Here is a 573,555-nt window from a genome sequence, read left to right on the forward strand (position 1 = left end):
GGAGAACGCAAAATGTTGGCAGCAGCAAAACATCTGTTAAGGCAGCCTTGTCGAAGGACCAGAGGAGAACATCAGGTGGCCAATGTCACCCAACTCTGCTCCTTCTCATCCCTTCCAGCAGCATCCACTCTGGAGCTCCGCTCCTGAGCTCTTGCTACCAGCTGACCCTGGCCTTGTCATCTCCTTCTGCCGGAGCGTGTTGGACACAAACACGAATCCTCCTGATTTGCAGTTCACTGCTGCCATTTGATTTTGAGAATCTTCTGCAGACACTGGAGGGGGGAAATAGAAAACTGAACATGAGCGAGAACTGCTACGCCTGTGCTGCCAGTTACTGGCAAATTAAGAGGCAAGCAAAAACACTCATGTAATTTTCATGTATTATACTCATCATCAAGCCCCTGTACCGGCTTTGCAAATCTGGGTCGCCATCATCGACAAAGCCAACTTCGCATCCCTCTCCGTCCTTCTGCACCATGTCATGTCCAGCCTGCTCGTCTCCACCTCATGGCTATTGAATAGTCGGTGTGAAATCACAGAATCACTAGGTTGGAAAGGACCTTCAAGATCATCAAGTCCAACCATTAATCCAGCGCCAACATGTCCCCTAAACCATGTCTTGAAGCGCCAAATCCACTCGTTTTTTGAACACCCCCAGCGATGGTGACTCCACCACCTCCCTGGGCAGCCTGTTCCAATGCCTGACAACCCTCTCAGTGAAGAAATGTTTCCTAATATCCAATCTAAACCTCCCCTGGTGCAACTTGAGGCCAATTCCTCTCATCCTATCGCTGGTTACTTGGGAGAAGAGACCAGCGCCCTCGTCGCCACAACCCCCTTTCAGGTAGTTGTAGAGAGCAATGGTTCATGGTTTCAGTCTAGACCATAGCAAATGGACATTTGCATCCACAGCGAGCAGTAATTGCCCCGTACCGGGCCGTTAGCGGGAGAGCACATACAGAATCAAACCACGCACCAATTCTGAGCCGCAGCTGCCATGCAGGGACACAACTGCCACGATCATGCCCCAACTCTCTGCGACATGGAGAGCGCTTTGTAGCTTCAAGGTCTGTAGATCAGCCACTGCTCACCACTGAATTCACCCTGCCCTCAACATAAGCGCATACAAATTGCGAAATAACATTCAACCCTGACGGGGTTTCCCTCCTGCAGCGCGGACCACGGTTGAGACAACAACCTTCACAAACATCCCGATGGGCTTCAAAAATGACAGTCAATGCACGTAGCTCATGAGGAACTTTCCTCCATTGGTGCTACGTGGGGGACGAGAGTCTCCCTATAGACCAAGGACAACCAAAGTAAGACACTTAAGTTCTAGATCTATCATTTGTATTATTAAAACAGCTTCGTGACAGTCTGCTGGCCAGCTGGATACGGTGAATCTCCTGTGCTGAATTCTTCTTCGGATTCTGATTTATAAACTATTGTGACAATCTTAAAAATGCTGGGATCAACAGGAAAGCCATTTAAACTGAAGAGCACTACTTGAGGAACGCAAAAGGACTGGATTAGAAGCGAAGAGGGGGAAATTACCGAGGCGGAAGAAAGTGCTACAAAATGCAAAAGCAGCAATGGATCACCACATCCAAACCCAGGAACAGAGGAGGCTGAGTCACAGCAGCTATATTTGATATAAATCCAGAAGAATCATTCCTAAAATATGTTAACAAAATATACTAAGAAGGAGAAAAAGGAAATTCCATCTTGACTATAGAGAGAAAGACCTCATCTCAGAGAGTTTAACGCAGTAGGAAAAGCTGCGGGGTCACTAGCATCCAAAGCTAATGAAACACTGGTGTAGCTGAAGAGGATCTTTGTTAAACAAAATCCTGGAAGTACAAAAGAGCCACATAGAAACACAACTCTATTTCCAATCTTCCAATCCAGTATAACACTTGCTTTCACTAGGGGGGTGGGCGGTAGCATCCTGGTTTGTTTTTTTTTAAGGCTGTTCAGTTTTTGGTTTTGTTTTGTTTTTTTCCAAAAAACCAAGTAAGGCTTCAGACTTATGAATGAACTCTGGTGTTTTACCTTCCCAGGTGTAAGGAGACCAAGGAAGTATGAGCAGCCCAGGAAAGGTTTGAGAAATTTCAATATTCCCAAAAAGACGGGGCTCACAGCTGCTTCAGCAGCCTCTGCCCCATGGGGGTGGCAAAGGAGAGGCTGCCGTGAAACAGCCCACGACCTCAGGTGATCTCCTACAAACCTCTTTCAGTGCATGTTCTCCATATACATCACACTTCGTATCCTGCACGGCTTTGGCAAGCTCACTCAATTATCTGGCTGTTAATTACAGCACTCCGAATAAAGTTAAGCTACGCAGCTTTCTTGACATCAGACTCTTTGCAATTACACATCTTACTCTGCTTCCCAAGAGAGGGCTGCAGGTTGTGCTGCAGCCAGGGTGGGTTCAGCTCCCTCCTGACCAGCTGAGGTGATTTTGAGGTGATTTGGTTAATGAGGTGATCCATGAGCTGGTCCATGCTCTATATATCCTACGTACATTCCTGACATAGTTTGGAGACTTCACATGGGTCTAATTTCCTGACAGATCTGTCACCAATCAGTCTGAAGAAACCAACTACCAGAGGGTTCAAGTCAGTCCAAAGCTTCTCCGTGTAGTTCAGGTGTTGGGGCTAGTTTAATTATGTCATGAATCCTTTATTGGGCAAAATACATGCAATAAACCAAGAGCACAGATCTCTGTGAAGCACATGGACTACTCTACCTGGAAGCACAGGCCTGATAGAGACATTACTGGATGAAGTCCCACAGTCTGGTTGAGAGAAAGCCAGGCTTGATGCATTGAGTGAGCTCTTCAAGCCTCTAAAATCCTGTTAAATCTGTTCAGTGGGGAGGCCAAGGAAAGCCTCCCCGCAAGCGAAGCAAGGGAACGCAACTGCCTGCGCCCCGACAGCAAACCCACGCTCACCGCCAGCGACTGTCAGGGCTTGTTCCACTCCCTAAGTTGCAGACAAGCTGAAGATGAATCCTTATGGATCTGTGGACTTTCAGAAGAAAGGATCATTTTTCCAGCTCCAGTCTTCTGTACCTTTCAGCCGGATGGATCAGCAGGACTGTGCCAAGAGCAGGTATTTCACCCACAGATACTACAAAGACATTTACAGGCTTGGATTCAGTAGGAGGACAAGAAGTGCTAGTTTTTCACTCAGCGTTGCCTTGAAATACATCACGTCCCATAACCAGCGTGGCTTTTAATCTGTCTCCCAAAATAAAACTACCCCATGGAGAGTAACGAAGTTACTTTAATTTTCAAAGCAGATCTCAGTAATTTCTTTTGAGGAGTTTTGCTATAAGCTTATGAAGGTTTCTAATTTGGTTCCAATGCTGTGAACAATAACTTTTTACTTGTTAATGTGTGCATTTGCACTGCTTATTAAATGAGGCATGAGCAGCAAAGTAAATCACACTTATTTGAGTCTGCATCAGCAGAGTGCTCTCCATTCCAGCGCTGGTGCGCCGCAGCAGCTGTCACACACAAACCACCTACCGGCTTTACTGGAGAGAGCAGTCGAGCATAAACCAAGGCAGCTCATCACCCTATAGGCACTGGTACCCCGGCTGTATCACAGCGGAGGAGATACAGCCAAGGAGCAACGGTAGCAGCCAAGCAGGTGTCTACAGGCAGCTCTTCTAGGCCATCAGGGCAGCATGACAAAACCAAACGGTGAAGGAGGAGGACGAGGAGGGGAGCGGCCACCAAAGGACAACTGGAGGTGGACAACAGCCTCTCCTACAGAATGAGAAACAACACGTGGGGCAAAGACAGGCTGCAAAGGGCTTATGTGTGAAAAGATTGAGGCGGGCAGGCAGTAGAGGGATCTAAACAGAGCGATGCCTTGGTCAATGGACAAGCAAGGAAATCATTTCTCCGGTCCAAAGGGTAGATAGCACCTTACACAGTCCTGTCCCAGTCTATCACCATGACGGAGCACCACCGTAGGCCTGTTAGCTAGCAGATCTGAAACTGAGTAATTTGGAACAAAACACAAACATCACAATTTCCTCCCCACTGGCACAAACACATCCTGCAAGCTCTGTCCATTTGAAAGGAGAAGTGTCACCTCCCTCGCGCAGGCTTTGAACTAGCAGACATGACAAATGGCATTACCTGCCACCGTCCTATTTACAGAGGAGTTGGTCAGCTGAAGGTAATAACATGCACATTATCATCCGAATGGCCTTGCTATAAAATCTACAGTCAGGCATCTCCTTCTGAGATAAAAGTTCCATTTCTATCAGAAAAGATACAGAAAAAGGAAGATTTATGGTTAAAATACCGAATTATGTCCTAAGGGCTTAAGTTTAGTTCCCAGAGGTACCTCTGATTCTGACACAGGGAAGCTTTTTTAAAAGAGAGATTAAGAGCACATGGAACAGCACCAGGTGCCAGAGCAATTCCTTATGGACGCACCCGAATGAGCTGCCAACAGACCTGGAGCTCCACAGAGTCCCAGCCAAGGCCCTGCTGGGTTTCATACCAGCGCTATTAACGGATGCTTCAAGGCTTATAGCTGGCAAACATCCTGTAAAGACCTCCCTCACCTCCTCAAATGGCATATGACCAGTTTGGAAATAAAAAAAGGGATACTATGGAAGAGTCCTTAGAGTGACCTCTCTTCAAGGGCAATGGACTTCCTCCGAGGGTAAACACAATTATAGGAACGATAACTAAACTGTCTTGGCCAAGGAGGTCAAACAAGAAGGGCTGGAGTTTTCCAGGTGGACAGGATTTCTCCCAACCCCGCACATTCCTGGAGAATCCCAAGATTTAGAAAGCGGTCGACGGCTCATCAAGCAATGAAACCATCTCTGTGGACCACCTCTGGCGTCTCCCACTGCACTGACACGATCAGCATCACCAGGAGGGCGCACACAGCACCTCTCCTTTACCGCACCCGGAATATGAACTGGCAACGGTAACCCTTAAGCAACAAGGAGACAAAATTATTCATCTTTTAAACTGGGAAGAAAATAACCCCCTTTTCCACTCCTTCCTTTAGGAGCCTCAGCAGCTGTGGCTGCACCCGGACAGCCAGGGACACAGCAGCGCAATATTAGTCATTGTTTTACCTGCAACCTGTGGGAGCCCAGGCGAAGCAGACGGGTGACGGAGAAGACTCGGCAGAACGAGCTCACTCTCTCCTGCGGCAAACAGAGAGACCTGGGGCAGCCGTGGAGGCACCAGCGGCTCCTGCTGGGCTCAGATGCGTCTGTCAGCTCATGGGAGCTAGTGCAGGTGACAAGGGGGCAAACCTTGTCCCTGTACCCCATCTTCTATATCTTTCTACCAGAGAATGCCTTGTCCAACCCACAGCTCCTTAACTTGCCTCCAGGAAAGAGAGAGCCTGCAAAAGGGGTTGCACAGGCAGCTGCGGGAACCTTGCTTAGCCCCGTCCCAGCACAATCACTCTGGACCACTGACTCGCTGTCCCTGTCTCCTCCATCCTGAAACTGTGCCCATTAGAAAATGTCTAGACGACTCCTGCGTTTGGGGAGCCTGGGGGGAGATGTGTTTCACATCGTTTTTCAGGAAACACCTCCACTTTCCCTTCGTTCAGGTGAAAATATGAATCCTTTATAGGCTGAGACTGTGCTGGAAGAAAAGATACAGCAGCAAATAAAATGGAGCAGGGCTCCCAGCAGCTACCGCCTGAGCTGCAGGGCAGGAGGTAAGTTCAGAGAGCAGAAACTGAGAGCACGAGATACAAATAATGTGTCTTTACTGTTTTCTGTTTAACACAGGTAAATTCCATAGTAGTGGAATGAGGTTTGGGACGGGGGAATCACTGCAGAGCGTGGCCCTAATTCTCCTGCACAAGCGAAGGGGCTGCGCTGGCAGCAGCGGTAGCTCTGACTCCGTTTCAACTTGAACTCTCAAACTCTTCGCTTTGGTCCCGGTCTGCTCTTTCAAAGGTTACACAGGATGCAGGCAGGCAGCCTGGCATTACGGAAGCATTACTCAAACTCATGCTCAAGGGTTTTTTTTCAGGCAGCCAAATGAATTGTCCACCGTCATTCAGCAGGAGCTCTGGTAGAACCCAGAGGAGCTTGTAACAAGGGCTGAAGCTGCTCAAAAATGGTATCCCAAGCCAAATCCATACGGGAGTAGGGCACGGTTACTCCTTATTAAAAATGAAGTGGTAATTGCAATGATCTCCGTGAGCGCAGCATCAAGTGCTTGCTGCTCCTCCCATCCAGCACCAGCCAGGCAGAGGTTCTGGAGAACATGGAAATCACACGCTTTACTAGGCCAACATGAAGCAAAGGGGTTAAGCATCCTTGATGATGCACTGAGAGCTTGATGAAGAACCATGCCTGCTTGTGATGAATGCCACAACAGGGAAAACAGGAATACCTAGAATCACATCATGGTTTGGGTGGGAAGGGAGCTTTCAAGGCCATCTAGTCCAACCTCCTGCCATGAGCAGGGACATCCCCAACTCGAGCAGATTGCTCACAGCCCCATCCAGCCTGACCTGGGATGTTCCCAGGGATGGGGCATCGACCACCTCTCTGGGCAACCTGGGACAGGGTTTCACCTGTGAAACCTCACTGTGAAAAATTTCTTCCTTAGATCTAGTCTAAATCTCCCCTCTTTTAGTTTAAAACCATTACCCCTTGTCCTATGGCAACAGGCCTTGCTAGAAAGTCTGTCCCCATCTTTCCTCTAAGCCCCTTTCAGTCCTGGCAGCTGCAATAAGGTCTCCCTGGCGCCTTCTTTGCTCCAGGCTGAGAAGAGCCTTCTTCTGTCTGCTGCGACTGGGAAGACGTCTATCCTTGCGCTTAAGCGCTGTTAGTATAGACACAGGGATGCCACAGTGGCACGCATGGCAGTATATATACTAAACTACTCTGTGATCCTAGGATTTTATGATCTCCTTCTTTGCCAAGCAAGGAGACGTGCCCTTCAGAATCGGTACCACCTTCTGCTGCGGTTCTCCACAAGGGTTTCTGCCGAATTAGAGCTGCTTTTAGAAAGTTGCTCACAACATTTGTTGCTCCGTGAGCAATAGGAAGCCTTGTTCAGAGGTCAGCCAACAAGTATTACTGATCGCTGCTTACAGCACCCAAAACTCCACTCAACACTACACAATACAGATAAAAATAGCAATGAACTTTGTTCCCAGAAGAAAGAACGAACAGACATTGCGCAGCAAGGAGCGACAGCCCTAAGGCTAGTTTGTGCCCCATAAAGCTGACGGGATCTAAGGAGTGACCCTGGTGCCGAGAGCTGAAACAACTTACAGCTGGCGAAGGGCTCCACAGCAAGCCGCTCCGAGGAGGGGAGAAGCAACGGAGCTGGGACGGCGCCTGTCTCTAGACGGAAAGTTGCAGACAGGCGCAGAGCTGCTCTGCTTACGCTCAAACCACTGAAAGCCGCACGAATGTCGCCGGTGCGGTGCCTGCGCCAACCGCGGCATTTGCTCCCAGGACCACGCTAAAGGCGTCGGCGAGCTTTTTGGTCTGAGCATGGACGGCGCACGCTCACCTCGGCTTGGGGATGGCATAGCCCTATGCGCTGGAAAAACACGTGTTTTGGGGAATGACTGAGTGCACGGGGCTCCTATCTCACGGTGCCTCTCCTTGCAACCCGTCATCTGAAGAGGGACGCTGAAGGAAGCAGCAACTGGAACTTGAGTAAGATTAGAAAACACAACCTGGCATGGCGGTTTTGCCCTTCGAGAAGGACCTTTCTGCCAGCCTCTGTAATAGAAGCGCATCCTAAGGAAGAATTTGAAAGCCTTAAGAGCCAAGGCTTCACAAAGTCCTTTCAGAGGAGGATCGCGGTGCCCGGAAAGCTGCAGGAAAAGCAATTTAAAGGTCACTTCTTACCAAGCATGAGAGATGATAAAACTCACCAACCTCATCTATAGAGTGGAATAGGTGATGTGAACAGAAGCACAATCAGATAAGTAGGGAATTATTTAAAAAAAAATGAAGTATTCCACAGCTTTGGATTTGTGCTCCTGACAAGGAGTCTTAATTCATACCAAGGTAGCTTCAGAACAGCACATCAGCACTTGGCCCTCCCCACTAACTGGTTTCCTTAGATCTGCTGAGCTGTTTGGGCTGAATGAGCAATTAGAGTATAAGAAAACAGATGGCTCTATTTGGCAACTTCTTTAAAAGTGTCATTTTGAGACTAGTCAGGTCATATCACAACTAAATTACTCCAGATTAACTGCTTTCAGGCAACCCCTAATAAAGAGATGAAACTATTCGGGCAGCAATCTCTAAGATTGCCAAACGGACTGCACCCATTCAACTATCATCGTATTTTATATTAACAGCAGAGATGATTATTCCTCATTAATAGGATCACAGAAACATAGACTGGTTTGAGTTGGAAGGGACCTTTTAAAGATATTTAATCATTGCAGAAAAGACGCAAGTATTTTTATCTGAGTGTGTCCATTTCTTCTTCCTTTTTTATTCAAAATCCCAAAGCTTTTCCACATACGGGTAAAGATTCCTCTTCTAAAACTCCTTTGGGGCTGAAGAGAGAGGCTACTGAACAGAAGCACTGCACAGCAAGCCCGGCTGAAGACTGAAGAAAGATACGGATCACATTCTCGCATATAAAAATGTAATTGCTAGTATAAATCCAATCTGTAACCCAAGAGCCAAGGTGCCCGTCCACCAGACGTGAACACACGCGTTCAACATCGCACTTGATAGAAGTTCTGGGGGGTGAATTCTCGCTGTCTCCATCTCCACCCGGCTTGCTGAGAAGCTATCGACAGGAGCTTAGTGAATAATTCTGCTGGGATCAGAAAATCACAGGATAATTTGGGTTGGAAGGGACCTCCAGTGGGGATTTTCTCCAACCTCCAGCTCCAAGCAGGGACAACTTCAAAGCTCTGTTGGGTTGCTCGTGGGCTATCCAGCCAGAGTTTTAGCATCTCTGAGGACAGAGTCTCTAGTGCACAATATTAATACAACGGTTATACAATTAATTCTCGTTCTCTTCATGGTCATCTTGGTTCAGAGAAGAAAAACAAGAACAAAACACATACTAAATTAAGCTAATATAATCTGAAGACAAATTCAGCTAAGAGCATCATTCTTGAGTTCCCAGTTTCAGAAATCAGCTATAATTTAAGAAAGGACTTGGGGTTGTCACGACTTTGTTGGAATTTACTCTGCCTGATCTCTATTACGTAAAATGTCCACGTTACATCCAAGGCATCGTCTTGGGCAGTATAACGTTTCTTTGTGCTTCATCGAGATGTCAGTTCAGGACAGCTTCAAAGTGATCCCCCTGCAGTGCGGCAGCCCCCACCCAGGCTGCAAAACCCCCCTACTTCAGAACTATTAGACAGCGGTTTGAGCTAAATAAATAGTTGATGTTTTCCAGGATGAAACCAGTTCTGATGACAAGTAAACAGCGTACTTTTCAACCGCTGCCGACATATGATTTCAATGTCCAATTTTAACTCAACAAGTACGATCTGAGTTTCCAGCAACACAAAACACACGAAGGAATTTTAAGCTGGTATTTTTATGCTCAGTAGTCGCCCATTTTATACAAACTACCAGAAAAATAGACAACACTGCCCAAATCCATCTTTCATTTACTCGTCTGAAGAACGGGACTGTAAGTCTGTGACTAATTTCCAACCCAAAGCTACTATTTACAATTCAGATGAGAGTCTGGCAAACATACATTTTTCAAAAAGCATGAATCCTACTTTTGCATTTCAGTTTAATCATAGATAGAACCAGCTGGGGGAGAGTTCATTAATTTTTTCCGCAAGACAGTAACTTCATTCTATGCAATTAACATTTTAAAAACACTATTATAGGCTACATGTGTAAATGAAGTCTGCAGTTTAGCGATGCCGCCTCAGCGAATGCTTCCTACCTAACCCATTACCACCAGGTAAGTTCTTGCAACTTGTTTCATGCAGAACTGCAATAAAATTGGTTTCTTTAACCCGAATTTAACTATTCATAATTAGGTTTTAGGTGCAAAACGAATTAAAGATGAAAACTGCCTAAACCAATCTTGTAATTTCAAGCCAAAATTTAAAAATTTTAAACCAAAAATGTAATTTCAAGAACATATTTATGCCTTTTTCACTATCCCACCTGTCCAAGGCTAGAGTTTGCTAGGTCCCTATACCAGAAGCATGTCTTGCAGGGTCGTTACCAAGAAATTCCAGGGGGGTTCTAGTTATTAACAGAGTCCAGCAGAAAAAAAATCTGATCGGACAGTTCACTTTCTTGAAGGTTATTTGAAACACAGGTGAAAAGGTTGGGAGGTATTCTAGGGAAGGGATTTAACAGTTCTGGGGAAAAGGGAGCCCCCAAAGACATTCTACTAATTTTTTAGTATTTTTTTAAATATATACCTGTGCTATTTAAATAGCTAGACACCTAGCTAGCATCATTTTTAAAAACTGATCCTTCATATGTTCTAATTTCATCGGTAGCTTTGAGTCAGTAGATTAGTCTTAACATTGCCAATGGACCATCACTTACCGGGGCTTGTGCAAACATGATACTTAAGGGAGAATAATGTTTCGCCTTCACATTTTGCAATTTTCTACCACTTTAAAAAAGACGACTCAGGCACTTACAAACAGCTGTAGACCACCCAAATTACTGAATCTTTTCCAAGTTCAATAATAGCAAGGATAGATATATTTCTGGTTTTGGTATATCTGGTGCTCCGTACCAGCATTATCTCTTTGTATAACCAGTCTGAGTGAAAGACCTCTTTCCCCAAGATAATTCTATTAATAATAGTTTAAAAAAATTAAAAATTAACACTGTTAAGAGTTACTGAAGGCATTATGACATCCCACAGATCAGCATTTTATCGGCAGTAAGAGACTTCACTGGCCTAAAGCAAAAAAGTTAGTACAGCACCGCTCACCTACCAGCACCAGTGAGATCCGGCACCGCGTTTTCCTTAGTTATTCTCATCACTGTCACCCCAAAAATGAGGAATTTTCAGGCTAAGTCAGAACACACAGTTCAGTGGTTTAAGTTACTTGAAATTTTCCTTTTCTTTCCCCAAGTTTCCCCAGATTTCTTTCACTATTTCCTCTCTAGCCAAGAGAGCAAACGGAAATCTGCTCCACATCCATATGAGATAATAGTCCAATACAAGTGGAAACCATTTCCTTATACCAGAAGAAAACAACTACCAACAAGACAAATAGGTGGAATTGCTCATTTCTAAGTATTTCCGGATGAGTAGGAAAAGGAAAAAAGAATGTTCTGACTCTCCTTGAAGTGTGTCTGAAAGAGCTCACTTCTATGTCCCAGAATCAAACAAACGACCACTAGAAGCCACGTGTGCTGCTCCCAACTTGGGAATGTTGTACACCCCCTGTTTTTTCTCTGGATTTCTCATATATTTTTCTATAGCAAGAACTGTCTTTAACATGAGGACTCGGAGGACTGAGGTTGCTGTCAGTCATCTGTAAATTCTGCTAACAAAGAGCATTTCAGATCTTCACGGCCAATGATGAAAGCTTATCTGGGACAGGAAAAATTGCAATTGAAGCTGTTTCCAAGGAATTTCTGCTTGGAGTGACATGGTGACATTTTTATGACATAACTTGTCTTGCTATATCTTAAATATCTGCTTGATTACCCTCATTTCAGAGCCATCTCATGAGGAGATTTCCGATCTCCACAATTTTATGCTTGTGCACATGGGCTTTTGGGGTGTGAAGCGGTATAAAATGACTCCATTTTAAAATAGGCCATTTCAAAACTACATTTTAATTTTTTAATTTTTTTCTTTTTCATGTTTCTGAAACCCATGACTCCTGACACATGGCTGAGTTTCCATCTGCTAAGCCCTGCCTACGGGATCTGGTATATCCGAGGCGATCATCACAGCCGGGAAAGGCCACCTGCAGAACTTACATGTACAGATCATTTCCCGGGCTGTTTCACTTCTAAGCATGCTGGCTCTGCCTTTGTTCTCTGTTTTTCATCTTTCCAAAGGTCTGACCACTCATTGTCTCATAGAGTGACGTGGGGGAAAGACTAACCAGCATGTGGACTTCATGATGGACAACACGACGACAAGAAGACCAGCTCTCCCATGCACTGGTCTTCAAAGCATTAGAGAGTTTGTCTATTTTCTGGTGTCTCTACATAAGAAGATCCTGCAGCACATAAAAACAGTCTTTCTTCTTCAATGCCGTAAATTGGTTATTGGAAAAGGAACTGCTCAAGCTCTGGCGATATCCAACTGGTTGACAAAGGAGGAGGTAAATGGTGTCAACTGTCACAGCAGAGTTCAGAGAAGTAATTTCTCAGTTACGTAAGCATTTTTTCTTGAAATAGGTATTTGTGTGGAATTTAAGAATTGAGGCTACTTTCATCTAATGTCCAAAACAACATAAATAACAAGACTGGATTTGAAAATACCAGCAGTTGTGGTCACTAAGTACCAGCAGTCACAACGTCATGGAAACCAATGTTTTCAACTACAAATGAGCACAGTGACATGGAAATTTGATGCATTTGTTTACAGGAGGATTTTTAAATAAGGATAGTAGTATACAAAAGCTTTAAGTCAAAAGGTGAGACAACTGAAGACAATAGACTCTGCCTGTCATCTACCTGAAGACATGCAACAGAACCTCCGATGGAAGAAGAGGACAGCAGGGAGGAGAAGGCTCATCAGAAAACAAGATTATGGGAAGCAAATGCATCAAAATCCAAACCAAGAGCAGCATAAACAGACAAAATACCACAAACAACCTAGAAAGTGCATATACCAATTACAAATCTACTCCATGTGTATTATTTTTCAAGTAGAGAAAGATTAGGCATCTCCAGAGAGCTACTAGAGAAATACAAGATGGAAGAAAAAGTAAATATATACTAAAATCAATAAACCCAAAGACTGTTCACTTAGCAGTTCAGGAAAAGCTTAGAATAACCTGTCCACAATGTTTTTAAAATACGCTATCATATTCAAATCGCTCATTACATAACAGCAGAAGACTTGTACTTGTCTCTAATAAGTGTATTAAGGACTATCATGGAATTACCTAATGTCTTCCTTTACATGAAGCAAACTGGTTGTAATGACGCGTTGCCCTACCACACTCAGATAAACAGACACAGCACGGGAAGCAAAAGAACTCGGACAAAATCCTTCAACTGCGGCTATAGAGTAATGACTAAAGAGTCCATAACTGGGGGGAACACGACAACCTCAAAAAGCTATTAATAAAAGCCCTAGCAAGACACTATTAAAAAACAAAAGTTACAGGATAAGAGGAAAAGGGACTGTCATGGATTAGAGAGCAGCTAAGCTATAGGAAACAGCCTAATATTAAACACTGGATTTTCAGGCTCCCAAAAGGGTAACAGCAAGGTGCTCCAAGACCCTTTGCAAGGACCGGCAGCATTTTGTGTACAGCGCTAAAACTGGAGGAGAGAAAGAGATGAGGTAATGTTGGCAGAGATGAAATTATTCATAATAGTCAAAATTAAGGTGGGAGATTCAGAGAGCCCTGATGGAAGTGCAGCCAGTAAAACCATCTGCTGAGAGACGCAAAGTAGCGTGTGTGTATACTGAACAAAACAATATAACCCACTCATATATAATGAGGACTTCAGCTATGCAGGAATGACCTGGGTAGCAGCATCTCCCAAAATCTCTGCAAACCAAGCACGCTAGTGTATGCACAACACTGCTGCTCGACTAGACACCCGAATGTCCAGGGTGCTCCTAAAGGTGGATATTTTGGGGCAGTCGGGGCAGGACAGTGATGTGCATGGCAGGGAAAACTCCCTGAACGAGTGTGTCTCACTGCCCTTCCACCCCTTGCACCTCTGAGTGCAAGCTGCTTTCAAGGTCAGCCCCTCAAACACAGCGGCAATAATCCTCCTATAAATATAAAGGGCTCAATTATATTTTTTTAATAATTTCACAAAAGGTTTGTCAAAATATGAAGATACTAAGCAACGGTGAGAAGAACCGCACAAAGAACATGGAAGACAGCACAAAGAACCCAAATGTCACCGAGCAGAGAAGCTGTGTAACATGTAACCCCCGAAGCACCCACGTTTCCCCTTCCCTTCTCCCCTCCCGCTGCTTCTTTTCCACTTCAAGTGGCTGATGAGATGAATTGGATGATAGGAAAAATTTACCCAAGCAGAGAAACAAAGGTTTGCATCTGTTTAAATTCAAGAGGAAAATACCACGCATAAAAGCAGTATCTTAAAAAAAGACAATATGAGAAATGAAATTAAATGCCACTATTTACCCCACCATATACCACAAGGAGCAAGGGATAAGAGAACTAAGCAAAATTCAATTGCAATTTACTCCAAGTTTGCAAAACTCACTCCTAAACACTGTGGGCAAAAGCTTAGCGTGATTCAAGAAGAGATTTGAAGTTTAAGATGAACTTATATACATGCACATGTTTTAAGGGTGAAAAATTTAAAGTATCGGGACTTATAAACATCAAATAAAATGTACGAAAAGGACCTCCTAGAAGCAGGTTACTCCAAAATCGCTCGTGATGGGGCTTCTTAAATCTTTCATTGAATGCTGCAATTTTTGTATCCACGGAAGAAAAATCAAATCACAGAATCACAGAATCACTAAGGTTGGAAAGGAACTTCAAGATCATGAAGTCCAACCATTACTCCAGCACCACCACGTCCCCTAAACCATGTCCTGAAGCGCCACATCCACACGTTTTTTGAACACTTCCAGAGATGGCGACTCCACCACCTCCCTGGGCAGCTTGTTCCAGTGCTTGACCACCCTCTCGGTAAAGAAATTTTTCCTAATATCCAACCTAAATTGCCCCTGGTGCAACTTGAGGCCATTTCCTCTTGTCTTATCGCTGGTTACTTGGGAGAAGAGACCAACCCCCACCTCACCACAACCCCCTTTCAGGTAGTTGTTGAGAGCGATGAGGTCTCCCCTCAGCCTCCTCTTCTCCAGACTGAACACCCCCAGTTCCCTCAGCCGCTCCTCATCAGACTTGTGCTCCAGACCCCTCCCCATCTCCGTTGCCCCTCTCTGGACACGCTCCAGCACCTCAACATCCTTCTTGTCGTGAGGGGCCCAATGAAGGACCGACTTAAAAAATGCATTCAATGCCGCACTTAATTTTCTCAGAAATTAACAGCTTTTCGGCATTAAATCCATCACGGCATGAAACCTGTCATAGCCTTGAAGAGCTTGGGGAGGAACGGCGGGGAGGAAGGGGACCTCTATGAGCAGGTTTGCCCCTTCAGATGTTAGTGCCTGGTTAGTCTGGGCAGCACCCTAGCCCTAACCACGAAAAGGCACATTTTTTCCCCTATAATCCTTCTTTCCTGAAGACACAAAGTCTGAAAGTTTTCATCGCCGTGCCTTCAGCACGAGACGACAACTCCCCGAGCTGCCACCATATTCAACTTTGGGAGACAGGAAAAAACGGCCACGCACAACGACCCAAGCGCGTGACGGCATCCCAGACCGAGCACTCCCAAGTACGAACACGGCAGGCGAGGTGCTGTGCTTCGTCGTTTCGGTCAGGTTGCATTACCGGCAAAAAAACACGAGAGGACCGCGGCATCTGAGGCGCAGATTCGGTTCCCATAAACCCGCCTGTAGCTCCGCTCCAGCAAAACACAACCGATTCCTCCAGCCGTGAGACCCCCCTTCTCAGATGCATCACCTTTACATTTTCATTCTCCCTGCTTTAAATTTATCATTCTGCAAAAATATTTGTGTCCATTCTGAGGCTGACACTCATTGGCAGCGATACAAAACCCAGATCATAAACCTGGCATTCGGGTTTTCTTGTTTAAAACCACACCTATTTCACAGGTGGGATTGAAAAAAAATTTAAAAAAAGATGGACACAAAAGATGACAACGATAATGAGAACCGAAGGCTCAGCTACGTGTCTGGCTTTCAAAGGAAAAAGCAGAATCAAAGCAGCAGAAAGGAAGAGGAAGTCTTTAAAAAATATATATAAGCAGAGGCAGAGCCACAAGGCATCCTGCAGCGCTCGCCTTGCGTCGGCGGCGAGCTCTGGAGCGGGGGGATGATAACAAGAACAACATATGTGTACGGATCATTTTTTCCCCTCATTTTACCAACAGAGATATACCTACCATAAACTGATTTTCGTTTTCTCCTTGATGAGGAGAAAAGCGTGGATTTTGCTCTTGTCCACACTACTCAGACTGTTGCCCATCGACATCCCTTGGTGAGATATTAAAGGCAGCACGTCAGAACAGTTTCTCTAAACAATATTTGACTGATAACCTCCTGTGCTCAAGCAATTCTGGGTGTTTTTTCTTTTTTAAATCAACATTAGCACCAGCCGATTCCTACACAGCATTCAGCTGGGATCCTGCAGACACAAAACCCTCGTACAAAAAAAGTGATTTTTTTTCCGCAATAAATTATTTTAAGGTAGCAAAAGGAATTTTTTTTTCCCTTAAAGCAAGTTGTATTTCTGTTTGAGGAGAAAAATTTAATACACTTTTCCTCTTGTGTAGAAAATATTCCGATAGCACTAGAGAGACCCATATTCTGCTGATGCACTTTCAGCGTACGAACAACACTCAGAAAAATGAATTTTTAAAAACATAAAAGACAGTAAAATATCTACATTAACGGTTTCAAATACCTACACCCGCTCTGGGATCCCCAGGGATAAACCCAACAAATTCATCCACTTGTTAATTAGCTCTCGTTGCCTGCCGCATGTAGAAAGGAACAGCCTTCCTGCCACCGCGACAATAATCTGCAGGCAGGACGCGTTTTATCGTCGTATCAGCCGCAGCCACCGCCAGCTCTGACACCAGCTGAGCGGTTTGGCAGAGTGCCCCAAATCACTGCCGGCTAAAAGCACTTTAAACCGTCCTGCCGGAGCTTGACGTGACAAATAAAACAATGATTCATAACTGAGTTGGAGCAAGTCGCTCTGGAGGGCAACGAGCCGGCTTGCTGCCGAGGAGAGCTCGCTGCTCCTTCACGCCGGCGGCCAGGGAAAGGGAGCCCGAGGATGCTCCGGTGACGTGCCAGTGTTATCAATCCGGCCGGGGAGACCGATAAATGGAGGGGAGGCATCAAAGGAAGCAAGTGGTGGTAAATAAGCTGCAGTGGTTTCCCTATACGACATCATTACACTCAATTACTTTCTGTAGTCTGTAAGCTTTTTGCCTATAATCCTTTTTAAATCAACAAGAGAATTGGCTACCGATTCTGAAATCCCATGTTATTTGAATATTAAATGCAAAATATTTAGTAACCCAAAACCAAGTCTACCAGAGCAACCAAAGCTATCAGCTTATAAATCCCCATCAAAAACTTCAATGACTGACAAAAATAATCCTCAAGCAGGACCTGTGAAACAACCCTCAAGTCCATCGACAGAACATTTCATCTTTAACTTGTGATGAATAGCAAATTTTTCAGTTCTTTACCAGGCCTTTTTGCTGAAGAAATACCTTCCGAACCTGATCTGCCCATAGACAAGGCAACAGCAGCTTTGCAAAGGTAGAGTGCTGCCATGATCGTTTCCAAATCGCCTATTTTGAAGTCCTTTCAGGAACAAGGCTGCAGCTGACACTATGGTAATAGATCTGTCTGGTACGGCTTTTGGAGGATAGCGCACTGAAGTTATTTTGATGATGAGCTTTCCTTCCTTCAGCAAGATCTAAGGCTTCTCAGTGCCCCCTTTAAGAAAAAAGAAACAGGATACTGGCCACCCGAAACAGGTTCAAAGTCAACGTACAATTCCTGGATAGATTATTTGATCTACAATACTTGGTTTAGGTTCTTATAAAAAAGACTAATTTTAGTTAAATATGTATATCCGGTAGTAGCCACCGATGTAGGCAAGACTCGTAGGGTACCGCTTATCTTCCCTAACAATGTCCATTTAAATTTTTGGCCATGTTAGTGGTCCAGATGTCCTCCATCATCAACTGGAAGAAACTTCAAAGGCAAATTCACCCCATTTTCACAGAACTGCCTGTAGCAGGCGGGATGATCATTTCCTGCAGATGCCTGTGTATCCCCTTAAACTATGAGAAGAGTCTTGACAAAAAAGCAGGTTCTTCATTTTTAGGTGGCTAAAACAGTAAGAAATTAAATCCCCCTAAACTGCCCTAGCCCTCAGACCGAGGCACCTTTCACAAAATGAATGGTGTTTTTAGAGAGAAAGGGAAACCTGGACAGAAACATTGCTGATAAGGCCCCACATATATAGCGAAGAAAATGGAAGCGCGGTTAGTGATGTACAGCCCCGTTATGCTTTTTGAACTTGCAATCTTGACACTAATCTGTCTGTTATTTTTAACTAGAAATTACACACTCAGCTGTACACAAGACATAAACCACAATGTTTCTCCTTGTCCCCAGCTGTGACATCCAGAGAGACTGACAGACAGGCAAAAGGCCCGCACTGCAGCACCAAGACGGCCTCAAGTTTTTTGGTTTTCTCCCATTTACATTTTTACTACGTCTAACTGCAGCCTTTAAACTTCTAATTCACCTATTTACATTTCTTCCTCTCAGAGCAGCATCTCATTTGTTTGCAGATTCATGCCAGCCATGGGTCTCGGTGTGGGGATGAGTATGGCCAGCACCTTCACGCATCCAAACCATACTTCCTCGGGGAGGTTGGCAAGCTGGGAAAAGCTTTTCACATCTGCAAGAGAATGCATCGGCTGATTTGGTTGAAGTGGAGACCACTACTTCCACACCTTAACATAAAAAACGGAAAATAAAAATACGTAAGGAGCCCACTTCCAAAATGAGGGAGAACGTTAGGCAAAAAGAATTTGTGACAACATTCTTGCGGCAGCTTTTGCTGCTCTACCAATTTGCTTTCAGTTTTCCCAACATTTTGGTACCTGATCTCCTCTTCATTACGTAACTAGACCACATTCAAGGGTAAATAGCATCCTAATGATCTCTCATTAGCTAAACTTCCCAGCAGAACACTTCCAAAGAAAAAAAGGTCAAAACCTGCTATCAGTACAAGGAAAATTTCAAAGAACTGGGAAACCAGCTAAGTTGTTAGCTTTTCCTACTCAAAATCTGTAGTTTGTAAGGATCCACTCCCCTGCTGAAAAGCTGGACAACGTGGACCCAAGGAAAGGCTGTTGCCTTAAGTAAGCCATAAAAGAAGTGTAAAAGGTTAAGAGCAGCTGGCAGCTGTTGTGTAATGTCTTGTGACTGAATACAGCATTTCATATGGAAAAAACCCATATTTTAAATGACAAGCATTTAGTCCATACACCACGAGGACCACCAGTCAGAACTCACCACATCTTGTTTCATCGACTCTGCTCCAAAGGGGCACAGACCGTCTGTTCCCAAATTGTATGCTCTGTCCCAAATCGAACACGGGATTTCACCCATTGAGCAATGGTAGATTCAGAGGCTTTGGGGACTATTATATGGGATGAAAAGGAGAAAGAGGGAACCCTCAGCCCTGAATTAACACATGGGAAAAAGCAAATAAAATCTTTTGAACACCGACGTCTAGACAGTGTCAACGTCTTTGTCTTTGGGAAGAGGGATTAGGACAGAAATCTGGCTGTGCCATCTCTTGTTTGATGCGAAAGCTAGAAGACATTTTGGGCTAAAGGCCTGGCCCTGTTCCAGAGACTACTTTATTATAAAGGAATTGAAGAAAGGGAGGTCTGTAAGACAGGAGAGTAAGAGTTCTGCCCAGCAGTCACAGCAATTAAGCAAGCTGTCTTCATGAAGAGGAAAAAAAACATTGGAATAGAACCCAAAGGCCCAAAAGAGCAAGAGAAAGTAATTTTGGAGAGTAGGTCAAGACTCCAGAGGGGACTGCCTTTCCAGTTTGAGACTTAATGCTAGAGACGTGCTTTGAAAAGCTGACCAGCGAGATTCTGCTGATACCACGGATGACCCCATAATGTCTGCATGCTCAAGCACAAAGTCAAGAATTAAAAGTGAATGTTGAAAACCATACAAGTTAGAATCAAAACCGGCAGAACTAAAAGGTGTCTTCTCCTTCTTTCTCTCCCTTTATATTTTAAAATAATACATTTTTTAAAAAAAGCAGCTAAATGTTTTGTATACCTGGTGTTATTAGGTAATTCAACACCTCAATTTGAAAACAGCAGTCTAAGCACAGCTCTCTGGAAGAAGGACAGAGTGGACTTTATATAAAGTTTTCAAGAAAGAAGGACTCTCCTCCTGTATTTGAATCGATTCCACTGTAGCTTGAACTTGGTTTTACTAGGCATCAGTACAATCCCACTCCCTTCATTACCACACTATCTGAGCAGGTAATAGCCTTAAAATTGAAGGAAGGACTGCTTATACTCGTTGGAGTTGAAATAGCTAGTAAGAGTCTCCAAAATAAAATCCCTGCTATGAGAGTGCTGGGTAAAAGTGGTCTAATCGAATCCCAAGTCATATAAGAAACTTCAAAGATTCACTTCAAAGTGCTACTGCAGCAAACAAAGGTAGTTGAGCCAATTTAATGCTTCTCATACTGGAAAGAACCACTTCCTTCAAGTGGGGAAGGAAAACAAATGATGGCAAGTCAAAGACCGAAACACTTGTGGGAGCTATGAATAAGCATCCTCAGGCTGCGGCTGTAAAGAGATGATGGGCTCACGCTTCCCTGGCTGTATCAGCACACGGTACGATGCCCTGCGCACCGGCAGTCCCAACGCGCCGGACTTATTTCTAAGGATGTGCTGAGTGAGAGTGAAAAACAAAATAGACTCTCAAAGGCTTTCATTCTTACCCAAAAATCTGTCCGCCAAACAAGGCAGACGCCGACAACTCACTGCCCCAAGGACTCGGATGCGTTCAGGGAAGGTGGAAGGGCACACAGCTCTTTCAAGCAAATGGAAATGTTTTTACCTGTCAGAACCTGAGCTCGGGCCCGAAGCATTTTGCTGCTTCTCCAGGCAGGAGTATCAACAGCAACTGCACCGGATCAAGGAGCCGCATTCTTTACTCTGCTTCAAGCACTAACGATGTTATCAGCTGCAGCAGGAGAAACAAACTTGGGAGCCTAAGCAGACTGACAGATAAGGGAGAGAAGAACCAGCTCTTAAATATCTCCGCGCTCCTAAAGGTACTTGTCATTTTAGATCTGTCGGTGTTGCCATTAGGAGCCAAGTTTTGCTAAAAATGCAGTTTAAAGGCAGTTTCCATTTCCCTGAATATGCAGAGGACATTTACAGTTCAATACTCCAAAGTCCTCCACAGCTACCATCAGCTCAAGGTTCATAGTTGGATTCCCAGATGTCTCATTTTTTTATATTTACCCATTCAATTCATGCATAGGATTTCTTTTAGGGTATAAGCACGCTACCATTTTTTTCCAAATGGTTTTAATGCCAATAAATAAGTAAATAAACCCCAACCAAAAATGAAAGCAAGGCAGAGAGAGTTCCCCTCTCTCTAGGTTGTCTAAAACCTGTTACAACAGCTTCCTAATCCTGCCTCCAGTCCTCCCTAATCCCTTCACCAGTCTAATTAAACCCATTAAACACAATTCTGGAAATTCCATTTCCACTACCCTTTCCTGAAGGCAACTGGACAAATTGCCAAGCGGCAGGTCTCAGTTTGGGGCTTTGCAGGAAAGGAAAAGAGTAAATACCTTATGTAGCACATGTGTTTTAAGGTTTCTTGGAGAGTGTATTTTGAAGAGATATAACACTCTTGAAATAACATGCAACTACCCCAACTCCTAACTCTCATAATCTTACCTCATCACTTAAAATATTATTTTACCTTTTCCCTAGAGAAAAAAGCTTGAGGTATATGATGAATTGATTCAATGACACAAAAAACCCCCCAAAGAAAATAGAAAACAAGGAGCTCCTTCAACATTGTTTTCCCATGGAGTTGTTTCTCACGTCCATTGACTTTGGTCAAGTGGAAACTCAAAACAACGCTTCTTCCATGACTGAGCACTTATCAGATCACTGAAGATTTTCTGGCACCTTGTGTGGCTTTAAGTCTAACCCTTGATTCTAAATGAACCTAAAACTAAACTCCCTGCAGAATTTCTCTGCCTTCCCTACCACCTAGCTCTGTAATATACTTGAAGAAATTAGGTTAGCAACATTCACAAGACTCATGAAATAAAAGCATCTTCCTGCCAAGACTCGATCCTAGGACCTCCTCGCTGTTCTGCCCACGTCTTTCTCCCTGTCCTGCCTGCACAGTCCTTTTCTGACTTAGCGCATTCCCCCGTCCCTGTTAAGGACTGCCTTTTCCCCAAACTCTAATAAATGAGCCCAAATTCCTAGTTCACCTCTTCTACTCTAGAGAAGGAATTTCCCAGGAAAGGGGAAATTTCCCCTAAACAGTCGCCGTAGCAGATCACATGCCTTGTCTTACACTAATAATCATGAGCAAACTTAATACTTGAAGCAGAAGCATATGCTTTAAACTCTTTCCAAAAACCAAATATTGCAGAGATGACAAATTATCATTAATGTCTAACTGAGCAGGCAAGGAGAAATCATTTTTATTATAAAACTCAGCCTGCCTCACGAAAAATAAGCCTTCAGCTATTACTAATTTTCTTTTGCCACTATTTGATAGCAGAAAAGGAAGGAACCATTAGAAATTGTTTATATTATGAAAGAAAAAGCCAGAGCAAGAGGGAACAATGATGACTATGAACGAGAAGATGATACTCAGCATGCAACTGCTCGCAAAAAACCTTCAGGAACAAAGGCTAATTTGGTGGTGAAGCACCACATGCACTTGCCAGCACTAACACAGGTAGGTACTTGGGCAGGCGACGCTTTTTCTTTCAATTGTAGCATCCTCTTCTGAAAATGCTTCTTTTTGCATCCACTTCTGAGCAAACACAAAAATCCCCCTCAAGCACAAGTGGCAAGCTGTAACACCGGCTCTCATCGTGAGCCTCGCTGAGAGGTGCAAACGGTCGTCCTGCTGCAGAGGACACAGCAATGCAGAGCTGCTGGGGACCCGCGTGCATCGTCCATCTTCTCATATGATCTCCATAAAGATCCTGGAAACCCTTGATGTAGTATGGGGCGCCCAAAATTTAACACTTGGTTAAATGTTCAGCATTTTAATGATTTGTGCAGCTGTGTGATTTTTCAGTTATAACTTGTCAAAAAAAATCAAAAAAAAAAGAAGAACAATCCTAATTCGTCACATAACAAATAATACAACTTTCTAACCCCAACCCTCTATTGGACCAGGCAGAGTGATAATCACAATTCTTTGCAATGGTTCTCTATTTTCATTTACATTTCCATTCATAAATGGATTCAAGCAAGGACTCTGAACAAGAGGAAGACGATAAAAAAAACCCCCACCAAACCCATTCTAGGATCGTCTTACAACTTTGCTAAAATGCCAGAAATCAAGAGGTCCCTTTCCACCTTCACTTGTCAAAGCTCGGTTATTTAAAAAGAGAAGGGAATTTTCTATAGGGTTGGAAAAAGGCAGCACCTTGGCAGCAAAGTGTGGGCATGGGGCCAAAGGCAGCACGTGGCCATGTTTTGAACGGTATGCCATAGGTTTAGGAGCCGAGCACGAGGGTGCCTGGAGAGAGATGCCAGCTCTCACTGTGTCCTAAGCCCAGCAGAAGCCAGAAGGGTCTCTCCAGCAGCGACCCGTGACACCTTCTAAGGAAGCCACCATTAACATCTACCTGCAGAGAAGGTCTCCAGTTGCTGTTGGGTTTCTACCGACATCATTAATGGTGAGAGCAGGGTAAAGCATATGCTATCATGCTTTCAAAGCTGCCAAACTTTGAACTGGCCTACAGAGAACGGAAGACAACTTCACAGCACAAACATCTTTTAAAATACAAATTACAATAAAAGACATCAGTACATCATTACACACATATAAAATATTCAGGAAACCAAAGGCTGCTTTTTATTAAGCCAAGGAGCTTCAGATATATTCCATCATTCTCCCTCATCTAAAGACTCAAAATCTTCTGGATCAGCTGGATACTGGCATGCTTAAAAAACATTTCTCTAGTGGGTCACCGCCAGCAACATCACACGTGCCCACAGCCAACTGTTATAACACATATTATGATAGAAAGGAAATGAAGGCGGTGTTGGAGGTACCACACCAGGCAACTGTTGGCTCTTTAATCACAAGCATTAGCAAGTTTGGAAAGAAACCCAGTCCAACATTCTTTTTATAGAGTAGTTAATGTGATAATATCTAAGACAGAAGGAAACTCTATACGGACAGAGGAAAATCTTAATTCACAAACCAGAGGCAATTATTAAAATTATACCAGTGCTATCCTCTTTTTATGTAGTCAAACATAATTATGGAAGTTCTATTTTTAAAAAAGCAAATCAAACTTAGCCTACAATTTGCATTTCAATTAATTTTCAGAGTTCTGTGTGGAGAATAGGTGGCTAGAATTGGGTACCACAGAAACTACCATATACTGAAATACATTCATAAATGTTATAATGTAAGAATTCCAAGGGAAAAAACAAGGCAATGCTGCAAGGTCTGGATTTTTTTTCCTATTAGCCTGTATGAAACGGGTGAAGAAGAAGCGGAAAACAAAAAGTGTGAGTGCTACCTGCAATGCAGTTTACAAAACTTCCATTACATTCACGTGTTGCTGAAGTACCGCACAACGGGCAAATCCAAGGCTCTTGAAAATACGTCCTTTCTGATGTAAGCCCACAGCTTACAACAAATCCTCTGGATATCGTTACTGCAAATCTATCACCACCAACTTATCACATGTTAAAAAGAACAATTCTTTATTAAAATATATGTAAAGTTCTGGCCAATACTCTACAACTTTATTGCTTATAATTGTACTGGACTCTTGCTCTTCAAGCCCAATCACTGTATTCACACTAAATTCTAATTATACAACCTAGCGTGACCGGGCTGGCCCTGGCTGGACGCCGAGTGCCCCCCGAAGCCGCTCTGTTGCTCCCCTCCTCAGCTGGGCAGGAGAGAGAAAATACAAAGAAGACTCGAGGGTCGAGATAAGGACAGAGGGAGATCCCTCACCAGTTACCGCCACGGGCAAAACAGACCCAACTTGGGGAAATTAATTTAATTTATTATGAATCAAATCAGAGTAGGGTAATGAGAAATAAAGCCAAATGTTAAGCCACCTTCCCCCCACCTCTCCCTCCTTCCCGGGCTCAACTTCATTCCCGATTTCTCTCCCTCCTCCCCCCGAGCGGCACAGGGGGACGGGGAATGGGGGTTGTGGTCATTTCATCACACCTGGTCTCTGCCGCTCCTTCCTCTTCCCTCACACTCCTCACACTGCCCTGCTCCAGGGTGGAGTCCCTGCCGTGGCAGACAGTCCTCCACAGACTTCTCCAACGTGAGTCCTTCCCACGGGCTGCAGTTCTTCACCAGCTGCTCCAGCCCAGGCCCCCCACGGGTGCCGTCCTTCAGGAACAGGCTGCTCCAGCCCGGGCCCCCCACGGGTGTCGTCCTTCAGGAACAGGCTGCTCCAGCCTGGGTCCCCCCACGGGTGCCGTCCTTCAGGAACAGGCTGCTCCAGCCCGGGCCCCCCACGGGTGCCGTCCTTCAGGAACAGGCTGCTCCAGCCTGGCCCCGCGGGGTCCCAGGTCCTGCCAGCAAACCTGCTCCAGCCGGGGCTCCTCTCTCTCCCCACGGGGCCACAGGCCCTGCCAGGAGCCGGCCCCAGCACAGGCTGCCCACGGGGTCACGGCCTCCTTCGGGCATCCCCCTGCTCCGGCGTGGGGCCCTCCCCGGGTGCGGGTGCAGATCTGCTCCCCCGTGGAGCTCCATGGACGCAGGGGCACAGCCGGCCTCCCCGGGGGCTGCCGGGGACCCTCTGCTCTGGCGCCTGGAGCCCTCCTGCCCCTCCTGCTCTGGGCTGGGGGCTGCGGGGCTGCTCCTCTCACACGGTCTTGCTCCTCTCTCCGGCTGCAGTTGCTGTCACCATTTTTTCCCCTTCTTCGCCCCGTTGCCCGGAGGCGCTGCCCCCGTCGCCCATGGGCTCGGCCTTGGCCAGCGGCGGGTCCGTCTCGGCACCAGCTGGCACTGACGCTGTCGGACATGGCGGAAGCTTCTGGCAGCTGCTCACAGAAGCCGCCCTGCAGCCCCCGCTACCAAACCCTGGCCACCCAAAGCCAACACACAGCGATACAGACCCTTTAACAGGCTTAGGCAAAACTCACAGGCCCACAAAGGGCTAAATCAAAAGCTGGCTCACACCAACTCCATTCTTCGTGCAGTCAACCAAGACTAATTAATGCTTTTAATGTCAGTGTACTCTTTTTGGCACTATATATCAGAAAACGCAGCTTTTACGAGTTAACGAAAGAATCTGTGAAAGGTGCAGCTTATTAACCAAACTCACAAATTCAAATGCACTTAATCAGAAACAGGTATATTGAGCAGCATTGTACTCGACGAGCAGAATTGTCTGCAGGCTGGAGGCAGAGAACATTCATTTATCAATACAAACAAGGCTGGCACACAAGGAAGAGGTGGTAAATTATATATCTGAAAGAAAGGCCACTGCTTCAGGCATGGCTTTTGTGAGAGCAGGAACGTGGAGCAAACACTTCAGGAAGGCACTACAGAAAGGCGTAAGGAACATGCTTGATGGTTCCCCACCATCTCATCTCATCTCATCGATCCTCAAGTAGATCTCCTACCGTCACCCACTTGGCAAGGCCCTTCCACAGCTTCTCCGTAACGTGCTGCACACGTTTCGACGCATCATTTGGAGAGTTCTCGTTAGGGTTTTGTCTCTTCCCCTTGTCAGGAAACACAGATCGCCATTTCTGAGTTGCTTCTGAAATCCATTTTGCTCTCCGTGCAGCAGCCAACGAGTCTGCTGGACATCAGTCTGGTCTCTAAGAGAAGCAGCTATCACAGGGCTACAAAAAGATACCCACACGGTAAACCTCAGTCCAAAAAGAATCACAGAATCACTAAGGTTGGAAAGGACCTTCAAGATCATGAAGTCCAACCATTAATCCAGCGCCACCATGTTCCCTAAACCACGTCTTGAAGCGCCACATCCACACGTTTTTTGAACACTTCCAGAGATGGTGACTCCACCACCTCCCTGGGCAGCCTGTGCCAATGCCTGACCACACTCTCAATAAAGAAATTTTTCCTAATATCTAAAGAAGTCAAGGCCAGAAAGCTTTCAAGATACACACATATTTTTTTAATGAGAGATGTAGATAGGACTCACCTCCCAGGCTCAGAGAAAGAGACCCTAACGGTGTCTTTCTGGCTGAGTAGACAGATGAAAAGTATTTTGGTGCACTCTCCACACACCTCAGGGCAATAGCCATAGCATACTTTAATATGCATGTAAACTCACAGATCAAAAGTAGAAAGTCAGTCCAGAACATCTTGAAAAGTCTGGTGTCAGAGATCTTCTTTGCTGCTTATGTCCATAAATCTTATTAAAATCTCCTTTTGTTTTTAAATCAGTATTTGACAGTCTATTTTTTTTCCTTGTTATGGGAAATGTCATCTTCCTAACGATGCCTCACTCCTTATTCCTCTAACAATTACTGTATATCAGCAGTATTGAGCCATAAAGAATCATGAAGCCGCTTTGTCAATAAAATAATTCCTCTACGCCCCAAACTAATCATCGCGGGATGTTCAGGCTGACGTTCCTATCCTGACGCTCGATGACAACACACCCCTGTGGCACAGCATCCATCACGCACCACAGACAGGCAAAGGACACCGCAGGTTTCATCTGGAGAGCCAGATGGATACGGCCAAGTGACACAGCCCAGCCTGGGGACCTGCAGTCGCGGTCCATGTCTGCGTGATTAGCCGGTGAGTCTGACCACCACGAAATACTGAGGCAAAAACATTAAAAGAGGATTTTTTTTTTAAGGGAGTAGACCTGACTAAGAGAAGCATTTGCATGAATGCTACTTGGGATGAAATGCTGGGTCATTAATCTTTATAAATTCATCATCTTATGCGGGGAGGAAGTTTCCCTACCGATACGTTACAGCGTATTTAGGTACATCACGGAGGGGTTTTCTTTTCACTGATACATCCAGCATTGCAGTAGTGTTCACAAAGGAATAAAAAACTTCTCAGGAAGTGAAAAATCCCATGAAGCAAGGATAGGCAAAGTAATTACAGATCCCAAAGCCTTCCAAACCCTGTAATATTTGTGACTGGCATGGGAGAGAGGGAAGAAAGGGAATCCAACACCTTGTGGGACATGGAACTGTCTCCGCTGAGGTACATTTAAGAGAGCCGTGCTGCTCCATGACTCTCAGACTGTGTGTAAGGATGAAGGAGATACAGCTTCAGAGAAAGAAGAGTACCTGCGTTCTCCACTGTGGACCAAGAGTGTCCACATTCCTGTTGCTTCCAATATGTGGCAAGAGGTGGCTGGGCAAAACCGAAAGCAGCAAGAGCAGAAGAAACACATTGGAGAGTTCTGCCTCTCCAGGCAGCTGTCCCCACTTGCTGTAAGAGCAACCTTAGGAAATGCCCAAGCATGTCACACGCTCAGCCCAGATTCAGCGATGTGGTATGGTGGAAAACACTGGTCCTCTGACCTGCCCTCATAACCGAACCGATGCACCCCGCAGACAACGGCAAGCTTTTTCTTCCCTCAAGCCCACCGTCTGAACCAGAAAACCAGCAACCTCAAGCTAAGAGTCTCAGCCGTTCTTTCGCCAGCTACTAGCTTCAGCTCTTAAAACGCAAGACTGCAATATCTCCAAATTAAAGAGCTCTGAAGCAACAGGCAATATTCTTGAGGCCCATTTTATGTTCCATCTACTGACACACTACTGCAGTGTAGATACAGTCACACCAAGTTGTGCAGATGAGCAACTGGTTTCAGTTGGGACAGAGTTAGTTGTCTTCCTAATAGCTGGTATAGTGCCGTGTTTTGGACTTAGTATGAGAATAATGTTGATAATGTAGTTGCCGTCTGGGGCTACACCACAACAGCTCCAAACTCAAAAGCATGTTCATAGACACAGCTGTGTCATGGAGCACACGGAAATAAACGCACTAAGAACCCACAACATACCCAGACTAGATAGAAGGTTACATTTTAAAATATTGTTAATGCTCTAATATGATGTATTTCCCTCCTCTAAACATGACCAAAGGAAAGAAGGGAACATGAACCACTCTCCTTCATATCACCATCATTAGACTCCACCAGGAACAAGGGACAGGCATCTCCTTTCACTCTTAAATAATCATATGATGTTTCCAGAATCCTGGAACCTACATAGAAACATAGAATCACAGAAGGGTTTGGGTTGGAAGGGACCTTTGAAGATCATCTAGTCCAACCCTCTGCCATGAGCAGGGACATCTTCAACTAGACCAGGTTGCCCAAAGCCCTGTCCAGCCTCACCTTGAACACTTCCAATGATGGAGCATCCACAACTTCTCTGAGCAACCTGTGCCAGTGTCTTGCCACCCTCATCACAAAAAATTTCTTCCTTATGTCCAACCTAAACCCACCCTCTTTCAGTTTAAAACCGTCACCCCTTGTCCCATTGCAACAGGCCCTGATAAAAAGTCTGTCCCCATCTTTCTTATCAGCCCCTCTCAGTCCTGGCAGCTGCAGGAAGGTCTCCCCGGAGCCTTCTCTGCTCCAGGCTGAGCCCCCCAGCTCTCCCAGCCTGTCCTCCCAGCAGAGCTGTTCCAGCCCTCGGAGCATTGCTGGGGCCTCCTCTGGTCCCGCTCCAGCAGGTCCATGTCTGTCCTGTACTGGAGACCCCACAGCTGGATGCAGTACATAACTTGGCTTGACGGAAATCACCTTCCATATCATATGTTCTCTGAAAGGAAATTTTTTCTCCAAAACAGAGCTGGCAATTCAAGAAAAGTTAGGATCTGAGAAGAAGGGATTTTCTCATGCAGTAGAAAAGAAAGCCACTGAGTGAGGTAGTCGTGCTTCAACAGCAGAGAAGTGTCCATCACCTGCTGGCAAGATGCTTCACTTCATCTCTGGATTTGGTGCATTTCCCAGCCCAATGAAGACCACCAAATGGACCCACCAAACTGGCATAAATGGTTAGGAGACTAAAGATCAGAAATTTTCCGTATGAGTCCAGAAGTGTTGAGGTGAATGGAGCAAATATATAAAGTCCAGGCCCAGTTAACCACATACCAAATTCCACTCACACACTGTATAAAAACCAGCCTAATGTAAAAGCACATTTAAAAATATTTACATCAGACCTAGCCATTACACAGATAAGAGAGGTATTTTTAGATACACGTGGATTTTACACACACACACACACACACACACACACACACACACACACACACAGTGATTAACTATTTAATTGCTGGAATTCCACTTCGGATTTGGGGGAGTGGGGTACTTCTCGAGCAGGAAATAACCTAACCTAAGTAAACTAAGTCAAGAGGTTGGGCACACACATATTCAAGAGTTTAACTCAGTTTCTTCCACCTTTTGACTTCTGAACACTGTTTACCATCATGAGTCTAAAAAGAGGAGGTTCAATCCCAGATAAAGACACCTGAACAGTAAATGTCCGAAGGGCAGTCACAGCCTGGAGAGCAACTCCAATCAGCTTGAAGAGGACAGCCAGTAGCTAGTCAGCCAAACCTCCCCAGGCTCCATCAATTCCAGGGACCAGGCTGGGAGCTCAGGCACCCAGCACACACAAAAAGCTGAAACTTAAGTTTCTTAATCCGGAGCTGAATTGGAGGTCAATAGTATGAGGTTTAACAAGGCTGAGTTCCGGGTCCAGCAGAAAAGGGCCTGGGGGTGCTGGTTGACAGCGGCTGAACATGAGCCAGCAGTGTGCCCAGGTGGCCAAGAAGGCCAACAGCATCCTGGCCTGTATCAGCACTAGTGTGGCCAGCAGGAGCAGGGCAGGGATCGTGCCCCTGCACCCTGCACTGGTGAGGCCGCACCTCGAATCCTGTGTTCAGTGTTGGGCCCCTCTCAACAAGGAGGACGTTGAGGTGCTGGAGTGTGTCCAGAGAAGGGCAACGGAACTGGGGAGGGGTCTGGAGCACAAGTCTGATGAGGAGCGGCTGAGGGAGCTGGGGGTGTTCAGTCTGGAGAAGAGGAGGTTGAGGGGAGCCCTCATCGCGCTCTACAACTACTTGAGAGGAAATTGTGGTGAGGTGGGTGTTGGTCTCTTCTCCCAAGTAACTAGTGAAAGAATGGGAGGAAACAGCCTCAAGTTGCGTCAGGGGAGGTTTAGATTGGATATTAGGAAAAAATTCTTTACGGAGAGAGTGGTCAAGCACTGGAACAGGCTGCCCAGGGAGGTGGTGGAGTCACCATCCCTGGAGACATTCAAAAAACATGTAGATGTGGCACTTCAGGACATGGTTTAGTGGGCATGGTGGTGTTGGGTTGACGGTTGGACTTGATGTTCTTAAAGGTCTTTTCCAACCTTAATGATTCTGTGATTCTGTGACCAGGAGCCCCTGAGACCAGAAGCTCTCTTTCTAATGCAAAGCCAACACTTAGGCAACAGTATCCTCATTTGAAAAAATATCTTGTCTTCCAGATCTTCCATCAATGCCAGTCCCACTTCTCCAGTCTGAGCAGCTCAGTCCTCACCCCTGTCTTCTCCCTACCTCGCAACCCATCAAATGCACACCCTTGGTTTGCCTCTCTTCCTTCTGCAGCTCTGGACCTCTGCTTCTCAGGCCCAGAAAAAGCAGCATAGCCCCAACTGTGTCTCCTACTGTTGCTTCAACTTGGAGATAAAGGGATGAGCAGTGTGCAGAAAAAGGGGACAGGAACAGCATCAAAGTCTCTTTTTTTTCCTTTACCCTTTTTTCTAGCATGATACAAAAATGGGAAGAGGGAGATGGAAAGGGGAATATTGTTGCTGCTTTAAGACTGGCACAAGCAAGGACGAAGCAAGGCTTTTTCTGAAATGCTTGGCACTTTCTGTCCCATCCCAGCTAAGACAGTTTGAGTTTCTGAGGGTGGGATGAGGAAGGAACAACAGCCTGGTTTTGTCCGTACCCAAAAAGCAGGCATCTACTCAGACCAGTTTTTTCCCAAACCAGGGCTGGAGGCTTCCGAGGGCTAAAATATTGGGAGGATAAGGGTCACAGCATGCCTAAATGTTCCATCCCGGTGCAGTGCAGCGGGTCCAAGAGCAGAGAGCACCCATCAGCGCTGTTGTTGGATGTCTGCATCTGGTTTTCAGCAAATCTGACTTGAATGGGAGCAGAACACTCAGTGGGTATCCTGGCAGCAAACTAAGCAAGCAGCAAAACATAAAAAAGGGGGGGGGGGAAGAGTCAACCCTGTTTTTTCCACACTTTTGCACAACAATAGCTGGATTGGGTCAGACTGACACTTCAGCTGTCCCGGTGTCTTCCCTGCAGCGACAAGCAAGTGTGAATACCTAGGGGAAAATTTAAGCACAGGGCAGGCATACAGTGACATTTGCCCAGCATATTTCCAGCCCGTAACCACGTGCAGCACAGGGATTTCCAGAAGCGGAACGTTCGTATTTAATAGCTAGCTGCATATCATGCTATACCATTATCGTAACATATTTGATTTTCTTATCTATAAATGCCTAGAGAGCTTCACCTGTTCAGGTCTCATAACGCTAGGCACCATAATAAATACGCACAAAAATAAATAATTAAGATGGAACCCGCCCCAACCAGTTTACAGACCACATTACACTGCAAAGTTTATATTTTTAAAAAAAATGTTTCTAGCTGTCTTTTATGAAAGGCTGCAACATAAACTGTTAGAAAATAATTTGCGTGTCTACAGGCAAATGACAGAAATTTATACCGGGAATCACGCCTTTGCCAACCCACTGATTTTGACCAAGGTAGCGAACACAAGCACTACTTTTTGCCTTCTTTTTAATATAAAACAAAAATAAATTATCTACTAAGAAGATATTAAGACTAATAAACACTAAAAAACCCGTAACTCTCACAGTTCTTTATAGGAGCGGCACATACCTACTGTGTGCTCTACTCTAGCCTGCTGATTACCTTAGGTTTACTAACTTTATAAATCAACACAACAAAATATGCTAGACATACAGCGTTGCTGGAGTTTCAGCTTACGCATTTCTTGACCCAGAAATTACTTGCTTAGTTTAAAATGTAATGTGATTACATTAAATGAGTTAATTTAATATGAGCAAGGGTCCAACCCACACCAAACACCAACGCTCTTTAATCAACACTTGCAAGCTCCGTGGCAGCCAAAGCTTTTCCGTCTGTGGAGGGAGTATGGAAAAAGGTGTTTGAAGGAGTATCTAAACTCAAGCGCTACAGTTGAAGGGCACACATAAAACATGAACCGATACCTCTTGGATACGAGCTTCCTTCGGATGGAGTTAATCCGGAGAGGAGTTTGCCTACGGCTGCAGGGTCTTCACAGCATTCCACAGCTCTGCGGCAGCAACCACCAGAGAGAAAGAGAAAGACCCGTGAGGCTCTGCGGGCAAACCTGTCGGGCAGAAAATACGGCTCTTTCTAGCGAAGAGCGGTCTTTCTCTCCACTGGAGCAAAAGGAAGAACAGGTACATGTAAGAACTGCAGTCAAAAAAAGGAGGAGCCATGGAGATGCGGGGCAAGAGGAGGAGAGGGAAGGGATACGGGAACTGGCTACAAGACCGGCAGGTGCAAAAAAGACAGCGTGATGTGAACGGTCTGCCACTCACGTTCCCTACCCGCGGTCGTTAAACAAAGAGATATGCATACTTACTGCACCTCTCTCACAAATAAATATTTCCATTTGCCTTTCCCCAAAAATACCAAGGATACATTTTTCCATCACCATAGGTATAGGGAGAAAGATAAGAGAAGTTCAGCATTTGCATCTTCAAATCAAGACATGCAATGTTTCCGCAGCTGTACGCTCCAGCGCAATGACTTTGGGTCGAATGCTCACACGACGCGTCTTGCACAAAGTCTACACCAACGGTGTTTTGCCTACGCTCTGCTGAAGAATTGCGTAGAGACTAGAAAAAAGCAGCATCAGGAGCGGATAAAATCAGAACTAGGGTTCTTCTCAGCTTTCAAAAGGGAGAAAACAAAGTTCAAGTTTTCATTTAAATACTTGTTAACCAGCTATTTGTCAGGATTTGAGACTAAATAGGCGAAAAAAAGTTTTACACGTTACTCCTACACCCTCCCTTCCCAGCTGACACAAAAGCTCAGAGAACTGAAAACAAAATACCTCAAAATAAAGTACAGCACACAAAAAAAGCTCTCAAGCAGCTCCACATGCTTTATGCATTATGCAGAGGAACAGAAAACCTACTGTTCACAAACCAGGACCAGTGCTCCTTCTAACAGTTGTTTATTTTAATCAACCCAGTACCAAAAGGTTTACATTAAATATTTTTTCATTGCTTCTAACCACTGATCCGGTATTAGTTTACATTCACTCAAAAAACACTCTCAGGGAGAAAAAAGGACACAGAACACGCCAAATCCAGTAAAACAGCTGAGAGTTTTTTTGGGAGTGCTGATCCATCCCACCTTTCCCAGCAAGAGGCCCTTCAAGCCCAGCAAAGGAAACAGCATGAAATCAGAAATGAACAGGGGGGGGAAAAAACCAAACCCAACAAAAAAAGATAAATCTTAATTTTTACTGAAGTTCCCGGAACCACCAGCTGCAGGAAACCACCGCCACACCATCTGACATAGCATGCTTGGAGGGAAGTCAAAAACCACCCTGCTGATGCTCAACTGTCCAGATAATCCCAACGCCGTTGCTACCAAGAGCGCAAGCGCGTCCACAGAAACAGCTCAGTGAAATTTCCACCTGTTATACGAGTGCTTCACTTCTGTATTTCCACCTTACAATATGCACATTCATTGCTTGGAAGTTAATCCCATTTTTAGGCTTTTTGACTCGCCTTTACAGCCACCCAGTTCAAAGACCTAACGACTCTAAAATATATAAGCAAACATCTCTAGAAGAGAAGGGAAGGCATAAGTGAATTCCAGCAGAAATGACTACTTGACAAATCTCATCACATCAAGCTCTGCAGTGGCAAATCAGTCTCTCTTTGAGCACATTCTGTTCTCAAAGTAGCCTCAGTGCTTCAGGAGGTACCAAATATAACACAGCCCCGTTTTAACTTCCTTCCAGGAATACACACAGTCATTTATCAAGAAGACGTGGGCTGCAGTTTCAGTTCCAACAGCTTCAGTAACATTTTGTAAAATTAAACAAATGACTCCTTTTGTGGCAAGAAAGAAGCAGAAAATCATCTGGGTCCAAGCAAATGGGGGAGAAAACCACCTCCCCCAAGTCTTCCTCCACCCTTCAGCAGTTTTGCGAAAAGCACGCCTTGCCAGCTACAGGCTCAGCATCAACCACGGGGATCTGCGATCCTTCTTTCCACTGCTTTTACACCTCGAATCTTGATGCCTTTGCCATTACTATTTCGTTTAGCAGAGCGGATTTGAGAGCTAAATTTGCTTCAAGTCCAAGTTTTGGAATGTTTTTACATCTTTACACTTGTACAGCCAAGGAAGCAATAAGCTCTGCTTAGCAAATACTAAAGGTTCCCCATACATGTCCAACACCGTTGCATGTGCTGAATACATGAGGGTTTCCAGGCACCACCTCAGTTTAGCAGGAGGACAATTTTGCAGCAACTTTTAATGCCAGGGGATTATCAGAAAAATCACCTGTTTGTTCATCTCTAGCTGCTAAAGAGACAGAATGAATTACTGTACCCACCTCCCATTAACCTTGTCGGTGGGATCTTTCTTTAGCTGCAACAGCAACTTCTTGTATTGTGCTGCCACACAGACGCTCAGCAGAATCACCCTTTGGGGGTTTTTTTTCGTCCCTTTTCTGGTTTTTCTTGACCAGATGTCAAAACAATTAGGTTCATAATAACTGGATGCTGCTAGTGCAGAGAGAAGCTGTGATGAGTTGCACAGAGATGGAAGTTATCCAGTTGCCTACACACACATCACTGCCCTCAGTCACCGTTCAAAAACCAGTCATAAATGGTCAGAATTTCAGAGAAACCATTCAGATGAGTACGAACACAAAAGAAATCTAGTTTCACATAGGTATTTCTGAACTTCATCGCATGAGAAGGCGCACAACATAATGGAAGTTGTGTCACTGTGCTCTCTTGCTTTGTGTCCCCACCTCCTACCCCTCTTCAGCTGGAGTCCTGGACCGTCACATTCTCTAACCACAGCGATGCCATGCACACGCAAAATTTAGATGTATTTGCAGAAATGCAGTCAGCCCCAGTCAAGGCCTTTGAGTAGAAGTACGAAGACATTCATTAGAGAATGAGAAAAACAAAATTAATATTAAAGAGGGGAAACATGACATGCGAGGAGGTATTCATTTGGAAAACATAAGGAAATAGCACAACATTGGGAAGTTCTGCCAGCACAACCACGTTCATCAAGAGTGTGATCTGGGATTAACCGCACGATGCCACCAAAGCCACCCCGTCCAGCAGGCTGGTGCAGGTCTACCAGCAAAGCTTGCTCCTCTGAAACCAGCCGGAGAGGAGCAGCAGAGCTGGAGAAACCTTGGCCTCTTGCAGAAAGCTGAATAAATCTGCAGAAGTCACTTCCATGCGGCACAGGGGCAGGTAGAAAGGGAAGAGAAAAGCTTGCCTCTCTGTAGGTCAACAGCCCCCCCCGAAAAAAAGGCAAGCAAAGGGAATAAACTCATTTCAGTACTGAAGACTATCAGGCATACAATGAATCTAGGGTGGACATCTAAATTGTAACATGGCATTTTTAGTTACCAATCTAAAAACATGGAGCAGTATGTTAAAAATCCTTTGGTACACACCTGAAGAAACTATGTGCCACTCCCTGAAGAGCTAGCTGGAGCTTTCATGTGAAGCATCTAGAAATCAAAAGGAGCAGTGATCCAGCACACAAGTCCCTTTCAAGTAAATATTATCACTGTTTCCTTGGGGAAGAGCATTAGGGAAGGAAAAGAGGGTTCTCCTCTTCAGCATTAATATCCTTCTTTTCCTGGTTGTCTCTAAGTCTAAACCAGGTTCATCTCTCCACCTACTAAAAGAACCAAGAAAGAAAAGGGAGTGGGGAGCAAAGACTTCAAGAATACAGAAAAACAACACCGCCTTCCCCAAGAGGTGCAGGTTGCCTGTTCCCACTCCTGCCACCCGGGCGGTCTCTTGCAGGCTCAGTTTCAGAGCTGACGGAGGTATCGCCATCACCACGTCGCACCAAATGCTGATCTCACGCCGGCAAGCTCAGGCAAGGCAAACGCCGAGGGAAAGCTGGAATCCAGCTCCTTTAGCAAAGGTAGAGCTCCAGCTCCCCCAGTTATTGAGCTGACAATGTTACCATGGGTAGGACTGCCTGAAAAAATGACATGTTTTTTTCCTGAAATGAAATATGGAAAGAAATATTCACTAACTAGAAAATACCTTCATGGTTGGTAAGTGTTATTGCTCTTTTTATTTATTTTAAAGTTATGATCTGGATATTAGAGAGTCTGGAAGAGATGCTGGAACCATCCTCATCCACTCACCCACCAGGCACCCCCCTCTATGGGCAGGGGCACTGCAAGCCACAAACAGCTGAGATGTACGAAGAAGGTACTTGGATGCCTTACCGAGTTTGGGAGATGCTTGTTTCTTGGTGGTGAGGGGTTTTTCCAGCTTGGGTTTTTTAGAGATACAGGATGAGCAAAGAAACCTAACAGGGTTCTTGCAGCCTACTCCATAATGAAGCCCTCCATCCCCTTCCACTTTCTTCTTGGTGTGAAAAAGTTTAAATCCCTTAACATTTCCTTATAAGATTACTACAGCTACTTAGTAAGAAAACTTGTTCCCTAATATCTTCATCAACTACATGTGGTATTTCAAGCAGCGAAACAATCTATTTAATTTTAATTCTGTCCTCCTCTCCTATGACCAAAATTTAGTTTGCTGCTTTTGTTTTAGTACCTACACCGTTATGATGATCTTACTACAATTATTCTTCTGTAATTCCCCTTTTTTATCCATTACTTTTGTTCTTCTTTCTACAAAACTGGACTTCAGTGGTAGGAACTGAGTACAAGGATTATAAAATAGATTAAGAATTAATTAGAATGTGGTGATTAAAAAACCTGCCGTGGTAGATTGCAGATTGTTACGATAAAATAGTGTTAGCATAATTCATTTATATATACTTATCAAATGAAGATAAAAGCATTCACTACGTGTCTGACACGCTGGAAAGTAAAAATACAGCATTATCTGCTGAGAAAATAACTTTATTCTGTTGGGCAGGACTGCAAAACTTTCCTCATAAGCCAATTTTCCATCTCAAAACCTTCCATACTGCTTGAGTCCCTCGAATTGCATGGCCATTCATCAGGACATTCACTGAGACTGGGGTTGTTGAAGGAAGAGAAAAACATTAGGAGCTAAAATCCAACTGGACAAGGTCTGATGATGCTTGTCTGGAGCCAGGTACCTTCCTTTAAATTCTATTCCACAACATTTTGTGTTTAACCCTCCGAGTACCCACGCCCAGCAAAATGGAAAGCGATCTTCTGGGCTCTAAGAATTAAAATTAAATTGACTGAGATTAGAGAGTAAACGTCCCTTGGGATGTCAGCAGGGAGGGCTGACACTGAGCTTGCGTAGCCTCGTACATCAGGCCTGTCCTTATATCAAACACGTTTCAAATTCCAGCAGGAAAAATTCTTCAAAAGTAGGTGTTGACATTATTTACCTCCTGTTTTCATCAATTTTTCAAAACCGGTACTTCAAGTATTGATTCTGGATTAGTTACTCTCACATGTGCAATTCATGTATTGTAAGACACGTAGAGGTTTCTAAGTCACAGATAACTTTCCAGTCAAAAGAAAACAATTTAATTACCTAAAATTAGTGTTAACTGAAGGAAATTATTTACTGCACTACTGACAATACTCAACCTTCGGAAAGAGTCAGTATTAAAAAATTATATGCAGCCATCGTCTTAAAAATAAAAATAAACCTTTCAGTGATAGCAGCCTCAGTTTGACCTTTACCTCTATTTATAAAAAATAGAATCTAAGAAAAACAATCTAACACAAGCCTTCAGAGCATTACAAAAGAGGGATTAACGACATCATTACAGATAATCTTTTGGGACGTTAGGAAAAGCACTGACTATTTCAGTCTGAAAGTTAATTCAAACATCTTTACTCACACAGTGAATATAATAAAGGACTATAACTTAAAGGCAATAATAAAGGGTGTAGTATTGAGTTGGGAGCAAGGAGATACCGTAGGGAGGATAGCGGAGACATTTGTCAAGAGCCTAACGAATTTAGTATCTAAATTAAGGAAGAATAGGGCAAAATGTTAATGAATATACGCAGATTATCCAGAACGGAGCCGTGTTCAGTTCTTCTCAGGGCACATTAAAAAAAAACAAAACAAAACAAACAAAAAAAAAACCAAACACCAAACTCTGAGAAACCACAGGTATTAGCAAAAAAAAAAAAAAATCAGATGAGATCCACCTGGAGAAACTGGAAGCAAAAACATCTGTGAAAATACCTAGCAGGAAATAAAGGCATGGAAAGAAATAACTCTGGAAGGGAGAAAACATGGCAGGAAACCGCAGGGACATTACTGCTGGAAGCACCTTCCCGTCTTTCTTTGCCTCAAAAATTGTCAGTTGCCTTCGTACCAACACGACTGCTACGGAGCTGTACAGCCAACCAGACTAGTGATCTGATCTGGGTTAAAAATAACCGTTTTTTGCTATTCACTGATCTGGTTCACCATATGGCTTCTCAGATAGTTGTACCAGCACAGTTAGGGGAGCCCAGCAATGGGAACAGGCAGCAGGGGAGGAGTGAAACTCCCCAAAAAAATACTCATCCCAAGTAAGAAAATACAAGACGCAGCCAACAGAATTTGCACCAAACAAAAAGGACAGAAACTCACCCCTGGTCTCCCCAAATGCCGTAGCGCGTTGGTGGTGCTCAGGAGATGAAGGCTACCAGGACTGCTTGCATCTCCTGAGCTTGCTCCTGCCAGGAGCTGGGCAAGCAAAGACCCATCCCTGACACTTACTGTGTCCAGCTGGTGGAAGCAGGTTGGGAATCACCAGCAATGACTTTGGCTGGTCTGGAAGGGAGAGAATTTTTGAAGGAAGAGGGTGAAAAGGGACTGGAAGCAGCAAGCACAGGAGCATACACGCCCGCTTCACTAGCAACGTCACGCACGTTCATGAAAACTCAACGTCGGGACACACAATGACTCAACATCTCAAGGCGTGCAACGAGTTTCTGAAATTAAAGGGTTCTTTAAACTCAAGAGTATTAAATATCACTCAGATGCATTTTTTTTTTTTTTTACATACAGGATGTAAGTGTGAACTAGAGATGTAAGAAAAGTGCGGAAGTCATTAAAACTGGCAAAGTTGGGCATCATCCTTCCTCCAGGAACATCCTGTTGTCTCGGCTTGCAAGAAAGACAAGTGACTAACGTCGGTATTCATCTGCTGAGTATCCTCCCCAGCCACACCTCCCTTTTACATCATTTCTTCCACTGTATTGTTAGTATTACTTTCCTGCTTGAAGGATGCCGCATCAAGGCTAGAAGGGCAGAGCAAGATTAGGAAAAGCAGCAAATCCCATCTCCATTTTTACTCACTCACTAGTTACTGATTGAAAAAAAACCCAAAAGTCTAATCCACTGGAAAACTGGAGGGGTTGCTTTTAGAGCCAAAGATTGGTAAAAGGACAACTGCTGCTGAAATATCAGTAGTGTTTTGCCTGGGCAGCTCAGCTGCCTGTTGCTGTTGAGCTCTGGATTTCAGTGCCGGAGAGGATTCAGGTGCAGAGCTGGGAGCCGACACAGCGGTAGGATGGGTGGATTCAAGATATTCAAGTCAGATTCAAGATATTTAAGAACTCACATCAGCAGATAAGAGAGACTTAAACAAACAAAGGGAGATCTGTTTTGCATTTATATTTACATCTATTTCAAAAAGACTAATTCTTATAAGGCCAGTCTTTCAAACATGCCAGTTTACAAAGAAATGCTGCTATATACATCTGTTACATTTTGTAATCCAGAATACATACTGGAGACAAACGCACTCATTCTTCATTTTCACTTTATTATGTTTAGAATAGAAAATGGCATTATGCTCTAGTCTAGTTTATTAACCTACTCAAATTTATACAGTCCACCTTTGAAGGAAGTTTTTTCTTAGATCTCCAAACTCTATCAGAATAATTAGGCTCAATACATTGCCTAGTAGAAGAGTTTGGGGAGGCAGGTGCTACCATCAATAGAAGATAGAGGACTAAATTAAGGGCTAATTAAATAAGATGGGTACACAGAAGGCCCCAGGACCAGACAAGATACATCTGGGGATGCTGAGGAAGGTGGCCTTTCAATGCCAAATTTGAAGGATGATGGCAATCACACCCCGATTGCCTCTGGCAGAGGGATGCCCAGCTCTGCATATGAGGAGAGCACAGTAGGTGGCACTTACCTTTGACTTTAGCAAGGTTTTCCATATGATCTCCCACCATTGTACCATTTCCACATGATCTCCCACCATTATATCCCTGTAATCCACCCATTCCCTTCATAGCTCCCTAGTTTGGCTACAAGGTGCATGGAGAATTGGCTGGGCTGTCAGACTGAAAAGGAGGTTGTGCATAGCTCCAAGTCCAGTTGGTGGCCGGTTGCATGTGGCACCCCTCAGGGCTGATTATGGGACCAAGACTTTTTAACAGCTTTCTCAACAACTTTGTAGACAGTCTAGAAAATATTTTTAGCAAGTTCACAAAGCATATCACATTAAGGGGAGTGGCTGATAAACTAGAGGAGCCATTGATATTTGGAGCGATCTTGTAACGCTGGAGAAATGGGCTAACAGGAAACTCATGGAGGTTCAGCAAAGGCAATTGCAGAGTCCCTCACCTGGGATAGAGTAATCCTACTCAAGGGCATGCAGTGGAGAGCAGCTCTGCAGAAAAGGACTGGGCTCCTGGCAAACAAGCACTGGCCTGTGAGTCGGCTTACCCTTGCAACAGAGGTGGCCAACCACAACCTGGCTTTTACTGGCATGGGAAGTTATTACTCCCCATGGTTTGGTATTTCTGAAGCTTCATCTGAAATACTAGCTCTTGGAACCAGCAGCACAAGACAGAGTCCAGTGGATGGCTATGGAGATCGTCGGGTGGCCAAAGGAGGAAAGGCTGCAGGAGGTGGGTTTTTTCAGCTTGGAGAAGAGGAGGCCTTGGGGGTTTCTCCTTGGTGCCTGCAATACCTACAGAGAAGATGGAGCCAGAGTTCTAGAGGTGCACGGTGAGGCAACAGGGACAAGTGGCAGCAAGGAGAATTCCAGCTGGGTATAAGTTCATATTGGAGATTTAGCAGCAGTGGAAGGGGTGCCTAGAGAGGAGGTGCAATCTCCATCTTTGGAATCTCCTGATCTAGCAACCCGATCTAGTAACAGATGTCCCTGCCCACAGCAGGGGGGTTGGACTAAATGATCTTTGAAGGTCCTTTCCAACCCAAACCATTCTATGACTGGGTTTTAGAATCTGGTTTTCATTGATGCTCCTTTAACATGCCCAAAGGACCTCGGATGATTTTTCCCAGTGGGGGCTTGTCTCTTGGGAGAAAAGCAGATGTTTCCAGCAGACATGTTTTCCAAAATAAGACATTTATTTGTCAAGTGGAATATTGTTTAGGGACAGTGAGATAAAACAACAGAACAACGCCTGAACACATCTCTCTCACCACTTGTGATGGTTTTATCCATCCTTTGTCCTCTCCTGTAAAGCCAACTAATGGCTTGTAGTCAACTCCAAAACAAAATTACAGGTTAAGAGCAGACCTTGATCCCTTCACAAAGTTTTGCTAATATAGCTACACAAGGCAAAGGTGTGATCTTTTCTCCGCTGTCTTCATGACAACAAAAACATGACAACAAAATCAATTTGCAAATTGGTGTATTGACAAAGAGACTTCTTGCTGTAGTTATTTCCATTTGAAAAAACTGCTAAGCTACATTGATGAAATCATTGTTTTACTAGCGTAAGCTACATCTTCATCAAATGATTCTGCTAGCAATGCTTTTGCTAGAAACCACAACCAGTTCTGCTGTCCCATATGCCTTGGGAGAAGCAGTTCTGGTCAAAAATGTGATTCACAAAAGAGATTTTTTTTTTTTTTTTTTTTTTACATATCCATGAAGTTTCCTAACGCAACAATTGACTATTTACCAAATCTTTTGTCTTCCCATTGTACCTAAAGCATACACATGTTGACATATCTGAGCAGCATCCCTTGTGCTGAACTACACTTCATCAAGTAATTAATCGAGCCATTCATACAGACTAGGTAGAAATAAAAATAATTTTAAGGTGGGCAATTGCTTTTCCATACAGATGCTTCCAAAGTTCACCACAATTTTTCAAGGACTTTAATTATTTATCTTTTCAATAACAAACTCACTTTTAAATAAGCTTAAAAGCAATTAAAAACTAGGTAAGTCAACATTTCTTTCACTTGGGTCTGTTAAGCACTTGTTTAAAGTGGTCCCAATCTCTCCTTCCTTTGGAAGTCATTAGCAACTTCTGCCACTGTAAATTCATTTTTCTTCACTCGATTCCCTTTGCCACACAAAGAAACACAGATACTACAGTAGCAATGCCAGTGAAAAAGCTAGGCAAAATTTACATATCCGACGGTTCCTAAAGAGATCATAGGAATGCACATACAAATATTTCACCACCTTGAATGCTGCAGATGGATAAAAAAATTCTTGATAACATCAGAGAAAAATAAAAAGCTTTCATCCAGCCCTGTAACAGCGTTTGCAAAGGGCTTTAATCATCTACTCTTCCACTACTGGCCAATCCCAGGAAAGACCATGCCTAAGAGCACTCTAATCCTTACCCCACACATTTTGTTTCTTGCAATCAGGTCAGGTCACTAAGCAGGCCAGAAATTATCCGTTATTAATTATTTAGTAACTTGAGAGTGTGGAGTTTCCCCACTTTCAGTAATGCCATTTCCAAAGTTTCTAGTATGTCACGGTACTCTTGAACTTCACGTCAACTCTAATAAATACGTGTACTCATTCAAAATTACTCCAGGTTGCTCTCAGCAACGCTGCCATGCCAACATCTCCATTCCAGTTGTCCTCCTCTGCCTACCCTAAACTCGCTCTCTATCTTCCATCTGCTCCTCTGGTTTTTGCCATGCTGAATCCTAATTTGAAGATTACTTTTCCTTGCACAAAACCCCCAGACTTTCCAAACAACTCCTAAAAATGCATCTTTTACCCACTCTCCTTTACACAATAGCCAGAGTTTCCACTCGCACATTTTCTTTTCATGACATTACCTTCTGCCATTTAAAATGCAACTTCCCTGGGAAAGGGCTATGTTGGATTTTGCGCAAAGCGCACACTGAAATTAAGCAACATGTGACAGATTTATTTTTTTTCTTTCCACTGACTACGGTGAGAAACATTCCAAAGCAATAGCATGCAATGGCCAGCACCAAAGCTTACCATCATCTGCTCAACCTCCCTTGATGTACCCCCTCTCAGAGAAGCTACAATTCATCTTCAAACAGACCTGAAAATGTGCCTGGAGAACATATACCGAGCCAAGCCTCTTACTCTGCCCATAGCTATCTAATTAAGACACCTACATAGCCTCATCTTCACAGTACCTGACCACAAAAAAAAAAAAAAAAATCTGAAGTACTTTTCTTTATAACATTTCTGCAAGAGAGAACGGTAGCAATGCTCCTCTTGTAGAAATAAGAAATAAACCATATTACATAGACTGCAGCCTAATCCCTCAAAGATATTTAGGAGCTTAACTCCCACTGAACCAATGAAGTTAAATTCTTAAATTCCTTTGCAGATCTGGGCAAGGGAGAAGTTTTCTCCTTCAGCTGGGTATTTCACATTCAATTTTTGTTGTATGTTCTGGAGAACGTCCAAATGTGCCAAAGCCTCCATACCTGCCACAACGTCCAAACCTTCGCTTCCAAAATTTCTTCGCTCCCGCTGTTATCGCGGCAGTTTCAGTTCATGCTGTTTGGTAGGGGTGAAAGGTTCAGCCATTTTATGCTTTCAGCCATCATAACATAACTCCATTTTATTCCATGCACTGCAATGAGAGTTTTGCCTTTAGTTTGGCAACTTTTTATACCATGTAATAACAATTAACTCCCTTTGGCATAATTTATATGAATCATTGATTTAATACAGATAGCTAGGAGAAAAAAAAAAGACCTATTAAGTCATCTAAATGACCCTACCATCAGGGCTGGATTGTTCCCGGCAGCACGTTTTCCGTGCTTGTTTTAAATGTGCTTGCCACAGCATAAGTACAAAAACTGTCTGCAAAACAGAGACATGTTTCACTAACATATGCTTTAAGTCAACACGGTGTTGGAAATCTTCAATTTCTGACTAAATGTTGCATTGCACTTTTATTCCTCCAAATAGATGTTAACGTTTCTTGAGGGAGTGAAAAAGGGCTGTTTGTATTTCGCTGTGCAGCAAAAAAGCATAGCAAATACTTCCCTGATGATTTTCAAGCTGAATTCAAGGCTTGCAGGTCCAACAAACTAGAACTTGGAATACACTGGTGCCCACCTCTGAGAAGATACGGATGCACTGCAAGAGGATGTCCAGTTCTAGAAGTTCAAATAACACAGGCACGCAACAGATTTTCAGGGTGGCTTTTGGTGGTTTGGGGTTTTTTTTTATCTTTATAAGAAGAGAAGGTGAGACTTTCTTCATTGAAGTCCAAGAGGCAAGGCCAGAACAATACTGGAACTATTCCTGGCAGATGTGCCTTCTAATCTAAATCTTTATGATGGGGAATCCCATGTTTCCTCAGGCAATAGTTCAGGGTTTGGGGTTGCTTCTCCTCCCCCGCCATGCCTAACCTAAATCAAACCTGTGTGTGTTGCCTCTTACCACGATACACCTCTGAGAAGCATGCACCGTCCTCCCTGTAACCTCCCCTTTGGGACGATGGAGATAACGGCAGTAATTCACCTTCTCCAGACTGAGCAGACCCAGCGCATCACCTTTTCTAACATCATGCGCTCCAGCTCGCAACCACCTCGGAGGCTCCTCTGGCATTTCACTGCCCTTCTTGTGCCAGGGTGCCTCTTGCACGGGATTATTCCACCCCAGGTGAAGGACTCCTCTGCTGAGCTTCATGGGTTTCCATCAGTCCTGATCTCCACCTTGTTAAAGTCCTTCTGATTGGGAAGCCCTGCCCATGCCCACAATAAGCATTACACCCGGTTCCGCTCCATCTATTTATTCATAAAAGATGCATCCTATCCCACCTACCAGGCTGTTGAGAAAGATATTAAAACATGTTGGTCCCACTGTTAATCCTCGGGGAGGGCATACATAACCAGCCCTCAACTTACATGAAACCACTGACCTTTGCAACCAGTTTTCCACCCACCTCGTAGTCCACCACACCCCAGTATGGCTACGAGAATGTGGAAAACCTTGTTAAGACTACGTAAATGACATTCACTGCGCTCTCATCATCCACAGAGCCAGTCATCCCCCCACCAGGGGCAATCGAGGAACTGCCACGAGTACTATGGCAAGAAGGGAGGTGTTTGTAACAAGTGCCTCTGCACGAACACAAATTAAATGTGCTCCGTGCCGTATTTGAAGTTAGCAATGCTGGCAGAGCATCGCTGGTTTGCTTTTGCTGGCACAGCTTAGAAAGCTGCAACCTGAGGGGAAAGAGAGAGGGATCTGTCGAAGAAGTGATAAAACAAAGCTAAGCAAAATCATTTCATAGTCCACTTCAAGAGCTCCCCTACATGTGCTTCCTTGACCTACTAAAAGCCTACTGCAATAAAAAGCCAACCATACAAATGTACCAGTCCCTCCCATGGAAGCCATTACCTAGCACATAAAAAGTGAAAAATAAAGATCAGTGTTTCCAGAAAAAAAAAAAAATTGAAATGCCATGAACTTGCAAGAATTAAAAGTCTTTAATTTCACTGTATAGCTCACAACACATGCTCCAAGCAGACTTAATGTCCCTTCAGTCCAGAGGGAAAGGCTTTTTGGCTTCCGCATTTTCTATTAACCTCTGCTGTTCTGGCACCGTAGTATCTTCTGTGGTTTATCTTTGGGTTTAATTCAGACAAATACAAAGAACATCTTAATACAGCAATTTAAGTGGGAGAATTTCATGCACAAAACTGCCACTGTTTTGGCGGACCGTTGGTCCGTCAAAGCGGATTCCTGAAAAAAAACCCACAATACAGAAAGTTAAACCTAATGCCCTTTACACTCTGTTGTAGAAGATTGCATCCAGTGCACTGAGATGTTCAACAACCGGGAAAGAAAGTGATGTTCCTGATGCAGAGGAATATAAACAGTCGAGTGAGAACAACCACTTGGATGGAGATATAAAGGAAGTATAGGAAAGGTAAAGTCAACAGGAAAACAGAAGCCCTAGGGATCATGCAATTGCCTGTTAAAGCAAGAAAAGGCCTCGTGAAAAGTATATTAAAAAATATCAGAAGCCAGAAAAATATTAACGTCATTGTTTCATGAAAAAGGACAAATGAGGCACAGCCCTTGCCAGATGTCAAGCACCCTCCGTTTTTAGTTTATAAAGGAACAATGAGATTTTGTATTAATCCTGATGTATTTCTCAGATCACTATGAATAACAATGTATAAAAAGAACAGTCCCGTTTGCGTTGGGTGTCGGTGCATAAATACACACATCCACACATGTGTAAAACAACATCCCTGGTGTCATCTTCAGGTAACAATTCAAAGAGAGGCCCCATAACCAAGGGAAACTACTGGCACAAACCACGGGTGACAGCCTCCATCCTGACTGAACTCTTCACACAGCAGCTTCACGACAAACATCGCTGGGTCAAAAAACGGCATCACTTTATAAAAATTTAAAGTGTCTGCATTCTTATCGACTGCATAGGGACGGTAAATTGCAAGCTATTCTGAGACCCTGAAACTCAGGCTCTCCTGACTTTGCGAGGTCCAAGTGGTACTCACGAAGAGATTGTTTGCCCCTCAGCTAGTGGAAGGAAAATGATCCCATGCAATAACACCAGAAGCGACAGGATGAGAGGAAACAGCCTCAAGTTGCACCAGGGGAGGTTTAGATTGGATATCAGGAAAAATTTCTTCACCAAAAAGGTTATCAAGCACTGGAACAGGCTGCCCAGGGAAGTGGAGTCCCCATCCCTGGAGGGATTTAAAAGATGTGTAGACGTGGTGCTTAGGGACATGGTTTAGTGGTGGAGTCGGCAGTGTTGGGTTTATGGTTGGACTCAATGATCTTAAAGGTCTTTTCCAACCTAAGTGGCTCTGTGATTTAACATGCAAAAGATCTGCTTGTGGCCTTGAGAGCTGAAGTCTCAAAGTAGCACAAGTTTGGAATAGCAACTGTTTTTCCTTCTTTCTCTGCACCAGCAATGTCTCCTGCTCTTGAAACCTTTGGTGCCTTGAGCTTCAGACAGTTTCTGCCTGCCAAAGGGTGCCTGTGATCGGAAGTTGCCACAGCATCCCATGCTGAGCCTTTGGTTCCTTCTTGATGCAAGGATACAAATGCAAAAGACCACGTAAACGCAACAGTATCACAAGCAACATTTGTGGTAGCATATGTCATGAAGGAGAGGGAGCCAGATTCCACAACTTGCATTTACCCCTTTTCTTTTTTGTTGGGATCTTTTTTCCATAGCAGAAAGACACCAGTCTTTCTTCAGCTGTTTTGAGTTCAGCTCTAACCATAAGCAATGTTTTGTGTTTCTACCAATTCAAGTTGAGCTATAAGACTCTGAAAGCTCAAGGCAACCATTCTAATATTTGGACAGGATTAAAAAAAAAAAAAAAAAAGCTTCTGAGTCAGGAAAACCATGCTCCCTTTCTCCATATAAAGGCTTCCAGGTGAAGAGTGGTGATTTTGCAGGATCTTGAGAACCACCATGGGAGGAGCACAAGATGAAAAACTAGAGTTATTCTCGTACTAAGTGGTATGTTAGGAGGACACCAGAGACCAAGTGAAAAATCCTCACTTGGATTTTCCTAGCCTGAGGAGCCATGTGAAGGAAGGACCACCATAATGAGACCTGCGATAGCTGAATTACCATCAAGATGATGAGTTATTTGGAATAAACCACCACAGAGCAACATAATCAGTATCAATCTCTTTTCACAGCCAGAGACAACACGGTCCCTGTACCACCCTGAGTCTTTAGACATGGAGAGAACAGAATATAGAAAGAAGAAAAATGTTAGTGGCTTAGGACAACAAATCCTAGGTAACATTGAATATTGCAGCAGCAAGGCCATAAGAAATTAGACACAATGCAGTCCTGCACTAGATAATGGGAAGAAAATATTAATGACCCCAAAATTTTGACTGCAAGCCCAGAACAGCATGAACAAAGAGCAACACACAGACAGAAAGTGTCCCTGAATATCGGTGATTTGTAAGCATCACCACCTGCCCACCTGTTCATCATCCTCCAAAGTGCTTCTGTTGGACATGCACGGTTACCCAACCATGGACAAACATCTCGTACAGCTTTGCATGTCAGCATCTACCCGCTGCCCTCCTTGGCATCCTCAGATCATTACCACCACCAGACTGACAGCTCCTTGGATGTCAAATTCTGCTGTATGTTATCAAATTGCTTTTATTTCATCGTTAATATGATGATCACCATGTGCCCTGCTGCAGGTTTTTCTTTCTTTCTTAAAAGAAAACAAGAAGCAAAAGGTCGCAGTTCATTACGGTCACTAACCTGTTTACACAGTTGGTGACCCTGAGAGAAAGAAATAGTTGGTCTCCTGAATATAAATCATTGCCTTTGCCATGATCATGACCATTGCCATGTCATGATGTGCAAGAATTAGCTCTAGAAAGGGTCTGTTATATAAATTTTAACACTGAAAAAAAAGGATCCCTAAAAACCTCTCTACTCAGCTACAAAAAGGAAGAAGACACAGAGGGAAAACTTGTATGAGTAACAGGAGAGATGTTTAGTGCTACAGATAATGCATCAAAATTTATCCTCCAACCATTTACACAACCCAAAAATGAGTAATTATGTGCCAGGAGATATCATCTCCTCCACAAATCAAGTCAGTGAAACTACAGACTAAAAATGGTTTTTAAAAAAGTCAATTTATTAGAGATTACTGTGCAGACAGACATATGAGTGCTCTTGTGTACTTGCTGCATTAACAACCTCTCAAAAGCCACAGGAAAAGAAAAATCAATACTGTATATTTTTTCTCACATCAATTTATCTACTGCTGAAAAAAATAACCAGCTTCTGCGTACATTATGCACACCATATTCAAGGTTTCCTTCAAGCAGGGAAAATAAAACAAGCTTTTGCTGGTTTTAACCAACTAAATCCTGCCTTGCCAAACTCAGATTTTGCTTTTGATAAAACCTAAAATAAAACTTTAAAAGTTTTAAGGGCTGCTCTGATTGAGCAGTCTCGGGCAACTTGGCAGTGGTACACAGAGCCTTTTGTTACTGATCCCGGGGTACTGGCACAAATCCGGAGCCCATTAGCAGTGAACTGTCCACTAAATGTTTCATGATTCTGGATTTCAGACATTTCCCAGGACAGGCTCTATCATTAGAGATCTTAGAACTGCCACGACAGTTGCTAAATAAAGTATATCATCCAAAGCAGCCTAAACAGCACTCACAGATTCCCCACCCAGGAACAACAAAAAACTAAAAATATATATATACCAAAAGTATGGGGTTTTTTCCCTCCAACTATAAAACACAGAATTTCACTGTATAAAGTCTTTTGGACTGGTCCTTTCACAGGATTCAAAATAAATCCCACGATGGCATTTCCGGTTGAGCAGACTAATCTTACTTCCTTCATTTTCTTTTTCCAGACCATCAGTTTACTTCTGCCTGCCGGGAGCTCCCCGCAGACTGCGGGAGGACATCTTAAACAGCTCTTTGCAGTCATAGCATTTTACCACCACGTTACAAAAACCTTAAGGGCCCTTAAAACATTTCTGCACACCTGCCAGATCCCAAACAGGGGCAGATTCTCCAAAACTAGTGCCACAGCTTTTATTCCCCTGGTCAGTTATGATTAGGACATTAGGAAGCATTTCCCTTCACCTTCCACCTGGGGACTGGAAAAAGGGAAACATTGCACCCATTTTTAAAAAGGGGAGCAAGGAGCAATCTGGGAACTACCAACCCGTCAGCCTCACCTCTGTGCATGGGAAGATCACGGAGCAGATCTCCTAGAAGCTACGCTGAGGCACATGGAGGGCAGGGAGGTGATTCAAGACAGCCAGCGTGGCTTCACCAAGGGCAAGTCCTGCCTGACCAATCTAGTGGCCTTCTAGGATGGAGTGACCACCTCAGTGGACAAGGGAAGAGCTACCAGTGTCATCTATCTGGACTTGTGTAAGGCCTTTGACACAGCCCCCATAACATCCTTCTCTCTACGTTGCAGAGAGATGGATTTGATGGGTGGACTGTTGGGTGGCTGAGGAATTGGCTGCATGGTCGCACCCAGAGGGTAGTGGTGAACGCCTCAATGTCCAGATGGAGATCGGTGACGAGTGGTGTCCCTCAGGGGTCTGTACTGGGACCAGCGCTCTTTAATACCTTCATCAGTGACAGAGACAGTGGGATCAAGGGCACCCTCAGCAAGTTTGCGGATGACACCAAGCTGAGTGGTGTGGTTGACACGCCTGAGGGATGGGATGCCATCCAGAGGGACCTGGACAAGCTCGAGGAATGCGCCCTTGTGAACCTCATGAGGTTCAACAAGGCCAAGGGCAGGGTCCTGCACCTGGGTCAGAGCAACCCCTGGTATGAGCACAGGCTGGGGGTGAAGGGATGGAGAGCAGCCCCATGGAGAAGGACTTGCGGGTCCCGGTGGGTGAAAAGCTGGACAGGAGCCAGCAATGTGCACTCACAGCCCAGAAGCCAACCGTGTCCTGGGCTGCCCGCAAAGCCACGTGGCCAGCAGGGTGAGGGAGGGGGTTCTGCCCCTCTGCCCCGCTCTGGGGAGACCCCCCTGCAGTGCTGCGTCCAGCTCTGGAGCCCTCGGCACAGGAGAGACATGGACCTGCTGGAGCGGGGCCAGAGGAGGCCCCAGCGATGCTCCGAGGGCTGGAACAGCTCTGCTGGGAGGACAGGCTGGGAGAGCTGGGGGGGCTCAGCCTGGAGCAGAGAAGGCTCCGGGGAGACCTTCCTGCAGCTGCCAGGGCTGAGAGGGGCTGAGGAGAAAGATGGGGACAGGCTTTTTAGCAGAGCCTGTAGCAACAGGACAAGGGGTAACGGTTTTAAACTAAAAGAGGGCAGATTTAGACTAGATCTAAGGAAGAGATTTTTAACACTGAGGGGTGGTGAAACCCTGGCTGAGGTGGTCCATGCCCCATCCCTGGAAACCTCCCAGGTCAGGCTGGACGGGGCTCGGAGCAACCTGCTGTAGTTGGGGATGTCCCTGCTCATGGCAGGGGGTTGGACTAGATGGCCTTGAAAGGTCCCTTCCTACCCGAAGATTCTATGATTCTATGATTTATTTACCAAGAGGGTGGTCAAACACTGGAACAGGCTCTGCTAGACTTCACCAACATCTCTTCTTCGCTCAACGACCATGGTTGACATCCAGGTGCTGTCTGATACTCCTCTCCCAGTAACACTTGCTCACTCACCTGGATCACATTCAACTTGCACAGCCAGTGGGACTAATCCTGCCCAAAGCCAGGCTCGTTAAGTCAAAGGCTTTGTGCAACAGGAGGTATAAGTCGCGCCTCAAATAGGTTTCCCCCACTGCCACCTCACTTTCACGATTGGTTTAAGCTGATCTAGGCTCCAAATAACACGGCCAAAAACATTTCCCAAGTAGTAGTGATCCACAAATGGTCACGCTAGCACAAGAAGAGGTGGGAACAGAGCAGCGGAAGACATCTCTTTCTGGTGGGAGCCTACCTAGTGATACAGGACAGGCCGCTCTGTGAGCCAGGGAACTACTGAAACCTGTTTTTCCCATCATTTTTGTTCTCTGCTCTCATAGCTGTATCACAGCTCACCCACCAGTGAGGCAACCAGTTCTCCTCCACCTCTTTTGCTCCCCTACTTTGCAAGACCCCCTCTGCCTCCCATGCCCCATTGCCAGGGCCCACAGTCAGGCGATCAAAATGAAATCACTGCTGAGCTCAAAAGTCTGCCCTTCCCCAAATGTCACCAGCCACCAAACATCAAAACCTGGCGGAAAACTTATTTTTAATCAAAATTTGGTTGGAGTTGGCTCGTGCACTCAAAATCTGTGAGGAAGCAGCAGACTAACAGATGACACTGCTGCACAAACCTCATTTCTTTAGGAAGCCAGGCTAAAAATGGAACCAGCGATCACCACCATCATCTATGTTTAGACCCAATATTCTAAACAATTCCTTCCTTTGCAGTTCGTTCTTCCTCCCCCCCCGAAACTATCTTTGGCAGAAGAATTAAACAGCTGCCATCGAAAGCAGGAATTGAGTGAAAAGATGAAGAAATGCAGTGCTGGTAGCAAAGGAGACACACCAGCTGGATGCCTTCCAGGTCACTGCAGCCCATCAGTCTCCTGAAGAGGACAACCCAGCAGATCTCAGCGGCACAGTTTGCTTTTTTCCCATATATGCAAAAACACTAACTCCTATACAGGTCATCGTTTCACGCTATAAGCTATACAAATTTTTAAAAACGTTTGCCAATCAGATTAATAGGTTCAAAAAAAAAGAAAAAAGCATACAGAAAGACTTTTCATGGGGAAAGCATTCCACTTGAGATTTCACTTGTCTTCCTGTGCCAAATTGGCAAGAAAACTGTATAATTACAGTGCTTTTGCAAACAAAATTAATTTATTGCAAGTCTGTACATAGTCGCCCCTACATACATGTATTTTACAGAGAATGGAGAGAAAGGACAGGATGTCGTAGTTTTATTCCACCCCACAGTTAAACCACTCTCCCAAAAAAGGAGTATTTTTAAATAATATCACTGCATGGTGCCACAGACCATATTCCTCTCTTCCATTCTGAAAGACAGACAAACTTCACAGCTGTCTGCTTTGGGGACACTGACAGCCGAGCCACGGAGAGCACGGAAAGCCATCCCTCAGCTCTGTGCTCCCATGTGGGGACCGGGACTGGCATCAAAACACGATATGCACTCGGTTAGGATCTAGAGGAAGGGCTACTATGTATGTCATTAAGCATAAAATTTTGTGTTCTAAAGTATTTGATGAGGAGGCCCAAGCTCAAGATATATTTTAGTCTGAAAAATGATACAACCAAACAGCGATAGGACGAGAGGAAATGGCCTCAAGTTGCACCAGGGGAAGTTTAAACTGGATATGAGGAAAAATTTCTTTACTGAGAGAGTGGTCAAGTATTGGAACAGGCTGCCCAGGGAGGTGGTGGAGTCACCATCACTGGAGGTGTTCAAAAAACGTGTAGACATGGTACTTTGGGACATGGTTTAGTGGGCTTGCGGGTGTTGGGTTGACGGTTGGACTTGATGATCTTAGAGGTCTTTTCCAACCTTAATGATTCTGTGATTCTATGAAATACATGTATCACAAAAATCAATTATCCAAAAAAGCCATGTTGTTGTATACTAAAGATTTCCTTCCCTTTGTTATACCAGCATACCAGTTTCATTAAGATATGCAACCAGCTTCCAAGAATCCTCTGTTGTTTTCACAAATGTTCATTCTGTGTATCCTCATTTTCAGTTGTTTTCCCTGTCATATTCAATACATCTCATGTTCATAAATTATAGACTTGCCTGATTTTCCTAACATTACCTGAGTCTACAGTAATGCAGGAACCTAACAGAGGCGGGAGAGGTCCAAGTACCGGATGTTGAGGCTTTTTTTAAGATACTAAGGACACATGCTGGGACTTTTTTAAGATGCTAACAGGCTAAGGCACCTACCTCCCCACAGGCTGAGCTGGCCACCTTCCTTTCCCTTAGTCTCCCTCCAAAATTTAACCCCTAGCAACTTACAGTTGAGGTGCTGCAGAGATGAAGATCCACGTGTGTGGTCCCCGGACCTGCTGGCACAGGATCATACCTCACAGCGTACGCTCCAAAATTGTGCTGAATAATTTTAGTACATCAGACCATACAGACCCCCTATTTCCCAGCGACACGAGACACGTCCCCATTCGCTCAAGAGTCACAATCCAGATTTTTTTTTGGAAACGAGAGGAGATCCATCCGTAACACCATGATCATTGAAGAAATTACTGGCGCAGTGACTTTTTTAGCTGGCAGAAACGCAGATACACTTCTTATAAGTGAATTCCTTCCAAATTCTCATATTAATTTTATTATTGTCTAGGACACGGTAATGCTACCAACACAACCATAATTTAGAGCAACAAACGTCAAAAACGTTCCCTTTCTTTCTTCAGGCATATGATAAGCTTGTTAGCTGCACCGCAATTAAAACACGCGTGTGGAGTTAAACACGTTTGCGACAAAGCCACGCAGCAGAAGCTTCATAGCTGCCACGCTGATGAGCTTCTATCCAATTATTCATGTTCTTTTCCCAGCGCTAAGAGGCTTTGTTTGAATTGTTTCGGGGGTTTTTAAGTCATCTTATATGTACTTCCCTGGTGGCTCTCTTAGGAGGGGGAAAAAACCTATCTTTAAGAGGATTTTAAATTATTTTAATCTGAAAAGCGCAATAAACATTTCCCACTATACAGGAAGAACAATCTGTTGTTGTTCGTACATTAATCCTGGCAAGCACTTGAAGGGCAGAAGCACAATGGGGTGAAATTGTTACAGATAGCCTCGGGGTTATTCCAATACTTGAACAACCAGAATAACGAGGTGGAATTAAAAACGGAGGCCAAAGTGGAAGAAACATGCCTTGCGATAAGACCACAGCGCTTAAAAAGAGGAACATAAAACTACTGAAGAAGACACAGTTGTAGGAATTAAAAATGAGCCTTGTGGAAGTGTAAGAAATATTTGCTAGCCCAGACAGAAAACCATCCATCCTTTTCCACTCCAAAAAAATAATAATCAGCAGGCAAATTATCTTTCTTCCATTTGGACAAGGAAAATTTCACAAGGTTACTGTAGAGAACAACCCAGGACTGGCAAGATGGAAGAGAGGACAGATAATCTAATAGGCCTTTTCTATCTAACTTTTATGATTCTTATGAAAAATGACCTGAATAAGTGAAGTTATTTGCCCTTGTCCTCTTTGTTCATATTGAATTTAGTCATAAGGGAAATCCTGCCAAGGATAGTATGTTTTACTCAATTTACTATCCTTTGTGATTGCTCTGTAAATTATTAGATATGTGATGGAAAAGGTTATGGGGTTTTGGGGTGGGCTTTTTTTGCAATAGAAAAAGAAGGAACACCTCAAATTCTCCCAGAAAAAATTAAGACAACAGGAACTGATGAAATTTTCTGTAGAGAATGCTTACCTCTTAGTCCATGTTCAGAGGATTACATTAAATCCAAATGCGATAGAATTTAAAAAAAAAAAATAATAATAATTGAGTATTGACCAAACAGACTCTTAAAACATTTCAGTTCCAATTAGGTCACAAATACCACTGGAGTCAGACGCCCCATCCATCTATCTGGTGCACAGACTCTGTAATTGCGAGGGGCTGAGGCTTCGCTGCGAAGGCGCGGTATTTTATTAGCCTGCTCCTTTTGGACTCTCGCTGTTCATCACAGGGTTAAGGCTGCTCCCGTTATTACAGCAAAACCGCAAGAAATAAGAACCTGCTCTCTCAGGGTTTGCATTTGTGGTAGCTGACTGAAAGCACACCTATCCTTACCTCGCGCCGCGGACTTCTTCCACGAAATACAGGGCTAGTCCCAACCTCTGCGCGGACAAAACGCGGGTCCCGCCTAGTCCAGGCTGAGAATCATAAATAACGGGCAGGGAATTACAGTAAAACCCAGGTGCAGCCGGTCACAAGCACCACCGATCGATTCTTTTAGACTCGAACACGCTGAGGTTGTTTTTCTAAAGCTGTAAAGGCGAACCACAATTATGCAGGATCCGTTAAGTCTCGGGAACGCGTTCCCTGCACACCCCGCCACACGTGCAAGCGGTGCCCTAAGATTCCAGCAAGTTTTTGACATTTCCCTCTTACCGTTCAATCCCTACCCCAAAACAAGAGACTGGGAACGAGCAGCTGCACGCTATTGTCATAAGCGGTGTCAAAAATGCCGAGCAAATGAGTAACACATGTCTGTGAAGCAGAGCCTTTTCCTGGGCTGACCTCGGAGGCTGAACGGCTGCCCCTTTCCTGACAAAAGGATTGCAAAGCGGAAAAACATCCCGCTACGCAATCGCACGGGTAAGACGCCGCGTCCCTTTCGGCATAAAGAATGAACATCGTGTGTCAGAGAGAAGATCGGCGCCAACTGCGGTAAGCACAGCTCAGCTCCTTAAATACTCCCATTTCTCAGAAGGTTCCTTAAAAGCTGAATGGGCTCCCACGGAGCAGGTCTCCGTTACCTCACAGACAGGCATTTCATATTTTAATTTTTTTTTTTTATGAGGGATTTGCTAAATCACTGCTGCTACAGAATCCCCCACGGAACAGTTCAGGCTGTTCGAGGAACGAATACTGGGAGACAAAGTCAGAGCAGAAGCCCTGACCCACCCACAGGTTTCCCGAGGCTGGATTTTTGTTGTCATCAAAAAGATGGACATGCTCCTCTCCAGCTGTGTCAGACATTAGCATCAAAAGGCCTAGAAATTATACATGCTATTCCTTAACCTCTTTCACAGCAAGTTCCTCTGGACCCTTTACTTTGGACTAAATTATACACACTTACAAAAACTAACTGTCTAAGACACATTCCAATTACAAGTCTAATTATACTTTTCTAACTGTTGCCTGACCGACTCAGTCCGAAATCAAACCACGCTTTTTTCTTTTATTCCATATTAAATTGGGCTAAAGGCTTTCTGGAGTTCTGTAAAGCTCAGAAGAAGATAAATGTAAGCATCTGAAGACTCAGCAGATGAAAGGCCAAGTCAGCACAGAGGAGCTTTCCAAGCGTACATCAGAAGGACCTGTCGAGATTTAACGAATCCTAGACGCCGCTACCCTCCCTAAGGGGATGCAGGAGGGAAAAGGGCGAAAGCACGTACCTTTCTCCCCTCTCCTCTTCATCCTCCTGCATCTGTGCTTCCTCTCTTTGGTCATGATATTTGGTTTGGTGGAAAGCACCGGTTGCTGCCTGCCTTCTCCCTGGAAAGAGGAGCCCGCACAGGTTCCTCACTCATCTCGGAACCGCTCTCATTTCCTCCCCTTCTTTCCCAACCCTCCTATAGATGCCAGCTTCGGACCTCATCCCGATTCCCACCCACTATTCATCTAGCATCAGGCTCTGCCCTGTCACTCCACCCCGGTCAGTGCAAGCCAAAGCTCCTTCCCTGCCGTTCTCCTGCCTGAAAGACAGCTCCTGCGAAGTCTCCACTTGTTTCAAACCTGCCAGAAGTAGTTTTCTCTCCTTTACTGGGACTTCCTCAAAAAGGAGAGAGCGAGCACCCTGTGAACTTTTCTTTAGGAGTAACAATGGGCTCACCATTGCTTTGTGTCTTTACATGAATAGTAAGCGTTTCCAAAAAAGCGTCTCCATTCCAAGCTTTGGGAGAGTTTTTCAGCCAGTTTCCAGTTACAACCACATTATTACATCCATCACTCCTGATCTTGGGTCCTGTAATCCAAGTCAGCTATTTTACATTTCTGGGGGGCTGTTTTGGAGACTCTGAACATACCTATAAAAAACTTGCAACTACAGATTAAGTCAACCATTACAATCAAAGATACAAGCGTAAATGGCTTTAAAACAAGTTGGACCACTGTGCTCAAAGAACAGTAATCAATGGCTCAACATACAGTTGGCGGACAGGAGCTGATACTTGGGCTAATGTTGTCCAAAAACTTCATCACATACTTGAACACCACCACCCTTCCTTCATCAGATTTGTAGACGTGACCAGTAGAGCTTAAACCAAAAGAGATCCTGAGAAATTTGAGGACTGAGCCAAGAGAAATCTCGAAGTTCAACAAGGAGAAGCATGAAGCTGCATACCTCCAGCAGAATAACCGTTAAATGAGGACAGGCTGGGAACATACCAGCTCAGTAGCAACCCTGCTGAAGGGGTTGTGTTTCAGCAGATACCATGATGAACGTGTACCAGCCATGTGCACTCAACTCTAATAAAGCAAACTCCACACTGAGCTACATTAGGAGGAATGTAGCTAGCAGGTGAAGAGAAATCCCTATTGCCCCCGACTTGGCACTTGTGAGGTGAGGTGCCTTGGTGAGGCAGCACTTGGCAGGTGGTGGACACCCTTGTCCAGGAAAGACATTAAACAAACCAGCAAAACCCAGCCGAGAGCTACCAAGATGATCAGGGCATATAGCACAGGATTTATGAAAACAAGTTGAGGAAGCCGGGCTTGTTTCATCTGGCCAAGAGGATGCTAAGGACAATCTAACCGCAGCCTGCAGCTACCTAAAGGACAGACACAAAGATGACAGATACAAAGATGACAGAGCAACAGCACTGTGAGGTGACCTCTGCAGTAGCCTCTTCCCAGGCACCCCAGAGCATCGTGCCCAACATGCTCAGGATCAGTCTTGAGTATCAGATTAAGTCCAGGAAGGAAAGAATCCCCTTCCCTTTTCCTCTGCTGCGTGAGCTGTGCTCAAGTGAACCTTCAGCAATGCCCCATCAAAGCAAACTCAGCAATTAATACCCTCTTCTCTCCCATCATTTACTTTTGACAGAGTTTAGCCCATAAGGACTGAAAGCGTGTATTTAGCTCACTACTCTGAATTTGCGCCATCTAATTTACTCATAATTAGCACAGATGACCTAATATTCCTTTCTGACCTTAATTTCCACAAAACCCATCAAATTAATTCTTCTTTTGGACGGGTACACAGACTACAAAAGCTCGAGTCATTACGATTCCTATCCGGTTCCACGCTGGTGTAAATGAGAGAATCGAACCCTTAAATTCCCGAAGAACTTGTAAGCAGCGTTGCATTAATGGAGCTCCTGGAACAACCACGTCTCTGTGAAGAAGAATGTCAACCACTTGTACGGCAGCCTTTGAAGTACCTCTCCACAGAGGAAACAAGCCATCAGCCTAGACAAATTCACCAGCTGGGTTTTGATGGTTAGATGGAGCACATGACAAACAGATCTGTACGCTGCATTTCAAACAGACACCGAAATTGTTTTCTGCTCCACAGCTCATACTCCTAGAAATCGCTGGTGTCAATAAAGCGGAACGGCACCCGACTATTTTGCCTTCTGCGGTTGCTGTTATTGCTGCTGCGTAAGAAAAATATTCACCTTCTGACAAAGCGTGGGGCTTTTACGCAGCCTTGTATTCTTGACCTCAGTCCCACTGCTGTCCTGCTCAGCTCTCCACTCACATGGCTTGTTATAAAAACCTTAAAAGTGGGTACATACACATTTGGGGATGCAAAACATTTACTGCAAAATCCAAGTGCAAAGAGAGCACACACAGATCTGAGAAGAAAAAAAAAGCCTCTTTCATTCGCGTGAGCTTGATGTTTATCTTCTACGCCTAAAAAGCTGAGACAGGTTCACACTTTTATCACAGAATCACTAGGTTGGAAAGGACCTTCAAGATCATCAAGTCCAACCATTAATCCAGCACCACCATGTCCCCTAAACCATGTCCTGAAGCGCCACATCCACACGTTTTTTGAACACTTCCAGAGATGGCGACTCCACCACCTCCCTGGGCAGCCTGTTCCAATGCCTGACCACTCTCTCGGTGAAGAAATTTTTCCTAATATCCAATCTAAACCTCCCCTGGCGCAACTTGAGGCCATTTCCTCTTGTCCTATCGCTAGTTAGGATTGTTTATTTTACAAGTTATGTACCCTTTAATTTTCTAAAACAAAAGTCCAAAAGCATTGAAGATATTTTTAGTGGGCATGGTGGTGTTGGGTTGATGGTTGGACTTGATGATCTTAAAGGTCTTTTCCAACCTTAAAGATTCTGTGATTCTGTGATCATCTACCTAATGTATGAGGGAGAAAAGGCTCATCCTACAGGTCCCGAGGATCTCAAACAGTCAGGTATCTGTGCCAGGTCCTGATTCTGCCTACCTACAGGATCTTCCTACACAAGCCCCAGGACAGCACTCCTCACCGGTAGCTATCGTCACACACCTGTGTGCATTGTTCAAAATTACAGTGGATGAAGTAGCGAGCAGGGGGACACCGATGGGTTCAGGGGCTGAACCGTCACACGATGCAGCCCAGATCTTCCCTTGCCAGCGGGGATGAGGCAGGGCAGAAAAGAGATAGGACCACACGAACACTTGGAAAATCTAGCCTACAGCGACCAGAAACCATCCTGTCAATTCAAACCTGCTGTTAACGTTGCAGTTTGTTTTGAAAGGGTTGTTTTTCTCAGGAACCCATCAAATGGAAAGTAGCTCTCTTAATGTAAACACTTGTGCATCCCACACGGTATTAAACTGAATTCAAGTTTCCACGGGAAGCTTGACATTGGTTACTAGCACACATTATCACTGAAAAGTACCATTCTCTGTTTCCTACGTAATAAAAAATTAAACAAAGACTCTCAAATTACTAATTAGATGTCATTGTTTAACTAAGTGTGCACAGAAACAGTGGCCAAAATAAAGGAGTTCTAATTTTAAAGAAAAGACGACAATTTACAACTAATATTTGAAGGATTCTACCAAGCAGGGAGTACAAACTTCTTTTAGGAAAACAGAAGCACAAAGAAATAGGCCAAGGTAGGCTGATTTTAAACCAAGGTAATGGCTTTAAACTAAAAGAGGGGAGATTTCAACTAGATCTAAGGAAGAAATTTTTGACACTGAGGGTGGTGAAACCCTAGCTCAGGCTGCCCAGAGAGGTGGTGGATGCCCCATCCCTGGAAACACCCCAGGTCAGGCTGGACGGGGCTCTGAGCAACCTGCTTGAGTTGGGGATGTCCCTGCTCATGGCAGGGGGTTGGACTAGATGGCCTTGAAAGGTCCCTTCCCACCCAAACCCGTCTATGGAAAAAAAAAAAAACAAACCCACACAACAACAAGTTTACAATCAAATGTTTTAAATCAGCAATCTGGAATCTTTGACTTAAAGACAATTAAAAACCAGTGATAAAATCAACTTGATTCAAATTAATCTATCACCTTAGTAAAGAAGTGCACTTCCAGCTTCACAGGCAATACTCCTCATCCCAGCTTTCCCCCACAAAGCTTTTACTGTTTCTTTGTACCTACGTGACTCCTTTGCATACTGGGAAGGCTCTGAGGTGCAACGGGTGAAATGGAGCCATGCATCTGATCGCACTGCATCAGTTGTCTCACGCTGGCACAGGCTATTTTCAAGGATATAACAAATTTTATTGTTTTCTTTAACCAAAAACCAAGAAGATTCCATAAAAACTGAAAATTCAGCAGCATTCGCCCAAGGAAGTTCCTGCACGTGACAAACCACCCGCTTCGTTAAGGCACAAGCATTGCATTTATGCCCAAGAATGACACAATCTACAGGTATAAAATAAACCCACGGGTACAGCAAATCAAGCCTAAAAGTTACAGGAATTTTGGTCTTATTTTCTAACACTTGTTCACGTTAAAGTCAGCACCTCAACGTGATGGAAACAGCCCGTTGTCCTGGCCGGTACCTCCTCCGCCGGGAGAGATGCCGTGGTCCTCCCGAAGCCCCAGCGTGCGTTTCCCTAACAGCCCTTGTTACGCTCTCACGCGAGCTATTTGTACGTCGTGACAGGCACAACTCTTGCTTCCCGTGTCCTGCAGCCATCTCACATGTGCAGGCTGTTTTTTTAGAAAAAAACCCATCATTTTCTTAAATTAAGGGGAAAACTAATCTCTCTCCAGAAAAAAATGAAGGTGCATTTGAATCTGAAGGAAAGATGAAGAGGACGACAGAACAGCAGGCTTTGCTATACAGAACACATCTATAAAAGTAGGTAAAGGAAGACAGGCAAAAAATAATCACTTCCTCTCCCAGCAGCCAAGACTCCAAGATCCCCTTTGCCAAATAAATAGGAAATTTTAAGAGAAATTGAATATTTAAAATGCATTATGGCTACTGCAGCCCTGTCTCATATAAAATACAATAAACCTAAAAATAGAAGCAGTCAAGCTTCCCTGACAAGGTTATTACTTAAGTGTTTGCAAGAGTCGTTTTTCATCCTTGATGTATTTCGCTAGGAAGAGGAATAACTTCTAATCTGCCCGCAAGAGCAGCATCACTCACGACCGCAGCCCGGAGAGGGGATGCAGAGGGAGGTCTGCGGCTGCAGCAAACCTTGAGGAGTTTTGTGAATCCTGCCCGTGCTGGCAGGACGGGAAAATGGGCCACATGGGGTGGAAGAGAGGAGGTATTCCAGGGAGACTTCTTGCTTTTGTCCCCCACAATTCCATCCTCTCGTATCTTAGGCTTACGGCCTCACCCTTATTCAGAAATTTCAAATATCAAGCTGCGCATGCATAGGCAAACCCAGGATGGAGGAGAGCTCAGCCTAAGGATCCTATCACCGCATTCGTTACCGTCTAAGAACATACTGAAATACAGCCAGAGGTGGGGTTAAAGCAACACAGATCCATTTTCAGGGCGGATGGCAGCTTCCTACTGTCTAGCACTTCCCCGTTTGTCCTGATAGAACTAAGCATGGAAAGAACACCACAGTTTTAGCAGCTTCTTTAAAATTCTTCGTATTTCAATGCAAGACAACTGATTAGGCAAGTAAAAAGGAGGATATGTATGGCCTAAATGCATCAAATACTGAGTAGTCTCACAACCCAAGTGATTATAGAAGGAAACCAATGTAAGGAAGGCAAAAACCATTTGAAATAGGCCGGTAAATGCGAAAATTCAACTCTACCACCCTTCCCCACCAGGAATGCAGTCACACACAGACTGTGTCTATATGCAGAAATACAGCAGGAAAAATTAAACAGGGCGTAACAACAACAAACAGAATGAAAAAATAGTCCATTTAGATCCTCCTCCCACTATCGAACTCCTTTGATGGTGATTGTTGGCGTTAACGTAAATCTGAAGTAGAAAAAGCCAGAAGATACAAGACGTAGCTTCCCTGCCACCTCTTAAATTTGCAGATACTTACAACATACTCGAGGACTTCAGCGTAGTATAAAAATCAGTTCTTTTTTCAGTTCTCACCATTACTTTTAAGTGGCACCAATGCCAGAACCCAGAGCTCCAAGGCCTTTTCTTCCGTACCTTCGACCCCTGCGAAGGTTTTATCTAAGAAGCCTAAAAACAGCCTTGCAAGGGAAATATCAATTGTTCCATTTCAGGGATATGAAAAACAAATATCCAGACAAGCTACAAGTCTTGTTTGAAGTCATAGAAGGAGGCAGCTTTGGTGTCATGCACAGTCCACGCCTAGGTCCTTGCTTTTCTCTTTCACAGAATCACAGAATCACTAAGGTTGGAAAGGACCTTCAAGATCATCAAGTCCAACCATTAATCCAGCGCCACCATGTCCCCTAAACCATGTCCTGAAGCGCCACATCCACACGTTTTTTGAACACTTCCAGAGATGGTGACTCCACCACCTCCCTGGGCAGCCTGTGCCAATGCTTAACCACCCTCTCGGTAAAGAAATTTTTCCTAATATCCAATCTAAACCTCCCCTGGTGCAACTTGAGGCCATTTCCTCTTGTCTTATCGCTGGTTACTTGGGAGAAGAGACCAACACCCACCTCACCACAACCCCCTCTCAGGTAGTTGTAGAGAGCGATAAGGTCTCTCCTCAGCCTCCTCTTCTCCAGACTGAACAACCCCAGTTCCCTCAGCCGCTCCTCATAACACTTGTGCTCCAGACCCCTCACCAGCTCCGTTGCCCTTCTCTGGACACGCTCCAGCACCTCAACATCCTTCGTGTAGTGAGGGGCCCAAAACTGAACACAGGATTTGGGGTGCAGCCTCACCAGTGCCGAGTACAGGGGCACGATCCCTGCCCGGCTCCTGCTGGCCACACTAGTGCTGGTACAGGCCAGGACGCTGTTGGCCTTCTTGGCCACCTGGGCACACTGCTGGCTCATGTTCAGCTGGCTGTCGACTAGCACCCCCAGGTCCCTTTTCCGCCGGGCTGCTCTCCAGCTGCTCCTGCCCAAGCCTGGAGTGCTGTCTGGGGTTGTTGTGACCCAAGTGCAGGACCCGGCACTTGGCCTTATTAAACCTCATACAGTTGACCTCTGCCTGTCCAGATCCCTCTGCAGAGCCCTCCTACCCTCCAGCAGATCAACACTCCCACCCAACTTGGTGTCATCTGCAAACTTGCTGAGGGAGCACTCGATCCCCTCATCCACATCATCTATAAAGATATTGAACAAGACCGGCCCCAGAACCGAGCCCTGGGGAACACCGCTTGTGACCGGCCGCCAGCCAGATTTAACGCCGTTCATCACAACTCTCTGGGCTTGGCCATCCAGCCAGTTCCTCACCCAGCGAAGAGTAAACCTGTCTAAGCCACGAGCCGCCAGTTTCTCCAGGAGAATGCTGTGGGAGATGCTGTGAAAGGCTTTACTAAAGTCCAGGTAGACAACATCCACAGCCTTCCCCTCATCCACTAGGCGGGTCACCTGGTCATAGAAGGAGATCAGGTTGGTCAAGCAGGACCTGCCTTTCATCAGGCAGGTCATGCTGGCTGGGCCTGATCAACCCATGCTGCCTGGGCCTGATCCCTTGGCTGTCCTGCAGATGCCCTGTGAGCAGTCTCAAGACCAACCACTCCATGATCTTCCCCGGTACAGAGGTCAGGATGACAGGCCTGTAGTTCCCAGGATCCTCCTTCCGGCCTTTCTTGTAGATGGGTGTCACATTGGCAAGCCTCCAGTCTTCTGGGACCTCCCCTGGTAACCAGGACTGCTGATAAATGATGGAGAGTGGCTTGGCAAGCTCCTCCACCAGCTCCCTCGGTACTCTCGGGTGGATCCCATCAGGCACCATAGACTTGTGGGTGTCCAGGTGGCTTAACAGGTCCTTAACTGCTTCCTCCTGGATTATGGGTGGGTTATTGTGCTCTCCATCCCCATCTTCCAGCTCAGGGGGCTGAATACCCTGCGGGTACCTGGTCTGGCTATTAAAGACTGGGGCAAAGAAGGCATTAAGTACCTCAGCCTTGTCCTCGTCCTTGGAGACAATGTTCCCCGCCATATCCAGTAAGGGATGGAGATTCTCTTTGCCTCTCTTTTTGTTGTTAATGTATTTGTAGAAGCATTTTTTATTATCCTTTACAACTGTGGCCAGATTGAGCTCTAGCTGGGCTTTTGCCTTTCTAATTTTGTCCCTGCTTGACCTAATGAGATCCTTGTACTCTTTCCCTTGTCTTGATGGAGACTCTCATCATCTTAAATATAAAAAAATACCTTAGCAGACTGCAAAAGAGTTCATCTCTAGGAGAGGAAAAATATTATTTTGCCTCCAACGGTATTTTTTTCTATTTCTGTCAATGGAAATACCCTATTGAACAAGAGAATTTTCCGCAATGAAAGGGTCTGCAAGCTCTCCGGATTCTTCTTCTTAATTTTTAACCAGTATTATTCAGGACAAACTTCCCAAGCAGAGCTTGTAAATGATTGGAAAGTAGCAAATAAGCACAGGGGTTAGCCCAAAAGTTTCTGCAATGTTTTCAGACAGACCTGTTTAAGGAGAGAGGAGAAGGAAAATGAAGAATCTATTACTGTGGCTGAATAAGCACTGAAAATGTGATGGTTTTGTTTTTTTCCAGTGCCATACATAACTCTACTCTCTAGTGCTGAGTAAAACTGGTTAAGTCCACTTCAGATTTTCAGCGCTCTGCAGGCTACAGCAGTTACATCCATAATTCATGTCGTTGACACATCTACCTGCTGCTTGGGAAAGATGAGCAGAGAGAGACATGACATAGGGAAGAGTTTTTTCCGTCTTTTACTCTTGTTTCCACCCTCCCAAAAGGGAGGGGGGGAAAGAAGAGGCTGAAGAAGCAGAATAGTGATTAATCCCAGAAGTTTCCAGCAAAAAAGAATTAAAATGGATTGATGTGATGGGGGTGACAAGAAATGCGTGGCCAAAGCGGCTGAAAGGCAGAGGTAGGTCTCTCGACTAAAGCATCATTCCCTGCACCCCACGAGGCTGGCAACTGTCCACACCCACATGTGCACCCTCACAAAAAGCAAGTCTTGCACGTAATTTTGAAAAGCTAAAGATAGTATTTTACCTTCGCAGTTATCGGCCTGCAACCGCAAGGAAACATATACAGCTTTCGAAACTTAAAACAACAGTGAAAATTGTTTAGACACTTCAAAACCCTGTGCTACTGAACCTGAACAACTTCTTAAATAAGTCTGATAAATGGGGAAAGTTGACTATAGGAAAGAAAAGTGCTTAATTAACACTATACTGAAACAAGTAGGCTACGTTTTCTTAACGAAGCAATTACTATTGCTATTAGTAAATGATAACTAGCTGGGGGTCATGTCATGGAACGCTCCAGTATGGGCAGCATCATGCACTTAGTTTGTATGCAATTAAGACCATTTCATTGTCTCATCAGGTTCCCTGCGACACCCAATTAAGTAATAATGCGAGGAAAGTGCTCCTAATTAATGAGGAAAATTCTCTGCAAGCTAGACACAGGTGAGTATATCTCAAGTAGAGCCTGAAATAGTGGAATAGATCATTTAATCTTTATTTTAAAAAAAACACTCATATTTGTATCTAATTAACTCAGTAGCAGGATTCTTTTTGATTTCTTCCACGAGGCTTCCATTTCTTCGCAATATTCAACAATCAAGTGGTTTATAAAAGATCAAAATTAAAACTGACACTTGGAGTGAAAGAGTGGTTGCAAACGATCACAATTTGCACATCATTATTCCTGGTTTTTCACACATCGGTTTAAATAATCTTCTTGCAACGTGTTTTTCAAAAACAGCCTCCTATATCGGTATTGAATGAGGACACCCGTATTTATTTCTAAGCAGTTGTTTTTCAGTGTATTTTAAAACATTATCTCAACCAGCTAAAATAGCGTCAACAACGTGAGACCCTATTACGTCTCCGTTGTCTCTGACCCATATAGTTACAGGATCGCCAACGTGTGATGGACAGTAAAGAGCCAACTGAAGTGAAGTTGGCCCATCTTTCAGATCCAAGCAGATCTGGAGCCAGAAGAGAGACTGGTACCTGGTCAGGGGCTTAAGCCCAGTTTCTTTCAACAGCTGTGCATTTTTCTTGCTGCTTTGATCGCAGACATTTGCTACTCCCATACTACAAAAGAATACTTCCAAACAGCAAAACATAAGCAATAGTAATGCTCACCTCCTGGGATGGTATTTTCCACTATTAATTTCTGTTTTCCTTTGTATGCTATCTACTCAATACAAAGTTTTCTTTGAAACACGGACAAAGTTTTCATTTGTGAAACTTCTACCCAAACCATATATATCCCATATAAATTGCAGGCATGGATGTTATTTTTCTAAGAAGCAAAAAGATCTTTTTAATGTCTGATCCTATATATATATATATATATATATGTGCACATATATATGTCTATGTAAGTCTAAGGCCATCCCCAAAAGATGGCACGTGCATGTATTTGTGTATATACAAACAGTTAAATTCAAAAGACAGATTTGAACCGGTTAAAGGCAGATTATAGATACTATGTGAAACACTCGCATAAAACTGTTCCTTTTATACACAGCTATGCTATTTTGGTTGAGCTAAATGAAACCCCATCATAGTTAGTGATGTTAGATTAGTCAGTGCAACATTTTTAACGTTCTGTGATCCCTGTCAAGGACAATGTCATACAGAGGCTGTAGCAAAAAAGATGATACTAGAAAAAGTCAGAATATCATCCTAAATCTCTTTCTGATGCGCTTCGGTAAGCGGAACGGCAAAATTTAGCTGCAAAGAATGACATTTCCATCAAGCATAGTAGTTTTGTACCCAAGTTTCTCCAACTAAATAAAGTAAGCGCGTGTCTTTCAATGCATTAAACGCATAGGAATATTCTTCCTAACTGTACATAAAATTGTGTATCCGTAATGAGCAGCTGGTATGGACAACTTCAGTAAAGGTTATCTTCCACTTTCCATTGCTTTCTTATTGCAACCTGAATAAATTTTAACTGTTCAACCTACACTTTTCTACCTTTGGCATCCGACTTGTATTTTGCAGGACTTCAGTCCTGAGAAGCTGGAACTGGTCAGCTTCTTCTGAGACTAGGCAGGTCCAGGCCTTATCTGAGTATTCTGTATTCAAAATTTGGTTACAGGAGTTGGCCAAAAGGTGAAGCAACGTTAACAGACATTGAAGACATGGGTTTAACTATGGTCGTAAAAATCAGCCCTACCTGCCCAAATTGTAGACTTCTGAAAACTGCGGCTTTTACAGGTTAATTTGCACAATTAAACATTGACTATTTCATCGTCCTACCCTTTACGTATGCCAGCATCAGGTACCCTACTCCAACCCCACAGGCTCAGCAGATGTGGTCTTTGCAACTCCCCATCATTATGTTCTTTGGTACCCAGAAGTCAGGGCTTTTCCAATCTCAGCATCCTCCAACGTCAAATAAAATAATAAGAAACATCAAATAGCATGGGTCCCTTCTAATGGTTACTTTGCACGTATAGTATCAACCTTACACTATTTATGTTAGAGCTGTGTTTCCTTTTTAAAGTCCTAATGATCAACACAGTTCCATATTATATTATTTTATTTTATACCAGTTCATTAAAGCTTGGCATGAATATACATTTATGACTGCAAAGCCACACAACAAAAAGAGAAATTCCAGAACTGATAGTATATGATTCTTTAGAACTGGTATTTCACATTCACTGTTTTTTGGCTGGGACACCTATCTTAATCTGTTCAGGAACCAAATTAGCCTTAACAGTGAATAAAGCCGCTGTCTGCAGGACTGTTGCCCTCTCAGATGAAGAAGTTGGATGGCACATAGCCCAGACAACAAGACACTGCAGGAACAAGTATGGTCTTGCCACCGAGCATTACAGCAAACGCTGCCCCAAGGAACCGGTCTTCCCTAGTGTCTACCATAGAGATTCCCCAAGATGCTCAACTGAAAACCCTTCCTAGTTGATTACCTAACTGTGTAATCTTCATTTTTTGGGCGCTCTAGGCCAAATCTGCAAGTTAGATGCTGAGACCAGACAATCGCATCTGTGGTCAACAGGGCTTTGTATTGAATATATGAAGTGCCATGAAGATGCAAAGATTCTCTGAAAACACACGGGCACCTCAAGAAAGAAGTGTGACATTCATGAGCGTATATTTTTCTGACAAATACTTAACTACCCTCTTTGGATCTCAACTCCTTCGCTGCAAAACGGGGACCCATAATTAATTTATTAGACTCCTGCCTGTGAAGCAGCCTGATTGCACACTCAAAACTGAACCTACTGTACAAAGAAAGGATTTTTCACATATATTTCCAGCACAGGTGGCCCACTCTTTGCATGTAGTCGTGCTCAGCTGCACAAGAACAACCCATGTACCATGAACCCAATAATCTGTTTCCAAACAGATGGAGAGCCTAGTTAATCTGGTGCAAGCACAGCCTTTATCAGCTTCCACATGCAAGCCCAGCTTAGCGTAGCGTGCCAGGCACCACAGATCTATTATTCCAGCTCCTCACTCCACCTTTGCACTGCCACAACAAAACGTGACTTTTTTTTTAACTATTTTTATTTAAACTTCACCATCGCGGTGTGTTTATGGCACACCAAGAAATAGGCATGTCTCAGCCGTGCAAAAAGTACATGGCTAAAATGCCTCTGAGGAAATGTAAGTCTGAGCACCGCTGTGTCCGTAAGCTCCCCTGCTCATTTCCAGCCTCATCCTTCCTCCCTGAGAACTCCGGCACTGCTGGTTGCCACTGCTGCAGGTAACACTGAAACACTGGCAAATTCTAAATTTCTCCCCCTGTACTGAGAATCAGGTACGGAAGCCAACTCCTAAATCCCTACTTTAGGGGCAAATGTGGCAGGAATTGTAAGGAAAGTTATTAGCAGGAGACAGGGGAAGGGCAGGGAGGGAGGCACATGAAAATTTGCACTTGCCCTTCTTCCCAGGCTCTTCAAGCACAGCCACCTTCCCTTGCCAATCAGCCTTACACCTCTTCAGCCCTTTTTTCCCCAGACAGCAAAAGAGACCAGCTGTCTAGAAACTCAAACCTTTACAGCACAATAAAGATATTTGATTTTTTTTTAAAAAACAAAAAATTTTAAAACTAACTATCCAGGCTACACTCGCCTGTCCAAAGTCTTCTACAGCAGATCCCTATGGGGAAATGTTGATAAAGAGGACAGAGCTGTCAACCTGTACTTTCATAACCTCCCACCCCAGTTTCTTTCATCACGTAGGTTCTTCCCCAAGCCCTAAATCTCTTACCTCTGCTGCTCATTTTCAGCCCTTAAAAGTTTTGGTACAAAAGAGCCACTTTTTTTTTTCTTTCATCAATCACGTCCCACTGTTCAGAAAACAGGTTAAAAACCATTAGTCTTGCTTATGTTACCCAAACGCTTGCTAGGATCTCATTTTTCCTATAATTTATTTAGCACTGAATCCCTTGACAATACATCTAAAGTATTCTTAGATCACTTCAAACATCACTCAAACCAGCAGTTTTGATTGCGAGGCAGAACTGGCAGAAACAGGTTTTAAATGCAGACAAAGACTGATCAGTGCATGTGGCATATTTTCTGAAAACCGCTATGAATAGCGTCCGACTGGTACTTCGGTGAAGCCCGGCTTCAATGACCACAACAGATCATCTGGAGACATCCAGATACTACAATACATCACCTGGAGCCAGGGGATTTAAACAGTCTTTGTCTTGCTGCTCACATGCCTTCCCGTATTCTTGCTGCACCATTTTAGCCGGTGCTAACGTGCACTTCAAACTCCATTTTATAAGTTTTCTAAATTATTTTCCAAAGGCACAGCAGTCAGAGGTAAATGCTCAGGAGGAGATCACTTTGGGGAGGAAAAAAGTTTACAGATGGTTTCTAATTAGCAATTATACAGGTAGCTGCATTTCATAAATCCCTCCCTCAACTGATCCTAAATTGAGTTCACCAGCCACCACCCATTGCCCCGTGAGCATCATCAAATTTCAAAACAATAATAGGGCTCTCTTTACAGCTCTTAAGAGTTTCCCTATTATAAATATAATCCTTTTACCCTTAACTCAGCTATCCAATTCCATTCCCAGAGTCACCACGTGCTCTACAAAATTTTTAGGGCTTGTCTTCAGCTCACCGTTAATTTGAGCTATAACCTCAAACCGCCCTTACCATCCTCTACAGAAATTTTTAACTAGAACGAGGTAGTCATTTTAATGCAAAGGTTGGCCCGTTAAGTAAAAACTAACATTTCCATTAGCAAGCTCCATCACCCCCTAACACAATCTCCATAACACGGCCACAGGTTAACTGCGCCTGGTGCCTTTCCGCAATTCTTGCTGCCGGGGAAGAAAAGGTGTGTTCGTAGTTTCATCAATTCAAAGGCCACGAAGAGAGCAGAGCTTCACTGAAACTCCCCTCCTGCCTACCCCATGCCATTAAATATCACCCACAAACTGAACCTAATACTTGACAAGAACATACCCTCCGTTGGCCTATACAGTTTTACAAGAAAAGCGATCAAATAGGGGATTTCTAGAAATGGAAAGTGCGCTTCTTCCTCTGATCATTCATTACAACAGGCGCTCCACCTCCCTAATAAAGCCACGCCTCGCTTCAAGTCTGAACTGTCCGATTTCCTCTTTAAAACGCTGATTTTAGGTACGCCTTCCTCGGATGCAGAGGAGGACACGCAGTGCCTGGAATTTTCCCTCTGTGATGCTACTGCAGTCAAGCGCTCTCTCTGATAAGCTAAACAGACTTAGCTCTAGGTTTCTCTGCGCCGTATTTTTTCTAGTCCTCAGACTATTTTTGCGTTTCTTCTGTTCCCCGACAACTTACTCAAGAGCTATTCAAGGCGTTGAAATGGAAATCGTACACAATCTTCCCATAAGAAAGTGAGGAGTACCAAATACAGACCTGAGGCTTATTCTCTTCTAAATATTTCCCTGCTCATAAACCTAAAATAAAAATGCATTTGCCTTTTTTGCTACAGCATCAACCCTCGTGTTTACACTAACTTGCTTTGCCCAACACTGACCTTTTAATACCTTTCGGTATTATTACGTGTAATACAACGCTCTCCTTCCTTCGCCAGGCATGGCTGACAACTCTTACTCCAGCAGCATTGCTTTGCATCTATTTTATTCTCCTTTTTCAATACAGCTCAAATCAAAGGTACCAAGTAATCAGAACGACCTCATATGATGATATCTGCCCTTGACGAGCACTTCTAAGTAGGGAGCTCAACGGTCTCCATGTGGCACCGTCCCTCCAGCCTGGGCAGTCGGAGACCAGGAGACTCCACCAAGGTGTCCATCTGCTCCCCTGTTTAATGGGTTATCTGCCCCTGTTTAATGACTTACTGTTCTGCCCCTCCGTACGACATGGCATTCCCTAACAGTACTGGTGACACTACTTCAAGAGCACTCAAAAATACTGTTGGGTCCACAGCTAGTTCAATGAAACCCTTCTAAAACTGTATCGGTTGGCCACGATAACCTGTCAACGGCCATGGTTTGAAACCCAACTGCTGTTCTTAACGTGATTAATATCATCTTTATTTGATAACATACTGACAATTTTCTTAATCAGAATGTCACTTGGTACTAAAAGGCCTCAGAAGTCACAGTTTGCTGGGACACAATTTGAAGAACGGCTTCATTTGCTGAGATGTCCCCAGAGGTTTTAGCAGAGCACCAGGCACCGCAGGACGAGGGTTACTCCTCAGTGCTGCTGCTGCTCTCCTTCAAGCTACTTAATTTGAAAACAGTAATTTAAGCACAGTCAACCTGATTTAATTTCCTAGTGAAGAAAGAAACTGGCGGCCTATTTAGGCATTATTAACTTAATATTAACTTGATATTAACCTGACAGTAACTTGCAAAGTAGATCTGCTCTAACAAGACTGAGTTCAAGTCTTTAAGCACTCCTTTATTATTTGAGGTTTGGCTGTCTCTCAACATTCTTACAAGAAGACATTTTTAAGAGGTGTTCATTGCATGCCTATGTATAAAAGGCAGAATCTCCAATAGGTAAGTTGAAAGCAATAACCTTTGAAAAACAGATTTTCACAACTTTCCTGAGCTATGGCTTTTAAGAGACATAAGTTTTGCGAAACTAAAGAACTTGATGTGAAAATCCACATAAAAACCCAATGATGTCTTTAACCTTTAATGATGGGTTCGCAACCATTCTGTGCACTTTTGCAAAGACCAACTAGTTACCTAGTGACCATCTGCCAGCTCAAAACTCAAAACTAATCGCCCAGCACTACCGAAGGCGCTGGTCCAGCACCACCCAGTATGAAGAGTACCCATCAGAGAACCTGCCAGCAAAATCCACCACATCAGGAGTCGTGCAAGTCCAAACACATATCATTATTTCTATGAGAATAAAATCACAGCAGTTTGAGTCCTCAAATTACACCGTTATTAAGACAAACATCCTATTTAAACAACTTCTGTCTGATAAATAGCTTTTATTTACTGTTGCATCCAACTTCTGCAAAAAGCTTCAAACCAGATGATAATTTCCTTCAAGCAGCAGTTGCTATGAAATTGCAGTACGGACCTCCATCTTATCTGCCCCTTTGTGTTCTGCTAAAAGGATCTCCCCCAAAAAAGAGAACTTACAATGTACTAATCAGGTGTCATTGTAGCACACATTAATACAGGTTTATTTTACTGTACTGATTCTCCTATCAAATGTGAAAAATATAGTAAAAATACAGTGCATTCAAGACTTCCAAAGAGAAAAAGAGAATTAGAGCATTCCCTGCAAATTTCAGTTCATCCTTTGCTAAACTAAAAAGTAATATGCTTTTAGTCCAAGAACGTGTGACTCTGTGCTATATCCTTCACTGACGACTCTATACACGACACTTCAAACACCTGCAGTTTCAGAGAATAAGAATGTATTGCACTATCGTTGCCTTCAAGTCACCCAGAGAAAAATCAGCGTTAAGATAAAAATCAGCCACTTCTGGTCAGATACATTAGAGACAGTGCAATCATTCTGAAAACAGAGTAAGTTAAAGGAAACTTAGAATTAGAGGTAAATTTTAGAAGGACTCAAACTGTAGCAAGGGTATGAAAATGAAGATTACAGCACACAGTCTCTCCTGCTGTGGCAGCAAACATGCTTACAGCAGAGATATTTTAGTGTCCATTGTCCCAGATTATCTGAAATTTATATTTGAATACAGTCTTTTCATTTTCCTCTTCGTTTTAGTAAGCAAGCATAAAATTCTGAGGTTTTGTTATTAACGTATATGATAGGCACGCTGTCAAACAGAAATAAATTATACCCGCTAAAAACTTCTATGAGGCGAATGATGAAGAGGCAGCATTTCTAATGGTTAAGCTCCATTTTCCAGGCATTCTCGAAAACAGACCTGGTTTTAAAAATAAGGTAGCTGCATGGTTTTTTTCCTTCTGAAATCCGGGGGATACAGTTATCTTCAAAAAACTATTTTTAAAAGCTTCCAGCTATGTAACTTCCCTGGCCTATCTGATAACATTTTGCCTTCGTTTCCTAGCTTTAATTGTTTTTGTTTCTTCACTCTTGTATGTTGCCTATAAATACAGAAATGAACCAAATCAGGAAGAAATCGTCAGGGTTAATTACACATAAGTAACACAGAAATCTCAAGTGCTATTTGTGGCAGAGGTGGATTTTTATCCCCTCTCTAAGTGTGAGATAGTCAATAAAACAAACACAAAAGGTGAAGCCAGGACTTATCTCCCCACTGATTCAGATGCTTTTTGGAGATGTTTAGTATATAGTATCTGAATCCTCTACACAGAGTCTCTGTTTTCCCAGATGCTGCCCAATTTTTGTTGTTTCTTACTGTACTCAGGCCACTTGAAATGGATGTAAAATGCCTGGGGTTTTTATAATCTCTCACGCTACTGATTATTCTTACCGTTAGCACTCTGGCAGGAAGCGTGGCTCCCAGAAAGCTGCTCCAATTAAAACAGATTTCCGCTCTCAGTACCAGGAATAGACTCTGGATACTCCCCAATAATCTTACAATGGATACTCCCTTTAAATTACTTCCACATAAAAAGATTTGCAGAGACTAGCGATCTCCAAAAATCATCCGTGTTTCATCATGAGAACACATCTAAGTAAATTTAATCTCAGGGGTTTTTTCGCTCCCTCTTTACTAAATTGCAAGATCCCTGAGAGTACAACAAGATCGAGCCAGCTCCTGGGGTCTACCTTCTTCAGCCAGCAAAAAACAACACTGTATTGCTATAACTTTAAAAAAAAAAAAAACACAACAGGAGTTGTCCTGCTAGAAGTCCCAGAAGATGCCAGGCATTATCCCCGAGCTTGTTCTTCCCCTTCCAATTTATGCTTTGCAAGGTTTTTCTTGGTTATTTGCAAGTTTTTCCCGTAGGTTACTTGCAAGGTTTTCTTGTAGGTTATCTTCCTGCCAGCTCAGTGCGTTGAATCAGCTCACCACGCAGTCAGACAAGCATCACGGACAGTGTAGCAAGGTGGCCCGTCCCCTCACCTCAAACACATCATAAAAGTACACCCTGAGGATGCTGTTTCCGTTCCTGAAGCCAGATTTAAGGTCACTTAAGTCAATAAACTCATGGTGTTTCCAGAAGATGCAATCTCACCTTTCCTGCCTTCTCCTTGGCCATGTTTTCCCGAGTACGAGTTCACACCAGGTGGAAACGTAACTGGGCAGCTCCAAGCAGAATCACAGAATCATTAAGGTTGGAAAAGACCTCTAAGATCAAGTCCAACCACCAACCCAACACCACCATGCCCACTAAACCGTGTCCCAAAGAGCCACACGGTTTTTGAACACCCTCAGTGATGGTGACTCCACCATCTCCCTGGGCAGCCTGTTCCAATGCTTGACCACTCCTTCAGTAAAGAATTTTTTCCTCATATCCAATCTAGACGTATTGGTATGTTGGTCCCATCGGTATCTCATGAAACGATGCCTTTGGCACAAGGTGTGTTAGGGAGCGCGGCAGGAGGGAAGGCAGAACTACATCTTTCACAGCACCAAGGACTTGCACCCGCCTAACCGAGTGACAAAACCAGGCTCTCGGCCCAGCTGATGCACATTTCACAGACGGGAAACTGGGGTAAATGACACTTCTCTGCCTCTAAACGCACCGTTATGTTAACTATGTTTGTGAGTGAGTGATTCGGATGGTCTGAGAAGGAAGTCACAAAAGTACTTTGGGGGTTTTTAGCACATACTCTAAATGCTATTTCATAGAAATACTACCTCCTGATACGTGCCTCAGAAGAGCCGTTACAGCATGTATATTTTACATCAGCAGACAGGCAACAGCCTTAGTTCAGAGAGGGTATGTGCTGTATCAAGGGAAGAAGCTAAAATTACTGCAAGACACCTACACAAAACTTTCTCCCTTCAAAGAATATGATCCAGATTTCTGGATTCGGGTGCCAGTGCTTCAGGAATTTGCAGCCACGAAATACAATCATAATTCTTATTCTGTTGAGACATAGATGCAGACGGCAGCAAAGGGTCCCTCTGTCTTGGAGTTTATTTTGCACTGCAGTATCAGTATCAGCCTCCCCTCTGTGCCTGGGAAGATCATGGAGCAGATCTCCTAGAAGCTCTGCTGAGGCACATGGAGGACAGCAAGCTGATTCGAGACAGCCAGCATGGCTTCACCAAGGGCAAGTCCTGCCTGACCAACCTAGTGGCCTTCTAGGATGGAGTGACCACCTCAGTGGACAAGGGAAGACCTACCGATGTTGTCTATCTGGACTTGTGTAAGGCCTGTGACATGGTCCCCCACAACATCCTTCTCTCTACGTTGCAGAGAGATGGATTTGATGGAATCATCAAATTGGGTGGATGAGGAATTGGTTGGATGGTCACATCCAGAGGCTAGTAATCAATGGCTCAATGTCCAGATGGAGACTGGTGACGAGTGGTGTCCCTCAGGGGTCTGTACTGGGACCAGCGCTCTTTAATACCTTCACCAGTGACAGAGACAGTGGGATCGAGGGCCCTCAGCAAGTTTGCGGATGACACCAAGCTGAGTGGTGTGGTTGACACGCCTGAGGGATGGGATGCCATCCAGAGGGACCTGGACAAGCTCGAGGAATGCGCCCTTGTGAACCTCATGAGGTTCAACAAGGCCAAGGGCAGGGTCCTGCACCGGGGTCGGGGCAACCCCCGGTGTCAGCACAGGCTGGGGGGTGAAGGGATGGAGAACAGCCCCATGGAGAAGGATTCGGGGGTCCTGGTGGGTGAAAAGCTGGACAGGAGCCGGCAACGTGCACTCACAGCCCAGAAGCCAACCGTGTCCTGGGCTGCCCCCAAAGCCGCGTGGCCAGCGGGGCGAGGGAGGGGATTCTGCCCCTCTGCCCCGCTCTGGGGAGACCCCCCTGCAGTGCTGCGTCCAGCTCTGGAGCCCTCGGCACAGGAGAGACATGGACCTGCTGGAGTGGGGCCAGAGGAGGCCTCCAGCAACGCTCCTCTGCTGGGAGGACAGGCTGGGAGAGCTGGTGGGGCTCAGCCTGGAGCAGAGAAGGCTCCGGGGAGACCTTCCTGCAGCTGCCAGGGCTGAGAGGGGCTGAGGAGAAAGATGGGGACAGACTTTTTAGCAGGGCCTGTAGTGACAGGACAAGGGGTAACGGTTTTAAACTAAAAGAGGGCAGATTTAGACTAGATCTAAGGAAGAAATTTTTGACACTGAGGGTGGTGAAACTCTGGCCCAGGTTGCCCAGAGAGGTGGTCGATGCCCCATCCCTGGAAACCTCCCAGGTCAGGCTGGACGGGGCTCTGAGCAACCTGCTCGAGTTGGGGATGTCCCTGCTCATGGCAGGGGGTTGGACTAGGTGGCCTTGAAAGGTCCCTTCCAACCCCAACTATTCTATGATCTGAGAGTTTGGGGTTGTACCTTTTATTATCACCAAGATTGTTTTAGCATCGACAGGAATTTACAGTTAGCCCTTCAGGTAACGGTTACTGAGAATATGGCCGCTAGTAAGAAAATGAGTATCTTATGTCCTCTGAGTGGTACTGATTTACATTTTTCTTCCTATGGATGTACCATAACCAGAAGTAACAGTAATGGGCATCATTCAAACTTTCTAGATGAGTGACCTCACTCCAGAACAGCCCACGCTTCTACAGACCCACAGGTCCGACACCTGCAAAAGTTCACATTTATTAACTCTGACAGTGAAACAGTTTTGGAACTTGTCAAGCACAGAAAATGTGTGTTGCTATGTTGTTTCTTAAGATTTTCCAATTTTATTTTCTTTTTAAATCAGTACAAGTTATGAACTTTCAAGACAAAGATCACCTGCTTCTAGAACTTAACTGAGTCAAGTCCTTCTGGGACCTTGAAAGGTCCCTTCCAAAACAAAATTCTATGATTCTATGATTGATTCATCTGACTCTATTTTCTCCTCTCTCAGGAGAGCCCATGCTTCTGGCACCCTGCCAGCATCTCAGGAGGGCAGGCAGAACCCAAAAGCCAAAGAATAAGAGCAATTCTTTTCCCCAATGTTCTTCTCATTGTCTTTTAGTTAATATAAGCACACATACAAAACAAGAAACATGAAATAATAATAAAAAGGTAAAATCATAGGAAGGTCGGGTAAAAGCTAAAACCACTGAGAAAACACACTGAAAAACCACTGAAAACCACATATGGCTTTCTCCAGTTGCCACCGTACAAGAAAACTCCGTGATCCATATGCCCCGCGGCTTAACTCAATAGCCAGAAAATCCTGATATCACAGAGGAGAACATATTCCAGAACCAATTCCCCCTGCCCCACCCCAACAGAAAATTTTGCTGAAGTCCTCTCAGATTTAAAAACAAGATTGTTAACGAAGTAAAGCTCAGCTAATCCTGACTGCCAGCACAGTCCTGGGGAAAGAGGTCTCACAAGGAGATAAGATTCACATCAAGAGTTTCGCAGATCAAAGGCACCAGCCTGAATTGTAAACCGAAACGAGTAAGACACCAGAATAGTCTCTGGAGCACCAACATTACGCGCTTTCTACGAGAGCCATTTCCATGGAAGCCGAATAATTTGATGCTGTTTTGAAATCTGTACAAAACTTAAAAGAAAAACTCTACATAGGGCACAATGAAGGAACCCAACCAGGTGACCACGAGCACGCGGTGAACCACCTTTTCATTCCTTCATGTGTTGAAGAAGGGGGGAAGTCATCGCTGTGGCAGCTCCCAACGTGTCATTTATCTACCTTGGGAAGGAGAGGCATTACCAACCCTTTTTGCCACATTCCAAATGGGAAACTGAGGCACCGCTTATGCGGTTTGTGAACCAGAGGGAAATTGTGGGCATGGAAAGAACCGGATGCCAGACTCCCACGATCTGACCATGAGATCGTCATTCGTGGCTAGCAAAATAACAGCCATAACAAGAAAGCTCAGAGATTTGGGTTCTCTGGCAGAGAGATCTCCCCTGAAGTGAAAGCAGAAGGCTGAACCAGCTTATGAATTCATCCCCAAAAATCGCCACTGAAGACAATTCTGCTACATGGAATTTTGGATGAAAAGGTTAAAGCCAGCAAGGCTGGCCACAAGCTGGCCTAAACAGATGTGAGTAAAAGAAAAGCTTCCCAAGGGCTGAACGCAAACACAGAGCATCAGAAGGGGAAACCATGTAAACCACAGAGAACAGGAGAGAATACACACGCTGTCGAGCCTACTGACAGAGCCAGAAACGTCAGTGAAGAGCATCGGGAAAGCCCGAGAAGGTCAAGGACAGCCAGAGAAACACCCATGCTGTATGTCACAGAAGAACTCTGCGTGTACGTGTGCATGCGGGCGTTCATGTATTTAGCGCTGGCAGGAAAAAACGACCTTGGAATACTGAGCAAAACGGTCTCCTCCTGTTTGCTTCAGACTGTGTTCGCAAAAAACCAGCCTCTGCAAACATGCTCTGTGCATCAGCGTGATTGCCTCCGAGAAATACCTGGCTGTCATCGATTTCCTCTTTCAACAGACGGTCACAAATATTGGCTAACGACGCTGGTCAAAAGAAGTAACCACGCACACCGGGAGCAGCAACTCGGCGTCAGCTGGAACTGAGGGGATGAGAAAAGATTTCAGGGATCCTGGAAAAGAACTGAAAAGGAAACTTTAAGTCAAGGTTTGGCAATCTTTGTACAGTACCGTGCCAGGCTTTTTCTTCCTCCTGCTACGGCTCGAGTGTGCCAAGAGAAACCGAGCAGGATCTGGTAGGAGCTGCCTCTCGAACAGGCAGGAATCTGCTAGTCAATGGTGTGTTGCTTCTACGCGAGACAGCGGCTCTTGCCAAGCACAGAGCTCAGGGACAGTCAGAAATTGCAAACTGATGCCTCTTGCAAACGAGTGCCTCAGAATGCCGATGCGATTAGCCCCACGCCCCACTCATAGCCTGACGGCACATCCACAGGTTGCTCGTCGCCAAGCTGAAACGTGCCTCCAAGTCCTGGAGGCAAAAGGCAGAAAAAGGTCGGCGTACTGCACAAGGCTGCACGACCCATGAGAATATTTGGATTTGAGTGGTTGAATGATATTGCAGGGAACAGGGAGATCGTGAATTGCAGAGCCAGCATCCTTCCAACTAAGAAGACACCTTCCCAGATGAAACTGCTGATGCATCCAGGAAAGGAACAAGCTAAACACAAGAGGAGGACACTTAGAAGGGCAAATGAGGTTCAAAGTCAGACAAGAGCATCCATAAAGAAAATGAATTTTCTATTGCTATATATGGGTGCAAGGAGTCTGAATAACAAGCAGGAACAAATAAAAGTCCTGACCGGCAATAAGAAAAAAAAAATGAAATCTGGTGCAACGAGTGTGTGACTGGACTATAAAATCACCAGTTTGACAGTGTTCAGATATGAAAGGGAAGAGATGGCTGCAGTGTGTCCCTACAAAGAGGGGGAAAAAAAGGCTCACCAATTCGACCGTTAGCAGTACCGAGCAAGAAGGGAATTTTCAGGGCAACCCGGCAGCAACTCGGTGTGTTACAAAGGCTGAAGCCCAGGAGAAGGTTCTCTGGGAAGCACGAAGACAAGGAGCAAGATACGTGACTCCATAGGTACATAAAGGGGGAAAAAAAGATGTGGGGTTACGGAGGAGACAGGAAGGGTACAGAAACTCTCATACAGCAAGTAATTATAGGAGATTAGTTTCCCAAAATTCTAGGTGACAATTTATAACTATTGTAATTATTTTGGACCTTGTTACAACCAATAAAGCTGCGGTAATCACTGGACTGGAAGTCTTGATGGGGAGAAAAAGAACAGACTCACATTTACATATATCTACGTCTCGTAATTCAATCAGGATTGCAAAATGTCTTGATTTAAATAATTGATTTTAACTTGTATGACATTTGTACTTTTCAGTTATCATCTTAATGAAATATCAACATAACGAAAATAGGCATCACTTAAGATGTTGATTTTTCACAAATATAACTTAGGAGAGGAAAAATTAAGGAATTTGCGTTTAGATGACCTACTTATGTTCACTCACAAAGTTTCAAAGTGCTTTTGGGATCAAAAAGGAAATAGCTGCAGAGCAGAGCTTGGAAAAGCCTCTAAAGCAAATCAGAGCTTTAACTCCCCTTGCAATCAATGGGAAGATACTAGAAAAATGAAGCAACCTATATAAAAGCAACTACAGGATAAAGCAAAAAATGAAACAACGTGGGTGCGGCAAGATCAAATTGTGTCAAACCAAAATAGCCTGGTGAAATTCAATACAGACAAGTGCGAGAGCCACGCACGCTGCACCGGTGGAGAATAACCAGCTTGCCTGATGGACGAGAGAAAACCTAGAGGGTATACCGGATCACAATAAAAGCCAACAATACAACAGATTGGGAAAAAAAAAAAGTGGTGGGGGGGGGCATTTCAGCTTGTTCTAATTGAGTGCCACATGGAAAATGGCATTATTTCATTTTATACAATGCTGACAAGGCCACGGAGTACCGGGTCCGTGTACAGTGAGAAGTAAACACATCCGAGTAGAGAGGAAAGCTGCAAAAATAATAAAGAGATTTGAAAACAATATGATCCATGAGAATAGACCAAAGGACTTTGTTCAGTCTAGGGGGAAGAAAACTGAAGGAGAATGTAACTCGCTCTCATCAACAGAGACAAAGGGATGGGTTATTTTGCATGTCCTCTGGAGTGAAGCAAAGTATCTTAATTTGCCAGAGATATAAGATACTGGAAAAGCTTTTAACTAAGTTGCTTAAGCACCCGCTACCAGCTACCTACGGAGGATGAGTACCTCCTAAACTGGAAGATTTTAAGGAAAAATTAGAAACATATTTGTCAGGGATGCTCTAGGGACACTTTATCTTGCCTCAAGGTGGTGAACGGACTGGAGCATCTCCCAAGCTCTCTACCAGCTCTGCATTTCAGTACGGAAGGGTGCCTCAGAGGCGCAGGTGGTTTAACTGGAGAGTCCTCAGAGAGTCCTCCACCATTTCTAAGACCCGAAGGGTTCATTTTCAATATCGCTTGGAACGCATGAGAAAATTTGGAAGACAAACATTTCTAACATGACAACATCAGGAGAGGGCAAAAAGACAACTCAAGTAACTATCAAGCGGTTAGCCAGGCAAGGCCACGGGGTACTAACTCCAGAGCAGTTAGAAGGGAAAACTGAATCAGACTTGATCTGGACTTAAAAAAGACAGGAATGAAATTAATGACAGTCAACGCAATGTTATGGAAAATAGGCCTTGTCAAACAAAGCTGATCTCATTCTTAGATGAGATTCAAAATCAGGTTGATAAAGGTAACTGCTGCAATGTAACAGGCAAACTTTCGTTGAGCATGACATCTTGATTTAGAAATTACCACTATACTATGTCAACAAAGCATGCTAAATGGATTTAGAGTTGGCCAACTGACAGATGACTAAAAGCAGTCATCCGTGGAAAACCACTGTCAACAAAGTTACAGTAGCTGTAGTAGGGTTCTGCTTGCGCTTGATATGGAGCCCGGTACGATTCAAGAGGCCTGCTATAGGTCTGGAAATTAATATAAGCATGGACAAGATTGTGAATGGTCCTCTGGATGACAGATGAAGAGGACATGCTGGTGATACACAGCAATTCAGACTGCAAAGTCCACTCAAAGTAGATTTCAATACAAGCAAATGCAAGGTACTACATCGAGGAAACAAAATCTGAAAGCCAGAGACCCTGAAACATGCTCTGAGGTGCTGCCAGGCAAGAAATTGCCCAACGCTTCCCAGCTCAATGCCATATGTTTAACTTCCCCAAAATAAAAGCGGAAAGACCGCTCGGTTATTGAATTATGAGTTCCCTCCAAAGGGAAAAGTTATTTGGTATCAAAGGACCTTTCAGCTTAGACAAGAAAAGGCCTTTGGAAGCAATAGTTGGAAACTAATTCAAATTAGACCTCAATTTTTTTATCAGAGAGGGTAATTAATTGCTGAAAACCTATCAGAAGAAGTGGCGGACTCTTGATGACTTGAGATTTTCAAACTAAGACTGACTGTCCTGGTAGAAGGTAAACAGTAGCCCAGAATAAACAGTCATTAGGCTCCTTTTCCAGGGGATCTGTGGTTTCGAGGAGGTCAGTCTAATTAAGCCTTAAGCTATAGGAACTCCCTTCTAAATCCATGCAGGAAGCCACCAACACAGCATCTGAGCACATCCCAGTAGCACACAAAGCAAAGCAAATCCATCTCCTGGCCTCCGCAGAGGGAGAAGCAGCACAGCATCTGACCCAACCTCGCTGTGCAATGTCAGTAAGAAAACTCCAGCCTCCGTTTTCCCACGGCGAAAAGAGAGAGTACATCTACGCACAAGGATCTTGCAAGGCTTAACCCAGGAAGGTCTGCAAAGACCTTTCAAGAATCTTGGACAGAAGCAGCCTTAATGGCAAATACAGCTGCAGGTCACTGTGATAGAGGTGTCATCAGAAAGGAAGGGGGTCATCCCTCAGACCACCTCTACAGCGGTGGTGTGGAAGAGAGGGAGAGGACAACACGATTCGTGCTGGACGCTTTGCTAAGTGGCAATCCAAAAGCAACCAAGACCTCTGAGGGTTTTATGCTTCTTGTTTGTAACATAAAACGAGGGCTTTGATTCACAAACCAGCAAAAACTCCAGATAAACACCGATCCGCCATAAAACACTCCAACGGCATCTTACAAAGCCTAAAGCAGTTTAAGACATTATTCCTTGATGGTAAAGCTAACAAACACACACATAAAATCAAACTCCAGGAATTAAGAAAGAAATGCTAAAACTCAGATGAGAACAGATGTGATACTGCATTTAGCTACTGAGCCCACAACATAAGTCTACTACCACAGAAGTAGCAGACTCAAACCAAATATCTTCTCTACAACTTTGATTTGTGTGCATGATATATAGACAGTGAAAAAATTCTTATGGAAAGAAATATTTTATTGAGCTTCCAAATGAGATCCGTCCATATCATGAAGCTCAGCTAGCTGCCCCGTTCAGCAGCTGGGATTCAGATGCTACAGTAAGCATCAGTAATCTGAGGGAACGGGGTTGTTTAGTCTGGAGAAGAGGAGGCTGAGGGGAGACCTTATCGCTCTCTACAACTACCTGAAAGGGGGTTGTGGTGACGAGGGTGTTGGTCTCTTCTCCCAAGTAACTAGTGATAGGACAAGAGGAAATGGCCTCAAGTTGCGCCAGGGGAGGTTTAGATTGGATATTAGGAAAAATTTCTTCACCGAGAGAGTGGTCAGGCATTGGAACAGGCTGCCCAGGGAGGTGGTGGAGTCGCCATTTCTGGAAATGTTCAAAAAACGTGTGGATGTGGCGCTTCAGGACATGGTTTAGGGGACATGGTGGCGCTGGATTAATGGTTGGACTTGATGATCTTGAAGGTCCTTTCCAACCTAGTGATTCTGTGATTCTCTAAAGAAAAATAAACCATTTCTCAAATTTATGGCACTGCATTTTAAGACCTCAGAAATTCTGTTATGAATCTAAGTCAAAACAAGAGCAAACTTGAGCTTTAACCAGTTTTCCTCACATTGGTTTCACCTCTCGCTTGCACAGTAGCAAGGATGACCGACAGGAGAGCGTTTAGGTGATCCTGTTCTTGTGGCCAAGTGACCACCCTCTGAACACAGCACTGGCCACTCTAGGACATGAGTGGGGCACATGTAAGACAAGTTTGATCTCCTCCTCCAAACAACCATAAGGCCAACTGGAGATCTTATTCTAGCTGCCCATACCACTAACGCTGAACTTGAAAAATATGGGGAATGCCATAGTTTTTGCAAAAGCCATTAAGTGTCTCATTAAGTGATGACATATACAGGAAACTGAAGAAAAATATTTACAGAATAAACTGCTACAGAATAAATGTTCATATGGGGACCTATTCCAAAATAATTGCACTTCAAATACTCATAAACTTAATTCAAAATACTTTTGAATGGGAACAAGTCCTTAGAGCCTCTCTGTCCATATAGACACTACATTTATCTTGGTTGAAAAGTCATCAGCAACTGTAACAAGTGATCTTACTTTGTCCACCTAAATGGCAGAAGATCAAACATGCTTGGAGACTTCCTTCAGTTAGGGCCAAGTATCTCTAGAAACAGGTTAAGCCAAGGAGCACGCACCTAGGGACATTTAAATGAGTCATTTTTGAGAGATCAACTCCAAATTTGTCTTGTCAATAATACAAAACAAGGTGTCTCATATGTAAAAAAAAAAAAAAAAAAAAAGTATATACACACACACGCATATGGACACACAGGATGCCATTAAGTCCAAAATCTCACATTGAACAGGATGACCCACAGAAGAGGGTTGGGACTGTGGAGGGTCTTAGGAGTTTGTTATGAATAACCACATGAACCCCCTTGTCTATCAAAAAAGCAAGTCGTCATCTGCTATAAATTCAAGTATAAAGAACTGAAGGGAAAATGGGGAAAAAGCAAACTGTGCTCAAAACTTCTCACTGCTCTTCAGGATGTATTTCCAACATCAAAATGATAAAATCCACACGTTATCAAATTTAGAGAGTTCAGTGTCTAATGCCAAAGAAAGCAAAAGCCCAAATACTGTGCTTTAATTCCTGGCAGATAAACTAAAGAGTCTGATGCCATAAAAGAGCCAGATCTTTTTTATTAAGTTCAGCAGCAAATTAGAAGCAAGAAAAATACTCTGCAGAACCCGAGATGTTATAGTCTATTTTAACTTTTGCTGCAGTCTGCAATCTTTATCCATTTTATCAAAGAATTAGACATGCCTAGCAGGCATGATGGCATCTATTCTTTTCTTGCCAGTTTAGTACTTTTTCTCTCATAAAACACTCTCAGCTTGTCTTCAATAATCCTCCCAAATCTCTAACCCTTGCTAAGACAAGGAAGGCAAAAACGTTCAGCCTGCAAATACACTTCAGCATTAATCTTCCTGTTCAGAACGTTATTGTATCAAAGCTACGACAAACCCCATTTTTCTGCTCTGACTTTTAATTTTCCCCACCTTCCAGTCTTCCAGGTGACCGTTTCACTCAAGGAGAGGAAGAAAAGACAGGAAAAAGTAGAGCCGAATACAAATCAGCATCTCCAACAGAGGACAGGAACGTGTTTTTTCAGCTTTTACAAATCCTAGGGCAATAACCTCCTAAATGGTTTGCTTGAGAGCGTCAACAGGCCCACATTTTTTCCTCCCAGAAAGCACACAGCCACTTGAAATTCCTCTGCAGTGCTCAGGGTTTTCAGCAGATCCATAATAAACAAAACTCAGAGGAGCTTTTTCAAAATTATTCAAGTCCCACTCACACCGCGAGGAAACCAATGCGCTTCCGTCATCCTCAACAGAACCTCGCTCCCTGTACGGTTCTTTGAAAAATAAAGCATTATGCAATGAATATCATCATCATCATCGCTTCCCTCCAGGGTTACAACAGGAAAGAGGGAAGAAATATAAGGTTTACTTCAATACAAGCATAACGAACCGTGTCACCTGCTTTCAGACTGACAGGCAGTGAGAAAAACAGAAAACATAGATAAATACCAAAATGCTCATATTTGAATGAAGTTATATATTCAAAATCTAGCTGGAAATGACTCCGATTTGTGTATTCGTGTTCCTGTTCGGAGCCCAAGACAAGAAAACAGCCTGGTTCTCAAAAGTTGCTTCATACTCAGGAGCTTCCACAAATTTCAGAAGATCTGCTAATGCTGGATATACCTTAAGAACTAGATTAATTGCGGGTCTGGGACTCACGCTTCGGACGCCCACCGCAAAGCGTAGCTGCCTCTCCACGGAAGAAAACCCCGAACATTCACAACTCTTCCTATTGCTACCCATTCAAACCAACAGGTAAATAAAGGTAAAATCCCACGCCAAGATTATTCACCCAACAAAGCAAAGCATAGATATATCCGAGCGCAGCAATACAAAACATACATCCTATATATGTTGTTCCAAAATCAGCAGAAGAGACAAGCACTTACTTGCTATTGATTTTTAGGTGAAGGCCATCAACCACCACCCACATAACACTTCCAAGCTCTTCCTCACCTGCTCGAAACTTCTCAAAACCTCCCTCCCACAACCCCTCTCTCGGTTTGGCAAAGGACCACACGTGCTCCAGCTGCACATGACCCGACCAGCCAGAGAGATGCTGGATTAAACAAACTAAAATAAACTAAAATAAACTAAAATAAAATAAAATAAAGCTAGATTGTCTTCTACATCTCTGACCCTTTGAAACCTGGATCAAAGTGCAAAGGGAGTGCAGAATTACTGGTGGGCAGGTGGATAGGATGATCACATCATCCTGACTTCCTCAAGAAATCAGGTTTACAGGAATTTTCATAATCAAACATAGCACTGCCACTGACATTTTCTTCTCATATTTAGGGATATCAATGTTTTAAACACAAAAACAGGAACAGAACGATTCAGTTGAATGCGAGGAACAAGGTAACACAATTTAGACACCGCTGGAGAACTGCATCCGTTCGACCAGCAGGTAGTTAAGTCACACAGAAATAATTCTTGAAACTTTATTCCCAGTTCTACAACGTGACAGACTAAGAGCCAGTATTTTTTAATTCAAAGGGTTAAAAGACCGTCAACAAGCAAAAAATGGATAGATGGATTTTATTTATTGTCACTGAAACAAAAATCGTCACCTATTGATTGAAGAGATGCACGACAGCAGACAAGAATCCAGTAACATCAGCCGGGACTAATCGATTCGCATTTGAAATCAGCAAAAAAACGCTGTTTACATAGTTTAGAAAAATACTGCGGAACACGACGAGAACACTTTTCTCATCCAGTCATTTTGGATCGAATATTTCTACGGACTGAACACGATGACGTACAGATTTTAAGCAGCCAAATTGAGTCTAATTGATTAGAAAGATCACGGTACATGAAGAAACGAGCCCAACGTGAATAGTTACGAACCTCTCCTTCACAGCCAGCTTCTTCTCAGAGGCACGATCTCACCCACAAATAAATCAAAGACGGCACTGTACCAAAATTACCTTGTTTGCACTTCGAAAACGCCGCAAGAGTCACTCCCCGAGCGCGCTGGCTAGTAAGACGGTTCTCTAGGGGATGCTTCAAGTACCTCTTTGTCGTACCCGCATCGGGAGGAGGAGATTGGCAGGACATCGCACGTCTCTCGCCTCGTGACAAGGGTCAACCCCAGCACCTCCACGGCGGCGGGGCGACGGCGCTCAACCGTCCGCAGCCGCGCGGGGAGCTAATTCGGGACCAAAACGCACGGTTAAGAACGCCGTGGCTTAAGGAAAGACTTTGTGAATCGCAGAGGAAACAGAAAGTACACGGAGCACTTGTGCTGCGGAAAGGGAAATCGGGGGCCTCTGCAGATACAATCAAGCCCGAAAGGCATGACTGGAAGACAAATGAAGATCATAATCTGGACTGAAGGAAAGAGTGAGCTCCGAAAGGAAGATATAAAAGTTGTATTTCCCTTCTGACAGCCTCATCAACTGCTACCAACCGCTTGGGAGCTGGGAATGAGCAGAGGGTTCCTGGATGGAAACGTGGAGGTTTGTAACTACCAGGGGATAAAGGTCTGAAACGCTCCTCTGCCAGCGGCAGCAGCGGAAAAGCACCTGGGGTTAAAGTAAGATTGAATTACGTTTACGCCACGGTCGCTGGCTTTCACGGCGGGCAGGACTCGGTGACCCAGGAGCTCCATCCCAGCTGCGACCGTCCCCGTTCCCAGAACCGGAGATCAGTGCCAATCCCACGGCGGTCGCCTTTGCAAACTCACCGAAAGCGGGCGCTAACCGGGATTAAACACGTGCTTGCCTTGCCCAAAGCGGCTGCATTTGCACCGACGCGTCCAACCCGAGGTCCACAAGCTCTTCGAGACAGATCGGATGATTAAATTTAGATTCAATTTAATTGTAATTGTAATTATGCTTTCGGTTGAAGGCAGTTTCACTGAAGGCCTTCGGCAGAAATGGTTCTCCGAAGCACTTTCACTTGCCCGAGAAATGTTTTCAGGAGCACCAAGAGCAGTATTACCTTTCTCTCCGGCTTCATCCCGTTATCCGTGCGGTGGGTTACTGATACAGGGGAGCACGAAAACTTAACCGCAAAGAGGGGTTTCAAAACCCCCTAAACAGCTCACCTACTGCAATGCAGACCTGTCATTGAAGCTGACTGAGATGAATATCCCCTAAGATCAGAAACGACCTGGACAATATGTTCTCCCTAAATGACCGTATCCCACAGTTATTTCACAAGAATTTCGATGCCGTACGGGTGCATCATTTAGGTTTCTCACTCCAAGCAGTATTTCCCATTACCAAACAAATCCAAAACACCTTCCCGGCATGTAGTCATTTTGCTTCCGATCCCTTTGTTCCAAGGGAGAAGGGTTATATATCTAGCACTCAAAAAAAGTGTGTCTTTACGAAGAGCCAGGAATTTTAATCAACCAAAGAGTATAAAAAAAAGAACCATACATCTGAATAACAACATCTGAAATACTTAGCACACATGCGTTAAAATGAAAGGCTGCTATAAGAACATCATCTGGTAGAGAGAAATCCTTTCTGAAAAACCCAAACATTCACTTTGGTTAAAAAAAAAAGTTAAGAAGCATAACTAGGTAAGTTGATATTTGTAGCTCCAGGACAAAAGTTAATCAGATTTAATATACATTTCATCCAAAAATTACATTGCTAACTGCTATCAGCCCTCTTAATGACTATACACATGTAGCAAGAATAAATATTCAGACCATCACTGTTGGTTGGGGGTTTTTTATGTACTCAACCATAAAGGTCAAGGGAATCCATGAAACAGTTAAAATTCAAAATCAGAAAGAACTAAAAAAAAATAAGCATTTGGCCTCCCAGTACTAATTTTCTTTTTCTTTACATTGCTCAGCATCGCTCCTCAATTTGAGTTCTAATCAACAACCACTTCACAGTTAACATTTCATGAAATAATGCGGTTGATGCAATCAAGTCCAGCAAAATGTTTCCTTAAAGATGTTTCCATCGTTCCCATTCCTTTAAAAAAAAATGCTCTAGCGTCCTCCATCTACTTAACAGCAAGAATAAACACACCACTGCATCCTAAATCATATTTTGATTAAAACATAAATAGAATCACTTGGGGTTTCTTTCTGGTTAGTACAACACGTCTTTGTCCAGGAGAGGAAGAAAAAAAAAAACAAAACCCGCAACCTGCTCATTTTTCTACATTTGACAGTATTCAGCGCTAAATGAATGTCTTTTGAATGAAATTCAGTCTATGGAAATACAAGCCATAACCTGAAAGCTTATCAGCACAATGTGCAGGGGGAGGGAGGAAAAAAAAAAAAAAAAGGAAAAAAAATTCCCCCCAAAATCCGACACAGTACAAAAGCTTTTTTTGATACTGAATATTTATTTCGTTTCCATATTTCCAGGCTCCTCCGTTTTCTCTAAAGGACTGACGCTTAAGCGCCTTTTTGGCATTATTAACCTGCGACACAGCGATGGACTTTCTCTGCCCTGAAAACCACAACGCCGGTAACGGAGGATTCAAGTCACTACCTTTAAAAAAAAAAAAGGAGGAAAGAAAACAAAAAATCACCCGTTCCACAAAAACGAATCGAGGATACTCTGTCTAAACAGCAGAAACGCCGCCGTACGTGTCACAACCTGGCGCTGGCCGCTCGCGGCTTCCAGATGTGGCGGGCTGGCGGCCCCCCGGCTCGTGGCACCCGGGCCCCACGGAAGCCCCCGGCAAAGCGGCGCGGGCCGGGGGAGGACGGGCCCCACGGCGGCCCTGCCCGTCCCGCCGAGCCGCGGCGCGCGGCTTCACGCGCCCCGCGCCGCTCGCGCCGCCGTCCCCACGCGCCCCGCTCCAGATTTCCGGGGGGTACGCGGCGGAGAAGCGGCAGCCCCCATCTCTGGGGTGCGCGCCCACGTACCCGAGCCCCACGCCGACGTCTCCCGGGGGTGGAGAGTTGGACACGCAAGAAGAAAATCACCCGTGAGCCCGGTCACTCCATCTCCCTCCTTGGCGCGCGAAGGGAAGGTGAAACTTGGCTGGGACCCTGGGGGGTGGCTCCTCGGTGGGCTACCCCCGGACCCAGTGGGGGGAACCAAGGCTCCCCCGAGCCCCTGGCCGTCGCCCCCCACGCCCAAAGCTAGGGACATCGAGCCCACTCGTGCCCCGTGGGGCTGAAGGCGATCCCTGCCACCAAGGCTGAAGGGGGGGGTTGCACACACAACAACAGGCTCGGGGGGGGGCGGGGGGGTCATAACCGTCTCGGGGGGCCCGGTCTCGCCCTCCCCACGGCGCTGGTCTCCCCTGCTGCCACGCATGACCCTCATCCTCGGGGGGATCCACGCAAAGCCCCGTGCCGAGAGGATGCTCCCCCCACCGCCGGCCCTGTCCCCTCCGGGTGGGGGACGCACAGCCCTCACAGACACCCCCCCCCCCCCCTCCGCGGCCCCTCACGCCCCCCCTCCGCCGCTGTCACCCGCCGCCTCAGGCCCCCCCCTCGGTCCGCAGCCCGGTCGCCCCCCGGGGGTGGGTGGTGTGTATGTGTTTGTGTGTGTTTGTGTGTGTGTGTGTGTGTGTGTGTGTGTGTCCCCTCCTCACCTGCGGCTGCTCGGGCGGCGGCGGCAGCAGCAGCAGCGTCCCTTCTGCCGGTGCAGCGGCGGCGGCAGCGCACTCCCCCTCCTCCCGCTGCCTGCTCCGCGGCTCCTGCCTCTGCCCGCAGCCGCCAGCCGGTGGGGGAGGGGGCGGCGGCGGCGGCGGCGGGCGGGAGGGGGGGGGAGTACCACCAGCGGGACCGTTACAGGCGCCGCGGGGACTACCGCTCCCGGCATGCCCCGCGCGCCGACAACGCGGCTGGCTGCCGGCCGGCCGCCGCGGGGTACGCTGGGTAGTGTAGTCCGCGCGGCGGGAGGAGCGAGAGACGGGGCCCCGGAGACCGCGGGGTGTGCTGGGACGTGTAGTGCCGGCGCGCTGCCTGCTGGGAGCTGTAGTGCGGCTGGGGCCCTGCGAGGGGGCGGGGCAGCAAGCCATGCCGGGAGCTGTAGTTCGGCGGGGCATGCCGGGAGCTGTAGTTTGGCGAGGCATGCCGGGAGCTGTAGTCCGCGGGGGCTGAGGGGACATGGGCCGCGGCGGAGATCCTGCCCCCCGGCCCGTGCAAGACCGGGCTCCTCGGGCTACCGGGGCCTGGCCTCGGCTCCAGGAGACAGCCCGCAGGCCACCCAGGGCAGCAGCCAGGCCGGCGGCGGGAGAGGAGTGGAGAGCGTCAGAGCCCGGCCTCGGCCCCCCTCTGCCTCCTCCTCATCCTCCTCCAGCCGTGGCCTTGCCTCACCCCATCCCTTCTCTTCACACCCCAAAGCGGACCCTCGCCCCCTTCCCCACCAACAGCCCCATTCTGCTGCATCCCCTCCCAAAAAAAACCCTCCCCGGTCCCCCCTCCAGCGCTGGCAGCAGCGGGACGCAGACCCCACATTCCCTTTTGCCCCACGTCCACGGGAGCAGCCACCCCCTCAATATTTGGAGAAGGGGGCTGCTGGCCCCCCATGGCCCAGGGAGGAGGCAAGGGCCCTTCTCTGGGAAGGCAAACGAGCGTTTTAATTTTTCACACAGGAATATGTGTTAAAAAATTCACATGAAACCTTTGAGAAGGGACCGGCAGCACCCACCGGCGCAAGCAGCTACAAGGTGGGTGCAAACTGCGTCACCGCAGCTCAGCGCCCTGGTTTTGGGGCGGGACATTTTGGGAAAGTGCTAATGTCTGGGAGGGAAAGAATGAAATTCCTATGGGTCTTCACCCAGGGATTGACACCAACAGGGGTATGTCGCCACGTCCCCTCCTCAGTCCCTCGCAACACTCATTGCTCTTTGGAGTGTTTGGCTTTTCGTAAAGATTCTCGCTGGTGATTTTGGTTCCCGAGCGATCGATGTCTAACACCCCCCTGGGGAACCAGGGAATTGGGATGGCGTGTCCCAGGGGTGGCAAGGGTCATACCCGAGCCGCTCGCTTTGGTTTCTCACCCCTTGGACCTGCTGGTATGAGCCGGGGGGGGGGGGAAGGATGTTGGGAAAACCATGTCAAAGGAAACATTTCTCCTTGCACGTTTCTCCCACAGCGTGGATGATGCCGGTGGCACCGATGGGACGTGCTCAGCCACAGCGAGGCCCGATGTTGTACGGCAAAAGGAGCCTCCAGCGGGATTTGGGGGCTCTTTAACACCCGCCGTGGGGTTTTATCCCCCTGCAAGCCAGGTACCAACCTCTCCCAACAGCAGATGTGTGTTAGGAAGAGAGGGAACAAACACTGGGCTGTCCTCACCCGTGGCTCCCTCTGGGTTCAAGCACAGGAACAGCGGCTCCGAACCCCCAGAGCTTCTGCCCATCTGCCTCCACCGCAGGAGGAGACAAGGGAGACACACCGGGGGAGACGCTGGTTTCCCACAGCATGTGAGACATGGGAAGAATTTCAAAAATCCTTTGTTTCATACCCAAAACCCAAGGCTTTGGCTAGGACAGGGGTGATCTCCACCAGGCACCGAGCCACCGCTCTGTGACAGCTTCTTGCTGTAATGACCCCCCCGGGTGAGACATGGACAGAGCCCAGCTGGAGCAAAAACAAACTGGAAGTTTCAAAGTCCGTCTTTTTTACCAAGCAGCACCCGATTGCTATGGAGAACAAGGGCAAATCCATGATTTGGCTCCTCTGGGCAAGGGGCCGAGGCTGTTCCCACGTTGCATCCTCTCTCTTCTTCCACCTGCGCAGTTTTGCTGTCTGGAAATAACCTCCTGGCTCCTCAGGTCACCATTTCCACACGGCATGCCCCAAATTTATCCCATCTAACAAAAAAAAACCCCAAAACCCTCCCAGTTTGCAAAAAATAAATAAACCAAGTCCCCAAAATCCCACACCTGCTTTTTCCAGAGGAAAGCAGAGCAATTTGGGCATTTTAATGGTACCACTTTCGGTTTGCCATCCCCGACGCTTGCCATTTCAGCCCGTCCATCAAAAACACGTGGGCTGCGTTGCTTGCTCCCTGGGGGTTATATTTCTGCTCTTGTTGTTGTTGTTGTTTCCATCCCCTCTTTCTTGGAATAAACTTGATGTCTTGTCTGCCAGCTGGCCAGGGGCTGCAGCCAAGCAGAACCCATTAATGTGGCACTATAGATTTTCAATCCCATGAAAATCTGCTGCCATTTTAAATAGAGCATTTATTTATTTCACTCAGTGGCATGTCCTTTTGCTGTCAGGAAGACAAATTATTCCAGTCCTGTGACAGAGCTCACGATAACGCGGCAGAAAAGCTTTGAGAGCAATTTATACCAAACTGTGGCATCCGTCTACCTACGGAGGGGCAGCCCGATACTGGTGGATAGCCCAGAATAAATCCAAATTTCAGCCCAAATCCCTTCCTAAGGAAACTTTTTAAATTGTTTTATTGCAGAACAAAGTATCTGACTCAACCCTCGATTTCCAGACGTGGGTGTCTGAAATATTTAGTGTGACCAGGATGCTTTGCAGCCCCATAACCAGTGTGGAGGGATGCGCAAGGCTGCGCGATTGTGCCCCGGACGACGGGGCGATTGCAATTTAACTCCTTTGTAATCAACCTGCATTGCTGACAGATTAATTTAATTCCTTCTGCTGTTCGCCACAGTAAAGCCAGCGCTGGAGGGAGGGGAAAAGGCTTTACATTGAAAAGCCTGCTGGAATAGACGAGGGGAGTTTTTTTGCATTAAGGGTTGCCAGATGTTTAATAAACATCTTTACTATCAGCCCAGCCTTGACTATAAATAACCTGACTTGTATTTTAAGCCGCGTAACGCCTGCCAGCTGCTGGGGATCGCGTTCCCCAAGTTGTCTCCGGCGCCAACCGTTTGCAGCGCGCGAGTGGAGCCGTCGGAAATGTGTTATTTCCTTCCCCAGGAGGAAAAAACGGCTTTGGGAGAGGCTCTGGGCCCCCACCGCAGGCTCGCCTGGGTAGAAACGCGCCCCTGCCCACGCACAAATCCTGCCTGCTGTGGGTAGCGCCTGCACGTTTGCCTCGGCACACCCTACGGGAGTGCACGGAGAGGGATAAAAGGGAGAACTATTCCTTGCGGGCCCTTATTTTGTGGAAGAAGAGGAGGGGATAAGAGGGGTTGGTTGATTCTTGGTTCTTGATCTCCCTGCATAACTCAACCTGCCCTTCACCCGCAGTTCCCCAGTCTGTGATTTCCAAATCTGCCGGGGGCCAGGGACCGCGCCTCTGCCGGCCAGGCGCAGGGACACATCCCGACCTCTCCTCCACTCCCAACCGCCGTATTTTTTTACTCCCAACAGGTTTGCAAAAGTCTCGGATGTCTCGAACAGGGCGAAGGACCCCGGCAATGCGCAGCGACAACTCCAGGAGCTTTTCCAACCCTGCAGCCTGTGAGCACGCCCATCTCCAGAGCTGGCGACAGTTTTGCTCTTCCCTCCGGCAGCAGCGAGGTCAGGCCGGATTTTAACCCAGAGGATACGTCACTCCGCTCAGAAATGCGATTCAGCCCAACACTCGGGTGCTTAAAATTTGGGTTGTTCCCCATTTATGCTCCTGCCACAGTGGCATGCGCCTGCTACTCGCCCCAGTGAGATGCCGTCGCCGGCATTAAGCGCCTCCTCAGACCGGGCAGCTGCTTTTTTGGAGGGATAAATTAAGAAAAAAAAGAAAAAAAGAGACATTTTTACCTCTGGCCGGCACCTTAGGATGCTTCTACCCAGCCAAACCCGCCGCCCCGGCCCTGCCCGCTCCTGCCTGCCCCTGCCGGTACCGGACTACAGCTCCCGGCAGGCCGTGCAGGCAGACAGGCAGGGCCGGGCAGAGCCGGGCAGCGCGAGCGCAGCGCTGCCTGCAGCAGGGACCCACCGCGCCGCCTTCTCCCGGTGAGGGATGTATGGGGCGGCTCCGGGGGGCTGGGGGGTACAGGGGATGGGGCTACCCAAAAATATGGGTACAGGGAGAAAAAAAAGCTGCCAGGGGCTGTGGGTACCAGATGTGGGTACGGGGGGGCTGCAAATACAGGGGGATGGGGGTGCCACGGGGGTGTGAGTAGCGAGGGGTGGGAGTGCCGGGGGACGGGGGTGCCAGGGGACGGGGGTGCCAGGGGACGGGGGTGCCAGGGGACGGGGGTGCCAGAGGCTGTAGGTACCCAGGGGCTGTGATTTCTGGGGGATGCAGGTACCAGGGGGACATGGGTACCATGGGGACACGGGTGCCAGGGGGACAGGGGTACCATGGGGAGGGAAGCCATGGGAGATGAGGGTACCAGGGCTGCGGCCTCCGGGGGGTGGTGCGGGTACCCGGGGATTCGGGCACAGGGTGCAGGGTGCTTCCCCAGACCGGGAGGGGACCCAGCCAGGCGGTCCTGGGGCACGGAGCCCCCATCATCGGGGTGCTGGGATCCGTGGGGTTGGGGGGCTGGGGCACTACTCCTGTCCAGCCTTGGGGTACCACCTCTGCGATGACTTCACGGTCTTATTAAGGACTAATTTCCACCCAGGCAGGGAAAACACAGGCAAGCCTGGGGGTAGTTTGCTGTGGAAAGTTACTGGGGCCCACGGGGAGTTAGCGCCTGTTCACAGACGTGGCCCGGATTTCTCCGCTTACCTTCACCGGATGATAATCCCTAAATCCCAATGAGATTAAAGGCAGAAAGGAAGGTGGCTGGAGTTCCCCCTCCCTGCCTTCTCCACGCTTCCCAGATGACAAAATCCCGCCTCCGTCTAACCCTGCTTAAGCCGTGTGCTCCGCTCGCCCCCCGCCAAAAAAACATGGGGCAATGAGGGTGAATCCCCATCCCGCTTCGCTCCTGCAGCCCCGGGGAGGTGGGAGCTGCTATTTTAACCCTCTTTGGTTTCCCCCCCCCTCCACGCCAGCAGGTCTGGAAAAACCTTCCCGCAGCCATGGCGCTGGTGAAGAGCGGTTGGCTTTGGCGGCAGAGTAAGTGTGACCCTCGAGCCTTGACCCCCAGGTTGGGAGCTCCCCTCCCAAAACAAAAATTAAAACTCTGGAGAGGTTTTGCCTGCTGGGAGGAGGCATAGGGGTGAGGGGACAGTCCCTGACCCCAGCAGTTAATCCACAGCAGCGACAAAATCGCGGCTCAGCCGCACGTGGATTTACGTAAGAGGGGGGAGAGGGGCCGTCTGCCACGAAAACAGACGCGCGGCTCCAGGTCCAGGGCTGGATCCGGGCCCGCGCGCACGGCGGGGCAGCACCGAGATGCCCTGATGGCTTCTTTGGCAGCTCTTTTAAACTTCAAGCCAGCTGGCCATGCTGCCCACGCCAGGCACAGGCGCCCTGCGGGACACAGTGGCTCTGGCAGGGGTTGGTGGGATCCGGCTGCAAATTTGGGGGACAGCGTTGGGTCTCATCGGGGCGCTGGCCGCATCCCACCGGCCTCGCTGGGGTCCTTCACCTCCTGCCCATCCCCTCAGGCTCCATCCTGCGCCGCTGGAAAAGAAACTGGTTCGTCCTCTACCTGGACGGCAGTTTGGTTTACTACCACGACGAGACGCAGCGCGACATGGATGGCCGGATCCACGTCAAATACAGCTGCCGGGACGTGAGGACCGGCCGCGAGTGCCGAGGTGAGCAAAGCCCTGCGCTGGGCTCTCCGCGTAGCTGTAACCCTTTGAATTGTACTCATCTGGGACACCCCAAAAATCATCCAGGCAGCCTAATTCATCCCGTTCTAGCTCCCAGCCAGCGCCGGACTGTCCCCCACCCCAAGATGCACGCTGCATCTTTTCCGCGGGGAAGGAAGGAAGGAGAAACTCTCCTCCTGGTTTGTGCTTGTTCAAAACATGATCCCCCGGCGCTGACTCGGCCCTCGCCGTCTCGCATAAACAAGGAGAACAAAGCAGTGGCTCGGCCCACGGCCACCGCACAAAGCGTCTTTCTTGGGCTGCGAGCGGCGGCGAAGCCACGACGCCACGGTGAGAGACCAAACGCAAAGGTTTAACTGCAGCAGCGGGTCCCACCGAGCGCTGAGGTGCAGGCGTAAACAAGCCTCATGGATTTAACACTTTGTTCTTGCTCACGATCCAACGCCAGCGGCGAGCGGCTCGCGCTTCGGCAAAATTTGGGTGCCTGCTGCAATCTGACCAATTCAAAGCAAACGCAGCTCGGCGGAGATTTTTGGCAATTTTCTGTCCTTCCATTTTCTTTCTGCCGTGGGGGTGGAAGTTTCTGCGTGCCAGCTCTTCGCCTGTGTTGGCTTTTAACCTTTGAGAGCCCGATCGTAACTTGTAAAGTGGAGACAGAGCCAAAAAAATCAAACCCGAACTACGAGCACAGAGGCCCAGTAGGTTTTTAATGATTGCATTCGCTAGCGACACACGACCGGGCTGCTCATGCCGGGGTAATTTGGAGCCGGATGCTCTCCCAGGAGGGTCCATGCGGGTCTCTGGGGTGTCTCTCGCACTGAGGCTGGATCCTGCCCCTTCCCTTCCCAGACGTGCAGCCGCCCGAGGGCAAGAGCCGTGACTGCCTGCTGACCGTCGTGCTGCGGGACGGCTCCAAGACAACGCTGTGTGCCGAGAGCGAGGACGACGCCGTGTAAGCCGAAACGTCACTGTGGCGGCACCGAAATCTCCTCGGTGCCTTTTTCATCCCAATTATCTGAGCCTGGAGAGCGCCTCGGCCACACGAGAGCCCCCTCCCGCTCCCACCACGTCCCACCCGTGGCTAAAACCCCGCACAGCCCCCGCTTATCTCAAACGCCCATGTGCGCTCGCAGGGCGACAGGCGCAGGCGGCGCTTGGGTTTTCCTGCTGCATAATTCAGCGCCAAAGCAGCTATTTTTACAACAGTCAGTCTCCTGCGGGGCGGGTTTCCCTCCCAGATGAGAAATCACCTCTCAGCTCGACCGAGGATCAGTGGGGAAGGGTTTTCATGGGTAATTGGTGATAAATAGTGTGAAGGTGAAGTCCTAATTGGCTTAAGGCCATACCCAGCAGGAAGAAACACCCACTTTTAGCACTGCTCCCCTTTTATTTATTTCTATTTTTTTTATAAAAATTAAAATACTTATAAAAATAAAAAAACCTTTTTATTAAAAAAAAAAAAGGGGGGAACCTTCCGCTGCACTTGGATGGAGGGAGAAGTTCAGTCGTGGCCAAGCCGAGCTTGACTCCAGTTGAACGGAAATTCATCCATTACCTCCATTTTCCCCCCAGTTTAGATGCCATTTTCCTGCCCGCCCTTGTTTTATCCGGGGCCGTTCCTGGGGCGCAAGTTTAGCCCCATCCCCATGGCATCGGGTACCTCCCGGCACCATCCCATCCCCACCTATAAGCCCAGCGCTAATTAAAAGACGAGCAGCAGCCCCACCCAGCTCACAGGGAGGGCACGCGTTCCCCCGGCACAACCCAACACCGGGTCCCTCTCTTCTGTTTGCAGTGCTTGGAAGATGGCTGTGCTGGAGGCTAAATCCACCCCGGTGAGGCTCCATCCCCCAAAAAGAGGGGTGCCGTCCCGGCACGGGCTTCGGGCAGGGCGTGGGGGGAGGTTACACCCACCTGAGCCTGTGTGTCCCTGACCCCGAGACCCTGCGCCCATCGGGCAGCCTCGGGGCGGAGGGAGTAAAGCCCCTGGAGGGGTGACCCTGTTCAGTGGTGGGAGGTGACAGGGACACAGTTACAGGGAATGGGGGCAGAGTTAAGGTGACAGGGACACAGTTACGGTGACAGGAACAGAGTTAAGGTGATGGAGGAACTTGGTTAAGGGGAAAGGGGGCAGAGTTAAGATGATGGGGACAGAATTTAAGGTGACGGGGGGCAGAGTTAAGGTGATTGGGGTGCTGGAGCAAAGGCTGCCCCCGGCACTTTGGAGGCCCTGGGCCCCGCTTTCAGCGGTTCAGGGGAACCCAAGCGATTCAGAGCCCCATCACACACGGGGGAAACTGAGGCACGGCAGCGGGCTTGCATCTCTGCTGTGCCCCATGCCGCGCCGGTCGACCCCAGCCACACGCCGCGCTCCCGCTGCTCTCAGGTGCACGTCTACGACCCCTACGACGACGACTACTACCAGACCGTGCCCCTCGACTCCCACCAGACCGCCTACATCAGCTCCGGCCACTACGGCCACCAGCACGGAGGTGGGTGGCCCCATCCCTCCCCAATGTTCCTTTGATGCCTTAGTACCAGCCGTGGGATGCTTCGTTTGGCCAGGGTGTCGCGGCTCCCCCCTCAGCACACGGATCCCCGAGTTTTGCAGTTTCCAGGGGCCGATGGGATGAGACCTGGCAAACTCTGTGCATGGCAGCACAGTCAGGGTGGAGAGGGGCAACAGCCAAAAACAGGGGGTTCCCCTTCCATTCCAGGCCAGTGGCAGCCCTTGGGGGAAGTGGTACCCCTCTGCTGGCAATTGGGGGGGCTGCACCGGGAGGACCCCAGCTCACCCCCCACTTTTTTTTGCCTTGCAGCTCCCGGGGTGACCCACGTCATCGTGCGCGAGGATCCCTACCGGGTCTCCGGGGACCAGATGGCCCTGGGGCTGCTGGCGGGGGCCGCCACCGGCGCTGCCCTGGGCTCCTTCATGTGGATGCCATGCTGGTTTTAGCAGCCCCGCGCTCTCCTCCCGCAGGATGCAGCCCCCCAAGCTGGGCCGTAGCCCCCCAACACAGCCTCCTTTGCCTCCCCAGCCCGGTTTAACTCACCCTGGCTTGGTAACCCGCCATGAGCCACCCTCAGCCTCCCAAAACCAGCCTGCTCAGCCCCAAACCCACCCCACATCCTCCTCCCAGCCCCAGCTTCTGCATTAAATAACCCCCCTGCTTCAGAGACACCCCCCACCCCCCCCAAACAACCTCCCCCAAAACCTCCAAGTGTCCAATTCCCACCCGAAAAGGGCCTGGGGAGCTGCCGGGGCTGGCAGCGGAGGGGAGGGCGCAGTGCCCCGGCCCCAAAACCCGGTTCCATCCCCCACCCCAAATCTCCACAGGGAGCTGGTTGCAGAAATACCTGGGGGTTTTTTGGACCCAGGGGGAGAGTGGGTACGGCTCCGAACAGCTATTCTGGGGAGATGGATGATTTTTTTTTTTTTTTTTTTTTTTTTAAAGCCTGCAGCAGAGTAAAGGGCTTGGGGGGCAGAGGGGGCTGCACAGAAGCTCCAACACCGGAGCTGCTGACGTGAGAGGCAACCTCAGGGACACTCAAGAGTCAGGTTAGATTAAAGATTAAGGGGGATGAAAACCTTTGCAGGATTTCCAACCCCTTCCAGCCTCACGCTGGTCCCCTGGGCCTGGCCAAGCTGAAGAAATAGGGCCAAACCCCCTGGGAACTGGGGCTAAATCCCTGGGAACCAGGTTGGGAATATCCTAGCTTCCCCAGCCAAGCGGCAGTCACTGGGGGAGGGACACGCAGCATCTTGAGTTTCACCCGGATTTTTGGGAAGGGGGAGAAATCACTTGGGGACGAGGGCAGCTCTCCCAGGGATCCAGGATCCTTTCTGGCAGCCAAGCCAGGATCTTCAAAGCAGGGATTTGGGATTGAGGGGGGACAGGACAGTCCCTTTGGGTGGCCCTCGAGGCTGGAGGACAAGGGGCAGCTCACCTTGCTGCGCTGGGCAGCGCCAGGCAGACGTCGAGGGCAGCGGGGAGGGGTGCAGCTGCCGAGCCTCACCCTCAGAGGCATGATTTTATCCTGGAGACACCATCGATATTAAAGAAATTCAAGAATGACAAACAAACCCCACAGATTTAAAAAACCCCAAAAAACCCCAAAAAAACAAAAAAACCCCATGACCCCAGCGCTCCAGCCTGCTCTTGATGTTAAAAGCCCCGGATCAGTTCATCCCTGCACCTGACGAGGGATCGGGATATCCCAAAACGCCATCCTCATCCTCTTCCGGCCTCCCTTTCCTCGTTGCTGCAAACCTGCTCCTGTCAACCACATCGATTTTTGGAAAGGAAAAAAAAAAAAAGCAAAGCAGCTATCCGCAGTCTAATAAAGGCAGCGAAAAAAATGTGACCCAGCCTGCAGGTGAGTGAGGATGAGGAGGGGGCTGCTCATCCTCAGTGATCTCCAGGGGGTGGGAAGGTTTGGGGCACCCTCAAGAGCTGTGCATGGGCATCAGCAGCTCCCCCAGCTCCTCCTGCACCCCCGTTCCTCCCCTTTTTTCAACCAGGAGCTCCAAGGGCAGCTCGAGGGGAGGCACGGACCACTGGAAAGCTCAAAAACACCCGCTTGCTTCTTGCAAAAAAACGGGGCTTGAGGCAGACCTCACGGCACCCAGACGTGTCCCCGGTACCGCAGGGTCTCAGGGTCCGCGCTCGCAGCCCCTGCGCACCGCACGATGGTCCCAAAGAGACGCAGAAGGGAAAAAGCTGCCTGAGAAATCCTGCTCAAGCCCGGCGCCCCACGGCTGTGCTACAGAACCATGACCGTGGGCCGGCAGAGCGGCTCCTTCCTTTGCATCCCAAATCCAGAGCCTGCAGGATGAGCCATCCCCGTTCGGGAAGGGCCCAGTGCAGTAAAGGGCTCTGGCATCCCCATTTTTAGCCTCAGGATGGCTTAGAAATCATCGCTGGCTCTATTTAATTTGCACATCACCAAAGCTGAGGTTCTTCTGCCCCCTGCTTTTAGAAAAACTTTAGCATTTTTGAAGCCTCTCCACCTCCCCGCGGCACCGCACGCGCTCTCCCCAGGCCCCCGCACTTGTATTCCTGCTGCATCGGCGCAGAGCGGGGAGGGACGGGGGAATGAGAGAACAAACCCACGAGTGCTTTTAGGACACCCCTCAGATGGGAAACAAGCTGCGCCGCGGCCGAGCGCTCCCGGCCCTAATGTGCGGGGCTGCTGTCCCACTTCCCAACCTATTTTCCACTGTCACCTCCACCTAAACTGGCCCCTGCAGGACCAGAAGACCCTTTGCAGGGTGACCCCCACCCAAAAGTGGCCCCGAAATCCCGTGGTTCCAGGGCCGAGTCTGGTTCAGGTCCAGGGCTGCGCACAGCCCCAGCGGCCGCCAATTTGTGCCAACAAGTCTCCGGTGCCGTCCCATCCGCCGGGAAGCGGAGCAGAGTATGTCCGGCTGCTGGTAAAGCAGCCTGGGCCATGGAGCCCTCACGGTTGAGCCCAGCTCCATTGGGAATAATGCATCCGGGTCTCAGCAACATAACCTGTGGGTGCAAGATGGCTTGGGCTGGGCAGGGAAGAGGCAGCTGGGGAGACACGCCAAGCAGGGGACACCCCTAAACCCTCTTTTCTCAGGGACTCCAGTAATCCCAGAAGCTGGAAGCACTGGGAAAAGCTGGAGCTTTTCATAGGCAAGCCCGTCTGCAGCGCCGGGCCGGGAGCTGCTGGCAGACATTTACCACACGAGGTGCATAACCCGAGGGTGGGAGAGGGCTGGAAACACTTCACCTCTCTGGCCCAGGCTGCCCAGAGAAGGGGGAGACACCCCCTCCCTGGAAACACCCCAGGTCAGGCTGGACGGGGCTCTGAGCAACCTGCTCGAGTTGGGGATGTCCCTGCTCATGGCAGGGGGTTGGACTAGATGGCCTTGAGAGGTCCCTCCCAACCCAAACCCTTCTGTGATTCTACAAGCAGCACTACCTGGAAGTCGGCATTCTTTCCACACCACATCCAGCTGCTGACCTGCAGAAGCTCCTTCTCCCCAGCTCAGGCAGACCCCCACACTCCCCATCCCTGTGGTACCTGAACATCCCAGGGCCGATCCTGCTTCTCTCCTACTGAGAAGGGCTGTGCCGGTCTCCCAAAGACCCAGGGACATCAAGTGATCCGGGCAAGGCCACCAAGGAGGACAGTGACAGACCAGCACGCGCCTCCAGCAGCGATTCCTGGAGTCTTCACGCTGTTGGTGGGAACAGCTGATGGCAGCCAGACCCCTCGCTAGGAAGCTAAATGAAGGAGCAATTAAATAGGTTAAAAAGAAATTTAGAAGCATAAACAACAGAAGCCATCAGTCCACAAAACCACCTGGCTTGGTTTCCGCTCCACTCAGGTCTTTGTGAGGTTCCCAGGGGCTTTTGGTGCCGACTAGGACCAACGTTACGCAGGACAAGAAGCGCCAAGAAACAGAAATTAGGCTTTACCCACTCCATTCCCAACTCAAATACAGACTCGCGTGACCCCTCTCTCCCAGCAGCGAGGGCTGCTGAAGCCCCAAACGCTGGCCGAAGTCCAGAACAACTCGAAAAACCCAAACGAGGATTAACATGGTGGGACCAGGCTTAAGAGGTTAAGGTCCAAGCACACCCACAAATAGCCTTATAACATTAGTCCCTGACTATCACAGCAAAGATACCGGCTGGAGCTCACGTGACCCTCGCTGCGACCAAAAAAACACTTATCGGGAAATAAAGCAGCTGCATCGCAGGATTCTACGGCTCGGCAAACGTCAGGATCAAGCCTCGAATTTCCACCGGTCCACCTCTTCCCGAGCTCAGATAAACACGGCAAAGGTCAGTGCCAAGTCCAGCGCCAGCCCCGTGACATCAATAAACACCATTTTCTCCCTCCAACACCCCGTATCCACAGAGGGACCGACTGGCTGCGCAGAGGGGATAGAGCGCGAGTTCAGTGCTTTAATTAGCAGGAACTTTAATCAAGCTTTTAACACAATCCTTGTTCCAGACGTGCTCTCCGGGTAGCTGACAGCAAACACTCGAAATGGCTTTAATTTATACCCAAAACCTTGGAAACGGGTGGCAAACCTGGAAGATTCAACTCGGAAACAGCACTCGCGGAGAGCCTCCTCCCTCCGAACCCAGCAGCATCACCCAGCTGCCTCCACCCCCGAGCTGCCTTCAGCCCTGCCCTACTCCTCATCCTCCAACAGGTCATTGCAATTCAGCAGGCGTTTAACTCCCGACACGCCTCAGCCAGGCGTTATGGCATCAGTCTGGGCACTCTGTTACGTTCAGCCGCTACAAGAGGATCCCAAATACCTTATAAAAAGCTGCGTTGGACTTCGGCGCACGCGCAGAGCAGGGTGGGGAAGGGAAAGGTGATTAAAGAGAGTTGGGAAAGATAAAATAAAAATAGGTCCCTTTGCAAACTGATTAAAAAAAGAAAAAAAAAAATCAAGCCCAGCAAGCCTGGAAACCCCAGCTCAGGCAATGCCAGAGCGGCAGCGGCCGAGCACCGAGCGCTACGGCAGCGCAGACGGGAGAGGCTGTTTTGAGGTCCGGGTGTTCGCAGCTGCCTTCCCGACTGCCGCAGCCACGTCGCAGGTAGCACGGTGAAAAGCAGCCTGCCCACCCCCCATTTATCTTCCTTTTGGGGCTGGTACATGCCCAGCATGGAAACAGGGGCTGCTGCATCAGGTAGAGCGCTCTCAGCGTCTAGTTTGCTGAGGATTTGGGCACTGGAAGCAAAACCCGACACTGTGCAGCGAGGGGACGGCGTGGGCTGCTGCGGCAGCTCCGCAGACGCTGCTAGGAGGATGCTGCGGCTCCTGCAGCCTGACTAAATCAGGGCTGACCCTTCCAGCCGAGCAGACAAAGCCACCAGCATGAGGCACCTCTAATCCAAGCCAGACACTCCCTCTCTGACTTTCCAATAAAAAAGCAGCAAGGTTGGGAGCAGAGAGCTCGACCCGCTGCAGCTGTGAGCCAGCAGCCAGGACCAGCACCCTACACCGGAGCTGATGGGTGCCCCTGACCATGCCTTGCCCAGAGACAGCCCCTTCCTCTCCAGTTTAATCCAGCTCCCTTTGATGGGTGGGAAATCGAGAGCACAGTATTTGACAGCCCCACGGCTTCATGCGCAGCATTAAGGTCATTCAACGGCAAGGCAGAGCAGTTAAGGAGGAATCGAGACCAACCGGCTGCAGTGCTACCCGGGAGACAACACCCGCCGGCACGAAGTTCAGCTCCTTCCAATGGATTAATCCTAAACCCACCTTTGACAGGGAAACTATTGACAGTCCTTTTAATGTAGAAGAGCTTGAATAAGTGACAGACATTAGGTTGCTGGCATTACCAGACCAAAACCAGTTCATCTCCCTAGAACACCAGACAAAGAGCGTCTGGTACTGCTACTCACCTACCCGTCCCCGCAGCCCTCGTCTGCCATCTCCAGCAAGATGGAGGCTTAAGCAGGATCCTCCTCAAGGAAGGTGGGGTTGGTCCACCGAGCAGGCGCCCAGGGAAGCTGAAGTAGGCAGCGGCGAGGCCGCACAACGCACTTGAATCACCTTTGCCAAAGGGAAGGGAGGAAAACGGCTGCGTTTCAAGAGCGAGAAAGGACCAGCAAGGCACAGACGCAGCAGAGGACGTGCTCCCTGTACCCGTCCTCTGTATCACTCGTCGGTCGCTGGAAACAGTCACAGAGACGCCGTATAGAACTGGAGGGATGGTAAGCACACAACTCCAGTACCTTTCCTCCAAGAGAAAAAAAAGCAAAAGCTTACCTCTCGCCCTTAAAAAAAGCCTCCTGCAGCACTTCAAACCCAAAGAGCACGAGCAAGCAGCAGCAGCCTGACGCCCTGCACCCCCAGGAACCTGCCTTCTGATGGACATACTTAGAGAAGAGACCCAGAGCTTTCCAATGAGACAGGTATTTATTTAGTTCAAGCGCTAAAGATTTCTTTGTTGTTGTTGTTGTTGTTTCATATTATCAAACAGAGCTGAGGTACCAGTGACATTCCAACATGAAGAAAAGGAACCTTTTTCCCCTTATACAATTTCTTCAACTACTTGTTATCAAGACAAAAAGTGAGTAATGGAATAGCTGCAAAATGTACTGTACAACAATCAAGCCGGAGTGGGGAGGAGAAAAGAAACAGAGCAGAAACCTTCACTGTTTACAAAATCGTCATTAAAAAAAGTCTCTTCCCATGGTTCTACTGGCCATGTCGATGGAGCAAAATAAAATGAAAACTTAAAACCTGACAGACAGATGGCACAGGGAATTATGGTGCAAAAAAAAAACCCAAACGTGTTGCTCCTGCGCTCACTTTGGAAGTGTCTTTTCTCAGGAAAACTGGGATCGAGGAGAGGATCGAGTCCTGTACTCACGTTAAGCACTGACTATCAGCAAGGACATACCTTAAACGCAAGTTTAACTGTCCTGAGCAGACCTCAGGGCCCTCCTGGGGAGTAAGTGCCAAACTTACTCATTCCTGCAGCCACTGGGCTGTGTTGAACACAGAGCTCATGGCCACGCTCCTTTCTAGAGCTTTTTTTAGAGCAAATTTTAACAGGCCCATGGAACGAACCCGCTCCCAGACGTGCAGCCGCTCTCCACAAGCGGCCTCCATTAAAAGCCGCCCGAGCCGCTCGTCCGGCGTAACCCGTGCTAAGTCAGCTCCTTGCAAATCCAGTGCTTAAAGCTTGTCACTATGGGAAAGGTAGGGGTTTGGTTTGATCCAAAGCAAAAAAAGTATGTGCTTGTGGAAAACAGCCAAACGATGACCAACATAAGCTGCACGAAGAACCAAAGGAGAAAAAAAAAAAAAAAGAAAAAGCAGCAAGATGAACCATTTTTGCACAGTTAAGAACAGTACAATACAGGAAAAGTAGCCAGGTTTCCTTCCCCCCAAGAGCTTCTTTTAAATAAAGAATGATCCTTTGTCACATATCATTGATGTTTATTTCAAGACATGCCACGTCAAAAAAAACTCGCCTTTAATATTGCATTATAAAAGCACTTTACATCTCATTCTGCCTTTAAGTTATTGTTGTGCAGAGTAGCTATAAACCCAGGGCAGGGCATGAGTCTAGCATTCATTTCAGAAATGAAGAATTCCAACTCTTTTATGCCCTGGTGAAAGTGGTGGTGAGAACAATTCCCTTTCTCTTCCCCAGTTGGTAATTTTAGGTGGTAGAAGGGCAGAAGAGAACAAAGGAGGAGCCTGAATATTTGCTTTGCAATTGTTCGTTTAAGTAGCAATCGCAACACAGACTCAAGAATTCCTTCCTGCACTGTAACTCAGCCATAATTCGCCCAGCAAACAATGTATTTACAGTTGTGTTTATTAACTTACACAGCAACTTCACAATGACTAGTAAAGATTAAAAGGGTGCACTTCTAGTGTGTTCGATTCCGTGTTTCTCAGGTAGCTACATCTCGCAACATCAGCAAAGCTCTAAACAGATTCCTCAGCAAAACAAAAAATAATTACTGAAAATAGTAAAAAAATTAAGCAAAGAAATAAATATCAAAGAAAAAATGGTTAATTATAAGCCTAATTAAATAGAAAACTAAATTACTAGTTATTTAACCAAACTATACAGCTCTAGTGAATGAAACTGAACCAACTTGGAAGACTGAACGTAAAAAAAAAATGCTAAAAAATAAAGGCATATAATCCGCATCATCGTAAGTTGGTTTCCACCCTATCAAACTCCCTTCCTTTCCATCTAAGACCTCTCAACTAGATTCCTGTACGATCAAAGTAAACACCCCCTTCCCCAGTCGACCTACGACCACGCTACGGAAAAGCGGGTGCGATCCCCCCTTCCGCCGCCCCCTCTCTCCCAGTCGTGAACTGGCCTGTGAGCACAGCATCTCCACTGGGTAAGCCAGCTGCTCTTTCCTTTTTCTGCCCAATTTAAAGGTTCAAATCCGCTTCGGCAGGTTTTAGTGCCAGTCCTGAATTCACTTAAGACTTCCCCTACAAAAAAAAAAAAAAAAGCAGCAAAACGCTTTCTCCTCCAAACAGCTGAAACATTACGTCCCCATCTCTCGGGCAATAATAATTTACTTCATTGGTGTTCTACATAAAAGGAAAAAAAAAAATGTTCTTAAAACTCATCTTGCACTCAAAACATATTTCCCTGTTTCCTGCAAGTGTTTTGCTAATGCACATCCACCTTCTCCTTCCCCCCAAAATCCTCCAGAAGCCATTCATCCCATTCAGAAAGACACTTGGTATTTCTCGGTATGCTTTCTTGGAAATGTGTTCACATTGCCTCTGCAAGAACTAAGAGAAAAAAAATAAAATCCAGTAGCCTTTTGCAGTGTCGAAACCCGCCCCCCCGCTAAGGTTGGTTTCCAAAAAAATGTTTGGGGGTTTGAAAGTCAGTCAGACTATCTCTGCTCAAAAGATTTAAGAGCTTGGTTTTAATTTTTTTTATTATTTTAAGGAGAAGCATTTAACCCTTGGCATACGCCAGCTCCGCTTGCATTTCTGACTGCTGACTAGTCATTTCCAGTTTGGTAGAGAAATCGAATGGGTAAGATTTGCAAGCGTTCTTCTGCACATACATCTCATCTAAGTCCAATTCAAAACTTACTCAGTTTCCATCATTTCAAAGTGCAATATCGTAACATATTAAAAAAGGAACAAATATTAAGAAATTGTACCTATTTGTTTTTAAAGTTATAACTAGAATACACTGGAATATTTTGGCTTTTTTTTTTCTTATAAATAATGAAGACACTGACATTTTCTTTGTGTGTGTGCTTGTGAAGCTAATAGATCATCTCCACGAGACAGCCAGCGATGATGAACTGCAATACGTTATTACTGAAAGGGGAAGGTTCAAGCCAATATTCACACTGCAGTCAATGAAGAGTAAAGGGAGGGAAAGCAGTGATGTTCTGGAGAAAGGTAGAAGCCACATGGTATTAGCAGGAACAGCCTCCTTCACTGACAGGCTGCTCTTGAGGCTTTTCCAGTTTTATGTCAATCACTGGAAGAAAGGAGTTAAGGCAAACAGATATCCAATTCGGTCTCCCTACCAAGCACAGGTAGGGCAGGATTCTGGCATTTTCAGTTCAACTACTTCCCACCAAAATACATGAGAAGTATTTTCAGAAGCTCTTGAAAAGACCAGCTTCAAACCAAAGGCAAGGCACAGGTTTCTCAGCAGCCCCTCTCGCCCTGGACTGGCATGTTCTTAAGTACGTAGCAGAAACAATGTCAGACCTCAAATGTCTGGCTCTAACCAGCGTCTGCTCTTTCCCAGGGACCTCTTCTTGTTCCAAAATGATTGCTATAGTAATTAAAGTTGTATATGCTGCAGTGTCTCAGCACCGTTTTCAGAGGGAACCAGTAATAGCTTAGAATCCCAGAAGGGTTTGGTGGGAAGGAACCTTTCCAGGCCATCTAGTCCAAGCCCCCTGCCATGAGCAGGGACATCCCCAAATCGAGCAGGTTGCTCAGAGCCCCGTCCAGCCTGACCTGGGATGTTCCCAGGGATGGGGCATCGACCACCTCTCTGGGCAAGCTGGGCCAGTGCCTCACCACCTTCATTGTGAAAAGTTTCTTCCTTAGATCTACTCTAAACCTGCCCTCTTCCAATTTAAAACCATCACCCCTTGTCCTATCACTACAGGCCCTGATAAAAAGTCTGTCCCCATCTTTCTCATAAGCCCCCGTTAAGTACTGGAAGGCTGCAATAAGGTCTCTGTGTGGGCCTGGAAACCCCCAGTTTCAAATCAACACTAGATTCAGTCTTCCAGCATCGAGAGCAGCACCTGACCTGGTGGGCACCCAGGAGGAGCTCTACCCACTGGCTCAAAGAACAAGGAAGCCCTGGAGAAAGCAGGAGCCTGGAAGAATCCAGGGAAGGACAGCTCGCTTCCTTCTCGAAATCCTGCTCCTCTACACTTCACAGCCAACAGGCAAGTATTTCCCTCTCACTCCCCTGCCCGTGCTCAGCTTTGGGGCAGGCAGGAGAGCCTGTTCGGATTTGAATGGAGACACGCAGCATGTGCTCTGCTAAGAGAATCCCCCAGCAGCGTATTCTAGCGAGGCCATTCCTTCTCATGCTGCGCCCATCACTAACCCCAAGTACTCACACCACCCACAGCTCGCAGATGCCATGCTCTGAACATGCCGTCCCCAACCTCTCCATCAATCCTCCCTCTAGTTAAACGGCTCTGCTCACCTCGCCGCCAGCCAACAAAACCCATGCTGCCTCCCTGAACTCACCCCTCGCAATGACAGCTAATATCCAACAAGAACATCGGGTCGCTGGAGAGTTTGCTGCTCTGAACCAGCCGGCGATAAGCTACTCCCTTTGCAGCACTCGAATTCCTCAGCAGATGCCCTACAGTTACAGCGCTTACGTAGCCTTTCACAGGAGGAGCTTTGAAGACTAACTCCCAAACCTGGCTCACAAGTCTCAAGCATTTCTCTTATCAGTTAACACAGAGGCAAACAGATCACACAGCTGGTACTTCCAACTTCTTTCTTTAGGGGGTTGGTTTTTACAGAGGTTAGGAGAAAATAAACACAAAAAGGGAAACAAAAGACCAATAATTCATCCCAAATATTTGGTCCATTTGTTTCACTGAGCTAAACCTCAATACATATTTAAGAGTCAGAGACACTCGAAATGAGCCTTGCCAGCTTCATCACCGAGCAGTTCAAGATCCTTGAACCCCCAATGTTCCACAAAAAAGCCTATGGAAAATCCCCCACCACTAATCCTAGCGCAGCTCTCTGGGCGACAATCACATGCAATTTCTGCTATCTGCAGCCTGCAGGAAGTCAAACTCAAAGTGCCTTTATTGCACTCCCAGTTAGAGACTGGTGATCAAACTCCCTGATAAGGAAACTGCAGGCCCGTCAGCCAGTGCCTGTGCATTCTACCACCATTCTCATTAACAACGACTGGTGCTCATTAAGCCTTTGGTGACCTGCGTAACAAAATATATTTGATCAGTCAAGTCCATATTGCACAAAGCTTGTGCCTTAACAGCTGCAATTCCACAGCTTCCCAGATCTTCCCTTCCCACATGCTGTAAGATGCTCTATGGGAGATGAGGTTTCAGCACCAAGCTTGTCCCCCCGCAAACTCCTCCTTCCTCCAAAGCACCATTCTCCTCCATTTACCAGCTGCCAGCTATGTGATCCCTGCTGTAAATAAAACTAAGCAACCCTGAAAAAGTTTCTCTTCTCAAGAAAGTTTCCTCACAAGCCACTCGCAAAAACACTATCACGGGCTTAACTGCCCTCCCCAAAACACACCCAGCTGGCCAGGTAAGAAATTCAGTTTTAGCCATACTGCTGGTCATCCAGAAAGCTTTATCCCTTTTCCATCCCTCATGCCACCTCCTTTCCCTTCCCCAAGGCTGATCCCTTCAGTCGAGTCTTTTCCCTCGCATCACACCAATGCCTGCCCAGAGCTGGCTGGGGTCGAGCACTGCAGCACGCTGCAGTGGATATGGGAGGATATGGGGTCTCCATCCTCGGGGATTTCTGAAGTCTCCCTGAACATGGCCCCGAGAAGCTGGCTGATTTTGGAGTTAGCCCTGCTTTGAGGAGGAGAGTTGGAGAAGGAACCTACAGAGGTCCCTTCCAACCTAGCTTATTTTAGGATTCTGCAAGTCAGACCCGAGTGTCTGCTCTGCAAGAGCCACATAGTTTTTTTTCAGGCCTCTTTACAGCTGTTTTATCCCACTTCACAGTCTCCCCCCTCCCACCCCACATCCAACCTGCCCAACCAGCAAGCAAAGAATCTTTCTGGATCTGTTTGCAGCCTTCGGCACCTTCCCGTTGTCCTCTCTTCAGCTTTCACCCAGTTGTCCTCACTTTTATACTACCCCATATCCCTAAGCAGCCCTCCTTCCCCCGCTTTGCAGCAGAGGCCTCCACCCTTAACACCCCTAGTCCCAGCCTTCTATCCCACCAAGCCTTCTTCCTCAGCACTTCAAGCTCGAAGGTTACTTGCCCCTCTTCCCCCTCTCAGGCCTCTTTCTGGGATGTCCATGAGCTGACCAAGGGCTGCGGGAGAGATATTGCCCCCTCCTTCTTCGTCCTTGTTATTCAGGGCCTGCCTTTTCCTCGTCCACAGTAATGCCTGGCAGCGCTTTGCCACCACTGAATCGCAGCACAGGCGCATAAAGGATACTGTCTTCTCTACTTTTGTCTTGTGTGCTTTCCATTCCAGGCAAGGCAGCTGCCACGCGTCGGAAAAGCTGCAAAAAAACCAGAGGGAACGATCAAAACAATCGTATTTTAAAGAGTGCACCCCAGTTGATACAGTTCAAACAATGACTCGATGCATCCTTCAGTACTATTTACACTGCTTACACCGAAAAGCCTGACACCAAATATAACCTTTATTCTTCGGAAATGGCAAAGCACTTTTTTGTTGTTACTGAAGATGAAATGTTACCGGCTACAAGCAGCAAAGCTTCTATCACATTCTTGGCAAATAGGCTGTTTGGAATCCAGCATTTCCACCTCACATCTGCCACAGTCCATAGACCCCCACAGCTTCCCCACGTCAGGTGGGAACTCAAGCTTCACACCTCCACAGAGTATTAGTTACAGAGGAGAATGGACACACCAGTAAAGTCAGACACAACATCCAGGAGCCTGTCACCAGTATTTGCCAACCTGGCACATATAGAAAAGCATCAGAAAAGGGCATGCACACAATGACATCACCTAAGTATCTTCCCCTAGGCTCCACATATCTGTGGCTCAGGCTCCCTGTGAACCACACAAAGGCTCTCTCTTTCAGGAATTTGCCCAATCCTTTTCTGAGCACCCTCAATTTTTGGTACCCACTCCATCGTTACCGTATGTCCACCTCATGCTCAGGGTATAAACCACAGAACAGGAACATGTGTCAAGTGAACGTGCAATCCCAGTGCAGTTGTTCTACCTCTCACTTGGACACTGTCTCCAGTTTCCCAGCAAGGTCTTGGCTCCAAATCCTCTTTGTAGTTTTATTCCACTTGAAGGAGGTGGAGAGGTAAGAATGAATGGGATCAATTCCCTCTCCTGCATTTCCTACCTTGTCCCTGAGGCTCAGACTTGTGGTTTCCACCACATGGCTTCTCCCCAGCCCTCTGGGTGAGGGACCGATAGATTTGCCCACTATTAGTGCACGAGAATCCACTTGAATTTCCTGAGCCCACAATAGTCTGTCTCCTCATGCACAGGAACAGCACAGTTAAGGACTGTCCTTCAGCTGAGTGTGATTTCTCTGAGAAACTGCCATGTTCAATTGGTAGGAATCACACAGGTTTCAACAGTAATGTCCTCTTTTTCATGTGCCTCAGCAAGTGTGTGTGCAGAAGGAGGGGAGGACAGGAAAAATCCGATGACTGGATGGATGAACAGCCTTTGCTGTTCATTGGGGTTACCAAATGATTACTTAATTGTTTCTTACCTTTGGAGAAGAGCCCTAGTAGAGTTTTGGTCCCATGCTGATACGCTCAGCACACATCCAGGTATGAAAACATCCAACATACACTGCATTAATATTTTTACACCATTACAGACATTCTTACTACTATGTATTTCTTGCCTGCACGTTATCAAGCATCCAGGACACTAGGTATTTCCGAGCACTCGACACCTCCATCCACCAGTGTGTTAAAATCACCCCATAGGATGCCCAGCAGTCTGGTCCAAGTCTGATGCCAGCTTTAACATGTTAAATTGACATTGTTGCACACTGTCTCAGTCTCCTCCTCAAATGACACAAAGCAAAACCATGTATTCCCAGTGATCCACTTTCCGGAGAAAACTGAGCCAGGCCACTGTCAGTCTTTTATGTCATGAATGCAGGTACAGCTTTGCAGACCAGTGCCCAAGTGCTTTCGCAATTTCAGCCCCGAGTGTCCAAATGATGCTGGGAAGACATCAAGACAACTTTGTCAGCTTGACAGGTACCCTCCAAGCTAATCATGAACAAGCCCCCAGGTCTGTCGGGTGCGGCTGTCACCACTGTTTGTTACTGACTAAAGAGACTTCTATGTGAGGAGAGGACAAAACCGACAGGTAGAAAAAGGCAAAACTGCTTTCCCCATCTCATGCCTCCAACACCTGCTTTCCTGCTGATATGCAAGTGATACATTAGAGGTAGAGAATGAAGTAAGTTAGCTTACCTGCCCTTCCGCTACACTGCTTTTTTTTCCTCATATTCTGCAGAAGAATTATTAGAGTAATTTTGACCCAGTTCTTGATGCAGAAGGTTTGAGGGGAAAAAAAAACTTCCTCCCATGAGTTTTAAGGGTGGATATGCAACAAAAAATATGCAACAGATATGCAATCCTACATTAGGATGATCGCTTGACATCTTTGCTCTGACAGAAAGAAGGAAATGCATTATGTCAGAGCTCTTTGCTGATCTCGTGTGTTTTGAGATCCTAGGTGAAAACAGCATTACCAAAAAAAAAATTGTTTTAAACTGTGGTATGGCTCTTTATTTCCCCCTTGTAAAACATGTAGAAAGTGAGGGATGCAGTTTATAGAGGGGAGGGAAACCTCAGCTGATGGAAACCAACTGGAATTACTGTATTTAAATCAAGCTGCTGACAGAAAGTCTAGGTGTTTAAAATACAGTAATCCTTTCTTTACATTAAGACCAGGAATAAAATTATGCCTTTAGTGGTATTTCTCCCCTAACTTATTTGACTAAAAAAAGGAATTTGGCAACTAAGAAAACCAACTTACTTTCTCATTAACCTTCCGCTTATCAGCCACAGCATACGCGAACAAATCCAATTAGGGAAACTCAGCGACGGTTAGAAAGCAGCCTTCTACACAGGGACCTTACTGCTCTGCAGTGCCTTCAGGAGCCAAACCAGCACTCTTGGCTCACTGAAAAATGTCACAGGCAGTTGCCCATATATATATATGCATATATAATATAGCACATATATACACACACATACACATCTAAATATTTGTGCATGTGTGTGTAAAAACACAGGTATTGGTGAGCATTCAGGGTTTTTTTCCAAGGCAGGAGTTAAACACAACCATTTGAAAGACTGAGCCACATGAAGTCTCTTTCAGTATTCAACCCTGCAATCGCCTTCCTGATTAAACTCTGGAAAAAAACCCAAAAACCAAAACTCCCTCTTCTCTCGCCATTAGTTTCAACTCATTTGCTAAACTGTGCCTTTCCTATTACTCCAGCTAATAAATCCCCAACAGATCCATGTCACAAACAACTGTAGGCATCAAAGTTTTCGCTGTAACACTCCTGCAGCAATACGGAAAGGACAGGAGGGATCACTGTCCAGATGTAAAAGCCAGGCAAGAAACCTGTTGCCCAACGCAAAGCAAACAAAAATGTTTCCCTAATTCTCATTCTCCAAGGAGAGCCGTGCAACTCAAAGAGTAATTCTTGCCCATCAGATAGACAAAAATCAAAAGACAGGAGAAAGAGCCAAGATGCTAGATGCAGCCAGCTCTGTGAAAACGGCGTTACTCAAGGGGCCACAGTCCTTTAGCTGCTGCCGTGAGAAAGTTTTTCTGCCAAATACCACATTCAGCCTGTGGCTCTTTGAGAGCAAATGTGAAGTGTGCCAGGTACCGCTGTAAGGAGGTCTTCAGGGGTCTCCCTCCCTTCTCTTTCTACAAGACAGAAAAATGAACCCTGACATATTCTGGGCATGAAATCCACAGACTAACAATAAGATTCCCTGAAATACAGACTGCCGAGATAAAGCATGAATCTCAAAGTCTTTTAAAGCTTATTCAGGGCTGACAAATAAAATGAGTTAGAGACTACAATTCTCTGCATTATCTGAAGCAAGTTATCTACTACTCTCCTCAGTCTTAAGGCTCCCCTGGCAATCAATCTTTGCTGAAACTTGCAGGATCCAAAAGTCAATTTTTTCCCTTCTATTGCATCAATTTAACCCCAGAACAATACTATCACCATTTTTAGTCTGTAATATCATCCACTCACTTTTCCTTCAACACCCCCTCCCCAAAGCCAGAAGGAACAGCAAGTGTCTAGGACCCTGGTGACTGGAGACAGCTCTACCTGAACAGATCCAACAGTATACCACAGCTCTACATTACAATCTAGTTTGACAGTGTGCGACTAGAAGAGATAGAGCTTGTTCCAGCAGCTTATTGGATCAGTCCTCTGGAGAAAAGAAATGCCAGAGAAATGATAAAATGAAAGCTGCCGTGTCCAGGCTCCAGGCAGCACGTACAGAGGCTGTAAATCCTCTGTAATTCTCTGCAGTGGACTATATGGAGATCCACCGCCGAGCCACTAAACCAAGCCCCAGGCTACTCACTTCTACCTCGGCCCCCGTACTGTGTTAGCTGAGATGCCATCTTCTGAGCTGTCCCCTTTCATGCCACAGAGGAATGGCAAAAAAAGCCCGTCAGCAGTACGTTCTCCTCCATTTCTTTGTTGGTGGAAGATTGTGGCATTGAATACATGCTGGTTGAAGTACAGTGCAACTCACCTTCTGGAGTCACACTATAAAGCCAGGCACCCTGGATTTGTAGGATAGCTACAGCGAGCACAGAGCTGAAGACAGTGCCTCTCCCCTTATCAGTGCTGCCTTCCAGCAGAAAAGGATGAACAAGAAGCTAAAAGTAGCACACAAGGTCAAAAGTACCCTGGCTTCCCACTGATGGCTAGCAAACAAGTGACGCGACCAAGGAGGTGAAAAAGTCTTAGCCATTACTCTCCCCAAGCAGGACAAGAAATTAAGCTTCTTCCGTATGCTTAATGGGGCAAATACTGCTTCTGATACCTTGTGGACCGCATCCCTTGGAGAACCCTAGTGCTTGAGCCAATACAAATCGCACTGAGATTCACCACCTGAGATGACATTATTCTTCAACGTCTGGCCTAGACTGGAATGAGGTTAGCGTACTGGCTAGTGCCCCATGGCACCCCCCGAGCTGCCGGGGCTCCTGCTGACCCTGCCGGGCAGTCAGATCTAGGGCAGTGAAGGCAGGGGAGTTGCAAGTCATGTCTCCAGGACTTGCGTGCACACAAGTGACACTGGAATTCACATCTTTGACCTGAAAGAGAGGATGGAAAGCAAGCAAGGAAGCTATGGTGGGCCGTACATGAGACATCAGTAAAAAACAGCTCACTCTGGAACTGGTGACATCAAGATGTCTACGTACGACGCCACGCAGAAGCCAAAACCTTTATGTGAAAGGGATGAAAATGCAAAGAAGCCAACGATGGAGGACTGAGGGTTCAACTTCATCTCAGATCTCCTTCTGCATTAACTTGTGCCACTCCCTACCTTTAACCCAAGGCACAGGATTTAGATGCAGGAGGCAGATTTTGGGCTGGGAAGAGAGGACAGGGGAAACAAGAGCGTTTTGTCAGTTTTTCTGAACTGCTCAAGGCTGTCAAGTGAATCACTGACAACCTAGGAAGTTTTAATACTGGGAAGCGAGAGTTTTTCTTGGAAGAAATTAAAAAAAACAAACAACAAACAAAGCAATTCAGATTCCCTAATCTACACATTTCAGACATAGGCAGTATCAAAGCTGCATGGTAATTGCTAAATCTGAACCTGCACCGTATGGGACAAACCAATGACTTGTCACTAGTCTAAGATTCACCTTTACTTTAATATTTAATATCTGGCAGTAAGTGATCTTAATTTTTACATAAATGTGTTTCATTATATGTAGTCAAAATATGGACTTCGTATCTAAAATAATTTGACACTTGAATTAAAAATACTGTATGAAAATTAACTTGGAAAGTAATTGCTCTGCAGAATCAGAATATATTATGGATAGAAGTCATCAGTTACGGGAAAGTCAAATTTGCATTCAGCTTATTAAAAAGGAAGATTTTTATACAGGTTATGGGAAGGGTATCCATTCTGCAGTTGTAGAATCACAGAACCACTTAGGTTGGAAAACACCTTTAAGATCATCGAGTCCAGCCGTTAACCCAGCACCGCCAAGTCCACCACTAAACCACGTCCCTAAGTGCCACATCTACATGGCTTTTAAATCTTCCAGGGATGGTGACTCCACTACTTCCATGGGCAGCCTGTTCCAGGGCTTGACAACCCTTTTGGTGAAGGAATTTTTCCTGATATCCAATCTAAACCTCTCCTGGTGCCTCTTGAGGCTGTTTCCTCTCGTCCTATTGCTTGTTACTTGGGAGAAGAGACTGATGCTCATATGCTTTCCCATTTCATTGGGGAAGAATTTATTGACAACTTAGTAAAATAAATTCATACCATTCAATAGAGAAGCTGCAAAGAAAACAGAACTAGATAGCTAGTGGTATTAAAAGTCTTATCCTTTGATAACTGTTTCAACATCTACTTATTTAACGAATAAAAAATGAGTTTCAAATATTCTGCAGTATAGAATAGCTTCGAAGTTCCTGAAAATCCCAGTCCCCGCCTGCAACACAAGGATCAAAACTCAGAATAAAAATCCACTTTTTAGTTCTTTTTTAATAACCACTCGTGTCTTTTGTTTTGCTGTTTTACACAGAGAATGAAGTCACTTAAAATCTGTCCCCTTGACCAATTCTGACAAGACTTCACATTACATGAAGTACCCGCTTGGATTATGATGCAGTGATATGTAACAGCCCCAAGTTTTTTAGATACTACTGTTTATCGATATTAGTGAAGAACAAGAATTATGTTTCAGAACACCAAATCTCCCATTTAATAGAGAGGGAACTATCCCCCAGATTCTCACCACCACTTTTTTTTGTTGGACCTGAATTACCAAATTGTTTTTCTCACAGAAGTAATCTTAGAGCATGCAACCTGGCAATTAAAATCAGAGGCATAATTTGTCTAGACCTCCGTTATACAACTCAGAATTTTCTCTAGAGGGTGTGCAAATGAGGCTACAGCTACAGAAATGGCTTTATGCTTTGACAGTCTCATTAGTACAATCCCTGAACAGCTTCAGCATAAAACACAAAAAGACAAAAGTTTGTTCCTTCATAATGTATTAAATGGCATTACCATCCTTAATGATGAAGGCTGTGGTAGCTTTACAAAGCACATGTTTTATTAAACGACAGTATCTCATGCCAAAACGGTCTACAGGCATACCATACAACATTTTCCTACTTACATCTCAAATCATCAGGGCTCCTAACGGGCCCTGAAAGCCACAAGCTACCTTACAGGCTTGGACACGGACTTCTGGAAGCATGTAGGCTGAACAGCAACTCCCTCAAGGAAAGAGGGAGTATAGAGCTTCATCATCATTCCGCTTGGCGAGACAACTGCTCTGAAGCACGCACCCCTGAGCCTAAGCAAACATTAAGGATTCCAGCACAGAGTCCAAGCCTTAATTATAAGCCAGCCTCTGTGTTGTGGCAGGATAACTGGCGGACCCTGGAACTGAATCCTTTCATGCTTGTTAATGCACTGAAACGTGGTGCTAAGTTAACACTTCTAATTATTTGATTATATAGGGAATAATTTTGCTACTAATACACAATGTCAAGGGACATCTTAATAACAGAGCCGTTAGTCCTGTCTGTAACATCCAAAGTAATTTCTAACCCTGTTTTATCAACTCCTGATACAATTCCACATACAGTTTGTGTAACTACATATATAAAATATACATATGCTTATACACATACACGTATGTGCATGCGTTTGCTCTGTTGAGACACCCAACAATGAAGGTCTTCTACATCCTGCACTACTGCATTTCCTCCTACCATAAGACCAGCTGCCAAACACTTCAGCGCTTCTCTGTGTGAGAAATTGCTAGATCAATGAAAAAGCAGTATCCCATTATGCACCGAGTCAGTAGGGATGTACAGCTCTAGCTCTCTATTCATGATCTGCTAGTAGGCATATTTGCTTACATAACTAATAAGCTCAAACACAATTTCTTCCATGTAAATACCAGATCAGTTCCGCAGTGTTTACTACTTTCACCAGTTCACTGTTTGCCAAGTGATTTATCTTCATTAACACAAATGCTAAAACTTTATCTAGGTCAGAATTTAAAGCGCTGTAGACCATCTCACAACGTAAAACTTAATTTCATTCCAGTTGCATCAGCTGAAAAGACATTTCACTGCTTTCCTCAATTCAAAAGCAACTCATCATCCACCAGAAATAGCTAGCTTTGGCTGTGCAAGAACATTTTTTGCTCACACTTTCAGCGCCGTCCAACAGAGTGGGAGCACCAGTTTACACTGTCTCACTGTGCAGTGGAAACATTTTAAGCCATCCCATTCCTCCTTGACTGGTTTTCCCACATTCTTTCACTGAATCGGTATCAGAAACAGTCCTCAGACCTGCGTTTCCCCAACTTTTTGGTTCATGCCATAATCCCTTCAATCTAAACACCAAATCTGGATTATCAAGAATCCAAGAAGGTATGATTCTGTACCCACAAAGCTTCTTCAGTTATTCCTCTTTTCTAAGGGAAAGGCTCCAAGTAATTTGCTGCAAGGTCAGGAAACCTTCTTGAACCTCAGTCAAGAAGTCAACCCTGAGATGTTGCTTGCTGTGTATGGACTACAAATGTTCCTCTGACACCCTTTGTAAAGGCTTCCCAATGTATAGGCAAGTCCCATTTCCACAACAGTGGCCTAAACCAAAATAAGTCTCAGGGTTGACTGGAGACAACACGTTACTCACCTGTTTTACATTGTATCCTGCTTTTGCACTAGTTTCAATGAACATTACATTCAGCTCTTTGGCTTTTCTTTCTCCTTCCTCAATGGACACTTGTCTGGGGAAGATAACACAAAATTAGTAAAAAAACAACCAACCAAACAAACACCTTTAAAATTAAGATTTTCGTCTTCAACCCGAGGAGCTGGCTGCTACATCACAGTTCTGAAAGCATTTAATGTTTTTTTCCTGCATACAGATGCCACATGCTGAGCACAGTTGTAGACAAGTATCACCATTTCGTTGTACCAGATGGACTTTGACAGCACACCTGGCTCCCGAAGTAGAACTCTGCTTTCCAGTGGAACAGCTAAGTGGGCCAGCTAGACTCCTCCAAAGCCCTGTCCAGGAAGCTATGCTTTTATGCCTGAACAATTATCAATCAATCGACTTTAATATGCAATAACAATTGTCAACTTGCAGCCTACCAAACTATTTTAACAAAGTACCGAGTATAACCACCTCGTATCAGATGAATTTTGTCCTGTCTTGCCCTGGCTAGGTGTCTCACCCATTAAGGAGGAGTCTGCTGCAGCCAAAACCAGGGGAACCTTTGGTTCAAGAACTGCCAAACAAAAATTCTGAGGGGCACATGTGTGCATAAACAATTCTTAATAAGATGTTCTAAATCTGAAGCAAGGGTCACAAGTGAAGCTATCCTGAGGAAACAGGGATTTCAATCAAACCCAGAATGCCTCCCCTTCATGCTTTTGTTTTACCGTAATGACCTTTCACTTATTTGTGTTAAGAAATACCATAAAGCCAGAATAAGCAGAGTACACAGTGCAGCAAAAGCTCAAGATGTACAACTTCCAATAAAAATATTTAAGTATGCCAACTTAGGAAAGACCCTGAAGAGTTTTAAAAGGGAAGATTACTCACACCTACCACTTTTATGTAAGCAAAACCGATCTTTTATCTAAGCATGAACATTTCTAACGACTTTAGCTTATTCATTCACTGATGCAGGTTGTAGTTAACACTCCATTCTCTCCTGACATCTGAACAAGTTGGGTGACAGTTTCTCAAGCTCATTCACAGCATCGTGCTACAAACTTGTGCTTAACCACATGAAAGAAGCTTTAAAATTGAGATTTCTCTAGTCACAGCCCTCTGCAGCATAGTTAAAACAAGCTTAAGCATTTTGGGGAAAAAAAAAAAGAGAAAAGGTGTTTTTTTAAAATAGTTGTCTAGGAGAAAACAGCAGCAGTTTTAAAAAAGCATTTGAAAGAGGAGTTATTCCTTCATACCTCTTATCTGCTAGATCTGTTTTATTTCCCACCAGCATAATGATGACATCACTGCCCCTTTCCGTTCTGACATCATCGATCCATTTTGTTGTTTGCTGGAACGAGTTTACATCTAATAGAGAACAGTGGAGAGGATCATCACTGCAGGTATTCTTCACAGATCACTGGTAAATACATCTGTAAGTCTCAAATGAAAGCTTCATATTCTCTGGAATTGGCATAATAGGGTGATGAAGAATCAGCCACTGAAACCCTAAGTCTCCCACACTGAAGTATACGAAAACTTTGGCATTAACTTCAACTGGGCTAGTACTTCATTACAGGTGAAATCAAAGCCAGGGAATGAACTGAGTTCATCTATAATGTGGTTTTAGATCTTTAATTTTTACAGTGTCTAAAATGAGACGTCCTATCACTCCATTTTAGACCACTTTTTTTTTTTTTTAAGTTCAACATAAAATATTTATATAGAGAATGGGAATTAATGTGATATCGCATTCTACACTGCTCATGACTTGTGCATCTACAGCAACAGGTTCCTACAGTTTCACTGCTTCTCAAAAGTACTTAATAACCAGCCACACATTTGGTACAGCTTAATCACTTTTTACTTGCTAGGTTCAGGACTTTCTCTAGGAAATATCACAGTTATACAACATACTCGCAACTCCTGTATCATTGAACACCGAGTTCAAAACAGTTTCCAAATCATTTGCATAGAACCAGAAATACCAATTTAGCCTATCCACAAGACATTTTTTCCTAACGACACGTCCTTAAAAGCTGCAAGATAGGAATTTTAGGAAGCTATCCTGATCTAATGAGATACTATATTGTTTGAAAAGTTGCATCCTGCAAGGAAAAACGACTTGTACAGAAGCTGCCATGGAGCTCAGCATTTGCCAGTTAGCTACATAAAGAGCATCTGAGTTGTCAAAGTAGTTCGCAGTACTTAAAGGTGGGGCTCTGCAGCAGTTCCTGACAAGTATTGATTTTTTTTAATGGCTTCTACTGCATAGTAATATATTGTATGCTAGACAGTCAAGACTTGATCATTTGCCAGTGTCTTAATTCTTCTCTTTACTACTTGGTAACATTGAATTTGCTAGGTCAGTAAAAAAATTTCAAAGTTTATCGCTAACCTGTAATTTTACCTCAAATGAAAGTGCTATTTTTAACAATTAAAGCTTTTGTAGGTAAAGTCCATATTCCTGCTGTAATCTTCTAGTATTTATAAATCAAAGGACGAGCGCTTTTGGATTTACATAGAATTAGGCCATTGCTCTCAGTCAATTCTGGTTTAGTTCTCCTAAAACAAAATTTCTGTTGTTTTGTAAATACATAAAGCTAGTAAGTTAGGGGTCTCTGGAGACTGAGGGGAGGGACAGAAGAAGGGTTGAAAAAGCACTAATATTTTAGTTCACAAAAATGTACATACCTTAGTAAGAAATGAAAGAGCAATTGTTAAAGGATAAGGGCTTAGTGGTAAGTTTTACATATTGCATTTACAAATGTGAAAGTGACTGATTCAAATGAAAATGTGATGTTAATGCATTTTCCCCCCAGCCCATGCTCAGATCGGGGGGGGGGGGGCAAATGGAGTGAAGCAAGCTACAGCTATCAGTGCAAAGTCTCCAATTTAAGAATTCAGATACCTATGAACATGATTCAGGTGTTTGAGACCAAAAGGCATAAATGGTATTACGATCAAAAAGCAGATGAAAGAGGGTAAAGTGCAACAAGACCAGTCAGGACTCAAGGCTTCAGGAAAATGCAATAGGAAAGGGTTACAAAATGATGTAATTTGTAAGACAGTTTATACATTATAAAAGCAGTGATCAGGTGGGTAGCTTAAAACTTGACTACAATTCAAGAAAGTGTGTATTTTTTTCATGCCAGAATGAAGAACAAGCAGATGAGTCTGATAGGACATGCAAAGCTAGGCTAAAGGATGAAAGGGGCAGAGTATTAGAAATGCAGAATTCCCCCCACTCACTTGTGATATCATAAACAACAACTGCAACAGTGGAGTCACGAATGTAGCTAGGAATCAAGCTCCTGAACCGTTCTTGACCTGCTGTGTCCCATAATTGCAACCGTACCTAACAAAATCAGTCAAACAAGCAAGAAAAATAAGAAAAAGGTCAAACCCAGTGCAATATACCTACTTGTGATATCGTAAACTACTACAGCAGCAGCAGAGTCACGGATGTAACTGGGAATGAGGCTACGGAAACGTTCCTGACCCGCAGTATCCCACAGCTGCAACCTGATCTGTGGGTGGGAGAAAATTAAAAAAGCCAAACTGCCACTAAAAATAAAAGAGTAAATAAATTTTATTTTTTTAAAAAAAAAGCTAAATAAAATTTATAAACTCATGCAGGAGATGACTGGGGACTGGGAGCAGCAGCATACTGTCTCCTTTACAGCACTCTCCCAAGCGCTAGTAGTAGCCAAGATGGTATATGTGCACCCATCTTGGCTTCCCGCTGTCTTTGCTTTTCAAAGAATGCTTCCCTTCCAGAAGGGGAGAAATAGAATTGCTCAGCTTTCAAACTGAGAGGACCAACAAGAAAACTAAGGCCAATGTTCACCTGCAGTTCTGCCTACACAAGAGTTGCATGCTCTGCTGCTATCCTTCCTCAGGACGCAGACACGTAACCTCCAGCAAAGCCCAGAGGATGGTTGCTGGTGGGAGAATCAGACCACACAACATATTTCTCAAGGAAGAGCCTTCAGCTGCTGTCAAAGCACTGGAAAAGCTACTACTAATGTGAATTTTTCAGAGAGGATAAAACACTCATTATTACTCTGTGTTTAAGCCTTTGCCACACTGCAAAGTAACATGCACACAGATGAGGCTGAACATCTCTTACCATCAACGTTCTGAAAGAAAAGGCAAGATATACTAAAAGCAACACATATGGCAAGATGCGCAAGGGCCAGTTTTGCTATGGAAAGAACTTCCCATCATTCAAGTACTTTCAATGCAATCACATTTATTGTGGGTTTACACAATACCATAAGTTTATGCAGCACTGCACGATTTGCTTCTGCAAATAGCTCAAATGGCTGAATTTCTTAATTAAGAATCTGAGCTCATTTTAAACCACAGGCTTGCCTCCACAGAGGAGTGATTTAATTTCAGGAACTAGAACTGCACCAAGCTATGAAACAAGCATCATTTGTGGATTACTGCTGAAAGTAACCTTCTTTTTAAACAAGTAATATTAAGAATATCAAGCTAGCTATTAACTGGCAACGTTTGGCAATTTGTATTTTATCCTTCTGTCTTGTGATATCAAAAACTGAAGGGGTTAAGCACAGTCCCCTTCTCCAAATTCCCACCATTATGCACCCCTCAAACTATCCATATCACCTCTTCCTTTGAAGAGAATGACACTACAGCACCTTCTGCCACTTGTAAAATGGCACTCGTGAGCCCTCCACAGATGAACCAAATGGTGATTTCCCATTTCCCCAAACAGAGAAGGGAGCTGTCTCCACAGCACTTGTCAGTCTGGAAGCAGCTGGTAGATGAAGGCTCAGTCTGTGCTTCCAAGTGATCTCAGAACTGTGGGCTGCACAATTACAACAGATGCTGATCCTCATTCCTACTGTACATAGAGAAGTGCAACAAAAATCTTACTCACTGTTCGATCCTCCAAATACATGGTTTTCGATAAGAAGTCAATGCCAATTGTTGCCTGTAAAAAACAGGAAAACATCACCTCTTAAATAAAACGTCAGAACTGCAGTGATTTTCAGGGGAGCGAGCATTACTTCCACATCAGCATTCAGCACCTGTGGCATATCTGCAAGAAAAATATGCTGGTTTTCCTGCTTTCAAGATACAGCTCTACCCATAAGTAAGATTCAATAAGCAGTTTCCTTAATATCCATAACCAGAATAATATCTTAAAAGCACAAAACGTTGTTAACCTTAACCTCAGTTTATGCACATTGACAGTTTAATCATATGGGTATCAACAAGGATTTTTATGCATATGACCTAAGTTAGTGTCCTTCAGCTGAGCCAGGTTGTCTGGGCACACTGTATTCTTCCTGACTGCCAAATATCTTCACGTATCTTAACTTTAAGCCTTTTTCATTAAGGCTAAGGTGGACATCTTCACATCTGCTGCAACACAAGAGCGCACACCCACACGTTGCACCCAACAATTACTAAAGCTCAGTTAATACTAACGTTCACAGCAGCATAACTGCATCCAAGTTTCTAGACACTAGTGGGAGCTTTGCATAGAACATCCTTATATGTGTTTAAGAGAAAGAGCAAAACACTACCAAGCGCTACCAAGAGCTGCTTCCTAAATACAAGATCTTCACCCTACTTTTCAAGGTTGCAGTGACGGTGAATCCAAGCTCTAGGAGTTTGTTTGCAGCAGGGACAGGACCGAGCTGAGCTGTTTGGGCTATCAGGCTGCTCTGGCTTCAGCAGGACACCGAGCATCTCAAGCAGCTGCACTGCTCAGCAACGTCAATAGTGCCTGGAAGACGTTCCAAACAAATTGATTTAAAAAGAAAAAAAAAATCCTAAGAGGTAAGTCTCTCAGCTAGGGCAAAGAGGCCTGATACAACCTCTTCCCACAGTGAGGCAGGTATTTCTAATGGAGAGTCTGTTTTACTGTATATGCTCCATACTGTTAGACTGCCATTATACCCTCACTATGTATCCCCATAATTAATTCCTTGTGTTCTGCCAGATATTTTACATGGCAGGAATAAAGAATAGAGCCAGCCAGCCTGCCTGGGAGCAATACAGAAAAAAACAGCTGCAAATTAATTAAAAAAGCAGAACTGAACAATCCAGACTGAATTTCCATTTGCAACTTAATATAACAGATCAGAAAACAAACTTTCCTGGCTGGATCAGGATTTGGAGTACCACAGAAAAAATAAACGGTGGTGGATCCCAAGATGACTACCCAGTGATTTTTCACCTGTCATCAAGAACTGTGACATTACCAGTTCAGAGAGATGACACTGAAACTCTGAGGCGGCTATGAGAAGCCTCAAAGACTAATGCAATAACATGCTTCCCTTCTGCTTTCCCCCCCTCCTTGTTTTGATAGAGGGTAGTCCTCGAAAGATTGCCTCAAAGATGCTTCTATTCTCCCTTGTGTCTATTTGATTTTGCTTTACAGAAGAAAAGCTACAAAGCCCCTAAGATCTTACACCATATATACAAGTCAGGATCCCATTTGGCTAACAAACTGCTGGAGATTCAAGATTTTCTCTGCTCTCAGTAGGAGCTAGAACATCAGCTGCAAAGCCCGAAACCTGCCTCAGCCTGTACTTCATGCCATCCCTCCCACACAGCTGCTCAGCAGCTCTGAAGCTCACTCGCTGCCATAAGAAGTCTCTGTATGCCTGGTGGTAACGCAAGTGCCAGGCAGAAACACATCAGGTCAGTAAGATTCCTGCTCTTGAATGTTCGTGGCATGGGAAATGCAACAGAAGGGCCAAGCACAAAACTTATTTTATATCTGGGCAATGAAAATATTTGTGCTAATCGCCGAGAAGAACGTCTGGCAGGTCTGTTATTTTCAAGCTGTGAAATGGCTCTTGACCTAAGCCCCCACAAGCTTTAAGAATTACATGGAATAACATACAGCCAAATGGATTTGTCCACCTGTATTGTTCTGACCGTATCATCGCAGGGAGAAGCAGTATCAAGGAGTGGCCTGAAGCACTCGATATATCCTAGACTTTTACTAAAATAGGTAACATACAAAGAGACATTTTGTCACAATTCTGACAGAAGCAGCAAAAATGCTTGGGGGACCTTTGCAGATCAGTTGTAAAGAAAAGCCGTGCAACATACGAGTAGAGGAAAAGTCTGCTTACTGATGGAGAAGAATACATGGACCTGAAACTGGGCTAATTACCATAATTAAGGTGGAGGCAGGTTTAACCAGCTTGTGAAATGCTATGCACCAGACATGCTCTGGATATGATGTGAGGTACTGTAAGTCCCAACTACAAGTTTAAAGATGACAAGGAAAACAAACAAAAAAACTTGACAGGGCCATGCTATATGTATGAGAACACTTTTTAATCCATCTGTCCTTGCAACACTATTGTCTAACAAGGAACGCTGTTACCCCGTTTTATAGACTATACTTGCTGACACAGAATGACCCAAGGCTATGCAAGGAAGCCTGAGGCAACATGAGAACCTGAATTATCTTTCAAGTCATAGGCCAGTGTTTCAACAACACTGTCCTCCGTCTCCCCTTCTCCAAGAGGCTGAAGCTGAAGGGAAGCATGGCCTGTAAGCCACCTCTTGCATAACACACACAGAATCATCATGTTTGCCAACGTTGGTCTTTCACTGTACATCACATAAGGTGCCACAGAACAAGGAAAATCTTTCCCAGCATGTCCATGGAGAAGAATCACTCCTGGTAAACTATACACCACCAATGGCACGATTTTATTTCAGGTGTTTGGGTTTCCTTGACACAGTACAGAGAGTTCTTGTTTGATTCACAAATGCTGCTTTCATGAAAACAGCTTATTAATAAGCTACAGGCAACAGCTGAATTCCTCTTATCAAGCAGCAAGAGAAAACTAACACACAGCACAGATTTTACTAAACGGCAGCTTTCTATTTTTACCAGCTGAACACAAAAAAAACCTTGTTCAAATGATGGGTTGTGGCAGCTTTCAGAAAATATGCATGCAAAATTTATCAGAAGTGTCCAGAACAAGCAAATCATCCATCAACTAACCTACAGCTACAGTTAACCACGTACATGGTTTGACATGTATTATCAGTCAAGTACTTGGCTTTGAAAGGTCTCTATATAATCCTGGGCATCAAGAAATCTATATTCTGATTTGACACTAACATGCGGTGTGATTTTGGCCAAATTAGTGGAGTTTTTATGATACATTTTCTCTTCCAGATACAGCAAAATAGGACATATCACCCTATCTCAGTCATGATTTCAGTAAAATAGAGGTCTTCGGATGAATGACACTATACCAAGCACATTAACACCCAAACTAGGCACGCATCAGTGATAGCTAAATTGAAGCTATCTTGTAAGCCCTTAAGATTTCTTGCTGGTTTAAGTCCCACTCATTCATTTTGCAATCGTTTAGTATATTATGTCAGAGCAGCTTCCCATGGAGACAACTAGATTATCATAAAGCACAGAGGGTCAAACCTCTTCAAGAAAGAACTAGGACGCAAGTTCCATAGAGAAAAGGAGCAGACCTGAAAGAAAAATACTGTGGGAAAGAAACAGATTAAATAAAAGAACTGCATTCACATGTCCATGTAATTACCAGTGGGTAGATTTTGAAAGGATGTTTGCTCCCCTGAGAGCAATGATGTGTACTCTAGCCCTCCTACACCATAGAAGCTTTGCTTCTCCCATAGTTAAGTCAGAACTTCCATCTCATTCTACCCAACTTGCCTAGCAGCAGCAATGAAGAATTACTGAAGAGGCAGGAAGGAAATCATTAAGGGGTAAAGAGATTTAAACAAGATACTTGGATACACTAAGTAACAGAAGAGTCACAGCATTTTTCTTATTTTTTTCCCATTACCTCCTCCTCCCACTCCCCTAAAAAGCCCTTCACATTCATCAGGGAACAGATTTTTCTCAGCTTAGTGTATGCAGAACGTCACCAACTGTATCCAAGTCATGAAACATGTTCTGCTTGGAGAAGACACACTTTATGAAACTAAAGTACTTTTATAGCTTGCCACCTTTTCAAGCTCATCCTAAATTCTGGGAGTGGGCAACAACGAAGGCTCTCCTAGAGTTTAGGAAAGTTAGCTTGCATCAACTTGAACTGATTTGTCACCAAACACACAAAGCAGTGCAGGGCTGACTGGAATAAAAGACAGCCCCTGCTTCAGCCCCAACCTTGCCAACCCAACCTTGTTTAAATAAATAAGCAGTCACAGGATGGGGATGTGCAACAACCAGTTTTGTGGTCTTTGTTCCAGCAGACAGTATAAAATGGCACAAAAGTACACCCAGCTTTACAATTCCCTGGTTACTGCTCCACAGAGCAGCAACTGCCTGTTACATCTTCTCCACAGAGGCATTAGATTTGTGATGGTCTGGTAGCAAACAGTGAAAAAAAACAACTGGTAGACTTACCAATTGCTATCAGTTGGGTACACCTAAGAAGCCTATCCTTTCGAACCACAGCTCATCCTGCTGCAAGTAGCAGATAAACTACTGAGCAGAATCCAACACAAATGCCATTCTGAAAGGTTATTAAAACAGAAAGCTTAAAGATTTTACAGTTAAGAATTTGGTCACTGTATCAACTCTTACCCACCGTAATCAAATGGATTCCTCCTGCAACAGGAGACACAGCAACAGAGGCACTTTAGAGAAGACAATAATATGGATTAATTTACCTGGTAGGTGTTGTCAAAGCTGTCATACATGAACCTGGTGATCAAGGAAGTCTTCCCCACTAAAAAAAAGAAGACAGACACAGATTCAAGGAACAATTTCAGCGCAAGTTTTAAGCAAGTGATTTAGAGATGGTTTCAGGAGGAGTTTTACTCCGTGTCCAACAGATCCATACTGTGCAATTAAACTTCCTACAAGCAAGAGAGCAGTTATTTGACTTTACAATTGTGAAGTCGCTAGCAGACACTTTTTTCTGGAAAAGGTTGGTTCCTGTAGCATTCCCAAGCATCAGTTTTACTCTTAAAATATTTGTGATTCAGCATGAAAACTGAAATAATTCGATCGTTCCAGTTTCTACCAAGTCACTCAGGAATTTTAGTTGAACTAAATGAACAAATGTAATAGGTCTAACAACCCCTGCAACAAATTGTTATAAACAAGATGGCTCTCTCGCTCATAAAACAAGGTAGCTATGTTGCTTTAAAATACATCTCACTGTGCATCTCCTCAATGTCACACTCTCCATATTTGTCACACAAACGGCAGTCCCTGCTGTAGCCTCACAGTAGCATAAGACAAGATTGAAGAGCATCGCTATTGAGAGGCTTGTTTACCATCTGCCCACAATGCCTGCAGTCCTTATCACTCCATTAACTTCATCCTTCCTTTGACAACATATTCACTATACCTTTTCATAGAAGCAGGTTCATATGCTGTTAAAAATGCCATTATCCACCCCAGCGACGGCTGCAGCGCATGACAGCTGTATTTGCTTGGCTGTTCAGCATTAGGAAGTCAGTCGGCACTGCAATCAGAAGGTGTCACTGCAGCATGTGCGGGCACACCTGAGAGTCACAGACGCAGGCGAAGCCTTTTTCATGCAGTCGTTTGTGATGCTGCTACAGCTCCTCTCTAACTGCGACTCACCTGCGATTTAACCTGATCAAGCTATGTCAAGATCCTCATTTCATAAACGAGATCAACATAAACCGTGCATATTGTAGCATTCCAGCCAGGTTTCAGACTACCTTACAATCTCGTTTTTCTTAAAAGACCATCAGAGGTTCACTTCAAAACAACCTTGTCACAACAGTTGCCTTCTACACCTGTAAGACCAACGATGCAGCTGAGCTGGGACAAAGCCTAACTTGTACCCAACAGACAATTCTTTCCTACTCCATGCCACCTTCACCTGGAGGGGACCAGCAAGATATGCAGGAACCAGAACATCTCAACCTGCCTCATTTCAATATGTTTAAATACTTTTAATTGTAAGCAAATTATTTAGGAAACAACTGAAGCTACTCGAGAACATATCACCTCCTGTTGTTTTCTTCTATCCTCCTTGCAGCTGGAATTTGCCATCTCCCACTGGCAGGGAGAAGAGCTGTATGACTTATGTTGGCCATCAAACATTGCAGGTACAGCTAAAAGGCAGTTAGATGTGCACAAGCCAAAGCTTGTTTTGTGTTCTTCAAATAAGCTTCCAGAAATGTTAGTTCTCTGTAAGGGTGACTGTCAAGACAGCAGGGGAATTTAAGCCAAGATTTTGGGGGTGTGTTTTTGGAGGTTTTTTACTGGTTTTGTTGTTGTTGTTGTTGTGGGTTGGGTTTTTTGGGGTTTTGGGGTTTTTTTAAAATCTTAGTATAAAACTTTCAACAAAATCTCCAGTATTGTACTTCAGCAGCATTTTAATCCATCTGCAAACTTCAGTTAACTCTGTAGACGTGCTAAATTAACAGGAATCCAGTAGGCAGCCTTTGAGGAAAGGATTTTCCCAAGTGTCAAAATATGAATTCCTGTGTGAATTTTTAACATATTCCGCTCTCCATAGGCATAATCTGGTTTCCCACAAAGTTAAAAAGCTGCCTGTGCAAAAGCAGAGCAAACATTCCCTTTGGTGAGTAGGTTTTCAGAAGCAAAGCATCTCAGATGGGCAGGATTCCTGAATCCCTTATTCAAATTTGTCCCAGGCCCCCACGGATGCGTTGAACAACAGTACAAGCTGGTGCAGGACAAACAGCCACGGGCTGCGAGAGGAAGAGGGTTTCACCCCAGACCCATCAACAGTGACAAGCCTCAAGAGACAGAAGTGAGCAAATCCAGTACCTTCCCACTGCAGCACACGCTATAGATCCCAGTAATGGGCTTGCGGCACCACACACAAGCTGGCTTTTCCTCACATGCCTACTGATGCAGTCAGTCATATTTAATTCTTTAGAGGTGCAAGGGCATGTAATCAAACCCACAAAATCGTTTTGCTGTCCTAAGTCACAAGCCCCAAAGAACATTGAAGTCTTCTGGCAAATCATTCCCCTTCCCACTATACACTGAGATGTCTTGGAGGGAGCTGTCTAGGAACCATAAAAATATGAAAAGATTTTCTATTTTATATTCCTTCAGCTTCCCTACCCTACCTTCACTCATTTCACAAGAAAAGGGGAAAAATAAGGTGCTGCTTGGCTTGCTTACATTTAAACATCTGCTTCAACCAATATTTGGATAGAGTGTCTTAACACACTTCAGTTCTAAGACATTTCTTCTCCAAACAGACCAAGGTTTTCTTTACCTAGTATGTCAACAGGCACCAGAGCACGTTAGTTTTAATACCAACTGCTTACAGTTTTAATTCCACCATGAATACTGAAGCATCACCATTTCTACTTTAAAAAAAAAAAAAAAAACTTGCTTTAAAAATCGTGGCAGAAGTCCACAATTCCCACTGTATCTATAATTAACGGGAAAAGTCAGTGAACCTTCTCTTCAGAAATTAACAAGTCTAGATTACATAAACAGACACCTTGTCCAGAGGGTTACAGGCTTTAAATATTCCCTCTTTAAAAGAGCCACTCCTAATACTTAACACCATCTCGCCTCTCCCCAGCCTCCTCACACACACTGCCCTGCTTGCCAATGGCAGAAACCATCCCCAGCCCTACAAAAAATAGCCGGATGAATCACCTTAGGATTCATATACCATCTGTTGCACACTGAAGTGATGCGGATGCATATGCCGATTCTCTGTAAGAATATAGTGCTGCTATAAGCCCCGTTTCAGAGAGCTTGAATAGAGAACAAAAACACACAGAAATTAATCTATCATCAATTATGTTGATCACATTTCTCACACACAGAGGCACAGGACAGGCCCCTGCACTAGCCATAGCTATAGCATGGCCACACATGATTTTGTGAGTATACAGAGTACTTAAACGTGCTAGTTGTATTTATGATACACCTAACACAACAGTTACAAACTAAATACCCAGTAAGGATAATCCCTTATGAAGGGAAGTCCCATCATGCAGCTAGCACACCACAACCTGCAGAAATAGCTGATCTTTTTCCCCCTCCTTCGGCGGATCAACAAGGAACAGCCACTGAGCCACAGTTCACCATTTGCTTTTGGGGTTGAACCCCTGAGCTCTTGGATGAGTTTTATTTTTACATGTTTTTATTCGGAACATCACAACGGAGTGTTAAGCCCCTGTGCATGACTTCAAAAATAAATAAATAAAACAACAGTAAAGAACATTGCCAAAAAAAGAACAATTTATTCACTGAGGATCTGCAAGAGTTTGAATCTCACTCTGCTGAATATTTTCATGTGCCTTCTATTCTGTCTTGCTGGCTCTGTGTTTATTGAATTCACAGAAGGCATTAATTTGGAAGTGATTGTAAGCAAGTTAGAGGACAGAATCAGAATTTAAAATAATCTTGAAAAATGCAGAAGTACCTCAAGAGGAAAACGAAGCTCGGCAGGGAGAAGTAGCACAAGGTAATACACACAGTGAACGGTCTGCTTAAAATACAGATTGCAAACAACTGGGTAAGTAATCTGGAGGTTATAGCCAAAGGAAGAAGATAAGACAGTCAGGACTTCAGTCTTGTTTCGTTAAGCAGATTTTTTTACATCTACTGGGTTAATTTAATCTCTTGGAAAAACTTCAACACACAAATATGTCCAGGGCAGTGTTAGTCAGCGATGCGGTAGCATACAATATCCTTTAGGCCAAAATATTTCTGGTATGCTGCTGGGACAAAAAAAAAGTTAACATTATCCTTGAAGCAATAAAGGTGGGGGAGGAAACGCTGCAAATGGGGTTTTACCACAGGGCACGGCTTTGGCTGGAGCAGTGAGGGAGATTCTGCTGGACACACTGACAACAAGTGAGGAAAAACCTCAAACAGTTCAGGAGTTGAGATGGAGCTTTTTGGCAAGAAAAAAAAGCAGCTTGCATAGTTTACCCGAACAACTGAAAAGTGACTGACGGCAGAGAAATAACTTAGTGATAAGGAAAGGTGAACTCCAGCCTCTTTTCTTTCTGTAGATCAAGATCTAACAGCTGAAAGCCAAGTCCAGACAAAGTCCTACCAGAAAAGGCATGCAATTTTAAAAGTGAGGGTAGTTAAATTGTGACAAAACCTACTCAGCTGGGCAGCGGATTCTCCTCTGTTTCTTGTCACACAGAGTTACCAGATGTTATTCCAGTGTAGGAATTTACATGCAAGGCATCCAAGAAGTTTTTGAAGCAGAGGGAAGCTAAGAAAATAAGTGTTTAACCAAAGAAACCGTTTATTCCAACACTGCACCTGACCATCAATTTTGGAAACTCTTCTGTTAAGTGGCTGAACAACAGTAGCAGCATGGGTTTCATTAGATGAGTTTTCTGCTCCTTCAAGCTTTTCACCCAACGAAAACAAAGTCCACGTTAACCAGCTCCTCATCACACTGCTGTGTGTGGCTCAGGCACCACTGCTTAAATGCACAGATCATCCATGCACACCCCTGGATGGGAACGCAACCAGCTCCAACAGGAATTGGAGAAATCAACGACTGTGAAGACCAAGTCGAGTGCTTATGGGTAAGGATGAGAGGGAAGGCCAACGAGACATATGTCCTGCTGGGAGTCTGTTATAGACCACACAACCAGGATGAAGAGACAGATGAGACATTCCATAAGCGACTGGCAGAAGTCTCGCATTCGCTGGCCCTTGTTCTTGTGGGGGACTTCAATCTACCGGACATCTGCTGGAAGTATAATACAGCAGAGAGGAAACAGTCTAGGAGGTTCCTGGAGTGTGTGGAGGATAACTTCCTGACACAGCTGGTGAGCGAGCCCACCAGGGGAGGTGCCTTGCTGGACCTGCTGTTAACAGAGAAGGACTGGTGAAAGATGTGGTGGTCGGAGGCCATCTTGGGCTTACCGACCATGACATGATAGAATTCTCGATTCTGAGTGAAGTAAGGAGAGAGGTCAGCAAAACTGCTACCATGGACTTCGGGAGGGCAGACTTTGGCTTGTTCAGGCCACTGGTTGAGAGAGTCCCTTGGGAGACAGACCTGAAGGACAAAGGGGTCCAGGAAGCCTGGACAGTCTTCAAGAAGGAAATCTTAAAAGTACAGGAGCAGGCAGTCCCCATGTGCCGTAAGAAGAGCTGGCGGGGAAGACGACTGACCTGGCTGAACACAGAGCTTTTGCTGGGACTGAGGGAAAAGAGGAGAGTTTATCACCTTTTGAAAAAGGGGAAGGCAACACAAGAAGAATACAAGGATCTCGTTAGGTCAAGCGAAGACAAAATTAGAAAGGCAAAAGCCCAGCTAGAGCTCAGTCTGGCCACAGTCGTAAAGGATAACAAAAAAATGCTTCTACAAATATATTAACAACAAAAAGAGAGGCAAGGATAATCTCCATCCCTTACTAGATATGGCGGGGAACATTGTCTCCAAGGTCGAGGACAAGGCTGAGGTACTTAATGCCTTCTTTGCCTCAGCCTTTAATAACCAGACCAGGTATCCGCAGGGTATTCAGCCCCCTGAGCTGGAAGACTGGGATGGAGAGCACAATAAACTCCTCATAATCCAGCAGGAAACAGTTAAGGACCTGCTATGCAACCAGGAAACCCACAAGTCTAAGGTGCCTGATGGGATCCACCCAAGAGTACTGAGAGAGCTGGCGGAGGACCTTGCCAAGCCACTCTCCATCATTTATCAGCAGTCCTGCTTAACAGGGGAGGTCCCAGACAACTGTAGGCTTGCCAATGTGACACCTATCTACAAGAAAGGCCGGAAAGAGGATCCTGGGAACTACAGGCCTGTCATCTTGACCTCCATGCTGGGAAATATCATGGAGTGGTTGGTCTTGAGAGTGCTCACAGGGCATTTGCAGGACAGCCAAGGGATCAGGCCCAGCCAGCATGGGTTCATGAAAGGCAGGTCCTGCTTGACCAACCTGATCTCCTTCTAAGACCAGGTAACCCACCTAGTGGATGAGGGAAAGGCTGTGGATGTTGTCTGCCTGGACTTTAGTAAAGCCTTTGACAGCGTCTCCCACAGCATTCTCCTGGAGAAACTGGTGGCTCGTGGCTTAGACGGGTTTACTCTTCGCTGGGTGAGGAATGGGCTGGATGGCCGAGCCCAGAGAGTTGTGGTGAATGGTGTTAAATCTGGCTGGTGGCTGGTCACAGAATCACTAAGGTTGGAAAGGACCCTCAAGATCATCAAGTCCAACCATTAATCCAGCACCACCATGTCCCCTAAACCATGTCCTGAAGCGCCACATCCACACGTTTTTTGAACACTTTCAGAGATGGTGACTCCACCACCTCCCTGGGCAGCTTGTTCCAATGCCTGACCACTCTCTCGGTGAAGAAATTTTTCCTAATATCCAAGCGGCGTTCCCCAGGGCTTGGTTCTGGGGCCGGTCTTGTTCAATATCTTTATTGATGATCTACATGAGGGGATCGAGTGCTCCCTCAGTAAGTTTGCAGATGACACCAAGTTGGGTGGGAGTGTTGATCTGCTGGAGGGTAGGAAGGCTCTGCAGAGGGATCTGGACAGGCTGGATCGATGGGCAGAGGTCAACTGTATGAGGTTTAATAAGGCCAAGTGCCAGATCTTGCACTTTGGTCACAACAACCCCAGGCAACACTCCAGGCTTTGGGAGGAGTGGCTGGAGAGCCAGGAGTGGCCTAGCAGAAAGGACCTGGGGGGCTGGCTGACAGCCAGCTGAGCATGAGCCAGCAGTGTGCCCAGGTGGCCAAGAAGGCCAACAGCATCCTGGCCTATATCAGCACTAGGGTGGCCAGCAGGAGCAGGGCAGGGATCATGCCCCTGTACTCCGCACTGGTGAGGCGGCACCTCGAATCCTGTATTCAGTATTGGGCCCCTCACTACAAGAAGGATGTTGAGGTGCTGAGCGTGTCCAGAGATGGGCAACGGAGCTGGGGAGGGGGCTGGAGCACAAGTCTGATGAGGAGTGGCTGAGGGAACTGGGGTTGGTCAGTCTGGAGAAGAGGCTGAGGGGAGCCCTCATCACTCTCTACAACTACCTGAGAGGGGGTTGTGGTGACAAGGGTGTTGGTCTCTTCTCCCAAGTAACTAGCAATAGGATGAGAGGAAATGGTGTCAAGTTGCACCAGGGGAGGTTTAGATTGGATATTAGGAAAAATTTTTTTAATGAGAGAGTGGTCAAGCATTGGAACACACTGCCCAGGGAGGTCGTAGAGTCACCATCTCTGGAAGTGTTCAAAAAATGTGTAGACTTGGCACTTCAGGATATGGTTTAGTGGGCATGGTGGTCTTGGGTTGACCGTTGGACCTGATGATCTTAGAGGTCTTTTCCAACCTTAATGATTCTGTGATTCTGTGAGTTTTTAAGCTTTTATCTGACTTGCTCAGATGGTTTTCTTCAGCTCTATCAGCTCTGGAAGAATCTGGATCTACAGATCACTGGTGGCTCCCGTACTGAACTAGCTACTCACCATCTGCAACTGTACTCACCCTCCCTCCTCACCATCAAACCTGCAGAGCACACATTAATGCACACTGCAGGGCCAGTGTGCTGCTTTTTTCTGGGAAGCTGGGGGAAAAGCAGAGAGAGAGGTGTTTTGCTGTACAAATCAACAAGTGGAAGCATTCATCTGCATTAATTCTGATAAGCTGTGATGTTTTAATACATTACAGGATAGAAAGAAGAAATACATAGATGTAGAAAAATAGGAAAATCCTAAAAAGAAAGGTTTGATCACTGGTTCAGCAGAGAAAAAAGTAGATGTCCAAATACTAACATCCTCCTAAACCAGCAACTGAATCAGTGGCAGCAAACAGCAAAGTATCCAAGACACATAAATGAGTTAAAAGATAGGAACTTGTGAAGTTCCTATCAGCAAAACTGCCATTAACTATGAGGGCTCAAATTCAAAGCCTTCAACAGCTAATTGAGTCAACCTGATCAATACTCTCTGTCTGCAAGCCTTGAGCCACGGCCTAGCACGTATTTCAGAAAGAGCATTCATCTGCAAGATGAAATCAATACGCTAATCTCATAGTTCCAGCAACTTTGATCTGACAGCAGCGACTGGAGAGATTTCAAGGTCATTCATCTGATTCTCGAAGGCTGCCTTGTCCCACTTCTGGGGCCTTGCGTGCTGGAGATTTGTAGGTCCAACACCAAGCACAGCTAATGACATTGATTAATAGTGGGTACCAATAACTCCTTGCACCATCACATGTGCAGAATATGTGCTACCGGCTACTGATGGCAACACTACAAGCAGCACTCTATGCTGTGTGCTGTAATGAGTCACCGGGGAGGCTCTCAGAAGAGCCAGGGATGGAAGAGACCCATTAGATAACACAATTCATCTCCCTGCCAGCATGGGATTAGAAGGTCATTTGTTGCCAGGCAGAGTCTGCAAAGAGCTCAAGCAACAGTCAAGAGTGACCTACAAAGGAAAAGAAATTGGGATTGTGCCACTTCTACTGTATGATGTACGAGAAGAGCAGGCCTTGCCTCTCCATTTCATTTTCTTGGGCACATGCTTGCCTCTCTAATGTAAGAGATTCACATCTTGTCCAAGGATTCTTCCAGACAAGTCACACTTAAGCCTCTGAGTTCAAGCTAGCTGTTTAGCACTTTCAAAGCATCAGCACTGAAGAGTAAACCAAGAAACATCTGCACAGCAAAAGTAATCAATCTCTCCAGCCTTTTCATTATAAAGCTAAAAAATTCCACTTGACCTCTCCTTGTTCTCAGAGGCAGACTTGGTTAACATGGATCCAACTTGCTAAAAGCATAAGAGAGGAAAATGAAGAAAGCCTTCCCATCACACATACAGATAAATTGCAGCATAATCCAAAAATTTCACTTGCCCTTTGCAAGACTTTAAGATTTGATTGAAGGATAAGTCCCATTGACACTACAACTTTCTTTCACAGATAAGCTCACCTCAAAATCTTCACTAGAAGTATTTCCTTTACTAGATACACCATGACACCATAAGCCAGCAATAACTGAGGTGCTGATAAGAAACAGTATTTCTTACTGAGAAGTCAAAGTCTCTTCTGCCCTCAACTCTCCAAACAGATGACCTGATACTACTTGAGGAGTCCTACTGTAAGTTACAGCTCCAAGATCTTCCAACTACCAGCCTCACATCAAGTTCATGCTCAGATTTGCTGGTACTTCAGACCCAATGCTTAACAGTCGCTGAAACTCAAAGATTTAATGCTCAGGATCAGAGAACTTGCTAGTCCAGATCTGGAAAAAAACAACCCAAGGCAACAAAAGGAAAAAGCATTGCTAAGAACAATATACTGAATTATGAATGCATGAAAACCATTTTTAGATTTTTATTTAAAAAGAAGCTCCAAAAGGAAAATGCTCACAGTTGACTTAAAATTATCTGTATGAGCCAGTAATCAAGAAGAGTATTTTTAGGTATGTCAGTCTGAGCTCTTAAAACAGAAATGCTGTGTTAAAGTGATTAAAGCAGCTTCTTTAAAAGAAAAATCCTCCTCTGCTCTTCACTGTCAAGCTATGGAAATTTCACCCGGTTACCCCAAAGCAAGAAACAAAATTCATTCATTATCCTGAAGACACTGACAGAGCAAGCAGACTGCATTCATCTAACAAACTCTCAGTAAGATTAAGATTATCCATAGTCACAGCCGAGGAACTCTGAGGATAGCATCAAGTCTAGTCACAGAGTGCAGAAGTAAAAGGCAGAGTTGATGTGGTCTCGCCTCCTTGCTCTAATTAAAGGATTTTTTACCCTGAAATTGTTTCCCCCCCCCACCATTGATTCCACTTCTGCTCTCTTGTCAAACCTCTCTTATTCTGACATTTCTTTCCTGATGCAAGACGCCAGATGAGATCAGACCAAAAGGAGCCAGTTCTTTGCATCCATAAGTCCCCAATAAATTAAAAAAATTGGGGCAGGGGGTGGAATCAGAATAAAGCCTGCAAAGAACAATCCTTCTTGAAATACATCCACAGCCGTACCCTCTGGAAGTAGCTCTGCTTACAAGTAAAATTATGGAGTCTGGTTAAAAAAAAAAAATTACTTTTAACCAGAAAAGTATGGCTACAGATATTTTTTATTTTTTAGAGCTAAGGGCAACATTAAATGCACATTTATCAGACATTTTCAAAGCATCTTTTTGCTACGCACGATACCAGCCTGGTTGCTGAAATGGAACGGCTGTCCCCATTGATTTCAGGAAATAAGAACATTTTGTACCGTTAACACTACAAAAATTGTGCAAGTCGCTTTCATACTACTTCAGTGGTTCTTGCATTATGCCAAAGCAGCAATGGATTCTTTATGTACAAACAAAATGGTTCACATAGCCACTTTTAAGATAATTTATTCCCAGCCTAGTTAAAGATACAGGTTATAAATTATACTCTTGTCCATTTAAACAGATTTGCTTCTTTAAGAGGGAATTTAAGATTCTGTTTCGGAAGTTAATGTAAAATATCCAGAGACTTAAAGGGAAACAAACAAGACAGAAAAACAAGGAACAGTTTTGTTTTGTTCTAAATAATTTTAGTCATTAAAGAGATGCTGCATCACTTTCTACTTTAAATATATTTTATTTCATTCATCCCAGAGAACAGAGGCAACCCACCTTGATTATATTTTTCATTTTCACTTGAAATAGAACAAACAATGGACTAAAGCCTGCAGCCTAGATCAAACACACAGAGATCAGCAAAGGAAATGAAAGTACCTACAGTCCATCCGGCAACTTCAGATCAAGTTAAGCATAGGGAGTTCTGAGCAAGGAGCATACTCTGCGTAGAAAGTTCATTTAATACATTTCCAGCAGTTTTGTCACTTTATTTTATCTGCAACTTCTTTGACAAAGAAAACAAGCAGCTACATTGCTCTACACAGGAACTATGGGCCAGTGAAGATCTGCAGATAACTTGCTGATGCATAACATTGATAGTTAGGTATGTCTCTGGCAGTTCAGTAGACATTTTGGTCCATCCTGAGGATGCTTCTAAAAAGCAAAAAATAAGTTGAAGTCCTTCAAGAATTTAAAAGCAGGTTCTACAGGCTACAGACAACTGAACTGCACAAACCTCCGCACTCGGAGTCCTCTCTGCGCACAGCAAATGGTAGGCAGTGGCACAGGAAACCGTTGCTTTGCAAACAACGGATCATTGCACAACAAAAAATAGCAGCAAAGATGCTGCCGGCAGCAGCCAGCAGTTCATACATGGCTATGGGGGGAAAGAAGGACGCACAACAGAGCAACCAATTCAGAAAGCAGTTTTTGGCAGTTTGTGTAGGTTTTATGGCATCCTACCTCGAAAAGTAATTCTAGAAAGGTAGACACAGTCAATAACAATGTCAAACAACTGTAGTTGATCTTTTCAGGTCAATGAATCCTTAATTTCTTTTCAGGTCACCACCCACAAAGGTTTTTTTTTCTCTTTTAATTAAAAGCACGATTGAAAACTGTTTGATGCAGTCCAAGATCAATTACTTTGACCTCAGGGATTGCCAGCAGTCTATAGCTTTAAATTTGAGAATCATTGGCTTGTACCCAGAAAGCAGAGTAGGTAAGTTAGCTTACCGCTCCAGGGGTATGCATCTTAGACCTTCCACGTTGCTACCATATCAGTCCACACATCTGTAAAATATACCACGATGTTTGTATTATGCTATTCAGTAATTCCAGAGATGTGCACTAAGCTTATCAAAATCTGCAGTTACAAGCCTGCAAAAAGGCATGAAACCAGCACCAGAACGTCTACAACGTAACAAGTATATGGCCCTGGGCTCCTTTTGATTCAAATTAAAAAGGAAGCAGAAGCCTAAGGAATAACTGTCCCCTTAGAGTGTTACTTCATACAAATTAGTATCTCCATTCAGTAGCCTCTTATGACTGGAGATGAGGAAAGAAGAAAGCTCAAGATGCCATGAACAGCACCCTGCTCTGACACCTCCTCTCTCCAGACAGCAAAGACAGGCAAACACATGCGAAAATTCACTGGTGTAAGGTCCGTCAGGATTTTACTTTAACTCTACCACCTCCTCCTTCCTCATCTTTGAAAAGATGCATCGTCCTTCCCAGCTGAAGCTTCCCCTAGGTCTCACCCATTTTTCACACCTGCCCTGTAAGCTCCAGCACTGGCAGAGATATTTCACATCATATTTGGGTTGTGGCAGCTTGGACTGACTGGGCATGATTTGTTATCAGATGTTTTAACATAGATGAGCACCCACCACATACAGCTCTGGGGCACCCAACAAGGACATGGACCTGCTGGAGCGGGGCCAGAGGAGGCCCCAGCAACGCTCCGAGGGCTGGAACAGCTCTGCTGGGAGGACAGGCTGGGAGAGCTGGGGGGGCTCAGCCTGGAGCAGAGAAGGCTCCGGGGAGACCTTCCTGCAGCTGCCAGGGCTGAGAGGGGCTGAGGAGAAAGATGGGGAGGGACTTTGTAGCAGGGCCTGTAGCGACAAGACAAGGAGTAATGGTTTTAAACTAGAAGAGGGAAATTCAGATTAGATCTAAGGAAGAAATTCTTCACTATGAGCATGGTGAAGCACTGGCCCAGGCTGCCCAGAGAGGTGGTGGATGCCCCATCCCTGGAAACATCCCAGGTCAGGCTGGATGGGGCTGTGAGCAACCTGCTCGAGTTGAAGATGTCCCTGCTCATGGCAGGGGTTGGAAAAAGCTGTGCCTCACATTTTCTTATTTTCTATTTACATTTGTTAGTCACCAGTTAACAAAACAGTAAGGAATAACTTACCCCAATCATCACCATAGATGTTCAAAGACTATTTGTATTAGAAGCAATCAAAACTAGTAACTCTACAGAAATTAATCAACTGCAAAGTATGAGAGAGTTTTGGAAGCCCAAAGTAATCCTGAAGCATAGACTATTTTTTTTTTTCCATCCTAGGCTATAGTATTGGACATTACATAGAATCTTAACAACTTTACAAACCTTGAAGTCTCAAATTCACAGTGTGAATTAATATCAGTGCCCAGCCCTCTGGCTCAGGTTAAGATGTGCTGCTCATCATCTAGCTCCTGTTCAGGCAAGATGGTGGGAAGAGAGATGATCCTCTTAAAAATTCACTTTTTTTCCAACCACACATTTATCACCTTCCCAGATGAACAGTAATAGCACTGCCCCAGTTAAGAAAACCGAGAGCAAGGGCTCTACACAAAATGGTGATGAATTTCATTAAATGCAGCATCTGACCAACAAATCCGTGAAGTGACCGGGACAGTAACTGGCCTCAGAAGTGCACCCTTTCCCCTCCCCTCCACACAGAGCCCTGAGTATTTGTACTGACAGATACTGAACAAAAGTTACTTATTTTCTCACTGTAAATTCAATTCTCTTAGTCCTTACAAAGACTCTATCCAAAATGGACTTTTGAAGGCAAGTTGAGACAGTTTTATTACAGCTGAGCATCTCCTCAAGGTGCAAAGACAAGTTTTACTCATTATTACAATTAGGTAAGAAACAGCATGGTCAGAATATATGCTGCTGAGGAAATTTCTATTTTCACTTTACCACGTAACAATCAAGTGCCTTGAACTTCGGTCAAGTCTTTGTAATGGAACAATTTCCAAGTAAAATATTTTAAAGCCTCAACATCTCAGCAGTTCCCAGAAACTTCACAAACCAGAAACTGTGACATCAGCCTTTTAGCTCACTAGACAGCCTTCAGCACTCCAGTGTTAAAAAAAGCCTGCATTTAACAAACTAGAACAAACCATAAGCTAGGTATACAAGCCTAAATGGATGGTAGGAAGCATACATGAATATTTATGGTTGTCTGGTGCAGAACAGCAGGAAGAAAAGCGACAGAGTCGAGTGAACTAGTGTGATATAACAAGGAATGACACCTACCTAGCAGATGAGCACACATAAAGCTATTATGTGAATGGCTGATATCATCTGCAGCTTATTTTCACATGTTACAATAGCAGGGACACAAAAGAAGCAAGTCCGTTTTCATAGTAGCACCATTTTAAAACCAAAGTATATGAAAAAAGATGCAACGATCCTGCATTTCACATGCATTGCTGTTCACTCAATGCTTTTCTTTTCAGGGACAGAGGACATGATATGATTTTCCTAAAGGATTCTGAAGGGTTATGGCAAAAATATCTACTATATGTATTTTTGTTACAGCCCCAAGAAATCAGTGAGATTTGCAGCTCTAAGTCTCAGTAAACCATCTTCAAAGATTAGACCCCACTAAAGCTATTTGTCACTTTCCCTGACCAAGATTAAGCCAAAGATTAATTTTTTAATAGCTTCTGACAAAAAATTATGAATGCGTATTTCAAGCCATGCCCCAAATTATGCCAGTTTCACAAGCATTTGAGACCTTGCTGAAAGACCTGTCCCTGCTACTGAGAAGCAAAGAAGAAATACGATTTTGTTACAACCCAGATGTCATCAGAGCAAAGGGGTTTCAGTTGCAGTCAATCTCTCCAGGCAATAACCCAGACAAACAAGAGTTTTCATGCCTGCTGCCTGGCCGACTGCTCTCTCCTGTCAAGCATTTCCATAATTTACAAAAAGGGACCAATTACTCCCTTATCTACAACAACCAGTAATCAAATGATTAACACTTCAGTAACCGCCTTATAAAAAAGATGACTATGAAAATACATGTTAGTCTGAAAAGCTCATTAATTTTCATTCAGTCTTTTCTTTGAGTACCTCAGAAGAGCATGTACACAGTGCTATTTTCCTAACAGAAGTGATGAGGCCCTGCTTTTGCCACAGCAGTTCACCCAAGACAGAAGGAAATTGAGGTTGATGCACTTTTCTGGCCTGGAAAGTATTTTCCCAGGGTCTTGCTAACAGCCACGTCCAGCAAGGCCTGTAACACTTGAATGCTGGTGCTACACAAAAGAAGTTTAAGTAACATCAGTTCTTTCAACCCAGCTTGTTACATTCCTGCTGAGGAAACCACTGGCTCTCGTTCAATAAAGCTCAGTCTTCACCTGGAAAGGATCCTGTCTCAATAGTAAAATGTAATCTTTGATAGCCAGGTTGTCCCTGACAATATATATTTAATTTTGGTCCCACTGAATAGGAAAAAGATTCTTATTCACTCATTAAAGCCCTGCAAATAGCAGATTATTTATGCTGACACACTGCCGCTTGCTTTAGGTCCTTCATTCAGAGGGATTAGGACTGAAGTACAGAGTGGCGGAACCAAGGACTGAAAAGCTTCCATAGCTACAGTCACTGTCTTGCAGAAGGAATCTACAATAGATCTTGACATAAATATTACATTTTTGGGAGTTCCATGCTCCGTGAGTAAATTGTCCTTCCAGTGAAGTCTGCCACAAGACAACTGTGAATACAGTCAAAGCAATTTGAGAGGTTCTGCATCTGTATTGAAGTATTAGTTTGTGTCAAGCTTCTGCTCCAGATTTTTTAACTCTCTAGTATTACTACAGGAGATACACAGGAAATACCAGTTCTGTGAAACTATGCTCCCAATCTTCTTTATAAGTAAAAATGAATACAATCCAATGAACAGAAACTTTGCAGAACTTGAGGATTTAATTTCTTTCTCTCCAAAAGAGAGAGGAGAAACTTTACAAAACTTAGCAGTTCAAGATTGGCTTATGTCTTAAATTTGAAGTTCGCAGCCTTACTTTAGTTTAGCTAAGCATCTGGATATAGACACATACTTGGGATTAAACCTATCTGAACACTGTTAATATCTTAGTCTCTATAACAGGGAATGCATAGGTAGTTAGTGAAAGCTATTAAAAGACTGCTCTCTTTTTCCTTAAATGAAAATCTTTTCATTTTATTCCTTATCTTGCACTGTAAATTTTCCTGGTCTAATTCCTATTGTACACTATACAATAGTGTAGAATATAGTTTTCTACACGTATTTGGCAAAAGAGTTATTACAGAAGGGTTCGGGTGGGATCCCCACAACTGGATGGGACCTTTAAGATCGTCTTGTCCAACTCCCTGCCATGGGCAGAGACATCTTGCACTAGATGTTGGTTAGTACCAGCTTTGTTGGTTTTCATTCTAAAAGTCTCAGATTACTTTCTTTCCCCAAGGGAACCTGCTCTTAATGCTGAGATACAAAAATCTCAGAGAGGAACTATGAACAGTATCATTTCTGCCACTGACAAAAATGTGAGTGGACACACCGACAAGTGGAAAATCCCCTTGCTCCTTTGGGGGTGGTCTTACAGCCACATCTCACTAGAAGATTCCTCCTTCTACTTTGACAGCTGAGCTGGCTCACTATTGTATTTTAAAGAGTTTAGCATCTCTAGATTGCTCAAATTTTCACACCACCCTTTTGAAGAAGCATATGTTCAAGTATTTTGTGTCCTGAACTAGGTTCTGCTGATAATCTACCAATACCTCTGGAAGACTTCTGAGGAAGTATGGGCCAGGAAAGATGTGGAAAAATACTGTCCTTGCAACTGGCTGTTGAGCCCCTCTCTCGACTTCAGGCTGCAGTGGTGGGACACAGGCCCCAGGAAACACTTGTTCACAGAACACCTCCGTAACTCGCAGGGAACAGGCAATTCTCAGCCAACAGGACGCACTCGAGAGAACATCCTCAGTGCCACAAGGCAGAGCCCAAATTATTAAAAGTATGATTGTACTGTATAAAAACCAGCCTCCCTAGAGAAGAGCCTGCCTGGCTCTCCTGAACACGAAATGCCAGGGTCTTTTTGCACAACATCTGCCAGAACACCCTCATTATCTTTGCTAATTGCTTTCAAGCAGCACACCCCAAATCTTGCTCCAGCTAGCCTTAGCATCCATAACGGCGCAGCTCGTGAAAAAACACATGTGCTACCCAATATAATCATGTGATGCACTCAAGTAATGTTAAGCTTATGTTAAACCTCACATACACATTCCCGAGGGACAGAAAATGGACAAGAAATTGCCTCTAACAAGCAGAGGAACAATTCTCCCAAAGGATCCTACCTTTTATGCAATCATTCCACCAAGATCCAAATACCACATGGGGGGGAGAGGGAGGACAGGGGAACGGAGTGGGGGGGGAAATAGTTTTAGAGCTGACAGCTAGATATTGAGGGACAACTAGATAAAAGCCTGCCATGCCACTGATCTAAGTATTCAGCACCATATGGAAGTATTTTATGCTGTCTCTAGGCATTTTAAGACAAGCAAGAGAAGCAAAGAATTGTCACTTGTATTTAAAGCTTGTCAGTAGCTAAACAGAAAAGGAAGAGGCAGAAAAAGGTATTTTTTTATTATCAATCTTCTTTTTAAGTCAGTATTAGCCTGTTTGCTTTCTTTAGACATGTTAGAATCCTATTTTATTTAGTACTACACTTCTTTTCTTAAGGGAGATGCTTTAGTTTTACCTAGAGTTTGGTATCTTTATTTAGCAGTAATAAGCTAAGCCACATATTGAGATTGATCTCTAATGGCCTGTAGCAGGCCAGAGTAGTAGGCACAGTCTAGACACATAAAGCTGGACAAGGCTCCCCTTTGTATTTTGGGATATGGAAGGTTCACACAAATCAATAAAAATTTGTAGAGACCTATCACACCTTTAAACTCGGTATTCTTTCCCACTAAGTAAATCGCAATAAGCGTTGGCACAGTTCATAAAAGTAGAACAATATGACCGATTATTAATGCACGGGCAAGATTTCCCTTGGGATGCACACCAAGCCTTGTGACAGCAACAAAAATACATGGTGATAAACAGCTTCATTAACTCCTGTGGGTTTTGTCAGTAATTAGCTTTACTTTTCCTTCGAAAATGGGAAACATATGAAAGAGCACAATACAAAAAATCTGGTTCTATTTGCTCAGTCATGGCCACAAAGAAATGAAGCAGTGAACTAGTCAGTCCTCTAGTTCCATCTCATAACAACTCGGTTTACAGACTCTGCAGCTGTGATTGTTTTTAAACAATTAAGTTACACACTCCAAAGTTCTCATATAAAAGTTGGGGTTTTTTCCCACCACATTCACTAACCTGTATAAAAGGATAAACAAGAGTCAGTCTCTCACTACTGAACAGGAAGGAGCAAGTCTACTAAAATTATAGAAACCAAAATATGATAATTTGATTAGTCTGTCAAGATAGTAAAATAAAAAAAGCATGGAAATATTACCTCAAGCACAGCTATAAAAAATAATTTTCAAATATAGGCCTTGCATTCTCAAGATGAAGCCACTTGTCTAGTTTTCTGCAGAGGAGTTCCAAGTTAACCACATAACATAACCAGTGCTATTTTCACAGTTTAAAAGATTTCTAAAAACAGCAGAGGCAACATTAGTGTCACAGGCACAGGACCTTCAGGCAATTCCAGTTTTCCTCATCTGGTGTAACAACAAGCATCTGGGAAGTTACACAACGCTGCTTTATGAGAAGTACTTCCAGTTTTCTGTTAGCAAGAACATCTGTCATCTCTCACGTTTAGAGCTCTGAGTCCTCCATCATTTTGTACAGAAGGGCCAAATATTCTGCTTAAATACGGCTGAAAGCAGTTGAGTTTTGAAGTAGCAGATTCCTGACCATTTCTGAAAGATGGACACCCTTCAAGCTCATGTGGAAGCCAGAAACTGTTTTCTGTCTACAGCAGAGCAAGCTAGGAGCTTTTCCTTAGGGGAAGAGAGCCTCACAATCTTGTAAAGACCTGTAGCAAAAACACTAAGATGGTATGAATGAAGTATGCATGTAAACACATGCAACAACAAGCAAAAGAAGGAGGATTAACGGAATTGCACATGTTAAGTGCTACACAGTGTGGTAAATGTGGTTTCATTCACATGACCAGATAGCAAGAAGAGGAAGAATAAGCCTAAGATAAGGTAACAGGAAGATCAAGAACTGAAGCAGTAAGTCCCCAGATAAGGAAAACAAAAGAACAAGGAGACCCAGGAATTTTGTCCAAGCCAGAAGAGGGATGAGACAAAAGACCTAGAGGAAAGGTCCCAAAGACTTTCAACTCTTAAGTGGTACACAAGGTATGATGAGAACTCAACTGTGCGCTCTCCTGTGTCACATTAAGCAATCTGGCCACAGCACCCGGACACACATCTTGATTCTTTTGAGGACACGGATGAGAGCGCATGCAAGTAAAATCTATGCTAGAGTGACTGCGAGTGAAATCTGTTCAACTGGAAACAACCAACTCCTTCCACATCCATTAGGGCTTGCACCAAGTTTTGTTATGCTCATTTTTTTTTAATGCTATGGCTCTTGAGAACAGATTCTGGAAACTGGTTTCTATTCCTGACTTTAAGCCCTGGCTCACTATGTTTGAAGCAGCAGTAAGATACAGGGCTGTCTTTCATATATAGTCACCATAATTTTTGCTAAAAAAAGCCACCATATTTCAAGAGCATGTCTAGGAATCTCAAGTACAAGAATATTAACCCTTTATGTATTTCTAAAAGGAAAATCTCCACATTTTGATGACACGAATTTTAATTATTTTTTTTAATTTCCCAAAGAGTAACTATTCTTGCCCACAGCAGAGAGAAGGGGCAGTTGTCAAGCAGATGAGTTTAAAACCAGCCAGAGAACAGGAAGCATGAATGATATGCTCATGATTGCTATGCAAGATACCCAGGAAAACAGAGAAAAAGATGTCAGGCTTAGTTAATTAACTAAAGGTACTCACAGGTCACCTTTACATTTTGAAAACGGCTCCACAGTCCCTTCTTATTATTTGTCAGGAATGAAAAAAAATCCAACATTTAACAGAATTACAGAATCACAGAATCATTAAGGTTGGAAAGGACCTTTGAGATCATCAAGTCCAACCATTAACCAAACACCTCCATGCCCACTAAACCATGTCCCGAAGCGCCACATCTATATGTTTTTGAACGCTTCCAGAGATGGTGACTCTACGACCTCCCTGGGCAGCCTGTTCCAATGCCTGACCACCCTCTCAGTGAAGAAATTTTTCCTAATATCCAATCTAAACCTCCCCTGGTGCAACTTGAGGCCATTTCCTCTTGTCCTATCGCTGGTTACTTGGGAGAAGAGACCAACACCCTCGTCACCACAACCCCCTTTCAGGTAGTTGCAGAGAGCGGTAAGGTCTCACAAGGATATTTTTCACCACAGCCTGAAGATTTAGCTTTCCTTCTCACCTCACATAGTTACAGCTTTTTAAAACAAGTTTCCAATTAGGCTTAAAATATTCTCCAAAGGACTTGATTATTTTAATTGCTCACAAAATGCCTCAGAAGTAACACTCTTTGAGCCTCAGCATCAATATTTTAAGACAAAGCAGCATCTCTACGAAACTATAAGAACACTTGGAAATATTGTAAAGCATGCCCCAAGGATCTTCTGATCAAGTCTGGTTGACCATGAAGCTAAGGAAGAAGAAAGATTCAGCAGTACAGAAGTCCTTGTGATCACAGCTTCTACTCAAAACTTCTTAGCAGCAAGGCACAGCAAGTGGAGGAAGGAGTTCTCAGCTGCAGGTCAACATAAGGAAGAGAATTTCAGGTGGGCTCAGCTGGCAAGAAGATAAGTACAGATTGGAAAGCAGAAGACATTCCATGCAGGAGATGTTATTGGGAAACTCCTCTGACATCTCAGAAGTTTTTTTGTTTGTTTGTTTTAAAGGTGATGAAGGTGATGAACAGCAGCAGTAGTTCTTGCAAAGTCATGTCTTCTGGACTCCTCACTCAGCTTTTAAATGCTGGATTTCACCCAACACATGGAGAAGCACTCCACTATCACTATCAGACTTTACAACCCTCTCCAATATTAAGCCAAGTTATATTTGCATGTACACATCTATGGAAAAAAAAATTTAAGACCAGAGTTAGGAGGCAGGGTAGTTGGAGGATGACAGGGGAAGGGAAGGAGGAGGAACAGTACTAATCTTGGATGGTAAAGTCCTCGTCATTCCAGCTGCAGTTTAGTTGGCAATGGCTGCCTTCCCCTGAGCTCTAGCTCAGGATTTACAAGATTCAATGAGGATTTACGAGATTCAGTTTAAAAATAAGAGAATTAATAAATCTTGTATAATCTCATTATAAGACAGAACAGTATCCAGGTAAGCAGGTAACATTGGGTTCTAGGTAGTCCCACTGAAGAAAGATTAAACAAATTTCATATTCTCAGCAGGTCAGTGACTAAGAGTTAATTCAGGCTTTTAAATGACACCTGCATGCTTAGGCAAAATAATGGCAGACCGCTCATACTCCTCTCGCGATCTCCTCTGGGCTCTGATTCAAGTGTCCTCAAAGTGGTAAGGGTTAAGCTGAAGCTGGAGTTCAAAGCATCAGAACAGATGACATTTAGTACTTGCTTTTTACCAAAACACCCTGTTTAGTAATTACTGCAGTAGTCCCCACAGCACTTTGGCTAAATGTTTCCTTAATAATACAATTTTTGGACAAAGAATTGATTTTAGATTGTGGTGTTCAGGTGGAAATTTCAGAACAACTATTGTTAACTGTGTTCCAGTTTACTCAATGATAAAACACACAGCTTTACTGTGAGCACAGACAAATTAAATGCTTTTACAGACACCTCATCCTTATAACTTCTTCAGTCCAGGCAGAAATGCAAGTACATTTAACACTTCATCAGGTGCTTGGAGTACCAGCAAAGAAAAAACCCACAGACCTGTTTCTTGCATATATAACAGCATACAGACAACTTCTACTTGCTGTATTTTTACTTTTATGCATTAATGTTACACAAAATTTGTTAGAATTTCAGTTCAAATTTACATGTATTTTTACAGTGCAAACACACTAGCACACGTTGCAAATGCTAAGACAACTCCATCTTGGCCAAAAAGCTTTAGTCCTTTGGGTCAGGTTTTTTAAAAAGAGCTCTGGTAAAAAAGAGCTCTGGTAAAGTCATACTGGTAAGCACTTCAGCGAAGCAACGAGTTTATTATTGAGACATGCAATACATACTGAATGCCAAGTCACTCCTAGCCCAATCAATGGTTTCTAAACTAGATTCATAGATTAAAGCCAAAAGAAGGCAAGTTTCATCCATTAAATATTTATTCTGCCTTACATTTTAACTGCATGTTTATTCATCAACTGCGTGGTGGTTTGGTTGGGCTTGTTTTTATTATTTCAACTGCATTAATGGTCCACTTGCTTCTCACACAAAAATTTGAACCTATCAAGTTTAAAAGGCCATTATTTAAATTCTGTTATTGTCATGCAAGTGTAGCTTAATATTCACTTTATATATTTTGACACTTAAAGCCTCTGGGGATTAATTCAATTTTTGAAGCACATACTACATATAGGCTGTATCATTTAGACACCCCATTAAAAACAAGTGCAGCACTGAGCAAAAATCCACAAGGAGACGTTCAGTAATTAATCATTCATACGATCTAATTTTTACATCCCAGTATTTTATTTTTAAATACCTAATTATCTGCTTGTAAAAGACTTGGAAGATGTAAAATGCTACACACACAGATCAAAAGTAATTAAGCCACTTTGGACAGACTTTACATTGGAAGTGTGGATCTGCTCTTTAAGGAGTAGTTCTGGAAGTGCAACGGTTGCTCTGCACCGAGCTCCTCTTGCAAAAGGGGAAGGAGCTAAGAGCTCCTCCATCACCTAGACCACAAGATTCAAGCAAAATAGTTGTTATAAAAGTTACATTTCCCAATTCAAAAGGCTACTCTGAATATTTTATATTGCCATAAAGTCAGAATAAAACACAATAGTTTCCCTCCCTTGCAATTACAATTGCTTTTGGAAGGAGCACGTTCAAGAGTAGAAATAAGTATTCAGGACTTCATTCCACTTCTCCAAAATCAGCAAGCTTTAGGTGAATGAGCAAAAAGTCTGATCCATGCTCTTATAAAGCACTTGCTCATATTTACTGAAGAAAAAGTGAGGAAGTGGCAAGAGAAGATATCCCTTCAATTAGATTTCCATATTTTACTGCCACTTTAAGTTCTCAATTTGAATGAGAAACCAATCACTACAGAAATATTTTGAAAACCAGAGGCAGACATTCAAAAGATAATAATTAATTTCTGGTTTAAATGCCTTTAACACAGTATTTGTTTCGAGAACAAACCACATTCACAGGCAGTTTACATAGGAATCCGCATGTAAATCCTCAAACATAGCAGTATTTTCAAAAAATAAACTTTTGTTACAATAGGATAAACTAAAGATGCTGGGCTAATTCATTATCTAACACAAGAACACTCTTCCGGATTCTTTAGGATTATATTGCGCTGGTGACATTTTCTAGAATCATGGAATAGTTTGGCTATTTTATAAAAGGCTACTTTATTCCATTTCTCTGAAGAATTATGTTTCATTATCTCTGTGAGAAGGCACCACAAAGAGTAATGTCCATTTCTCTGCCACCATCGAAAACAAATCTTAGTATCTGAGGAACATAATACAGTAACAAGAGAGATTCCTCTTTCCTATGCAAAAGTACTTCAATACTGTCAGAAATCCTGATTTTTTTCTTTGCCTCATTCATCTTCTCCTGAAATTTGAGTATTATCAATGACAATCATAATACACACAGTAGAAATTACAACAGTGAAAAGACTTGTTGCCATGTCTAACGATTTGCTACCTGAAACCACCAAGTTCAGCTGCTAGTTAGGCTCCCTCCTGGATAACCTCAGATTATCCTCCTTTTCTTCTTCGGTAAAGAGTCCCAGGATTGCGATGGGTTATTTTGCACTCTAACCTTCAGAGCATCCAAACTCCAGTGGTCTTGCATCTTTTAATTTAAGGCATAGGATTCAGAAAGAACAGCAACTTAACAGTAAACAGTCTAAGAATAGAACCAAATCGTCTTACGTTAATCATTAATTACAATTTAAAATTGGTTATAAAACTAAACTTCAATGAAGTGTATTTGATGCTTCTTCTCTAAAACAAGTCTTGATCAAAATTACCTGTGCAGTTCACTTCTGTACTGAGACTGCTGAAGACTGAGACGTGAATATATTGCGACTACTTCAGAATATGTACACATGGGAAAATTCTTGCCTCAATCCAATATTCTCTAGATAGATGTTGATGATTTTGAGAATGTAATTTAAGAGCAACAGTATCATCAGCTATAAATATTATCTGGATGACATTAAATGTGCATGAAAAACTACATTCACCAGATACAAAAGGAAACACATCCGCTCCAGAGAACAGAAAATATAGGTCGAAATCAACACGAAAAGAAAGGGGATTGAGAAGTTTCTATAGCTCTAAGAGGAAAAGGCTAATTTATTCAACTTAAAAAGCATATGAGTCCTCCGATTTTTTTTTCAGTCATGAAGGCATACCAAATTGCCCCCTAAGAAATTTTTTCAACCTACATTTATTGACAGTGAAAGTCAATAAATGCTATTTAACCAATTCAACATTTGGGGAAAGTCTTGATGAGGACATGTTCAGCTGCTTCAAGGAACTGTGTTGTTTAACTAAGGGTGAAGTTTTAATGCAGCCTATTAATAAAGTTAATACAATGTTTTATTATATTTCTCCTCAAGAAATGGACCAAAATCTTACAAAAAAGCCAAAACCGGACAGAGAAATTGGGATGAAGTTCGGTAGTCATTACTAAGTAAAACATCTTTAACCTTAGCTTTCAGAACTATTGAAGCAAAACAGAATCTTCTCTCATTTGGTACAGAGTCCCAGGATTGCGATGGGTTATTTTTCACTAAATACTTTTTAGTATTTACTTCTAAACCGTGAAACATCCCCCACTATCTCCTTCGCAGCTTTGAGCCCCCAAAATTCTGCCACGTTAACGTGGAACTAAACTGGTAACTACAAGAACTAAATGAGCAAAAATGAGCAAACCTTAGGGAAAAGGTGCTAAGACAAACTAAACCAAACCAAGAGGTCTCGTAAGCCAACAGATCACTCAACATGTAATTCTCATTCATTTCACCTACTCTGAAAGACTGTGATTAGGCAGGGTGTCATTAATGTAAAACAGTAAGCTTATACTTCTTCAATATTTTCTGACAGGGTTTTGTAGAGGGAGTACTAGTACAATTATTCTAAAAATAAAGCATTTGAATTTTGCACCTTTATGGACAACACATCTCCACTGAGGAAGGAGACTTGAGAAAGTTAATTGGAAGGATGCTCATAGTTTAAGGAATTCTTGTTTTAAATCAGTAAAACCACCTAGGTTGGATGGGAAACAGCATCCTCCTAACACCTACATAAAGCACAGTAATTCTCTGTCCCCATTACAGATGCAGATAAGTAGGGGTAAAATTCATCCATGCTAATGCAAATGCCCAATATTGGATTATATCCAAGCTAGTCACCCAAGGTTCCCATTGCAGTCAGTGGCATCCAGTTTACTAAAGATGAATATATGGTTCTATAACAGATAGTAGCCTTCTACGTGAAGGCTATCACAACCTTACAACCAGCTGCGTCACAACATCAGTCACAAAAGCTCTAACAGAGAACTGTACGGGGTTAGATCACAAGACCTCAGGATTCTTACTACACTTTCCCTAAAATACATAGCATAAATGGACCCCGATCCTCACAGCAAGACAATATCCCTATAAATTTAAACTTCATCCTTCTGGCTTACTGGCTGACCGAAGCACCTCTAAAAGTGCTAATTCAGGAAGATATTCCCATACTGTTACAGGAACACCTATACACTTAGAATCATTAACCATCTACCTTGCATTCTCAGCTCTAAATCCAGTCAGTACAGAAGCTGAGTAGATTTATTTCTACTTTTTTTTGTAACACAGAACTACTTCTCTCCTCCACTTTAAACATCTATACAGCCTTCTGCGCCCTTCTGAGAGGTTCTAGCTCCCTACAAGAAAAAGTCAATATTCTCTTCCCTACTCAAAACACCAGTAACTACAGAAATCTCAGATTATGGCCTCTTAAAGCAAACTAGAGAAGAATCACGAAGAAGCCTGTAATGAAAGAGCATGATACAGACTTGTTAAATATTATCTTTGTCAGATAAGAGAGCCATCTGGATTACTGATTTCTGTAAAGTATTACTGAAGGGGTCGTAATGTAATTTCTGCCTGAAGAGCTGGAAGAATTCAGTGCATCACAGGTTCACTTTTTATACTGCAATATCCCTTTATACATTAAATATATATATAACTTTAGATATAGAAGCCAAACAAAAGCATTCCCCCTCCCTAAACAAGTAGGGCTTTTTTGTTTCAAGTATCCAGAAGCTTCCTTGGGTTTTGCAAGTCTTTTAGAGCTCACCTATAAACTCCTTCCTCGTTATCCAAAGCTGGCCTCTTCCCCACACCTCAATACTGTAAGGTCACTGTTGGCATGAATGTGTCTCCATCCTCTGCCAGTGGAACAATACCACTGTGGCTAACTCTCAATCTTGGATTAAAAAAAAATAAATCTGTTCTTTCTCCACTACCTTCTCTTTGAAGTAAGAGCCAGATTCACTGCTTGTGATAGGAATAATCTAAGTTTTCAAAAAACAGCCCACCTGGCTCTACCTATCCTATTGCCTTTGGAGAAAGCATGGGGAAGAAGTCATATGTCTGCAAACAACAGCAGCTGAATGTGCTTCTTTGACCTGAGTTTTTTCCGTAATATTTGATTATCTGAAGTTGGTTCACTGCCTTTTCCTACAGATGATGCCTTCCTAATTAAACCCTGCTCTCTGCCGTCACTAAGAAATACATCATTAGGACATTTGTTACCACTGCATCTGTCATTCTGCTTGAATATCATCTATTCTTGTACTTTCTTCCTAACCCACAAGGCTTCATTTACATTCCTTAGAGCCACAATTACCTGACACCTATTTCTACAATGCCTAGGCACAGCTGGATCCCCTCCTAACATGTTTTTTCATTTACAGTGCTAGTAGTTCAGGTAGACAAGTTCTTCAGCCCAGTTGCAAGCTAGGTAAATATGGATACTGCCATTCTTCCTGCCAGGAGCTATTTGTGTAAACAGGAAATTTGACATAAAAATCTTGGTCACTGTTACAAAGCATACAGCCTTTAACGGAGTCCACTACAGGACTTCAAGTGTTTATCTTCCAATTTCCCCGCTAAATAAGTATGCAGAATACAACCTCCGTCTTTGTCCTCTGTTTCCACATAATCTTCCCCTTGCCCCATGTTAAGTATTACTTGCATAATTTAATGAGTTGAAGTCAGATAAATAAAAAAACTGTATTAGAAGATGCAGCCAACACTTGTGAGTTAGAGAAAAGTAGATAAAAACCCCATGCAGCAGGCTGCAGCAGTGAGAGAGAAGATAGTGTAGATTAAGTCCATCTCACAGGAGAAATTCCTCTTTCATGGTATTGTGGTATACAACACATGAGACTTTCTATAGCTACGGAAAGTAATGTTAAGATGGCAATACCCTCAGGCAGAGAACAGCTGCAGAAGGGAGGAGATAAAATGGGCAGCCGCCTGAGTATACATTTCTGGAGTGGAACATTCATGGTTTCTACTCTTTTCAGCACTAAAGATTATTCTGATGCAAGCTAAACCAGCACATGCTATCATCTATCTCGGGGAATCCAGTCATCGTTTCCCTGTAGCACACGCTGAATGGAGTCCTTAAGACAAGCTATCACTATCTTCCTAAATATGTTTTGTCCTTGAAAGCGCAACAAGCAATGCTAAGTCAGCCTTTTCAAGCAACAAATTAGGGAAGTTTCAGGAGACCTATTAGAATGCTAGGGATTACTACTGACTTCCCTTCCCTCCATCCTTTAATTAATTAAAGTTTTGCCTAATGCAGCACCATTATCCACCTGGCAACACAAGCAAATACCTCCTCCTGCTCCCTCCTCCCCTGACTACCTACCTTTCGCTGCCCCAAAGAAAACTCTGCCCTCTCACACTGTAATGACTTTTGTCCTGCCTGGAGGAAGGAGGAAAAAAGACAACAAAGAAGAAAGAGCACTCCACATAGCCTCCTCTTCAGTGACTCCGTCTTGTTCCCAGGACTTACAATTTTCCAGGCAGCTCTGGAAAGACTGACTTGACCTTTATTCTTGCCACACAAGAGCTGCAGAACACCTTCCACAAGAGCTCTCTTCTCTCAAACTCATTCTTCAGGCAGAAACATAGGTATTTCTTCAAACGAAGCTCGAACAAGGTCTTAAAATATTCCTGATTTACGGTTGATGCAGCCTGGCTTCTAAGGAGGCAGCGTGTAAGAAAAAGGCATGCAGAGTACATTCTGCGTGCTTTCATTAAGCACACCTCTCCACAAAAGCACAGCGCGAATTCAGTCAGCATTTGCTGATCCAAGTTGACACGCATGTCTGTGGAGAATACCTGGGGACTGGTGCAAAAATAACCAGAGATGTACACAATCCTCCGCACAACAATACACACGGGGTAGCCTATATGATGCAACTCCACAGCAAGAGAGAAGGAAAAGAGCCAATCTCAAAATAGAGAAGAACATCTATACCAGTACATGTTACAAGAGACTCTGTTTTTCAGTACCAGAAAACACGAACCACTAGTTATTTTTTTAGCAACAGAAACCAAAAAAAAAACATTCAGAACTCAAGAACAGCACAGTTTAAGAAGTTGCAAACTCTGGTCTCCTCAGACACTCATACGAGTCCAGGCAACACATGGCTACAAATACCTTACGTTAAGAATTCAACATTAAATGTATCTTGACATCACACTACCCGTTTCTCCTTCACAACTCTGCTCCTGAGCTGTGACAGCTTTCCTCCTGGGCACTGGGGCACAACAGAGGCCACCAGCATGGACACTTGACACTCACACAGAATCACATAATCACTAGGTTGGAAAGGACCTTTAAGATCATCAAGTCCAACCATTAATCCAGAACCACCATGTCCCCTAAACCATGTCCTGAAGTGCCACATCCACACGTTTTTTGAACACTTCCAGGGATGGCGACTCCACCACCTCCCTGGGCAGCCTGTTCCAATGCCTGACCACCCTCTCAGTGAAGAAATTTTTCGTAATATCCAATCTAAACCTCCCCTGGCGCAACTTGAGGCCATTTCCTCTTGTCCTATCACTAGTTACTTGGGAGAAGAGACCAACACCCTCATCGCCACAACCCCCTTTCAGGTAGTTGTAGAGAGCGATAAGGTCTCCCCTCAGCCTCCTCTTCTCCAGACTAAACAACCCCAGTTCCCTCAGCCGCTCCTCATAAGACTTGTGCTCCAGACCCCTCACCAGCTCCGTTGCCCTTCTCTGGACACGCTCCAGCACCTCAACATCCTTCTTGTAGTGAGGGGCCCAAAACTGAACACAGGATTCAAGCTGCGGCCTCACCAGTGCCGAGTACAGGGGCACAATCCCTGCCCTGCTCCTGCTGGCCACACTAGTGCTGATACAGGCCAGGACGCTGTTGGCCTTCTTGGCCACCTGGGCACACTGCCAGCTCATATTCAGCCGGCTGTCAACCAGCACCCCCAGGTCCCTTTCCGCCGGGCTGCTCTCCAGCCACTCCTCCCCAAGCCTGTAGCATTGCATGGGGTTGTTGTGGCCAAAGTGCAGGACCCTGCACTTGGCCTTATTAAACCTCATACAGTTGGCCTCTGCCCATCGATCCAGCCTGTCCAGATCCCTCTGCAGAGCCCTCCTACCCTCCAGCAGATCAACACTCCCACTCAGCTTGGTGTCATCTGCAAAATTACTGAGGGAGCACTCAATTCCCTCATCCAGATCATCTATAAAGATATTGAACAAGACCGGCCTCAGAACCGAGCCCTGGGGAACACCGCTTGTGACCGGCCGCCAGCCGGATTTAACGCCGTTCACCACAACTCTCTGGGCTTGGCCATCCAGCCAGTTCCTCACCCAGCGAAGAGTAAACCCGTCTAAGCCACGAGCCGCCAGTTTCTCCAGGAGAATGCTGTGGGAGACGCTGTCAAAGGCTTTACTAAAGTCCAGGTAGACAACCTCCACTGCCTTTCCCTCATCCACTAGGCGGGTCACCTGGTCATAGAAGGAGATCAGGTTGGTCAAGCAGGACCTGCCTTTCATGAACCCATGCTGGCTGGGCCTGATCCTTTGGCTGTTCTGCAGATGCCCTGTGAGCACTCTCAAAACCAACCGCTCCATAATCTTCCCTGGAACAGAGGTCAGGCTGACAGGCCTGTAGTTCCCAGGATCCTCCTTCCGGCCTTTCTTGTAGACGGGCATCACATTGGCAAGCCTCCAGTCTTCTGGGACCTCCCCTGTTAACCAGGACTGCTGATAAACGATGGAGAGTGGCTTGGCAAGCTCCTCCGCCAGCTCTCTCAGTACTCTTGGGTGGATCCCATCAGGCCCCATAGACTTGTGGGTGTCCAGGTGGCTTAGCATGTCCTTGACTGCTTCCTCCTGGATTATGCACTCCTGCTATCTGCTCCACCTCCACTGCAAATTGAGAACTTCAAACTCAAATGATATTAATCTGGCAAACTAAGTAATGTTAATCCAGCACAACAATTTTCAGCCTTTCAATGTGTAGGCCTCTAAACGTCGCAACTGAGACATGGACCTCCCTGCAGGGCGTTTAAGCCAGCTGACAACAAACTTGTTTCTTCCCAGTTGCATTTCACAAATGCCTTGGAAAGATGTTATGGAGCCTGAGGGTTCTGCAGACCCAAGGTTTAATATTCATCTACATGAATTAAAAAAAAAAAAAGTTATGTTTCAAAGACAGGAATTTGGTTCCAAATAGTTGATGGAACAAGTTTTGGGGTTTTTTTTAATTTATTCTGACCTTTCCTAGAAAATGGTATTCCAAAAGGAATTGTAGTGTTTGACTATAGAAAAAAAAGAAAGTGCTTCTATGAGACATTGAGTTTGGAGCAGAAAATTCTTTAGAGGAGAATTATCTACACTCCAGCTGGAATACAATATCTTGAAATAAATACTTTCCTCCAGCAGTATTTTCCAGAAGAACAATCCCTTCATATAAAGGCTCTAAGGACATATACTAGTTAAGTTCCTATTCAACTATAATATTTACTCTCCAAGACACACAGAAAAGACTGGTTGATAGCTTTCGCAATTCCTTGTATAAACGTGTGCAGAAGGTAATTTTGGGTCTTCAGGCTGTCATACCTACAAAATCAGCTTTAAGTGCGCCACAGGGTTCTTCGAGGACCTCAAAGACATCCTGATAAACACAAGAGGTCACATTTGTTTCTCATAAAAGAGCTGCCACCAAGTCCAGTAAATACTATGTGACACCTGGTTGCTGTCACCTTCCACTGTGTGGCTGATGGTGGCAGAGGGAGATTATCTCCCGAAATCAAGGCAGCATGGAGATATGATGTAAAAGCAGATTGTTGGGTCAGGTATTTTAAGCAAGCATTTGAGAAGCATCAAATCAGGGAAAAAGCGTGGAGCTGTTTTGAAACTCCTTAAAAAGATTTCATGTAGGACATTTCTTCCCTTCTTCCACTTTCCAAAAGGCAAAGCTAGAAAGCCTTTGCTACTCCTGGGATCAGGAACACCCCTAGCCCAGGGTACGTGGCTCATCCACCTTCCAAGAGACATAGTTCTGACTTGTGACGCATTGCAAACAAGGCTTGATTTAACCTGAAACTATGCAGGCAAAGCCAGACTTGAGTCTTTGACTCATTCTTAGCTGTGTAAGTCTTGCACAAACTACAGCCACCATTTAAAACATCATTCATACAATTCCATAGGGAAGTCTTTCTCTATTTCAGGACTTACTGGAGGGAATGCATGCAGTAATTAGCACAAGGTTCCTCTTGAATTTACTATCTATTCTGCAGTTTAATGATTTGAGGGAAAACCCAGCTGTATTCTAGAGAAGAGGAAAAAAGCCCCTCTTGTATTTTTAAGCAAAATTGTATAATTCTTAAGGCCAAGACTGTATTTAACTGTAAATTACTTGCTGTGACAGCATGAACAGTTCACCAAGCCTACAGATACAAACGGAGGCAACCTATCAGCCCTTTGCACCCTTGAACAGAGAGGGAGGAAAAATAATTTTTTAACACCAAACCAGCAGATGATTACACGATTGTGATGCTTTCATGGGGAAAAACTTTTTTCAAGTCTGCTATTACACTACAGCATCTAAATAAAGAGGTAAATTTTATGGGACACAAGCTTTTGATCTGCCTACTGTTTATCCAGTTTCAGGAAAAAAAACTATCCCCTTCAAGTCACATTGAGGTTTAAGAGCAACTAAAAATAAAAAACTGGGAAAGAACTATGGTCAAAGTTAATTGTATCATGGTGGATAAAAGCCACTCCAATGACTGCTCAGCAAAAAAGGCAAAAGATTAATAGGAAAAAATGGGAAATTGGAAGAACAGAAAGAATAGGAACAAAATTATGAATTGAATACGTAAAGGACTGATATTAAGAGAGAGCCTGGAAAGCTGAGAAGGAATTACAAGAACCTGAAGCAGTGGGTGGGTCTGGAAACAAGGAGAAGAGACGCACCCTGTGAAAACCTTATTGTAAGGCATTCCGATGTCAGGAAGAAATGCAAAAAAAAAAGCTTAGGATTTCCTCGAGATGATACACCAAACTCAAACTTTCTTCAGTCGCTTTAATTTCACAGAATCACAGAATCACTAGGTTAGAAAGGACCTTTAAGATCATCAAGTCCAACCATTAATCCAAATTTCAGCCTCCTCCAGCTGTATTCAGCTGCTACGCTGAAAGCTTCTCCTACAGCTTTATCCAAGTCAGCAGCAGCAGCTCAGCTTTAGTAAAGCCATCCTAGCTTTTATGCAGACACAAGTCATTTTCAGCCATTTTGAGTGAGCCAAGGACACAGTACTCAAAAACTGCTTCAGCAGCAAATGTATCAATATGAAACCAGGAGAAGGGAAAAAAAATAAAAATCAGGTAACACAAGACAAATAAGGCAGCAAACATCTAGCTTGAGGACCTACCTTACTGCTGCCTCAAAGTCAAGAAGGGGTCAGAACTTCCTTTGAAAGAGAAGACACTGCAGCACAGTGTTTCACCGCCAATTAATTCTGTTATAGGTGAAAGCTAAGCCCTGTTCATCTACTTTCACAGTACTGACTGTGTCCACCAGGAAACATAACCTGCAGATTCAGTTACTTTTCCAAAAACAAGTGCTCTCCACTTACCTGCATTTCTAATCGAATGTCCTCTACCCTGGTTCTGAGCTCACACTGCTCTCACCCAGATTTATTGATCTCCGTGTGCACACTATGCTTTTGCTTGCAGCACTTACAATAAATTTTGTTCTCTCCATTTTCTCTGCCACCTCAGACATGCACTGGATGATTCAATCACCCATCTAGTTCAGATTCCTCTCCTAAGCCTTCCTTCTGTCAGGCCATTAAAAAAAAACCCTCCCATCACTGACAAGTAGGGTTTCTCACGGCCATTTCTGTGCCAGCAGAAGAGGACAAAGTCAGTAATGAGTGAATATTTTCTACTCCCGGAGAAGGCAACGTCTTCATTAAAACAAATGAAGTGGGCTAGCACTCCGAGCTGCAGAAAAATATTTCTGCACTCTGATGAACACAATGCTGCTTGCCCATTTCTGTGCACAGCTTCAGAGCCTCTGCAGGGCCAAACTCTCGACCTGTTAGCAGGAATTCACTCTCCCCAGCTCCAGCAGCAGCTACTTATAGACGCCCTTGCCAGAGACCAAGCTGACAGGCATCTTGTCAGTCTTGCATCAGGCACTGCTTGGAGCTTTGCTGGTGAGACTGCACCCTCCGAGGGCCCCTCTCTTTTTAGCTACACATCTATTCTAGACTTAATTTCCCTTCCCTTTGTGTTGCCCATATCAAGAACATTAAGAAAATGAACTGGCTGTAACTCAAACTTAGACAGAGGCAAGTACAGGAAGCGTAGCAGGAAGCATTTAGAGAAATGGAATAAACTGGCCTCTGCATTAATTACAGAAATGTCGGAGTGTTTTTTTTCTTTTTTTTTGCTGCAGCAATTGCTGATTGCTCTCCTAGAAGCAAATCATTAAAAAACATCACTTAGCAGGATAAATGGCATTCATTTATAGGGTCACAAATCTTAATAGCACAGAGGTTTAAGTGGTCACAATTCAAGACATAAAAGAGACCAAGTACAAGTTAAGAACATTTTCTCATTAGCAGGTTTACCCACACCTTCCACTGGCACAGCTGGTCTGAAGACAACACAGCTACCTGCTCATCAGTATTGCTCCAATATTTCTTCCAGACTCTTTCAGTTCTGGGCAAATATGCTTTAGATTTAAAGCATAAGCCTTTTAGAACCCTTGTTCTAAAAAGTCAAATTAAACAAATGGCACTATTGTGCTGTACAGCTGAATAAGGACTTCCTTCCTAATTCGAAGACTGAACTCGGTCTGACAGACTCAACAGGAGGCAGGCAGAAGCAAGCAAGTGGCTCAAGAACTCAGCAGCAGGCAAAAACCAGATCCACGTATCCAACACAGGGAGATTTCAGTAGCACATTTTCTGATCATTGAGCTGCGTTTAACATCAGGGGTAAGAAGCCTTTCCACTTAAACCCCCAATTTTGATGCTGCTTTGCATTTAGAGTTGGTTATTTTCTTACGTTGGTATTTTTACTGGTTGGCAACCAATGAGAAGTGATTTCCATCTCAAAAGGATCCCTGCCACTCACTTTGGCCTTCAGACTATAGTTGATATTTTCTAAGTATAATATATGTGCACACAAATTTACTGAACCATTACATAGTTCACACAGGTGAAAAGCATTTATTTACATTTAGTTCCATATAATATTTGCTTCCCAGATTGGCATTTTTTCTTCATGATGCACTAAGCTGCATTTGGGCAAGAGTTAAACTCCATTGAAACACACAGGATCCAATTTTTTCAGTTAATATTACTCAAATATTCTAAAACATATTTAGCCCATCAAGTTTTTAACATATCTGATGTAAAGTAATGGATTTGATTGTTTGCTGTCCCTAGGCCCGTCAATATATTAGAGCCAGAAGAGTTTGTTTTATGCTGGGGGAAAACAAAGAATCCATTTAGCTTTTCAACTTTGCATAAGCTCAGTAAATAAATCAGGAAAACGGGCCTGAAAAATTCCGCTTTCCCTGACAGTCCATATTTTGACTGCTGTTCGTTTGCAGAGACACACATTTTTCATTTAGACTACTTCCATAAATAATTTATACTAATGCGTCAAACTTGTAATCATTTTGATTATATCAGTTAATTTCGGAAAAAGTGCTTTCAGTCTTGTTCTGCTCCACACCAGAAGAGATGCATCACAAGCTCCCATACCCTTTCAGAAACATTCATCTGTCACAAGGTAACTGTTCTGGCAGATTACGGGACTCACAGGTAAATTTTGGTGGTCATCTTAAAATCTGATGGTGTTCATGTTGAGACAAAGCAGCTACTTCCTCACAAACTGATCACAGAAGACAGATCTTTAATGGTCAGTGAAGTAAAGAAGGGCTGACAACTGTTGGCTCTGCTAATTCCCAAATGTTAGATTTTCTGGCCTCAGCTGCAGTTCCTCACCTTTGTTTCTCTGCTAGCCCCATTTACAGCTTCAGCAAAAGTCTCAGACATCAGCTTTGTAGAACCTGGATCATGTGCCAAGAAAGCACTAACACCCCAACAGCTGCAGATATAAAATCCATTATTTTAAATCAAGGGACAAAAAGATCCTTTCCTTCCAAGTGCTCAAGTTATTTTTCAGATACAGACAGAAAAGCACACCAAAGTGCAGAAAGGCACAGCTATTCTTCCTTTGAAGAAAAGGCCTAGCTCCTTCACAGGCTTCCACAAACAGACAGGGATCAACAGGCACCACAAAAATTTAAGTCTTTTTCTCCAAGGCTGACATACTTCTTCCAGACATTGCTATAGGAAATGCTATTTCAGAGATGGAGACAAGAAAGAACCAGGACAGTATCAGGCCTCCAGATGTACCCAAGAAAATGAAGGTCAGTGACTCGTAGAAAACGCATATAGTCCAAATATAAACCCAAATATCTGAAGACCCAGCCACAGGAAAACCAAGACATTAGGAAATCAGCAGCAGGGAAGGGGATAAGATTCTCAAACCACCAGTGGGACAAGTTAATAGCTCTCTGGGGCTCGTGAAGCAGAGAATTCCTTAAAAAGAAGGGAGTTTTAAGTGGCACAGGGATGCCAGTCTCCGCAGACAGGCTGAACTGTGACCAGTGTTAGGGCAGCTTCATGTTACACACAAACCACCTGCAGTTCTCCAGTTATCTAATAAGACACATCCCACTGTTCAGCCGTGCATGTACCAACATCATTATGCAACAGCACAGTTCATTAGTGGCTTCCAAACAGTTATACTCCTCAAGTTATTATCTTGTATTTATCTGTTTTTTCAATATTAAAAATCTTGGTTCCTGATAAAGAAAATTAGAACAAATTAACTTTTTTTAAGATCTTTTGCAGCGCAGAAAGAGACAACAGGGACTTATTTTGCTTTCTGTACATATTAATGCCCTTCAGATTTGCTCACCAATAAAAGCTGCAGCATAAACACACGTGACAAAAGAATATTTCTGTTGCGGTGCCCCAGCATTCAGTTCTGCCCACTCAGTCAAAAAATCAAGGTATTAAGAAGTAGGGGTGCTCATACACAAGATAAAACTAAGGATGTTATTAATACTCAAATACATACCATATTTAATGCAAGATACCCTATAACACAGGTGACATATACACTAACTGATGTGACCCAGAAATCAGAATTTCTTAAAACTTGAGGCATTAGGACTGATGAAAATCACCTGATAAAACAAGAGCAAAGGCAGTAAGAAGCATACCCCATCCCCAATAGCTCTATCTAATCCCTCAGCACAGAGCTCTTTCTGCCTTTTCAGTAAAGATTAGCGTATTTAAAACTGCTAAACTCTGTATAATCTTCAATCATTGAGAAAAGTAATTCAATTAAGGCAAGCACTGGTGAAGCTGCCTTCTTGCTAGCCACCCAATGCTATATCCTTGTACTACAAGTAAAAAAAAAAAAGAAAGAAAGAGAAGCTTCTTATATCTGGGCAGGGATTATATTGCAGGCTTGTGATGAATCCACTGTACATGCGGCAAGTATCCAGGCTCGGCTGGGGAGGGGCATGGGGGACACAACAACCATATTGCTATTGGGAGGGAATGACTTGCAGTAAATCCTGAAAGGAGCCGTGAGTGACCTGATGTCATTTAGCCACCACACACCACCACCGACCAACTGGCTCAGTGTGGGCAGGACCTACGGACAGAGCTGCAGTGGTCTGTCAGCTTGCTGGCCATGGCATCAAGCCCTCAAATAAAGGCAGAAAAGGCAGACAATGTAACAGACACAGGAGACAAGGAGATTTGGGGGATCGGGGAGAAAGGAAAGAAGGGGCTTGAAGAAAAAAAAAAAACACACACAGCATCTTGGCATAGGAAAGTGAATCTGCAGCTAGCGACGAACAGCATAGCTAGGAAGAATCACTGCAGTCCGCACAAATGCCTAGGTATACGGCATTAAATTCCCACAATATGGCTGAGGATACCAGCAAAAACCAGACACTGCATCCACTGTACCATCCCACTTTCAAATAAGAATAAACCATCTAGAGATGCTTCCAGATCTCACACGGAACGATATTGTCTTTGCTCACACAATCGCATGGAAAGGCTGTAAAGCCTGCAAAGTAATGAACTCCAGTTAAGAATCTTAGCCATAACACACACATTTATTGAAAAGGCTGTACACAGTCAGCACAGAAGGTCTGGTACGAGCCAGCTTTGGTTGCTGAGGCAGCTCATCAACATCGTAGCCCTTCATAACATTTCATTTGTCATTGTGAAGTCCCTGAATGTAAATGAAACAGAAGCCTTCAGCCACCCTACCAGCAGCAGTAGGATATCTTTAATTATGGCCTTCCAACAGGGCAGACAACCTTTTAGCTAAACAGCAGCAATCCAGTGCAACAGTTGCATAAAGAGATCTTCTCCTTTATGAAAGCTGCTATATATATAAAAACTTTAATTCTACATTTCTCTTAACCTTCAAAACAGAGAACAACAAAGGGAGCTACATGTAAGCAAAGCCCACTCGAACTCCCTTTGCACCATCGGAGATGCTTCTGTAATTATCTCCATCACACAGAAGAAAATTAAGGCGTTTATCCTTCCAGGAGCCATTTGTGATGGGAGCTATTCACCCTTTGGACAGTAATAATATTGCACCGAATGACATCATGACAGCAATATCTATAGAGATTCAAGCCGAATTCAGAAAAAGCCATTTCTCCACACAGACAAGAATCATCCGAGCACTGTGTTGGAGCATACCCATGCCACAGCACCCGTGAGCTGTGTAGACACACAGAGGGCTATGCTGCCATCGACATCACCACATTTAGCACAGAGTTCAGCGCAAATCAGTCACAGAGTCATCGCCCAAGATCCGAGACAAAGGCAGGTCTGAAACCCACATCACAGCTGCTAACCAGCAAGATTCAAATCAGCTTGAACCCATCCATAACCCACAGCCAAGACAGTGGTTGCAGTGCCAAGTATATTTAGTTAGGAGTATTTAGCTATGCTATACCCATAGAACCCCTTCTTTCCTCCTCAGATTTAATGCTATGAACAGGAATTATTTAAAACCTTCCAGTATAAACACAGCTGATTAGCTGAGAGGGAAAACAAATGACAAAGACCAGAGGAAGCAGATACCTGATGTTATGTCTGGTAGCACAGACAGACAAGAAACCCACGTGTAAACTAAGAGCTGCTGAGATTTAAGATCTGCACCAGGTGCTACCACCTGCCATGGAGGTATTCAAAAAGCTTCATGAAATCGAAGCTCAGAAATACAGTAAAACAAGCCAAGCATTTTGCAAATCCATAGCTAATACTTTAGATTCCTGCTATCAAATACCTTAAAAAAAAAACCCCACAGAACTCTGCATCTTCTACACATGACCCTCTTCCAAAATCCTCATAAAATGGCTGTCCAAAGAGTACCTCAGCAAGCAGATCAGGTGACTTACAAAAAAAAAAAAAAACACCCAAGCTGAACTTGTGCTCTCTGAATCCCTAATATGAAGACAAGCTGTTCCAACACCAATAAAATAATTTTTTTAAAAAGGATTGAAGGAACAGACTAAAGGAAGCCACCATTGTAGAGGTAAATAATTTTAATAGCAGCCTTATCACCAAGCTCATCTACATGAGTGAGGAAACAGCAATATACAAGTAACTGAGAGAGGAAAAAAAAACCACTACTAGTATTTCATCATCTCCTACCACATAGAGACCAAAGGTAGCTGAGGGAGCAAACACCCCACCCTGAGACAGAGAATATTTTGCACCTACTCATTATGTCAAAGATCGCTCAATATCTGACCAGGATTACACAAAGCATCCGACAAAGGACCATGTTTTCTTCAAAAAACTCTCTGAAGTGAAAGATTTGAAATGCAGTGTTCGAGAAAGAGGTCTGAGGACAGAGACATCGTTCGTGTTTTGGGTTTTTTTTTTTTGTTGTTTTTTTAATTCCAAAGACAGGGAAGAATCTCTCATTGACTGAATTAAATATTTAGAGCGTTGGATCCGCTTTGCCAAGACGTAACTCCGTTTTCCAAAAACAGACCGTATTTACACGGAAAACACCGAGGATTGAGACTCTTACCCCCCACCCAAAAAAAAGAAACAAAAAAAAACAACCCAGGGATCAAATGAATCAGCAACTGTCTCTGAAAGTGTGGCCGCTGGGTTTCGGTGGGTTTTGTGGGTTTTTTTTAAGCCATAGGTGAACCACGCTCGATCCCTCTCTGTCATCGAAGGAGCAGCCTCTGCAAGGGGGAGGCAAACGCCCCGGGGCAGCCCCCCCCTCAGGGCCCGCAGCCTCCCCACCCTACGGAAAGGGGCGAGAGACCCCCCTTTTTCCCTCATAACGTGGGGTTCCAGCACAGCCGACCCCCCCACGGAGGGTGAGGAGTGGGGGGTCCCCTCAGGCGCGACCCTAACCCCCAGAAGGGTGGGTCCGCCGCGGCGCAGGCAAGGGAGGAGCCCGCCCCGCCACCGCTATGTGAGGGAGACCCGGGCCGAGCCGAGCCGGGCCGGGCGGTGACTCACCGCTCTGCTCGCCCAGGAACACCAGCTTGAATTTCCGCAGCGGGTTGCCGAAGTCCCCGCCCGCCGACATGATGGAGGAGCCTTCCTCCGCCGCCCCGGCACACGCTCCGCTCCCCGCGGTGGGACCCGCGACCACTCTCGCTCACTTCTTTCCGCCCCCCTCTCCCTCCTCCTGCTACTCTTCGGCGAAGGCTGCGGGGAGCGGAGCGGGGCCGGGCGCGTAGCCCCGGCGAGGCGCAGCCGGCTGGGTGAGGAGGTGCTGCCGCTCCCCTCAGGGCCGAGCTCCTTCCTCCGCGCTCCCGGCGCCTCACACCGCGGCCGCGCGCGCGCGCTGCGCTCCGCCCCGCCCCACGCTGCACGTCGCGCTGCGTGCCTGTTCGCCCCGCCTACCCCTAGGCGGTGGACCAATCACAGCGGGAGGGGCGGGGCCGTTCGCTGGTGCTTGCCATTCTCTGCGTCTTGCGCTTGTGGGTGTGATTACTCTGGAGTCTAACGATGGCTGCATGGGTTTCTGGGATGCTGGGTGAAATCCTGCTCCCTGCAATCACCGAGTTGTGAGGGGGACGAGCCCAAAGGTGTGTGAGGGAAGGCAGGGAGCACATGCTCTGCCCGCAGTGTGCTCAGCTCCCAAGGCACGCCTCTGAGCTGTCAGGGTGCTCCCTGCATGTGTCTTCCTATTGCACCCACCCTCTTCTTTCACTCACCCCAGACCACTTCCCCCAGGACACCAGGCAAGGCCAGACTGAGGTCACACATCTGGAGGCAGTGCCACTAACTCTTGGCCTGTGGAGGCCTCTCCAGTACATAGGGTTGGGGTGGAACAAGACACAGGCACTTCCAAAAAGGATCCGGGATGCTGGCAGGACAGCATGGCTGCGTTCAGGTGCCGCTATTATCGTTACTTGTTACCGGGCAGACATTGCCTCATCCAGACCCACAGGTCAAACTCTGACGGAGTTGAGCCCTTAGGTTTTTAGGCACAGATTTGGGCAAGTTTGGCTCCTACAGGAGCTCATGCCCATTTCCCAACTGCACTTAAAACCTTTTTCACCACGTTGCCAAAACGCCCCTGGCATCAGCCCAAATCAATGGCTGCAGGATGCACCCAGCCCAGCAGGGCTGAAGGGAGGAACCAGCAAAGTCCTTATTTTTTGACCATTTCTCCCCATTTTGCTTGACTTGCTACTTGAGGAGGATCCCAGTTGCATCCCAGCTCCTCCTGTTTCAACCTTGGCTTTGGGATGTCTCTTGTCCACGCAGCCTTTCTCCCTCTGCTCCCACGCTGGTGCAATCCCACATTGATAGATACTCTCTTGCTTGGATTTGAACACAAAATGGGAATTTCAGAAGTTCACATCCCCCTGGGCTTCAGCTGGTGTTGGCATCGCCTGCTGCTCCATCTCAGCTTGGCTGCCTGAAACGAGACAGAGCCCGCCAGGGTCTGCATCTCCTGCCCCATGGTTTTGTTCATGTTGATGTTCGTGCATGTTGATGGTGCAAATCTCCTGTGATCCACTCAAAAAGGTCCAAATAATGCTCCATCGGGTATTTTCCACCTGGAAACAGGTAGGTTTTCCACTGTTTTCCCATCTGGGAGATTGCTCCAGGGCCTCTCTAGTCTGATGGTCAGGGAAATCACAGAATCACAGAAGGGTTTGGTTGGAAGGGACCTTTCAAGGCCATCTAGTCCAAGCCTCTGCCATGAGCAGGGACATCCCCAACTACAGCAGGTTGCTCAGAGCTCCGTCCAGCCTGACCTGGGATGTTTCCAGGGATGGGGCATCCACCACCTCTCTGGGCAACCTGGGCCAGGGTTTCACCATTCTCATCATGAAAAATTTCTTCCTTAGATAAAGTCTAAATCTCCCCTCTTTTAGTTTAAAACCATTACTACTTGTCCTGTTGCAACAGGCCCTGCTAAAATGTCTGTCCCCGTCTTTCTTATGAAATGGAAACACTGCTCACTTAGTCCCCCTAAATATATTCGCTGCCAGTGAATTTTTTTCTCGTGCTCTCCCACACCTCGCCACCTTCCTCTCCAAGGCCCGAGGGCTACATCTCAGCACCATGTCTCTTCCGATAAGGGAACGCCACTCCCTAAATCAGTCTCCTCTTTGACCACTCCCCAAATCCGTCTCCTCTTTAAAAAAGATCATGGGCTGAAAGTAACATTATTCTATCTCCACGTGACCTGCTGTCCTGGATTTGTAAATGGTCCATGAAGCCGAAGGGGGCACAGGCTCTCAGCAAGGATTTACTTGCAGGTAGGTCACCCTCAGCCTTGAATGTCCTTTGTTCAGTGTCTCCAGCCACAGTCTCTGTGCTCCGTCTTTGTCTGGTGAACAGAAATGCTCAGTAGTGGAGGCAGGTCCCTCACTTGCTTTATCTTGAAAGCTTTAGACACGGTCCTAAGAAATGCTGCAGAAGGTAGGAAGAGGAGACGTGCCTATCAGAGGTTTTCTTCTAAGGTGTATTTAAATGCTTTTTGATTATTTTTGTAAACGGAGAAGTCCAAAAAGCAATGGAGGCTTTCAGGTGCTGGATCTCAACTCTCCTAAGGACAGCTTTGCTCCTCCACACAGCACACTAGAGAGCGGATTGAGAAGGGGCAGGCGACCTGTAACAGCCTTCTGCGTAGGTCACAAACCGCTTGAGCATCACCTCCACCAGCACTTGTGCTGTGCACAGTGCTGGGTCATTGACAGGGCGCATCCAGCTACATGCCGGGGAGAGAAATCTGCAGCAAAGCAGAAGAGGATGGATGAAATAATCCCTCCAGCAAGGCCTGGCCCTCTGAGAAGGAAGACGAGCTCCCTGCTTTTTTTTAGTGCAGTACAGAAAAGGGGTGGTTTGGGTTTCTGCGGCTGAGGGGGAAAGCAAGCAAGCAATACCTTTGCTTCTTTTTCTAAATGTCACAAAAAGGCAAGTTGTGCTCCTGCGAACAGGGATACGGTTACCTGGCTGTGAAATGATTCATTAGTCAAAGAAAGGCATGGTGAGGACCAGAGGCTGGGAGCTGCAGCTGAGGCACATTCAAATTGGAAAGAAGGTCCACGTTTTTAACAGAGAGGGTGCTCAGCCGCCAGAACCAGCTGCCAAGAGCAGCGCTATCTCTGTATCCAGGGAAAATCAAGAGCAGGAGCCTTTATGAGGAAGATGCTTTCATCAAAACAGGAGTGATCTGCTTCCATGCAGCTGTAAGTCAGCGGAAATCTATAGGCTGCACCGTGCAGGAGTTTTAACATGATTTGACATGATTTAACAGTTCCTTTTGGCCTTAAAATGTATCCATCTATGATAGATGTCAAAAACTCTGGAATAAAGAGAGGGAATTGTTTTTCACCGAGATGCATAGGACAATGATGGTCACTGGGAGGGGGATTCCTGCAGTAAGTTCAGCAGTGACTCCTGTACCCCAAACTTGGTCTGGGGCAATGCTCCCTCTTCAGCCACATTTTGTGGGTAGCCGAAAGATGAGTCCCCATGAGGAGCAGAAGGAATTGGGGGGTGTAGCCTCCCTCCGTGAGCACACAGCATTTGAGGTCATGGAACAAGGGGTCATTGTGAGCCTGACCTGCTCTTAATTGCAGTGCCCATCATGGCTTCCCCCCACAAATGCAGGACCAGCCCTTCCTCAAGCATGGAATTTCCTCCAGGACTTCAAAGTTCACAGGAGGAGAAGCCCAGCTTTCCTGGAACAGGAGTACTGGTCTTCACCCAGCTTAGCCTCCCACAGTGCTCCTTGCTGGAAGCGCTCTGGATTTATCAAACAAGCGTCATTGCCAGGGTGGCCCTGCCTGGGGCTCCTGAGGTGAGATCAAAGGGCAGTACAACATCCATTCCACATGAGCAGTTTTGTCATGTCTGGGGAGTGCCACGAAAACACAGTTCAGAGCTGGAAGCCTGTGTCCTTGCAAAGCGTAGAGGAGAGAGCAAAGGTGGGGCAGATCTCCTCTGCTTCCTTCACATGCTGAGCAGGAGACAGCACAGCTCTCTGCATGGCACAAAGCCTGCCCAGGCTTTGCTTTCAGGCAAACCTTGTCCTCTTACATTCCTTCTCTCTCGTCCATGCACCAGATCGCAACGGGGATGAACATCTCAGGCGTCAGGTGTGTGTCAGGAGCTCCAGGCACTCAGAAATGCAGGACAGGGCCTGGCAGGGTATATCACAGAGCAGGAATCAAATCCATGAGTCTGGTCTGCTGCTACAGAGACTTGCCACATCCATGAACGCAGATGAACTGGAAAGTCCATCATGAGCCCTGACAGCTCCAGTCAAAAGCAATTGGAGCAGCGATCCGTCAGCAGAGCTGGATCCTGACCCAAAATCAAGCTGCCAGGCAGCTGCTGCCCAGGATGGAGAGCTCTAAGATGGGGGGTCAGGGAAGCAGGTGGGAGCATCTGACGCAAGAAGGGAGAAACTGGGGCCAGGTAGCAGAGAAGGAAATGGGGAAGAGCCTAGGTAAAATGAAGGTTTGTGTTGGGAGATAGCCTGGTAAAGAAGAGGAAGGTGGAAGAGACAGGAGTGGGCAGTTTGCAAAGGGATGGGTTTTCCCAAGCCAATTCTAGACTGCCAAGTTTGAGGGGCACAGGACCACGCAGCAGCCATCTCTTCCCACCCCAGTCTGCCAGGCAGACCCCCTTGCCCACCTCCAGTCTCACTGGGAAACACATGCTGCAAACCAGGGAGGTCCCTGTCAGTCCATCTTTCCTACAGTCTTCCCACATAAAATGTTTTAGGGAACTGCCTCCAGACAGCAGCCAGGATCAAAGCACTGGCACTAAGGCAGGATTCATTCCGTCCTCAGAGGGACCAGCTGCCTGCTGAAAGAAGAGTTTGTTTTTGCTTCCCCCACAAGCCAAAAGCACGCCTGCCGTGGGGCCCGAACACCTCATGCTGACACACACACGCCTTCATTTTCAAGGCCCGTGGCAGCCTGCCAACACAGTCACAGCCGACCCTGGAACATTACACAGCTGTTGACGACAGGGTAAGGTCCAGCCCAGCCTCTGCAACAGCAAAAAAACCCCTTTTGCGGTGCTCGTGCCAGGTGGCAGGGCCAAACCAAGCAACTTTAGTACCAAACTCTCTGGCTCTGCTTCAGCCCTGCAGCCCAGGCTGGCCCTATGTGCCCTCGCACCCCACAGGCCCGGTGGCGTCTATCTCCAGCCTGCTGAGCTCCCGCTGGGTCTCTGGCTCGATCCTACAACCAGCGAAGATAACATGCACTGACTGTGGGCTCATGAAGGCAGGACACCCGACCTTGAAGCCTCCTCGGCCCGAGATCGCTCGCCCTGCCTGACCCTGCTGCCCTCCATCCCCACCGCCCCCCTCGCAGCGCTCCAGCTCTGCGCTGACATGGCCGCCACAAGGCGGGGCCGGGCAGGCCACACTCAAGATGGCCGCCGCACCACGCTTGGGCGGGGCCAGACGGACGGCGCTCAGCCCAGCGGTCTCGGCACGCGGATGCGAGTCCAGGCAGGCCACACTCAACATGGCCGCCGTCCCGTATTTCGATGGACGCGGCGGAAGGCGAATCAATATGCAAGGAGCGGGCGGAGGGTGGCTATCAGGGTGCATGGTGTTGGGCGCAGGGTTGGGTGCACCGCGCAGCCGCTGCCACGTCGCGACTCTCCGTGGGGCGGCTCCGGTGTTGGTGTGGGAGGAGGCAGGGACAAGCTATCCGCCATTACCGCCCCCCCTGGCCCTGCCCACCCCCTTCTTCAGGAGGTCGATGCCCTGCGAGCAGCGGGGGCGGGGAGGTTGTCCAAAAATTTTTGTTCCCCACGCGGGAGGTCCCCGTGGGCGGAACGTGGGGAGGGAGCTGCGGGCTGCGGGGGACCCGGGCGGTGTAGCACCGAGGCGCGGCGGGGGATGGGGGGGACGCTTTGATCGACGGACGAGGCGCAGGGATGAGCGCGGCGGCGCTGCCGAAGGTACCGGCGGGCCGCGACCGGCTCTGGGGGCACCGGGCACGGCCCCGCTACCGGGGAAGGACACAGACCCGTCCCCGGGGAGGGGAGGAGAGGGACAGACCTGGTTCTGGGATGGAGACAGGAGAGGCAGGCCTAGCCTTGCTATGGGGAGTCTGGGGGCGACAGGCCCGACCCGGCCCTGGGACTAGTTTGGGGGGGAGGTGTGTGTCCCCTGCGGGGACACAGGCCTGACCCTGAATTAGTGCCCTGTCGCCTCCCCTGCTGTACCTGAACCCCTCCACCCCTCCTCACCACCCCTCCTCAGACACCCAGGGATCACCTCATTGATACGAAGTCCATTATAGCCCCTCTGCCCTGTCGCTGCCTGGGATCTCTCGTCCTTCCTGTCCCTCTCGACTCTCTTTGGGGACGTTGGTAATTACTCCCTCTCGCTCCCACCCTGGCTAACATGGTGCAGCTCCTGCCTGCTGGGGTTGTGGTGACAGCAAAGCTCTTTGCTTGGTGCTGCCTTGGTGATGGGTGAGCTGTTGTTTCTCTCCGTCCATGTGGAGCTGGAACAAGCACGAGGGTTGTACATGCAGCTGTTGTAACCTGGAGGCAGTGGGATGGTGAGGGGGATGAATATGATCTGTAAGCAAGGGGAGGAGGGCCTCCTACCCCAACTTGTTGGATCCTGAAGCAAAGCGAGGGAGTGCAGGAAAAGGTTACCACAGTCATCATCTTCCTCCCGCTTCATCTCTGTGTTACAGCAATATTCTGGGGAGTGACAGTGGCTGGAGGCTGTGGAGAGACTGGGAGGTTTATTGGTACCTTGTATACCCCTTATTAGAATAAGGGGTAATGGCTTTAAACTGAAAGAGGGTAGGTTTAGATTAGATATAAGGAAGAAGCTCTTCACTATGAGGGTGGTGAGGCACTGGCACAGGTTGCCCAGAGAGGTTGTGGGTGCCCCATCTCTGGAAGTCTTCAAGGCAAGGCTGGACAGGCCTCTGAGCAACCTGGTCTAGTGGAAGATGTCCCTGCTCATGGCGGGGGGATGGAACTAGATGATCTTTAAGGTCCCTTCCAACCCAAACCATTCTATGATTCTATGATTAGTACGTTTAGAGGGTCTCGGGTGTTATTTTGATGGCTGTATTGTGGCAAGTGCTGGTGGAAACTCACCGAGTACCTGCCGTACTGTTTGCGTTGTGACCGTGGTGGCTCATTGCAGGTGCTGTGCTTGAAGAAGGGAACGTTGCTAAAACAGGTGTTTGCACTGAGCAGGTGAGTGATCTGAAGTAAAACACAGTATAAGGGATTAAAAACACTCAGTCACTTCTACTGACAGTGTCAGAAAACATACATGACCAAAAAAAAGTATTTTTTTGCTAAAGAAAGACTTTTAATTATGGAGGGAAGACATCCAGCTGGTGTCTGGGACCTGAAAGGCTGTAGGATGTGATGAAAAGTGCGTTTGCTAATGGGATCTGTCTGTGTCTGAGGTATTTGGGGTGTGAGCCTTTGTTTAAGGAGACTGGCAAGAGATGATGTGTTTCCATAGGTGGGTGAAATCAGAGCTTATAATGATTATCTTGTTTCCTACAGAGCAGCAACACCCAGAGAAAGCTGTCTGTGTGCTGCAGGTAAGGCCTCTTAGTAATCCAATGCAAGGCAACGCTTCAATTACTCAGAATAAATACTCCACATTTCAGTGTTTGTGTCTCCTTTTTAACTATTTTTCAGCCAATTTTGGACTGGTTAAATAACCTGAGCAGGTGCTCTTCTACTTGCATACTTTTTTTTTCTAACCTTTTCTTCTGTTTCCCTGTTCCCTGAGCAGGTACTTCTAGTCATGGTGTTATGCTGTAGAGTGACACCAGCCAGATGCCATTTGCTGTATTACTGGCTTACACACCTGTGAGGTCCTACTGCAACATTTATTGAGCTTTTCTATTTAAAATAGAATTTGATTTTGATGTGGAGGCAAAGTGTAACTGAGTGGCTTGGATCCTTGGTGTTCAGTTTCTCTCTGCTGTTCTGAGATTCGTTTATTAAAATGAGCGTTATTGAGAGTTTCATTTTACCCTGGAGAAGGAAGTATAAATAAAAGCTGATGCCATTTTGATTTGGCTTCCTAGCACATGAATATTTGAACAGGACTGGATTTAAAATTAAGTGGGGTTCAGATCCATCATACTATGATCATGGCTGTCGCGTAAGAGGAGACAGATGTAACACTTCATTGGTGTCCTCACCATCCACTGGTGCTGACAAGTCTGTGTTTGTTTGTTCATGTGCCTGAGAATTCACCTGGGAAATGAGTCACTTTTAATCTCTTCCTTCCTTATTTGTTGCTTACTGTAACCAGCTGTGAATTGTAAGAGGCTTGCTGTGATGCACAGGCTACCTGCATGGGGCAGAGATTGGCTAAAATCTTAGCCTGCCTTTGCCTTCTATCAACGAACTGAGGACAAATTCTTGCCCCTAGTGTGGATTTTGGCCTCTCAAAGTGCCTGTGTATGTTTGTTAAAAGAAGGGCAGTCGGCCATTCAGCTGGAAACATGTTTGCTGTGCTTTGATTTTAAGGTGATGTGCTCGTGAGCTGCTGCAGACACTACAAATCCCGTCCTACACATGGTATTGGGAGGTTTAAATACCTGCTCCCAAAGGAGGTAGGCATAAAAACTCCCCTACTGTGTTTGCTTTCAGGTGACCCATCTTTTTACAGTCCGGTTTAAATGTTGATATTATTAATTCCGTGGCTGCTGAATCATATTAGAAAGGAATAATGTAATGGTTTACTGCTACTTTTCTTGGTAGAGTGTTATGTCACTTGAAGTATCTACTCACAACACTGCATAAATACTTTCTTTTGTCCGGTACATTCTTGTTTAAGTTAATGAGTAGTTTAGGGAGGGAGGAATCTCTTTCTGATGCTGAATTTTAACACTCCAACTTCGAATTATTGCAGAATATTGTGAGCACGTCTTACTTGCATTTAAACTTTTTACTTTCCCTGAAATTTGGAAAGACGACAATTTTTGTGGAAGAAGGAAACAATAATTCATCTAGACAGCTGCCTTGAAGGCAGGAACTGAAAGGAAAAGTAGTTAGTTTTCTACTCCTTGGTTTCTTCTGGAAGAAATTGATCATGGTATTTGCGTATTTTCTGTGGGACTTCTGTGGTGCTGCCATCCAAGAACTGAACTGCTCAACTTGAGAACATCTGTTAAGATAATGTCATCCCAGTTTTGTAGTCGGGGGAAGTGAGCACAGATGGGCTGTGATATGTTCAACACAGTTCAGCAAACCTTTGTTAGAAGAGAGTACCCTAGCGTGGTCTCCTGTGTAGGCAAGAGATAATGTTTTTTTTTTTATTATTTTCAGCTTTTTTTCAAACCACATACGCTTTTCATTTTTTCTTTCTTTTTTTAAAAATTTTATTTTAAATACAGACTCCAAAGAAGAAAAAGGATAAAGTGCAGATGAAAGATATAAATGTTGGGACCGAATATGAGTATGGAGATGTCAACATCCAGATGACTTCCTATGATATGTGTCTCGTGGAGCATTTTGCTCAGTATGTGCATAAACTCTGCAACCGACTGTCTATTAGAGTGAATGAAAGGTATGAGGAACACGGCTCTGCGTTTGTCATCCCTCACAATCATGTTGCGTTAGGCCATGTGAGGCTTGTAGATGATGACACCTTGCAGACAAGGACGCAATCTCTCTGATAGATTCTCCCATGGAAATCCAAATATTCTGTCGTCTGCCCGGTGTTCTCTTTTTGTGTGTCTGTACAATTTTGGATGCTTTATTCATATAAGGAAGGCTGAAATGGAGTTGTTCAGGCACTGACTGAACAGTTCTCAAGGAATAAAATAGCTGTTACTTTTCAGTCCTTTGAGAAAAAGACTTAAGCCTGTGGGTGCTGAGCCCGGGAATGTAGGCTTAGATATTGCTGACTTTTGCTGCTGCTTTTTCTTTATAGTGTTTCATCTGGGCTCTGCGCATGTATTGTGCACTAAACAAGCGGTACTGATTATACAAACCAGAATGAGCTTGGGAAACCCCTGAAGATTGTGGGAAAGCTACCTGCTACTTCATTTTAGTGGTAGGGGATGCTTCAGTTGCACACTAGATCTTCAAATTTGTATCAGGTGTACCCCTGATAGCAGCTTTGCTGGTTTTAATGAGTCTGAGGAATGGGATAGAGCTCCTTGGTGCCTGCAGTGCAGGGAGCTGTAATCACTGGGAGAAGCACTGTGTTGCTGCAAGAAAGTAAAAACAGTTAGTGCTGATTCTCTGAAATGTGTATCTTTAACTGTGCCTCTGAGTATAAACACTGGTTCCTGCTCGTGCCGATTAAACCTATCAAAACTCGTTTTCTTTATGGTCATCCACTTTGCTGAACTGTCAGCCGTGGATCTGAAATCTTGTGCCCATAGATCAGTTGCTTGTAGTCTTTCTGTGATGTCTTTTGCACAAAACAGCACTAAAAAGTGACACAACCGTGACTGAGAGGTGCTTGTTCCGAGAAGGATACCTGGTGACACTAAGAAATTACAATTCTGGCAGCAGCAATGTGCTGGAAAGCGTTCGCAGAGAAATCCCACAGCCTGAGGACGATTGATAGCACTTTCAGTGTAAAGTGTTATTGCCTTATTTCATATTTGTGCCCTCTGAGGTTGAACTTGGTGTGCAGAGTTCAGTATATACAGAAAGAAATTATTTGCCCTTTAAGAGAAAAATTTGTAGGGTAAAACGTGGGCGGTAGGATGTAGCCTGTTGTTATTGATGCTGTGCAAATGGAGATGGGGAGGCTGAGGTCTCTAGAGTAATGCTAACCGGAGAGCAGAATCTGATCCAGTGCCTGATCGTACTCTTGTTAAATTCACAGAGGTGAAAGTAAACTCTTCTGAGTGTTGCAAGGAGCAAAACCAGAGTTTTTAGCTCTGTTCCTGATGAGAATAGATAGCCTATTACAAAAGAAGTAAAAACTGTTGCTTTAAAGCTCTCCTTCAACTATAAAGAAATGAAAAGTTCTCGGGCTGGTGTTTGTAGCTAAAATGGGTTTTTGCTGGCAGTAGTGCTGCAAGCTTCCTCCTTATCGCTTTCCAGTAAAACACCCGGCTTCTGCCAGTGCTTGATTTGCAAGATACATTGTTTGCATAATTAATTTCTCATGAAAAGTTAATCTCCTTCCACATTCTCTGCTGCTGGAGGTTGATTCATTCTTGTAAAGTAGTGCAAATGTAATCTCCCTGTCCTAAGCACTGACCTGTGGTTCCTGCAGCTACGCGATGCCCACCAAAACCAATGAAGTGCTGTTCTTGGAAGAGCAAGGTTCCAAAATGCAGCTGGATGCAGTCCTTACTACCCATCAGAGGGTTGTCCAGGTATGAGCTGGCGTTTGCTGATAGCGCCGTGGCTCCTGTGCAGCACATCCTATCTCAGGCTCTCAAAACCACTTAACAGTTGGAGTTCAGTCCCTTGAACAAACGAAAGGTGTAAATTGAAGCACAGTCTAATTAGATTTTTTGCCAAAGGTTACTCACAAAGTAGAAGCAGAGGAAGGGTTCCTGCATTTATTATCTATTTTATGCAGAATACTTGATACAAGGGGTAGAAAAGTCATGCTTAAGGATGACCGATTTGACAAACTCAATGAAATTTAAGAATACTATTAGTATCAGCTTCAAAAGTGTACCACTGATTGAGGTAAATAGGTATTTCTTCTAAGTGACTTTTTCCTAGTTTATAGTGTGTTACCTTGCTACGTGCTAAACCTCTGCTGAATTACATTTTAAACCTAGAGGTAGATGACTTCCGTTGGAGATGTGTGGTTAATGCTGGGGCTTGCAGGATTGCTGTGGCAGCCTTTGTATTAAAGTCTCATCTAAATTAAGATCTTCATGCATGGTTAAGTCTCTTTACATGCAGGAGGCCATGCAGGCAGGGATGGGAAGCACAATATTCATAGAGGAGAGCCAAAATGAGAGCTTTGGGCCACGCTGTGTGCGAGAGATGTGCGCATGAAGCAGAGAGTGCTTCTCTAAAGAAGTGGTTGACTGCCACAGGCTCAAACTGAAATGGACTCTCTTCCTGTGCCATTAATATAATGAGTCCATTTTGTATGTGGTGTTCCACTCCTGCAGTGCTTTTATTTCTTCTTTCAGATCAGCGGTTTGAGTTCAACATTTGCTCCGATACTCCTGGAAATTATTCAGAGTAATCAGCCCGAAGGGGTCCATTTGTTAGTGAAAGAGGTATGTTTAATTTTATCAATGCCTTTGCATTTGGGACGCAGATATGATGTCTGATGTGATTTGCTTTGAAAATACAGACCTGGTCCTGAGACTGTCTGCTCCAGACTGACGGATACCCAGGATCTTCCAGAACCAGGCCCTCAGTCTATCGGAGACCATTACCTCTAATTCTTGATGAGTGTTTCATTTTGTGGTGTCCCTCAGGAGTCCGTACTGGGACCAGCACACTTTAATATCTTCATCAATGACATAGACAGTGGGATCGAGGGCACCCTCAGCCAGTTTGCAGATGACACCAAGCTTAGTAGTGCAGTTGACACGCCTGAGGGACGGGATGCCATCCAGAGGGACCTGGACAAGGTCATGGAATGGGCCCAGGTGAACCTCATGAGGTTCAACAAGGCCAAGGGCAGGGTCCTGCACCTGGATCAGGGCAACCCCTGGTATCAGCATGGCTGGGGTTGAAGGAATGGAGAGCAGCCCCATGGAGAAGTACTTGGTGCTGGTGGGTGAAAAGCCGGATATGAGGAGGAGGGCCACAAAGATGGACTGAGGGCTGGGACAGCTCTGCTGTGAGGACAGGCTAGGAGACCTGGGGGGGTTCAGCCTGGAGAAGAGAAGGCTCCGGGGAGACCTTATTGCAGCCTGCCGGGGCTGATAAGAAGGATGGGGACAGACTTCTTAGCAGGGCAAGGGGTAATGGTTTTAAACTAAAAGAGGGGAGATTTAGGCTAGATCTAAGGAAGAAATCTTAGGGATCTTAAGGGAAGTGATTGTGCCCCTGTACTCAGCACTGGTGAGGCCGCACCTTGAATCCTGTGTTCAGTGTTAGGCCCCTCACGACAAGAAGGACATTGAGGTGCTGGAGCATGTCCAGAAAAGGGCAACGGAGCTGGTGAGGGATCTAGAGCACAAGTCTGATGAGGAGCGGCTGAGGGAACTGGGGGTGTTCAGTCTGGAGAAGAGGAGGCTGAGGGGAGCCCTCATCGCTCTCTACAACTACCTGAGAGGGGGTTGTGGTAAGGTGGGTGTTGGTCTCTTCTCCCAAGTAACTAGTGATAGGATGAGAGGAAATGGCCTCAAGTTGTGCCAGGGGAGGTGTAGATTGGATATTAGGAAAAATTTCTTCACTGAGAGGGTGGTCAAGCATTGGAACAGGTTGCCCAGGGATGTGGTTGGAGTCACCATCTCTGGAAGTATTCAAAAAACGTGTGGATGTGGCGCTTTGGGACATGGTTTGGGGGGCATTGTGGCATTGGGTTAACGGTTAGACTTGATGGTCCATTCCAGTGTTAGTGATTCTGTGATTGTGTGAAGTTTTTGACAGTGAGGGAGGTGAAACCTTGGCCCAGGTTGCCCAGAGAGGTGGTCAATGCCCCATCCCTGGAAACATCCCAAATCAGGTTGGACGGGGCTCTGAGCAACCTGCTGGAGTTGAAGATGTCCCTGCTTATGGCAGGGTTTGGACTAGATGATCTTTAAGGTTCCTCCCAACCCAAACCCTTCTGTGATTCTATGATTTTACATTTAGCCTCCCATAATTAGTGCCACAGAGGGTACCCTCCCAGCCAGTCCTATAGATGTGTAAGAGATGGCAGGTTGCCAGCTGCTTTCCTTTGCTGCCGTAGATTCCCTGCAACTCAAGGGGAATGCTTTCCTTCAGCTGTGCTCCACCGCTTCCTAACTGGGAATCACCAGGAACTTCAGTGAGCAGTTGGTAGCAAAGCTGAGACTGGAAACTCAAATGCTGTGCCCTGTTTTGATGCAATTTGCTCTGGGAAGGGTTCTGCCTTTTTTCTGCAGAAAGGCCCATCAGTTTTCTCAGCACTGAGGTCTTCAGGACAGAACTCCCCTCACTGATGGACTAGGCATAAGGAGATATTTAACATTCAGACAAAACAGGCCCAGGAAGCCCTATTTATTCAGGGACAAAATATTTTTGTGCCTTGAAATGGAAGGCAATATAGTAAACTCAAATATGAAAACACAAGTGGCTTCTTCAGTGGCCTTTGAAGAATGTTTAGTTATCTCCAGCTCTGCAAAGCCAGAAGGAATACAGGAGAAGGTCTCTTGAGTCCAGTAATCTTCTCTGCTTTGGTCACAGTGCCATCTCTGCCTTAGGGCTGCTGTTTCTTTTTTTTTTTAATTTTGGCTGATGGCTTTGTCTCTGGAGGGAGAACTGTGACATTGTGCCATTTGCCAAGTCATTGCAGTCTGATGCAGGAAGCCCGGGGAGACACCCAAACCGGCTTCATATGACTGGCAGTGCAGAAGAGAGATTAAGGCTTCGGGATGCTCTTGCAAAGTTCTGGAGAAAGTGGCAGGTCTCAAGAAAGTAGATGCTACGGTGATACGCAGTGGCAGCGTTGGGGTGTTCAGTTGACTTCTTGAGCACAATGCCACCGCTCACTCTTCCAAAAGCAGTTAGCCAGGTGAGGAGGAGCCTACAGGGCTGAATTTTAGAGCACAAGCGTGTCCACAGCTGCTACGCTCGCTCTGCTGCCCGAAGCTTTCTGCCCTCCGTACTTGACCCCCAACAGCTGCTCCTGTTGAAAACTGGATGTAAGTGAGGAGGCTTAGAGCTCTGCTGCCAGCTTCCAGGTTGAGCTGCCCGTGGATCATAGCTTGCCATGACTTTCCGCTGGGGCTTCCCACTCCCTGGGTTCAGTGGACATTTAAGTCTTTTGTTTTTCCACTCTTAAGTGATTCTCTTTGGGAGTACTCAAGAGATTATTCTGATTTCCTTGGTTTTGTTTTTGGTTTTTTTTTCCTCCCTCTACAGCACTCAGAAGCTGACTTCAAGAGCCGATTAAAGTCTCGACCAGAACTTGAAGAGCTGCTAGCACAGTTGAACTGAAATCAGGGAGAATGCTCCGTCCATTTCAGAGCCACCCCTTGGGAGAGCGAGGCTTCTCCTCCCTGGCTGCTCAAGCCTCCAGAAGGCAAGTTCGTGGGCACTGTACTGATAATTTGATTAATTGGAAGACATTTCCACTGTTGTCAGTCAGCTTGTGTTAATAAAGACAAACAGATGTGTTTATGTCTGATTTGTACACGGAGTGAAGGGAGTCCACAATGAATGTGGCTTTTTTTCAGTTCTCTTTTTTCCCCCCCGTATGTTTTACTCTTGGTATATGAGGATTTCTGCAAATTTTAGTCTGCAGAAATCTCTGCAGGTTAATAATGCTGTACTGCAACTCTCCCAGAGACTATTGATGTAGAAGTGACCGTCCTGCTCCTTTCTTCAACTGAAGGCTGGAGCAACGCGTTATTCTCTTAGAGCTGCTTAAATTAGAGCTTTGTCAACATGAAGGGAGCCTCAGAGCCCTGGAAGGGTTGGGGCGATCGTCCCCAAGCAGCTGCTTAACAGAAAAAAGCCTCAAAGGGCAGAGGCATGAAGGTTGGAGCTGTGTGTCAGGCAGTGTATGCAAAATTTCTCCTTAATTTCTGATTTGCCTTTCAAGCCATAAAGGATAAACTTTCCCCTGGATCCCTGAAGTCAATCTACTTTTTACAACAGCTGTTTAGAAAGGGAGAAATTACTCGTGCCTTGAAAGGACAAATCTCAGAAGCGCAAAGTGTTTTGGAGAATTTCCTAGGATGGCACCAGCTGCTTTTCTGAGGACTGCGCATGGAGGACCGAGGATGCCCCACATGTGGCCGGGCTGCTGAGCTGTTTATCACCATCATGTAAAACCCAGAGCCTGCAGGAGCTGCGGCTTTTGGGCGTGCACATACAGGCATGGGGTTTTTGCTCCAATCCTTATTATTCAAATTCTGAGATCAGGCGCATGCAGCTGGTTTTATTTAGGCTGGAGCTGAGATGACACCTGATCACAGCATCTTACTAGGAACTATGTTATAACCAAATTTGAGCCTTGGTTTTGATGGATGCTAAGAGGAGGTTCTGTTCCTGCCCAAAAACTAGTTTGGGTTTTTTTTCCCCTTCCTAAAGACCAGCTCTCTAAAAAGAGGGGAAAGTCACTCACTCATTATCACTCTCCCCCAAACTGGGGCTGCCCAGGTGTTGCTCATGGTCCTGTGCGAGCTGTGATTTTTTTTTTGTTGTTGGCAGCACCAAAACCCAGCCCCTCAGCAACCCCAGCACCCACCTTCCTGGGAAACAGCCTGTAAAGTTCCCCCTGGCAAAAGCCACGGGTGCCCTTCCCTTTCCAGCCTACAAAAATTTTATTTTCTTTTCCATACCTTATTTGCTAGGAGGTGGTGTTCAGAGGAGTATCCTGCTCTGTAAAAGTCCCCTTTTTCCCCCCATCCCTAATGTTCCTGGGCCTTCCTAGGAGATAAATTCTATCCCCAAAATCCTGTCCTGTGGGACATGAGATTATTACTGCTGGGAAAAGCCTCGGGATGGCACAGGGAAGGACAGAGTAGAAATCCATGGCAGAGCTGTTGCAGAGCCAAGACCTAGTCTGGGTGCCATGAACGCTCCCAGTTTGGGACATTTTGGGCTGGAAATCCCCATCTCACCCCACAACCATCCCCTCCAAGCTCCCGTTTATCCCTGGCAGCGCAGATGCAGACAAGCACTTCAGCCAGGATGACAAACACCACCGGATTTAATTTCCCGACAACATAGCATGGATTTACCGGTGCATCCACCCGCTTGCATAAAAAATAAGACCAAAAAAGGGGTCAAAGGGCGCAGCTGCCACGTTCCTGGGGTGCTGATGGTGGGCTGGCCACCAGTGCCAGGAGTGAGGGTCCCCTGTGATTTCAGTCCCCGGTGGGCGAGGGGTGGGCTTGGGGCGAGCTGGACACCCGGCGCGGTTCCTCGGCACGCCGTCGCTGGGCCATGCACTCGCCGAAAGCCCGAACCTGTGGCTGGCAGTGCCGCCAGTCCTGCCGCGCCGCCATGCACTCCTGCAGCTCCCGGTGCTGCGCCGCGCAGCCCGTCCGTGAGATCATGGTGTCCACCGGGTCCTCGGCCTCCTCATCCTCATCTTCCTCCAACGACGGACGGCTCCTGGTGTGTCCGGGCCTCACCATCGCTGAACCAGGCTACAGCAGGGCGTCAGGTGTCAGGGTGCTGCCTTTCCCTCCAGAAAGTGACCCTGCTTGGGTCACTGCCCCCTTTTTTGGGGCACCCCCAGACCTCCATGGGTGCTCAGCACCCCTTCCCACACCCCTGTGAGTGCCCAGCACCCTCCATGCCCCCATGGGTGCCCCCATACGGCCCATGCACCTCTAGGAGGAGCTCAGCACCTGCCTCCCATGCAGCCCCCATACCTCCATGGGTCCTCAGCACCTCCCACGCACCTCACCCCCCACCCACGGGTGCCCACGCCCTCCCGAACCCATAGCTGTCCACCTCCCCCACCCCTCATAGGTGACCAGCACCTCCCCCACGCATCTTACCCCCACCCATGGGTGCCCAGCACCCTCCCCAACCCCCACCTGCCCACCGCCCCACACTCCCCAAGGGTGCTCAGCACCTGCCCCACGCATCTCACCACCACCCATGGGTGCCTAGCACCGTCCATGCCTTCCCCATACCGTACACAGCCCCCCACCCTACCCCCTTACGGGGTGAGTCCCCCGGTACGTGCCTAGCAGCGCAGCACGGCCCCTTTAAGGCTGGCTTCGGGGTAGGCACTGCCGGGGTGGGGCGGGAGCGCTCTCTCATTGGAGGATAGCGTCCCTTTCCGCTTCCGCCCGCGGGGGCTGACGGGAAGCAAGGAGGCGGAAGGGTGCGCGCGCGCCTCGGCAAGATGGCAGCGACGCTGCGCATTCAGAGCGACTGGAGCCAGGCGCTGAGGTGGGCACGGCCTTCCCGGTCCCCTTCCCCTAGGCTCGGGCCCTTGCCCCGCACTCACCGCCGCTCTTTCTTTCCGTAGGAGGGATGAGGGCGAGGCCTGGCTGAGCTGTCGGAGCCCTGGTGAGTGCTGAGGAGGCTGGGGGTGCGGGTAGGAGGGCTGGCAGGGTCCCTGGGGCTTAGCAGGGGGTGAGGGCTAGTTGGGAGCTCCCTGTGGTTTGGGAGTGGGGTTCCTGTGGGTTAGGAGGGGGTGAGGGAGGTTGGAGGGGCCTTGTGGTTTAGGAGAGGGTGAGGGGAAGGTGAGCTGAGGGCACATCTGGTGTCTGAGGGGTGGCTGAGTTAATGGCTGCTCTCCCCACAGGGAAGCCGACCCTCTACGGCAGCCTGACCCGCCGCGGGCTCAGCACCGAGGGTGTCCCTGACATCGCTGCTTCCGAGGGCTTCGTAGTTGGGGAAGTCACCAAGGTGCCAGGGCTCGGGGGGAGCGGGGCTTGGTAGCCATTTTAGACGCATGAAAGGGCGATAACTCTTATGCCAGTCAAAATAGCAGCCTAAAGCCGTTGCCCAGTGCTCTACATGGCTTTGAACTACCAGCTATCCTGAGCCTGTGCCCCGTGCAGTGCCCTGGAGCTGGTCCATAGCATCTCCTAGCTGGGCTGGGGCTGTGTGTCATGGCTGGCCAGGCCATAGTGGTCATCCCTTGCCACACAGGGCCTGCATCTTGAGAAGGTGTAAGGAGATGAGCCCAACACTGCACCTTCCATCAGTCTTCAGGCAGTGAGAGACCACACTCAAGTCCAGATCATAGTTCTACCTTGGTAGCCTCAGTGTTTCAGTAGGACTAACAGCACTTCTAATTCTTTTTTTCGTCTTTTCCCTCCTCTAGAAAAGCATTCTCATTTCTTGCCCTCATGAAAATGTGTCCACAAAGTTCCTGGCCCCGTACACAGCTTTTTGTAGAATTCATCAGAAAAGTGTAAGTAACCTTGTGAAGCGAGGAGGGAAATAACTGGAAGTGACCGTGAACTTTTGCGATGTGTCTAGCTGTTGCGTGCCTATTCTGAGTGGTGGCCTGCAGCATGGCTTTGTGTGTGAACTAGGTAATAAAACATGTGGGATCATGGAAACTTGATTATGGTTAAGTTTACCCCTCAAAAATAATCTCTCAAATTCTTTAGACTTGCAAGTGATCTAATTTCTGCTCGCTTCAGGCCCATGACAGATCCCCCTGTTACGTGTGAATTAGTGTGTCAGAAACCAAGGTAAAAATAAGAGGTTCCAGGCACTGAGCTCTTCAGCTGTGACTGGTTCGAGTCTATCCCTGGTTTGTAGTGGCTGTTTGCTGCCGTGTTGTCTGTCTTTGATATTTGCCGTATGACTTTGTTTGTGGGGCTGGGAATTGAACGTTGCATGAACTCATCTTGACGTTGTGGGAATTAAGAGACCAGAAAAGCTCAGCTTCTATTTAAAAAACAAATTACATGAACTTCTCACTTACTTAAAGGCAGTCCTGCTTATTTTGCTGAAAAAATCTTGTTATTGCACTCCCATCAATCTGGGGGAGCAACAAGTATGGCTTCTCACTGAACAGTGATACAGAAATGGTGACGCTGACCTGGAATTTAATTTCTTCACTGAAGAGAAGCACAAAACTTGGCTTTGCTGGAAAGTAGTCTGTGCTTTTACTGAATACTTAGACTCTGTGTGGAAATGATCCAAGAAAATAGGGAGTATGTAGCCTGCAGATACAGCCAGCTACCCTAAAGGGAGTCCCCTGAAGGTTCCTAGAGATGTTTTAGTCCACTTGTCTCATGACTTATTGAGTAAATTGTTGTGATAAACCCAGCTGAAAATCTGAAAAGTCAGTCTCTATTAATGAAGCTCAAAAGCGGTATAAATCAAGGTGCGTTTTGACATAAAGGCAATTCCGCATCTCTACAGCTGTTTTAAGAGGAAGCAGGGCTCTGCTGAGAGATGGAGCTTGGCAGTAAGGCAGCTCCGGAGGCAGGTAAATCACTTCTCTGAGCTTTGTGGTACTTAAGAGTCCCCAGCTGCCCTTTTGTGTGATAAATGGAATCAACATTCAAAGCACAGCAAAATGGAAATGCAGGCGTAAGTGTTTAGTCTGCTGTCAAATGGGTGTGATGGGTTACAGCTGCACTGCAGATCTCTCCTCTGGAAAGCAGCTGAAGCAATATCTATTAATATGTAGATGAGTTTAAAGCTGGTGTGGACTAAGCTTCGGTTATCCTTTGTACCTGCTGCCTCTCTTTCTGACCACTTCTGCTTGGCCTTGCCTGTTTACATATTCCTCCTGAAAGTTTGGGGGTATGTGAAACATCAGAAAGGGTTTTCTTCCCTGCTTGAATGACCTTCACAGGCTTTTTGGTTTTTAACTAGGGAGCGTATTACCACAGATTGGTTTGTTATATAAAATGCCACTCATGTTACCAATTTATTTCTCGCGTTACCAATATGTAAGTAAATGTACTTATTGGCTGTTGTGACAGCTAAACCGTTACCTTGTGCTCTTATTTAAATCTTCTAATTCCTGTTTTAATTCCCAGTTTTGTTTTGGTTTTTTTTTTGAAGTAGAGGTTGATTGTTGATCCTGCACGCTATTAAAATTAGCTGTGATCTGAGCTATCAGAGCTTTTTGGGAGAGTGATTTGGTCTGTCTCTTGCTTGGGTAGGAGAATTTATGACTGAAGTGTGGTGTATCATGTCCCCACAAGCCCTGACTGATGCACGTGCAGCAATAGGATGTCCTTCTTAACATCTGGAAACAGCTGGAGATTGATGCAGGTCTGTTACGTACTTGGTCTGCCCGAGAGCATCGTCCTTAAATCTCAGGCCTCTAAGCTGTCATCTTTCTTGGCAAAGTCTCTCCATCTACTCATCTCTTTGGGTTTCCCTGTGAGCATGGTAGTAAATCTGACTGTCTCTTCAGGCTGGCAGCTAGCTAAGGCTGAGCATGTGCAAGAAGATCAACAAAGCCCAGTCCTGTGTAAGAATAGTTAATTATTCAGAAAAGCATTTAATCTGAAGCCTGGTATGAAGATTAGCAGCCTCATCCCTTACATATCTGACCAGGTGGTTGGGACCTGCGAGCGCACTGATGGAATGGGCAAGGCCAGAAAGCTGCGCTTCATTGTGGTGGTGAGGGGTTGGAATGGTGACAGAACTGGGATCTGCGTTTCTCATGGTGGTTATGCATTTCTTATTTCGGTCAGTGGATTTTACCACTGTAGTATTTTCTTCTAATCCACAGAGTGCAAATGCAATTATTAGGAAGCTTTTGGAGGTAATACAGCATGACTCCAGTATCCAAATCTTGCAAGACAAGGCAGCTATTCCACTATGTCATTGTGTTGCATCCTGCAAACAAACAATAAAACTATCACTAGTGTTAACTTTTGTTCTAACAAAATCTATATAGTTGTTTTTTCAGTCTGTTTAGTGTTGTTGCAATCTATATTGGAAATATCTCTGTCACTTAGAAGATGTAATCTTTTCACTCTAGATTAGCTTTTACCTTAAATTATTTTAGAATTAGAGTATTTCAGGGACCTACAATGATCATCTAGTCCAACTGCATTTATCCACTACTAATGCATCTGCCTTTCCCAAAAGGCAGCAATAATGTCTGGCATCATGGGAAAGGCTGCCCTTTTGCAAGAATAGAAGCCCAACATCTGCTCTCTTCAGAAGTATTCAGCTCTCCCAGTGTTTATGCAAAGCAGGCAGTTGTTAATACCTTAGTGGGACAGACTGTGTGAAGAGTTAGCCTGCCTGTGTAAGGAACTGGTTTTGAGTCAATGTTTCAGAAAATACAGGCTGTGCCATTGAATTAATAAATATCTATCTGAAATGATGGCTTGTGGGCTTGTGAGTCAGGGCGCTCTCAAGCTGGCCAGCTATCTTGGGCTAGCATGGAACAGCTTGGCTCAATTTCTTATCTGTGTGCAGGAGTTGCTAGAAAAATCCAGATTTCTGCTTCACCTGGGGTAAACCTGAGAGACGTCTGCTGTCTGTGCAGGCTTCTGACTCAGCATTTCTTTTTCTCCCTGCTTTGCAGATCTCTGCAGAGTCACAGGCAGAGAATAACAATTTCTCTGTCAAATTTGGTGGCACTTACAAGAAATCTGGGGTGCTTTGTGCCAGGTTCCAGTCACCCAACTTGTCTGATCCCTGGCTGTGGGTCAGCCCAGATCAGCAGCTCATTCTTGAAGGAGGAATGCAGCAATCTGTATAAACAGATAAATTGAGGAGAATTTCTTTTTATGCTGCCTTTGTCGTCTAGAAAAAGCCTGATGCTCTGGATCAAGATTGTTTCTTGATTTCTTAAAGGCTTAATTAATATCTCATAAAACTTATTGAAAGGTTGAGGGGAGAAAGCCTGTGAAGTCCTTGCATAAGGCTGTTAAATGTTAGAAGACTGTTATCAGGCTGCAACTGTTAAGCTAGGCATATGGAAACTCTTTTGGGTGTTTTAAATGCATCCAGCAGTGTGTCTTGGGGTGATAATAATGTTGAATGATGTACTCAGCAGGTCTCCCCCAGTACAGAGTTAGGCTCTTGAGCAGAAATACCTATATACAGGGTCATATAAAGCTAACATTTGGTGTTTTTACCCTCCTGCAGATTACCTGTCTTGATATTTCCAGTGGTGGAGGGCTTGGAGTGTCTACCAGCACAGATGGGACCATGAAAATCTGGCAGGCTGCGAATGGTGAAATAAGAGTAAGACCATCTAGCTTTGATGTTGTGCGTTGTCGGTGACATCACCGAAGTCATTTGGCTGTGACTTTGGTCAGGCTATCCGCATGCTGTGGTCCAGGGCAGGCAAGAATCTGGCTTTTGATTGAAAAGCTAATTGAAATTTGACTTCTCGGAGGTCTTAAGTCAAATCTGTTGGAAAGTGTGACTTCTCCCAAGGGAAGTGATGCTCAGCAATCTGGAGAGGAGTCCCGAGGTGAAAATGAGGAAGGGTAGTTAGGAATGACAGCTCCTAACCTGTGTGGTACAAGCACTGAATTTCTTCTGCAGTAGAGAAGAGGTAAGGGAAAAAGACTCCTGCCTGTGATTTATTAATCACATTGTGGCTAGCTGCCTTCCCAGTTAAGGTGTTTCTTGTGGAGCTTGACCAGTCAGCTGCTTGTTTGGCAGAGGATAAAGACATTTTAACTGTTATTAGAAACAACTGTAGTATCTTTTGCTATGTAGTTAGCTACTTAAGTGGCAGAGGGAGGCCCAAAGGGTATCTGCTACCTTTTTGACAGCCTCAAATTCAGATGAGTCCATTCCAGGAGCGCAAACCCAGAGGATTTGAGCTTAATCTTCTGCCCACATGGGAACACCAAGTTTTCCAGTGTTGTAGCTCAAAAATTGCTTGGCATAAGGGTGATAACAATGGAACTAGCATGTAGTTCTTTGTTTTTCCAGAGACTATTGGAAGGCCATGTGTATGATGTGAATTGTTGCAGGTTTTTCCCATCGGGCCTCGTGGTTCTGAGTGGGGGAATGGATGCTCAGCTAAAGATCTGGTCAGCAGAAGATGCCAGCTGCGTAGTAACATTTAAAGGTCACAAAGGAGGTACAGAGTACTTAGCCTTGAAAATGCTTGATCTGCCGTGTGTATAATTGCCTTACATCCGAGGGGCTGATATTCAGTCACCAGCCTGCTGCACTTTCTGCTATGCATTTGTATTAGATGTCCGAAGTATCTTTTTTCAAGCTCCCAGAACTTGAAGAAAAAAATTGGTAGTTGTTGTATTAGACAGATGAAACTGTTTCTCTCACCGACCTGTGTTTTCTTCATTAATTGAGGTAAAAAGAGGGAGGATGCGATCCATTAGCCTGTCACAAGTGGCAGAGGTGGAGGCAGAGGACATTCTGCTCTTCCAGGGCAGTCTCAGCTCTCCAGAGCTCTGACCTGCATTCGGTAGCCTTGCTGCCTGCACTGCACTGGGAATGCCTCTTGCTTGCACCCAGATCATTCTGCTCACCTTCAGTTGCTCCAGAGCCTCTTCCTGTTCTTTTTCTTTCTTGCCCAGAAAAGCATACAGCAGTTTCCTAGGAATTTGCAGAACTCGGGCAGGCAGTTACCTGCCTCGAGGATGCATGCTTCTGAAAGTGAGTAAAGCAGAAAAACAGCAGCTGCAAGCATACTTAAGTGATTATTTCTTAAGAAGGGCTGGAATAAGCTTGTTCACCCTTGTACCGAGGGAAGATGTTCAGCTCTGCCCCTGCTAATGGTCTTGCTGCTGAAAAAGAGTAAATTCCTCACCTTCCTTGTGTCCTCAAGTGCAGGATGCACTGGCCACCTTTATGCAGTGAGTTCAGCGCCGTTCCTTGCGTTCAGGGTCCACACTACAAACTCCTGCCTTTGACACTGTCTTACTCCCAGAGAGGAACTGCAAGGGGTGGAAAATGAGCTACCCAGAAAGGCTCCTGAGAGCTCTGATCAGAGCAAGTTTCTGAACAGAGCTTCTGTTAATCTCTGGAAAGAAGATTTGGTTTCCAGGATCCCTTGTTCAGCAGCAGTGTGGATTGATATGTAATGCTTAAGCAGGCTCCCATTTTACTCCTTTTTACACCTGACCCAGAGCACAGTGGCCGGTGGGCCTGTCCCATCACGGTGATTGCGTCCTCAGGGATGCCAGCTTGAACTTGGGTGATCGTGAGCAAGTCCAAGTGAGTTGTGAATGTGTCTCAGATGCCCAAAACTGTGCCCTGAATTACCTCCTCCCCGAGCAACTAATGCTGCTCTGTACAGTCTCGTTTTCCCTGTCTTGGTGCTAGACTTTTTTGAAAAGGTTAATAAGTCCTGTGGCTGGCGCCCAAAACTTAATTAACTCAAGAACTTGTCTTGTGCTGAACCTGTGGCTCCCTGCTCCATGTTGCACCCCACACGATTCGGCTGTGTGTGACTGGTGGCACTCTGGGGACAGCAGCATGGGGCTTGTAGTTGGGTTTGCCTTGGGAAATGAGAAGTTTTGTCTACCTGCCTTCCATGCTGTCTCTCTGGACACGGCCTTTGCTTTGCTGCAGGTATTTTGGACACTGCCATTGTGGATCGGGGAAGAAATGTCCTTTCCTGCTCTAGAGATGGCACTGCCCGCCTCTGGGACTGTGGAAAATCTGCCTGTCTGGGTGTCATCGCTGACTCTGGCTCTCCTGTCAACGGCATTGCTGTGGGCACTGCTGACAACTCGCTGAACCTGGGCACACCTGAAAAAGCTCCTAGTAAGAATCTTTCTCATAAAATTCATCATTGTTTCCTTGTCCCAAACTGCTTACGTTTGTCACCAGTAATCCTGAGTGTGTGGCTTGCTGATGTGTGCCCTTATACCACGTAGGGAAGGGAACTAGAGTCACCAGAATAGAGCACTCCAAGTCCTGAGGAGGAGCTGAGCCTTTTCAAGCAGTTTGAGTGATTAAGACTGGGGTTTCCTTGATTACTGACCTGCCTTGCTGGTGTCTTAGGAGGAATGATGCTATAGGTTTAGCAGGGATGATCCAAACTGTCAGGTTTTGGTACTGTCAAGATTTGTTGTGTAGCCACTGCTGGAATTAACTGTTGTCCGTTTCTCAGGTGAACGTGAGATTGGGACAGAAGGGAAAATCCTGCTGCTGGCTCGAGAAGACAAGAAGCTTCAAGGAGTGGGACTGCAGAGCAGGCAGCCGGTAAGGAGTCTGTGACCATCAGAAGTACCTGCCTGGGGCAACGCTCTGACACGCTGCTATAAATTCAGCTCTGGGGCCCCAGTCCCTTTGTTTCTATTGCTGCTGCAGCAGCTCTTCAGTTTGTAAGCTGCTGTTCACATGGCTGTGCAGAGCACGGGGATGAGGAATTGAGTCAGGTTAAACCTAGATAGTTTACCTAGATAGGTAAATTGGTTAGCGTTATCCCAGCTCTGTTCCCCCGTGAGGTTCACTACGTGGCACAAAAAGGGAGGGAACCAGGCTGACCTGCCTGCCTTTGGTCTTACACTGCAGTGTTCTCCTCTGTATGTATTCCCTGGAGGAGAGACTAAAACCTGCTACAATAAAGAGATGCTTTCTCTCCTTCCTACTGGCCAGATTTTTATGTGGGGGTTGGAGGAGTAAGAATTGCTCATGATTTAACCCACGTATGGGGAAGACAGTATTTAAATTTAAACAGTGGCCAGCAGATGTCGTCACGAAAGCAGGATCTTCAGCCTGCCTCATGCAGCCAAGGTGTGAAGCTGCTGTTTATTCTGGAAGGTGTTTTAAGTAGCCTGTGAAGGGGACCTCAGGTGATCAGTGGTCCAACTCCTTCCTCTTGGCAAAGGATGATGGAGTTGGTAGATGTCAGGTACTGAAGATCTTATTGGGAGCTCCAGATGATGTAGCAGATTAAACCGCTCATAGCGTCTGTGGCGAGTAAAATTTGGGTGGAACAGATAAGCTCAGCGAGATCTGAGTGAGATGGCAAGGGCTTACCTGGAAAAAGCTCGCAGCCTCTGTAACAATGGCTGCTGGAGGAAGGAGTTATCTTTGCCAACCTGCTGTGCAGATCTGGTCCTGCTGCTCCGTGAGTGTCTGAAGATTAGTTTGAGCTCAGCATCGGTTCGCATGTCAGTGTGAGACACATCCTTTCTCCAAAGGAGACCCATGAGCATTCACTGATTACACTATCTTTGCTAACTTGGTAAGACTGATGCTGGAGCATTGTTTTCCAGCTTGTCTTGGAGCAGAGCTGAGGGGTTATTAATTTAGTTCTGGGTTTGCCAGTTTGTGCCATGACTCATGGAAGTGACTATACTGCTTCCTTCTCCCAGGTGTCCTGTGTCCTCATCTGTGAGTATCTGACACTTGAATTTGTCCCTGTATTCCCAGGTGTTCCTCTTTGTCGGATCTGATGCATTCAACTGCTGCACATTCCTCTCAACTACCTATATCCTAGCTGGGACTCAGGATGGGAACATATATCAGCTGGATGTGAGAAACACAAAGTGAGCAAGTGCCTGGGGTTGCAAGTATTTAAATGACAACTAGTTTTTGGGTGGGGAAAAAGAGCCAGATTGAGGGTGCTGGCAGGCAATCCCCCTTCTAAAGGGCACTGCAAGCTTCTGAGCCTCCTGCAGACATTTCTTTCTCGTGGGGAGCACTGGGGAAGATACTCTTGCTCGTGCTGGTGATCTGATGCGATGTTCTCTGGAAAGTGCCTCCTAAAAGACTTTAGGCTTTGTGCAGGTTCCTTAGTGTCTGAAAAGCTTTTCAGTCTTGGTCTGTGAAGACCTGTGAAGACTGTGCATAACCTAACCTCTCAGATTGTTGCTTTTTTTAATATATATAAAGTTGTGTTCATGTATTGTGTACTGTGCATATTATGTTATATATGAATATCTGTGTGATTATATATAATCTGTGCACATAGATAGATTTAGCAGAAAACTTCTCTACATATAGAGCGGTAGTATTGCTCCACCAAAAGCACAGGTCCTCTTCTCCTTCACCGATAAGACCTAAGTGTCTTTGTAGGATCTTACTGTTTACCCTGCTCCTCGTTCCAGCGTAGGACTAGAACTGAGCTGTCCCTGAGAGCAGGAGCTGCTCTGAGCTGGTTTCTATTAGTGTCGAAGGCGAGCTGTGGGCAGGGAGGCATCCAGGTGGTGCTTTTGGTTAGGGGTTGGCACCAAAGTCTGAAGAGTCTTTCACGCTGTATGAGCTCCAAGCTTTTGTCTGTGCCTTTGGAAGGATAAACCCTGTCTATAATCCATGGAGGCATGCTGGTGTTCACCTGCTAGTTAGTGCTTTACTCCCATTTCCATCCTTTGGCAACATCTGTGGGAAAGCCAGTGCTGACTTCTGTCTGCTTCCAGAGGCAGAGGCTCTTTGCTAACCACTGATCGAGTCCCCATGTCCTGTGTGTTCTCGTCATGTATCTTTTAATCACAAACTCTCTTCTTTCAGTGTTCACACACTGGAATGGGCTCTTGACTATAGACCGTAATCCTCATCCCTTGTTTCTCCTCCTTTTTGTAGTGCTCCAATCCAGGTCATCCATAGATCGGGAGCACCGGTGCTTTCACTGCTCCCGTACCGAGATGGATTTATTGCCAGCCAAGGTAACTCAGTGCTGTGTTGTGCCAGGAGAAATTGTATAGTCGAATCGAGGAGTTTTGTGCTCTTTTGGTATTGTGTGCTTACATACAAGTGCTGTCTGACTTTTAGAAGAGGGCTGGACAGTGTCCATGGCAAAAAGGTGATGTAATAGGAGCTATATTACATAGTTGCTTTGCCTTGTGATTTCCACCCCACACCTCCCCTGTGTTCCTCCAAAATAGGGCTTCCAAGCCACATCTCAAGTGTTAAGAGCCTTTTCCCATCTCTCTGACATCCTCACAGCATGTTTCCTCTTCCTGGGGACTTCCTATGCTGTGATCAGGTGTTTCTGATGGACCTGTTACTGCTTATTTGTAATTAGGAGCATGGCTTATTTCACTAGTTGGCCAATGTTCCTTCCGTGCTTGGTATCTGTTCTGTAGGTGATGGCACCTGCTTTATCGTTCAGCAAGACCTCGATTATGTCCTCGATCTCACAGAAGCTGACTGTGACCCTGTGTACAAGGTAAGGACCGTGGTGTATTGCCCAAGATAAAGGATATAGGGAAAGGTGATGCCAGGCAGCTGCCTTTATCTCTGGATTTGGCAGCCTGCATAACAGGTTCCTTCACACAGTTGACTTTTAAGCTTTTTTTTTTTTCTTCTACCTGACTAATCTTAATACTTTGCTTAAACAAATCCTCTGTGGAATACACTGGCATTATCTCCATCGTGCAGGAGCAAAACTGAAGCAGTGGAGTAATTTGGCTGTTGGAGTAGCTCTGGCAGAACTGTGTTTCTGTAAACAAGTGAGAATTAATTGTGCTTGGAAGATCATTGGGGTACAAGCAACAGCCGGCTGCACAGTGCTACCTGTCTTCTCTTGTCCCCTGGTGACTCGAGACCAGGAAGTGGGTCTTGCTGTTCTGTTTCCGGACGCCCCACTGCGCTTGCACAGGTCAGGGAGTGTGACCTGGGTTTGCCAGGCTCTCAGCCTGGTGGCACAGTGGAAATTAGCTTTTGTTTTTAACCCCTTCCAGCTCTGTGGTCCAGTTCTCCCTCACTGAGCCAACATGTGCCCTCAAGGGTAACACTCAGCCTCACACAGAGGCAAAGATTTGACTTGCACAACTCATTGGTGTGAGCAAAACACAAGAAAAGCATGGAAAAAGAAAAAAATCATTTTTCCTTTCAGATCTAACAGAACACCCTTGTGTGAGCACTTACCTGTTCCCTAGCCTCCTGGTGAAACCTTGAACTGTCCTTTAAAACCTGCTAATACTGTTTCAGGGGACACTCACCTCCTGTTCCCTCTGCAAAAGTCCAAAAGTAAAGCTGATCTCTGAGAATTTGACTCTTAACTGTCACTTGGGAAATACTGTGCTTAAATACTGTGTTGTGTTTTTTTTTCCTTTTTTAGGTAGCTTCTTGGGAGAAGCAAATTTACACATGCTGCAGAGATGGGGTAGTGAGGAGATACCAACTTTCTGATCTTTAAGTGTTTAGGTCAGCCAAATAGTGGAGAGATGTGTCAAAGTATCTTTTCCAAGCTTATTTTCCCGCACAGTGCGTTTGAGAGGTGTATATAAAAGTTTCCGAGGCTTTTGTGACGACCGGGCTCTATAGAGAGGTTTTTGGTGAGGGGTAATACTTCTTTATACAACACAACTTTGATCGTTTTTAATTTGGAGAGTGGCTCTTAGAGGATCTTGTGTTGCAGCAGTGTTTTCCACTGCTAAAAAACCCCTGCTGTTTCTGGGGTGGGGGGTGGAATAAAAATAAGTTGAAGGTGGGGGCGATGAAGGTGGCTGTATTGCAGTATGGACTGAAATAAAGCAACTGCTTTGACTAACACCTGTGTGGAAAAGAAATTTTCCAAGAAAACGTCTTTTGCTTTTAAAAAAAAAAAAGAGAGCCAGTGGCTAGGCATGAGGGGGTTGCCCGGAGTCCGGAAGTGCTCGGTGAGAACTACAGCTCCCATAGTGCCCCGCGCGGGGGAGCCGGGACGTGCCGCTCACCTTCCGACGCGGTGACCATAGCAACAGGGGAGCCGGCCGCCATGGGGAAGGACTACTACGCCGTGCTGGAGTTGGGCCGCGGCGCCACGGACGCCGACATCAAGAAGGCGTGAGGGGTCCCGGTCTTGCGGGGGGAGCCCTGGGGCCTGCCGGGGCGGGGGAGCGGCCTGGGGGGCCGGGAGGTGGTGGTGGGAAGGGGGGCGGCCCTGTGCTTGGCTGCCCTTTGCTTCCCTGCCCTCGCCACAGCGGCGGCCTGAGGGAGAGGAAGGGCCTGGGAGAAGCTGCGAGGGAGCAGCCTGGGTCGGGGGTGTTCTGGCACCCCGGGGCTGGCGGTGAGGCTGGGCTCTCCCCTCCTTTCCCCTTCGTAGCTATCGGAAATTGGCCTTGAAGAACCACCCTTTAAAATGCAAGGAGCCCTGGGCACCGGAGAGGTTCAGGCAGCTGGCGGAGGCCTACGATGTGCTCAGCGACCGTAAGCGGGGAGATGGTTCTCTTCCATGGAGTTTAGGGGCTGCACCGGGCATGAAGCATCTCTGCTCTGGCCAGAGACGTGCTGAGGTCTGAACCCCCAGTCACTGGCACAGCCGGGGAGGTAGTATCAGCTCTGTGACCCCCAGCCAGGCTGATTGCTGGCATATTCCTGCTTCCATCCCAATTTGCTGTTCTCAAGGCGGCAGGGGACCCTCCTCTCCAGTCTCTGCCCCAGCAAAGCCTGGATCTCAGGCTCTGAGCATGGGTCAGATCTGGATCTCAGCATGGGAAAGCGTGGCAATTTCCAACTCCTTCTTCCCTAAGCCATGAAGAAAGGCATCTACGACAAGTTTGGAGAAGAGGGTCTCAAAGGCGGCATCCCCTTGGAGTTTGGTGGTGAGAACCCCTGGGCTGCTGGCTACGTGTTCCACAACAACCCTGACAAAGTCTTCAAGGAGTTCTTTGGTGGAGACAACCCCTTTGCAGGTAGGTAGCGGGGCTCTGGGGGGTGGCCCAGGCCCATTTGTAGCTTCTGTGATGCCATGGCCACCACCAGTCCTGAGTTTTAAGCTTTACAGGAATGTTTCCTTGCCCAGGTACTCTCAGGTTCCTCTGGGGCTGCTGGTCCCCAGTGCTTGAAGGTTAGATCCTGACTTCCCCCAGTCCTGGGTGGGTGAGAGGCCTGGAGGGTGTGTGTGCAAGCTGTTAGCTCTCCCCAGCTACTGTTGTGACCTTTTTCTTGGAGGATTTCTATCAAAAAGAGGCATCGGGTTGGCGAGGCTGCTGTAAACATGTGAGCAAGATAAAAAACACTTCAGCTGGAGGGAGAGGGTGGTCCCAGGCAGAAGCAGATGGGAGCCTTCTGGGTGGCATATTTGGAGTGCTCAGCTTCCACAATAAGGAGGCCACAGGGGACCCCTGACTTCTGATCTGAGTGAGGTGACCCCCCTCCACTCACTCACAGAGTTCTTTGCCGAGGATGGCTCAGAGTTAATCCTGCCCTTCGGAGGGCTGCGAGGACGAGGAGTGATGAAGCAAGACCCCCCGATCGTGCGGGATCTCTACCTCTCCCTTGAAGACCTGTTCTACGGCTGCACCAAGAAGATTAAGATTTCCCGCAGGGTAGGAGCAGTGGGGTGAAGGCGGTTGTGCTTGGCAGGGTGGGGAATTTGGGGCTTGGCTCTCCTCAGTGTAGGACAGTGGAGCCTGAGGCTTTAGGGCTGGTCATGCTCAGAGGGCTCGGGAGGGCACAGCACGGTGCTGCAGGGAGGGGTCTGAACCAAACCAAGCAGAAACACCAGCAGGATCTGAACCGGTGCCGCCCTCCTTCCTGGCTTGTGAGAGGTAATTCAGCAGGAGAGGTGATGTGACAGCTGATGGGAAGACAAGGCTGATTTTGGAGAGGGGCAGAGGGGGAGCACAGTATTTCCTGGGCTCCCACAGCTTCATTTTCACACTGGGCTGTGTCTCCTTTCTGCTTTTAGTGACCTGCATCGCTCCTCTCATTGTCCCAATCTCCTGGTTCCAGCCCTGAGTTTCTCCTAATTGATCTGATCCCATCTGTACCCGCAGCCGCCTTGCTGTGGAGTATGAGCTGTCCTCACCCTCTTCTCTGCCAGCTCACACACAGCTGGATGAGCCGTGCAGTTATAACCCTCTCTCTTTGGGCACCTTGGTGTCACAGATCACCTCTCCGTGTTGTCCCTCGGAGGGGGGGAAGGACAGCCCTGCCGAGAAGAACTTGGGGGTCCTGGTGGGTGAAAAGCTAGACAGGAACAGACAATGCACACTCGCAGCCCAGGCGGCCAACGGTGTCCTGGGCTGCCCCCAAAGCCGTGTGGCCAGCGGGGCGAGGGAGGGGATTCTGCCCCTCTGCCCCGCTCTGGGGAGACCCCCCCTGCAGTGCTGCGTCCAGCTCTGGAGCCCTTGGCACAGGAGAGACATGGACCTGCTGGAGCGGGGCCAGAGGAGGCCCCAGCAACGCTCCGAGGGCTGGAACAGCTCTGCTGGGAGGACAGGCTGGGAGAGCTGGGGGGGCTCAGCCTGGAGCAGAGAAGGCTCTGAGCAACCTGCTGTAGTTGAAGATGTCCCTGCTCATGGCAGGGGGTTGGAATAGATGGCCTTGAAAGGTCCCTTCCAGCCCAAATCCTTCTGTGGTTTCGTGATGGACGGTAGCAGCCCAGAGGTGACTGCCCTGTCTGTGGGGTGGGTCTGGTACCGCAGGGTCAGGATCCAGCCTGCTGGCTCAGTGCCTCCATGGATGGAACCGGTGCCTGGTGCTGGTTGTTCTGATGACAGAGCGGAGCTGAGCACTTGCCTCATCGCAGACCCACTTCTCCAGACATGACCCAGCTCTTCTAACCTGCTTGTCCTGCCCCCTAGGTGATGAATGAAGATGGTCAAACGAGCACCATCAGAGATAAGATCCTAACGATCGATGTGCAGCCAGGGTGGAAGCAGGGCACCAGGATCACCTTTGAGAAGGAAGGAGACCAGGTGATGACCATCGTGTGAAGTTCTGGGCCAGGTTTCCTTGGGACTGACCACACACTCTTTGTACGTTTCCCACTTCTTGTGGGCAGTTGGTGGCATGGCTAATGGGGCAATTCAGTGTTACCGTGCTTAGAACCTCTAAGGAGCCTTTCCTGCCTGGATTTTCTTTAGGGTCGATAAAAAAAGAATTTAAAGGGGTGGTTTTCTGCCTGGCATCAGCTTTGCAAAACCCAGTCTGATTTCCCTTGGCTGAGCCTTTTTGAGAAAAGACTCCTTTTTTTCTTAAAGGAAGAAAATACCTTTCCCTTCTCCATAGCCAGCTGAAAGTGGCAACAAAGGGGCAGGCATTCGTGTCACCTTTCCCTGTGTAAAATCACTTGTGTTACATCAAAACATTTCCAGGTATCTTTTTTTTTTTGACCCTCAATTTTAGGGCCCAAACATCATTCCAGCTGACATCACCTTTGTTGTCCAGGAAAAACTCCACCCAAGGTTTAAAAGAGCCAATGACAACCTCATTTATGTCGCCACCATCCCCCTGGGAAAGGTAAAGAGCCTGGCAAGGGGATGGAGCCAGTCCCAGATTATGTGGAGGGCCTGGAGCACAAGTCTGCTAAGGAGCGGCTGAGGGAGCTGGGGGTGTTCAGTCTGGAGAAGAGGCGGCTGACGGGAGACCTTATCGCTCTCTACAACTACCTGAAAGGGGGTTGTGGTGAGGTGGGGGTTGGTCTCTTCTCCCAAGTAACCAGTGATAGGATGAGAGGAAACGGCCTTAAGTTGCGCCAGGGAAGGTTTAGATTGGATATTAGAAAAAATTTCTTTATGGAGAGAGTGGTCAAGCACTGGAACAGGCTGCCCAGGGAGGTGGTGGAGTCACCATCCCTGCATGGATTTAAAAGCCGTGTAGTCATGGCACTTAGGGATGTGGTTTAGTGGTGGACTTGGTAGTGCTGGGTTAACAGTTGGACTTGGTGATCATAGAATCACATCATGGTTTGGGTGGGAAGGGACCTTTCAAGGCCATCTAGTCCAACCCCCTGCCATGAGCAGGGACATCCCCAACTCGAGCAGGTTGCTCAGAGCCCCGTCCAGCCTGACCTGGGATGTTTCCAGGGATGGGGCATCAACCACCTCTCTGGGCAACCTGGGCTAGTCTCTCACCACCCTCAGTGTCAAAAATTTCTGCCTTAGATCTAGTCTAAAATGATCTTAAAGATATTTTTGTAACCCAAATGACTCTATGATTCTATGTTTGCCCTCTGGGGCTGTAAATGCAGCTCCAGGTCCCACGCTGTGCCTTGCAGGCACTGGTCGGCTGCACGGTGGATGTGAGGACACTGGATGGCAGGCTGCTGAACATCCCCATCAACGACATCGTGGAGTAAGCGCTGTGGGGCAAATGGCTGGTGGGCTAGGGGGTTGGACAGGGCCTTTCTGCAGAACTTGGTGGCCAAGGAGGTGAACGAGTGTTTGGGATGAACCTCAGCATTGGCTGGCTCCTCCTTGGCAAGAGCTGGGTGCTTCCCAAGCACATTCCCGTTGCCTGAATTTGCTGGGGTCTTTCAGAACCTTTTCCAGCAGGTTTGGGGCTGGGGAGTCTCAGCCTGGAAGAGGAGGAGGATGTCCACCATGGGCTGCTTTCCTGGTCTGGGGTCATGTTGCTGGTGGTAGAGGCAGGGAGAGGGCTTGGTGTGGGTGGGTGGAAGACAGGAGTGGGATGGTACAGCCGGCCGGGCAAGGAACCTGGGGGACAAGGCTGGAAGAGGAGGGCAGGCCACCGCTTGAAGCTGGAGGAGGAAACCTGCCCTGAGAAGCCCGCTCAGAAGCATGCATGGGGCTCTGCCCAGGGACACGGCAGGGCTCAGTGCTATGCCCCCCATGTTGGGGTCACGCCATGGCTCCTCTCAGCCCCTTCCTTTGCTTTGCAGCCCCAAGTACTGTAAAGTGGTGCCAGGGGAGGGGATGCCGCTGCTCCATGACCCCCAGCGCAAGGGTGACCTCTTCATCTATTTCAACATCTGCTTTCCTAAGAAGCTCACGCCCGACAAGAAAATGCTCTTGAAAAGTGCTCTCCTGTCCTAGGGGACGACAGCCTTCCAGCTCTCTTCCCACCAATAAAGCTCTGGAGCCAGCACTGTGACCGGGCCCAGGTTGTTCCAAGTACTGGGTCCCCTAAGCCACAGGGTCACCCTAAAACAACAGCCTTGAGGCAGTTTCTGCTGGCCTTGTTTCAGCTGCTCCTTGGTGACGAACATCACCATGTTCCAGGAGCCGCTGCAGGAACGAGGGCACGAACCTGCAGGAGCGCCCGGGCTTGGGGTCAGCACATCCCCTCCCAGAGTGACAGCGATGGTGCTTCCACCCCAGAAGCAGCTGCATTTTGGAAGAGGATGGAAAAGGGTGGCAAAGCCCGGGTCACCCCTTGTAGAAAGCCTTGGGCCCCTCATTTTTCCTGTACCCCCTGGGAGCAGTGTTCACGGAACCTCCTCTTCCCTACGTCTATGGGAGAGGCCACGAGCGTGGCGCAGAAGGTGAAGTGGCAGGGGCAAGAGCCGTGGTGGCATTTGTGAACCAGGATTGGCTCACAAAAATTGGAATGTTGGAATTGAATTGTTGGAATACAACAATTCAGGAATACAACCCTGGGACTCCCTCCCCGGGCAGGGGCGATGCTTGGGGTGGAAATCTGCTCACCCCTCGCAAGGTGGGATTTGAGCAGCGGGGCCTTGAGGAGATCGTAAGGAGACCGCGGGCTGCTTCTCCGGGGAACCAGAGTTCTTTTTTTCCAGTTTTTCAGAGTTTCCCCCCCCGCAATCACTAAAGCCGATCCCCTGGGAAGCCAAAGGCCTCTTTTGCTTTCAGACAACACCTGCTTTGCTTTGTCCAGTGGCACCCGGGGTGGGGAGAGAGTGACCCTAACACACACACCCACCACCCCAAAAAAAGCAAGGGTGCCCTGCTGCGCTCAGACCCCATGGGGGCGGTTTATTGGAAGCGTTGGTAAGGAATAACAGGAATCAGCATGTCCCCAGCCCTCGACTCCGTCCCCCCCTGCCCACACCCCTCGCCGTGTTCCCACCGCTGCTGGGAAGTGATGCTCTTCCCTGCTGGGCAAAAAACTTCTATTTTCCTTCCTCCTTAAACTTTCCTTCTCTGGAAACCTCCCTTCTCCCCGCTTCCTCCCCAAACAGCGTTGTTTCTCCTTCCGTCTCGCCGGCTCCTCCCGGGGGTCCATGTCAGGGATGTCGCTGCTCTCCTGCTGCTTCTGCAATTAATATAATTTACTCCTGTGTCTCGCCAACACTGACGAGAAGGGCCAGGGGTTAGGGGGGAGGTCAGGATCGGGCCAGCGTGGCGGCACGCTGCAGCTGCTCGTAGGAGATGAACATCACCACGTTCCAGGAGCCAAGCCGCAGGAAAGAGGGGATGAACCTGCGCAGGGAAAAGCAGCGCTGAAGGGGCCACCGTGGGGCCACCCCTGTGGTCCCCAAAGCCCTGCCCGGTGCCCCGGCAGATGGGTTATGATATTTGGGGTGCGCCGAGTGATGCCGCGGTGTGAAGCGGGGCTGGTCCATGCTGGCATCCATCCACACCTCCATCGTTGCACTGAGTTTGACAGTGCTCAGCAGGGTGTTCCCCAGACTCACCCCTTGTATAAGCCAGCAAGGCCGTCCTGCATGAGCAGGGCGAGGAGGCAGCTGAGCGCGTTCCGGTACTGCCCGGGGCTGGCGTTCATGTACCGTGTCTTCACCACGTCCACCGGCGACGCCACCACTGTGGCACAGAAGCCGGCTCCAAAGGCGGCCACAAAGTGGCAGGGGACGTTGTCTGTGGGGCAGAGCCGGGGCGTTGAGGGTTGCGGGGACAGGGACGGCACCTGGCCGCGTGCCCCCGCACCATCCTCACCTGTCATCAGCTGCGCCCGCAGCAGCGCGTCTTTAATGAGGTCGTAGGTGACGAGCTCCCCGCAGTTGACGATGGCGTTGCGGGCGATGTTGGGCAGCGTCCCTGTGCAGGAGGGTGGTGGCATTGGGGACAGCAGCATCCTGGGTGCCCTGCCATCCCCACCCGCATCCCCCAGCCTACCCTTCTCCCCTTCCTCATCCCCATCCCCATTTCTGTTGCCATTCCCGTTCCTATTCCTATCCCGTCCCTTTCCCCATCCGCCCCTACCTCTCCAGAGCCCGCGGACACCCTCCTCCCTGGCGATGGTGCGGTAGGCGTCCACGGTGCCGCTGTACCGGCGGGCGCCGTCCAGCAGCGCGCTGTTGGCCTGGAACCGTACCTTGACCACGTCGGTGGGCTGGGCGCAGGCCACTGCCACCGCGCCGGTGGTGCAGCCCGCCAGCACCCGTGCTGCCAGCCCTGTGCCTGGAGAGAGCAGGCGCTGGGACCCCCGTCCGTGTGGGGACCCCAGGGTGAGGGGTTTGGGGGGTGCTTGTTCACCCCGGGATGGGCTGTGCCCCGTTGTGCGCGGGGACGGGGTTCTGGCCGCCTCCGCACTCACTCTCGGCTCCCTTGGGGGTGTAGAGCTGCTTCACCGAGTCGTACAGCCCGATGCGGATGGAGGCAAAGCTCATCTGCCGCTGCAGCCCGGCCGCCAGCCCGCTGTAGAGGCTGCGGGCTCCCTCCGTCCTCACCATGGTGCTCAGCGTCCCCAAAACACCCCGGTACTCCACGGTGCTGGTGCTCCGGGGGATCCGCACCTCGCCTTGGATCTGCGGGATGCCAACCGCGTCACCCTGCCCTCCACCCCCCCAAAAAGACCAGCTCTGGCGTGGGGGCACCCACCGCTGTGGGGTGCTTCTTCTGTCGCTGGGGTTTTGAGGGGCCGGCGGATCGTACCTGCAGCCGCACTTTGGCGGTGTCCAGGGGGAAGGTGCACAGGTCGGCGATGCAGGCAGCCATCCCGGCGCTGACGAACTTCACGGTGGCTGTCGGGGGCACCTCGGGGGGCTTCAGACCCACCATGGTGGTGGAGGGGCTGGAAGGAAAGAACAGGGCGGTTCGTGGGGAAGCCGGGATGCTGCGTCAGTTGAGGCTTCAAGCGGGTGTCCGGTTTTGGGACAGAGATGACGATGTGCCATGGTGGCTCTGGCTGGTTCCAGACAACCCCAAAAAGCCAAATCCTGCTCCGTTTCCTCACCTGCATCCCTGGCACTTCCTTGCTCAGCCCGGGGCTGGCGTGGGATTCAGCAATGCCCACCCGCTCCCTCCCACCCAGGCCAAAATGGAGGTGCTGGGTGAAAGCATCTCCCCCATGACGACCTGCCTGGGTCCCCCGTGCCCTCACCGTAGGGAGCTCGGCACCGCGTCCCGGCTCCTGCCTTACACCCCTCTCGGCGCAGCCATCGCTCTGAGAGGCGGCTCCTTGGCCCCCCTTTATATAGCACCCGGGAGGACATTCCAGTGGCTACGGGGATCGAGTGACAGCGAAACCCAGTTCCCCCCTGTGGCATTTGAGCTGAGAGCGGGGTCACCCAGCACCCGTGACGGGGTGGCTGCGTTTCAGCCCTCTGCTCCCTCACAGGGCTTGGGCAGGGGTGGGGGTTCCTGCCTGGACCACCAGCACCCATCGGAGCAAAGCTTTGGGGGCAGCAGCACCTGACAATGTGGTCCTGACCGTTCGGTGGCCGCTGGGACGTCAGGGACAGGGCAGCAATTTGTTTTTTTTTACCTAAATGTGTTCTGGGAAGGATGAGATGCATGAAACACTTGCCCAAGGCTTTAAAAGCGAGCGGTTCAGAGGCAGCGCAGCAGCGAGTGCTCCCGCCATGGGGCAGGTCGGACCCCTTTGCCTCTGGCACGGGCCACACAGCCGTAATTCATCCCGGGCAGCTGCTTGTTTACCGATGGGATTTCCTCCGCGTGGCGCAATGTGCCCCCCGAGCGCATGCGGAGCAGCCTGAGGGCAGGAGCCACGCCAGTGGCCCGGGGGTGAATCCCTCCCATGGTTCCTGCTCCGTGCAACAAAAACCACGACGTCCTTTCGAGCACGGCCGTGCACCAGGTCAGCAGCTGCGGGCCAGGGCCCAGGACGCAGCCGGAGGCCAAGGGTGGGGGTGACAGCTCAAGAAATGGGCGCCCCTTTTCCACCTTTTTTAAAAACTCGGCCCGTTTATCCCTTTAAGCTATTTGGCACTGAAGGGACGTGCTCGTGAAAGCTCACACTCCCCTGTCGATGCGCGGAGAGCCTCCGCTCTGGCAGGCGAGCTCACGAGAGGGCTTTTGAGCTGGTTTGTCACCCTTCGCTCCATCAACTGGGCTCCAGGCAGAAGCTCATCCAGCACAGACACCCCTCTCGGGCTGCCTGCTCTCTTGTTTTCCCGGCCGGCCGGACCATGCTCCACTGCTGACCTCAGGGCAAGAGGAAGAAGCTGCTTATCTCACACCCGGGAAATATTGTCACTGGCTCTGTGACCGGGCGGTGCCGATGGCCAGCATGCCCCGGCTTCGGGCAGCTTGCAGGAGGCTCAGAGCTCTGCAGGCAGCGTGCGGGCAGGGCAGGTTTTACCACTGGGGTTTAGGTCCCCAGCACGGGCAAGTTGTGTTAGCAGTGAATTATGCATTTAGGATTGCCCCTGCGAAAACCAAAACTGCAGAGGCGAGAGGAAAAAGGGATGCCGACACTTCGGTTCCTTAAATGCTGAAGTCAAAGTGTGGTTTGAAAAGCAGCTCTAATTTGGAGCACTCGCCGCCCTCCCAGGTCCGACTCATACGGCGAGATTTAATTCCTTGGCAAAGCAGCGACCTTTAGGCGTGCCCCCAGCCACGCCATCTTCCAGGAAACATTTCTATGACGTCCTCGCACTGGAAGCTCTTCGTCCGACTGTTAAGGACACGGCTCACGGCCCAGCAGCGGGACACTTTGCACCAGACGATGAGAAACCAGGGGAATTTTATTGAAACACAAACAGCGGTTAGACAGCAATGAAAAAAATAACTTAGCTGAGTTTGTATTGAAGTCCGTTATACGAAAGGTACCCGATATAAAAATGTACAAAAATAACTTAGAATATAAAAGTTCCGTATTTCTAGTAAAACCCTTTTGTACATTGGTATTTTACAGTCGCCTTGGCCTGTGTTGGCACAAGCACCTTGGGCACATCCATGCCTCTAGATCAGCAAATGATGCTTCCCACCAACTTTCTTTGAAGAGGGAGGGAGCTCATCTTCCCTCCCCATCCACAGCACGCGCCGGCAGGGAGGCAACAGTCCTCTGCTCGCCAGCGGGATGGCAAATCGCTACTGTTCCCCATCCTTTGGTTGAAGAAAAAGGAGCTGTCTCAAAATGGAATGCTTTGCATTTACTCAAAAAAAGGTTCATAAGAGAAATTTCACAACGAGTAAGTTCAAGAAATTGAGTATGTGGAGACCAGATAACAGCTCAGCGGTTACCCAGAGCGGTGAGTCTCATCGGGGACCTGCCCTGTCGCTCAGCTCCCCTTGGTTGACCGCCAGCCATTAAATCCCTCTAACAGGATACCAATGACGCAAACTAAAAATCAGAGCCTGAAACCTACAGCTTCCATCTCCTCTTCCCTGGAGGACCCGGCCTTGGCCGATGCATCAGGCCGTGGCTCGGGAAGCAGCTGCTGCGCACGGCCTCTCGCCAACGCTATTCCTTCTTGGAGAGCTGAGCAGAGAAGATCCTGGCGATTCTTTTGGTTTCCTCTTCCGAGAGATCAGCTGTGGGCCGGGGACGAGTCGGCCTTCGGTATGGGATGCCTCCCGGCACAGCTCCGCTTCTGCTCTGCGGAGGGAAGGAACAAGGCGTTAGAGCTCTGCCCCGCGCCCGTGTTCCGATCGTGGCAAACCACGGGGTTGCTGAATACACAGAAAAACACCCTCATGATGTGTTTTCTGCGGCTCACCCCTTCTCCTCGGAGGGGTTTTTCTCTTGTTCCGCACACTGAGAGGCAACTGCTTGGCAAAAGACTTGTTTGTTCCAACCGCTTGGAGAAAAACCCATGGTGGTGAAGTATTTCCCTGCCTGACACAGTATTAGATGCTGCAGCGCTGTTCTTTCCCAGTGCTGCAGAAAGCAAAAGCTGAAGACCAAAACTAGAAAGGTCCAAGCCACACAGTTTGGCTCTGGCAAGTGAAGACTGAAGTTGTGAATGTCCTACCCTCAGCCAAAGTCTCCTTTTATGAAGCCAAAGGAATTACCCCAGCATATTCACCCGCCTCTAACTCTCTGAATTTTCAACTTTTTTTCTTTTTTTTTTTTTTTTTTTTACATTTGCAGAACCCTACAGAAAACCAAAAACCAAGCCACCTTGCAAGGCTCCTACACAAGAAATTTAACCCTGCTGACAAATTAGATGGGCCAGTCCCAGTTACCTTAGGGACCCCTAAGCAGCAGCCCATGAGATAAAAACCACTGTTTTAAGCATTTTAACATCATTTTTGGTTTGTATGCATCCTCCCAGCAGTCAGGCTTCCTCCCAGACCTTACAGCAGCGCTGAAGACCGAGAATTTCAGGGTGCAAAGAAACTCCCATTTCTCCCCCACTAGTTAGAGCCAGGTCGTGGCCGTGACGTGCCAGGAAAGGAGAGACCCGGCCGAAGCAAGAGGTGCCGTTTCAGGATGCGCCGCTCATTAGCTGCGGGGCCGGGAAGGTCTCCGGGCAAGCGAGGTTGGATTCGGAAAGCTGATACGCCGGTCCGGCCTTTCGCCTACATCGCTGGGCTGCTCCTCCGCCCCAGCTGGGGACAGCCGCGGTGGAGAGGTCTCCTAAGGTGAGCGGTTCCCTCTCAGGAGAAACGGCGCCGGGATCCTGTTCGTGTGCGCTCCGTTTGGGGAGGGAAATGGGTTTTTGAGGAATAAGTGTTTTTTGGAGATTTCTGGTGTTTGGTTACCTGTGCTTTACAGGCTCAGATAACGAACACTTTGAATATCAGCCCTGCGACAGCATCGCTGGTGAAGACCCTGATGGGAAAACAAGTCTGTGGAAACAAAACAACCCCTGATCTACACAACCCATGCTTGCTAGAGCCAAGCAAAGCACGAGAGGCTAATTGCAAGTTAATTTAACATCAGCTACATTTCTGCAAACAGACACGCCCAGGAGAGGCTGGAACCACAGACCAAGACTTCCTAGAGGACTATTTTCAGATATGCTGACCCAGCCTGCTCCTGCACAGCCAGATTTGGGAGACAGATGGATCAATGCTCACAAAGATGATGGTTTTGGCCGTCTGGTTAACAAAAAGGATGACAAGGGTGGGAACAGCTCGTCTGGTTTCACATCCAACAGTGCAGAAAAGGCTTATAACAAGCTAACTATAAATCCCTATACCCTGAATACCATCTCCCAGTCTCAGACAGCTAATTGTGTAAATTATGTGAGCAGTGCCACAAAAGACTTCAAACTGTATCCAGGAAAATAGTTAAGGGCAGTAATACTTTAGAACACTGCGCATTTCTATCCTACTGAAAAAACCTACATTTCTATTTACAAGAATCCTTGCTTTCTTTTTCTTTCTCCTTAATGCTGCTCTGGGATGATTTTTCCTAAACCAAGCTGTAAGAAGCTGAGTGAGATGAAATGCAGACCTGGCAACATCAGGAGCTTAAAAACCAGCAGGAGAGATGCTTGCTGGCCAGACCTCCTCCTCTGGACGCCGTATTCTGCTCAGCGTTGTCCAGAGAGGGCCGGGTCAGTGGCTTCTTCCTCTGCTGTTTTCTGTGCCAACCGTCCATGAAACAGCGGAAACATTAATACTGGCCAGAGACAGAGAGTAACCAGCCCACGCTGGCTCTGTGCTGGCCCTGATCTCCGTACAGCATTCGTAAGCAGTTCACCGAGAAAAATGTTCCAAGTGAAAGCACAGAGGACTGGCAAAAATTACCGGTTTTAGCGTGGCCACCAGCGTTCGCTTCTGAACACCAGTTTTACATATTTGCAAAGAATTGCTATGGACTGCCCTATCCCTCGGCCCAGGAAGGTCTGTAACTGTAACAAAACCAAAACCATGAGGAAATTCTGGCTCTTAAATCCAGCATGTTGGTTAAACTGCAGCTACACAACCCTGTGCTGTGTCTCTGAGCTGGCACTGTACTTCAGAAACTCTCCTTTCCTTCCAGTTGTGATGATGCTGTTTGTCCCCTGACCAGTGCCCTGTTCTACCCCGAGGAGGCTACACCACTACCACACCTGCGTCAGGGTATGTCTCCAGGGATGGGGCATCGACCACCTCTCTGGGCAACCTGGGCCAAGGTTTCACCACCCCCATTGTGAAACATTTCTTCCTTAGATCTAGTCTGAATCTGCCCTCTTTTAGTTTAAAACCGTTACCCCTTGTCCTATCGTTACAGGCCCTGCTAAAATGTCTGTCCCCATCTGCGCCAGCAGAGGTGTAGGTTGGATATTAGGAAAAATTTCTTTACTGAAAGAGTGGTCAAGCATTGGCACAGGCTGCCTAGGGAGGTGGTGGAGTCACCATCACTGGAGGTGTTCAAAAAACGTGTAGACGTGGCACTTCAGGACACGGTTTAGGGGGCATGGGGGTGTTGGGTTGACTGTTGGACTTGATGATCTTAGAGGTCTTTTCCAACCTTAATGATTCCATGATTCCTACCAGCCCCTCTCAGCCCTGGCAGCTGCACTAAGCTCTCCCCGGAGCCTTCTCTGCTCCAGGCTGAGCCCCACCAGCTCTCCCAGCCTGTCCTCCCAGCAGAGCTGTTCCAGCCCTCGGAGCGTTGCTGGGGCCTCCTCTGGCCCCGCTCCAGCAGGTCCATGTCTCTTCTGTGCCGAGGGCTGCAGAGCTGGACGCAGCACTGCAGGGGGGTCTCCCCAGAGCGGGGCAGAGGGGCAGAATCCCCTCCCTCGCCCTGCTGGCCACACGGCTTTGGGGGCAGCCCAGGACACGGCTGGCTTCTGGGCTGCGAGTGCACATTGCCGGCTCCTGTCCAGCTTCTCACCCACCAGGACCCGCAAGTCCTTCTCCATGGGACTGCTCTCCATCCCTTCACCCCAGCCTGTGCTGATACCAGGGGTTGCCCCGACCCCGGTGCAGGACCCTGCCCTTGGCCTTGTTGAACCTCATGAGGTTCACGCAGGCCCATACCTCATCCAGGTCCCTCTGGATGGCATCCCATCCCTCTCAGGCATGTCAACTGCACCACTCAGCTTGGTGTCATCTGCAAACTTGCTGAGGGTGCCCTCGATCCCACTGTCTCTGTCACTGATGACGATATTAAAGAGCGCTGGTCCCAGCTCCCAGAACCTAAGGAGTAAGTGCAGAGGGTTTCACTGACCCAACAAGACATTTCTAATGAATTTCAGTGGGAGCAGCGGCAAGTCCTGCAACTGAGAAGAGAAGGTAACCTTCCATGTGGGATAAGAGAAAGGAAAAGAGAACAAAATTGCCTTGAGAATCCCAGATCCACCAGAGACAGCAGCACAACTCCGTATTTCTGCAGAAATTAAAGCACTTTTTTTTGGCTTGTGCTAACCCAGTGACCCAAAACAGCTGCAAAATAACCTTACCCTGGTTGCAAGAATTTTTAAAATTGATTCTAAAGGAGAAATTAAATGAGATTTTCTCCTCTGTTCTTAGAGTGAACAATCCAGAGGTGCCACAGTACTTCTCCTGCCTCAGGTGAAGCCAGGGGCACATCACAAACCGCGTTGTTCCTCATCTGGTCTGGTCAGCCAGAGAAGCTGCTGCAGAAAATGCTGCCCCTCACTCACATTTTGCCGTCAGTGCAATTCCTCACCCTGAAAGAGCACCTTACTCTGAAAGTGAAAATACAACAGAAGAGCAGGTGTCTGCTGCTATTAGATGACAGCGAGGTGAAACATATAAATTACAGCTTGTACAGACAAATTGATATATAAAAATTGCAGCTTGTAGGCTCCTGACTGTCAGTGAAGGAGGTGTGCTTGGAAAATACACTGCTTGCACACCGTTTCGGATGGAAGTGACTAAAATACTCCTCCTCCAACTTTCATACGGCGGTGTCCATCTGCGGCAACGCGGAGGTGTTAAGATGCACATTACCTCTCCCAAGGACCTTCCTACAAATGAGCTTCCAGCTGTAGGAAACGTTTTCTTGCTGCTATTCTACGTGCACAGTAGATGTGAAGTGATGTAGTGATTCACAGTAGATGTGAATTTGCTTCACACAGTTTTGTGAAGCAAAATTAAAGTTTAAAAGCACGATTAACACTCCCAGCTCGCACAGATGATCAGAAGCCTTACGAAATTACAACATTTGCAGAGATCTGGCTACGGGAAAGAGCTACGCTTCTCCACTTGCCCCGTATAAAGCTCTTTTTCTTTGAAATATGCAAATTCCTTGCACATAGAACATTGCGCAAGACATTCCAGCCTCAACGCTGCATTTTTGAGATGCTCTTTTGATACATCAAAGGGGTAGTTTCAAACAGTGCAGAGTTTTAACCTCCTGCATAGTTTCCAGAGCACGCATCTGAAATGTCGTGTTTACACCATCCCTTGCCTCCGAAACAGGCTTTGCCAGAGCAGACTACGACCCGAGCACAGCGCCTGTCCTGGGTTTCTCCCTCTCTGTCTTTAAGCCAACGCAGTCACAGACTCCAAGCATTTGAGGCTCAGCCGTGAAGCACGCACATTTAATCAGAAAGATGCAAGAGGAAAGAGGATTTATGCACAGAAGATCACGCTTCACTTTTCTTTTTATAGAAATGGCAGCGATACGGCAGGACACTTAAACCAGCCGAGGATTATCTAATTGCTGTGTGCCAGGGATTGGAGTAAAGCAAACAGATTTATTAGCGTTTTATAGGTCTTGGGAGGGATGGCTTACTTCAAGGTCAAAGAATTCTGGTAACTGAGGCAGAGAACATTTCAGCCCTGTGGCTCAGCGAGTTTGATGGCAAGTTTTGTTTGTGCACGGTGATGAAGGAGTGAAAACAGATCTGCGTTAATAAGCTACGACCTATCCCTGGAGTGACCTTCCACCTACTTCTGCTTTCGGGACAGGAAAAGTTTTGTATCAAATCATGGACCACAGCCAGCAGCTCCAAAACGGACATGCAGGATACAGCTGCCTTGTCTTCTTTTTCTGATCTTGAAAATGAAGGAGAACGTCAGCATTTCTGTTCAGCACTTTGGGAGGAAAAATTTCGTGAGTAAATGCCTTCGCTCTGTTCTCTGGGGAAGCTGAGTATGGAAAAAGAGGAGCTTTAGTGGCTGCAACTGAAACGGGAGCAGACCAAGAAGAAACATTACAGCCCAGAAGGGATGTTTGGACCATTGGTAACCATCTGCATTTTTAGACCAGATAAAAGCCTGTTGTTCTGAATCTGCCTAAGTCTGTGTTATAAAAGTGTTATTTCTAACTTACACTGAAGGTAAATCTATGTATATACAAATATCAATTATTCCAAGTAAAACTGGTCTATATACAAGTTTCTTATCCTCTTGGAATATTCATAGCCATGAGGGGAAAAAAAATCAAGATATTTTAAGGAGAAGTTTATTAACTCTCCAAGTTTTAAATATTTCCTCCTGCCCCCCAAGAATCCAGCTCCATTACCAGCAGACTGGGCCAACCCGGAAAGGCAGCAAGCCTTAATACAGCTTTTCCAGCCAGCATCGCATCGGAATCACACTTAAATATTTCTACTCTCGCCTATGATTGCCCCAAACCCTGACCAGAATCAACGTTGCAGTGCTCTCTGTGTGAAAACAACAGAGCTAGAGAAGTTAAATTTTTGCCTTGAAAAAAATCAGCAATAGTGTATAAAATAATATGGAATGTAGGAATGCTGTTAAAGGCAAAGAGGGCGGAGAAGGGAGGCCAGGAGCAACGGTCAGAAATAAAATTTGGATAGTAATCTGGGCCACCTGCAAATGGCTCCGACTCATTTTAAAAATAGTTGTAGCTTTACAGTAAATATGATCCAGTTGGGCGCTGTTGAGTTTAGCCATGAACTTGGATAATTTTCCAAGGGCTGAGAGGAGAAAAGGGCTGAGAGGAGAAAAGTGCAAAGCTGCTCACTGAACTTGACAAGCGGCAGGTGACCAGTGTGGAAGAGGAGACCTGGGAAGGACCTCAAGAACTGGAAGCCTGAGTCTGACGCAATGGAGAAAAAAGGTCAAAAAACCATAGATTTCGTGAGGCTCTGCAAAACTTGGGTCCCAGAGAGGTGACCACTGCATCCAGGCTGAGGCCTGAACTGCTGCAGCACCTTCTCAGCTCGCCACGTCCTCGCAGCACGAGCCCAGATGACCCTTTTGTCTCAAAATGCTGCCAGCTCCTTTGACGTGACTGCCCGCTTCACCTTCTCACCATTTCTTCATCATGTTGCGTAGGAAGACAGGGAAAGCAGGGAGTCAGATGAGGCAGGGAGAGGTGGCAGGAACGCTGGGGAAGCCAGGAGAGAAGTTTGCCAGCTGCCACGTGAGCGAGAAGGGACTGCTGATCTTCAGGGAACAGCTTGGGTTTCAGCCTTGCTGTCACGCTTGGTGTTTGCTGCACTGTGCAGAAACCAAACCAACCCGCATTTAGAAACTGATGTTCTTAAGGCTAATTAAGAACAAAACTATGAGAAAGCAGTTTTCCTGAATTACATTTTACCATGGGCATAAGCGAAAAATCTTCTTGTTCTTCACACAGGCTGTTGGTTGCTGGGTGCACAACACAAGGCACAACTGAGGCCGGTCTCAACAGAAGCCTACGAGTGCTACTGCGAAGGATTAGCTGTAGCTAATCCTGGAATTAAACTGGTTTAAGGTCAGCTATATTCAAATAGTGCCTTGCTAATATGCTCCCTAATTATTAATCACTTTTAGGAGTGTGTTTCTAGCCACTAAGCTTAGTGCTGCAGAGAGAGGGAATTCAAGTAAAGCTGATTTTAATGTTAAACCGTAGGTTTGAGTGATGATTTGCAGAAGCACAGAAAGACACGGGGCTTCCACAGGAAGAACTGGAGCTAACTGCAGAGAAAGCACAACTTAGAAGAGGGGGCAGAGCGGAAGGGGATTATCAGCGATGGACAGAGGGGAACAAGGAGAATTTCAAGGAGATTCCAAAAGGAGAAACACATCTGAGATTCTGCTTTTTATTTAATCCAAAATATTTAGACACAGCACAAAAAGCAGATTTAAAAAGCACTAAGACACACTTCAGTCTAGGTGTTATAATCAAGATATATCTTAGGAACCTTGAAGCATACTATGCTCAAGACTCCTCTGAGAGAGGTCTTGACTTTCATCAGGAACAAGTTCCAAGGGCTTTAGGAAAAGATACTATGTAAATCAGAAAAAAAAAAAATCGGTTTTACAACACAAACCAGCAAAAAGTCAGGTACTTTACCTGAGCTGTAAACATGTTTATTAATTTAAAGTAGTTTCCATTACTTCAGAGCTATTAGATCCTGCCTGTTTCTGATCTGTTGAATCAAGCAAGCTGTTTCCGATGACATAAACATTCCTTAGAGCATTTGTTTCACAGGTCATAAGGACCAATGCATTATCTTTTCTGGGAGTGGTAAACAAACAGCCCGGCTGCTGCAATACCCAGATCCACATCAACATCCACAGCAAAGCTGTGGCTGGAAAAGAATAATATGTAGAGCTCAAAAGAACTGACCCACCAACCTCTTGGGCTAAATAAATGTTTATGCACGTTAAAACACCCCTGAAACAGCAAAAGCAATCAAGAGCTTTCCTCTGTGAGGAGCGATCACTCCAACTATTCTACTTCCTCCATCGAAGAGCAGTTGATGCCTCTGCAGGAGAGGCTTTTTCTGCGAACTCCCTCATTTCATCCTGACCTTCAGATATATAAATATGTATAGAATATAAAAATATAAGTATTATATGTAGAAAGTTTTTATATAATAGAGAAATATTTATATAAATATAAATTTGAGTCATAATCACAGAATCACAGAAAGGTTTGGGTTGGAAGGGACCTTTCAAGGCCATCTAGTCCAACCCCCTGCCATGAGCAGGGACATCCCCAACTCGAGCAGGTTGCTCAGAGCCCCGTCCAGCCTGACCTAGGATGTTCCCAGAGATGGGGCATCGACGACCTCTCTGGGCAATCTGGGCGAGGGTTTCACCACCCTCAGTGTCAAAAATTTCTGCCTTAGATCTAGTCAAAATCTGCCCTCTTTTAGTTTGTCCTGGTTTCAGCCAGGATAGAGCTGGTTTTCTTCACAGAAGCCAGTGTGAGACTGTGTTTTGGATTTGGGATGAGAAAATGTTGATAATGTGCTGATGTTTTGGGTTGTTGCTGAGCAGTCAAGGACAGTCCAGCTTCTTGTGCTGGCCTGCCAGCAAGGAGGCTGGGGATGCACGGGGAGCTGGGAGGGGACACAGCCGGGACAGCTGACCCAGACTGGCCAAAGCATACGACGTCATGCCCAGCACATAAACTGGAGTTGGCCGGGGGGCGGAAATCGCTGCTCGGGGACAGGCTGTCGATCGCCAGGTATTGCTGGATCGCCAGCTATTGCTGTATTGGGCATCACTTGTTCTTGTACATTCCTTTGTTGGTATTATCATTGTTGTTTCCTTCTTTCTTTCTGTCCTATTAAACCGTGTTTATCTCAACCCACGAGGTTTTTTTCCTAATTCTCTCCCCCGCCCCACTGTGGGAGGGGGAGTGAGTGAGCGGCTGCGTGGTGCTTAGTTGCCGGCTGGGGCTAAACCACAACATAGTTTAAAACCGTTACCCCTTGTCCTGTCGCTACAGGCCCTGCTAAAAAGTCTGTCCCCACCTTTCTCCTCAGCCCCTCTCAGCCCTGGCAGCTGCAGGAAGGTCTCCCCGGAGCCTTCCCTGCTCCAGGCTGAGCCCCCCCAGCTCTCCCAGCCTGTCCTCCCAGCAGAGCTGTTCCAGCCCTCGGAGCGTTGCTGGGGCCTCCTCTGGCCCCGCTCCAGCAGGTCCATGTCTCTCCTGTGCCGAGGGCTGCAGAGCTGGACGCAGCACTGCAGGGGGGTCTCCCCAGAGCGGGGCAGAGGGGCAGAATCCCCTCTCTCGCCCTGCTGGCCACGCAGCTTTGGGGGCAGCCCAGGACACGGTTGGCTTCTGGGCTGCGAGCGCACGTTGCCGGCTCCTGTCCAGCTTTTCACTCACCAGGACCCCCAAGTCCTTCTCCATGGGGCTGCTCTCCATCCCTTCACCCCAGCCTGTGCTGATACCAGGGGTTGCCCCGACCCCGGTGCAGGACCCTGCCCTTGGCCTTGTTGAACCTCATGAGGTTCACCTGGGCCCATTCCTTGAGCTTGTCCAGGTCCCTCTGGATGGCATCCCGGCACTCAGGCGTGTCACTTGCACCACTCAGCTTGGTGTCTTCTGCAAACTTGCTGAGGGTGCCCTCGATCCCACTGTCTCTGTCACTGATGAAGATATTAAAGAGCGCTGGTCCCAGTTCAGAACCCTGAGGGACACCACTCGTCACCTATCTCCATCTGGACATTGAGCCATTGACCGCTACCCTCTGGGTGCAACCATCCAACCAATTCCTCATCCACCCAACAGTCCACCCATCAAATCCATCTCTCTCCAATGTAGAGAGAATGATGTTGTGGAGACCATATCAAAGGCTTTACAGAAGTCCAGACAGATGACATCAGCAGCTCTTCCCTTGTAACATAACTACAAGTTACAGCTTGCCATGCTTGAAATTAGGCACCTTACCTCAGAATAAAGCACAAAGAAGTGTGGAGTGAGCACCTGCCACTTCCACTGATCCCAGCGGAGTAAGAGCAACATTCACTACTGTATATAGACAAACCGGTTAACATAAATGCCTAAGTATCACCGACAATGAAGCCATGAATGCCAAAAACGATTCTCAACAGAGAGAAAAGGTATGAGAAACATTCTCCTTGACTTGATTTGGAAGCCATCATGTCTAACCTGAGTGCTGACAGGCAAAGAAAGGCAGAACTACTTTTGCTCCTGCTTTAACAAACGGACTCGGTTAAGCTAGGACAATAAAGGAAAGGATGTTCCATACTTACTTTCAGAGCTGTGGAAGGAAGAGAAGAAATGCTGAGCAGTCTCATGGAGGCTTCCATCTGCTGGGGTGGAAGGAAGAAGTTGGGAACAACAACCGGATCAGATCTGAGCAGAAGTGTTAAGGAACCACCTTTGGCAGTGTGTAGTTGCACAGAGTTCCACGGGAGCTGCAGATGTGGAGTAAGCCTCACTGTAACAGCTGTTAATGGATCCCAGATGGTGAATCTCATTTGTTTTAATCAATATTCTATCATTCTCAACACTCGGTTCTCTCACCTGGCCTCACAGAGTATGGGACATCAACTTGTTTTACAGTAATTACCTCATATATTTGATTTGTAGAATACCTCATCCTGCAAAAATTCCAACCCAACTTAGTGAAACTGAATGTGAGATTTGAGATCTGTGCAGGAAATGTGGGGAAGTATCTTAAAAGCAAAATAAACTACGTTTCTTTTAATACTGAAGAAACACAAGAGCTATAATACATCAAGAAAAACAACATGGGGGGAAAAAATGCAAGAAGACATGTTGAAACTACCCAAAATGAAATCATTCTCACGGATGACAGAATATGTTAGTTACAAATGGTAAGGAAGTCATCACTACCTTGTGTGAAACACAACATAACAGGGTCTTCCAACACCTTCCCAGGTCACCAATTCTAGGCTCGTTGTACAGGGAAGAGCTCCACACAGGGAATTACTCTTTCCTGAGGCCAGTGAGATTCTAAACAAGAAATAGAACACGCTCCTTGAACACAATGTGTGTTTAAGAGAAGAGAAAAGAAGGATACAAAACAGGTTTTGGTTTGACAGACTTTTCTGACTCTTCCAGTGGGTCTTCACTGCTGTCATCAGAAAAGCTTTCACTGTTTCCTTCCGAGCCTGCTTGGGCTGATACACTCTTAACACAGATCTCATCAGAACCGCTTTCTTCCTCATCTGGATGATCTTCATTTACAACCTTAGAGTCTTTCTCCTTCTCTCTTTCTGTGGTTTTTGGATTAGTCAAACCAACCTCTGGTGGAAATTCCAGTAGTTCTTCAGAGGCTGCATGAAACTCTACATTTTGCTCTATAGGTTTAGTGTTAAATGCTCTATCCCAATCACAATTTCCAGTTTCTACAGGGCCATTGGCTGTTCGATGCACTTCTGACAAACAAGCAGGCTGAAACAGCTCCTTCTCAGTTGTTTCTGTGCCACTATTCAAGCTTTGAAAGTCTTCTGTTACTGCCCAAGGACTGCTCTCATCTCTGTGGAGGCTAACGCATGGGCTCAGGGTGGTGAGCATGCTTTGGTGGTCACCTTGTAGTATGCTGGACAAGGTGCTGCTCCATCTGCTGTTTCCTGTTTGGAAACAATCTATATCCACCGAGCACTGATCTTCAGGCCTCAAGTCCATGGGCTGCTGGTCAGCATCCTGCTCCACTTCAGACAGTACACTGGACCAGGGACTAGTTTTGTCCGTTACGGTTGTTATTTCATTAAGAGCTCGTGGTTCTATAATGTCTTCTTCATATTCTTCTTCACTGTGTGGCTGGACGGCAAAAGCACCTTCATCTGCCTGGATACAGTCCGTTGGCAAAGAATGCTCATCTTCAGGGACAGCTTGATCTAGAAATTTATGCAACATGTGTCTCTGAAACACGGATCTCCCAAAAGAGCATGGCTGCTGTGTGTCACTGCAAACGCTGGGCGAGTCCAACTCAGGTTGGCCTTGGCATTCTTCAGTTCTGTCTTCTTCGTCCTTCTGGTTGGGTACATGTGCAGCACCCAGCTTTCTGCTGCTGACTTGCTGCACATTAGAAGATTCTTTAGTATTTTTAGTTATGGTCTGTAAGTCTGATTAAGAGAAAACAGCATCAGCAAATGCACGGAGCAACAATTCGCCTATTATCTGATTTATTTGGGCTTTTTGCAGAAAATCATATATGTAAGAATGGTTAGGAGTTAAACGTGCACAGCCTTGTCAAACACTCTGCTGATGCAATCACATTCTGCTCTCTTTACCATTGACAAGGCCAGGAGAAGGACAGAAATGCTAAGGAAAAAAGGAAATGTTCAGGATGAAATTACTGGGAAATAACTGGAAATATCTACACCAATGTAAAGCAAAAAAATTGGACTGTGAAAATACTCTGATGTACAGAGGACACCTAAAGCAAATGCCAAAAATACCTGCTGCTTGCAGTGGCTGAAAACAGTTTGGACAGTTCAGACCACATGGGAAGGAGAGAGGAATAACCTAGACAGGAAAGATGGATGATCTCACCACCTCCCATAGCTTCCCCAGTTTTATGTAGGGGCCCAGAAGACACATTTGCTACTGATATTCTCCAGCTTTCAGTTCAATTTACCAACTCGAATCCAATGACAGACAATTGTTAATTAAATATTTGTAAAACAGAAATTCACTCAGGACTATTGCTCAGTTGTAGTGGTAAAATTGACAATGAAGAGCTGCTTGTGCTCCTAACACAGCCTCTGAAAAAAGGTGATCTGATTAGGAGCCTAAACTTTAATAAAAATCTACGCAATCCTGAAAATCTCTGGCAATTTTACAAATTCTTTAAAAAGCCACAATCACCTCTTTTCAGTTCCTAGTTAGCAGGTCCTATTTATTTTGAGTTCTTTTGAGAAATTAGTCCACCAGTATTAGGTTAAAATGCCAAACTACTGCTACTCTGAGGCAACAGAAAAAGTCTTGCTATAAGGTAATGGTGGATGATGGTTGGAAAAGGAGAAAGAAAAGTTTAGATTGTAGAGGAGAGCATGTAAAGAAGCAGTAAAAACAATTAATACAGATGAGAAGGGGATGAAAAAGAGCAAAATCCTGGAGAAGAAAAAGAAACAAAATGAGAAGACCAAGGCTGTGATAGAAGAACGGCAAGTTCTGGCATAACAGAAATGTGCCCTTCAACTCCATCTCTTGGAAGCGCCGCTTCCTCGAAGGTAGCCACAGCGGAAACAGCACAGAATAACTCTTCAGCTGGCAGCGCTCCGAGCCACAGTTTATTCTCTACGTTGACAAATTCTTTTAAAAGCACCAGCACGGCTTTGATTTCCTAGTTGTTTTGCTACTCACAGTACCTCTCTGGTATGAGTTCAGAGCGGCATGAAGAGTTAAGCTAACATTAAATTAACTGCAATCAGCGAGCAGGCTAGTGCCGAGATGAAGAGCGGTTACAACAGAGCTGTTAGAAATTTCCAGGCAGAGAGAAAAAACATCTGAAAACAAGGTGTACAGAGAGATATGGTTTCCTTCCCTGTTGTGTCATACTCCATCCTTATCAAGGATGTCATTCCGTGTCCAACAGCAGTAATGATAGGGAAAATTAATTGCATTGATGCCTCTAAAAGAGGAAATGTATTGAATGTGATCAACAGCAAAGCTGCTGCTTACTAAGAGCTTTGTCCTACCTATCCAAAAATAGCTGTATTTTAGCTATGCATCATAGGGCATAAATTTCACCTGAAAACAGAGATATGCCAATTCCTATTAGCAAAGAACCACAGACTCAGCAAAGTACCATTCTGTGGATTGCTCTTCTGCAATCCTTTTTCTAGTGAACAGACATCGACATTTAAGCAGGATTTAGGCTATCTTGAGCTGGCCTCAACTCCTGCCTGATCTCCCTTCTGAGCATTTCAGTTCAATGCTGCCGTTACTGACAGGGTTTGAAAGCCTCTCTGAAGCACTCTCCCAACGGACCGACATGGACTGCTTATCAACAGTGGGAACTGGTCCTGGTTACGTAAGAAATTTAAAGATACTTAAGGCAGCTTCTGACAAAAAATTCCAAACCAAGCAACAACTTACCATTGATTAGGCTGCTGACCTGAGACACCAACTGACTAGATTTTTCCAAAAGATGGCATCCGTTGGGATCCACCTCTCTGCTCATCAAGCCGCGATGATCACCATCCCGCTCCTCATGACTTGGTTTGGATGCGTTACCATAACTGAAGTCAGGAAAACACCTGGTCAGCTTCTGACTGAAGTATCTTTGAACTTCATCCAGCTCACTCAAGTTTTTTCTGTAAGGAGTGATAAGAAATTTGGTAAGAGGAAAAAAAAAGCCTGTGGCAGACTAGTTCTATTTGTATCATTCCAGACAACAGCGTGTAAATATGCAAATACAAGATTAAGGTTTAGTATTGAAAAATACATCAGTAGGTAAGTGTTGAGGTTGCTCTGTCTAAGCAAAAGGACAACACTTACTTGAGAACAAATGCTGTATCAGTTATGAACAAATTTAGGCTGGAATTTTAAAAAAAGTTAATTTTATAATTATGTAATCAAAGAAAATCAGATTTGAGATGACCTTCCAGCAGAAGTCATAAAGGCAAGTCTATCAATTGCCTTTGTAAGTGAGCTTGATAAAAATCTAAGGATTTCTACCTGCTTAAGATTGAAGGACTTTATGATTATGTTGCTTGTGGTAGCAGGAGAAGGCATGGAATTACTCCAAAAGTCTCTTTCATTCCTATATTTCTACAGATAATATTCTTCTCCTAATATTTATACCTGATTTACATCTAGAATCTAGTAAAAGGAAAAGTGCTTCTAGGAAAGAGAAATGCACCTTGTTGGGAAAGGACATCCTGCTCCATGCACCAGGAAAACGCTTACAGGCTTGTTCTTTCATCTGTGAAAACCAGCTCAGGGGACAATTGGCTTAATAGCGTGTGTTGCATTATAGATGTACACAGATGGATACAGCAAAGCAGATAAATCAATCCAGATGTGGAAACACCGCTGTTGCTGTTTCCCTTCAGAGACTCACAGCATTACTAGACCACCTCAGTCCTAATGCAGAGCTGCCTCTCTAGTCCCTGCTTTTTCAATCTCATCTCATCCTGCTGTAAATTACACTGGTACCTCTTCATCAGTTATAGTATATTTTAATTTCCTTTAAAATTGCATGCAAGAATTCTTCAGTTTCAAGCTCTGCTCTGCAGACCTAAGGCTTTGGATTACCTTGCTGGCTACAGCTCTGCTTTACCTGAGAGCAGTTAGAAGAGAAGCGCGTGATGACAGTGATAACGAGTCCATCTTTGCCGCCCGGTGCGCGTTCCCTCCTGCTTGCTGCAGGGATTTGTGAAATTTGCGCACGTTCTGCACGTGCTCTTCGTGACGAGGCGCGTGTGCTCCCAGGGGACTAATTCTGCTAGAAACAGGCCTACGTTTAACAACAGAAAACAGGTGGAAATCTCTAACTGTGAAAAGTCTGCCAACTGAGAACATCCAACATCTTTAAATGCATTAAAGAGCCACCGATGGATGAAACAAGCTCTTTCAAATAGAGGAATTCCATCAGGAATGGCATTTACTGTTTCAGATTTACACTAAAGTAAAGTAAACTGCAATACCTTGTCTCCACACTGGTTAATAGTGGGGCTGATAGGGAAATACAATCTCTGCTGGGAGCTGCCAAGTCAGCTGTTTAGACCAAATAATGGTGGCCCACGGTCCCTCTAAACTTCAAAGACACGTACAGGAAAAGTATCATCCCCTATGTATGCTAAATAAACCAATTATAAATTAACACGCTCTCTCAAATGTTGCTAGTTTAATGTAAAAACATTGATCATTGTTTTAAGGGGCAGAAAGCAGGAATTACTGCAGGCTATCTGATGGTCCCAGTCCTGGAATCTGCAATACTACAACATTTCTCCAGTTGTCATTCACCAGCCTCTGAGAGGAGGTATGGCAAAATAAAGGGGATATATCAGAATCACAGAATCATTAAGGTTGGAAAAGACCTTGAAGATCATCAAGTCCAACCGTCAACCCAACACCACCATGGCCATTAAACCATGTCCCCAAGTGCCACGTCTACACAGTTTTTGAACACTTCCAGTGATGGTGACTCCACCACCTCCCTGGGCAGCCTGTTCCAGTGCTTGACCACTCTCTCAGTAGAGAAATTTTTCCTGATATCCAATCTAAACCGCCCCTTGTGCAACTTGGGGCCATTTCCTCTCATCCTATTGCTCGTTACTTGAGAGAAGAGACCAACCCCCACCTCACTACAACCCTGTGACAGGTAGCTGTAGAGAGCGATGAGGGCTCCCCTCAGCCTCCTCTTCTCCAGACTGAACACCCTCAGCTCCCTCAGCCGCTCCTCATAAGACTTCTGCTCTAGACAAGTCTTATAGTTAAGTAATACTTATTATCAATAATACTCTATTCTGAAAACCTTACTCTTGCAAAGGCCTGGAAGAAATACCTGCCTGTTTTAGCAATAGCATAGTGCAAATCCTAATATAGAAGGGTGTTATGAAACAAAAGAAATATCAGTGAGAAAAAAAAGAGCATCTGGGTTTTGTAGAAAGTAACCTGTCTCAGGATTGCCATCTCCTTGACCACCTCACTGGCAAGGGGAATTTGGTGTAATCTTTAAGCCCAAACACAGGGTAAGATCTTTGACAGGGCTTGTGGGGGTTTTTTTCAGTAAAGTCTATAGGCTTCAGATAGATTTCTGAGCTCTGAAAATGATCAAAATGACCAATCGCCAGCTGACTTACTGCTCTCGAGTAGGAACACTGACTTCTTTTGACAAGGTATTCAACATCTGCTTGGAAAAGCTTGTAGCATTACTGGGAAATGTTGGAAAGCTGGCCTTCACCTAGAATAAAGAGGAACACCACACATGAACCTTCCACAGCAAGAAAATATCTTGCTGAACTATGAAACAAAACCTTACGTTTTCTAAATAGCTTTAACTTTTCAAAGGAATTTCCAGCACTGAGCTGAAGTACTGTTTAACAACACGCTTATTTCAGAAACATTTGTTAATTCCCCCTACACTACTGAAAAGTAAACTGATGGAAAGTAGGGTGTAGGGTCTCCATTACATGTGTGTATCACACCCCAGTGTAACTGGAAAGTCTAGAGAATAAAAAAAGACACAAGAAATGGCAAGTCTTCCAGAAAAACAGACCTGCCAAATTAGAAATTTCCTAACCAACAAAAGTCTTAATTTACAGTATGTTTTTGGGCATCAGCTGCCACCCAAAGCAGCAAACAGGACAATGCCAGGCTGCCAGACATCCAAAACCACAGAATATTCTCCTAATAATAAAAAAACCCAAAAAACACCCACAAAGCCACAACAGAGTGAAGCCATTGCAGATGATCATGACCTAGGTTTGAATGAGTGCTGGAACTAGCATCGGCCTGCAGCTACCATGGGAACATAAAGCAGCATTCTTAAACAAGGAATTAAGTGGTTTTGGTATATTTACACAGGCTGATCCATTACAGTACTCTGAATTTGCTATGTTTGCTCATCACTGCAGAACTGCCCAGAGTCAGTGCCAATTATTAGGAATCGATTAAGATATGCTCAGGGGAGGAAACTGAAGTACGTACTGAAGAACTTGGTGGCTGGGTCCGGATCCTTGCCTGTCTCTCTTCTTTGAGATTATTTATGTTTTGAAGAGGAGAAACTGCTACTTTGATCTGCCCTCGGCACTGTCCGCTGAAATCCATAATATTGTACCACCCGCACACGAGCTGGAAGCCAGAAAGAAGAGGAGAAAGGTCCACTGATGCAAATCCTATCACTCGCTCAGTCTCTGGGGAAGAAGAATATAAAGCACACATTAATTTAAACTGCATGTAAATGAAACATTTTCAGGAATGCTAAAAAATCAGTCAGTTATACAGCCCTTGAAATATGTTTAGACTTTACAGGGAAAGACATCTTTTAAAACTGAAAAAATGGTTTAAAAGCTGACAGCTCTTGTGAGGTAAAGAGCAGGCAAAGAGTGGAATAAAAAACATGGAGGAAAAAGAAAATAGAGTTTATGACAACTGAAACAAAACCTGGATTTTGGTTGTTAACATGCTTCAAACTAAGAGAACTATGGTGCCTGACTGAGAAGTGGGAAAAATTGTTTCAAGCAATTAAACCAGCTTCCTCCCTACGGATTTGCCAAGAGAGCTGTCCCTGTCGCAGCCGTTGATAACCTGGACACCTGCGTTGGTAATAATTCACAGCAGAATCAATGCCTTGCTGTAGGTGTAAGAAAAGACATGAGGGTTATGTACCCTATGCAATATTTCATCAGAAGAACTAGTTAAACAAGGGTTGTAATAAAGGGAAAAATATTCATCTTGAAAATGGGCTAGAAATAAAAAACAATCAGAGACTTGAAAAAAATGAACCCAGAGGCCAATCTGGTGACCTCAGCAAATGCATTCTGCCTCCAGAATCGCATTCTCACTTCAGAAAGTCATGTTCCTTCCCTTTTCACTTTGCCAAAACTTTCAAAAAATGCTGATTTGTCATTACATTGTTGTGTTTTTGTGCAACATTTTGTCTTTTCTGTCTTGCAAACTTATCTGAAGTACAGAAAAAACAATCCTATCCGAGAAGAGGATGTTACTTGGATTACCTCAGCTGTTACATTCAGTTAAAAATGTCCCTGCAGAGACAAAGACCAAGGCAGGGAGAGGGATTGGCAGGAGAATCACTGTGTACACACAGTATTCTGTATAATACAGAGAAAGGCTGAGTTACAAAGGAAGTTTATTTTTGAAGCAAATATCAGACAGCCAAAATTTGATATGTAAAAAGAAAGGAAAAACCCCAGTATTTTGAAGATCATACCCTAGCACTTTGTCCTGAAGAAGTAAGGCTGCCTTCCCAACAACAAATGCATGGAGTTTTGCACTTGCTTGGTACCAGTTAAATACTGGAGGATCTGGGTTAGCAACAAAACAAGCAGACACCAGTTTGAACTATTAGCAGCACCTTTTACCATTTAACAATAAATTCAGTAAAAATGCTTATGAAAAGTTTTTATGTTGCTAGGTTTGAAACCCAAGGCCTTCAACTCCCCCAGTGAATGCTGAGACTGGATACAGAAGCAATTGTTAAAAAATATCCATGCCACTAGAAAAGTATTTGATGACAACTGGCTGGCCATACTTCAACCAACTGCAGGGACAACCAACAGCATGTGAAAGACACAATAAAGAACTTCCTCCACTAGGAAAATCAAGCTTCTAAAATACTGTCAAATTAAAAATGGAACTAATATAAATGAACCAAACTTTGCCAGATGATTAATGGGGAAAAGGAAAATGCTAAGGGGCAGGAAATCAATGGGCATTTATCTCTAGCATTCTTCTAGTGCAAGGTAAAAAATGTCTTTACGATTCCACTCACCAATTTACTTAATAGAATTTACTTTGCTTGTATTAAATACAAGTCACCCAAGGAAAGCGAGGCAGAACAGACACTCCTCGCAATACTGCACTACAAGCCTTACCTGCTTTATGCCAGACTTTGAAGACCAAGGTTTGCTGTGGATCCAACAAAAGCTCTTTGGATAACCTGTTAAGAACAAAAATACTAATATTTTATGCAAAGCAGAAAAAAGAACAAGTACAGGAAAATGCCTATGAAGTTTCAGTGCTATTGTATCTATCCAGACAAATCAGTTTGTTTCTGGAAGGGGCGGGGGGTAACACAACAAACGCCCAAATTGAGCCCTCAAAAGCATAACTATGTTTACATGGTTTGGCCTTTTGCTTATTCAAGAAATAACCTCCTGTCCTTGCTCTTGTAGTAAATTTAAAAGATAGGGCAATAAAAGCATGAAGAAATGGAAATACAGTTTATCTCATGACTCAGTAGTACAGTGACAGCAAAGCACTGGGGTTATGGTTGAAAGCTCTAATGTTGGAAGTTGATTTCTGGGGAAAAAAACAATTGAAAACTGAAGTGCCACATGTAGAAGAGCTTTTAAGTTGCTTGAAGCAATTCAGATATAACTCTGAGCATAAGCAACCTCCGAAACAAAACTTTTAAACTTCAGCTATCAGTTTTTCAATGATTTCACCTTCGTATTACAAATTCCCTAACGGCGAAAACCCAACTCAGCAGGCTGGCAGAAAATCCCCCTCCTGTGCAGGCACTGGTATATACTTGCATGCATCTCATGATGGACAAAATAAATTCAGTACACTTTCTTGTTGCCTGTAACAGACTTGTTCCGCCTAGTTTAGAAAATGCTTTTGGCTACTGCTTTGGAATTAATACAGAAACACTGGGGAAACTACAAAACTGCGAGACAGGTTTACTACTGCATGTATGACTTTATCTGCTGAGGTTCTTAGAGTGATCGATTCACCTGCTCTCATTTAGGCTCAGATATCTAAGTCTGAGCTATGTCTCTCCAGAATTTTGGCAGTCACTGGAGAGAAATAGGCATCCTTAGGCAAATTTTGTCCTAAATTGGGTCTCTAACACAGGTCAAGTGACTCACTGTCTGGAGGTGCCTGCGTCTCTCCAGTGACTGCAGAGGAAGCCAAGGCTGAACAGCTCTGAGTTAGACACTTAACCTGCAGATACATAAAGTTACAGTAGGTGAATCCAAACTTACAGCTCTGGTCCTGAACCAGGGCATAATTCCTAAGCATGAAACAAAATAAAACATGTAGAAAAAGCCAATAAATTGCATCAAGTCTTACTTAACTTTGACAAGAGTCCTTTAGCAATTAGCAACCCCTTCTTCTAGACGGGGAAACTACAGGTGAGTGGAAATAAGACTGACTCACCCAAGGTCTTAAGCCAAAATACAATGCAGCCAAGCCTCAGTGCAGATCTAACTGCCTCTCCTCATATTAGCTCTAAGGCCAAGCCTCCTCAAACAATTTTTTGCTTAATATATGTACATTGTGACTGTAACACATGGGAACAAGCATTTTTAGCTGAGAGTATAGGCTTGGTAAGTAGAAAAGCACCCCTTCCCAAGTGGGTATGTCCTTTTCACACCTAGCCTGGTTGTCAGATCTAAAGCATGCCTGTGCGAGTCCACCTCGCTTACCTTGCTTGTTGCTGAAAGTCCCAGACCGGTGAGTCTGTATTTTCTATTACTGAAGTGGTTATCGGAGCATCTTCACCAGCAACAGCAAATGAGACACAGCTACTGGGTGCTTTTACTTCACGTTCTGTCAAAGGACTCCCTAAAATTACACAGAATTAAATGCAGATTTGTTATTAATAATTTAAGAAAAATAAATCTAAAGGCAGTTCAGCAATTTAAAACAGACAACTGACAAAGAAATCCACCGTCTAGGAACTACTCCTTTTCATTGGCGCTGAAAATACTTTGGAGCTGAAAATACTTCATATTTACAATGGGAGCAAATATTACACGAACCTTTTACAGAGCAGCAAATGGAGTATTCAAGGGGGAAACAGAAAAACCATCTGCCCAAGATCATCTGAGAAGCCACAGGCAAAGCTAGGAATAAAACCCAGGTCCCCAGGATGCTTGATCTACCCTCCATGCTGGACCACAGAGTTTGGCAATCCTAGCTGCAAACATAGAAAATATCTGGCATCACAAAAGGCAGTTTGACTTAGCAGCTGGATTGCTGAGAGGAAGCTCGCTTGTGTTGACTGAATAAGAAAACGCACAGCGGGTGTTAACGATACCCAGAGATTAAGAAGCTTTTTTATAGCCTCTATTAGTTCATCTCAAAAAGAGTGAAACTTCACATCCCTGCAAGGCAGAAACAAGTACCACTCTCATCTGTTACGAAGATTTAAATACAGAGGAAAAAGCAGTATACACAAATTTATTTTGTGTCCATTGCAGAAGTGGGAGTTGTGTTACAGATCAACCGTCACAGTTCCCTGTATTTTCCCATGGTACATGCTTTGAGCAGGGGTAGAGTACATGGAAAGTAAAATACTGGTGACTATTAACTGCACATGTGCTCCCACCAGCCCTGCTACTGCACCAGCTGAGAGAAGAAAGTCTCGTGTCGATGAGGCCTTAGCAGTTTGGCTAAAACATCAAAGTTTATATCAGAGTTCAGGATGGAAAAATCAATTGCCTTCACGTCCTAGTCTGGGGAGCTATGCATGGGGCAGCAGGTAGGCTTTGCTGAAATTGTTTTTAAGTTGCTTCAGGAAATACCATTTTTAATCTATGCACAAACTAGACCTTTGTGGTTGCCAGGCTAAGCAGCAAGGATGGCGTTTGCTCTGCAAAGCACTAGTGAAACCTTTACAAGACTCCTTGTGGAAACGTAGTTCAGGGCCAGAACCATAAGTATTTTCTCCTTCATTCGTTCTGAAATAACCTGGGAAAAGGTCTGTGAGGAAACAGGTAACGAATTAACTAGTCTGACTTAATTGGGTATGTTTGCACTTAGAGGCAGATAGTTTGTCATCAGAGGGACGCAAGGTCAAATTAAGGGATGGAGCTAGATGTTCCTCAGACGCTGCTGGATGTTACAGATTAGAGATTGTTGAATGAAAACTGCAGAAATTATACAATCACTTGCACTGAATTATAGCCCAAAAAGGAGGAGAGATGCTTAGGGCCTCTTCCCTTCTGTATGTGACCCTTCCTCCAGGCTTGGACTCTTTTAGTCACGTTCACGTTAGTGAGATTAGTTTGCTGCAGCGTATCAGGGCTTGTAAAGCTGTAGTAGCATTTTACTGCTTACGGAGCTGTTCAGATGGTGAATTTGTAGCTGGCAAAATCTGGCAGGAGAAATGGACTGAGTCAAAGGGAAACAAGATCAGACTTTGCAACCAACTTTGCTCAGTTATTACAGGTTTCCTCCTTTCTGCTTTCCAAGGACTTGGCATGTGGCTTTGGACTTTTCCAAGACCTATCTAGCCAGAATGATCAAAACTGAATCTGATTTAACCAAAAATAATTCTCTCTTCTCTTGAAGTCTGATTCTCTGTGAAAATATGATCAAATGTGACTGACTTATAGTAGCTTACTGGGTTACGGCCCACTTATGCCTCGACTATGAGGATTTGCTTGAGAACAAGACTATCTTTTTTTTACAATATCCACAATGACTTCAGTTAAAACATGCCACACAGGTCTTCACAGTTTGATAAGATGCTAGATACGACAATTTAAACACAGACATGGGCAACGTGAGCTCAGCTTAGAGAAATGAGCAAGACCAGTCCAGACTAGCTCACCATCTCCTGCGTGTGAGGGCAGACCTAAAATCCATTTTTGTAGTCAGAGGCAAAACCAGCACTTCTGAAGTGTTAGCTTGCTTTTCTTCTAGGAAAAGAAAAGGCTATAATAGAAACAATTCTTGGCTCTAGTAAGAAAGCTCAGGCATAATCAAAGGAGTTTTACAGAGCCGCATTTAGCCTAGCAAACCCCAATGCCTCAACCTTGCAAAGAAGTTACGCTTAGAAATGTTAGTTCTATACTGCTTTATAAAAGCAATATTTCAAGGATGGAGTGAGAGAAGGAATCGAGGTGCGTGACTTGACGGCTCAGGAAGTGGGTGGTAAAACACAAGAGCTCTAAGTCTAGAGCACCTGCTGGGTGACATGATCCGGACTGGCAGCATAACGTGCTGATGGCTACCGCAGGAGAGAATTAACAGGCACCTATTCTCCAAAGCACTGTACAGAAAAAGATGAAAAACATGGCAGAAAGAGGTTAACAACTGCTGATTAAAGTGATTTCAGTCCTTAAAAGAGGCATGGAAAATTCTGTTCTAATATTGTTCGAAACAGCCTTCCAAACAGTTAGAACTAAATTAGAGAAATGACTTCTTAGTTTGAACTTCTGCATTTTTATAGTATTAATTTCATTCCTTTTCAACATTATGAAATTTAGGCTATTTCTTTTCTTTATATTATTTGGAAGATGAAGAAAAAGAAAACAGGAAAATTGACTTTAGACCACGAGAAATATGAAGAGGCTTGGGGAAACATTTTGTATCTTCACTCAGTTTCTGAAAATTTGGTATCTTAAGTAATTCTTCCAAAATTGTGGGAAGTTTATCATCCATAACATACTGGACTGGAAATGTATTCCAGCTTTTTTGTCTGTAACACAATAATGAAATTGTTGTCATGAAGAATGAAAATTCCTCTTAAAACCATGTTTCAGTGTATCAGTTGCCTCTCAGTTAGCTACTTCTAAAAAGCCCCTAAAATAGTAAGTTGTTTAAGATGGAAATATCACAATAGTGTACACCATCAAAAGAAATCTCCTTTTATCCCATCAACAACTTTGCAGTAGCAAACAATGTCGCAACAGGTTTCCAAAGGCTATGAATTCCAGAAGATGATAGAATCATTATTAAAAAAGCCATCTGTAGGGCTCAGTACATATCGGAACTACTTACGCTTAAATCACGCTTATATTTGACTCCTTTAGCTGTGTTATCATGCCATAAAACGCCAAGTGTTCCTTTCTGGCACATCACCTGGACTGTGAAACAGTTGATCTTAACAGAGACGTTTCCAGTAGAATCACCTCGGGTCAGTTCCTTATTCCTATTTGCATTTAGGTAGCATGGAATGGCCTAAACAAGATCAGACCACTCCAAGTGCTGAGCAAACACGAAGTGACCAAGTCATGCAGTGCTAGAGGGTGCCCAAGGTGAAGGATAGGGCACTTGATCTGTTTTAAAGGGTTTAACTCATCTTGAACAGAGAGATTCATTTACAGACTGCAAACTGAAGGAAAAACAAAAGGCTCCAAACACCTGCAAATTCACCAAGCGCGTTACATTGCTGTGCATCAAGAACCAAACACCACCTGCTAGGAAGGAATATTTTAATACACTTAGCATCAATTTAAAAGCAAAAAGCAGTTCTTTGGTGACCCTCAGCATAGTGTCTAGCCACTGAACTGTAATTCCCATTCAACAGAGCGGGAAGCAGTGTGTCAAGCCTGGGTGAGCTCAAACTGTTCTGCCCTTACACTGCCCTTCCGCGCTCCTGTGTCTGGCAGCCTCCAGATAGCAGCAGTAAGCCAGCTTTACAAATCGATTATATGCTAAAAATGCAAATTTGCAAGAGTCTTTGAGATATGAGTGTCTTGGGGTTATGTTCTTCAGATAATGCTTAACTTCAGAATTCAGCTGTCATCTGTAACAGTGAACATTATATTATTTATATTTTGGATTTTATTAATAGAGATAGGCTGAATAGTTTAACCTCCTCCTTCCCCTGTACTTATACAATGATGCAATGCTCTTGGGGTTGCAACACTACGAAGCCAAGTTCAAAACCCATCACATCCATTCACTGTGCTGGAGTGAGTTTGAGGATTTGTTTTTAAATTGCTCCATGAAGTACCTGTTACGAACAGATCCCAGGGGAAAGAAAAGAAAAAGAAAAAAAAGACAGAAAAAACGGGGCTGGTGGTGATGTTACCTTTTAAACTCAGATGCATTGCTCTTTCCACAAGGATACTGACAGCAACTGTGTTTTCCAGAAATACCACGTCGTCTTCTTGTGGTTTGCCATTAGTGATTTCTGAACTTACGAAATCCAGTTTCTGAGTCTGATTTTCAGAGACCCGTTGGCTCAGATCAGGGACTTTCTCTGTGCCTTCATCTTCACTGTTGCTGTATTCCTCAGCACAGTGAAGCCTGCTGGGCAGAGCAGCAGAACTGGAAGAAAGGACGATGTGAACACGTACAGCAGCTCCTGCTAGGTTTGCAGCATTGCTTCTGAACAATGGATAAACCCCTGTAAGAGAATTCACAAACAACTAGTTAAACAAGCCAAAGAAAAACTAGGATCTTGGAAAACAGCTGGCACAGTTCGTTACAGTAAATAACTCACATCAGACCAGCAGAATGAGTTTTGCTTTTCAATGTAATTTCTACGCAAGGTATCACCCAGTGTGCTGGTAGAGCTTGCAAAGGTTTTGAACCTGCTTTTAACAGGTGACCAATCCCCTAAATTGGGTACACCTTCATTCTTCCACTGGCAGCTGAGATAACTATTTTAAAGCACATCAACTTCCTGAGAGTCCTGGGAATAGTCCCAGAAATAATTTTATATACATACATGGAGAATACAACATATACACTTCACCAAAATTTGTTTTAACTCTTGTTCTTTCTCCCTTCCCTGAGCACACTCAAAAGAAGAGCCAATGACCTGTCCACCAATCTACCTGCAAGCTGGTGGCTGATGGATACCATGTAGATGACAGAAGCTTAAGTAACCGAATAAAGCCAAAGTGTCCACGATCTCCTCAGTGTTTAGCCATTTGCTCCAACTGCAGGCACTTAGCCTCCTGGCGAGACATTATTCTTACTCCTTCTCACTCTAATACGATGCCCAATCCATAATTTTGCAGAAACATCCTTCATCAATACAGGTAGGCTAATTGCCCTTCCTATTAGTGATCATTCCTGCCAATTTTTCACCCATTTAAACTTGTTAAGTTTTGAATTCAGAGAAGCAAGTACTCTACCCTTGTTTATCTTCAGTGAAAGGAGGAATTGAGTGAGTGTTGCATATGGGACAAAACAAAGCTGTAAATATTTTGCTTAAAGTGGCTAGAGAAGTAACCAAACTAAAACATCAATAAAGAGGAATGAAACATGATAGTGTTCTTTAGGAACTTACCACTAACGCTTAGTGTTGTCCTTGACCTCTCTGCTAATGCTGCAAGGTCGACGTAGGCAGATCCAATAAGACGATCTGTATCAAGTGGTCTTTCCACATCATTTTCTTTACCATATGCCCACCACACCTGGATTTCTAATTTCTCCTCTCTGAAGAACCAGAGCAGTCCTTGGCTCCTTCTGAGAGTCACCTTGTTTGGTTTCTTAAAGTTCACTGTAACGTTCTTTGCGTCATCACTCAATTTTGGCCTCCGAAGCAAAGTCCACGTGGCTTCCTGATTATATAGCTTATACCTGAGGTAGCAATAAGTGCTGTTATTTAGGTGTGTTTGACCTGCAAGCAGCACACAGTGGACTGGCAGCCACACTCTTGGCATTGAGATGGTCACAGTCGCTGGACTGGCACTCCGCTCCCACTCGTCACTATCATCCATGCTGTCTTCAGGGCTCTCCTCACTGTTCCATCCTAAGAGCTTAGCGGCCTCCAAAACACGGTCTCTGTCATCCTGATGAGCAAAGGTAACAGAAAGTTCCAGTCCTCCCACAATGGCCTGCATGATGTTTGTGCAGTGTGAAGGCATTAGATCTTCGGACAGGGTAACTGGGTACCAGCCTGTAATACCTTCAAGAGAAAAAAATAGTAATTAGACTTATTCTACCTTTTAAAAACATCAGTAAAGAATTTTCCACACTCTGGTCATTAGTCGAGGACCAGCACTTGAAGTGTTTATTTCTTGTGAAAGTCTGGAATTTGTCAAATGATTTCTAACCTAGAAAAGCAGCAAATTGTTAGACCTCAGAAAATCTCACCCGTAGTTCTGATCCCAAAGTCATTTTACTTTCCATTTCATTAATGGAAACAATAAAACTATATCCCATGAACCTCCAATTATAAAATTAGGCATTCTCAGTTTTTTCCTCCTCTCTTCCCATTAAAACTAAACCCAAAACTTCACATCGGAGAAAATAAGCAGTATACTGAGATTAAAGCAGAAATAACCAAGAGCATAACGAAAACATTATTACGAGATATTATCATCACAAACTAACACTAGGTAGAGGAGATATTTTACATTTAGTTTAAAAAAAACTAATCCAACAGCTTTCTAACCTATCCAAGCCTTTGTTTCCAGCTTTCACATCTCAAAAGCAGTCATTGGTCCTCCACCAAACACTACTACTCTTGGACTTTCCATCTTAAGGTAAAAAATAATTGGCACCGAGTAAAATAAAGAGGTTAATATTCATTTGGCTACTATACATCCTACAACCTGAAAAATGACCTTCAAACAACAACCCTTACGTAAGTTTTCTAATACAGGACTTTTAATGAAGGCATGTGCAATGTCTGAGAGAACTTTGTTGTAAAGTAACAAAACAAAACCCCCAAAAATGGGAATGAAAATTGTTTTAAGCAATTACTACAGCATTTACCCAGAATGTCAGCAGTGTAACACTGCTGTATTACCTGATCTTTTTCTCAGCAGGTCTCTGGTTGGAATTGTGACTGTCCCAAGAAGATAATCTCTTGATGTTCGGGCTGCCAGTGTCTCGGGGGCTGGAAAATAAATCATTTTGCAAATACACCAAACTGGAACGCAAGATTTAAAAGTGATTCAGAAAGTATCTGCTTTGAAAGCAAGCTGTATTGCCTTGACAGCAAATAGCTCAGCTGTCATACTGAAAACACTTTTAACCCATAAAAAAGGACAAAATCAAAACAAGTGGCCCAGTACATACCAGGCCAAAATCCATGACAAACAGGGGTGCGAACAAACTGTAGGCATTGCCAGTGCACATTCATGACAGGCAGATGGTCTACCACCACTGAATTTGGAGCAACTTCTGGGGAATGTTTCCATAGACGAGCACTAGGTAGCCCGTGGGGAGCTAGTGGTCTATAGTACTACTCAGTTACCCTAACGACATGCTACTCTTGACTCTTCTCCCCCAGGAGTAAAAAACAATGTCATCTTCAGGTAGATTTTATTTATAAAATAATTCTACAACATGTTGTTATATTGTAAAAGAATCCTGCCTATCTGCCACAGGATGGCTGGAGGATTTGAAGCTATCATTCCTCTGAACCTCCATGACCTCCATGAAGTGGAGGCAATAGGCCATGCACATACAAAGGCAGGGTGCTCCAAGATTCAAGCACTATTACTGTTAATTGCATTAGCTTTTAATTTAAAAAATTAATCTAATCTTAGTTAAATTAATCTAAAAAATTTAATTTAATCTTGATCACCTGGAGTCCTAGAAACCTCAACTCTTTGCACAAGAGGAACAGATCTCCAAAGCCTTCTCCAAAGACAGTTTAGGTAATTACATCTAATAGCAACTGCACAGAATAGTCTCTCTTCTAAACTAAACTGCATCATTCTGGAACAGCATTCAGACATTGTAATCACTTGTCCTCCTTACCTGACTTGGTGCTCTGATGGTAGATAGAGAAGACGATATTGGCAGACTGCAAGAGTTCCCCCAGGCAAGAGGCTTCTCCGCTACTTTTCTGAATGATGAGGTTACAAGGAAACTCTACGTGATGCTCAAACTCCGGGCAGAAAGTACAAGCCACAGCTCGTGTGTTACGTCTCTCTGCCTCAGATAGGAAGGACAGGTGCACAGAGACATAAGCATTAACTCCCACACCTGCATAGTACTGGACCGAAGGGTTCTTTTGTGCTACAGCTCTTCAGTGAGTATGTAAAAAAAAAAAGAAGAAAGAGAATGAATATAATGTACAAGGAATCTAGGAACCAACACAATTAAAGCAAAGGTTTCAAGTCTTCATGGTGAAAAGATGCGACAAAACAGTGAATGTTTTAAGTCAAAACAGATCACAGAATCATTACGGTTGTGAAAGACTTTGAAGATCATCAAGTCCAACGGTCAACCCAACACCACCATGCCCACTAAACCATGTCCGGAAGTGCCATGTCTACAATTTTTGAACACTTCCAAGTGATGGTGACTCCACCACCACCCTGGGCAGCCTGTGCCAATGCTTGACCACTCTCTCCGTAAAGAAATTTTTCCTAATATCCAATCTAAACCTCCCCTGGCACAACTTGAGGCCATTTCCTCTTATCCTATCACTTGTTACTTGGGAGACCAACACCCACCTTGCCACAACTCCCTTTCAGGTAGCTGTAGAGAGCAATGAGGTCTCCCCTCAGCCTCCTCTTCTCCAGACTAAACAACCCCAGTTCCCTCAGCCGCTCCTCATAAGACTTGTGCTCCAGACCCCTCACCAGCTCCGTTGCCCATCTCTGGACATGCTCCAGCACCTCAACGTCCTTCTTGTAGTGAGGGGCCCAAAACTGAACACAGTATTCGAGGTGCGGCCTCATCACTGCCCAGTACAGGGGCACAATCCCTGCCCTGCTCCTGCTGGCCACACTAGTGCTGATACAGGCCAGGACGCTGTTGGCCTTCTTGGCCACCTGGGCACACTGCCGGCTCATGTTCAACCGGCTGTCAGCCAGCACCCCCAGGTCCTTTTCTGCTGGGCAGCTCTCCAGCCACTCCTCCCCAAGCCTGTAGCGTTGCCTGGGGTTGTTGTGACCCAAGTGCAGGACCCTGCACTTGGCCTTATTAAACCTCATACAGTTGACCTCAGCCCGTCGATCCAGCCTGTCCAGATCCCTCTGCAGAGCCCTCCTACCCTCCAGCAGACCAACACTCCCACCCAACTCGGTGTCATCTGCAAACTTACTGAGAGAGAACTCAGTCCCCTCATCCAGATCATTATGATAAAGATATTAAACAAGACCAGCCCCAAAACTGAGCCCTGGGGAACATCACTTGTGACCAGCTGCCAACTGGATTTAACTCCATTCACCACAATTCTCTGGGCTTGTCCAGATGTGTGTTCTGGCTGCATATTATTTGTCACCTTTTTTTTTTATCTGAACATACTAGGAACAGATATGAAATGGTCCATCACTGGTGGCTGTGCTCTTATCCTTGTCAGGATCTGAGACCAAAGAGAAAGTACTCAGCACCTTTAAAAATATCTCATACTGTACAAAAAGCTGTAGGTAACTTCCCAGAGAACCTGCTCTTAGAAGGAACCAAAAGACCAAGCCAAATTACTTTTACAGCCTAGTACTGACAAAAAAAAAAGGAGATGAAATTAGCAGATGGAATTATTTACAAGTAAAACAGACCCAGGTGTAAGTCAGGTCATACACCTGAAGGATGAGGAGTCTGAGGTAATTCCACCTTCTTAACTTCTCCAAGCACCATATGGTAGTGATCTTCATCTTACAGAGTCTACTTGAATTAAGATGGAGCAGGAGCTCAGCAACACTGGGGAAGGGTCAGTGAGCACTGCTGTAGAATGACAGGAGCCATCCTTCTTTTATGGAACTGATTCCCTCTCTTCCAGGTCCTTCTTTCTTAATTATTGAAAATAATGTATTGGAACTAAGTTCAGGTGATACCATGCGCTTAAAGCAGCAGCCTTCTGGTGAAAAGGGACATGTTTCATTTACCAGTTAGTTTACCAATGTTTCCACAGTGAAATACAGGAAAACAAATCTCAGCCAGCTTTAAATAGCATCAGTTACACCAAGACCCAATGCCCAAATAGGTACTGTTTTATATCAGCCAATATTTAAATCAGCCTTTGGCGTAGAGAAATGTGGAAATGTAAAAAAATGTGCCCTTATAGTCTCAAGCCTTTTAAAGAACAAATGCTACTACACTGTACTGCAGCTTAAAGGACAAAAATAACCACTGATGTTCTTTATAAAGTTATTTTCACTTCTGATCAGAATCCAGTTTGAATTTCGGTCTTTGCAGATGGAAAGTTGGCCAGTTACCATTTGTTCTCATCAAATGTCTCAGCCTGCTGCCTCCAGATAAAGCTATTTTACGAGAAAAATCTTCCTTTTTGAATTAGGCTTTACCTAGCTGCTGCTTGCAAACCAGCTGCTCTGTGTATTTGCACAGAAAGAGAAACAGCTTCAGCAGTTATTCCTGCTGCTGTTTTCATGGATCGTTGGTATCTTACACTCACATCAAGCAAGCCTGGATTAAATGAAAGAAAGAAAGAAAGAAAGAAAGGAAAGAAATGGTCAGCTTTTTATACATTTACATCAGATATAATCAATACTTAGTTATACCTCTTAATACAAAACTTAGTCTATTAACGCAAAAAAATAATTCCATATGAAATCCATTGAGACTGACTGTGCAAGATGCTGTAGTTCAGCCAGAAGTTGCAGCCTGATACAGGAGGCATAGAAAGAAATTTTAAGGACTGCATCCTGCAACCTGACCTACTGGCAGTCAGATCAGATGGTCTTAATGGCTCCTTCTCATTGGCAAATTTACGGCATAGTAAAACTAGAAGAGGCTGTTTAACCCAGCCGCGCCCTCATGCGTGCGTTCATTGTCATCGTTTTAAAATATCCTACTGCAGTATTTCAACACATCTTTTCTTATAGCACCGCAGTGACAAAAGTCTTCAGAGAGACAGATTTTCTGCTGCTGTACATGGCTAACCAATTACAAAACAACTGAAGCATACTGAACTCCCTCTCCAGCCCCAGCTTTTTTTATGGCCATTTTTTCCAGGAAGCTGCCTCAGATTTCCTCAGTGGCCTTCCCAGAGCCGACGTTTGTATTATTTGAAAGAATGACAGAGAATAGAAAGATGTCTCTGCTCATACCACATGCCATAAGCAGCCCTTCTTAAGATGTCCCGTTCCCTACCTCACATGGGAAGCTTAACTACAGACTGCGGCTTATGTGGCAACTAAGCAGCGCAATACACAAGTGAGGGCTTTTTGAAACTTGTCAGGAATTTGAGGGTTGCTCATGTTTAATCACTGCTTCTTCACCAGGTAGGGTGACAGTGAAAGCTGGGAGGAAAAACACTCATGGCTGGTATCAGTTTCCAACACAAATAAATATTTTTTATTTCCCTTGGTAGCAAATACACAAATTTTCACTTTTAAATATAAAGTGAAAACTTACAAACCTTCCCTACCTGAAGACCGCAGATGAAATTCCTCTGAGGAATCAGTCCTGGGGATCAACGGAAGATTAAAAGTCTGTATCCCTATTTCTTCACGATGCTGCATAGTCACCATGGCACACAGCCGTGACAAAGGCAAGGTCCCTTTGGCAACCATCTGGTCTCTGACATTTGGGTAATAATACCTGGTAAGACACAAAGAAGCAGCATCATTCATACTGTTTTGATGATGACAAAATGATCATTATTTCTCTCAAGACTGTATAATAATTCACTTTAATTTGTGTGTCTTCAAACACTAGTTAGTCTCCTGACAGCTAAGGGATAAACTCAATTAAATTAATTTCCACAGGAAAAAAGCCCAAACAGTAAGTGCTCAAGTAGACAATGCTACAAATAGATTTTTGCACTAGTCCTAGCAAGTCAACCAGCAGAAACTCTACTAAAAACAGGCATCTGAAAGAAAAACAAGAGAAAGATCTGGCACCAAATATTCTCCGCTTTCAATTTCCGTTAATAAATAAAAATGCTACTTGCAGAACAGATTTGTGGTACCAGTTTACGAGTGTAAAAAATTACTCTAGAGTGTTTCTTACTGTGCTACTTGGCTTCAGACTCATCCTAAAGTGAGTTTTGGCACTGTACCTAATGAACAAGACGTAGATCAGGAGAAAGGCAGCCACTGGGTTTTCAGCAGCAGTGACTGAGTAATGCACTAGTGCTACAACACTTGTGTTTCCCTTTCCATTTTGGGTCAAATCCTGAACATTAATTGACTGTTCGAGTCTTGGGTAGAGCACTGCCTGTCCCAGCATCTTGAAATACTACACCTGTTGGTTTCTATTTTTCCCCCATACACTTCTATAAGCACAGAATCATAGAATCACAGAATCATTAAGATTGGAAAAGACCTCTAAGATCATCAAGCCCAACCGTCAACCCAACACCACCATGGCCACTAAACCGTGTCCCAAAGTGCCACGTCTACATGGTTTTTGAACACTTCCAGAGATGGTGTCTCCACCACCTCGCTGGGCAGCCTGTGCCAATGCTTGACCACTCTCTCTGTAAAGAAATTATTCCTAATATCCAATCTAAACCTCCTCTGGCGCAACCTGAGGCCATTTCCTCTCCTCCTATCACTGGTTACTTGGGAGAATAGACCAACACCCACCTCACCACAACCCCCTGTCAGGTAGTTGCAGAGAGCGATAAGGAGTAATTCAAGATGCTGACAGCATCATAGCAAGAATTCTCTGATCTGGAATCTGGCAGTCAGTATCTAAGGTCATTCCTAGTAACAAGGATCTATTGGTAAGCTTTTTCCATTTCAAATATTGCAAACTGGCAAGAGGATCTTTACAGAATTCTTAAAAGGCTTCCGACTCATTAATTTGCTCTTTTCACCCAAAACAGCCTAAATTTACCAGCCTCTATCAGTGAGTGGTCAGGGAAGATTTAAACCAAAGTCCAATTGTCCTCAGGAAGCTGAGCTAAAGCACATTTTTGAAATGCCAGGTACTAACAACTGGTCACTTCAACTGCTCTGGTCATTACCAACATTAATGTAAACACATCCAGCATGTAATAATTCTCATGCAAACTTGCAAATTTTAAATGGCTTGGTTTGTTTACTACAGAATGAACACTTTATAGTTATTATAATTATGCTTTTATAAAGCTATCTGTCTTCATGGTCTCTGCTTTCTGTTACTAGTAATTAGTTTCAGCTGCCAAAGAAACTATAATTTGAACTTACAAACATTTTCTAGAATATTCTTTTATAATCAGTGACTTGTATTAGTGAAAAAACCACCCCAAACCAATGAGATACTGCCAGGGCGCTATTAAGTAAAATTTAGATGTGCATTTAAATTAATGTTTTAATGCATTTAAACATTACTTTTAGATCACTATGCTGATAACAAAGTAGAAGAAAGCAAACTAAGAGCACACACTTTCTAAAGAAGTTGTAAGAAGAAAAGAGTAATCAGCACTCTTGGGGGGGGGGGAAAGGCATGCATGCCTTAAATGCAATCTTAAATGCAGCTATTCATCACCAAATGTTGATGAGCTCACCATTTTTTCACTTACTATTAAATATCCATCTCATAGCTAGAGATTTTTCAATACCAGATATGTCTCTATCTGTATTGCTGTGACATCTACAAAGAACAGGATGTTATTCTGTACCTGCACCAGACTTCAAACTGGATTCCTCCTCCAGCTGCTCCTACTGCTGTAAATGCACTGACCAGGAGCCTCTGGACTGGGACATCAGCAGGAACCAACAAAGAATGATGATGCTCATCATGAAAGACGGGATCAGGGACACACAAAGTGGTTGCTGTGCGAAACGGCTTTAATTTCATGCCTACAAGTCAAGCAAAGTTGGTTAAAAACAGTTGTATTTGTGGGTTTCAACCTTTTCCTATTTGCAGACCTTCAGGGGGCAGGACCTGTGGACAGTAAGTTAAATCCTCCTGCAGAAGGCTGGCTCTTCCGAGTTTCACTTCACAAACCTTTTACAAGCAATTCACGCAGTCCCATGAACCTCAAGCCACAGGCTGGAAACTACTGTTAAATGTGGCTGGAGGCTGACATAGTCCACAGGAGTTGTTATGGAACAATGTTGCTGACTGTCATTTTTCAGAGGAGATATATATTAGTGATTCAAAGCACTCAAAGTGAACACTAAGTCCTTTTCAACAATTGCAATTATTTAAATACTCCTTTAGAATCCAAATTATCTAAACCAGGCAAGTCTTCTCTTGCTGTATCCATGAAAATGAGCATTATGAAAGGCTTGTGTATCACAGAATCATTGCATCTTTGGGCTGGAAGGGACCTGTAAAGATCATCTAGTCCAATCCCCAATTTAACTGTATACAAACTTAGCACTCCCTTCGAATCTAATGGGATTCTTAAATGTTCTTGCATCTCTGCAGGGTCAGTTGGTGAAGTCCTCTAGGATCTTTAACAAAAAGGTCCCATGTGAAGAGATTCAGAACTAGGTGTCTTTTTTTTTTTTCTGAGAACTCTGCTATCTGCCTCCGTCGAAACAGGCTTTTAGTTTACTGATGTAGCCCAAGTATAGTTGTATGCAGATCCTCTGAGGCAAGCAAGCATTGTCTGCATTGCAGAAGCTCAGAAAATACAAACCCTTTTACTTAAGCAGAGAGAACATTACTAACCAGTATTTAACTAAAGCAATGCTCTAAATAAGGATGTATCATAAAAGAAACTTACCATCCTCATGCAATTCAGTTCCTTGTAATGCACCACAACCAGCCTCTTGAATGGGGAAATAGTACTGTACGTAGCAGTCAGCCTCTCCCCACACGGTGGACTGTAAGGGAGTGAGTCCTTTCACACTCTCCACATGGATCTCAAACACATGCTCCATCAGGTCTTCCCCTTCTTGGTCTAACTGCTAATAAAACAAAGGAAATCCACATGGAGAGGATGATTCTTTAGGAAACATCTTTAGGAAACAGGTAAGACAACTGGGAACATGAGATTCTAAGAGGCCTGAGATGGGGGGCTCAGAACCACTAGCTGCTATTTTCTCCCTGAAGTTCACACCAAAAGCCTGATAGCAATTTTTTTTTTCCTGCAAAAGCCAAAAACCACAGCACATAAAAAGCATGAAAGTTCATACATATCCAACTCAAAGGCAGTGGCAAAACTGGTATGGTACAGCATAAGGCTGTGAAAATTAAGGTTTTCTATAATTTTCTATAATTAAGATTTTCTATTTCTATTTTCTATAATTTTTTCAGGGGGGTTTACTGCACTTGTCATGTAGATAGAAGCTGTGGATATGCAGGGCAACAAAAAGGGCAATAATGTCAAGGCTGGTTGGAGAAAGCTAGTAAGAAAAGAGTACAAATAATAAAATTCTGCATAAAACGTCATCATTTATAAACCAAATTGGCTACAGCTTTAAAAGAGATTGGGGATCACTGGTCTGTTAATGAACCCACTGGTAAAATCCTTTTCACGTGTCCCTAACAGCAGGATGGGAATTAACTGAACAATACCATCGCAGGCTTTGTAGGAGGAGGGTCCAGAGAGTGGGCAGGGCGCTGTGCGACGGGAGGTACCATTCCTTCTTCATTTTTTAGCCTTTGCAGTGCCACTATTTGATCAGCTGACCCCATCGCCAGAATGACTCTCAGGTTTCCACTTCTACTGCCAGTAAAAACATCTATCACAGGCATATAGCTGTCCACAGCAACCACTGGATATTGAGCTTGAAGAAGCAGGTGGGAAATCTTTGGCTCTCTAGAATGGATTAAAATAAATAAAACAAAAAAGCCCCAGCATGAGAATGAGCCATCTGAAAATGAACAGGATCACACAAAGCTCATTTTACAGAATCATAGAATTATTTAGGTTGGAAAAGACCTTTAAGATCATCAAGTCCAACCATTAACCTAGCACTGCCATTAGATGGGACTTTCAAGGCAGTTAGAAACCAATCTATCTCCATCCCTCCAAAATCCGCCTTAATTACATTAGTCTTCACAAAGCACAGATCTGTGAGCCATTTTCAGCTCATAAGAAAGCACAGCTCTCCAAAAACTAACATGACCTTAGTTATAAGCCAGCCTAGAAACCTGTGAGTGAGGTGATGAACTGGAACAAGACTCCTATTAATATACTGGAGCCATATTATATTTTTATGAGGCAGTTAGGTGCCTTTGGGGATGGACTGAGGCAAGAAGAAAAGAAGAAACAAGGACAGTCTCCCAGAGAAATGTAAAACCCCCTAATAATACATGGAAGATATACACAAGTAAACTACAGTGGATTACTGAAAAAAATTATACAAATGACACACTAATAATTAACAAAGTAATGGCCAGTCAGTTCCAGCACCATCTAACTTCCACCTATCACCGGTCCGACCAAAAAAAAAAAGAAATTAATCCCTGCATTAGAAAGAATCTCTTCTGTCCAGTACTTCCGCTAATTTAAATTGCTTTAAGCAGGTGTATTACTTGACTGAATAAGAAGCCAAAATATTGAACCAAAAAGAACACAGAGCTCTGGAGAGACCCATCAGATAATAAGATGACAAGTAAAACATAAAGTATTTAAAGACCTTTTTGATACCACAGCATCCCTAGCAATGGGATCTATGCAGAGCAAAATCAGGAACAAAATCACTCAATCACTCACAATCTTGGAAAGTCACCACTGGAAAGGCACACTTAATCCGGCTGGCGGCCGGTCACAAGCGGTGTTCCCCAGGGCTCGGTTCTGGGGCCGGTCTTGTTCAATATCTTTATTGATGATCTACATGAGGGAATCGAGTGCTCCCTCAGTAAGTCTGCAGATGACACCAAGTTGGGTGGGAGTGTTGATCTGCTGGAGGGTAGGAGGGCTCTGCAGAGGGATCTGGACAGGCTGGATCGACGGGCTGAGGTCAACTGTATGAGGTTTAATAAGGCCAAGTGCAGGGTCCTGCACTTCGGCCACAACAACCCCATGCAGCACTACAGGCTTGGGGAGGAGTGGCTGGAGAGCTGCCCGGTGGAAAGGGACCTGGGGGTGCTGGTTGACAGCTGGCTGAACATGAGCCAGCAGTGTGCCCAGGTGGCCAAGAAGGCCAACAGCGTCCTGGCCTGTATCAGCACTAGTGTGGCCAGCAGGAGCAGGGCAGGGATTGTGCCCCTGTACTCGGCACTGGTGAGGCCGCAGCTTGAATTCTTTGTTCAGTGTTGGGCCCCTCACTACACGAAGGATGTTGAGGTGCTGGAGCGTGTCCAAAGAAGGGCAACGAAGCTGGGGAGGGGGCTGGAGCACAAGTCTTATGAGGAGCGGCTGAGGGAACTGGGGTTGTTTAGTCTGGAGAAGAGGAGGCTGAGGGGACCCCTCATCGCTCTCTACAACTGCCTGAGAGGGGGTTGTGGTGAGGTGGGTGTTGGCCTCTTCTCCCAAGTAACTAGTGATAGGACAAGAGGAAATGGACTCAAGTTGCGCCAGGGGAGGTTTAGATTGGATATCAGGAAAAATTTCTTCATCGAGAGGGTGGTCAGGCATTGGAACAGGCTGCCTGGGGAGGTGGTGGAGTCGCCATCTCTGGAAGTGTTCAAAAAACGTGTGGATGTGGCACTTCGGGACATGGTTTAGGGAACATGGTGGCACTGGATTAATGGTTGGACTTGATGATCTTGAAGGTCCTTTCCAACCTAGTGATTCTGTGATTCTGTAATTTTCCTGCACAGTCATTTTGATCTCTTATAGTTTTACTCTCACTCACAATCTTGGAAAGTCACCACTGGAAAGGCACACTTAATTTTCCTGCGCAGTCATTTTGATCTCTTATAGTTTTACTCCTTCATAGAACCAGAACTGAAACTGGCTCCAAACCTGACGCAGCATTGTGTCTTTATTTCTCACAGTCTACTTGTACTTCTGTACGAGGACAGTGTAACTTACCCATACACTGCTCACTGTAGGAAACTGCCAAAGGAAGCTTGGCAGGACAAAAACACCCTTTGCTATAAAGGGTAATTAAGAACCCTCCCATGCAAACCCCAGACACCATCCTTGACTTCCTTCTCTGAGCATCAGTTAGGATATTTCCCAACCCAATAAAATATGGAACAAAGATGTTTACTTGTATGAGATGTAAAACTGATGCAGAGGAAGCTTCACTAATCCTAGCAGTCTGTCACAGCCAGGGCTCCCCATCTTGTTCCATGCTTCAATAATCATGACATTGTTCTTCAGTCGCTCCAAGTGTTTGGAAGTCAATGAAAAAGGCATCACCTGAAAGAGTTTAATGCAGAATTAGCACACAGAATACACTGGAAGCTATTTGCTAAGTACAGAGCATTCTGGTAATGCTACATTGTTCCAGTCTACAGAATTGTGCTCTTTAGATATGGAAATTAAAAATTAAATGTATACTTGCCTAACAAGTTTCAGAAAACTGGTAGGCTTGGAAAAGAGCTAGCCAGCAAAACAAATGCAATTTAGATAAATTTTAACATAAGATCACATGCTATTTTAAAAAACATTGCCTTTAGCTTTAAATGCTGAACAGATAAATCATTTCAGACAACTGTTTCAGATGGCTTTTGCTATGCTTTTACATTCCACCCTTTCAGCTGAAGACTAAGGACTCTCGCAAATCACGAGGTATTGTTCAAAGTAAAACAAATGCACGTAAGCATCCTGACATTTCCAAAGAAAAATGTCCATAAAAAAAATTACAAACTCGTAACATTATTAAATGCCTGAAATGTTGTTGTTTCCCGGGGGAACGCTCCGGCCCTTATTAGGACAGTAACCCACACTTCTGTGCTGATAAATCCATTGAGAAGAAAAAGAACACTGAGCAATGGAACAAACAAAAAACATGCTACATCTACATATTAGGATGCCATGAAGATGCCATCAACAATGTGTTTTCTTGGCAAAATGGAAGAAATAAGTCAACTTTTCTCAAGTTTTAACTGAAACTTTCCTGACTATTTCTCTTTTGTACTTCAAAAATCTCATTTGTTATTTGGATGATTCAAGGAACCGCATTTCAAACTGCGCAATGCAGCCAAAACAATACTGAAAATACTTTTAATATACTGGACAGAGCCAAGCAGAGAAACTCCTACATATATAAAAGTAACTTATCTTTGCGATATGTTCGTCAGTGTAGAATAGCACATTTCAAGCAGTGTTAAGTGGAAGGCATGTGACTTGCCTGAGAAAAATTAAAGGCAGGTTGTGTTGTGCCCCATATGACAGCAGATCTCGTGGCCTCCTCCGTGCTGAGCAGCTTGCAGTTTAAATACACATTACAAGAAGTGTGGAGCCCATAGTCTTCAGCAACAAAATCTTTTCCATCAGGCACCATCAACAGCACATGGAGTAATAACCCATCCCCTTCAGATGCAGTTATTTGTGTCATCAGATTGCGCGCTGCAGAGGTCGGTACAGTCTGCGGTGGCTGCACAACATTTATGCTGGCTGCTCCTGTCTTCTGTGAGTCCTCCCAGTCGTTACGTTTCAAGCAGCGAGGGCTTTCTGCATTTACACTTTTCCTGCTGGGCTCCTGAAATTCTAGCCGGGGACTTCTTACAGCATGAGCTGGGACTCGCTGCACAGCCGTAGCTGACCGGGCAGCGGTGCGGGTGAAGTCTTTGTTGTCGGCTGCAAGCTCTAAGGATACCTGCGTTGTGCAAGGCGAGGCGGGCTGATCAGAAGACATGCCCCGTACAAAGACAAGAGACTGCAACACAAACTCAGGAAAATGCACTTCGTGTTTTCATCAAGAACTGTGTTACATCATCACCCAGAAGGTTTACCTTCAGACAGATGCTGGTTACCAGCTACAATTGTCACTGCAAAATAAACTACATGCGGTTTTATCAAACGAAGCAGTAACTGAAGTACAAAAATAAATGAATAAAGGAAAAAATTCAAACCAATAACAAAGCTGACTGAAAAACGACCACCTACCTAGCCAAGGTGAACTGCGCTGCGACAAAGTATCACAACTGCTATTTGCTCCACTTCCCTACAGCACTTGCTGCTTGAGAAAAATTATGAAAAAGAAGTGTTTTCTTTAAATGTTTTCTTTCACTGCTCTTTCACTTTTACATTCCCTAGTGATTTTAACTGTCCCTAACTCCTCTCTCTTCTGGGGGTGCCTTCTTTTTCTCTCCAATGGTCTACATATTCCATTGCACTTATCTTCTTTTTTGCTGAGGTTGGGAATTTTGGGTTTGGTTCTGTTTCTTAACACTCTGTCCTACAAGTGAATTACCCCTTCATGTTGTCAAGATTTGCAAGAGAAATAGTTAGACTGGTATGAATGAAAACGTGTATGTGAAAGCCATGAAAGAAATGCCAAAGTTAAAGGAACTGCAAGGATTAATTTGCAAGTGTTAATTGCTACAGAGCATCATAGATCTGCTGGATTCATTCACACAAGGAAAGAGCAAGAAGGGGAAGAACAAGCCGAAGCCCAGAAGATAAGGTAGCATGATAAAGAAAAGGATGGGAAACATAAAATGCCCAAATAAGGAAAAAATAATCAGACTTAAGAATTTTGCCTAAGACTTAGGAAGGATGAGACAAGCTTCTGCAGCAAAAGATCCCAAACAGTGTTTACTCCTAAAGGTATAAAGAACACATCCAAAGGTGAAGAGTTCAAGGCCATCTGTCAGAAAGAACCCCAAAAATGCAAAGTGGACTGAACAGCTGACATCCCTTATGCTCCGTGCCCTGGCCAGAACAGCTGGACACACATGCATTGCTAACAGGCAGGTATTACACCGAGCAAGTGAAACCTCACAGACAGGGTGATCAAAATCAGTTTTCTTTAAGTATTAGCTTCCCCTTCCATAAGTTCTTGCACTGAACTTCAGTTCATTAATTAAACACCACCGCCTGCCGCTTTTTTCCTCTCACACCCTCTTCCACTCCATTCTCTCCCTCACAACACACCATTTCTCGTCCTTGTCTTCAATTAACTCCTCTCACACCTAACCTCTACATTTTGTTTCATCCTCTTGCGGCTCCTCTACTGGCAGCTCTGCTGAACAGCTTCTCTGGAAGAAGCTTCACAGCCCCTGTGACAGAGAACGTCACTCATCCCATGAGCTATGAAGTGATGGAAGCAATCCATGCTCACGTTGTCTGAGAATAATTTAGGAGCTCTGAATGTAAAATTCCCAAATACTCTCTTAACCCTTCGCTTGCTAATCTAGACAGCTGTTTATCCTCAGAACTGGCAAATCTCTCATATGTGCTGTGCAGGACTGTTAATCCTTCTCAATCAGAAGTTGGGCATGCTGGTAGAAACTCTTGCTGGAGAAGGTAACTCCTGAAGTGACAAGGTGATACCAAAGATGGGGTGCATCAGGCCTCTGCGTCAGGAGAGACCTCAGCTCATGTCACGTGTGGAGCAGAAGCCAAAGTTCCCTGCCCTGAACACATGCCACTCAAAAACCTCTCTGTAGAGGGGTTTCTGTATCCAAGCCCTAGCCCTTGTTTTACCCTGCAGCCCGGGGAACTTCACACAGCAACAGCCTTAGAAATGCAGGAGATTAAAAATATTTCTCCAAAACTCTAAGGAAAAAAGGGTTCATGTTATCTTGTATTGATCTTACAAACCTTCATATCCAAGACCTGGCAAATTAGGACAAAAAGAGAAAAGGAAGAGAAGGAAAAATTAAGGGGGGAAAAGTAAAAGAGAGAACATCCAGCCAAAATTAGTAACAACACGCCATTTAACTCAAACCCTACATGGTAAAACACATACCTTTAGCGGTCCAACTTGTGTCTGACCTCCCTCTTTTTCCACAGGTATTTCACAGCTGACAGTGAGTAACTCAGACTGAATAACCTTGCATAACTGAAGCACTGCTGAGCCAATGGCCACCGGCTGAGGGCAGAAAAAGAATCCATTTTGCAAGATTTTTGTCAGGTTTAAAGAACTAAGGGCATATTGTGAAACAAAAGCCTTCTGGGAAGCCGTGGTCAGCCATTCACCCTCCCCACTCCTCTACCAGTAGTTCTACCACCGGGGATTTATAGGAAAGTTTCCCTTAGTTCTAATTTCCTGCATCACTAGGACACCAATAAGGAAAATTCTCCCAATACCTACAGCAAACAGTACCAGGTTAATGCAAAAATGAGCATGTCAAATCCTAGTAACTGAGCAAAATTTCCATACTTAAAGATGCAATTTATCCACCCATTAGAAGAAAAGCTCCTATTAGAACAGATGGGCAGATACCCTTGGTGTTGATTAAAACAAAACATAAGCTGAGTAAACACCTGACTTCATCACATGCAGAGGATTATGCAAATATTTTTAGCCAAACAAAAGATACCTTTTTCCCCCCCCTCCAAACGCACAAGTTACACCACTTTCTCACACCTCATCTTATTCCCCTTACCCTGGGCAGAGTAATGATATCAACTGCATCCACATTAACTCATTCCGGATTGCTAAACGAGCTGTGTTCTCATTGAAGACTAATGCTTGTAGTTGATCCAATATACTTAAACAGCAAGAGATCAGTTTTAAAGATGAGGGAAGGACAATTTCTTCTGCCTGTCAGTCTCGAACTTAGAAGATCATTTAGTTGGGCAATAAGATTGAACAGCATTTAGGTCAGCTTATAGTATCTGCATATAATGTCATTTCCCTTCATAATATCTGGCAATGATCCATTAAGAAATGGCTCAGTCAAGCCACGTTACCTCGTCTGTTTTGCCTCTAATGGTTGAGGTAGCAGCAACTGCAGTGAAGCACTGCAGAAGACTTAGAAAAGCCACTGCTATCTGTAAGTATTTGGAGGAAATAGAAATGCAATGAATTTCTTTGCGTTTCAATACACAAAGTATAAACAACTTTTAGTAAGTACCTTTTTCTGTGTGCTTTTTCTCATGTAGATTTTAAAAGCAAGGTCAGAGCTCCACCAGTGCTCTATCATCGTTCCACCAAAACGGACAGGGAACACAAACCGCTGCTGAAATTTCACCACTGCAAGGAAGACAGAGACCTGTGAACTCTCAACTGGATTCAGAGCCAACCTCTCTTTTGAGCTTGATCAGGACCAGAAAAATCTTCAGGCTCTGCAGGGTGAGTGGAAACACATAACGTTCAGAAGGTCTGAGGGGAAAGTGATGGCGTGTCTGAGAAGGACGGACAAACACACAGAGAGCATGTGAACATCTGCCAGCATGAGAGTGAAGCAAGGCTGGGAGCTGAACGGGGATGGATTGTCGCTGGAACCCTCAACAAGAATCTCTTGAAGTTTCAACCTACTAAATTATGTTACAACCCTGCAGGTAATTTACTTCCTTTTTTTTGTTGCTCACAGGGGCAACAATTATTCAAAATTAACTGAATAGAAATAAACTTTCTGGTGGAGATTGCTCTGTTACACGCACAATCATTTGATTTTGATTACTTATTAACATCAAGCCCAAAGTAAACTGTTCTTCATTTTCCAAGGCCAGAAAATAGCAGGAGGGCAGCATGACAAAATTAATAGTATCACAGCATCTAAAGGCTGAAGTTGATACCAAGTCTCTGTCACCCTAGCGGGCAGTAAGATTTCCCTGTCTTCAGTAGCAGAAACCGGTCTCATTTTGAGCAACGTATTTCAAGACATATCTTGAGAGAGTCAAAGCTGAGCTGCAAGAATAATCACAGGTTCAGGAGAAAAGTAAGATCTGCAAGAAAAGATTGAATGAATTGGTGTTTAGTCTGGAAAAGAGGAGAATAAGAAGTACAACCGTGTTCGTGTAGTATGCTTTGTGTGTTCACAAGGGATAAAGTAAGTATCCTTCCGATGACAAAAACTCAGGTTAGACATAAGGAAGCTTTTCCAACAAGAAGCGCAGCACTTTCACAGCTTGCCTGGGGAGGCTGTGGAGTCTCTCCCATTTAATAAATGGGATAAACAGCTCTCAAGAATGATAACAGTACAGTGGATTGACTAGATTGCTTCTTCAAATTATTTTCAGCCCTACCTCTTTTTCTAGGTTCCAAAGAACTGGAATCTAACCAGACAAGACAAAGTGCAGGAGGCTGTATTATGTTTGTATTACAAAGAGCTAAGTTTCAGGAGAATTAGATGTTTAGTCTAGACACTAATGGGGCATACGTAAGAGAACTCAGAATTACCCTCAGATCTCTCAAGTGGCACCCAGAAAGATGCAAAGCCAATGAAAGACCGTATGGGAGAGGCATTTGAAAGTCACCCTGGAATTCCAGTTTCTGGGAAGACTGGGCAGAGAGGACCTTGCTCATACAGCACATAAATTGTTCTCAGGGATACAAACACTGGTGACTCTCCATAAAGAGATTAATGTCTACCGATCTGAGCACCGGATTCAAAATCTCTTGGATCCAGCAGACTCTCTGAGCTCTGGCAGATGTTACATGACATACTTCAGCATCTGGAAAAATTATTTATTTGAGATATAACTATGTCTGGTATTTCTAAAAGTACTTTATCATCCTCATACTATTGCAGAAAGGATATTGCTTTTATGTTGAAGGAATGGGCTTACTGACCTGCTATTATGTCCCTAGGAAAAGAAATTTGAAAATCCCAATTTGAATACTTCTTGGAAGCAAAGTAAATAAATAAATAAATCACATGGCTTCCTTCTCCCTGAGAGGACTATTCCACTACCTGCAGCGCTGCAATTGTCTTGGCAGAGGTGCCACTAATCATACTGTATTTTTCAGGCAGTAAAGAAAATACATAGAAAATGCTACTAAATAATTTCTAAGAGATGAAGGAGTCAACAGAACTCAATACAAGGGGGAAAAAATAATGCTCTTACCATCATCTGTGATTTTACTTGAAGCTATTCGTATTACTTCTGTTGTTAGGGAGACCTGTCCTTTTTCATCCTTGGATGCTCCCACAGGAAAGTGGTATTCAACAAAGAAGGTACTATGAATAAAAAAGTGAATGGATGATCACAATCCATCAAAAATCTATTGTACATAATGAAACTGAACATCAGGCCACTTTCATCTTCACAATTTATTGTTACTCTATTTTTTTAGAATAATTGAACTACCTATTTTATGAATTCCTTCCATAGATTATGTATATGTCAGCTTCTCCTCCAAAAAAAACTCCTTTTGTTTTCCATGTACTGGAAATTTATACACACATTTATATGCACATTTATACCTCCACAAAAGCCCAGAAAAAGCACAGCCTGAAGTAAGCCCACATCAGGATAAATTATTCACATTTCTAACTTTCAGAAGTCTATGGTATACAATTTCCTGAGAGGAGCAGAGAAATAGGAAGACCTCAGAAGCCTGCAGAGCTTAGGTAAGCTGGACTACACAACAGACCCCCGAGAAATCTACCCTGAAGGCACCAGTAACAAGCTGGTGAGAAACAATCCCCCTTACCACTTATTAACTGCTGCGGGCCTTGGAGGCTTCCCCATTAAACCTTTCTTTCTTGGTGTATTCTGGATGCTCTCAGGAGGGATTTTCAAGCTTTCAATGACGACTCTGGCTAGGTGTATTCGCTCCAGCAATGCCAGCCTGTCTGCACTTAAGGATTTGACACGAGCTGCTTCTGTGTGATCTTCTGGAGGAGCAAGTGATCTAGTAGGAGAGCAGCTGAAGAGGTAAAACCAAGAGTCAGGACTACATGAACACTCTTAACGCAACTACATGACAGGACAATTGTAGCTTGGTGGGATATTATTTAAAAACTGCTCATGGTTCATTAAAATGCACATTTTAAAATGTATTTTTAATGATAAATTTGGTGGTGTCTGTAACAGAAATCTTACAATATACAATATCTAGGGTACATAACTCAAGAAAGAAAAAAGCAACAATGTTCCACATTGTTGGAGTTCTGAAAAAAAGCTTATGCAGCCTAAGTCTTCAGAAAGAAAACCTTAATTTAATGTCATATACAAAAAAAAGGGAGAAGATACAGTTATACACATGGACAAACCACTGCTGCAGAGGAACAGCAACATGATTTTTGTCATCATTTAAAATCTCACTTGCACTTTATTTGTAAGACTTGACTTGTAAATGGTTTTGTGTTGGTACCTCTGGAGATATGAATTTTACCTGAATGTAGAAACAGCAGTATTTGTAAGAAAAGTTTCAGAAATAATTGCTTGGAGCTGAATTAGGAAAAAAAAAATGTAAAACTTTAATACTAACTGGTATGTACAATAAAGCTTGATAACTGAATTTTTAGGGACACTTTTATTGATTCTGTCATGGAAAAGAGGGAATACAATTTAGACCAGGTCAAAAAACAAGTTTATTTACTATAGCTATAGAAGAGAACACAGATCAGCAGAGAAACAGACTCTGCTGATGTGAACTCTGTCCCTGTAAAGCAGATACAAATTTTATACACATAAAGACATCGTGCAAAGACAGATAACAGGATGTGAGTTATTTCATATCTGTTACGTACACAAGGCCACAGAACTGCTCAAAGCTGGTCTGGAGTCTGCATTTTTCAACACAGGGACCGATTTACCATGAAGGTTACATGGTGATTATTGTTTCAGGAGACAGAGTTCAGTCGAAAGGCCCATTCAGGCTTTAGCATTTCTGTTTCCACAGTTCAAAACGTTATTACAAGGCTTACTGCTTTTTTGGCAAACTCATGATTTTAACTAATTGCATCTCAATAGTTTCTTTCACAACATATAGCAATTTCTGGGTGATGCTGGTGCTTCATCATTCCCAGAGATGCCATGGAAACTCCCCACTAAAATGGTTATTCAGTAAATTGTGTGATGACGACAGCACAAGAACGGTGTGATTCTTGCTAATACTAACTTACAATGAGCAAGATGCTGCAAAACAAGTCACTCCTGTAACTATTTACCTGGGTTTAATTTCTGTTACCGTCTGATCCTGATCAAAGGCATTAGAATCCTTCTGTTGATTCACTGGATCAGCTTTCTTGAGAGTTTCTGTCTTGGTTACTTTTTTGGGGGAGTTAACATCATCATCACTGAGGAAATCACTTAAACTGGAATCAGATTTCTGAAATAGAAGTAATGCACATAAAATAAGAAATTAACTATCATTGCCAAGAAAGATACATAACCATCATGATACATAAAGAAAAAAGAAAAACAACTTGCGGATTGCATAATTCTAAACAATTAAAATTGTATCAAAATTGCTCACAGAGGTATTAAAAAAAGTCTTCATGGACAGCCTCCATCCTAGCAATTTCCAAACTCACTGCCTGACTCTGTAGTCTTAATAGTATTCTTTTAACAATATTAATTTTAAGCAATATTCTCACAAGCTTCTGTATGATGCTTAATGCTTAGTAAGCTTTAATAAGACTGAAATTTGTTGGCTTTTTTTCTGATACACACTTCTGATTTTCTTCACCTTAGGGACTACATATTAAGCACCTTCCTTTTGCTCTCCACTTACAGGAGTCATGTAAAAAAGACTCTCTAGCAGACTCTGGTCGTAATGGGGATCATTGAGTTCACTGTCATACACCTCACTCCCGAGAGAGAGAGAATCCAAAAGGGAACCTGTCCGATCCCAGAAATGCACAGGAGATACATCAGTGCTGTGGACACAAGAGAAAGAAACACAACTTAGTGTTGCAAGTTCTGCAGTCAATGTCTTCTGAATTCTGACAATACTGTCTATTCCATACCAGATTTGTGCTTTATTGGCTCCAGATACAGCCCAACGGTGCTCACACAGCACTGTGCCCAGCCTAATACATGTCTGTGACCCAATCTGAAGCGTTATCTTGTGATAACACCTCTGGACCCAACCTGAAAGAAGTGCGTGTGAATATATATCCACAAGAAGCACCAACAGTTGAGGTTGGAAGGGATCCCTAAAGTTCATCTAGTCCAACCCCTGCTCAAAGGTAGACGATGCAAATAAGAAAATTATCCAGCCGGACTTTGAGTATCTCAGAAGTTGGAGATTCCACAATCTCTTTGGCCAACCTGTTCTACAGCTTGATGACCCTCGTTGTAAAATATATTGGTTAATATATTAGTATAATATTTTAATATATTAATATAAATAATATATTTTAAGTTAATATATTAATATAATATTTATTCATAAGTACTGTGTAACTTTTGGAATGCTTTAAGATATCAGTAGTACTTAAAAATAAATACAAACTATGTCTGAGTGGGTAAATACAACCATTTTTTGACCATGGTTGGAGCAAGCTGGGTTTTGTTTGGTTTAAGGGTTTTCTAACTGTGCTGTGAGTTCAAAATCGTTTTACGACCTGCGAACAGTTCAGTGTTATCCAGTGATAAATTGCAGGGGACAAGACGTACGAACTGAAATTCTGAACCATATCTGACAACAGAAACTGCATCCTTGATACTCCTGATTTGGACACAACATAACCATCATTTCTGCTCTTGCTACACGAAATGAGAGAAAAAGGTCAATTTAAAATTTGGAGAAAGATTAAAAATAACTATTGGTTCTCTCTATTTTTAATTTACAGACTGCAAGTTCTTCAAAGAAACACTGTATTTGTTTTATGTACTTCTTAACATTTTAGGACACAACAGTTACAACTGTTAAATAATGTTATCAAAGATCATGGTTAGACTTTCTGACATCACTTTTACATCAAGGGACTTAGAGCTATCCAGGTTGTCATGCATTAAAGTTGAGGTATAAAACACTGCCGTTATTTGCACATACGATTCACTAGTTACACTTCCAGAAATGTGGAAAACTTGGAGAGTCAAGAGCCATTTTTCAGTATAAAGTGGGTAAATAAGGACAATTTTGCAGCAACCCCCAGTGCGTTACACTCACCTGCCCAACAGTAACTGTATTGCTCTCTCTTCAGAGTTTAGGTCAAACTGCTGACCTGAGACTTCAGATGCGAAGAGGTGGGGATCTTCAGGAGTGGGCACATAATTTGAGTTCAAGCCCTTTGGGCTCCTGGATAACAGCGATTGCAGCACAGAGCACCATAAAAAGGAAAAAATAAAGATATTAAGGCACGTTCAAGATTAATTCATCATGGATAAAAATCAAAGGTTATGTACAGCCTTTTCCAGTTGGTAGCTTTACTCTCCAGATACAAAAACTTTCTGCAACCCTGCAGCCTGCTGCAAGTCACATCCAAAATCTTACACTTTGCAATGCATCATAGAATCACTGAATCATCTAGGTTGGAAAAGACCTTTAAGATCATCGAGTCAAACTGCAAGATTGGGCCAACCTTTACAGTTGAAGCACGGCTGCTGCAAACAAGGACAGAGAGGGCCTGAGAAAGACAAGCAAGGTGTTTATAAATGATTTTCTACATTTTTTTCCTGGAAAGTCCAAAATCATCTACTTTTAAACAAACTGGAATAGTTTAGGCAGAAATAATTTAAATTGTGTTTGCAACAGCATCACTGACTGTCAAAGACAATGACATTATTTTCAGATTTATAGTGGAACAAAAGACATTGTTGATCTTTTTTCAAAATAAGGAATTGAAGTTTCTCCTGTAAAAAACATGCATTTGTCTTAACACTTCTAAATTTCAACTTCACTGAATTGAGAATATTTACTGAGCCTAGTACTAAACAAAGTTGGAGTCAGAAGTCGAAAAGGCAGAAACACCTCTTTTTTTTCAGTCTGCTAAGAAAGAGCATATGGAAGAAGATAATGACTACTAATTCTGAGAACAGTTACAGATGCAAATTTTCATGGGTATTTTGGCACCAAGAGATGCAAACTAGGATAAGCAAAAGTACTCAACTTATGTCACTAATTACTCACATTTCCCTGAAAACCTGTTTGCTGTGATAAAGTACCATTTAATTTGCTATGTTCCTTACATTACTCTCATGCCTTATCCACATGTAATATTCCCTTACCAAATAACTCTGTACTAAATACAAATATACTGCGAAACAAAATTAAAATCAATGATTTAAAGCAAGGCTTACTACCTGATGATTAAAATCAGTCACAAAATGCAGGCTTTTATTCACAATTAGAAATTAATTTCCCACTTGAATGAGAATCCTAAAATACATCACATGAATCTCAGTATTTCAAGTTTTCCTGGGAAGGTCTCAAAATTTATGGTTTGGAACTTAATCTCACTTCCCCCTTTTCCAAGCTCACTTTGCTGTTGCTTTGACATTGTCTCTCTTTATAAAAGGAGTCACTTCATTCAGTTCAATCTCCATGTCTGGGCTAGACTTCATTGCAGAAACAACCATGGCATCACGGAGTTTATTGCCTTGATCCAAAAGAGCTGAGAAATAAGCAGAAGGATTAAATCTCAGCATTCAAATTCAATTTAAAAGCAATGTGTAAACACAATAAACGTGCCAGCTACAGTCAAGAAACCTCTGTTTTCTGCTGCTGTAAAGAGATCCTGACATACTGGAGATTAAGTGCGTGCTATACACCATAAAACAGACAGCACAGCTGGGAGGGAGTGAGAGTAACCCTCTATCAGTCTCCCACTCAGAGGCGTAGAAGTAACTCATCTGCACACACTGAGTCAGGCATTAGAGTGGCACTATTACGATAGAGCAGCAAGATTAATTTATGGAAGAGTAGCTGTCACCTTTGGACGTCTCAACAGCAGTCCAATTTTAGGTCTTCTTTGTAAATATAAAAGTAACTCAAAGGACAATACAGATAGAAATGTGCCCTACTTTGATTCTCATTTGAATCCAGTCCAGGTGGTTGGTCTGTGATCTAAAAGGGATGTTAACTGGCAGGAGATGGAAAATAAATCATTTTTCATCTCAAAATGCCAGTGGCGCAGAAACCCTCCCAAGAAATATCTGAATGTGAGTAGCACCTTTGATGGACATCTCGGAAGACAAGTCAATGATTAAACACCTTGTGAGGCTGTTTAATTTTGTTTCTTTTACCCCTCTGGGTCAGAGCTCAGGCATACTGCTAGGACAGCGTGTTTTGCCTGATCTGGATACTCAAGCCACCTTCCAACAAGACCAAATCAGTAGTTTTTAAGATCTTTTTGTTACAGGTTTCTGTTTGAAATAATATAGTGAGAGTGTGCAAAGTATCACTTTTCCTTAAGTCTTTACCTCTAGATAGGCACCTGAAATATTATCAAGAGCTATTTGTTGTGAAATCTAAAAGATCACTTCCATCGTATACAAACCTGAAAGCAGGTCTTTTGTAGCTGGGTTATGCAAAGAGAGCACCTGCATATTTGTTCTAGCAGGTGCTTCAGGATCAGTGCTGGTGGGAAACGACACTTGCTGATTTGAAGGATTCACTTTCAAACATTCATCTGGTGAAATCAGATGGTGATGAGAAGCAGAAAAAGCATCCTTTATGTTTTCAGAGTTCTCTTGAAAGAGCAAATGGTCCTTGCCTCTATTGAAAAATGAAAAATTATTTCAGTAACAACTAAAGCGAATCAGTAAAGGGATTCAAACCTCTTCAAACACTCCCTTGGCACTGCAGCTGCTCCCTTTCATTACATGCTCCAGAAAGAAACACGACAGATTATTTTAATGACTCCTCATCTTCCACTTACCTGAGTCAGTCTGTCTGATGGTGTAAGTAAAGGATTTGTGGCACCTCCTGTGTCAAGTAACATGGCCTGACCTAAGTCAACATAGGATGCAAATTTATAACCGATGAGAAACGGTCCCTGTAAGCTCTGAAATGCTGAATGTTCTGGATTTCATATAAAATGCACGTTCAGAAAGATCAAGTACTCCATAACTCACAAGTGTATAGCCATTGCTGAAAAAAAAGTGTCTCAACTGCAAAATAAACCAGAATTTTGTCATGGGGAGAAAAGATACCTGGGACTTGTGGCTCTGCTATTGTTAACGGACTCTTGGTCAGCAACAGTCACCCGTGTTTGCCTGGACTGCTGTGATGGAGCAAGAAACTGGGGCTTGCTGCTTCCCTGAGCAGGAGGGATATCTAAACTTGCATCTGTGTTTGGGATAGAGCTGCTGGTGTCATACAATTCTGGCAGAGGTTCTAGAACTAGTGTGACCTGAAAGACAGAATGTGAAAACAGTATTTTGTTCTTTTCTTAATTAAGTAAAACACACACTCTGTTCAATTTTACATTTCATGCAATGGAAACCTGCTGCTTTTCTATACAAAGTAAAATTTATATCATGCAGTTACGTAACATCACAAAACTCTGACGTATTTACAACTACTTATTTCACATTCTGTGTTTTCAAATCACAGGCAACTACCTTTCAGCATAAAATGTCCACAGCCAGGGCTGCAAAACATACCACCACCTTCTTAACCCCAGATTTCAAAATATCCAACAATTTCATCCCATTGAGGCTCTGGAGAAGTGTTAGATCTGAGTATCCATTTTTAAATTCACTGTTAAAATCCACTCAGCATAGAGACTACAATTTTTTTTTAATCAAGCTGAACTACCAGTGCCACACATCCTTCTAAACCAAACAGAGTCAACACTGTCAGTATTTATTTTTCTTTTGCTGCCTTAGGTCACGAATGCCTTGGACAGAGACCAGGTCTGCAGTGTACAAAGCACAGCTTCATCCTGGCACCTGATTATACCAGTGAGTGTTACATCAATACGATTTATAATAAAGAACAAAGACATAAGGACTACCTGCAGCTCTCCTAGTTTATCAGATGTTGGTGAAACTACGGTGAAAAACCCATTGATCGGATGGCTGGGAGAGAGCTGGCACAGTCCGGTGATTTGCACTCTGCCAATTGGAAGATGGTCAAGTTTGGTCATTACCTCCAGGACAAGCACACCCATATCTGTGAAAATTAGGAAGAGCTTCATTTCAGCCTCACATAACATGGTTACAATTAAACACAATTACAGCTTTTCTGTTAAAATAACAGAGATGCTAGAGGTTAACAAAATGTCGTATCATGAAATTATGATAACGAGGCAGCTGATAAAGAAGTGTTACACTGGTAATAACTCATGACAAGTAAGTAGAAGGTATCCAGTCTACCACAAAAGGACTACTTATGATAGGACAAGGGGTAATGGTTTTAAACTAAAAGAGGGGAGATGTAGACTAGATTTAAGGAAGAGATTTTTGACAGTGAGGGTTGTGAAACCCTGGCCGAGGTTTCCCAGAGAGGTGGTCGATGCCCCATCCCTGGAAACATCCCAGGTCAGGTTGGACGGGGCTCTGAGCAAGCTGTTGTAGTTGGGGATGTCCCTGCTCATGGCAGGGGGTTGGACTAGATGGCCTTGAAAGGTCTCTTCCCACCCAAACCCCTCTGTGATTCTATGAGTAGCAATAGAAGGCACAGGTTTTAGGGGCAGACTCCAGACACTAGGCTTGCATTAACTTCCTGCAGACCTTTCACTAAATTAAGTACCTTAATAACATTACAAGCTCATCTGAGTATCCTTTTATTCTTCATGCCCTTAGAACAGTGAAATGCATCTTTAATACGATATGTGTGACCCTAAAAGTCATCTGATCACAGAATCACAGAAGGATTTGGGTTGGAAGGGACCTTTCAAGGTCATCTAGTCCAACCCCCTGCCATGAGCAGGGACATCTCCAACTACAGCAGGTTGCTCAGAGCCCCATCCAGCCTAACCTGGGATGTTTCCAGGGATGGGGCATCGACCACCTCTCTGGGCAGTCTGGGCCAGGGTTTCACTGATCTTGAGACTGCAGGGACTACACAGAACTTCAGTAGTTTGCAGACATGAGCCCTAAACCTGACTACTGGAGAGACTGATGCCAGCCATTCCAGGCCGAGATCAAAAGCCTCCCGAATCAGGAGAACGACCTAAAAAGCCCTGAGTGAAAACAGGCCTGGGGTTACTTGGCGGGTAAATAACTCCTTGGCTTTTGCGGGTCTCACTGCTGCTCCGGCCCTGACCTGCCTGACCAGGGCAAAGCGGCTTTACCTGTCAGGTAGGCAGCGAACTGCCGGGGCCCGCAGCGTACAGCGTAGCGGGCAGTGGTTCTCCCCGGTGGCTGCCCCGGCCGGGAGGCGGGCTGGAAGACAGTGCCGTCGGAGGTCTCCCCCCACCACCTCAGGCGGACGAGGGCGGCGGCGGGCGGCTTCGGGCCCTTCCATAGGACTCGGGAGACGGTGCAACGGAGGAAGCAGCGCAGCGGGCCCTCCACGAGCGGCGGCAGGCTGGTGGAAGCAGGGATGTCACCTATACCTGCGGGGACGAAGGACCGAGAGGCGTCAGCGGCCCCGAAAGACACAAGCCGCGGGCTGAGGCGCGCTCCCAACCGCCGCCGTCGCCGCCGCTCCCGCTGCCACCCATCCCCAACCTGCGACCCTTCCTTCCTTCCTTCCTTCCTTCCTTCCCGTCCGGGAGAGGCCCACCTCCCCTCCGCCGGGAGCCCCCTGCCGCCGGAGCGAGAGCCCTCGGCCTCCTCTGCCCCATCCCGCCTCGCCGCAGGCCGCGCCGCCACCCGGCAACCGCCGCCTCGGCGGGAACTGGACGCACCCCCAGGGGGCGCCGAGCAGCACTTCCGGGACTACAATTCCCGTCACGCACCGCGCGCCCCCAGCAGACATACGGAGACACGGACTACGTTTCCCAGAAGGCAACGGGAGGGCGCGACGGGTGCCCGCGGCGGCGTTGCGGCGGACTGCGCTTCCCGTGGTGCCGCGCGGCGGCGCTATGGGAGGGGGGAGGTCGCTTCCGGTGGGGCGGTGCGGAGCGGAGCGGAGACTGGCAGCGGCGGCCGAGGCGTTCGGTGGGGTGGTCTGGGGGTTTCGCGTTGTGTTCTGGTGTGTTGGTGCCTCGTTTGCCGTCATGTCGGCTCTGGAGAAGCAACTGCACCTAGGTCGCCTCCCGCCACGTCCCCCATTGCCCGGTGGCGGCGGCCAGTCCGGCTCCAAGATGCGCATGGGGTAGGTGGGGGAAGGGCGGGGGAGGCTGAGGGGACCGGAGGGGGGTGGGGGAGGGGGCAGAAGGGCAAAGAGGCTAAGAGCGGGGGGAGGGGAGGGAATGCTGGGGGAGGGGGCGAGGGATGTTCGTTGATGTGGGCCTGGGGGTCTCGCTGACAGTTTGGGGGGCGGAGGGTGTTTTTTTACTGGGGGAGGGCTCTGGAGGGAGGGGCTGCTCGTTTTGGAGGGTGTGGAGGGAGGGGGTGCTCGTTTTGGGGGGGGTTGCTGGATGGTGGCAGCAAAGGGGAAGGGGTCACCCTTGCGTGGGCAGGGCGGGGTGCCCTGTACAGAAAGGGTGCTCTGTCCCGAAAGGAGCTGGGGGTGTACTTTGAGGGCTGGGTTATCTGTTGCTGGGGTAAATGAGGGTGGGGGTGCAGATTGCTGGGGGGGGAGTCCTGTGGGAGAGGGAACTTAGTGGGTGGGGTGCTTGTTCCTGGGGGAGTTGACAGGGAAAGGGAGAAAAGCGGGTGCTATTTGCTGGGGTTTTAGGGTGAGGGGGGCAGCCCAGTGGAGGTAGCTGGCAGCATGGTGGGTCTCCCTGGATGGTGACATGGTGCGAGAGGCCATCAGGCTCCCTGGGCTGGCCCCACTGTGTGCTGGATTGCCCATCAGTGCCCTGGGAGAGCAGCTTCTGGATGAGGTTCTCCAGCTGCTCCTCCCTGGCAAGGAGGCAGGCAAAGGTGGTACTGCACAAAGAGTGTCCCTTGGTGCTGGGATTGCTCTTCACGAGCCCTTTTTTCAAAGTAATTTTGCCCTCTGTGTTTCAAGGGAGGGTCAAATGTGTTGTGATTTGTCTGGGTGGTACCTCAAAGTCAGTGAAAACATGGTTGAGGGGGAGAGAGGTATATTTAAATGTTATTTCTCAGCAGCAGACACTTATGAGAAGCTGTGCAGCAGGTGAACTCTGCCAAATGACTTAAGTCCCTGCTTCAGATCATGGAAAATCTGGGCTAGTCCGGTTCAGATGTCAAATCTGGAGTGAGAACATGTTTTGGAAGCTGTGAGAGAAGATTGACCACTGTCTAGCTGTTTGGACGGCAACTAAAAAGGACTGACTGGACAAGAACAATCTCAGCAAAAGCTTTATTCTCTAGCGATGAATCAGAGGGAGAAAATGCATTGCAAATGGGATGGCTTTGAAGGGAATTTAGTCATTTCACCTCCAAGGGTGTGAGGGAGAAGCTTGTATTCCAAGTATGTACCTAGTTATGGTTAGAGGAGAGCAAGCTGATCTTGTAGCAGGCTGATGGCTAGACTGTAGGGAGGGAAGTTATAGTTGCAGAGTGAAGCAAAGAAAGCTGGCAATAATCAGGAGAGGTGCAGCCTCAGGACCCTTCGGCAGCCCTGTGCAAAAGTGTAGATTTAAGGAGAATGGCAGAAATGTGGAGATTTTATGAAATCTAGAGAAAAAGCTTTTTCAGGGCTATGTGACTTTTCATATGTACCTGGTTGGTAAAGTATGAAATCTGAGGTCTGGATTCACAGAATCGTTAAGGTTGGAAAAGACCTTTAAGATCATAAAGTCCAACTGCCAACCCAACACCACCATGCCCACTAAACCATGTCCCGATGGTGACAAAGACCAGGGGTTGATCCTCTGGAGGAACACCAGCCTCCGCGCGAGAGCGAGCCTGTGCGAGGTCCAGGTGTGTGCTGCATGATATGAAGTGCTCTATTTGGAAGATAAAAATATCCTACAATTCCTACAGGAAATCTCCTCTGCCTTGATGCATGAAATCAGATAACTAAAAGAAATAATAAAAAAAGACAGCCAGCTACTCTGCTGTGACTGGAATAAGCTGTTTAGGTATTTATGGATGGGAGATGACTATTTCTCCTCTCCTTTAAAACATTTATTTCACATCTTATTATTTATATTATATTTGGATATAAGTATATCCAAATGTAATAAAATACAGTATAGTACAATTGATGTAGTTAGTATATGAACTAATACTAACAAATCTTCATCAAATACTTATTTCTTTTAATATGAATTATTTAAAGGTAAGCTTCATGTAAGTGTTGAATGGCATGGCTTTGAGGCTGAGCAAAAAAATTGTATTTAAGGATTAATTTATACTGTTAATATAGAAATAAGCTTAGAAATTAGAAAGAGGCAGTTCTGAGTGACTTTCAGAGGGGCTTGCTCTCTCTCAGGACTGCTGTCTGCTCTCCTGTACCTCTCGGTTATCCAAAATTGCAAGCTGGGACTCGTGGGCTCTGTTTCCTGATGCTGTGTTGAACCATGGGGTTATGAGCAAGTCACTAAACCACTAATTCACTCGTTTGTGTTGTGGAGAGTCTTGTATTTCACAGGAGTGTGCTGAAGTTTACATGGTACATGTAAGGCTAGACTTAATGTTAAATACATTATTTAATTCTGCTGGCTGCGTTCAGGACAGAGTTAACCAAGCAAACCCTTATACTCTACAAAGTCTGCCAAACACACAATTTTTCTGTTTTAGGTGAAGAAATAAAATTATTTCTTACTCTTGTTTTATCCCATTTAACTTAAAAGTCTTATCCCTTGTCGTTATTTTTATACTGGTTATTTATATATTATACTGGTTATTTTTATACTGGTTTCATACATTATAAACTTTGTCAGCACCCTGTCTAATTCTTGCCTACAGCAGGGCATACACCGATGGCACTGTAAACAAACACCATGACACGTTGCTCTTTTATTTAGGTATTCCTACTTTAATAATAAACGTAAAAATTTTCAACATCGGTGTTAAGGAGGCCTTAAACAGCATGACAGTTAGGTTGCAGTTTGTCTTGCTGCTGGTGTCAACTTCTGTCAGATATTTCCTGAAGGCAGGTGTCTCTGTATTAAATAAAAAGTCAAAAATGAATTTTCTGCAGTGTAGGGTGATCCGCGCTCTGCTGCGAGGCCTCAGAGTGGGTAAGCGGAAGGAGCTGATGTGTTTTTCATGTGCCTCTAATTGGCTGTGTTCTTGCAAAATGATGCCATGCTGTGGGATGTATTTTCCACGTCAGTGTTGTCGTTTCTGAAAATCCATCATGATAATTTTCAGTAGAAAAATAGACAAAAGCAGAGGCTATTAAGTTACTAACTTAATTAGGTGCTGACAAAACCCCCATGATATTTATTGCTTCACTTACTCATCACAGGTAAACAAACAAATTAAAATTGAGCATTTCCAGGGATTTTTAAATGGATTTGATGATGTACGCCTGTGGGGTATTTTTGCTCGTGCAGTGCTTGTTAGTAGCAATCCTATATAGGGATTTATATAATTCTTCCTATCGTGCCAATCTTCGGAGGGTTTTTGAATGTTCTCTGTTAGGGAAATGATTATGAAGGGAAGTTTGTTTTCTGTTGTCCTATAATGCTATAAATGTGTCCGTCCGTGTCCCCCTCCTTCAAATACATTCTGAAAGCACTGATACGAAATCCAGTGTTGCGGTTAAGGATCAGGAATTCCCCTGTCCTTCCCCTTTGAAGCAGCAGGGAATAGTTCATAATCGTGTTGTAGTTGCGTGGCGCAGTTGTATTTTTGGTTTATTGCATCCTGACATTGAGAAAATCCCTTTATGGGTGATGTTCCCGTTGTGTGAGGCACTGCACATCTGACACAAGAACAGCATCATCCGGAGATACTCACAACTTAAGCAAAGGAGACAAGAAGAAGTGGAATACAGAGACAGCAAGGTGATGGTGAGGTGAAGCTGTCGCGCTGTAGACGCTTTTATGGGTGGTGTTGCAAAGGAGGGCTGGAAGGCAGATCTGGCAAGGTGCTGAGGCAGCTTTTTAAATAGGGTGGGTATGGGGTGCATCAGAGAGCTCCAGCACTGGTGTGAAGATGGAGTGTGGGTAATGGATGCTGGTTTTAGTGATGCAACAGGGACTGTGGGTCAACACTTTCAAATGCCAGAACTGCATGGAATTGAATTTGTCGACTGTGCGATTGTATCATTTACTTGTCTCTGGTTGCTGATGAAGCTCGCAGGAGATAAGGGTAGCTGGATGTCAGCATCTTCTATACCTTTGCTCCTGAACATGAACAGTCTGTAGACTCAATGCTTTGTTCCTTTAACCTTTCCTTCTTCCCCCAAGATCTCTGATATCTCCTCATCTTAAGCTGTATTTTCATTTTTGGACAGCAGTGCCCAGAACTGGATGTGGAACTACAACAGAGGCTTTCACACACATGTGAACTGGAAAGATTATTTCGTCTCTGTAGATGTGTCCTGGTTTCAGTGAGGATAGAGTTAATTTTCTTCATAGAAGCTAGTGTGAGGCTATGTTTTGGATTTGGGATGAGAAAATGTTGATAACATGCTGATTTTTTGAGTTGTTGCTAAGTAGTCAAGGACAGTCCAGCTTTTGGACTGTGAGATGGATCAAGAACTGGCTAAGCAACAGAGTTCAAAGGGTTGTGGTCAGCAGCGCAGAGTCCAGTTGGCCTGTAGCTAGTAGTGTTCCCCAGGGATCAGTACTGGGTCCGGTTTTGTTCAACATCTTCATCAATGACCTAGATGAAGGGTTGGAATGTACCCTCAGCAAGTTTGCTGCTGATACAAAACTGGGAGGATGGCTGATACACCAGGAGGCTGTGCTGCCGTTCAATGGGATCTGGACAGACTGGAGAGTTGCGCGGAGGGGAACCTCACGAAATATAACAAGGACAAGTGTAGAGTTCTGCACCTGGGGAGGAACAACCCCCATACACCAGTACAGGTTGGGGGTTGACCTGCTGGAAAGCAGCTCCATGGAGAAGGACCTTGGAGTCCTGGTAGACAGTAAGTTCTCCACGGGACAGCAATGTGCCCTGGTGGCCAAGAGGACCAGTGGTATCCTGGGGTGCATTAAGATGAGTGTGACCAGCAGGTCGAGAGAGGTTATCCTCCCCCTCTACTCTGCGCTGGTGAGGCCTCATCTGAAGTATTGTGTCCAGTTCTGGGCTCCCCAGTTCAAGAGAGACAGGGAACTTCTGGAGAGAGTCCAACAGAGGGCTACGAGGATGATTAAGGGACTGGAACATCTCTCGTATGAGGAAAGACTGAGAGACCTGGGACTGTTTAGTCTGGAGAAGAGAAGGCTGAGATCAATGTCTATCAATATGTACAGGTGGCTGTCAGGAGGATGGAGCCAGTCTCTTTTCAGTAGTGTGCAGTGACAGGACAAGGGGCCGTGGGCACAAACTGCAGCACAGGAAGTTCCACCTCAACATGAGGAAAAACTTCTTTACTGTGAGGGTGACGAAGCACCGGAACAGGCTGCCCAGAGAGGCTGTGGAGTCTCCTTCTCTGGAGACCTTCCAAACCCGACTGGACGTGTTCCTGTGCAACCTGCCCTGGGTGATCCTGCCTTGACAGGGGGGTTAGACCCGGTGATCTTCAGAGGTCCCTTCCAACCCCTACCATTCTGTGATTCTGTGATTCTCGTGCTGGCCTGCCAGCCAAGAAGGCTGGGGGTGCACGGGGAGCTGGGAGGGGACACAGCCAGGACAGCTGACCCAGGCTGGCCAAAGCGATATTCCATACCATATGACGTCATGCTCAGTGTATAAAGCTGGGATGAAGAAGAAGGAAGGGGTGGCGGGACATTTGGAATGGTGGTGTCTGTCTTCCCAAGAAACCATTACGTGTGGACCCTGCTTCCCTGGAGATGGCTGAATTCCTGCCTGTCCATGGGGAGTGGGGAATGAATCCCTTGTTTTGCTTTGCTTGGGTGTGTGGCTTTTGCTTTACCTGTTAAACTGTCTTTGTTTCAACCCAAAAGTTTTCTCACTTTTACTCTTCCAATTCTCTCCCCCATCCCACCATGGGCGAGTGAGCGAGCGGCTGCGTGGGCTTAGTTGCTGGCTGGGGCTAAACCATGACAAGATGATAACTTCATAACAGCAGAACTTTTTTTTTTTGGTGGTGTGACTCTGCCCCCCTATTCAGGTTGTGGGCTACAGTTCTGCTGTGCAGCCGCTTGCACCTTGTCTGCATTCGTGTAAATTATTTCTACCTGGGCTTAACTTTAGTTCAGTTTAACCTTAGCAGGATGCAGTTCCGTACAAACAAGTGCAAGATTCCATAGTCAGGCCACCAGAAGAGAATGTGATTAATTACACAGAGGAAAAATGAGAGTGTGACTTACAGTGCTGGCAAATGTACGAGGCTATGCCGAGTCCTTTAAAATTCAAACTTTTATGGGGAACAAAATACTTAAACTTAGAGCAACATTTGTTTGCTGTAGTAAGCATCTCGTGTTTATAAATCTATTTTATTTCTGTGCTTCGAATTTCTTGAATTGGAAGGAGGGCCATTAAAATGGGTTTAAACTTAATATCCAACAGTGCTGACAAGCCGATTTTTCCATGGCTAAATGCTTTGCTTCATATGCACTGATCCTCTGAGTAGCGTGTTGGGTACTCTCTTATTTATTCTTTCTTTTTTTTATCAGCCAGGCAGGCCATGTTAATGTGACTGTATGGCATGGTTGAAAGCGGATCGTAAGAAGCAGAGGGTGGAGCAAGTGATATTGCTGTAGGAAAATAGAAAAATAATTTACTGGAGCACTGAGATTTCTCAAGCTTCAGTCATCCTTGACTGGAAAGGCAAGTCAAGGGGTAGGATGTTTTCTTCAAAACAACGTTTTCAAGCTTACTCTGATGATATTCATTTTGCAGAGAAGCTTTTGTGATTTGTACTGAGGACTTCTTAACCAAAATAGTCTTACATCTTTTTGGTAACATGCTGTTGAAAGGTTAATCCCTGTTTCAGTAGTTTGTAATAAAATGTCACCTATTACTGCATTGAAATAGATGAAAACAGAGTTGTCTTTTTTTTTTTTTTTCCTTATTCTTTTTTGCCACTTTCCAGCACGATTGCTTCCTTATGTCTCTTTACTGGAGAGTCTCATTTGGGAAGTCAAAGTGGCCGAAGCAACTATGTCCGTGGGACTGTCGCACGGGGCCGAGTGCTCTGCTCCGTCGCTGTGAATCTTGGCTCTGCTTGCAGCTGCAGCCTCTTCCACGCTTCCAGTTGTATATCAAAGTAATGACACGTGTGAAAATGCAAGCAGTAAGGATGTCGAATCCTTGCTTGTGTGGAACACAGATATTAATATTTAAGTAAAACCACTGAATAGCTGAAATGGCTGCTGCAACGTAGTTTTGAGTGGCTTTTGCGGTAGCGCGAGATGTACACTTAGAATTTTGTCGTATTTCACAGCACAACCCATTGATTTCTGCTGCCTTGCTTCCCCTAAATCACAGCCCCCTCCCGTCCGCAGACACACGCGTGTGCGTGGGCTGGTCCCGCAGTACCCCCTTTGCTAGCGTAGCGCTCTCCTGCCCGTGTTTAAGTGCTCTCCGACAGAATTGTCCACCTGAACGATGTTACCAAAAGGCTCTTTTTAAAGGAAGGTGGTGCCTCTCTTCCACCCAAGCAACATGCGAAAATCACACCACCGAGAGGAACTTGAAGTTCATTTTTCAGTGTCCGTTTATTTTAAGGAGCAAATCTGTCTGAGGTTGTGTTTGAAATTGCCTGCATATTGAAAATGATTCGTTTGAAACGCTCGGTTGAAATGGAAATAAAATCAAACTTTACGGCCAGAGTTCTTTGGGGAAATCGAATAATGGAGTTTGCAAAATCACTAGTGAAGCAAAAGGACCGAGACCCGCAGAAGCAGCTTCTGACAGCGATAACAGCTGATGCATGTGCCGTCTTATTTTATCCGCAGTTTTTCACTAGTTTACTTGCAGAACTAGCTTGTTCAGAGTTGAGGATCTGGATGGGATTTGAAAATGAAGAATTTGTTGTTCTTTTCCAATGTGTGAATACAAATTATGTATGATCTCCTAGATCTTTTAGTGATCTGGAAGGCCTTGATTGGATCTAATTAATTTAGTCATTGACAACTGCAACTAATTTCTTCCTTTTTACAATTTTTCCCCCTGAAACTTTTAAATAAAGAAAAAAATCTATGTATTCAGTATCCTTAAGGCAGAGCTTAAAATACCATCCTTGTCAATTTTTAGAATTTTTAAATACAACTTGTCAACCATGGCAGTTCTTACATATATATTATGTTTGATTTGCTTTGGTCAGGTTCAAATATGCTGCAAGAATTAAGTATCTTGATTGATGTAGATGATGTTCTTTAATTGCAGTAGTAGTTTTAAATATGGACTCTCGGTCAGCAAAAAAAGGCCTTTCTAAAAATGGTTCTCCCTGCTTGGTACAAGATTTTTTTTTTTTTTTTCTTTTTAGGAAAAAAAAAAAAACGGAACGAAAACCCCTCTAAAAATTGGTGAGAGATTTGTTGAGCCACGTGGACTTCTGTTGCTCCGGTCTTGCAGTATGCGCACATTTTCAGTACGTGATGAACAGAACACACTGCACAATAGGATAAAACCAGCTGTAGAGGGTGCCCAGGATTTGTTTTGTGATTCCAGTTTAATATGCTAGCTGGCTGGCTTGGTGTTTAAGGATCATTCTCGAAAAGTTATTATGTTGGTTCCATTTTTGTTTTGGTCTGCTGGATACTTTAAAAAGCAGTAATTAGTTCTGTCAGTTTAAATATTTGGTCAGCAAAATACTGCTTCAGTATAGGAAGGTGCAAAATCACAGCTGCTGGTTTTTGGGCTTGTTTCTAATTTTGAACGTGTGTTGATGTATCACTAAAAAAAGAAGCTCTAGGAAAAATAACAAATCAAAGATACTAATTCTTCAGAGAAGTTTTTCTCTAAAATCAGCCACTGCCCAGCCTCCTGCGGGCACCAGGTGTTTTGTGGAAAACTACAATGTTTATTCCAGTCTTTTTGGGGTTCACTGTTAAATCGGAGGGCACTTAGGTTTTCCCAAGCATTGTTCGGAGGCTGCTGTCCTGCTTGTCTTCATCTTGTTCGTTGTCCTGTGTTTGGGTGGCCTCACAGTTAGCCAGGTAGGGAACAGATCTGGTTGAAAGATCTGGGAAAGATCAGAGCAGTTGTGGATGCCCCATCACTGGAGGTGCTCAAGGTCAGGTTGGATGGGGCTTTGAGCATCCTGACCTAGTCAAAGATGCCCCTGCCCGCGGCAGGGCGTTGGACTAGGTGATCTTTAAAGGTCCCTTCCAACCCAAACCATTCTATGATGCTATGAAAACCATTTTTATTTTCAGCTGGATCTAGGGAGTGGTTAAATCTGGAAGAAAGGGGAAGGAAGGAGATGTCTCCACTAGCCTCGCAGCTTTATTCTGCGTTGCGGTGACTGTGTATCAGTGCTCTCGGTAACTGGAGGGTCGCCTTTGCTGTGTGTCTGCCAGTTCAGAGGAAAGAGCTGCATCAGGTCAACCTAAGAGGCTTAAGGTTGATACCAAGTTCTCCAGCTTATCTGATCTCATGAAAACATTTGCTTGAGAAAACGAGCTAAAAATCCCCTTCAGTCTGAGCAATTGAGATGAAGTTAACTCCGCTTAACCCTTTACTCTTCCACCACCACCCTGCCCCACGTCAGTCCTGGTGCTGTGTTTAACCAGATCGGGCTCTGTAAAGCTTCTTGCTATATGCCCTGTTTCCCAGTCTTAATTATTTATATTCTTTGAATCCTCTTAAGTGATATCCTTAAATTATTGATCCAGCTGCAGGTACAGTATTCCAGCCATGGTGGCACCAATGCCTTGTGCAGTAGTAGTACAGTTTGTGCTCCAAGTTGAAATTGTCCTTAAATGCCTGAGAATCGTGCCATGACTGCGGTCACCGTGCTCTCACTTCGGTGGATGCAGTCAGCTGATGAACCACCGGCTTTCCGGAGACCATGCTTCACAGGACCGTGTGCTCCGTCCTGTTAATGCGGTTTCTTTGCCTTGCACCTGGGTACGTGAACTCACTTTGTTAGTTTTGAGATGTGTTCTTCATCTGTCAGAAAAGGAACAACACCAAGTCCCTCTACCTGCTCTTGCCCTTGCAGGATTGATGAACATTTTCTGTGTGGCTTGGCTATCAGTAGCTGATTTTGGTTAGTGCTGTGCTTAATACTCCCTCTGTCAGTCTGGAATGCTTAAAAATGTGTGCTCACTGGTAGAAACTGTGACATGGGTTTTGCCATTTGTGGCAGATCCTGAGTCAGATGTCATCACTGACAGCTCGAGCTACTTCGCCTTGTTGCAGTTTGGGCTTGTAGCATTGCTGTGACTGTGAGAAGTTCGTTTCTTACTTTTTGTTATGATTAATTTTGGTTCTAAATATCCCAAACTTTTGCTACTGATGACTCATGTGATTTCATACCTCACCTACACAATACGGGTTTAATGTCCTCACACATGTCAAGAGGCTACTGTGTTCCCTTGCCTTGTGTAATAGAGGCTGTCCATAGAATCATGGAATAGTTGGGATGGGAAGGGACCTTTCAAGGCCATCTAGTCCAACCCCCTGCCATGAGCAGGGACATCCCCAACTACAGCAGGTTGCTCACAGCCCCATCCAGCCTGACCTGGGGTGTTTCCAGGGATGGGGCATCCACCACCTCTCTGGGCAGCCTGGGCCAGGGTTTCACCACCCTCAGTGTGAAACATTTCTGCCTTAGATCTAGTCTGAATCTCCCCTCTTTCAGTTTAAAACCGTTACCCCTTGTCCTGTTGCTACAGGCCCTGCTAAAAAGCCTGTCCCCATCTTTCTCCTCAGCCCTGGCAGCTGCAGGAAGGTCTCCCCGGAGCCTTCTCTGCTCCAGGCTGAGCCCCCCCAGCTCTCCCAGCCTGTCCTCCCAGCAGAGCTGTTCCAGCCCTCGGAGCATTGCTGGGGCCTCCTCTGGCCCCGCTCCAGCAGGTCCATGTCTCTCCTGTGCCGAGGGCTGCAGAGCTGGACGCAGCACTGCAGGGGGGTCTCCCCAGAGCGGGGCAGAGGGGCAGAATCCCCTCCCTCGCCCTGCTGGCCACGCGGCTTTGGGGGCAGCCCAGGACTCTGCCTGGGCTGCGAGTGCACATTGCCGGCTCCTGTCCAGCTTTTCACCCACCAGGACCCGCAAGTCCTCCTCCATGGGGCTGCTCTCCATCCCTTCACCCCCAGCCTGTGCTGATACCAGGGGTTGCCCCAACCTGGGTGCAGGACCCTGCCCTTGGCCTTGTTGAACCTCATGAGGTTCACTGGGCCCATTCCTTGAGCTTGTCCAGGTCCCTCTGGATGGCATCCCAGCCCTCAGGTGTGTCAACCACATCACTCAGCTTGGTGTCTTCTGCAAACTTGCTGAGGGGCCTTCGATCGCACTGTCATTGATGAAGATATTAAAGAGCTCTGGTCCCAGTATGGACCCCTGAGGGACACCACTCGTCACTGATCTCCATCTGGACATTGAATCGTTGAACACTGTCCTCTGGGTGCAACCATCCAACCAATTCCTCATCCGCCCAACAGTCCACCCATCAAATCCATCTCTCTCCACTGTAGAGGGGATGTTGTAGGGAACTCAGTAAGTTTGCAGATGACACCAAGTTGGGTGGGAGTGTTGATCTGCTGGAGGGTAGGAGGGCTCTGCAGAAGGATCTGGACAGGCTGGATCGATGGGCAGAGGCCAACTGTATGAGTTTTAATAAGGCCAAGTGCAGGGTCCTGCACTTCAGCCACAACAACCCCATGCAATGCTACAGGCTTGGGGAGGAGTGGCTGGAGAGCAGCCCGGCGGAAAGGGACCTTGGGGGGTGCTGGTTGACAGCCGGCTGAACATGAGCCGGCAGTGTGCCCAGGTGGCCAAGAAGGCCAACAGCGTCCTGGCCTGTATCAGGAATAGTGTGGCCAGCAGGAGTAGGGAAGTGATTGTGCCCCTGTACTCGGCACTGGTGAGGCCGCACCTTGAATCCTGTGTTCAGTTTTGGGCCCCTCACTACAAGAAGGATGTTGAGGTGCTGGAGCGTGTCCAGAGAAGGGCAACGGAGCTGGGGAGGGGTCTGGAGCACAAGTCTGATGAGGAGCGGCTGAGGGAACTGGGGTTGTTTAGTCTGGAGAAGAGGAGGCTGAGGGGAGACCTTATCGCTCTCTACAACTACCTGAAAGGGGGTTGTGGTGAGGTGGGTGTTGGTCTCTTCTCCCAAGTAACTAGTGATAGGATGAGAGGAAATGGACTCAAGTTGCGCCGGGGGAGGTTTAGATTGGATATTAGGAAAAATTTCTTTATGGAGAGAGTGGTCAAGCATTGGAACAGGCTGCCCAGGGAGGTGGTGGAGTCGCCATCTCTGGAAGTGTTCAAAAAACATGTGGATGTGGCGCTTCAGGACATGGGGACATGGTGGCACTGGATTAATGGTTGGACTTGATGATCTTGAAGGTCCTTTCCAACCTAGTGATTCTGTGAACGTGTCAAAGGCCTCACAGAAATCCAGGTAGATGAAAAAGTGGATTAATTTGTCAAAACTGTTCATCTGGTGTGATACAATTAATCAGCAACTTGTTCCAGGGTTTCCCCAGGTTCTGCCTCCCTTATGGGTAAGGGAGTCCCCTTACAAACTTTCTTGTCTCATGGTATAGGGGAGGTTACCACGGAGTTTCTGATGTTTACACAATTTATGGATTATGTTGGAAGGAGTGTAGCCAGGCAGATGACAATATTTGCTCATCACCTGGAATTACTCAGGACAATCAAACCTAAAACCAGCCGTAACATGCTGTGGGAAAGTCTGACTGCATTGAAATGCTGCGTTTTGAAAGGGTGATGAAATTTGTTGTTGCTAACTGCACATCCTACCTGTTCAAAGACCAGAGAAGGGAAATCATCCAAGGTGTGGGTAGTTCTCTCCATCTCCAGAAAGAACCAGAAATGGTACAGAGAGAGCGAGCGCGTGATCGGGGCTGGGATGGCTTCCAGGCAAAGAGGTAGTCAATAGAGTAGGACTCTTGGCTTGAAAAATACGTGGCCCAGGCAAGGGGAGTACAATAGGGGTGTGTACAGTCATTAATATTGCGGAGAAGAACAGGGAAACATTATCATAGTTTGGGCTTAAAAGCAAACAGAAGTAATCCTTTTGGTCAAAGGCTAATTAAGTCGTGGCACCGTTGTCACAGATGATGTGGAAGTAGCTCTGGCTGGAAGAGACTCGTATTTTACGTGACAGGCTAGCGGAAGCTGTCCTCCCTTAACGCAACACAGTGCTGAGCATGAAGCCTCTGGAGATCCCCATCCTGCTTGTAGTGAAAATTTGGAGGTCATACCCTGTTCCCTACTTAACCCTTTCCAAAGCGCTTGCTGTGCTGGCATCTCTTGATGACACGGCACAGAGCTGGGTGGACCTTTGCTGTCTCTCATCATACAGATTCTTGTGCTCCTAGAAGATAAACCAATTATAAGTCAAGTAGCGCAAAGCTCTTATTAATAATACAAGTTTCCTGTGTTTCATATCAAATTCAGCATTAGTTGTTTTTTTTTGAATCTTGACCTGAACTGGGAGTTTTTGGGTTTATGTTTTTCCTAGCAGGATGTTATATTGGTGTCGCAGCAAACATCTCCCTTCCTTGGATACTTGGACACCTATGGAGGTGTCCTGGGTTCTTCCCAATAATATGACAACTTGTCATCTTGTTCCTGTATTGCTCTGTTCTTCCTGATCTGCAGCGTTCTTTGAAAGGCTAAGGTTTGAATGTGATACTTTTTCTTTAATCAGAGAATGAGATTAAGCTGAGGCGGTAAAAGAGATTAATATTTTCTGGATTTACGTGGGTGTGTGACTTCTCATTTTATTTAATGAAAATTAACAAGAGCAGTACTGAAGTCTGGAAGCCCACAGAAGTGAATTTGGACCATTCGGGGGTGGTTGTTTTAAGTTTCATATTCTGGAAATATCAGGGGAAATAGGAGTTTCGTTTCTACAAAATTGAAAAGCTGCTTTGTCTATTCTATTTCTTTAGGAAGCCAAGAATTCAGGAGAAACTTCCTTCTACAGAGATTTTTCTTCTGTGAAGGTCTTTCACCCCCCACGCCCATGCTTGATTTTAATATTCTGTGCTGATTGCCTCCCCCAGAAGAGTTGAAGTGCAAAAAGCCTGTTAAAATCGTGCACTGTTACTCATGCTGTATACTGGGCTCAAATCTAGCCTAATTATGTCACTGCCAAAATTAAGCACTACTCTTTTAGCCTTACTGAGTGAATATCAGACGGAGAAACAGATTTTGCATCAACTGAGTCATCAGGAAAATCCTGATTGTGGAGGCTTTTGTTAGTAGTGGGGCTACAAGGAGAGGGCACAGCTGTACCTTTTGATGGAAGGAAAAAATAAATTGGTTTGTCAACTGGACACCTGGTTTATATGATGTTCGCAGAACAGGTCTTCTGCATTCACCCCATAATTTAGGGGAATTGCATTCCCTAAGGTGCTGGATACAACCTGACATTAGTACTACAGGAGCAGCTAATTTAAGGCATAATTTGTTGCAGTGGTTTGCGATGTACCTGCCAAGCAACTGCGGCAGAAATTAGCCTTACTATGAAGAGGAGATGAATCTCGCTGCTTATGGGGAATAATGACTGTGATTCACCTTTTGGAAATGTGTTACTGGGAAAACCAGGCTCTGCTTTACTACCTCTGCTCAGGAATTATTCCCTGGGCGTGCGGAGCACTGGCGGGAAGATGCCAGCTTATACGAAAAGAGGAAACCTCTCCAGGTAGAAGTGGTTACAAGACACGAAGCAGTCCACAGGTACCACCGATGTCCAAATCTTTCATCGCACCGAGTCCTCTTTTAACCCAATAGTTTTGGTCCATCTTCAAAGCACCTTCTTTTCCCCCGGTGTCCACTGTTAAAATTGTCTTGCCCGTGCAGTGCTCGTTCATCAGTACTTGGCAAACGATGTGATAGAAAAAGAAATCTTGCTTCTGGGCCCTAGCTCCCTAGTTTGTGCTAGACAGAATTGGGCATCCAGAAGTCTCCAGTGGCTGCGTTTGGCCAGCTTTTACCTTCCTGGTTTGGCTTTTTCTTTTATGATGGTAAAGCAGTGTTTCAGTATGGGTAGATTATGACTTCTAAAGGAATTAGAGCAACCTGGGAATAAGTGCAAAGCCTGGAGCAAACTGGAGCCTGAAAGCCCATCCTCACGTGGAAGTATTTTGCTGGCATCTGTGTTACGCAATCCTGTTCTTATGATCCTTAATTTAAAATACAATTTTTACAGGTCCTACTGTTTTGGTTTTGTTTTAAATAACTGTAGCCTTTTGGACACGTTATCTTTTACTTGCATTGCTGGACTTGATAGCATCCTTCCTAACAAAAAGGTTTTATTATAGGATATTTTCAGGATCACAGACAGTTGCCTGTGTAGCTCTAAGGATACAGAAGGCGGCAGCTTGAGGAGTGTTTAGTGTTTTATTGCAATGCTGTTCTTGTCGTCCTTAACTGAGGCAGGATAGATATGGAAGCACAGACTGAATTCATTTAGTCTTGTTCTTTTCCTTCACAGTCCCGATTTTGCCCTACATACAGTATTTAAATACTGGATCTGTTTACAAATACGTTAAAGTTTTAATCATTGCAGCAAATTCCAGGAAACTTGAGCTGTAATTAAAACTGGCCGCTGTTAGCTTAAACCTGGTAGATTTTATTTATTCTGCTCCCAACAGTGTTTCTAAGTTTCTTCTATATACCATGTTGTTCAATTCTCTCCATAGTTTTTCTACCAGCCACTCAGCCATAGGGGCAAGTTGACTTTCTGTTTGAATGGTATTTCTTCCAAAGATTAGAGGAGATGTCTAGGAAAGGTGTAATCTCCTGACAAGTAGTACATGGTAAATTAGCAACCTTCAATAAATAGCTGACACTCTGCTTTTCAATACTGTGGTGTCAAGGTGACTTCTGAGAGGGACATATTCTTTTTTTTAATTATGATTCAGGGACTGAGTCATAAATTGGGGATGGCTTCCTGCGTTCCAGGCACCGGAGTGCTCCCAGTCATGTCAGCATCAGTCTTGCTTTAAGGTTAGAGCAAGACCATTAAATACAAAGGTATTTAATGACTTCTGACTCTGACTTTTGAAGCGCCTGATCTGTGGGTCATTGCAAATTGGGAGACTGTACTGGGACAGTATCACTGCGTGCTCTGTTCTTTTTCTTTTCCCTTGGCTTAGGTCTGCGTAGTCTGAATCACCATTGTTCAGTCTTCCTTGGTATTGCTTTATGAGGAAAATACTCTTCTTTCTGTCTCTCCACTAGTTTTCCTGCGCATCTTTGTGATCTCCTCAACAGAAGCAACAGTTAGAGGGGGAAAAAGGGAAGCTTTCCTTACTGACCGTAAAATTGCTTATATTGTAGTTGTATGGGAATTTCATTAATGCATTGTTTGCTGCCAGTCCTAAACTGTTGTGTAAGACTGGCGTGTTCTCTTCAGTGTATATAATGACACCTGTATGCCAATTTAAATGAAAGATTTTAAAAACACCTCTTTCTTACGGAAATTTTTTGTCTTGCAGCCCTGGAAGAAAGCGTGATTTTTCGCCAGTGCTTTGGAGCCAGTACTTTGAATCTATGGAGGACGTTGTGGTAGAAAATGAAACTGGCAAGGATATATCCTTTTTTCCAGATTGAACTTTACTTATTCGCAGTGACTGGGGCGGTATCTTGTGTTGCGTAGTTTACTGGGGTTCTCTTCAGCTTTTTCATGTACTTCTTCTCCCGTTTTTTCTTTTGTAGGGATCAGTATCAGTAAGTAGAGCTCTCCCTTCTAACTAGAGCTATCCCTTCTAAGCTGACAGATAAGATGTACCTAGCAAGGTCAGTTCCTGGCATTGCTTCTTTAGTAATTGTTAATTTAAAAAAGTGTTTCCACCAGTTCAATAACATATTTTGCAGGGAAATACTCATCAGTTCCCATAGTTTAAACCATATCGGGATCAAAGCTGTTGATTGGTTTTTATTAACGACAAGTAGTAAACTGGCAGTCAGTGAACTGTATGTTCAGGCTGAGTGTCAGCAGTACGACAGATACACCTCAACACTAAACACTTTGATGTTAATAAATACTTGCAAATTTCTAAATGCCTTTCTACAACTAATCCCAGGAAGTTCTGTTCCTGTACACACACGCGCCAACGTACGTGCAAGTAACCTACGTTACAAGTGCACAGGGTCTCTTTGGGGTCCGCAGGATCTCCTACTTGTGCACATAGAACCATAGAATCATAGAATCTTTGGGTGGAAAGGGACCTTTCAAGGCCATCTAGTCCAACTCCCTGCCTTGAGCAGGGACATCCCCAACCAGAGCAGGTTGCTCAGAGCCCCGTCCAGCCTGGCCTGGGATGTTTCCAGGGATGGGGCATCCACCACCTCTCTGGGTAACCTGGGCCAGGGTTTCACCACCCTCAGTGTCAAAAAAATTCTTCCTTAGATCTAGTCTAAATCTCCCCTCTTTTAGTTTAAAACCACTACCCCTTGTCCTGTCACTACAGGCCCTGCTAAAAAGTCTGTCCCCACCTTTCTCCTCAGCCCCTCTCAGCCCTGGCAGCTGCAGGAAGGTCTCCCTGGAGCCTTCTCTGCTCCAGGCTGAGCCCCCTCAGCTCTCCCAGCCTGTCCTCCCAGCAGAGCTGTTCCAGCCCTCGGAGCATTGCTGGGGCCTCCTCTGGCCCCGCTCCAGCAGGTCCGTGTCTCTCCTGTGCCGAGGGCTGCAGAGCTGGACGCAGCACTGCAGGGGGGTCTCCCCGGAGCGGGGCAGAGGGGCAGAATCCCCTCCCTCGCCCTGCTGGCCACGCGGCTTTGGGGGCAGCCCAGGGCACGGTTGGCTTCTGGGCTGCGAGCGCAAAATCTTTATAGTTTCTTTTATACTTTTTTCCAAGCTGACTCCTCTCTGCCAGTCTTCCAGTTACGGTTTAATCCAGCTGATGGCAGTCATCCTCTTGACGTGCTGAAATGGCTGTTGTAGCCAGGCCATTTGCTAACTGGGAGCACCCCACCAAGTGCAGTGTGTGAAGGTACTGGGACGAGACTTCCCACCTGTCCTACCTCTGCCTACAGCTCTGACGAAAGCCAGTTTAGGAGGTACTTCCAGGTCTTTTGGCCTAATTACAAAATGAAAACATTTTTATAAGTGTTTAAATAACACAACATTGTAGTTTAAATACTTGCATAGGTTTTAAGCATGCATATTCTACCTTGGCCATTAGGAAACCCAAACTTTCAAGCTATTTCTCTCCTAATACCAATTTAGTAATTACTTCTCTAATGCCAGTAGGATGTGATGCTTTGAAATGAGAAAATTCTCCCTCCTTGTTGTTTTGCTCAGCTTGTCATTATTTTGTGTTTATTAACTGCATTTTTCCAGTTGATCCTGTCAATTCTTCATCACGTTCACCGTGTCTACCTTTGATGTAAGGGCTGTGCACATCCCTGAGGCTTCATAAATAGTAACATAAAAATGATAAACAGACCTCTTGGGATAGGTGGTGTACATAGGCCTCCAAAATTTAAGCAAATCTTAGTTGTTTGGGATTTATTGTGCTACCTATAACCTCTAACAGAAGCTTGAGCTCCTATATGAAAGGCTGTGGACAGATGTGTACTGTGGAAGCAGATGAATTAACGAATGGAGTTGGTGCCCACTGTTCTGCCCCAGCTACCTGTTACTGCTCCATCAGATCCCTTTGTGTGAACAAACCCCAGCTGATGAAACTGTATTAAGCTGACACAGCTCACTGTAACTGCCTAGAAAGCACCTGCATGAACTCTTTGCAACCAGCAGATGCAAAGGGCACTGCAGTATTCAGCAGAAAAACAGCCTCATCACCAACTGCAGCGAGCACGGTTAAATTCAGAGGAACGCTTTTGTCCACCCCAAGAACAGAGGAACAGCGGAAGGAGGTGAAGTGACTTGTGTGATCTGTTGGTCACAGTTTTGGGCACTGAACACAGATCTCACAACTCCCAGTTCTGTGCCTTTCCCTAAGTGACGTTTTTAGTGATAGTTAAACTGATTTTTCTGTATCTAAATATATACTATAAAGGAACTTTAGCTACCCTAGTGAAGCATCTTTGCTGTGTATAATAATATATATTATATAATAATAACAATATAATTACTTCCAGAGAATTGTCTTTAAAATCTTGTTTACTGGCTTATCTGACATTTTTCACAGAATCACAGAATCACTAGGTTGGAAAGGACCTTCAAGATCATCAAGTCCAACCATTAATCCAGCGCCACCATGTCCCCTAAACCATGTCCTGAAGCACCACATCCGCCACTTTCCTCGGAAGTAATAAGAAAATACACCAAATCAAAATTACATGCTCTGAAGTGCATGCTGATCCTGGTTTGTTTTTTCTCTTAGTTGTGCATTTCACTGTTGTGCACAGGGGGAAAAGAGTACGGGCATGAGATGCATGGATAACAGGGAGAAGACCTGGGCAGCGGGAAAATAACTCTTGAAGCTTAAATAAAGTGTGTTAGGTTTTGTCCAGGTTATGCTTGCACATGCCTATTGATCAGAGGGAGAAATGAGGCTTCAGGTACACCGGAGTAGAAACAAAACACTGTGGGGTATTGCAGACTCCAAAATACATTCAGCTAAGTAACTTCAAATAACTCTATGAAATGTCCTTAACTGTTCATACACTTTTCGAATTTACAAAAGCGGATTGGAGGGACCTGTCTTACTGCTGTTACACGGTGGAGGCCATTCGGCTCTTTCCTGGGCTGTATTTACTGTAAGTAAGCTGCTGCTTTATAGAAGCGTATATATATGCAAATATAGTCATCTGAGTGTGGAAGGCAACTAACCATTCAGCTATGTTCAGCACAGGAAAATCAATTCCGAAATCTGTCCTGGTGCGCACCTGGACACTCCAGTCTTCTAAATATTTCGCTGTCAGTGTGTATATTAAATAGGCAAAGCGCACGCAAAGGTTTGTCGACAAGGTTTTAATTACCAGCAGTAACCAAGACTACATCTGCCAAATAGCTTGCATGTTTTAATGAAATGCCAAAGACATTTCTCATCATAAGCATATCCATTTTTTTTCGGAAGGCTGCTTTTTCACGACTACTAGTGAAAGTTCAACAGCTTTATCTCATCAAAATAATATTACCTTTGCATGATTGAGGTCCTGTTTATCGAGAAATCTCATTTGCTGCTCAAGCAACTCTCTGAAACACGAACTGAGGGGGTGTCAATAGGAGTGAGTGTGGGGACTGACCAAACCAAAATTCCTCCTTCCCACCCATTCCTTTTTAAAAAATGAAAGGAGTTAAGGAAGAAATCGTCTAAAGGATTTCAAGTAAAGTAAAATCACTTGCAGTGTGTGATTTTTATTTGGGACCTTTTTAATCCTAGTCTAGTGCCCTTAACAGATGGATGCTATAGGATGACTTTCATGGAAGTGCGACTGGACAGATGAAGTCTCTACGTCTCCCCTGTGCCCATATTTGTTACCTTTTAGGAGTTTGGTGGGCTGTAGAGCACTTAACCTTTCAGCAGAGATTCAAATGAGTAAGAGAATGAACATTTTGGAAGAGTCACTACCAACTGCTCTTGAATTCCCAACATGACTACTGTTGAGTAATGCTGATGGTGTGATCATAAACCGTCTGGAATTGTAATGAGACACATTAGAAAAATACTTTGCCAACTGGGCTGTAGTTTTGGTATTGAATAGTAGTTTTACACCTAACAGTTCATTTGTAACTTTAGCTGACCCAGAGACTGGTGCAGATAGGGCTCTTCTAAAACTGTTGAACTTTAAGTCTTAAATCTCTGTCTTACTAAATCCTGTAGTTGCTTGCTTGTAGCTCATTAGTTGCCAAGATGGACGGATGTCTTTTCCTCTGCCAGTTAGTGGTTTTGTTACGGTATACAAGTGCCTTAAACAGATCCAAGGAAGGTCACTGCTTTTCACTGGAGGCAGAGGTATGAAGTCCCATTTTTCTGACTTAAGGAAAGGACTTCTTAACCAGACACTTCCACCCCCTCTAGAGCTCTAATAGCTTGCCAGTACCTTTTGTACGTTTAAAAAACTCCAGAGTTGAATTTAGCAGAGTGATTGCAGTTATAACATCGTGCCTTACAGTTACTAACTTTACTGTTAGCAATTAACAAAGTTCATACACAAGATTCACACAGATTTATGCCTTGCACTTGAGCCTGCATCTGGAGAAAGAAACTACCACAGCGGTTAGCTCGTGCCTTTCTGTGGCTGCTATAGAATTATTTCCTTTGGGCATTTTGAAATGAAAGTTTGCCCCAAGCAATCAAGTGTTAAATGTTTGGGATGAACCAGGACTGAAAAAAACCCAAAACAACCAAAGAACGTTTCCCCACAAAAACCAGGAAGAAAACAAAATTGGGAAGCACTGAGAGTAACAATCTATAAATAAAATAACAGTCTGCAGGAGTGACATGCTTCTGTCTTATTTTGCTTATTGACCTGGTAACGTCCTGGATGATGTGTTTGTACTTCTCCTGGCCAAAGTACTGTGGTTTGGATAAAACTCAGGGCACCAGAAAGCTTCCCATTCTCTCACATCATGTTGAGATGATCCTCTTTCCTTACTCCCTACTGACAGTAGTTTGATTTTTAGCAGCAGACTGCTCATCTGACTAGTTAAATTATTGCTTAGATGCATAAGCACCTTGCAGATTGAGGTTTCAGCATGTCTTTAGGGGCTCTAAAATATTAACTTGTGGATTCAGTGGGTTTTGGGAGAGCAACTGCTACGGTCATTCAGGACTTGAATAGCTGAACAATCAATGAGGATGGGGTAGCTTCCAGATCTCTGCCCATTATGTAGGTGGTTCTGTAAATCTCAAGAAATTCCCCCACTCCTGCAGGACTGTTATTTAAATAATCAATGACCCCTTAACACAAAAATCTTCCTTTCAACAAAGAATGCCACTTAATCGCTGTGATTCCTGAAGTAGCTTACATAAATGGAGCTGTCAGGGACAAACGAGCCATAATCATATTGCAGCCCTGCCTCACTTTAAAAAGATTCCTCACTTGGTTCCCCCCGACCCCTTTGGTTTAAGCAATTTTGGTACGTTTCAGCATTACTTTAAATGCTGTTCTTTGAGAGCAAATTGAATGTGTGCTGCAAAGCAGCTGCTTCCTGTCTGCTGCATAGCTGAGCTGCTTCATCTTCATCTCTGCTGTGTAGCCAACGCTAATTTTGTAATTAGGGGGGCTTGGGGAAGGGGGGCATTACTTTGGTGGCTGCAATCCCACTGCTGCGTTTCAGTTTTCAGAGGTGCTACAGAGCTTGTACTCATTATCCTAGAAAACACGAGTCCTGTCTTACGCACAGTGAAATAAATGTCCTCGGAGACGGCGTGAACAATGGTGGAAAGGATGGAGCTTTGGTTTATTAAGGATAGTTTCTATGGAATATTCTTGCTTGCTTCCTCTGACACCGCGTGCAATCCAGGTTCAGCCATTTTGCTGGCAGTAGAGGGTTTTTCTCGCACCATCCGAGCCTTTGCTGTTGTTTCAGGGAGCGCTTAATGTTGCTAATCCTTTTGTAGGTGAGGTGTGGCACTTTGCAAATTATATTATCTTTGTCCCTTCTTGCAGTCTGCAATCATTAACAGGATTCAGTGTAGGATTGTGGCTTTAGATCTCCGGGGCCACGGTAAGTAAAATAAATACATTTAAAATCACATAAGCATGTTACACGCTCTCGTTTTTTCAGAAAGATATAATGAATCCCTCCCAAGATGACTAAGAAAGCATCCTTAAGGCATTGTTATTCAAAAGCATTCCAATTCCAATTTCAAGAATTCCAATTCCAAATTCCAATTGTTATGCAAAAGCAGGGCTGGAAAAGTGGCTTCTGGAGCTCCGCAGCCACCTGTCCTCACGTGCCAGAAGCTGAGACTCCCTGTGCCTTTGTGCGAGGCGGTGGTGGACTTGCGGACTTGTTCCTTCCTGCATTCTGGCACAACCCCTCTTTATAGCTTCATAATCTATAGGTGCTCTTTACAAGCAGAAATAATGTCTGTTCTTTAGTTTTAGGATACATTGCAAATATGGAACAGTTATGGGGAACATTTCCTACCCGTAAGCTATAATGCGATAAAGTACCAACCGTTCCTATTAATTCTGGGTTTCTTAATTATTCATGTTAACTGCAGTAGGCTCGCTCTTAGTAAGTGTGCCAAAAAGCTTTGTACAGTGGCTGCTCGAAGTCCTGAGGGCTCTGAAGCTTTTCAGCTTATATGAACTTAATTTTTTTGTTCTTTCAGGAGAAACAAAAGTTAGGAATCCTGAAGATCTGTCTGCAGAGACTATGTCAAAGTAAGGAAGCTTATGCTCTCTCTTCGGTGTTTCTCTTTTCACAAATCTTTATTTTCTTTCCTTGATTGAACAATAAACTACTTGAGGACACACAACCTTCATTCAAGGGAGCTGGATGGTTCAACCTTTGGCGGTTGGACTTGATGATCTTAGAGGTCTTTGCTAACCTTTATGATACTATGAAGACAGTTTCATTTCACGTGATTCTGGTAGTTATCCCTTATTTTCCTTCCATTTTGAGACAGTTTGAAATTTATTTGAAATTATATCTCTTCCAGCTGAGCCAGGTTCCAAACTGGAGTTGTTCCCTAGCTGACCTCAGTTTTTAAACTCGCTTTAAAGATCAGTGGCTTCATTGCAGTGAACACTTCAAACCTGCAACGCACTGTAACGCTTGCTAGAGATTTCCTAAGACGAGGGGAATGATTTCCTCAGACATAACCGACTGCGACATTTTAGCTTGAAATCACCGGTTTGATTCTTCCTCGGCTCCTCGAGCGAACGTTCAGAGCGTGCCCAGCTTGGACTGGCGGCATCCCCAAAGTGTGGGTCACAGACCGAGACTTTCAGGCGTGGAGGGAGTTGCTTTTTCAGACTACCACGACCTGCTTTGGGATGCAAATCGCCCTCTTGACAAAGCTGTAAGAAAAGCAAATACCAACTGCTAAGCACATTACTGTTAGGTCCACATTTAGTACAAAGAGACTCTTTGCTACGACTACAATTAAATCGGGATGGATTTTGTAACCTTCATATGAACAAATCCACTTGGTTTGTTGTGGGGAGGCCATGTGTGAAATGTATTCTGACTTCCATTGTGTACCTTATTGCTACTGCTTATGGCTTGTCAGGTCCTGATGTGTTACTGTCCTGAGGAGATGCCGTATGAAATGGTTAGGATTTTTAAAATCTGGAGCAGCACTACTGTGGGGGGAAAACAAGTTGCCTTTTGTTTTTAAACCTTTCTGTCCTTTAGCAATGAGCTTGAAAATTATTTTTGAATAGGTTTAAATGGCAGCCTTAAATTGTAACCGTTTTTTTGGTTGGATTTTTTTTTTGTCAAATCCTCAAGCAATTTTCTCTGACAGAGCAAACAAGCTGGTCAACTTTTTTTTTTTTGGACTTGTTTTCCATTTCCTATTTCCAATACCACTCAGGTCTCCGGTTCCTCTGAATGATTTTAGTCAGGAAAGACAATTTGGGTGTCTTAAACTACAGTGCTCTTCGGTAGCTTCCAGCCGTTAGCTCTGCTGTTGTTTTGAGGTTTGTGAATCCAGCTTTCACCTACTGCAGTGACAGCTTCAGTTTAAAGTAGGTGCCTTATGGAAAGGATGAGGAAATCACCCCTTGCCTTGTAGTATCTGTGCTCATAGAGTCTGAATCCTTTTGCTTGTGCTCCGTGCCGTTTATCTTTGCCTTGGTCAGTAGGGCTCAGTTATTTTCCCTCTAATTGCAAACGGTTTCCCCTTTCAGAATGGCAAATTTCTCAGTCTACACTTCCATGCAAGAGGATTTGACAGCTTTTTCTCACCTTTTATTTAACATTCCCACCAGCTAATGTCAGTGTAAAATGTTCTCTTCAGGGATTCCTTTTAAATGAGCACTTTCTGATAAAAAAATGGAAATGATGTGCTTGTTCGGGAAAGTATTGGCTTGAATGATTTCCTGTATTGGTACTTAGATCAAGCAGTGGTAAGAGAATAAACTTGTCTCAGTTACCTGTGGGTTAAATGCGCGTACAGACAGGATTTGGAGCCAGACATCTGTCTTGGATCTGTACTTTCTCCTCGCGTTGTACCAATCTGCTTCAGAAATGTGTCAAGGTAGAGATGCTGACCATGCTTGTATCTCGACCTGACAGAGACGTTGGAAACGTGGTTGAAGCTCTGTATGGGGACCTTCCTCCGCCGATCATGCTGATTGGGCACAGCATGGGGGGTGCCATCGCAGTACACACAGCGGTCGCAAATTTGGTGCCAAGTTTACTGGGTCTGTGCATGATCGACGTTGTGGAAGGTGAGTGTGTGTGCCCTTGGATAGGCTTCTGTACCCTTGGATGGGGCCCTGTCTTCCACGTTGATCTTTTTCTTTCATCCCCAAATCCCTGAATATAGAAAGTTTTGTCCAGTTTTTAAACCAATGCCAATTCCATCCTCCGAACAGATGCTACCTACACAAAAGTCTTTCTAGTGTGACCCCTCCTTTTTCTTTTCCAGATGGGCGCTCCGTTTGCTATTTTCCTGATAATTTCTTTGCATTACTTTCTTGTTAGCGGGGAGAAGGGTGGCTTTTTATTTAATGCACGGTGCTGATGAGTGGTTACTGCCATCTCTTACTTTCTGAATGTCCTACCTGTTCAAATATTAATTCTGTAATGTGGGAGCAGGTGTGACTGGGCTTAGGAGTACTAAGCTGTACTTTCCTCAACAGCATTAAATCCCCAGCGAGCTCCATCTCTCTCTGAGGGTGTTCCCTGGTAGCCAGATCTGTCTAGAGGGATGTGGCAATTATTTCATCAGATTCCATAAAGGTAATATACTTGGTTTTAGGTACAGCCATGGACGCGTTGAACAGCATGCAGAACTTCTTAAGGAGTCGTCCCAAAACATTCAAGTCACTTGAGAATGCCATTGAGTGGAGGTAATGCATGGGCTTATGCGGTCTCCACATTCCTTGTCTTTGTAGCTTGACTGCTGAAGGAAACAAAGTTTATATAATTTGTCCGTTTTCTCCTTTCACGTTCACTTCCCCAATCATTGTCGCCAGTTCCTTGGCTGATTTGACAGGGAGGGAGAGGTCTCAAAGATAATTAATTTCCTGGGGGAGTTGGCTACGCATTGGAGAAGGATCCTCTAAGAGCTTCAGCTGATGGAAAGCTTAATGGTGTGAATTGCAGCTTCCTTCTAAGTGTCCCAGCTATTACAGAAGAAGCTTGAAACATCCATCCATGTGTAAGAAACAAGACTTCTTTCCGATTCAGCGAGAATTACCGATACATTTGGCAGCTGAGTTTGAAAGGGAGAGGCCTCACGGTTAAGTTTATAGATTGGACTACAGAAAGCCCAGTTCTGTTCCCAAATACCCATGTAGTTTCTGCCCTCTCCCTGTCCCCTGCAATGAAATGGGTGTAACCCTATTTCAGTGTTTCCCCACCACCACTTCTTCCACCGGTCTTTTAAATTCACAGTTCCAGTGACAATGGGGGTCGGAGTAAGTCGGCACGTAGCGCGAGGCACTCCGAACGCCTGCTGGGAGCAGGAGGTTTGGGAATGGTTTGGGGAAATCGTGAGCTGTAAAGGGCTTTTGCTCCTGAGTCTGGGCCTGCTAGTTACTGATTCTGTTTAGTGACTATTTTTGTCCTTCCGTTTTTTTCTTTTCTAGTGTAAAAAGTGGGCAAATAAGAAATCTTGAATCTGCCAGAGTTTCTATGGTCGGTCAAGTCAAACAGTAGGTGTTTGTTTTTTTTTTTTTAAAGCTCTTAAAGTCGTCTTGTCTGTTTTACAATACCATTGCTACAGAGCGTAAATGCACTTAAAAGTGAAATTTTCTTCTAGCAAATACAAATTTCTTATCATTTGATCACAGCTGATACTGGCAGCGGCACTGAATAGTCGTGGCACTTAGAATGTGCCATGGCCAGAATTTCCCTGCGGCAAAATCCGCTAAGAGCCGTGTTTTTAAAAGTTTACTGCTGTTTGAGTATTCCTTGTTTTGTCTGCGTTTCCTCCTATGTTAAGAAATAAGTGTTAATCTGATGCCTCTTTTGCCCTAAGTCGGGTTGGCCTTCTGGGTATGGAATCTTTCACTTTTAGAAATGATGTAATTATCTGTTGCCTTTCGGGAGTGATCTGAGGTGGGTTTGCGGGGATCAGAGTAACCTGCTTGTGCCGCTCTAATCCTTGACGTACCTGGAGCCTTTACAAATGCCTCATACTCCATTAGGAAAAGCTGATGTTGATTATTTGACCATTTCCGCCTCCTCTAAGTAGATGTTTGCATTTATATTTGCACTGGGATGCATGTGCTGCACAGGCACTTGTCCCATGGCTAGTCATGCCTATATTTCATCCGCAGCTACTTTTAAACTTCAGGGGATTTTTTTCAGCCAGTGTCTGAGAAATTGCTGACCACTTTAGGTTAAAACCTGGTTGGATTTTTTTGTTTTGGCAGGGAATCAGTTTCTGCTTTTCTTCTCACAGGTGTGAAGGGGCTGCCAGTCCTGAATGCCCTAAAGCCATAGTGGAGGGTATTATTGAAGAAGAGGAGGAGGAGGAAGAGGAGGAGGAAGGGGGAGGCTCTGTCAACAAAAGGAAGAAAGAAGATGACACAGAGGTGGGGAATTTCTTGTTTTGTTTTCAGCTTGTGCTTGCGCGATGCCCCCCTGCAAGAGTAGTTGTCCAAATTGTTCTAATACAAAGTGGAGCAATTCCAGGGACTGAAAACTTTATATTGTGACTGTTGTTTTTTTCTTTGTCTCGTGCCACTGTTTCTATCTTGGACTGTTACCTGAAAGTGTGTGTCTGGTTTTCTCTCCTGAGGTGCTCACAGATTTAATGCATAGGGCCTGAAATGGGGCTTCGGGTCTGAATGAGGAATGCTCTTTTCCGAGTCTTTGTGGTATTTTTGTTTCTTTCCAAGGCACAGTAGCATTCAGGAGGTCATACAGGCAATTGCAACCTAGGAACGTAAATTCCTTGAGGAAAGTCATTGTAGCCAGCTTAGCCCATTGTATTTCTGTGTCACCTAAGTGAGAGCCAAGCCTGAATGTTCAGACTATTTCTGAGCTATTTGTGCCAGTAAAAAAATAGCAAATTTAAGTGTCCTGAAAACTGCAGCCTTCTCTTCATCTATAGGTGTAGCTCCTGCTGGCTTTCTTGTTCCCTACTCGTGTACTTTGGTTGTGATTTTGAAATTTAGGAGCAAGGAGGGTCATCCCCTGGAAGTGTGTAATCCACCAGAGGGAGCCAGTATTTTTTATATATGCTTCCAAGTAGTGCTCCGAGTTTGTCTTGTTTCAGCTGTTTTACTGATCACTAATGCAGAGCTCTCTCTCCTCCCTGCAGACAAAGAAGGAGCACTTATACACGTGGAGAATTGAACTGGCAAAAACAGAAAAGTACTGGGATGGCTGGTTCAGGGGTTTATCTAACCTCTTCCTGAGCTGTCCAACTCCAAAGCTTTTGCTTTTAGCTGGTACGTGTCTCTTCCAGTCCTGTTTCAGTTCAGTGTCTGTTCACTTCGATGATGTCCCACTTGTATTTCAGAGAATAGGGCCAGCATTTGGCTAATGTCTTTCTCTGAGAATAGCAAACCTGTCTCTTCCACCTTGGCTTTTCTGTGTATCTTGAAATATCAGAAAACAGTCCATTTGATCTGTGCCGATCTGGAATTGGGCTGTGGGCATGGTGGTGTTGGGTTGACGGTTGGATTTAATGATCTTAGAGGTCCTTTCCAACCTTAATGATTCTGTGATTCTATGGAATTAGTTCAGAGCCTCTAATATCAAAATAGCACATAATGACATACTCCATGTGTTGCTGCTGCTGGACAGGTGGTTTTGTTCTATGATGTGGAAGAGCAGCAAACAGGACAGATCTAAGACTCCACTACTACAATATTTTCCTACAGATATGGGCATGATTTGATGTTTTCAACTGAAAGCCAAATTATCAATGTTCTACAACCAGCTGTAGGCCCTTTTTGTGCCTTAATAGGAAATACAGTGTGTAACCAAGATAAATATCCTTTTAAGTTGTATGGAGGGATGTGTTCTTGCATTTCTGGCTGGGATTCTTTCCTGTCACATTACTCTCCTGAGGTGCAGCACTGAAATGTCCTAGTGGTGGGTGACAGAGATGTTTCTTATGTGTTTTTCAAGCCAAATGTCTCTTTCAAAATACCAAGTAAAGCCCTGCTTAGACAGTCATGTTCTCTCTGGCTTTTCTCCAATACATCTGTTTATTTGATTGTAGGTGTTGACAGGCTGGATAAAGATCTAACAATTGGACAGATGCAAGGTAAATATTTAATATTGTTACTCTACCCTTACTGTAATGCTCTTTTTGGATGATAGCTTGTTACTATGGGTACAGGAATGAGAGATAGCTGGAATGGCCTCTTACCAGGTGCAGTCTATATAGAAACAAATGTGCATTAAAGAATCAGTCCATCCCAAAGTGTTCTCTAGTTGTCTGTGGTTGTAGGAAAGGTGGAGAAGTTGAGAAGGGAAAGGTTCAATTAGAAGTTGTGAAGGGCTGTTGCCATGGTTTTTGTTCAGTCTGATGTTCAATGTTTCCAGCAACGGAGCTGCCACACTTCTCTTGGGTCAGAATGATTGTCTGTGAGGGCTTCTTTTTTCCCTTTCTAACTACATTCCTGATGTTCCTATCTAGAACACTGGGACCATCCAAAACTGTCTGATCTCGCGGTGTTTCTGGGAGGCATCAGACCAAGATTCAGCATCTGCGTTAATGTTTTGGACTTGTTTTTTTTTTTCCCCATCCCAGCTTCATTGATTTCCAGAGCAACCAATGTTGGAAAGTAGTATTGGGTAGCAGGATAAGCATTACGTGAAGGTAGATCTGATAATGGTTCCAACTCTGAAAGGTAGTCTCACCTGTGTCAAGAAGCATTAAGAAGTTTAGCTTCGTTCTACCTCCCGGGAACCTGCTCTAGTTACACCTGGGGAAGATGAATTAAGCAGCCGGTTTTCCCTTTCTTTGGAAACTGTCTGCTGTGTGTATTGTACAGTTTGCCCTAGACTCCTGTGCCTTCCCAGGTCGTTCTTTGCCAGATGCATATAGTGAGGTTTGTTTGTAAAGAATGTGAGATCCTGTTTGGAAGAGTTCATAAATTCACAGTGCTCTTAAGGGTGCAGTGTCTGACGTTTCCTGTGTACGCAAGAGCTGCTTGCCTAAACTGTTGCTGTTAGAAATCAAGACCGCTTAAAAAGCAGCTCCAGTGATGACTCTCTTGATCTGCAGGGAAGTTTCAGATGCAGGTCCTCCCGCAGTGTGGCCATGCAGTCCATGAAGATGCTCCAGACAAGGTGAGCCTTGTGAATGAACTACCCCACGGTAGAAGCTAGATAAGTCACAATCTTCACAGCTTAAAGGCAAAGGAGTCTGTTGCTTACTATGAAGCAGAGATTGTACTTCAAGCGGCATTTTTTGGCACGACACCTTAACTGGCTATTCGCAAAACAGCTTGGATTTTTAAGCTGGCTGGAAAGCCTGGGCTAAGATGTTACGTGACACAGGGCTTGGCTAGGTTACAGGTTTAACTCTCAGCTAGTGGTGATATACCCAGCTCTTACCATGTGGAGTGTGGATTTATCCTCCCTGTCTTTCCTCGTGAAGTTCTCCACTCTCCTTTGAACTAAGCTGCAGCTTTTGGGGTTGATCTGTGTTTTGCTGAGTTGGGTGGCTCACATTTTCCAAATACAAAACAAATGTTGCCGAAACAGCTTACAGACTGACGGAGCAGTGCTGCTTCTGAGTACTGCTGAAGTTAGTGTCCAGAGACAGGAATGTGGTGCAGCCAGTGGAGCCTGTGGTTGGAAACACGTCTGGTTTTAAAGCTTGTTCTACGCTGACCGCTGTGAGTCTAAAACTCAGCCTTTCTGTGCTTCGCTTTGCCAATCTGAAATAGTATGTTTATCTAAACATACTGAGTTGTTATTCTTTTTAATATACATTCTAAGCAGTATTATTACCCTCAGGTTACTGTCTTGATTTATTCTTCATAGGAGTAACTTGCATCGTGATTTCACCAGACCTTTTTTCCTTGCTAAGCTTAGGCATTGCTTTAAGAATTACTGAAGAAGGTGGAGAAAAAGTTTGGTCGGTTCTTGATTGTGAGGTCAGTGTCAGAGTAAAGGCGGAAGCATGTGGTTCCTTTATTTTATATAAAAGTGTTTTTTTATATAAAAAGTTCCTTTTTTATATACAGAGCTCTTAGTTTTAAAGGAGCAAACTTGATTCAGCAAGAGGATCCTGAGGACATGAACTGTTTTTGGAAATGCTGCAGGCTTTGAAAACTGACTGGATTTCTTGTTATCTTCGTGTCCCTTTAAATTCCCACTGATTTTTTTCCCTCCTTCCCTCAGGTTGCTGAAGCTGTTGCGACGTTCCTGATCCGTCACAGGTTTACAGAGCCCATCGGTGGATTCCAGTGGTAAGGCTCTGCGGGTGCCAGAGCTGTGCAGTCCTTGAGCAGAGGTCTTGCTCTTACTGCCTGCATGTTTGGCTCTCGGTGTGCGAGGTTGGAATTTTAGCTTAATGCTAAAAACCACATGTAAACAAACAGCTTTGAATCACAGCCAGTAACGCATTTGATGTTTGTGTCCTCTCTAAACTTCTCGCCTATTAACTTGTGTTCATGAAACTTCCTTCCTTGGAGGGGAGGAACGAAGCAGGTCCTCCCTAGCCGATTCCTTTCTTTATAGCCTGCCAGAAGACAGAATTACAAGTTTTATGGGTTTTAGTTTAAATAATATTTTATTTAAGTAATCACGGCCCCGTGTTTTGGAAACAACTTGCACCACACTTCTTTGGCCAAGAAATGCTGGTGAGATTAGACAGGTAAAGCTGTGTGCTTCACTTTGCAGACTTTCCATACTTACCTCATGGGTTTTCATATCATAGTGAACAGTAGAAGCCAGGCCTCTGCGATCAGCCACACGGCGGTTGTGACTGATAAGGTTGACTGGAAAAACTCCCAAAGTCTTAGTTACAGTACCATAAAGCTAATAACTAAACCAACACTTAGACCTCATAGAAGGTACTAATCTATTTCAGGATCATCTTTCAGGTGAATGGTAAAATAAGCATGTTTCTTAAGCAGTCCTGAAAAGTCTTCCTGCTTTTAGCTAAGAATTCTTTCACAAAAGCTCGAAGTGTGATGCTGTAGGACTGGCAATGCTAAAGAGGTATTGCTGGATGATCTCTTTCTGGCTTTTTCCCCCTTTATCCTGTGCCCTTGGGGGTGAAACAGTAGAAATGCAGGACTGTGGACTGCATATTTTAAATCAAATGAACGGATATAGTGTAGGTTGATGTGTAAATGGTGAGAGAGGGAAAAGACCAAAGGACTGTACTGCACTGTAATGTTGAATCGCCACCGTGTATTTGGCAACCTGTGCTATCTCTGAGTCTTGAAGGAGCTAACGTGTTGCTCCTGCGATTATGGTTGTAGCAAAAGAAGCTTTAAACCAAGAGGCTTGAAGAAGGCGAGGTGGCTTTCTGGCCTTACTGTGTCCTTAAGCCATAGACAGCAACAAGTTATTGTTGGATGCATCAATGCTGATTTTAACCTGCGTGATAGACTCCTTTTGGCCTTCTTTGATCTTGGGTAATCAACTAAATTTAGGGTTTCGCAGAGTCAAATATCTGCAGAGAATACCTTGATTTTTAACGTGTGACCTTTCTTCCACTCTCCTTTTTCCCTCCTAGTGTGTTTCCTGCTTGTTAATACCCTGGTGTTCTCCAGCACTGCGTCCTGTTGTAAATAAACTGCACCAGAGGCCACTGTGATGTATCCATATCCTTTCATCTCCAGTTAAGCAGCAGTGAGAAGTTGGTGCGAGATTTATCCCCTAGAACTAGTTCTCCAGAACGTGTAAATGCTTAGGGACTTCCTTGCTGGGAAGCAGCTTGTACTGAAGACCATGAAAAGCTCTTCAGGCCCTTGGAAGTGGGCTCCTCTCTGCTGCCACAAGGAAAGACCTCCTGAAATCCCAAGTAGTTGATCATACCGATCTCCGTCGATTCTCAGGCTTTCTGGGACCCAACGGCAAAGGGACTGTTGGCAGTCCAGATCCACCGAGGGCATTGCAGCATAGCCAAAGGCTTCAGGATTTCTCCATGGAATCATCCAATCGTCTTTGAAGTGCCCCTTAGGTTTGTTTTTTATATACACCTTTCTTTCCCCTAAAGCAGACGAGGAATCGGCTTCATTGGGAGCTCAGGTTTCATCTCACCAATGCCAGCCTTATGAGTTAAGCTGCGGGAACAGTCTAGATGTTACTTTCCTGTACAAAGTTGGACAGTCCTGTAGAACAAAAAGGCGAGGGGGGACCGTGAGCTCCGTTTCAGAGTCTTGCAGCTTTCTTAACACTTGTTTCAAGTTCTCACTGAGAAAAATAGCCTGGGTAACTCCATCTACTGCAGAGACATAACAGGCAGGGGACTCTGGGCCTGCGTTTGTTGGGAAGACCCAAGAGCAGCAGTAACAATGTGCGCTGCAGGCAGTTTGCCTGTTTGGATGTTCTCTGCCCCTGGAATGCGTTTATGCTTCCCTTCTTGTAGCTGCCACACACAACTGAGCAGAGATCAGCACCTTTTGGATGAAAAAGTGCAGTAGATAAAACCCTGGAAGAGCTTGGAGTCAGTCCTGCTGATGTTGATGCAGACGTGTAAGCAGCTGCTGCTGCTGTGTTATGCTCGCCCCAGCATTGGAGGAAAGACCTTGTTTTCGCTGTCGCTTCCTAGATCGTTTCACTGCCTGCCTTCCATATTTCCATGTAAATGCAGTAGTTACACGGAGAGCTTTTCTTCAGGGTTAAATTATCCACAGACAGTTCATCAGATTGCTTTCACCTAAGAATCACTCTTGAGCAGACACGTTTTGGCGCAGTTTTCCTCAATATTGCTGGTGGATGTCTGAATTTTCTTTTTTTTTTTTGCCTTGTGTCCGTAACCCCTTGATGCTGTATGATGAAAGCAGTATTTTAACGCTGTTTTGCTGAGGCATAGTTCTGTTGTTTGCCTGATTTGGGAGCTGTGATGTGCATCTATGCGTACGTCCTGTGACAAGAGCCATCATGAATTCTTGGCGTTTGAGAGGTGCAGGTGGGGCAAAGGGAGACGGTGTGAAGAGCTGGCAAAGCCCGGCTTAACGTTGATGCTTACCCTGATGGAGAGCCACTCGCCTCTGATTCATTTACATGTGAGCCCTGGACGCGGCAGTCGTGGCCTTGCTCTGTGTCCCTTCCCTGACGCATCAGGGTGGGAAATGCCTGAATTAGAGACAAGAAAGCCTTATTCCAGAGAGCTCTCCTCTCTCCTGGCACTTTGGCCATCGGCATTCAGGTGTTACAAGAGCGATTGCTGGCTCCTGGCGCTTCCCTCTGTAAGGCGCCGTGTTAATTACTGCATTAGTTTACTGTGACCTTGATGTAATGTCCACCCCCGTTTCAGTTGCCGATGGATTAAATGGATCTTCGGTAGTGGAGATGCAAAATAGCACTTTCCCCGTCTGTATCCTGAAGATTGGCAAAATTCTCGGTCCTTTCCACATGACTCCTGTGTTCAGATTATTAGAGATTAAATAATACAGTGTGTGTGTCCAGAGTCTCTCTTCATGGGATAGTTAAGCGCGTGCCTGTTGTCGTACTCCTGAATGATCTTGCTAAAGTCACATTCCTCCGTGCTGAAGTAACTTGGAGGATCTGGCTTTGAGTGATTCGTTGCGGTAACTCCTTGCGTTCGCCTCTCATGTTATCCCTTTCATTTGCTTTTACGGTTTGTGAGAGATTAAAAAAACCCAACCAACCCAACCCTCCATGGAAAGCAAAAGAAAATCACTTTTGTATTCTGTAGAAGCACCACTGGAAAATGAATAATTGTTTCTGAATCCTGCGGGCTCCCCTGAATTCTATTTTGTTGTTAACATTTGCGAAGTGAGTGGAAAAATAAATATTTCAACAGCCTGTTTAACGTGCCAAGCTCTCGGCGCTGACTTGCGGAGCATAGGTGGCCCTGCAGGGACTCGTGTAGTGCTGCCTTCAGAAAAAGGTGACTGCAGGGACAGCGGCAACAGCCCGTGGGTGGGTGGAGGGGGAATTCCTTTCGGCTGTGTCGAGCCACGTACGGTTTTGAGGCAGTACTTTTGTCTGAAAAAATATTAATGCTCCTGTTGGGAGTTTCTTCTCCCTTTTCAGGGAGCTACAGGCGGAGATAAATGCTATTTAGATGAAGGATAGCACAGACCATGGTAAAAGTAGGCACAGAGAGAAGGAATGTTCTCTTTGACTCATGAAAAATGGGGACATCTAGAAAATCCCCCCACGACTGCCAGCTTTTCAGTGCATTTTTCCCCAGCCTGCAGCATTGTCCTGTCTCTGTGTAAAAGCAGATAAACGGGAGGCGGCTGTTGGAATTGAAAGGATGCGGGTTTTACGCTGGCGCTTTTGATTATTTAGAAATCTCTTTTGCTTTTGTTCCAGCAGTTGCATTGAGGCTCGGTGGAAACTTTCACAATGGAAAATCCCAGGGCTCGGCAGGAGCAGAAGGTGCAGGTTTGGGAGGCTGGTTTGTTGCCGGGTTCACTTCTTAAATTTTTCGAATCAGACCCAGGATGGGTTTTGCCAGCTCCCGGGTTAAGTCACGGAATCATGAAGGTTGGAAAAGACCTTTAAGATCATCAAGACAACCATCAGTATGTACCATATGTACCGAACAAAACCCTCAGTGACTTCTAGATTCCAGGAGCATCGGGATTGTTGGAAAACAAATGTTTTCCCATATGGCCGAAACGTGTAGTTTTGCTTTGAATACAGATCCTGCGCAGGCGGAGCTCGGCCGCGTGTCTTTGCACGCGCTTAAGCCAGCGCAGTTCCTCCGTGCTGGTGTTTGTGACCAGGACGACCGATAGGTACAGACACTCGGTGTTGGAATGGTGGCCAAATCGCGTTGCTGTACGGAGCTTGCTTTTTTTTTACTTTTTTAGCCTTGTCCTTTCTGTCTTCAGCCAGCCCTGGTCCAGATGTGAAGAGGGTGGGAGGTGACACCAAAGCCAATTAAAGATACCGATCCTTATTGCGACTGGAGGTCGCTTTCTGTGCAACCGAGACACCCTCTGAAAAAAAAATAACCGCTAGAGTAAAGCACGGAGTGACTCCTGAAACCGAGCTCGCGGTCGGGGAGCTCTCGGAGGCGGTGGTGGTGTGACAGATCGTGTTGGTAACAGTAAATGTGGCGCCGGGGCAGTTTGAACCTCCTTGCTTTTCCTCTCTGCTCACAACCTGAAACTGCCCTTCGTGTTGCCCAAACCTGCCTCCCTTGGCTGTATCGTCCGCCCTGACCCCGCCGGTAACGCCGCACCCTCGGCACCTTCTCCGCAAGGCAGCTGAAAACTGCGGGATAGTTTGCTCTGAGCTTTGCTTTTGGATGCTGGGCCGGTTTTAGGTCAAGCTTTTCCAACCTGGCGAGGTGACTTCTTACCACGTGCTGCTGTTTCCAGAAGGAAAACGTCTCTGTGTGTGTGCGGGTTCTCCGGAGACCGCACTCCCTGTCCCCCGTCAGCCTCATCCTGCTCGCGTCTCGTTCGGTGTCCGTTTCTCTCGCCTACAAATAAAGCCTTTGTGAAAAGCCTGGGGCAGGAGCTCCTGCTCTCCCTTCAGCTGCGGTAGTCCGGCTCCTGGGAGCAGCCTGGGGAGGAAGGCTGTCGTTCCGGCTGTTCTGGGACATCCCCGGGGCCAGACCCAAGCCTTCCTGGTTTTTCCGGTGACTCATGGAAGCCTCTCGTCATCCGAAATATTCCCCTGTCTTGCCCCGCTGGAGGGGGGGATGCTTCAGCCACAGCTTTTGCTTTTTCCCTCCCCTCCGTGGCCGATGGCTCCCACGTGTACAGCGACATCGGAAAGTAATAAACCCTGGCGCTCTGGCTGTTGAGGAACCTGTGCTGTGTTGGACCGTCTGGTTTACAGTATCCTGAGCGCTGGGGCGGTTGTTCCTGTCTGAAGAGCAGGAATTTGGGGAAATTTGCTCTGAAGTTGTGCAGACTGTTTTACGTTCAAGCAGGCTCCTGTAGCATCCTCCTGCGGCGGGGGGGCTGCACGTCTTTGAAGCCAAAGCGAACGGGAGAGCCCTGGGAGAGGTCTCCTGGCTTTTCTATCCCCTTCCCCAATTTTTGTCCTTTTCCTTCCAGCTAGCAAAGAGGCTGAGAGGTGATGGGGTGGCCTGGACCCTCCCCGGGGCGCTGAGTCTCTCCAGGCTGCGGCACCCGCTGCCCCTCCACGCTCTTTAACCTCATCCAAACGTCGCACAGATGCGGCTGGACGGCCGCGGCGTCGGGGAGTTTCTAGCGGGGGGCTGACACCATGCTCCGGCTTGACCCTCGCTCCGTCCGGGCTGTCCCCCCGTGCGAGGGGGAGCGCGGTGCGGGCTCCCTGCCCGATCGCAGCCCTGCTGCCTCTTTGCCTTCCAGTCACGCAGGTGCTGCGGTCGGGCCAGAGAAAGGGAGCTTGTCTGCGGGGCCCCGGGGGAGCGGCGTTCGCGCAAGCGTGGTCCAAGCGTGGGCAGCAGCTGCCTTCTCCCTCCCCAAGGCCCCTCTTAAAGCGACTGCCCTGCAAAAAAACCCCAGAACCTCCTGGGGGGCCGAGGAGGGGGGCCCGTGCTGTTGTCGGGGCGAGAGCAGAGTGTGGGGCTGCACAATCAGGCCCAAGATGCAGCCAGGCGCTACGGCAGGTTTATTTGAGTGAGGATAGTATTACCGTCTTTGCTCTGGTCCTCTATGGCCATTCTGTTCACTCTGAAGCCTACTGATTACCGTAGAAATGCCATGTCACTAACAGTCCTTTTAGCAGAGAGACTTTTTCATCTAGGGCTGAAGGAGGGGGCTTGAGGGTACGTTTACGGTCAAGGCTGGAATCGGGGCTGGGGGGGACACAGACACATAACCTCACCCTCCATCATCCCATCAGGCACCACACTGAGATATTTTCCCCAGACTCCAGTTTAGTGTCTTTTGACTTTATTTTCACAGTATTCGGCCATGGCTGAGCAAGTGCCACCGCCCCCAGTAGCACCCTGGACCACTGCCACCCCCTTCCCTCCCTCCTCTTTGCTGGCAGCCTTGGGGACACGCTGTCCTGGGATGGCTTTGCCACCCATGGGTGCCATGTCCTTGAGCCCACCGCGGCTCAGTCTTGTGGGTGGGTGCTGCACGGCCGCCGAAACTCCTGCCCGTGCTCGTGGATCCACTTATTCGCCACTGGAAGGGACAAGGACCCCCCGTCTGCCTCCGTCCCCGTGTACTCCTCTCCGACCCCACTCCGGTATATTGGTGACATGTTTTTCCCCATTACCGGATTTTTCTGGGTTCCCAGCCCCTCTTGCCGGCAGAGCTGCCCCTCCAACCCCGTGTCACCCCAGGGTGACACCAGGCACCATCTCTCACCCCACTTGTCCCCAGCCAGGACGGGGCAGCCGGCGTGCAGGGTGTCCCCGTCACCATCCCCGTTCCTCCGCAGGTTCCACCAGAAGAGAGCTGCGTTCTGTGGGGCAGAGAGGGGTTTGGCACCCCTAAAACAGAGCCAGGAGCCCCAGAATTGGGCTTTGGGACCCCAAAATAGAGCTGGAAGCCCTAGGGTTGGTGTTTGGCACCCCAAAACGGAGCTGGGAGCTGTGGGATCGGGGTTTGGCACACCTCAAAAGGAGCCAGGAGCCCCATGGCTTGGGTTTGGACCCCCAAAATAGAACTGGGAGCCCCGAGATTGGATTTTAGCATCCCAAAACAGAGATGGGAGCCCCAGGATTAGGGTTTGTCACCCCAAAACAGAGCAGGGAGCTGCGGGATTGGGGTTTGGCTCCCCTCAAAGGGAGCCAGGAGCTCCAAGGCAGGGGTTTGGCATCGGGACAGACTCAGCCACAACTCCCTGCGAGAGACGAGACACGCGAGAGCTGCGTCTCCCCTTCCCCGCTCCCGGGGGGCTTGTGCAGGTCCCCCTCACCTTAACCACGGGCACGCTGAAGTTGGCATAGATGAAGGCGGTGGAGCCGCCGGCCTCCACTGCGCTCAACTGGGAAAGGAGAAAAATATGAGCCATGGCCCTTCCTCCCCCTGTGATATGTCTGCTTTGCACAGGGAAACTGAGGCACGGAACCTCCCTTGGTCCCCCAGAGCGCTTCCCTCGCTACAGCATGGTGCAAGCTCTGCACTCGCTGTTTTTTAACACTCCACCACGGTCTGATTTAGGGCTGCCCTTGCCCATCTCCAACCCCGTTCACTCTGAACCCCACTGATGACCATGCAAGTTGCAGTCTCTCTTGGCCTGGAAATGAAGGAGGACTCACGTAGATCATGACCGTGGCGATCCTGTTGCCTGACTTCATTCTGTAAAGGGGGCTCTTCCTCGACTGCCCCAAGAGCGAGGAGGTGGGGACAGTTAGTCCCACACTGACACGACTCGGCCTGGAGGCACCTCATGCCCTAACAGAGCCGGTGGCTCTGAGCTGCCCCCAGGGAAGTTTCTCCCTCTCCCTTCCCCTTTCCTTCCCTCTTTCCTCCCTCCCTTCCCAGGAACATCTCAGGCACCATCCCAGGGATAACCATGGGGTCACCCCCAGGGACCTCCCCCCAGGCAACCATCCCAGGGATCACCACGGGGACCACCCCAGGGTCCACCTCCAGGAACAGCTGAGGGACCAGCCCAGAGACCACACCAGGGACCACCCTGGTGACCATCTGAGAGACCACCCCAGGAGCCCTCCCAGGATCACCCAAGAGCACCACAGGAACCACCTTGGGCATCACCCCATGGACCACCCAAGCAGCTCCCTCACCGTGGCGTGGTCGAAGTGTGGCTCATAGTGGCCTCCCAACCCATAGTTGACCACCTGCAGGTACTCGGCGTAGGGTGGCCGCAGGTCCAGGCCAGTGACAGCAGCGATGCGCTGCTCCAACGCCCGCACCACCGGGTCGGCAGTGTCCTTCAGCCAGGCGCTGTGGGAGCACCCCACCTTCAGCCCCCAAAATTCACACATGGCTGGGCTTAACCCTCCTGGCACTGATGGGTGTGGAGGACCCAGGCCTGCCCAGCATGGCTTCACCACCACCTTGGTGGTGGCAACAGGGCCATGGTGGTCCCACTGGCCAGAGGACAAGGGATGGGGTGGCTTCTACCTCTTGCTTATCCGGTACTCGGCTTTCTGCTGCTTCTCCCCAGAGGCGACCACGGACCTCTGCAGCTGGAGGACAGAGGTGGGGGGGGATGTTGCTGCAGATGGGGACGCCCACACCAAGCAGGGGCTCCAGTTGGGGTCCAAATTGGGGTGTTTATACCAGCTGGTTGCCAAACAACCCCACCCCAAAGTGTCCCACCAGGGTGATGGAAGCAGTGACAGCAGTTGGATCCAACGCAGTTGGGTGTCCCCAAGTCAAGCCTGGCTGGGGAAGGGTTTAGGTGCATGCATGGACCTGGTTTCTCCCCAGAACGTTCGGGGGGGCTCAGATGGAGCTGGGCTCCTCCCCTCCAAGGTCTCGCTGCAGAAGGCTTTGGCTAAGCCCTGGCTTAAAATCCCTCCTATCTGCATGCTCATGGTGGTTCACCCTGGACTACCAGCTCCTGGGGCATGTTTCTCCAGGAGAGGGACATCCCTGGGGACAGGGACGACTCACCCAGGGTCCCGCCAGCCTCTTGATGGTCTCAGCCTCGGCATCACTGATGAAATCGTGGTACAAAGCCACGTAGGGCCGGATCCGGACCGTCTCCTTCTTGGCAGGCTGGAGCAGGAGGTAGGGGCTGCCATTGGTCTCATAGGAGCAGCCGAGGTGCGGGAGCTGCTCCGGGGCCGCCTGGGGAGAAAGGAGACCAGGGAGGGAGTGAGAAGGGGGACAGCGGTGGGGTGGGGGGCTGTGGCAACCCCCTGCCAGCCCCACCTGCCCCGCTGGGCGCTGGCACAGCTCCTCGTAGGCGTCGCGGCTCTGCAGGCGGGTGCTGTTGGGGCGCCGCAGGGTTCCGGCGCTTGCCGTCGTCCCCGTCTCCAGCAGCTTCTCGTACTTGGCCACGTTCCTTGCCACCCTTCGGTTGCTGGGGTCTGCCGGAGAGGTGATGTCACCCGAAACTCTGTGTCCCCATCACCTCCCTTCCCCCAGCATCGGTCCCTGGAGAATTACCCCATGGGGGGGCAAGAAATGGGGTGAAGGAGGATGGTGCCATGCAGAGGTGATGGGGACACCCCAAAACCTTTCCCCACCTCCTGCCGCATCCGAGGTCGCCCCACATACCATAGTGGAGAAACTCCCTGGAGAGGCTCAAGGCGTGGGAGATGTTTCCGGCCTGGATGGAGGGAGCAAAGAGCCCGTGAGCATCCCTGTGCCCACGGCTCGGCTCCACCGGGCACTGGGGTGATGGGATGGGACTTGGGGCCATACCATGAAGTAGGAGAAGGCGAGATGGTCCAGAGCATCCTCCAGGCTGCTCCGGTCCTCGGGGTTCCAGCTGCCGTAGGAGAGGCGGAAGAGGCCAACGGCCTCCTCCAGCCACGCGATGGAGTGGTAGTAGTCGCCCATGTCGTAGGCCACCTGCGAGGCAGCACACCGCCCGGACCCATGGGCCGGGCCAGCCTGGCCTGCATCCCATCCCATCCCACGCCATCCCACGCCATCCCACGCCATGCCATGCCATGCCATGCCATGCCATGCCATGCCATGCCATGCCATGCCATGCCATGCCATGCCTTGCCATGCCATCCCATCCCATTTCCTTCTCATCCCATTCTATCCTCATGACTATCGTCATCCCAATCCCACCCCTATCCCCTCCCATCCTGTCCCTACCCTGTCTCATCCTATCCTGTCCCATCCCATCCCATTCTATCCCATCCCCATGCCATGGCATCCCATCCCATTGCAATTCCCATCCATCCTGTCCCATCGCATCCTGTCGCTTTCCTATTCCCATCCCCATTCCCTCCCACACCATCCCTACCCTGTCCCATCCCTTCCTTTCCTGTCCCATGCCCATCCCCATCCATCCTGCTCCATCTCCATGCCCATCCCCATCCCCACCTCCACCTCCATCTCATCACATCCCACCCCACCCCACCCCACCCTCTCCCATCCTATCCCATGCTTGAACGCCCCATCCCAGCTCCGCAGTGACACTTGGAGGACTCTGCCCTGAGCAAAAACCTCTATCAAAGCACCCAAATCCCCTCCCAGGGATTTACGTTCCCACTTTTACTCCCGGGCGGGGGCTAACCCCATACCCGACCGGGATGCTGGGAGGGAGGTCTCCCCCAGGCCACCAGCTCGGCTCTTCCCTTCCCCAAGCCACAAAGCAGCAAGACACCCCATTATTTGGGCGAGAGCTGAGAGGCGATGGGTGGATGCCTGTGGGCTGAGTCAGAGGGGCCCCTCCGCATCCGTGTGGGAAGAAAACCCAATGTCTATCCTCACGGAAGCAATATCCCAGGCTGGAAAAGCTTTGTGGGGGGCTGACAGGGTTCGCCCTCACCTTGCCGATGTGGAAGCAGTCATCGGCAGAGAGCGAGATGCGCCGGCTGGGGCTGTAAAGGGGCGGGTGGCTGGCGCCGGCTCGCTGGAAGACACCATTGGCCATGCCCTTGACACTGAGCGCGTAGACGTCCTGCAGCCGCATCAGTGCCCGGGCAGCCCCGTCCAGGTCCTCGGCTCCAGGCAGCTCCTGCTCCACCTCCTTGAAGCCGGCGTGGAGTGCTGAGGGTGGGTAATGGGGTGCACGGAGCGGGATTAATGAGCTTTTGGGGTGCAATTACCCTTATCAGCCTTTCTTCATCCCTGGGGACCCCACATGCTGCTCCTCTACCCTTGTCCTACTCCTCCATCCGTTTTCCTGCTCATCCCTCCATTCTCCTGCTCCTCCACCCGGTCCCCATCCCCTCCCAGCTCTCCCCAGGTGACGGAGGGACACGCGTCCCGGCATCCCCCCATACCCTGGGTGTTCTCGGTGGCCTCGTCGCTGTAGACGACGTTGGGCCAGTCGGAGTGGAGACGCTTGATGAGGCTGAAGGCCAGCAAGGGGTTGTCCACAGAGGCCTGGGGGTCCTGGTGCAGCGCTTGGACCTTCTCGTAAAACCTGCAAGGCACCCGCTGGGTGACGCTTTGAGTGATGCTCCTGGGTGGTGACACCCCCGGGGTGGGGTCTGGGGTCTGACCCCCCCCCAGTGGAGCAGCTTGCCCCAGCGTTCACTTTTTGTCCAAGCCAGGAGTGGGGAAACCCCTTGGGGCCGCTGTGACCCACGTCCCCGGTCCCCAGCCCAGGGTGGGAGGGACCAGCGTCACGGCTGGGGGGGGCCGCGGGCATTGCCCGGGCTGCGCTCCCCATCCACCCACGACGCCCCAAGCTCCTACTTAGGGGCACCCCCAAAAACCGGGTGCTGGCGTGGGCTAGGTTCACCCCTCCCCCCTTCCCTGCCAGGGCAGCACCCGGCGTGGGGGGAGCTACGGGCTGCCTAACGCGGGGGGAGGGAGCACCCACGCGCGGCCGCGGCGGGCTGAGCGGGAGCCGGTACCTGGCGAGGCGGCGCAGGCGGCCGCTCTCCTCCCCCAGGTAGGCGCGCAGGCGGCGCAGCAGGCGGCCCTCGGCGCGCAGCGCCCCGCGGACGCTCAGCATGGCCGTGTAGGTCTCGGCCGGGGCGGGGGGCGGCAGCAGCGCCAGCAGCGTCCCCAGCGCCCCCAGCGCCCCCAGTCCCAGCGCCCCCAGTGTCCCCAGCGCCCGCAGCGCCCCCTGTCCCAGCGCCCGCAGCGCCCCCAGCGCCCTCAGCGCCCCCCGTCCCAGCGCCCGCAGCGCCCCCAGCGTCCCCAGCCCCAGTGCCCCCAGCGCCCCCAGTCCCAGTGTCCCCAGCGCCCCCAGCTCCAGCAGCGCCCCCCGTCCCAGCGCCGGCAGCGCCCCCAGCGTCCCCAGTCCCCCCAGTTCCAGCAGCGCCCCCGGCGCCCGCATCCAGCCGCCGCCGAGGCCGGGCAGGGCGGAGGGGGAGGGCCGGGGAGGCCCCGCCTTGGGGGGGGGGGGGGGGGGGTGCGCGGGGGGGTTGGGAGTTGGGTGGCGGGGGGGATGTCCCGGATCCGCCACGCTGGCTGGAGGGGAGGGGGGGCGTGGTGGTGCTGGTCTTGGGTCTCCATCCTGCCTGTCCCAGTTCTGCCCCAGCCTCATCCTGCCTGTCCCTGCCTGTCCCTGCCCCCGTCCTGCCTGTTCCCATCGACCCCCTCCCTGTCCTCCCTGTCCCCACCCTGCCCTGACCATATCTTACTTGTCCCCGTCCCATCCTGCCCCATCCTCCCTGTCCCCACAATGGCACCCCAAAATACCCCCCCAGCCCCGTGCCCCTGCCCCCCCCGGAGCCTCCCGGGGAAAACGGGCCAGAACCGGCCAAATTCCCGAAGGAAAGGCCAAAAGAAGTTGGGAAATGGAGGTTCTTCCCAGGGTGGCTGCACCCGCACCAAGAGGCCGGGAAGGGCCAGCCCCGTCCTGCACCATGGTGGTGGGTGCGAGGACGTGGCGAGCGCAAGGACGGATGCGTGGGAGCACCCACACCGGGTGCAGAGCTTGGGGTGGGCATTGCTCCAAGACCCTCTGCTCCAGGGCCTGGGTAGCAGGTCCCACTGCTCGGCCATGTCCCACGTCCCCATCACTCAGCCGTTTCCCACGTCCCCATCACTCCACGTCCCCATCACTCCACGTCCCATCACTCCATGTCCCACATTCTCATCACCCCATGTCCCGTCACTCCATGTCCCAGGTCCCCATCACTCAGCCATGTCCCACGTCCCCATCACTCCATGTCCCCATCACTCCATGTCCCATCACTCAGCCATGTCCCACGTCCCCATCACTCCACGTCCCCATCACTCCGTGTCCCACGTCCCCATCACTCCACGTCCCCATCACTCCGTGTCCCATGTCCCCATCACTCCATGTCCCATATCCACATCACCCCATATCCCATCACTCCATGTCCCAGGTCCCCATCACTCAGCCGTGTCCCACATCCCCATCACTCCACTTCCCACATCCCTGCATCATCCCCTCCCGCCCCCTTCCTCCCACCCCGCTGGTCACGCCGAGAAGCCGGACAAAAAACAGCCCCACCCCAAAACTCCAGCGCTTTCCTCACCCCCCAGCCCCCCGCCTGCCTTCACGCGGGTCCCCTCCCCGTCCCCCGTGCCCCCCCCGTGTCCCCGCCGGTGGCCGCCGGAGCAGGCCAAGCCGCCGCCCATCGCTAAACCCCATCCAGCAGCACCCTCCGTTGCCAAACCCCACCTCCCCGGTGCCAGACCCCATAAATACAACCCCAGGTGACACCAGCGTTCCCACACCATGCCGGTCCCGTGCCTGGCCCTGCTGCTGGCCCTGCTGCTGGCCCCCGGCCCCCGGCCCCCCATGGCCGACGTCCCCCAGGGACCCCCCGGCGATGCCGTCCCCACCAGCAGCCGTCCTTGCGCCCAGCACACCGGCCGCTGCCGCCGCTTCTGCTTCACCCACGAGACCCAGCGGGGACATTTTGGTTGTCCCCGGCGCTACCGGTAAGATGGGGATACCAGGACCGAACCACGACCCCCGCCCCCCAAAAATGGTAACCCCATGACCTTGGGGGGGGTCGTCTTCTCTTCCAGGTGCTGCGTGCCCAAAATGTAGCGGCGGGACAGAGCGGGAGGTGGCGACGCTCAGGGCCATCCCGCATCTTTCCCCAGCAGAGGCATCTCCCTCGGAATTTTCCCAATATTGGCTGGATTTCACCCATTTTGGGAGGATTTTATTTGGCAGCAGCACGGGGATGTGAGGTCACTGTCACCGTCAGGATGCCACAACCTGTCCCCTATGGAGCAGAATAAACACCCCCCCTGAGATCTGAGTGCTTTTTCCCATGGGAATATAGGCTGAAACTTGGCCTGAACCAAGAAAGTGAAGGAAACGAGACAAAAAATGGTAAAAAAGGGGAATTCTCTCTCTGCTACTTGAGGGGGAGGCGGGAATCGCCAATTTTTTTAACTAAACCACCACTTCTGGGTATTTTTTCCCCAGGGGACTGGCTGCTCTTGGTGGCACCTTCTGCTTTTTTGCTGCTACCAGGTGAAAAATGCCGATTTTTGGTGAAGCAGCAGCATTTCGGGTGTTGTGCCGGCATCCCTCCGGCCAACCCACAGTGGATTCCCCACCCGCCCCCAGGTCACCAGCAACATCTGATGGGTGATTAAAAAGCCAAGCGTTAATTAAGTAAAAGCCATGAGATGCTGAGCCTCTGGCGCATCTGGAATGTGATGGTGAAGTCCCGGCGTCGCCATGCTCGCTGGCTCCGGCCGCCGGCGGTCAGGAGTGACACCCCCCCCCCGCCCCCCGACTAAAAATGGGTCCATTTTAGGAAGCCTTGAGGTTCTGCTCGCCGTGGTCGGAGGTGTCCAGGGTGAAGAGGCAGAAGGCGATTTCCTCACAGGCGCTGGTTGTGCCGCACTCGAACAAGCAGCCGAAAACGCCGCCCGGGCAGACGGCAAGGTCAGAGTAACCAGCCGGTCCCGGGTGCAGCACCCATGGGTGCCGCCAACCCGTTCCATCCAGTGGCGAGGGGTTGAGATAGATGCCCAAATCACTCCGGCGGTGCCGGTCGGTGGGATGGGAGTAGAGTAACCAAGTCGGTGCATCCCCGGTGCCGGCTGGCGCGGTGAAGCTCACCACGCTGCCCTGGCACCCCCGCGGCGGTTCGCCCAGCGCCTTGCACCGCACCGAGCGCTCAAACCGCAGCCCGCGGTCGGCGCTGAACGCCACGGCCCGGCAACCCCGCGGCGCTCGGGCGTTGCAGTACAGCAAGGGCTGGCGGGCATCGCTCCCACGAATTTCGGCTACCTGGCACTCGCCCGTCTGCCCGCCGCCAACCAGGGCACCCTTGTGCCAGCTGCGCCCGCCGTCGTCACTGTAGAAGACGAGGGCGTGCTGCCGGGTGTAGCAAGGCAGCGGCACAACCCCGCACAAGCACCCGTGCACGTAGTAGGCGTACGCCGGCACGACCAGGCGCCCCGAATACAGCTGTACCCCATGGCCCGGCCCCACGGCGAAAGTGGCCCAATGGGAGAGGTCGGCGCCGATGGCTTCGTCCGTCACGTCCCGTAGCGGCGTCCAGCTGCGGCCGCCGTCGGTGCTGGTGGCATAGCAGAGGCGAGCGGCACTGCAGCCCCTCCAGATTTGGCATCGCTCCGTCTTCCCCCGCTTGACGCAGATGCAGAAGAGGAAGATGGTGCCGCTCGTCGCATCGTAGAGGGGACAGGGGTTCATGGTGCGGCGGCCCGGCAGCACCAACGCCGACAGCTCCTCCACCGGACCCCACTGCCGGCGAGGGGGAAAACGGGGCTCAGCCGTGCGATGCACCGGTGTTGCTGCACCCCGAAACCGCCCATGCCGGGGAAGAGCCCGCCCTGACGGAGGTCGCCGCTTGTTCCTACAGCCCGGGTTGGTTTTTTACCTCGACCGAGGCGCCGCGCCGGCTGCCCCGCCGCAGCACCAGGTACTTGGCATCCTCGTCCCTGGCCGAGGAGCGCTTCTCGGCGAAGGCCAGGAAGGTGGCGGCGGGGGGGATGTAGAGCAAAGCCGGGATGCGGTAGGTGACCCCCCTCGCCTGCCGAAAGAGCGTCTCCCGCGGGAAGGCGAGCGGGGATGCCGGCGGCGGCGGGGGGCTCTCCCCGCCATCCCCACGCTGCTGGCAGGGTGGGAAGGTCAGATGGCAAAAGGGGGGGGTTGGGGGTGGCTCTCGTGTCCCCCAAGATGGGGGAGAGGGATGAGGACTCACCTTCAGGCAGGTGGCGGCCCGCGACATGGCGGCCTCCCCGAGGGACCCGCTGGGGCCTGAGCGGGGCGGGGGGGGGTGAGAGCGGAGCCCCTCGGTGGGTCACACCCCACTGTCCTGCCCCTCCACAGGGTCCCCGTCTCCCTCTGTCCCGCAGGGGCTCCCCTACATCCCCCCTGCCCCACGCCCACCCCCCATCCCCTTTAGCACCCCCGGTGTCCCCAGCCCAGGGACCCCGTGCCCACCCCCCACCTCATTCCCCCCGCCCCCCCCATAGCCCGCGCCCCCCACACCCCCGCATGCACCGACCCCCCCCCCATCCACCTCCAATGCCCGGACCCCCCCCCGCACCCCCACAGCCCCACTCCCTGCCCCGATCCCCCCTTCCCCTACACACCTCGCCTGCACTGACACCCCTCCAAGACCCCCTTTCCCTTTACACCCCCCGCCGTCCGTGCCCCGATTGCCCCCCCCACGCCCCCTGGCCCGCCCCGGCCCCCCCGCCTCACCGCCGCTGCGCCGGGGCCGCTCCGCCCCCGCCCGCCCCTTCCTGCCGGCGCCCGGCCCCGGCGGAGGGGGGAACCGGTTTGAGGGGACCCCCCCCCGCCCCGCGCCACGCCCCAGAAAGGCTCCGGAACGCGTTTTGAGGTCTGTTCTCAGCTTTTATTGAAAAAAAACCCACCCCCAAAATCCTAAAATCTCTTTTTTTCTCCTGAGAAAAGGCCATTTTACAGAAGGGACGCGTGGGGCGGCTGCAAAGCGGAGGCAGCGGGACACGCAGGGACACGCGGAGACAGCCACAGCCAGGAAAAGCCCTTCGCTTCCCTTTTCCTCGCCCTAGAGATAAGCTTCGTGACCCAACATACAGCAAGAGCGTAGTTCTCTTCTTCCCTCCTCCCCCCAAAAGGCTTTTGTAGAACACAAGCCCCTGCCCCCGGTGCTAAATACAAAAATAAAACTTGTTTGCCAGCGGACAGCGGTCATACAGGATTTTTTGTCCTGACTTCCTAACACAAAAGGGAAAGGTGACAAACACGAATGGTAAAAAAAAAAAACCCTACACAGCGTGGAGCCGGTCGGTAAAGTGCTGGCCAGGTAACGCTGGAGGTAGCCGCGGCAGCCTGGGCGACGTCTCCACTCCCGAGGGTCCCCATGGATAAATCCTCCTCCGAGGTTGGCCCCAGAGGTGGCAGAACCAGAACACCAGGCAGACAGACCACGGCTTACTTGGAGGTTCAGAAATCCTGGATCCAAGATTAAAAATCCCGCTCATCCAAAATGGAAGAGGATTTCAGGACAAAAAGAGAGGCAATGATTCACTTTCTTTGCTAGTTGACTTTATTGGTGTTAATTTAGCACGTTCCCAGGAGGCAAGGCGGTGTCAGAAATCATTTTATTTTCCTCTCCAGGGCCAGACTATCATGCAGCTTGGACACCTCCGGCTCGTAGGCCTCCATCACTAACGTCCCGTTGTTATCGAAGAATTTCGCGATGGATTTGGTGAACTCGGCTTCCCTCTGCTGTTTGGTTTTCCCACTGATGAAAGTCAGCTTCAGGGTGTACTTGTCATCAAACCTGCAGGAAGGGCAGAGAGATTTCAGAGCAGGATTTGTTAAGCCTGGCTCAGCTGAGACACCAACGAGAAGCCGACAAGAAATCCTTGTCTTTAAGGGGAAACCTCCCAGGAGTGGAGGTCCCCACACACACAGTACCTCACGTGGACACTGACAGCTGCAACACGCTGGTGTTAATTATAACAACACAATTAAAGATTATAAAAGATATTATATAAAGATCTATGCCCTTTGTGATTAATTTCCCCCTCCCCATTTAAAGAGAAGCGAAACGTGAACTTTTGTGGCAGATAACTGCTTGGCACCGCTCCCATTTCTAGATGGGGGGGGGGGGGGGCATCGATTTTGACAGAGTGAAACAGATTTGTAGGTATAAAAATAAAGGAAAATATTTAGGATGATCCTACGGAGAGCTAGGGATGGAAATGGTGCGCACGAGACCAGAGAGCCCATGGCAGATCACTGTTACTTCTGAGTAATAATATTCTGCGGTGAATATTCATCACAAGTTGCCCGGGAAGCCGCAAAGATCACGACACGGCAGATCACGCAGAAAGCTCGCGTCCCCGGGGCAGACACACCAATATTTTCCCCCATTTTGAGTTATCCGAAACGCAGCTTTTCTGCCCTGCTGTGGAGCTACAAGCGGAGGCAGCACAGGTGAACCGAAGGCGTGCCGGTACCGTGCCGCTGCGCTCCCGCTCGCTAAGCCCGGGCTGCCGGAGCAACGATACCGTTTGAGGCTGGAGGAGAGCTGCCAAACGTCGTCGGGGTCCATCCCTGCGGGGTCTTTTCTGTGAGCTACGAGGAAAATACTCTTTTCTTTGTATGAGGTATAGATAGTCAGGATTCCCATCATCACAAAATATGTGCAAAAAAAAGTTAAGGAAACTAAGAAGTTGCAATTAGAAGTGGAAATTAGGCAGAGGAATTGCTTGGGTCCCCTCAGACATCGTCATTTAACCACTTCCCATGACATTATAATCCCCAACAGGACACTTGGGTGATGCCTTGTTAGCATGAGAAATTCATTAATTATTTGGATACTTTCTTAAATCTTTGCCATTGCACACGAGCATTAATCAACGCCTGGAAGCGGTGGGGAAAGCGACAACTCGCTAACACGCTTTCCTGAAAGGGATTTCTCCAGCCACATAAAACGCTTCGTTTGTGAAACAATGAGGTGAAGCGGAAATCACAGCAACAAAATACTGTTTTCTATTACTTTGCTAAATTTTGGGAGCAACATCTGGTGGGAGATGGTGGGAAAACATGAGACCAAACGAGCCACAGAATTATTGCTGTGCAGTCCTCCTAAGCACAGATCAAGCAATTAATCTTTCTCATTTTCAGAATTAAATAACTTTAAGTGCTGCAAGACGAATTAGCTCAACATTCATGCTGAAAGCCTACCAGAAGAACAGTGGCCTGGGAAAACAAAATGACTTGCCCAAGATCATGCAGCCCTTAGCGGTACAGCAACTCCCAGGCCAGCAATAAGCTTCCAGGCTACCAGTTCACGCCGCGTCGCTGGTACCATGAAAACCACCCTTGAAAGCGGGCCTGTTGGCAGCGCTTGGAAAGCGCTGCTCATCTGCCACGTACATTTAGGTTGTAAAACCTCTGCAGGCGTCTTATCTTGCTCGAGGAGCTGCAGGGAAATCAGTGCCACACTGACCCTCTGAGCCCAAACAGACAAAAAACCCCAGCTGTCCTGTGATACTGGAAATCTTACAGTTGACTTTGAAACGGAGTTGACACCTAAACATTTAAACCCCCATTTGTAGCGCTACCCTCCTAAATGCAGGGTCTGCTCCTCTTTGGCAGAGGTGCTGGCAAGGATTATGTCCATTTTGCTCTTTGCTCTTGGTACCTGACCTGTCATATTAGGAATGAGCAGACAGAATCATGGAATAGTTTGGGTGGGAAAGGACCTTTCAAGGTCATCTTGTCCAACCCCCTGCCACAGGACAGATGTCCCCTTGAAGGGACATCTTCAACTAGAGCAGGTTGCTCAGAGGCCCATCCAACCTGACCTGGAATGTTTCCAGGGATGATGTCTGTGTCCTTGCCATCCAGAGGGACCTGGACAAGCTCCAGGAATGGGCCCAGCTGAACCTCATGAGGTTCAACAAGGCCAAGGGCAGGGTCCTGCACCTGGGTCAGGGCAGCCCCTGGTATCAGCACAGGCTGGGGGGTGAAGGGATGGAGAACAGCCCCATGGAGAAGGACTCGGGGGTCCTGGTGGGTGAGAAGCTGGGCAGGAGCCGGCAACGTGCGCTCGCAGCCCAGAAGCCAACCATGTCCTGGGCTGCCCCCAAGGCCGTGTGGCCAGCGGGGCGAGGGAGGGGGTTCTGCCCCTCTGCCCCGCTCTGGGGAGACCCCCCTGCAGTGCTGCGTCCAGCTCTGGAGCCCTCGGCACAGGACAGACATGGACCTGCTGGAGCGGGGCCAGAGGAGGCCCCAGCAACGCTCCGAGGGCTGGAACAGCTCTGCTGGGAGGACAGGCTGGGAGAGCTGGGGGGGCTCAGCCTGGAGCAGAGAAGGCTCCAGGGAGACCTTAGTGCAGCTGCCAGGGCTGAGAGGGGCTGAGGAGAAAGATGGGGACAGACTTTTTAGCAGGGCCTGTAGCAAGAGGACAAGGGGTAACGGTTTTAAATGGGGAGAGGGTGGATTTAGACTAGATCTAAGGAAGAATTTTTTTGACACTGAGGGTGGTGAAACCCTGGCCCAGGTTGCCCAGAGAGGTGGTGGATGCCCCATCCCTGAAAACATCCCAGGTCAGGTTGGACGGGGCTGTGAGCAACCTGCTGTAGTTGGGGATGTCCCTGCTCATGGCAGGGGGTTGGACTAGATGTTCTTGAAAGGTCCCTTCCAACCCAAACCCTTGGGTGATTTGATGTCTCTGTAACCAGGCTACGGGTAGAATTAAAAAATAACCAAAACACAAAACAAACCCCCAAAGTTTTCAAGGGCTGATCTTCAGTCTGAGATTAACATGCCAAAGCGGAAGAATCTCGACGCAGTCAGTGCCCCAGATCTGGGAAATCCACTCAAAGACAGCCGAGAGCCTGGAGAGCAGATCAGCTGCCCAGGCAGCTGCTGACTCCTCTGACCTGAGCTGAACTGCTTCCACACCGCTGCAGGGGAAGGCTGGACCTCCATATCACCCAAATCTAATTGCGTTATGGCCAGCCAGGCAGGAATTTTGCCATCACGTGAAAACTATTTGATTACCACCATGGGAAGTAGAATTCCCACAGGCCTGAAAATGGGAATACAAAGAAGGGTTTTCTTGTGCTTCATGGGGAAAATAAACCCCTTTTTGTATAAAAGAGACAACATCTGTAAAAAAGAGACAACATCTATAAAGGATATGATACAACACAAAAGGCAAGAACAGGTTTGGATTCAGGAAAGGGGTGCAGGTAATCCCAAATCAAAGCTACAATTGCAAAGAGACAAGAGATTGTGCAGATGATGAGGCGGCCGTCGATCAAACGGAAATTTTCGACGTACTTGTACTTCTCCAGGAGAACCTGCGGGAGAGACAGGCAGCTGAGTTTAGTTTGTGCTTTTCATACATTTTTACAAACTGCTTCTGGAAGGGATTTAGATAAAACAACCTTGATTATATGGGTAAACTGAGCAGAAACTTTATACAGGATGAATGTCTGCATCAGACATCGTAATAATTGCTGATACTCTAAGACCAAACACTGCTTTAGCCATGGGAATCACAAGAGGTGATACAGAACCAGGACGGCTACCAGAACTTCACAATCAAACCAAAACATTTTACAGAGTTTTTAAACTAAATGTAGAAACCTAAGAAAACAGTGTTTCCCAAGAGGGAGAAATCAGCAGTGGCAGAACGTACCTTTTTGGCAGAATCGTCCAAAGAATTTTTCACAGCTGAACCATCCCATTTGTCAATTTTTACCGGCTTGTCATCGATCTTCCACTGCAATGGAAACCAAACGGAGTTCAGAGAATTTGGCAAGGGTTAGCCTTTCATTTTAAAATGCTTGTTTCTGTCGTGAGCACAAAGAGCGGAGGCAACCCAGAAAACACCTACCTCTTTGTGAAAACCTGACCGGAGACAGAGGGAATCCGGGGCCTGTTACACAGCTGTACCGCACCAAAAGTCACCCCAGCACCAACGTACCCATTACCCTTGCAGATTTAAGATTATTCATCTTGTCATGGATACTGAAGATATTTGATGAAGTGACTTTTTACAGCAGTTTTATCCTAATTTTGATTCTGCGTTTGCTGCTCCTGCTGCCATCCACAGAAAGCGTCAGTTACGACTTAATTCTTGCCTTTGAATGTATTCACGCTTTTCAGCCAAGCTGTTGCAGACTTTTTGGGGGTTGATGGCAGGAGGAAAATTTCAAGGCACCCTTAACAATCTGGGGACAAGGGGAGAATATAAAGGCACAAACAAGAAGCTTCAGTGCTCCAGAATGAAACCAAAAGACTCTGTCACTCTTCTATATTCAGATTTTCCTCAGAAGCAGGTCTTTTCTCAATAAGGTATCTATCTCAGATACCACAGCTCAGCTTTTCAAAGGGGTTAATTTTCCTCTGAACTATATTATTTTTTGGTGACACTATTCCTTTTAGCCATGGTCGGACACATGAGTCTGAGCCTTGTGTATTTTAAGTCATCAGTTATTTCAAACAGTTGAGTAACCTGAGCTCAAATTTTAGCTGCCATTAGAAACAATTCTCAACTTCACTCGTGTTATTCCGGGTTCCCAGCCCCCTGAGCTGGAAGACAGGGACGGGGAGTGGAATGAAGCCCCCATAATGCAAGGGGAAATGGTTAGTGACCTGCTGCACCACTTAGACACACACAAGTATATGGGGCTGGACAGGATCTACCCAAGGGTACTGAGGGAGCTGGTGGAAGCGCTCACCAAGCCACTTTCAATCATTTATCTGCAGCCTTGGCTCAACAGGGAGGTCGCAGTGGACTGGAGGTAGCAATGTGACTCCCATCTACAAGAAGGGTTGGAAGGAGGATCTGGGGAACTACAGGCCTGCCAGGTGCCAGGAAAGGTTAGGGAGCAGATCATCTTCAGTTGGACTTGATGATCTTAAAGGTCTTTTCCAACCTTAACGATTCTATGATCTTGAGTGCCATCACAAGGCACATACAGGACACCCAGGTGATCAGGCCCAGCCAGCACGGGTTCATGAAAGGCAGGTCCTGCTCAACCAACCTGATCTCCTTCTGTGATAAGGTGACCTACCTAGTGGATGAGCAAAAGGCTGTGGATGTTGCCTACCTGGACTGTAGTAAAGCGTGTCCCACAGCATTCTCCTGGAGAAACTGGGAGCTCATGGCTTGGATGGGCGTACTCTTCGCTGGGTAAAGAACTGGATGGGTGGCTGACCCCAGAGAGTTGTGGTGAAGGGAGTTAAATCCAGCTGGTGGCCAGTCACAAGTGGTGCTCCCCACAGTTCAGTACTGGGGCCAGTCCTGTTTAATATCTCCATCTACAATCTGGATGAGGGGATCAAGTGTCAGTTTGCAGATGACACCAAGTTGGGTGGGAGCGTTGATCTGCTGAAGGGTAGGAGGGCTCCGCAGACGGATCTGGACAGGCTGGATCGATGGGCAGAGGTCAAATGTATGAGGTTTAATAACGCCAAGTGCCGGGTCCTGCACTTGGGTCACAACAACCCCAGGCAACACTCCAGGCTTGGGCAGGAGTGGCTGGAGAGCTGCCTGGCAGAAAAGGACCTGGGGGTGCTAGTCGACAGCCAGCTGAACATGAGCCAGCAGTGTGCCCAGGTGGCCAAGAAGGCCAACAGCATCCTGGCCTGTATCAGCACTAGTGTGGCCAGGAGTAGGGCAGGGATTGTGCCACTGGACTCGGCACTGGTGAGGCGGCACCTTGAATCCTGTATTCAGTGTTGGGCCCCTCATGACAAGAAGGACGTTGAGGTGCTGGAGCGTGTCCAGAGAAGGGCAACAGAGCTGGGGAGGGGTCTGGAGCACAAGTCTTATGAGGAGCGGCTGAGGGAACTGGGGGTGTTCAGTCTGGAGAAGAGGAGGCTGAGGGGAGCCCTCATTGCTCTCTACAATTACCTGAGAGGGGGTTGTGGTGAGGTGGGGGTTGGTCTCTTCTCCCAAGTAACCAGCAATAGGACAAGAGGAAATGGCCTCAAGTTGCGCCAGGGGAGGTTTAGACTGGATATTAGGAAAAATTTCTTCACCAAAACGGTTGTCAAGCCCTGGAACAGGCTTGGTGGTGGAGTCACCATCCCTGCAGGTATTTAAAAGCCATGTAGATGTGGTGCTTAGGGACATGGTTTAGTGGTGGACTTGGCAGTGCTGGGTTAACAGTTGGACTTGATGATCTTAAAGGTCTTTTCCAACCTAAATGATTCTGTGATTTTCTGCTCTTGAAGCTCACAAGTTGGATTTATTAACTACCTGTCAGAAGAACTCATTTCCCTTCTCTAGCAGGAATGAAACCATTTTCATACATCAAGTAAGATGTAAAACTTGATCTGCTTCCCCTACACTCACACAGGGATAAGCCTGATTATCCTTCAGGCTCTGCAGGTATGAATTATTAGATGCACAGTAAATGTCACCATGTGTGCACATGCAGTAACTGGTTTACAAGGGACAAAAAGAGCCAGAAGCATTTAAAACTCAGAGACAACTGGGAAAGAGCGCTCACATCAGTGTACGTTACAAAACATTTTAGATGGCTACTTTTTTGTAGCCACCAGTTTTTCCTAAGGTTAATTAGCACACACAACAATTGAAAGCCAAACTCTTTCCCACAAAAGAATATAGAAATATAGAATATTTCAAAGATTTATTTTTCCTTAAAAAGGCATCTATAACAGTTTTATTTCTTGCCCGTTGGGATTCCCAGAGAGCAAAGTATCAAGAGCTAGACTAAGGAGAGGAAAAAAAATACCTTTTTTCCCCAGTTAGTGAATTGGAAGTCAGAAGCCTCAAAGTAGCAAGACCAGCATCCAATCCCTCTTTCCTTATCCCACAGATAAAGCAAAAAAGCTTTGAAGAAACCCATTCAGACTTGACCACACCGCTGCCAGGTGCAGCCTCCATTTCTCGTGAGGGAGTGGAAGGAAAGCCAACAAGCCTGTCAACGTGGAAATGTACTCTGCTTTGCAAAACCCTAAACCAAAGCGCTTTCCTGAAACGGTACCAGCTACTTTTGCTACAAAATTATTCTTGTAGGGTGCAGAAAAGTCCTGTTATTTTAAGGACAAAAATACTGACTAGTAAGACACATGCAAGATGCAGCACAGCCGGATTCGCTACTGGATACACCAACAACTGAACCCAGATGTGACTGCGGGGAAATATTCTGTCCTTTATTGTACTCATACAGGATAAGCGAAGACAAGCCTTACCCAGAAGGAAAGGCATCATTCAGCCTGCAGACTTTATTTTTGGTGTTGATAAAAAAACTCCATGAAAAGGCTCAGTCTTTACAGATGGTCAACCCTTCCCCCTGCTGCTTTTTACAAATAATAAAGAACAAAATGAATGAGAAGTTTTTAACACCACAAGGAACCATGTGAAGCCTTCCTTCAGACCAGATCGGCCTTGAAGTACACTTGTGATTTTTTTTCTCCAAAGGTCACTAAAGAAATCATTTTGAAGTAAAAATGATAAGTGCTCAGGAATCAAGAAATAAATTGAAATAAAGCCTGAAGCTTTTTTAAAACCCAAAAACCCCTCAAGATTTTAAAGCTATTTTACAGGCACCCTGGAAACCACCCCTGGAGGCATAGGACTGCTAAGACTTCACCTGCAGAAGGGATTTGCACGAAGGGGAGTATCTGTATGGAAAACGAGTTGAAGCACTGCCACAACAACATATATCCAGGAAGCCCGTGACAGAGCAAGAACTGGATTCTTGATTCTTGCTCTCAGTCCTGAACCACCTGACACAGGAATTGCCAGATACCATCAGTGATATTTAACTGACACCGATCTCCAACAGAGAACCAGCACTTTCAGGGGTAGATGTAAAGCCTACATGACATATTTTTTTTTAAATAAAGCTGTTACTGGGGAAAAAAACCCCAACCTAATCTTAAGATTGTCTAAAGCAATGAGCTGAAACAGTTCTTCAGTTCTTGTTCAGGCTTCCCTGTGACTGAGGCTGTTCTGCTTGAAGACAGTAACAGCATGATAATCCCAGGATGGTTTCTGTCAGAAGAGACCTTGTGACGGGAACACAACTGCAATTTGGGACTTTGGCCAGGGAGAAGCTTTAGCCCTCCTTTACCTTGGTTTTGATGTTCCCATGAGGTTACTTCTCCTAACATGGTACAGCACCACAGTGCTGCTTCTCTTAATTCTTCCAGGTTGATCTGCAGGACCAAAGAGCTAGGGAGAGGCTGGGACGCTGAGCTGGCACCCAGAGCACCAGTGCTGTGGAAGAGGTGCAGAAGGAGGTGCTCAAAGGAAACGATCACCATCCATGCTACCTCCGTGCCCAGATGAGCACAGAAATGTACACACATCTGTACATTGCTGTCTATATGCCAGCACAAGCCTGGGCAAAACCTTCCACTGATGGCAAACCCCACATTCAGCTTGGGCAAGAGACAGAGGTTTGACCCCTACCACCAAGTGCTCACTTCAAACAGTGGGGAGAAAGCCTCCAGCCCCTCTTGGGTCTGCAGAACAGCCCTGCCTTGCCTGCACACGTTGGGGAGGGAAAATGAAGTTGCATCGACGTCCTGTGGAGCCTGGCAGATGCAAACCTGTCTGCTGCTCCAACTAGCGGATGGTATTTTTCAACCAGTTACTCATTTTGAGCACTTCGTGTGCAAGTTCCAAAGGCTTCAGAAGAAAACCAACCAGTTTAAAACAGTTTTTTAGTTTGGGTACGATTTGACTCCTTTGTTTTAAAAACCAAGCAAAAGGTTATAGTGTCGGAAGCCTTGTCCTGAACGTGTCCTAACTGTCAATGAGAAGCAAATACAGCGTTCTACAGCCAGGCACACCTAGAAAGTGGATTTGGTACCTGACAGCATATCTGTGTAAGAACAAGGCTTCAGAGCGAAGGCTGAAATATATCCAGTGGTCACCTTACTTAAAAACAAAAAATAAAATCAGAAGCGCAATTTCAGAAAGCCACCAATCTGACACTAGAAGCACACAAGGGCCCCAGCTGTTCACACCCAAGATGCTGCCGGCAGCTGGATGGCAGCAGGGGAGCATTCTGCTGTTAGCTTCAAAAAAGGAACAGCAAAACAAGTGCTTGCTTTCACAGCAGACACCACAGGATCTGAGCGCTCGCAAAGTTCATTTGTCAAGCAATCGCATTCGTTTAAATCCCTTAACAAAACTCCCTCACAAGCAGGAGGCACAGAAAAGTCTTACGGGGGAAATTTCAAGATGTTCACATCTCAGAAGAAAGACAGGGCACAAACTTCACTGTTTTTCCCCCCTGCCTTATTTCTTCTGCCACTACTGTCAGCCTCATTTACATGACATCCAATTTTAGCCTGCAACATCTTCTGGGTAGCCAGCTTGTCTCTTCAAATATTGTTCTGAAGTTCACAGCACACTTTCAGTATTACACACATAAATAATCAAGTCATACAGTAAAAAAAGGTTTGTTGCTACTGCAAGAGGAGCACTAGTGTAGACTACAAAAACTCTTCAAGGGGAGTAACATTTCTGCATCTAATCTGTGTTTTCTATTGCAAGGATGAAAAGAAAGTAACCTCTCCTTCCTAAACCCTAGAATCAGAAACTCTTCAAACCGGGACCTGCAACGCTGCAGCCGAAGGAGGTTGGAGGAATCTCAGCAGGTGATGCACGACTCCCTCAAGGCACGTGGCCAACACTGCAGCTGATCGCCTCTTTCTGCGGGTTGGGCTGCAGCCAACAGAGCAGCGAGTCCCAAACCGCAGGTCCCCACCCCCCAACATAAATTCTAAAATAATGGTGATATTGCACACCATGAGCCTGGCAGAAGCAGGGTTTTCAAGTGGCAGAGTCCAGGGACACCTCACCGCACACCAGTTCCCTCCTCTTCCTCTTGAAGGAAGAGTTGTAGCAAGCTCCAGCGAGTCAGCACAGCTGTTCTCAGCTCCAACTAGCTCAGCCTCTGCCTTGGAGGAAAGGCTTCTGAACCTTGCTTTCCCCAGAAATACTAGTGCTGCCTGACTGTACTCACAGTCAACAACCCTGGTTACCACAGAGCTCCTTCTGGGGCACAGGAGCGGAAGGCAGGCACAGTAGTTGGTAGCCAGGAAGTGGTTTTAGTCCTGGAGCTTGCAAAATCTTCGAAGGTTTTGCTCTACTAGCAGCAGAGTGTGGTTAATAACTCAGTGTTGTGCTAAATGGGTGAAATCTCAAGGTGTTCGAGAGGACTGTAGCTGCTGCTGCACACCATTCTGAATTCAGTGGGCGTGCACTCTTAGATGGTCCTGGTTAAGTGGGAAGAGGACAGGAGGAGCCAGCTAATTATCACAAACACTTAAAGAACATGAGAAGGACAAAAAATGTAAGAGTTAAAACACAAATCCCCTAAACTCACCCTGATTTAGCTTACTGGCAAAGTATGAAACAATATGCTAAACAAGCAACCCATCCTAAGACTTTAAAGCCTCAGTGATAACCTATTATCTCTCTGTTTGAGCAAAGCTTGAGCAAATTATGGACCTAAGGCCACACTTCTCCAGATAATACCTCAGCAATACAAACACCAGTTCACAGAAATGGCCTGATTTCATTTAAGTCATCCAGCGGGAGGAAATTAAAGGCACACAGACCAGCATGGGGACAGAAGGAAAAGAAGATAGAACATTATCAAGTGTGTGTATGTAGTTCAGGCGGAAGCTCTGCTGAACCTATTCAACGGTTTCTCACTAAAAAGGATTCAGTTCCTGCACCAACAGCGTATTTCCCTTACCAACAGCTCCTTTTCATTCTGAAATAAACATACCACAGAACATGGCGGGAGCAGCAGGAACGCCTCATAAGGAGCGTGACACTTTCCAGAGTTCTTGAAGTTTAACCACAAAGCACTGAAACTGCTTTTTAACCGAAAGCGGAGCACATTTGCAGAAGATAGCCAGAAATACGTCACCAGCACAAGTTCCCCAAAAAGCATTTGCTCAACAACTTAACTCTACTGTTCTAAAGAAAATCCACCAAATTATTAGGGATAGTGAGGATAATTTAATCTCAAACAGATGCCAGAAAAAACTACACTCTTTAGAAATTATGAATACACATAATTCAGTGAAAATCAAAGTGTTTTTGATTGCAGTCATCCGTATTTTGAAAGATGCCAAATATACCACTCTGAATACACTCTTCTGCAACCACAGGTACAGACACAACTGTTTCCATCTTCTTGTGGAAAAAAAATAAATGCCTCCAGGTCTTTAGTTTCAGAAATACCACAAAGAGCTGTGACACAAACACCTGACCATCTAAAACTGAGCCGAGGTGAAAGCCACTCTACAAAGAGCTTCCTTTAAACAACTGAGACGAGACTGGGCTTATCACCAGACTTTCACGGTACGCTGTGCTCCGCCTGACATCTCTGCCGTGCCCAACGTTGCTTTCCTGGCAACAGACCCACCGGGAGGAGTGCAGCTGTACCGCTAGCCAGGCTTTTGTCAGGACGGCTAGGCTAAAGCCAGGCAGGCTGGCAGGAAAAAAAAAAAAAAGCAAAAAAGCAGCAGCGATCCGGCAGCCGGACGTGCTCGCCCGGTGCGGTGGCCTGCCCTGCCCGCAGGACGCTTCCTCCCCCCCCGCTGCACCCCGGGGCCTCTTCTGCCATTTACTGTCCGGTTCCTGCAAGGAGGCAGCAGTGGGTGGCCCCTCCACGGCTGAGGCGGGGGATGCCCCTCGGCAGGGGAGGGGGGTCCCACTGAGGCCCGAGTGTGGGGTGGCTGCGGCTCGGCCCAGCACCGCGTCAGCTCCAGGGACACGGCTGAGGCAGAAGACGGCGCCACCGGGAAGAGGAGCCCTGGGAGGGCCAGGCCCTAAGCGGCCCGCGGCACGGTACCTTATCGAGCAGCCCGTTCCTGCCGCCTTTGGCCGCCATCTTCTCGCCGCCCTCCACCCCCGCCCTCGCCGCGCGACCTGTTCGCTCCTGATTGGCCGCGCGCGGGGGCCGACGGGAGCGGGCGGGCGGAAAAGCCGCCACTCCCCCTCCGCCGCGTTGCCCGCTGGGAAGTGTATTCCGCCCTGCCCGCGTTGCCCGTTGTTATGGCGACGGGGCGGCGCGGAGGGGAGGCGGCGGCCTCCGCGGTGCGGGGCCCGCTCGGGGAGCGGGGACGGGCGAGTGGCTGGAGCGGCTCCCGGCCCGCCGGGTGAGGGGCGCGCAGCGCCGCCCGGTCGGGCCGCCTGGGTCTGGGGCCCGGGGAGGGTGAGGAGGAGACGCTTTGCGGGGTCCCTCTGGGCCATGGAGGTCCTTGAACTCTATGGTCGTCGTTAGGGGCTGTGTGTGAGGAGTGGGGGCGTCTGTGGTGTCGTGGGTGGGCGTGCGGGGGTGCATGTGTGTGCGAGTGGGGTGTGGGAGGGTGTCCACGGGTATCTGCGTGGGGCGTATGTGAGGAGTGGGTGTATATATAGCACGTGCAAGGGTGTTTGTGTGGGGGTACATGGGTGTGGGTGCCTGCCAGTATGGGGAGTGTGGGTGTTTGTGTGGGGTGTGCATGGGTGTTGGTGTTTTGGGGTGTTAAGGACGTGGGCTGTGTGCATGCTGGGCTGTGATTAGGACGTGTAGTGAGGAGTGTGTGGGGTGTCGATATGTTGGGTGCGCGCAGGGTGTATATGGGTATGAGAATGGGGTGTGAGGGTGTTTGTGGAGGTTTTTCTGGGGGTGTGAGTCAGTGTGTGTGGGTGTTCCTGGGTAGTGGGTGTCTATGGGTGTGTATTGGGGGGCTGTAGTTACAGCAGTATGAGTTGGATGCGTGGGTGTAGGGGCTCATGTGTTGGGGTGGGGCTCTGTGAGTGGCGTGCATATGGCTGTCCATACATATCTGTGCATATGTGCGGTGGTTGTATATGTCGGTGCAGGGAACAGGTATTGCGGTGTGTCAGGAGTGAGGGATGGTGAGTGTTCACGATGGGGGCTGTGTGTGAGTGGGGTGTGTGTGGGGAGCATGTGTGTAGGTGTAGATGTTGTGCTCTGCGTGTTGTGTGACAGTGTGTATCAGGATGTGCAGGCGTGTGCCATGGCTGGTGTCCTGGTGCACCCTGTGCTGCTGGCATCTCGCTGTACCGGCAGTGCCAGCGTCCGCGTCGCGCTGAGCATCGCTGCGCGGTGGTGGAGCAGCGTCTCGCCTGGCTGCTGCTGGTGTTGTGCTGTGGCAACATTGCCCACAGCTGCACTCCTGCTTATATTGGTGCATGAACACACGGCGTGCTCCTGTTGCAGGGGAAAGCTACCCCGAATACCGGCACCGTGAGTGACCACCGTAGTCCCACTGTGCTGTAGTATGTCAGAGCTGTGTCCGAGTGTGGAGGAGACGCCATCAGATGGCACTGGGAGACCATCTCCTGCTACAGGGCGTGGGCGAGAGTGATGCAGCGCCTTTGAAGTTTATTTCTGAGGTTTGGGGAGCGGTGACTGGTGCGGTTCTTTTCCTGGAGTCTTCACAAGTGACAAGGGGAAGGAGGAATGGGGGGTAAAGCATAAATCCCATGAGTTGTTGTCCACACAGTCTGACACATGCACGCTGGTGTCTGCGTTTTGCTACCTTGAGCTGCAAAATAACACGCATACTCCTGACACCTCATTTACTTCTCTGTTTTAGGAGGTGATGCTCCTCGTGTGTTCCTGATGGTGTTCCTTTGCATACAGGCTGACACTTCATTTGTAGCTACGCTCGGAAAGAGTAATGTCAGAGCCAGTGAAAATTTTAACCCATTTATTTCTTGCCCACTCTCCCCAGGAATGTTGCAGTCAAGATGGCTATGACAGGACTGTATAAAATGGGTGATGGAAGCAACTATGCAAGTAACTGCTTCCCTGCCAGGAACATTTTGTGCGCAAGTAAAGAAGGTGACACTTCTTTGAGTGCTGCTGGTGAAGTCTCCCTACAGAACTATGTTGTGTCCCTCGGGTCAGGTCCACCGTCCGCCCTGTTGTTAGGCCAACCAGCTCAACACAGAACTGGTTTCTTGTATCAAACATCACAGCTGATAACACAGATAACAGTTGATAAAAGAACTTAAAACGGTGCCCAGAAAGTTTTAAAATTGTTTGAAGCTTCACTGAAATGAAGAGGGCAGGATGTCTAGGGCACACATTAAATGAGGGGTCCAGCAGCCTTCTCCACATGCCAGCAGGAGGGAAGTGTCAGGCAGGCACGTGGATAGCACACGGTGGTTCTCCAGCAGCTGTTCTGAGCTAGAGCTTCTCCTTTTACTCTGGGCTTTAAGAGTTGCATCTGTGAAATGCTTAGAAATGTCAGAAATGTCTTCTAAGATTTGGGAAGCGGTGAAGACGTCTACCAGGCTGGCCAGGGGTCTGGAGCACAGGACCTTCTAGGAGAGGCTGAGGGTACTGAGTCAGTTTTGTTTGGCCAAGAGGAGTCCAAGTGGAGATCTGATTGTGGCTTACAGCTACAAACTCCTCTTAATGGTGGCAGATGGCATAACTAGGCCAAAAATTTCACCTTGGGAGGTTTAGGTTGGACATTAGGAGGAACTTCTTCGCTGGGAGGAGGTGCAGCTCTGGGCCAGGTTACCTTGGGAGGTGGTGGAATCGCTAGACAAAGCCACAACGGACGGATCTAACATCGCTGATGGTCCTGCTTTGGGCGGGAGGTTGGATTGGAGATCTCCAGAAGGCCCTTCCGGCCCATATTTCCATGTCTGCAACCTAGGCTCTGTTACCATCTGTAAAGTAGAATGTTAGGACGAGAGGAAACGGCCTCAAGTTGCGCCAGGGGAGGTTTAGATTGGATATTAGGAAAAATGTCTTTACTGAAAGAGTGGTCAAGCATTGGAACAGGCTGTCCAGGGAACTGGTGGAGTCACCATCTCTGGCAGTGTTCAAAAAATGTGTAGACGTGGCACTTCGGGACATGATTTAGTGGGCATGGTGGTGTTGGGTTGATGGTTGGACTTGATGATCTTAAAGGTCTTTTCCAACCTTAATCATTCTGTGATTCTATGTTTCTCTTCTGTGGCTCTGGCTGTAGTTTTAATGTTTCTACCTTAGAGATTTAATGTCACTAAACATTTTACACTCCAGTATTTCCCCATATAGGGGATTGCAAAATGATGGATTTCAGTGTTGGGCTGAAAAACCAGGCAGAGTGCAGCCACTTGGAGCAGGGCACGTTTAGAGGGTCGCATGCTCACCATACCGTCTCCTCTGCCTTGGTCCGTTGTCGTGCCAGGTTCTGGGCACTGGGTGCTGGCCTGCAGAGCTACCCCGAGGGCTTGGACTGAGAAGGGGACCACCGGGGAGACACCACAGCAGAGGAGAAAGCCCCCAGATTCTGCTTCCGTGGAAGAAAATAATGAAGAAAATATCCTAGACAAGCCATTTCTGGTGAGTGCACATTTCCTCTGTTATTCTCTCCCCTTGCTGCGATGCAAGGAACTGGGTGTCCCCCTCACCTTGGGGCAGCTGAGGTCTGGTTTTGGGGCTCAGGACACAACATTCAGGATTGCTCACATGGGTGGTGCAGGACTAACCTTTTGTGTGGGTTTTTTTTTTTGCCAGATGAAGCACCACTGTTTGAAGAACCCTTCTGACCTGTGCTCTGTGAACATAAGCAGCCAAAATCTGGCCTCTGTGAGTATCGGAGACTCAAGAAACATTAAGGAACTGCCTTGAAAGTTGAAAAATGTACCATCTTAGCACTCAAGTGTTGAGACATCAGAGAAAACACACATTAGATGCAGGCGTGTTTCCTGCACAGGCAGCTGTGAATAGGCTTGGATGATTTGTCCTAGAAACTTCTGGATCATGTCTTCATAACCAAATTAACTTGGTCTTCATCGGGTGTAGCCCCTTCCCCACTTTACATCCCCTCCCAAAATGCTGTTCTTCACGTTGAGGGATGTTTATCTCAACCATGGTAGGAGTTCAGCTTGAGAAGTGACTTTTATTTGGGTTCTTGACTAACTTGCAATTGGCTGCTGATAGGTTTTTAGTGTCTTTTTAGGGTTCCCTCCTGCTGCTGTGAAGGTCAGATGTGCTAAAGCACAGGGTGGCTATGTTGCTATGTTTGCTGGGTCACACTTAGGTATGAGATGACCCAGGAGCCCTGTGACACACACGGGAGCAAGGTCAGCAGCGAGGACACAGAGGGAGCTTTGCTTTGGGGCTCAATTAGTCCAGGTCTTCAGGATGTCAGTTACTAAGGCAGCTATGCATTAAAGGAATATTTTCAGAGAGGTGCTCTCCATAGTCAGAAAAACAAAGGAAGACCTAGTTATGGGAAATGCTATGATTTAGGCGCTCTGAGGAAAGGAGAGATCTGGTTGTTTTGGATCAGTTTAGGGCGGAATGATTTCCTCCTCATCCTCTATTTTTCAGGCTAAAGAAGATGATTTTGAGAAATTTGATTGCGTTGCTTTTATAAATGCTGCTGAGAACCTGCTGACGCTAGGTAAGGGAATGTATTACTGAAAAACAGACACTGCTTTTCAACCTGGGGGAGCTTACGCTTGTCTGAACAAAGGCCTAGAGCTTTACAAAGAGGTTTAAGATACACATGCAGCACTTTGCACAATTGCTTCCTTCCTGTTACTGAGCTGAAATCCGTGTGCTAATTCCCTTTATACTAACGATAATTGTGTGCCACTGTGGTATCCTTTTCGTTGTTAGGAAACAAAGCTCTATACAAAGAAAATCCCCGTTTAATATATAGAAGCATGGAATAATGAAATGACTTGTCCCAAAGGCTTGGAAGGTTAATGGCAGAGCTGGGAGGTGAATCCAAATCCAGTGTCATGGGCTCAGTTAATTTGAAGAAGAAAAAAGGAAATCCATTTATAACTAGTAAAACATATAAGCTAAATGTGCCATCAGTGGCTTCAAGCAATAATCCAGTCTGGGTTGGGAGCAAATGCACGAAAGCAAAGCAGATGTCTGAGGAGTAGGCTGGTGGGGCATCATGTATTATACGGGCAAACATGAGCTGGCATTTTCTTTCAAACATGCCTGCTGATAATACTAGTGCTCTCCTTCTTGCTGGTTTTGGTCCATTCCAGACACAGGTGACACATGGCTTGTTCTGTTACTACCGTTCCTCACTCGGAGCATTTTCTTTTCCACCCTTGCAGAGCCATTTCGGAAGTTTCCAGGACTGCGGGAACTGGAACTTTCCTTGAACAGACTAAGAAATCTGAAAATCACCGCTGGAGACTTCCTGCATTTGGAAGTAAGATGAGGGGAATCTGAGACTTTATTCATCTCCTCCCAACCATCATGCTGAAGCCTATGCATAGCATTGACTTGTGTCCCTGCAGTGTGAGTTCTCTGAAGCTCCAGGGTCATTCTCTCTTTTTGCTTCCTTGTGACTCTGGGATATCCTTTCTGCTGTGTCCCTCAAGGACCTTCACATCTTGCTTCCTCCCGCAAGGAGCAAGCCCTTGCAGATCCCCATTGCTCAGCTCTTTCCCACAGGACTCCGTTTCCCCTGTGATGGGCCACCCCCTTTGCTGTAGGATCTGTTCTCTGCAGTGTGTCAGTCACCTGTGGCATCCCTCACCTCCCTCATGCCGTGTGGTCCCCGGCAGATCCCCATCCTCCTCTAGCCTGTGCTCTACCTCTTTGCGTCCCATCCTCCTCCTCCCCAGATGGGTGTCTGCAGTTTCACCAACTGATGGGCTGCCTTTCTAACACAGCAAAAGGGTCAGTTTGTGTTTTTCTTTAAAAAAAGAGACAAAGTGGAACCTAAGAACAAGCAACTGTGCCTGGTATGATGGGTCTAGTTGTTCTCTCCCTCCAGCTTGGAGTGGGTCTCTGCTATAGAGAGCTCAGGCTCTGGCTCAGCTGTACTGATTTTATCTAGGTTTTCTCTTCTTGAGGAGGTGTCCTTGCCTGGATTTCTCTCGTTTCTGTTTCCTGTTGGATATAAAGTTTTGTCTTAAAAGGTTTCTTTCTTCTTGTCTTGTTCAAAGAATTGTTGGTGGCTCACCTGTCAGCTCTGTGTGCTCAGATCCTGGCCTCCCTCCTCCCTGCAGGCTTTGGGAGGTCCCCAAACCCATGAAACGTAAGAAAGCTTCTCCCACATTTCTCTTGTGCACTGCTGGTAACCCACTTGAGGGTTTGACTCAGCCAATGGGCACGTGCCCAGGTTATAGGGAACCAAATTTCCAAGGCTCATGAAGCCAGGGTTGATCCTGTCCACCACAGTGTACCTCTGTGTCAGCAGTCCTGTCAGGGGCACCAGCTAGGAAAGGTGGGGATGGGACCCATCTAAACTCCTCTTCCTGCCACGCCCCCATGGATCTCAGCGTAATCCATGGCCAGTGTCTGGGATCTCTTTTCCTGACAGCCTGGAGACATCAGGCCTAGGAAGGCTGATTGGAAATTCATATTAAATTGATTTGGAAAGGGCTTTGAGTTCCTCCTGGGGAAATGCAGCCTATTTTAATGCCCCAGCAAAGCTATTCCTGCTCACATATCCTAGAAACCCTCGTCCTCGCTCCCAGCCGGGTCTGCTCCCTGGCTTCCTCCGGGCTGTTGTCCCATGAGTCACACGTGTGAGTGGGGGACCAGCCCTGAGCACTCCTGCCAAGGTGCAGAGTCCCACAGCTGTAAGTGAAGTCCCTGCACATCAGAGATGCTCACAGCATCACTTTGGGGTGGGTGGTAGCACGACCGAAAAGTCTCCTGTAAATATTTAATATCTACCTGGGGAAAGCCAACAGACATTGTTCTTTGCTCCAGGGGCTTGTTTTTTCTCTTTCCTTCAGGATCTGGATCTCTCCTACAATAATTTATCCCCTGAGGATATTTGGACATTGGGAGATTTGCCCCAGCTCAAGGTCCTTCGCTTGACGGCCAACGGGCTTCGGTCCCTGCCTCCCGACCTGGCAGGCTCATGGCAGTAAGTGCACACAGCAAGCGATGCTTCGGCTTGGTGGGGAGCTGCCAGCCTGCCGGTGGGATGCGCCAGGCAGGCAGGGTGATGGAGCGGTGGGGCTGGCAAGGCAGTGGTGAGCAGCGAGGGTGGTGGGCAGCTGGTGATTTATCAGTCTGGGCAGCAGAGCTCTTCCCTTGCAAACTGGAAGATCAAATAACCCAGTGGTCGGTGGCTGGGTGGCAGGAAAGCATTATCGCAGCTCAGCCCCAGATCACCCAGGGCGTCTGCTGTCACCAGCAGCTAGAGAGGAACCTCTGGACAGTGATTCAGCAGCCCTGTCCGGTGGCTGAGCCACGTGGGTTGGATTTATTCATCATTAATTAGACCTTTCACGTGTTGCTTAGCCACAGTCGCCATGCCAAGGTATCCACTGTTTGCCATTGTTGGAAATAACATACTGAGCTAGATGGTTGTTTGGACCGATTCAATTTAGCTGCTTTGAGGTAGGATACCGGTTTTCTATTTAAAGAATGAAAACAGCCCCAGCTGAGTCTCCCGCTGGATACATCTTCCCCAGCTGACAGCAAATGATGTGTTTTTCACCTGTCTTTGCTTAAGCTTGTTATTAATGAGCCTCTTTGTATCTGTAGCTCTGCTCATTTAAAATTTCCATCTCTGGAGGTCTTGTCGCTGGATGACAATCATCTGTCAGACCCAAGCGTCTTTGTAAGCCTGTCTCACCTCTGCAGGTAAGGATGCACCTGGCAGCAGACAGCTCTGGCTTTTGGGGGCTGCCAGCTGCCTCTATCAGCTGTTGCACAGTAGCAGGCTTAAAATGAAAACCAAAATCTTTGTGATTCTCTCGGATACTTCCCTGTTTAGTCTCTCTAGTATTGCAAATGGGACTATGCAGAAGCAAACAACCTGCTGCAAAGCACAAGCTGACCAAACCCAGCAGGTGGCTGGTAATTCAGCTTCTGCCCTGGGTGTTTGCTGATCTCCAGGTCTGATATTGAGAAATGGTAGTTGCTTTCTCCATTTTCCCTTCTTTGCCCCAGATTCATCCTTTCTTTCAGCGCAGCAGCACGGGGAGAGGCTGCGGATCAGCTCCCTCTGTTTAAGGAGGGTTTAATTCAGCCAGACATGAGTGGCTAGGAAGGGGGGCTGTTCACATGCTCTCAGCTGGGCTGTGCTGAGTTTGGGAACAGCACAGAGACCTTCTGGTCTTCCTTGGGTGCCTCCCTCCAGTGCTGCAAACTGGAAGTGGATATCTTGCCCTGGCTTTGCCAAGACATTCCTGGAGGAATCTGCACATTGTCCACAGTGTTCGTGAGAGGGGAGTTGGAGTGGGCGAAGTTTAGGTATGAGACTGGAGGGCTGGAGTGCAGAGGTTTGGGTTTCTGCTCTGCCCTAAGCTGTCTTTGTGGCCTTGGGTGAGTGCGTTGGTGAGGTTATGCTTCCATGGGAAGGTGGAGTGTTGTTAGAGAATCCCAGCAGGACTGCAGCTCATCAGAGCCCTGGGTGATTTCATGAACTGCCAGGATGTCTCCTTGTCCATTAAATTCTCATCAAGAAGTGAACATAAAGCAAGATGACCCTCGGACTGGTGTGGGTCACCGAAGTCACGGGCTTCAAGGGCAATGCCAGGCTGTGCCAAGAACTCAGCCTGTGGCTGGGGTTTGGAGAGGAGGGGGAATAGGGCAGCAAGATGCGGGTGTCACGGATGCCTCCGCACTGCTGCTGGGAAGCTAAGCGAGGAGGCAGGTTGAGGGCCAGCATCCTGCCCTGTGGGCGCCGGGGTGAACAGATGGCCGGGTGCGTACACCAATAGCAATCGTGGAGTTTCTCATGCATTTCCTCTTCCCATAGTCTGAGAGAGCTGAATCTGGACAGGAACGGGATTTCGGCTGTCCCCTACCTGCACCAAGCAGAGAGCAGGCAGTTTTTCCTCCACCCCGCACTAGACGGCGACAGCTTCAGGGCAGAGTGGTACAAATCCCTGAGCAGCCTCTGGCAGCAGCCCCAGCTGCCACAGCAGGAGAACAGGGAGGTGCCAGCAGAGCTGGAAGTGAAGAAAGGACAGCTTGAATATGTCGTGTCATGGAACGACAGAGATCCAGACAGGACGGGTGAGCAGCGCCTGCCTCTCCCTGCCTGCGCTGAAACCGCTGAGTGTTTCAGTGGGAGGTGGTTCAGTTACGCCAGGGTGAGGATCTGCTGGATGTTTATTAGTGAGTGAAGCAGCCTGACAAAATTAAAACAGTGAGGGCGGGATACATGGAACCATTTTATACATCTCAGCTAACCTGTACCTCTATAATTACTGGGAACTTACTGGCCATGAATCATGCTAAAGCAGACATCTCCCATGGTTCAGACAGAAGCACCTCTTTCTCTCTCCTGGACTTCTCCAGAGTAGCTTGCTCCAAAAGAGATATTGCATGTTGGCTGGGAAGAAAACAGGCAAAAATAGGGGAGAAAAATCAGGTTGGGAAGTGGATTGCTGTGAATCCTGGACAGGCAGAGGGCAGGAAGGTTGTGTGAGTAGGTACCCCGTGCAGGGACTGTGTTCCTGGGGTAGCTCTCCGCTCTGGATGTCATTCCTGAAGCGTGATGGAGGCTGCTGGTGGGGCTCCTCCAAGCACTTCTATCCCCTGGCTCGCTGCAGCAGTCCCTGTTGTTAGGTATTTGTGGAGCAGGCAACAATGCAACTTCTGGTGCTGTCCTGGTGGTAGCAGCATGATGTGGGAAAGGCCTCATGCTCATGGGTGAGACTCCAACCCAAAATCTACCTGCAGGGAGCTCCTGGCTGCCCTGAGGCCAGCAGCAGGGTTTCTGCTGTGTTCAGGGCATGTGGACCTCACCTGGAGCAATGGGGCTGCCAGCAAGCCTGCTACAGTGGGCCTGATCCCCCCTCACCTTGGGCACATCTTGCCATTGAACCAGATCCTGCCTGATGCCCATTTGCTTTTCCAGCTGGGGCTGGCCCAGTGCTCGGCTTCAGGTAGAAACCCTCACCTTGCTTCTGTTTCATTGCAGAGGTCATTTTTAATTCTGACTCTCAGGAACACCCAGTGCTGGTAAGAACCTTTGGCTTATCTGTGGTTTGGGCTTTGAGCTCCAAAACTCCCCTTCCCCAAGCCTCTCAGCTGAGTTTCAGGAAGCCCGTGGGTACAGCTGGGACTCTGGGTGCCTGCAAGGCTCGCAGTGAGTATCGTCTCTTATCAGGGAGATCGGGAGCAAATTTTCCCATAACCAAGGGATGGCGGAACTTAAACTTATATCACTTTCAGATAACAGCCAGGTTGCCATTTGGTCGTGACTGTGTGCCCTCCTTGCCTGAGGAAGCGTGTTCTGTGGCACAGGTGGGGACTGAAGCTCAGGAGTTCATTCATTCTTAGCCCTGTAATCTTTTCCCCCAGATGACAGGTGTTTGAAGCCAAAGACCCTGATTTTTATTAGAACTTGAGTAAGGTGCTGAGCTTCAGAGATGCTGAACACTTGCAGCATGTTCTAGCGTAACACGCACATGTGCACATGCATGCTCCCCGAGAGCACAGCTGCTTCCTCCTGAGCCCATGCACGTTTTCAGTGCTGAATGATGGAGTTTGCATTTGACGTGACTCCCTGCAGGACTCCCACAGTAATGCAGAGGCCAAAGCAAGCTGCCACAAGACAACCTCTGAAGGGGGTCTGAACCAAAAGCACTTCAAATTATAGCCCTGTCTGGGCTCAGGAGGGTGGTATCCTGCCACTGGAGGTGTCTCCTGCCACTGGAGCCTCTGCTCACACTCTTGTCCTCTCTTTAAGGTTGTTCCCAGGGAGGGAGAACCATCTGCCTCTAAGATTCTGCCGGCTCCCTCCATGCGCAGGGATGTTCCTGCTCCCTTTCCTGAACTGAAGTGTCTCAGCCTGGCCTTCAACAAGGTGATTTGGATCCTGTGGCTCTGGATGATGTGAAGGTTCAGCTGCTTGAGTTTGGCATTAGTGCTTTGGGGGACACCCTGACCTTTAGCTGCCACTGCAGGACACAGCATTCCTCAGCTCCTGTGTCCATCTGCCAGCCCACGAGGATGTGTTAGATATCCAGGATCTCTTGGGTGGGACAAGACGCCTATTTAGGCCGCTAAATTGCACCTAACTTGTCTAAACTCTTTCATATTTGGGGATTTAATCAGAGAGTATCTGAAGGATTTCCCTCCCCTGGATTGATCCTTTGCTAGAGCTGCCTGGTGGATGGTGATGTCTCATTGAGGACTTTTTTGTTTTAGTGCCAAGTTATACCTGTCTGCTGAGCCACACTGGGCTCTCAGCGTGCCCCAGCAGAAAAGTAACATGCAACAACATTTAGGCTCCTCTTCCTGGTGCTTTTGGCTCTTGCCCAGGGCTTAACTCACGCTGCTTCCCAGCCGGGTGAGCTGGCAGTGCTGAGTTACCACCGCTCAGTGAGGAGCATCCCCTGTGACGTGATGGGGCGGCTCTGCTTGCTTGCAAAGCGAGCTCTGCTGCCATTCCCCATGTGTCATCACCCTGGTTTAGGTCACTGCCTTGTTGGTGAGCTGGTTTCTGGCTGCTGTGCCCTGGTCAGGCTGTGGTTTGGACCGCAAGGTAGAGGCAGAGCTTTATTAGAGCTGCAGCTCTAAAAAAGTAGGAAAAAAGTCCTGCCTCTCTACCTTGCAGCTCTTCTGAGCACTGGACGCACCCGTTCTCTGGCGGCAGAATGCAGGAGAGAGGGGAGTGCTGCATCTACCCACCATACTCACAGGCAGCAGAGCTGCTGGACATCTCTGCTTAAGGGATGCCATCTCCCTCCTCCTCCTCCCCAGTGCATGCACGTGCCCAGTGCCAGGGTCCCCACGCATCGGAGGAACACACTTTGGTGGGAGGGTTGGGATGAAACTCTACAGCCTCCGGCGTGACTCAGTGCTTAGAGCAAACAATAAACTATTTTATCTTGCAGATCACAGATGAGACAGCTCTCTTACCCGTGGCTTTCTTCCCGTGCCTGAAGGAGCTGACGTTTCACAACAACCCTCTTACCACCACCCGGAGCGGTACAGTATGAGCCCGGCTCTGCGCGGGGCTCGTGCTCTGTCCCTCCTTCGTTGTTAGCTTTCTGGGACAGAGACCTCGTTGCCTTTCAATGTTTGGACACTCCTGCCCTGGCCCAGGCCCTCGAGGAGGTGCTTTAATCGTTGTTGCTCTCTAAAGAGCAACACAGATGAGCACTGCTCTTGCAAACACTGTTAATGCCCTGCTGCTGCTCCCGGCCCCATTGAAGTCCATAACAGCCCATCTGTGACTGCGGCGGTGCAGTCTCAAGCTGAATTTTGCTCCCCAAATGGTGTTTATCCCACCAAAGGTCTTGTCTGAAGCTGGCCCAGATTTCTTCCTGCAGCAGCTTTCTGAGCAGGGAGGATAAACCCCAAACATGCCTGTTGCCATGATAGGCAACGTCTGAAGGTAGCCAGAAGGACGCTGATGAAATATTGCAATGGTGTTGCTCCCTGCACGAGGTACGTGTAGACTAGTAAATAAAACAGGTCAAGACTCTTCTTCTGGCCTTGGTGGCATGTAGCCCAGTCTGGTGTGTGTCCTTAGGGCTAAAGCATCTCCCTACAAAACAGGGTGGCTTCTACTCTCATCCCTGGGCAATGCCATACTCTGAGCTGAGCCTGGGGTTAGTTGGTGCAGCGTGCTGCCGGTGAAGGAGCAGGGTGTGGGCTCTCCACCAGCTGCCTGCAGTTCTGAATACTGCTCTCGAATCCTGTGTTCAGTGTTGGGCCCCTCACTACAAGAAGGACGTTGAGGTGCTGGAGCGTGTCCAGAGAAGGGCAACGGAGCTGGGGAGGGGTCTGGAGCACAAGTCTGATGAGGAGCAGCTGAGGGAACTGGGGGTGTTCAGTCTGGAGAAGAGGAGGCTGAGGGGAGACCTCATCGCTCTCTACAGCTACCTGAAAGGGCATTGTGGTGAGGTGGGTGTTGGTCTCTTCTCCCAAGTAACTAGTGATAGGACGAGAGGAAATGGCCTCAAGTTGCGCCAGGGGAGGTTTAGATTGGATATTAGGAAACATTTCTTTACTGAGAGAGTGGTCAAGCGTTGGAACAGGCTGCCCAGGGAGGTGGTGGAGTCACCATCACTGGAGGTGTTCAGAAAATGTGTAGACGTGGCACTTTGGGACATGATTTAGTTGGGTTGACGGTTGGACTTGATGATCTTAGAGGTCCTTTCCAACCTTAATGATTCTGGTGAGCCTCTGCTCTTCCAGGGCAGCCGCCTTTGCTGACCCGGCTACTCCAGCATAATCTGGGGATTAAACTCGTCCAACAGAAGAGCCTAGTCCCGGAGAGGTGGCACTGCTCCATCCCTCTCAAAGCCAGCCGCAAGGTGAGGAGAGATGTGCCTCGGGAGTGTGGGGTTCTTCCTGCCTAAGGCAGGGAAGAAACCCTTGCTGTAATACTCAGGGCAGGATTGCCCAGGAACCAACTTGCTGGGGAGCATGAGAAGAACTGGTGGGACACATGGATCCCCATGGGATTGGAAGGGTGGAGGGAAGGGTGGGAAGGATTGGAGGTATTTTGCTCGGAGTGAGGCTGGGGAGTCCAACCACCCTCTTATTGCTGCCCCAGGCAGGGTTTGCTGCTGGGATTTTGGGTTCAGTCCTGCCTGTTGACCTTGGCTGAGGGATCCCAAGGGACTGAAGATGCTGCCAGGGTGTCCCTGGAGCTGGGGCTGCCATGGCACTCCCTGTCCCATAAGGACCAGCCTCCAGCTATTGGACCCGACCCCACGCTGACACTCGTGGCAGCGTGCATGGATGTCCATTGTGTCCCCGCAGGTCACATCGCATCTCCCCAAAGTCACAAAGCGGTCGCTGATGCTGGAAGCTCCTGCCAAGACCTTTCTGTGGAAACAGCTCCCAGCTGCAGTGGAGGCTGTGAGAGATGTTGCACCTCCGAGTCCGTCCCAGCCGCTGTCCTCTGTCAGCTCTGTGACCCCATCTGGCAACCAGTGGACGGCACCAGGAGAAGGGGAATGTGACTACAGGCCTCCTCCTGGCTCAGCCGAGGACAACGTTGCATCCTTCTTCATGACGCAGGTGAGGCCAGGCTGTAAGTGTTCAGGACTGAAGGGCTTGTCCAGAAATGGTCCATAGATGAATCTTTCATTTCCTAAGTGAATGAAGGGTGTGCACGCGCTGTTGGTTATAAGCCTCCTTTTATTTAAGGAAGGAACACTAGCAAGAAGCATAAATGTGATGTTGTGACCAAGAAACAAGAATTGGTGGCCTGTTTCCCAAGGTGGCACTGGCCTGTGCTGGCTTGGTGGGTAGTCCCAACTGCAGGAGCTCATCAGGGTAGCTTTTTGACTTGATTTCCCATTTCTTGGGATTATCAGGGAAAAAAAAGCCTGCACTGGGATGGGGATGGCCCCTCTCTCCCCTGTGCCTGGTCCCACTGGGCAGAGATGGGATGAGGTGGCTCAGTGCCACCAGGAGAGACCCCGCAGACTCTAGCTGACTCTGTCAGCTTGGCTGGTAAGAAAGTGGTGCTGTGAATTCCTTTATTTTGCTGCTTTGAGGTGGAGGATGTGTCCTCCTCCCTGCTGAGACCCGTGGCAGAGGGCGGGCTGGAGAAGAGGAGTGAGCAGAGAGGGGAAGGAAGATCCCAGGTGGTTCCAGAGCGATACAAAGGCTATGAGGAGCTGCTCGGTGGAGACACAGACCCAGATTTTATTGAGCCAGTTGGTGAGTGAAGATAGCAGAGGGCTCCTGCTTAGAAGAGCTTTGGCAGGTTGATGAACAGCATGGTCTGACCAAGAAAGAAGCAGCAAAGGCTTTTATTGTTCTGTTTTCTCTCTGGTTCACAGGAATACAGAAGAACATGCAAGCGCTGTACTACATGCTGAAACACCCCCTGGTTTACCGGGACGCCAAGCCACAGCTGGACAGTGTACAGAAGCCCTACGTGCCTCAGAAAAAGGTAACGAGCCGAAGCTTCACAGGGAGAAGGCTTGCATCTGTATCTGGATCAGCATCAGCCCACATGTTTGGATGGATGCTGACAGCCCGAGCGTGGGCTTGGCCATCGTGGGTTCCCGATCCCAGCACCTCACTGTTCTCTCTCCCTCACGGCGTGGTGCATGCAGCCCCCACGGGAACCGACCTGCAGGGATGGGGCAGCTCAGCACACGGGCTGGTAAATGGCCAAGAGCCATGCTAGCCCCCGGGCAGCACGGGGGGAACCACTTGCCACCAGTGCCCTGGAGAAAGCCAGCCCCATCCCAAGGGAGGTGGAGGAAATAGCCTCCAAGCTGGGTCTGCGGGGTGGGTCGTAGTAGAACTACCGTCCCTGCACCCACTGCGCTGCTCTGAGGTCACGAAAAGCCGATCCAGTGTTGCTCCATACACCTATAATCTGAAAGTCAGTGTCGAAACCAGACCAGCTTGGTCCAAAGAAAAGAGACCATCTCATCTACCTCGTGCAGAAGCACGGGCCCGTTAGTTTAGGAGAAGGGGCAAGAAAAGGAGATGGAAGATCATCAGCCTGGAGGGTAGAGGGGAGGCATGCTGCAGCCTCCTGGTCTTCCTTGCAGCGTGGGAGGATGCCCGGCCCTCCTGCCCGAAAGACAAGAGCAGAGGTCCTGGAAGGAATCCTGATGGCCATGAGAACCACCTCGACCATCACTGAAGTCCCCTTGGGTATGTCCCTGCATTCCCAGTCTCTCCTGTTGATGGCACCACAGAGGCAGGGGCAGGATCTGACCCTAAAGGTGTCCCTGAGTTGGTGGGGTCCTGGGGTGCGGCCGAGCTGGGAACGGAGGGTCCCTCCTATTGCAGCAGCCTTCCCCCACATCATGGCAGAGAGGACAGGGGCTTCGCCTCCTGAATGCCCTCAGCCCGCCAGGAGGTTGGACCCCGATGTTCCGGCTAGTGGTTAACGCAACACAGATCCTTCGGATCCACAGCTGGACTAACCTCACCCCAAACCCAGCTGTTGGGAGAATGGCCTTGGAGTACCAGTAGTTTTGCCCCTGAGAGGAAGGAGGACTTGGGTCTTGGAGCACTGGCCATGTTTTATCTCCATCCTAGCCCCTATGGTGGTACAATCCTGAACTGTTAGTGCAAGCAGCACCCAGCCACGCCCCGGTGCTGCTTCTTTTCCCTGCACTGCCAAGGGAAGAGAGGCAAGAAATTAAGGCACTTTCTACCGCCTACAGTAGGAGCCACTGCCCAGGCTTGAACCCACAACATCTGTCTTCACTCTTGAGTTACTCAGGACCACCAGTGCCTTTGCTTTTGGGGCTCCCGTGTTTCATGTGGGTGCCAGGACAGAGCTGGAACCCAGCAGTCGCCTTTGTGCCCCTGCCACGGTGACGTGGTTGGTGCTGGGGGGATGCATGGGCTGAGGCTGCTGGTGGGTGGAGGCATGGGAGGGAAGATCAAATATTGCAGCCAAGGAGCCGTCCCGTTGCTCTGCTCACACGCCTGGCCTTTTCCAGCCTCTGTTTTACAGAAGAGGAAATCCAGCCCCACGGTGCACCGGGAGGCACAGAGGCTGATGGAGGACTTCCAGGAGGTGTTGGAGATCCCCCCTGCGACTGTCGGTGATGAGATGGCCAAGCCGTTGGATGAAGCGCAGGTGGTAAAAGCCCTTCTCACAGAGGCAGCATCCAAGCAGGGGAGACCTGAACAGCTACAGCTGCCAGGGAAGAGAGTGGCCAAGAAGGTGCCCAAAGTTTAGTCCGCAGTATGGCCAGGGGTTGAATAAAGCATCCCATGCCTTGGTTCTCTTGGATAAAACGTATGTTATTTTGTGACTTGATTGGAGCCATTTTTCCCCTCCTGAGGTTGGAAAAGGGAGTGTGGTGACAAGATTCATCTCAGGCTTTCAGGCAGTGACTTCCAGCTTGAAAGCACCGATACAACCACAACACCGCAATGACCACATGTGAAAAACATCTCTGCTCACTCTTGTGCAGTTACTAGAAAATATGGTGCGTGCTCACCCACCCCTGTGCAAAAACTGACTTGTAAGAAAAACAACTGCACCCTCTGGGCATTGCAGGGAGGTTTTGGCCAGCAATGAACAGGGTGGACAGTGCCGTGACCACCCCGTCCCATGATGAGCACGGCTCACGGTGGGGCTCTGCCTGCGCTGACCGATGGCTGGTACGAGGAGGGCCCGTGGGCCAGCAGCAACACCGCTACCGCTAACGGAGTGGCAAGCTAATACGAGCTCCCCTGTTCTTTCAGCTCCTGCTCACTGTCCCAGTGTCGGTCTGTCCCGCAGCCAAGTGCTGGGGAAAACCCACCTCACGCCAGGGCAGTGCTGCCAGCGCCGCTCATGGCAGCTCTGAGCACGGAGCCCCATCCTGCCGCAGGTACGTGCCCGACCACCCGGGCCCAAGTGTGCTCAGGGAGCCGAGCTGGGCACAAAATAGTTATCAAAACCCCAAATCTATCCCCCCCCTCCGGTCTGGCTCCCCTAAAAAACAGCTGCATCAGTGCAACCGGAGGGGCTGGGACAAGTGATGGGGAGCGACTTGATGATCTTGAAGGTCCTTTCCAACCTTAGTGATTCTGTGACAGAGGACGCTCAGTTCCCACTGGCTGCTTACCTACATGACAAATATGTCACTATACTTTTTTCTTTTTTTCTGCAAAATGTTATTCAACAACCTCATTCAGCCAGGGGTGACTGTAGCCTGTTTGCGATAGGCAGCAGTAGGATCCTGCTTATTTCCAAGCGCAGCAACTTCAGCAGAAACAGGTAGTTCACTGTCAGAATCTGGTTTTATTCTGTTTTAACCTCGGCCTTTGTCCTGCAGTTAAAGTCCTCATTGCTGTTAAAATGTACATGTTATTTGTACACAGTTGGCATATTTCTGGTTTGTGACAATTTTTTCACAAGCAGGATTTACTCTGTTCCAAATAACAGAAGCCACAACATGACGGACGCCTGCATGTCATTTTACCCACACATTTTACACATGCAAGTCAGCAGTCCTTCGATAACTTCCATCACTTTTTAAAACATTCAGATGAAGCCACGGTGGTTCAGCTGAGACCCAAAATGACCGTAAGTCTTTTACCACCCCAGTGCTCCGCTGGCGAGCTAAGAACACAAAAGCACGACGATTTAGAGCGTTTATCAGAAAAAAAGTGTAGCAACATCTAGATTTGTTTTAAACAGTTTGACAGTAAACACCAAGGAAACCAGGCATACACAAACCCCCTTTGTCACCAGCTGAAGGTTTTTCTGTTTGCATAGTGAAGAGCTAATTCTAGAGCTGATGCTTCGCGGTGTTTTATGGAGACGGGGAAGAGAAAGGTTTGTGTCCGATGTGTGCGACGCGTGGGGACCATCCCAGCTTCCGCGCTGTATTTCAAACTGGTGTCGCGTCCCAGTTCCACCCAGCTGCCATCCACGGGGATGTCCCATGGGTCTCCGTCACAGTACCAGGTGACACCGCCGCGTCCAACAGTCATTAGTTTTCCTCTTGGGTCCCCAAACAGGCAAAAGGGGCCAAATTTTTGTCAAACGCTTCCCCCTGCGCACGGGACAACCTCCTTGTCAACCTTTCGCCAGACGACTGGGAGACGGCACAGGGCTTTTGGAGGGTCCCAGTGAGGCCCTGGGGTCTGTCCTCGGAGCATTGCTGAAGGCTTGTTTTTAAAATCAGCGATAGTCTTTAAGGCTTCAACCTCCCCCTTTGCTTTCATTGAGAAAATAGAAGCGCTTGTTCAAGCTACACTTCATGACTACTGTGCACTGCATGTACAATAGCATTTGAAGAAAAAATACTGACAATATAGAACAACATTATACAATCATCTGGCATGATCCCTTCTTTTGGCACTTTTCCTTCATTTATCTGATCTCACTGACTCCAAACACGGACCTTTCTGTACAGCTTTTCCCGGGCAGAGAGCTCCGGAGGGTCAGAAAGCAACTTTCCGGAGTCGGTGGCATCTTTGGCAGACACGGTCCTTCTGTCGCTGAACCAACTCCAGCCCCTCCAGCGCTACTGGCAGAGCACTCTCTTGACCTGTTTTGTTTTTTCTTCTCACAAGAGAAGACAGCTTCACATTTTGGGAGGATGCTCGCCCGCCTGCACTGTCCCACAGCCGGCAAGGACTGCCTTCATCCCAGAGTGAAGGTGGCTGCAGAAAGGAGGAGGGTGAGAAATGACTTTTATATAAGCGTAAATAAATACTTAGTTTCATCTTAGATCTTGTGCTGCATCCACTGTTCAGCAAGAGGTATTTTACTTCTCAGCTGGCATTATTTGTGGCAAAGGTAGCGTCATACCTGACCTTTAAAGGGTAGAGGCTGGGAATTCCTGCTCTTTTAAGTGTAATTATATACAATTATTTTTTTTTTTTGTGCAAGCTTACACAAACTTACAGAGTGTTAAATTAATAAAACATTCAACCTAGCTTCACATCGCCTTGAGTCTTGAACCCGATGCCACCTCGGGTGGATTTCAGCGGAGGGCAGTCCCGCCCAGCTAGCTCAGGAAGAAGGCAAGAGAGTCTAGGTGAGCCGGCTGGAAAACGGCTCATGTTTTCCCCAGTCCTTAAGCAACTAGGTGGAGAAGCGAACGTAGAAATGCAGCCAGCAGCTTCATCGGACTAAAAAAAACCTGTGGGCGCACAACCTCGTCACAGATCAATCCCACCCTGATGCTTTACTGAAAGCTGCTGCCACCACAACCTGTCCAACGCCGTGACTGCAACGCCACGACCAAAGGTCTCCTTCGATGCGGATGCAACAGACCGTGCGTGATGCTTAGGGAGCCGAGCAGCGCTGCCAGGATGCGGGCTCTCTATTTCGGGGGGAGCCGGCTGCCCAGTGAGTGAAGGCTCCAGGCATTGCCTCCTGCGCTTCTGCCCAGCTCAGATTTAGAAAGAGGAAATTAACACACAAAAAACTAAATATTTGTGTAATTTGTAAAAAAGAAGATATTTAAGACACTGGCCTGGTGTGTTGGACTGCAAAATCTCTCTTAAGAGGGGAAAGAAAGGATACATTCAGTGTGTAGATCTAGTTCTAGATCTAGTGGTGTAGGCTTGCTCAGACAGCGCCCGGCAGCCCAAGCTTGGACGAAAACCGCCCAAGCGCCGCGATAAAGAAGGAAGCTGTTTAGGGAACTCTGATTCGGGCTCAAGGGATTAACCGCAGGGAAGGAGCAGGGAGAAGGGGGCTTGTAAAAATAATTATAAATCTAGATACACTTGGGAAAAATGCACGCTTCAGCTCAAAACGCTGGGAAAAATGGCATGGATTCTGAGTAAAAGCTCTGGGTTTCCCTCCTGAGCTTATTCTTTAGAAATCACTGCAGACCCAGGCCATCGCCCCTTCTGTCTGCGCCGCTCTTCTAGGTCCGGTCAAGGCTCTAATGACTTAATTTCCTTCCAGTTCACAGCTGGGTACAGGAGCAGGGTTTGGTTTGGGCCAAAAGCACCTGCTTCAATCAGCACCTAATGAGGCTGCGGCACGTGAGAGGGCATGGAAAGCCATCGCCCGCGAGCCGCAGCGGGTAGGCAAAGCAGCCCAGGTCTAGCTGGCCCTAGGTACGACTTTAAACATCGAGTAGTTTGTGTGTTAAGAAGATACAGATAGAGAGAGATATATATTATGGAATCATTGCTATAAGATTTCTCAAAACGAAAGTGTCAATCTGTTGAAATATAGTATTTAAAATATATAAATTTTATCCATTAAAATATAAGATTTCTTTTAAAAAAAAAAATCCAGTTCAATTAGGAAAAAAGCGCCAGGGTCCTTGCAGTTATGCAAGTACGCCGGGAGAGAAAAAGAAAACCAGTTCCCGTTTTCTTTTTTTAACCATTTAAGATGGAGGGGGAAATTCAACCATTTTTTAGATTGAGGAAATTGGGCAATGACCGTTCTCTTAGATCTGTTAGATCAGATCAATCTGTTTAAATGCACAGATTAATGTCCTCCCTTCAGGGCCTGGGTCATGGCAAGTTTGCCCCAGCTCTGTGCTTCACTTACATCCTGAAAATACCACTCGTCATCTGGCACACGGGTCAGCAAGATCCTTAACGCCGCAGCCTCCGCCCTGGACGAAGGTCCCTGTAGACACTGAGGGTCCCCAGTGAATACACTGCAAGGCAGCTTTCAAGTATCAAGTTACGCTGATGTTTTTCGAGCTTGATTACTGGAAATAACGCAATTATTGTGCTGCTAATGGATGATGGGGAAGAGTGTTACAAACACGAAGAGCCCAGAGGCTCCGAGCTAGCTCTGGTCCAGCCTGCTAGGCCTGACTGCATGACTTAAAAGTGGAAATTTTTAGTGCATTGCTCACCTGAGCTTTCTTAGTGGTTTGAACCTGAAGACAGCTAGCTTGGAGCAGGGGCAGGGCAGGCGTGCGTCGCCCCGAGCACCCGCGTCCGTGTGCCTGCGGGCTGGGAGGGCCGGGCTCCTGTCCCAACTACTGCCAACCCATCGGGTGCCTGGAAGAGGATGGCGATGCGTCAGATGCCTCCTTGGGCCAGTCCTGGACATGTAAGGACAGGTCTTAGGTGTGCTGAGAGATCTCTTAACTGAGCAAGAACCCGCAGGGTACATGTCAGCAGGGAGACTGTCCTTCCCCTTGGACTAGATGACCTTTAAAGGTCCCTTCCAACCCAAACTTTTCTACGATTCCTGAAATCACCTGGCCAGCATTTCCCTTTCTACATTTCAATGTTGGTGGGAAGAATATGAAACCCTCTTGCCTCAGAAGAGACAGGGACCGGGAGAAAAGCTGCATTTGCTCCCTGGGTCACAGCGTCCGGAGCACGGCTCCAAGCTGCTCTACCTGAGCTCTCTGCCGTGTCATTAACATCAATGTGCAAGTTCCTATAATGCTTTTCAGTAAAATCCTTATATTATGTCTTTCTTCACTGCATTCGGCCTTCTACTTAAAAGTAACCTATGGCCCGTACTGCTGGCGCAGACAGCTCATATACATTCATTCCTAAGTATGACGGGTGGATCTGTTTGGTACTTCCCAGCAGAAATACCAGTCAGCCTCCCTCCCCACCAGTCCTCAAGTCAGGTCATTCCAACACGCTGGCATGGTAACGCTCTGACCATCACAGCCAGCTGCAGCGTAAGGAAGAAAATGGGGCAGGCAGAGGAGGAGAAGACTGTTTCTATGACAGAAAAAGCCTGCTTTCCATGAGCAGAACTCTGATTTCTCTCGGCATCTTGAAGCGGCAAGGCAAGGAATGTATGAGGTCCTTACCTTGTACCCTACGTACTGCTCACACAGCCCTCCCAGCTGGGGAACCCAAATGTTACCGACTGCACGTAGAGGCGTTGCAGCGTATTCACAGGGATGGACGCTTCTTTCAGACCAATGAACCAGATATGGACCAGAAAGCTGGAGGATTTTTTTCTCTCTTTTTTTTTTTTTTTGGTTAATCTGAAAGGACTCTGGCTTCTCTTTGAACTGGACTACAAATGTCTTACCACCAAAATGAAAAAACAATCGCTGTGGGTGGAAGTATGACAAAAAATAGTTTTCCTATAAGATAATCTGATAAACCTCATTGTCCTCTAGAAAGGCAACATTGTCCACCAGTGCTACTTAGCACCCAGAGTGCTCTTCGACCGCAGCAGATACCGGTCAACTCTGACTTTCCGCCTATCCACTGTCCTATTCTCACTGTCGAAAATCCGCTGCAGATGCAGGGCCAACCTCCTGTCCTCCTCCTCTTGCTGGAGCTTCTGCTCCATCTCCCGTACCAAGCGATCCTCCGGAGGCAAGCCCCCCTCCCCTGCCGTGTGCCTCAGTCTTTTAACGGAGCCATTGTGTTCCAAGTGCTTCATTTTGCAGCGTCTCTTCCGGCCCCGTCTCAGTGACGGGGGCTGTTCCCCGATGATGTTCTCAACGGAATTGCAGGTGCTGTTCTGCACGTTGATCAATTCGCTGTTGTTCAGGTATTTCAGCTGCTTTTTTCCCGATGTCTTGATGGGGACTCCTAGCGTGCTGTTGTCAGGCAGCGATGCACTGACGCCCATGAGTCTTCTGCTCAGCATTTTCGAGCCAAGACTAAGACAGGATTTGTCCATGAATGTGTTCACTTTTAGATCAGGGACTTCGGACACTCGTGTGCTTAGGGAGGTGACATTTGATCTTGCATCTGGTTCGGCAGCGCTGTCGCCTGTTGCTAAGGCTTGTGAATCTCTGTTCTTCTCACTCCCTCTTCCCAGCTTCGTTTCACTGATGGAAGGAAAGAAATCCAGCTCGGGGCGAGGGTCTCCTGTTGTGTCAGGTGGAAGGTGATCATCCTGCATTTGCGGCTGCTCTTTAGTGCAACTGCCGGAGTTGGTGATGTCAGGAACCATAATGTCTTCCCCAGGCTCCGAAGCCAAGGACGTAAGGGTCGCTTTAGAGAGAGTCTTTTTGATCTGGCGCTCCTGAAATATCTGCTCCCATTTTTTCAGTATTCTAGGACTGGCCTCATAGGTGGTTGGCTTCTGCAGGCTCCGGTTTAGGTTTCTGGGGGTGGACTTTATAATGAGAGGACTCAGGACTCTGCCGTCAGGAAGCCTCTTTGGAGGAGTGCACGGGGAGCAGACGATAGGCTTGAAATGGTTGAGCTCTTCCGAGATGCTGTCATTGCTCTCGGGGCTGATGGATCGCTCTGGCTTGTGCAGGGCCGAGAGGGATGACACGGGGTTGAGAACCAGGCGTCTCTCTGCTGTCAGGTCTGGGGCGGAGAGGCAGCGGTTGTTTTGGGTGGATGACAAAACTCCAACCAGCGGTGTTGACGAGCTGGTGACGGGTGGCACCTGCAAGGCAAGGCACCACAGCTCAAAGAGTTTGTCATTGAGAAGAATACAGACACGCATGTGAGAGGAGAACAGGAGACCATGAGGCTACCATGCTCAGCTCCTGCAGCAGACCAGCTGGAGAGCTCTCTGGAGCAGCTGTGGCAGCCTCTGCTGGTCACGGCACCTTTCATGGCTGATATATAACAAGCAGGGGACACCAGAGGCCAGCATGATCTAGGTCTCAAATTTATTTCAGTGTAAGGGCTGTTCTTGCTGCTGGGACAGAGCAAGTGGCAACCACTCTGATAGCAAAAAGCTTGAAGCAAGACAAGACAAGAAGAAACGGAGCAGCACTGCACGACCCTGGCTGAAGCAAGCCATGCTCTTCAAGGGAAATCATCTCCGAAGGGTTTTTTGCTCCTTACCAAGGCAGAGGAGAGAAAGAATAAATACTTGGCCCAGGTTTAACACACTGCGCTGCGAAACGTCATGAGAAAGGGTGTGTATGTGCCTAAGGCAGATTGGTAGAACAACCCTGAGTGGTTCCAGACCACACCGTGGCCACCACACTGGACACTGCCTGAGACAGAATCACAGAATCGCATCACAGTTTGGGTTGGGAGAGACATTTCAAGGCCATCTAGTCCAACCCCCTGCCATGAGCAGGGACATCCCCCACTACAGCAGGTTGCTCAGAGCCCCGTCCAACCTGACCTGGGATGTTTCCAGGGATGGGGCATCGACCACCTCTCTGGGCAACCTGGGCCAGGGTTTCACCACCCTCCGTGTGAAACGTTTCTGCCTTAGATCTAGTCTAAATCTGCCCTCTTTCAGTTTAAAACCATTACCCCTTGTCCTATCACAACAGGCCCTGCTAAAAAGTCTGTCCCCATTTTTCATACAAGGCTGCAATAAGGTCTCCCTGGAGCCTTGTCTTCTCCAGGTTGAATAGCTCAAAAGACAGCCTCTAGCAGAGCTTAAGAGCAGCTTTTCTTGTCATCTTGTCATCTCCAAAACCATCCCTTAATGCTGCTACATTTGGAATGTCAGAGAATCCAGCCACAAATAAATCAGAAATAAAAGCCACACATACACAACTGCAAATGTTCTTCTCTAAGATGAAATGATTTTATCCAGCAGCTAGTTTGAACAATGACAGCCTTTTCCTGCTTAGCCCAAAAGAGAGTTTCTACTAGCTTATTTTGAGGTCAAAATAAGTTTGTGGAACACCCTTGTAGTGCAGCTCTTAAATGGTCAGGTCCGTAAGTTATCTACTTAAAAAAGAAAAGTCCTGGGCAGGAAGGTCAGTTAGAGACCCTTGCTTTGAGCTCAGTCCAGCTCCTATCAGCTTAGATGGGAACTGGACCATTGTCCATGCTCATAACCTCAGAGATGTGTAGCTAGGTATCACTGGGGTCAACTCAGTGTGCCCAGTGGGGATCTTACAATTTTCCAAGCAACATCCCCCAATCAAACTGACCTTCTAAAGGATGGCAGAGGCTTTTGCTCCCTATGTGATCTCTAGAATTGAACAGTCCCCTTCTCCACCTGGGATGAAACTGAGCCCAAGGAGGAGGGCTGTCAGCAGAAGAAGGTGGAACGTCCTTGCAAGCCTCCCTGGCGGAGCAGCGTTGGAACTGTTCCAGGCTGAGAACTCACGGCTCATGATTTAAGCTGCTGCTGCCAGTCACCAGAATCCCACGGGCCGGAGAGGCCCACCAGAAAGGAGGCAGAGTATGGCATCAGAGACAGAGAAGAGTACAAGAGTGAGCGTGCAAGATTTGCTTCTGCTGGCAGGGCCAGAGCGGTCAGTGGTGCTGCCAAACATGGAGCAAGGGAAGACGTTTGCAAAGGTTGTCTCCAGTGAGTGACAGGACAAGGGGTAATGGCTCTAAACTAAAAGAGGGCAGATTTAGATTAGATCTAAGGAAGAAATTCTTCACTGTGAGGGTGGTGAAACACTGGCCCAGGTTGCCCAGAGAGGTGGTCGATACCCCATCCCTGGAAACATCCCAGGTCTGGTTGGATGGGGCTGTGAGCAACCTGCTCTAGTGGAAGGTGTCCCTGCTCATGGCAGGGATATGGAACTAGATGATCTTTCAGGTCCTTTCCAACCCAAACCCTTCTGTGATTCTATGATTCTGCGAGTGGAAGGTACCCAGCAATTACTGCTGGAAGAGCCTGAAAAACCTCTGGCTCAGATTTTCAGCGGTGCTTCGTGCTCACCGCTCATTCTGAAGCGCTGCGGTGCACTGAAAAGTCAGGCCTGTTGCACAGGGTAACAGGTACGGTTAATTCACTTGGTCTGCTGGATGTGAAGGGAAGCACAGAGTCACAGAATCACTAAGGCTGGAAAGGACCTTCAAGATCATCAAGTCCAACCGTTAACCCAATGCCACTATGCCCACTAGAGACCATGTCCTGAAGTGCCACATCCACACGTTTTTTTGAACACTTGCAGAGATGGCGACTCCACCACCTCCCTGGGCAGCCTGTTCCAGTGCTTGACCACTCTCTCGGTGAAGAAATTTTTCCTAATAACCAATCTAAACCTCTCCTGGCACAACTTGAGGCCATTTCCTCTTATCCTAAAGCAAGACCAGGCCAGCTCTTCCCATAGCATGGAAGTGCAAAAGGAAGTATCCCAACATCAGGAGAGCAGTGAGGTTTGCTCTCTTTAAACATCTTTGGAAAGAACAGGAGAGAAAGGGGGATGAAGAGAGGGTATTTCTCTAAACTTCTAAAAGGCTTTTTATTTAATTGGCTGGAGATTCATCCTGGAAAAGAAAATTAATTACAGAACAAAAGCATGACGAGTACCCTTCCAACTGCCAATTATCCTCCAATGCTAACAAACAACACTGCAAGCTGTCTACTTTTCTGCTTAGTAACTTCTAACCTAGCAGGTTTTCAGTGTAAGCTGCAAGGAAACGATTGGCCCCATGGCGATAACACAGCACTAGCAGCGCCACAAACACAGTATTTTATATCTCCAGATTACTGGCGCCGTGTAACCTCAGATAAGAACAGTTACACATAGAAACCCTATGTTTCCAGACGCAGCCGGTACCTTTGTTTTGTTGGCTGGGGCTGATCTCTGCCTGCTCTTTGATCTCTCCTGAATGGTGTCGTTGCAGCTCCGACTCCTTTCCACCTTGGCGGTTAGGTTCCTGAAAAGCAGATGTGTGAAAACAGGAGATTGTTCATGACCTTAGGAACAACCAGCCCAACAGCCCTGGCAGCAGCTACCTGTGGGGGAGGCATCAGCCTTGGCAGCACCTGAGGTGCCTCCTACGCCCTCGAGGTAAAGGGATCCAGGAATCTTGGATCTACCGCAGAGCCCTGGTCTGTGTTCAAGGGCTAAACACACTGACACCTCCACCTACGGCTTTTAACTAATTGAGGTCAGAGCTAATGATGCTATGGAAACCTCTGGGCTTCTCCTGTGAAAACACACTTAGTTACTCGGCTGCTTCCGCCGCATCATGCAACAGTTTTCACCGATAAGCTCTTTGGGGCTGACGCTCTCTCTTAATATCGGTGCTGGAGAAGGATCCAGTGCTCTTGAGATCATCACGCAGAATTTTGTACTTTAATGATTTCTGTCATTTAAATCTACAGGCAATGATTTTTCTGCTTCATGGGATCAACATTAACTTTGTTAATCCCCAGGATTTTATAACAGGTAGGAGGTAATCAGACAGATGCTACATTCTACCAATCAGTCTGTTTAAAATTCCAGAAAAATGATTACTTATTTTGGATTGGAACAACCATTTAAATTAACTTTAAAGCATCTCAGGTATGTTTAGAACAACAGTGAAAAGAATGTGAGATTTACATCTCTAATGAACATTAATCAGCTTGAATCAAGTCGCGGCATCTTACCCTGAAAGGAAAGCAAAGGAGTAGGCACTGGTCTTGGAAACAAAAGCCGACCGATGTGTTTGCTTGCCCTGGAATGGTTCTTCGTTCTCTGAATCCGAGAGACGTTCAGGAAACTGAAGTCAATCAAGGAAGAGTTAGCTGACATGTACAACAAAAACAATCACTTGGAAAATAAAGCTCTTTCTTGCAAAGATATTAAAGATTCCAAAAAACCCGCGTTCTGATTACACCTAGAGGACATAAACTAAGAATGCAACCTGCCAGCAGATACACGTTTGTGCAGCTCTCTTCCCTGGAGCTGTAACAGCTCAGAGGCTGGCCCCAAAAGCATCAATAATGCAAAAATAAGCACACAGCTCCTATGTGTAGCTGTCAGTCACTGAAGAAAGTTAATTTAATGATCAAGGAAACGTGAGGAAATCCTACAAGAAAGGTACTACAAGACGTTATTCAGTACCCACACATCAGCCTATCAGTCTTTAAATCTAAAAAGCATTTCCTGCGCAGTCTCACAACTGAAATGAGAAGTAGGCAAAACTCAGCATGAAGGATATGCTGGAATACAGTTTGGTACACCCGCATGGTGTAGAGGTGTGGTAGAGCATTCATGGAGATCTGTTCATGGAAATGCACGTATGCCTGAAGACCAAGGATACACAAAGCGGGGCGGTCACCTCTGCTGATGTAACTGATAGTTTGGAAGAGCTGCACCTTCCGTCACGAGTACAATGGGTAAAAGTGGGGACAGAAACCTCTCGAATAACATAAGTGGTCGTAACAGTTCTCACTAACATGGATCTCAAGAATCTTGAATAGCCTTCAAGGGCTACAATGATGTCAATCAAATAATCCTGGAAAGTTCCCTGTGTCAAAGGATGAAAGCTCCCTGTTTCAACGGGCAGGAACAGGAGATGCTCAACTAGTCAAGGTCTTAAAAAAACTAGTTCTTGTTCCATGACTGAGTCTTAGCACCTTTTCAGCCACCAGTCCGTGTCTATGATTTGGATAGGAAAGAGAAGCACAAGCTTACTTACACACTCTTGGTTCACTTTAAGCACTAAAGATTCATCTTTTTTCTGCTGTTCTTCCATTTTTCTTTTTCCTACATCCACGTCATCTAGAATGAACTTGTGAATCAGATCCTCAGAAGCTTTTTCTTCTTGTAGTTTTTCTTCTCTCAGCTGGAAATAATGACAAAAGAGACAGTGTATTTGAAATGTCTTAACACCTGGTTGCCAATAAGTGATTTTCCAAGAGTCTGGCCACGTAATTTAATTTTCTGTCTTCGTTTCTCTGCTCTACAGTAGAGCCACTGCCTCCCTCACTAGCAATGGTGTGAACATCAGTTTGTTTCTTCAATGCTTTCACATGCGCTCTACACAAATACCATGAAAATTTTCTTCTTTGCAAAACAGCAAAGGCACTGTTAGGTCCAGGGTTTGACAAAGACTTCTCTGCCACAGTATTTTCTAAATTAGAGATACAAAAGCTTCTGCCTATTTGTAGAGAATCATATTACAAATAGAAATGTGCAAAACAGTAGTTTCACGCAAGCTATGATGTCTCAATTTTAGTCTTCAAATGGACTTCAACACAGGACATGCAATTTGGCAGACATAGAGACAGCATCACCTAAATTAAAATCAATTAGATACAGCAATTCCCATGTTGAATCCTACACGCTATATGAAATCCTATTGTTTCACTGAAGCGTTGGGACGGAGAAGATCCAGAAGGATTACTTAACCCTCCGATGGCCAACTGGAGGCCCAAAGCTTGCATTCAGTTTATCAGCTGAAGTGCAAATGCTGCTGAGAAGTGCAAGTGAATGCCAGCATCTAGGACACAAGGTACACGGATCCACAGGATCCTGCCTGCTGCACACTGAACAGCCGCTGCCCGTGCACCACGCTGGGCAGACTTGCTTTTACCTCCTGTGTTCCTACTCTGCCTCACGTAGTTAGCCCCTTATTGAAACCCCCTTGCTTTTTTAACACATTCTTGCAATCTAAGGAGTCTGATCCAAAGAAGGCACCGAGCACTTTCAGCCTTTTTTGGTATCGCCTCCTATGAGGGATACTTCTCCTATATTTCCTTTTGTTTTTCTCTAATTCTAATGTATTTATAGACATTTTCTTTTCACTTTTTATGAACACAGCTGGTGGTAATTCAAAAAGGCTATGATGCATCATTATTTTATCCACATGTGCTGCGCTACTACATTTCACAAACCTGAAGGCTGCACAAGAAATCCTACCGAACTGCCAGGGCAGCCCCAGCTGCATCCTGCTGTGCTTCCCATCCTTTTTCTGCACTTTTTTGCTGTGCCTTCTAAAATGTGCCTCTTGCATTAACTGCCAGACCTCTGTTATCTTCCCCAAAGATCCCCTAGTCATTCTTGAGCTTGTGGAAGTCCAGTAATAAGGGATGTGGGTAGTAAGAAAAGTGGATTTTAGAGAAGTGCAGTTTCCTTCCTTCCCTCCAAAAAGCAAAACCCATTGCTTAGTGATTCCTTTTAACCAACTGAGGTCGATCTTCAGCGTCCACAAGCTCCTCCCAGCCCGGCTCTCCCTGCAGGCTTCTTCGGGAACCAAAGGAAGAGCACGGTCCCCAGCATGGTCCACGACTCCAATGGGCTGCCTGTCCTGTTGCATTATTTTGCTCCCCCTTACCTAAGGAATCAACCCCCCAATTTCTGCCAGGACCTCATTTCTGCAGACTTGCTACTCAAAACCAACAAACCCCCTTTTCCCCTCCTTCCCACCACCTTTTCCTGATGAACAGGCTCTGCAGTACACACTTCAGATAGCCCCATCCGATCGTCCCTGCCCAGGATAACATCACCCAACTCCCTTCTCACTCATTACCCAGCCATTCACTTGGCTTGTCTCTCACCTCTTCCTCAACTTCAGGCTTACACACAGGCCATGAATAGTCTACATATATATGTATATATACCAGGTTCTTCCTTCTTCCTCCACTCAACCTCTCTGCATAAGTTATCCTCGTCCGGGACAACAAGCCTGACCTTTGGTTGACAGATGCCCATCACATTGATGAATCACAGCTATGGCTAAGCACTAGGAATTCAAATACTCCTGTTTATTCCTCATATTTGAGTGTAGGTATCCCAGATGCTTAAGAAGCTGCTCTGTTACATTCCCTCCTATCTTCTCGCACCACTGCAATTTCTCCCTCTCCTCCCGGCAGGACCGTGCTGTGGGACCTGGTGCCCTCCAGTAAAGCTCAAGGTATCCGCTGGCAGCTCGAGCGCTGCACATGAAGGCAGTGGGCGACATTGCAACAACTCATTCTTCCAAAAATATTCAGTATTTTTCTTCCCTGCTGCAAGGGAGGCGGGGAAAAAGCATGGACATGGGGGTGAACCTGCCCTAAAAGGTGAAGAGATACAGAAAAGAGTTCATGATGCATTACACAAAAAGCACAGCATGATTTTCAGACTGGGAAGGACCTGAATCCTGCTGAATCTGAGCCTCCAGAATGAGGAAGAGAGAGGTAAGAGGAGAGAAGGCAGAAATCAGGAAAAACCCCACTGTTTGGCTGATCGTGTGTGTGTTTAGCAAAAGCTTTCAAAGACTGGTTTGACTTCTTGTTTAGAGGTGTTTTAAGATGTATCTTTAAATTCCTGATCTATTAATAATCTCAAGCAATAACTACAGCACGGTGTCTGACTAATAAAGATTATGGCCACATGATGCAGACATGGTGAATAGTCTGCTATACATCTCATGAAAAATATTTCTGCACTTTAAGGAGCCTTTTTAAGTATCTGAAGAACAAATTCACATCAAGATTTGTCATAAAGATGATTTCTTTTGGCCAGCTGAAATACTACCCAACACTAGTGTCCCTTCCGTATTTCTCACATGGAAGAAAGCTATATGGAAATCTTCACTTTTTTGTCTAACTTATAAAATTATACTCAATTCCCAAATCTAAAGCCACAAGCATATGTAACAACACACAGGAATATTTAAGGATTTTAGGCCAACCCATGGCACAGTTAATAGGAGGTGCAAGCACAAGCTCTGCCAACAGTGAACAGTGAAAAAAGCAACAACAGGATCCTAATCCTAATTAATGGGAGACAAAAAGGAATGTAGGTCCAGAAATCAGGTTGCAAATGCAAGCAAACTAATGATAAAATTCATACTAATGAAAAAAAAAAAATGTTAAGAGCCTAATGCAAATTATCTCCCAGAGAATTTACTTACAAATGTGGCAATGCTGGGACATGAGGACTAAAAACTGAAACAAGATGGTGTGAAAAATCCACCCCGGGAGAAGTACCTTACATTATCTGAGTAGCATCTTTGAAACACTGGATGCAGGATCGTCAGCTGCTATTAGCAGTAAGGTATCAGAAAACACATTTTAACTTGTCTGTAGCCCTTCCGGATATCCTGTTTTGGAACTGTAGGAAAAAACGCTGTACCAGCAATCGCTAATTGTCTTTGCTCAAGAATTGCTCGAGAAATGACCATTTCAGGAACATCATTCCCGATACTAACATTCCTTTCCAAAAGTTTGGTAAACTCACGTTTGACATCTTCTCTTCACTCCATAAGCTGTCCGGATTTGCTTGCTCGCTCCCCGAGCCTGCTCCGTCTCCCCACGCTGCTGGAAAGCTGCATGTCAGCACATGCCTCAGGTAGGAGTTTCCCTCCTGATTGCATGTGATTACAAGCAATAGACTGCTTGTAATCAAAAGACAGTTTAACAGGATGGGGTAGGTTTTTAGGACACAGAAACGATATCCTCCTTTGGAAAAATATAAAATACAAGAGCACCGAGTGCGCTGTGTAAAAGCGGAAAAAAAAAATGTCGCTGTCCTGCACAGACAGCAAACATTTCATCTCATTCTGAAAGCCAGTCAAGAAAATTACACTACGAGATTATCCACTTCAAATAAAAATTCTTCAGTACATAATTATGGTAACTACTTTGTTTTCAACTGCAAAAGGCTGGGAAGCAGCTCAAGAGCTAGGATTTCTAAAACAACTCACATCTGGGAAATGTAAAAGCTTTCGCACGCTCCTCTCCCTTCGTCAGGAGGAAAGCCAGCATGGGTTATCCCTGTTTCATGGGCTGGGAAGCCGAGGTGAAACCTCGTGCCTTGTGACACAGAGGGATGCCCAGTTATATACAAGCTTCGATTCCCATCTCGTCTCCTGCTGCCTGATTCCGAAGTTCAGAGACAACAAGAAACTCTCACTAAGTGGCAACAGTCACAATTTTGCCTGGAATAAGCACAAAGCATGAGTGCATCATCAGTGGCCATTCTGTCAGCAAAATTAGATTGCCCTTTCCTCTTAGATGATGACTCAGAGAATCTTCCCCCCAACACCAGCTCTTTCAGACAAGGTTCATAAAAAGTGAGTTTAAGTCGGCAAGGGAAAGAAACCTGTCTCCCACCTGCCAGTGAGCAAAAAGGGGAAGGGAGCAGGCCGAACAGGAATGAGACAAAAACATTTCTAAAATGCCAGAAACATGTTAAAGTATTTCCTTTTGACTGGTGGGGAAGTGAGAAGTGTTCGCACTGGACTGCACGTGGTATCTTTTTGCTGAAGTCAAGCGGTAGATGCAAAAACCTCTGCAGCTGCAGTCTGACTATGCTTCAAATGTGCTTACTTGAACTTTAGAGATATTTAGTTGGTAACGGAGTGACCAGGATTAACAAGCGGTGACAAAGTACCCACTTTGTCCTGCATGGATGCAACGCTCCTATAAAAGTTTTATGGACCATGAGAGAGAAGATGGGTTTAATCCTTCCAGAAGGTGCAGATACGCATCAGTGTGGAGGCACCTGGAAGAACCGCAGAGCTAAGATCCTGCCTCGATGAACTCTGGCGGTTCCTGCTCCTCTGGACAGCTGGGAAATTCTGGCCTTGCAGCTGGATTGAAGACATCAAGCAACAAGTCTGGCAGGATCAATGATGATCATCACAGAACGTCTCCCACTCACTATTATGGAGAGATTTATAAAACCCTAGCAAGGTTTACAGGTAATACCTACATAAAAAGCTTTATTTCTTCTTTAAGCCAAAGATACTCATCTGAAGGTTACAGTGAAAAAAAATTAAAATTGCCAAATACAGTGATGCACATTGAAGTTAATTAATAAATTAGATTTTTATATAAACAAGATTTCTGTGTACTTAAGTCTTACACCGCTGCCTAAACCAATTGCTTCTCAACAAAGTGTCTCACGGTTGCTAAAAATGCCACAAGTCACAAGGCTTTACACACAAAGCATGCTTGCCTACCTAGCAAAAGTCACCTGGGACCAGAGAAGAGTTTGCATTTCTTAAGATCACATAGTCAGTCAAACTTATCCTAATGACCTAACAATCATCAGTGTCACTGCTAATTCCACGCATACAGAAGCAGGAGAGAAGACCCTTCCACATTTTTAATTGTCTCCTCACATATATGCATTTCCTAGATGAGTTATTTACCTTAAATATCATCTAAGCAGTATTGCCCTACTTAGCATACGCAGTGGACAGGGCTATTTTTCTAACTAAACATCAGCTTCCCAGCCATTTCTACGGTTGTTGCGATCTTCAAATGAAAACGCAAAGAAAGTTCTCCGATGACGAATAAACCCCTGTTCCTTTCTCCCCAGCAGGTAAACTAATCAGTGAGAGGTTGGAACCATCTTGAAACAAAACACCGTCACAGAGATCAAGGCCTCGGGACAGCGATTAAATCTATTGACAGACGCCAGCGGCGGGGCAGAGTCCACGTTTCGGCAGGATTGTGCGCGGGTCCAGGCAGAGGAAGGGACGACAGACGCGGGAGCTCTGAGTGGCAGCATGAATGTTTTAGCAAGTTACGGGTGACTCTCACGAGAAGGGTTGCAATGGAAATCATTATCCGCTCGGCTACAGCAGTCATTGCTTTCACTGCAATGTTTCTCACTTAAAAAGCAGCCAACTTCCATAAATAACTAGCCACAGGAGATATTTCAATGATTTAGATTAAGAAAAAAATCCCTTTTTAAACGTAGAAAATATTTTCCCAGACTTTAACTCCAAAACAGCTGAAAAGCTTTTCCTCCTTTCTCAGTTTTTTTTTCGTTAAATGACATTTTTTTTTCTTTGCCTAAAAATAGAAAACTCTAATTTGGAATAGATTGTTTCTGAGAAGGATGTTACCGCAGGAGATGCCTTATGCTGCAAAAGCCTTTATGAAATTACATCCACCAATGCTGATGCTCTAATAAACCCTGTAAAACCAAACAGTCGCTCGAGGTCCACCAAGGAAGGTACATTTCCACGTTCTGGAAGACAGCCTAAGACAGCAAAATCTGGCTTCTACATGCTTGATTACTGCCAACATTTTCCTGAACTGGCTGAACAGCATAAAGGGAATAAATGACCTTTGTTACAGAGCAGGAATAAAAAGCCTTTCAAGTTTCCTTATAGGTAGGATGGCATTCCTGCAGGAAATCCAAGTTATTCTCGACGAAAAACCGCAATTACACAGAATACTGTACCTTCCTTAGCTGGCTTTCATATTCTTCTCGGAGTTCCCCTGGTTTGCTTAATTTAATGGGTGCTCTGAATATAAAGTCTGGAAAGAGAAGGAAAAAAAAAAGGAAACACTTTTTAGTGTATGATGACTGGGGTTGTCCATTATTTCCCAAAAAAAGTAAGCTCTCCACGGACTGCACAGGAGGTTTTGCAGCATTTTTTCAAGCACATATGCTTATATTATGACACCGCCATCAAAGCGGTGCGCTTCGGCGCCAACATAAGCTCTGTTTAACACACAGAAACATTCAGAGGAGGATGGCCAAGTAATACCATTTTGCAGTTCTATAGTTTCTTTTGAGATTCTCAAGAGTTCTTGACAAGCAGTTAAGCAATCAAGGGAGTATTAGGAGGATGTAAACACAGAGGTTAAGTAACAGCCTTGAGATGTCAGCGGGACTCGAGTTCGAGAAATAAGACCAGGCTTTAAGCATCTGCTCCAGTCACATACTCAAGAAACACAGGCTGACAGCTGCAGCGCAACATCCCGAATTCACACCCCTACCCTTCCGCTGTTTAAACGAACACATCAAGAATGCTACTTTCTATATAAATGGTGTTTTTACTCCACGTCCCATTCACCTGCACAGCCGTTTGCAGTGCCGTCCTGCCGGTCCGGAGCAAGCACAGCTTTTATTCTGCTTGCAACGCACTCCCCGAGGTCAGTATTTCGAAGCTGGGCGGGCGGGCTGCTCCGTCCGGCAGGAATTCCCCGTCCTGCTCCCGCTTCCTCCCTTCCCCCTCGGGAATTCAGAAACCAAAAGCACATTGGCATGGGGTTATAGTTTAACCTCCATCCCTGGAGTCTGTTATTTCCCCAAATGACTCCCTTCTTTATGTTGGCCTCAAAGCTCCCTCCCGCTTCTGTGCAGCGCAAGTCTGGGCAAGTTGCACTACAGTCAGAGGAGCTCGGATGGAAGGGGGAACGGATGAAGAGGGAACGGATGGAAGAGGGAACAGCCAGAATAAAACAACAACCCCTGAACAGCCATCCTGGCTCAGCTCATATCGATGCTCCAGACGGCTCACCATCCCGATGTGCTACGCCCGGGATGAAACGGGTACGAGCAAGGAGGAAATATCAGTGGTATTTCCTTTTCCCAGCTTGCTAGAATTAAGGGATATAAACCAGCAGCTCCATTGCATGTTTTATTTAGGAAGCATTTTTATTCCTCAAACACATTGGTCCAAAATGAAAGGTTCAAGGCAGGGTAAGTAAATCAAATACAGCGGCCGGCGGCCGACTGCCCCGGCGGGCATCCTCCGGTTCATGGCCGCGTTTGCCTCCTCCCTGGGGACGGGTCACAGGCTGGTGCTGAAACAGGCCATTTACAGACTGACTAAATCCTCTTTTCACCTGTCTTGCCTTCTAGCGGTTTGCTTTTAAAGTTCTTAGAGAAAAGCCCCGTGACTTCACTCCCATCTCACCAGTGAGGTGAGTGCAAACTCCGGAGCTTCCTGCTCAAGGAGCTCTGGAGAGGGAACGCTGCCAACGCCAGAGCTGAACAAATCGCGAAGTATTTCTTTTAATATTTGCTTTAAAAGAGGGAAAAAACAAAATCCCTTGTAATCAAACATCAAGCATATAGATTATAAGCCTTTTTTTAAATTATTTTTAAAAAAGAGCTGCTACTCCCTCTTACTCGCGTGCCTGCTCGAGCTAGGCTTGTTTTTAAAGGAAAACATCCAAAGTGACCCAACACGTGTGATAAAAATCCTGAGCAGTGGCGATGCTGGGGAGGCCAGGCTGCATTCCTTGCTCCTGCTTCTGCGCCTGCAACTGGCCACGCTGGAAACCTTCCACCGGCTTCTCAAAATGTTTTTTCAATTGCGTCCTTGAGCAGTTCCAGTTCTTTGTGAATTTTATCAAGCTGAACTTCCACGGAGACAGTCCCAAGAGCAGCAGCAATCTGTAATGCGCCCGCAGCAACCTTCAATTACTTCTGAATGTTTAAGGCTTGTCTCAGACCTTATCTTCATAGCTAAAAAGGTGTATGTTTTCCCTCCAGGGTAATAAAAGCGTATGAGCTACCCTGAGGGAAACATGCAGCGGTAAAGACAAGCCACATCAACTGTTTCATTGCTTACACGGGTTCAGCATGCCGGAAGAGATTTTAAATACTGGAACAACATTTATCTATAAAGTTGTGCCAGTTTAGCTAGTGGTCAAACATCAGGTGGAGGCAATTTTATGCATAGTATCTTTATGCAACAACTTGTACATTTTATAGATGGGTCAAAAGACAGAGAACCCAAATTCCTAACTCTGTGTAGAAGAGATGAAAACAAAAATGTATGCACAACTGTATATCTACGTTGACAACACTCCATTATAGTTTCTGGGTTAGAGTGATGCTGCACGGTGGCTGCCCTCAGCCAGGGCTGTGCCCATTGGCACAGAACCGCTGCAAATTGAACCGGACCGGTCCTCGCACCGGGATGCAGCTGGGAAGGAAGGCACGACGATGGGAGCATCACATGTGTTCCTCCAGCACACTCTCCGTGCTAATTCTAGATGTTCAGGTCCAGGACAAGGCTGCTCGGCTGTTTTGATGTGTGCTACAGCCTAGGAGAACAACTGAAATAGGTAAGATGATGGAAGAAACGGCCTTTTACTTGATTTTGCAGGAAAGCTCCTGCTTACTCTTCCTCTCGAGCGAGCTGCGTGTCAACAGAAATGATTCCTGAATGAAGCTGACTTGGAAGGGCTGTTGGGAAGGCTGGCACTGGGATGCTCCTTCTGAGCACTATGATAGCACTGAAACAGTCACAGTGGCAGGATCAAACCCAGCATCCTGCTCTTTGTTGGCAGACAAGAGTTTCATCCTATTGTGCTCAATCTTGGAAAGAAAACAATTGATTTCTGCACCATTTGAGAGCACAAAAGATTTTCTAATTATTTAACACTGTTTCTCTTTATATGAGGCATTTGACTTCTTGTAGCCTCAATCCCCTTGAATGACTCCATCCTTTTAATGTTAGCACACAGAAGTGTGCATTACACACTGTCACTGGTAATCCGCACTCCTGACCAGCAGATTTTATATTTACTGGCAAGAGATTTAGAAACATCCATCTGGTGAATTCAGACACATAGGCTGAATAAAAATAAGTTGAATTAGATTCAGAAACCCTTCGGTTCCCTGTCAGTCGCTCAGAGGCTGCTGGGTTTTGCCAAACTGATGCGATCCAGCAAGTCAAAGCCCTGCCACTCGTGGCAGCGAATTCCCCTCACCCCCAGCTTCCACGGAAACTTTCAGTAGACTTTGTAGCTTCCCTTTATTCCTGGCAGGGATAATCAAAACCTTGAGGTTTTCACTGTTTTTCCTTTTAACTTGCAGCAGTTACTGTTTATACTTGCAGATTAATATGAGATCTTAATGTTTTCAAAACACAAAACAAAAAGTTAGAAGTTTTCTGGCTATGGAGAGGTTTGGAAACAGTTTTCCAACAAGAGTAATTACTCTAGTTCTTTTAAAAGGATGTTAACTAAATTACCTGAAGATATGCCAATGGCATACTTCATATATACATACACTTCGGCATCAGCAGATTGTAGCATATTTGGAAACAAGAAATTAAAACTCAGAATATTTCGGCCACAAATCTGCAACTTTTTGATAAGTGCAAGAATCAGTAAGGCTGGAACTGTAGGAAGACTTAGGTGTGTCACCTACTGGTAGGACAAGATGCAAAATCGCCAGCCCCATTCTCCTGCCCTGCCACAGGCACTGGTGGTCACAGCAAACCAGAGACGGAACTGAGCTAAGCTAAGACCAATCTACTGAAAAAAAAAATGCAACCCTCCAAAAAGTTTTTGTTTTTCACCCCAGAGCAACTCCCACAACACAACAGGCTCCAGACCAGTTTTCATTCAGAGCCAAATAGGACAAAAATAGAACTAATCTAGTTCTGAGCCTGAAGTTCCAGCTGAAACAGAAGATGACACTAAAAAAATGTTAATGTGGTAGATAGCCATTAACACAGTCATTTCTCCCCTACTTGCTTCATTCTAAATAAGTACCAATTAATAAGTACCAATAATTTCAATAATCTCCCTGAGACAAGTGTTCCCAACAGATTTTCACAGAATCACAGAATGGTTTGGGTTGGAAGGGACACTTGAAGATCATCTAGGCCAAGCCCCCTGCCATGGGCAGGGACATTTAGTGGTAGACTTGGCAGTGTTAGGTTTATGGTTGGACTCAAAGATCTTAAAGGTCTTTTCCAACCTAAATGATTCCATGATTCTACCATTTGCCACTAGATCAGGTTGCTCAAAGTCCTGTCCAACCTCACTTTGAACACTTCCAATGATGGGACATCCACGACTTCTCTGGGCAACCTGCTCCGGTGTCTCACCATCCTCAATGTAACAAATTTCCTCCTTATGTCCAATCTAAACCTACTGTCTTTTAGTTTAAAGACGTTGCCCCTTGTCCTGTCACTACAGGCCTTGGTAAAAAGGCTGCAGTAAGGTCTCCCTGGAGCCTTCTCTGCTCCAGGCTGAGCCCCACCAGCTCTCCCAGCCTGTCCTCCCAGCAGAGCTGTTCCAGCCCTCGGAGCGTTGCTGGGGCCTCCTCTGGCCCCGCTCCAGCAGGTCCATGTCTCTCCTGTGCCGAGGGCTCCAGAGCTGGACGCAGCACTGCAGGGGGGTCTCCCCAGAGTGGGGCAGAGGGGCAGAATCACCTAATTTTGCTTACGTTCCAAACGGAGCGACCCGGCTCCCCTGGCATGGATGACAGGGCACAGAAAGCACGGCTTTTCCCTACACCTCTTGTTTTGTTTCTTAATTTTCAAAAGCTTGACTTGGGGAGCTGGGAAAAGGCACACAAAGCCACCAAAAAGTGGATCTAGACACGCATTAAAAGCAAGACAGAAAACAAAAAAGTCTATCAGTTAATGGGAAGAGGGCAGACAAATAACTGAGACAGTGAAAACTTAAAAGTGTTCAGAAGAGTGACGCTTTGGTGTTTAAGGAAAATTAACTGTGAATCACATACTTTAAGAAACAAGAGCATAGAAACAAGAATAACAAAGATGGCACAAAAAGTATGAAGGAAAGGTATTTCAGAAGAACTCTCTTGAATATTGTTTCTCATCCACATGAATGATCTGTCTTGCCTGGTTTCTATGGACAGCTAACAGTGAATGCCAGACTGTGGGTTTCACACGATGCACATACCGTAAATAAGTCTTACGATAGGATTTATAAAATTCGTAAGTCGAACAGCAGTATATATATATGTAAATAGATGAAAGGCCATTTAAGCCAAAAGGCATGTACCAGGTTCAAAAATACAACAGACTGTAAATGGTAAGACCTCTCCAGGGACGTGGCTGAGAACTGGTCACACCAGAATGGTGTGCTGAGAGCCAGTCTCAGCGAAGATGGGAATTGTTCCAGACATATTGGGTATAAATACAAAACATGTGTTCCTGCTGGTAGCAACCCCCGGGAAGAAGCTTTGAGTAAAGGAAGATGGAAGATGGAGAGGCTGTCTGGGGATGCGAGAGGGAGAGAGAGAAGAGGTGGCTTTAGAAAGCTGGTGAAATCCCCCTTGGTAAGTTCTGAACTGTTTGTGGTTGTCTTCGAGGCTTCCTGGAGCAAAGGGGTTTTCCTTAAGGTCATGGAGAAGTAGGGGAACGAGAGGGGAAGCAGCTACTTGAAAACTGTAAAACAGCAGGCTTAGTTTCAATACATGAATGGGTGCTACAACCACTTGTTACTTCATCAGCAAGTATCTAGAAGATGACAAACACCAACTGTGTAAGAACAACTCCCATTAATTCAATCTGATCTCCTCCTTTGATGAGGGAGCAGGAAACAAGTAACAATATCAATTCCTCTCCTGGGTTTGAGAGGGTATTTTACCTGCTGTAGAGACCAAGATATCCACAATTTTTCTTTACAGAGAAAGTTAAGGACTTGTTAAGTTAAGGACTTGTTAAGTTGCGCCAGGGGAGGTTTAGACTGGATATTAGGAAACATTTCTTCACTGAGAGGGTGGTCAGGCATTGGAACAGGCTGCCCAGGGAGGTGGTGGAGTCGCCATCTCTGGAAGTGTTCAAAAAACGTGTGGATGTGGCGCTTCAGGACATGGTTTAGGGGACATGGTGGCACTGGATTAATGGTTGGACTTGATGATCTTAAAGGTCCTTTCCAACCTAGTGATTCTGTGACTGGCAGGATGTGCTGTGTTAGGGGTCACCCATGTAGTTTTGAGCAGCCCATGTAGGAACTGCCTCCTGCACTGTCCAAAACTTGCTCTGGACAGAAACGCGTAAGGAAATAAAGCAAGAAAATATGACAGTAGGAACCACTGAAAAGGAACTCAAAATCCTGCCCTTAAGCCTCCATGGAGAAAGGAAGAGAAGAGCTGGCTGGAGGGGTAAGAGTGTGATATGAAGGCATCAGAGGGACGAAGCTCAGAGTCCTAGGTGGAGAACCTGTAAGGAGTGGGAGTGGAGCAAGGAGCAATAGCTCTTAACCTCATGGAGACAAGTCAAGAAATTTTGCTAGATACAGTTTAGCACCAACACCCTTTGGGCTCATGGAAACCCATTTCAGCTCAGGTGCAGCGTTGCACAAACACAAAAGCTCATGTGCTCTCCTGGAGCTGCCAGACACACATGCAACCCTACAGAGCTGCCTGGTTGGGTATGGCAGTGCGGGTCCCAAGATAGAGCTGAAATTCCAGCAGACACAGGCTCATTCCATATGAGGTTTCCTTGCATGCCAGTTCCCAGCTCACCCTCTAGTTCCCGTATTATCTGGATATATCCCCGTTGTGCAGGATAACCCCGTCCTCAGCACCCTGAGTAACAGTACACCAAAAATATTTTGTCTTTTTCATTTGGAAGCACATTAAAATAAACATTCTTAGAAGAACAATGAGAAATAAAAAGCTAGTCTAGGTATAACCACTGTTCAGATGGATGTACAACTAGCTAAAAAATTGTTTTCAAAGAGTTAATGATCCACGGCTATGCCAGACAGCATCTCACATTGGCCACTGGGGTTAGCTCTGGGTCTGGTCCTAATAACTGTCTTCATTAACAGCTTGAATGGTAGATTAAAAATAATTTAAGTATCGTGGATGACTGGAGAGAGGACAACAATGGAGGAGACGGAGGTGCAAGCACTCCAACAGTCTCATGGCAGTTGTTACTGCTCCTGAAAAGGCAGACCTACCCTACTTCTTTTCCCACGAAATCTTAAATTTAATCTGTCCCATCAAACAGCCACACAACACCAATGCTGCAACGAGAAGGAAAAAAGAGGTGGTGTCAACTTTAATCAGTTTGACGTGGGGAGTAAATCACTGCTTTTCGCATAGCAGGGAAAGGCTTCATCAAGATTGCCATTTCTAAACTTCTAGCACTGTGATCTTGAGACAAAAAAAAACTGGTGACAGGCTACAGAACAACAGAAATGACAGGAAATTAAGGAATCACCAGGAAATGCTCAAGAACTAGACTGGTCTGGTCCAGTGGAGAAAGAGGGAAACCACAGCCAAAAAAAGACTTGGAGGAAGGAGGGGAAAGTCATGTTAGAAGTCTGGCAAAAACACCCCACCCCTCATATAAAAGCATCAGTTATTAATTGTTCTGCATAAGTACCGGGCAGAGGAGAAACAAAAGACATCAGCTGCGTTTATAACAAAGGAGATTTTGATTACATGTCAGGCAAATTTGCCAAGTGTTCAGAGGCTGAAACAAAGGTGGCCGTGGGATCCCCTTCTGCCATCTGTGTATGAATGGATGACCCGGATGTCTATGAGGAATAGTTTAGGTACACTTGATCCTACCTTGGCATAGGGGAGCAGATTTCCCCCGTCCCTTACAAAAACACCTAGGGGTCTATTATATAAGTGGTCGTTTATTCTTTCCCTCCCAGACCACTTTCATGTCAGGATTTTGAAGCTCTTGACCAGCTTAACAAGCCCTTTCCTTGGAAAATTGAATTTCTGTTTCCCAGTCCATAGGGGAACATTTGTCCTTCAGCAATTTTCCAAGCTCCCTGAAGTCATCTATAACCTGGGACAGTAATGTCGGGATTGATAGGGAAAAATCTATCAATGCGGGTGAGTATCTGATACTGAAGGTGGGCCTTGTGCCTGGTGTCTGAGAAGATACAGCCACAATCTCATCTGCTTGTCCTTTTTCACAAGATCCTTTTCTTTTATCTTGATTCATAGGGTATTCCTTCTTCCTTGGGAGAAATGTGAGTGTACTTATTTTCTTACAAATCAGGCTGAGCACCTAACAGTGAACATGTTATGTTCTTTCTTCTTCTTGGCTAGCTGAATCCTCGAACACATACCCACAGTCTCCAAGCCTCCCATCTGCTGCATCTATCTGCCTTCCAAGACTTTCACCAGCCAACTGTTTTAATGTAAGAAACCTTACTTAGCAAAGTATTACAGCCAGTACTGCATCTTTAGCTCAAAATCTGGTTTAACACCAGCATCGAGGGTGCCTTTCCAGGTGCTGTATGGTACTTGGAGATGCCCACAGAGCAGGCACAGAGGACGTGTGACCTATGGGCCACCCACACCCTTCTGGAGCAGCAGTCAGAGATCAGGCTGCAGGCAGCAGAATCACAGAATCATTAAGGCTGGAAGAGACCTTGAAGATCATCAAGTCCAACTATCAATACAACACCACCAGGCCCACTAAACCATGTCCAAAAGTGCCAAGTCTACTTTTGAACACCTCCAGTGATGGTGACTCCACCACCTCCCTGGGCAGCCTGTTCCAATATTTGACCACTCTCTCAGTAAAGAAATTTTTCCTAATATCCAATCTAAACCTCCCCTGGCACATCTTGAGGCCATTTCCTCTCATCTTATCACTAGTTACTTGGGAGAAGAGACCAACACCCACCTCACCACAACCCCCTTTCAGGTAGTTGTGGAGAGTGATAAGGTCTCCCCTCAGCTTCCTCTTCTCCAGACTGAACACTCCCAGTTCCCTCAGCCGCTCCTCATAAGACTTGTGCTCCAGACCCCTCACCAGCTTCGTTGCCCTTCTCTGGACATGCTCCAGCACCTCAACATCCTTCTTGTAGTGAGGGGCCCAACACTGAACACAGGATTTGAGGTGCCGCCTCACCAATGCCGAGTGCAGGGGCACGATCACTGCCTGGCTCCTGCTGGCCACACTAGTGCTGATACAGGCCAGGATGCTGCTGGCCTTCTTGGCCACCTGGGCACACTGCTGGCTGAAGTTCAGCTGGCTGTCGACTAGCACCCCCAGGTCCTTTTCCGCCGGGCAGCTCTCCAGCCACTCCTCCCCAAGCCTGTAGCGTTGCCTGGGGTTGTTGTGACCGAAGTGCAGGACCCGGCACTTGGCCATATTAAACCTCATACAGTTGACCTCTGCCCATCGATCCAGCCTGTCCAGATCCCTCTGCAGAGCCCTCCTACCCTCCAGCAGATCAACACTCCTGCCCAGCGTGGTGGTGTCTGCAAACTTACTGAGCAAGAACTCAGTCCCCTCATCCAGATCATTATGATAAAGATATTAAAGAAGACTGGCCCCAAAACTGAGCCCTGGGGAACACCACTTGTGACCGGCCACCAATTGGATTTAACTCCATTCACCACAACACTCTAGGCTCGGTCATCAAGCCAGTTCTTTACCCAGCAAAGAGTGGGTAAAGCAGGGCAGCTCGAAGGGCATGAGACGCCCAGGAGCAGGCAAGCAAATCCAGCCCATGCTAAGACACAACATAGACACGAGTATGCATTGTCTCCGCTTACTTCTAGCCAGTTTTCTTTGACAAGTGTTGTGACAAGAGCTTTGTCTTCACATGTATTTGAATAGCACCTAATGCAGAATCCCCAGTCTCAGCCAAGGCCTGGAAGCTCCTTAAGTCCACTATTATATACGAATCCCAAAGTGAATGAAAAAAATTGAGACTTGAAACCGTGATAAATTAGCCAATTTAAGTTGGAATCATAGAATCTTTGGGTGGGAAGGGACCTTTCAAGGCCATCTAGTCCAACTCCCTGCCTTGAGCAGGGACATCCCCAACCAGAGCAGGTTGCTCAGAGCCCCGTCCAGCCTGACCTGGGTTGTTTCCAGGGATGGGGCATCCACCACCTCTCTGGGCAACCTGGGCCAGGGTTTTACCACCCTCATTGTGAAACATTTCTTCCTTAGATCTAAGCTAAATCTCCCCTCTTTTAGTTTAAAACCGTTACCCCTTGTCCTATCATTACAGGCCCTGCTAAAATGTCTGTACCCATCTGCGCCAGCGGAGGTTTAGGTTGGATATTAGGAAAAATTTCTTTACTGAAAGAGTGGTCAAGCATTGGAACAGGCTGCCCAGGGAACTGGTGGAGTCACCATCACTGGGGGTGTTCAAAAAACATGCAGACGTGGCACTTCGGGACACGGTTTAGTGGGCATCGTGGTGTTGGGTCGACGGTTGGACTTGATGATCTTAGAGGTCCTTTCCAACCTTAATGATTCCATGATTCTTACCAGCCCCTTTCAGTCCTGGTAGCTGCAGTAAGGTCTCCCTGGAGCCTTCTCTGCTCCAGGCTGAGCCCCCCCAGCTCTCCCAGCCTGTCCTCCCAGCAGAGCTGTTCCAGCCCTCGGAGCGTTGCTGGGGCCTCCTCTGGCCCCGCTCCAGCAGGTCCATGTCTCTCCTGTGCCGAGGGCTCCAGAGCTGGACGCAGCACTGCAGGGGGGTCTCCCCAAAGCGGGGCAGAGGGGCAGAATCCCCTCCCTCGCCCTGCTGGCCACGCGGCTTTGGGGGCAGCCCAGGGCACGGTTGGCCGCCTGGGCTGCGAGCGCACATTGCCAGCTCCTGTACAGCTTTTTACCCACCAGGTCCCCCAAGTCCTTCTCCATGGGACTGCTCTCCATCCCTTCACCCCCAGCCTGTGCTGATACCAGGGGTTGCCCCAACCTGGGTGCAGGACCCTGCCCTTGGCCTTGTTGAACCTCATGAGGTTCACTTGGGCCCATGCCTCATCCAGGTCCCTCTGGATGGCATCCCATCCCTCAGACATGTCAACTGCATCACTCAGCTTGGTGTCATCTGCAAACTTACTGAGGGTGCCCTCGATCCCACTATGTCACTGATAAAGATATTAAAGAGCACTGGTCCCAGTATGGACCCCTGAGGGACACCACTTGTCACTGATCTCCATCTGGACATTGAGCTGTTGACCTCTACCCTTTGGGTGCGACCATTCAACCAATTCCTCATCCACCCAACTGTCTGCCCATCAAATCCATCTTTCTCCAACATGGAGAGAAGGATGTTGTGGGGACTCTGTCAAAGGCCTTACAGAAGTCCAGACAGACAACATCCATAGCTCGTCCCTTGTCCACTGATGTGGTCACACCATCCTAGAAGGCCAGGTCAGGCAGGACTTGCCCTTGGTGAAGCCATGCTGGCTGTCTCAAATCACCTCCCTGCCCTCCATGTGCTTTAGCATAGCTTCTAGGAGGATCTGCTCCATGACCATCCCAGGCACAGAGGTGAGGCTGACGGGTTGGTAGTTCCCAGGGTCCTCCTTGCTATCCTTTCTTTTTTTTCCAGTCTCCAGGGTCTTCACCTGACTGCCAGGACTTTTCAAATATCATGGAGAGTGGCTTGGCAACTACATCAGCCAATTCCCTCAGGGCTCTGGGATGCATCTTGTCAGGTCCCAACTATTCCTGGAAAGCATTTCCAGACACATGAAGGACAAGAAAGTGGTTGGGAGGTAGCCAGCGTGGATTTATGAAAGGGAAAGCATGCTTAGCCAACGTGGTAGTCTTTCGTGACAAAATGACTGGCTTGGTGAATAAGCAGAGAGCAGTGGATATTGTTTATCTTGACCAATGAAGGGCCATGAAGATCATTAAGTGACTGGAGTGTCTGACATCGGAGAAGAGGCTGAGAGAGATGGGACTGTTCAGCCTGGAGAAGAGAAGGCTCAGGGGGATCTTATCATGTGTTTAAATACCTGGTGGAAGACAGCAGAGAAGACAGAGCCAGGTTCTTCTCAGTGTTGCCCAATGACAGGACAGAGGAAATGGGTGCAAATTGAAATACAAGTTCCATTTCACATAGGAAAACACTTTTTTACTGTTGGCATGGTCAAGCACTGACACAGGTTGCCCAGAGAAGCTGCAGAGTCTCCAACCTTGGAGACAGTCAAAACCCAACTGGACATGGTCCTGGGCAACCTCCTCCTGGTGACCCCGCTTTGAGCAGGAGTTGGGTCTCCAGAGGTCCCTGACAACCTCAGCCATGCTGCGATTCTCCAATAAGCCTCGCTAATGTCAAGATAAACCATATTCACCACTCCCCCTCCACATGTAGTAGGTTTGTAATGGGTTGAGTACCTTTGATTTCCACACTATTAGCCCAGCTTACAACATAAGTGGCCAACTACCTTCACAGCTTTTAGCCTGATGCAGCCGTCTGGTGCTGCTTAAAGGATAAGCTTGTGCCTAGGCTAGAAATGCATCAGAAATGCCACCCTAAGACTACAGCTCGTTTTAGCTCAGCTCATCAACTGTTAACTCAACCGCTCTACAGCTTTAAGTGCAATTTTAGGGTGGTGAGGTCTATGGTACAAAATGGGATGAGAGTGCAGTGCAAGTAGGGGTTAATCTAGCCCAATTCAGAGTGCCCATGACAAAGCCATACTCAAGGTGTACAAAGTGACACTCAGGTGCACATGTCCATCCGGGTTTGGGGGGGCACACCCCACATTTCTCAGTGCTAAGACCCTCCACGATTCTCTTCAGGACACCTCCAGAGCTTTAGGAAGTTCAGGCAGGCAGAAAATAACAACCAACATGATGACCACATGCCTTGCTGCAAAATATACAGGCATCTCAGACAATTCAAGACAAGCAGAGAACTAAAAGTAATTTTTCTTAAAAAAACCCACCCACCGAGGCGCTGCATAAGCATTCCTGCAGCATGGCTGGATATTGTCATTCAAGCTAGGCTGGACCAAGCCGAGTATATTTAAGCATGACTGGCACCACTGCCTTGGAGTGGAGATTGACTCGGGGAGTTTCTGTTGTCCCTCCTCCGGCTCGGCCAGGGAGGAGGAACTGCTCCCAGCCGTTTGGCTCGGCTCCCTCCGGACAGCCCGTCTGTTCATTGATTCAGCAAATCCTTCTGCGCGAAGGCTTCCCGATTCGCTTCCAGCAAAGGTTAGCGGGGTTAGTTCAAACCACCAATTTAAGCTGTTCAAGCTCATCCCGCCAATTTTTCCCCGCAGGAAATTAGAGGGCGCTGACACAAGCATGAACTGGGAGACCAGTAACACGCTCGAAACGGAACGGTTAGGGCACGGCTGGATAGCTAAAAGGATGTTTATCCGTAGCTTAAAGCCTTATCTGCTCTACAGGGCTCCCACCAGCGCTGCTACGTCGGTGAAGCACTTGTGTAGGTGCAGCGGAGGCGGCCGATCTCTGCCAGAGCTGCCGCATCACTTCTCCAACCCACAGCCACCGCGGCGCCGGCAGAAGATCCCGGCACACCAGGAGTTTTGACAACAGCAAGGTGGGCAAGGTGCTCCCACCGGGAAAGAGCAACGGCCGTTGGCTCAAACGAGGATTTATTTTAAAGGAAACGTAGGGAACAGTTTTCTAGCAGTTGAGCAAGGCTGCCGGCTTTCGATATGGGGAGGAGATGTGTGACAAAAAGCCATGAACTCAGAAACGATGGACTTTGTTTTATGTCAACAAGGGATCGGGACTTCCCATGACACAAAAGCTTTCCTCTCCCAACGCGGCAGAAACCTGCCTGACTTTTACCAGCCCTTCCGATGGGCAGCACCATCGCAACTGTTCACTTTTTTGGGCAATGTTATTATAAAATCAATTGGCTGTTCGCCATTTCGGGGTTCAAGCAGGACCCACGCAGGGCGTTTTGTTAAAACCCATGGATGAGTGTGTGGTTGTGAAGGGGGCGAGATGCCGCCGGCAACCCGCTCCCACACAGACTTTGCCCCTCCCCAGCCCACCAAATCGCTGGTGCCCTATGGAGGGGGGCACCGTCCTGCTGCCCACCCCCCTTCCCACTGCTGATGCTGTGGGTGAGGGGAGCCCGCTGGCTGAGCCCAGGTGCACTCGGTGCATGGCGCAGATGTTGATCTGGGCATGGTGAGGTGGGGAAACGTCCGTCGCACCCTCCTCCTCCCCGGGCTACCCCTCCAAGGCCCATTTCCCGCCACGGCAAAGGAGGGTGGGCTCAGCCCCGCCGCCCCCCGCCGCGGCCCTGCAGGAGGGGGCTAAGCCCCCGCAAACTCAGCGCACCCTCCTGGCAGGCCCGGCCGGCCCCGCCCCCTCGGGGCTGAACCCCCGCCGGCTCATCGCACCTCCCGCGCGCTGGCCCCGCCCCCTCGGGGCCCCGCGCTACCCCCCCAACCCCCCTTTCCCCTCGCGCCGCCGGCGGCGGTTGGAACCGGGAGGGAGGGGGAGGGGCAGGTGCCCGCCGCCGCCGCCGCACCTTGGTCCGGCGGCCGCTGCTCCCCGCCTCCTCCGGCGGCCGTCGTCGCGGCGGGCTCGGCTCGGGCCTGCTGGCGGCGGGCCCAGGTGGAGAGGCGGCTGCGGCAGAGCGGGCAGCAGAGGCCCGGGCCCTGCAGGCAACGCTGGAAGCAGGCGAGGCAGAACGAGTGGCGGCAGGGCGGTGTCACCGCCTCCACCAGCGCCTGGCGGCATACCGGGCACTCCGCCACCGCCAGCACCACATCGTTCTCCTCCTCCGCCGCCGCCGCCGCCGCCGCCCCGGCCCGCCCCCGCCGCCGCCGCCCCCGCCGGGCCGGCAGTGCGGCCCGGCCGCCGGGGCCCGCCGCCGCCATCTTCTCACACTTTGAAGGGACAGAACGTTGGGGCGGGCGGCCCCGCCCACATCCACATAATTCATAAGGTGGGACGCCCCCCTCTGCTTCATATTCATGAGCACAGCACCGCCTCGGCATTCAAGCACCCCTCCATGTCGGCCACGCCTTCTAGTTGAATATTCATGCAGCCCGGCTATATAAGGAGGGGGCCACCGCCCCGTGCTGTCAGTAGCCGTCAGGCTGCGGCGCTCGTCAGCGCGCCCGGGCGCCATCTGCGGCGCGGGCGAGGGGCTCCCTGCCCCGTGAAGGAGGCCGGTGTCCCCTCCACAGCCGCGGGGAGGGCGTAGGACAGGGCTGTATGCCCCTTCGGCAAACTGCTGTTCCCGAGGCCGCGGCCCGCCGCAGGGAAGGTCCTCCGCAGTTGGCTGTGGCAGGAGATTATCTTTTTATTTCAGCCTTGCCGGATGCTTCGGTGAAGGGTGTAATCTTGGGTTGTTTCATGGAGCTGCTTCAAACCCCTGTGGTTTCTCAGAGGCTTGAAGAGCCTCTCTCTTGGATGGGAGCTCTCGGCAGCCCCAGGGCGCGTCTGTGGGACTGCCATCCGTCTGCCTCCAGCCTCCTGTTCAACCCTCTTCCTACGAGATCCAGTGGTGGGTCTTTAAAAAGACACCACAAAATTGCCGTGTACAGCCCTTTTCTGTCTTGATTTGCTGTTACTGACAACATTTCTTCTTTATATCCACAGTTCTCCATGGCCTGGAGAAGACAAGGCTCCGGAGAGACCTTCTTGCAGCCAGCCAGGGCTGAAAAGGGCTGATAAGAAAGATGGGGATAGACTTTGTAGCAGGGCCTGTTGCCATAGGACAAGGGGTAACGGTTTTAAACTCAAAGAGGGGAGATTCAGACTAGATCGAAGGAAGACATTTTTGACACTGAGGGTGGTGAAACCCTGGCCCAGGCTGCCCAGAGAGGTGGTGGATGCCCCATCCCTGGCAACATCCCAGGTCAGGTTGGATGGGGCTCTGACTGAAATTGTCCCTGTTGCTCTAGCTGAAGATGTCCCTGCTCATGGCAGGGGGTTGGACTAGATGGCCTTGGAAGGTCCTTTCCGACCAAACTATTCCATGATTCTATGATTTATGCTTCTTTTTGGATTCCTCGGTGCTTGTTAAGCATGGCTTGACTTGGACATCAATGGGCCAAGCAGTGGAGCCCCCCCCTTTGGATCTCTGCCTGGCTCTAAATGTCCAGGAGCTCCACAAGTGAGGTTAGCAGGTTATAAACCAGCAGAGCTACAGGTACCAGTACAACACCAGCCCTTCAGTTCAACCCTTTCTGGCTAATACCTGCTTGTAGATACTCAGGCAGCGTTTTTGCTCGGTGACCACAGCACTCAGTCCCACGTCCCTGGGGTTTGGAGGAACCCAAATCCCCAACTTGCATCCTCATGGTTAACCCCTTCCTCCCAGCTCCACACCCATGTCCCAAAAATTTCAGGTTCCAACCCATTGTTTTCCATCGCTGCTTGAAGGGGGGACTTAAAACTCATCTCGAGACTTCCATGTTTGCTAAATAACCTGCTGAGGAGGGGTAAAAGTGGTGGTAGGGTAGGTTCTACTCTTGCCTAATTTTGGGTGTGAGCTGCTGGGAGGTGAGGGGCAGGGAGGTTTAGGAAATCACATCCTTGAAAGAACACACTTCCATGCGGAGCCTTTGAACCACTGTTCCTTGTGGATTCTCCAGTGTCTACTAGTGTATTCAATTTAGTGCAGGGCACAGTTCTTTTCGATACTCAGCTCCAATTTGGACAGAATATTTTGATGTGCAATATCTTTGAGATTTCTATCTTTCTGTCAGACTAATTGAAAGGGCCAGCTGATTAAGACGTGATTAGACCTGCAAGGCCTTCTCAACCCAAGCTAAGAATCACAGAATCACAGAATCACTAGGTTGGAAAGGACCTTTAAGATCATCAAGTCCAACCATTAATCCAGAACCACCATGTCCCCTAAACCATGTCCTGAAGCGCCACATCCACACGTTTTTTGAACACTTCCAGGGATGGCGACTCCACCACCTCCCTGGGCAGCCTGTTCCAATGCCTGACCACCCTCTCAGTGAAGAAATTTTTCCTAATATCCAATCTAAACCTCCCCTGGCGCAACTTGAGGCCATTTCCTCTTGTCCTATCAATAGTTACTTGGGAGAAGAGACCAACACCCTCGTCGCCACAACCCCCTTTCAGGTAGTTGTAGAGAGCGATAAGGTCTCCCCTCAGCCTCCTCTTCTCCAGACTAAACAACCCCAATTCCCTCAGCCGCTCCTCATAAGACTTGTGCTCCAGACCCCTCCCCAGCTCCGTTGCCCTTCTCTGGACACGCTCCAGCACCTCAACATCCTTCTTGTAGTGAGGGGCCCAACACTGAACACAGGATTTGAGGTGCCGCCTCACCAGTGCCGAGTACAGAGGCACAATCACTTCCCTACTCCTGCTGGCCACACTAGTGCTGATACAGGCCAGGACGCTGTTGGCCTTCTTGGCCACCTGGGCACACTGCCAGCTCATGTTCAGCCGGCTGTCAACCAGCACCCCCAGGTCCCTTTCCGCTGGGCTGCTCTCTAGCCACTCCTCCCCAAGCCTGTAGCGTTGCATGGGGTTGTTGTGGCCAAAGTGCAGGACCCTGCACTTGGCCTTATTAAACCTCATACAGTTGGCCTCTGCCCATCGATCCAGCCTGTCCAGATCCCTCTGCAGAGCCCTCCTACCCTCCAGCAGATCAACACTCCCACCCAACTTGGTGTCATCTGCAAACTTACTGAGGGAGCACTCAATTCCCTCATCCAGATCATCTATAAAGATATTGAACAAGACCGGCCCCAGAACCGAGCCCTGGGGAACACCGCTTGTGACCAGCCACCAGCCGGATTTAACGCCATTCACCACAACTCTCTGGGCTCGGCCATCCAGCCAGTTCCTCACCCAGCGAAGAGTAAACCTGTCTAAGCCACGAGCCGCCAGTTTCTCCAGGAGAATGCTGTGGGAGACGCTGTCAAAGGCTTTACTAAAGTCCAGGTAGACAACGTCCACAGTCTTTCCCTCATCCACTAGGCGGGTCACCTGGTCATAGAAGGAGATCAGGTTGGTCAAGCAGGACCTGCCTTTCATGAACCCGTGCTGGCTGGGCCTGAGCCCTTGGTTGTCCTGCAGATGCCCTGTGAGCAGTCTCAAGATCAACCGCTCCATAATCTTCCCCGGTACAGAGGTCAGGCTGACAGGCCTGTAGTTCCCAGGATCCTCCTTGCGGCCTTTCTTGTAGACGGGCATCACATTGGCAAGCCTCCAGTATTCTGGGACCTCCCCTGTTAACCAGGACTGCTGATAAATGATGGAGAGTGGCTTGGCAAGCTCCTCCGCCAGCTCTCTCAGTACTCTCGGGTGGATCTCATCAAGCCCCATAGACTTGTGGGTGTCCAGGTGGTTTAGCATGTCCTTGACTGCTTCCTCCTGGATTATGAGGAGTACATTGTGCTCTCCATCCCCATCTTCCAGCTCAGGGGGCTGAATATCCTGTGGATACCTGGACTGACTATTAAAGACTGAGGCGAAGAAGGCATTAAGTACCTCAGCCTTGTCCTCGTCCTTGGAGACAATGTTCCCCGCCATATCCAGTAGGGGATGGAGATTCTCCTGGGCTCTCTTTTTGTTGTTAACATATCTGTAAAAACATTTTTTCTTATCCTTTACGACTGTGGCCAGACTGAGCTCTAGCTGGGCTTTTGCCTTTCTAATTTTGTCCCTGCTTGACCTAACGAGATCCTTGTACTCTTCGTGAGTTGCCTGCCCCTTCTTCCAGAGGTGATAAACTCTCCTCTTTTCCCTGAGTCCCAGCAAAATCTCCCTGTTCAGCCAGGCCGGTCGCCTTCCCCGCCAGCTCTTCTTACAGCACATGGGGACCGCCTGCTCCTGCGCCTTTAAGATTTCCTTCTTGAAGACTGTCCAACATTCCTGGACCCCTTTGTCCTTCAGGACTGTCTCCCAAGGGACTCTCTCAACCAGTGACCTGAACAGGCCAAAGTCTGCCCTCCGGAAGTCCATGATAGCAGTTTTGCTGACCCCTCTCCTTACTTCCCTCACAACCGAGAATTCTATCATGTCGTGGTCGCTAAGCCCAAGACGGCCTCCGACCACCACATCTCTCACCAGTCCTTCTCTGTTTGTAAACAGCAGGTCCAGCAAGGCACCTCCCCTGGTGGGCTCACTCACCAGCTGTGTCAGGAAGTTATCCTCCACACACTCCAGGAACCTCCTAGACTGTTTCCTCTCTGCCGTGTTATACTTCCAGCAGATGTCCGGTAGGTTGAAGTCCCCCACAAGAACAAGGGCCAGTGAATGCGAGACCTCCGCCAGTCGCTTATAGAATGTCTCATCCGTCTCTTCATCCTGGTTGGGTGGTCTGTAACAGACTCCCAGCAGGATGTCTGCCTCATTGGCCTTCCCCCTCATCCTTACCCACAAGCACTCTACTTGGTCTTCACAATCTTCGATTTCTATGCAATCAAAACACTCCCTAACATACAGAGCCACCCCACCGCCTCTCCTTCCCTGCCTATCCCTTCGGAAGAAATCTCAAATGCCAGCACAGGTCAGAAGTCGTGCTTCTTCTCACAGGGATGCCCCAGCCATGGTCATGGTCCTGCTTCGATGCCCCCGGTTGCCGTCCCTCCGCTCTCCGTGCTCTCCAGCCTGGCTGCCTCAGCAGCTTCCTCCAGGACACCGTTTTCTACCAAGTTCATCTTCACTTGTACACGTTCGTTCTTAGCCCTCAGCTTGGCCAGGGTGACTTTATGTTTTGTTGCTTTTTTTTTTTTTTTTGTCCTGGGAAGACCAAAGGTACATCGAGTCTGTGTGTGGCTTTATTTTAAAGTCAAGCAGAGCTCTTGCCTTTCTGTGCATTGCCTGAAACGCAGATATTAGTAGTGCTTGGGCTGGATGTCACCGCGGCAGCAATTGTACTCAGGGCTCTGAGAGCGTGACTTGGCTTTGCAGGTTTCTACATTCAGGGGCTTGAATCAGCTTGAAGAACTGATTTTTTGGGGGGCATTTTTAAGCAAGCCTTAGGTTCAGAGTCCCCCTCCAGAGGAACTTGGTGCTTCCTTTGGCAAAGGAGCCGGTGCAGGGCGTTTCTGTCTGCCTGGCTCCGCCACGTGCTCACTGCACCTCCTCTAAGGCCACCCCTTTCCAGCGGGGCCGGTGACCCTACCAGCACCCCTGGGTTATCCGTGTGCAGGGAAAGTGAATCAGAGAAAATCAGAGGAGGCAGAGCCTCTGCACTGGTTGCTATGGAAATCTCTTGTGCTTCTCCTCTGCTTTTCATCTATTTACTGGGGCACTAAAACAATCTGTCTTTTCACCGTATTTCAGCATTGGGTCCCTCTCTGACGAAGGCTCTCAGCTACCTTAGACACTGGGTTGGCAGCAGAGAAAATGTGGCTGCAGAGACGGAGGTGAAGCCCTACACCTTTGGGCCTCTCTGCAAGGTTGGAGAGAGGAAGGGAAGATCCGTGCCCAAGAAACAGCCTCTAAATGTGTGCCAGGAATTTGCTAGGGATTATCATTTACTTGCTATCTCACCCACATTCTGTCTTTAGTTCTCTCTATTTTAGCCGTTGAATGACTAAAAGGATACCAGTGCATCGATCCTCGCTGTTGTGGGGATCCACAAAATGCCAGTCAACAAAAAAGCTAATTTCCAGGAAACAAAAGAATTGTAGTGACTTTATTAAGACGAATGGCGACGTGAAGGATGCAGTGGTTTGGTGCTGGGACTGGACTTAGTCCAGCAGTTCGGGTGCCTGTCCTGTAGATGCTGCTGCTAGACTGAGTCAGATGGGGCACATTATTCCCACGGACGCCCTGGCCCCCCACAAAGCTGCCTGCTCCCGGGGATCAGCCTGGCCTGGGAGCTGGGGCCCGGGGAGCCCTCGTGGAGGAACAGAGAACACGGGAAGAGGAGATGGTTCCCCACCAAAGCCACTCGTGGGACAAGCCTCCGTGCAGAGCTTTAGCTCTCTGCAGGTGTCCTAGTGACAGCGGATTTGGAAAGGCATCCCTGCCTTCCATTCAGCCAAATTACTCCTGCACATCCAGCCCACCCTGGACAGAGCTTGGTTTTCGTGTTTCCAGCTTGTCATCCAACCCAACCCCCTGCAAGGGGCAACGATTTTAAACTGAAAGAGGGTAGGTTTAGACTGGACATAAGGAAGAAATATTTTATGATGAAGGAGGTGAGACAGGCACAGGTTGCCCAGAGAAGTTGTGGACGCCCCATCATTGGAAGTGTTCAAGATGAGGTTGGACAGGGCTCTGAGCAACCTGATTAGTGGAAGATGTCCCTGCCCATGACAGGGAGGTGGACTAGATGATCTTTGAAGGTCCCTTCCAACCCAAATTCTGTGATACTACAATTTGGGACGTGCGGAGCTCAGCGCTGGCCTGCAGAGGGTATCCTAAGCCCATGCAATCCTCCAGCCTCGCATCCCAGCACCTAAGCCAAAACCTCTGCCTTGCCCAGCCTGCCGGGGTACGCTTCTCCACTCCTCATCTCTGCCGAGGAGCTGGCAGAATTTTGCTGCCACCGGTTCTCTTTGTGGCCCTGCCAGCGATGATGCCGGCCCTGGCCAGACACTTGCCATGGGGTGCAGGTGGGGATGTATCACAGCAGAGACAGAAGATATGGACAGGTCCATGGCATTGCGCTCCCCCATTTTTCCTCTCTGTCCTTCCCCCTTGCTTTGCCCAGCTTCTCTTCACCCCTCTCTCCTATTTGGTTGCTGATCTCCATCCCTGGAGAGGAATCTCTTACTCACTGTCCTCTCTATATTGCTGGTTTGCCCTGATTATAGACTATTTACCATGTGTTGGTCTGGTGCTTGACAAGATGCTCAGATGCCAAAAAAATCACTGGATTTTCCATCTCAGGTTGGACTACATGGTTCCATTGGCAAATTATGTTTTTAAGCTTCGTCAGTCATTGACTGCCTTAAGCCCCCAAAGGTGGAAGCTTTAGAGCTCTTGAAAGTCCTCCAGCACTCGGATGCAAAAACAACTGCTGCCTGCAGTAGCTATGGCCGTTTGCATGGGGAACAGACGTTCTCAGATGGTGGCAACCCAGACCTGGCATGTGCTCTCGCAGGGCTTGCCCAGATCCTGTCGCAACTCCGCAAAGCCCTTGGGAATGCACTTTGCATTCAAGGTGCTCTAAGAAATGACCGTTACCTCCAGCACGAGTCCTGCAGGTATTCTCTCCCACGGTTGTTAGATCACTGTAGGGTGATAGATGTAAAGGCTGCTCCTTCCTTTCCCCAGAGCATGAGTCAGGAGAGGTAACGTGCTCTGTAGACAACCTTCGTAGCTCGAGGTGTGGTGTGAGACGTGATAAAGCTCCTGAGCGAGGCTGAATTTCACGCATGGTCCATTGGGCAGAGCAGTCTCTGGGACTGCTCCACGGTGAACCCTCTGCTTGAACGTCCCCTAAACACAGTTGCCTTCAAGAGACCTTCGGGAGGAGCTCTTGCCAGCGTTGATGAGGGTGGGAGCAGGGAATCAGATGCTGTGTAAGGTGATGTCTGTATTGGAATTGCAGCCGGAGGCAGCTTCCCCGAGCTGCTGTGTCGCGAGGAGGTGCTGACTGCTTGCAGGCGAGGTGTCTCCTCGCAGCTCCAGGAGACATTCAATGCTGACTTCTCGCTTGCAGGCACGTCTCCTGCCATCACTGAACCAAAGCCAGGCCCTGGGTCGAGGCGGCGCAGGACACCAGCTACAGAGGTGGCTGCAAGGAGCCTACCGAGGAGCTCAAGGCTTACACTGTCACGTCGTGGGAAGGAGGTAGCTCCTCTCCCGTGGTTTCACTGCTGTGAATTACAGCATTATGCCACCGCTGGTTTAATGCATGAGAAGGAACAGCTTAAAAACAGGCCAAGGCTCAGCCTGAAGCATCCTTGCCAGCTCTCCTCTTCCCACCTCGACTGGAGCTGCAGGGCCAGTGGTGAGAGGAGCTCCTGGGGCATCATGCAGGGAGGCAAGACTGACTCTTCAGCTCGGAGAGAGATGTTTTGCCTCCCTATCCAGCTGTCCATCTCTGCCTGGTGTCCTGAGGGACCAGTGGGGAACAGAGCCACCCAAGCCATCAGCCCCAATTATCCAAATGTCCCTCTCAACCTCCTGGTGCCTACAGGGAAAAGGGCTGTGGAGCAGGATGGGCCAGGGGTTGGAGTCTTACGCTCCTGCACAGCCCATGTGTGGCTCAAGGCTTTGAGAGGTGGAGGAGACCGACTTCTCTGTGGTGGCCACAGATGGATTTGGACAAGAATTGGAAATCTTGGATTTGGAGGAGAATTCATAGCTGCTGCCTGCTGGAAACGCCAAAAAGAGACACAAATAGGAAAAGGGCTGATAGGAAGCATTTTCAGGGTATCCAGCTTGTGGCTGATGCTCTCTGAGCAGGACAACATCCTTCTGCAGAGAGAGGGAGTACAACGGCGGAGCAATGTAGAAGTGACAAAAGTGACAAGACCCTTCCTTGAGGAGGGCAGTAGGAAGGAGGGATAAAACCCACCGAAACAAGGTGGTGTGGGAAAGCAGACAGAGGAGAACAGTTGGGGCTGCGCCTCAGCCCTGTTTGAACTCTGCAGCAAGGCTCAGGCTGGACTGCCAGCGTTGGTGGCATGTCTTCTGCTCTTGGGAGGCTTTCAAGATACAGCTCTTGCCCTCCTGGGAGGCTGCGCTGGAGCTGGAGGCTGGGGAAGTACCATGAGCTTGTGTCTCTCTACAGAATTGGCATGAACAAGCTTTCAAATCCCCAGGCAAGGAGAAGAAACCCACGAGGCTCCAGGCTTATGATGGGAGTTTTGTGACGTTGTGGCACAAAAAAAATACATATTTTGCTTAATTTAGCCATACCCTGCAGAATATGGCAGAGAGGCATCATCCCATTTCACGCCCATCTCCATCTCCACTGACTCTAGCTTGGACCTCTGGCATGCTGATGTGGGATGCATTGACTCCTCCTCAAATGCATGCCAAAAATAAAGGACACGGTCACTAATGGTCAATGGGATGGAGGAAGACCGTGGAGTTACAGCAGGAATCTTGCCTCTGTGTTGGGCATCCCCAAATTCGTGTGCCAGCGGATCTGCCCTCCCGCTGGCCACAATTCCCACGAGGCTGTGATTCCCCTGAGGTGTTGCTCAGGGTCTTATGCCACAGCCTGTGCTTTTTTTTTTTTTTTTTAAAAAAAAAAGGAGAATCCCCTCATGGGAGGTGATTTTCCCTGCTTAATGAAAGGAGGTCGGTGCCAGCTTGTGTAGCTGGCTGAGGGTCCGTGGCTGCGGTGCTTGAACGGGGACTGTGGTTTTCACTGCGGGATGGCTGATAATCAGGATTTACTCCTGTGTTCCCCAGGACAGGCAGCCTTCATGCACGAGCAGAAGAAACCACATCAGGCTACGTGTTTTTGCAGCCCGATGTCAAGTGAGGCAGCAGCTCCCCCGTCCCTGGGACAGGTCTCACTCCTGCAGCCAGATTTCTTTAGTCCGGCGTGCAACGGTTCATGGTCCTGCAGATTTCCAACTCCATCGCCTACAGCTGGCAGCCCTCGCATGTGCGTTTCTCCTGGCCCGCAGCCGTGTGTCGGATGAAACGTCAGGGATACTGGGCTACAAACTTCCAGGGAAAGGAGAGGTGCGCAGCCAGCTCCTCCAGCCTGCAGTCTGGCCAGCTCACGGTCCTGCCACGAGGCTTGCATGGCTGGGGATGTTATTGGAGCCCATTCTGTTTATTCAGTAGTTTGCAGGAGAATCTCAGTTTTCATTCGAAAAAAAATAAAAAAAGGAATCGTCTCCTTTTCTCGATTGCCCAGAAAACATGAAGCGAGTTTGACCTAAAGGCTCAGGAACCAGAAGGCAAATAAAAAGGACCCAAGTTTTATTATTTGCAAGCCAATCCCATGGTTTTTGGAGCCTGATTCATGATCCCAGATGGATTGACGTTGGCAGTATTGAACTGTCAGCCGGATTCCTTCGCAGATGATGATAAAGAGCCTCGTTTTTGCCAAAGGGTGAATGTATTCTTTATGAGATGCAACAGAGATGTAACACAGCACCTTCCTCCTGACAAGGCTGGCCTTTATTTCCTGGGTCTGCACTTAGGACATGGCTGAACTTTCCCATAAGTTTTAGCCCTGATGCGGGGCCAGGATCTACAGTCCTGAATTCAGCTGTTGCTCTTACAGCAGAGATGCAAAATAACTTCATTGACTTGGGCTTTGCATCCCCATTTTTCTAAGCACTTTCATAACTTACCCACAGACTTACACTACAAATGGGCTTTTCAAGTCTGCCTTGTGCAAGGGAAGAGCTGGGAGAGGAGGTACCGGCTGTTCCTGGTGGGAGCTGGAAGGAGCCTGCTGTTTACCCAAACCCCTTTAATATCTTTATCGAGGCATGAGAAGAAAATAGAGGGGCATTGCTAGCAAAATTTGCAGGGAGCTGGAAATGAGTGAAGCAGTGAAACAAGGGAATCATAGAACCATAGAATAGTTTGGGTTGGAAGGGACCTTTCAAGGTCATCTAGTCCAACCCCCCAGCAAAGACGGGATGCCATCCAGAGGGACTTGGACAAGCTCAAGGAATGGGTCCGTGTGAATGTTGTGAGGTTTAACAAGGCCAAGGGCAGGGTCCTGCACCCAGGTCGGGGCAACCCCTGGTATCAGCACAGGCTGGGGGTGAAGGGATGGAGAGCAGCCCCATGGAGAAGGACTTGGGGGTCCTGGTGGGTGAAAAGCTGGACAGGAGCCGGCAATGTGCACTCACAGCCCAGAAGCCAACCATGTCCTGGGCTGCCCCCAAAGCCACGTGGCCAGCGGGGTGAGGGAGGGGATTCTGCCCCTCTGCCCTGCTCTGGGGAGACCCCCCTGCAGTGCTGCATCCAGCTCTGGAGCCCTCGGCACAGGAGAGACATGGACCTGCTGGAGCGGGGCCAGAGGAGGCCCCAGCAACGCTCCGAGGGCTGGAACAGCTCTGCTGGGAGGACAGGCTGGGAGAGCTGGGGGGGCTCAGCCTGGAGCAGAGAAGGCTCCGGGGAGACCTTCCTGCAGCTGCCAGGGCTGAGAGGGGCTGAGGAGAAAGATGGGGACAGACTTTTTAGCAGGGCCTGTAGCGACAGGACAAGGGGTAACAGCTTTAAACTGAAAGAGGGGAGATTTAGACTAGATCTAAGGAAGAAATTTTTGACACTGAGGCTGGTGAAACCCTGGCCCAGGTTGCCCAGAGAGGTGGTGGACGCCCCATCCCTGGAAACATCCCAGGTCAGGCTGGATGGGGCTCTGAGCAACCTGCTCGAGTTGGGGATGTCCCTGCTCACGGCAGGGGGTTGGACTAGATGGCCTTGAAAGGTCCCTTCCTACCCAAAGATTCTATGATTCTGTGATCTTCAACTCGAGCAGGTTGCTCAGAGCCCCGTCCAGCCTGACCTGGGATGTTCCCAGGGACGGGGCATCTACCACCTCTCTGGGAAGCTGAGTTAGATGGTGAGAAGCTGGGACCATTGGGTGAGTTGAACCTGGCCGGTGTGAATCTGCACTGCGCAGAGGCATGGAGCTGTCAGCACACAGATAACACAGCGGGGATAGTAAGGCAGGGAAAAAATGTGGATCCTGCATACACAGCATGGGACGTCCCCATCCCAGACCTACATGGAGGCTGCAGGGGTTCCGACCCATCGCTCAGAGGAGAAGTGGGCAGCGTGGATCATCCCGGGCTTTGGGTTGCTGTGACACATCAGGTGCTGTAATCCACAAGTTATGTTGCTGCCTTCTCTAAAAACCAGCCTTGTAGTTTGTCTTGAAGTTGTGTGGCCATGTCAGGGTTGCTTCGGTTAGCTCTGAAATGCAGCAGCAACGGCACTGCTTGTGCTTTCTGTAGGCAGTGGGTGCCAGATGATGTGCAGAGCAGCCCTGGGTTATGGGCTCCTACGTTCCCCTGTAGTGACTTGGTCCTTCAACGGAATCATGCTCGCAGTTTGCAGGGGAGGGCACTGAGCGATAAAATTATTTTTAGAGCTTGTAAACAAGTAGACTTGTGACGATCCCTGCACAAGACCCAGCTTTGTCTCCTGCTCTGCGCACAGGGCGCTGCTTTTTTGAGGATCACAGATATTCCCGTACGGGAGACTCATGGTGGGGTGAGAACTCGTCTGCATTTGCTAGCCATGGTTCGGTGATCGCCACCATCTTCCTGAAAGATGCGTTCAGCCCATGAGTCTGCAGAAATGCGTCTTGACTTCTTGTGCTCAGCAGCTGAAAGAGAAAATAACAAAGATGGTGATTTAAAGTGTTATTAGAACAGGTTTCTTATTACACAGAAGATTTCCCTCATATCCAGCTCCAGGAACAGGCACCTGCAGACATGGTTTGGTACAGGGGGATGAGTTTGGCTCCTGAGGCAGGGCTAGAGAGAGATGGAAAGAAGAGATGGATGGAAAGAAGAGTTTTTGCTGCAGAAATTCCCCTTGACTGTTTTCCTCTCTGAACCAAATGGGGCACGTGGCTGCTGTGACCAGGATTAGGGCTTTGGGGCCACCTTGGAGCTGTTGGCAGGCTGGTGGCTTGGTGCCACTCTCAAGTGGGTTGGCATTGGGCGCAAAGATCTCACACCCTGGAAAGCCCAATCCTGAGCTTGAATTAATGGAGGAAAATAAATAGCTTGTTTGATGGAGGAGATCTCTGGTCACCTGGTGCCAAAGGGACCGCAGGTGATGACAGTCTCTCCCTGGCCAGTGATGTGACGAAGCTGAAGGAGATGAGGGGAAGAGAGAGACCCTGGTGTAGAGATGAAGCCATTTGCAAAGGAGAAGCCCAGGGCTCCTGCAAAGTCTGGGACCTCCATCCAAGCCTGCCCAGGCACAAAGGTGTTCAGCACTGCGTTAAAGCCTCTGTTTCTTGTGCTAGTAAGGTGTCATGCTCTAAGCAGCCCTGGAAGAATGAGCTGTGAAGGTGGAGCAAGAGAAATGGGTAAAACCTGACACAAAATCTGGCCTTGGGGGTCTAAGGAAGCTGCAGAAACCTATCTCTATGATGGACCGGTGGCCCTGGGTTATTTTGGCCATGGGAAGCAGTGCTGCTGAGCAGACGCGGCTGCTCAGGGAGGACCCGGTGCTGCCCAACTTCTCCATGAGGGTCCTGGAGAGCAGAAAGCTGACAGGCAGAGCAGGGCTGGCAGCCGGAGCTGGACCACTTCGTGCCAGATCTGGGGAGCAGCGGGAACAGGAGCAACGTGTCTGGAGGCGAAGTAGCTTCTCCAGGGGTGACTGCGTGACCGGTGGCTTTCCAACTGACAGTGTTTCATGCCCAGCAGCTCCATGCTGCGGAGATGAAGGGCAGCTGAGGTGCCATCACCGCTCTTCCTTCTGCTGGGGTGGCGGGAGGAGGATTTGGGATTGTGGCTTGGGGCCAAGGGGGGGTCCTGCAGGCAGGGGCTACGCTGGTCATTTAAGATGGCTTTATGCAGCTGGAGGAATGTAAAGCAGCTGGCGGAGAGAGCGAGCTCGACCGCTTTGTCTCGCTGAAACCTCTGCCCCTGCGTGCTGTGGGTACAGGGGGGATAGCTGCACCCCACTGTCCCGGGAAGGAGCCCGTGGCACTGGGAAGGGAGCTGGGATTTACTGGGAAGAAATTCAGGGCACTGGGGGACCTCGGTGATGGAGCAGAGCCCTGCGAGGAGAGGCTGCAGCCCGAATTTCTGCTTTGCCCCGCGCGGAGCACGGGGTGCCCGGGGTGGCCTGGGCTCGGGCTGTGCCAGGGCCGGCTTCACCCCGGGGTGGGGTAGATGCATCTGTGTGGGCTCGACCCCAAGCGTGAGGGGGTTTAAACTTCTCCCGGGGGGGTCTCAAGCATCTCAGAGCCAGGTGGAGCTTAACAGGGAGAAGGGGTGCAGCCGGGCTTTGTGTGTGTGTGATATACCCCGTTAGTGTCACCTCCCGGCTTACAGCAGCCCAGGATGGGCCCAGCCCTTCCAGGCACCCCGCGGAGCCCCGGCCAGGCTGCGGGGAGGCAGGGGTTAAACCTGCGGCTCCCGCACCCCCCCGCCCGCCCGCCCGCCCTCCCTCCGCCCTCCCGCCGCCGAGGAATTTCCTAAAACACCCCCCAAAAAAGTGGGAAAATAATTATAATTAAAAAAAAAAACCCCAAACCCAACACAAAAACCCACCCTGCGGGTCTACCCCCCCCCCCCCATCTCCGCCTTTAATACCAACAAACAAACTCCTCGGCTCTCTCTAAAGGAGGCGCCTTTGATCGGAGCTAGACGAGCCCCTCCGGGCACCGGCACCGCGGCAGCCCCGGGCACCGGCAGCCCCGGGCACCGACCCCAGCCACGAGGCATCCGATACCGGTACCGAGACCGCGGGACACCGGCACCGGGACCGAAGCATCACCGAGCACCGCATTGAGACCAGCACCGGGACATCGCGGGCAGCGGCAACCCCGGGGCACCGGGACCGAAGCACCCCCGGGCACCGGGACGGAAGCCCCCGGGCGCCGATCGTCGGGCTGCGATGCTCCCCGGGGCGGGTCCCCTCGCCTTCCTCCTCCGGTGCCTGCTGCTCCTCTTCGCCTCCGAGAGCCGAGCCCGGGCTCGTAAGTCGCCCCCCAACTCCCCGCTCCCCTCCCGGCTGCGCTGGGTCCCCCCTGTGCCTCAGTTTCCCCATGGCGGCGGTCCCCAAGAAGTTGCAGGGGGGCTTTGCGGGCATGGCTAGGGGCAGGGGGAGGCTCCTAGCCGTGGCAGGTGCCGGTCCTCCGTGACCAGGATACCCCAGGCCACGCAAGCCAGCCGGGTTCCCCATCCTGCACCGTTGGGGACGTGGCTGTGTCCCCCCTCCACCCGCTGCTGTCCCTGGCTGCTTTCAGGGGATGTACAGCTCCGAGCACACCGCTGCCTTCTGGTGAGGGGGCTGTGGGGTTTCGTGAGCTGACAGGGACGTGCTGAAGGTCTGGCCCCCCCCCTCCCGCGGGCTAGAAATCACTCAGGGCAGGGGCTTGAATTGCAGCCCTTCCCCCGCACAGACCCCACCCCCCACGGATGCGTCTCCCTTCCGAGGGTGGACGGGGACATGGGCAATTTGGGGAAATGACCCCACCCAGGCCAAAGCAGGGGGCTTTTCTCCATGTGCATCCCTGGTCCATCTCCATGTGCATCCCTTGTCCATCTCCATGTCCATCTCCACGTCCATCTCCATGTCCATCCCATGTCCATCTTCATGTCCATCCCTTGTCCTTCTCCATGTCCAACCCTTGTCCTTCTCCACGTCCATCTCCATGTCCATCCCGTGTCCATCTCCATGTCCATCTCCATGTCCAACCCTTGTCCATCTCCATGTCCATCCCTTGTTCATCCCTGGTCCACCTCCATGTCCATCCCTTGTCCATCTCCATGTCCATCCCTTGTTCTCTCCTGCTTCTGCTCCCAGACTGGGGCAGGTAAGATTTGGGATGGGGAAAGGAAGGGAGGTTCAGCACTTCCTTGTACAAAAAGGCTTGAAGGACTTGGCCAGGGCTGTTTAGCAGCTTGGAGGGTGCTGGAGGTGTTAATTAGGGCCAGGAGTTAATTGGGTTTGACTTGGTTGAGGCACTGGGACCCCACCAGCAGGTGCTGGGCACCCCTACAGCATGGCAAAGCCACCCGAATGCCGAGAAAACTAGAGCAGGACCCGTGGTGTCCCTACATTTATTCTCCCCTTTAATCTCCCGAAATCCCAGCAGAGTTTGTTGGTGGCTGCATTAGGATGATTTACGATTTGCCTGCTGCAGTTCATTAGGCACTCGGCAAATTGTCCTCCTAGAGCGAGGACCCAAAATGTGAGCGCTGGATTGCTTGTCCCAGCGGTGGGATGTGCTGGGGGAGAAAGGCAGGTGGATGGATTTGGGCTGTGCAGAGCCTTGGAGAGCAAAATCTGGGTGAGTTTGGCTCCTTTCCCTTCCCTGGGCTCATTGAAAGCCGCCGAGCTCCAAGCACAGCATCCGTTTCTTGCACGAGGGATGTGGGTCTGACTCTCTGGCTCTGCCAGGGCTGCATTAATCGTGGCACCCAGGTTAAGAGGAGGATGGAGACATCTCCAGAAGGTGAAACAGATGCTACGTGAGGTGTCTACTCTTTGGAGGTGCCTGCTGGTGGTAGCAGAGCCCCTAAATTGGGCATAAACCATGATGAATGGGGACAGTAGGGGTTTGTCTGCTTTGGGAGGAAGCTCTGGGGTCTGTTTCTGGGACTTATAATGGTGATAAAGGGCTGGGGACTGTGGAACAGGGGCAGGATTGGAGCAGGGAGGTCCGGGATCACCCCCCAGCTCCACATCACTTTGGCTCTGCCGCTGGGTGCATCCCGTGGTGTGGGGGGCTTGGCTGGAGGTCCAGGTGCCCCGTGGCTGAGGGCAGGGGGGTCTTGGTGACAAGGTCCTCATCAAATCATGGACTTTTCTCCACCGTCCAGCTCTGCAGCGCCCTGCCTCACATTTTTCTCGGGGCCGAGCGCTCAGGGAGAATGAAGACAGGAATAAATTACTTACAAGCAGGCTCATCAGCCAAGAGACCTACAGTGTTGTGGCTAAAAATAGGTGAGAAGCAGAAACGCTCGGGCTTGAAGGCAAGTCAGAAAAGAAGAATTTGCCCACAGAAACAGGCTATTTTAGGGGATTTACACTCTCAGCTGAAAAAATATCAGAGGCACAGGTTACTGGGCTGAATGTGATGCAGCCCGGCCACTATGAGTAATTCAGCGGCAATAGTGGAACGCAATGATGTTTTGGCTGGAGGCATTTAAACACCAGCATCTCTGGAGGGCACGGGGCAGTGGTTTTCCCCAGAAGCTTGCCATTTCATTTCTTTTTAACGTGGTTCCTGGAGAAAAGGGGGTTCGTGGGATCTGCCTGTCCTACAAGTTCGGATCCAGCGTGATGACGGACTGAGTGGTGCAAGATGGGAAGGACTGGGATGAAAAGCAAATCCTACTGGTGGCCACGGTAAGGGAGAGGGGAGGGCTGCATGCCTGCGTTAGACAACCGAGCATCCCCTTGGGAAGGAGTGGAGGGAAATGAGGCCCCATCTGCTGCTCGCAGAGCCCATGGGGATGCTCTGGGTGCGGGACTTCGCTTGGCTCCTCCACCCTGGCAAGCTCAGGGATGCTTCATGAGGCTGCGTTTGCAGAGCTGCCGAGTTTTCCAGGCTCCCAAAGTCTGGAGAAGACATTCCCAGCCCAGGACTGAGCAAGGCGAGTGCGTGGGAAGTGATCTGGACATGAGCGGAGCCGTGAGGATGCCACATGTCAAGGGCCCGGTGTGTTTTAACCAGTCCCTTCTCAGCTAAGTTGCATTTTAAGCCTTTCATAAATACAGGGCTGTCATAGGAGCGCCTGGACTTTCTGTACCAGACAGTGCTTTTTACACTTTATTTATGACCGCTCTTAAAACTCGCAAACTGGTTTGCGTAAACACACCCCTGCCTGCCCGGCGCGACGCTGGCTGGCAGGTGTGTGACCTCCGAAAAAGCTGTCGGGGCCGGGAGCCCGGCTGAGACGTGCCTGTCTCAGCGGGGAACTGCGGGGGGGGATCGCCCAGGGACACAGGGGTGGGAGAAACCCCTACGCCATGAGACGAAACGAGGGAGAAGAGGGGTGAGACCTGCAGGATGTTTCGGTAGCATCCTTCTTGGAGCCAGTTTAGTAGCTGGAGTGAAAGTCCCTGCTAGGGAAACTGAGGCACGGGGCTTTCCACGCTTTGGGGTCTTGCGAGGGCATTAAGCCCTCTCTAGCCATGAGTCAGGGCTCTACTGGCAGCAGGGATGTGCCTCTGGGGTCTTCTCAGTGTCCTGTAGCGTAGAGGAGCCCCAGTGTAAGTCAGGATTGATGCATGGTGATCCCAGGCGTGCAGAGACCCGGCTGGGTAATGGGTGTGCAAACGGGAGCCGTTCCCCAAGCTGATGGAGCAGTGATGTAAAAGCAGCTTTAAACCTCCCGTGACCCATCAGGATGCTCTGCTCAGATCTGGGGAACCCTGACGTGGGAGTGGGGGATGTAGGGGTAGGGTCAAGCGCTGTGGCTTGACTTTGTTGAGCGTCAGTCCCTACATCCAGAGGCAGGTGAAGTGAGCACGGTTGAGCCTGAGCCAAAGGAGGGTTTGGCAGCAGAACATGGTATTTCAGTAGCCATCACGTGTGCAAGTTTAACAGCTCACCTTGGTTCCTGCTGCTGTGCTCGGGATATCTGCAGGAGAACATCTGACCTGTTTTGGCCCCTGGTTCAGCCGTGGTCAAAGTGTCCAGGCAGTGGGACACGTCACACCATGTTGGGAAACCCATGGGGATGTCCTTGTCCTCACAGCCTGCTGCCAATGTGGAGAGTTGCAAGGAACTGGCTCAAACGAGCTGTGTCAGTGGGTGGGAGACCTTCAAAGGAACAGGTCTCATGGACATGCTGGCCTGAGGGGACTTGTCTGTGTCTGAGGCCAGGAGATGTCTGGGGGTGGTCTGATCAACATTGGCTAGTGTGATGGTTCAACAAGGAGGCTGTGGTTCCCCTTGGCTCATGGTCTCCCACTGGATCCAGAGCAGGTCGTGAAGATGCAGGATGGCATCTCATTGGTGACTGGTGTATAAAGCTGTTGAGATACGTCCCAAAGAGGTGTCAAGGCCATTCTCATGATGTGAAAGAAACGTCAGCCGTCACAAAAGGCAGTGCAGGAGGGGTTTCTCCATGCCATTCAGTTTGTCACCCTGGACTGAAGTCGCTTCATCTCATGAAGATGTGGCTCCAGGGCGTTTACAGAGTGTTTCTGTGCTGGTTTTGGCTGGGATAGAGTTAATTTTCCACACAGTATCTAGTATGGGGCTGTGTTTTGGATTTGTGCTGAAAACAGTGTTGATAATACAGGGATGTTTTTGTTGTTGCTGAGCAGTGCTTACACAGAGTCCAGGCCTTTTCACCTTCTCACCCCAGCAGCGAGCAGGCTAGGGGTGCAGAAGGAGCTGGGAGGGGACACAGCCGGGACAACTGAACCCAACTGACCAAAGGGATATTCCATACCATACGACATCATGCTCAGCATATAGAGCTGGGGGAAGAAGAAGGAAGGGCAGGGTATTGGGAGTGATGGTGTCTGTCTTCCCAAGTCACCGTTATGCGTGATGCAGCCCGGCTTCCCTGGAGATGGCTGAACCCCTGCCTGCCCATGGGGTGTGGTGAATGAATTCCTTGTTTTGCTTTGCTTGAGTGTGCAACTTTTTCCTTACCTGTTAAACTGTCTTTATCTCAACCCACAAGTTTTCTCACTTTTACCCTTCTGATTCTTTCCCCTGTTCCGCCGTGGGGGGAGTGAGCGAGTGGCTGCGTGGGCTTAGTTGCCAGCTGGGGTTAAACCACGACAGGCTCAGAGTCTCTGTGACAGCCTCTTCTGGGGTTTGTCTCCTGGTAGCTGGAAAGCTTCCCACAATACCTGTCCTAAATCTTCCAGGCTTTGCCCTGAGCTGATTGCTTCTTCTTGTCCCTGCCATGGCCAGAGACCATCCTTTTCTTTGTAACAGTGCTCTCTTGCTTTGTCCTCCCCCTCGTACTTTCATATTTCATACCCTCCTTGCCATCCAGGATGAAATTAATGATAATTAATGACAATTAATGATAACCAAAGTAAACCAGGACCCGGGCACAGCCTTGAGCATTGACCAGAGGTGTCCAGACTCTTGCTGCTGGTGCAATCCCCAGCATGGTGTTGTCCAGTGCCAACTTGGTCTTTGCCAAATGCCTGGGGACAGTTGGGCTGGGGCAGTTCCAGGAGGTGGGTATGGACATGAGCTGGGTCAGGCCACTGGCCCCAGACCCTGGCCTGGGGTATTCAATGATTTGGATGTAACCAGGTGGTCCTCACCCAGGAAAATGCTGGAGCCACCTCAGCAAATGGCTGTTGGATGAGGAGGCAGGGAGAAACCTTCCTCCTCCATGATGCCAGGTTGGATGAGGCTCTGAGCAACCTGCTCTAGTTGAAGATGTCCCTGTTCACTGCAGGGCGTTGGACTAGATGGCCTTGAAAGGTCCCTTCCAACCCCAAAATCCTATGATTCTATGATTCTATGTCCGCAGCAGAGCCCTTCAGAGTGGGCAAGACAGAGTAGTTCCCACATGGAGGAGTTGCTCTCTGCAGCATCTCCCACCATTCCTCTGGGCAGGAGGCCACAGTACTTGCTGCTGGGCAGCAGAGGAATCATTTCCACATCTTTCAGTTGTTTTTTCTGGTTCATACCCATAATAGTACTCTGAAGAGCAGAGTCTTGTATCGGGGACTTCTTGTGTTTGGGAAGAAACCTGATAGATGGGACCTGTTCTTGGAGGTGTTTGCAATGGGAAGTGTTTGCTCCTTCCCACCTCTGCTCTTCCTTCCAGGTCCCATAGGGCCATCTCCAAGTGTGGAGCCTCTGGCTTGCAATCAGCAAGCTCTGATCGTGTCCCCAAGGTGGTATGGACCAGGTTGGCCCACTGTCTTCTCCGGCCCAGGGTTCGCGTGGTCCTCAGGAAGGAAACCAAGGTGATGGCTTCATCTGGATTTTTGGTACTGCAGCCTTGAAACTGCTCCGCAGTTCAAGAGCCCTCTCTGGAAAACGAGAAGTAAAACAACCTGACTTTTGTGAGCGTGCTGTTGCCGAAGACGCAATAAATAAGGAGACTGAACGGCACGGGAGCAATTTACTGCCACAAATGCCTTTTCACTCTGAGTGAATTGGGAAAATATCCAAAGTTTGACCTCTGAAAATGAAATTATTAGCCTGGCATGGGAAAAAGTGATCCAGAGCCTCCAGCTTTTAAGCCTCCTCCTTCCATCCATCCCCAGCTTGCTTTTAACCAAACATGCCGGTGCCTCTTGCCAAATACGTGGCATAGTGCTACTGAGATGCGGACAAGTGTCTGCTGCTGCCCAGCGCTGCCAGTCGGCTTTAATTTTACCAGCGGGCCCTTTGCAGACATGAATCAGGCTGCTTTCGAGGGCTGGACCCAAACCAGAGCTCCACTTGTGATTAAATGTTTGAACGAAGAAGCCAACTGGCATGGGAGCCTGCAAGCTGAGCGGAGCCGCGTCACATGAAGGCAACTTGATTTCTTCACCCTCAGTGTAATTCATGAAGATGCTGCAAGCAGGGAAAAATGAAGTCATTTTCATACCCTTTTGCAAGATGATTTTTTTTTTTTTTTCAGTTTTGTGGATTTTTTTTCCCTCTCTTCTGGTTTTCTGCAGTTTCCAGCCACATGCTCCCCATTCTTGTGTGGTTTGCTGTAAGCTTGTGTCGTGGATGGCCAGGAATATGGGTTCGCTGACTTGTCATGAGGTTTGGAGCAAGCTATGGGGACAATGTAAAGGCCTGAGTAGGGAAAAGGAAGGAAAATGCCTCTGCCTGTCCCTCTGATGTAATCCACTGCAAAATTATTGCAAATCTCCACCTCTGCAGATGCAACACTGGCCCCACAATGCTGCTCTTGGGCCGGGTGGTCTGGACAGCTGGTGGCTGCCTCCTTTGAAGGTACAACTTGGAGAATCATGTGCTTGAAGCCATCAACTCAATGAGGAGCTCAGGGCTGCTGGCAGACCTGTATGACTTGAGTTGGAAGGGACCCATAAGGATCATCACAGACCCATAGGGCAGCCCTTCCTGATGGCCACAGGGTCTGGCCATGGTAGAGCATCACTTGAGTTCATCCTGACCTGAGGATGGTCAGGAGCTGGAGGAGGGACAGCAGCCCACCACAGCGTATTCATATGAGTTTTGCCTGGTTGGTGGGAGAATCACTCGCATTAAGCAGGTGGCATCTCCAGCTTTGGCAAGGTGGGACAACACCAGCCAGGCTCTCTAAGCCGCTGTGTTGCCCCAGGTGACAAAGCAGCGTGTGGGATGGTTTTTAGCTTCTTCGGGGTGGTGAACACCACCGAGCTTGTTTTGGGGACCCTCTGTTCTTCATTAAGGAGTCCCTCCAGCAGCGTAGCGGGGTCAGCACCTGCTAGCTTGCCCGACTTCACATGCCGGGAGCTGGGCACCATGCCTCAGAAAACAGCCATCTCCCCTCTCCCCGCATCTCCAGGGCACCACAAGGTTTTAAAAGACCCATAAATGCTGTAAGGAGCATAAATGTCTCCACTGCCTTCAAGCAATGTAATTGACCAAACTACCTCAAATTCCCTTGATGACATAACCTTTTAAATCACCTTCAGTTTTTAGTGTGGCTGTAAGCGCTGAAACCGCTAATAAGACACATGGGCGGGCGTATGCTTATTCACGAAAGAGGTTAAGCCTTGTCACATCCCTCCAGCTGGTCGGGGCTTGGGGACGGGCCACGGGAGAGCAGGAGGTCTGATGCGGTAGCAGGTAGGGGGTCCAGGTTCCTGCAGGTCCAGCTGGAGTTGGAGCTCAGTCCTGCAGGACCAGGTGATGCTTTTTGATTTGAACATTAATGATGACTGACTTGGACTTTCTGACCAAAACCCTGTGGTTTTTGGTGTGATTATGGCCACAGTTTGTCCCACAGGTCGTGCTGCAGCCTGGCCTCATGCTGCCAAAGGGTTGGTGTATAACCAAGGGCTTGGAGATGGAGGGGGTTGATAGGGACCTGCTATAATCCAGGGAGAGGGTGGATCTCCAAAGGGGATCTCCTTCACCAGTCGTGCTGGGCACCATCTCATGTCCCTCCCTGTGCTGTGGCAGTGTAGGCAGGGCTGGATTGTTTCTGGGGCAGATACCTCCAGTTCAGGAGCATGGCTGGAAACTGGCTCTTCTTAGGATGATAGCGTCAGGGAGGAATAGAAAAATACATGGTTTTGCGCTTTTTGGGGCAAAAAGTGGATGAGGTGGTCTTACTGTCCACATGGATAGCCCCATAAATGAAGACCATTGTTCAACCCACTCCAGCCAGACCAGTGCCGTGACAAGCCCAGTAAGAGCCAAGGGGCTGAGCCTGGTGGGATAGGGCAAGCCACCATGGTCCTGCTCCTTAGGGCTGATGCTTGTCTGTCCATGTGCTGATAACGCTTGGCCAGGGGTCTTTGGGAGAATAAGCTGAAGCTCTTAGGGGGAGCAGAAGTTTTTTCTTCAGAATGTGTTTCTACTCCAAAATGTTTGTCTTTTTTTTTCCTTCTTTTTTTGCGTAAGAGTGAAAATGTGTCCTAAATTCAGGCTCTCATATCTCCCCCACCACTCCCAGCCCTTCTGGTCTCCCCAGGGGAAATTCAGCCCCATAGCGTCACCCTGAAATCACCTGTCCATCTTCCAGTGAACACTTCTACTGACCTACTTTAGAGTGACAACTCTAATTTTTGCCTGGAAAACACCCATTCTGCTCCTTTCTGCAAAGGGACTCCAGCTTGCTCAGAGGAGTTGCCATTTGGTCAGATGGGTCCCAGACTAAAAAAACAAATCGTGGCCAAAAAAAGGCTTTTGGGAAATGTATTCAGTCTGGTGTCTGGTGGTCGTGGCCATCAGCTACTCATGGGGGGCAGCATGAAAGCACGGAGCTCTCCTTGCTCATCTCATCACGGAGGGAGGAGAGCTCTCCCAGGAACTGTCCCTTTCTCTCACATAGCTTCTCCTGGTTGACTTGCAGGGCCGGATATGTTCTGTGACTTCAACGGCAAGAAGTACAGCCCGGGCGAGAGCTGGCACCCCTACCTGGAGCCGCAGGGGCTGATGTACTGCATCCGCTGCAGCTGCTCCGAGGCACGTCCCCCATGAGGTGCCGCGGCAGGTGGTGGGGATGCTGCTGTGTTGGGGCGTTGCTTTGGCAGCTTGTAAGCAGATTGGTTCTGGTGTCTAATTTGACTGGAAGAGCCCTTTGCAGTCCCGTAGGGATGTTGGATTAAGCTCTTTCCTTTTAAAGAAGCCCCACATCCCCTTGGGGGTGTTGGGTTGACCTTGTGAGGGAGCTGCCTCTGTAGCATTGGTGGGCTGTGGGTGGAGGTGGCTCAGGACTGCTGTGGGACCACGGGTGGTCTTTGATGATGAGAGATGAGACCCTGAGCTGGCTGACAGCAGGGTCTGAGCCAGGGATGGAGACATCCTTCGCTGTGTGAGCTACACCAGCACAATCTGTTGTAATAGTGGGACCATCATCCAACACCTTCCTCCTCACGCAGTGGTGAACCCGTAGCTGACCAAACCGTCTTCATCTCTCCCCAGAACACCAACATCAGGTGCTACCGGATCCAGTGCCCAGCTCTGCAGTGCGCCAGCCCGGTCACGGACCCCCAGCAGTGCTGCCCGCGGTGTCTCGGTAGGTGGACATCCCATGGGGAGAGGGTGTAGCTCAGCTGCAGTCGTTTGAATGCTCGTGCCTGGGGCAGCGCAGTGGTGCTGGGTCTGGCCCTGCTCACAGGGTCATGGTAGCAATGGCAGCTCGGGCTGGCCGCGTTGCTCCTTCCCCCCAAAATGTCATTTTGATGGACAAGGACTCTCTACCAGACCTCTTTCTCCAACTCTTCCCCCATCCTGAGGGCCTTGTAGGGACAGACAAAGCGTCAGTTCACAGTTCAGGGACAAAGTGGAAGCTGGCACTTTATTCAGCTCATTTGCCAGCAAAATGGGTTGGATACAGAAAAAAAAATTCTTGAATTTTTCCCTCCTCCAGATGTAATGACCCTCAACATCAGATTCAGTCAGATAAAAAAGGATTCTCCGATGGGCAATTAGCTAAAAATTTAAAATAGTGTGTTTTAAAATTTTTTTTTTTTATTTCCCAAGTTGCCAGTGTTTTTTGACTGGCTTTGTCACTACTCTGGCACAGCAGGGGACAGGACCTTGGGAGGTCAGACTTCCAGGTTTCCCCTCTGTGCTGGGCTCTGCACGATCAGGGCAGCCCCGTTCTCCAAAAGCTTTTGGGCACGTAAACGGCCGCGGGCCATGCAGTGTCCTGGCCACTTCTTTCTGATAACTGTGGCGTGTGAAGGGCTCCTTGTCCTTTTGGGTTGGGCTAGTGGAGAATCTGCTGAGCATCTGCGCTACATCAGGGCCAGGCAAGGGTCGGCTCTCATCCCGCTGCTTTTTCATCTTCTTCTCCAGAGCCGCATTCCCCTTCTGGCCTCCGGGCACCCGTCAAGTCCTGCCAGTACAATGGGACAACCTACCAGCAAGGCGAGATGTTCACCACCAGCGAGCTCTTTCCCAGCCGCCAGCCGAACCAGTGTGTGCAGTGCAGCTGCTCCGTAAGCCACCCGCGAGCCCACGGGAAGCGGGGAGGGCTCGGGGTCTGCTCCTGCACCCCAACAATGTCTCACCAGGTCAAAAGCCTTGTGAGGACCATTGGGTGGTGCCAGCCCATGGTGGGATGGTTTCTCATCGGGATCAGGTTATCAGCGCAGGAGGTTGAGCTTCCTCTGAAATGGTGCAGGGTCCTCCCTGCCCAGTGACTAAGGACCACCGCAGAGCTGGGTGCTTCCCCCTCTGCCTGGGTGTGTTACCTGGCCTTGACCCCGAGCAGGGCCTGCTGCAAATGTCCACTGGGCTCTGGGGTCAGAGCACAAAGCATTCCCCTGCATCTCCTCCCCAGTGGGAACAGCACAAACAAGCTGCTCCAAGGCTGGGTTGTTCGCTGGAGATCCCATGGGCCACTTCTGGGTGGAACCCACTGAGGCTCCTTGGGGTGGGCAGGGGGACAGCCCTGTCCCCATTGAGCACACCAACAGGTGCCTTTGCCTGCTGCGAGGACCAGCGCCCTGGGGCTGTCCCCGCATCATCCAGCTATCCCACCTGCCCTACTGCAGCATCGCACGGCAGATGGCCAGCAGAGAGGACAACCGGGAGCCTTTCCGCACACGTGGTTGCTGCAGAGCAGATGGGACTTGTAGCCAGGGGAACCTGGGGGAGCTCAGCGTGCCTGCAAGGCAACACGGACGTGAGGTGCCAGCTTTTGGGCTTCAGAAGTTCTTGGGACGTTGAGCCTGGTGTTGAGCTGGTGGGATTGAGTTGAGCTCTGGAAAGGATTTGGTGGCTCCCAACCACTGTTGGGTGCTGGGGACTTGCAGTGCCTCCAGCAGCCAGCTCCTGCCCTGCATGGCTGGAGCTCACCCCCCAACACAGCCAGGAGATGACAGCAGAGAGACAGGGGCAGTGGAGCCTAGCAGGCAGAGATGGCAATGGGCAGGCACCTAGTGATCTTCATCCCCCTTGCTTGGATTTAGGTGGCAGCTAAACCCAGGGCTGAGACGTGCTTAAGCACCAGCAGCTGGTCTCATCTGGAAACCCCTGCAGTGTGTTCACGAGCCCTCTGGGCCATTGTGCGTGGAGCTGTGCCCTGGAGCAGGGCTGTCCATGTGCTTTTCAGGCTGTCTATAAAAAGCATTTGCAGGAAGTGTCTGCCTTTCACGCTGAGTTGCAATGACCTTTGCAGGACCATTGCATGCCCATCTGCATTGGTGGTCCTGGTTGCCCTACCTGAGGGCTGCGACGGTGGCCAGGATGCTGTGTCGTCCTCAGCGTGCATCCCCGTGATGGATTGCCCATCCACCATCTGTCTGCCAGCACCAGAGGGTCGTTCCTTCTCCCTGAGCCTCCAGCAATGCCCTGAGACAGAGCTTGGCTCCACTCTGCCCAGCCCTCTTCCACAGTCTGGGATCCTGCAAAAAATATCAAAACCCAAACCCTGACGCTTTGCTCGGGAGACGCAAGGCAGCCTGGCCAGCGGCGGTGGGGAAGGTGTGTGGAGTGCGGGGCTGTGCGTGCCAGGAGCTGAGTGTTGGGAGATAAATGGAGCTCCTCCTCCTTGAGAAGGAGAGAGGAAGGGAGATAGAAAGTGCCAATGCTGGACTTGGATGCTGCGGGGAACTGCTTGCAGCAGCTACAGCCTCTGCCATAAAAAGAAGAGGGTTGCACACTTGGCTTTCACTGCCCATCGTGCAGAGCCCTTGGATGGGACCAGGCTCCACAGATCTGTGCTTTGCTTGCAGCAAATAATTTGACTAAGCTTGGCCAGGAAAGAAAAAGGGCTGAGAGAGTCCACGCCACCTCCTTCTCTCATGTCAAGAGCATGCACACGGTGGTTACCATCAACTGATGCTTGGTAGTAAAATATCCGTGATACCACGATAGCTGGTCTGAGCCCTTAGTGCTTGTGCGCGCCTTGGAGCTAGGCGGCAAGAGGAATAACTTAGATGTAGAAATTATACAGCTTTTGAGGCTGGTTCCTCTCTTATGGACCCCAACCAGATGCCAGCCCAGCAGGTTGAGGAAAAATGCCAGGAAAGAGCCCTCAAACCTGACTGTATGTGCCCACCTGGCCCTGCTTTCCCACCCCATCCGCCACCATCCCCAGGAGTCTGCAGACCTGCGTGTCCCTCTCGGATGTACTGGCTCTTGCTCAGGCTCTGTTTATTCGGCAGGGTAATGCCTTGGATACGAAGGGGAAAATAAAAGGATGGCTGTGGAGCCTTGCAGCGGCAGGGTCTCGCCGGGCTGTGTCTCATGTTGTCAGCTGCTGGAACAGCTGCGTGAACAGCTGGTCTAAACCTCTTTGAAAAGCGCCCCGAGACCAGAGCCTCTGGGATAAATCCTGCTTTTTATGACATTTGCTCTTTCCTGCCTGAGGCAGGCCTTCGCCGCGAGCTGCCGGTCAGAAGGAGAAAGAAGGAAGAGACTGTGTGGCCAAACCCTGCTCCTTGCAGGTCTGGACCCCATGGAGGTCCCTGAAGTGGAGAGCAGGGCTTGGTTTGCCGCAACCTCCACCAGATCCTCTCATTTACCAAACTTACTTTCTTCTCTACATACCCCCTGTGCAACGGCTTGGCTTCCTGGTGGTAGAAGAAGCTGCCGTGGTTTGGTTTTCTAAGGTGAAACTCTTGGTTTCGGTTGACAGAGAGCTTGGGGATACCCAAAAGAAAATTGCTGTGTGGAGAAGAGGACCTTGCTGTTGAGGTCTGGCTGTTTCTGGGCTACTGAACATCCTTTTTTACCATTTTGCAAAGCAGAAAAACTTAGCCCTGCAGCAAACAGGTGCAATTCCATCGACTGAAGTGGGACTGGGATGCACTAAGGTCAGGACTGGCCTTGGCCCATGGTTTTCAGCTTGAATCACTACAACGATGATGTTTTCCAAACTAACCACCAAGCCAGTGGAAGAAGGTCTACACCTGAGCGTCCACCCACATCTCTGGACCCAACGTCTTTGTGTGCTTGGCTCTGGTGTTATCAGATAACCCAACACAGAGGGAGGGCAGCGCTGCGGCATGGACCTGGGTCTGGGCTCAGCATCATGCTTTTCTTTTCCACCTGTCTCTTCCAACTACTTGTCCTGGGAAGGTGTCAGAGAAAAAGTTCTCGTGCCGCTTTGAATTGGTGGGTGTTATGCAGAGTCTGCAGGCGTGTGGTGGCTATTTCAGATCTAGTAGCACTAGCAATGCCCGAGAGCACGGCACTGCCTCCCCCTTTTTGGGGAAGACCACTCCACTCATGAGCATGTGGACTGGCAACCAGTGGGCCAGCCGAGCTAGGAGAGGACACCACCCACCATTCTATACCCCACAGGACGAAGAGTGCAGTGGGACAGATTTTCAGCTTTCATCAGTTGTTTGGTGATGTTTGAGGGCGGACTATGTGATTTATGCTAGATTGTGCAATTTGAGGTTCTGGCACCCCAACGCCAGGACGCACAGCCCTGTCCGGACCTTGGTAATGCTGACAATGCTTTTTTAATCTCCTGCCCTCCTAGGAAGGCCAGATTTACTGCGGCTTGGTGACTTGCCCGGAGCTGTTGTGTTCCTCTCCCCTAACTGTGCCGGATTCCTGCTGCCGGGTCTGCAAAGGTAATGAGGGGCCCAGGAGCCACCCCTGAGCAAGGGCTGGGAGACTTAGGCATTGCCACCAGCTGGCACAAGCCATTTCAAGCCACTTTAGCAGGATTTTGGAAGTCTATGCTGTGAATCAGGCCACTTGCTATGTCTTGGTTGCACCAGGAATCAAAAAGATGAGGGCTCAGTCTTTTTCTTGCGTGCTTCCCCTCCCACACCTAGTCGTGTCCTGCCTTCCTGCAGCCCATATGTTGGCCAGGGCTGAGCATTTTGCCCTGCCACTGGTGCATTGTGCAAAAGGTGTGACCTGCATGGAGGGCAAAGTCCTCCAGACCACACAGGCACCAGGATGGAGATGGTGGTATGGACCATGTAAAGATGGTGCATGCTACTGTTGCTCCAGGGAAGTTTCCAGGACAGTCAGGGAAAACCCCGCTTCCTCCCCAGTACAGCATGGCTGAGTTTCATTCCCACAGCTCTCCATGGGGGAGAAACTCTTGAATTTGCTGCTGTTTCCTCTGACTCATAACTGGGAGAGTGAAGAGAGAATCAAGCTCCACGTCTCCAGATGAGACAGGCTCAAGAGCCAATGGGCAGGTTCACACCCTGCTGACAATGAAGACACAGCATAAAATGACTCTTTATATGAGAAATATTTATGAAGCTGGAAGGCCATGGTGATCTCCTGGCCATGGACACAGAACGACCTCCTCCAGGTGCTTCCTCCAAACTCTCCCCTTCTGCAATTTGTGTTCCTCTCTCTCTTTCTTTTCTTTTTTCTTTCTTTTCACCAGTTTTCTTAGGTGCCACTGGGGCATGTCATTGACTTGGTGAGAAATGTCTTTGGATTTCTTTTCAATCATCCCCATCACCTCATACTCTATCTCTGGAGTGTTTTCATGACACCTAACTTCAGAAGTCTACAAGGCCTTTCATGGAGCTGAGCTGTTGTTAATAGTCAGTGGGGATAAAAGGGTTTTTGGGGTGTGGCTCCCATTTGCTTTGGGTGATGTGAAATGCATATTTGAAGCTCTTCTCTCTCCAGACCTTGCAAGTGGGGCAGCACCCTGAAGAGAGCTGGTGGTAGTCAGCTGGACCCCAGAAAGCAAATCATCATCCATCCCTGCTGCATTTCACAGGATAATGTTCTTTCCTTGCAGATGGCTCCTATGAGAAGTCCACGGAAGAGGAACCCCTGCAGTTAAACAGAGGTGTTGTACGTGACGTTTGCATTTTAAAACTCAGATTATTGCTTCTAGCACAGCCCCATTAAACAGCTCAAAGCAAGCCATTTGGCCTTGGCCGTAGTATTCTACAAAAAAATGGCCCATAGCAGCTCTAGGAGGGCAATCAGTTCCTTGGACAGCAGAACCACGGACACCTGGTTTGCAGACGAAACATGTCTATCAGTTGACTTTAGGTGAGGGCTTTCAGCATAGGCTGAGACCTCAGACCACCAGGGAAAGACTCTTGTCTTCTCTGATGTCTGGAAGAGCAAAAGACCTGTGGGAACTGGAAATCTTGGTCACTTCTTGTTGGCCAACCTGCCTGAGGTTGGTCAGTAGACTAGGACAGCTGAGGAACATGGACAGAGCAGGCTCAGAGTTGACCGACAGCCAGATGCAACCCTTACGCATAGTCAGATGGCCCAAATCTCTCTTTGGGGACTTTGGCTTCAGGAACTGGTGTCTCCTCTCCACCCTGGCCTCAAAGATGTTCTGCCTCCCAGTCACAGCTCCCACAGAGCAGCCAGCGCTGGAGCTGGCCACCAGCATGCTTTCCCCAGGCTGTTTGTATCGGCAGCCCCAGCAAGGAAAAAGTGACTCCTTGGCTGCCGAGGGTGGATTCACGGTGATATTTCAGAGTTGGGTGGCCCATGCCAGGTCTGTGGGATTAGGTCACTTACAGATCCCGGCCCTGCCCTTTTCCATACTGCTGGGTGAAACGCCAGCGTCACACCTCCAACCACCTATAAAACCTCCAAAATAGACACAAGGGGACCCTTTGTGCTGCATGTCTTGTGCCAGCAGTTTGCTCTTGGAAGCCCAGGATGTTCCCGGGATTTCAGTCCTGCCGGGTGGCACCCCCACCCCAACCCTCCTGGTGCCAACCGGGTGAGAGGGCAAGGACACGGCCTGTCCTTACCTCTCTGATCCGGGTTGGGTTGCACGGATGTTGGTCCTCAGTTTCCCAGCAGGCATCTAGAAAAGACCAGCCCATTTCCGTGGCTGTGTCAGTGATGTAGGACCTCACCTGAGGGCATTGGGTTGAGTGTGGGATGAGAAGGGTGCTGCCCCAATGAGAGTGACCCCCATGCAGCATAGGGAGGACGTTGGTGTGGGACATTGACACAAACTGCTCAGCATCCCTTAGGTGGTTGCAGGCACTGAGATGGCTCCTGGGTCATTCATTGCTCATCCCTGTGGTCTCTGGACCTTCCACTGCTGGTGGAAGGTATGCAGGACACTACGTGGCTTCTTCCAATGTGCTTTGGAGTGAGAACAACCCAACTGCCTGGATCTGAGTCCCCTTCTTTTCTCTGACTGCTCACAGAGGCACTCACAAGACCAGTGCTTGGGGGAGGCGATGGGAAGGAAGCCACCTGGAGCCACCGCATCCACTGTTCTCACTTCCTCCCTGGAGTTCATCCCTAGGAGCTTCAAACCCAAGGGAGGAGGTGGCACCACTGTGAAGATCGTCTTGAAAGAGAAGCACAAGAAAGGTAAGGGATGGAGGGGCCAGGCCTAAGGTGACTTCTCCAGGACTTTGAATTCTCCAGGGAATCTATTTCAGCAGCAGCTTTCCACCACCAAGTCCTACTTACCACTCCTCCACAGCCAGCCTTACGCAGCTATCTCAGGCCTGGTGGCCCACAGCCTCTTGATTGTGTGAATCTACCACTTTCCAAAAAGGGTTGGAAGAAGATTGGTCCCTGGGGTGTTTTGGAGATCTAGGAAGGGAGGTGCTCAGCTGGAAGACTCCACATGGTCCTCCTGGGATAGTGCAGCAGAGGGACAGGATGTTCCTCCTTGCACCTACCTGCCATGTGCTGGGTCTGTCCCAGTGCTGTGGTCTTCCTCCTGGAGGAAGGTGGGAAAGCAAGATGAGGAGGCAACCCCATGGAGCCAAAGGAGAAAAGACAGATGCCTCCTCCCCTTGGGGGGTCTCCCACCACTGTTTCTCCAGAAGGGCTCTTTCCAGTCCTTGGAGGTGAAGCCCTGGAGGAAATTTTGGGACCTCCAAAAATTTTCATGGAGGAGTCAGCAGGTGGCACTCTTCACTGTGCTTCATGCCCATGACAGCTTCGGAAAGACCCTGGGCTTGCAGAGGCTTGGAGGCAGGTGAGGTCCTGCCCACACTTGCCACTCGCCCCCACCAGGGTGGCTGACCCCAGCAGCCTCCATCTCCTGGAGCTGATTCCCCCGCCCCATGGCACCTCCTGAGTGGGGTGGCTGCAATATTCCTGTGTCCTCTGCTGCCGGACATGCTACCAGAGGACTATGTTCCTCAAGACAGTGGGGCCAGCCACTTCTGAGGTGGTGAAATGTGTTGAGCTCCACCAAGCCTTGGGTGTACAAAGAGGAGGAGGATTTATTTCCACCAGCAACTCTTTCCTCTCTCTCCTCCAGCTTGTGTTTACAATGGGAAGACCTACTCCCATGGGGAGGTGTGGCACCCTGTCTTCCGGCTCTACGGCCTCCTGCCCTGCATCCTCTGCACTTGCAGGGATGGTATCCAGGACTGCCAGAAGATCACATGCCCCAAGGACTATCCTTGTGACTATCCAGAGAAAGTAGATGGGAAATGCTGTAAAATATGCCCAGGTAGGTGGGATCCCGCTTGCTCCTGCAGCTGCCTTCTAGTTCCTTCCTTTAGCCTTGGTTTAAAGCCCTGGGGAATGCAGATGGGTAGGGGTTCACATCGCTGGTGGCTTGAATTCACACCAGGTGAGTTCAGCAGGGCAAGCACTGATGTAAGGGTTGGCCTGTCTTGGAGAGTAGCAGGACTGAGCCAAGGTGAGGAAGCTGCACTGATCCCAAAAGGTTGCATCTGTTGGGTGGGTGTAGTCTGGAGAAAGATGGCCAAGGAGGGACATGCTAAGAGTCTTCACACAGATAGAAGATGCTTTCTGGGGAGAGGGCACGGTCTGTTCTCCAGATGTCCAGCTAGGACAAGAAGTCGCAGGGTTAAATTGTGGCAGCTGAAATGTAGGATTGAAATTAGGAGGACACTTTCTGGGTGCAGGATTATCTTTGGCACTCATGGTTTGCTTTGAACTTGAGTTGAGGTCCCCATCCTCAATCCCTATCCACACTGTTGGGGTGGGCCAGGTAGAACTGGGCTGGTACTGGGACATAGTGGAAAGGACCTCTTTTTTTTTTATGTTCAATGGGTTTTGGGTATCTCAGCTGCTTCTTGGTCTTTGGAAAACTGTTTAGCTTAAACCACAGACCTGGAAAAGATGTAGCAGGGCACGAGCTCTTCTCCTGTTCCACTGGAGAATGTTTTCTAGGTTATACTTCTCTGTATCATCATTCAGCATTAGATATTTAGATGATGGACCACCCACTGCTTCCTTAGAGAGACTAAAGATACCTGAGTCTTTTTGAGCCTGACTGCAGGTACAGCAGTTTCTGGGTGATCTCCTCTGCTGTGCGTCTTCAAGGTGGTTTCATGGAGGGGGTGTCACCAGAGAGAACAAGCAACGGGCATTGCCACATTTCAGAATGGGGGCAAACAAGCTGCAAAATAATTTCAGCTGGGATTTTCAAGGTTTTCCAGGCTCTGAGCAGGGAGGTTCTGGGATGGCCTCCCCAGGGGAGTAAAGGGCAGAAGCTCAGCTTGTTTTAATAAGTTTTCTGATATGTTTATGAGCAGGATTTATGACGTGGTGGGAATGGGGTGTGATGACTGAGCAGAGCCCTTCCAGTCTTGCATTCCCATTATAGCAGGTCTTTCTGGTTTAAAGTCTACAACTTTCTCTGCTGGGATCTCATTTGCTGTTCAGTCTTCATTTAGTTCCAGTTAAACACTCTGACCCAGCCAAAATGATTTTCTTCTGGCTTTCCAGTACTCATAGATAGCAATCACACACACACACATTGCTCAGCCAAGTTACATGCTTGTCCTTTGCTTCACTGCATGGCGGTTTCGCCCATCTTCTTTTTCCAGGCAGTTTCCGTGACTGTCCTACTCTTCCCAGTAGCTTGGAGAGAAACGCTGAGTGATTTCTGTTTGCAGAAGGGATCCCAATCGAAGGGGAATTGCTGCAATGCACTGGTTGGATGGGGAGACCATCCCAGCTGCTGGGAGCAGAGCTAGTGGCTGGGACCCCTGGGTTCTTGCTCCTCCTCCCCAACGCTGTTGGCCATTGAGTGGCTCCAGCGTGAAGCTCTGAGGTTGTTAAATACCTGTTGTACCTGCGAGGATGTGTGGTTCCTTCCCTTGGTGTGAAGGTGGGGCTGCCTCGATCGATGCGAAGAGCAGCCCTGGGGTGGTTGAAGTTTAACGGTCTGGGATGAAGGTTTTCCTGCACCTGGACCCCATGGTGGCAGCGATGAGGGTGGTGGGCTGTGGTCGTCCCTCTTTGTGTCATGCGGAGCCTGCAGAGCTGAACGCTTGTCTTCCTGTTGCCGAAAAAGCCCTGCTTTGCATCCCCTTAAATTGGGATTTCCATTCCCCTTCCGAGTAGCTCAGGACCACCCCAGAAAGCACGGGGGAGAGCAGAATCAGGCCTAAAATAACTGTCCTACTAAAATAAACCCCATGTGTCTATTTATAGCCAAATTTTCTTTCGAGTAGCGTAAAAAGCTTCAGCATCCAAAATGACTGGGAGAACAAGGCTAAATTCAGCAGAGCTGGGCTCCTCTGCGTTCCAAGGACCACAACCAAAGGCAATAAATCTCCTTCCAAAACCATGGGGGATTCTTAATTACTCCAGATACATTACAAAAATTTTAAAAATTAGCAGCTCTTCTTTACTAAGGATGTTGAAAAAGTCACGTAGGGTCCCGCCGGTGCCCCTGGTGTGGGTTTCCCCAACGTTGCCCCCCATGCGGGGAGGGGGCTCGGGCTGGGGCTGAGCCCACCCGCGGGGCTGAGCCGGGCGCGCTGCCCAGGCAGCCCAGCCACGGCGTTGGCTCCCGTGCTGCGGGCTCATCCCTTCGCTTCGCTGATGTTGCTCCTCCGGGACGGCAGCGGGAACGAGGTGGGAAGCGGGGAATCCAGCCTGGGCTTTGCAGTGATGATGGCACCAAGGTCCCTGGAGCGGGTATGGGGGATCCAGGTGGAGAAAATCCCCCTTCCCCATACCTGCTGGTGTAAAGGCTGCTGAAAACCAGGGGAATGGAAAATATGGGCATGGGCAGGTCCACAGATACTTTATCAACATCTCCCTTTGCTGCCGATCTCAGCGCTGGGGATCGGACCTCAGACCACCATGCAGAGGCGTGGACATGCCACATGGCATCAAACCCAATGAGATGCCTTTTCCTTGACTTGGGTGCCGAGATGCGTCCTCCAAGCTCCTTCCTGCCCCTACTTAATAAACTCTGTCTTTGTTTTTGCCCAGAAACCAGAGTCAAACCCACTGATGAAATAGTCACTGCGCGGTGTGGCAAGAACCCCAACCGTGTCCTGGTGTACATGTTTGTGCCGCCGAGCTCGGAGACTTCCAAAGAGATCCTCAGGACAATTGCGATTGAGAAGGAGCCCATGGAGGAGGTGGAAATCTACAACTGGAAGCTGATTAAAGGTGAGTGCCGTAACGAAACCAGCCAGCAGTGGAGGAGGTGTGTGTGGAAACCTGGTGCTTTCCAAGCTTTGTTCAATTTTTCAGGTTTTTCTTGTGGTGCTCCAGACCTTGTGTAGTGAGTTGAAACCTGCTGACAGCAGGTTGGCTTTTCTAACTCCCCTCTTTTGCACTCTTTTGCCACAGTTGCATGCAGACCAGGGGCTGGAAACCACTTTTGGCCCCAGGGTACCCCACCACGAGCTCTAACACCATCCAGAGGCACAGCATGTGGGCAAACAAGGCAGGGGCCATGAGGCTGCTCCTCCAAATCTGCCTGACTCCATGCCAAATGCACATGGAAAACAAACAAAAAAATGTTCTGGTCACTCCATATTTTTGCTTTTGCTCTTTTTTTTTTCCCCCGGTCCACCCATCACTGGGAGCAAAGCTTGCAGAGCTGCTGCGAAGGTGCACACAGTGGGGGTGAATTGAATTGCCCTCAACTCACTTTTTGGATGGGTGGATTTGGATGTTCTGGTTGATGTGTCCTCCAGAACTCAAAGCACAGCAAATATACTGTCAAATGACACCAATCTCTTGCTCTGTCCCCATACCTTTGGCTGTGCGACTCTTGTGGACCAGAGGAGCCTAGGGAGACTTGGTCCAGTAGATATTTATGTTGTGTTTCCCTCGGGCCCGGCCAAGCATTGCAGTGCCCCAACCCCGAGTCTCTGTTGGACATACTCTAACCCTTGCAAAAACTTGTGCCTTGAGCACTTGAGCTTGGTCGCACCCTAGTGTGGACCCAGTGACCCTCAGCCCATATAGCTGGGTGTCTTCTGCATGGGTGTAGGCAGATATTCTGGTCTCTTGGGTATGTTCCTGTCTCACCTCTCTCCATAAGGAGACCTCAGTCCTCCCGGGGCTGGCTCTTCCCAGGTGCCGAGGGTGGGCACATGTGGATAGTAGCTGGAGAAATTAACTCCAGAAATGGAGCCCTGGCTGCCACCATGTTTCCATCCTCCCCCTGCCATCCTCCATCCTCCACGGTGCCCCTCTCCCCGTCCTCCCCCCCGCCTCGGCAAAGCCTCCTTCACAATGGCACCTTGTAGCTGGAGGACAGCTCTGAGCCTGCACTGTCTGGGCCCCACCGTTTCCTCTCCTCGCCCCTTGGCAGAGGTCGCCACCCAAACCTTCTCGCCACCTTCTGAGGCCAAAAGCTTCGTGTCTGCACGGAGCTCCTGAGCCCTGCCAGCCAAGGACAGGGGAGGCCCTTGTCCCCGAGGCCAACACAGCTCTTTTGCTTGGCAGAGTGAAGTGTTACTATTGGGAAAGAGCATGAGCTCAGTCACATATGGATTCTACCTCTCCATGGTCCATCACTCCACCAACAGAGCAGCGTGTGTGGAGAAAAGAGGCTGCAAGTCGCGCCTGGAGCGCGTCCATCTGCCTTTGTATGGGCTTATGATACCTACGTGGCCTCATCTATTTCTGTGCCGGGACCATTTCCTCCACGAGGCAGGAGTTGGGAGGAGAAACCAGCGCCAACACTCAGACAAAAGCTTTACCCAGCTTGCTGATGGTGCGCGGCCAGCCCCCAGATGAGTTGCAGTGGGGGCTTCCCAATGTTTTTAGGGGTGTGAACACCTCAGGAGTTTTGAAAGGTGACTTTCTATGTTGTAGAGCAGAAATTATCATGGGGAGTGAGGACAACAAAGGAACAGGCAGGATCAGAGAGGGACCAGCACGGTTTGGAGGCTCTGTCGTTGACTCTTGCCCTTCACGTTGCATTGCTGGAGGCTTGGGCTGTATTGGAGGTGCGATCCCCCCATGGGCCTCTTTCCCACATTCACCCTGCCAGGCTGTTTATTAGATATTGATCAAAATATGCCTTTCTATCCTGAAAACCTGCAGCTCTGGGACCTCCAGCATTCCCCAGTGTTTCACCAGGCTGGTATACCCTCACACCTGGGCTGGAGGAGACCTGCGGGGTCCAGACCAGCCATCCCCATGCTCTTCTGGCATTTGCTTGAAGATCTCCTGCCCCGAAGACTATACAGCCCATCTAATCTCTTCCAGAGCCACAAACCCTTTCCTAAGTAAGTGAAGACTTTTCCCAACGTGCAGCCATCCTGCAGCTCGAGTTCATGCCTTCTTGTCCTCTCCACTGTGGGTGTGAAGAGCAGACTCCTTTCCTCTGAAGATGCCATCAGCTCCCACCTCTGTCCTCTCTTACACAGTTTATGCAGTTGATTATTTTCAGTCTTTCCTCGATGTTAGAAATTTCTGGTCTTTTGGTCCCTCCCGTAGCTCTGCTCTGTGTCTGTCTTGAAATCCGGACCCCAAAGCAGGGTGCAGAGCTCTGGTCAAAAGTTGTGTCCTGCTGGAATGGGTCTCACACACCCATGTGCATCCATGCTCCTGTCTCTGTCCACCCACCAAGGCTTTGTTTTGCAGATGATTTAGCAAGTCCTGAGACCAGTTTCTTGAATTAGACTTGCTTCACTCCCCAGCCCAGGGTTAAGTACCATGTTTAAAGAGTCATGTTGGTTCCCCATGTAGTCAGCAGAGAGAAGCAGTTACGATATGTCCCGTCCACCCATTTTAGGATGGGCAGAATGGCATGGCAGAAGAGCCTGTCTCTCCCTTGTGTCTCCAAAATTAGGAAAGAGGAATTGCTCCCTTGGAGATGGGGCTGGGCATTAATTAATTCCTTGTGCTCTCCTGGACTCTGCTTGGTTTTTGGTCCTGAGGCAGTTCCTAAAGCATAGAATCACAGAATGGCATCATGGTTTGGGTGGGAAGGGACCTCTCAAGGCCATCTATTCCAACCCCCTGCCATGAGCAGGGACATCCCCAACTCGAGCAGGTTGCTCAGAGCCCCGTCCAGCCTGACCTGGGATGTTTCCAGGGATGGGGCATCGACCACCTCTCTGGGCAGCCTGGGCCAGTGCCTCACCACCCTCACAGTGAAAAATGTCTTCCTTAGATCTAGTCTGAATCTGCCCTCTTTCAGTTTAAAACCGTTACCCCTTGCTACAGGCCCTACTAAAAAGCCTGTCCCCACCTTTCTCATCAGCCCCCTTTAAAGCACCGAGAGAGGTGGTAAATGCCCAACAGGCCCACCACCTCCCTCCACCTCATCCTCAACTTTGCGATGGACGATCCCATCTGTCGGGCAGGATCTGCTCGCCGGGAAATGGCATCACCCTTCACCAGCTCCATGCCGTGATGCCTCTTGGGCAGACGGCAGGCGCACTGGGCTATTCCCATCTGCGCCGCCTCGTGCTCTCCTTGTGCGTGCTGGAGCATCGTCTGCATTCCTCCCCTGCTCCCCAGCTCCTGGCATCTGTCAGAAGCGACCATCCGCCTGGCCAAAGGTCTCAGCCAGCTCTCCGAGGGCTCTTGGGTGAACATTATCTAGGTCGGTTGATTAAAAGATGTTTATCTCTCGCAGCTCTTGTTTAAAATATCCTCTTGGTTACTAACGTACTGGAAAGTGCTTCATCAGCCACGGGAACTATAAGCACACCCTCCTGCTCCTTTCTAAGTATAGACCAGAAGGATTTATTGAACACTTGTGCCTTTCTTGCGTCATTAACAGTTTTATTATCTCCATCCAGTATCTTCTTTTGTTACTGGTAGGACTTCTTTTCCTGACCCACTTATAGGACTTATTAATAGTCCAAATATCCACATATTTCTCTGGATGTCTTTGACTTCCTGTATTAGTTTTCCACAGTCCATAACATCTCATTTATATCCCATCCGCTACATACTCTCTTTATGTGTAATTGCTTCTGGGAATTGGGGAAAGTCTCTTAACCAAATAAGGGGGACCACGTGCCGGCAGCGAGGAGCTGGATGCGTGAGGAGCCTGGGTGGGAGGTGGGGAAGGATATGCCAGGCATACCTGCCCGGTTTGTCACGCCTTGCAGGCGAATACGGGTATCGCAACCCCCAGCCCCGCAGAAAGGTCGCTTCCGTTGCTAAATGCAGGTTCTGGTTTTCTTGGGTCAAACGTCTGAGTCAGGCACCTCCGCTAACGGGACGATGCTGGCACAGGCAGAAATATCAATCTCTGCTGAGGTCATTTGTGTTTTTTTCTGTCCTGGAGGAGTTTCAGGGCTGGGGGCAGAGGGATGGAAAACTTCGGTCCCTGGCTGCTTCCAGGAAAGGAAAGCATCTGAGGATGGAGGGACCTCTGCGGTCGGGGAAGATAGTGGTTGAGGGTGAGCAGAGAGGATGGGGTCCCAGGATCCTGGTTGGGCTCACCCTTATTTCTCCTGTGGCTTTGGGGGAGATCAGACCTCCTCCGGCATGAGATGCTTTTCAGAGCAACAAAATCCTGTTGCTTCCACCTGCTTCGTGGTGCTGTCCCTGCTGTGTTCCGATTTAACGAGCAGTCACTGTTTTCAAATGAGGTTTCTCCTGGTCCTTGGCCAGCCCTGGATTCACTCCCAAACTCCCACCAGGCTTTGGCAGCAGGTCCCGCACCGAACCGGGACCCCGGGGCATCCGGTGCAGCCTCTGTCCCTTTTGCATCTCAGGAGGGGACAGAGAGGTGTGCATCCAAACCAGGCTGAGCCTTAAATTGAGCTCCGCAGAGCCTGATGCCCTCCGGTTCCCTCCACAGGCATATTTCATCTGGTACAGACCAAGAAGATCAGCAAACAGGAATTCAAGCAAGAAGCGCAGAACTTCAGGCTGATCACCAGGACGAACGAAGGTAAGGAGAGAAAAATCCCATTTCGCAGCTCCTCCGGCATACCCTGCCCCAAACAACCCCATGTTTTGCTGCGTAAATCCCAGCACGGCGTGGGGAGTGACCTGTAGGGAAAAGGCTTGTGCAAGCTTAGCCGGGTCAGGGCTGACCTATCTTCACACGCATACGCAACACTCCTGGTTAGCAGTCACATTTTCACTTTATGGTATCGGAGAGGGCAGCCAGCTTTCTAAAAGTGGATGCACGCTTGTGAAATCCAAAGGCTTTGTCTCTCCAAAGCCCGTAAAACTGTTTGATTTTTATATTTAATCCATCTGGCGTTACAGGGGAAAAAAAAAAAAAAAAAAAGATGCAAGGGATTTGAAAAAAATAAACTCTTGAAATATTTTTAAAAATCATTCTTAATGTTCTTGGATGTGCGTAAATGTTACAAAAAGCAGGAATGCCAGTGCACATGCCGAGAGTGCCTGTGCGGAGCGAAACTGCCATGCTATTTCCCGCTGGCTGCCTCTTCGCCCGGGCTGGGTTAGAGTTTAATGGGTCAGGTTCGGATTCCGTATTGTCCAGCACCCACGGGTCACCGGGTCAGCCAGGAACGGCTCTGCTGCCCAGCACACACCAGCACACCCAGTGCCCCAGGGAGGGTGGGGGTTCGTTTTCACCTCCGAGCCTTTCGAGACGACATCTCTTGACCAAACCCTGGGGTATTTCCAAGTCCCTGCTCCCGGGTTGGGCTCCGCACCAGCTTGGGGTCTCTGTCACGTGCCCCCTTCTTCTTGCCTCAGTTTCCCCTGACAAATAGCCCTCTGGTGAAACCATCCCTCTGCCGTTGCCGCAAGTTCTAGGAAAGCGTTGGCCGGTGATTTCTTCACAACAGGAGATTAATTCGGCTAGAAAATACGCCCCCTCCGGGGATGACGACATTAGGGCTGCATAATCCTTGCTGGGATTACGGGGGAGGTGACCACCCGGGGCGAAAGCACCTCCAGCCACCTCCTGCAAGTACGGGGATGCTGGTATTTTGGGGGGGCAAGGAGAGGGGTTGGGGAGCCTTGTGCCCCTTTTGGGGGTGTTGCCCAGCTCCCTCCAGTGCATTTGCTTTGCAGGGAGTCTGCGGCTCACCTGTGCGGGGACCTGGGGGGCTGCTTTTCCTCCCGCAGCGGGACCTTCCCCGACCGTAGGTGGTTGCAAAGCCCAGGAGGAGCCAAGGCTGCGGCAGCAGCAGAAAAACAACTATAAATGGAGGCGGGGGGGTGGGTGTTTGAGCAACCCACCCCAAAGAAATGGGGCTGACAGCCATCTCCCTGTGCTGACAAGGAGAGCAGAGAAGCATAGCCCTCCACAGCCCGCGAAATGTGAATTTTGGCTTTCTGACACAAGTCGGGGGACAAGGGAGGCAGAGGGAATGATTTATCCCCATTTCGGGCCGATCTCTTTTTCTTTCGCTCTCACGGGAGTGGTTTCCAGGGAAAACATTGGAAATGCCGTTAATTGTGCTAATTGCATTGCGGTAGGTATACAGAGCCTCTCTCGACCTCAAATAGCATTTTAATTGCGTGGTGGCAAAGTCTAGGAGCAGATTACAGGGCTGCTGCTGAGCTGCTCTGGCCGTGGCCAGCGCGGTGGGTAGACCTCTCTCCCCACCTCTCCCCCAGCACGGTCTTCGTGGGTCCTCTGGTGCGGAGGGTGCTACGCATGGGGTAAATTGTGCTTTCCTGATCCGAGGATTGTTGCTAATGAGTGTCTGTCTCTGCTCATGCAGGTCACTGGAACATCTTCCGAGCCCAGACGTCAGAGCTGAGGATGACAGAGAGCCCAGAGAAAGAAACAAAGAACTTGTAAAGAAAAAAACTTTAACTTAGCTATTGATTTATCTACACACACACACATACACATATATATGAAAAAAAAAAGCTGCATTATTTAATAGACTGGCACAGCAATAAAGGATACGCTAGTGTAAATTACAGAAACCCCAGCAAACGAACAAAACCGAACCGCATTGAAGCCACAGCCGTGGAGGTGCCTCTCTCCAGCGGGAGGGCGGAAGATGTTGGCCGTCGTCTCCTGCTACCGACGATGTTGGGTGTGAGAGGGAGGAAGGAGAGATGGTGGAGATGTGAGACCTGGTGCGGCGTCAGGAGGTGGGATACGTCCTTGACACCCAGTCATTTCTGAAGAGGCAGCAAAGCAGAGCGTGGCCATGCTTTTTACCAACCTCCGGCACAAAGATGACCTGCAGGGAGAGAAAAATCATCCTGATTTCTTTTCTTGGAGCCCCTGCGATCTGCAAAGGGTTTCTTTGGCTGAATACCCTCCAGAGGGTATTTCTTGAAAAATCTTGGGTCTTTTCTCCTCTGTTTCAGCTGGGAGGATTCTTTTCCATTCTTTGCAGGTCACTTGAAGATGTAGTTTTTTGGAGGACCCACCTGCTGACAGGGTCTGAGACCCTGAACACTGCACTAAGGTCACTACTAAGCATGTTATTATGCTATATATTTATATATATCCTACATAATATCTACTGGGCTGTATTCACAGGAGAGGCATCTCCCAAAGGGTGAACAGGACCATTTCTGCAGTGTGGGGAGGAGGGCATGCAGCAGCAGCCCTCCCCCTGTCTGGAAATAGCTTTGGGGGATTTTCAGGTTGTTTTGGTACATGTATTTATCCTTGGTTTCTTGTTTTATTCTGTTTTGATAAATCTATTTATTTGGAGATCCAGATCTGTCCGATAAATCTGATTAAAGTGTCTTCTTGATTCAGCCTCCTGTGCCAGCTCTCCTTTCCCTGTAGAGGGTCCGTGTTACGACTTGGGGTGCCCTGTTGGGACCCCCATCCCTGTGGGGTCTGATCTCCTTGCACTCACTCAGGCAACATCCTCAGGGTTGGGATGTGAAATTGGGGCGTGCGGAGAGCATCCCAGGGATGCTTCGCTCACCATCAGGGAACCAGCACACCCCGCTTGCTTATGGTCTGCAGCAGGTTTAGGGCTGAAAATGGAGCTCGGGGCTGGCAACGGGCATGGGGGTCATAGAATTGTAGAATCACAGAAGGGTTTGGTTGGAAGGGACCTTTCAAGGCCATCTAGTCCAACCCCCTGCCATGAGCAGGGACATTCCCAACTCGAGCAGGTTGCTCAGAGCCCCGTCCAGCCTGACCTGGGATGTTTCCAGGGATGGGGCATCCACCACCTCTCTGGGCAACCTGGGCCGGGGTTTCACCAGCCTCAGTGTCAAAAATTTCTTCCTTAGATCTAGTCTAAACCTGCCCTCTTTTAGTTTAAAGCCATTACCCCTTGTCCTATCGCTACAAGCCCTGCTAAAAAGTCAGGTGAAGGCTGGGGGCAAACCCGGGCCAGGGAATGGGAGGTCCTGGCGTGCTGGACGGGCGCCCAAGCAACTGCTAAGTGAGTGCAGGTGCTGTCTCTTGGACAGGCAACCGCTCGTGTGGGGCTGTAAAAGGATCAGTACGAGCGGCTCCCACCCCAGGGACGGCCGTGCCTTCCCCTTCGCTCTCAGTTATGCTCTCAAAATACGGGGGTTGCTGCCACGCACTCGGGATGTGGATGGAAACCAGGTCTGTGCGCGGCCAAGGGACGGAGGAGCGAAAGAGCAAAGCGACTGCAGCTCCAGCCGACCCGCAGCAAAGAGCAACTGGGGATAATGGGAGCAGCCGGCGGGCACCGACCCGGCACCACTCACCAGAGCCGCGCAATGATCCAGGTTAAATTTATCCAGGAAAAACTCCATGGATGCCGGGCAGACAGTGATGGTTTGGGCACTGGAGGTGCCCCCCGTGGCACGGGGTGAAGAGAGAGGGGCAAAACCCACCTTCTCGCCCCAGGGCTGTGCGCATGGCTGCAGCTGCACGCTGGCAGCGAGGATGCTGCCAGTCCCCGGGCAGAGCCTGACCCCTCACTCGTCAGCCTAATTAACTTGCCCTTGCGTGCTCTAACTGAAGCAGAGCTGAGGCCCAATTTACGCTTGTTTACCAGAACTGGCAGGCGTTTGAAATGAAGCTGCCCTGTGGGGTTCCCCGGGGTGGCCTCGCTCCTGGAGAAAACCAGCAGAAACCCTGCTCTGCCCATCCCAGACGAGGTTTCCTGCAGGTATCTATAGGTTATACTGAGCCCATATAGGTTATACTGAGCCCGGACGCAGGCAGGAGACCTCCCGGGTGCAAATGCACCATCTCCAGAGGGTGGTGGATGGTGCCGGCTGCTCCACGGCCAGGAGAAACCCTTTGGTGAGCAGCAACGGAGGAACCTGCCTGGGGCGAGGTTCCTGCCGTCCCTCCCTGGGTAACCTCTATCCAGAGCGTGGTGCGTTATATTTCTTCTGAAACACGTGTTTGAGGTAACGGCCGAGCTGCGTCACCCCTGCGCTGCGCTGCCCTGGACCCCTGCCTGAGCTTTGCCGTGGGCAGGGAGATTTGGAGATGAAGAGTGATGTGGAAGAGGGGGTTTCTTTGGAGAGAAGTTTCGTGGAGACGCAAGGTGGGGATGGCGAAGCAGTCTCATCTCAAGGAGCTTCCCACCAAGAGATGTGGCTGCTGCCTGGTCCCTTTCCCGGGAAGCATGGACGGCATTGCCTGGTACGGTTGCTTTGGGGTGGACGGGGTGTGCTCTGCTCCTGCTGCTGCCATTGTCCTTGCACTGAAGCTGGTCCTAGCAAACAGGGTTTGGCAGTGAGTGTACCCACCATGGAAGGAGGACCTGGAAGTCTCCAAAGATACCATCTGCATGATGTGACTGGCCCATCCTCCCATAACTTTCTTTATCTCTTGCACCCTTCGCACCACCTGGCCCTGGTTGCCTCCAAACAGCATCTCCCTCTTCTCCAGTGTCAGCTTCTCCCCCGCCGTCAGGCGTTATGCCTCTGCCAGCTCTCTGTTGTTGCGAGTCAGGCTTTCTGCTGCCTTTTAGTTATCCCTTTGCTGCAGCCCTGCTTTGGGATGCCGTCATAAAAGGCACCCCATAAATTTTATATTGAACAGTAAAACATTTTCGCCTTGGCTGCTGTTCCCCCTCACTCGCTGCGGCAGCACAAACCGAAGGGGTGAGCTCCAGTTAGGCGGGAGCCAAGCACCATATCTCAGCTGCCGGCTCCTGGCAGAGAAACCGGGGATAACATTGATTTTTGCTGGTTTGGTTGGAGGAATAAGCCTGGAGGCACCTTGCCTTGCACTGGTGCTGGAGCAGCACCAGTCTTCTGCTGTCTGAGGGACACAGCCACAGGTGGCACGGGACAGCTTGTCTCCACCCGAGGAGACCCAAAAGCCTCCTGTCTGCTCTCTGCGGTGAGGCAAGAAGGGCTTTTACCCGTTTGAAGTGATCCCTGAGCCAACACGGGTACGAGGGGTGGGCTCAGCTCTCCCTTCAGATGGCAGAGCTACAACCATGGGTTTCGTAGGTGTGTTCTTCACTCTTCCCCATCCATCCATCCATCCATCCATCCATCCATCCATCCATCCATCCATCCATCCATCCATCCATCCTTCCCCATCTCTCTCCAGCCATAACCTTTTGGGCCCTCTGGCTTTTCCCTCCTCACAGTGACATGGGAGGGAGAAGACATCAGCTTCACCTTGGTTTACCCTGAATGTCTGCCGGTGTCAGAGACCTTTATTTCCCCCAGGACGGTAAAAAAAACCATCCCAGAGGAGCACTGGGGACCTGTACAGGGGCCACGTGGGCTGATGACCAACCTCCACACATAGCACTGCCTGGTGACGTGTGGCCGGGGAGGGGCAGGGGGACTTGCTGTGGGGCCGGACGGGGCTGCGAGTGGTGGGTAATCATCTCCTGCAACCGTGTCAGTGATATACCAGACCCGACCGCCCCAGGAGCCCGCCCTAAGGACCCCGCAGGGGTCCCCTGAGAGGCCGCGTTCCCCGCGGGGGCACCTCTGGGGATTAACCCTTTTAATTGGATCAGCAGCCGCAGATCAGCAGCCGCAGATCAGGAGCCAGCGTTTCGCGGTCGGGGGCGTCGCCTCCCTCGCCCCGCTCCTCCTCCCCGCGTCCCTTTGCCTCTGCAGGAATCGCCCCGTCTCCACCCCGAGCCGTGAAGACGGGGTTGAGTCGGGGGCAGAGCTGGCGCAGCACCCGGGGACCTCTCCTCGCTCGCGGCGCTGACTGCAGGCAGGGCTGGGCGTTCCGCGGGGGGGCTCGGAGGGGCTGCAGGGGACGGCCCAGCGCCTCTCGCCGTCGCCTCCGCCGCAGCCCGGACCACGCGGGCGCCCACCCCACCGTGGCCGTCCGTCCGGCGTGGCTGGGGTCCTTCCCGGCGGGTGCGGCGCTGAGCCCACCCTGCCCTGCCGCGCGTGGAGCCGAGCGCCCGTGAGCCCCGGCTGGCGATTGCATTTGCTCCCCCGACCCCGGGGCGGCTCAGCTCCTTTGTAGTCTTTCTTTATGGCCGGGCTACCTTCCTTACAGGTCCTTAACGGGGTTTGCAGCCCTGTCCGTGTCCAGTTGTGCTGGTTGTGACCCATTGTGACCCATTTCTGGTCTGTTCAAGGGCTGGGAACAAAACCTCGCAATCCTGCCTGTGTTGGCACACCTGTAAGCAAGGAGAAACCTCAGCTTGTGGTTGCAGAGGTGCATGGTTTGGGAAAGAGGGAGCTCTCCCGAGACCTCCCTGCATAACCTGGCTGATGTCCCCCTGCTCTGGACTGCCTTCCCCTCTTGTCTCTCAAATTAGCCACGGAGCATGAGGAGGAGTTTCAGCCAGCCTAGGACCTTTGCTGATGTGGCTAAAACCTGTGAGCAGAAAGCCAGCACGCGTTGGGAGCACCACCAAGCTGGGGGAGCAGCACAGGGCTTGATGCTGTCACACAGAGGTGGCCTGACGTCTTGAGCGCAAAAAAACCCCTCGGAGCAAACACCCCAATGGGGTTAGTATGGCAGCAAGGGCTCTGGAGCTTCAAATGTCCCGTCCAAGGGAACCTGGCGTGGACCCAGCCACCAGCTCTGGCCTGAGCCAGGAGGAGGGGGGACATCAGCATGCCCAGCCCTGCAAGGAGAAGGGCTCTTGCACAAGGGCTGAGGTGGCAGCGATGGCTTTTGCCACCCTGCCTGCATCTGCCTGGCCTCTGCCAGCATTTTGCATGTGGGATAAATGCTGCTAATTCTGAGCAGCGCTGGGGAGCTCCTCCGTTCAACTTGCTGTGGGCTCCTCGGGGGATTTGCGGCTGCATCCGTGCAATTGGGCTACGGCAGCATCTCTCCCACTGGAAGGGCTCCACGGGGCAACAGCAGCACACAGGGGTGTTTAATGCCGCATCCCTGGCTAGGGCGGCTGTCCCCTCACCGCAGTCCCTTCTCAACCCTCAGGGAGAAGATGCCGTGATCTAGTTGCATGCTGCTGCTGCTTCTGTAGGACCCATATGTCCTGCTGCTTCTTCTGTGGGACCCATATCTCCTGCTGCTTCTTCTACGGGACTCATATCTCCTGCCAGCCCTCCTGCAGTCCCTCTCTCCTGCTGCTGTGATCTATTTTGTGTGCAATAAGCGCATCAGACATCCCATGGCTGATGCAACCTGTGCTGAGACACCTTCGGTCTCTGCAGAGCATGTTTGGTCACTGGGTCTGGTTTGGGTCCCCAGTACCAGGCAGGCAGTGACAGGCTGGACCGAGCCCAGCTGGAAGATATGCCGAAAATGTTTTCCCCTTCAGGCTGATCGACTGCTGGAACAGGGAACAAGGGAAGGGGGGGGCATCTCCATCCTCGGAGAAATTCAGCCCTTGCCTGGACGCAGCCCTGAGCAACCTGATGTAACTTCAAAGCTATCCCTGCTTGGAGCCAGAGGTTGGACCAGGGACCTCCTGGGGTCCTGTCCAACCTGAATTACCCCGTGGCTGTGTGCTCCGGGACGGATGGCAAGTCACCACCAGAAATCTTGGCTCTACCTCCGGGGTCTTAGGGTTTTTTTACGTCAGAGCCATGCTATTTCATGCTCTATTATCAGGTTAGTCAAAACACTTCTCTAAACTATATGTCTATATAATTGCCAGCTACACTCACTTCCTTGGCTCCTGCTGTTTTCCATTGCATCGGATTTTCAGTCATGCAAAATATCTACTTTCACCTTAATCTGCATGAAGCCCCCCTTCCCCGCAGGCGGCTCAGGAGCGAAGGAGAAGCCAATACCTCCCGGCTACGTCGCTGAAGCCTCGTTCCCCACTGGGCAAGACAGGAGAGCAGGGGCTGGTGAGGTGCTCTGCTCAATCTGGGGGGTCACTGCAAGCCTAGGGCTCTGCCGTGGGGAAATTCAGTCACATACAAGAAGGTTTTGGCGGGTTTGGTGCTGCCCTGAAAGTCCTGTGTGAAGCCCATGGCTCTGGAGATGGTTTGAATTTTTGGCTCGTCGGTGAAACATCTCCCAGTCAATTGGGATGCGTGTTCTCACGTCACCTTCCCCCAGCCAAGGTGAGGGATTTCTCCCCAAAGGGATGGGATTTCTCCTAAAACAGCGCTTGTAGCAATCCACAGAGACCCACGCACCGCGCCAGGCAAGCGTTGCCCCTGCATCCACCCTCCTCTGCACATCCCTTTCTTTTTCGGTGATGAGAAATGGAGAAACCAGAGGATCGTCCGCGCTGCGCAGCTCACAGGCTGTTCTCGTGCCACCATGGACCTGTCTCCTCTCCAGACTAAACAGTCCTAATATTTCCTGTCTCTTCTGACATAGAAATGTGTCTGTAATCACTCTTTTCCCTTGTTCCTACACCTTTTTGGATGCCGGAGCAGCTCAGGATGTACCTAATCTGGCGGGTTGTCTCAGCTGCTGGGGAAACGAGATCGCATTTCCCTGCCTCCAGCTTTGTCAAAGCTTGACACCCACGAAACTGGGAAACAAAAAAACCCACACGGAGGAAAGCTTTGCCAGCACGTCAGGACTATCCGGACGCTGGAAAACGGGTGCTGAGAAAAACAGGGAGATCCTCGGAGACTGCGGCTGGTGGGGCTGGAGCCGAAGGAGGGACGGGAGGTGGATGAAATGTGGCTGATGTGGCACAACCGCAGCCCTGGGGGCTCTTTCCTCCGGTGCGATGCTTGGCCCCTCTGCCCTGTGCACCTTACGTGACCATCCCCACACATGGGGTTCCCCAAGGGGACGTAGGACAGGCCGATGGTGCAGAGGAGCTGGAGGAGCATCCCACGGTGCTCGCGGTCCTCCTGCCCCGTGGGATGCAGGAGAGCCACCCGCGCCGCCGCCAGCTGCCCTCTCCGGTGCAACCAGGGTGGTGTTTCTTGCTCTCCTAATTTTTGCCCATGGGAGCACGCAGCCCCCGGCAGAGATCCCTGTTTGTACGGGCTGGATAAATCCGAAGGAAACTGCTTACGAGTCCTTCTCACCAGCATTGCCAAAAGACCATGATTCAGTGCTTTTTTTTGGGTAGAAATTAATTAGTTCAGGCCCATCACAATTATCTAACTCAATGAGCACAACAATAACCCACTGTTTAAAGGTTGTTCATGGCCATTTAGCACCATCTGGGTCGTCTGATCAGGGGCTTTGAAAACAGTTGAAAATGAAGTAAGAAGGATTGCTTGGCCCCAACACCCCTTTTTGCCTCCCAGCTGCACAATGAAAATAATCCTGGTGGACCCATTAGACTGTGGAGCAAACATCACCCTGTATCTCGCTGTGCCCCTCTGAGCTGCAGGTCGGTGTCCCCACATGGGAAGGTGGTGACCTTGGAGGGAGCTGGGGAGAAGAGCTTGGCCACATGTCTAAACAGCAATAGAGTTCTGCCCTGGACATGCTCCTCCTCAAGCTTTGGGGGTTGAGTGTGATCGGGTGAAGCTTGAGCCATCCCTGTGGAAAGCTTGTGGTTTGCAGAGGTCTCTGCTGCTGCTCAGAAGGACTTGGACAGCTTTGGAGGTTGGACAGTCTCTTGTGCGTGCTGGAAGATGGATTTGAGGGCTTGGGCTTCCCCCCAAGTTGGAAAGGCAGCAGGGAGCACTGTTGATTTTTAAGGGTGAGTGGCTGCTCCCCATGTCCAAAGCTGCCCCGAGAGGCGCTTGGAGCCTACTGAAAATTCAGGACACACTCATGTATAGTCCACCCCGGGGTGGCCACCTGAGAAATGAGGCTCCCCATGTCATGTATGTTAGGAGATGCCACATCTGGTAGCTCAGGTACACCCTGCATGGCCTTCCCAGCAGCCAACCTCCAGGTCCCACATTCTCTCCAGTAGCTGGTTTGGATATCCCAGTCCCACAAGTCCCAACTTGTAGGCTCGCAGTCTCTCCAGTATCATAGAATCATAGAATGGTTTGGGTTGGAAAGGACCTTTCAAGGTCATCTAGTCCAACCCCTCTACAATGAGTAGGGACATCCTTAATGATCCTTCTGCAGGTTCACCTATGGAAACGCAGACTTTTACTTCTCTAGATAGTCAAAATCCATCCCAGACTGACAGCTTCTCCAACACCTGGCTGTGACCTGTGGTCTGACGGTGTTGCTGGCACCCAGACCCCCAAACACATGTGTCCATCCAGCAGACCCCCTCAACCAGGAAAACGGTTAGAAATGGAGCTTAATGAGGAAATGGAGTCTAATTAATGAGACAAACTGCTCTGATTGGGGACAAGCGCAGTGACCATCCACCTGCTCAGGCAGAACAGGCCCATTTATCCCCCTCCATTTTCACATGCTTGTTCCTCTCCAGCCCCCCTTCATCCCTCTCTTTGCCCGCTGTCGATCCATCCCCTCAACATTGTCTTCTACAGTCCCTAGATGTTCTTCCCTTGGGGTCCTAGCACCTTCCCCAGCCCTCATGCCTGGGCATGCATACCCAGGGCCCACCAACCTCTTCCTACATCATGGGAGGAGCAGTGGTGGCACCATGGGCTTCTGTGTCCCCATCACCACCACCACCACCTTGTACCAGTCCCCCTGTCTCCTTCAGGCTGGGGGGTCTGGGTGTGGGTGGGATCTTGGGTAGGAACAACACATGGATTTTTAGCCTTGGTTTTGCTGCAATCACTGCTGTGCATCATCCTCGCTGTGCCCATGGGAGCTGCGTGTCCTGCCATGCCTGGTGGAGGCTGTGCTAAGCACAGACACCACCATGTCTTCTGCAGAGAGGGCACCTGGCTTTCTACACCCTGACATAGCCACAGGAGCACTGATGTGGGGCATATCTTCCTCCATGGTGCTCTATCATGGCCACCACAACTTGCACCAGCAGCTTTGCCAGCTGGATGCATCAACCTCTTCTCATCAATGGGGCACTTGCTTGCATGACCGGATGGCAGCATGACTTGTGTTCAGATCTGATCATACACCCATACATCTCCTCAAGATAGACTGGGCATCCCTGAAATGTGGTTGTGCGACAGATTTTTGGTCTGGAGGCCCAGAGAGGTGGATTTTGGGTGGTCAGAGGAAGTCAACTAACCTCCTCTGCCCTGGGAAGGTGCAGGTCCCAGCCAGGCTGGGATGGTGACGTTCAACCCATGGGCTGGAATGGGGACCACAGCTTCTTGTGATGGCCAAGAACATGGATAGGAGTTCAAAAGGGGACAAAGATGACAGAAGGGGCTTCTGTGAAATGTGGCCATCCAGTGGCTCACACTCTGCCCTTGCAACACCATTTCTCCCTGCGGGTCACTGGGGGAAGCCAGTGTGACCGGCCTGGAATGGGACATTGCATTTGGGCATGCTTTTTGGCTGGATGACCCCACTCATGTCGTCCCAGGACACCTGGCGGGGCAGGGCACCGACAACTCAAGGGTCTTCCCAGGTCCTGAGCAGCAAGGCGGATGCTGCAGTGTGTGTTGGGCACTGGGACATGGCTGTCCCAACGGCTTCCTTCCCCTGTAGCACCGCATCTCATCCAGCAGCCCCGTGATGAGCTTGCTTTCTTCCAGAAGGATGAATGACATCGTTCCCAACCCCTTGTCCCTCTGGCACCATCCTGGAGCTGCCCTGCAGCACAAGAGAGCTCTTCTCCTCCTGTGGGATGGAAAAAACTGTCTTTTAAGAGAGTGACCATGCTAAGGACACGTGTGTGTGAGCGATCCATATCAGCAGGAGTCCTGCTCCCACTGGGAAAGGGTGCCTTATCTCCGAAATGGTGTCCGTGATCCCTGTTTGCAACAGAAAATGAGATGTTTCTAGGTGTTTGTGCTCAGTAATGGTTGTCCCAAGCGCTTCTAGGGGTTGGAGGAGGCTGTGCTCTTGGCGTGGGCTTCCCACCAAGCAGCACGGGGCGACTGCTGAGAACTGGGTGGGAGACATTTTTCATCAGCTGGTCCTGTTGCTGCTATGCCATGCACCTTTCATTTTTGCATGGCATGAAGACCCACATTTTAGGAAGGATCCAGTCTGGTTGCCTTCCAGAACTTGGTCCTGCTTGGAGAAAGCTGGACATGTCACTGTGGGCTTGCATACTGGTTCCTGTCAGGTGGGAACCCATCGCCTTTTCCCAACCCCAACCACAAGCCCAGCTTTCATCCCAGGGGAGGAAGGTCCTGAGACCCCACTCCCATGGTTGGGAGCTCTTTCTTGCCTCTCTCCATGTCTCCCCCACACTGAGTTGCACAGCCACTGGCTGCTGGAGGCCCAGGGTGGTTATTCCCCCAGTGATGGCTGTGGTGAGATGGGTCAGGGATGCGGGAAGGTCTACACTCCAGGACAACCTCAGCAACCAGTCCTCTGACCTCCCAGCATCTGTGCAAACAAAGGGAACTACAAGATATTAAAACCCCAGATCCAGAGTGGGATGGACAGGCAGGTCTCCAAGAAACCCATCTAGATGGGAAATGTACGCAAGTGTCCCCCACCACCACCACCTACCATGTCAGTGTTCATCCAAACAGGCCCAATTTAGGTTTTTTCTTTCTTTTTTTTTCCCCTGCCTGTCTCTGTGGCTGGTTTTTGCTTGGTGCCGAGGGCTTCAGGCTGCAGCTGGCACAGGAAAACCTGGTAATGCAGAGTTTTGCTCACCAGTGGGCTGCCCGAGACAGCGGTTTGCAAGCAGGGTTTGGCGGGGGGCTGCAGAGGGACCCTCTGAGGTTCCTCCGAACACCACCAGGCTTCCAGCTCCTGTTCCATGGCAGGAAGATCAGAACTAAATAATGAATGGAAACATTGATCCCCTTCCAGGATGCTTTTAGCACGTCCTGAGAAATTACGCAGACACCGGTGAGGGCTCCTTCTCCTCGGCGGAATGAGGGAATCTGGAGCCTACTGACGTAGCAGCCCAGACGTGACATAGAGAACTGCACAATGTCCTTCCCCCGATGACCTTCCTTGGAAGTCAGGAAGACCCAGTTACGCAACGGGCAAAGGCTTTCAATACGTGATGATAGCTGCATCAATACGTGATGCGGCTGTTGGTGATCGCTACCTGAGCCAAGAGGTTTCCAGGGAAAAACTGCAAATTACTTTGCTGACTTCCTGAGATGGATTACTGGCATTTGAAGCTGAATCTGGATCACCAAAACCAACAAAAAAGGTCAGTTAGAGGTGAATATAATTTGGCCCTTCATCTAAATGGGCACCAGCCTGTGGTAGATACCCAAAATTACTAGAACAAACTCTCCAGAGAGTATTGATCTGTTAATTAGCAAAGGATCTTATGACTGGCACTGGATTTCCAGATGAGCCTCGCCAACTGCTGGCCCAAGACAACCAGCTCCCTGAAGGGATTTGGGTGCCTCTTGCCCTTGAACCTGCCCTACAGAGCTGAGCGCCTCTGTTGAAAATTGGGGCACTCTGAAATCAGAGGAAGTTTTGTCCTTCACGTTGGCATGGATGGGGTTTTAACCGTATGCATCCAAAAGGATTTTGAGGGAGGTTTTGTCTTTGGAATGGCAATTTAACCCTTTCTAGCTGGTCATTGCCTTGGAGGAATCATTTTCCCATGACCCAAAACTGGAGTTTTACCTCTCTTCCTTGGCCAGGCAGCATGTGTGCTGGTTGGAATGGGGATGTCTGGGTAGACTTGGCTGCTGGCTAGCTTCCAAGGGACTTGGTGCCTCTTGGGGTCATGCTGCAGGTCCTAGGAGAAGACAGATGATGTGGAGAAGCGGTGGGAGCCGGGACTTGCAGCCATAGCTCAGCTGTAGCTCATTGCTCTTTCTTTTGGTGAGACCAGCAGTAGAGTAGCCCGATCTCCATGTGGGGCTCTAAAACAAGCCTTGGATGATGCTCTGACCAGCCCTGGCGTCCGGATTCCCAGTGGGGATGGTCCCTCCTCGCCCGTGAGGTTTTGCACCCCCGGGGAGCAGCCCGTGCTCCCCACACCTGGTCTGGGGAAGAGGGATAACGTCATCCGCAGCTCCTTGGCACAAAAGCGGTTGCAAAATGCCAGCCAGCAGGCCAGGAGAGAGGCCAGCTGGGGGAAAACTTACGGGTGAGCCCAGCGCCAAGTCTCCCAGCCGGGAATTGGTGGGGAGGGCTCAAGCTCCGCTTTCCACAGAGCCTGTGGTTTTATTCCCTCTACACCAAGGTAAGGGGAGGGAGGAGGCATCTCTTGCAACCAAAAAAACCCTGGTATTTTGTTCTTCAAGCATCTTGGTTTGGGATGGTGCAGTGGGGTACGTCGGTGGAAGATTTTTGGGGAAATGACATCCCAGTGTCCCCATGGGATGGACTCAGCAGGGCTGGGGTGCCCCGTGACTCTCTGTATGCTCCTCCCCCATGTTCTTCCCTCCTCCTCCATTTTTTTAGACACCCCGGAGCTTTTTTAGAGGCCCCACAGAGCGTAGCGATGGTTCACGAAGACGCGGGCTCCGACCCTTTGATGCCGGCAGGACAGAGTCTGCTCCCCCTTCCAGCCCGTGGTCCCTGCTGAGAGCGGTGGGATCTTGGGGAGCAGACGCAGAGCATCTATGGCGTTGCTTGGACTGCTGGAGCAGAACGTACAGACACCCCCTGCCCCAGCCTTGTCTCCCCAAATTAAGGAGAAACTCAAGAAATAGGGTGGGTGGGAGATGCCCCTTCCTTGGGGTGCCCCCCTGGTTCCTGGCAGGAGATGGGTCGGGGCTTGGAGGAGGGTGTCACATCCAAAACCATCGTGCTCAATAGCTACCAGCAGCTCCATGTACTCACCCCAGCTGAACCCACAGATGGTTCTGGCCCCCACAAGGTCTGGCAGAAGGTCCGAATTCACTGCTGCAGACCTGCAGGAACGCCCTTGGCCCCTGGTTACTCCTGATTTGCACCTGGGCAGGTGATACCCCCAGCACTTGGGGATTTGGTTAGAAAAGCTGCTTTTTTTTTACAATGTTTCTGAATTTCCATCTCAGGAAGTGTTTAGAGGCTTTCTCCAGCCCGGTGGGGCATCATGAGGGGGTGTCCTACCAGCCCAGGAGACCCAAAAAGCTGCTCCCCACCCCAAAGGAACTGGATTTTTCTCTTTGTCACTCAGCTCTGACCCAGGATACGGCCAGTCTTGGCATGGAAAAGCCTTTTTTTGAGGATTAGAGCAGCTTTATCCACCCAGCTGGCAATGCTGGCGTGGGATGGGCTCTGGTGGACCATCCCTGGACCGTGGCTGGCCACGGAGGTGGGCACGTCCCCTTCTTTTGTGGTGGCAAGGACTTGCGTGCCCCCACACACATGCATCGGCACCCCTTTCCTGCTCCCCCACGGGGCAGGGCAGGGGCTTTGCATTTGGGGCTGAAGCACCAGAGATCCCACTCCTGCCACCACTGCTTTACCCCCGCTGGAGAACGTCATCTCCAGGCACGGGGCGAGAAGGGGATGGGGACAGCCAGCATGGATCAGGACCAACCTGATCTCCAGCTGCATGCCAGGGGTAGGATTCACTGGGATTTTAGCAAAGCTTTTGACATCGTCTCCTTTAGCATCCTCACAGCCAAAGCCGGGGCGATACGGGACAATAGGGATACCCCTACAGCAGGTACCCCTGGGATATAAGGGTGGGAGTGGGTGAGGGTGGCTGAAGGGGGATGCTTGGCTCCTTTGTGACATGTCCGCTGGCTCAGCTGGGTCCCATCCCACTCAAAATGACTCCTAAAGTCCTTTCAGAAGCACAGGCCTGTGCTCAGCACCGGTGGATGGGGTGAGTGCAGGTAAAGGGAGGGGAGATGCAGCCCCTTGGGCTTGAGCATGGGCATGGAGGGTGGGAGCAACGCCAGAAATCCAGCGTTAGAAGAATAATCTTATTATTTGAGTATTATTATTTAAATGGTACGGTGGGGATGGCTGCCTTAGCAGAAGACATCGTGGTGATGGGTGAGCAGGACCTGGAGCAGGAACAGCAATGGAGGGGAAGAGGGATGAGGAGGAGGAGGGTCATGCCTGTTCTTGGATAAACGGGTCCAAAGTCTTCAAGATCCCAAATTTAGAGGGCTGGGCGACCCTAAATTTAGCAGGACATGGGTGGGCAGGTGGTTATGTGACGGCGTCCTGCTGTGCCAGGGGATGTCAGCGAGTGCCACTGAGGGCCGTGGGCTGGCTGCAGCCCCAAACCCATGGGAGCAGCTCCCCAAAACCTGCAAACAGCCCCCGGCACCCGCAACACGGAGGGGAGACGGCGAAGGTTTAATTCCCTGCGCTGCGGTGTTTCAAGCGCCACGGAAGGGCCTTGGTATGGGGCCGGGGCTCAGCCCCGGGAACGCGCTTGTGGCTGTCCTGTTCACCGCAGGAGGGAGCTGGGGAGAGCGGGGATGTCCCTGGGGCGGCTGGGACCTCGCAGCCAGTCCCCGTGCCCCCCCAGCAGACACTGGGCTCCACAGTGGGGGGCCAGTCCCCACGAGCATCCCCGCCGCCGGCGGCGGCGCGACGGTCCGGCGGCGGCTGAGCTCTGCCGTCCCCGGCCCCGAGCATCCCCTTCTGGGTGCAGGGCAGGGTGACACCCTCCTGCCAGCCCCCCAAACCCGCCCCACGGCCGTGGGGCTGACCGGCCGCCCACATCAGGGTCCTCCCCGGCAGCCTGCACCCCCTCTCGCAGCAGGGCCAGTAGCTGGGAACCTGCGCCGGGAGCAGAAGCCCGTTTCATACAGCCGGGGAATATAATAAAATTAAAGCTCATTAAGCACTTAGAGAAGGGTTTGCATTGAGGGGGTGTGCGCGGGGGGCCGGGGGGGCCGTGCATCTCAATACTGGGCTATTTAGAAGGGAGAACTTAATAACAGAGGGATTGGTTTTTATGGCAATAGATTTATTCCACCTGGGCTAAGAAATACATTCCACATCTGCCGAGCCGTGTAACCAGACTCTAATTAAAATCGTATGCCAAGCGAGGGCCTGGCTGTAAAACACAAAGCTGGCTTTTAGAGCGGCTGGGAACCGCGGCTCGCGCCGAGCCCCGGGCCCGGGGCCAGGCGGCCGCGGGGCGGCGGAGGCAGGCGGTGGTGGCCGGCAGGACGGGCATGGGGCTGGCGGGGAGGCTTTTCGGCAGAGCCTTTCCCCCGTGGCGGGGCAGGAGGGGTGTGTGGAGGTGGAGGGTGGTGTCTGGGGGGGGATCCTGGGATAAGGCGACAGCTCTGTGTGTGTAGTGACCTTGGGGACAAGGTGGTGTCCATGTGTCTGCAGGGACCCTGGGACAAGGTGACACCCAATGGGCATGCAGTGGCCTTGGGGACAAGGTGAAGTCCATGTGTCTGCAGGGACCCTGGGACAAGGTGACACCCAATGGGCATGCAGTGGCCTTGGGGACAAGGTGAAGTCCATGTGTCTGCAGGGACCCTGCGACAAGGTGACACCCAATGGGCATGCAGTGGCCTTGGGGACAAGGTGAAGTCCATGTGTCTGCAGGGACCCTGGGACAAGGTGACACCCAATGGGCATGCGGTGACCTTGGGGACAAGGTGGTGTCTGTGTGTCTGCAGGGACCCTGGGACAAAGTGACACCCATGGGCATGCGGTGACCGTGGGGACAAAGTGACGTCTATGTGTGTGCTGGGACCCTGGGAGAAGGTGATGTCCATGTGTATGGAGTGACCCTGGGGACAGGGTGATGTCCATGCGTGCGCAGGGACCCTGGGCGAAGGTGACGTGCATGCCGCGATCATGGGGACAGGTTGACATCACTGCGTGCACAGTGACAGTGACACCCGTGCATATGTGGTGACTCTGGGATGGGTTGATGTCCACATGTGCATAGTGGCCATGGGGACAGGGCGACGTCCACCTGTACGTGGTGACCACGGTGGCAGGGTGACATCTACGCGTACGCAGCGGCTGTGGGGACGGGGTGATGTCCGTGCATCTGTAGTGACCGTGGGATGGGGTGATGTCCACGGACTAGTGACATGGGGACAGGGCAATGTCCATGCGAATGTTGTCACCAAGGGGGCTGTGTGTGCGCGCAGCGACGGTGACACCCACGCACACGTAGTGACCACGGGGTGGGTGATGCCCACGCACAAGCGGTGCCATGGGGACGGGGTGACATCCGTGGATGGGGTGACATCCACGTCCACGCAGCGGCCAGCGCTGGAGCAGCCGGTTGCCGGGGCTGAAAGGCTACCCTGTGCGCGCCGTCGCGGGACACCCGCGCTGTAATTTTATGGTCCCGCGAAGTCAAGCCTAATATTTACCGAACAAACAGCGGTTCTGTCTCGGGTTTAATAGACCCGTCCTCCAGACAGCGGCGAAAAGTGCCAGTTTTGATGGAGAAACTAATGAGACCTTCGAAATAGTTTGTACAGGAGTAGTGAAGAAAAAAACCCCAATGCACTTGATGCCAAGGAAAATACACTTACCTAGTAAAGCATGAGTAATAAGTGGCACTTTTTACAGTGTGAAGATATAACTTTTCATGAAAATACCAAATAAGGCTCCGTGCGAAAGGTGGATGGACTTTCTATTGATTTTTTTTCTTCTTCTTTTTCCTTTCTTTGCGTTCTCAAGACACACGTGTGTTTTCCCCCGCGCCCGCTTTGCAGGACCCTGTTTACGGGACTGGGTTCCCACCAGCCCCGGCACAGCCCGGCTCAGGTTCCTTCGCCGTAAGATGAAATGAGAAGGGAATGGAAAAACAGGAGCTGCTATTCTGCAAGACTTTCTATTTTTAAAAGGTTAAAAATATCTATTTTCAGACACCAGCCCAGGAAGTGCTGGGGTGAAGCGACGCGGCAGGACGTGAGGAGTAAACAAGCGCCGGGATGTGCCGGGCAGCGCGGAAACCGCGGCTCTGAGGATGCTCATGGGGACGGGGCCATCGTGGGCCACCACAAGCCACGGACGTGGCTGCACAAAAGGGCTTTGGGGCTCAGCACCAGTGGGGATGCTCAGCCCCAAGGGAGGATGCTCAGCACCCAGGGGGGATGCTCAGCCCTGAGAGCCCCAGGGTGCTCAGCACCCAGAGCAGAATGGCTTATCTCCCCCAGCATCGTGGTCCTGGTGCCCTCATGACTCAGGGAGTGAGACGGGACGTGTGGCTATAGCACGTGGTACCTACCAGAGGAGTGGGATGTGGTACCCAGCGTGGGAGGGGGATGCAGAAAAGACATCTCCAAAATCCCACCGGTGCTTTTTTAACTTGCATGCGGCAGCTTTGCTCACTTCTCCTCTCTGCCACCTTGAAGGTCCTGGTGACAGGCTCCGGGCTGGCTCTGCTAGTGGCGGCTCTGCCCTCGTACTCGCCCCTCGGCCCTGTCCGGGAACCTTTTCCTGTTGCAGACACCTTCCCCTGCCGCACCGCAGCCCCCCAGAGCGGTGACTCCAGTGGACGCCCCGCCAGCAAGAGCCCCACCTCGGAGAACGCCACAGAGGGGCTTCAATATTGTTGCTGTGATTTTGCACAGCTTAATTTCCAGATTTGTGGATGCTGGATGGGACCTCTCGAGGTCCCCACTCCCAAAAGCCAGGACCGCTTTGATGCAAAATAAGAGTAAAAGTTCAGCGTTTCCCACAGGAGAGTTGCCCTGGTGTGCAACCAGGAGCTTTTGGGATGCACCAGGGAGCTTCCAAAGGGGAAGAGGGGAAACCACTTGGAAAAAAAATCAAATTATGAATTAAGACATGCAACCTGTGCACAGTTCCTGGTAGGACATCAGCTGAAAACATCAAATAATGGCACCAGCAACCCTGGAAGAAGTTCTCCTGGAACTCAGCATCCCTGAAATTCAGCACCTCTGGTACTAGGTGACATGAGCATGGGCAGAATCACCCATAACCTTCCTTAAAGTAGTCAAAGACAGGGGCTGGCTGGTGAACCAGACCTCAGCGGGGACCAGCGCGGCTCATCTTGATCCAGGGACAGCGCTGCCCGCTCTTCCCTGCCCTGGTGTGACACCACAGGGGAGATTTACACTGGATATTAAGAAAAATTTCTTCACCGAGAGAGTGGTCAAGCATTGGCACAGGCTGCCCAGGGCGGTGGTGGAGTCACCATCACTGGGGGTGTTCAAAAAACGTGTAGACATGGCACTTCGGGACATGGTTTAGTGGGCATGGGGGTGTTGGGTTGATGGTTGGACTTGATGATCTTAGAGGTCCTTTCCAACCTTAATGATTCTGTGACACTTGGAGCTGAGATGAGGATTAAGAGAGTCTCCTATGGGGCGGGTTCCAAAACTCACTTGGCCTTCCGCGCCGCTGCCCTGCAGAACCATCTCCACGTTCTCGAAAGAAGCCACTGAAATACCTGAAATAATCAGCATCCATACAAACAAGTTGTAACCTTGAATTTATCTGTCACCTGCCTTTACCCTGGCACGGTTGCCAGATCATGAATGGGCAGCTCTTGGTGCCGGGAAGGATGTTTTAGGTCTCTAAAGCATCGTAAACCCTAAGGGCCTGGAAATGATGGTTCCTCGGGCGCACTCTGCGAGCTCCCCATGTCTCCAGTGCCTTTTTCCAGGGCTCAGAGGAGCTGTCGGCAGCTGATTCAGCAGCGGTTTCCATGGGATGGGCAGGGAGGAGGGCCTTTCACCCCCCAGAGGATGGGGGAAATTCTTCCACCAGCGGGCAGGGACTGATTTCAGAAGGCGCAGGAAAGGTCTCATCTACCTGCTGCCACCTGCGCAAACCCTTTTCCCTTCAGCTTTGCGTTCCCTGGAAAGAAAAACCCAAAGCCAGATAAAGCCAGCAGCACCGCACCGTGGGGGGCTGGTTTTAATGCTTTTTTAGTCCTTCTCCAGCTGAAGCAGCCACTGCACGGGGCAGCATTTGGGGCAGGAGCCACCACCAAGCTTCCACAGGGATCTCAGCATCCAGGGCTGAAGACGCCGTGACCCACTACCACCGCAGCGGAGCCCAACGTAGCGGGGGGCACCCCACATGCACCCCAGGGTGCGGCGGCCCATTCCCTGCAGCCGGGGTGAAACGAGGGGCTGACGCACGGTGCTGGCAAGCACCCGCTCTCCCCTCCGCCGCCGCTCGGCCTCGCCGCGCCGCGTTTCGCTTCCTTATAAGGCCCTGCTGCTCCATGCTCCCCTCGCCGCTCCCTGCGGCCAAGCTGGCAGCGCCTGCTCGGAGAGCAAAACAAGTCCCCGCGCGCCGCCGGGGCACCCTCCCGGCCGGCCGGGCCGTGCCGCTCGCCCTCTGCCAGCGGCGCTTCCTCGCACCCTCCTCTGTTCTTCTTTAACTCGATGGAGGCCAGGCAGCCCCGCAGCGGGAAAGGCAGAGGGGTTTTTCCGAGCAGGCTCTGCCCCGCGGGAAGGAGGGCTGTAAATCAGCTCGGCCGTCTCCCAAACGAGAGTTGGGGATTCATCATCCCCCAGAGCAGTGTTTCTCGCCTCTTCACAGGGCACACGCAGTTGCTGGTTCAGAGGCACCTTGTCCAACAGGAGCTCGGTACATCACTGGTTTTACCCCAGAGTATCCAATGGTGCAACTTCTTCAGCTTCTCACCCCACCTGGGAAAAAAGGATGAAGCTTCCTCCATCTGTAAAAAGGCTTTCAGGGAGCCTGAGCAAAGAAACACTGTAGAATACACTGTTTAGCAAGGAATATTAAACTAACAAACATCCCCTCCCGCTGCCTCTTAAGGCCTTGCAAACGCGAGGGTGGGGAAAGGAGACAGAAATCCAGGGATTTCCTATCTCCGGGACAAGGTTTTGGACCCTGAGCACCATTAATACTGCGCCTTGAGCCGACTGCGAGGCTGGGGATGTGCTCCAAGAGCCAGTGCCCAGCTTGGCGCTACACAGAGCGGCCACTGCCTCCCGGACATTTTGTCCCCCACCAGCCACCGGCTGCCAAACAGGTGACATCTGCCCACAGCAGCAAGAGGGAACCTTCACTTTAAGCAGCAGTTTGGGGACCCAGCCCCATTCCTCGCTCCCACACAGCGCCTGGGGACGCTCCAGCCTCGCCCCAGGGGCATCCAGGGACCCGAGGGCCCCCTGGGGCTGGCAGCCCATGAACTGCAGGACAGGGGGGAGTATTAGATCATGATTTTTGGAAGTCTGAAGTTTGCCTATGTCCTGCTTCTTCAGACATTAAGTCATTTTCCTGAGGAAGTCGCATATGACGTTGATCTGGTTATAGAGGGAGTCGGGGTGGAACAGCGAGCTCCAGCTAGACCATGGTAGAGGTGAGGTGCAAGAGCACAGGGACACCGCATCCTGCCAACACTTGCCATGGAATAAGACTCAAGGGGTCAATTCAGTACAGATCCTGATAGTTTGAGATGTTCTCACCCACGTTTCAGATGCTCTAAAACACTCAGTTTAATGCTTCCAGCCCTGGTTTTGATAGAAGCCTCCTGTCACAGCAACCACTGGAAATCAGGATGTAGCACATCATGAATAGCAAGGACAAAAGAAAAATCTTTATTTAACAGGTTTTGTTACTTATTACTTTTCAAAATACACCCCCAATTCTACCAAGAAAAACAGAAACACTACAGCAGTAGTTTTTTTTTTTTTAACAGCTAAATTTTCTTCATAAAAGTCAGAACAAGGTTGTTCATTCTTTCCCCATGCCCACATCACTCAAACATACCACGAGAGCATGAAACCTTTTTTAGCTTGTGCAGCAGGCTGTGCGTGGATGTCCATGAAGACCCTGCCAGTTCTGCCTTCCCTCACCCATCTTCCCATTATTTTTCCTGTAAATCTCCAAAATTCAGTAAGTCCAAAGATCGAGTCCTTAACACTTCTGAGGAGCTACACAGGGCTATGAGGTTACCCTTGAATATCCCCGACAGCAGCGATCCATGCAGCGAGCAGCTGAACCCGCCCAGCCAGGATACAAGCACGGGCGCAAACCCAGAGACAGTGCTGGTTTTAAGTAAAAAAAAAAAAAAAAAAAAAAAAAATCCTCTCGCATCTGCTGAGGGCACAAGCTGCCTAAGGTGACATGACTTCAGTTAAGTGTTGGTCATTATTAGGCGTTCAAACTTCTTCGAGTCACCAACCCGATCACTTGGTCAGAACGACTGTGTGAACACGCTCGGTTGGCCCTTTTGCTGGCCAAGGGTTGGAATATTTTCATCTGGCTGCCTGAAGACATTTCTTCCTCGGTTCACACTCTTCAGACTTTATCTACCTTGCTGCCACAACCACAACCACTTTATAATCCAATAGGTACATACATATCCATACCTACACTGGCCTAACAGCACTCAGAAATAACCACTGATGACATCAGTTGCCCATTTGGGAGCCCTTGCCAAGCTTCAGAAACGCTCTGCACCCATCCTCTGGAAAACCTGGCCTTTTATAAGTATCTATCAAATGTAGTACCAGAAAACCAGAAGCCATCCAAAATGACGACTCATTTCTGATTAACAGGGCTGCAGTGCTTTATTCACCTCCAATAACTGGTTCCTCAGGACCATTTGCTGGGACACACTTCCTTCAGCAGGCAGATGATGGCATGTCCTAGAAAACAACTCCTCTGTTGTCTGGTTTATGCCTGTAAAAAATACAACTTTGGGCAAACCAAACCCTACAAAACCAAAACACAGCGTGCGATTCGATTCTTCACAGACAATGACAGCAAGTACCTGAGTGGTGTTATCAGAAGTGCCCTCCAAACACCCTCCCCTTTGACTCACTAAGTTTCACGCTTAAAGATACAGTTGCTTTCCCAATAACAGCAAAGCCTTCCCCCAGTTACACTGGAGCCAATTGTGTGGGAAGCCTCAAAGATGTTTTTGCAAAGACAGAGCACCAACAGTGTCCTGGGTCTATAATTAGGCATCTGAGCAACTTACAGAGGATATGTTCAAGGAAGAAAACACTAAGAGAATTTTATATGCAATGCTTTGTCCAAAAAAAAGGCTATGAAAAGCTGAGCAAAAACTATTTACCAGTCTTAGGGGGAAAATTAAGTTCATTTCATTCAGTTAAAGCTGAAGCAGATGTTCGGTATTTGTGTGTACGTCTGAAGACCTGCTACATTACAGCTTCTAACGAACATGAACATTTAGATCAATCTGGAGAGCTGGGGGTGTAAAAAGCAGGGGGGGAAGGGGCAGGGGGGGGAACCCACAACTTGACTGCTAATTTAGTCAATCTACCATCCGTGGAACAGGCCTTCAGCACTGAACAGGTGGCCATATTAAAAAAATAAAATTTCATGTGAATAGATTAACAGTCTTTCAAGAGTTCCTCTAGATTTTGCTTCTAGCTGGCAATTCCCATCTTGCTTAGTAAAGACAAATGAAATTTTTGCAGTAACAAATAGAGCTTTTCTCCAATACAAAAATCTAGTCCAGAGGGCTTACTTACACAGTAAGCAAGATATCTTACGTAACTGAAGATTTCTCCAATGCAGCAGCTTTCAGAAAGCCACACAAAAAGAGCAACGCTCCCAAGCTGCCAAGAAGACCAGGGAGAGAGACCCAGTTCATTTCTTCTGAAAAAACCCCATGATGGAGACCTGTTTGTTGGCTCTGCTGGCAGCAGCTGCCCCTTTTTTCAGGTTCTTCCTGTCTTCCTTTGGTTCTTTCTTCATAGGTGGTGCAGGCTGTTTGTGTGCAGCTGGTGGCTTGGACTTGGCGAAGTCATCCTCACTATCTGTACAGGATTCACTCTCGTAAACCTTCTCAGTCACTGGTTAAAAGAAAAAAGAGGAACAGATGATGATGGTTAAGCCTGTGTACCAAAGAGCAGAGACCTCCCTGCTGCAGGCTTCCCACTGCGTTTCTGGAAATCAGCATTTTGGGTTCAATTAAGTCCATAGCTCAAGGTTATGCAGTAGATCCAGATGACTGGACTGGCTTTCCACACACTGAGTCAAACTGTCTCCCCTCTTTCTGAAGTCTAAGACAGCAGGTTCATGACTTGGGAGCTTTAATATCATCCAGCTCTTTCAAAATGGCTTGGTGTCACCGTACACGTTCAAGGCATGCATATGGCCTGCAAATGAACAGCAGCACCCCAGGGCTCCCCACTGGGAAAGGCCCTTGAAAAGACAGTTCCCTCTCCAAATATGTTCAAGCATTGCCCTCTTCTAGAAACAAGGCCCAACTGCAGTGAAGACCTCCACAGCTAAAACTGTTCTCTACCAAGGACGGGCCTGCAGCCATCAATTCGTCTTGCACAGGCTGACAAGCAGCTATCAGGAAGTGACAAATCTGAATGAGATCAGACTCCGTAGTTTAGCATTAGATGATGGAACATCTATTTTACAGTTAAAAACCACCATTCTGACTTGGCTTGATTTCCACAGGGGCCAAAGCAACCAGATTGTCCCGAAATCCAGACAAGTCAATCCAGAGAGACCCAGCCTTCCCTTGTCAGCACCACGCACATCAGACAGTAAGGGAAGAGTGAAGCAAACGTAGCGCATCTCAGAGATGAGAGAAGGAGCACAAAACCTTGGGGTCAACTTCTTTCCTATACAGGTGGGCAAGCAGGGCAATTATCAAGAAATACCTTAAAAAAAAAAACAAAACACAAAACAACAAAAAACCACCCAAACCCGTGACTGAAATCAAGGACTGTGACTGAATGGGATTGCCAGCTCACTGCTGTCAGCATCCGGTGGTGGAAAGCCGAGGGGTATAAAAGAACACTCACGGAAATTAAACTGGAGTCAGCTCCACTGATGAAAACCATCGTTAGATACTAGTAAGTGTTGTTATATCAGTTTTCCCAGCAGGGCTCTGGTATTTTTCTAGTAAGCCATTTTTCTTTAGCAACTGTATTCTTTTAAACAGATGTCCTAACTTCCCTTCTTCTGGGAAATTGGCTTTCACTTGTATTAATGCATCAAATTAAATAAGGTTTTCTACGTAACCAGAGACCGGGAAGGGGAATGGAATGAAATCCTGCTCTGCAGTGCTAGCGGATGCTCAAACGGGGACTGTAAACCCAAGCTAACCTCCCTTCGGAGGCAACTGGCTTTTCAGTGAGCAGCTTTAACAGACCCCTGGCCACTTACTGAGCTTTAAAAAGTTATCGTGTTGTCACCCCTGTCAGTAATTGTGGTAACTCCGAAAGCATGCACTTAATCCCCTGCAACTGCCACATAACACAGCTTAGATTAACTTTCTTTTACTGAGATCTCAGCTGAACTTGAAAATTCTGTATTTGCAGCAGCTACCAGCACACAGATAGGTGATTACTGATGCTCAGATCACAGCCAGACTCGCTAAATCACAGTAACTCAAATTTTGTGAGCTCTAACTTAAACCAGTGCTGTAAGACAAATTTACCTACAACATACACACACACACACATATATATATTCCAATATACAAGTCCATGTGCATTCTTTCAAGCTTTAGAAAGTGCAAGGTAGAAATGCACCAGCTTAAACCTCAGTAGTTCCCCTTTGCTACAGGCTAAGAGCAGGCACTCGATGGAATCCCAGTTGATGCATGGTAACATGCCTTCTGCTTAACTCCACAGATACTTTAATTGCTCAATTTCCCTCAGGGCTAATCCCTAAACTAGTTTTGCTTTTTGACACCAATTGCTTGCTATTGCAGCTATTGTGAAAATAATCATTTAAAATCATGGAGAAATATAAAGTACAGCCTAATCCTAATGTTAGGTTTTTATGTCTCTTAAAACCTAGCCCTTAATTAAAAAAAAAAACACCAAAAAAACCCATCAGGGAGAGGGGTAGAAAGTCCCTATATTTCAAAGAATAACAACAATTTACATTAGCCCAGGAGATGTGCAAGTTATTTAGTCTTCAAATGATTAGGCCTGTACATGGAAAGTGTGAGGAAGAGACAGGAGGAGAGAAACGGGACAATAACCAGACAGCAGGTTCTGCACAACAGACTGATAGGTTTTTACTACAGAAAGCAGCCATCTCCCTACCCAGTTTCTCAGCATCCCAGCTCCTTCTTTCCTTCCTAGAGGATCTGTCTCTCAAAGGCACAACAGGGGCATGCATTTCCCCTTTTGTAAAATGGTAGTGGATATGAACTGCAAAACCAAAGGTCTGGATTTCACAAGAGACTATTAAAGCCTTTGGGGGTGAAAAGAAGAGAAGGAAAGGCAATCTTTCCAGCCCTGGTATGTTTGGAAAGGGCTGAGCAGAAAGAGAAGAGCACTCTTTGCTGGGAGCTGAACCCAGAACAGTCGTTACTGCAAGTTCTGGATGCAGACCTTTTTCAACTCAATTCCCCAGCTAATGCTTTTTTTGTTCCATTTTCCTTCCAAGTGTTTTAATGTTTCTATCTGGGATGGGAGAGCAAAACACCCCATAACACAACTAGCCAAAGCAGTCAATAACCTTGTGCAAGTCCAATTCTTTGACAAAAATCCAGTACTTGAGATTTCAGTTACTAGCATAGCCAGTTGCTGAGTGCTAGCTTTATATTTCTTTAAAGGAGACACACCAAGTTAATAGGAAACATAAGATACAACTATACAGGCAGGTGCAAACAGACACAAGCTGTCTCACATCCAGGCAGCTCCAAATCTGGGCCAAGCAAGCCTGTATCTATCTGCGCTTATGCGCAACGACAAACCTGTACAACAGCAGCAGATCTTCTCCTAGAACTGGCTGAGCTCCTTTGACATTTACTCAGATCAGCAAGGCTGGAGAACGTTAAGCATCCCATACGATTGAGCTGACAACAGCACTATAAAAAAAAATATCCACATTCCACCCTCTTACATTTTCAAAACCTTTAAAAAAAAAAAGGGAAGAAGATTCTGAAGTCCTGCAGCTCTACTTCAATGTCAGGACACAGAGGAGGAAACAAGCACAGTGGTGTTACACAGTGTTCTCCAGGTCACAGGAGGAAGCAGTGTCCAGTCAGGCTGGAATTCAAAGCCTCTGTCTCTGTAGAGAGAGAGTACTTCTGTAGAGACTCTCTTCCCTCCTGAAAGCAGAGCCATCCTTATCAGAAACAGAAACCCTCTCAAGGATTTAAGCTCCAACTTATTCCTTGTTTATCTGGGATACTTAAAGTTTATATTTACATATAATCAAGCTCTGCTGCACAGCTCTGGATTTATCCCCCCGCCCCCGTCCCCGCCAACCAAACCAAACCAAGAACACCAAACCAAACTTCTCCCACACAGAACTTCTCCCAAAACCTAGATCGCTCCCTGCACCATCTTTAAGAGTTTGTATCTTTGGAGAGGAGAGCAAGCAAAGGAGGTGCTCATGCTGGCAGGAGGGAAGGGAGAAGAACTGAAAGAAAATCTGTGACTAATCAAAAAAGAATAAGGATTCAGCCACAGCTCCACAACTCCCTACCCAGGCCTTCACCAAAAGGGCAGTTACCTCAATCTGTGAGCATAAGGTTGAAGTGGAATAGCAAAGTGATTTTGTGAACCTCTTTCTAAGCCTGGGAGAGGCTGGCCTATAAAAATCTTCAACGCATCTTAGGTAAAGTTAGTTCCACTGAGGTATAGGAGACAGCTAGTCTTACCCATGCAGCCTTCTTCCTCGTCAATAAACATTTTGGATTTCAGCACACGCTTCCGTTTCCTCTTCTTCCCTCCAGCTGAAACCTAAAGGACGTTGCAGTATTGTGAGAAATCTATAGTTAAGGCCCCGTGCATGTACACAGGTCCTAAAAGCATCAGACCCGGGAATGAAATCTAGTCTCTCTAACGAAACTGAGCGTGACTTGATAACTAATTCTGTCCACAAATATCCTGTCCACAATATCCTAGTCTCATTTTTGCTAACGCCACAGTTCTCCCCATCCTACCGGGACAAATTTCAGAGACACAAAACACAATGTAAATGAGACAGCAAGGTTTCCTGTCTGCCAGCACAAGAGACACATTCCTCTTCTTGGGCACGTGACGTTTTGAAATGTGTTTAGTTATGTCAGAAGGTGGCACCAGGGTTGTCCCATCACACCTCCAAAGAACGAGGAAATAACAAGGAGAGCAAGACATCAGACTCCTGCTGTGACAAACAGCTGCACTTTCAGTAAAACTGGGCATATTTGCTCAGCTCAGAGGTTAACTTCTTGCCAATCGCAGCCCACCTCCCTGACACAGCAGCTTCCCTGCAATACAAGGTTGAATACCAAGAGTCTTTGGTTTCATTCCTGGTCCTGCCCTGACTCCTGAGGCCAAAATTCAGAGGGACGAGCATTCAAACACGAGCCACAATTCACAGAGCCATTAGGCAGGAAAAAAAAAAAAGAAGAAAACAGAAAACTGTGTCATGTCAGCAGAAAAGCTAGCATTTAAATAATAGTCTAGAAAATGAATGAACTAGTGAACATGGTGGATTCTTTCAAGCGGGATGACATGATGGACTTGACAGGCAAACAGGACCTCCCCGTCAGCATCTGAAAAGCGGTTGGGCAATCCCCATCAAGTCACATAGAAACAGAAGTTAATCACCCTAATATGCTCTTACCTCGGTGGATGCAGGCTCCAGTTCAGTTTTCAGAGCAGGTACAGGAGGTGGAGATGGAGCTTTCTCTTCCTCAGGTGCAGGAGACAGTGGGACATCTGCTAAGAAGATAAACATCTTGATAGCATGCGGGTCTAACACCCCTTTACAGCTACCCTTTTGTCTCAAATAATTTCACTTAACTCTGAGCAATTGCTTGTAACCTGTATTTAGATTAAAAGGTTTACAAGTTCTCACTCAGATTTGTTTAATTCAAGCCAGGACAAATCGTCCGATGCAGTCGGCCTCTGGCCAGACGGCTTACCCTGTGTCAAGGTGCTATGTGCTGCAGTTCCCAAAGGAAGGAGGGTGGAGGGTGGGATTGGATGGGAGAAGTGCATTTGGGATTTTTGGTAAGCCAAAATCAGTTCCACCAAATGAAACTTTAAAAATAGGTACAGAAACTGGCACATTTTAGCCACGTATTTTACTTACTCATTAAAAAGAGGGACTGCAATTTGTTTAGAAATTGAAAGAGTCAGGGTTTAAGACTACATATTCCCAAATCACTGGATGACCTTAGTTTCTCTACCTCTGCCCCACTGGTAACACCGTCACTACTTCACAGGTGGTGCTACACATCTCAAACAACCTGCGCTATTACCTTGGAACCAACCTTAATCCAAGAATTAAGTGCAATATACTATTACCCATCCTGAAAGATTGTTAAGGGATACCCCAAACCTTTCATCTGAAAAACAAACAAAAACCCAAACCACCCCAAAAAACTAAGCCCAGTCTCTCATCTGACATCAGCTATGGTCTCCTCCAGGTGCAAGGACAGAGAGAGTAGAATCCTTTCAATGTCAAAACTGACTGACATAGTCAAGGCCACCTGCACAACTTCATACAGAGGAAAACCAGCTCTGGAGCCTCTAAGAGCAGTGTCAAAGAGGGCCTTAGTGAGACTAGCAGGGCTTATTGACATGAGAGAAAGCCAGGGTCACTCTTCTGTGGGGCTGGCAGAGGGACAGAGCCATGACGGTGAAGAAAAATCAGCGCAGGGCAAGAGGGGAAGGAGCAGCACCTTGCACCACGCAGCAGGCACCGTGACTAATTTAAATGGCTTTAAGGAATCCTCTCCAAGTCCAAGTGAGAAACACTGCCATGCAAGTCCTCAAATGTGGGGGAGAGCTAGTAACGTGGGGGAAGAAACTCCTCATATGACCTATTGCTTAATAACAACAGCGATGCTGCTGGATGGGAGGACAGAGTGCCTGCTTGGCTTCTCCTCCCAGCTCTGCTGGCTGTAGCACTGCATTCATCCTGTCGTTGTAACAAAAATTCTGGATCTGTAGCTGTCCCAGCCGATTAGGTCAGTGTTAAGAGTTATGACTGTGCCAGGCATACAGCCAGCTGACCTTCATAGGTTAAGAAGGGCTCAAGTGAAACAGTGGTTGGCTGCCAAGGCTAAATAATAAATTACATTCTTCAAACAAGGACTCTGCCTCCTAACTACTTCAGTAAGCGAGGCACAGAAATGCAAACAGAGTGGGATAACATGACTCGGTATTTCACCTTGCTCCAAAGAGCTGGGTCTGGCAGCTGTGCAAAGATAAAACCAAACAACGGATCTGCTCTAAGGTGCTAACTGCTGGGGCAGCCGGGACCGCAGCCGAGGAGCTGCAGGGAACTCAAAATTCTCAATATTTATCATAGTCTCACAGCAACTGCAGGCTGAAGTGCCCATCCACTGCACAGCACCAAACCTGCTTCACAGACTATCCAGGCTGGCCACATCAATGTGAAAATATTCTTAAGAGAGCATACACTACGAGGGCTGAAAAACCAGCCTGGCAAAAAAACGCCACCTCTGCCATGCTCAAGCAGAGGCTGCTGAAGGTATTTTCAACGTGTCAACTCCACTATGCTTGCTTGGGGGAAACCTGGGCTTTTCTTCAGCCTCCTTCAAATGAGTTCCCCCAGCTTTTGGCAGGCAGAGGCACCTTCTCCCCACGTCAGAGTGTTTCAGACTACCATCAAACTGCGTCGCTATTACTTTATTACCCTCCCCTAGCCAACACAGCACTCTGACATGTGATAACTCCTGAGTCAACCTCTAGCTGCTGCCCACAGTTTACTCAACAGCAACAGCTGCATGAAATGGATACAAGTTGGGCAACTGGATGTACCAAAGATGTAAATCCTGGCTTTGTTCGGTTTGCTCTGACCCTGCCTGGAAAAACTGTGAGAAGCTTTAGTGCTTCTGCTGCAGCTCTCCGAAACCAATAGAGTTTGTAGGTTACAGTGCCACTGAAATCACCCTCCAAAGTGGCTGTAAAACACTTGTCAACACTGCGAAATGCTGCCTGTGTTGCTATAGCTGAAGCTGCCAAAACCTCCTGTCCTCTGTGGACACACTTGTGTAGTTTATTCTGGCAGTGGAAGCAAAACAACCTGCAGTGACTAAGGCACCCTCATACCAATATAACTTTTTAATGAAAAATCATTTAAATGGAGAGGATTGTGCCTTATGCCCTCTCTGTATTTTCAACTCGGTACAATGTGCTGACACTCGTGTAAGAGGAGCTTGTTTTGGGCTAATTTCAGTACATTAAGAGCAGACTAATATAGCACAATGCAAAAGACTCGCCCCGACATAAGAGCGCCCATACAGCGCTTCGCATCAGTCGTACGGACCTAGTTTCAAACCCACAAAACGTCGCTAAGTCTGCCTGAAAGCGGGCAGTGGTTTTACTAGCAGTTACACAGGTGGAGCTGTGTCTGAACGCCATTCAGTCACAGCGACGGCTGCGGACAAGCATCCCCTTGTACCCGCAGCTGCACCCGCAGGAGAGGTTAGCACCCCTGCTCGAGGCCGTGCGAGCACCTCCTCGTTTGCTTCGAGCGGAGGTCGGCCAGGTTAGCGCGGCGCGTTAGCGTAAGCAGCAGCTAGACCATCAGCCTTTGATACCTGCTCTCGTGGTGCAGCTTCCCATATTGCGTTTTGCATATGCAAAACTTACCCCTCCATCATCCGCGGGTGAATTACGCAGGTGGCGGATGAACCGGGCCCTGTCTGGCAGCGATTTCCAAATGCTGTGCAGCATATGGCGCCTTCCTCCCTGCTCCCCCAGGGATGCAGCGTGGAACAATGTCACTCCAGGCCCCATTTTGCTCCCTGATGCTGCTGATTAAAACTGCCCCTGCTCCCTTGAGAAATCTGTTTCCAACCTTTCCATGGGTAAAAGCTCTCAAAGTCCCTCTGTTGTACTTTTTAAATTATTTGTTTCATCCAACTTATATTCTTATACTTGAATACTGAATGTAATATTACCAGTTTGAATTCAGCACGAATATTTCAAAGAATTCAAATCTATCTTCTTTCATCTGGTTGGATTTAGAAGGGCAAGCAGCACAACCGAACAGACCTCACCAGGGTGGTTTAGATAGCCATTAGTTTAAAAAGGAGGAACAGAGAAGCTCTCAAGAAAGATTGTAATCTTTCCCTTTTGAAAGGGGGAATAGTACAAAGCTAATCTGCGTAATGTACAAATTTGTATATACAAACTTTCATTTGCATAAATTTACAATTCTAATACATAACACAAAGCCGATTCTCCACATAATGGAAAGAACAAAGAGGACTACGATGCAGGAGCAACGGCAGTGACAAGAAATTTCTCCAATCTGCATACGTCCAGTAGGTTAAAAAGGGGTAAACCAGCCAAGCCTCCCCACAAGCGAGTGGGTAGGTAGCCTTACTTGTACTGCTGTTAATGACTAAAGCTACTGAGAATGAGGTTAATAAGACAATGGAGTCCCCAGCCTGACCAGAGGACCAGACCCATGATTTCTAATTGCAAATCCAGTTACCTCACACTTAAGAGCACAAATAAAACAAGGGAGAACAACTAAACAGACCTACTGCGTGCACTGAGGTAGGAGTACATGCAGAGTCTCTGGAGCACACCTTGGAATAAATGAAAACAGAAGGCACCACATTCAAAGGCATTAACTATTCAGCACATGCTAAGGTAATACAAGTCTTGAACAAGAGACCAGAGAGGTCTAATATTCAAAACCAAAAGTGGATATGCAGCAAGCAGGAACTTGCAGAAATAGAAATTTCTGTAGGAAAGTGCTCTGCAGAAAAGTGCTTCTCAATTTATGACAGTCTTACAGCACTGCTTTTAGTCTCAGGAGATTAAAAAAGAGCCCTAACAGAAACAGATAAGGAAAACAGAGTGTGCGGTCACCTCTCGGCGTGCTGCATGCTCAGAGCACTGTCATGAACACAGGAGGCTGGGGGTCCCCAACACATGGCAGCACAAGACGACTGAACCAACAAGCTTTCACTCTTCAACGAGCAGCCTCTCTGCACAGCTCTACTGTGCGCCTGAAACACAGGGCTCTTTTCTGCCCACTCTCGTTAGCAGAGAACAGACAAGCTGAGAGATTCCAGCCCAGCAAGGAGCGGCGCTTTAAGTGGCTAACAGGCTGATTTCAATCTTCCCTCTTCAGAGCTAAACAACACAACTTGTCAGTAGACTGAGTGATGAGTAAATGGAAAGACCAGAAAATAGCTTACAAACATTTAAAGAAATAAATACCAAAGAGCGTAGGCATATATTATTTTTTTATAGCCAAACAAGGAGCTGCACACAGGAATGTGATGAAATTAAGGCTGATCATGAAGAACAGCTTCCCGAGAGATTTATCATCCTGTGGCATAGTCTGAGTAGAATTGATGGATGCCTGATGACAGAGATCACTTGAAATTGTGCTGGGCAGAAGAGAAACCATGAAAATAGGCCTAAGGTGGCATGGAGACTGCTCAGATATCCAACAGTATTTGCCTCTCTAATTTGTATTACAGATTCTCTTCATTTCATGGCTCTTTCTCATGTGCTAGCCACACTAAATAAGCAAACAGCTTCAGTTCTCCTGCTGGAGTCCATCTCTTTGCTAATACAACCTATTTGCTGTTTCACCTTTTTTTACTGGAGTTGTACACCAAACCGGTGGTTTCAATTATTTGCCCATAATGATCCCCAAATTCTTTTCCTGATCAGCTTGTTGGATGACTATTCCATTTAGCACATACTCCCTAGCTCAATCCCAACTTATTTTCCAGTTATCTATATTGAACGGCATTTGTCACCTCAATTATCCAAATTCTTTGGAATCCGGCCCTGCTGTTCCTCATTATAAGCCCAAATCTTGCGACGTTCTGGGCACCCTACTCCTATCAAAGCCAACAGCCACCAAGGAGACGCAGAGTCGCATCGGATATGGCTCAACTGTTTTGCCTCCAGTTTCTCTATTATCTGTTTTTTGGGGGTTTTTTGTTTTGGTTTGGTTTTTTTTGAAGTCTTGCTTCCAATGCTATCTTCCAAACTATTTCTATAAACAGACAGAATAAAGATACTAAAAATGACCCTGGGAGAGGGGGGGAGGTCATTTTGCGGGTGTTTACTCAAATAAACTGGTTATGACCAGTCCTACAGTTCTGGAAGGCATGATATCTTTCACAAGAGATTTGAGAACCTCCTTCCCACAAATCAGCGTGACTGGCAGCACACTTGGTGAGGAGACAGCCAGATCTCAGCTAAGCTAAAACAAAGACTGAATGACTGAGGCATCTCAACTCTATGCCCAAGTGCTTGCAGCACAAGATAAACAGAAAGCTCAAACTACAGCCATTTGCATGGTCTTTAGTCCTCTAAACTATTCCCTCAATCATTGACCAACAGCCTTGGATACTAACATTGTCGAAATCAGGCCCCTAACCTACATGCCTGGTTGTTTACACATCTTTTTACCTTCCTCATCACTGCTGTCAGACTGAAGTTGTTTGATTCGCTTCCTCTTTTTCTTTAGATTTTCAGGATCCCTTTCTTCCTCGTTATCCAACTTGTCCATCCTCTTCATTTTACTGCCGCAAAAAGAAAAAAGGAATGAACATGTGTTATCCCTTGTGTGCACATGAAAGCATCAGGCGTATTCTGACAAGCACGTTCTCCATAGAAGTACTGCTAGCAAAGGAAACCAAATACCTCTGTACCTCTTAGAAACACGAGCATCACATACGCTGAAGTATAGTCACCTGTATAATCAGGCATAGGTGCACAAGCATTTTCAAGCCTCTCATCCTTACCCATATCCAGTTCTCCAAAACAAGGAGGACTTCTTTAGCCCCTCTGCAGTTCCATGTTTTGCCCAGTACCTCACCTAGCTTGGCCACAGCAACCTGGCAAGAGCGCATTTCTGATCTTGTCTCTATAGCTCAGGCTCCCAAACACTAATGTCCCCAATAGCATCGCTCAGAAACTTTTGACAGACTGCTTGCCACTGACTGACTATGAGGTAGTGTCTCAGAATCCTGGAGCCATTTTTAAAGACTACTGGAAAAATAAAATAGCTTCTTTCTTTTTAATGTTGGCGAGACGTGTCAGACTAACAAGCCTGGAGGCTAAAGGCCCACATATCCTCATAGAGCTGGTACAGCCCAAGTGGCCTTCCCCGCACCACACTGCCAACATGCAGTTTCCAGGCCCTTGGCTTTTTGAATAAGACCATCAATAAGACGACCAGTTAGCACTAACTGTGATGGTGGGCTGGGCAGTGCGCTTACCTATTTAGTTAGAAACGGATTGAGACCACCAATTAATTACTCATAGGCCACCAGAGAGCCATCAGACTGTAATGATTTTTTGTCTCTGTCAGTTTGGGTTGGATTAAACACAAAGGGCTGAACTTAAAATTTACTTGGAGTCTCAGCCCAAAGTAAACCAGTGGCATTGAAAGCAGCAGTACATTAGCTATGGAAATCAACAAGCAGAACTTTGTGTGCTGGAAGCTGTGTACATATAAGCTTGGGAATATACTACCTTCCCCGCAGTACAGGTGCTCCTGCCAGCCCCACAGATTGCCTGCGGGGTCTATACTATGTCTGCTCACAGCGTGAGGCTGTCTCCTGGAAAGCCACCCCCTCCCACTGAAGACTACCTGGATCGTGTCCCTTCCCGTTTGCAATGGCACAAATGGCCCTGAGGCATCTACAGCACTAAATGGAAAAGACATATTAGGAAAGAATTCCAAGAGAGATAACTTTAGCCAGGTTTAATGCAATTTAGTAGCTGGAAACAGGAGTTGAGCCAGCATTTTATGGCCAGCCAGCTCCATGCAGGCCATCAACAGATTACAGGGACCTTGAATGGCGTGGCCCACCTTTTTTTGTCCTGTTGTTGACTTCTAGCAGACTCTGTTTTCTTTCCAGGTTTCTCCACTGTAGTATTAGGGGATGACTCTGGCTCTGCTACCGGAACTGAAGGCTTGGCTACTTCTTTCTCCTCCTTTGGCTGCTCAGGCACAGAGTTGACTTTGAGTTTATCTGTGAATAAACCATTAAAAAAAGAACAAACACTGAGCATTCACTATGAACGACAACTTACAAAGGAGTCGGCTAAACAAAACACTGTGCACCAAGAATACAGAAAACACTACAGATGATGTATAAAAGCATCAGGGATCTAAACTGATCAAGCTGTGTCATACACAAAAAAAGGGCATGCTTAAATTTCTAGCTGATTTAACAGTTTGGTTCTGTTCCTGATGGCATAGCCTAAGCACTCCACAAGCTGAGTGTGCGGCAGTGGTTAAAACTCTGCAGAAGAGGGCCTAGGAGGCAGCGGCAGAAGCCCTTGCAGTCACCAGGACCAAAGGCACCACAGAACAGTTGGGAACCCCTCTTCTAGACAGCTCCTTTGGCATAACACCGTGTCCATCTTTTTAGTCAGTTGATCCCTTCTAAACTACAGTTATTAGTCAAGCATCAAAGTGCTCAGAAACAGGAGATCAGGACTGATGAAGAGCAGTGAGAGGTGTGCGCAGTTTCATCCTGCATAACATTAGAGCCCACAATTAGTGTTTTCACTAATGTAGTGGCTTCTTGTCCCACCCTAACCCCAATGTGATGAAGAACCAGCCTCTTTTGCCCACACAGCATCATATACAAGGACAATTCTGCTTCAAAAAGCTTAATCTAGTACCAGAGAAGAGATAGCAGGTGGGAGTGGACAGCAAAATAATATATTTATCAACCTGATAGGTAGTGCTGTTAGCACACTAGCACCTAATTACAGTTTGTGAGCTTCATTCAGCAGCTTTATAGCTCCTCCCCAGAGGAGCAGACAAGTTAGAAACTTGAATCATTCCAAGCACAAGATGCCCGAGATGGCAATGAGATCAACTACATTGTCAATAGGAACAGAGGCTGCCGAGAGGGCTAAGACTTCAGGCCAACACCTTTCTGACACTGCCTGGAAAACAGGCTGGCTGCTTCATTGAGCAAGGGAAAACATCTCATACATAAGAACTTGAATGACAGCTCTCTTATTTATGATCAACAGCAGAAAGCCGAAGGACCCAATTATTGTTAACTTGGGACTTTCTGGCAATGGTGAAATCTTTGAAGCCAGGAGAGATGTACAGCATGTAGGGAATAAATCTGGCTCCTGGAATCACCCTCTCTCTTCTATACCCATAATCAGTTCCATTTCTGCTTGGTTTTCTCCTTCCCTGCAGCCACCTCACAAGTTTCCTTGAAGTGCTCCCTGACAGGACTCAGAGAAGTGAACCCCACTAGAAATCGCAGAAATGCATCCACAAAGCTTTCTCCCTTACCACCAGATTATCTTTACCACGCAATTTCAACTTCTTGTTTTTTTTCAGCGTATGAACTTTGGTCTAGGGGTCTTCTCAGATCTCAAGAATTTACTTGAGTTAACTGTGCTTAGGCTGGTGAGGCTTAGGCTGAAAGCATCCTCAGCTCCCTCAGTCTCACAAAAACAGGAACTCAAAGATGCCCAACAGTACTGCGCATTGTGTGTTCAGTGCTGGAACTGTACCCTGCAAACTCTGACAGATGTCTGTTAGAAAGTGAACTTTGCTGTTTACTCTCTCCCAGTAACTCTTCTTTGAATCCTCTTGTACTCGGTATTATAAGGGCACCTTTGAAGAAAGTCCTACAGTCCTTTTCCAATGTCTATTTAAAAGCTTCAGCATATTTTCTTTAGACCTGGATAATTCAGGTCAGAAGGGACCTCCAGAGGCCACCTAGTCCAAATGCCTGCTCAAAGGGGAAGGCCACCCCTCATTTTTACCCTCCAATTACTAGCTCTTCATTTTTCAGTAAAGAAATTAACTCTAAATCTAACTATAGACTCCTCAGTGACTTGTGATGAAAAGCAAGCATCGTTAACAGGCTCTGCGTAACAGGTTTTGGCAAATATTTTTCCAATAGCTAATCTTCCAGCCAGAAGTACTCACTTTAAAACAGATTTCTTCTGCACTAGAAATCCTTCCTGGGTTAGTCTGCACAAATATGTCATTTTAATTGATCTCCATCCAGCAAGCTTTGTCTGAAAAATTCCACTTACAACTTTTAGTTTTCATCTGAAGAGCTGCATACAAAAACATTAACCCCTCTGAGTCCAAACGAGCAGAAGAATAGTATGGGAAACTATAAGAGGGGATATAAAGAAAAGTTTGGTGGGCCGGGGGTGGGAAGGAAGAGTTCTGCTTCCTTCTGTTTATGCCTCCCATTACAGCTGTATAACAAGACACCTGATATCAGTGATTTTTCTGAATTGCCACTTAGTTTAAAAAAAAAAAAAAGAGATTTCCAATATCCCTCAGGATTTTTTTTTTTTTTTTTTTTAAACTACAGCAGGCTGGTCCCTGACCACAATGGTTTCTGAAAACAGATGCATGTTATAAAGCACTTACTCATGGCAGCTTTTCCAAAGAAGTTGTTCATTATGTTGCTCTTTGCTGGTGGTTTGCTGCTTACTGCAGGCACCTAGAAGCAAACAGAGGAGTAACCACAGGAATTATTCATGCAATACAGCCCTCAATATGCATAGTACTGCTTCTGGACAAGCAAAATAAATACGTCTAACTTGTTGAGTAGTCAGTGTCTTAGATTTCAGTATCTGTTCAGAAGAATTTGAAGATATGAGATATTACATACATCAAAGGGTTGAGAGTAAGTTACTTACGACTCCTTAGCTAGGCCTTCGAATTTAACTTGGGTCACATTCCTATCTGATGGCTGACAGTGTTACTGAAATAAGTGGTTGAGACTTGGGTCAGTTCCCAGTAAAGAACTGTTCTTTTTGCAAACTATCAGTGCTTCAATTCACAGTAACCGACAGAGGAAAGAACACAGATTGGCCAAACCTTGAAAAATTTATCCAGCTACACTGGCACGTACACTGTTCTGCTGAGTCGTTTGCAAAAAATATCACTGCTCTATTCCATTAATATAGCCACCACCAAAGTGAAAAATCACACACACAGAGCGCACCTAAGTAAGGTTGGCCTCCTGATCCCATTTATTTGCAAAAAAAGGCAAACAGACACTGAAGTTCCCAAAACATTGACACGCATATTTCATCAGTTCTAAATTCACTATAAAATCAGAGAAATGAACCAAAATGTACTGTTGGTACAGTAATATAATAATGGCTGTTATAAAAAAGCCAAACCATATGCAGGGAACGTTACCATTTTAATACCCATTTACTGGCCGTGTTGCTTTAAAAACAATTATACTAATTAAAATTAATATGCAATCCTATCCCTGGAAAAAGCAGCAGTTGAGAAGATAAACAATTTAGTCTTTCACAGGTCAAGCTCTGAAACTTCCTTCACAGACCAAGTTAAACACCTTGATACTTTTAAGACCTGGCGTTCTCACATTTCACTTATTGCTCAAAACAAATCCTTTTAAGCACAATGGGGAGAGCAAGATCCTCAACCGGTGTATATACTGGCATAACTGAAGACAACGGAACAATTGTCTCAATAATGCAGCTATGCTGGTTTATACTCGCTGGAGATCTGGCTCAAGGAGGAACATCAAAGCGTCAAAGTTATGGCAAACACACTTTTGTGGGTAGGTCAAAGAGCGTGGTACAATATACTCTCCCCCAAGATGACTGAACCATACAGTTAAATACTTACAAAAAGAGTGACCAACCATTCCCAGCAGACAGCAAGTGTAGCACTGGCTGCAGCGGACGAGGCTGCACTACGGCTGGTTAAGGTTATTTAGGTCGAGTAAGAGTGACGCTACAAGAGCGGTTCATTAAAGCTATTAACCCAGAGGGCTGCCAAAGGGTCTGAGGTAACTTACACCTGGGGCCTCCTTAGCCTCTGCTTTAGTTTCTTTATTTGTGTGCTGGGGTTTGGAAGCTGCTTTCGCTGCAAACATTCCCATGATCCCTTTGGGCTGCTGCGAGGTCTCTTTAGCAGTTGACGGACCGTGGCCGTTGACCACAGGTACGCTGACAGCATTCGTGTCACTTGGTGTCTGGGAACCAGCCTGCACAGACGTCTGCGCTTGAGAAACTTCGGCCAACGTCCTGGGGACTGCAGCGGCACACTGAATGGCACTAAACCTGTGTGATGGAGTGAAAAATTCAATTAGCCTTTTAACTTCTCATTTTTCACCTCGGTTTCCTCCCCAGTAGCACCTTGTCTCTCTGGTCCTGTGCTTTCCTGTTATGGGGGGGGGGGGGGGGGGGCGGGGGGGGAAAGCAGTCTAGTTTGTGCATGGGACAAGAAAGGCTGGCACAGAATGAGAGCGATGGAGACCTCTACTGAAAAGATCATCTGAACCTGTCAGCAACAGCCAGAGCATTCAAATGCTAAACAAGCTGTTCAGATTTCATGGGGGGGAAAAAGCCTGTCTCCACACCCAGGGTGGAGATGGAGCAGACTGCATTTTATTCCTAAATGGGTTACGCTCTCTAAAGTTTGCAGCATAAATTGTACGGCTGCCTGATGATCTAAAACATTTACAACTTTCAGATGCTTTGACGGAGTCCACTACTGCTGCAACAAGCAGCCACAATTGTACTGGCCAGGTAAGTAAATCACAACTGAAGCTAAACTACTGAAACAGCTCAGAAGATAGCCAGGACATTCAGACTTAACTATATAAAGTCATTTCCATATAATCACTAGTAGACAGAGATACATCTCAGCTTGTAACAGTCTGAAACATGATTTGTTTGGGGATACGGGGATATAAGAACTAAATGATGTGCTCACAGTTACAATACAATTCCCTGACAGTCAGGAATAGCAGTACCCAAAAATAACTGAACTCTACTCCCCACTGTGCAAATCACAGGCGAGGCTTTCCAGATTTCCTACAGAAATGCCACAAAAGAGCACAGACTCACGCCTTCCAATCCACTGAATTACACAGCATATCTTTATTTGCATAAGAAATAAACCAGTCTTCTGCCAATTAATTTCTGTGCCTCAGCATTAGCGGCTCACATGCACAGTCCACTTCTACTCAGATCAGGAACTGAAATGCATTAACAAAACAACACCATCTCTACAGCATTTCCAGGCTGCAGCACCAATCTCTTGACATTCAAACCTTTAAAGGAAGGAAAGGAGACATTGAAGAAGCATATTCCTACTTCCCTTTATACTTTCAATCTGTTTTCATCATGGTCAACACTGCATTCAGGGCAGCTTTCACTCCTCCTACACACTCACCCATAAGCAACACCATCAACCCTCCAGATAACAAATAACGTTTTATCGTCAAACATTATATTGACTGTGCAGCAAGCACATCTAAACCTCACACATTCCAGGCACTTGGGAAGTTAGCCTGCCTTAATGCTGCTGCGTGACTATAGCTTATGGGCTTGATCCAAAACTCACTAAATAACCATTGAAAAAATAAGCAATGTTTGGACTATGCTCTACAAGCAAGGAGCTGCTTCTGCTTGGAAAGCTGACATTAGCAACACACATTAAATCCAGTTAGTTATATTAGTACAACATCTAGCCACCTCCACCATCTTCACAGTGTAACAGGTTCCCATACAAACACAGAAGAGAATAAAGATCCATGCCCCAGAGTTTGTGAGATATATGGACTGAGAGGGAAGCATAAGAAGCCAGTGGGTTCTGTTTGCTATAAACATGCACATAGTTAAACCTGTGTTTTGCAGGTACTGCAGGACTCTTGTCTCCAGTGTAAAAGACAATTCATGTAGTCAACAAGGGAGAGGGAATAGGGTCAGTCTGAATTTAGTTCAGCCAGGTCACAGGTGAAGAAGCTGAACTTTTCATAATTTGCTTGGGAAATTCTGCTCCAAAAGACAGGCAGGGATTTACACAGAGGCTTCAGAAAGCTACTTCAGAGCCTGAATTGTCTAAACCTTCTGGATGTACAAGTCTGAAAGGCAGACTCTGCTAAGACACAAGTATCACCATGCAGGGGTGCCCGAGAGTAAACAGACTGGAACAAGGCAACTGCAGGCAAGCCTATGGCATGCGTCTTCATTAAAGCAGGGTTTTCGAGCACTTACCAGGGTATTGACATTCACATTTGAAACACACAGCTTCTAGGACATTATTTTGTCAGTCACTCTCTTGTCAACACATTGAAGACAGCTACGTTTCTACTTTCAAATTCTATACTCTTTCTATGACACAACATTCAGGCATCCCCCTTCTAAACCAGATTGGTCATGGCACCGTACGTACTGATTACATCAAGCTGAGGCTGTTGTGGTGGAAACAACATATAAATGAAAAGCCACAGCTGCCAGGCACTGTTCAAGAGGATAGACAATGACCCCTGGAGACTGAAGTCCCTCTGAATTCCAGGACCTCTCTTGTGCTGCTTGGTCTGTTTCGTATGGTTCCCCTGTGCCTCAGGCTCTCATCTTATATATGGAGAATGATGCCTGTAAGACATCTTCAGAGAGGTGGATGAGTCCAGTGAACGAAAACAGTCTCACAAAACAGGAAGCAAACTCATGTCAGTGCTTTGCTGAGCACAACACTCATGTTTTTGTAAGTCTGTTTCGATTTACTCTGTGTGACTGAGAACTGGATAAAAATGGTCATGATTAAGTGTGGCCTGGAAATGAGAAAAAGGTTTCTAGCCATCAGAGAAGAAAGGTACTGGAACCATCTGCCCATTGGAGTAACGGAGCAAGTGAACCAAATATAAGCTGGAAATAGCTCAGTTTACGAAACAATCATACAATGCGCTGTCTGGGGACTGGTCTGGCATGACTTAGAAGGTATCTTTTTCTAGCTTTCTAAAAATCCAGGCATATCTGGTAACCATTGACTTCTGCTGAAGTGCACTATGTAGCAACATCTCAGTCTCAAATCACATGGCATAAGAAGAAAAAACAAGACTCAACTCACTTGCTGCAGTTGTGCAGGTTTGTTTTGACAATATCATAGTCTGTGTTGTAGAGTGGCCCGCTGTCCTTGAGCAAGGCTTTCTGAATACTGTAGACATGCACACTCGCAATCGTGGCTAGCTTAGACTTCATTGCTGGGGGGGGGGAAAGAGAGTCCTCTGTTAGCACAACCTTTACAGAATCAGGTGGCAACTTTAAGTATCAGGCTCTACCAAGGATGGAGAAAGACTGACAGACCACATCACAGCAAGGACGTGAATACAAAAATGTGTAATTGTCCCTTCTTCCAATGCTCACTAATTGAGAATCCCAGAAGGGTTTGGGTGGGAAGGGACCTTTCAAGGCCATCTAGTCCAACCCCCTGCCATGAGCAGGGACATTCCCAATTACAGCAGCTTGCTCAGAGCCCCGTCCAGCCTGACCTGGGATGTTTTCAGCGATGGGGCATCCACCACCTCTCTGGGCAACCTGGGCCAGGGCTTCACCACCCTCAGTGTCAAAAATTTCTTCCTTAGATCTAGTCTAAATCTCCCCTCTTTTAGTTTAAAACCATTACCCCTTGTCCTATCGCTACAGGCCCTGCTAAAAAGTCTGTCCCCATCTTTCTTATCAGCCCCCCTTAAGCCCTGTCAGGCTGCAATAAGGTCTCCCCGGAGCCTTCTCCAGGCTGAACGCCCTCAGTTCTCCCAGCCTGTCCTCCCAGCAGAGCTGTTCCAGCCCTCAGAGCATTTTGGTGGCCTCCTCTGGACCTGCTCCAACAGGTCCACATCTTTCCTGGACACAGTAGCGAATTCAAGTTAACTGACTCCATAAGGATGCTTTCCACTATACACTCTTGGTTCTTACACAAATGAATTAAGAGCAATGTCTCTGTGTTTACCTTCAAAATATCTGGTGTTTGGGATCCAGAATATCTATATGACTACCTAAAGCTAAGGAAGAAAACAGACAGCGATAACTTTACCCTGCTGGAATTGCTTTTGGCCATTAAGGTTGCATCCACTGTATCAGCTAGTGTCACAGTGTCCTCTCTAGTAGTCTGCTGAAATCAATGTTTTGTCTCTTCTGTGCTATTGAGACAGTAAGCCCCCTGAGACAAGGGTTGTTTTTTAGGAATTCTTTGTTCATTGCTTATATTGTTCTTTCCACACAGTCCTGGTCTGAGACAGAGCTTCTAGGGCACTGTAAAAATACACACAGTAATCATTTCTTGGGGCCAGTCCTAGACTACGCAGCCCTACTCCCGTCACAAATCTCAGTCTCTTCCAGATGTAAGTCATACCTTTGGCCTGTCTTCTAATACAAAAACCATGAACAACCCTTTCTTCCACAGTAAAACAGAACATTACGCAGCACACGTAATTCAACAAACATGACAGATAGTAGTTGCACTGCTTGACATTCTACTACCCTGATGAAGACAACTTTAGTTAGAAATCCACTTCAGATTTCAAAAAGGGATAAATAACACAAGTTCTTCAAGCAAAGTTAGATCATTAGTATGGATATTTAAGGTGACTAATGCTGCAGTATGTTCTCAAATGCCAAAGATGTTATTTGAAAATGATGAAGAGTCTGTAATTGTATTTCAATTGCTACAGATCAGATCTCGTCAGCAGGACCAGACCTGGAAAGATGGTAAGACAACAGACAGTGCATGGAGAGCAGTTTCACAAAGCAGTGTTAATAGTGGTGGGGTTTTTTCACCTTTCACTGTGAAAGTGAATACCCCAAACAAAACTGAGAATGTTCTCATGGGACATTTAACTAATACCCATTTCACTCGGGGAAAACAAAGACTGCAATTGCATTTAACCAGTGACTAGACTTATCTGCTTCAGCATCCTTGGGAGCCTGAAGGCTCATAATTGATCTAAAATGCTGTGAGACACTGCTGTACACTACTCAGGTACTATTACCTTTGAGGAGAAGCCATCTGTCAGTGGCAGGGAGGTGGAAAAGACTAAGTTGTTTAACATTAAAACAACAAAAAAAGGCAGACCCAAATCACAAGTCTGAAGTTACACAGCTGTTGGCTCAGATATTAAAAGTTCTGAGAAAAAGTTAGTACAAAAAAGTACACACCTGAACCCAACAGCCTGACTAGGCATTTACGTGCAGCTGGCAAGTTCTGAGCTTTACTCATTTTTCTGTTCTTTCAAAGAAAAAAGTTAAACCCACATAATTTTCACGATCTGCTTACCTTCAAGTTTATCCTCTCTCACTACTGCAACCTTGTGGCACTGTAAAAAAATAAATAAATTGCACTCTTAAAACTTGAAAAGATCTTTTGTAAGTTAAGACTGATATTTTCAGTTATCTATTGAATAGGAAAGTCTACCGATTATACGTGCAGCTTTATGGCTGCACAGAACACTGCTAATGCCTTTAAACAGTCATTAGCCACTAGTTTTTAAAGCTCTATCTTTCTACTTTTCTAATAGGCCGTTTCACAGATGACTACAACCCTAAAGAAATCTTCTGTCCTCCATTCCTGACACCAGGAAATGAGACACATCTGCACAGCACATCAGAGAAAAGCAAACTAACACAGCTGATGACCCAACTGCTCGAAATCTGCCGCAGTAGCCCACATCACCCATGTGTATTTAGATTGCCAGTAAACTCTAACATAGCAATCTGTAGCACAGACATAGCACCAGAGAAGCAAAACACTATGACAAATCAAGCATTAATTCAAAAGCCAGATATGAATGTTTTTGGAAATGTGCTCTACAGCTAGTCTTCACAGACTATACCTGCTCTATGACATTTAACAGGCTGAGGCTAAAACAGAGTATCCAAAGAGGCAGACTGGACAAAACCCAACCCTTAGTTTTGTGATTAACTGATACCACAGACTAGCCAGCAAATAAGAGGCATGAAAATGTAGACAACCTGAAATGGTAAAGAAAGATTGAGAGTCTCGGTCCCTCACTGAGGCGGATAAAAAGTTGCAAGTAAAGAGAGTGAAGCGCTTAAGACACGATGAGAATTATTTGGGAGTGATTTCTATCTGTTATCTCCTTCCAGACAAGTCTTGCAGTTGAATCCACAGCCTTGTGGCTACACCTACTGACAGCAGACAGTAGTGCAGGGTTACCAGCAAGCACAGGGCTGCAGCTCAGGCAGTCACATCCCTTTCCTACCCAAAATTGACTTGTGCCAGATAATAGGACCAGCTCCTCCAATGCCTGCACATCTTCTGGACGCATCTTCCAGACCTGACCTCTTCTCCCACCCACACCAGTTAGCGCTCAGACATCCAGCCTGAGGAACTTTAAACTCCTCCTGTCTGGCATTGCTTCATCTCAGCCCCTAACAACTTACTGCACCCACAGGTCACTTTTCTTAGCATACTGCTGTTGCAGTATTCAAAAAGATCTTTAAAAACAAGAAAAAAAAAAAGTGACCTTTATATGTTTACCTGGGTAGATCTTTTCTTAAAAATATATAAGCTGCTAAGACAGAATTTAAAAAAAAAAAAAAAATTTGTATCTTAAGTCAGAATTTACTTGTTTGTTTTAAATACATTGTGGCAAATTTTAAAATAATAGAATGCATTGACAAACCTGTGCCAAGTTCTAGTGAGTCAAGAGATGCTACCTTGTTATTTCCAAAAGAAATTGGAGGAAAAACCTGTTAAATTCAGGCTATAAATGTGATACTACCCGTACAGCTTTAAATAAATATAATCCATTATACAGAACTAATATGATAAATAATTACCTTCAATTTCAGACAAATATGGAGATTTAAAGAGAATGTTCTACGCATGTGAACCAATTTATTACTTAGGAAAGCCAAAAAGGTTTGTTGTTGCTCCATTCTCCCCCCTGTCCATTTACAAATAAAACTCAGGACACCTTGAGATGTTTTAATTCTAAATGAAGACTATGGACTCTAACTGTAAGACATATTTGGGTATTGAAATATGTGAATAGCTAAATCTGTATCTAAATATATGAAGAGACACCCAGTGGGATGTCAAAGGCATTTAGTGTTTGGCTATTAAATACTTCTGTAAGCAAAGGGAAACAGGCACTCAATTTGCTTGTCATCTTTCAAAAGCCTCTGGAATACCTGCCTGAAATTTTAGACCACATTCCTGAAACTCTGATGAACAGCAACGAGAAAAAATTAACACATTAAGTAGCAATTCTTCTGCTTAATACGTCAAAGCATTTTAAACACAAAACACTGTTACTAAACTTATGTTTCTCTTGTATACCAGGATAAAAAAGAAGTTGGTGTAATTATCAGCTTCAAGTACGTATTTATTATTCTATTTATTATTCATTATTATTCTATTCTAACTGAATGCCAAGCTCTCTCCAAACACTACTTAGCACAATTCCATTCCACAGCAGACCCTGGGAAACAGATTAGCAGGCCCCTCCAGACTGTTTTTATAATCTTTGTTGTCCAATAATAGAGATAGGATTGAGAGATGACTGGTAACAGGATTTAATGTAATTAAATAAAAACCTGGTGCATTATTCAGCACTGTGTTACCAAATCATAACCAACTGATCTTTCCTCCCCATCGTTTGTACGCTGGAACAGAGATAGTACCTGATTTTGTAAATGTACAAAAGACCTAGTACGCTGTGCCTGTTACTGGAAAAAAAGAGCACGTTCAGCTTTTAACCCAAAGATTACAAAACAAGATGGAAGACACAAGAACAAAGAGCTCACAGACACCTTTGAGAAATAAAACACTCACAACATGTCCATTCTGGATGAGGTTTCCTGCTATCAAGTAGGTGACGTGAAGCTGAGCTCCTGAATTCTCCTTTCGTTTCCTCTCTACGTAATCATACAGCATCCTGCACAAAAAAACCCCCAGTGTTAATCACCTAGAAAGGAAAGAGCCTGTCACCACCCCTTCCGTGAAGCTTACATTAACAAAAAAAAAAAAAAAAACCACAAAAAAACCACTAAAGCCAGCCTGACATGGAAACATTTCACATAAGCACAGTTATTTTAACGAGGATTAAATTCATCTTACCAAGACACCTCCCTTCTCTGCCACTTTGGAGAATCTCAGTCCAATAACTATATAAACCAAAGGTGCAACAAATACAAGCTCTCAAAGCTTTTAACAGTTGGTTGCAGATGGTCTCACATCCTCTGGGCAGCTTGTTCCAAAGTCTCTCCCTCAAGAAAGGCTGTTTCCCTCGTTACAACCCAGCATTCTGAAACACCTGACAGAAACTGGTGATTTCTGGTACATAATCACATTACCAGGTGTATATATATAATCCCAGTTACACCCACTGGCACAGTGATCAGAAATAGGAGGAAAGAGCACAATTAGTGAAGACAAGATTGAGCCAGGGCTCAACCTTTCAGCTCCCGCTTACACCACTGATTTATGATGACCAACCCACGTAACTGGGCAGAGACACTACTGCACACTCCATGAGGACACTATCTGGTAAAGATACTTGAAGATCGCTACTGCTACAGAGACAGACTGTAATTACCATGCTGTCACAGCCAGCACAATCACTAAAACAATTCACTTGTGTTATCGGGCACTTTCCAACTTCTAGGAGAGAGTTTTAAGCACAAAGATGCCACTGGAGTTCTCCATCTCCAGGTTGCTTTCCAGGGTATGAGAAGGTGCCTCTGCTTCACCTGGGCTATCTTTTTCCACTGCAAGAAGTTCTCTGTCTCCTTCTAGTTTACTGTATGACCAGAATTGTTCCCAGCAAAGCTCTCCAGTCAGGTCTATACCACCACTGAAGCACACTCAGATTTACACATCATCTAAATTGTTCACACACACACAGAGGAAAGACCAAACAATCTCTTCATTACATTAGATGCCCGAGTTGATATTCTGGTAATTTGGACAACACAGGTGAAGCTGGGCTCAGTATACTGCAGCAAATGCCCCTTTAGGTCTAAGCAATAGCCAGAAACAAGGTGAGAAAATAGTTGTATTGCGGGACTTGACACTCTTAAGCAGCCTTCAAATCTTATGCTTAACTTTACCTTGCTGCATAGCAACAATCCCAGAATCCTTGCAAGCTCATTCTTTGGTTTATATTTCAAAGGTTACAATTCTTCAATATACACTATGTGGAAAAGCAAAAACATTCTGACAGCACAGCTAATTTCCCCATCCTTCAGAGATCTACCTGTGCCCATCAAGCCTGATAAGCAGATATTTATAATGGGTGATGCACTATGCAGCAGGGTGATCAGAGAGCAGATGAGCGTGTGCCACACACATGAGCTGCGTTACCATTAGTGCTGGTCTGCATTTTCCTGACTCTGCTCCCAGCAATATCCATGGATAACGTACAGCATCCTAACCTGGGATATGCAGTGGCAGATTCTCACCGGCATAGCTCTGTTTGCAGGACTGGAGCCAAGCGCAGAAAACACATCCTTATTTCAGGATGAAAGGAGCTACATACATTTCTGTAGTAATATAGCACTAAAATTTCTATCCTGACCCAAGTATTCATATTTATGGTGTGAAACAGCACAAGGTGTCCAGCTGAGCATTGCTCTCTAAAGCACAACTCCCATCAAAGTCAAGGCAAGATCTGCCTACAGGAAGAGTGAGTAACACTGTTCAGTAACGTAACTGACTGTACCTGAGAGGACACGCAGGATTTTTAAACATTTCCAGAGAGATAATTTTAATACACTAACCACAATAATGAAAACAGTAATTAACATGGCTTTGCCACAAAACAAAAGGTTCATGGGATGGACTAATACCTACTGTTTAGCCTGGTTGACGTGAACTCCCAGAGTATAGCTTAGCCATTTGTATGTCACCTGCACAAGAAAAACAATACTTTAGTAAGAAAACCTCTCTTGATTTGTTAAACCACGCTCCTTTGCTTGTTTCATGGGTAGATCAAACTCTTTAGGAGCACCCCACTCCAAGACACTCACAGCAAAACCTGTCAGAAGTGAGAGCACATGGACACCAACCCACTTGTGCTTTAATGAGTAGATTGAATCCCTAAGACCTAAACAAACTACCCTAAAAGGTGTGTTTTTGTGAACAACTTCTTGAAATGCCATTGTAAAAATAAAAGCCCTTCAAAACACCCGCACTGCTTAGCTTCACAACTGAGAAAAAAAATTAATCAGCACAATTTTTAATTGTGAGACGCTCTTATTGCTCTCCCAAACAACTACTGAGGTTTTACCATATTTCTGATACCTCCAGCTGCATCACAAGTCTGACAGCATGGTTGCCAAATCTCAAGAGACTACAGCTCTAAACCCAGCCCTGCCCACTGACTTGTTGTATTATTTAAAGAAGGCACATCTTTTAAACCTGTTTCTCCTCCTGCTCTGCCTTTTTAAACTAATCCTCAGGCTAGGGCCTCTCCTGTCTCAAATACAACAATTAAATTGTTATTAGTCTAGCAGTTTACTGAAATAAACTATAACAATGTAGGCAGCTCATGTTAATACATGTCGATACAACTGACAGACAAGATGCATTAACTTTACTCTATCAGTTCCTAGGCAAAAGACTTTATTTTGAAAGACACACTGGCACATGTGCCTACTGTTTTTCTGAATTGTCCTAAAAATAGCAAGGCTTCGAGAGGCTACAGATGATAAGTAGCAATTTTACTTTTCAGCTGAAATAGCGGTCCAGATTGCTTCAACCTTTCATGGAAAAAAACCCACTCTTTTATATACTTGTGTCATTTATACCTTGAACTAAAACACTGCAGTGTTTTAAAGTGTGGGGTTTTTTTTTTGGAGGCTCACCTGCTAGGAAACATAAGGAATTTGGGGGGAGCTGCTTTTCCTGTGACACAAATGATGCCATTAGCAATTCTCTTCAAAGGCATTAAAGTAATTTAAAGTCGGGGGCGGGGGGATCCTGACAAGAAAAGCACTTTCTGTCCAGCTTGACAGAAAGCCGTATAAACTCTACGTTGTGACCTGCGGAAAAGCAAACACTGCAAACGCAGCCAGGCACCGCACATCCATCCCCAAAGATGAGTAAAACCTGAGCAAACAGCCCTGAGGGGCAAGGCAGCCGCAGCGGCCGAAGCCTCCTTTCTTGAAAGGAAGCTGGGCACCCACGCGCGTCCCGCAGGTGGGTGCGACGACGACGACGACGGGGGGGGGGGGCACTGCCTTTGCCTCCCCTTCCGACTGCCAACGGAAAGCAGCTGCTCCCAGCGGGTTTGTGCTTCAGCGGGCCGGGTGTGTCCCTGCACCGGTGTCACCCCCAGGCCCGGGCACTGCAGCCCCCCCGGGCCCCAGCACCGCCAGAGCAGGGCGTGGGGCCCAGCCTGAGCCGGGGAAGGGGTAAATATGCAGGCTGACCCCCCGCAAACGGCAGCCACGCTGGGGGGGAGGAGGGGTCGCCCCCTCCTGAGAGGGCCGCGCAACGGCGCCAGCCTCCCGCACCGCCCCTTCCCCCCCGCAGCCCCGCCGGCGGGACTCACGATGCGGTTCTGATCGGTGACGAACTCGTCGATGTTCTCGAGGTAGAGCTCGTCCTCCATGGCGGGCCGACCCCGGCTCGGGTAGGCCGCAGGCGGGCGGGTTCCCGCGCAGCTCAGGGCCGCGGCCTCCAGCCCGCCGCCATGGCAACCCGCCGAGACGCGGGCGGGCGCAACGGCAGCCGCGCCGGGACAAAAAGGAGAGCGCTGGGCGCGGCGGAGCCGCGTGGTCCTTGTGCCGGTCCCGGCGCGGCCAGGCCACGCCCCTCCGCTCTGCCGGCCCGGCGCCTCGCACCGTCCCTTCATGGCCCCACGGCCCCGCCTCGTCCCCTGACGGCCCCACGCTGTCCCCTCACGGCCCCACGCCGTCTCCTCATGGACCCACGTTGTCCCTTCACAGCCCCACGCCATTCCCTCATGGCCCCATGCTGTCCCTTCGTGGCCCCACATCCCTGTGCCCTCCCCTCATGGCCCCACGCTGTCCCCTCACAAACCCACACTGCCCCTTCATGGCCCCACAGCCCCGTCCCCTCATATATCCTCACGCCGGCCCTTCACAGACCCACGGCCCCACGCTGTCCCCTCACAGGTTCATGGCCCCGCACCATCCCCTCGCACGTCCTCACACGTCCCCTCACAGACCCACGGCCCCATGGCTCCACACCGTCCCCTCACAGCCCCACGGCCTTCCCGCCATCCCACTCCTCCCCACCTCCATCATTGTGGCCGGGGGCTGAGGCCGCTCCTTGGCCCTGACATCCGGGGCAGGGTCAGCCACGGTGCGGAGCGAGGGAAGGTGAACCACCCACTTGTTGGGGATCACTAATTTTCATTTTTTCTGATTTTCCTTTTTTTTTTTTCAGCCCTGCCTGATGCTCACCGGAATGGCGGAGGGAAACCAGGCATCAGAGCCTTGCTGCTCCCTCCCCCAAACACCTACTGTCGTCAGGTGAGGTGTTACTTAAAACTGGTCTTAATCTCAGTTAAACTGTCCCGTATTTCCACCAGAGACCACTTCCAGCACTGCTCACAGCACCTGCTAAATTTTACGCTACGCTTTCTTTTTTTTTTTTATTTACGATAAATAGCAAACACTGGAACATGAGATTCCCAATCTTTAATTCCCAATCTCATCCCATCTGCGTCCCGTTTGTAATACAGCTTCACAGGAAGCTGAGGACTTCATTGATATAGCTATATTGTTTTCTAAATACTTCTCCATGATAAAGTTAATTTAAAATCTGATAAAATATATGAGGAGGTTTTGAGGTGGGGTGTGTTTTTTTTCCTTTCAGTGTGGCTTATACTATATTTTATTTGCCGTGTTTCTTATTTACCTGTCCTGGCTGGTTTATAGGATGGTCCCATGCCGGGGCTGGCTGGGGCTGAGGGATTGCTGCTGCTGGGAGAGCGATGTCTGGCATCTCCCACCCTCCCTGGACCTCATCGACCCAAATCCCTCTGTTTCTGGCACATTTATCAGCTTATTTTAGCTCAATGAACTGCTTTTTTCCATATACCATCCAGTTAGGTTAGCATAGTCTTGCCTACAAATTGAACCCAAGATTTAAATGGTTTGGAATATTTTATAACATACAAAACCACCCTGAATCAATTCCATAGACCTCTCCCTTCACCGGGAAAATAAAACCCTTAGGGCAGCGACCTGTTCCTTTGCCAGTGCATGCAGATGGCTGTCTTCATTTTACTGACAGTTAGGTACAAGCAACACAAAAGAAATATGTTCTTAGTGTCTAACACTGCCACGGTATCCCTTTCTGTGAGAGAGAACTGGTGCGTGTTTCCTCTGCTCTCTGCGTTTTCAGGTGAGCCACAGTGCTGAGCTGAAAAATGTGCTGTTAGGGTCAGAAGTGAGTTCCTCTGATGACAACATCGCTAAAATATTACCTTTACGAGCATTAGGTGTTTTCCTGATTTATAGATTGCCTCTTGGAGTACTAGCTTCAGGAAACTGGGAGGTCCATGTGTAGTGCCACAGCTTACGGAACTGAACCACTCATCAGGAGAAATTCAAATGAAATTTGGGTGCGTGAGATGAATGCGTTCCTGTGTTGGTCCTGAGAGCTCTAAGAGAGGACAAGAGACAGACTCTGCTGGTTTGCAAGGAAAGATCACAAAATTAGACTTAACATCTCAAAGGAGTAATCTTCCTCTGGGTACCCGAGGTTGTGACACCAGCCTAAATATTAGTGACGCTGCAAAGTACACATTTAATTAGCAAGTGCTGAGCACGAACCTTTCACTCCCTGAAGTCACAGTTTTTCTTTCTGATTTCAAAAGGAGCAGGAGAAAGGTCCAACTTTGTAACAAAAAGGCAATGATTTTTCTAAGCACTTTCATAACTTACCCACAGACTTACACTACAAATGGGCTTTTCAAGTCTGCCTTGTGCAAGGGAAGAGCTGGGAGAGGAGGTACCGGCTGTTCCTGGTGGGAGCTGGAAGGAGCCTGCTGTTTACCCAAACCTCTTTAATATCTTTATCGAGGCATGAGAAGAAAATAGAGGGGCATTGCTAGCAAAATTTGCAGGGAGCTGGAAATGAGTGGAGCAGTGAAACAAGGGAATCATAGAACCATAGAATAGTTTGGGTTGGAAGGGACCTTTCAAGGTCATCTAGTCCAACCCCCCAGCAAAGACGGGATGCCATCCAGAGGGACCTGGACAAGCTCAAGGAATGGGTCCGTGTGAATGTTGTGAGGTTCAACAAGGCCAAGGGCAGGGTCCTGCACCCGGGTTGGGGCAACCCCTGGCATCAGCACAGGCTGCGGGGTGAAGGGTTGGAGAGCAGCCCCATGGAGAAGGACTTGGGGGTCCTGGTGGGTGAAAAGCTGGACAGGAGCCGGCAATGTGCGCTCACAGCCCAGAAGCCAACCATGTCCTGGGCTGCCCCCAAAGCCGCGTGGCCAGCAGGTCGAGGGAGGGGGTTCTGCCCCTCTGCCCCGCTCTGGGGAGACCCCCCTGCAGTGCTGCGTCCAGCTCTGGAGCCCTCGGCACAGGAGAGACATGGACCTGCTGGAGCGGGGCCAGAGGAGGCCCCAGCAACGCTCCGAGGGCTGGAACAGCTCTGCTGGGAGGACAGGCTGGGAGAGCTGGGGGGGCTCAGCCTGGAGCAGAGAAGGCTCCGGGGAGACCTTCCTGCAGCTGCCAGGGCTGAGAGGGGCTGAGGAGAAAGATGGGGACAGACTTTTTAGCAGGGCCTGTAGCGATAGGACAAGGGGTAATGGTTTTAAACTAAAAGAGGGTGGATTTCGACTAGATCTAAGGAAGAAATTTTTGACACTGAGGCTGGTGAAACCCTGGCCCAGGTTGCCCAGAGAGGTGGTGGATGCCCCATCGCTGAAAACATCCCAGGTCAGGCTGGATGGGGCTCTGAGCAACCTGGTCGAGTTGGGGATGTCCCTGCTCATGGCAGGGGGTTGGACTAGGTGACCTGGAAAGGTCCCTTCCCACCCAAACCATGATGTGATTCTGTGCTTCTATGATCAGCAGAGATCGAACAGCTTTGTAACTGAACACTTGTGGACCCCATACTGCAGCTAAGCTAACCAGGGGTGTGTGTCATAACCTGGCTTGTTGTCTGTGATCATATGTCCACTTGTGCTGAAGCAACCTGGTAAATACTGCCACTTTTTGGGTTGTACATACTAGATCCAAGCTGTAAACTAGGTGCATCTCCCTGATACCACTGTAGACAGCAGCAATCTCACTGTAAGTTGATTAGGTCCGCTCTCAGACCTGGTGGTTGCAGGAATCCCAGTTTATTCTCTGAGAATCTGTTTTTTTGGTTTGGGTTTGTTTGTTTGTTTGTTTGTTTTCTGTGAAAAAGCCAGAAAAGGAAATCTGGAAAGAAACGGAGCAGTGGGGTCTCACACAAACCGTGCAGAGCAGTCCTTAGGTCCCAGCGAATTCTCCTGAGGAAAGCAGGATGTGCAGTGATCACCCTGGTACTGCACACAGCCCGGTTTTCAGTGCCAGCATCAACACCTGCCCAAGTACAAAACGGCCTTTAAAACATCTCCTTGCAACCTGGATGACTTTGTCACTGTTTTGCATCATAATTCTATGCTAATCTTGGAAATAAGGACAGCACTAGTTGACCAGGGAGGTGCACGGATCCTTACGATCTGTAGTGAATGTTATTTAGTTTTGCACGTTAGAGCCATGTAGCTACAGGCTCGTTAACTTGAACAAGAAGCTGAAGACTAGAACCCACCCTGTCTCCTTTCCCTGCATGGTAGCACTTGCAAATGATCTTTCACAGCTAAAATACGTAATTTTAAAAAGAAGAAAAATGGGAACAAGAGAAGTAATCTTATTTTAATGCAGCAAACTGACAGATGCTGAAGAGTATGTGCCTGGGATTTCTCTTGCATGACTGGAGATGTTAGGCTGTATGAATCCTAATGCAGGATCTGAAAATACTTCGGGATTATTCCCTTAAAAAAGTCTGATAATACCCTTTTGTATAGGATTTGCAGTAGTCTCATATGAGGCCCTGAAAAAAGTACATTAAACGTACATTCCTCTTTGAAGAAGTGGAGAAATGTTATCCCTGTTTCAAAGATGACGACACTGAGACACAGAGAAGTTATGTGATTTGTCCAAGAATCTTTCAATACTCCCAGGTGTAAAGCCCAAGTATCCCGACTCCCAAACTTTTTTCTCAAAGCACTATAAAGGATTCTTTCAAACATCGCTTGTTAGTAACAAAATGTCTTGTACTTACAGCTGCCCACAGCCAAAACCACCAGCATCAGCAGAAACTGAGCCTGAGGACTTATAATAATGTTTGTTTCACAAGTGCTTTCCAACAACCAAAAAAGAATGGGCAGCATCTTTGGAAATTTATTATATATAGTTGCTGGCAAGCATCTGCCTGAGGAGGAGTTTGAGTGAAAGAAGTTCTGTTGAAGTTTTAATTAATGCCGTATGAGAGGGGACTTCCTTGAGCAACCGAGCAATGCTGAAGGGAGGACAGAAATGTAGAGATCCCAGTGTCAAAGCACAGTTAATAGAATCAGTCCAAAAATCATCAAGGTCCTGGCACCCATTTCCTTTTGGAGCTCATCAAGTCTATTAGACGCATCTGAAGATCCAGGTTTTGAGCAGAAATGCATCCCATGTGAGCAGAAGTGGAAGTTTTTGGTTATAAAATGGAAGTTGTAAGACACAGAATCACAGAATGATTAAGGTTGGAAAAGTCCTTTAAGATCATCAAGTCCAACCATCAACCCAACACCACCACGCCCACTAAACCATACCCCGAAGTGCCACGTCTACACAGTTTTTGAACACCCCCAGTGATGGTGACTCCACCACCTCTCTGGGCAGCCTGTTCCAATGCTTGACCACTCTCTCAGTGAAGAAAATTTTCCTAATACCCAATCTAAACCTCCCCTGGCACAACCTGAGGCCATAGACAGATCCATAAGGAGATACAGAGCCTGACCCTCCTCCTTTCTTCTACTGAGATGAATTACAAATAACCAGGTAGAATTAGTGGGATCTTTTCAGTAGGAAACTTGTGTGATGGGCGAGTCATAGCTAAGGAAGGAGTCAAGGTGACGGCTCCTGCCTTAACTATACAAAATAGAAAAGCACATCTGGAAGGCTTAGGATCAAACGCCATCAGAAAAACAGTGGGAATTAAATTCAGAGAGTCATAGAATCATTTAGGTTGGAAAAGACATTTAAGATCATAGAGTCCAACTGTTAACACAATTAATTTGCTTCTAGGCTTGCAAGGGTCAGAATCAGTACAGGCCAGTCCAAAAACTGGAACAAAAATTGATATCACAGGAGACAGCTACATTTGAGACAGATGCATTTGTTTGCATGGCTTAATCATCTTTTCTATGTTCTTTTCTATGCGTGTTCACAATTAAAAAATCTTCAGATGCTCAAAGAGTGAGGCAACAGTAATGCTGACAAGGGAGATGCATCTAGGAAACTGCTAAGATACGTTTCAGGTGGAAGAAGAATGTATGAGAAGGAATGCGTCTCCCCTCTGACAACCAGTGGAGAACAGCAGTGTGACTGCTGACAGCCGGTTGCTGTCTGTCTTAGCCGAATCACTCCTGGCACTGCTGACGGTACCGACACGGGGAGTTTTAGACACCCAGCATATGTGGAGACACCTAAATTTAAGTTTCTTAATCTGGAGTTGGTTCCCAAGCCCACTCACGTGTTTTGTGGTGCGTCAGAGTGACACACGCCTTCATGAAGAGAAATGTTGCACTGTTAACGGTACGAGCAGATAGATTTATACTTTGTATTGTCTTTTGTGCCAAAGTTTCCTGTACTTTTGTATTGAGTCCCTTCTTGAAAAATAAAAATGCAGGGTTTAAGCACTGTAGTATAAAAAGGCACGTATAGCCATCTGGGGATGGATCAGCCAGAAGAATATGATCTCTGCTACCACCAAGTGCATGTTACCACATGTAAATACAGATGACTGACATGAACGTCTTCGGAAGCATCATGACAAATTTCCCATGTTGAGTCACGTTAGTGATTGTGGCATTTCCAACTTCAGGTTATTAGCTGTCTTGGTTTAGCCCACCTCCGGGCTAAATGCTCCCAGTTGCTCTACCACCCAAAAACCCCCTCCTCACCGAGAAAGGGAAATGGGGGAAAGAAAGGAAACTCATGGGTTGACATAGGTTGAAAGAGAAACAGATTTAATAGAATAAGGCTAATATTAATACTACAGCACTATAAAGTACACAGAGTTATAGTCAGCCCGTGTAGTGGTCGCGAGCTGCGCGCTCCCAGCAGCGAAGGCTGGTTGGAGAACCCTGCGAGCAGCACAGCTCCGGTGAAGGGACAGCCGGCACCAGGAGCAGAGCGATGGGCGAGACCCTCCAGGGGTGGCAGCTGTGGAGAGAGCGAGCCGTTCCCAGTAGACTCCCCAGTTTATGGTGAACGTGACGTTCCTGGTACGGAATACTTCCGGTGGCCAGCCTGGCTCAGCTGCCTTGGCCACTGTTCCTCCCAGCTTTAGCACCTGGCTGTCTCAAGGCTGCTAGAGATCTTGATCCCTATGGAAACCTGCATACCATGGCTGGCCATGAACGAAAACTTACCAACTTACCAACTTGTTCTCACAGGAATGAGTGCTGCAGTCTTCTTAGAAATGCAGCTTTCCTGAACAGAAACTGATTTTATGATTCTAACTCAGCAAACCCAGGACATTAACACCCACATCTCATTCTGAGCATGTTCTCGAGGCCGGTTGCATGGGAAGATTGATGGAATAGTTCCCCTATGCACTCCTCTTCTTGATGTCTTGTATTCCAAGATAATTAGTGTGCCTCAACCGCAGAGTATTTGACATTTATTCAATAGTAGGATGGGCACAGAAGGAGCTGTGGCAGAACAGCTTGTTTTCTAGCAGCTATGCGGATCTGTTTCCACAAGCAGACAGGCTATTAAAGAAGATAAACAAGAGTAACAGCCAGGAAATAATGAAAATCCTCTGAAGAATGACTACTGATAAAGCAGAGATGAGAATGAGCAGGAAGGCACCTCCCCAAATGCAGTGCAGTGCACAGCTCCAGCATCCCGGGGCCGAGCAGGCAAGGAGATATCGGGAGCAAACTCGTAGGGGTCAGCTCAGCCAAGCCACATACTGTGCCTAGAGTGAGACACCAGGACCACTGCTTCCCTCCTCCCTATCTTGTATCCGAGTCGAGGAAAGTAGTAAGAAAATTGAAGCTACCCCTTGCACGCCAAGATCTGAGCTCTGGGAACAGGCTGAAGATGGTTTTTTTGATGTCTCCATACATTTTTACTTTACTGCCTGTGAGATTCAACTTCACAAAAGGCTGATTAGTACATTTTGGGGGGAAATAACCCAGAACAGCTGGTAACTGGCAGCAAGAAACAGCAATTCTGAAAAAGACCCACTACAGTCATGAGAGGGATCATCTACTCAACAGAAGCTTGCAAAATGGCCAAACAGCAACGACAGCTGATGTGGTCTGTGAACGCATTGACCTCGTACCGAGGTTTGGGCACCGCATTTCCAAAATCATCTCTTCTCATGCAATTCCCTGGCTGAGTCAGCAGGTGACAGCTGGACACCACGCTTGCCTGGCAGCCCTGGAGCTGCATGCCACCAGCCTGGGCGATGAAGTTCTGCTGCTATTCCTCTGCTACGTTACTCTTCAGCTTATGCAAAGCAGAGCTTCTGCTAGAAGCAGCCATCCCGCTCTTCCCTGCCTGCTTCCCACCACCCACCGTCTCCTCCTTACTGCCAGCATGAGCGTTTGTGCAGCCATGCTGCGAACTGGGCTAGGAAGACCAATTAAGGTTAAAACAAACTTTTTCGTGGACTAGTTTTAGTCTGGATCAACCCCCTCAAACCAGCTCGACACCCTGTCACACAAATGCTGCTGCTGAGGAGCAGCAGGATGGTGGCACTGCTGCGTCTCTCACAGGCTTATGCCAGTTTAAAGTTAGTGGGCATGGTGGTGTTGAGTTGATGGTTGGACTTGGTGATCTTAAAGGTCTTTCCCAACCTTAATGATTCTGTGATTCTGTGAAAGTATAGACGGAGTGGCGGCATGAATCATAGAATAACAGAACCATTTAGGTTGGAAAAGACCTTTAAGATCATCAAGTCCAACGGTAAACCTAACACTGCCAAGTCCATCATTAAACCATGTCCCTAAGCACCACATCTACACAGTTTTTGAACACTTCCAGTGATGGTGACTCCACCACCTCCCTGGGCAGCCTGTGCCAATGCTTGATCATTCTCTCAGTGAAGAAATTTTTCCTAATATCTAATCTAAACCTCCTCTGGTGCAGCTTGAGGCCATTTCCTGTCGTCCCTATCGCTGGTTACTTCGGAGAAGACACCAACACCCACCTCACCACAACCTCTCTCAGGTACCTGTAGAGAGCGATGACGGCTCCCCTCATCCTCCTCTTCTCCAGACTGACCAACCCCAGTTCCCTCAGCCGCTCCTCATCAGACTTGTGCTCCAGACCCCTCCCCAGCTCCGTTGCCCTTCTCTGGACACGCTCCAGCACCTCAACGTCCTTCTTGTAGTGAGGGGCCCAACACTGAACACAGGATTTGAGGTGCGGCCTCACCAGTGCCCAGTACAGGGGCACAATCCCTGCCCTGCTCCTGCTGGCCACACTAGTGCTGGTACAGCCCAAGATGCTGTTGGCCTTCTTGGCCACCTGGGCACACTGCCGGCTCATGTTCAGCTGGCTGTCGACCATCACCCCCAGGTCCCTTTCCACGGGGCAGCTCTCCAGCCACTCCTGCCCAAGCCTGTGGCGTTGCATGGGGTTGTTGTGACCCAAGTGCAGGACCCAGCATTGAGCCTCATTGAACCTTATACAGTTGCCTCTTTGCAGCATCTTCAGCTCATGCAAATTGTGGCTGAAACGGGGCAACTCCCCTTGATCCCCACTACGTGGTGTGCACCGGCACTCCTGAAATTACCTGCTGCTATACCTTAAAGAGCTGAGCAAGCTGGAGAGTAACCCACTGTAAACAAGTAGCCGGTTTTTGGGTGAACAGGGTTGCGTGATCCCAGGAGCAACTGCGCTCCAACAGGCATAGAGCCGCAAAGCAGAACCGCTGCCTGGGGAGGGCACGCGATGCCACCCGACAGTAGCCACACTTAGCAGGAGTGCACCTTGCTCTGGGCAAAGTCACTCACTCCACAAGAGCTCCAGGCGGATACAGATCCTCACTCAAACGCAACAATTTTTTACCTGGCAAAGGTCAAGGAAGGAAATTGCACACGTTTAAGAAGTGTTAAAATAAACTCACGTGACGCACATGGCCCCGCAGTGTGCTAGAGTGTTTCTCCAGTGGTCACAACAATCGCATTACTCAGCTGGCATCATGTTTGTTTTGCTGGTAACAAAATTATATACATCCTCTTCCTCCTGTGGTCCCGTGCACTTTCTCTCACACTCTTGTTCTCTCTTTTTCTTCATTTGACTGTCGCTATTCTTGTACTGTGACATTTTGCTCCTGGATTGACATTTGCGGTTGGTTTACGGAACGAGTGTGCTTAACACATTACTCAGCTTTTTTTTTGAAAAAAAGGCTCTTTTCATCTTTTGTTTTTTCCTCCTTTAAGTTTCCTGCTTTGAGCTTTCTGGATGATTTCCTGACCTGGGTTAACAAGCCTGGTAACTGTAAAATTACACTTTTCACCTTCAGGGCTTGGGGTGTGTGTGTCTTGGTACTGCAGATTGGCTTGAGGGTAAGAACGAGTTTCTCCCCTCCCGTCCTGTGTGAGGGGAGACCTCATCACTCTCTATAACTACCTGAAAGGGGGTTGTGGTGAGGTGGGTGTTTGTTTCTTCTCCCAAGTAACCAGTGATAGGACGAGAGGAAACGGCCTCAAGTTGCGCCAGGGGAGCTTTAGATTGGATATCAGGAAAAATTCCTTCACCGAAAGGGTTGTCAAGCACTGGAACAGGCTGCCCAGGGAGGTGGTGGAGTCACCATCCCTGGAGGTGTTCAAAAGATGTTTAGATGTGGTGCTTAGGGACATGGTTTAATGATGGACTTGGCAGTGTTAGGTTTACCGTTGGACTTGATGATCTTAAAGGTCTTTTCCAACCTAAATGGTTCTGTGATTCTATGATTCATGCTGCCACTCCGTCTATACTTTCACAGAATCATAGACTCTTTAAGGTTGGAAAAGACCTCTAAGATCATCAAGTCCAACCATCAACTCAACACCACCATGCCCACTAACTTTAAACTGCCATAAGCCTGCAGCGCTGTGAGATGCAGCAGTGCCACCATCCTGGCACTGAGTAGTCAAGCATTGGAATAGGCTGCCCAGGGAGGTGGTGGAGTCTCCATCACTGGGGGTGTTCAAAAAACATGTAGATGTGGCACTTCAGGACATGGTTTAGTGGGCATGGTGGTGTTGGGTTAACAGTTGAACTTGATGATCTTAGAGGTCTTTTCCAACCTTAATGATTCTGTGATTCTGTGATCTCAGAGCTGACCCTGCTTTGAGCAGGAGGTTGGACCCAAGACTTCTTGAGATCCCTTCCAACCTGAATTATGATCCTATAAACCTCTGTGATACCTGCTTTGCAGCACGGAAATGAGAGAAGCAGCAGGTCTCTAGTATGGAAGAGAAGAAAGGATAGGAACTTCATTAATGCCTGAAGATTTGTGCTTTTGAGTTTAAAAAGGCCTTGAAGATACTGAGCACTGATAAACAGCACTTAAAAAAAATTAAAGCTCTTTCCATTCAGAATCTAAAAGCATTTAATAAATAAAGGCAAACACAATTGTTTCCATATCACACCTGAGTACTCGCACCTTCTGACTCCTAACTAGTCTCCTGCCCAGTCTGTGTCCTGAGTTCCCACAGCTTTCACCTTTCCCAGCTCATTTTCCAACAGAAAGTCACAGAGTGCAGGAAAAAAGGATCATCTGTGATACAGTCATCCTAAAAGGATTCATCCCAGTGCTTCCCACAGGAGCTGACTCCCTGCTGCGCAGCGTTGTGCCTGCTGCTGGCTGCGCAAGAGGTGGTGCAAGAGTGACCTGCCAGCTCTGCGGTAAATCGGAGTGTGTTTGGGGCTCTTGTGCACCCCAGTGCTGCACGGACTCCCTTCGGCAGGGGCAGAGCAAGCGGTGGTTTGCTGTGGGGAGGGAATGTCTGTGAAAAGATTGCCCAGACCACCCCAAACGGCCAGCGAGGGAGGATGGGGAGCAAGCAGGGTGCGAGGAGGTGGCCATAATTCAGAGGAGCCGGCCCTGACCTGCAGAAGTCCTGCGGCGTGAGGCACAGACAGGAGAAATCAGCATCTCAAGCTAGTAAGGCAGAGGCAGCCGTCGCATTGCTATCTGGAAGGGTGCTGTGGCGGGTTCATGGCTTCTAAACCCTGCTTTAGCTGAGATTTGGGGAAAAAGGCAGTGCCTTCTGACCCATACCTGTCCCCCCACGATGCCAGCCCCGCTCTCCTAGCGATGCTCAAAGAGCAAGTACACGGACAGTATAAACTGCAAACCTGCGCCTGAAAGCAGCCGAATTCATCCACTCTTTTGTATTTTAAATGAATATTATTGATTTAAACACAACTAGAACAGCAACTGCTGCAAATCTATGAGTGCCAGTAAAAATGGAGTGGGTCACTGAGATGTCTTCTCAAACAAGGTTCCCTTATTGCCGCTGCAGCTCGCAGCTCCCGGATGGACACTTACGGGTTCATCTGCTCCTTGTCACAGAAAGCAAAAACACCAGGTCTGATCCCTGACAGTTGGACTAAATGATCTTTTTTCCAGTCTGGTGTTTGAAATAAGACCTTTTAAAAGAGACAACTGCTTCAATGCAGAAATAACTTACCTCGGGAGATTAATCCCTGAAAAACATTCTGAACTGGCAAGTTTTTGGCAGCAGTAAAAAAAGACAGAAGGAATAGCAATTTTTACTGTCCTGACTCACTTGTCACATTCCTTTGCATAGAGCACGAAGAGAACAGTATCAAATCAAGGGCACCTCAAAATTCATGTTGGGTAGAGATAAAAATGAAGAAGCTGAGACTTGGGTGTGAAGAACTTCACTTAACAGGGATGGCTAGCCACGAGTGCACGCTCCTGTTTTTGTAACATTAACTCCCGTCCAGTTTGTGCTCATTTTATGAATCCCCTGCCCACATCAGCCCCTGCCTGCATCACTCCCTGCCTGTACCGTGGTTGCTGGTGCGGTGTAGTCTGGCACAGCACCTGCAGTGGTCCACAGAGCTGCAGGCAGCGGGTTCAGGCCTGGGTTCTCCTCCTGGTCCTGGGCTGTGGCGCAACCATGATTGCAGTATGATTTCTCTCTGCCTGTTTTCCCACTGGTAAAAGGGATCCTGATCTCCTTGGTAAAATATTTCAAGATCTATTGATATGCACTTGCTCCACCTTTTTCCTCCTCTGTTGTGCTAACTTGAAGTTTAAGCATCAGCTCCCTCAAGGTATGAAAAGCAAAAAGTCAGCAAAACAAGATTACTTCAAAAGAGCTGAGTTTCTAAAGGACAGATTGACAAGCAGGTCTAACTCATGGATGTCGGAGATGAGTAACAACCTGTCTGAACGAATTCTGCTCTCGCTGCTCAAGTCAGAGGCTGTGTGAAAGTGCACTGGAGAGCTGTCATTCTAGGACAATTTGAGGCTTGCATCTACTTCTAATTTGTACCAAAGTTACTTGGGTCAGGTAGCCAAGACGCAAGTTATTTTGATGTGACAGATGAAGTTTGAAGTGATTTCAAATCAGCACGAGTAGGAGGTAAAACGCCCTCAGTGCACTAAACCAGCTGTCCCTTGCAGCCAGCCTTGCTCTAATCTCTACATGTCTGGACCGCAGCTCTGGAGGCACGTCATAGAATCACAGAATCACAGAAGGGTTTGGTTGGAAGGGACCTTTCAAGGCCATCTAGTCCAACTCCCTGCCATGAGCAGGGACATCCCCAACTCGAGCAGGTTGCTCAGAGCCCCATCCAGCCTGACCTGGGATGTTTCCAGGGATGGGACATCACCACCTCTCTGGGCAACCTGGGCCAGGGTTTCACCACCCTAATTGTCGAAATTTCTTCCTTAGATCTAGTCGAAATCCACCCTCTTTTAGTTTAAAACCGTTACCCCTTGTCCTGTCGCTACAGGCCCTGCTAAAAAGTCTGTCCCCATCTTTCTCCTCAGCCCCTCTCAGCCCTGGCAGCTGCAGGAAGGTCTCCCCGGAGCCTTCTCTGCTCCAGGCTGAGCCCCCACAGCTCTCCCAGCCTGTCCTCCCAGCAGAGCTGTTCCAGCCCTCGGAGCATTGCTGGGGCCTCCTCTGGCCCCGCTCCAGCAGGTCCATGTCTGTCCTGTGCCGAGGGCTCCAGAGCTGGACGCAGCACTGCAGGGGGGTCTCCTCAGAGAGGACATGTCCCCAAGCGTCTCTTCTGGGGCTGCTGTCCCCGAAGACCTGCCAACATCACTGCATGCCAGTCTGCTCCCTAACTGAGCTCTTCCAGAGGATCCTTCTTAAGAACAATGCTGTGACGAGTGTTTAACCCAACCAGGATGGTTTTGGCAAGTCTGTGAAGTTGTGCCGGGTGCCCGGAGGGGAGGGTGACCCCTGGCAGGGTGGCTGGCCAGCAGCTGGGGACAAACCGGAGACGAGAGCATCTTCACCAGGCTCGATGAAGGCCAAACAACGCATCTGAGCTTTGCGAGTGGCAACACCAGCTCCTGGTGGCATGGGAGGCTCAGAGGAGCAGAGCTGCCTGCCACGTCGGCTCCAAGAAGGGTCAAAAGATGACGACCGCCAAGAGAAGCACAGTCAACACAGAAACACCGGCTCTGACCTGTCTCCCGAGTCGCAGCAAGGAGCGTCCTTAACTACTTCCTTAACGCACCCCGCGGTGCATGCAGCCTGCGGCACAGCCTTACACGTGCGTTTCCTTGTTTTTCTTCCCCTTTGTCACAGCCTTGGGAACATGCTTTTTCAAGTCAATGAACAGATCGGGGGGCAGGAGCAGTTCTGCCTATGGGTCACATCCACTGAAATCCTGCCTGAATGAGCTGGAGATCTCAGCCCAAGTGTTCCCTCTCAATACCCTTAAGGAAAAGTTCATTATGGAATAAGATGTACTGAAAATGTTTATCCTCCCAAATAACTTCAGGACTAGTAGCTGGTGCTTTCAGGACTTGATTAATGCTGGTGGCCTGTGTAGGGAATTTGGCTGACCCTTCCAAGGTTTGCATAGGAACCTGCGGGCATGCAACTGGTGTAATAGGTATCAAGGACAAATAAACCCATAGTTTACGGCTTCCCAGCACCACCTCCTTTTGCACCAAGCTGGGAGACCTCTCCATCACCGGAGGTCTTTTAGAGACCCAGCTGGATGTCAGCAGGGGTAGGCCAGCCAGGGCCAAACCCTTGCTGGGGCGAGGGTGACGCAGGAGGTGACCTCTGAGCTCCTTCCAGCCCTACGGGAGAAGGGAGTCATGCAGCGATGATTCCAGACACACAGCCAGGCATGCTCCGATGTCTTTGGGATGGGCTTTTTCTTCTGAGCTTGTGCAGCCCGTTAGCACAGCTGGGATCTAGCCCATGCGCTGAACTCCTGCGTGTTTCAAATAATTTGTGTTGTTAGTACATGCAAACAGAGCAGCCGTTAGCCCCGTTGCTGCTGTGGCCCTTGAGTACGATTTGCTTGGGAAAAAAAAAAAAATGGATTTTGCTGAAAGGCTTGGGGCTGTGTGGGGAGAGGGTTGGTGTACCCAGAGGTGTGAGGGGCAGCCCTGGCTCTGCCTCTGACGCCGGCACAGCTCTGTCACCTCTCTGTGACATCCTGGCCTTGCCAAAGTCAACAGGAATTTTGTCCTGGACTTCACCAGAGCCAAGATGTTGCCCTTTGCATCCGTCTGTAGCTCTCTGTGAGTTGTGACAGTCCTTCTTGCCAGGCACCTGTTTCACAGCCACCACCTTTGTCCTCCCCTCCCCTTCCTGCTATTAAGCCCTGACTTGCATTAGCTCTAAAGCTCCCCGAGGGAGGCTCTTGTGCCAGAAAAATGGGCTCTTGCAATCAAAGGAATTGGTGAGGATTCAAGAGACTCGGCTAACATTTAAGGTAGCCAAAGGAAAAGGTACAACAGAACAGCAAATTTACCATATCATGAAGGGAAAAAAACCCCCACCACTTTAAAAATACTGAAACCCTGATAGAAGGATAAAACGTGACCCATCCGTGGCATCCTTCCATGCAAATTTCCTCCCTGCTTCAAAAGCAGGATATTGACAGTAAATACCCCAGCAACGCAACCACGCTCATCTCTGTCGTCTTATTTACGAGGATCCCAGACCTATTACACACAACTCTCCCCATCTTACGCATGCAGTGCCGTGGCAAGCCAAAAAGGAAGAGCATTTGGCTTTGATCTCCAGGCAAGAAGTTGATGCTTAATCATAAAAAAAAGGAAACAACTTGATACACACACAATGTTGGTGCAAAATACGAGCCTCTCCTGCCAAGGGCAGAGACCCGGAGCAGCTCTCCTGAAGTCGGTGCTTGAGGCAATGATCTCGCCCGAAGCAAGCTGGGTGCTGCGCCGTGTGCTCAAATACGAGTTGACACGATGACCTGGTGAGGTTTATGGTGGTTTTTCCCCCATTTTTTTTTCCCCAGGCTCTACTAATTTTATAAGCCATTATAGCACTTGCTCCTTTTCACTGAGAAGACGAGTAAACAAAGGGAAGTGCCTTCCCTTCCTTGCAAATACCCGCACAGAAGTTAACGTTGTTGTCAGATGACAGCTGAATTACCTGCGGCGACAAAGGGTAGATTACCAGCGAGGTGTATTTTTGATAAAAACAAGAGTTGATTAACACAGTCGATGGCTCTATAAAATCAAAACATACTTTCACACGCCTCATCTGGTCGATAAGTTGGAAGGGCTGCGGCCTGGGAACGGTTGGCGCAGGTTTTAATGGTTGACTCATTAGCGGTCTGACCAGACTTGTGTATTTTCTACATTTGTAATAAAAAGTTGAGGTGGGAACATTTTATCACTTTCAAAGCTGCAGGGTGACTAATTGCCATGCACATCAGCCCTTCAGCAGTACAATAACTTTATTTACAGCCCACGACCTTGAGGTGCCACCCAGAATCCCAATTTGACCCCATTTTGAGCAGGTCCGTGATTGCCCAGCCCACCCCGCCCCAGCCCCAGCAGGACGCCCGGTGCCCATGCCCTGCCCGTACCCCTCCTGCCGCCGCTGCGCTGCGCCCCCCTCGCCCGGTCCCCCACCCTGGCGCCCTGTGCCCCACAGCCCATGGTGGCGGGGGCCCTCTCTCCCCGCCCCATGTCCCTCCTGAAGCCCTGGGCCTGATCAGCCACCCCCAGGCCCCTGACCTCGTCCCCGTGCCTCACCCCAGGCCCCGGCCCCAATCCTCCCCCCCACGGCAGGCCCCACCCCCGCTACCCTGTCTCGGGCCGTGTCCCCCGTCCCCAGGCCCTGTCCTCCATGCCCCAGCCCCAAACCACCACCCTCTACCTCCCGTGCCCTCTCCCATGTCCTCCATCTCTGTCCCCATCCCCCGTCCCTGTCCCCCATCCTCCATGTGTCCCCTCCCCCATCCTCTGTGCCTGTCCCGTCCTCCCCCATCCCTGTCCCCATCTTATGTGCCCATCCTCTCCCCCCATCCCCCGTGCCTGTCCTCCAACCTCCACCTCTGTCCCCCGTCCCCATCCACCTGTCCCTTCTCCCCACCCCTGTCCCCATCCCCCGTGTTCGTCCCCCCTCCTCCATCATTCCACAGAATTCTGTGATTCTGTGATCTCCGTCCCCTCTGCCTCGTCCCGTCCCCGTCCCCATCACCTCCTCCCCGGGCCTCCCCGCGCCGCCCGGCCTCTCCCGGCCTCTCGCGGCCGCTCCCGGCTCGCCGCCGCCCGCCGCCGCTCGCCGCCGCCCCGCCTCCGCGGGCGCCATGCCGCGGGCCCCGGTGCGGGTGCTGCGTCTGGGGCTGCGGCCCTACGCCGAGGCGCTGCGGGCGCAGGAGCGCTGCGTGGCGGCGGCGCGGGCGGCGCGGAGCGACCCCGGCCCCGGCCCCGGCCCCGGCCCCGGCCCCGGGGAGAGCGTGGTGCTGAGCGAACCGGCGGAGCCCGTCTACGCCTGGGGCCTGCGCGGCGCCCCGGAGGCGGCGGCGGCGGCGCGGCTGCGGGCGCGGGGCGCGGGGCTGGCGGCGGCGCGGCGCGGCGGGCGGATCACCTTCCACGGGCCCGGGCAGCTCCTCGCCTTCCCCGTCCTCGACCTGCGCCGCCGCCGCCTCCCGCTGCGCGGCTACGTGGCGGCGCTGGAGGCCTTGGTCCTGCGGCTGTGCCGCCGCCTCGGCCTGCCCGCCGCCCGCGCCCTCCCGCCGCCCTTCACCGGCGTCTGGATGGGCGACAGCAAGCTCTGCGCCATCGGTGAGCGCGGGGGGGGAGCACAATCCGGGGGGGCCCCTGCAGCCAGAAACGGGGGCCCAGCGCGGTGCACCCCTGCACCCGGGCCCTTGCACCCGGGGCTGGGTGCCTGCAGCCTCGGCCCTTTCCCCTGTCCCCCTCGTCCTGCAGCCCTGCGCCCCAAACCGGGCTCTGCAGCCTGGTCTGGGGGTCCTGCAGCCTGAACCCCACTTTGCACTGCAGCCCCATGTCCGAGCCCACTTGGAACTCCAGCGGTGGGAGGTGTGGAGGGAACGGGGCATGCTGCACCCCATCTGCCCCAAATTTGGGGAGTCTGCCTGTGGGTTAGGGGTGTTCCCTGGCAGAAGTGGGGAGCATGGCATGGGGGGGGGCGGTGTCAGTGGCCTGAGCAGCGTGAGTCGCCAAATATCTCATGCCGGGGCGTCCCTGGCGTCAGGTGCTGACGGGTGGGTGCTTTGGCCCCCGCAGGGGTGCACTGCGGGAACCACATCACCTCCCACGGGCTGGCGCTGAACTGCTGCACCGACCTCACCTGGTTCGACCACATCGTCCCTTGCGGGCTGGAGGGGAAAGGAGTCACCTCGCTGAGCCGCGAGCTGGGGCGGCACATCACCGTCGACCATGTCCTCGAGCCCTTCCTTGACTCCTTCCAGGAGGTGTTCGACTGCACCCTGGTCTTTTCGGAAGACCCCGGGGACTAGGAGAGCCGCAGCGCCTCGGCTGGGTGTTTCAGCAAACCTTCGGTGTGGCCGACCGATGGTGCAGCAGCTGCCTGGGGCTGTATTGCAAGACAAGAGCTCTCGTGCCTTTGCCTATAGGCCGTGCCTGAATGGTGGCACAGAGATTCGGGCTGTTGCTTCAACATCCAAACCCCCATTGGAGCTGCTCTTCCCAGCCCTGCAGGTCTGTGTCCCTCGGCTGAGACCTCCAAGGGTACCACATCCCCATTGCTCCCTGGGGAAATGCCCAGATAGGTGCTTTTGTGTTTTTTCCTGCCTCTGTCCCCCCAAAAGTCCAAAATTCAGGTGAAGACTCACCTTTTGGATGAGAGGAAGAGGGACCGGTCGGTCGAGCATCCTTCCCTCACAGCCACATAAAAAGAGGCAGATTTTCTGTAAAGAGACTTGCTGGGAACTTTGGCTGCTGATCCTTTGCTCGTTTATTTGCCCCCAGACCTTATGAATAACGACCCTTTTCTTCTCGCCCTGTACCTGGAGAAATCCTCACATGGCCAAGATCCTGGCCCTGGTGTTGGGGTCAGCGGAAAAATTGCTGATAAGAGGCTGTGAATGGTGGTTAAAAAGGCCACTGGAGCGATGCCGACACAGTGGGACAGTGGGAGGAGGAGGGGAAGGACTCGGGGTGCTTGAGGAGAGGCGCTGCGGCCATCCCGCACCCCGTGGCACCACGCAGCGTGGGATCAAGCGTCCTGGCTGGGCGATGGGGCCCTGTTCCTGCTGGGTCCACAGTGCTGGAGGAGATGTTTGCCGAGGTCCGTGCAGGTGGTGTTAGCACCTCCGAAATCGCTGACCCGGCCGCAGTGTCCGTGTGGGCTCGCAGCAGCCATCTCAGCCAAAGGGACACGGCCGCCCTGGGGTCCCAATGGCACTGGGGTCCGTGCCCATCGATGCAGACCTACAGAAGCACATAGGAACTGATTTTAATCAACAGGTTTCTTAAGGGGTAAGAAGCCAACCTGAGACTGAGCTCCCTGGAGCTGCCTGCCGCCCCTCGGGGATGCTGATGGCTCTCCCGGTGCGTGGGCAGGAGGGGCAGCGCCGGGTCTGGGCGCTCCGAAACCTTGCCCCGTGGCATGGCCACGGCCACTTCTGAAGCAGTTCCCTGTTGCTGGCAGAGCTGAAGCCTGTGCCGGAGGCACTGATTGTGGGTGGCTGGGAGCAGCCCCACAGCCAGATGGATGCTTCTGGGTCAGGAGAAATGGAAAATGGTGAATAAAGTCCCGGCACCCTGCTCGGAGCAGGACCTGACCCCGCAGCTCCTCACTGCTGCTCCGAGCCTTCTTTCTGCCCCACGAGGTGTGGGGCTTCTCTGCTGCTGCGCGGCAGCTGGGAGCAATGGAGCTGGAAGGACCTCGGGGTGGGGGGGAGACCCCATTTGATGGAGTGGGCTCAGTCCGGGAGGGGATGGCGAGCGGGGATGAAGGCTCGGTGCCCGGTGCAAGGGCTTGGGGACGGACGGAGGAGGGACAGGAAAGCGTGACCGGCAGCGTGTGTGCTGGGAGGGAAGTGCAAGGTCTGGCTCTCCTGGCCCCGTCAGGCCTCCTGTATCCGGCCGGGGCGAGGGGGCTGCGGCAGGACCCGCGGGCTTGGGGACAGGCTGGTGGCCTGTGTTGGGGCTGGGTGGCTTTGGCAGGTGGCTCTGCCCCAGGAAGGGGAGGAGGCTGAGCGGCACTCCCAGCCCGGCCGGCATCCCTTGCTGCCGCCCCGCGATGCTCCAGTCCCGGCTCAGCCTGGCAGCAGCGCAGGCAGGGAGGGCACCCCAGGTGAGTGTGATACCCCCTTCACACCCCTCTGGCTCCCCCTTCCCCTCCCTGACCCTACACACCCCTTAACGTGGGGTCTCCCCATGCTCCATGCCGTGTGTGGGTCCCCTCCTGGGATAAACCCAGACCTTGTCCTAAATCTCCCAAATTCAGCCTCCTCCTGCTTCAAACTTGTCCCCAAGTCAGGAAGGCAGCTGGGTCTGAGCCCATCCCCATGGGCTCATGGCTGCTCAGCCCCGTTCCCCCTCCTTGCTGCTGGGATCTCATCCTGGGAGGTGCACCCTGGGTTTGGGAGGTGCACCCCGGGTTTGGGGTGACCCTTTTTGAGGGGGTTCAGCTGCCTGTGCATGGGGTAGAGCTGCTGGTGCTGCAGGCACAGGGTGCTCGGGAGCGGGGGGGGGATGGGGTGGGTACCCCAGGGGATGACAATGTGTCCTGAAGGATGGCCCACGAGGGGGACTGTGTCCCCGTGTCCCCATGTCCCTTCCCATCCGTGCCGTCTCTGAGGCCCCAGCGAGGTGCAGAGGTGCACGGGGATGCAGAGGGCACATGAGGGTCTGGGGTGGGCTGGCAGAGGGGCACCGTCTCCTGGCAGGGGGTCAGAGGGCGTCTGGGACCCATGGGGAGGGAAATCCACAGGGGGGTTGAGGGCAGTGACCCCTCGAGATGTGTCTAGGGGGTGCGTGGGGAGCTGTGTCCGCGTGCCAGGGTGGCCGTGGCTCCTGGCCCTGTGCTAGGACCAGCAAGGAGAAAAGGGGGTCCCTGTTCACGCCGGGGGACCTGGCCTGGAGCGAGTGGGGTTGCTGCATAGCAGGATCAGTCCCGGAGCTGTTATTTAGGGTGGGGGACCCCAGACAGCCCCACCCAGGATCTCTTGGGTGTTGGCTCCACACCCTGCAAGGGTGCAGGACAGGGGTGGTGCCCACTGTCCCCACACATCCCTGGGGGGAGCAGGCTTTGAGCCCAACCATCCCAGCCTGCAGGGACAGCTGTGTTCCCCCACTGTCCCCAGCCCCAGGGAGGAAAGGGGGGCAGGCAGCTGCCCCGAAGCTCCAGGGTCATCGTTGGGTCCAGCAGGACACCCCCAGCATCATCCCAGGGGCAGCCCCACCTGAGCCTCCCTGTCCTTCCCCACAGCCCGGAGGAGGACATGGAGGAGGACAACCGGACAGAGACCTGGCACCAAAGCCTCCAGGCATTGCTTAATGCCTTGAACCAGACGCTGCATGGGGTCATCCTCTGCCCAGCCGACCGCCCTGCCGCCACCGCTGCCGCACGCAATGCCAGCGCCCGCGCCAGCCGTCCCGGCCGCAACGACAACGCCTACATGTACATCCTCTTCGTCATGACGCTCTTTGCTGCCACGGTGGGGAGCCTCATCCTGGGCTACACCCGCTCACGCAAAGTGGACAAGAGCAGCGACCCGTACCACGTCTACATTAAGAACAGAGTCTCCATGATCTGAGCCCAGTCCCGACGCCTTGTCCACCTGGGAGACGGTGGGTTTGGGGTCACATCGCTGCTGCGCATCCCGCTGTTTGCGGAACGGGGCAACGCTGCCAGCCAACCCAGCCCCAAAGCTGTTGGGAAACCCCCATGGAGGTGCTCAGCCCTGGTGTGAGCAGCGTGGGGATGTCCTGGCCAGGCTACGGCTCCCATCTGGCAGGAGCTGGCAGGGTGCAATTCATGGGCAGGTCCCGGTTCCACAGACCCACCTCGGCTGAGCCCCGGGGAGACAGGGATGGCAGAGGGAGCTCCTTTCCCACTGCGGCCTGCCGAGGCTGCCAGGGGCCTTCAAGGAGGAAAATTCACCATTTCCCTGCTCGGACCAGCCAGCATTGACCTCCGTGGGCTGCCAGCAGCTTCGTGACATGGGCTAGTGTGCTTTTCTGGTGCTAAAACCCTGTAATTTTTGAGCTGGGTCAGGCCCCGCTTTTCTGGCAGGGAATTAAAGGAGGTGGCAGTTTCCAGTGGGGTCACGTTTGCTTCTTCTCTGAGCAAAGCACTCTCTCGGCGTCGGGGACAATCTGTGGGGCACCCAGGGGATGCCATCAGGGCTAAACCTGTGCCACCGAGGGGGCATCAAGGGCAACCCCTTTGTGGCATCGCAGCCCCTACAATGGGGCAATTCCCCCACGATGGAGCAAGCCCACTGCTGGCATTGCAGCTCCTGTCCCAGGACACAAGATGCTTTCTCCCCGCCACCGGCTGGGGAGCATCGCTCAAGCTGCGGGCACACGCCGCAAGCATGGCCTGAGCCAGGCCGGAGGCATCCGGCTCCGCGCGTCCCCGAAGGTCTCTCCGGGCTCTGGACAGTGATGCCGATGTTTTTCCTGCTTCCTTCCTGCTGTCGGCTGTAGCTTTGGCCTTTTGTACCACAGCTCCCAAATGTGTTTTCCACGGGGCGAGGGCGCAGCAGTGGACGGGAAGGGGATGTTCTCGGGTCCTCCTGGGCTCCTTGGCTTCAGCTCTGCTATTAAGCTGGCCGGGTTTGGGACTGGCCCGTGCAGTGGCCAGTGTCCAGGACAGTAAATGTCCCTGTCCTTCAAAACAGGCTGTAGGGCAGTGCTGGTGACCCAGTCCCTCGCACGTCTTAACCTGTTAATAATGGCATAATTAATGTCTTTAATTGCAGCTAGATTAGCTGACCCATAGGGGCCCTTCCGCCTGCATTCAAAGGTTAAACATAGCTGCAATGCCTGAGCCCAAACAGTGACGCCAAACCCTAATCCAAAAAATAATACTGGATGTGAGCACGTTTGGGGTAGGGCTGGAGAATCCTGGCGCCGGAGGCACTGGGACCGCAGCAGTTCAGTGACCAGTTCCTGATTTCCCATGCCCTTGGCTTGGGCACAGAACCCAAGACAGGAGGTTTTGGGGAGCCCTTGGGGGCTGCCCGCTTTGGGGCTGAGCCCACTGTGAGTTCTGAGCCAGGCATGTGGTGCCGGTGGGGCTTTCTGGGGGTGTGGGGGGCAAACACCACCAATGTCTCCCGGCACCTGGCCCAAGCGGGAATTAGCTTGAGAGGCTTCACCATGTTTGCCTTGTGGTTGCAGCGCTGGGAAAGGAAAATAAACCCTTTATCTGCAAATAAATGGGGTGAATCGGGCCAGGCGGGGACAGCTGAGACAGCAGCCCTCTGCCGGGTTGGTTTGTGCAAGCACACACCATGCTGGGGTTTTCTCCAGCTCCACGGTGTTTGTCCTCCTTGAATCCTGGCTCCTCCAGTGGGATGAACCATGGAGCAGCCACTTGTGCCAGGGCCAGGATGGGGGTCCCTGTGACGGGACGGGTGCTGAATAGTGAGCGTGCCACCCAAAAACCCTCCGGTGATGTGGTCTTCTTACCTCTCCTGATGGCCACTGGCCCTCCCAGGGGAGCGGGAGGCTGGCATGGATCTAGTAACCCCAGAGTCCCTCTGCTCCTACGACCGGGGTGGGACAAGTCTGTTACAGGGTGGCATATCATAAAAATTTTTTAAAATGCTGCCTTTCCCTAATCCAGAAGACCCTAAGGGGGAAAAACCCTCCTGCAAGACATAGCGCCTGCAGCGATCGTTATCCACCCGATTTCCGCCCCATCGGCAGCTCCTCCCGCCCGTCCCCGCAGCTGAATTCGGACCAGAGCCTGCAGCAGGGCTGGGGGTTGCGCGGGGTACCCCCACCCTGGGGCCTCGGACTGGACGCCACCGGGCTGGGTGACAAGGTGCCAGTGCCACCTTGTGGCAGCTGCCTCAGAGTCCCCACGCCACCGGCACCTGCTCCTTCCCGGGGGCACCCTGGGATCCCCCGGGGTTGTCCCTATGGGATACACGGCTCCAGGCTGGCTGCTGTCCCCATGGAACCCACGGCTCCAGGCTGGCTGGTGTCCCCTTGGGACCCACGGCTCTGGACTGGTTCGATGTCCCCTTCAGGACATGGTTTAGGGGACATGGTGGTTCTGGATTAATGGTTGGACTTGATGATCTTAAAGGTTCTTTCCAACCTAGTGATTCTGTGATTCTGTGATTCTGTGATGTCCCCACAGGACCCACAGCTCCAGGCTGGCTGGTGTCCTCTCGGGACCCACAGCTCTGGGCTGGTTGGGTGTCCCTGTGGGACATATGGCTTCGGACTGGCTGGTGTCCCCTTGGGACCCATGGCTCCAAATTGGCTTGATGGGCTCATCCTCAGCAGGGGGTTGTGCTGGGCTGATGAGGATGCTCAGAGGGGTATGGAAACAGGGGGCTACAGGGGACGACGGCTTTGGGAGTCTCCCAAAATAGGTTTGATTTAGCTGACGGAGGGAGGATTTTGAGACTAATTAGGTGTTCATCCCAGAGCTCAGGGATTCCTCATCAAAGCTGATGGGGCTCTGGCCTCGCTCCCTGTGCTGCAGCCCCAGGAGCAGACGATTTCTGGGTAACGCTCATGAAGTTTGTTTTAACAGCAAGGAGACGTACTCGGGCACACAGAGAGGAGAGCTGGGGAAGCGTTGGCCTTAGCTGAATCACTAAATCCAACCATGCAAATCATAGCTGGCTCCATTCAGGTTTTAAGCAATGCAGCTAGAAAAAAACAAATAGGGCTCATGGGAAGCCGGTTTATTTAAGGTTCTTCTCCTCCGCATGCAGCAATGAATCACAGGTGAGACAATGTCTGCAGCAGTTTGCCTGGTCCTTGGGAAAGGATATTGAATATCATGTGTATGGGAAGTTCAGGCTGACCTTGGCTTAGCAAGTCAATGGTAGGATTGTCAGAGCAATGGGAATTGTGGAGGCCTGTTCCTGGGACTGCTTTGATGCCAGGGATTTCGATAAGAAATGTGCAAGGTGAAACGGTAGCAGTGCAGGGACTGATAGCAATGGTATTGCCGAGCAATGCCAGCGGGTATCAGTGAATGTTTAGCTAACAGCATGAGGTGGCTCCGACAGTTTGTGGTATACTGGTTTTGGCAGGTGAACATGCAGCACAGAGGGACTGAGGTATGGGAAGGTGTGTTTAAGGGGAGCTGCTTCTCCAAGACAGCGGTCAGTTCTTGGTGGGAATCTGGTGCTGCCGTCGGGGCGGAGGAGTGGACGGCTGGCCTGGGAAGGGCACGCTGCTCTCTTGTCAGACGTGCTGAGTCAGCCTCACATGCACAGATGCTTATTCGCAAGGTTGGCAGCCCATGGTAGTCTGGGGCTGTGACAGGGAAAGTTAATCATGGGAAACATTAAAAAAAAAACACAACAGGGAGGGAAAGAGAAAGCACTCCCAGTTCATGGCAGGGCAGAGAAGTGCTGGATAAGCATCCCTGCACTGCAGCGGATGGATGCTGGACAGGCATCTTCCACACTGCAGCGGGGGCTTCCCCTGTACTTGCCCCAGGATAACTTCCCCCGGCTCCTCTCACCCTCCCTGTCAGCTGTTCTTGCTGGTTACGCTCATTGTACTGGCTGGAACATGCTGTGATCTGAGGCAGACGCTGCAGCACGATTTGGCTGATAGGTTTGGTGCAGAGATACCACTGGGTGATGTTTATTTGCTAATTAAATGACTGTTAGCTACTAAGGAGTCCTAATGAGCTCTATTTGTCTCATGCATAGAGCTGCAACTAGATGCTACAATGCGAGGGGTCACAGCATCCTACGGAAACATGAGCGGTTTCAAGCAGTGACATTACTTATTCATTATTGCCCATCTTCCTCCGGAGGGAGAGCAGAGGTGATGTCCTCCTGCGAGGTAACTCAGCCAACCTTGCACAGAGATGGGGTTGGCCATTGCCTGTGCTGCCTTAAAAGGATTTTCTGGGAGGTGACGAGGTCATTATTACAGGAACGGGGCTGCTCCTGGACACACAAGCTCTTCCTTCAGGTCAGAAACCCTCACTGTCCAAAACACATCCATTTCTTCTAAATATATCGATTCCTCTCACCATAGACACAGCCTGTTCCTATAACCTGCCTTGCTGACAGCCCTGCGGCAGCACGGCTAGAGCAATACCCTTGTTCAGAGGGACGAGGGAAACAAAAGGGACTTAAACCAAAGAACCTGACCTGTTCGGTAGCTCTGCAGGAATTGCTATGCAGGGTCAGCCACTTGAAGTCCTTCGTGGCACTTTTGCTCTGTTTTCTATTGTCCTGTCTGTCTGTCTGAGTCGCCTCTCTCACACTGGTATCAGATGCTTTAGATAAAAATGTGGGAAATCAAATTAATTATGTGCAGGAATGAAAAACATTTATTCTGCCCCTCTCCATTTTCTGCCTGTCTGAGCTAGCCCCCTCCAGCCCCTCTGCGAGGTCAGGTTTGTGTGCTGCTGGCAGCGTGGGATGTATCTCTGTGGAGGCAGAGGGAGCACCGGTTCCTGACGGCTCTTCTGCAGGGGATGCTCAGCACAAAACCCACCTCTGACATGTCCCTCTTCCCTAAAGCAGCTCTGATGTTTGCTGCTGCAATGTTTTTCACTTGCAGCTGTTCACCGAGCGGTGCTGGGTGCAGCTCCCGCTCTTCCCTAACCCAGATAAGTCATTTTACAAGCTTTATTTTAAAGCACACGATGGAAAAATGCAGCATTCAGGAGACCTTGGCTTTCTGAGCCTCTGTGCAAAGCACCATCTCCCTTCCCTGGTGTCTGGTACTGCGATGGCCTGCATGTGTGATGGCACGGCTGCCTGTGTGCGCTCCCAAATTAACACCAAGAGCTGTCAACTTAATTAGCAGTGGAGCCTTCAACAGGCAGAGCCTGGATTTGGGGGCTATGTTGGACCTTTTCTATGTGGCATCTTGCACTCACAGGTAAGACCCAGCCCCCTTTGCACCGCAGCTGTTCCATCAACACAGGTCTGTCTGGATCCCCTTTTTCTGCTCCTTTTTTCCCCTTTTCCTCTCCTGTTCTCATCCAGGTGAGGGGAAAGGGAGACCTGGGGTCAGTCCAGCTGAAGGATGATATGCATATGCTGGTGATAAGCTATAGCAATGTTATCAAAAGTCTGGTCACAAAATTAACCGCTGGGACTCTGCAATCATGGGGTTCAGTTCAGTTTGAGTACCCTACGAGTACCTACAAAACCTGCACCATATGGTAAGAAAAAGCAGCATTTCTTAATAAAGATCAAGACATCTATTTTTACTGACAATAAGGAAATCCCAGACACCTGGGACCTCGTGTGTTCCCCTTGCAGAAAGTTTTCGGTACAAATTTTCTCAGTTCCACGCAACTTACCATGTGCTTCACAATTAATTGAGGGAATAAATTGGTGTGAAAAGCCTGATCCATATTCCTTTCTTGTTCTCTCACCAGAGGCAATCGGCCCATCACATCTCTTTTCTGCAGATGGATGCGGCTGGTGGACAAATGCGCAGCAGAGCACACACGTGGGCTATTAATACCTAGAGGGAAGGATTAAAAATAACTAGGTCTGTGTTTGGCTTCTGGTTTGTAAAGGACAGACATTGATATACGAGGGGACTGGTGACCAAAACCAGGCCCAAGTGAGCAGGAGGTGCCGAAATTTCCCCCAGTGAAATAGCAGCCCTGGAAGGAGCCCGTGCCCTGAGCGACGGGCGGATGTGGAGAGCTGGGTCAGTGCCTCCTTCCGAGCGGTGCTGGGGATTGAGGTGCTCGCTGCGGCTTTCCCGCACCCACGCCTGGCACACTATCCCACTGCACTACTTCAGCCTCAGTAAATACCATCGCCCCTATGTGCAGTAGTTGATTAAGCCCTCGATTAAGTGCTTAGTCACCAGAGCCTATAAAATGGTTTTTATCAGCTAGAATAAAGATTAGGGTGGGAAGAAGTGATGAGCCTGAGTTCCTCTCCGCTTGCTGGCTAGAGGCTGCTGCCTTGGACATGTGCCCGTGGGCAGAATCGGACTTGTGTTGTGGTTTTGGCTCCAAGCTGCCCATTATGAAAGACCTCGCTGACTGTGTTCAGCGAGGAGAGCTGCTCCCTGCCCTCCCTTTGGGCCGAGCGTGGAGGTTTTTCCAGTGGCTCTGAGCTGCACATTACATACTGCTTTTAAAGCATGGGTGTTTAGGGTGTTATGCTCCTGAGGAAGCTGAGGAGTGTGTGGTCAGTGTTGGAGGATGCGGGATCAGGCCTTCCCAGGGCTGGTACCGTGAAGCACCAAGCCAGGGGCAGCTGCAGAATTTGAAAGCCATTTCCTAACCTCAGCGGTCCCTGCTGCATCCTTCCCACCTGCCAGCCCGCATGCTTCATGCTTCATGCTCTGCCTGCAGAGCACCTGCACTTCTTCAGGACAAAGCACTTTGGCTGCTTTGATCCCAGATCAGATTAAAAATGGCATTCGGGCCCAAAAAGGCACTCACCCCTCCCTGTGCAGTATGCTATCAATTGGCAGGGATGCCATTACTGCCTGCATTTAGAGTTGTGCTGCCTTTCTGGCAATATGCTACTCTTGAGAGAGGGAAATGAAAGGATGGGTCTTGCTGAGTTATTACCAGGTAACCCAAGAGGCACAGGAGAACAGGGTGTTCAGGATACATAAATAAGAAAACAGCGAGGGCATGCACATTGTCTGCTGAGAGGCTCAGCAGCGAGCTGGAAGGACGTGTTAGGTTCATCCTGCATGACCCCAGCTCACTGCAGAAACCGGGGGCAGAAAACCAACCTGGAGTATCATGGGAGCCCTGGGCCATTTGCAGGGCGATCTGGAATAAACTGTGTGCAGTAAAATTGCCATGGAAACACTGTACTAGCTGGGTTCAGCCCCGAGGCTCTCCAGTGCAGGGATGGGCAGAGCTGTGCCATCGACAGAGGTAATGCAATTTGTTGTGGGTGAGGATTTGATCTGTGGTACCAGATTGCTGAGGATGCTGATGTGACTGTACGGGCGGTTTTTATTTCTGATATTCGGTGACATCGCTATGTACTTAGCCATTCTTCCGTGGCAAAAAACACTAAACGTATTAGTAACAACAAAATACGTGCATCATTGTTCAGGGGTATAATACTGAGATGCTGAAAACCCAACGCTGCCAGAGGGACAGAGACGTTTAACCAGGCAAGGGAGAAGAGATACGCCCTTTACCCCTGCATGGCCTATCTGCAAATCCCAAACAGGAGCTATGTGTTATTAACAAGTCCCTATTAACTTACATGATTTTGTTTACATTAGAAGAAAACTCTCATTCTGGGCACACGGAGAGTTATCTGGTATTTCATAGTTGCAATTATGTTAACATTTGGGAACTCTGGGTTTCATAACAGCAGGACAGAGAGCAGGGCCTTTCCCTGAAAACAGGAGCAACGCAGGCACGCAGTCATACGTACATATACATGGATGCACACGCTCTTCTTGGTTAGGAAGAAGTCATTCGCCCCAGCTGAGCCCTGCCATGGTCCCCGCTGGCTCTGGCAGCTCCCAGCACATGAGCCGGCGGCTGTCAGCAGTCTGTCAGTCCTTCTCCTCCCAGCCTTGGCTCGTATTCATCGCTGGCAATGTGGCCTCTCCTGTGGTTTTTAGCCCCCAGACTGTCTGCTGCTGCTCAGTTTGGTTTAAGCATGCTGTGCCTCAATTAGGCGAAATGATAACGTGAGCATGAAAACTTAGAAGTGTTGGCTTTCCTTCATTTGCAGATTAATTTTCTGTTTTCTGGCTTTTCTCCACGTCCATAAGGACTAGAACTTTTGTTGTTAGTAACAGATGAAAATAATCAGCTTTAAAAATTCTTCCGGTGCTTGATTAAGCCTCAAATACATTGGACTTAGTTGTCATCTCCCATGAAGTCAGTGTTTTCTGCAGGCCAACATAGCAAATCTCCATAAGCGTGATCTAAACTGTATCGCCTATAATCTTTTTCTACGATTGCCCTGCTCTGGAGCTGCTCGGGCTGCCTGGCATCTGCTATATGCACTGTGGTGCCTCAGAGATAGCTAACCAAAGTCCTCTCACAGGGAAGTATTTGGAAGCCAGATCGTCACCCTCTGACTTGGGAAGCATTTGCGAGATCCTGAGAAGTTTCAAACCCTCTATGCTGTGGTTATTCCTGGTAAAGAAATAACAGCCGAAGAATTTTATCTTCTACAAGGTTGTTTATCTCTTCTTCAGGGAAATAATCATGGAGGAACGTTGACAGCTGAGAGAATGATAGTTCTCCTATCTAGACATCTGAAGGGAAAATCCTGCTTTTGATCATGGCTATATAGCTGAGCACTGATAACGCAGGGTGTGGGTATGGCTGCCACTGTCCTGCGTGAAACCACTCAATGAGTTTCAAGTTTTCACATGCAGAAAGAGCCCGCCTGCTCTGATGGCAAAAATTCAAAAATTCAGAATAATTTAAAGCTTTCATTAAGCACATAGGAAAAACTCAGCACTCAGGATGGCATCAGCGCTGCTAGAGATGCCACCTCTTTATGCAGAGATGTGTGAGAAAGAGAAAAAACAAGGAGAGGAAACAGCATGGAGGGTAGGTGGCATCAGGTACAGAAGACGGTGGGTGGGTACAGAAACTGGTGGGAAATGTGGAGCTGTGTAGTCCTTCCCTCAGGTTGGGCTGGCAAGGATCACCTCTGGCTTGTGGTCCTGCAAGGACCACAACATGGCAGCTCTGGTCATAGGGCCCTTTCCTACTGCCTCGCAGGCCCACTCCTTCTCTGAGCATCAGTACCAAAGGATGGATCCCCCACACCCATCTGGAAATGGAGTATCCCACTCACGGAGTCATCTATTATGCCTGATTTCCTCACTCTAACTTTATAAGTGTCCAGACTCTTCTCCTTTTATACCAGAAACAACATTAGGAGAGTCCTTTAGTGATAACAGAAGACATGTTGACTTACTTCCTTCTTCTTATCTTTATTTTCTGTCAACTTCTATCAGTAATTTACTGTAATAGACCAATTTAAAGGTTCATGTCCCCACACCCAAGTCAGACGTCTGGAACGGAGGATTTGTTTCTGTCTGCAGCCAAGAAAGAGGTCCCTTCAGGACACGGACTTGAAAGCTTTGAAGGGGAGAGATGTTAAATTGAGATTTCTAAGCTTTCTTAGGACAGATAGTTCCCCTCTGTATTTACTGTTTATTTACTCCAACAACATCCTTTGCTGTACTGCTTGGGTACCCCAAACTGCCTCCCCACATCTTTGTTATCCTTCCATTGCATCTTCCTCTCCCTTCAGTCTCTTTCCACCTCCCCCAGGAGCCTGTGGCGCTCACAACCCCAGTGTGTCGTAACTCCCTTCACGTTCAGCATACCCTGGGCAGCAGTCCCATCACCCTCTGCCTGTCTTCCGGAAGCCTCGGATCCCTCTGCAAGTGCCTGCTGTCACTATGGCAACCTCTGCGAGGATGCGCTGTGGGATGAGGATGCGCTGTGGGGGGAGGATGCACTGTAGGATGTGGTCACCACCATGGCCTTCTGCTCAGGGACAGGCAATTCAATTAGAATTCAAGTGGCCTGGGAAGGGGATATGGGGCTTATGATTTTCCTCCTAATGGCAATTTAATTGCTGCTGAAGCCCATCTGGAAATGCTTCCAAAAAATGAGCTCGTCCCCCGGGGTAGCACGGTTACCATTATCCTTTCAGAGGGAACAGATGATGGGCTTGGCAGCATGAAGGCTGCCTCGGAGGCTGAAGGAGGGGCACAACCAGGGAGGTTTTCAGCTTTTGCTTATATACATCACCCAGGAGGCGGCGAGCGCCTCTTTGGTGGGGCGGTAAGAGATATACTGCAGGGGTTTTTTTGCATCAGACGAAAGGAGGGAGCCTCGACCCTGACCCTGCTCAGGCCTCCTGAGGGCCAAGCACCGAGTGACACTGATCGCCGACGGCTGCCCGCCCGTGGGGCCGCTACCACCACCTCGGGGAGCCCGGGGCGGAAGCACAATGGAGCCGGGGCCCCTGAGCGGGGAGATATGGCTACCTGAGAGGATATGTGGCGGGAGAAGCCGGGCCCGGAGCAGCCGGGCCAGCTGAGGAAAGCAAAGCCGCTGCCGCCTCAAACCTGACCGCTTCCCCGCAGCCTGAGGGGAACTGGGCGCGCCGCGAGGGCTGCCGGGAGTTGTAGTTTCTCCTCGCCGGCCCGCCCCTCCCCTCTGCAGCCCGCCACTGCGGTAGTTGGACTATATTTCCCGTCATGCATTGCCGCGCGCCTGGTCTGAGGCGACGCTTCTCCGCCCCTCCGAGGGGGTAGGCGAGGCGGGATTGGTGGTTACCATGCCGCGGGGGCGGGGTCTCGGTTGTTTCCGAGCGGCGGCGGTGGTGGGCGGTGCTTGGGCGCGCGCGCGGGGCGGGGCGGCTGGCAGAGGCGGGGGCGCGCGCGCCCCGACCGTTGCCGGCTGAGGCGGCGATCGCCGTTGGGAGGGTTGAGCTGAGGTAAATAGCGGCCGCCGCCCCCACCGTATGCACGGGGGTACCGGCCTGCCTCCTCTCGCTCTTCCCCTCTCTCAGGCGATGCGCGGTGCCGCGGCGGGCGTCGCGAAGTGAAGTAAGCTGAAGCCGTCATCGTCTCCCTCCTTCCACGGCGACATGGGCGAGTGCGGAGCCCCCGGGGACGTCAACTCTAACGTGCTTGTCGCCCGCAGCACCGGCGACGCGCAGCTCGACGAGGCAGTGTGGCAGTGGCTGAGCTGGGACAAGGTGGGTGTGTGGCGGGGGACGGCGGCGGGAACACCCCCACACACACCCATCCCCTCACCCCCGGTGGGGGCTTCTCTACCCTCCCGGGGCTCTTTTGTCATCGGTCCCGTCGCGTATGCTGCCTCCATCCCATCCTGCCCGGTGCCGAGGGTGGCGTTTGGTCCCTTCTCCCTCCCCGGGGCCCTCCGCGTTCCCTCAGCAGGGCCCGTCCCCCCGGGAAAGGCAGGTGCCCTTCGAAAAACGGCTCTCAGGATCCAGCCAAATCCCAGAAGGCTGCCGTGACCGAGAAATTGGTCACCTGCGAGAGGGGACAGGTGAGGCATGCGGCCATCCCTGGGCTGTACCTGACGCAGGGATGGTATGATGTCATCTTACTGGCGCAGGGAGTACGGCACCTGCTTCGTGTTGCTACCGCTTCTTCGTTATGACAGAAACGTGTGGCTTGCGAAATCAGGTTTAAGGATTGTTCAGTGGCTTAGCGTGCAGTTAAGTGTAGAATGGCATCATTTTGTTTTCCTTAATTTCCTGAATTTAACACCCTCCCCAGGAAACAAAGGGGCTCTGGAGGTCTAAGTTCTGGCAGCTCCTTTCCTTTTCAGCTCCAACAGGGTGTCAGGAGGACTGCAGGCTTGGTTTGTTTTGATTAAACCATCCAAAGCAAATTTGGGGCTGTAATAATAATACAGTATTGGAGGTTATTTTGCTTAACTCATTGTTGAAAGGGTTACTTTTCTTTTCAGCTGGTTTGTCCAAACATCATGGCCTATGCTTTAAAAAAATATCGTGAAGATGGGGGAGGGTAAACTGCCAGTGTGACAGTGCTTTAGTTTTCTGTCTGTGGCTTCTTTTTTCTTTTTTTTTTTTCCCTTTTGACTTTAATGTGAGTGATTGTCAAGGTGTTTATACTGTTTCCTCTTTAGTTTTGTCCTGGCAGGATCAAAGCAGGAGGGCTACAAGTAAACTCTACATGTCAACCCTTAGATGAGCTTTCTGCTGCATTCTCTCTTTGCTTTTTGCAGGAATTAACACTTGCCATCTGCACATTCTGTGCTCAGAGCTGCTGGTGTGAAAATAGCTGGGAATAGTGGTAGGGGGGAGGGAAGGAGTGGAAATGGGAAATGGCATTCCTGATAATATAACTGATAACCCAGATGGAACTCTAGTATATTAATTTTTTAGTGTATTGGGAGTTTTTTTTTAATACATGTTTATTCTAAAAATTTATGAAGTAGGAGAATCACAGAATCGCAGAACTTACAGCTTTTACTGTTAAGGCTACTGGGGAAATTTTTTTTTTTATTAAACCCAGCAATAGTGAAATATTACTGCTTCCATAGCTCCTTCTAAGGCCAAAATGAACCAATAAAATAAAAACTGAAGAGTCAGTTTGATTGTAGCTGTTTGCCTTTGCTTCCCTAGGTGATAATCATGGCCTTCCCTACAAGGCTGCTTGAACTTATTACTTGGAGAGATTTCAAAGAGGGTGCCTGTGAATTTTGAAAATTCAGAATCGCTTGGAGAAGCAGGAGTGGGCACTCCTGCAGGAGCGGGGGCTGCACGGCTGGGGGCACGGGTGGTTCGGAAGCACTGACAGTCCCTCTGTAGAGGATGTAAACGAGGAGAAGGTATTGTGGGACGGGAAGGCGATGAGAAACCAGCAAGTACAGAATGAGGGAGGCTTATTTGTGTGATGCCCTCGAATTTCACCACAAACCTAGGAAATGCGGTCTCTGTAGGTTTGCTGCTTATCAAACAGCTTGACAAGGAGCTGTCTCTGTCTCGCCCCTTCCCAGCTTCCTCGGCTGTAGGGACTTTTGCTGCCTCTGATGAAGAAAAAAAACCCCAAAAACCAAACTGTGCACTCTATTCACAGCTATATTTAGCTGTGGGTAGCTTTTGTCCTCTAACTTAATTGAAAATTACTTGCTGTAATTAATCCTTAGGGTTGTGCTCTTCATCCTTTTTGATTTGGGTATATGTGCTAAGCTCTTCTAAAACTAACTGATTGGGTGGGTGGGTGGAGGAGACCTGACCATATGATGAGCTTTCTGCCTTCCTCCTCTCTCTCACCAGTATCTGCATCTTCATTAATGCTTGTAGCAAGTGGCTTAAAGGAAGCTCACTAGTTAACTCTCCTTAATTGCTGTGTGTTTACTTTTGTCTTTGAGACAGGCTTGGAGGCACAAGGCACCTGCCTTTTGTTCCATCCTCATTGGTAAGCTATGTGAGTAGTTAGTCATTGTTCTATATTTTCTCCCTTTAATTGCTCTTCATCCACTCTTTAACTTTCCTATTGTACTTCCACATCTGCTTTGAGTCTCCTGAAGGAGTCTGGTTTGCGTAGAAAGCTGTGTCAAAGCAGTTTTCTCCAAGAAAACTGCTTCTCTTTAGAGCAAACTTTAGAATTTTGGCCCCTGGTTGTAGTAATAATTTTTATGTGCTTTAAAACACTTAAGTGGCTTTATAGAGTGGCAAGAACGTGTCACACAGAATGGCATGAAAATGAGGTGTGCTCAGTACAGTAGCTGAGCATTTGTTACATGTAGTGGCAGAGTTTTGTTTTTTTTTTTTTAAAAAGACCTTTTGATACTCTAACCATAAGCATATTAAAACAATTAATATACTAGAGTTCCATCTGAGTTATCAAGTCTGAGGGTCAGATACTGGCTCAGCAGCTGGTGGGAGAGCACAGTATCATTAACATCCTGATCTACTTAATGAAAAACATGATCCTAAAGAAAGATTCACAGCTTTGCCCAAAAGTCAGAGTAAGTAACAGGTGCCCTCTTGCTTTCCATTAGTAAGTCCTCACTCTGTAAAAATGAAGCCTAAGCTCAAGCTGTTGGCTGATGGTTTATTAATTAGCCCTGTAGGATTGCTGACAGGACTCATGTTCCCTGGTCATGCCTGATGTAGTGTAGCTTTGCCCATCTTCCATAAAGATATGGAGGAGCGTTTGCACACAAGCCACTCCTGCGCTGTGGCTGTTGAGGTGGAGTGTACCTGGGAGAAGGCGATGTTTTGTGGTGATTACTAAGGTGCTGTTAGAACATCATGTTGGGGGGGAAAACTTGAACTAGTTCTGCAGGAGCTGCTTGTGCAGCCCCCTTTCCCTGTACTCTCATTTTATTTTACTAATTCATGGACTCATTGTCAGTGCACAAACGTAGCATGGGTAGCTTCATACTTGCTAACAAGGTGCCTTGGGTTGGTTTTAGGGCTTCTTTTGGAGTGCCCCTCGGTGTTCTTTTTAACTTCTGTGGCTTTTAAGATGCATTTCAAGAGGAATTGGACTTGGCAGTTAGAGAGCAATAACCTGCTCCTGTCGTTCAACTTGCAACATCTTTTCTTTTCAGTGGAAATTTTAAGAATGAAAATGGGAAAATAAAGTCTAGGAATTGGCCACAAACAAGAAGAGAACTTCCTTCAAATTACATGTATGCATTGCAAGTTTTAACATTAAAACATGGGTGATAAAATTGTGAATTAATCAAATAGTTGATTCTGGGTAGACTGGGGTATGAAACCCATCTTATCACAACGAAGACTACTGAGAGCATGTAAACAAATGGGTGACATGAGAGAAGCTCTGAAATAACACAAGTACTGTGCTTTAGTGCCTGTTCTGAGACATTAAACTATACCAAGTCCATCAGGATAGTCTTGAAGCTTATACTTCATGGCATTATGGTCTGTATTGATAAATAAGACCTATTGCTGTGTGTGGTGTCATCGTGAAGGCAGGAAAGGTGTCGCTGTTCTGTGTTTACACACTCAGATATCGGAAATAAGATTTGAGCATTAAGACTTGCTTGTATAGTTTGGAACTTCCCTGTGTTAGGTACCTTTCATAAATATAAGTATTCTGTATGAAGTAGGATCTTATATGCAGTTAAGCCACAAATTTGGGTGGTCGAGTGATCTTAAAATGTTCTGAGAAAAGGATGGTTTTTATCCTGCATCAGGTCATAACGGGAGAATTGCAGAAAGAAGGTAGTCTTCCCCCTTCCTCGTTGCTATACTTCCCCCTCGCTACCTGCCTGGGCTGGCACAGTATTGATGCAGTTGTTCAGGGAACGGATCCAGGGTGGCAGGGAGGAGGGAGCGGGTTTGTTACTGATCAGCCTTGCTGCAGCTGCAGAAATGTTTTTCCTGACACAAGAAAAGGGCCAGCATGTTAGTGGGAGCAGTCTGGGAAGGCGAGAACTGTCTCCTTCAGCAGCAGTGAGCTATAAAGCATGACTACAATAGGTTTCAATCCAGCTTATTTAAAAAGACATGCGGAAATGACTGTTAAAAAAAAAAAGCAGTTATGTAAGGTTTTTTGTTTCTTCTTTTGTATTGGGCTAATATAAATGAGGTCGCTTCTCTGCTGGCCTGTGCAGCTGGCTCCTGGGGAGCCCTGCAGCACGCCACCCTGGTGCTTTCCACCCATCCGGGTTCCTCTGTGCAGCTCTTGGATTTATTCATAGCTACACTTTATATAGGCCATATATGTATGCACATCACATACATATATATACACACATATTTAAAAATCCAAACCCAGAAGGAAACAAGGACAGCAAGGAACAACCCCAAAAGGTTACCAAAAAAGACAGCACAAACTGGAAGAACCAGCCAACAGGTTTATGAATCAGAAACTTTGAGGAATTTTATGTACTCAGGGTGGGTGGTAGGGAGGTTACTCTGTCCATGGCTGTGGGGATTCTCTAGCTGCTGCCACCGAGACGGAGGGTGGTGGGGAGGTTACTTTTGGCCATGGGGAGCTACTAGCTACCTGTAGGACAGTGGTGGGGTACAGAGGTGGTGGAATACAGGAGTGGTGGGTGGTGCAGAGATCCCTCTGCACGTGGCTGTGGGGAGCTTCCAGCTGCCTGTAGGTCCATGATGTGGTACAGACTGGGGCTGTGTGTTCTTTCCTTATCCTTAGGTCAGCACCTTTGTAGAAAGGTGCAGAGATCTCCAGCTGAGTAGCAGAGCCTCTGGTCTGGTTATGCCTGTATCTGGGGCTGCAGCTGTCAAAGAGGGGAGAATCAACAGCCAAAGCAGTCACCGTCCATCACCTCAGACCTCCCCTGCCTCCCCACCTGGGGCTGTCCCAGCCTACTGCCAAGGCTGTCCATCCCATGTCTCCCTGATGACTGCCAGACACCCCTACTAGCCCAACCGTGCCACCCATGCCCAGTGACATGAGCCACCACCAGTGTTCTGGCCACTGTATCACTAGTGATGGTGCACGGAGCTCATGTGGAGCCCAGCCCACAGCTCTCAGGCTAAAAGGATGGGGAGCTCCGTCTGCCCATGGCTCAGAGGAGCTTCCAGCTCCCAGCATGACTGATGGGATACAGGCAGGATACTTATCTCTGGAGGGAGAGGACAGGAGTGTGCTGTGGTCTGGTCCCATCCCTCTCTGGGTCTCCAGCTCTGATGCACAGGAGAAGCAACAAACACCCCGCCCTCCCCTGCCTGGCACAGCCCTTCACATGCCCATCTCGGGCTGGCTGTGTCACCATATCTCCTGTGACATGGGCCACCGCCAATGTTCTGCCTGCTGTGACGTGGCCAGGATATCACCAGGGCTGGTGCATCACTGAAGTGGACCATTCAAGCAAGAAGAAACAAATATTAATGTAATAATAACAACTGATAATGATGGTGGTGGGGAAAAACTAAGTAGCTGTAGCAGCAATTTAAAGAAAGCAGCTCAGCAAAGGTTAAAATAGAATTAAAAGCAGTGGGTCCTATCTGTTGCCCAGTTCTAAAGGTTTGTGCTGCTGAGATTTGTAGGTTTAGAGGCTAAATTCCGGAAGAAAAATGCTTGTCAAGTTGACTGGGGGTAATATTTCACATCTTTCGGATTAAAGATATGTCCAGTGCCAAACTCTGCATCCATGAGTTGCTGATGGCACTGAAGACATCTCAGTGTGAACCGCAGGACTCGCATCTTTCTCTCCCCGACACAAACCAGAGATTTTGCCAGGGACTGTTCTGTATTACGTACTTCAGTTAGACAGTGGAACAAAATCCGTAAGTTAGCTTCCATTTCCTTTGTTCCCTTCAAAAGTGTTGCATCCTCTTTAGAACCAGAAGCAATGAGCATAAAATGAAACACAAGAGGTACCTTCTGAGGTGGAGTCTCGGTCCTTGGAGATATTTAATAGCTATCTAGACAGGGTCCTGAGCAATTGGCTCTGTGTCCCTGCTTGAGCAGGAGAGTTGGAAAAGATGACCTCTGTAGGTCTTTGTGAAACAAAAGTCTATTTGAAGTTACTTATATAAAGTGTACAAAATCTTCCATAAAAATAGAAGTAGTGAAATGAAGGCCAACAGAAAGATGTCTTCTTATTTTCTGGATGTGCTCTCACCATGACCCTCAGGAAGAGCAGAGAACCACATGAAATCTGTGTGCCGTGAACTGGCTCAGGCTGTTGAACAACGCAGCAATGTGGCCTGCTTTGCCTGTGACTTCTTCCTGTTTTGTACACTAAGCCACAGAATTAAATTAAAGGACTTTGAGCTGTGCTTCTGTGTGCTGCTCCTCTTGCCATTTGGTTTTGTGTTGTCCATTTTTCTGCAATGCGACTGTGGGTCTCTAATCAGAGAATTGCTGGTTTGGAGCTTTTTACAATCCTTCCTTGCAGATACAGGTTTCCAGGTTTTGGCATTCCTGAAAAGACAGTACGATGTGCCTGTCCCTCTCAGAGGGAAGTAGCACTTCGGCAGTGCAGTCTGCTGTGCTCTCCGCAGTACAGTGTGGCTGTAGTCGCACTGTTTGTGGCCTAGTACCCTCCAGGGTGGATGGGCACTGTCAGCACTACGTAGTGGTTGGCTGGGGCCCATCTTGTACGATACGTGCAGCCTCCCTGCCCCAGGAACTCATTGCTCTTCTTGGTTCAAAGTGCTGGTGGTTTTGGTAGTGTGAAGACTTGGGTCCTGTGTACATGAGTTGTATGACATATGGGGGAGGTACAGGGCCTTTGGGGACAGCATTGGAGGATTGATTTTGGTGCGTGGAACAAAACTATTCCATGGTTGACTCCAGATAGGCAGAACGGATGTAGACTGTACCTAAAATGTTCTTTCAGCCTGACTTCCTCAACTGTTACAGGCTCCCTACCAGAGGAAGTTGATTGTTATGGAGGTGTTGGGTGCTCTGAGGCACCAGAATTTAGGAACAAAACAAACTTTTTAGCAGGGCCTGTAACAATAGGACAAGGAGTAATGGTTTTAAACTGGAAGACGGTAGATTTAGACTAGACCTAAGGAAGATGGTTTTCACACTGGGGGTGGTGAAACACTGGCCCAGGTTGCCCAGAGAGGTGGTGGATGCCCCATCCCTGGAAACATCCCAGGTCAGGCTGGATGGGGCTCTGAGCAACCTGCATGTAGTTGCTCATGGCAGGGGGTTGGACTAGATGGCCTTGAAAGGTCCCTCCCAACCCAAGCTATCCTATGCTTCTATGAAACTCGCACTGTAAATGTACCCACAGTGGGCTGGCAGAGACAAGGGATGGTAGGGAACATTCTACCCCTCAAGTACAGTATTTGCAGCCATATGTGGAGGCTTGTGATTTGCTCTACCATCACCTTTCCCTCTCCCACTGCTGTAAGTCGCCTGAGTCACTTCTTGCCTGCAGTTACCTACTGATTTTCACATAAAAGTGTTGGTGCAGTTGCCAACTAGAAAACAAACATTTCTTGCTTAGCAAGAGGAAATGAGAACCTACAATTTCTAAGAGAAATTGTATATGAGAACTTGATGCAAGTGCCACTGCTGGTCTTCAGTTTTGTGTATCTGGTGATGAGCTATGCCACGGACAATGCTCTGTTCCTCTTAGGAATAGAGGAGTTCATAACTCCTCGTTAGGAGTTACCACAAATAGGTGCTCTGGTGTGCTTGGATCTTAGGGACTGACCTTGGTTTTGTTTGGAAAGAAGCTTAAAACAATTGCTAATTAAAAAACAAAGGCTATCTGGCTAAGCTTGATGCACTTAATTTGTGGCTGTCAAATTAGCTGAATTCTAAGCAAATTTGAGAGCTTTTTTCCCCCTCTTCCAGGCTGCATATGCAAAGATTGTCTGCAAAACAAAAAAATTATTGCTATGAGAGTTGTAAACTGCCACTTATTTTGACAGGATATTAGCTTTGAAACCTAACTCTGGCAGTAATTACACATTATTAACATGATTGGGAGTGAAAGAAGCAGTAAGAAATGCTCAGCTAATGCCTTTGTACTTTAATTCTCCAGTTGTTTCAGATTATGTATCGTGATGAGGTACCAAAAAAAGTGTAATTCTGTCTCAGTAGGCAGTTGTGCAGTACGTGAAAAACTGAAGGTGAAGAACCATAACATTAAATTCAGCAGAGAATTATTTTTTTTTTTGTTTAATAAACCTCAAGCCTTTCTTAAATGTGTTGATGTTGCTGAGTCTCAACTGCCACACTGGAATGCGGCAGGTATGACCCCACAGTTCTGCCCTACATCTGATTCTGGCAGTAAGTTTTTAGTTGTTTAAAGTATATCTCACATCCCTAGCAGGCTCATCTCCTTCCCTCCTCTTAAAGGTCATTAAAATAACTTTAAAATTTAACTCCAAAGGACCACTAACACAGGTTATGTAAAGTTCCTGACTGAGAACTAGTCAGAAACAACACTGGTAACTTGCAGAAAACACTATATGAGGAACTAATACTAGCTTTCTAGAGATGTAATAATTTTATAGGAAAAAATAATGCAGAACTTTTTTTTTGTGGTGCTCATGTAAGTGCAGAACTATGTTTAGACTCTTACCTGTGCAACAGCCTGTCTGTGTCTGTCCTGAATGTTTCTCATTTCCATTTCTTTGTGGCAGTGAAGTACCGAAGGGGAGGTTCTGATAGTCTCCTCTCTCCTCCTGGCTTGTTAGTACTGCCAAACCCCACCTTCTGTGAGAATGAGAGGACTCCCTGAACGGACTTGGTTGAGTCTACTTGAAATGGGGTAGGAGAACATTGCCTGACATCTGGTTGCTTTTTACTTCCTACATAGCAAATGGCAAACCTCAAAGCTATTTAAAAATTAAGAATGCTCTGCAAATTTACATCTTAAAATGGTAGATTAATGTCTCTCAGGGCACCCGCATCACGTTTGTAGGTGCTGCCAGATTAGGAAGTAGCTGCTATTCAGGGGCAAGTAGACAGGCTGGGGGAATGGACCAGCAGGGACATTAAGTTAAATTCAGTGAGGACAGGCTGCGCTTAAGAAAGAGGAACCCTCTGTGGCAATACAAGCTGGGGCTCAGCTCTGCCAAAAGGGCCCCGGGAGTCTCCGCAGGAGGCGTTCCGCACGGGAGCCAGCGGCCTCCCCGGCAGCCGAGGAGGATGACAGCACCTGGGCCATGGTGGGGAAGGAATTCTCTCCCTTTACTCAGTACTGGTTAGCCTGCATCCAGATACCGCATCTGGTTTTGGGCCCCCCAGTACAAGATAGATACAGACAAACTGGTGCAAGTTCAGCAGAGGGGCTCCAGGCTGGTTGGAGGCTGGAGCCGTCGCCCTGTGAGGTGAGCCTGAGGGAACCGGTGCTGTTTCTCTTGCCTGTCCTCTCCCTGCTGGACCAAGGGGAAAAAAAAAAGAGGGAGAGCCACAGCCAGAAACCCAACTCTAGCCCAGTCACCAGCCAGAGGCACCTCTTCCCTTCCCTGCCCCTCTTCTGGCCCCAGCAGTGTACGCTGAGGTAGCACGAGCCTCTCCTTCCAGGGCCCTCCTGGCCACTCTCGCCTTATCTGCTGGCTCCTTGCACGCTGCTGGCAGTGGCCAGGGCCCCTTCCCCACCTGCAGCAGCAGGAGCAGCATCTGTTGCCTCTCGATTGCTGCCTTGTCCTGCCTCCTGACATGATATATATCTCTCTCTCTATATATATATATGTGTGTGTGTGTGCACGCAGCAGCAAGGCGTGGTGGCTGCTTGCCAGATGTGTGGAAAGCTGTTTGGCAGCAGAGGTCTCTCCATCCCTGTAGGGTGTGGACCTGTGTGTGGGTCTCACCTCCATCCCCAATGCTGCCTTCTTCCCTACCATCTTTGCCTTTGGGATGTTGATTACTGTGGGCTTGGAGGACCCTGCTCTCTGCCAGATGTTTCTTCCACCAGTGGGTAATCCTCTGAAAGCCAGTGTGGGGCTTGGAGGAGTCTGAGCCCTTTGAAGGGTCCATCTCCCTTCTTTGGGGAGAGTCGGTGCCGCTCCTGCCGGATGTTGTGCCAGGTGCTGGGCTCAGGCACAGGTGTTCCTGTTGCAGCAGGCAGACCCTGTGTCGTCGTTTAGCCCCAGCTGGTAACTAAGCACCACGCAGCCGCTCGCTCGCTCCCCCACAGTGGGATGGGGGAGAGAATCGGTACCCTGCCAAAGCCACGGTACTGAAATGGACTCCGCCTCTTCTTTTTCCCCCTTCCCTAACTACTTCCTAGCGTGGGATAGCGACTGCAGCCTCGTTACTGGGATATTCCCTGCTCAGCTTCACAGGGAAATTAAGGAGAAACCCGTACCTGGCAGTCAGCCCCTGAGCCCCTTGAAGTATCCCGACTAGACGAGTCACCAGCACTTCTGGAGCGGCTGAGGGACTCTAGGAAAGAGCACAAGTCGCGTTGGTGGGGTAAGGCTGCAGGCACTGAGCTCAGCACAGCCCCTTTGCCCTCATCTCCCACCCTGTCTGCCTCCCACAGTGATGCTGCCACTTGCTGGCACAGCAGCCGGGGTCCCTGCCCCGACCTGCGTTCCCTGAGCTGCTCTTCCAGAAAGTCCTGTTGGCCAGCGGTGCGGAGACTTGGCATGCTTCGTGGATACTGAAGGAAATGCTGTTTTCATATCCTTGACATCCATGTACTGCTTGACTTTAGAAGCAGCACTAAATTCTGTGGGCACTTCAAATCACTAAATCCATGAGAAGAATTTGAATTGCTTTGTTAGAGTCATTGGAGACACACGGATATCTTGGACCATTGGTTTTATTAAGGAATGACTATTTTTGTATGAAAGAGCCTACTTTATTTTTGCTTAAGACAGGAAGCTTTAGGCAGTCTTGTGGGTTTTTTTGTTTGTTTGTTTTTAAGGATATTCAAAGTAATGTCCAAACATTGTTGTTGATAATCTCTAAGGAACTTCCCTTTTGCTTATGCTAGGCTTCTGCGTTATGATTAACAGAGTTTGCTGACATACTAATCCAGGCAACGGTTAAGAGCGGGCACTTCAGTTGTTCTTATTTTGTGTTTCTAAGCTAATTGAGTTTGGTGCTAACACCGTGCTGCTGCCTTGGTTGGCTTTAGAAGCTCGAGAAATCCTTTTCTAAGCAGCGATCTGTTATAGTTACTTTTGAATACATCAGTGAACTACTTAAAGCTGCTAGTAAGCCTCTCACCTCAGCATCATGTAATTGCATCCCTAGGTGGGATTGATATTTCCTTAGAATTTAGAACTACAATGGGATGCTGCACAGCTTGACTGATCTGATGTACACTCCTAGTGCTTCTTGCTTCACGTGACAGGGAAGTTAGTGTTGGACTAATGACTTCAGAAAATGGCTTTGCGTAAAGGCATACTAGGCTTTCTTCTTCATAATCCCAATCTTTCGTGTTAAAAGTCTGTTGTGTGTTTTAGCATTACAACTATTCCGCTTTGAGAAACGGACCTTCATACGAGCTACTGCGAAACTTTTCAGGTGTATTACTTTATTTCATAACTGTAAAGCAAAGTGGCAAAAAACCTGTTTTTTGATAATCTGCAATAAGGTTAAATGTCAACAGTGGAAGCTATCATTATCTATTAGTCCCACCTGATTGCAGTGCCTTTTGAAATTCTCAGTTTAGTATGGTAAATGGTGTTCATACCCAAGCAGTATGTTGCAAGAAGCTGATCCATAAGCTTTGAAGCTCCAATTCAGAGAAAAACTGAAAAGCAGGAAACAATGAGAAGCAGCAAGGAACAGGCCACGAATGGTTGTGCTAGCAGCTATCTTGAGACCAGACTTCTAGTGCTGTTTAATGCATAACCCAGAGCATGAGACAGATCATCACCACATCTGAATTTATATCAAGTCTTGTAAAACTCCTTTTTTCTGTTGCTCCAGGTCATTTGTAGAAAGCTTTGAGATTTTCTTGTTTAGCTTGTAACTTTTTTTTTTCCTCCTTCCTTCCTTTGCTGATTGCAGGAAATTTTAGCTAACAGAGTGCGACCTGAGCAAAGTAAAATGTTATTTGGATGCTATTTTGGCTGACTAATTTTTGTTCCCTAAGAAATAAATAAGGTAGCTTCAATCAAAAAATGCATGTTAATCTAGTTGTAAAATGAATGTTTGCGCTATTGCTTCAGGAAAGCCTTGCCTCAATTTTGCAAAACTCAGACCATAAACTGTATGATGTACTACACATGATTCTGTTCTTGCAGGCAAGCAATACAGCATATCCTAAAAAGCTGTTAAAGATGCTGTGTCATTTAATAACCTTATTTTAAAGAAAAGCTATGTACTGAATTATGATAGTGTAAAATGAGGTTTTCATGTACTCAGACTCTGTTCAGATTAGTCATTTGTTTTCTGGTTGACTGCCTATGAGCAGCTAAAAGAGAAGCTTTCACTTCTGGGATTTAATATTTGTTGTGCCCTATTGTTTTTGTTTTATTTTTAGGCCTTTTCTAGCTGTGTTGAGAGTAATGGCTTGCTTTGGTTGCAGAGCCATCTGAGAGCCCAAACAAGGACGGCTTGCCTTTTTATGTCAAAGCACAAAGAAATTAAAACTTATTTTAAATTCACATGTGTTGTCCTGCTAGTGTTCAAGATCTGTTGTCAAGGAGCGGAAATAGTTTCAGATTTTGAACAAGCTTTATTTAATTTTTTTTCCCCCCCTAATGAAAGTTTGTGCAGCTCATATGATTGTGCTTTTCCCAACGTTAATCAAATCCTCCTGAAGAACCTCCCTCTGTGCAGAGCACGTTTCCCTGTGCTACAGAGGCTGCCTTGTGGCAGGCAGTGCCGGAGCTGAAGCTGGCTGACCTCTATTTTAAATGTCAGGGGTGCTTCACCCATGCCTTTCAGATTCCGTTTGCCTCTTTTAACCCTTCCTTGGGATCCTGCTTGAAGCAACACTGTTTTAGAGAAGCTCTTGTGCAGCCTGAGCCGTACTATTATCCAGCTGGAGTCGTGGTTTTTTACAGCTCTGTATCGATCGCCTGCTACGCTCTCTGTTGTTGGCAAGCCTGGCTGGCTGTGCTGTGTTTATTATAGCTGTGAAGCATTTTGTCCAAACTGGATGTCAGTAGGCAGGCTGAGTTTCCTGATGACCAAATGAATTTATAAAGCCTTCAAGCTCCCTGTGTTATAAAACGTGGGTCACTTTATCCAGAATACATTTTATAACTCATCCCCTTCTTTCAAAGCAGCATCCTATGGGTGAATCGCTCCCTGTTAGTAATTGTTGTAAAAGGACACACATCGATATTCTCCTGTCATTGTTTTTCTTTGTCAAACTGGACTCGTCTTCTCTCGCTTCCCCCCTGGTCTCCCCAGGCATGTCCAGGATACTGTGGTTGGTATTGCCGTGACCATCTAATTCTAATCATCATAGGTAATTAATATTGAAGTTTCCCTATTTGGTCCCATTGTTTTCTAGCCTCAATATTAGTTGAGGGTGCAGAATAACTATGAAGAACAATAGAGTGTGTGTATGTGCATTTTGTACAGCTGGAAGTTCATAGCTTTGACAGTGATGCAAGTTTAGGAAAATACGGAACAAAGAGAGGGAGATTTCAATAATCAGTGTCTCGTATCCACCCACATACACATGTAATATGCTGTGTGCTGCACAGGATTGACTTAAAAGCATTCGTAGGATTGTAGCATTTCCTACCTTAAGGTAAATATTTGAATTAAGCCCTTCAGAGATCACAGAATCACTAAGGTTGGAAAGGACCTTCAAGATCATCAAGTCCAACCATTAATCCAGCACCACCATGTCCCCTAAAACATGTCCTGAAGCGCCACATCCACACGTTTTTTTTAACACTTCCAGAATTGTGTATAATCACTTCCTCAACTGAATGAGGAATGGTAGTAAATGTATTCTCTATATGTGGAAATAACAAATGCTTATATTCTTTCATAAATGCAATGACTCTGTTTAGAATGGAGTGGGTTTCAGATCAGAAGACTTGCTTCCTACTGTTCTATTTAGCCAAACGTTTTCCTTGTCAGGTGCCCCTTCATTTTAGTCCTGGGTTTTAAATGACAAAGGCATGGGATGACATTTTTTTTTTTTTAAATGTCCTGTCCTGACTTGTCTGGTGTTTGTATCCATTTTGTTGGTACAAAGAACCCTCCTGTGCAGTTCAGGATCTCCCTATGGGGGACATACTGAGATCGCCCGTGCACCTCTGTCCAGACTCCCGCCGTGCTTGCGCTCTCCTTTGGCCTTTTTCTAGGCTTCTGCTGGCCGTTGCTGTCGGGTGCTGGACTAACCGGCCCTTTGGCCTGACCTGGTATGGCCCCTTTCGGGTAACGGCAGAGCAGCCGACAAGCAAGGCCACGCTGCGGTGCGCACCGTACAAACATCAGTGTGTCACTGCAGCGACCCTTCAGTTGTAATAAGCTGCGCAAGCGGAGGTGAAGTTGTGTAAAAGTCGGCTAACAAGGATACCCGAGAGGGAGAATGTCTCTGGCTCTTCCATATGAACCATAAGACTGTTAATTTGATGCGTAACAATATATAAACTGATTTACGTAGTGTTTTGTTTTTAAATATTTCCTTTGAGTAGGTTAGTGGGTGTATATTTTGCTGGTTTTGGGGGCAAATCATAAAGCAACTGCTATCTTTTGTGTTCTCTAAGACCAAACGTTATGTTTCACAGACGCAAGGACTGCTTTTGGGAGCAGATTTTTTTTTTTTTTCTTCAGAAAGATGCTAACTCTTAAAGATACATCCAGTGACTTTGGAGAATTCTTTGTTTAGTGGCTGTGTCACATACTATGTGTAAAATGCATTCTTTCTGAACTTTTAAGTAATTGGAAAAGTTTGGTTTTAATTCTCTGGGTTTTACTGACAAAATTCTTGAGACCCTCCTAAATAAAGTTAAAAATCTAAGTTTGGAGAGTAGTGAAAGTGGCTGTTACAGTGATGCACAGGATACTTACCTTCAGGAGTAGCACTTATTTCCCCCCACCCCCCCAACCCCATTATATCCAGTGCATATACTGAGCAGGGAAAGTGTCAAAAATGGCTGGGGATCTCTGTCAGAGGGAAATACCCATCTTTGTTTGATAGTTTGTGATAAATAGGGGCTTTGACTCTCTTGTACCCACCTCACTAACAATATAACTTGAAAAGACAAGCTTTATTTTTAGTTTTACCGTGTCAGCTTTATTTTACTTTTTTTTAGGTTTACAGACCTTTCCTGTGGGTGGGGAGGAAGGAAATACTGCTTTGAAGTTAGGCTTTTTGTCTGTCTTCCAGCAGCACAGATCGAGAATTAACCTGTGTTACCTGCCTTGAAAAAAAACCTGTTCTAAAGTCTGTTCCTCACTTACAGGCTTCATGTAGCTGGAAAGTGTATTAATGACTAGGCAAACACATCAGCACAGCAATGGCAGCAAGAGCTCTTGAATCTTTCTCAAATATGATACACAAAAGAGAGTATGACAGAAATGATAGTTACAATGAAGGCTAGTTTGTGCAGACAGGCATTTTATAGGATAGGAAGAACTTGTTGCACTGCAGAACTTGGAATTATTTAAAAACAAGAAGTACATAGTTCAGATCCTGATTGCGAGAACTAAATTAAGACTTTAATTTTCTTTTGCAGAACCAAAAAACAAAAGAACAGATTGAAAGCTTGTTACAGAATGGAAAACATAAAGAGTTACGGGATCGTCTCTGCTGCAGGCTGACCTTTGGGACCGCTGGGCTTCGCTCGGCTATGGGAGCAGGATTTTGCTACATAAATGATCTTACGGTGATCCAGTCAACACAGGTAAGCTGAATAGTTGCACAGGAGACAACTGAATGGTTTCACAGGAGAAGTTTGGGTTGTATAGTGTCTAGTGAAATACAGGCTGAGGGTGAGACACAGCAGCCATTCAACAGGAGAGCGATAGCATGAAATATTTAGTGCTGGAAGCAAATAAAATAGCCTGAACAGGTTTAACTGGGCATCCTAGGAGGCAGAAGATAATCACTTCCACTGGAATTTGGCCAGTAGTTGAAGTTTATTATAGTGCTGTGAAGTTGGAAATCATTAGCTGTCATAAGAACTTTTAGTATTTGTCAAAAACTAAACAAAAAAAGAAAACCCAAAAAGCAAACCCACCCCCAACCAAACAAGCTTTTCTTTCATTTTTATCCAAAGTTGTGAATAACTGTACAAAAATAGCAGGTTTTACTAAGAAAATGAACTGGAAGTAAGATGAAAAAGCAAATGTAGACTGACTGTGAAGAACAACTGTATTTGTAAATGGTTTAACTTCTGGGGAATCCTTCCAGTAACACCAGTGGTGTTACCTACAACTGGATTAGATAGTTGTACAAAATATTGTGGTTAAATGCACTGACATCACTGTAGCTCTGTCTGTAGCTCTTGGCATTTTTTTAAGTAGACATGCAAGAAAATAATTTGAGATATGGACTTAAACTGTCAAACTGCAAATCTTATGTTACATATTGTATCAGAGAGGTCAATGATTCATTATTTGTCTATGATTTAATATTTTTGTATTTGGGTTAGAGATATCATTATAGAATTATTTGCTAAGAAAACATTGTAAAGAGATGTTGATCTTTTTGAGGACTAGTTCTTTGAAGTTTGGAGTAGAGTGTTTTGGGGCGGACTTCTTGATTTGAATATAGATGGGGAGATCTTGAACTCGACACGATCTGAAGACAAGACGCAGCTCTTGTCTGCTATTTTGATAGTTGTGTATTAGTGTTGTTGGAAAGGATCTTATGGGATGGGTGTGCATGTAGGGTAAAATTTTGGCCAGGGAAGGCTTAGTCTTAATTTCCTGCTTCTCTGCCAGAGATAGGCTCTGCTTGGTAGGGGCACTGGATGTACATTTAGAAGGGCACAAGCTGATATGTGGAGTTGAGGAGCTGGATAGAGGCTCACATGGGGTCTGTGCTCTAGTGGGAATGACTGGTGGCAGAGACTCGTCACTTCTAACACACCTTTTCCTTGAACCATGTTTTAGGTTCCCACCTTTTCAATAAACTTCCCCACCTTTTCAATGAACTTCTTTGGAAGGAACAGTTGATGTTGACTTGGTTTTTCATCAGAACTGCTCCATGTTCCTTTTCTATATTGCGCTCTCATAGTGGCTTTTTTCTTAGATTTTCTTATTGTACAATACCAGGGCGCTCTTCAGCTGATGTGTTCCTCTATAATTTTTTTTTTCCCAAAACAAGTAGATTAAATAACTACTCTTCACAACTGAACTTTATAAAGAAATGAATTCAGAGTACATTTGATCTGATACTGTCCAGACTTTAAGCACATGAAAGAAGATTCTGAATTTGGACAATGATTTATCCAGGGTTATAGTCATGTTAAACTACCATTCCTGACTTCGACAGTCATTCTTGCATATAGTATATTATGGTAAATACTAAGCAAAAAGTAGTTGGATTCTTAATCTGCAAAATACAGCTTTCTCTCACCCCAGTGAAGGTAGTGGGAGGCAAGGAAAGAGAAGTGTTGAATCCTTTTGAAAACAAATAGCCTGTCAGAAAATGGATGTTTTGTATTTCTTTTCCTTATGAACATATAAAATACAAATGGGTTTGGACAGTGTATATTAAATACACTTAAACATCTTACCTCTTTCCACCCTTAGTCTTGACTATTGAAAATATAATCAACTGATAGATTTGTAACTGTTGTACTTGGAACATCAACAACAAGTTTTTGCTATGACAAACCTACTGAATCTTACCTACTTTGTCAAGTACTTTTTTACAAATGGAGCTTCAGCCATATGATAAAAGGTATTTTATTACATGATTTACAAAGGGTTGATAAAACCTCTCATTGAATACCCTGTACTTAAACATTTTAAAATAGCCATCTCTCTCTCTTTTTTTTTTCTTTCCCCCCCTCTCCCCTAGGGTAATGCTCTGATACAAGTCTCTCAGTAGACATGACTGAATTTTGTTTTCTCTTAGCTCGGGGTGAAGTGGTATGCTTAAAACAGCTGGGGCTTTATTAAGCTCTTTGCCATACTGCTAATGTCTGACTTGTACAACTGGTGCCCAAACTTTTGTGGTGAAACCAAATTCCAATCTATACAGGCGTTGAAAAGAATTCAAGTAACATGTTGGAGCTTATTGGTAGGGTTTGAAACCCATCTTTATATCTGACCATTTTTTCTCTTCAGTTTCATCTTGGGCCTAACTAAGTTTGCCTTAGGTTTCTGACCTCTAAACTGGACATATCTTAGAATGATGGTTCCTTTAATTCTAGCCTTACTGATCTGAGTATGCCAAACTCATCTGCTACAAATAACATAATAGTATGAACAAAACTTACTGGTGTGGTACAGGTGGTCTCCACTGGTCCAGGGGGAATGAACTGAAGAGACTAAGAAAAAAATAGTTTAAAAACTAGTAGTTTGTTCCCAGTGGTGCAGTTGTTAAGAACAGCAAAGTTGCTTTCAACGAGTCCACTTTTCTCTGAAGAGGAGTAAACATCTTGATAATGCAGAGGAAGTTAATAATAGTCACTTTACTTTTTGGCCTGGGCAGTTGGTTGAATTTGGAGTTGCTCATGCTCCCAGCGCCTGACCGTTGCATGCTGCCTTTGGTTTCCAGTCTCGTGAAAGCGTGACTGTGCTTGGATCGGCTGACTGATACGGATTCTTGGCAGAAAGTGAAAAGTTTCATTTTGGTCAGCAGGGAATGCGCTTGCAGGCTCAGTTACACTGGCATTACCGATTTCTGAAAGTAACAAGCTCGGTTGTGTTCATTTGCTCCCTCTGTAGAGCTTCCATTTTTAGTTCTTTATTAAAGTTGTGTATCAAGTTAGAAAAAGCAGTTTCTGGGAAGCAGATTAAAACTTGTTTCTGAAGTAAACTGCATCAGATTTCATCAGTTTGTTTGAGTACGCTTGTTTCAGAAGCTAAGGACATTAACAGTTTTGCTGAACCTAATCTGAAAATGGGCAACCCTGTCTCTCTGTATTTGTCCTTGCCTGCCACAGGAATAAATGGCCATTCAAAAAAGTAGACTTCAGTGTAATTAAAATATTTCCTTCAATGAAAATAAACCTTAGTTAAATTGCATGCTTAACTGCAAGCTGTGTTCTTCATTTGCATGATTAGATTGATATCATGAAAAGTCAGATCCAGAAAGGTACAGAATATCCAGAAGTTGCTTTTGACTCTTCTGGAGAGTGTAGGTACGTAACCTGCACATAAAGCCTAGATTTTCCTGCTCAAGTATTGCTTCTGTCCTGCTGAACCAATTGCTTTTATTAATAGGTAAGTAACCCATCACTGACCTCCACAATGACAAAACAAGTCAACTTTGCATCATTGCTTTGAGTTTCCTGTTGCTATAGAAGCAAAGCTAAAGATAATAGTTGACAGATTTAAATACTGGTCTTCATAAAGCTGTTACTCTCTCTCTTGATTTCATCAGCCAGAAGTCTTCCCATCCCATTCTTGATACCATCACTTTCCCCTCGCTTCTCCTTTGAAATGGATCATAAGGGACTGGACACGCAAGAGGATTATTTACAACATGGCAGTAGAAGCTGACTAGATCTGTCTGTGAATTTTATATAGGGAAACTGGGCAGTGGTATAAGTATTTGTAACACTTCAGTGCACCTAAAGAGAATTTTGTTTTAGATTCACTGAGGTGGTTACACATTTGTATGCTGACACTTGCTAATAAGTTATTAATTATGACAGGTATGTAATGGCAAGATGTTGACTTGGATATTTTTGATTAGCAGTAGCTATCCCAGGAGAAATTCTTCCATAAATTTTTGTCCTTTTTTTGGTGTAGTTTCTTGATGTTTGAGGAACTAGTTCAGATAAAACCCTGTACTGTGTTCCGACCTTCCGACACCGCTAGCCTAAATAAGGCATCTGATGATAAGAAGTCTGCTGTTCATCTCTTTAAATGTTATTCAGTCTGTTCTAGTCAAACTTTAACAAGTTTTCACCATTCCTCTATCTCTTATCTCTTTACAACTGTGAATGGAAGTTCTTGATAAGTTGTCAGAGCAGTGTGAACATGTTTGTGTATCAACATGTTTCAGTTCAGTGTGAAGGTGACTTCAGCTGGCGATCCAGCCATGTTACAGCTTCATGTTCAGTCAGTATTCAAAGACTTTTATTTTTTTAAAAAGCTTTTTTGCTCTCTGTAGACACTATAGCTGCAGCAGCTGAGAGAGTTCTCCAAAGAGATGCCAGTATCCGCTTGTTCGTGCTTTGAAGCACATTCTTCAGTGGAAAGGGCAAGAACCATTAAAAAAAAAAATGGAACTCAACTGACTCTCATGGGTAGGAGTCAGGCTAGCTTTCCAGTTGAGAGATTGGTGATACTGGTGATACTGAGTCAGGTTCAGAGAAGAACATTGCAAAAGATTGCACTTAATCCTGGGGGGAAAAATCCATTCAATTCTAGTACAAAATGCTCCCACTCCCTCTATCAAGAGGAAACTTGTGCCCTCGTAAGAGGTAGCCTTTTTAGGATCAGCTTGGCTATGGTAAGTTCACCGTGTTGTGCTTGTGTTAGGGAAGGCTGCTGCCTGACTGTGGTGAACTGTAGCCTCTGGAAACTTCTGTTGACAATAGTGCTGCCATCTTTTTGTCTAAAACTGCTGATCCATGCTGGGTTGTTTCTGTGATGGATCTTCAGAGAGATTCTAACTGGGAGATGAACGGCTGTGAAGGCCACAGGGAAGGTGAAGCTGGAACGCCATGTAATCCACTATTTGAAAGAGTGCCCATCTCCTCCTGCTTTGAAAAGAAGGGGTGTTCGCTTTTGTCCCGTGTATGTTTCAGCACATATTTCTCCTTGCCCCCAGTGTGTTTTAAAAATTTACTCCCTTCATCTGCTCCCCTTTCTTCTCCCTGCACAGGGGGTCTTCTCTGATAGCTTGCCATTGGAAATGTTCTGGCTTGATGGATAGAAGACAGCTTGTATTTGTGCTATTGTGTCTGCATAGCATAGACATTGAGGACTTTAGTCTGTCCACCTGGTCACTAGTAATAGATATTTGTTTGAAAGAGTGCGTAAGGATGAAGCATTCTTTTAATGCAAATTTAGAGCCAAGACTTTGGAAGCAGTGCTGACAAGGTGTCTGACTTGTTCATCCTTGTGTTCACAGTACATTAGCATGGACTAGCACTAGCCTTGTATTGCCTGAGTGGATGGACTTTCAGAAAATGGATTTTTCTTGATTGGGTCTTTAAGAAGATGGTTTGAATATATAAAAGCACAGTACGAATTGAAAACAAGTGTTTGCTGCTTGAGGATTTTGCTGGCTCGAGCTTTCTGTTTATGCTATTTGGTCACTTCTTGTACTGCCTTTATTTCCAACAGCTGTTTGCTTGCTTGCTTTCTGTGAACACTTTGGGGAAAAATAAATATGCTGCTTTTGTGAATATCATTATTGACATTTTTGCTGAGCTGTATTTTGCCTACTGACATTATACATCCTATGTGAAAGATCACATTTAATGCGTGTGCCACACTAGAGCTAATTCTTCCCTATTTTTTTTCTTTCCAGGGGATCTACAAGTATCTTGAGAGGTGTTTTTCAGACTTTAAGCAGAGAGGCTTTGTTGTTGGATATGACACACGAGGTCAGGTGACCAGCAACTGCAGCAGTAAGAAGTATGAGTATTGATTACATTTGCAAGACTAGAAATTAAATTGTGGCTTTAAATGCATTCCATTCTATCAGAATATTTTTGTCATGAACTGCGCACAGTTTTTCCCCTCCCTTAGTCCATTTAAGTAGTAATGAAGAGAGGCATGGATTAAAGCCTTTATAATACCAATTGCCAGCAAATGTGGAATGTAAGGCTAGTCACTTCACCAAAGCATTTGCAGTCTAAATGCACAAGAACATTAGGCAGACATTAAGAAGTTGATATACCCGGAGAGAAATTTGAATGTGAAGGTAAATTCAGAATACTAACATCTAGCTTGAAATCACTAAATGTTAATGCTCTATTGTTAACACTATCGTTCTTTTGCGTTATGCATTTGATTTAAGCTTGCTTGGGGGAGAAGACTTCTACCTTCAGCCTACTGTAAGCCGGTATTTTGATACCCTTATGTAGTCTGCGCTCTCGGTGTATTTCCACACTGGGAATATCTCACCTGGAATGCCTAAAATGTAAACTTCCAGTCATGCCAAATTGTACTCTTTGCAAGAAAAGGGAAGAGAGTATCTGTAAAAGAACTGCTTTCTGAATTCTGTAAGGAAAAATAAATATGCTGTTTTTGTGAATATCATTATTGGCATTTTTGCTGAGCTGCATTTTTTTTCTACTGACATTAAGTAAGGAAGCCTAATCCCTTGTCATCTGGGGAGAAAAACATATGTAGTAATGGCATGCTTTAAAAAAAAATGAAACAAAACCGCCAGCCAACCCTGTAGCTAATTACTCTTTAGCTAATTAGTAGCTAATTATTGTAGTTAATGTAGTTTTTATAGTTAATTATTGTAACTAATGTAGTTTTATGGGTTTTTAAATTTTTTTGTCAACATTTAATATTCTAGGGATGTAAAAGTTCTTGTAATAATAGAGCAGAGAATCTAGTGACTGTCTTCTAAGTGTTTCTCCATTCCCCTGAAGCCTGCCTCTCCATGCCTTCCTGTCTGGTCTTCAGATCCTTGTGGCACATTAAAACCCTTAAGCCAAAGCCTGGGAGATAAACTCATTTGTTACATGGTATTTGCAAGGCTATCACCGAAATCATCTGGCTTATGCACAGCTTAAAAAATATGGAAGTGTAAGAAAAACATTCCTTTTCAGCCACACGAAGCTTGGAATTCAGACTTGATGGCAATGCAGGCCTTGTGTTTCACATGTCAAAAGGAGCAAATCAGTTCTCAACTATATGTTTCTTTTGTCCCCTTGGGATGACACACACTTACAGTAGTGCTGAAACCAAGTTGAACCTCCCTAAAAGAGCATTTTCAATTGGATCAGTGTGCTCATCCAGCACTATGTGAGCAGGAACGCCCTTCTCTTTGCATCAGTTCCAGTGCCGAGGGAGATGGCAGACTGTCTGGCTGTATCCTGTAATTAAGTGCACGTAAACTGTTGTGATACGCAAGCATAACGTCAGTAGCTTCAACTACAAGCTGAGCTCTCAAACTCTTTTAAGTGGTTTCAGGTTACATTTGGTAGGTGCTATAGTGAAATTCTGAGTAACTGAAACTTATGACTACATTATGCGCATCGTGGGAGATGCTCGTCTGTAAAAACGAGTGAGCAAAGCAAGCTTATACTGTTTAATCTCTCATCTGCTTTGACTCTGAGACTTCCTATTAACTGCTGAGCTGTGTCATTTTAGCTGAAAGAGAACGAGTTTCCCTGCTGCTTGAAAGGAAAAGTTTATAATAAAGGCAAGGTTTAAAAACACGAGTGCTGTTACTGTTTCTAAACTTTCTGGAATAAGAGAGTGCTGGTTTGCAGAAGTGTATTTTGGGAATAGGTCTGCTTCATGGATATTATCTGAAGCTGCTGAACAAGGCTGGAAAAACAAGCTTTGCTGTGTGAGGTACTGAATCCTTTTCCAAACCTGCTGTTGCAGACATCTGGCAAGATGGTTCTGGGAGATTGATTCTGTCCTTGAATGAAGGACAAGTGTCACACCAATAGGTTCTGTATCTTTGTTTTTGATATCAGTGGTTTATTTACGTGGTGGACTGAAGTGCCTTGCGGTCCTCAAGCAACAAATAAAAGTGCTGTCTCGGGTTCTACAGCCTGAAAACTGTATTACATCGACTGTACAAACTGTAGGATACTACTGTTCATATAAGCCAAAAAACAATAGAGGGATTTAAGAAATAAGTGAAATGAAGGTTACAGTAATGCCATGTGGCTATTGAATTGTCATGGGGAGTTGGGTTGACTGAACATTTTCTTTTTCATGTTGGTAGACTTGCAAAGCTCACTGCAGCAGTCCTCCTGGCTAAAGATGTACCTGTATACTTCTTTTCCACATATGTCCCTACACCGTTTGTGGTGAGTCATCTTCTCTTTTATATTTTTGAACCATGCTGTTAAGGGAGTATTTGACAGTTTACTAAAAATATGAACTAGTAATTTTCTTCTCAAATTCCAGCATTTAAACAGAAAAATAGGGGCTGCTTGGTACACTTGGCTCATGAAGGAGGCTGTAACAGAAATGTCACTGACTTCTTCTGTGTGCAGATAGTCAATAGAATCACATTTCACTATGCGAGGGCAGTAGTTATTGCAGTCCAGGCTTTGCTCTATTAGTTACAGGTGAAGCATTCTGCTGTTCTTTCATTCTGTGCTTAAAAACCCGGGTGTCATAAGGGTCAAAGATGATATTTATCTGTGTGTGTGTGAATAAATACACATATGTAGGGACTATATGTTTTTGCACATAAGACTTGCGCTGCTTAGAGTGGGAGAAATGAAGGATTGCCTCTGCTTTTAGTATCTCAAAAAATAGAGATTTCTGTTCTAGTCACAGAAGCATTTTGTTGCAGGGTTTTAAACCCTTGTTTTCTATTCTGCAAGCTTTTCTAGTGTGCTGTGTATGTGTATGCTGTGGATCTCGTTTTGAGGGGAGGACTGAAAGAACTGGATGCTCTTTAGCTGGAAATATCTGTAATTTGTTTTTCAACAAGCCTGTTGGTGAACTCCATTCTATTTAAACCTGTTTTTTCTTAAATGCTAGTGTAATCTGAGTGTACATTTTCTTTAGTTGGCCAGTTAACAGTTGTGTTTTTGTAAAGAGTAAATAGAATAACGTTCATATACAACAGAATAGAACAAAATAGGCTTTCTCTCCATTACTAGCTATAGGAAACAGAATGATGAGCATTCATGTTAATTTTCAAATAAACTGCTGAAAACATTAAGAGCCACTTCTCCTGTAGCATCCTATTGCATAATTGTCCTAATAATATAATGCTACTTGTGCCAGCTGCAGAACTCTTGGGTAAATTGATGTTTCTGGTTTCCTTTGTAGCCATATGCTGTTCAGCAGCTCAAAGCTGTGGCTGGTGTGATGATCACAGCATCCCACAACCGGAAGGAGGATAACGGATATAAGGTAAGGCTTGAACTTGAAGTTCGTAGCATGTCACAGCCAGCTGCTTTCCACTATTACCTATGTGCCTTTGGCATTTGGCTTCTTCTGGAGCCCTCATGTGTGTACATTAGAAGGAGAAATCAAGTAATTCATCCTTTTATAACCTAAACTACACACATTTTCTTCTGTGACTAGAAGTCAAGACCATACCGCTTGTGTATCTTGAGCACAAGACTTTTGTGACAGTCCATAGAGTCTAATCAGCAGCTGAAGAAATGCTTAAGCAATTTATTACATAGAATCATAGAAGGGTTTGGGCGGAAAGGGACCTTTCAAGGCCATCTAGTCCACTCCCCCTGCCATGAGCAGGGACATCCCCAACTCGAGCAGGTTGCTCAGAGCCCCATCCAACCTGACCTGAGATGTTCCCAGGGATGGGGCATCGACCACCTCTCTGGGCAACCTGGGCCAGGGCTTCACCACCCTCAGTGTCAAAAATTTCTTCCTTAGATCTAGTCTAAACCTGCCCTCTTTCAGTTTAAAACCGTTACCCCTTGTCCTATCACTACACTCCCTGACAGATTCCCTCCCCACCTTTCTTATCAGCCCCCCTTAAGCCCTGTCAGGCTGCAATAAGGTCTCCCTGGAGCCTTCTCTTCTCCAGACTGAGCCCCCCCAGCTCTCCCAGCCTGTCCTCCCAGCAGAGCTGTTCCAGCCCTCGGAGCATTGCTGGGGCCTCCTCTGGCCCCACTCCAGCAGGTCCATGTCTCTCCTGTGCCGAGGGCTCCAGAGCTGGACGCAGCCCTGCAGGGGGGTCTCCCCAGAGCGGGGCAGAGGGGCAGAATCCCCTCCCTCGCCCTGCTGGCCACGTGGCTTTGGGGGCAGCCCAGGACACGGTTGGCTGCTTGGGCTGTGAATGTGCATTGTCGGCTCCTGTCCAGCTTTTCACCCACCAGGACCCCCAAGTCCTTCTCCATGGGGCTGCTCTCCATCCCTTCATCCCCCAGCCTGTGCTGATATTGGGGGTTGCCCTGACCCAGGTGCAGGACCCTGCCCTTGGCCTTGTTGAACCTCATGAGGTTCACCTGGGCCCGTTCCTTGAGCTTGTCCAGGACCCTCTGGATGGCATCCCGTCCCTCAGGTGTGTCAACTGCACCACTCAGCTTGGTGCCATGTGCAAACTTGTTGAGGGCGGCCTTGATCCTGCTGTCTTTGTCATCGATGAAGTACGGACCCCTGAGGGACACCACTCGTCATACTGTCCATCCACATTGAGCCATTGACCCTCTGGATGCAACCATCCAACCAATCCCTCATCCACCAAATGGTCCACCCATGAAATCCATCCCTCTCCAACCTAGAGAGAAGGATGTTGTGGGAGACTGAGACAAAGGCCTTACACAAGTCCAGATAGATGACATCGGTAGCTCTTCCCTTGTCCACTGATGTGGTCACTCCATCCTAGAAGGCCACTAGGTTGGTCAGGCAGGACTTGCCCTTGGTGAAGCCATGCTGGCTGTTTCCAGTCACCTCTCTGGCCTCCATGTGCCTCAGCGTAGCTTCTAGGAGATCTGCTCCATGACCTTCCCAAGCACAGAGGGGAGGCTGGCGGGTGGGTAGTTCCCAGGGTCCTCCTTAGTACCCTTTTTAAAAATGGGTGCAATGTTTCCCTTTTTTCAGTCCCCAGGGACTTCACCTGACTGCCAGGGCTTTTCAAATATCATGGAGAGTGGCTTGGCAACTACATCAGCCCATTCCCTCAGCACTCTGGGATGCATCTTGTCACATCCCATGGGCTTATGTATGTGTTCATTTCTTAGACTTAAAAATGAGTTTAAAACTAAGCTAGAACTTAGGTGAATTAGTCCACACAGTAGGTAACTGTGCTGAAGATGGTGATGGTTTAAGAGTTGATTAACAGAACTTTGTAGTAGTGTGTTGCTACCTGTAAGGTTGTTTTTCTGGTCATTGAGAGAGAGGTGGGTGGCTTCACTTGGAGAGCCTGGAACAGCATAACTGTCCATAATAGCAAATGCTGCTTATGCAGTATTGTAACACAGCATTTCCTTTCTAAACTTTATAAGAATCTGAACTAAACTCTAAACTTTAACTAAACTTAGCATTCTAGAAGCTTAGTAACAGGTCAGTGAGTAATGGCAATGATAGGAAAAGCAGTCTTACTCTGCACAGGAGTAACTCTTGAAGGTGATTGTACTGCACGTGTCCTGTGTGGAGCAAGTAAAGTACTTCGCCAGCCTTTACTTTTGCTTAGCTATAGCAATGAATAAAAAAATAAGCTACAACAGTTTTCCAGGTGCTTCATTTATCAAGAAGCTATTGTGTTTGTGTCTTCTGATACAGAGCATTTTATTTCTGTCAGGATAGTGTTTCTTCTAGTCTTTCAGAAGAATTGTTCTATCTTTCACTATTTTCCCTGTGAATTCAGCAGCTTCTGAATGTTTTGCACAATTTTAACCAGGCTTGACAAACCCATAGTTTTGAAGGTACCTATGGGTTTCCTGAAAGCCAGTGGACAAGGAGAGGGACAGATTGGTCTGAGTAGAAAGTTTGCACTGTGAACTCAACCATGCTATTGGAAACAAACTGTGGGAAAACTGGCATCTAAATAATTCTTTAACAAAGACTTTTTATAGTTCAGGGTTTGATAGTGTTCCCAGCTGAAAGATTACAGTTGTTCAGTTACGGAAAAACATGTACTTTGGCACGCTGCTTATCTGTTTTGCTTTGATTTCAAAAACAAGTTGTGCTTCTTTTTCAAAAGGAATGCCAGGTTATGTAGAAAGTTTTTCTTCTGTTACAGTTTGCACAACGCTCTCAAATGTAAGTGCCCAGTTTCGGTTTCTCACGTCCTGATGATTTCAGTCATAATAGTTAAATACCAGCTTTTTTGAAAATAGATCATGTTGCTGAGCAGCTATCATTACATAACTGAAATCGTAAACTGTGATTCCAAATGGCTTTTGAGAATCAAGCCAGTCTGATGCTAGCCTTTTTCTGTATGACTTCAAGAAGCGGGAAGCATGCGTAATCCTATAGCTAAAAGGATTTATCAAGTTAATAATCTTTGTGAATAAACTGTGTTTTGTTTTCCTTAAACTTATACCAGGTTTATTGGGAAAATGGAGCACAGATCACCTCTCCTCATGATAAGGAAATTATAAAATGTATAGAAGAGTGCGTTGAACCATGGAATGGCTCTTGGAATGAGAATCTAGTAGACACCAGTCCCCTTAGACAGGATCCTCTGAAGAAAATTTGTGACTATTACATGGAGGATCTGAAAAAGATCTGTTATCATAGGTATTGTATAAAACAAAAGGTACTTAAATTATGGTTTTAAGCTACGGATTACATGTGGAAAACTGACTGCTGACAGACAGACTTCAATAATAAAGTGTGCGATGCTGCCATACACAAACATTTTTGAGTAGGGTGTAGGGATTGGGCTGTCCTCCAAAATTGTAGTAGTTTTGGACCTGCTTGTAGTGATTGTTATCGTCACAACTCGGTGACTGGATTTCTGTCTTTATGGTTTGCAGAAGCTGGGTGCTCCACTCTGCCACAGGCATCGCTGTCTGCTTGAGGCCGTTGCTCTGTGCTCTTCATGGCAGGAATAATTTTTGGTCCTCTCTCCATTCTGTCCCATCTCATCCCTTCTCTGATGTGTCATTAAATTAGATGACCACCATCATTAGGACTAAACCATACTTCCTGACCATAAAGCAGCCTGCCTTTGGACACTAGGCTACAGGAAAGCACCCTGATGGGAACCATTTTATGCAAATGAATACGCTCAAATAGTTCTGAATAAAATGCAGAAATTCAGAGTAAAGGTGAGGTGTACATGCATGGAATAGAAGTGAGAAGATTAACTTTAAAGGTCAGGTGGGGTAGAAGAAAAGAATTAAAGAAGGAGGATGGGTAATATAGGTAGAGCCGAGCCAGGGTAAGATCTTCCGGATGGTGGAAGAGCTCGAGTTTGATGCAGAAATTAACAGTTCATTTTTGCAAGACTTTCAGCTGATTCAGCAGAATGTAAATACTTAATTTTCCAGGAGAAGAAGCTTTAAACCAGCAATTTCCAGTGAAAGTCTGAATGAGTACTTTTCACTTATTCCTTCTTGGAAATTAATGCAGAAATCAGGAGAATAGTAGGAAATGTAATTTCATTTCCTTTTGCTTTTGTTTTCCCACATGAAAGTAGTCTTGTTAAATAACTAAAATCTTACTGAAATTCTTTTTTCCTTCTCAGGGAGCTAAACATGCAAACAAATTTGAAGTTTGTACATACTTCTTTTCATGGAGTTGGACATGACTACGTGCAGTTGGCTTTCAAAGCATTTGGCTTTCAGCCCCCTATTCCAGTACCTGAACAAAAAGATCCAGATCCAGACTTCTCTACTGTCAAATGCCCAAATCCTGAAGAAGGAGAATCTGTGCTGGTATTTTTTTTTTTTCCTACTTCATCAGATTTTTTGTGAGCTTTCCTCTGTTTGGATATGACACTGTGTTAAAAAACAAATGGAGGATGAGGACAGGGAGTGCCTGGCTTTTAGCTCTGTTAATACAGTGGGCAATCCATGTGAGATTTTCTTTCATTGCATGTTATATGTAAGTAGGAAGACTGTGGGTTTATTTGCTCTAGTGATTTTATTTTATTTTTTCCTTCTCTCACCAGGAGTTGTCACTCAGGCTTGCAGAGAAAGAAAGTGCTAAAGTAGTAGTGGCCACTGACCCAGACGCAGACAGACTAGCAGTGGCAGAACAGCAGGAAAAGTAAGTGATGGGACCTTTTGTTTTATACCTTTCTGCAGGAGAGGTAGTGAAAATCACAGAATGTCCCCATATGGTTGACAGGCACACACCTTCAACCCACTCTTTCCTGTTGTGACTTAACTATTTGGATATTTTTTCTTGCTAGCTTCATCTTTTGGTATAGCTCCACCTGAAATAATGTATTTTTAAATAAAATCAGTTAACTCGGAAAGGATTAATCAAATATTTACCAGTGCTACAGTAAATGGCCAAATAAAACTTAACTGAAAAGCTGAGTAGTTACTAAAGACAGTAAAGTCTTCTTGTTACTGTTTTTTCACTTTTTTAGGCAAACAGATTCTGCCTTGAGACAATTAGCTGTTGTGGGCTTTTGTTTGTTTGTTTCTTTTTTTTTTTTCCCCCTGTCTGCTTCATATTGAATAGAAATTATTTTTCTTCCACTAACAGGCCAAAATTCTGATCACTGTGTAAGTAACTGTCTATAATGTGCGGTTGTGCAGGCATTGCCTGACTGCAATGTATAGACTCTATAGTCTGCTATACTTCTGTTTAATAAATTTTAAAAGACCTCAGCTGTTTTAAAGCTGACAGTAAGGATATTAATTGGTATCTTTGCTTGCTAACAGAATGCACTGGGCTTGTAAATCATTGAGATGTGATAAATGTGGAGTCCTGTTAGTACGGTGGCTTTGTATAGAGCAGCTTCTCGGTAGTGTGCTCAGATTCCTGTTGTTCCAGTGACTGCAGAAAGCATCTCCCCGAGTGGATGCTCCTGGGAAACCTGAAAGAGCTCTTACGTTTTCTATCCTTGTTCGCAGTGGCTACTGGAAGGTGTTCACTGGCAACGAGCTAGCAGCTTTGTTTGGGTGGTGGATGTTTTCTTGCTGGAAGGAAAACTGCTCCGAAGATGCTGATGTGAAGAACGTTTACATGTTAGCGACCACAGTCTCCTCAAAAATTTTGAGGGCAATTGCACTTAAAGAGGGGTTTCACTTTGAAGTAAGTGTGGTTTTTATGATGTCGTCTTGGCAGAGTAAAATCTGGTTGCCATGTTCTCCACCTAGCCCCCCCCTGCTTACAACTTTACAAAATGAAAAATAGGCAGATGACTGCCAGTCTTTTGGCTGGGAGTTTTTATGTGTTCCAACTTGCAGAGAATGCTGTTTTACCTGGACAAGCCTGATTTCAACATCTGCAGTGTTTCTTAGTGCATATTACAGTAAATGGAGACTGTGAGATCAACTGAGACAAAGCTGCAAGGAGGCTGTACCGTTTGACACGAATTAAAACCCAAATTACGTAGACTAGAAATGCCTTTGTCGTGGTTATTTTCCTAGAGATAAGCTCTTCTGTGTGAGAGAATGAAAGTGTGTGCACCTTGGTATGTTTACTACAAAAATGGAGTTCTTTTTGATGGATTTGTAACAAACAAACACAGGTTACACAATGTTCCTTCAGGTGCCCAGATCACTAGAAGGTCTTAAATTTGGTTTTACTTCAAATTGTGACAGACAGAGGAACTCTTATGTTCAGAGCTTTAATGTAGTTTTATTAAGGACTTGCTAAAAAAGAAAATGGGGGAGTGTCCCCACACTGACCGACAGTTATTATTTTAGTTCCTGCATTCAAATTAAGTACTTGCTCTGATTTCTGAGGCCGTTGGATGTTAGCCATAAGAGATGCAAGTGCGCTAAAGCTTAGTACAAACATCCAGGTCTTGTTTAATGCATGTCTTAATTAAATCCATGTGCAACAGGAAAAAATACTTTGCCAGACAATGAGGAATTAAAAACCAAAATTGAAAGTAACTCTGAAAACCATCTTGAGTGACTGTCCAGATATGCTTAATAAGGTTGAATATCACTGCCTTGTAGTGAATTTCATTATCTCACTAAATACTGTTCTTTCCCCCGCCTGACCCCCGGAAAGGGACACATTTGACTGGGATGGGGGGGAAGCTAGGAATTTACAGAACCCCTTGGTCTCCTCTAAAAGCTTCCCCTCTTTGTACCTTCCTTCTCTCCAAGAAGGGCTGTGACTGCTTTTGCATTATTTGAAGAGCAAAAGCAGTGCTCTTACCTCCTGTCACCTAAGATTGCTCGTTATGTTTTTGTAACTTTTCCTTTTGAATAACTTTGTACTATTGTCTCATCTGATAAGCACCATGGAAGATCTTATCTGATCTCAGAGAGAACCAGTCTCTCAAGCATGCTTACTCCTTGATTTGATATTTATTTCCTAGTTGAGTATTCACTATTAAAATGCTATCCAGCAGCTCTTTGCATTAGATTCATAATCTAAACTGAAGATATGACTTGTCTAATGTTTGTCTTTACTGTCCCTATTCTGTTTCTCAATTAATTAGATTTAAATTCAGGGAAATTATTTCAGGAAAATCAGAAAAATGACGATAAGCTTTAGTGTTTTGACTCTGCAGCAATCTTTCCCATTGACCCTGAAATTCAGAATGCATCATCTTTTTTATTTTATTGGGTTTGGGGTTTTTTTTTAATTTTGTCTGAAGCATCCTGGAAGTGAAGGGAATAGTGGCTACACTTTCTTCTTTGACTTGTAACTAAATCTAAAATGTGTATTTAATGCACTCTTTTTTTTTTCTTGTTTCAGGAAACACTCCCTGGTTTTAAATGGATTGGAAGTAGAGTAAAAGATCTCCTAGATAATGGAAAAGAAGTCCTCTTTGCATTTGAGGAGTCTATCGGTATGTATATCAGTATAACTTTAAAATGTTGAGAACTGCGGGGTGAAATACAACTAAAAAGAGGTGGTCTTAGTTATGAAACAAAACACAAAAAGTACTTAATTTTTGTTCTTGTAGTTACTAGTATTGGTATTTTGCTCTCATCAAATCAATGTGCCAGCTATCATGATAAACAATGTATGATTCTAGTTCTGGTATTGTGCTTGTGCAGTTTCCTGATACAAACGTGTTGTGATACAGATTGAAAGTCCTGAGATGCCAGAGCCAAACTACTGTTGCTTTGTGGCCTGAGGTTAAGCACAGGATGTGTTCTTAATAGTTTAATATCTTAGAGGTCCTCTCTGTGAGGACTCGCTATTAACGGCTATGTGGAACTGGGAGGTGGCTTGCTTCGGTCACAGTAGCCATCGCACCAGCACTGCCGTTCCTCCAGGAGCTGTACACCATCCCCTCGTGCTTCAGAACAGTGTGTGCAGGAATAGCATTGAATACCTTATGGAAGTGTGTGAATGTTCCTGCCGACCTTGCCTTGCCTGCTCTGTCTTGGTAATCTTGCTGACCCCGCTTACCTGTAGAGAACTGTGTAGTGAACGTCTTGGCTATAGGAATTCTCGGCTGCTCAGAATAAATGGCAGCTTTCTGGGACGGCGTATTCACATACAATATAGCATTTGAAAATGAAGCATGCACTGAAAAGGGTGTGTGTCCATGCCAATTTCATTCACAAAATTAAAGCAGCTTTTAATCATAAAGAGTTAAGATCTTGCTCATGCATCCCTTCAGAAAGAAGGCATCTTGGCAGTACTGTGGAGCACTGATTTAAGGGTTACTAAGACTGCATTTGTATGGGTTCCTCTGATTCAAATTACTGGTGGGACTCGTTGCGGTATTGGTGTGCTTTCACAAAACAAGCAAATCTTTGTTTAGCACTGTACTATGAGAGATCTCCTCAGAGGGTAGATGTTCACAATCTAGAATTGATTATAGCACATATCTTTCCAGCCCTACGATGCCTGTTAATTAGATTTTTTTTTTAATTTTTTTTTTAGAAAAGGGGAATGCTTACTCAGTAATAAAAACAGCTTGTATATATTGGCCAATTTTCTTTTACAGGAAAAAGGTTCAAACTTCAATTGAGTAAATCAGCGTAATAGTATGTCAGCTTATTTTTCCATGATCAATTTTTTATTTTTAGGCTTCATGTGTGGCACATCGGTGTTGGATAAAGATGGTGTAAGCGCAGCTGTGGTCATAGCTGAAATGGCAACCTACCTGGAGGGCAAGAACCTAACACTAGCACAGAAACTCATTGAGATATATGAAATGTAAGTTGTATTTTTCATTAGTATGTTCTACTTAACTAATTTGGAGCTGGGAATAAGCTAGTAAATATTTCTAATGCATCCCTCGGATGTTTTCTCGCTGTAAGTCATTTTTTCTGGTGCTATAATGGATTGCAGTCTTCAGTATTACAGATACTACTTGAATACCATATCTCCCAAAGGACTAAAGAAGGCCCTTCATCGTGTTTTTGCAATAAATTGTGAAAGAGTAGAATTTTGCATATGGATCCACCAGGGCAAACTTTTCTCTTATTTGATTCATGCTATCTTACTTCTCTTATCTTCTGACGGGTAGCTGCATCGCAGTGGTGATCCGTGTGCCTCTCAACACTTAGTATCATCACTGAAACACAGTCTGGGGACTGTTAGAAGACCACGTGCTGTTCTTGCCGAGATTTGTAATGGAGCAGAGGTTGAAGGAATGCTCTGTGCCCAATAGCTATGGGCACAATTCATGGCAATAAAATGACTAACACGGCTGTGTCAGAATTAAGTCGTACTGTGATCCGCCCCACTCATCAGCAGAAGTTCTGTGCTTTAACGGGGTTAGCGGCACAGCTACAGCAAATCATTTATGCCATCCCTTTTCCTGCTGGCCCAGCAGAAAGGTGGACCGTGGCCCTTAGAAACCTGGGACGAGGAAGCAGAAACGATGGTCGGCGTTTGTCTCTCTGTGGCACTGCAGAGTTTGCTCTGTCCCATGCAAACTGTAGCAGAAATAATTCTGAGCAGCTGGCTTGAAAAAGCTGTCAGTGATAGTGATAACAGAAGAATTCAGCATCCAGTCACACTTAATTTTTTAAGCTGCAGAGAATGGTCTCTGCAGAGTGAGGAGTGGGTGAACTATAGTGAAAAACAACTTAAATTTCAACGTGCAAACATGGTTGCTGCACCTAGTGAGTGCTTGCTTTAGGTCTGATTGGGGATAGTAGTCTTAATTTGGATGAAATAATCAGTCACCTTCCTCAGAGTCTGTAGAAATAATCTGTTGTTGTGGCTGCTCACGTGGCTACAGCAGACAATTTTTGATGGTGTGGGAATGATACTGCATATTAATTTCCTCAGGGCTACCAAGGCTGCACTCAGCCAAATGGTTGGCTTTTATTTCTTTGGAACTGAAGCCTTTGCCTGACTTTAAAAATAGCTTAAGATGGTCTGGGTAATGCAGTGAAATCTGTTTCAGAGTGCAAACATTTGCCTGTAAATATCTGTTTCCACAGCTGTGAGAACTGCATTCTTTTTCTGTTATTGCTTTTCCAAACAGGAGCTTTCTTTAGATATCAAATGTGCAGAAAACTTCTGAATCTTGTAACTGAAAACGTTAATCTGCTTGTAGGTATGGATATCACATATCAAAGACTTCCTATTTCTTGTGCTATGATCCTCCTACTATCAAAAGGATATTTGAGAAGCTTCGGAACTTTGATGCTCCTCAGTCTTATCCAAAATTTTGTGGTATTTACAATATATTACATGTACGAGACATTACCACTGGCTATGATAGCAGCCAGCCGAATAAGAAATCGGTGAGTTATGAAGTATTTTTGCAGGAGAGGTTCTGTTTTTGAAGAGACTGAAAGTTTCATACACCAAGAACTATGCAGAAAGATATATTATGTCAATGTAAGCCACCAGTATAATTACCATCATCTATTGAAACTGCTTAACAACACTTACTGGGGAGAAAACTGCTTAAATGTGAAATGGCTTGCCTATGGAGTTGAATATTTTGATATAACAATGAATGAACTTTATTAGTTGAAGTGAGCTTTATGCTCCTGCAACTCTTATGCTGTCTAGTGGGCTTCCAGATGTTGGAATTCCAATGGGAGTAAGAGGCAGTCTCGTTATCCTGAAATTCTGAGTCTGACCTTTGAAGGTCCCTTCCAACCCAAACTGTTCTGTGATTCTCTGATCTAGGAGATAGGCCTGTCTGTTAGGCTGGAGTGGCTTGTTCTAGTCTGTTGTGCTGGCTGGGGGGTGTATACTGCAGGGGATTTCAGCGTGTTTATTTAGCTTTGTATGTACTGAATGTTGTATTTAAAAAAAATTAAAAAGTATTTAAAAAAAATTAAAAAGTATTTAAAAAGACCAACCCCTCACACTTCTGTGTTAGTTGGGGTGTTCTATAATAAAATGTTGTTGTTTATGTAGGTGCTGCCAGTGAGTAAAAGCAGTCAGATGATCACTTTCACGTTTCAAAATGGTTGTGTTGCCACTCTTCGGACAAGTGGAACAGAACCAAAGATCAAGTACTACGCAGAGATGTGCGCGCTGCCCGAACAGAGGTCAGTAGCAGGTCCGCATGCACACGTTGCAAGATGCCTCCAGGCTTTAAAGGTCGGTATGCAGGCATCAATCCTTTGCCTGCTGCGGGATTCCTTGGCTGCCTCCTTGGAGACCTGAGCCTCAGCTGACTGTTCCAGCCTGTCACACTGGCCAGTGATGCACACTGCTACTCATAAGAGACCCTCTCTGTAGTGGATGAGACAAAAAATTGAATTTTCAGCATCTGCTACAGTAGAGGAGACTTCTTTTATTAACCCAGTTCCTCAGTTGTGCTGCTGCAGGCAAGTATGCTTAAACCCAGGTGGATTCCTGTCGCATTTGAGAATCTGCTGTGTTGCTCTGGGCTACTGGGTAGTAATTAGAGATTTCTCCCCTTTTGACAGCGACCTGGATTCAGCTTCCTCCAGTTTAAAAGGGGTGGGGGAAAGGATATGTTTACACCATTGGAATCAGGAGTGCAAATGAGGAGCCTAGGTTCTCAGTCCAGCTAATGGGAAGAGCAGGTTCTTGAAAACAGAATTCCTAACCTAAATTGTGTGAATACCCCTCGTTTTAGGCTTGTGTCCCAATGTTCCCATGGAGCAGAGAATTGAAAATGGCATAAAGGGGCCTCTGATTCTGTATTTATTTCTACTTACTGGAAGGAATTCAGGGTGAGCATACTTTTATCAGTGAATGTTTTGGTCAGGCTTAGGCTGTCAGTGGATAGTGAGTGGTAGACTGCCTTTGCTTGTAAAATGTGCACGTGAGGGGATACACAGATCCATGCCTAGAGAGCTTTCCACAGGTTGCTGAAGTATTCTTTAAAACACCGTTTATTGCCACATAGTGCATAACACAGGTATGGCCCATCTTTTGAGTCATGTTTTTAGATTGTTCTTAATCGAGCATGGAATAACAGCACATCAGAGAAGTGGTAGGAGTTCTACACTCGGGTTTTCTGAATGACTCTTGCCAGAAGCTTCTATGTATTTCGTCAGAGAGCTTTCTGATTGTCTGGAATATGAAAGCACTTCTTTGTGGGTATGGAAACTCTCACTTCAGTTAGAACATGCTTCCATAAACCGAGGAGTGGGCAAGGTACCATTTGGTGTAATGCTGGTTGTTTGGTTTTTTTTTTTTACACCATTGGTGTAAATGCTGAAGAAAAGGTAAGATAGAGCAGAGGCAAACAGCTGCACCAAGAAGGAAGAAATAAATGCTAGAAATATTGCCCTTAACCTAATCTTAACAGAAGTGAAGGCCAGACAAGTAAAAGTAGTGGGGAGAGAAACAAAGTACCCGAGGATGCTTTGATATGCATCATTTGGGCTTCTGCTGTTGTTCGTTCTGGTAAGTCAGAAACATATATCAACCTTTAATTTTAGTAATACCTATGGCTAATGGCAATTATCTGGAACATGAAATTGAAAAGCTTTCAATTTTCCCTGTTTCAAGGCACAAAATGGTCTGTAGGAACCTCAAAAGGCATTCCTCTCGGTAATAGCTTTGCAAATATTTCTCTGAGTTGCTGTTTATTGATTATTCTTAAAAGCTGAACATCAGGAAAGTCAGTTTTATTTGCAGCATTTTTGGGTGTTTTCTTTAAAAGGAAGCGCTGACCTGAAGGACGATGACATAGTGCCAGTTCCACAAATGAACAAAGCAAATGTAAATAAGCCTGTTTTGCCTGTTCTCCATTAAAAACAGGCTGAGCTCCTCTCCCTCCAGTGAGACTTCCAGGGTAGGAGAGGGATTATGCATTTTTAAAGGAGTGTTGCAATGCGTTTAGTGTTTGTGCATGTGGATGTTTGTCTTTTTACTCAAATTAATGTCTGGACATTTAAATAGGGAAAGGATCAGTGTATTACGGTGTCCTCTGGTGAGCCGTGACACTTCACCTGATTACTCAATCCCCCTAAACTGCACTTTAGTCAAAATACAATAAGATACCCTAGTCGAGCGTCTGGACACCATGTAGGGAAGAATACAGGGTATCTACGTCTTCTGTTAGCAGCTCATTCTTATTTTTTAATCCATTTACAGTCTGTGTCTTGCATTGGTTTTGCAGTCATTACTTCTTGCGTCCTCTCTGCTAGCCTAGAGCCCTCTAGTGGCATTTATTTTTTTTCTTAAATTAATGGAAATTAATATTGTGACAGTCCCTACCAAAAAGTATGTTGTTAAAGCGAGCGATCAGAGTCTCTGCTCGTTGATGGTGGTAGGAAATATAACAAAGCTAATCCATCACCATCATATCGTGCTTTTTTCTTTTTTTTTAATAGATGCCTGATGTTTATCAAACCTCTGACATAGCATTTTTCTCTTTCTAGTGACAGAACCTTGCTGGAAGAAGAACTTCAGAAGCTTATTGAAGCTTTGATTGAGAATTTTCTTGAACCTGATAAGAATGGACTGATCTGGCGCTCTGCTTAGGTATCCTGTAACTGGCGTTCAAAGAAGTGACTGCCTGCACTGCATCATGTGAAACAAAGGAACCAAGAACAGAACTCAGTTTAACACGTGTGCGTGTGTGTATGTGTGTTAAACAGCTACATTTTTATTCTATAAAGAAGCAGCATTCTTTTGTCAGGCTTTTCACCAAAGTCTTGTGTAGAGAACTGGGATAAGGAGAGGAAGTGAGAGAAAAGGATGGAATGTATTATTATAATTTACATGATAATGTAAAAGGATAATTACATTATCCTTTTGACCAAAAGACTAATTAATCTGCACCAATGCAAAGGAACCGCTCTAGCAGGTTTAAGACAGCAGATCTTAGCCAGTAGATTGTGTCTTAAACTAATTTCAGGTACCTAATACCTTTTGTGCAAAAAGGTTTTAAAATGGGGTAGTCATAATATCTGAAGGAGGTGATCGCTCCAAACTGACAAAAAAGCCTGCTTCTTCCTAGCTGTTGTGTGGGAATGTAGGTATCATTGTTACAGGTCTTAATTTCCAAAAATTTTGAAGTAGAGTTCAGTGCTTAGAATTTCTTGTTTAGGCAAGTTGTTCAATATGACATTTTTTAGCTACTTAAGTATCCTTCCGTTGTTAAAGGTGCTCTTGGTGCATTGTATCTTTCCTCAGTGTATCTTAAAATATTTACTTGCCTAGTGGCAACACATGCAGCTCCACTTGCAGTCTGGGTTTTGAATTATGTAGCGCCTTTCCAAGGCTTCCAAAGGAGTAGAAACTTGTTCATTCCTTGGTTAAATCGCCCATTTGAACTACCATAGGTTTTGTAACTGGTTTTTGTCCCACATCTCTGAAGGATTTTAAGCTTTTTTTTTTTTTTTACTAAAGGCTTCAGAAATTTAGTAACTTTGAAAATTCCCATTTGACGTTTTTAGTTTTGATAGCTTGAATTCATACTGTCTGTGTATTTAAAAAAAAAAAGGAAGAAGGTGGAGGTGAGACACAGACACCATTATTTTTTTTTAGTTACTAAATCATGATTTTTTTTTTTGTCGTGTCTTGTAAGCTAATATCTGTTAGAATAGCAATTTGCAAATACTATTATTGTTTATCTTTTAGGGCAAACTTTTAACAACTTCCCATTATCTGTTTCCTACCTTTGCTTGAATAGTCATCTCTTCCAAAAAATAGGCTAATACAGAAATTCTCATGTAGATATTTAGGATTTCAGAAAATAAAAGCCATGTTTTTGGCACAGGAAAGCTGTGGAAAATACTTTTAACTGAAACGACACCTCAAGAAAAACTGCATATTGATTAACTGAGAATAATGCTCATTAATGTGTGCAACTAAATGGCTAATATAAGCCTTCAGAATAAAGTCAGTGATGTTCTGGACAGCTCCCCACTATCACTTTACAGTAATTTGATAAAAGAAATAGATAAAACCGAACACTTAACCTCTGTGTTGAAGGTTACATGAGAAGAACCTAAGATGCACTTAAGTTAAAGCCGTCGTTTTGCTGCTATTGTCAGATCTCTAAACTTGTCGTCCATCTTCTTATACCCTTGCAGCTTGATCCCGTAGGATTGCGCAGAGTGGTTTTGTATGTGTTGCATCTAGATGGCTTTAAAGAGCACCGAGGTTTCTGTTATCTGTACAGGTATTGGGTATTTCGTGCTGACAGAAGCTTTGCACTATAACCGTGGATAAGTATTTTGCTGTATATGAATGTACATGTACTGCAGAAGGTCTGTGTTGCACAAATTCTTACTTGCCACCAATATTTATTTATTTTTTATTTTAAGAGAAAATATTTCCAAATTGTTCTGCAATTGAGTGAAATGTATCTAATGCCAAAAAAACTTTTTTTTTTTTCTTGATTGTACATTTGACTGATGTGGTGGGGGAAAATGGGTGAAAGCATTTACACTTAGAGTATACTCATGTTATTGTACAGCGCTGGGTAGGTCTCAGAAGGTGTGAAGGAATTTCTGACTGCTGCTTTGTCTTCAGTTTTCACGAAAAGGTGCAGATCTGGATCCTGACTGCACCGAATTTGAAGGAGGTCTTGCCATTTGTTTCATTAGCAGCAGATTAAAGGCTCAGGCGTTTTGGATTTTGTTTTTTGTTTTGTTTTTTTTTTAAATAGGCTACTAGTAGTTCAGAAGAGAACAAGTGACTTGGAACATAATTTTGAACAAAAGTAGACACTGTATAAAGCGTAGTGTGTGTGGTGAGGCCAGCTGTCTGTATATGGCAGCAGTTAGCATTAGGAGTTACGTCTTAGGAGTTATGTTTGTGCTCCTACGAAGAGCAGGAATCCGCAATTTCCCAGAGAGATCTGCCTTGTATCAGTAGGCAAGTGTTACAAATGCAGTAGGGAAGAAAGTTGTGGTTATGTTTTCAAATTGGCATTCTTAGAAGGTGGTACCTGTTCATAGTCTAAATAATCTTAAAGAAAAAAAAAATACGGGGAGTTAAGTACCTGGGATTCTTCTTGTCACTAGATTTGAGCAGTAAGTGATAGACCTAGTAGTGCTTTTGGAATGGCAGCAACAGGCACAATGTGTTGAATGTATTTTAAGGGTATAATAACTATTGCTGTTTTTAAACTGCTGCTACTGTTGTTTTCCTACTGTATTTGAACCGTTTGATATACTGTTCCGTTGTGGAACTCTTCCTTTATCTCCTCCCTCTGATCTTGCTTCCCTTACTTCTGTTACTGTGAAGGACTGTAATTCTCTTATTTCATTGCGCTGTGACTTTGTTAGACATAGTGTTAGACTCTGTTGGGCTTGTGCACAACCTTCTTTCAGTTCTCAGCTGTTCTTTACTACTCTTCACATAAGAACAAAGGCATTTCAAACTTGAGTAGAAAGCAGATAATAGATCAAAGTACGCTGTGGATGTTGTTTACTAGGCGCTTCCAGTTAAAATACACCTTTTCAGAGGTTGGTCTACAGCAGGTCATTGGCTTGAACTGTAATCATACAGCCAATGATTCGTTTTTAGCATCTGATAAAATTAGGAGAGCTTGTTTTTGTCTCTTCTGTTTTTGATGTGACAGGCTTAATCTCTGTCTCACTCAGATGTGTGGTGAAGTTGTGTTTCTGTGGGCCTGGGACAGGACCTTTATAAGTACCAGAGGCTTGCCAGGCAAGGGTGAATGTCTACGATACGGAGCTTGTAGCTGAATTTTTTTATTCTAGTTGTGATAGAGCATCCAGTGTGGGGTTTAAATAGCTACCAGTGCTAGTCGTGTCTCTCCTCCTGCACCTCTAAAGGATGCTTCCTGCCCCGGCATGAGTGAATCAGAAACTCTGGTGGGGAAGAGGAGGGAGCGTGTTTAACATGGGAGAGTTTGACTGGAAGCTTCAAGCACAGCTCTAGCCCAAAGTAGCGTAGCCCCCGCTTTGTGTCTGCCGTTGGCACGGTGTCCTGATCAGGTGGTGAGCCAGTTCTGCTTCGCTTGCCCTTCCCTCCCCTTGCATCCCCAGCAGGATGCAACTCAAAGGAGCCAGGTTTCCCTTGGGCTGCAGGAGAACTGGGATCTTGCCTGAGTAGGTCTCCTAATTTCCTTAATTTTAAATACCCAGCTCTTCCTTTGAAGGAGAGAAAATACTTAGCTTGTGTCATCCACAGAGTAAATTAAGAATTAATTCAGTGTTTCTGTTTCAGCCATTGAGGTGAGTTACAACGTGCAGCACACGCTGCCTGGGGCTCCTTTACCTGCCTTGGGCAGTTCTGGACTGATCTCAAGCTGTTGCTGCATCTTTGCTCGGAGGATGCCTGCATGTTGGAGTTCATGGCGTCCTTCCCTGATTTAGCAGTACTGGGGTAGCACTTTGTGTCCCCTCTTTGGCTCCTGAAGTACTGGGGATTTCAGCTCCTGTCTTATTAAAGGGGGTGTGTTTGTGTGAAGCTATCAGAGGCTTGAGGGAGAAGCCACCAGGTGGAACGATGGTTTCTGTCATTTGGGGCAGGGGGGAAGGTGTAATCTCCTTTAGAAAGCACTTGGATGTTCTCTTTAATTTTAAAACTAATATTGTCATTGCTTCACTTTGTCATTCCCCAACTTTTTTGCCCTCTTCTCTCCACAAGTAAGAGAGGGAGGGCTCTTTGCATGGTGACACCTCGATGGTTAGAGTCCATCTTGATACCCAGCACACTTCCCTGCCCTTTGTGTGCTCGAGAGTAGCTTTGTACAAGGTGATTGAAGTATCTGCAGTTGCATCGTTCTCCTTGTCTAGAATCCTGAGGAGTTCTGGATCTGTACTCTTCTTTACCCGGTATCTGTTCTTCTGTAAAACTAGGGCATATTACAAATACAGAGTGAGAATTTGCACTTTTCTGAAGTATTTCTGTGTGTATTGCTATGTGGATTTAGCCGAATGAAGTGTTGTAAGTAATAAAATATCTCTTCGTAGTAGCAATCCTTCATGTTTCTTCGGTTTTCTTTAGTCAAACGCTATTGCCCCAAAAGCTGAGTTGGTGGATCGCTCTTCTAGATGTGCTGTAGCAGGAATATTGACCGTGTGCCACTTGGATACCTAAAGACCCGGGAAAAGAGCGTTTCCCGACGAAGCTGTTCAGAGCCTCATCCTTCTGCTGACGCGAAACGAGATCTCTCCTGTCAAACCAACGTCGTTTCCAAGGAGCTTGGTGCTGGAGGTGTCCCAGGGCACAGCACCAAGGACAGACGGGCTAGCTGGTGACCCGAAGTCTCCACCGATGCCACCACGGAGCAGGCGTGAAGAGGGTTGGATGTGGGGGGCTGTGGGACAGGTGGGCATAAGCCAGAGTGAGGAGAGGCTGGTGTTTTGGGGGTGAAGCCGCTTCAGGAAAAGTGACAGCCTGGAAGGCAGCGAGAGGGTCTGTGAGCCCGCGGCGGGGAAAAGGGGACCGGGGCAGAGGAGCGGCCGCTGCTGCACCGAGCTGGGGTGGGTGCTGCTGGTGAGAAAGCGGGTCTGGCCCAGGGGTGGCACTCGCCCAAAGGAAAGGTAAGGTTTCAGCTCTGTATAGAAAGTCCCACCAGGATAGTGGGTCCCTCTCAGGAGCCCCCCCTGTGCTGGGGACTTCATGGGGTTCTGACTCTCACTGTTAAACTGAGACAAGCGTTGATTTCACCCCAGCTTGGCTGTAATATTTAATAAGGCTACTTTAAAGCCTTGTCAAGGTTGATAGAAGATCGTTCTGGGGGGCACAGCAGCATGTCCAGGAGGGTTCCCACATCCCTTCAGTGATGGCTGCAGGCTTCGGGGGGGGGTGGGCTGCATGTGAATTGTCGGTTTGTTGTTTGGGGTTTTTTTCTCCTCCTTGCCAAGGCTGAAGGGCCCCCCTGCTCCTCAGAGCCCCTCTCCTCCTCCCAGCCCACCAAAATTCCCTCTGAATTAGCCCCTGCAGCAAGGGTTTGTTTTTTTTTTTCTTCCAGGGAGAGACTTAACCCCTGAAGCCTTCAGACTGGTGGTTAAATGAGAAAAAGAGCCGCGGGGCGCGAAGCTGGAGGGGTTTATTTGGGCTGGGGGTGAGGGGAGCAGAGCTTATCACCCACGGACACGGCAGGACCTGGGGGGCGTGACATCGGGTCAGCGGTGGCTGAGCCTCCGCAGGCTCCAGCGCTCTGTAATTGCGGGAACCGGCGCTGGATGTCACCAGCAGCCCGGGCAGAGCGAGGCAGCGCCGCGGGGTGCTGTAGCCGGCCTGCGGTACCCCTCGCCAGGTGCGGGGACCACCAAGGCAGAGAGCTGGGCCCCCCCCGGGGTCTGGGACTGGGGTGCAGCGCAGCGGGGCGTGCTTCAGCGGGGAGAGGAGGAACCCCGGGACCCGGCTCTGCCGCCCTGGCCCTCGCTCAACGGGGACGCCTCTTCCAGGGCCAGCGCGACGCAGCCCCTTCCAGGACCGTGTCAGCGGTTTGGGGGACCGGCGGGTCTCATGGAGGTCCCAGGGTCCCTCCCTGCTGCTGGCTGAGCACCAGGACCCAGGGACACGAGGCTGGTGAGTCCTGGCAGATAGCAGTGCCCGGCTTCGCGTTCAGGTCTTGTCAATTTAAATGTGAATTTAGTAACTAAATTAATTACCAATGTGCCAAGCCCAGCTCACGTGGCCTGTCCCTTGGGCTCAGCTCTCCGGGGGCTTGCGAGCCATCTCTGGAGCTTGTGTCTCATGGTTTTCTCCTGCTGCTTGGACCCGTCTCGCCATGGGAGGACACGGCTGGTGCCCCGGTGCTGGGGGGGCTGTGGGCCAGCATTTGTGGATTGCCCGTGGTCAGGGCAGCAAGAAGTGCTGAGGGTCGCTTCCTCCCATCACGTTGTGGGAGAAAGCTAACGAGTGATTTCTCTGTGCATGCAACAACGTATGGAGCACACCGGAGCACCTGACATCTCTCCAAGGGCTTGGGGACAGAGTGGGACCAGCAGCCCCCAAAACTTGATTCCTGGGATCCAGGGGAGGCCCTCAACTGTGCTGCTCCCTGAAAGGGGAAACTGAGGCACAGAGTAAGAGAGAACCACCACCCAAAAGCCCAGTACTAATTCAGCCCGTGTCCCCTGAGCACCAGCTCTGGTCCATGGGTGATAGACACCGTCACTGACCAGCGGGACATGGGGTCCTTGGCAAAGGGCTGGCAGCGATGCTTCTCCCTCGGTGCCACCACTGTGCTGGGCACGGGTGGCCCTGGCTGCTCTCACACCTGCCAAGCCCTGAGCAGAGAAGCCACACGCGTGGTGCAGGGACAGGGCAGGTGGTGAACCCACCGCGACAGTGGCTGCAGCCTTGGGTCCCCCCAGCCTTCAGGGTGCTTACCCCCATGGCAGGGATGTCCCCGTGTTCTGCCCGGGCCAGGGAGCTGGGCAGGACCAAGCTGAGCTCCTGGGGTGCTTGTGGTCCTCAGCTCCTCTCCACTCCCACGCCTGAGCTATCTACCAGATGGCTGCAAGTGGTGTATGGAAACCCACCTCTGAGGCTGCGAGTTTGGACCATCCCCGAGGGAAGGGCTGCCCCTCTGCTCTGGAAACCTGTCCCATGGGGATGGAAAGGGGCTCATCCTGCCCACGCAGAGCAGCATCTCCCCGGGTTTGGGGCTCAGGGGCTCATCCTGCCCACGCAGAGCAGCATCTCCACAGATTTGGGGCTCAGGGGCTCATTGTGCCCACGCAGAGCAGCATCTCCACAGGTTTGGGGCTCAGGAGCTCATGGTGCCCATGCAGAGCAGCATCTCCCTGGGTTTGGGGTGCAGGTTCTCCACTTGCGCATTAGAGAGATGATTTTTGGCTCTTTTTCATGAAGAACATGGAAACCTCCCCCCAAAAGGGCATCACAGAAAGGCCCTTCTCAGGGGCTTCCTTTGAAGCAGGAAGGTTTCTGCAAATTGTACCATGATGGGGAGGGGATGGAGCTGTGAGCAGATGTAACCTGGCAGCATTGCCAAGGGCTGGGGCCAGTCACACCGCTGTAAAACCACGGGAGGGGACTGGTTTTATCTCTACCCAAGCTGAAGAAGTATCCTCTGAGGCTGAGGAGCCTGAACAATTAGAAGTGATGAAGATCATCTAAAAATAGGTATCTGTAAATGTCAGGCTGGTGAGTGCTTGGGAAACGTGCCGGCAGGATGGAGCGGCTCTGCGCGGTTATCTGGTGCACCCTTATGCAGGATGAGGGACCGATGCGGATCTGCCCCGGGTTCACCCTGCTCGCCTTGGCTCTCTGAGAAACCCCAAACCCCCAGAAACTGGCTGTCATGGGTCACCCCAGACATCCACAGCCGGAGGCTGCTTCTGTGCCCTGTTATCCCGACGGGAGCTGCAGAAGATCCCAGCTCTGCTTCGATGGGAGATGGGGTGGGGAGAGATGGGCTTTGGGGCTGACACCAGTCTCTCAACATGAATTATTTCTCAGTGGCTTTTGATTAAAGAGGGGAAAACTTCATCAAAGACCACCCCCCCGCCCGCAGCAGGCACCATGAGATGTTCCCAGCCCCGTGAGTTGGGTGATGAGCTGCCAAAACCACCTCGGAGATGCTCCAGTCCCCCCTCTCCGAGCAAACGACGGGAGCCCGGTGGCATGGGGGCACCTGGCAGATGGGTTATCCCCTCCACCACCTCGCCCCCAACAGCTTCTCCCACCTGTCCCCAGCATGCCAAAAACTTGCTTAAAACAGCCCGGAAAGCAGGTTTATTTTGAAAAATAATCCAGATCGGGACAGATTAGTGGAAACACGTCCTTCCCCATCTGCCCGGGCTGCGCCGTGCCAGCTCGCAGCGGGGCTGCTGGGGTGAGGACACGTGCTGGCGTGAAAAACCACCCCAAGGAGGACAAGGTGGCTCCATGCTGAGGCCCTGTGGGGCAGGGAGGGCATGAGGCCATGGGGCTGCAGCCTCTGGGGGTGCCCTGGGGTGTGGGGTGAGCTGCTGGGGTTCAGACCCCTTTGAGGGGTGCGTGGAGCTACCTCTCCTCCAGCCCAGCTCCGATCAGTGCCAGGTGCCCTGCCTGAGCATCCCTGCCTGGGCATCCCTGCCTGTCCCTGCCCATCCCTGCCTGTCCCTGCCCATCCCTGCCTGCCCCTGCCCATCCCTGCCTGCCCAGGTCCCTGATCTGCCTGTCCCTCGCCCATCTTCTGTCTGTCCCTCCCCGTCCTATGTGTCTCTGCCTCAGCATCCTTGCCCTGCCTGGCTCTTTTGGTCCAAGCCCTGCCTGTCCCTGCCTGTCCCTGCCACACTGCTGTTCAGGCTGGGGACTTTGACTTGCCACCCTGTGCCCCATGCCCAGGCTGGGTCCCCCCAGACCTTCTCCCCCACGACATGTTCTCAGCCCCATGGTGCTGCTGCCTCCAGCACTCTCCTTGCTGCCAAGGGCTCATCGCTGTGCTGAATGGGTCAGTGCTCAGCCACGCCGAGAGCCCCCGTCCTCCAGCATTATCCCAACGCAGCTAATTAGAAGCGCTCACAGGTAAAATAGGTGGGATTCTATTTAATACTGATTTCTTTGGCAGGGTGCAGAGGCCACCTCTGAGCTGGAGGAAGGACAAACAGAGCAGGGACTGTCCCAGGCTTGGAGGTCCCAAAGCTGCCCAGAGTTTTAAGTGAACCCTGCTGAGGTTTGAAATCCATTTCTGTGTGTGTTTCTACCCAGGCCCTTCCCTGTTACCAGGAACTCGGCCCTGCTTTGTTTGTGCCTCAGTTTCCCCAATGCATGAGGGTAACAGCCCCCACTGGCTCTTCCTAAAGAAATAAATGAAAAGCAGAGTTGGTTTTGTTTTTTTCTCTCTCTGTAGGTTTGGGTTAATCCCTGCTAATGGAGGAGGAGGATGGAGGAGCCTGGTATGAAGCTTCTCAGGGATGAAGCTGCTTGGGGAGAATGAATTGTTATTAATACTGAGTATTTTTGGAAGGGAGGGGCAGCCGGTGGCTGATTTTCTTCCCTGACCGGGTGCCGGGGCATTGCAGCCCTGTGCTCAGCGGGGACAAGGGTGATGCTCCAGCCCAGTTATTTCCACTTGATAAATCAAGCGGCACTCACCACGCCAGTATTTTTGGTCACTTCTGCGCTAAATGAGACCATGTTCAGCATCTCCCCTGCAGCTCTGGGCTCTGTGGAGCAACTTCCACCAAACTTGAGCAAAAATATTTCTCAAAACACACCTGGGCCGCCCTGGTCCAGGGGCACGAGCACCCAAAACCCACCAGGACGTGTGCAGGGGAGGATGGGTGCAGGCAGGGGTGCCTGGCCCCACTCCGGCCGCACCCACATCCACTTCCCAGGCTCAGTCTCGCGGCTCGACTCTTGGCCGGATCGGCCCAAGAAGCAGCTGAGCTCTTTGGAAAATAAGGAAGGAAAAGCAGATCCGAAAGACCGTGGTGGGCTGCAACGCGCCGGCAGCTTATAAGCGTCTCATAGGCAGGGCGTAGAAACAGCCCTTTTCGGCGTTTTCCCCTGATTTTTGGTGCCGAGCCACCGCAGAGGGTGGTCGGGTCTCTCTGCTGGGGCAAAGAGGTTGGGGCGTGGGGGGGTTCGCATCCCCCGGGCCGAGCCCTTCGTGGAAAGGGTCCGCAGGGGAACGTGACGGCAGGCGCGTTTCCCCGAACACGCCTGTCTTTGGGCACCCGAAAAGCACATTTTCAGTCTCGGCTTGGCGACAAGTCTTGGCTTCGCTAATCCAGAGGTTCCCTAATCCTGCCGACTTGTCATGCGTGGGGTATGTGCTGTACAGAATAATATTAACATTAACAAGCCACAAGAATTAACGCTCCTACAGCTGCTTATCCACCCAACCACCCGCACCCGACCGCTCGCACGTCGCCTTCGCCGGGCTGACGGGGCTTCGCCTCCCCGGAGGGGGTCAGCGCACGCACCCCGGGGTCTCGGTGCACCCCGCGAGGAGGGGGAGCGCGATGCTCCGAACCTCCCGCTGCTCCGTGCGGAAAGGAGGAGCGTCCTTGTCCCTGGGGACCACCGCATCCCTCCCTCCGGCCTCAGGGAAAGCCGGAGCAAGCAGCTGCCCGCGCCGGCCGCCCCGTTCGCCAAAGGGCTTTGGGAGCAGGATGCGTTTGGCCACTTTTCTGTCTGCCCGGAGGGAATTTCCTTCCCATTTTCCATCGCCGGGCACCGGCGGCCGCTGCCAGGCGGATGCTGTGTTCCCCGCTCCAGCCAGCGCCCACCTGCCCGCACAGCCCTCCAGCCCTCCTCCTCCTCCCCGCTGCAAGGTGTTAAATCTCGCCAAGACTTCCCAGCACGAACTGATGCTGCTCCGCCGGAGCCGCAGCCCCGGACGGCCCGCCACGCTCAGCGGCGTTTGGTCCCGGCACAGTGTGCTCTGCCAGATGTGGCTGCCAGATGTGCAAATCCACCCCGTTGCCCTTCCTCTTGCTCCTTTTGGCTGCGCGGGGGTGGGAAACCGAGGGAGGAGGTGGGGCAGCAGATGAGGGCGAGGGGCAGGCTGAGATTTCTCCCCCATAAACCTGCTTGGTAACTCATTGCACAGGGTGGCGAGGGGGGGGGCCGGAGCCCACAAGCTCCTAGGATGGGGAGAAAACCTCTGGAAAAGGTCCCTGAAATGCCGTAAGTTTCTGCCGGAGCAACTCAACCCCGCTGAGCTGAGCTGTGGGGGGTCTCTGGGGCTTCCCCAGGAACTGGGTCAGAGCCAGGACCCAGCTCCGGTGGGGAGCCAGCTCGGAGCACCCAGGAAACTCCTGCTGACGCCACGCGCCGTACCCCTGCCCGAGCGCAGCTCAGGCGCACGGCTCTGCACGTGTCCCAGCCCCTTCCCCACCGGCCTGCCCACCCCGGCACCGGGCTTGCAGGGGAGGAAACGTAAAAGGGCAAAACGCAACCGGGGACAAAGCAAAGGGGGAAAATGCAAAGGACTCTGCACCAGGTCACGTCCTTCCCGGGGCCTCCGGGCACGCCTGGGAGGGAAATAACCGTCCTCTCCCCCGGCAGAGCTTTCTGCCCGGCACCCGAGCTGAGCACACGCAGGCTTGGGGGACCATAAACCCCACGAAACTCTTGTTTACAAACTCACCACGCCGGGTACCTGCTGCTCCCCGCATCAAGGATCCCAAAGCACCCGGCAAACACCGGCGCCGGTCCCGGCACAGGCGAGGATGCAGCTCCCGTCCTCACCCCTGCCCGGCTCGCCCGTATCAGCCTCTCGGGACGGAGGAAGGCAAACAGAGACACACCGAAATGCAACAGGCGGATTTGCAGCCCGGTGCTGAAATTCAGCATTTTAAAGTGCCACATTGCAAGAGCTACAGCTTCATTTCGGCAAATGCCGCGAGTCGCCGCCCCGCGCTGCCTCTCCCCGCATCTGTAGATGCTCAGCGCTTGGGTGTCTCATAAATTAGGCACCAAAACACCCAGGAGCCAAAAACGGCTTTAGAAACCCATCACCTGAATAATGTTCCCGGGTCCCTGCCCCGCTACCAGGGAAGGATCAGGACCGGCAGAGCCTGAGCTCTGTGCACAAGCAAAACCTCTCTGCATCCCTGGCCACCAAACCAGCCCGGGAAAAGAAGTTTCTGAGCACCAGCAAAACTAGAGGAGCCCCCAGCTGCCTTCCTCCGGCAACGCGACCGCCACAACATCGCCTCAGCCAGGGGATATTCGCCAATCGCTGCAAGCAGCTTTATAGAAAATAGACGATAGAGTGGATGCAGCTTTCAATATATTTGCTCTAGGATATAGTAACAGGCACGGTTCTAAAGCAAACACGGGTGGGCGAACTAGGTCGAGAGCTTTTGCTTCGCTCGTTTTAAATTACAAAGTGCTGAGACAGCCTAGTCTAGCATATATTTTAGAGTCAGAAAAGGGCTGCCCCCGCGTGCCCTGGGGAACATGCACGCAGCCGGCGGAGGCGTTTCCTACACAGCTGCATCGTTTTGTGCCTGGAAAGAGCTGGAAATGTCGTCGAACAAAACCAAATGGATAAACGGGCTTGGAAAAGCACGTCTCTTCTCAGGGGGAGCGGCTAGACGGTGTGTTTTCCTTTGTGTTTGAAGCAAAGAAAAAAAAGAAAAAAAACAAGAAATCAAGCTAAGTTTTGCATCTGTCAAATAGAAATCTAATAGGAAAGAGAGCTGTACATGGTCAAAGTCAAGTCCAGGCTCCAGGAACGTCCAGGAGGACAGTTTCAGATATTGCCCGCTGCTTCCCGGGATGTGCCAAGCAAACACTCACGTGCGTGCGGTGCCGAGCCCGGCCGGCAGCATGGCATCCCGCAGTCCGCCGAAGAAACCTGCCGCTGGAGAGGAGGCATGGGAAGCAGCTCATAATCTTCCCGGGAGCGTTGGGGCTGCGTGTGCCAGCATCCCGCAGGGACGATCCGGATGCGCTTCCCCCTGCCCGCAGGCGCTGGGATGGGGGGAACAGATCCAGCCCGGTCCCCTGTGGGAATCAGCGCCACGGTCAACTGGGGCACGGTCTGGAGCCCTCTGGGGAGGGTGCACCCCACTCTGATGCACCCCAGCACCCATCCCCAAGGCCGACTCGTCCTCAGAAACTTATTTTCGGCAGTGCCATGGCAAAGGGATGGGGACTGGGCCGGGGCGAGGTGGATGCCGGGAGCGGAGGCGTCAAGGGGCGGCATGGCGGGACGGGTGCTGGGGATGCCGGAGCGGCGAGGGTGGGATGCCGAGGGTGCCGTCAAAGGCCGGGGGTGCTGCCTCGGCGGGGATCAGCATCCTGCTCGTAGCGGTAGTGGTAGCCCTCCATCTGGTCACGACAAGCCTCGCGGAGGTTGTGGAGCCAACGCTTGATGCCGCGGCGGTTCAGGTAGAGCACCATGAGGAAGACGATGCCAATGAGGGCCAACACGATGCCAAAGAAGACATAAGAGGCCGTCTCCAGCCGACCGGGCTCGCCGCCCTCAGCGGCCGTGCACGCCAGCCCCTCGGGCCGCAGGCGCAGCAGGGTGGCCCCGCGTAGCGGCGGCGGCCCGACGCAGCACAGGCTGTGAGCGTCAGGCACGCGGGCGGCGGCGGTACGCAGCCAGGTGAGGAAGGGGCGCAGGGCGCAGTCGCAACTCAGCGGGTTGGCCCCCAACATGAGCCGCAGGCCCCGCAACCCCGGCGCTTCCAGGCTCCGCAGCTCGGCGGCCGCCAGCCGCTGCAGCGAGTTGTTACGCAGGTCCAGCTCCTCCAGGCCGGCGGGCAACAGGGTGGCCGGCAGCGCCCGTAGCGCGTTGCCCGCCAGCTCCAACCGCCGCAAGCTGAGGTTGCGCAGGGCCAGGGCCAGCTGCTCCTCCAAGGAGGCGGCCAGCAGCGCCTGGTTCAGCTGCAGCGTACGCAGCAGCGGCACGCCGGCGAAGGCGCCGGCGGCCACCGAGAGCAGCGGGTTGTGGCTCAAGTCGAGGGTACGCAGAGCGGGCAGCCCTTGCAGAGCCATGTCCTCGATGATCTGGATGTTATCGTGGCGCAGGCGGAGCAGGCGGAGGTCTGGCAGCGGGCGGGCAGCGAAGGCAGCGCGGTGCAGCACGCTCAGGTTGCTGCCGGCGATGCTGAGGTTGTGCACGGTGGCCGGCAGCTCCCTCGGCGGTTCCTCCAGCCTCTCGTACCGGCACTGCACCAGCTCCGGGGTGGCCACGCAGTAGCAGGCGGACGGGCAGCCCCCGGGGGCGGCGGCGGGGGGCACGGCCAGCGGCAGCAAGGCGAAGCCCAGCCAGGGCAGCCAGCGCGCGCTGCCCGCTGCCCGCGCCTGCCTGCGGGCCATGCTCGCTGCCCGGGCATACAGGGCTGTGGGGTGGGGGTGGGGGGTGGGGGAGTGGGTGATGGGGGTGGGGTGTGGGGGGACACGGACCTGCCTCCCTTCAGCCCCCCCCGGGGCTGAGCTGCCTCCGGCGCCGCGCCCGCACACGGCGGCTCTGCTGGCAGCGCCGGCCGCGCGCTGCCCAAATCGGGCTGGGGCGGGGGGGTGGGAGGAGGGAAAGAGGAGGAGGAGGAGGAGGAAGGGGGACGGGTTGGGGCTGCCTGGAGCTGCGGGCTGGGCGGAGGCGCGCCGCGGGCAGCTGCCGTCGGGGGCGGGGGGGTGCGCGGCGCGGCTCGGCTCGGTTCAGATCGGCTTGGCACGGCTCGTCTCGGTTAAGCTCGTCTCGGTTAAACTCGACTTGGCACGGTTCGGCTACGTTAAACTCGGCTTGGTTCAACTCGGCTCGGTTAAACTCGACTTGGCTCTGCTCGGCTCGGTTAAACTCGATTTGGCTCGGCTCGGCTCGGTTAAGCTCATTTGGCACGGCTCGGCTACGTTAAGCTCGGCTCGGTTAAGCTCGGATCGGCTCGGTTAAGCTCGGCTCGGCACCGCTCGCAAGCGCCGGCTCCCCCCGCCCCGTGGCCACGCCGCTGCGGGGTGGGGGGGCTGACGCGGTCCCCTTCCAGCCCGGGGAGGGGTTAGGGGATGTCGCGGTCCCCATCGAGCCCGGGGAGGATTTGGGGGGTGTCCAGGTCCCCTTCCAGCCCGGGGAGGGGTCAGGGGATGTCGCGGTCCCCATCGAGCCCGGGAGGGGTTAAGCGCTGTCCCGGTCACCCCCCTCCCCGGAGGGGATTTGGCGGTTGTCCCGGTCCCTTCCCAGCACGGGGAGAGCTGGGGGCTGCTGCGGTCCCCCCCACCCCAACCCTGGGGAGGGGATGAGGGCTGTCACCGTTCCTTTCCAGCCTGGGGAGGATTTGGGGCTGTCTCGGCCCCCCTCCAGCCCAGGGAGGATTTGGGGGCTCCCCTGCTCCCCATTCCCCAGCCTGCCCCACAAGCCGGACCCCCCGCAGCACCCCTGAGCCGGGAGAGGGGCGCAGGCAGGGTTGTTGTCACCGCTGCCTCCAAGTTACCACTGCTTTTGCTTCTCGGTACTCAGCCGCATCGTCCCTCCTGGGTCCCCGTCTCCTCCCCGGCTTTGCGGGCAGCTGCGGGGTCCATCGCGCGGGAGAGGCGATGCTGAGGGACGGAGAGGTCATCGCTTTTATTAGACCGGCTTGGAAAAAAACCCGACCGGCGTTGGGCACGCAGCGCTGACCCGTTGTTGCGCTCCCGGCTTTATTTTCTCTTTATCGTATCCACTGGACTAATAAAAGATATTACCTCTGCTGCAAAGCCTGCTTTGGTCTCGCCGCTGTCCCGGGGGGCTGCCCGGAGCGGGGGGGCACAGGCCCTGGGGGTCACAAGCCCCTGGCCATGGGGGATACAAGCCCCTGGCCATGGGGGACGGCGCTGGGGTGGGCATGGGTTTTTTGGATGCTGGAGCGATGCACAGCCGGGGCTGTGTTCGGAGCCAGATGTAGCAGCACGGTTGGCAGCAGGATTTGGGTGCTGGAGCCCCTTTGGGTGCCTAAAGACCTCTGCGGGCCTGAGCTGGGGGTCGCATTAAATAATCTCGATCCTGGGCACATTTTCTCGTGGATCTTGATTTTCCTCCTCCTCCCTGCCCTCCTCTCTCATCCTGCCCTTTTTTCCCAAAGGATTTCCCTCCCTCCTTGGGATTCCCTCTCCCTGAAGCTCTCCTGAATTTTTGCAGGGACCAGGTAAATTTTGCATGCTGGTGTGTCTGGGTGGCTTGAGCTGCTCCCGGCCACCCTTTACTGAGCCCCTAGAAATTGGGCAAACTCTGTATTTAAAGTGACAGTGTTTAACAGCAGCCGGAGAAAGCGAAGGAGCTGGTGAGAGGGGCAGGGGGAGAAGAATAGATTTGGGAATATGTCAAATAATTGCGTGCCATCAAATATTTAAGCGTGGGGCAGCATCCACTCTCACACCGAAGGAGGGGGAGAGGGGAGAGCCAGGTAAGCACAGCGGGTCATGCTGAGTCAGCGTTGTAGCACTCATGGGTAGGGCCTCCTCTCCCCCAAAATAGCACTTTGGGGCCCATTTATCACATTTAGTTGCTATATTTGGTGAATCAATAGGGCCACAAGGCGGTCGGCGGGCCAGGTCCACCGCCTTGCATGGAGGTCCTGGCAAGCCCTCATCTGCCGAGCTGCAAAAATCCTGTTTAGTCCTTCTCCGTGTCTCCTCGGAGCAGCAGCGTCCGCCGTAAAATCGGAGGCCAAGGCAGGGCGCCTCCGCTCCCTCCCCAAAAGCCATAAAACGCGGTTGGTGAGTGACGTTAGAGGTTAAGGGAGAGCACGAGGCTCTCTGAAGCTGAGAGGGAGCTGAACCCGTTGACTCTGAAGGGTGGAGATGCTCCAGGGCGTGGAGGGGGATGCGCGCCGGTGCCGTACTGCGGCAGGGTGGCTTTGGGGACGTGGGGGCTCTTGCCTGGAGGGACGGCGGTGCCCTCCTCGCCTGCTGCAAACGTCCTGGGCTTCCCCAGGGACGGCTGGTGGGGGGCCTGGGCGGGCGGTGACGAAGCCCCAGGGTGGGAGCTGGATGCAGCCGTCATCTCAGCTGTGAGCCTTCGGGGAGCTGGGACTGTGCCAGCATCTGCCACTGTTCCTCCCCTGCACCTTGCTCTCCTTCTGCTCCTCCTTTTCACCTTGTAGCATCTCTGGTCCTCGTTTCAGCCTGGTCCAGCCCAAAACCAGCTGAGGACCTCTGTCCTTTCAGATGCAGGAGTGGAAGACAATTTTTTCCCTCTTTCTCTTCGCAGACACTGTTTTCTGGCCTCTCTCCAGTTGGGACATAGCTTTCCTGAAGTGCAGAGCCCCACACTGAGCCTCCAGGCACCCCAAGGAGCAGAAGGACATCCCCATCTTCCTCCATCCCCAAAAGGATGGGTGACTTTTGGATTTATGGTCTCCCCTTGCCATTGGTCCTGCGTGTTTGCCTCCTCTCTAGCAACATCCCTGTGTCCTTGCTGGATGGCCCCAGATCAGTTTTCCACCTCTTTTACCAGTTTTCGGTCTCAGCCCTGGCACCTTGGCATCGACCACCAGGTTGATGGTCTTCATTCCCAGTTGTTAACGGTCACACTAGGTCCTGGAGCCCCTCAAACGCACGCTCCCCTTCGAGCCCCTGTTGGACTTGGGTTGGTTTTGGGTAGAAGCTACACCATCTCCCCCAAACCACCCTTCTGCATCTGAAGCAGCATCGAAGACTTCTTGCTGTTAAAGGCAAGGAGATCTGCATCGCCCCCGCGCCGGGAGTCCATCGCCACGTCGCAGGATGAGATTAGGTTGGGCTGATGCAATTTGTTCCTACAATTCAATACAGAGCATTACTCATCGCCTCGTTATCTTCTGGAGGCTTCCAAAGAGAATTGATTACTTGTGCCGTGTCTTCAGTAACTGGTGTAAAGACATCGGCTCTGCCATATTGCTTCTCCTTCCCCCTCTTCCATGACGGCCCACGTTATTTTGGGTTTTGCAGCCCGGGGGCGTGCAAGCATGGCTCCGGTTAGGAGCTGAAGCCCTTTGGGCTTCCCAGCTCCTCTCCCACCGTGTCCCACCCTGGTTTCTTTGCCACTGGTGCTGCTCTTGTTGGCTGATTGCAGACGGCTTCTTAGCGAAGGCTGGAATGAAAAGGCATTAAATGCTTCGGCTGGCTCCTTCTCGTGGTGAGGACGTCGTTCCTTCCCCTTCCATCCCTCCTCATTTCCCACTGCTGCAAAGCAAGGCTGAAGGCTCTCCTCCTCCTCGCCACATCACCCGGGGCTCTCGGGATCTGTAATCATCCACGTATTTTTGCTCACATTTTCCTTGTGTTTTGGGGGCAGCGTGAAAACCGCAGCTTTGGGTGTAGAGCACCCCACGGCCCCAGCGTTGCCCTGCCTGCGTTTCCACGCTGGAGAAGTGCCGGGGCAGCGGAGCGGGAGACCGTGGATGGCGCAGAGACGCTTCCGGTGCTCGCCAGCCTTAAACTGGCATTTAACAGCACTAAACCCACGCCGCTTCGTCTCCCCCGCCACACAGGCATGGTTAGAAGGGAAGAGCTGGAGACATAATAGATGATTTAAAAAAAAAAAAATTCATTTTCTGGCCTCTGCGCTTCTCCCGGGCACATTTTGAGGTCGTGCTCTGCAGGCGCAAAGGCTGAATTGCTTTTGCGGGGGGATGCTCGTGCCCAGCCTCGTGCCTCCCGGGGCATCGGCGGTGGGGAAGAGCTGACATGCCGGTTGTGACATCATCGTGAGATGTGTCGGGACGGAGAGGGAAGGAGCAGAACGGAGCGCATCGCGTGCGGCGGCTCTCTGCCTCCTCTGCCCTCTCGGATGGGGTGTTTCTGTTTCTCCTTCTGGCTCTGTTCTGGGTTTTTTTTTTCTGTTCCTGAAGGTTCCCTTCAAGTGGTGGTTTTCTGCCCCGGCCATGTGCTTTGGGGCAGGGTGAGAGCAGCCCTTTCGCTGCTAAGAAATCCTGTAATCTGTAAATTGCTGCTATTAACCTTTGCTCAGCAAATGCCGGCGGCAGCCGAGTGCAGCATCCCTTTAAAATTCACACCTGTGACACTGGAACTGCTCATCTCTCTGCGGGATGAGCCGTGGAAAAATGCTGGAATATTTTCTTTTGACATTTGCCACGTGAAGCTGTTGGAAACGACACTTCTTTCACCTAGAAAAATCCTCCCACCTGTACCAGCAAGGGGTTTGGCACTGCAGCGAGAGGTCCTGTTTCAGATTTTGCTTCGTCCCAGGTGACTTCCCTCCCTCCCTTGCTTGCACTCTCTTGGGATTGCAGAAGTTTTTGTAAAAATCTGCTTTTAGCCCAACGTGGGACAGTCCCCAGGACGCAGGAGAATGGGGGAGTAAGTCCCAGATTTTGTCTCTTGCTCCAGGGATGGTGCACAGACGCGATGGGCACTGGGGCCGGAGGTCAGGCTGGGACTCCCTGGTCCCATGGTCGTGTTTCCCCACAACCTGCCAGAAACCACCTTCCCCTGTCTCGTCTGCTCAGCACGGGCAGATAAGAAGTGGGAAATAAAAGGCAGGCCAGGATGGGCAGGCAAAACAAGGCGGGGACGGCACGTCCGGGTGGGCTGTGGCTGGCCGTGGTTACTGCTGCAGGCACGAGCTCATCCCCGGGCTCGGCGGTCGCCGGCAGAGACCCACCACTGGCCACGTTGCTTCATGCCACCCCCTTTTCTTGCTCCACAGCCCCCGTGTCCGTATGTCCCAGCTGGTAGCACCCAGATCCCGTACGCCGCTGGGTTAGAGGATGGTGAGGGTCGTTTTGGTAGCGCAGCCAGCACCCATCCCGCAGGGTGCCAGCCCACCGCGCTTCTGCTAATTGATGCGTCGGCATCCAGGGAGCCGTGTGGAATCGGAGCCGCTGAGCTAACTGGTGCATATTTTAAGGTGGTATCAAAGATTTTGCATTTAGACGTTACGGGCTTGCAAATGCAGCTGCGGGTGGGCAGGTCTGCTGGGGCCGGTTGTGGTCATCGTTGGTTATGAATTGGGTTGTGGAGATGATTCCTGATGGGTTGCGGAGGGAGAGGCAGGAGGCAAGTGAAGGTAGTGAATCAGGACCTCCTGGTCATGGGACCTGGAGTCATCAGGGTGGTTTTTCACCCCAAATAAACGAAACCCTGCAGCACTGGATTGCGACGGCCAGCTCGCTTCGTTGTGTTGCAGCCCCCGGGCTGCGAACGAGGGCGCAGATTAATGGGCGTCAGGGAGCGGGTGCTTTGGGTGCCCAGAGCCAGGCTTGGCTTTGCTGTGCATCCAGGATCCAGCAGATCCACGGAGCAAACGCCACACAGCAGGGAAAAAAATCACCCACGGAAAAGCCACGAGACCCAGGAGGGGAGAGATGGCCCCTCCAGCTCGTCAGGGCTCGGGTACAAAGGCAGCGGGTCAGCAGAGCCCGTCTTGTGTTTAACCGCTCTATTTATACCGCGGTATCCGAAGGAGAGAGGACCCTTTCCCCAAATGTCTGCAAAGCACCATGCGTGCTAGTAATGCTCTATAAATACATTAGCAATAAATAATGAATAACCTGGATGGGCATTAAAGTGTAAACAGGAGGTGAAGGGCTCTCTCCCATTACCGGTCCCCCGAGACCCGCTCAACAACCCTCTCTCCAACTCCGGCTTGATGCGATTCCAACTGCAGAGCCCTTAGTCACAGCAGCAACAATATCATAGATCAGTGGCTCCGTAGTTAAGAAAAACAAGCCAAAAATAGTCCGGAGGGCAGTGTCTTCCTCCCGATGGCATGCTGGATTTGCTTGCATCAGCGTTTTTGCCTTGCGGTGCTCCTCTGCCTGCACACGCTGACCCTCCCAAGGAGCAAATTCTCCACCTGCTGAAAAGAGCTGTAGGGAGCCGGAGGGTTTGGGGACCAAGGAGCTATGTGTCCTGGAGTAAACTGCTTTGCTGGTGCTTCTGCTGCCCCATGTTTGGGGTAAGGTTTACATCTCCCCATGCCGTGCAGCCCCCCAGCCGGTGGGAGGATGCAGTGCGTGCTGGAGGTGGAAGAAGAGGAGGCTCCCAGGAGACCTTCTTGCAGCCGGCCAGGACTTAAAGGAGGCCTATAGGAAAGATGGAGACAGACTTTTTAGCTGGGCCTGTTGTGATGGGACAAGGGGTAATGGCTTTAAACTCAAAGAGGGGAGATTTAGATGAGATAGATAGAAGGAAGAAATTTTTGAGAATGAGGGTGGTGAAACCCTGGCCCAGGTTGCCCAGAGAGGTGGTGGATGCCCCATCCCTGGAAACATCCCAGGTCAGGCTGGACGGGGCTCTGAGCACCCTGCTCGAGTTGGGGATGTCGCTGCTCATGGCAGGGGGTTGGACTAGATGACCTTAAAATGTCCCTTCTCACCCAAAGATTCTATGATTCTGTGGAAACACCAAGGTGGGACCTTGGCTGGAGGATTGGGCTGCCCATCTCCATCCACCCCTCATGAGACGGGCTGTAGCAGGACCTGGACAGGGGTTGGGGATGCCCCATGTAGGATGCTGCATGCCAACCTGGAGAGGAGCAGCAGTGGAGGGGAAGGTTGTTGGAGGTGTGGTTTGGGTCCAGTTAGTCTTAATCTACCTCTGTGTTGAGGAGGATTTCTTAATTGGGACAAACGGCTCCCATTTGTGTATTCGAGCTGCCAAAAGCAGAGGAAAAAGAGTCCCGGTAAAATTCCATGTGCATTTTATCTACTGGATCCCTCCCACCCATCACCAAGACCAGGGCCAGTCTGTATTGGCGAGAGTGCATATGTTTAATAAAGCGCCATAGGCCATTAACATACCTAACGAATAGGATTGCTGGGCTGCAGCGGAGAGCCATCTCCGTCCATCACCGATTCCCAGTAAGAGCAATGCTGTTTAATTATCTGCCCGACACTTTCTGGCTGCTGCGGGATGGGTGATTAGGCGAAGGGCTCCGAAGTCCCCGTCCAGAGCCCTTCAGGCTGGAGAGGTGACAAACGACACGCTCACCTGTGAGAGCATACAGCACCTCGAGAATATTTAATTAAAGCACAGCACTGTGGCTCCCAGGCACCCTGAGCATGGAGCTGTGAAGTCCTGGTTTCGATGTCAGCAGGGATGACCTCAAAGCTCCTCCCGTGGGCACGGTGAGGGCAGGACAGAGGGACGAGGATCCTTGGGGACAGCGCTGTCACCGGGGGAAATTGCTATGGGGGCACCCACTTCAAGCAGCCTGCTCCTGGGGGCTTCCCTCTCCATCCCTGCAGGATGGGGGATGGCATGGAGGAGGTTGGTCCGGGCCCTCACGGGGCTGTGATGATGATGACGGTGATGGTGAAGATGGACCTCCCCACCTGGGGTTGTGGAAATTAGTGCTTGGAGCCATGAGCGCAGATGGGCTGGGGGCTGTTGTGAATCCTTTTCCTTCCTGCTATGGGGAATTAAAAAATAACCATGGAGGACAAAAAGGGGAGAGGGGGGCACAGGGGCTCCTGCAGCTTCTGCGTCTGCTGGGTCACGGGCTGGGGTTTAGCATAAGCCGGGGGTGAAGGTGTTGCATAGTCCCAGCTGGGCTTCCTTGGGGGTGCTCGGTGGTGGCCGCCCAAATTTGGTGTCCTTGGAGTGGTACAGACCTGTGAAAACATTTCCCTATCTATCTGCCCCATGCTGCATCCCACAGCACGGATGGGGACGTCGTGTCCTGCCTGGGTCAGCTCCAGGGGCAGACCAGGTCCAGCGGAGCTTAGTGGGGGTCCATAGAAAAGGCTCCAGGGGCTCCTCCCACCCAGCAAGTTGGTGGCCAGTCCCAAACTGGGGTGCAATGAACTGGGAAGGTCTCTGCACCCTGACTCCTCCGGGTATTTCTGTCTTCCAGCTGCTGAAACGCAGTGGTAGGACCTGGTTTGCGGCATAAGATCTCCTGAGTCTAAAGGGAAAAGAAAGGCAGCGTAAAATATATGCAGCTGCCACGGCCATGCCGAGACTCCCTCTTCCAGAAGGTGACCTGAGGTGACCCTCACCAGTAACACTCCTGCTCTGGATGGGGACCGGGCAAATGTGGCCTCCTCGGAGACAGGGAGAGCCTGATGTAAGATCTCTGCAAAGGAAAGCACGAGACCTGAGTGTCCCGTGGTCCCCGGGGACCCTAAACGATAGCTCAGACTTTGTTCCTCATCTCCCCTGGGCAACAGGATTTTTATGGTATTTGCGGCTACCTTGAATTTGGGAGGGACGATGAGCGTAGCGTCCCGCAGCTCACCTGTCATCAACCCGGGCTCAGTGGATGAGGTTTATGGCCAATTCTTCCTAAGGGAGGTTTGATGATGATTTCTGAGCGAGGACTGACAACAGAGCTAATTGCAGTGTTTAAAAACTCCTGCCTCCTGCCTGCAGAAGCGATGCTCGGGGGGAAAGCAGAAGCCAGCCATCAGCAGGATTATAAATAACTTGCCATGGGGACCTTCCACCTTCCCTTCTGTGGCACGGCCAGAAATAGTTTGCTTTGGGAAGCACCAGCGCATTAGTGAAGAGCTGTAAAGCATCAAGGGCTCCGGCTTGGCGCTGCTAACTGAAACCCCAGCAAAAACCCGGGGAGACGAATGAACCCCATGTTCTTTCACGAACCACAGTGGCCTGCTGGCTTAAGGTGCGTTTTAGGAGACTCGCAGACTGAAGCCCAGCAAGGACAGAGTTTCGCCCCGAGGATAAGTTGGTGGAACGAAGGTGATGCAAAATGTGTCCCGGCAGAGCGGTCTGTGAAGCCACCCCAGGTGCCGTCCCACGTTGCAAGGTGGCACAGGGAGGGACCTGCCAGTGGTGCTGTGGCCCTGGACACTCTGTCCTTGGTGGCATCGCAAGGAAGACGGGGCTTCAGAAGGGCAACAGGGTGGTTTTGAGGATACTATTGGGGAGCTCTGCCCCAAGAAGCAACTTGGGAGAAAGGTGTGATGAAAGGTGACATGGTGGCGCTGGATTAATGGTTGGACTTGATCTTGAAGGTCGTTTCCAATCTTAGTGATTCTGTGATTCTGTGATATGCGCAGGTGGAAAGAGAAGGTGTTGGACTTGCACGGTTGTGGGCAGGAGTCAGCCCAGCAATGCCAACTCCTTCAGGCCCCAAAAGGGTGGCTGGGGACCTGGGTCGGTCACCAGGTGGTTGCAGCACCACTCTGGGTGGGTGTGGGATGGAGAAGCTGCCCTGCCGCCCCACACGGGCAGGTCTTGTGGAGTTGTGCTTGGAGCAGCCAACACCAGCCGGAGGTGCGGTGAGCTTGGACCTTTTTGCCTTCAGTCTGCAAGATGTGAATGGCAAGGCTGGGGCTGTGCACTATCCACGCCTGGAGAACTTTCCTGCCTCTCCCCATCCATGGTGATGTCTCCAAGCTTCCTCCAAGTCTCTCCCTGACCTTCCCGCACTGTCCCTGGCCAATGTCTTTGTCCTTCAGCCCACATTGCACCAAGAGATCCGATTTATGAAGTCTTGAGGAGAGCACGGTGGCAGCCGTCAGGCGGGAAAGCCCTGACTAGTCTCCTGGGCCCTTGAGAGCCGTCACCCTTGTCCACGCATAGCAAAAACCGGTGGGGTAGGAGGTGGTGTTGGACAGAGGGTTCCCAGCTGGGTGGGGAAGGCTCTTGCAGCAGTGTCACTCAGCAGAGCTGGCAACGTGGTATTTCCCGCAGGAGCATCTCCAGCGCCATGAATCAAGGTCATGAACAACCCAGAAGGCAACCACCCTCCAAAGCTTCCCAAGCCTGGGCTGGGGCAGAGCGCTGGCTCTTCACCCTCTGCTGCTCCTCATGCCTTGCACCCAAGCAGGGTGAGCTTTCCTCTGCCACTGGAGAGACCTGTGCCACCACGGGCAGGGCAGCAGAGGTGGTACCCGAGCAAAATGCTGCAGCCAGAACATTTTGCAGGAGAGAATGCAGACAAGGGGGGTGATAACATCTGGTAAATGATCCTTCTGTTATTGCTGTTTTATTGTTGTTTAATGGTTGGTGTATAAAACCCCAGCAAGCTTCATCGAGGTTCCGATGAAACCTTCTGAGAATCAAAGCAAGGGCTGCTCTGAAACTGCTGCATGGGAGGGAGAGTCCCCAATTTTTGCCTTCTCAAAGATATTTTCTGAGTCACCTCCCTGGGGAACCTCTCTGTTGATGATGTGGGAGTGGAGGGAGATGTCATCTCCACAAGGTCCCTACACCAGGGAAGGCAGATACCTCTCAGCAGCCCCCAAATAGCTTTTATGCTGAACTTAGAATAGAGGTTTAAAAAAAAAAACCTGCTACATGGAGAAGATGTAGGGATGAGCAAGCCTGATGTGATCATGTCCAGAGTTATTATTAACTTCAGAGCTGCTAGAATTGCTTGACTCTGGTGATGCACCAAGGGCGTGGGACCAGCTGGCCTGGGAGCAGAGCCAGCTCCGCGTGCCAGTATCCGTCCTCACCTGGAGGTTGGTGCACACAGGGAACGGGAGCAGGGAAGGCCATCTCCCTGTCTTGACCTCTGGGGATACATGGCTGTCCCTGCTGTCTTGATCTGGGCAGGGGGAATTATTTAGTCTTAGGCAGCCCTGCTCCTCTCCCAGCTACGATCACCTCTCCCGGCTGAAAGATGCTCCTTGGCATCTTCTCCTTGGACTGCTGTGAGGAGGGATGTGTGAAATAGCTATTTCTGCAAGAGGAATCTGTCCATCCCTCTTTGCCCAGGTTGTCCCATCCATCTACCTTCTAAGGGTCTTTCTCCAGGTACCATCACAGTGTAGGGTCCTGCTCAAAGCAACCACCTCCATTGTCCCTATTGAGGAAGCACCTCCCTCCTCTCCAGCACTGACTCATGCTGGTCCTTGACCTCTCTCCAGAGCAACCCACCCACACCTTGCCGTGCTCACCACTATCCCCAGGGCTGGAAGGAGCCACTCATCCCTGAAGACCCCAGGACATGGTCCCTGGTGGTGGGGAGAGATTCGGTGGGTTGTTTGCAACTGGCAGAAGTGATGGTCCAGCTGTGGTGGTTCTTGCTTGCTGGTCTGAAGCCTGCAAAATATTAGGAGAAAACAGATGGCTCCTAATTGGCAGCCCCAGCTTACTTCCTGCTCTCCAGATAAACCATTAAATTAAGGCTTAAATCAAACTTCGTACAAGTTAGGAGGCTGCTTGTAATTATTTCAAAATCTAGACAGACTTAAAGGCCTGGATCAAGGCTCTGTTTACTGTAAAGGATGAAAAAAGCATGCTCTTTCCTGTAAGGCTGAGCAACAAGGAGTTGAAGTGCTGGAGATGGGACTAGCAAACTCCTCAGCCTCTGACACCCAAGGTTTTGGGGGAAGAGCAAGAGGTCATGGACTTCGGCCAAGCCTTTATGTGGTAGTAGAGCTGTGGGGCGACCTGCAATGGGGCTACCAAGGACCATGCAGCTTGCTATGGGACATGCCAACACAAGCAAGAGACACTGGAGACCCATGGGGAGCAAAAGCTTGGTGACGGCCCGGGAGCGGTTCAGGGCTGATCAGAGTTGTGGGATATTTTTAACTGAAGCTGACTTCAATCATATGCAGCTCAATTAAGATAAACAAAAATAAATGAATTAGCCATCAGCTGAGGCTGCTTAAAAGGGAGCGAGGCCTCTGGAACGCCCGTGAACATCCCCCACTGGAGCAGCATGTGTTTACGGATGGCCCGACGATGTGCAACTGCATAAACCCACATGTTTGGGAAAGACCTGTGTCACCCGTGTCACCCATGTCACCTGTGTCCCCGTGCCAAGGCAGGGTCATTTCTACTGAGCCATTTCTGCATTTCCAGGGCACATGAAGGACCCTTCCTGGCCTGACTTCAGGTGCATTTGCACTTCAGAAAACCCAGGGAACATAAGCACATGCCTAAAGAATTTTCCCAGGCACCGTGGGATTGCCTGAAACCTCAAACTTCGCTGGATCAGACCTTCGGTTCCTGACCTGTATGCATTTGAAGATGTACACAACATTTGGAGCTATTCGGTTGTCAGTCATGAGTGTGGCTCCTTTTGCCCTCCCAGGCAACAAGTAGCAAAATCTCACTGAAAAACACCAATCTCCCCCCAAAGTCTCCAGAAGGTGAGGGTTTTGTTGTATGTCCTAGAAAAGAGAGCACGCCTGCAACTCTGACCAAACGATGTCTAAAACGTCTCCCTTTCTCAGCCCATCCAAGCAGGGAAAATGCCCTCAATTCCACCCCAAAAACACTGGGGAGCTGCTATCTTTTCCTAAAATTTTGTTTGGGTGCCAACATTTAACCTCTGCAGGAACTTTTTTGGCCTGTTACCGCTATGAGCAAAGCACAAACCTCCAGAAACCTGGAAAGAGGGGAAATATCTGGAGAACGTTGAGACTCATGAAGGATAAGGACCTTTCCTCAAGGTATTAAGGCAACCAACTCACCCGAGCCAAGGTCATGCTTTTTAAGAACTGGGCCCAAAAACTTTGTCCAGGGTCACACTGGGAGTCTGTGGCCCAGCCTCTTATCCAATGTCAAGGTCTGATAAAGCACAGGAGACGTTGAGCGCAGCAAGTTCTGGGAAATAAACTCTACTCCTTCCCTACTTTAAGTTTTGCAGCTTGTGGTTAAATGGCAAGATTAATTGGAGGATTTTGCAAATGTAAAGCTTTATTTTGGGGGAAAAAGTGGTTTACTGGAGGATGGCATGAAATTTTAACCTCAACTGCTACGTGCTTGGCTATGTCTTTTTTCCAACAGTGCTTAAAAAGCTGTAGGTGCTGCGGTTTGTGCACCACAGCCCCCTCTTCCCTCCGGCCATGCAGGATTAGCCGCCTCTCCTGCCACGTGCTTTACACTCTGTAACGCCCGTTAATAAGGTTTCCTTTGATCCCAGATGCTTCACAGGCAGAGGGGAGACGCAAGGGGCAGAGCAGTGGAGCCGGAGCCTTGTGCGTGGCTGAGGTCAGCGTGGTGACTCAAGGGGAGATGCATCCCAGGGCTGCTTTTCCTTTCCCCCTAACTGGGTTTAGGG

The 573,555-nt window shown here is 47.8% G+C and overlaps 19 protein-coding genes across 22 annotated transcripts; 10 read left to right on the forward strand and 9 right to left on the reverse strand.

The window, feature by feature from the left end:
* Positions 1-98,691: 98,691 nt before the first annotated feature.
* Positions 98,692-102,579, forward strand: PLEKHB1 (pleckstrin homology domain containing B1; the record flags this gene model as incomplete). Its single annotated transcript, XM_082004380.1, has 6 exons — positions 98,692-98,728; positions 99,223-99,375; positions 100,243-100,345; positions 101,189-101,228; positions 101,780-101,885; positions 102,213-102,579. 6 exons carry the CDS (start codon positions 98,692-98,694, stop codon positions 102,347-102,349), a joined length of 576 nt encoding a protein of 191 aa, XP_081860506.1. The 3' UTR covers positions 102,350-102,579.
* Positions 102,580-111,327: 8,748 nt separating this feature from the next.
* Positions 111,328-173,246, reverse strand: RAB6A (RAB6A, member RAS oncogene family; the record flags this gene model as incomplete). Of its 4 annotated transcripts, none has more annotated exons than XM_082001472.1 (8): positions 173,081-173,246; positions 132,736-132,794; positions 127,979-128,032; positions 126,322-126,427; positions 124,326-124,437; positions 123,040-123,133; positions 114,561-114,627; positions 111,328-111,392 (listed from the first exon to the last, which is right to left on the reverse strand). In XM_082001472.1, the coding sequence occupies exons 1-8, from the start codon at positions 173,148-173,150 to the stop codon at positions 111,328-111,330; spliced, it is 627 nt and encodes a 208-aa protein (XP_081857598.1). In that variant the 5' UTR covers positions 173,151-173,246. The 4 variants fall into 4 exon arrangements, with proteins under 4 accessions (XP_081857598.1, XP_081857599.1, XP_081857597.1 ...); XM_082001473.1 differs by lacking the exon at positions 126,322-126,427 and adding an exon at positions 126,494-126,599; XM_082001471.1 differs by lacking the exon at positions 126,322-126,427 and adding an exon at positions 126,494-126,599 and having other exon boundaries at positions 132,736-132,827.
* Positions 173,247-178,993: 5,747 nt separating this feature from the next.
* Positions 178,994-188,469, forward strand: MRPL48 (mitochondrial ribosomal protein L48; the record flags this gene model as incomplete). The annotated part of the gene is made up of 8 exons (XM_082015024.1): positions 178,994-179,017; positions 180,231-180,283; positions 180,605-180,642; positions 181,586-181,671; positions 182,455-182,627; positions 184,299-184,401; positions 185,182-185,271; positions 188,054-188,469. The coding sequence occupies 8 exons, from the start codon at positions 178,994-178,996 to the stop codon at positions 188,126-188,128; spliced, it is 642 nt and encodes a 213-aa protein (XP_081871150.1). The 3' UTR covers positions 188,129-188,469.
* Positions 188,470-191,000: 2,531 nt separating this feature from the next.
* On the forward strand, positions 191,001-202,616 carry PAAF1 (proteasomal ATPase associated factor 1; the record flags this gene model as incomplete). The annotated part of the gene is made up of 12 exons (XM_082000450.1): positions 191,001-191,047; positions 191,127-191,167; positions 191,406-191,509; positions 191,931-192,020; positions 195,689-195,787; positions 196,490-196,640; positions 198,098-198,292; positions 198,642-198,733; positions 199,910-200,025; positions 201,059-201,141; positions 201,562-201,644; positions 202,539-202,616. 12 exons carry the CDS (start codon positions 191,001-191,003, stop codon positions 202,614-202,616), a joined length of 1,179 nt encoding a protein of 392 aa, XP_081856576.1.
* Positions 202,617-203,177: 561 nt separating this feature from the next.
* Positions 203,178-208,182, forward strand: DNAJB13 (DnaJ heat shock protein family (Hsp40) member B13; the record flags this gene model as incomplete). The annotated part of the gene is made up of 8 exons (XM_082000461.1): positions 203,178-203,245; positions 203,505-203,608; positions 203,932-204,093; positions 204,572-204,729; positions 205,990-206,103; positions 206,534-206,647; positions 207,405-207,481; positions 208,029-208,182. The coding sequence occupies 8 exons, from the start codon at positions 203,178-203,180 to the stop codon at positions 208,180-208,182; spliced, it is 951 nt and encodes a 316-aa protein (XP_081856587.1).
* A 1,253-nt stretch (positions 208,183-209,435) lies between these two features.
* On the reverse strand, positions 209,436-211,381 carry LOC309409728 (putative mitochondrial transporter UCP3; the record flags this gene model as incomplete). The annotated part of the gene is made up of 6 exons (XM_082005937.1): positions 210,946-211,381; positions 210,608-210,818; positions 210,274-210,471; positions 210,007-210,108; positions 209,748-209,928; positions 209,436-209,532 (listed from the first exon to the last, which is right to left on the reverse strand). The coding sequence occupies exons 1-6, from the start codon at positions 211,069-211,071 to the stop codon at positions 209,436-209,438; spliced, it is 915 nt and encodes a 304-aa protein (XP_081862063.1). The 5' UTR covers positions 211,072-211,381.
* Positions 211,382-213,718: 2,337 nt separating this feature from the next.
* C2CD3 (C2 domain containing 3 centriole elongation regulator) lies at positions 213,719-269,347 on the reverse strand (the record flags this gene model as incomplete). The annotated part of the gene is made up of 33 exons (XM_082013355.1): positions 213,719-213,853; positions 224,068-224,170; positions 224,862-225,909; positions 227,888-228,105; positions 229,074-229,250; positions 230,599-230,699; positions 231,422-231,651; positions 233,353-233,417; positions 234,913-235,051; positions 239,253-239,570; positions 240,462-241,082; positions 241,929-242,018; positions 242,888-243,156; positions 245,380-245,500; positions 246,465-246,637; positions 248,646-248,826; positions 249,702-249,885; positions 250,496-250,739; positions 253,084-253,235; positions 254,170-254,637; positions 256,735-256,857; positions 257,846-257,964; positions 259,782-259,894; positions 260,371-260,586; positions 261,833-261,993; positions 262,399-262,543; positions 263,782-263,910; positions 265,093-265,225; positions 266,111-266,328; positions 266,766-266,965; positions 267,572-267,729; positions 268,853-269,116; positions 269,287-269,347. 33 exons carry the CDS (start codon positions 269,345-269,347, stop codon positions 213,719-213,721), a joined length of 7,077 nt encoding a protein of 2,358 aa, XP_081869481.1.
* A 375-nt stretch (positions 269,348-269,722) lies between these two features.
* PPME1 (protein phosphatase methylesterase 1) lies at positions 269,723-301,237 on the forward strand (the record flags this gene model as incomplete). The annotated part of the gene is made up of 13 exons (XM_082010516.1): positions 269,723-269,820; positions 286,251-286,344; positions 289,384-289,476; positions 292,336-292,393; positions 293,007-293,058; positions 294,920-295,074; positions 295,608-295,698; positions 296,440-296,505; positions 297,258-297,390; positions 298,122-298,251; positions 299,031-299,075; positions 300,042-300,106; positions 301,166-301,237. The coding sequence occupies 13 exons, from the start codon at positions 269,723-269,725 to the stop codon at positions 301,235-301,237; spliced, it is 1,152 nt and encodes a 383-aa protein (XP_081866642.1).
* Positions 301,238-307,696: 6,459 nt separating this feature from the next.
* Positions 307,697-313,543, reverse strand: P4HA3 (prolyl 4-hydroxylase subunit alpha 3). The gene is made up of 13 exons (XM_081997109.1): positions 313,335-313,543; positions 312,756-312,898; positions 312,299-312,519; positions 311,215-311,364; positions 311,068-311,119; positions 310,720-310,877; positions 310,459-310,635; positions 309,964-310,028; positions 309,624-309,783; positions 309,135-309,197; positions 308,792-308,860; positions 308,239-308,335; positions 307,697-308,052 (listed from the first exon to the last, which is right to left on the reverse strand). Exons 1-13 carry the CDS (start codon positions 313,433-313,435, stop codon positions 307,982-307,984), a joined length of 1,527 nt encoding a protein of 508 aa, XP_081853235.1. The 5' UTR covers positions 313,436-313,543; the 3' UTR covers positions 307,697-307,981.
* Positions 313,544-316,174: 2,631 nt separating this feature from the next.
* Positions 316,175-317,621, reverse strand: NEU3 (neuraminidase 3; the record flags this gene model as incomplete). The annotated part of the gene is made up of 3 exons (XM_082002967.1): positions 316,175-317,134; positions 317,271-317,504; positions 317,595-317,621. 3 exons carry the CDS (start codon positions 317,619-317,621, stop codon positions 316,175-316,177), a joined length of 1,221 nt encoding a protein of 406 aa, XP_081859093.1.
* A 1,358-nt stretch (positions 317,622-318,979) lies between these two features.
* On the reverse strand, positions 318,980-331,248 carry SPCS2 (signal peptidase complex subunit 2; the record flags this gene model as incomplete). The annotated part of the gene is made up of 5 exons (XM_082013913.1): positions 318,980-319,166; positions 319,900-320,056; positions 322,554-322,704; positions 323,046-323,129; positions 331,210-331,248. 5 exons carry the CDS (start codon positions 331,246-331,248, stop codon positions 318,980-318,982), a joined length of 618 nt encoding a protein of 205 aa, XP_081870039.1.
* A 1,871-nt stretch (positions 331,249-333,119) lies between these two features.
* On the forward strand, positions 333,120-348,059 carry XRRA1 (X-ray radiation resistance associated 1; the record flags this gene model as incomplete). The annotated part of the gene is made up of 17 exons (XM_082015035.1): positions 333,120-333,213; positions 334,559-334,713; positions 334,888-334,959; positions 335,707-335,779; positions 336,456-336,553; positions 338,094-338,227; positions 338,854-338,952; positions 340,073-340,332; positions 341,243-341,283; positions 342,014-342,130; positions 343,164-343,262; positions 344,478-344,591; positions 345,043-345,303; positions 345,786-345,951; positions 346,074-346,186; positions 346,800-346,976; positions 347,534-348,059. 17 exons carry the CDS (start codon positions 333,120-333,122, stop codon positions 347,945-347,947), a joined length of 2,487 nt encoding a protein of 828 aa, XP_081871161.1. The 3' UTR covers positions 347,948-348,059.
* Positions 348,060-353,323: 5,264 nt separating this feature from the next.
* On the reverse strand, positions 353,324-381,281 carry RNF169 (ring finger protein 169; the record flags this gene model as incomplete). Its single annotated transcript, XM_082010527.1, has 6 exons — positions 353,324-355,021; positions 358,074-358,173; positions 358,892-359,004; positions 359,926-360,072; positions 366,414-366,490; positions 380,930-381,281. 6 exons carry the CDS (start codon positions 381,279-381,281, stop codon positions 353,810-353,812), a joined length of 2,001 nt encoding a protein of 666 aa, XP_081866653.1. The 3' UTR covers positions 353,324-353,809.
* A 13,511-nt stretch (positions 381,282-394,792) lies between these two features.
* On the forward strand, positions 394,793-423,539 carry CHRDL2 (chordin like 2). The gene is made up of 11 exons (XM_082014112.1): positions 394,793-395,953; positions 404,940-405,052; positions 405,512-405,605; positions 406,391-406,533; positions 410,031-410,124; positions 411,270-411,325; positions 412,663-412,831; positions 413,739-413,933; positions 416,681-416,863; positions 421,479-421,571; positions 423,331-423,539. The coding sequence occupies exons 1-11, from the start codon at positions 395,872-395,874 to the stop codon at positions 423,408-423,410; spliced, it is 1,302 nt and encodes a 433-aa protein (XP_081870238.1). The 5' UTR covers positions 394,793-395,871; the 3' UTR covers positions 423,411-423,539.
* Positions 423,540-446,303: 22,764 nt separating this feature from the next.
* On the reverse strand, positions 446,304-475,445 carry POLD3 (DNA polymerase delta 3, accessory subunit; the record flags this gene model as incomplete). Its single annotated transcript, XM_082001506.1, has 12 exons — positions 473,935-475,445; positions 472,233-472,288; positions 470,214-470,316; positions 467,691-467,730; positions 465,489-465,621; positions 462,430-462,694; positions 461,019-461,091; positions 458,460-458,622; positions 457,052-457,164; positions 451,251-451,345; positions 450,301-450,382; positions 446,304-446,509 (listed from the first exon to the last, which is right to left on the reverse strand). The coding sequence occupies exons 1-12, from the start codon at positions 474,379-474,381 to the stop codon at positions 446,304-446,306; spliced, it is 1,776 nt and encodes a 591-aa protein (XP_081857632.1). The 5' UTR covers positions 474,382-475,445.
* A 15,965-nt stretch (positions 475,446-491,410) lies between these two features.
* LIPT2 (lipoyl(octanoyl) transferase 2) lies at positions 491,411-492,586 on the forward strand (the record flags this gene model as incomplete). Its single annotated transcript, XM_082002977.1, has 2 exons — positions 491,411-491,888; positions 492,354-492,586. The coding sequence occupies 2 exons, from the start codon at positions 491,411-491,413 to the stop codon at positions 492,584-492,586; spliced, it is 711 nt and encodes a 236-aa protein (XP_081859103.1).
* Positions 492,587-495,446: 2,860 nt separating this feature from the next.
* On the forward strand, positions 495,447-495,853 carry KCNE3 (potassium voltage-gated channel subfamily E regulatory subunit 3; the record flags this gene model as incomplete). Its single annotated transcript, XM_082005948.1, has 1 exon — positions 495,447-495,853. The coding sequence occupies exon 1, from the start codon at positions 495,539-495,541 to the stop codon at positions 495,851-495,853; it is 315 nt and encodes a 104-aa protein (XP_081862074.1). The 5' UTR covers positions 495,447-495,538.
* Positions 495,854-506,842: 10,989 nt separating this feature from the next.
* On the forward strand, positions 506,843-546,099 carry PGM2L1 (phosphoglucomutase 2 like 1; the record flags this gene model as incomplete). Its single annotated transcript, XM_082007273.1, has 14 exons — positions 506,843-506,953; positions 522,779-522,946; positions 528,706-528,812; positions 531,097-531,181; positions 532,161-532,244; positions 535,351-535,544; positions 536,497-536,686; positions 536,923-537,020; positions 537,839-538,019; positions 539,646-539,739; positions 540,935-541,064; positions 542,419-542,608; positions 543,237-543,370; positions 545,684-546,099. The coding sequence occupies 14 exons, from the start codon at positions 506,843-506,845 to the stop codon at positions 545,784-545,786; spliced, it is 1,869 nt and encodes a 622-aa protein (XP_081863399.1). The 3' UTR covers positions 545,787-546,099.
* Positions 546,100-557,852: 11,753 nt separating this feature from the next.
* On the reverse strand, positions 557,853-559,973 carry TPBGL (trophoblast glycoprotein like; the record flags this gene model as incomplete). The annotated part of the gene is made up of 1 exon (XM_082002989.1): positions 557,853-559,973. The coding sequence occupies one exon, from the start codon at positions 559,971-559,973 to the stop codon at positions 558,909-558,911; it is 1,065 nt and encodes a 354-aa protein (XP_081859115.1). The 3' UTR covers positions 557,853-558,908.
* Positions 559,974-573,555: the final 13,582 nt, after the last annotated feature.

This window comes from Phaethon aethereus (assembly GCF_964289735.1).
Source record: "Phaethon aethereus genome assembly, chromosome: 1".
NCBI classification, from domain to species: domain Eukaryota; kingdom Metazoa; phylum Chordata; class Aves; order Phaethontiformes; family Phaethontidae; genus Phaethon; species Phaethon aethereus.

Coding starts and splice junctions, on each gene's coding strand:
- P4HA3 (XM_081997109.1), bottom strand. CDS start 313,435: ATGCTGAGCGTCCGCGGGGCGCTGCGCGCCGAGGGCCGCCTGCTGCGC. Junction 310,636..310,719: donor GCCAGCGCCCAGCGGGGCAG/GTGGGGCTGGCA, acceptor CTTTCTCCCCAG/GCGGCCCCGGAGCAGCTCCC. Junction 310,029..310,458: donor AGAGGCTGGCGGGACCCTGG/GTGAGTCGTCCC, acceptor TCTGTCCTCCAG/CTGCAGAGGTCCGTGGTCGC.
- CHRDL2 (XM_082014112.1), top strand. CDS start 395,872: ATGCTCCCCGGGGCGGGTCCCCTCGCCTTCCTCCTCCGGTGCCTGCTG. Junction 405,053..405,511: donor TCCGCTGCAGCTGCTCCGAG/GCACGTCCCCCA, acceptor ATCTCTCCCCAG/AACACCAACATCAGGTGCTA. Junction 411,326..412,662: donor TGCAGTTAAACAGAGGTGTT/GTACGTGACGTT, acceptor GACTGCTCACAG/AGGCACTCACAAGACCAGTG.